This window comes from Lutra lutra, chromosome 3 (assembly GCF_902655055.1).
Source record: "Lutra lutra chromosome 3, mLutLut1.2, whole genome shotgun sequence".
In the NCBI taxonomy this organism is placed as follows: Eukaryota; Metazoa; Chordata; class Mammalia; order Carnivora; family Mustelidae; genus Lutra; species Lutra lutra.
This window is the reverse complement of record NC_062280.1, coordinates 135359361-135936076: the sequence shown is the minus strand read 5'-3', so window position 1 is coordinate 135936076 and position 576716 is coordinate 135359361. Positions and strand designations below refer to the sequence as shown.

Here is a 576716-nt window from a genome sequence, read left to right as displayed (position 1 = left end):
GAAATGTCTTTCCATCTACTTAGACCACCTTTAATTTCTTTCAACCATGTTTTTTTTATTATTTTTTATTTTTTATAAACATATATTTTTATCCCCAGGGGTACAGGTCTGTGAATCGCCAGGTTTACATACTTCACAGCACTCACCATAGCACATACCCTCCCCATGCTTTGTAGTTTGCAGTGGATAAGTATATCACTGGCTTGGTTAAATCTATTCCTAAGTATTTTATTCTTTGTGATGCTACTGTAAATGGGGCTGTTTTCTTACTTTATCAGATTGTTCATTGCTAGTGTACAGCAATACAACAGATTTTTGCATACTGGCCTATATACTGTAATGTCGCTTCACTTGCTTATTGGTTCTAATACATATATGACCATATAGATAGGTAGATAAACATATGATAGATATACATGCTCATACTGTCTTCAAAAGGACATAGTTCTACTTCTTCCTTTTCCATCTATCTTTTATTTGTCTTATCTGATTTCTCTGGGTATAATTTCTAGTACAATGTGGAATAGAAGTGGCAAGAGTATATAACCTTATCTCATTCATGATTTTAGGGGGAAAATCTTTCAGACAATGTTAGATGTGGATTTTTCTAAGTGTCCTTTGTCAGTTCCGGGAAGTTCCCTTCTATTCCTAATTTGTTAAGTGTTTTTGTTTTATCAAAAGCTTTCCCTGCATCGAGGTAATCATGTTTATTATTTACTCTATTAATATGGTATAGTACATTGATTGATTTTCAGACGTTAAACTGTTCTTGCATTCCTAGGACAAACTTACTGAGTCCTAGCATATAATCCTTTAATATGTTGTTGGATATTCTTGTTAGTATTTTGTTGAGGATTTTGCATTCATAATCATAAGGGATACTGGACTATGATTTTCTGATGTTGCCTTTTCTGGCTTTATCATACCAATTAACAGAGGTTATTTTTCACTTTTTGACATGTGTATTCAAACACATTTCTACATGGATTACAGAATGGCTAGCACATCCATTCACTGAAATGCTATTTTATCTGTATTCTGCCATAATCTTTATTTCCTTCTTCTTGCTTTCAGTTTAGTTTGCTTTATTTCTAGTTTTTTAAAGATGTAAGTTTAGGTTAGTTTATTTCTTAATGTAGGCTATTGTCTTCTGAGCACTGTTTTTGTTGCATACCCTAAGTATTGGTATGCTGTTTTTTTTTTTTTAAGATTTTATTTATTTATTTGACAGAGAGAGATCACAAGTAGACAGAGAGGCAGGCAGAGAGAGAGAGAGAGAGAGGGAAGCAGGCTCCCTGCTGAGCAGAGAGCCCGATGCGGGTCTCGATCCCAGGACCCTGAGATCATGACCTGAGCCGAAGGCAGTGGATTAACCCACTGAGCCACCCAGGCGCCCTGGTATGCTGTTTTATACCAAATTTTCATTCATCTCAAAGTTTTCTCTAATTTCCTTTGTTACTTCCTTTTTAACCCACTGGTTATTTAAGAGTATATATATAGTTTAATTTCCATATTTATTTTCCCTCAGTCATTGGTTTCTAATTTTGTGCCATTGTAGTTGGAAAAGTTACTTTGTATGATTTCATTCTTTTTAAATTAACCGAGACTTGAATTGTGGCTTAACATTCAGTCTGCCTTGGAGAATGCAGCACATGGACTTGAAAGGAACGTGTACTCTGCTGCTGGGTGGTGTTCCGTAGATGTCTGTTGGGTCTAGCTGGTTTACAGTACAGTGTTGCGCAAGTCCTCTATTTCCTTGGTATTCTTTATTTCTGTGTCGATTCCAGTGACTGTCTAGTATCCTTTCATTTCAGCCACAACAACTACCTTTATTTTATTTTTTTTAAAAGATATTTATTTATTTATTTATTTGGGGGATAGTGTATGAGCGGGGGGAGGAGCAGAGGTAGAGGGAGAAGTAGGCTCCCCATAGAGCAGGGAGCCCAATGCAGGGCTCGATCCTGAAGGCTGATTCTGAAGGCACCAGCCAGGTGCCCCTCAGCCACAAGGACTACCTTTAACATTCCTTTAAGGCAGGTGTGATAGTTTCGTATATTCTGAACTGTCTCAATTTTGTCTATATTTTCACAGGCAGTTTTGCTGGCTATATAATTCTAAGTTTAATGGTTTTGTTCTTCCGGCACTCTGAATATATCATCTAATGCTTTCTGGCCTCTCTGGTTTCTGATGAGAATCATGATTGTAAATCACATGTACACGATCAGTTATCTTTCCTGCCGCTTTCAAGTTCCCCTCTTAGACTTTGGCTTTTGATAATTTGATTGTGATGTGTCTTGGTGTGTATCTCTGCATGGGCTTGGTTAACCTCTTAAATGTGTATATATTAAACTTTCCAACAAACTTGTAAAGTTTCCTACAAATAGTTCTTCAAATACTCTTTAGGCCCCCTTTTCCCTCTCTTTTCCTTCTGAAACACCCACTGAGTGAATATTGCTGATAATATCCCCCAGGTCTCTGAGGCCCTATTCATCTTCATCCTTTGTTTCTTTTTCTTTTTCTCTTTTTCCTCCATCCTTTTTTTCTTTCTGTTCCTCTGACTGGATAATCTCCACTGGCCTAACTTCATATTTGCAGATTCTTTTTATCAATTGTTCAAATCTGTTCAATTCCTACAGTGAATTTTTATTTTATTTATTTATTTATTTATTTAAAGATTTTATTTATTTATTTGACAGAGAGATCACAAGCAGGCAGAGAGGCAGGCAGAGAGAGAGGAGGAAGCAGGCTCCCTGCTGAGCAGAGAGACCGATGCGGGGCTCGATCCCAGGACTCTGAGATCATGACCTGAGCCGAAGGCAGCGGCTTAACCCACTGAGCCACCCAGGCGCCCCCTACAGTGAATTTTTAAAAATCAGTTATAATTTTCACCTCCAGAAAAGATACTTATAATTTTTATAAAATTATGACTTTAAATGCTAATTTCTATGTTTGTAACTTCATAAAAAATAATTTTTGCAACTTCTATAGGAAAGATGGAGAAGATGAGTATTTGAAGGTGGGGAAGTAAGGGAGATTAATCTAACAGTTTCTATTTTCTCTATAAATTATGAGGGTCATTAACTAAGAGTGAGGGCAGAAAAGTCTTCTTGAAAAGCGGAGAGGTGAGTTTAGCAAAGAGACAAAGTAAACTACAAAGCAATACTGAGTGCCATTTGAAGACTGTGATCATGAATTAAAAAGTCATTCAGTTCACTTATGTGATTTTTCTCAGGTAATATTCACCTGCTCAAGTTCAGGTGCAAAGAAAGAAAGAGAAGAATTTAATGAGAGGTTTTTGCGAGGCAAATACCTTTCTTTGAGAAAAGGCTTACATGTATTCTCTAGCTAAGGTTATATTTATGCCACATCAGAACAGCTCAAAACACAAACCAGGAAGTATCTAGCAAATATAAGGGTTGTGTCTATGAATTAGCACTTAAAATCTTTTATTTTGACGTAGTACTCAAGATAATATTCATAACATATTCTGCTCATCAGTCTTATACTGGTTATCTCAATTTGGTCCTACACTGTACTTCCTTTTCTGTAGTACATTTTCTAAAAACACACTGACGAGATATATAAAAATGTACTTCAATTATCATTGTTCTAGAAATAATTTTAATATTTTGAGAAAACTGTGTGTAAAAAGCCCAATACACTTTTTTCCTAGAAACAAAGGGAATCATCAATAAGGTAGCAATCTTTTCTCATGGTAGAAATAAATTATATAAAATTTAAGTTCTTGATTTATATCATACTTTATTTTCTATCTTTTATATACCACATATACTCATTGAAGGAAAAAGACTAAAAGCACAGATTTACACCAAAAGAAGTGATAAATAACTGCTCTTACTCCAAAAGAATCATATTAATATAAACAATTAAAATTTCAGATACATGAATAAGCCATGTTCTGTAAATAATAATGTGTTAAATATTATATGTCCATAAATATTAGTTTTACTAATTTGCAAAATATTTTAGCCTTGTCCATTTTTTCCCTATGCCTCAGTTTTCTCATAACTTAGGGACTCACCTCTTTTTATAGTTGTATCAGAAATTAAGATATTTTGCTAATAAAAATTGTCCTTGAAATCTTACCAACAGAGTAAAGTCACATCAAACACACTGAGATCTATTTTTTTGAAAAACACAGTGATTCTGAATCTTACTCATAGGTAAAGTTCTAAAGTCAGAGCCCAAATCATTCTTGTGGGGGGCCACCAGGAGGACAGACACACTGTCAGTGAGCAACTGCTACTCCGTATTTTTCCTCTGGTGTGAGAGTAGATCCTTATTCTTTGGTTTGAACACCAGATAAAATCTGTAGATGGTTGGATTTAGAGTTCAGAGTATACAACAAATACCTATAATTAGACACTAGACTTACACGCAGCACAGGGTGACTCCCTACCTAAAATCCTTTTGAAGTGCTGAATGTCACCTTGAATTCAGTCTAGGTATACACAGAGTGAAGTCCACCTTGTTTAAATTACTTCTCTCTCTCTTTTCCCACTTTTTGCTAAGTGTATATTTCTGCTCCTCGGTTTAAATAAGTCTCCTCACATGAATAACTAATAAGAAAGCCACTTAATCTTTAGGTAAGGAGATGTTCTGTCCCATCTTCGTATTAATTCTTAAGTTTAGACAAGTTTTTTTTTTATGTATTATTCATTTAGAACTAATGTTGTAAAATAAAAATCCCTCAAATCTTTCATACGACTTTCCCCCATACATTTATATTCCAGAAAGTTACAGAGCTGGGGAGGTGGCTCACAGAGAACACACCATCTCTACAGAAGGAGCAGATACAGAGCAACCCTGACTCAGGTCAAGATTATATTCCTTACTTCCATGGTACTGAGATCAAAGAAAAGAAATTATTGGGACCTAAAATGTTACGATACAAAGAAAATCGTAACCATCCAATTTCGAAGAGGAGATTAACAGACTAAAGAACAAGAAAACCTTTAAAGTTTCAGGGATGCACCATTATGCTAACACATTCAAATAAGATTATCAGGAGAGAAGTGTCTGCACTTGCTGTGGCGATCGGTGGAGGATGCTCTCTGGATCTTTGAATTCATTGACTGGATCCATGACGGCGGCATACACTTCACTGTAGGCTCTGCAGACTAATTCTGTAGACTGTTTTATGATCTGCTCTCTATGGCGAAACAAACAATATGTGAACACATGATCCAAAAATAAAATACTAAGAATTACAAGAAGCTTCATATTTGAACAAATACATTTCATTTTCATAATTACCACATACATACTATAAAAAATCATTGTACAACTACACAAGTTACTTACTTTGGTTTGGGGATCCAGCATACTTTTTTATATTCATTATTTATTATTGCAGAAGGGAGGGACTGTGTTTCGTTCACAGCTGTATCTACAGGGTTACTAGACAAGCAATAGAAACTGACCTGCCATCAATGTCCTGATTTTGCAAACGTGACTGGTAACACATTAACCTTAATGAAAGAGGCTTATCATCATTCGTACTTATCAAATCTTCCAATCTCAGAATAACTTACAGTAAACTGTCCTTTCAGTTATAGCTCCTACACTAGTAACCACATTTTAGGTTTCTCATCTGTTTATATTACCGGGTTAAAATAAAGTGACACTTGCCTCCAACAAGTCAGCATTTTCCACAAAAAGTGTTTCTACATAAGCACATAAGAGAATAAAAAGTTTTAAATGAATTAAAGCCAATTTTTAAAGATCTGGCTGGAAAAAAATAGCATGGGGTTCATAAAATCTGCATCAACTCTATGTTCTCATGACCTTTACTTCTTGCCATCCTCAACTACTTCTATTCATGTATCACTATGCCTAGTGACAAAAACACTACCTGTTCTATTTTTACAACTAAATTTAAATGCGTCTTTCAAGCTTTACTCCCAAACCTATTTTATTGTTGTTTCTCATTTCTGTCAGTGGCATAACCATGCTGCATCACCTCAGTTCAGACCCTAACGAACTCTCGTAATGGAGTATAGAAAAAAGCTCCCATCTGATCTTCCCTCTTCTAGTCTTTTCACATTCGATCTATTATGAGCACTGCTGTTAGGTTAATCCTTCTAAACCATACCTATTATCTTGTCTCTCCCTCACCCAGGGCCTTCCTTCAAGGAGTTTCTCTGGTTTCTGGGAAGTCGAAATCCCTCATCCTGTCATTTAGAATCCGTTATAGCATCTTCCACATCACAACTCTGATCCTGAGGTCTGACACAATTTCTGTTCTCTCTCCCCTGCTTTTGTTCACCTGAATTCCTCTGCTCTATTCCTCTATTTGCCCAGGGTGCTTTTCTTTCTCTCTCACATCCGAATACTCTTTAATTCTCAGTAAAAAATGTACTCTCTCATTCCCTGATCCTCAGAGCTAGAAATAATTATTCCATTTTGGAACGTGCATGACTGAAGTGGATATTTGGAATCTGTGGTCTAAGAAAGAATAAAAATTAATTGGACAGAATGAGGAGAAAAGTAAACTTATGATCTAGGGTCATCAGCAACCTGTTCTGATGGGGCCTCAAACTCTTGGTGAGGTGAAATGACTCAACATTTCCCCCAAATTGCTAAAGCTTTCAGAATGAGAGTGGATAGAAGGAAGTTACACTGAGTAAATTCTCTGAAGAGAGTGGAGTAATGCTACTGGCCATACCATACCTTTCCACTGGAAGGGAGGATGGTAGAAACTGGTTTGGAAATCTACTTAACCAGATGAGCCTTCGAGATATTTGTGATCTATTACTGATCAATCCTACAATTAACTGAGCATAATAATGAATGCATCAGTATGATGCAAAATTATTTTCCATACATGAAATAGATGAAAAATACTATAAACTAATATTCTAAAAATCTGTTAAGTATACATTTGATGCCCATTTTGCAACTAGTCAAATTATGAATTTTAGACATAGCATTTTTTGTTCTTTACTCAAAGCAGTAAGACAGATTTTGGGGGGAGGGGTATAAAGCATCCATTACTTACACCTCTTATTCTAAGATCTATATTCAATCTAAATGTAGTGTGTTATTTATACTACATAAAGAATACAAAGAGACAAGGCTATTCCCTCCCACAAGAAGTTTAAAATCAGAATATGGTACAATAATAAATGTTAAATATAATTTTAAAAAGTCCACAGTAACTGGTAAATGTAGAAAGGATTGCTGAAACATCTGAATAAATTTTAGATTTTATTCCCAAGTCCCAATGATAAAAAATTTTAAATTTATTGCAGTTTAGTTGTAACCCAGGACGCATTTCTGTTTATAAGCTAAACTAGCTTGCAAATGTTTACAACTCACAATGCAACAGAAAATTCATTATAAATCTGCAATGGAGAAAATCAGAATAAAGCAATACTGCTAAGACATAAATAAATAAAATCAAGCCAATAAGACCAAACAGGAGTTTATAATTTATTTTCAATTTTGGTGTTCGATAGTACAGGGTTTCTCATTCTGTTCCTCAGTTTAGGGAGCTACCAAGATAGGGAAGGGATTAAAAAATGAACACAGTTGTGCAGAACAAAATAAGACATACCAAAGCTCATGGAGAAAAGAAGTCTTTCATGTAGTGGGGTGAATAAAGAAAGGCAAAACGACTGTTCCTCCTGGCCTGTCAGCTAGCTGCTAAAGCCCATCAGGACAGAAAGGCGATGGAAAGAGCAAGAACTGCGACTGATAATGATTTTCCACATTTCTCTACAAATTTAAGAGTTCACTATCACTACCTATCACTACCAAAGCCAGTATAGGTCCACACACTCACATTCAGTAATTTTTTCCTAATGAACTATATATAGTAGAGATCAAATGGAACAGTGAGTGACATCACTGTCAGAAGACCTTGACTCCAGTTGAAGCTCTGCCACTTAATTACTGTTGCCTCGAACAAGTTATTTAACCTTTCTAGGACTAACTTCACTACCATAAGGCAAAATATTGAGACTGGTAATATTTACAGGGTACTTCTAGCTCTTAAATTACTCCATTGGATTGAAAGTGTTTTAATGACCTGCTAATTAAAAAAAAACAACCCTCTATGTGCCTATCTATTTATACACATACATGTGCATACATCACATATACACACATACACACATTTGTATACATACATGTTATTTGGGGGAATTGGGTTCCTTAAATAATGACTTATAGTGAGCATACCAGTTATTTGTATATAAATATTTTTACATTTATATACAAATCTGAGATGTTAAAAGTTTTACTTTCTTGCCATTTTACTATCTCCTCTTCTTTATTTATTGTGCTAATTACTATGCAATTAGTATGTGGCTTTTATCTTAAAAAGTATGTGTGTATCTGTATATCTGTCTGTCTGCCTGCCTGCCTGGTGTCTCGGCCCAAATTATTCACTAGTATCATTTAAGAAATACAGAGTCTCGAATAATGATGAATCATTATAGTGACAAATAATCAATGTTCAAAATGTAAGATTCAGGTATTCTCTAACTACATTTAAAATCACTAACAAATCATGTCAGTCATGTGCTTCTGAAAACCTGGAATGTGCTCATCCATGGATCAACTCGTGTACAGACAGGGATAAAAGCAGTACTGTTTTCTACTGGTCTATGCTGAGCACCGGTGCTAGCATGGGCATCCATCTCAGATCTACACTCTGTATTTTGATCAGTCACGGCCAAGTCCAGAGCTGCTGGATGGAGAGTACTTTTAAAATTATTTTTTTTTTCCATTTGAATTCAATTAATTAACATATCATATATTATTAGTTTCAGAGATAGAGTTCAATGATTTATCAGTTGTATATAACACCCAGTGCTCATTACATCAAGTGCCCTCCTTAATGCATCTAGTTACCCCCTCACTCCATCCAACCCCCTGTCCCAGCAACCTTCAGTTTGTTTCCTAGAGTTAAGTCTCTTATGGTTTGTCTCCCTCTCTGGTTTCCTCTTACCTTTTTTCCCCTCCCTTCCCCTATGCTCTTCTATTTTGTTTCTTAAATGCCACATATGAGTTAAATCATATGATAATTGTCTTTCTCTGATTGACTTTTTTTGCTTAGCACAATACCCTCTAGTTCTATGTACAATATTGCAAATGGTAAATTTTTTTTTTTTTCTGGCCGAGTAATATTCGTGTGGTGTGTGTGTGCGTGTGTGTGTGTGTGTATGTGTACCACATCTTCCTTATCCATTCATCTATTGATGGATATCTGGGCTCTTTCCATAGTCTGGCTACTGAAGACATTGCTTAGAATTATTTCTGGAGGTTAAAATCTAAAGATAGGTACTGTTTTTCACATGACCAAAGAATATGTAAAAAGGCCAGCTGAAAGGGAAAAAAAATTTGAAGTAAGCTATGGTATCTATAAAGTTAGACCATTAACTTTCTTGGTCTCTTTACTACCATGAAATCTCATAAGTAGTAATTTATTAGGTGGTGCTCTATTGGCCTCTGGACAGTTTAATAATAATCATCATAGTGCAAACAGAACTTTTTTAAAAAATAAAAACATGATTCATACAAAGAATGAAAGAATGTCAAAAATTTATAACTCTTTCATAGAAAACATTAAGATATAAAGATAGTTCACAGAACATTTTGAGGAACTGGTCATTTATAGGCATTTGGAAAGGAAGGTTAGAATAGAAACAGGTTAGACACAGAATGAGTTAATGTCCTACGGAACAAAAAAATACACAGGACATTAGGAAGCATGGGGCTTTTAATCAACAATAAGCAGAGCATCAAACTATGAAACATCCCCCCAAGTAATTAAATAATTCTCTAGGGGCCTGTTAACAATGCTTCAGTGTGACAGAGAAAGGACACACTGCTCTCCCAGACCAATTTGCCCTATTTCCAAGTTTCAGAAAGTCTTTCTCACATTTAGAAAGGAGTTTGCTATACCAGTGTATCATGTATCAAGGATAACAGTCATGTAGTTAATTACTGCTGGAAAAAAGAAAAAAGAAATTGAAGGAGGAGAAGATGAGGATGTTATAAAACTGTACAGAAGGGTAATACTTTTCTTATGGATCAGAATACCATGCATTAAGAAATTTGATTTTTCCTGTTACAAACATCACAATGTCCTAAAAATTTAGTATTATAAATCTCAAAAATACTAATAAAGACTAATATATAACTAAATGGAGATATCACCCATTTTAAAACATGTTCACGAAACATTTTAAATAATTATTTAAAGCATTTAGCTGTGATAAGAAATGAACTGCTTACTTACAGAATCAGTGAGCTTGTCAGTAATCAGTACTTTAAGATTTTTGGTTGCCATAACAACATGACACAACTTTCATCATTACCATAAACCCAGCATTTCTAAAAATAGCTTATTTCAACATTCAGGCTCTGTGATCACTAAAATTGAGCTTTATTACAGAACCATAACTAAGAGTGCAATCAAATGCACCACAGAAGAGAAGTCATTAACAATTTAAGCCTGAAAAACTAAAAAGAAAAGATGGTAATATATTTATAAATAATAGATCGGTTAAAGAATTTTGATTTTTCTTTTAACATTAACACAAACATCAAAAACATCACAATGGATCAAGTCAATTTTCCATCTCAGGTCAGTTTTCTGTCACTCACTGTAAAGCATTATCTTAGGGGCACATGGTTGGCTCAGTCAGAAGAACGTGCAACTCCTGGTCTTGGGGTTGTGAGAGTTCAAGCCTCACAATGGGTGTAGAGATTATTTAAAAAAATAAAATCTTCAGGGGTGCCTGGGTGGCTCAGTGGGTTAAAGCCTCTGCCTTTGGCTCAGGTCATGATCTCAGGGTCCTGGGATCGAGCCTGGCATCAGGCTCTCTGCTGGGCGGGGAGCCTGCTTCCCTTCCTCTCTCTCTGCCTGCGTCTCTGCCTGTCAAATAAATAAATAAAACCTTAAAAAAAAAAAAGGCAAGGAGTCAAGATGGCGGAGAAGTAGCAGGCTGAGACTACTTCAGGTAGCGGGAGATCAGCTAGATAGCTTATCTAAAGATTGCAAACACCTACAAATCCAACGGGAGATCGAAGAGAAGAACAGCAACTCTAGAAACAGAAAATCAACCACTTTCTGAAAGGTAGGACTGGCGGAGAAGTAAATCCTAAGCGACTGGAAGATAGACCGTTGGGGGAGGGGCCGGCTCCCGGCGAGCGGCGGAGCAACGGAGCACAAAATCAGGACTTTTAAAAAAGTCTGTTCCGCTGAGGGACATCACTCCAGAGGCTTAACTGGGGTGAAGCCCACGCGGGGTCAACGTGGCCTCAGGTCCCGCAGGGTCACAGAAGGATCGGGGGTGTCTGAGTGTTGCAGAGCTTACAGGTATTAGAACGGGGAAGCCAGCTACAGAGACAGAGCCAAGGAGTGAGCTCTAAGGTCGGGGTTACCTTGAACCGGTCGCAGGCTCGGTCAGCTCGGAGCGCAGCCAGAGGCCAGGGTGGCGGGAGTCATTGGGCGCTGTTCTCTGAGGGCGCACTGAGGAGTGGGGCCCCGGGCTCTCGGCTCCTCCGGGCCGGAGACCAGGAGGCCGCCATCTTCATTCCCGTCCTCCGGACTCTACGGAAAGCGCTCCGGGAACAAAAGCTCCCGAAAGCAAACCCGAGCGGATTACTCAGCCCGACCCCTGGTAAGGGCGGTGCAACTCCGCCTGGGGCAAAGACACTTGAGAATCACTACAACAGGCCCCTCCCCCAGAAGATCAATGGGAAACGCAGCCAGGACCAAGTTCACCTACCAAGGAGTGCAGTTTCAATACCAAGGAGAGCGGCGGAATTCCAGAGGAGGAGAAAGCAAAGCACGGAACTCATGGCTTTCTCCCCATGATTCTTTAGCCTTGCAGTTAATTTAATTTTTTTTTCTTTTTCAATTTTTTTTTCACTTCTTCTAATTTTTTTTAACTTTTACCCTTTTCTTTTTTAACGTTTTTTAACTAGTTTATCTAATATATATATATATATATATTTTTTTTTCCTTTTTATATTTTTTCTTTATTGGTTTTCTTTTTTTTTTTTTTTTTTTTTTTTTTTTTTTTCTTCTTTCTGAACCTCTTTTTATCCCCTTTGTCCTCCCCTCACGATTTGGGATCTCTTCTGATTTGGCTAAAGCAAATTTTCCTGGGGTTGTTGCCACCCTTTTAGTATTTTACTTGCTCCTTCACAAACTCTTATCTGGACAAAATGACAAGGCGGAAAAATTCACAACAAAAAAAAGAACAAGAGGCAGTACCAAAGGCTAGGGACCTAATCAATATAGGCATTGGTAATATGTCAGATAAAGAGTTCAGAATGACGATTCTCAAGGTTCTAGCTGGGCTCGAAAAAGGCATGGAAGATATTAGAGAAACCCTCTCGGGAGATATAAAAGCCCTTTCTGGAGAAATAAAAGAACTAAAATCTAACCAAGTTGAAATCAAAAAAGCTAATAATGAGGTGCAATCAAAAATGGAGGCTCTCACTGCTAGGATAAATGAGGCAGAAGAAAGAATTGGCGATATAGAAGACCAAATGACAGAGAATAAAGAAGCTGAACAAAAGAGGGACAAACAGCTACTGAACCACGAGGGGGGAATTCGAGAGATAAGAGACACCATAAGACGAAACAACATTAGAATAATTGGGATTCCAGAAGAAGAGGAAACAGAGAGGGGAGCAGAAGGTATACCGGAGAGAATTATTGGAGAGAATTTCCCCAATATGGCAAAGGGAACAAGCATCAAAATCCAGGAGGTTCAGAGAACCCCCCTCAAAATCAATAAGAATAGGTCCACACCCCGTCACCTAATCGTAAAATTTACAAGTCTTAGTGACAAAGAGAAAATCCTGAAAGCAGCCCAGGAAAAGAAGTCTGTAACGTACAATGGTAAAAATATTAGATTGGCAGCAGACTTATCCACAGAGACCTGGCAGGCCAGAAAGAGCTGGCATGATATATTCAGAGTACTAAATGAGAAAAACATGCAGCCAAGAATACTATATCCAGCTAGGCTATCATTGAAAATAGAAGGAGAGATTAAAAGCTTCCAGGACAAACAAAAACTGAAAGAATTTGCAAATACCAAACCAGCTCTACAGGAAATATTGAAAGGGGTCCTCTAAGCAAAGAGAGACCCTAAAAGTAGTAGATCAGAAAGAAACAGAGACAATATACAATAATAGTCACCTTACAGGCAATACAATGGCACTAAATTCATATCTCTCAATACTTACCCTGAATGTGAATGGGCTAAATGCCCCAATCAAAAGACACCGGGTATCAGAATGGATAAAAAAACAAAACCCATCTATATGTTGCCTACAAGAAACTCATCTTACACCCGAAGACACCTCCAGGTTGAAAGTGAGGGGGTGGAAAAGAATTTACCATGCTAATGGACATCAGAAGAAAGCAGGAGTGGCAATCCTTATAGCAGATCAATTAGATTTTAAGCCAAAGACTATAATAAGAGATCAGGAAGGACACTATATCATACTCAAAGGAACTGTCCGACAAGAAGATCTAACAATTTTAAATATCTATGCCCCTAACGTGGGAGCAGCCAACTATATAAACCAATTAATAACAAAATCAAAGAAACACATCGACAATAATGCAATAATAGAAGGGGATTTTAACACTCCCCTCACTGAAATGGACAGATCATCCAAGCAAAAGATCAACAAGGAAATCAAGGCCTTAAATGACACACTGGACCAGATGGACATCACAGGTATATTCAGAACATTTCATCCCAAAGCAACAGAATACACATTCTTCTCTAGTGCACATGGAACAGTCTCCAAAATAGATCACATTCTTGGTCCTAAATCAGGTCTCAACCGGTATCAAAAGATTGGGATCATTCCCTGCATGTTTTCAGACCACAATGCTCTGAAGCTAGAACTCAATCACAAGAAGAATTTTGGAAAGAACCCAAATACATGGAGACTAAACAGCATCCTTCTAAAGAATGAATGGGTCAACCAGGAAATTAAAGAAGAATTGAAAAAATTCATGGAAACAAATGATAATGAAAACACAACGGTTCAAAATCTGTGGGACACAACAAAGGCAGTCCTGAGAGGAAAATATATAGCGGTACAAGCCTTTCTCAAGAAACAAGAAAGGTCTCAGGTACACAACCTAACCCTACACCTAAAAGAGCTGGAGAAAGAACAAGAAAGCCTAAACCCAGCAGGAGAAGAGAAATCATAAAGATCAGAGCAGAAATCAATGAAATAGAAACCAAAAAAACAATAGAACAAATCAACGAAACTAGGAGCTGGTTCTTTGAAAGAATTAATAAGATCGATAAACCCCTGGCCAGACTTATCAAAAAGAAAAGAGAAAGGACCCAAATAAATAAAATCATGAATGAAAGAGGAGAGATCACAACGAACACCAAAGAAATACAGACAATTATAAGAACATACTATGAGCAACTCTACGCCAACAAATTTGACAACCTGGAAGAAATGGATGCATTCCTAGAGACATATAAACTACCACAACTGAACCAGGAAGAAATTGAAAGCCTGAACAGACCTATAACCAGTAAGGAGATTGAAAAAGTCATCAAAAATCTCCAAACAAAAGCCCAGGGCCAGATGGCTTCCCAGGGGAATTCTACCAAACATTTAAAGAAGAACTAATTCCTATTCTCCTGAAACTGTTCCAAAAAATAGAAATGGAAGGAAAACTTCCAAACTCATTTTTATGAGGCCAGCATCACCTCGATCCCAAAACCAGACAAGGATCCCATCAAAAAAGAGAACTACAGACCAATATCCTTGATGAACACAGATGCAAAAATTCTCGCCAAAATACTAGCCAATAGGATTCAACAGTACGTTAAAAGGATTATTCACCACGACCAAGTGGGATTTATTCCAGGGCTGCAAGGTGGGTTCAACATCCACAAATCAATCAATGTGATACAACACATTAATAAAAGAAAGAACAAGAACCATATGATACTCTCCATAGATGCTGAAAAAGCATTTGACAAAGTACAGCATCCCTTCCTGATCAAAACTCTTCAAAGTGTAGGGATAGACGGCACATACCTCAATATTGTCAAAGCCATCTATGAAAAACCCACCGCAAATATCATTCTCAATGGAGAAAAACTGAAAGCTTTTCCGCTAAGGTCAGGAACATGGCAGGGATGTCCGTTATCACCACAGCTATTCAACATAGTACTAGAAGTCCTAGCCTCAGCAATCAGACAACAAAAGGAAATTAAAGGCATCCAAATCGGCAAAGAAGAAGTCAAACTATCACTCTTTGCAGATGATATGATACTATATGTGGAAAACCCAAAAGACTCCACTCCAAAACTGCTAGAACTTGTACAGGAATTCAGTAAAGTGTCAGGATATAAAATCAATGCACAGAAATCAGTTGCATTTCTCTACACCAACAACAAGACAGAAGAAAGAGAAATTAAGGAGTCCATCCCATTTACAGTTGCACCCAAAACTATAAGATACCTAGGAATAAACCTAACCAAAGAGACTAAGAATCTATACACAGAAAACTAAAAAGTACTCGTGAAAGAAATTGAGGAAGACACAAAGAAATGGAAAAATGTTCCATGCTCCTGGATTGGAAGAATAAATATTGTGAAAATGTCTATGCTACCTAAAGCAATCTACACATTTAATGCAATTCCTATCAAAGTACCATCCATTTTTTTCAAAGAAATGGAACAAATAATCCTAAAATTTATATGGAACCAGAAAAGACCTCGAATAGCCAAAGGAATATTGAAAAAGAAAGCCAAAGTTGGTGGCATCACAATTCCGGACTTCAAGCTCTATTACAAAGCTGTCATCATCAAGACAGCATGGTACTGGCACAAAAACAGACACATAGATCAATGGAACAGAATAGAGAGCCCCGGGGCGCCTGGGTGGCTCAGTGGGTTAAGCCTCTGCCTTCAGCTCGGGTCATGATTCCAGGGTCCTGGGATCGAGCCCCCTCATCAGGCTCCCTGCTCAGCGAGGAGCCTGCTTCCTCCTCTCTCTCTCTGCCTGCCTCTCTGCCTACTGTGATCTCTCTCTGTCAAATAAATAAATTAAAAAAAAAAAAAAAAAAAGAATAGAAAGCCCAGAAATAGACCCTCAACTCTATGGTCAACTCATCTTCGACAAAGCAGGAAAGAATGCCCAATGGAAAAAAGACAGCTTCTTCAATAAATGGTGTTGGGAAAATTGGACAGCCACATGCAGAAAAATGAATTTGGATCATTTCCTTACACCACACACGAAAATAGACTCAAAATGGATGAAGGATCTCAATGTGAGAAAGGAATCCATCAAAATCCTCGAGGAGAACACAGGCAGCAACCTCTTCGACCTCAGCCGCAGCAACATCTTCCTAGGAACATCGCCAAAGGCAAGGGAAGCAAGGGCAAAAATGAACTTTTGGGATTTTATCAAGATCAAAAGCTTTTGCACAGCAAAGGAAACAGTGAACAAAACCAAAAGACAACTGACAGAATGGGAGAAGATATTTGCAAATGACATATCAGATAAAGGGCTAGTGTCCAAAATCTATAAAGAACTTAGCAAACTCAACACCCAAAGAACAAATCATCCAATCAAGAAATGGGCAGAGGACATGAACAGACATTTCTGCAAAGAAGACATCCAGATGGCCAACAGACACATGAAAAAGTGCTCCATATCACTCGGCATCAGGGAAATACAAATCAAAACCACCATGAGATATCACCTCACACCAGTCAGAATGGCTAAAATTAACAAGTCAGGAAATGACAGATGCTGGCGAGGATGCGGAGAAAGGGGAACCCTCCAACACTCTTGGTGGGAATGCAAGCTGGTGCAACCACTCTGGAAAACAGCATGGAGGTTCCTCAAAATGTTGAAAATAGAACTACCCTATGACCCTGCAATTGCACTGCTGGGTATTTACCCTAAAGATACAAACGTAGTGATCCGAAGGGGCACATGCACCCGAATGTTTATAGCAGCAATGTCTACAATAGCCAAACTATGGAAAGAACCTAGATGTCCATCTACAGACGAATGGATAAAGAAGATGTGGTATATATACACAATGGAATACTATGCAGCCATCCAAAGAAATGAAATCTTGCCATTTGCGACGACGTGGATGGAACTAGAGGGTATCATGCTTAGCGAAATAAGTCAATCGGAGAAAGACAACTATCATATGATCTCCCTGATATGAGGGAGAGGAGATGCAACATGGGGGTTAAGGGGGTAGGAGAAGAGTAAATGAAACAAGATGGGATTGGGAGGGAGACAAACCATAAGTGACTCTTAATCTCACAAAACAAACTGAGGGTTGATGGGGGGAGGGGGGTTGGGAGGGGGGGGTGGGATTATGGACATTGGGGAGGGTATGTGCTATGGTGAGTGCTGTGAAGTGTGTAAACCTGGTGATTCACAGACCTGTACCCCTGGGGATAAAAATATATTATATGTTTATAAAAAATAAAATTAAAAAAAAAAAACTAAAATAGAGTTTAGTTGCTTGGCCAGACTCAAAATTACCATACAAAATTTAGTATGTTTCCTATATACCAGCAATATCTAATTAGAACAGGTAATGGAAAATAAAAGATCTTCTCATAATTGTCGCAATTATTTCCTAGGAATAAACATGATAATAGAGGAGATTATATGAGGAAATTACAAAACTGTATTGAAAATTCTATAAAATCTGAATAAATAAGCATCCCATGTTCACAGATGGAAATATTCACTAGTGGATTATATTTGTTTTTAGTTCCTTTTTGCTCATTCTTACATTAGCTTGGTGAGTGTTTCAAATGCAATCGAAAAGAACGTTACCTTCTATAGTTGTGTGTGGAATTCTATATCCTTTTTTTTTTTTTTTTTTTTTGCTTAAATGGCTCTGTGGCCCCTTATTTATTTATTTATTTCTTTATTTATTTTTAATCATTTTTTAAATTTATTTTCAGCATAACATTATTCATTGTTTTTTGTACCACATCCAGTGCTCCATGCAATCCATGCCCTCTCTAATACCTACCACCTGGTTCCCCCAACCTCCTACCCCCCACCTCTTCAAACCCTTCAGATTGTTTTTCAGAGTCCATAGTCTCTCATTGTTCACCTCCCCTTCCAATTTCCCCCTATTCTATATCCTTCTATTAGGTTGAGCTGATTAGTGGCATCGTTCAGTTCTTCTACACCATGCTCGGTTTTTGTCTACTTTTTCTACCAACTACTAAGATAGCAGTGTTGAAATATCTACTTAACAATTGTCAGTGGATCTATTCTTCCTCCATTCTTTGAGCTTATACTGCTTGGTTTTTGAAGCTCTGCTATTAGTTGCACATATCTAAGGTAATTATATCTTCTTCATAAACTGATTCTATTATTATTATAAAATGTACCTCATCTTTGGTATCTGTCCTGCAGTCTAATTTTTCTGATATTAATATAGTTACTTTAGCTTTATTCTGATTAGTATTTGCATGGTGTATCTGTTACTATCCTTTTAAAGTATTTGTATCCTTACATATAAAGTGGATTTCTTACAGATAGCAGACAGTTGGGCCATGCTGCTTCATCTAATCTAAGAAGCTCTGCCTTTTATCTGGAGTGTGTGTCTTTTACATTTAATACAGTTATTTATAAGGTTGAATTGAAGTCTGTCATCCTGCTATTTTTTTTTAATATTTGTCCCATCTGTTCTTTTTCCTTTTCTGCTTTGTTTTGATATGATTGTTTTTTAGCATTCTATCTTATCCACGGACATGTTAGATGATTTTTGTCCAAGAGCTGGCTGCAAGGTTCACAATGTACCTTCAAAAATATTATATAATAACCTTATAACATCATAAATGTACATTTCTACTTTCCTCCCACTCCATCTTTTGTGCATTTGTTGTCATAAATTTTATTTCTATGTGTTAAAATCCCAAAATTCACTGCATTTTTGTTTTAAATGGTCAACTATCTTTTACACTTAGTATTTCCTGTGCTCATTATTTCTCTGTGAGTTTTCTTCTGGTATTCTTTTCCTTCAGCTTGAAGGATTTCTTTTATCCTTTCTTACAGTGCAGTATACTAGCGATAAATCCTCTCTGCTTTTTTTACCTCAAAATTTATTTATTGCTCTTTCAGTTTGAAAGGTATTTTTGATGAATACACCATCAAAGTAGATATTTAAAGATGATATTCTATTGTCTTCTGGTTTGTGCTATCTATAACAAGAAGTCAGTAATATGCCTATCATTATTCCCTGCAAATAATATGTCTTTTTCTCTCTGGCTACTTTCATGATTTTTCTTTTTATCGCTGGTTTTCAGTAATTGGATTATGGTGTACCTAGGTATGGTCTTCTCTGTTGGGTTATTTAACTTCTTGGGTCTGTGGGTTCATGTTTTCTATCACATTTGGAAAAAGCTGTTTTAGTTCTTCAAATTTTTTCTGACTCAATTTCACTATGACACTCCAGTTATACCTACTTGAGATTGCCTAATATTATCTCACAATTCACTAAGACTCTCCAACTTTTTCTAGTATTTAATTTTTTTCTATCTGTGCTTCAGTTTGGATGGTTTCTACTACACTCTTTCAGGCTGACCTTTCTCTGTAGGTGTCCAACTGACAGTTATGCCTACTCTGTTAATTTTTCATTTTAGATAGGATACTTTTTGGGTATAGAATTCTCATTTTGTTAAACTCCTTATTTTTTCCTCTCAGTATAATAACGTTTTCCTTTAGGTCCCTGAACACACTGTAAACAGCCGTCTAGAAGACTTTACCTGCTAGTTCTATAAATTGTCTTTTGTCAGTCTGTTCTTTACTGATAGATTTTTTTTTTCTAGTTTTGGTTCATATTTTCCTACTACTTCACCTAAGTAATTTTTTATTGCATTATAAATGCTACACTGTTGCTTGTATTTGTTGTCATCCTTAAGGGCGCTAAGTTTTGTTCTGGAAGGCACTTAATTTAGTTAAAGATCAGCATGATCTTTTAGAGTTTGTTTTTGAGCTTCTTTGAGTCTAAAGTAGTCTTTACTGTAGGACTACAAAAACCCTGCTTTTAAGGCTTGGACTTTTCTGAAGTCCGTAAAGCATTGTGCAAGCTCCAGTTACTTTTCAGCTCACAGGCTTCCAGTAGCTATTCTTTCCCTAGCAGTCCTATTTTACCCCCAAACATACTTTATTTTTGTTGATACAGGTACTGCTGATGGTTAATATGGGTGGTTTAAAAAGAGGCAGTTAAGAAAAGAGGAAAAAGAAAAATTATTCTGTCTACCTCTTTAAAAAAATTTCCTTTAAAGGCATCATTTCTTAATCATTACATTATTTTCCTAGTATATATAATAGAGGAAGATTCCTGAACAAGAGTTCTCAAATCATATCCAATTTCTACTATGCTCACTTTAGGAAGCATCTATAATTTTCTTTATTTCTTAAACTCCTCATATACATAATTCTGAATCATCAAGAAAAGCTGTTGAGAACAACTTATGTATTTTTAACTGTGGTTTCTGTAATCCAATCTCTGTATTTACACCACCGAAAGGTGAATATTGGAGTTTGGCACTGAAAAAAGAACACATCCTTCTAATTCAACCCAAGGAAGAAAGTAAGGAAGAATTCCTTAAAACTATTTTCTTTCCCTTTTCTTCATTTTCTACACAACTTTGCTTCCTGGCTACTTAAATTTATTCAATAGTTTATTTCAAGGCTGAGGCATTTAATCAAAATCTCTCTTGAAAAGCAGTCAAACTCTAAGACAAAGAGAAGGGAGACAACAAGAGTGATAGGTGTCCCAAAGGTACAGCAGCAATAGTAAAGTGCAGGAGAGCAGAATATTAACAAAATTTTAAAACGATTAAAAAAGAGCATTTTACATTTGAAAGATCTACTTCAAAGAAACAACAGACATTTTAAATAAAATATGAACAGAAAAGAAATTGGTGACATAAAAACCTGAAATAAATTTTGGTTAAAAGTGAATTATCATTTTGAAAAGGTTCAAATTTAACTGAATAAAAGTTCTGTCCTATTGTCTCAAATGCTTCAGAAATAAGATCAAATAAATACTGTGCCTATACAGTAGCAGAAATAAGGATAAAAGTTAATTTTGAAAATAAGAAAAAGCCATCAATCAAAGAAAGGAGGAAAAGCAGTTAGAAAGTCTGCTTTCATGGTGAATCTAATTTCATTGTGTAAAATGTCCTATTTTCAAAGCAGCCCTGATTTTTAAAGTAAGTAGCCAAATTGATAAATTTTTTTTCTTCTGAAAATGTATTCACAGGTTACACTTTAATTTTAGAATACTTTGCAAATAACATCTTAGAAATTTTCTGAATGAAAAAAGTGTTAGTTATAGGTAGTAACCAATTTCTCTTAGTTGTCCTATTATTACTTACATGCATTTCTCAATTCTTAAATGTCACTATATTAGAATTTGTAACGGGATGTTAGGTACATACTATAAAAACAAAATACTAATTAAAAATTTAGATTTTAAGACAATATTCCAAAATCTCTGTTCATTTGGCTGTTAACAAAATTTATATTATTATTGTTAATCAATAAAACAATAAAAGTAAATGGAAAACTGAAATCCTGCAGTAATAGAAGACAAAAATCTGATTTGAAATATCATTTAAGCTTTAGAGAATCTGAGGAGTCCTCACAGATAAAGAATTCAGATACAGTCATAGAAAGTGCTTAATCCCATTGCTAGTTCTATAACTTTAAACTATTATTTAAAGTTTACGAAAGGGGGATAAAAATCTATTGAGAGTTATTCCTGAATTTAAGGACATACGTTTTTAAAATTTTGATGAATGCTGTCAAATTACCCTCTAAAAGGATTGTACTAATTTATATTCTCATCAACAGCGTATGAAATAATCTCCATTTTCCCAGATCCTTCCCATTAACACATAACAAACTTTTTATTGTCAGTAATCTAATAGGCAGAAATTCTCAATGCTGTTTAATTTGCATTTTTGATTACTAATATGTTCTCATATATTTACTCGCTATTTGCATTTCTTCTGTGAACTGTCCAAACATACAGTGCCTGTTTTTCTGTTTTGTCCTGATTTGCGGGATTTTGTTCTATATTAAGGATAATGTGTCAAGGATAACTTGTGTGTTACGTAACTTGCAAATATTGTTCCACATTACTGTTTGTATTTTAACTTAGTTTATATTGTTGCTTTTTGTGGAAAAAAAAATCAAAAACTTCAAGTGTTTTATAGCCAAATCTGTCCATTTTCTCCTTTATTTCATCTGGGCTACATGCCATCCTTTATAAAACACATTAAAATTTCCCCTCAACTGGCATATTATGAAAAGAATAACGGTATGTTTCAAATTTATTGATGCCCCAAACAACTCAATACTCAAATACTAAGACTGAAACGTGTGGTTAAATCTAAAGGACCTATAGGTATTCACTTAAAAAAAAAATTCAAGAAACACACACAATTTGAGCCATGGCATAATGGAGTTCCTTTTATAGTCTCTCAGGTCTTTAGAATTCCAGCTATGTAGGGGCACCTGGTTGGTTCAGTGGGTTAAGCCTCCAGCTCAGGTCATGATCTTCGGGTCCTGGGATCTAGCTCCGCATCGGGTTCTCTGCTCAGCAAGCAGCCTGCTTCCCCCCTCTCTCTGCCTGCCTCTCTGCTTACTTGTGATCTCTCTCTGTCAAATAAATAAATAAAATCTTTAAAAAAAAAAAAGAATTCCAGTTATGTAGATAGTATAAGATCTTTATACTATAAAGGATAATAAAATATGAAATAAAAATTAAAATCATTCACTCTAACTACACCTAATATGGGAAAATTCCCTAACTCTATGCCTGAGAAAAAAATGGTCCATCCCATTTCCAGCCAATTCTACTTGAGACCAGATTTTTCTGCATGTTGAGCCAAAAGCTGCCTCCTTGCTTTATTTACTGCTATAGACCTACTCTCTAGAACAATAGAAAACAAATGTACCACCCACCACGCTGTACCACAGCATCCTTGCAGATAATTGAAATATGTTCTTCAAGTTTGATTCTTTCCTTACTTTTTAATATAAATACCTGTTTGCATGTCTAACTGATCCAACAGACTATAATCTCCATGCAGACAGGGCAAATGTCTTTTGAATCTTAGTCCTTGCCTGTTATATAGGAAGCATTTAATACACAACTGGGTGTCAATTTGTCAGTATCTTCCTTATAATCAAGAAAGTCAGACAATATCAATTGTTTCTTCTAACTGTAACATTCTAAGATTTTAATGTATAGTTCTTTGTCTCAAACACATTCCTGATAAATACATGATACTGAACAATTAAAAATATATCTCCAGATCCAAAATAATCTATAAAGTAGTTCATCTGCACTGCACAATTAATATATTATTCATCTTCCATAACATTTTAAATGTCATTCTGACATCTTTGTTAATACAAGGGAATTTTGTATTATGGTTATACACATGCAATTATATTCACATTCATTTTATAAACCATTCACTGAATAGAGATTTTGGAGCTGTATACATGCAAGCAATAAGTATGAACAGGGTCAGGTCAGCTCTTTAGGGGTGCTCAGACATAAAACAAGGTTGGTTACTATAGATCTTCAATGGTAAATCTACTATTCAACGTAAATTTTTTCTAAGAAATGTGCTTGGTATTTTTAAAAATATATGAATCTTTACCAACTAGTTGAAACAAACAAAAAAAAAAATACTTACTTCACTGTGGCACTTAGGAGAAAGTTCAGCTGTGGCATCAGCAAGCTGTCTGGGGCTGACAGGTAACGATCAAACTGAACCTACATGAAGTAGAGAAAGAGCAAAACATAAAGGGCATATATCTGCTAGTAGACATCTCAAACAATCATCACTTCTAAGGGTTAAAACTTAGCAAACATACCATGGTACAAATAAGGAGTTCTTTGTGATCAAAACGAGTTACTGCTTTAACATTCGAACTAAAATTCCTTAACAGTATCAACTTCTTAATGTAGTTAGTATCAGCAATATTTACTTTTAAAATTCTGAATCCAAGTCACTTGTCTTAATCTCCTTCACTAAACTTTTAAATAATAGTATTAACAAGAAAAGTCATCAAAGTAGAAGTCTACCTTACTTTCTTAAATCCACTGTATTTGTTAATTGTTAATTTACCCAATCATTCAACTAATATTTATTGAGTACCTATTATCAGGAAGGTACTATATTAGGTAAAGTGTAAATAATGGTGAGCAAAAGAGGACAGTCCCTAGCTTCAAAGACCTTATGATCTACTGAGAAAGATCATAAATAATAATGGAAATAAATATAAAATTACAAATTGTGTTATGGATGCTATGAAGGAAAACACCAAAGCCCTTATAAAAAGTATAAATCAGGAGGATGGACCTAGTTTCTGCGTTTGGCAAAAGAATCTGAGGAAAGGGGGCACCTGGGTGGCTCAGTGGGTTAAAACCTCTGCCTTCGGCTCAGGTCATGATCCCAGGGTCCTGGGAGCGAGCCCCGCATCGGGCTCTCTGCTCAGCAGGGAGCCCGCTTCCTCCCTCTCTCTCTGCCTGCCTCTCTGCCTACTTGTGATCTCTGTCTGTCAAATAAATAAATAAAAATATTTAAAAAAAATCTGAGGAAAGGATATTTGAAGTGAGATCTTAAGAGATGAACAGAGATTAAGTAAGAGTGTGTGTGTAGTGGGGGGTCAGGGGGATAGAATGGATGTGACAGCATGGATGAAGGCTTGAGGTGAGAAAGAGAATGGCTAACAGAGATCAGTTCATGTAGGTCTTCTACTATTCTTTAAAGGATTTTAATTCTTACTGGCAAAAGCATTTAGGAAACCATTGAAGGGGGGGAATAATCTGATTTAAGTTTTAAGAAGTTATGTCTGGCTACAGCAAGAAGGGAAGGTCATAATGGTAGATGCAAGGACACCAAGACTTCTTAGACTACAAGGACGCATCTTAGACTACAAGGACAATAACACGGTAGACAGAAGAGGAGATATTTGACAGAACTAGACGTAAAATTATCAGCATTTGGTTAGTGACAAGATGCAGGGGCTGACTCCCAGATCTGGATCTGTATAATTAAACTCACAGCATTATCATAATTCATAACTGTCTACTTTTCACATTTATTTAGTTGTGTAACAGCTATAGCACTTACTAGATCACATCTATTTTCATCCCAATTCTTAGCATGATGCCTAGGAAATAGCAGATAACATATGAAATGATAATGGACAGATGCTCTTACCACTTTCTGAGTTGAGAAATTTGGAAGAGGACCTGGGGGTGGGGGACAGGAGAGACTTAGAAGAGTTCAAGTCTAGGATATGCTGAACTCAACGTGCCCTGAAGCATTCAAGTGACAGCTACAGACAGTTATATATAAAAAAAGATGGACCACCCACAAAACAAGATTATTTAGAGGGATTCTTTAGAGAGACAGATATTCAACTTTATTGCTATTAAAGTTTAAGACCAAGCACAAAATAATTTGTAATGGGGTTTAAATATAGTTTGTGGTTTTACATTATGGACTAGATATATGTTGGTGGGGGAGAGAGAGAAGGGGAGGAAAACAAATTTATTGAGTACTATGGTTACTGATCCTTTGTATAGACTTAGGTCATTTTGGAGGTGGGGGAGGCGGAATACCTTGAAGTGGGATACTGGGTGGTATGATGAGTGTATATTTAACTTTCTAAGAAACTTATCTTTTTAAATTAATCTAAAATTTATTCATTTTCATTTATTTTTAAACTTTTTAGGATAAAATCTTCATATTTTTAAAATTTTTGCTGTGATGTTTGACGAACAGAAATTATAACTATTACTTCTATGTGTGTGTGTGTATATATATATATGTGATCTTTTATTATGACATAATGTTCCTTATTTATCTTATTTAGTGTTTTTAAAATCTACTTTATGTAATATTAATACTGTTGGCTCTGTACTCTTTGTGGGCTCATGCCTTTCATTTAATTTAGCTCTGTAAGATGATAGGTAACAAAGCCTTGGCATTAAAAGTCATCCAGGAGAACTATGTGCTGAAGTCAAGCCATCATGGTAGTGAGCATATGTGAGTATTTAAATACTTAGGATGGGATAGGCAGTACAGTAGTTGAGAGTGTCAACACTAGGTTGAACGGGGTTGAATAGGTTGTTCAGAGGATTAGAGTTCACACATGAAAAACACTAGCATACTCAATAAAAAACTATGCTAAAGACACCATTGTTATCACTGCTACTTGTGTATTACTTAAAGCTTCCAAACAAGATCACCCGACGTTGGCTGAACGAATGTCATCCAACGGTGGGTATACCTGCATGCCAAGTATATATATAAGATGTGGAAACATGCTCATGCAGACGTGCAGGCAAGGTCTTCACTTGAAAAGAAGGAAATAAGGTAGAGGTTCGAGGAATCTCACACTCAAGAGTAACATGGTATTTTAAGACTGGAATCCAATTTCAGCTACCATCTCAGGAAGAAATCAAGAACTATAAGCCAAAGATGACTAACAGTGAGAAGTCTTCAATGATATACAGCCTAACTTCTTTGCATCTGTCATTCCTGTTTCTCTATTATGTTAGAAATAAAACTCTGAAAACGAAGAAAACCCAAACAGGAATGATGGGGTATTAGGGTAGAGTAGAATATTACCACAAATGTATGTCTTGGTCAGACCTTAGTTAAAGGAAACATGTGTACAATCATTATTATTGCACCCAATAAGAATGCAATATATCAAGAGATAAAATTACCATCCAGGACAAAATTATCACACAGGAAAAAATTAATAATGTTTTATGAGGAAACCTACATTGAAATGCTTTACTATTCACTTACCATTGCAGCCTTCAGTGCCACAGAATCTAGGTTGGGCAAATTAGCTAAAGAGCCCTAAAAAAAACAAAACAAAACAGCAAAAATAAGATGTAAAAAAAAAAGGTGCTATAGCTTCAGTTCAATTATGAAATACAGTCTATTAATAGATACCCCAAATTTGGAAATTCATCCCCTTTCCAAAGAACTCAAGTGTCACCTCTTCAACCTCAACTAGAGCAGGGACTATGACTTGATCATCTTTGTGAAACTAGCATGAAGGCACACCATCATATTTGTTGGAGGGAGTGACAAGCACAAGTTTATTAACAATGGGAACACCAGTATATTTCAGATTTACACATAAGCAAGGCAAAAACGCAAGGAAGCACTTAGAAAACGTCAGTAAATCATGGAGGCTTGAAGTTGCACTCTGACAATTTTCAGTAGTATACAACAGCAGCAGAATTGATTTCTCTTTGATAGAAATTTGCTTGCTGCTTTATCAGAATAAAAAATTTGGAACTGGTAATTTTTGAGAGTTTCATTTAGAAGTTCCTGGACTGTAAAATATTCTTCATGTTAATGCCATTTAAATGAGTTCTCTGCTTTTTAAAGAAAGATCCTTACTTAGCTTTCTCAGGTTCCCCCACTCCCTTCTCTACTTCCACTGGAGTCCTAGAACTTTACAAGATCTTATGCTGGCCTCAAAGTATTTACCTTTCCAAAATAATAGACCGAGATTCGCCAAGTTAGAAAGGGGATGACTACATTTACACAGTAACCTATGCATTCAATTAACTGATAGTGATATAGGAAGTTAGAAAATTAACCAGTATGAATATCCTTTATACATTTTATTACTAAGCTTTTTCCCATATTTTTAACCAAAATTACCATGGTAAAAAGGAAAGTTAATATTTGGGGGCACTCTGCTACATCTCAGGTAGTCATCTAGGAATTGTACTGTATTTTCTCACTTTATTTTCAGAACCCTGTAATAGAAATACTATTATTATCCTAATTCCATAGATGAAAGACACAGAGATAAGTCACTTTCCCAGTTTATTTATTTATTTATTTATTTTTAAAGATTTTTTTTTTTTTTTTTTTTGACAGAGAGAGATCACAAGTAGGCAGAGAGGCAGGCAGAGAGAGAGGAAGGGAAGCAGGCTCCCTGCTGAGCAGAGAGTCTGATGTGGGACTCGATCCCAGGACCCCGAGATCATGACCTGAGCCGAAGGCAGCGGCTTAACCCACTGAGCCACCCAGGCGCCCACTTTCCCAGTTTAAAACAAAGCAAACTATTAAGTGGCAGAGCTAAGATTCAAGCTACAGTTCAGCTCTAGAACCCATGCTCTAAATGGGCATTTCTCCAGTTAGGAACACCCACGGGCTTACCTGTTCAGGCTTATGTTGCTGTATGGTGTTATAGATAGAACTCAAGCCTGCTCTAGTTAAAACATAAGAAGCTTGCTCATTTATAAGTGTGTCCAAATGTGCTTCAATCTAAAATAAAACACAACAGAAAGAAAATACTTTAAAAGGGGAATAAGACTGATGAGAGTAGAAGTAGACCACCGTGGAGTCAGCTCTTCATCAGGGACCTGCTCCTTGCAGTGCCTGTGAGGCCAGACCATGAGCCACATGGGCTGCTTCTGTGACAAAGCGTTTCCTTCCCCAAAGAGGAAGTCCTCCTACAAAAGGGAGAGAAAGTCTCACTTTAAAAATAACTGAAGAGGACTCTAGGAATAGTCACTAATCAAAAAATCTGACTTGTTTGTCAGTTCTTTTAAAAGATGGCACTAAGCAAAACACAAACAAAAAACAATAAACAGTAAAAAATAACAACAGTGTAAAATAAAATATTTAGAAAGACTTCTGGGAAGATGAAAGCCTGATATTCCTGACCTCCACATTTCCCTTACCCTTCCAACTTCTTGGACAGACTCAACCAATCAAATGTGCCATCTGGAGAAGCAGGTTTGTTAGAATCAGGGGAGAGTTGAGGACCAGCAGAAGGCTGGTCAAAGATTTAAGGTTAGGAACGGCTCAAGCTAGAAGATGTGAGTTGTATGTGCTCATCTGCTTCATATTATCTTTGAGGAACCCATCTAATGCTAATGGGGGCAGAATCCACACAAGTTAGACTACCCTGATGGGCTGAAATATCCTTTAGTGGGAAGAAGTCTGCTGCTCCCTTACTTTTACCAGTATAGGCCCAAGAGTTTGGGGGTCTTCCATCTTTTCTTGGCCAGGGAGTTCCCTCAGTTTTACCAGTTTGTTTGTCCATGGCGCAGTTTACTACTAATGGGGCTATTAATATCTGGATGCTTGCCAATAGCCGAGCACCTCTCCCCTTAAAAAACTTACAACTAACTTAAGAGAGGTGAGTATATTCTAAGAGAAAACTCATCTGAATAATTAGAACAAATCTTTTCTGGAGGCAACTCTACTAAAAGACACAGAGTTCTTTAACTTTTTCTTAAGTGAATGTCCAAGAAACTACAGTTAGAGCCCTTAGTCATTAGACTTACTGGAAATCAAAGAAAAACAAGATGTGCAAATATAAACATTTGATGAAAAAGTTACTGCTAAGAACCAAATGAGTATCTGAAGAAGAACAGAAGAAAAGTAATACAGTAACATCAAAGAAAGATTAAATTAGAGTATAAAAAGAAATTAGAAGAGAGATTCTGGAGATAAAACCAACTAAGGGGCAAGAGCTTCAGAATATAAGAAGTAACAGATGGAAAAGTGATAATTAATTAGATAGTAAAAAACTTTATTGAGCAAAAGAAAGGGTTGAATCTTCAGACTGAAATGGCTCTGCAAAATCCAAATGGAAATAACAGAAAAAGAGACATGCCAAAAAATATCCTGAGGAAATATCTCAACTCGAAGGAAAATCCTTATAAGCGTCCAGATGGACAGACTAAGTTACCACAAAGAAAAGAATCAGACTAGCCTGAACTCCTTTCTTGAAACACTGGAAGAAGGCAAGTAAGAGTGGAAGGAAATTAATAGACAATTGATAGGAAAGCTCTGAAAATCAAGAATCCTTTACTCCACAAGGTGAACTTTCTTTGGGGGGCCTAAAAACACCATATCTTCGGTATCTGCATCATTGTGCAGTCCTCTCTACCACTGACTCTGGGGCTGAGCCATGCAACCAGCACTAGCCAATAGCTGATCAGCAAGCATGGAATGCGCAAAGGCTTCACACGTGCTTATACACGGGGGCTTGTCCCCTTGGAATGCAAAACATGACCACGGAATGGTTAAGAAACACAGATAATTGGGGATAAAACAGATCCATGAATACCTGATATATCTGAACTTCTTAAGATTGAGACAAATGGCAGAGTTTGGGGGTTGAGTTAGTGATAAATATAGTCAAAAGCAATGAAATTTTTTTAAATAAAGAATTTTACTAATTCCACAAAAAAAAAGTAATATAAGAAAAACTAATCATACTTCATTATATTTCTTTTAAAAGGAATTAGAAATTAGAAAAATATCACAAGTTTAGATGTACCAAAGCTTATTCCTTAGAAACCCCTAACACTTTACAAATGAATTTTTACCATAGCCACTGCCAAATTACTTACATACTTGCAATAACACAGAACACTCAGAATTTTTTCTTAAAAAATTATATTTACCAAAACTCACTATTTTAAAATCAGAAGCCAAGTATCTGGTAAATTTTACAAAATGCTTTGTTTTAGCCACTTTACAAACTCTTAAGTGATACCATTTGGCTTATAGGACTAGAGTCACTGGTATAACAAACTGTAATGTTTTGCCTAACACTGGTTTACACATAGATAAAAATATATCTGTCCTCTGTAACACCTTCTGCACTAGCTAGAAAGCTTGAAAAATATAGCATATTATTCACAGTTCAGAAAATGAAATCTGCATACAGAATAACTGTTCCAATCAATAAGAAAAGCTTCATTCCATCATCACAAACTATGGTTTGAATAAAATATCATATTTATTATATATTCTAGCTTCCCCCAAACAAATCCAAAATACCAAGAGTGTGTGTTTGTGTATGTATGTGTGTGTATGTGGACTTTTATCATACTATACCAAAGGATTTATAAAAAGTAGGTCACAGAAATTGGATTAAGGCTAGTAATGAGATCATATACAGAAAAAAGGCCCCATCACAGTGAGCTGTCATCTTACGGTAAGATTTACCTGAAACTGCAGCATTTCTAGACGTCTGTCAGTGAACTCAAACAGAGCTAGTGTTGTCTTCATCATATATAATGAATTGACCATGAAAGTGGCCATGTCAGCTGTGCCTAAATTGCTAGCAGATACAGTACACATTTGGAGGAGGGGATCCAAGACACATGACAAAACCTATAAATGAAAAACAAAATGAAATTTATTTTTTATTCCCCAATCAGTGATACAGGCCTGGGTTAACAGTACTTCAGAATGAAACTCAAACTAATTGGAAGGGGGCCAACTTACAGAAGTACATTTTTAAAAGATTAAATGTTACAGTAATCATAATGTTTTTTACAACGAGCATCACTGAATAAAACACTACAAAAATAAAGAGACCTGGTTCAATATTTGAAGGAAGAATCAACGAGAAGGACTGTTAAAATGTATAGGTTATAAAATGCCAGAATTTCAACAGAACGTGTAATAGACGAGCAATAAGTAATTATTAAAAATGACTTATAACATACTTGCACAAAGTCAGCTTGACGGGCATCTAATGGTACAACTGAAGAATCGTGAGAGGCCAAAACTTCACGCAACAACGTGAGTGTCTGATTTAATGCCGAACTTGGTCCAAGATCAGGTGGTGGGAGTTCAACCTAAAATAAAGGGTAGTTCATCCACTGCTTATATTTTTCCGCTGAAATTTAATGCATGAATAAATGCAACTCATAGTTAAATAATACATATAAAAGATATAAAGCTTTGACATATTACAAAATCTTTAATTTATCCGTAGCTTATACTAATAAGCATAGGAAGTGACACAAAAGTTTTCTGTTGTATTATTACAGAATATAGTCTTCTTACAGCAGTGCAGAATTTGTACTTCTAAAATTCAAAAAGTTATAAGAAAACTTAGTGGTCTTTGAACTGTAAAATTATATTTTTATACAAACTTGAAATGGCCTACTGTTTTGTTTTTTTAGCCCAAGTCATAAGAAAAAGGCAATCCAGAAACCAGCACTCCCCCAACAGTAACATAACTGAGAATCATCATCCATCCTTGGCCCAAATCTCAGGGATTTTGGTTCAGTATGCATAGGTTTGTGGCCGAGGAATCTTCCTTTCAATAAGCACCATGGGGAATTCTTCAGGGCATTGGCCAATGTGCTACACACTTCACAAAAACACAGTACACACTGTATTCATTACAGTGTAACACTGCCACCAAAATCTTAAGTACACAAGTTAAAGATTAGTTTTATATTTTAGATTACCATTTACTAGTTGTGCGGTCCCGGGTAAGCTCTTTTACTTCTCAGAGCATCAGAGAGATTCGGTAAGGACTAAGTAGGATTGTTGCATCTAAAATACTGGTAGAGAACCAGACACTTAGTGAAAGATATGCCAAGTCCACTACCCCTACTTGCCAGCATCACGATATCCAAGAAGACATCTCTCTGAATTTTTTGAAACACATTTTTCTGAGTACTTACAATACTAATATAGACAGATATTTTTAAAAGATTTTATTTATTTATTTGACAGAGAGAGAGAGGGATTACAAGTATGTAGAGAGAGAGAGGGGAGCAGGGTCCCTGCTCAGCAGAGAGCCCAATGCAGGGCTCGATCCCAGGACTGTGAAATCATGACCTGAGTTGAAGGCAGAGGCTTAACCCACTAAACCACCCAGGCACCCCTGGACAGATTTTGTTTAATTTGTAAAATCTCAGAAGTCCATGGAAAAGCCTTGTGTCAGATAGAAAGGTGTAAGAATTTTTAAATATCTGGATTTATATTAAGAATGTTTTATATAGAAAAGTTAATATATAGGTGACATCAGCAGGAATGGTGAAGTATGGACCTCTGAAAATCTCCCCTCCTTCATAAAAGCAACAAAACCAAAAAATATAAGACATGCAAAGAAACAAAAAAATATGGTTTGTGCACAGAAAAAAAAGTCAATAGGAACTTTCCCCAAGGAAGCCCAAATCCTGGAGTTACTACTCAAAAACTTTAAATCAGCTATTTTAAATATGGTCAAAAAAACTAAAGGAAACCATGTTAATGAACTAAAGTTCGAGAACAATGTCTCATCAAATAGAGAACATCAAAAGATAGAAATGATTTTTTAAAAAATAACCAAATAGAAATTTTGTAGTTGAAAATTACTAAAATGAAAAATTCACTATAGGGATTCAGGGGCACATCTGAGTAGGCAGAATAAATGATCAGTGAACTTGAAGATAGATCAATTAAAGTTATCTAGTCTGTGGAATCAGAAGACAAAAAATGAAAGAAAATTCACAGTTTCAGATACCTATGGAACACCAGCAACCTATGTACATAGGGATCTTAGAAGTTCTAAGAGGGGAAGGCAGGAAGAACATCTAAAGAAATAATGGCAAAGACTTCACAGATGTGATTAAAACAAAACATTAATTTAAACATTTAAGAAGTTCACAAACTCCACACAGAATAAACTTAAATAGATCCACACTAAGACACATCACAATCAAACTGTCAAAAGACAGAGAATTTGAAAGTAGAAGAGAGAAGTAACTGATTATGACAAAGGATTCTAAGATTAATAGCTGATTTCTCATCAGAAAACATGGAGACCAAAAGCCACTGGATGGCATATTCAAGGGCTGAAAGAAAGACTGTCAACAAAAGATTTCTATATTCAGTAAAACTATCCTTCAAGAATGAAGGAGAAACTGACATTCTCAGTAATCAAAAACAAAAACTGTTCACTAACAAACCTGTTCCACAAGAAATATGGGAAATCCTTCAGGCTAAAGCACGGGACACTAGACAGTAACTTAAACTCTTATGAAGAAATAAAGAACAGCAGTAAAGGTTCTGACATAGGTAAATACAAGACAGTATTAATGTACTTTGCATTTGTAATTATTTTTTCCCTGATTTAAAAGACAACTGCATGAAGCAATAATTATAATTCCATGTTACTGAGCACACAATGTTAAAAGATGTAATTTGTAACAATAACAGTGTAAAGGAAAAGGAAAACTGGGCTATGTAGGAGTAAAGCTTTAACATGCTATTGAAGGTAAGTTGGTATTAATCTGAACTGCTACAACTTAAGATGTTAATTGTAATTCCCAGGGGACCACTAAGAAACTAACTAACTACACTCACAACCCTCACACACCTTTATTTAAATAAATAGTAATTATTTAAATTACTAGAGGGAATTAAAGTAGCATACCAGAAAGTATTAACACAAAAAAAGGCAGTTACAGAGGAACAGAGAAACAAAAACAGTTAAGACATACAAGAATAGCAAAATGGCACTATCTTATCAGCAATTAAGTTAAATGTAAATTTATTAAACATGCCATCCAAAAAGCAGACTGGCAATGGATTTTTTAAAAAGAATGATCCAACCATCTATATGTTGTCTTCAAGAAACACTTTTGATTTAAAGACACAAAAAAGGCTGGGACGCCTGGGTGGCTCAGTTGATTAAGCGGCTGCCTTCGGCTCAGATCATGATCCCAGCGTCCTGGGATCGAGTCCCACATCGGGCTCCTTGCTCGGCAGGGAGCCTGCTTCTCCCTCTGCCTCTGCCTGCCTCTCTGTCTGCCTGTGCTCGCTCACTCTCCCTCCCTCTGTCTCTGACAAATAAATAAATTTAAAAAATCTCTAAAAAAAAAAAAAAGACACAAAAAGGCTGAAAGTCAAAGGACGGGAAATGATAAACCTTGCATACAAAAACCAAAAGAGAGCTACAGTAGCTATACTAATTTCAGACAAAATAAAGTCTTCAAACAAAAACTGCTACAAAGAAGGATATTTTATGTTTATTATTAAGAAGACATGACAATTAGAAACCTATGCATATAACAGAGCCCCAAAATACATGAAGCCAAGGCTGAAGCCAAAATTGAAGAAAAAGTATCTCCCATGGAAAATATTTATTTCAAGTTTCAAACCTCTTTCAGTTGTTTCCTTCTTTGTATTAAATTCAAATTCAAATTGAAAGACTCTAGAATATGAAGTCATCTTTATAAAAGTATTTTCTATTCATTCACCCAATTAAAAAAGATATCTAAAATGTTGTTAAACGGATGGCAATGAGAGGCGCCTGGGTGGCTCAATTTGTTAAGCATGTGCCTTCAGCTCAGGTCATGATCCCACGGTGCTGGATAGAGCCCCACATCCGCCTGCCTGCTCAGTGAGGAGCCTGCTTCTCCCTCTACCAGTACCCCTCCATGTGCACGCTCTCTCTTCTGTCAAATAAATAAATAAAATCTTAAAAAATAAAAAAAACTGATGGTAATGATGGTTACTTAATATTATTTCTAAATGAAGGAATTTTTAAAAACTTTCATCTTTGTGTTTTTCTGCATGGGCTGAATCCTTATAATGAGTTTATGCATATCAATTTTACAAAAATAATAGATCCATCTATCACCCAAACTGAATGAAACATGTCAACCCATTAACAGCAATTAATTCAGGATAACAGGGATTGATGACTATTATTTTGTTCTTCGTATTTCCAATGTTTTAAAATATTTGTTTAATAAAATAAGTGTGCTTATAATTTTAGAAATTAAATTAGAATATACAGGTATTATATACACATGTATGCATATACATAAGTAATATAAAATGCACAGAAGCTAGTCATATAAAAAATGACTCAGGGGAATCTTTAGATAAGTATATATCAGTAAGATTTGCCAGCACTCTAACAGCTTTAATACAGGAATAGGCAGCTATATAAACCAGAGGAAATGTGTGTGTGTGTGTGTGTGTGTGTGTGTGTATCTCAGTTTCCCAAAACCTTCCACAAAAAAAAAATAATAATAATAATAATCAAGAATTTAACAAATCCTCCAGGGATGCTTCAGTATAGCTATATACACTGTATGATTAAGACCCTAATTTTTTTTTTTTTAAAGATTTTATTTATTTGTCAGAGAGAGAGAGGAGAGCGAGCGAGCACAGGCAGACAGAATGGCAGGCAGAGGGAGAAGCAGGCTCCCCGCCAAGCAAGGAGCCCGATGTGGGACTCGATCCCAGGACGCTGGGATCATGACCTGAGCCGAAGGCAGCCGCTTAACCAACTGAGCCACCCAGGCGTCCCAAGACCCTAATTTTTAATGTGCAATTTCTTCTTCTAAGTTATAAACTATAGTATAGTATCATTTGGAAATAACAACAAAAAAACCTTACAGAGTATCTTTCAAAAATTCAGTTTGTCAGTTGCCAATCAAAACAGAAGGCCAATGACAGAAATCTTATGCACCAATAAGAGCTGATGAGAAACTTCTTTTTACCCTCTTGAATTAAGGTCTTTAAAAGCTGTATAAGTTTAAAACAAAAGTCATGCCTCTGTTAGCAGAGTCGATGATAAATGATACAAGTGCTACTTGAACTCACTTCATTCAATAAACTGACATTCTATGAAGCACTTTTACACACATCAGATTAGCAATAGCTCAGAATCACACTTCAAAGGCAAAGTGAAAATTACGGCAGTTGTCGCATAAACACGATTTACAATTTTACTAATAATGTAGTAAAAAATAATGGTCAGAAAATTGAAAGAAGAAAAATATCTAATTAATACCCTCCTTTCGCTTCAATTTAATTTCACTTAAGTGAAATGTATTTCTAATGGTTAAACTTTATACGAGATAGTGTGGTATTGGTGCAAGGACAGACAAATAAACCAATGGGAGTAGAATAAACATTTATAAAACAAATCCACACATATATGGTCTTGTGATTTCTGACAACGTTTCCACTGCAATTCAGTGGGAAAGGATTGACTTTATGATAAATAGTGCTTGATCTACTAGATATTCAAATGGGAAAGATTTTAACCTTGACCCCTACCTTACAGCATACTCAAAAATTAATTTGAGATGGACCAAAGACCTAAATGTAGAAGCTAAAGCACCAAGCTTCTTAGAAAATACATGTAAGGATAACTTAATGACCTAGGGGCAGGAAAAGATTAAATGAATAAAAGTTAGGATATAGGTCAAAATTAAAATGAAGACCTTATGGTCATCAAAACACACCATCAAGAGAGTAAAAAGACAGGTCAAAATTGGGAGAAAATATTTGTAATGCTGATTTGAATCCAGAATACATTTTTTAACCCCTCCCAAATCAGTAAGAAAAATACAGATAATCCAATAGAAAAATTGGTAACAGACTTCAAAAGACACTTCGCAAAAGGGCAATACAGCAACCAATAAACATATGAAAAACTGCTCAACATCACTGGTCTTCAGAAAAGTACAAATCACAAATGAAACACCACCACACAATTTCCATAATGGCTAAGATTAAAAAGATTAGCCATATCGAGTACTGGACAGGATGTGGAACAACTGAAACTCTCACACATTTCTGGTGGAGTAAATTGATGCAAGCACTTTTAAAAAATGAGTGGCAGTACCTACTAAAGCTATCAATTCCAACACCCAGATAGTCCATTCCTGTATATACACACGAGAGAAATGAAAACTTATATCCATCAAAAGACATGGACAACAATATTCATAGGATCCTTATTGACAATACCTACCAACTGGAAACAATCCAAGTATCTATCAATATATTGTGGTGTATTTATACAATTGAATTATTACATAATAATTTAAAGATGAACTACCGTAGACAACATGGATAAATTTTACAGATACGTTAAATGAAAGGAGTCAGATCCAAAAAAGTTCAACTGTATCAGTCTATTTATGTGAATTTCAATAGCACACAAAAATAGGAAATAGAAGTCAGTACTGAGAAAAGGCATAAAGAAGCCTTCTGAGGTGCTGGATATGTTTTATGTCTTGATCTGGGTGGAGATTAATGAGTATATACAAATAAAAAATTCAACTAACTGTACACTTAAGATTTGTGTACTGTCAGTTACGTCTCCACTTCAAAAGTTTATTTGATGTTTTTGTTTATATTATATAAACACTGAGAATCAACAATGTCTTATAAAAATATCCAAAATTCATAAATAAAGTTACCATTAATACTTATTAATGTACAAAAGTGCTTTAGGAAGTACACATTCATAACTTTATGTACATTTTCCAAGTGATAAAGCTGAACTATAAAAAATTCACATTTAAAAACATTTAGTCTGAAAATTCACATTCCATATGTTAGAACCTCTCTTTTTAAAAAATATACAGCGCTATAAACTAAACAGTTATTCCTCCTGTGACTGTTCACCATGACACTTTTCATCCATAGACAGATGCTCTGTTTTAGAAGAAAATGAAAAGGCTGCACCGTAAAAAATTCGAAAAGCCGTTAGAACATCATTCCCATTCCACTGTTAACTTCAGTTCTATTCTTCCAAATACTTCTCCATTTAAGGTCTTCTAATTTTCTGTTCTGTAGTTTCTTAGAAAGCCACTCATCCACCCTCTTTCAAAAATAGAAACAAAACTAGCAAACCAAAAAAAAACAAAACAAAACAAAACAAAAAACCTATTTTTAAACTCATTTCTTCATCTTATATATAGACTCCTTTTGTCCTATCTATGTACATGTATGTTCTAGCAACTGACAATAAACAGAACTGTTTTTTAAATCACTTTATAGAGGTATGATGACATAACAAACAGGTGTACTTATTTAATGTATATAATTTGATGAGCTCGGAGATCCGTATACCATGAAACCATCACCAAATTCTATGCCATAAAACAGATCCATCACCTCCAAACACTTCCTCCTGTTTTATGTTTTTACTTAAGGAATTAAAGTTTTTAAGTCGCTAAAAATATCCACAATGAATCTTAAAATGCAAACTAACATTTGTTTGAAATAACTTCAAATAATGACAACATTTTATTTCACATAACTTTATTTAAAATTTAAAAAGCATTTTAGCTGAAAATACTGTTTTTGTTTTTCCCAATGGAACATTCTGTAAGAAATAACGTAAAACTCAAACTATTCATCTAGAACAGCATTTCTCATACTTTAACATGCATATGAATGAGCAGGGAATCTTGTTAAAATGCATATTCTGATTCAGTAGATCTAGCATGCCTAAGATTTCTGAATGTCTAAGAAGGTTCAGTAGATCTAGCATGCCTAAGATTTCTGAATGTCTAAGAACAGTGATTTCTAACCTGCTGGTCCATATACTACACTTTGAACAGTAAAAGAAGATTCCAAACACTAACTAAATACTAGAATTTAAGTAAGAATTTATTTAAAGGACCATTCAGTTCCCAACCCCTCCACAGGTCTAGGTAAATTAACCCTATTAGTTTGATTTGGGTTTCATTTTTTTTTTTTAAAGGTTTATTTATTTGACAGAGAGAGAGAGGGTGCCTGGGCACACACCAGTGAGTGCAGGGAGGGGCAGCCCAGGAGGGAGACGGGGAAGCCGACTCCACCTGAGTCAGGAGTTAGGCTAGATCCAGGACCCTGAGATCATGACCTGACCCAAAACCAACAGCTGGATACTTAACTGGCTGAGTCACCCAGGTGCCTCTGACTTGAGTTTCATTTATGACATCTCATATACTTTTAAATCAGAATTGTCATATCACTATAGGGAATATAGCAAACTATTGAATATAACAAATGTCTGTCTAGCTTAAATTGATATGGCATTGTGGATTTTGCAGCATAGATAGATACAGGCAGTTCCTGACTAATGATGGTTCAACTTAGAATTTTTTGACCTTGCAATGGGTAAAAGCAATGCACATTTGGCAGAAACTGCACTTCAAATTTTGAATTTTGTTTTTTTTTTCCCCCAGACTAGCAAGATGGGAGTGCAATTCTGACCCCGATGCTGGGCAGGAGCAGCAAGCTGCAGCTCCCCGGCAGCCACACAACCGCAAGGGGAAACCTTGATAACCATTCCGTACCCCTACAACCATTCTGTTTTTCACTTTCAGTACAACAGTCAATAAAGTGCATGAGATATTTCATACTTTCATTATGAAATAGGTTTTGTGTTGGATGATTTTGCCCAACTGCCGGCCAATACGGATGTTCTGCACATGTTTAAGACAGGTTAGGCCAAGCTATGATGTTCTGTAGGTTAGGTGTATTAAATGCATTTTCAACTTATAATACTTTGGGGACATAAACCTATCATAAGCCGAGGAAGACTATATTACCTTTAGATATTTCTAGGTTTGCAGTTACAAAAGTTTCAAGAGAGCCTGATAAGGAAGGGAATATACATACTTGAATATTTAAGTGCTTCAAACTGCTTTGTTAGAGAAAAGGTACAACTGTCAATAAAATGATGTCCTTGACTTTTCTTTTTTTCTTGGTGAATAAAATTAGTTCCCAGATATGTCTTTTTAAAAGCACAGAAGGAATCATATAAAGAGCTCATTTCTGGCTATGCCTTCATTTTGAAGGCCATTCTTCCCAACAATTTTACTATCTACTTAAAATTTTATTAACAAAAATTTCTACTTGGGTGCTCTGCTGATGAAGACCGTTCTGAGTAAGCAGTGTTTTCTTTATAAGGCTAGAATCTTTTTAGAAGAGTTCAGTGATTTACGAGATGCAGAATAAGAGAAATATAAAATATGGAACATTAAAATTTAATGAAAGATCATTCTTGAACGAAACCTGAAATGGCTGCAGATGTAGGAACATGCAAGCTGTAAACGTATCATATTCCAATCTCAACTTAACATTAAAATATCCCTAAGTATAGCCTAATTTATATCTGAGAAAAACATTTCAGGGCACAATTAGTGATAATGGCAACAAAAACCAGTACAGTCAAACCCATGCACTGTAATAAACTCACATAACTTGTACTTAAAATATTCAAATTACAATTACTTTCTTTCCCTGTTTATCTCCTATCCTGCTCTAGGTTTTAATTTAAAGATGCCTTGTCATCCGTTTTATTTTTCTATTTTATTATCCATTTTATTTTCCTGTTTTCTTGCAACTCTCATTTTAACTTTATAAGAGAAATAAAACACAGAAGAACTTAGAATTTTTTGAGTAAAAATAAAATACAATAAATGGGTAACCATTCAGGAAAAATAAGTAAGATCCTTCCTCCCCAGCATGGACAAAAATAAACTTTAGGTAGATTAAAAACTTGATGTAAAAATGAAACCACAAAACATCTAAGAACATCAGTCTAAAAATTTTATTAAATAAGCTAACATTTTCCCATTGCCAGATGCTAACGTTATCATATATTAAATTCTAAGCGTATTTTCTGATTGTCCAGAGTTTTTAAGTATCACATACTCCCAAGGAAGAAACCATACATTAAAAAAACTTGACACTTTACTATGTAAAAATTAAAAGTAAATTTGTTAGAAAATACTATAGGTAAATTAAAAGGCAAATGATAACTTGGAGAAAATATTTGTAATAAAAATGACAGTTAGTATTCTTTACATATAAAGAACAGGAAATAGTAAGACCAAACCTAGTAGAAAAATTGCAGAGGACATGAACAAGAAATTCGCAAACATTCAATAATCATATTTTAAATATTCATTCTCAGTAGAATTACTGAAATCCAAATAAAAAACAATGATAGCACTTTTTGCTCAACCCCTATTATCCAATGTCAACAAGTGCTAGGAGTTAAGTACGAGGAAGTATGGCAGATTTGAGGAAATAGGTAAAAGAAAGGTAAATAGGAGTGGCTGCTTAAGGACATGTAGGACTGCCATTATGGCAGATTTCAATGATGCTGGAAATGGTTAATTTTAGTGAATCTAGTCTCCGTGGTTACATGACTTTCTTCAGCAGTGCTCAGCAGTCAGGGTATACAAAAGAGAAATTGAAAAGCTGACATCAGGGTATTTTTGCAAAGGAAGCATGGTAAATGAAAAGGGTGCAAGAGATCACAGCCTAGCAGAAAATGAAGGAAGGAGTCATTCTTGTAACTAGTATTTATTAAGTTCCATATGATCTGGCATACAGAAAAATTATTTTTTCCTTCTTTCTTTCTTTCCCTTTGTAACCATCTTAACCACTTGTGTGTATGTCTGTGTGTCCAATATTAAGTGCTCACTAAATGTTGGCTATGATTTGTAAAAGGCATCATTCTGATCAGTCAGCCATTCATTAACTGAAGTATAATACACTTTTTCCCCCATTTTATTGAAATATAATTAACATATATCATGATTATTCATTTTACGGGTACAGCATTAAGATCTGACTTATATATTTTGTGAAATGATTATAATAAAATTAGTTAACATCTACCAACTCATTTAGATTCAATAAAAAGACATGAAAAAAAATTCTTGTAATGAGAACTCATGGGATTCACTCATAACAACTTTCCCACATATCCTACAGCAGTGGTAACTACAGTCATCATGTTGTACATTACATCCCTAGTATTTATTTTTCTTATAACTCCAACTTTGTACCTTTTGACCATCTTTCTCTAATTCCTGCTCCCTGCAATCCCTGGCCTCTATAACCACAAGTCAGATCTCTTTTTCTGAGTTTGGTTTCTCTTTTGCTTTTTGGATTCCACATTTAAGATCATATACAGTATTTGTCTTTCCCTGTTTGATATACTTCATTTAGCATAATGCCCTCAAGATCCATCCATACTTTCACAAATGACAGAATTTCCTTATTTATGGCTGAATAATATTACTGTGTGTGTGTGTGTGTGTATACACACAGATATACACATACCACTTCTCTATCTGTTGATGAACACTTGTTTCCACGTCTTGGCTATTGTAAATAACGCTGCTATGAAAGGGGTGATTTCTGAGTTAGTATTTTCATTTCCTTTGGATATATTCCCAGAAGTGGAATTGCTGGAACATATGGTAGTTCCAGTTTTAATTTTTTTTGCGGATCCTCCATACTGTTTTCCATAGCAGCTGTACCAATTTATGATCCCACCAACAAGAACACAAGTATTCCCATTTCTCTACATCCTCACTAGCATTTGTTATTCCTTGTCTTTTTGATGGTGGCCGTTCCAACAGGTCTAAGGTAACATCTCATTGTGGTCCGAGTTGCATTTCCCCATGACTAGTGATGTTGAGCATCTTTTCATGTACCTACTGGCCTTTCATATATCTTTTTTTGGAAAAATACATATTCGTGTTCTTTAGCCATTTGCTAATTACATTGATTGCTTTTTTCTATTGAGTTGTTATGAGTTTTTTGAATACGTTTTGAATAATAAGCCCTCATTAGGTATATGGTTTGCAAATACTTTTTCCCATTCGGTAGATTGTCTTTTCACTTTTTGATCGTTTCTTTAGCTGTGCAGAACTTTTTAGTTTGATGTAATCCTTGTTCAATTTTGATTTTATGGCTTGTGCTTTATCCAAAAAAGTCACTGCTGAGACCCACGTCAAGGAACTTTTCTCCTGTATCTTCTTCTAAGAGTTTCATGGTTTCAGGTTTCACAAAAGTCTTTAAATTCCACTTTGAGTTAAATTTTTGTGAGTGGTATAAGATTGAGGTGAAGTTTCATTCCTTTAAACATGAGTATTCAATTTTCCCAGCACCATTTATTTAAGATACTCTCTTCTCTCAATTGAGTAGTATTAGCTCCCTTGTGAAAAATTAATTGAACATATATACTTGGGTTTATTTCTGGGATCTTGATTCTGTTTGATTGCTTTATTTCTCTGGTTTCATGCCAGTATCATACTGCTTTAATTGTTACTTCATACTATAGCTTGAAATCAGAAGGTGTGAAGTCTCCTGCTTTGTTCTTCTTTCTCAGGATAACTTTGGCTTTTGGAGGTCTTCTGTGGCTTCATACAAACTTCAGGATTTTTTTTTTTTTTAACTACAGTAAAAAATGTCTTTGGAATCTTGTTAGGGATTGTGTTGAGTCCATAGATGACTTTTGTTGGTATTTACATTTTAACAATATTAATTCTTCCACTCCATGAACACAAAGTACCTTTATATTTATTTCTGCCTTCTTCAATTTCTCTAACTGAAGTCTTAAAAAGTTTTCAGAGATCATTTCCCTTCTTAGTTCCTTTCTTGGTTCTTATACAATTCACAGCACATGTCCTCACCACAGCACATGTCCTCTCCAATGTCCATCACTCAGCCACTACATCCCTCCCACTCCCCCTCCCCTCCAGCAACCCTCAGTTTGTTTCCTGAGATTAAGAGTCTCTTATGGTTTGTCTCTCTCTCTGGTTTCATCTTGTTTCATTTTTCCTTCTCTTCCCCCATGATCCTCTGTCTTGTTTCTCAAATTCATCATATCAGTGAGATAATATGGTAATTGTCTTTCTCTGTTTGACTTATTTCACTTAGCATAACACCCTCTAGTTCCATCCATGTCATTACAAATGGCAAGATTTTAAGTTTTTTGATGGCTGCATAGTATTCCATTGTATATATACCACATCTTCTTTATCCATTCATCTGTTGAGGGCCACTATTGTGGACATTGCTGCTATAAAAATTCGGGTGCACCTGCCTCCTCTGAATCACTACATTTGTATCCTTAGGTAATACCCAGTAGTGCAATTGCTGGGTCATAGGGTAGCTATATTTTCAACTTTTTGAGGAACCTGTATACTGTTTTCCAGAGTGGTTGCATGACTAATATTTTTAAAGATTTTATTTATTTATTAGAGAGAAAGAAAGAGAGAGAGAGAGAGCAACCTTGAGCAGGAGGAGGGGCAGATGGGAAGAATTCCAAGCAGACTTTGCACTGACCTCAGAGACCAACCTGGGGCTCAACCTCATGACCCTGAGACCATGACCTGAGCCAAAAACAAAAATTGGATGCCTAACTGAGCCACCTAGGCACCCCAGAAAAATACTGATTTTTATTTGTTGCTTTTGTAGCCTGAAACTTTACCAAATTTATTGATTAGATGTTTTTAGTTTAGTCTTTTCTATAGATAAAATCATGTCATCTGAAAATAAAGACAAATTTTACTTTTTCCTTTCCAATTCTTTTTTTCTTTAAAGTTATGTCTAGAGCTGCCTGGGTGGCTCAGTGCATTGAGCCTCTGCCTTCAGCTCAGGTCATGATCTCAGGGTGATGGGATCGAGTCCCGCATCGGGCTCTCTGCTGGGCAGGAAGCCTGCTTCCTCCTCCCTCTCTCTCTCTCTCTCTCTCTGCTTGCCTCTCTGCCTACTTGTGATCTCTCTCTGTCAAATAAATAAAATCTTTAAAAAAAAATTAAAAAAAAAAAATAAAGTTATGTCTACACCTAACGTGGGGCTTGAACTTACAACTCCAAAATCAAGAGCCACATGCTCCACTGACTGAGCCAGGCAGGCACTCCCCTCTTCCTTTCCAATTCTGATACCTTTTATTTATTTTTCCTGCCTTTTTTTTCTGGCTGAGACTTCCAGTACTAGACTGAATAGATGTGGTAAGCGTGGACAGCCCTGTCTTCTTCCTGATTTTAGAGGAAAAGTTTTATCTGTTGAATATGGTGTTAGTGGTGGGCTCATAATTTATCGACTTTATTGTTGACATACATTACTTCTATACTTAATTCAAAAATTTTTTTTAAATCACAAATATGTTGAATTTTGTCAAATGTTCTTTCTGCATTTATTGAAATGATCGTGTTTCTCTTCTTTCATTCTATTTGTGATTGTGATGTATTAGATAGATTTGGATATGTCGAACCATCCTTGCATCCCAGAGATAAATGCTACTTGATCACGGTGAATGATCCTTTTAATTTCATCTATATTCATGAGGAATATTGGCCTGTAGTTTTCATTTCTATTAGTGTTATGTTCTGGCTTTCATATCAGTGTACAGCTGGTACCACAAAGGGAGTTTGGAAGCATTTCCTCCTCTTCAGTTTTTTAGAAGAGTTTGAGAAGGACTGGTGTGAATTCTTTAACCGTTTGGTAAAATACGCCAGCGAAATCTTCTAGTCTTGGGCCTTTCTTTGTTGAAAGATTTTCGATTACTGACTCAATTTCTTTACTAGTAACTGCTCTATTCAGATTTTTCTATTTCTTTCTAATTCAATTTTTATACATTGCATTCCTTTTAGGTTGTTCAGTTTGTTGGTATACAGTTGTACATAGTAGTATCTTTTGATCCTTTGTATTTCTGTGATATCAGTTATAATGTTTCCTTTTTTATTTATAATTTTATAGATTTTGGTCTTCTTTTTCACTTGGTTAGTCCAACAAATGGTTTGTCAATTTTATCTTTACAAAGAACCAACTTTTATTTTGGCTAATCTTTTCTATTGTTTCCTATTCTGTATTTCATTTATTTCTGCTCTAATTTCCTTCCTTCTGCTAATTTCGGGCTCAGTCCGCTCTTTTTATAGTTCCTTATGATACAGAGTTAGGTTGTTTATTTGAGATTTTTCTTGTTTCTTAATGTAGGTGTTCATTGCTATGAACTTCCCTCTTAAAACTGGTTTTGATGCATCCCATAAGCTCTGGTATATTGTATTTCCACTTTCATTTGTCTCAAACTTTTTAATTTCCCCTTTAACTTTTTCTTTGATCCTTTGGTTGATCAGGAGTGTGTTAATTTCCATGTTGAATTTTCTAAGTTTTTCTTTTGTTATTGATTTCAGTTTCATATCATTGTGGTCAGGGACGATAGTTGGTATGATTTCAGTCTTCTTGAATTTGCTAAGATTTGTTTTGTACCCTTATTTCTATCCTATAAAATGTTCCTTGTGTGCTTGAGAAGAACTTGTATACTGTTTTGAGACAGAATGTTCTGCATCTATTTGTTAGGTCCTTTGGGTATACTGTTCAAATCCACTGTTTACTTATGGATTCTTTGCTGGATGTATCCATGGTTGACAATGGGGTATTAAAGTCCCCAACTATTACTGTATTGTTATTTACATTTTCTTTTAGCTCGGTCAGTATTTGCTTTAATTTTGGTGCTCCAATGTTGGGCACATACGTATTTACAATTATCTCTTCTTGAGGGGTTGACTTCTTTATCATTATTTAGTAACTTTTGTCTCTTTTTACAGTTTTTAGTTTAAAATCTACTTTGTCTGAAATAAGTATATGTGCCCCAGCTTTTTTGTTTTGTTTTGATTACCACTTATTCAGAAAGCAATCTTCCATCCCTTCACTTTCAGTCTATTTATGTCTTTAAGGCTAAAGTGGCTCTCTTGTGAGTCTTGTTATCATTGGTTCTTTTTCCTGTTTTACCCATTCAGCCATTCTATGTCTTTTGACTGGAAAATTTCATCTGTTTACATTTAAAGTAATTATTGTGACAGTTATTTTCTTTTGATATTTTGAATACTGGTCACCCCATTCTTTCCTGGCCTCTAAATTTTCTGTTGAGAATTCTGTCCATAATCTTAGAGAAGTTCCCTTGTATGTTACATTTCCTCTTGCTACTTCTATTCACTGTCTTTGACTTTTCAATTATGTGTCTTGGTGTAGTCCTATTTGGGGTCTGGCTATTTGGGTTCCTTAAGGTCTCATGCATCTGGATATCTATTTCTATTCCCCTGATTTGGGAAGTTTTCAGCCATTACTGCTGTAAATATACTTTCTATCCCTTTCTCTTTTCTTCCTGAAACTCCCATGATATGAATATTGTTTCTTTTCATTGTGTTCCATAAGTCCTTAGGTTGTCTTTTATTTTTTCTTTTCTTTCTCTCCCTTTCTTTCTTTCCTTTCTTCTTCTCTGACTGAACAATGTCAAGTGTTCTATTTTCCAGGTCATTAATCCTTCCTTTAATGAACTCTTCCATTCAGTCATTGTGTTTTTCAACTCTAGGATTTGTTTTTAAGACATCTATTTCTTTAAACTTCTCATTTTGTTCATGCATTGTTTTCCTAATTTAGTTGTCTGTTCTTATTCACTACACTTCTTCACATGGGTTATGCTCAATTCTTTGTCTGACAGCAGAGCTACATTACTTTAGGTGCAGTTACTGAAGCTTTATTAATTTCCTTTGGTGGTGTTATATTTACCTGATTTTTTTTTGTGATCCTTGATTCCTTGCATTGGTGTATGTGCATATGAGTAAGCAGGCTTCTTTTCCCAACTTTGCAGATATGCTTTGGCAGAGACAGTTCTTCACCAGACAGCTTGGTTTGGGGTTTCTGGGCATGTCTGCTAATAAAGGCCATCCTTGAGCAGGTGGGACTTCCTTTTAGAGTTTACTTTTAGACAAGGCAACTGTTTGAGCTCTGAGGATAGGGGTGTGAGGGTATGCCACTGGCTGAGAAGAGGGGGACATGATTGCTGGCTTGATTCTCAGCCTAAGTGAGACTGAAGGAGGAGCTCCATTGTTGTCTGGGTTCCCTCATCAGGTTTATTAGACAGCCATGGTTGGGTACTATGCCTAGCAGTAGGTAAGACTATGAATTAGTTACCCTGACCTGGCAGGGCAGCAAGACAAGACCCAGGTCCTATACTGCTCTTTGTTTGGGTATCAAAATCAGGCAAGAGTACATACTGAATTCCCTGGTTAGGTGAGGCCATAAGACTTGCTCTATAGTTGCAGAAGCCATGAGCTCTGCTTTCTTCAAGTGCCATTGTACGAATGGCTAGTGGATGGGCTACGCAGCTTCCCACATGCTTAGCTTCCCTGGTGGAGCAGGCTGAAGGTCATATTCTGCAATGAACAGGGCTACAAACTAATTTCCCTGGCCACGAGCAGAAGGAAAGCAGCTCTAAAGCTAGTAAAACTTTTTGTGGTCTTAACTCAAGCCAACCTATACCCCAAGTTCCCTGGCCAAACAGGGCCACTGGCTTTGTTCTGCAGACTATCAGCTTTCCAGCTTGTCTCTTGGCTCAAGCTTTGCTGGGTTACACAGCTTTTAATTATCGTTTTTGTCAGGTGGTGCTAGGCGCCTAGGCTTCACAGGGGGTGGGGGTGGGGCTTAGCTCTCTGCTTAGGGAGAAGGTAGGGAGGGGACCCTCTAAGCAACTCCCAATTTTCCCAAACAGGCTTCCAAGTTGAGAGCTACCACTAGCCTGAGGTGAAGCTATAGATTAATACCCCTACATAGATATAACAGGTGAATGGTCCATGCCTGGTACTGGCTTTCCTCCTGAAACAAGCAGCTTTGCTTATCCATTTCTAGGCCTGAGTGTTGCTAGGCTATGCATTATCAAGTGTTCCTACCAGCTCTTCCAATCAGATGGAACCAAAAGTCATGTTGTGGAGCAGAAATGACAACTCCTTTCATAGGTGTTGGTAAACCAAGATCTAATGCCATCAAAACTCTTCAATTCAGGATCCAAATCAGGCAGACCTGAACCTTGATGAGGTCACTGGTCAGAGTGTGCCGCTGATTTGGTTATACAGATGGGCAAAACCACTGCTTGGGCTCTACAAGTAGGAACTTGGTCTGCTAAGATCTGAGTGCTTCTTAATTTGGTTTGCTAGTATTTTGTGGAAAAATTTTGCATCAATATTCATAAGGGATATTGGTCTGACACTTTCTTACAATGTCTTTTTTCTGCCTTTGGTATTAGTGTAAGGCTGGTCTCATAGAATGACTTAAGAAATGTTCCCTCCTCTTCAATTTTTAAAAAGCTTGAGAAAGATTGGTATTAGTTCTTATTTAAATGTTTGGTAGAACTCACCAGTGATGTCCTCGGATCTAGGGGTTTTGTTTGGGGGGCAAGTTTTGATTACTGCTTCAATCTCTCACCTAGTTACATATCTATTCAACCTAATTCTTCATGAGTGTTGGTAGCTTTTGTATTTCTAGGAACTTGTCCATTTTATCTGATTATCCAATTTGTTGGCATATTGTTCTTCAATAATACTCTCTTAAAATCTTTTTTGTTTCCATAGAATTGATAATAATGCCCCACTTTAATTTCTGATTTTACTAATTTGAGTCTTCTCTCTTTTTCTCTTAGTCATCTAACTAAAGGTTTGTTCATTTTGTTGATATTTTCAAAGAACTATATTGTGGTTTGACTGATTTTCTCTATTGTTTTTCTAATCTCCATTTATCAGTGCTCTGATCTTTACTATTTCCTTTCTGTTAGATTGGGCTTAGTGTATTCTTTTCTCATTCCTTAAGTTGTAAAGTTAGTTGTGGAGCTGATATTTTTCTTATTTTTTAATGTAACTGTTCATAGCTATAAAGTTTCCCCTTGATACCATTTACACTGCATCCCATAAGTTTTGTCATGTTGTGTTTTCATTTTCATTTGTCTCTCAGTGGTTTCTAATTCCCTTGTGATTTCTTATCCAATCCACTGGTTGTTAAATTTCTACATATTTGTGATAAAATTCCGAGTTTTCCTTTTACTTTTTAAAGATTTTTATTTGACAGAGAGATAGTGCACAAGCAGGGGGAGCAGCAGACAGAAGGAGAGGGAAAAGCAGGCTCCCCAAGGAGCAGGAAGCCTGATGTGGAGCTTGATCTCCTGCATCCGTGTTCTGAGCAGAAGGCAAACACTTAACCAAATGAGCCACCCAGGAGCCAAAATTCCGAGTTTTCCTTTTGTTACTAATTTGTAGCTTTATTTTGGTCAGAGAAGATAATTTGTTATCTTACATATCTTTTAAAATCTACTGAGATTAATTTGTGGCCTAATTATGGTCTACCCTGGAAAATGAGCGACGTGGCTGTATATGTCTGTTAGATCTGGCTGGTTTACTGTGTTACCTTCTGCTTGGCTGTTCTATTCATTAATGCAAATAGGCTACTGAATTCTCCAATTACTAATGTAGATCTATTTCTTCCTTCAATACTGTTAGTTTGGGCTTCGTATATTTTGCTTGTCTGTCATCAGTTATGTAAATAATTGTCGTATCTTCTTGATGTAGTGAAACTTTTATTAATACCTAATTGTCCTTTATCTCCTGTAACCATTTTTTTTAAAAGATTTTATTCATTTATTCGACAGAGAGATCATAAGTAGGCAGAGAGGCAGGCAGAGAGAGAGGGAGAAGCAGGCTCCCTGCCGAGCAGAGAGTCCGATGCGGGGCTCGATCCCAGGACCCTGAGATCATGACCTGAGCCGAAGGCAGAGGCTCAACCACCTGCGCCACCCAGGAGCCCTCTCTCCTGTAACCATTTTTAACTGAAAGTTTATTTTGTCTGATATTATTATAGCACATTTGCTTTCTTTTGGTTAGTATTTGCATGGAGTATCTTTTTCCTTCCTTTCACTTTTATTAGGTGTCTTGTACCTAAAATAAGTCTCTTGTAGACAGCAAACAGTTGCATCTTGTGATTTTTATCCATTCTGCCAATTTCTATCCTTTGGAGAGTTTAATCCATTTACATTTAAAGTAAATATTGGTAAGAAACTTACTCCCATTGTTTTGTTATTATTTTCTATATACTTTATAGTCATTTTTTGTCCCTCATTTCCTGTATTACTATCTTCTTTTAAGTGGTTTTGTAGTGAATCAGTTAAGTTTTTTTCTCATTTCTTTTTGTGTATATTTAGCTATTTCCCTTGTGGTTACCATGAGTATTACATTTAAAGTCTGAAAATTATTTAACACTTTAACTTGAATTTATACCAGCTAACTTCAGTGACATAAAAAAAAAAAAAAAAAACTCTGCTTCTTTTTAGCTCCATCCTCTGTCAGTTGATGTCACAAAATATAAATTAATAATCATTTTAAATGTATTAGCCTCTTAAATTATGTAGGAAAAAATATGAAATTACAAATCAAAGTTACAATACTAGCTTTTAGAGTAAATAATTTAAAAAGGTATTGGTCTCTTAAATCATGGAGAAAACAAAACATAGAGTTCAAACCTTTTTCACAATACTACGTTGTTTTTTGTTTTGTTTTGTTTTGAATTTTATTTGAGAGGAGAGAGAGTGAGCACGAGTAGGGGGAGGGGTAGAGAGAGAGGAAAAAGCAGACATCCCACTGAGCAGGGAACCTGATGTGGGGCTTCATCCCAGCATTCTGAGATCATGACCTTAGCTGGAGTCAGATGCTTAACCGACTGAGCCACCCAGGTGCCCCAATACTTTTAATTACTTATGTATTTACTTTTATTGAGATCTTTATTTCTTCATAAAGCTTACTGTCTACTGTCCCTTCATTTCACTCCACAGTACTCCCTTGAGCATTTCTTACAGGACAGGTCTACTGATAATTAATTCTCTCAGCTTTAGTTTATTTGGGAATGTCTTACTTTTGTGAGAGAATACCCTCACTTTTTAAAGAGTTTTGCCAGATAAAGTACTCTTAGTTGACTTTTTTTCCTCCTTTGAGCACTTCTACTATATCTGCCACTGCTTTCTGGCCTCCAAAGTTTCTGATGATAAATCTGCAGATAATTTTATGTGACAAGTGCTTTTCTCTTGGTATTATTCAAGATCCTTTATTTTTAGTTTTCAAATTATAATGTGACTATAATTACAATGGGTCTTGATATGGGTCTCTGAGTTCATCTTCCTGCAGTTTGCTGACCTTTTGGAGTATGGTTACATACATATTTATTATCAAATTTGGGAATTTTTCAGCCATTTCATCAAATATTCTCTCAGCCCCCTACCTTCTTCTGTGACTCCCACAATGCATATGTTGGTCTGCTTGATGGTATTCCACAGATTTCCTAGGTTTTGCTCACTTTTCCTATCTTTTTTTTTTTTCATTAATTCCTCAGATTCAGTAATTTCCAAAGTCCTATTTTCAAGTTTATTGATTCCTTCTTCTGCCCACTAAAATCTGTCTTTGAATCCTTATAGTGAAATTTTCATTTCAGTTAATGTACTTTTCAACTCCAGAATTTCTTTGTGGTGTCTTTTTAGGTTTTTGAACTCTTTATTAATATTTTCATTTTGTCCACATATTGTTCTCTTGATTTTTGTCCACACCTTCCTTTAATTCTTTGAGCATCTATAACATAATTGTTTTAAAGCCTCTGTCTAACAGATCTACCATTTTTTTCAAAAGAGTTTCTGTTGTTTGTATTTTTTCCCTCTGAATGGGCTATACTTTCCTCTTTCTTTGTATACCTTGTAATTTTTTTGTTGAAAACTGAACATTTCGATGTAAAAATTTGCTAACTCTGAAAAGCGGGTTCTCCCCATTTCTCAGGGTGTCCCATTTTGTTATTGTTTTTGGTTTCGTAAAACTCTAATGAGTGTACCAAGGATCCGCCTGAGATGTAACCTTAATCTTCTCATTTTTCTTCTGAGCTGCTCCATTCCCTGGACATGTGTGGTTACTTTCTAATTATCCTTGTGTATGGAGTTGCTTTTGAATGCCTACTCTTTAATGTCCAGTTCAAAAAGGGGAGAAAAAAAAAAGAAAAGAAAGAAAAACTAAGGGGGTGGGAAAAATTGAAATTCCCAGGAAGTCACTCTAGGCTCAGGAGGTGTTTGCATCAATGGGGGAAGTGTAAAAACAATGGCCCTCCTCTTTGCACCTGTGTGATCAGAGCACAGATCCCCCTGAGGTTTGGAGGAAAGTCTCTTTTTTGCCAGCCCTGGCTCAATAAACTGTGTGGCAAGGTGGTCCAGGAACAAGCACACAGCTGCCTGCCGCATGGCACCAGAGGGTGGAAGGTAGGTAATTGCTACTGTGCTAAGTAGAAATTGACCAAAATTGATCACAATTTACTGACCAAGCCTTCCCCTAAACATTGCAAGCTTCCATTAGACACCAGAGTTCAAAAATAATGATATTAGCCAAATTCTGCCAGGGCAATTTTTGTCTAGGTGGGGAGATAGATTACTGGTGTCTCCAACTTTGTCACTTTCCCTGAAAATTTATTTTCGTACATTGACCTTGTCACCAAATAACTTTCTAAATCCATTTACTTGTTTTACAACTTCTCAGTTAATTCTCTGTGGTTTCTAAAGTAGACAATCATAGCATTCATAAATAATGTTTCCTTTGAAATACTTATAGCTCTCATTTCTTTAATCTGGTGTTTCTATTATTTAAAAATGTTACCGGCAAACATTCTTGTCTCGTTCTTTCTTGACTTAAAGAGAATATATTGGTAGTATGTCTGTATTAATTATGATGTGGGCTATTAATTTTATTTACCTTTATATGGTTAAGGAAGTATTTTTACTTTCTTATTTACTAAGATTCCCCCCTCCCAACAATTTAATGTAACACTTTTGTACTTAACACTGAAACATTTAATGTATTTCTAACACTGAAACATTCTTGCATTTCTGAGAATAACCCATACTTGGTTTTAATAAAATGCTGAATTCAACTTGACAGGTATTTTAGCTATATATATATATTTTTTTTTCTTTTAAAGATTTTATTTATTTATTTGACAGAGAGAAATCACAAGCAGGCAGAGAGGCAGGCAGAGAGAGAGGAGGAAGCAGGCTCCCTGCTGAGCAGAAAGCCCGATGTGGGGCTCGAACCCAGGACCTGGGATCATGACCTGAGCCGAAGGCAGCGGCTTAACCCACTGAGCCACCCAGGCGCCCCTAGCTATATATATATTTTTTTAACTTCAAGTGCCTGATTTGTGATTTTTCACTTCTGAACTGTATTTAAAAGACTTTTACATCAGCATTAAAACACCTAAAATGAATTGAAAAGTATTCTATATTCTCCTACATTCTGGAGAACTATCTGTTTGTAGATGTAATAAAGCTATCTGTATAACCTGAACTAGGCCTAGCAGCATGTTCTTTAATAGTTTTTTTTCCCTTGCAAGGTGCATTCAACTTTTCCACTTCTTTTTCATTCTTTTTGTCAATATATATTGTCTTGAAATCAGTCTTTCAATTCAGATTTTGATTATTTTAGAATAAAATTGCTGTATTTTAATATAGTATTTCCCAATAAATGTTAATTCTTATCTCTGATTATTTCTGATATTCTAATTTTTATTTTCTTTGGTTAAAAAATTGCTAAAAGGTTGTCAATTTTGTTGATCTCTCAAAAAATCAATTTTTTCCTGTCTTCTAATGGATCACAGAAATTTAAGTTCATCTTTCCTTTTACCATAGCGTTTTGTTCTCTTTCAAATTTCATAATATGAATGCCTACTATATTATATTTTCAGTCTTTAGTACAAATGTTTTCTGACTGGTAAAGTTTTGGGTAACATGCACATGCATGTACTTTCCCACATACTGCACTTTGGTTCCTGCCTTCACCAAACAGCTAACATTGTTCTCATTAAGTCATGGATCATCTATATGTTGTTCAGAATAACAAATCTGCTATCCTTGTTTTACTGGAACTCTTTATACAGTACCTGTCATTAACAACGTCCTCCTTCTTAAAATTCTATTCTTTTGGCTCTTCTGGTAAAACTCTTTCCTCACTTTTCTCTTGCCTCTCCGGTCAACCTCCCTCAGCGTTCTACCATGGGTGGGCTTCTTTTCTTCTCTTAAATGTTAGGATTTCCCAAGACTGTGTGTCCTGTGAACTCTACTTTTATTAAACATGACTTCTAGTGACCTCATCCAAATCCATGAATTCAACTGACTTTCACATGTAAAACTCTCTATACCCAAATGTACAGCTCCCAACTAGATTAGACAAATAAGAACGGGATATTTCAAGGTATCCTGTCTACCAAACATGGGCAATATCATCTTTATTCTGTAAATTTTACCCTCTTTCTATATTTTATATAGCTGTGATTACTACTGAAATTCCCAGGTTGGTAATGTAGAAATTATTTTAGGTTCCTGCCTCTCAGGTACCCATATTCAATCAGTCACCAAATTTTGAAGGTTTACCTTTACACCTTAAGAATGTGTTGCTTCGTGGCTCTTACTAGAATCTCTACTTTAGATCATGTATTTTCATAAAAAGAAATACCCTGACACTTTCCTATTCTGTCTGCAACCTGCAACCTCTCTCCTATCTACATGCTATACCACTTTTCATGTGATTTTTTTTAATAAATGAAAAATGTGTTTACCGGTGACTCACAGCATGTGTTCTTGTGCATTCTTTTTGTTTCCTCTATTTAGGATGACCTCTGTCCACTTCCTTTTCTACCTATTTAAATTCCACATCTTTCTAAGTTCAACTCTTCTGTCTCCCTTTCTAGAAAGCTCCTCCTTTTGTGCTGGCACATCACCCTCAGCACATATCTTTCCTAAAATATGTGATTCCACAGTGATCACTGATTAATTTAATTATTCCCCACTAAAGAGGAAGCAACATGAGGCTAACCAACCTTGTCTGCCACTGTACTCTCATCAGCCAGCACATGTTTATTCATGTTCAAAGTATGCATGAATGATTTTTCAAAAATTTTGTTTAAATAGGAACTCATATAAACACATCCATAACCAGCACTGACTGTTAGTAAACTTGTGGTATAAACAAAAATACATAAGACAGGAAAAAATTTAAATAGGGCCACATCTATAAATTCATGTTGCTTTTCCAAAAGAATTTGAGTTGTGCATGGGGGTCAGAAAGCAGATTCCTATTAGGGCATCTCTGAGCTTATGAATATAAAAACTGACCAGGGAACTATGGATTAGAGTGCTACTCACTATTCTACATTATATTACAAATCTGTGCTCATAACAGAGAGAGTGGTATGATTAAAAGAAAAAAAAAATACAGTGTTTGTGAGCCATCCTTCAAAGACTTAAGTCCTTAATGAAACAAAAATAAAGAAGGATTTGCTACTGTAAACCCATTCATTAAGGTCTTGCCACAATGCACTGACCAAGTGAAAAATATCAGCTCTCGGGACTCTTTCAGATTTTTGTTGTGGTTGTTTGTTTTTTGTGGGAAGTTTTTTGTTATCTTATTTCCATAATTAATTATAGTATATACTCAAAGGAGCATAAATTTCTTAAGGACAAAACTGGATCACTGGAGAGTAAATATATAAAGCAAGCTGTTTAGAAAAAAACATTTAGTAAGAGTTCCAGTTTTCTAATCTGTATGTCATCTTAGTCCTGACCTAAACATAGTAAGTTTGCTTTAATTACAAATTTTTGTTATAGAAAACTGGTAGTGAAACTAAGGCTTGAGATTCTACTTCCAATTATGATTCAATATTATACTGTTCCAGGAACCCCGCCTATAAATCTAGATCCAGTAAAGCCATCTCAAAATAAATTTTGTCGTTCACAGGAAGAACTCAAGAGAACATTGTATGGAATGGGAAAAAATTGTCACCAAAGTAAAAACTGTAAAAACATTTTTTTAAATGTGAAAGATTCACCTCACATAGTATAAGAATCAAATTTTTCAAACATACCTTGTCCATTAATTTACTTGCATGAAGACTCAAGCTATTGAAGAATATTTTTTTGCTTAGCAAATGCATTTCTTCAATGGTAGTCAATAATGTAGTTGCACTATTTCCAACAATGCCACTAAAAGCAAAGAATATTACAGGTTGCAAAACAGCAGCTAAAACAATTCTTTAACTGAGTACAATTCCTTTAAAAGATCTAGATTTAGGGGCAATTGAGTAGTTCAGTCGGTTAAGCAACCAACTCCTGATTTCAGCTCAGGTCCTGATCTCAGGGTTGTGAGACTGAGCCCCACGTCAGGCTCTGTGCTGGGCATGGAGCCTGCTTGAGATTCTCTCTCCCTCTCTGCCCCTTCTGCACCCCCCACCCATGCTCTCTTGCTCTAAAAACAAAACACAAAACAAAATAAATAAATAAATAAATAAATAATCTAGATATAAGTAAAAGTGTGTATATAGAATATAAACTGTGAATTAACAACTACTCTAGCTTCATAAAGTTTTTTTTTTTTTAAGAGTTAGGTGATGAACAAATGGTTTCAATGTTGCACAACCTCTTTTAGAAAAACAGACACTCAATACACAAATCCAACTCTCTATCCTTCTCTATGACAGTAAATTCATCTCTTGATTATCTAAGACTTAATTTTAATTTGAAGGAAGCCATTCTATCAGTAGCTCTATTCATAAAATATTTAAATTTTATTAACACTGAGTTATTCTTTCAATTAAAACTCTTACACCATATCCAATTTATAGTTTCTCAATTTTTATACAGCTGCCTAAATAGCAGTGTATTTAGACTAATTATGAAAAATCTGGCAGTATTTTAAAATATTTAATTATTAGCACATTCTGTACGCCTTAATTTGCTATGAAATTTCTTAGATCTATCCAAGGAGTTTCTAATTTTTGCCAAAATGTAAGACAAGCATGTATATAAAACAATTCCCAGTCTTATTCTCCAAATTCATGTACTGAAAGTCATTTAAAAATGTGATGTTAGGGGATAAAGTTTTTGTTAATGTGAAAGATGTCTCAAAATAAATATAATGGCACTGACAAATACCACATGATACTAAGCAAAAAGAAAATCAGCAAATTTAGAGAAAACTGATATGCTACATATGATATATTATAAAAGCAAATACTAAATCTACATATTTCAATACACTCTGAAACTGAAACAAACTGGAATGAATTCTTTTTTTTTTTTTAAAGATTTTATTTATTTATTTGACAGACAGAGATCACAGGTAGGCAGAGAGGCAGGCAGAGAGAGGAAGGGAAGCAGGCTCCCTGCTGAGCAGAGAGCCCGATGTGGGGCTCGATCCCAGGACCCTGGGATCATGACCTGAGCCGAAGGCAGAGGCTTTAACCCGCTGAGCCACCCAGGCGCCCCTGGAATGAATTCTTATATATTTAATGCAGACAAAGCAAATTAATAGTTAAAATATATACATATAAAGCAAATAGCAAAGTAAAAGCAAATTCCTAAAGAGGCAGCCATAATTCCTACCTCTTAAAAAAAAAAGCATTTTGGTTAAAAGTATTACAAGCAAAACACCAAACTAAATTGAAAGAAATTCTCATACATGCCTACACATACAATAAAAGTAAGTATGCCTCTGAATAAAAGTATACCATCCCAATAAATGGATACAATAAAACAATAAATGGATACATACAGAAACTCATCTTTTATTTATTTTTATTTTTTGTATTTTTTAAAGATTTTATTTATTTTGAGAGGGGAGGAGTGAGAGCAAAAGCAAGAAGATGGGCAGAGGAAGAAAGAAAATCTCAAGCAGACTCTCCCCTGAGCATGTAGCCCGACCAGGGCTTGATCTTACAACCCTAATATCATGACCTGAGCTGAAACCAAGAGTTGAACACTTAACTGACTGAGCCACCCAGGCACTGCAGAATCTGGTATTTTAATTAAAATTAAGATACCAAGATATGTGTACATTCATTTTTTTAAAAATGGAGTTATCAGTCATACTTGGCAATTAGATCTAGAATTTACTAGTGTTTACTAAGTACTCACTAGGTACCAGTCACTGGGCTAGATACTTGTAGATGCTTTTTGTATTTCACTCCATATTTCTAACCAATATGCTTATCCTCCCCTTACATCTTTCAATTTTAGGTATTATATAGAAGAGCCCCACTACAGATGATGAGAGTTAAATTCTCTTACATAATTCTCATCCCCCACGACAACATACCCAAGCTTCATCTTTCCCAGGCTCCCTAATAGTTATGTCATAGGGTTCTGGTGAATAAATACTCAATATTTACATTATTACAAGCACGTAAATACTATTCAAAACTGTCCAAGGCATCAGGTATTTCAACATAAGGAGTGAACAGGCTGATAAAAAAGACAAAACCCTGTGTCACAGTCTTGTACTAGGCCTAAAGAGCAACCAATTCAGACTGAAGAAAGAGAAAGGGGTCTCCAAGATGAATGTGAGAAGGGGAGAGGAGAGAAAGGTTGGGAAGGACTGGTTGATGTGCTTGACTATATGGTGAGAAAATGTAGTCTACTTAAAGAGTTTGGGTCTGAAATAGTGATAAGGACATAGGAAAGTAAACAAGTACAGAAACAAAGCGATTATTAACTATAGAGATAAAAAGTTTTATGGAAAGGAAATGTAATCAAAGTATGCTGGATTCCCTGTTTTTATGGATTCTACATCTTCCTTTTCTTGGTTTACTATGGCCTTCTGATGGAATCCATCCATTTGGAGTTTTAGTGTATAGGATGCAAAATATTTTTGAAAATTGTGTCACCTACTTTTCCTCAACATCACTGGCTATTCCTTTTCAATTTTCTTTGTGGGTTTCTTTTCTTCTAACCTCTAAATATTAGAGTTTCCCAAGACTCAGTCCTAGGCCTCTTCTTTATCTACACTCACGTTAAGTGATCTTACCTAGCCTAAATGCTTCAAATACCATCTATATACTGCAAACTATGAGATTTATAGGTTCAGTCCTGATTTCCCTAATATCTGCTCACTCAACATCTCCCACTAAATGTTCATAGGGATGCTATACACAACATAGTCAAAAGTGGGCTGGACTCTTCATTACCCATCCACTCCCATCAAACTGTCCTCTCTAGAACCCTCCCTCCCTCTCAGCAAATGACAATACCACTCATCTAACTTCAAATCAAAAGCCAAGAATTCACCCCTGACTCCTCACATCTCACCCTTTCTAGTCCATATAACCTCTTATCTCTGGAAACAACTACTTTTCACCCCCTCCAAGACTATCACCCTCCTCTGATTCAACTAACTGTCTCTGCTCAGAACACAGCTTCCTAAATACCATCCTTGTTCCCCTTTACTCCACTACACTACATTATCCATACATGCCCAGAGCCACCTTATATCACCAATCAGCTTAAGTCACTGAAACACCCATCTCCCCCCCACACACACACATCTTCTTGGACCCACTCCAATACTTTATTTAGTATAAAACCTAAATCCTCACCATAGCCTATAAAGTCCTACATGAACTGGCCTCTGCCTACCTTTCTGATTTCATCCATCTCTACTCCTTCCATTCACTCTACTCCAACCACTGGCCTTCCTTCTGGTCCTCTAAAATGGAAGCAAAAATTTCTGGCCTCAGGGCCAGACCATACCCTGTAAAGGACACTCTTCTCTGAGATCTTTACATGCCCAACTAACTCCTTCACGCTCTTTAGGTCTATACTCAAACATCACCTTCACCAAAAGGCCTTTGAAACAGCTACATGCGCAAACACCTGCCCATCATATGTGGTCACTCTCTATGCTTTATTTACTTTCTCCTGCTTTATTTCTCTTCAGTACCCTTATCATGTTAAAATTATTATTCTATACTTCTTCCCCCCCATTAGAGTATATGTTTAAGCTATTCTGTTCACTGCTATTTCTTTAGCATCTAGAAGAGTGACATTTATAATCTGTTTTTTAATTAACTCAAGGAAGAAATATGTGAACAAGTAAAAAGTACTTGGAAAAAAATGTATCAAGAGATCCAACTGTCATCCTCAAAATCATCATCTTCAAAGACAGAAAAATTATAATTCTCAGAGGCTAAGCAACCTATTGCCTTCAGAATCCAAATGATTTTTTTCTTAGCATTATTTGCATTAGAAACTGAGTTATCATTAACTTCAAATAATAAATTTCATGCAGTGCCATCATGGGTATTACTACATAATGTAAAAATAATTTTTTGCCTAATACAGCATTAGTTACAGTCTTCACTACTTTTAGCTGCTCTTGTGTTTCCTCAGTACAGACCATTCTCTTATTTTAGGAAGCCTCTAACATCACAACTGAAACTAATTTATTGCTTTTGAGTCATAGCAAGTGGTGGTAATAAATTTGTATCTAAAATGTTAGAGGACTACCCAAATCCTATCTCTGATTAGTTTTATAGCCTGTGGCTTGTTGGTTTTGCTTAAAAATGTGAAACTCATCTCTTAGCTGTGAAGTTTTGGGTGGCTAACCTCAGCTATTAGAAGGTAGGTAACATCACTGCCATAGTCTTTTGGTGCTTCTTAAACTAGTGATCCCTGTACCTCTCCTGGATCTATTAGTTATGATAACCCCTCTTGGATTTTAACAATTGGATTTCTGTTCTTGATTCTAGCATACTAGAAAAGTAACTGTTAAATCTTTTTTTTTTTAAAGATTTTTATTTATTTATTTGAAAGACAAAGATCACAAGTAGGCAGAGAGGCAGGCAGAGAGAGAGGAGGAAACAGGCTCCCCGCTGAGCAGAGAGCCTGATGCGGGGCTCGATCCCAGGACCCTGAGATCATGACCCGAGCCAAAGGCAGAGGCTTTTTAACCCACTGAGCCACTCAGGTGCCCCATGTTAAATCATTTTTAATGGACTAACATGGAAACTACCCAACACACAGCTTGAAAGGACAGTGTTTTAACACAACTACACATGGAATAAGGTATTACAGTGACATAATAAAGCTCAAGTGTATACCATCACTACAAAGTAAAAATAAATGCACCCTTTAGAGTCAAAGATCGTATTATAGAGAAAACAAATGGTTCCTAATAAAATAAAGTAGCTTTTATTTAAAGAAGATAAAGTAGCTTTTATTTAAAGCTAAATGATAAAGAATTTACATTATCTACATCGGGGATAGGACACGTCACTTACTGTGCCCTATTTTGAATATAACGTATAGTTGTTAGGTGCCATGTATGTCTTTTACTAATGCAAGAGGTTTAAAAATGTACTTACCCTATAAACTTACAGTTATAAGCTGTATGTGTGCACGTTTATGTGTGTGAGGGTGTGTACATTTATGTTTAGAGAGGAAAAGGAAATAACAGACCTCAAAATATACCACAAATAATATATATACATATATATATAATGATTCATACAGTGTGGAGGTTCTTCTAGTTATATTTAGTTATACAAATGGTGAAAACAAAACAAAACAAAAAAAACAGAAAACAACCCTTATACTATGCTTTAACTGAAATGATGTATCACATAGGATTTAATAAAGCACATTTAACCATTTCCCTTACCTGATTGTATGATGGTAAAATTTGAGGAGGTTAGAAATTTTATATAATAAAACTGCCCCAGGTTCAGCAACTATCACTTGCTCAATTCGAACCTATTAAAACATGTAAAAAAAAAAATTTCTTAAAGACATAACTTTCCTTCAATAATCAGAGGTGGTATAAACAGCATTTAAAAAGATAAAATTTAATTATTGTAGAAATCACAAAATTCCCTCTAAGTAATTTCTGAATATTAAATTATAGGGGATAGTAAAATAACAAACATTTTAACACAGATATACTCTACAAAGCAAAAAAAAAAAAAAAGACAAACAATAAACAACAAAACCCAGATCCACTACCTACAGAATTTGGCTTAAGGCAGTTGCTCCCAGAAATAATACAATGATGAGGTCACTGTGAGGTTCTTCACCAGATTATAATGGAATTTAGCTCAGCACTATTTGCAAAGCAGCTGTTACATCCCTAAAAACAGGTTATCACTACAAATCCTGCTCTACCACCAAATACACAGGAAAAAAAAAAAAAGAAAGAATTCTTATTTTCAAACTATTACACCAAATTTCCTTTTTTATTAGACAATAACAGACAAAGCTTAAATGAGCACCAACATTATGGCTAATTATGGCTACCAGGGCAATAATCAGATCTACTTCCAAGTTAACTTGATCTCTCTTAAGATTAACTACTAGGAATCTTAATTAAATTCCATTCCTTACTGATCTTGCCCTTACTTTTCCCTAATTAATGGATACCATCTAAATCACACTGATAATGCGCTTATTTACGTATTGTATCTGTTCGGAGCTGCTGCTTACATTGTGTCATCTTGTTTCCTAATGAGATTCTAAACAGAGACATTGTGTTTTCTGCTTCTTTTACATCTCTACAGCATCTGGTAGAACAGTACATACACAACAGATGCTTAATACACCCTTTTTAAAACTGAAGTTTCTCTATACTTAGATTTTGGAATATGTCATAATGCCAACATATGTGATTTGCTAAGACAGATTTTATAAATGTATGTATATGAGCATATAAAACCCTCTTAGACTACAGAAATTAAGTAATCCTTACATGAATATGTTTATGAAATTCATACATCTTTTGGCATAAAGTACTAGTGAGCTAACTAACATACGTTATTAATCATGAAAAGCCATGATTTTACATATTACAATTTCTTTCTAGGTCCAAGGCCTGGATCAATAGTGATTTAAATTATATATTAAATCAATAAAAGTGATCCCTTCTGAATTTTAATGTAATTATTAGGACAAAATATAAAAGATATTAATTGTAGACAGACAGCTCTTCTCCAGTACATTTATAACAGCAGAGAACCCATCATAATTTATGAGGCTCAGAGCTACAGTACACTGAGTTTTTATTAAAAGAGATAAAATTGGGGCGCCTGGGTGGCTCAGTGGGTTAAAGCCTCTGCCTTCGGCTCAGGTCATGATCCCAGGGTCCTGGGATCGAGCCCCGCATCGGGCTCTCTGCTCACCAGGGAGCCTGCTTCCCTTCCTCTCTCTCTGCCTGCCTCTCTGCCTATTTGTGATCTCTGTCTGTCAAATAAATAAATAAAATCTTAAAAAAAAAAATTAAAAAAAAAAAATAAATAAAAATTAAAAAAAAAAAAGATAAAATTCAAATGTTAGCTGGTAATCTATCTGCAATCCAGAACATTCACATAAAAGAAATATCATTTTACCATCTATGGACTTGAAAAACAAAGATTTAACACATTAATTCTGGTAAGTCCAGCTACAACTCTGAAATGAAGATACCTGTAAAGTAACAGGCTTCACACTGATGATCCACAGCACCTTCTCCACAGTATATGCAATTTTAAGCTTAAACACAAAGTTTTAAAACTGGAAGTAATAATAACTTATGCATACATTTACAAATATATAGTTTACTACCTAGGAAGTTCTGCTTTAGTAACTCACACAGTAAAGGATAAATACAGGGTAGAGTAAACCAAATCCACAGTTTTGCAAGGGTATCCCTCATTACCATTACAACCTTTTCCTTATGCTTCTAAAAATCACTATCTCCCCTTTCCTAAAAAGGATTCACTCTTACAAAGAAGCAAGACCGAATGAGAGATACTTAACCAAAAGATCCCAATAGCATATGCCATTATGAAAAGTTCAGCGGCTTATCAGGACAAAAAAAAATTCTATTAATGGAATGTAATTAATGGAATGTAAAAATCTTTATATTACTGGAATATAAAATATCACTAAATTTGATTATAATTGCAAAAGAAAATGTTAAAGTAAGTTTTCGTTTGTTTTCTCAGCTGACAACTACAGTATATCAACTGAGTATTGGATACCCAAATGAGGTTATATAGGAAGAAAATTCTGAAAATAATGTAAATTGTCATAGGTATATAAAGGAAGAGAAGAACTGTTGGATCATATAATGTATCAAGCTATTTTGACACATAACTTCTGTAAACATCTGTTACATATTCTCTGGAGTATGCATTTAATTTACTATCATATGAAAAGATCCAAGGTTTCTGTCACTTCAGACACTAAAAGGATTTTTTTTTTAATTTTACAGTAGAAATATTTTTGTTTGCTTACTAGTTTTTTCTTCACCTTTTGATATCTGATATTAAAATTTCACAGGCAATCACAATAATGACCTATAATTGTTATAAATACCTTTTGGGACATAAACTTTTAGGAAGATGAAATGAGGTACATTTTAAAACAAAGGCATAAATTTCTTTATATAAGCAAGGTTATTAATTTAATATTTTTAACAACATAATAACATTTCTTACTCAGACCAGAACAAGAAACACTAAAGTCCATTCCAACCCTCAGATTCTAGAATTATATTGTGTATAATCACTTTAACAACAACAAAAAAAGTTATCAGTAATAAAAGGAACATAATATCCTAAGTAAGGAAGGGGGTAGAGGGAAATAAGGGAGGTAAAATAAATTTATTCACCAATGCAATTTATTCATTGTTATGACTCCGAGTTCCCTCTAACTCTATGTAGTTAGGAAAAAAATATGCAAAGTGTAGAAAGAGAAATATTTTTATTTTCTCCTTTCTTTTTTTAATCTTTCCAATAACTGCTAGTATACAAAACAAGCGACATTTACATGAGTATAAGTGTCTGAAAATCAAACTATGGCAAATAAATATTTCATTTGAGAGAAGTAAAATAATTTCAAAATATTTTGCTATTTATTTACTGAATATGCAACTGAATCCTAAGATGATCAAATTACAGTAACAATTAAATCTGTAAATCAATTATTACAAAGGTGTGCAGTTTGATATTTTTTTGCCTACAATAAACAATAAGATACCAAAGAAAATCTTAGAAACAAAAAATTAGTTTTAAAATTAGTTATTGGTAAAAATAAATCATAAACCTTTTGGATTTCAATTTCTGCATACTAAACTGAAGTAAATCAACAAGGAAAGTAAACCAACAACTACAAAGTATTCCATAAATACTAACAGAGAAAAATAGCATTTGCTGCAGGCCTAGTAGATGGCAGGAACTATGTACTTCATCTGCACAGTTTTCTCATTTGATCTTCACAACCACCCTTAATGGTAGCTTTTTCTCTCTTTTTTTTAAATTTATTTGAGAAAGAAAAAAAGAGAGCAGAAGCAGGGCAGTGAGGGGCAGAAGGAGAGGGAGAAGTAGGCTCCCCGCTGATCAGGGAGCCCAGTGCGACAAGAGGCTGGATTCTAGGACCCTGGGATCATGACCTGAGCCAAAGGCAGATGCTTAACAGACTGAACCAGCCAGGTGCCACATGGTAGGTTTTTATATACTGGTTTCAACAGAAAAGGCAACTCAAACAAGTGAACACAATTAAGTGGCAAAGTGGAAATTCTAACCCAAGTTTGACTTCAAATTCTGTTCCTTGTACTATAAATGGTATTGATAATAAAACCTATATATGTTATTTTATCCTTATATTTATCATCATTTATTGCTATAATAGACAAAAAATGTACAATGCTTGAAACATAGTAAATGGAACCATTTCTCAGAAAATTTCTGTTAAAAAAAAAAAAAAGAACTGTTAAGAGTTCATAGATTTGGGGTGCCTGGGTGGTTCAGTGGGTTAAGCCTCTGCCTTTGGCTCAGGTCATGATCTCAGAGTCCTGGGATCAAGCCCTACATCGGGCTCTCTGCTCGGCAGGGAGCCTGCTTCCCCCTCTCTCTTTGCCTACCTCTCTGACTACTTGTGATCTCTCTCTCTATGTCAAATAAATAAATAAAATCTTAAAAAAAAAAGAGGTCATAGATTAGTTATTTCAAGGGACCTTTTCTCAATTTATTAACATAAATTACCATGGAAAACATAATATGGTAAGAAAAATAAGTGAATATATGCAAACTAAGAATATTTCAAATTTTCTTCCTTAGAAAGAAAATTGACAATGATTACTTTAAAATGTATTTTATTATCTTACACTAATGTTAACTTGAGAAAATTATAGCTTGACTTCAAGCTGTTAACAGTTTTTTTTTTTAACTCTTAGAAATATTTAGCCAGATGCCATATAACATATATAAAAAAACAAAATATTTACCTTTAGAGGCCTACACACACCCTCGGTAATGTGCCCAACAACCTCCTGGATATTTTCTTCAACACCTAGAATTAATTACAACATAACTGAAACTTTTTTTTCCATATTACACATACATTCAAAAAACTAAGAAACAATAATGCATATGATTAATGGCACTAATTACAAACATTTAAAATAACATAACATTATTTTATTAAGTTCAGTATCTGTTAGGACATTATTACGTTAATATCTGGGTCTAGAGCCTTGTTAATTTATTTCACTGCTGACTAATAAAATGAACATTACTTCTTTGTGAAAAAGAGTAAATGTATGAGTCACAGGAAAAAATGACTAGGAAACATATTAACTGAAGGAAGTTATGTGAAGATGTGTTAGTATTTGTTCTACAAATGTCTTAATCTGGGCAGGAGTGCTGAACACAGAAGCTGAGCTTATAAAGATGGAAAAAAGCACACATTGTAATCTAACAGAAAAACTGGCATTTACTAAATACTATTTACCAAGCTCCTGTTTACTTGGCATTTACTGCCTGCAACCGCCTTCTTTTTTTACACATAGAGAAGCTGAGGCTTGGAAGAATGAAGCCATTCCCAAAGAATAACCCATTTTATCCACCTCTGATGTATATTTTTCGGACCTCTTCACACTGCCTGTCATCTGTATTTCACTAAAACATCTTTTAAGAAATTCATTCTTTTAAACTAGGTTAATTAGGATAACAGAAAACAACTTTAAAAAGTTCAGACCTTGTGCCAATCAAACACACCTGCTGAGTCTAATTTGTATATCAAAGAGTGAAAAAAATGAGGAAGGCTGAGTAAAGATATTCCCCGTATACACTAGCCTCTCCTGGAGATCACGTTGTGAGCCAGAAGGACGTGGGGCTGGGCAATGCAACACAGTCAAGTGATACCAGTCACAATATTTCCCTTTAATTCCTATCAAAAATAGAGTATCTTCATTTTCCATTTACCCCTCAGTATTGTAGTCACAATACTAAGAAGATCTGAAATTCTGTAAGTAACAGACATAGTGACTCAAAAATCATCCATTTTTGTCTTCCTTGAAAGCAAGACAAAAACTTTAAGAACAATTAGTACTACATGAGTAATTATTCAAAAACTTTAAAACAGTCACATGAGAATGAATAAAGTGGTTGGGTGGTAGAAAAGAAGTAGTATAGCTTAATAACCTCAAACTCAGTCTGATTACTCATAATTAAGAGGAAGATAATTCCACCTCTCGCCTTTAAAGTGGGGCATGGAAGACCTGAGAAAGTGGACGCTACATGCTCCAGAAGTGCCTTGAAAGTGAGGCAAGGGAGTCTAGGCCTGCTATGGGAGGGCTACAAGGGACCAGTACACGAGTGTGAACGGCTATGTGACAGGAAAGTGATGCTGAGAGAAGCCTATTAGCAGAAAAGGGAAACCAGAGAGGAAAATTAAGTAGGGTGCTTAATGTGACACCTAGGTGTGAAGAGTTTATCTCTGTGAAGCTGACAGCAGTAAGAATAGAAACAGAGAAGCCCTGGGTTATTTTCTATACTTAGACATTAGGAATAACAACAGAGGACCCACCTTGTATAGTTACATGCTTTAAGAGAGCTTCAAGGTGTTCTTTTTCAGAAGCAGTAGCTTGATGGAGCCAAGCCAACATATCTCCTACATATCTAGTGCAAAAACTAAATGTTAGTGAAGAGTTCCTTCAGAAAAACATCAAATATTCCAACACTGTCTGATTACTATACCTTAAAGGGTCATGGGAGTGCATTTCAATGGGTCTTGGTGTGCCTCCTGGGCCCCCTCTTGTAAGAGCATCAATAAATCCACGAACAACGGTGCTTCTTCTGGCGGTTCCAAATTCATCTAAGGTATACCTAGAAGAAAAAGTTATTTGAAAAACAGATGTGTTTCTTTTTAATGGGTATATCCAATTATTCATGCAATTTCTGAGATAAGCAAGACATTTACAGCTTCTTTACACAACTCTCTTAAGCAATTCTGTTTTTAAACAAAAATTATTTATGAAATAAATTTATCATAATGAAAAGTCAGTCTCAAGTTCCCTATTTTTACTACTCCTCAGAAAGAACGTTGGAATTTGGGATTGATAACAGGGGCAATGGCAATAAGGGACAGAGCAGTGGGTCTGGTAAAAGTAAAAATCAAGGAAAGGTGAAAATCCATGATTCTTTAGGTTTTGGTAACCTCGGAGCCCAAAACATGATGTTCTAGTGTTCGCAAAGGCCATAATATCTAGTTCTCAGAAGACTGCTTACAGTTAGAACTCTGCAATCCAAAAAACAACATTTTTTTCTACCACCATCAAAACTTTCCTGAACATATTATCCATACCTAAAAGCTTATTTTGACTCTAATACTAGACACATGTTCTTTAAATTTACTGAACAATGAGGCATACAGAGTAAAAACTTTGATGTATATTTAGAAGTGATCTATTGTGGTTAAAAGAAAGAAAAAAAAAAGACTTCCTAAAGTGAAGGAGTTTACAGGAAAGAGAACTTTAAACTAGGAGATCGATTCAGGGTGAAATCACAGGATGGCCTGGAGTTGCCAAGAGTGCACATTTCTCTGACTACAATCACCCTTGGTTTCCCACTATTACCACCATTCCTTACACCCACCACCATTCAAAGTTCTTGCCATTTTAAAAGTACACAGGAAAAGAAGAAATTTTTATCACAATCCAATGTCAGTGGATTCCAGACCCATGAACTTTTAAATCTCTAGAGTTTCTAACAGACAATAGACTTCACATTAAGAATTATTTCGTACCTTACATATAAACCAAATTACCAAAATTTGGGATTTGGGTTTCCAAAAGAATTAATTTCTTCCACTACTATAAAAGCTATACTGCTTTCTTTAACATGCTACTGATTGAACAAAAAAATCCACATTTTTTTCAGGGATGCCTGGGTGGCTCAGTCGGGTAAGTGACCGACTCTTGATTTCAGCACAGGTCATGAACTCAGAGTCATGAGACTGAGCCCTATGTTGGTTCCATGCTCAGCAGGGAGTCTGCTTGAGATTCTCTTGCTCCCTCTGCCCCTTTCCCTGCTCACATGCACACTCTCTCTCTCAATAAATAAAATAATTAAACTTCTTTTAAAAATCTTAAAAAATAAAAAATAAAATCCACATTTTTTAAACATAAGAAAGTTGGAAGAGGGAATATTTTTAAATAAAAGGGCAAGTACAGTGAAGTGGTCAATATCTACAAATTTATAGGAATCTGAACCTTTTTAAAGGGCTGTTCACTAGAAACCAGATCATGTTTTTTTGTGTTTGGCTTCAGTTAAAAGGAAACAGCTCTGAAATTCTGTGTAGTGACATACTAGCAATATGTCAAGATGAAATGCACTATCCCGCCAAGCTCTAAGCACGCAGTGAACTTGTAAGCACTTTCTATTTTTTAAAACAAACTAGAACCAAAATGCTTTGCTTTTTTTTTTCCCCTCGTGCTCTTAAATTTGTATGTTTAGTGTAAAGGATGCATTCTTTTAAATGATCACCAACTCTATGCAATGACTTCTAATCAGATGATTACTTACAGTATAAAATTCACAACTTTTAACTTCTCAAATACATAAAACTCATTCTCAGAACCCACAATAAACAGAAGCAATGTAAATTCTGTTTCTAGGTCTATTTACTCTGATCTGTATAATTATATGAAACACACATATACATTAACATGAATGTTAATCTCCCTGCAACAATAGATATAATTTGAAGCAAAACCAGCACGCACTACAGTGACTCTTCAATGACATCCATATATGTGAAACACTTTTTCCCAGAGAAAGAATACTTGACTAAAAAGAGATTATTTCCCAACAAAGGTCAAAAATTCAAAATGAGCTTTACAAAGGTGAGTGTTATAATTATATAAATATTCTAAAATGTCTCTAGCTAAAATTAAAAATTAAACTCCTCATTTTTTTTTAAAGATTTTTTTTTTTTTTAATTTATTTGACAGATCACAAGTAGGCAGAGAGGCAGGCAGAGAGAGACAGGAGGAGGAGGCAGGCTCCCTGCTGAGCAGAGACCCCGATGCGGGACTCGATCCCAGGACCCTGAGATCATGACCTGAGCCGAAGGCAGAGGCTTTAACCACTGAGCCACCCAGGCGCCCCTAAACTCCTCATTTTTAATGTCTATAGCAAAAAAAGAAAAAATCTGGTCAAAAAGCAAATTAAAATATGAAAAATGTTGGTCAAAACCAAATTAAAGAATAGTGTAAAAGCCTCCAAGAAATGTAACAAAAACATAAAGAATGAATGGGGCGCCTGGGTGGCTCAGTGGGTTAGGCCGCTGCCTTCGGCTCAGGTCATGATCTCAGAGTCCTGGGATCGAGTCCCGCATCGGGCTCTCTGCTCAGCAGGGAGCCTGCTTCCTCCTGTCTCTCTGCCTGCCTCTCTGCCTGCTTGTGATCTCTCTCTGTCAAATAAATAAATAAAATCTTTAAAAAAAAAAAAAAACATAAAGAATGAAGAAATCAGCAAATTACTACATTCTTTAACACTTTATATTCTGAAGGTGGACCAAAGGAAGGAAGATATCAATCTACTTATAATAAATTTATTTATTTAAAAAAGATATTTTTTTTCTTCTTTTGAAAATTTTTAAAAAAATTTATTCACTTGAGAGAGAGAACACAGGCAGCGGGGAGAGGCAGAGTGAGAGGAAGAAGCAGAACCCCCAATGAGTTAGGAGACTGAGGCGGGCTCAATCCCAGGACCCAGGGATCCCAGGACCCAGAGAGCATGATCTGACCTGAGCTGAAGGCAGCCACTTAAGCCATCTGAGCCACCCAGGTACCCCTATCAAGAAATTTCTATACTTGATTTATTAAAAATTAATAATGCATTAGCACTCCACAGTTACATACTGCCTAATAAAAACTGGGTGGAAACTCCTCTCAAGGACTTCAATAATTACCATTTTTCTTGCACAGGATACCTACCCTTTTGAGAAAGACTAAGGTCAGTGAAGCTTTTACACATTACTTCAATAAAGTTCATATAGTGCCATCTGGTGGTTAACATGATACATTGTTAAATTTTTCCTACATTTAAAGAAACTACCACTTTGGAGATAAATGATTACTTAATGAAAGGCCAATTTTCTTTTTTTAACATTCATCTTATGGGAATCACTTGGTCTTAAAAATCCTCCTCCTTTCCAAGTTAACTTTCAAATGCCTCTTACAATCTTCCCAACTGCACCGCTGCCTTCCCTATTCCCTGGCATGTGTCCCTTCAATATAAATCCTTTTCGCCCATTATAGTTCTATTCCATGTTTTTCAAGCTTTTCCTGGCGGTCATAACAGATTCTAAATACCCCTCTGTGGTTGACAACTTTCCAGTTTATCTCCTTCCAAAATAAAAATAATAGCTAATATTTAGTGGTGAGCAAAGCATTATACTAAACACCTGATGTGAACAATTTAATTTAATATTCATAAAGATCCTGTAAGACAGCCACATTTTTATCCTCATTTAAGGAAACTGGGGTTTATGAAAGTAGAGGGGCTTGCCAAAAAAAATCTAATTCAGAGCTCACCTTCTAAACTATTATGCAATATTGCTCCTTTCCAAGTGTTTATTGAGAATCAAAATTTAGTAAAAATATATTTATATGGTAGGAATCAGCTGACTAAAACACACAAAGGCATTTTTTTAAACAAAGACTAACCCTGTGAACAAATATGAATCTGTGGACAATGTAACACTTGACTAAAATCTAATACCAAATATTTTCAGCACTAAAAGACTCTCATAATTAAACACCAATACCTTAAAGTTAAAAGGCTGGGAAAGAAATTCCAAGGTGGATAAAATCTGCTGAGCTGGTGAGCCACGGTGAACAAGGTTTATCACATATCCATGCACCACGTTCAGGGCTATCACGATGCAGCTCTGGCTGCCAATCCAGCAGCCAATGCAAGCTTTTACAATCAATTTCACAAAAATACATGTTGTTTCGCAACCTACATCTCTGCACCTGCTATTCCCTCAACTTGGGATGTTCTCAATTCCCTTCTTTTCCTGACAAATGCCTCTTTTCAACCTTGAGAACTCACGTGAAACCTATTTCCCAGAGGAAACCTTCCCTAATGTTCAGTCCTTTCCCCTAGCACAGAACACTTGAGACACACAGCACCAGACACAGGGACTCTAAAATAGCAATCACTGTAGTCATTAAAATGGATGTGCTTGTACTTGCTCCCATAAAATAAAGCAAGTTGAGGGCAGAGTTTTATTGATGTTATGTCTCTAGCACATAGAATTGTGCTTAACATAGAGTAAGTACTCAGTAAGTACTCCTGGAATGTTATTATTTTACACAGCTGTCCCAGCATTTGTGTTCTGAAAACTTACAGGCTAAGCAATGTTCCGATCATAAAGAATGATGGGGAGATACTCTAAAACTATTATAAGCCTCTGAAAAACATGACTCGGAGCAAGACTGAACCAAATGCCTATATGGAGTCCCCTAGTTTTCTGTTTCCCGTATTGTAACTCCCCACTTGATCTCCCTATTTCCATACTACTGCAGAAATTAAAAATAAAAATTTACTTCTATTTTACATAAAGAATAAAATTAAAATATAGAATAAAAATATGTGAACAATTAATAATGCATGGAGTTCTTATACAAATCACCATCATACATCTCTTGGCCGCATAAATTACTGAATCAAACACCTGAACTCCTTCTTTTCTTGAATCTTATTAATGGAATCCTGATTTTAAATTTTCTTTTTTTCATTTCTGGGAAATTATATATCTCAGTCCCCTATCTGACCTCCTTCTCTCTAGGGAAGGGTTGATAAAGGAGTTTTAGTTTCACGCAATTCTAACGTAGTTAATGAGCTGACAGACTGAGGAAAAGCCCCTTAACCTCTACATAAATAAAGGGTAGTCTAGATATAGGGACATCCTGCTTTTCCCTTCCATATGGCATTCTATAATACACAATGAGCAAATAAGCTGATGCTCCAATGATACACATATGAAAATATCACTGTAAATTATATTAATCAAACTAATGTATATAAATTTAATACTGAAAGCCAGCATAACTCATCAAAGAAAAAATAGATTTTTTTTTTTTAAATTAGGAAAAAGTCACCAACTTATATAAGACAGGTCTATCCTGCAGGGCTTCCATAGCCTGAGTTAATACTGGAGATATGTCACATGATTCTTGGGTCAATGTTCTGCATTCACCTGAAAAATAGTTAACATATAATTATAGCCCTTGTTAAATTAAAATTAGGTCGTACACCTAGAGTCTAAAGTCTTAACAAATATTACAAGAAAAAATGCTCAGAAGAACTTAGAGAATATGCCAATCAAAAACTATTTTATGCTGTCAACAACACTAAAAATGTAAGCTTAAGTATTTGTGTAACTTTATATGACCACACATGCTATCCAGTGCACCCCAAACCTCTATTTTATTATTATTTAGAGACTACAGTTCTAAAGAAACCAATCAATGAGCAAGTATTCACTGAGTAACTGCTACACACATGGCAATGTTCAAGGGGGAAGAGGCAGAATATAAAAAATATATTACCAATCCCTTCCCTTGGGAGCAAATTTAAGCAGTTTGCTAAAAATGTTCATATAAATAATATATGGTAATAAGATAATAATTTCAAAATAGTTTAGATCCTCAACTTTTAAAAATCTCTACAATATCTTCTTTATTTTACTACTCCAATTTTATCCATAAAATGCTAACTAAATGTCTACCATGTTCAAAAAACTCAGAACTTGTTCAGAAATTCCCAAATATCTGGTATATGTGGACCCCACGTTAGCATTATATTTTCTAGCAAGCACTGAGAATGCATGTTTTAGAAATGAAAAAAATGAAATCTTTTTTTTTTTTTTTTTAAGAAGACTGTTGACTATATTCCCTATTCTGTACTTTTCACCTGCATGACTTATTTTATAACTGGAAGTTTGTATCTCTTAATCCCCTACACCTAGTTTGCCCACCCCTCCCCCACCATCATCTACCTCTCCTCTGGCAACAGCCAGTTTGTTCTCTGTATTTAAGAGTCTGTTTGTTTGTTTGTTTGTTTTTAGATTCCCATATAAATGAAATCATATAATTTTTGTCTTTCTCTTTCTGACTTACTTCACTTAGCATAATAATTCCCTCTAGGTCTATCAGTGTTGTCAAAAATGGTAACTTTCAGTTGCTTTTATGGCTGAGTAATAGCTGATTGTATCTATATACACCACATCTTCTTTATCCATTCAGTTGACCTTGAGTTGGTTCCATATCTTGGCTATTGTAAATAATACTGTAATAAACATAAGGGTGTATATATCTTCTTGAATTACTGTTTTCATTTTCTTTGGGTAAGTATCTAGTAGTGGAATCACTGGATTATATGATATTTGCTTGTAATTTTCTGAGGAACCTCCCTACTGTTTTCCACAGTGGTTGCACCAATTTACATTCCCATGCATACTGTACGAGGGCTTCTTTTTCTCCACATCCTCACCAACATCTGCTATTTGTCTTTATGATATTAGTCATTCTGAGTGGTGTGATGATAGCTCACTGTGATTTTTTTTTTTTTTAAGATTATTTATTTATTTGACAGACAGAAATCACAAGTAGGCAGAGAGGCAGGCAGAGAGAGAGAGGAAGGGAAGCAGGCTCCCTGCTGAGCAGAGAGCCTGATGCGGGGCTCGATCCCAGGACCCTGGGATCATGACCTGAGCCGAAGGCAGCGGCTTTAACCCACTGAGCCACCCAGGCGCCCCCTCACTGTGATTTTGATTTGCATTTCTCTGATGATTAGTGATGTTGAGTATCTTTTCATGTGCTTGTTGGTCATCTATAGGTTTTCTTTGGAAAAATGTCTGTTTAGTTCCTCTGTCCACTTTTTAATCAAATTGTTTTTCTGGTGTTGAGTTGCATGAATTCTTCATATATTCTGGATATCAATCCCTTATCAGATATATCATTTGCAAATATCTTATCCTATTCAGCAGGCTATCTTTTGTTTTATTGATGCTTTCCTTTGCAGGAATTAGGTATCTTAAGATGACTCCAAAGTCCTTAGGAGTCAGAAGGCCATAGTTTAGAACCACTATGTTAGGTGTTGTGGAAGCACAAAAAAAATGTGAGGTAACATCCTTGTCTTTGAGAAAGCAGAAATCTAACTGTAGAGGCTAACATATACAAATATTAAAAGTTAAGTAGTAATGTACAGAATGTCAAATATTTTCAACAATTAGTGTTTAGAGATGCAAAGTCACTGTGATTTAATGTAGTCATGGAGAGTTCCAGAAAGATGCAGAACCCAAGTTCAGCTTTGAATACTGAAGTAGGAATTGAATTGAAAGACAGAAAGCCAGACAACATTCTAAATAGGAGTAAACAGTGCAAACAAGAGAGGTAGAAAAAGAAATGGGTTTTGGATATAAAGAGTAAAATGATCAAGCAGATAATTAAATTTTCCATCTAATACAGATATTATTAATTTACTGCTTGTATGCCTAACTCCTTCCAACAGTCAGTTGGTAACACCTATTAAAATGTCAGATACTTCTATCCTATCCTTCTGTCTTAATTGTCTTCTTGGTTTTGACAGGCAATTTTGTGAACAGATTACTGAAACATTTTAAAACAAAACTAAAATAAATAAACCACTTGTGGCAGCAAAATAATGGCCCTCCAAGGATCACTAATTCCTGGAACATGTGAATATGTTACAGTACATAGCAAAAGGGACTTTACAGACAAAATTAAGGTAACAGATCTTAAAATAGGGACATGTTCCTGGATTATTCAAGAAAATCCAATGACACAGGTCTTAAAAGTAGAAGAAGCTGGCAAAAGAATCAATCAGAGATACGATATGGACGAAGAGCCAGGAGAGATTCAAAGTGAGCGACTCAATCCATTATTGCTGGCTCTAAAGACAGAGGAAGAAGCCATAAGCCAAAGAATGTTGGAAGCCTCTAGAAGTGGGAAAAGCTCTGAGTGACAGCCAGCAAGAAACTCACACCTCAGTCCGCCCTACAGACTCAAGTTATTAAATTATGCCAACAAACTCAATGAGCAAGGAAACAGATTCTTCTTAGAGCCTTCAGAAATGAATGCAGCCCTGCCAACACTATTAGTGTGGTGACACCCTGTCTGATTTCTGACCTACAGAACCATAAGATAACAAATTTGTGTTGTTTGAGGTCAGTAAGTTTGTGGTGATTTGCTACACCAGCAAGAGAAAAATCAATTCACCATGTATAAAACAGTTACTTAAATAATAAAAAATGCCTAATCAACTCTAAGATAAAGTAGGGCAGAAATATTGACTTTATTTTTTTATTCTCATCCTTAATCATACATAGAGCTTCAATGATAGAAGATGCTCATGAGGGGCACCTGGATGGCTCAGTGGGTTAAAGCCTCTGCCTTTGGCTCGGGTCATCATCCCAGGGTCCTGGGATGGATCCCTGCATTGGGCTCTCTGCTCAGCGGGTATCCTGCTTCCCTTCCACTCTCTCTGCCTGCCTCTCTGCCTACTTGTGATCTCTGTCAAATAAATAAATAAAAATCTTAAAAAAAAAAAAAGATGCTCATGATAAACAGTATGTTCAAAAGTAAAGTTCATTTTTCTTCTTAAAAATACTTTTTGGTTACTAAGATCAAAATATGGCATTAAAGGTCAGGTAAAATAACCAAACTGAAAATATTCATGAATCTAGATTGTATGAAAGAAATCACTTACTTTGAGCCCACCGATAAAGCCTTTCATAAGCTGTTTCTTGAAGCAAGGCCATCTGTTCCATAATTTCTAAACTAAGAAAATTAAAGATTTATTTATTTTAAAGGTTTAGACAATAGCCACACCAAAGAATTTGTTTTAATTACAGAGTGATCTGGTTATAGCATATTAACGTTTTATCATTTATAGAATGATTTTGCAATAACTTTTTTATGACTAAATAAATGCTGTCAAATTTTAATACTGTCACTTAGATAGGCAAGTTTTGTTTTACTCTGTAAGTATCAGGGTATAACCAACTCCCTCCTTATCCAAAGACACATAAAGATTAAATTCCTATTCACAAAATGTCATATTTCAAAAAGAACCTAGGACACTTTTAAAATTTTACAAATATAAGATTAGTAATGCAATTATGAATTGAAAAGGTTACTACTCACCCTGCCGTTTGCTGGTTTGTACGCAAGAGAACTTTGACATCGTTATGAATCCGTTTTACTCTTCCCAATGCCTTGAAAAAATCCTTTAAAAGTAAGAATGCAACTTTAAAATGTCCATATTTCCAGGTGAAATTACATTACTCTAAATTGAAATATCACTACAAGAGGAAAAAAAAATCCTTTCACTTATTCTAAAGAAACCTTCCTGTAACTGACCTCGACCTTCTCTAAATTTTTATACAAAGTGTAACATATTTATTTAAATTTTAAAACATACATTAATTCAACACCTGCTAGCATCAAGTAGTATGCTAGTTGCTGGGAACACAAAATTTATAAAGACAAAAATCCCTGCCCTCAAGAAATACATAGTCTAGTGAGAGAGAATACAAACCTAAAGATTACTATATAAAGAAAAACATGCTGGGGCGCCTGGGTGGCTCAGTGGGTTAAGCCGCTGCCTTCGGCTCAGGTCATGATCTCAGGGTCCTGGGATCGAGTCCCACATCGGGCTCTCTGCTCAGCAAGAAGCCTGCTTCCCTCTCTCTCTCTCTGCCTGCCTCTCCGTCTACTTGTGATCTCTCTCTGTCAAATAAATAAATAAAATCTTTAAAAAAAAAAAGAAAAACATGCTATGTATTACACACCTTATTACTTAACCGTAGCTTTATCACTGAAGATGATGTTTTATGTATCTTTACATACCTGTTCTTGCCCCCTAATCCAAGAGTAGAATGTAAAGTTGGAGGCACAGCGGCCGCTCATAAATATACAGGAACTGACTGATGATGAACTCCAAGATTTTTTTTTCGTTTAGAAAAAGGTAACATAGATAACCAAAGCCTTTTTTTTTTTTTTAAATCAACAGATCCAGGATACAGAATTTAGAAAAGAAGCAATTAACAAGACTGAAAATGGTTGAAAAAGGACTTAGAGATGAGGAGTAGGTTTTCTTTATAAACTTGATACTCTTTGATTTCTTAAAAAAAAAAAAAAAAGCTAAGATAATGCTTTGAATAAACAACAAACAAAAAAGCCAGATTAAGGTAATTTAAAATGCATCTTAGTTTCTACTCTTAAAAAATATTTTTAAATCAAACTTTTAAGATGATAAAATAAAGCCTTAAAAAAAGTGATTTCTCTATAAATCAATATCTGCTATGCTTTAAATTATTGTAACAGAGAACAAGATACCTCAGTAATAGGTCCTTCTCGAGTACCCCGGAGGAGACCCATTTCATCAGAAGTCAGCTGGAACTTGGATAAGAAGGCATCTGCGACTTGCGCTCTTATTTCTAATCTCTGACTATAATTTTAAAAAAGCAATAAAAAAAAAATTAAGCATGCTGTGAATTTGCATCACCTAAAACAAGTTACATCTCTGACACAACTTCTTAAAACAACTGTGAAAGATTCTCAATGTCTTTGAAAGCCCCATTTCTGCCTCAAACATTAGAAGCTTAGTAGGCATGTAGGTAATAAAATTAGCTGAGCTTGTTCTACCTCAGATACCTGAAGACAATAACAGGAATTAATCATTATGCAAAAGAGAAGAAATAAGTTCACAAATGATCCCTGCACAGCAAATTCTCAGTCACTGACATGTACTTGAATTATTCATCTTGTAATAAACAAGGTTATCCTACAGAAGAGAAATACACCAATCTGCAACTGATTTTCTTCTTAGTGAAAAGTCCTTTGCTTCTGAGGTTCGCACATGAAGTATACAGCAACCAAAAAGTCAGGTCTGTTATTTTTTAACTTTAGGTTAGAAACAGAAGCTAAGAACTCATTTACCAATTCCTCATAAATTCATAAAAGCGCTTTACTTTTGTCTTCCCTACTTTTTCTGCATGATACGGCGATAAAAAGCCTTTTAAATTACATTATCTTGAGGCAACCTGTCTAGACTAGGTTGATAATTAAGAAAAGGCACGCTCTCATCTGGAATCTTGTCTGCAAGGACCTGAAGGACTGAGCCGAGTCACCATCTAAAAGCAAGTTGAAAATACAAACTACCTGAATGAATTTCAACATTCCTGGCTTCTCTATCTTAGATTTAAAGAGTAATAAAATTGTCTTTCACTAGCAGTATTCACAAGGCAGAAATATTCCACAATTTAATAATATTCAAATGAGAGTGAATAAAATAAACATGAACATTTTATGTTTAGAGAGTACAATGCATCTGCCATCTTTGTTTTGTTAGTATGGTCGGGTTGTGAGGTATTAAATTCACTCAAATGCTCTGAAATAGTACAGCAAATTAGAAAGTAAAAGTCCTCTAGGTGGCAGTAACATTCTGTTTATCTCAAATAATAATGTAAATCACCCAATGAAATCTACATTAGATAAATGGCCTATGTCCTTAATCATCTTATTATGGATATCAAAAAGTTATCTCAACAGGTTTTGTTTTACATTCTTAAAGCTCCAATCATTATCATACAGGATTAAGGTAATTATAAGAATTCATAAAATTCCTGGAGATTATACAGATCAATCATTTTGACTAAAAGCTTTTTATTTTATTTTATTTTATTTTTTTATTTTATAAACATATATTTTTATCCCCAGGAGTACAGGTCTGCGAATCGCCAGGTTTACACACTTCACAGCACTCACCATAGCACATACCCTCGCCAATATCCATAACCCCACCCCCCCTCCCAATCCCCCTCCCCCCAAAAACCCTCAGTTTGTTTTGTGAGATTAAGAGTCACTTATGGTTTGTCTCCCTCCCAATCCCATCTTGTTTCATTAATTCTTCTCCTACCCCCTCAACCCCCCATGTTGCATCTCCTCTCCCTCATATCAGGGAGATCATATGATAGTTGTCTTTCTCTGATTGACTGATTTCGCTAAGCATGATACCCTCTAGATCCATCCACGTCGTCACAAATGGCAAGATTTCATTTCTTTTGATGGCTGCATAGTATTCCATTGTGTATATATACCACATCTTCTTTATCCATTCATCTGTTGATGGACATCTAGGTTCTTTCCATAGTTTGGCTATTGTAGACATTGCTGCTATAAACATTCGGGTGCACGTGCCCCTTCGGATCACTAAATTCGTATCTTTAGGGTAAATACCCAGCAGTGCAATTGCTGGGTTATAGGGTAGTTCTATTTTCAACATTTTGAGGAACCTCCATGCTGTTTTCCAGAGTGGTTGCACCAGCTTGCATTCCCACCAACAGTGTAGGAGGGTTCCCCTTTCTCTGCATCCTCGCCAGCATCTGTCATTTCCTGACTTGTTAATTTTAGCCATTCTGACTGGTGTGAGGTGATATCTCATGGTGGTTTTGATTTGTATTTCCCTGATGTCGAGTGATATGGAGCACTTTTTCATGTGTCTGTTGGCCATCTGGATGTCTTCTTTGCAGAAATGTCTGTTCATGTCCTCTGCCCATTTCTTGATTGGATGATTTGTTCTTTGGGTGTTGAGTTTGCTAAGTTCTTTATAGATTTTGGACACTAGCCCTTTATCTGATATGTCATTTGCAAATATCTTCTCCCATTCTGTCAGTTGTCTTTTGGTTTTGTTCACTGTTTCCTTTGCTGTGCAAAAGCTTTTGATCTTGATAAAATCCCAAAAGTTTCATTTTTGCCCTTGCTTCCCTTGCCTTTGGTGATGTTCCTAGGAAGATGTTGCTGCGGCTGACGTCGAAGAGGTTGCTGCCTGTGTTCTCCTCGAGGATTTTGATGGATTCCTTTCTCACATTGAGATCCTTCATCCATTTTGAGTCTATTTTCGTGTGTGGTGTAAGGAAATGATCCAATTTCATTTTTCTGCATGTGGCTGTCCAATTTTCCCAACACCATTTATTGAAGAGGCTGTCTTTTTTCCATTGGACATTCTTTCCTGCTTTGTCAAAGATGAGTTGACCATAGAGTTGAGGGTCCATTTCTGGGCTCTCTATTCTGTTCCATTGATCTATGTGTCTGTTTTTGTGCCAGTACCATGCTGTCTTGATGATGACAGCTTTGTAATAGAGCTTGAAGTCCGGAATTGTGATGCCACCAACTTTGGCTTTCTTTTTCAATATTCCTTTGGCTATTCGAGGTCTTTTCTGGTTCCATATAAATTTGAGGATTATTTGTTCCATTTCTTTGAAAAAAATGGATGGTACTTTGATAGGAATTGCATTAAATGTGTAGATTGCTTTAGGTAGCATAGACATTTTCACAATATTTATTCTTCCAATCCAGGAGCATGGAACATTTTTCCATTTCTTTGTGTCTTCCTCAATTTCTTTCACGAGTACTTTTTAGTTTTCTGTGTATAGATTCTTAGTCTCTTTGGTTAGGTTTATTCCTAGGTATCTTATAGTTTTGGGTGCAACTGTAAATGGGATGGACTCCTTAATTTCTCTTTCTTCTGTCTTGTTGTTGGTGTAGAGAAATGCAACTGATTTCTGTGCATTGATTTTATATCCTGACATTTGACTGAATTCCTCTACAAGTTCTAGCAGTTTTGGAGTGGAGTCTTTTGGGTTTTCCACATATAGTATCATATCATCTGTGAAGAGTGATAGTTTGACTTCCTCTTTGCCGATTTGGATGCCTTTAATTTCCTTTTGTTGTCTGATTGCTGAGGCTAGGACTTCTAGTACTATGTTGAATAGCAGTGGTGATAACGGACTTCCCTGTCATGTTCCTGACCTTAGGGGAAAAGCTTTCAGTTTTTCTCCATTGAGAATGATATTTGCCGTGGGTTTTTCATAGATGGCTTTGATAATATTGAGGTATGTGCCCTCTATCCCTACAAATTGAAGAGTTTTGATCAGGAAGGGATGCTGTACTTTGTCAAATGCTTTTTCAGCATCTATGGAGAGTATCATATGGTTCTTGTTCTTTCTTTTATTAATGTGTTGTATCACATTGATTGATTTGTGGATGTTGAACCCACCTTGCAGCCCTGGAATAAATCCCACTTGGTCGTGGTGAATAATCCTTTTAATGTACTGTTGAATCCTATTGGCTAGTATTTTGGCGAGAATTTTTGCATCTGTGTTCATCAAGGATATTGGTCTGTAGTTCTCTTTTTTGATGGGATCCTTGTCTGGTTTTGGGATCAAGGTGATGCTGGCCTCATAAAATGAGTTTGGAAGTTTTCCTTCCATTTCTATTTTTTGGAACAGTTTCAGGAGAATAGGAATTAGTTCTTCTTTAAATGTTTGGTAGAATTCCCCTGGGAAGCCGTCTGGCCCTGGGCTTTTGTTTGTTTGGAGATTTTTGATGACTTTTTCAATCTCCTTACTGGTTATGGGTCTGTTCAGGCTTTCTATTTCTTCCTGGTTCAGTTGTGGTAGTTTATATGTCTCTAAGAATGCATCCATTTCTTCCAGATTGTCAAATTTGTTGGCGTAGAGTTGCTCATAGTATGTTCTTATAATTGTCTGTATTTCTTTGGTGTTCGTTGTGATCTCTCCTCTTTCATTCATGATTTTATTTATTTGGGTCCTTTCTCTTTTCTTTTTGATAAGTCTGGCCAGGGGTTTATCGATCTTATTAATTCTTTCAAAGAACCAGCTCCTAGTTTCGTTGATTTGTTCTATTGTTTTTTTGGTTTCTATTTCATTGATTTCTGCTCTGATCTTTATGATTTCTCTTCTCCTGCTGGGTTTAGGGTTTCTTTCTTGTTCTTTCTTCAGCTCCTTTAGGTGTAAGGTTAGGTTGTGTACCTGAGACCTTTCTTGTTTCTTGAGAAAGGCTTGTACCGCTATATATTTTCCTCTCAGGACTACCTTTGTTGTGTCCCACAGATTCTGAACAGTTGTGTTTTCATTATCATTTGTTTCCATGAATTTTTTCAATTCTTCTTTAATTTCCTGGTTGACCCATTCATTCTTTAGAAGGATGCTGTTTAGTCTCCATGTATTTGGGTTCTTTCCAAATTTCCTCTTGTGATTGAGTTCTAGCTTCAGAGCACTGTGGTCTGAAAATATGCAGGGAATGATCCCAATCTTTTGATACCGGTTGAGACTTGATTTAGGACCAAGAATGTGATCTATTCTGGAGAATGTTCCATGTGCACTAGAGAAGAATGTGTATTCTCTTGCTTTGGGATGAAATGTTCTGAATATATCTGTGATGTCCATCTGGTCCAGTGTGTCATTTAAGGCCTTGATTTCCTTGTTGATCTTTTGCTTGGATGATCTGTCCATTTCAGTGAGGGGAGTGTTAAAATCCCCTACTATTATTGTATTCTTGTCGATGTGTTTCTTTGATTTTGTTATTAATTGGTTTATATAGTTGGCTGCTCCCACGTTAGGGGCATAGATATTTAAAATTGTTACATCTTCTTGTTGGACAGATCCTTTGAGTATGATATAGTGTCCTTCCTCATCTCTTATTATAGTCTTTGGCTTAAAATCTAATTGATCTGATATAAGGATTGCCACTCCTGCTTTCTTCTGATGTCCATTAGCATGGTAAATTCTTTTCCACCCCCTCACTTTCAACCTGGAGGTGTCTTCGGGTTTAAGATGAGTTTCTTGTAGGCAACATATAGATGGGTTTTGTTTTTTTATCCATTCGGATACCTGGTGTCTTTTGATTGGGGCATTTAGCCCATTCACATTCAGGGTAAGTATTGAGAGATATGAATTTAGTGCCATTGTATTGCCTGTAAGGTGACTGTTATTGTATATTGTCTCTGTTTCTTTCTGATCTACTACTTTTAGGGTCTCTCTTTGCTTAGAGGACCCCTTTCAATATTTCCTGTAGAGCTAGTTTGGTATTTGCAAATTCTTTCAGTTTTTGTTTGTCCTGGAAGCTTTTAATCTCTCCTTCTATTTTCAATGATAGCCTAGCTGGATATAGTATTCTTGGCTGCATGTTTTTCTCATTTAGTACTCTGAATATATCATGCCAGCTCTTTCTGGCCTGCCAGGTCTCTGTGGATAAGTCTGCTGCCAATCTAATATTTTTACCATTGTACGTTACAGACTTCTTTTCCCGGGCTGCTTTCAGGATCTTTTCTTTGTCACTAAGACTTGTAAATTTTACGATTAGGTGACGGGGTGTGGACCTATTCTTATTGATTTTGAGGGGGGTTCTCTGAACCTCCTGGATTTTGATGCTTGTTCCCTTTGCCATATTGGGGAAATTCTCTCCAATAATTCTCTCCAACATACCTTCTGCTCCCCTCTCTGTTTCCTCTTCTTCTGGAATCCCAATTATTCTAATGTTGTTTCGTCTTATGATGTCAGTTATCTCTCGAATTCTCCCCTCGTGGTCCAGTAGCTGTTTGTCCCTCTTTTGTTCAGCTTCTTTATTCTCTGTCATTTGGTCTTCTATATCGCTAATTCTTTCTTCTGCCTCATTTATCCTAGCAGTGAGAGCCTCCATTTTTGAGTGCACCTCATTAATAGCTTTTTTGATTTCAACTTGGTTAGATTTTAGTTCTTTTATTTCTCCAGAAAGGGCTTTTATATCTCCCGAGAGGGTTGCTTTAATATCTTCCACGCCTTTTTCAAGCCCGGCTAGAACCTTGAGAATCGTCATTCTGAACTCTATATCTGACATATTACCAATGTCTGTATTGATTAGGTCCCTAGCCTTTGGTACTGCTTCTTGTTCTTTTTTTTGTTGTGAATTTTTCCACTTTGTCATTTTGTCCAGATAAGAGTATATGAAGGAGCAAGTAAAATACTAAAAGGGTGGCAACAACCCCAGGAAAATATGCTTTAGCCAAATCAGAAGAGATCCCAAATCGTGAGGGGGGAGAAAGGTGATAAAAAGGGGTTCAGAAAGAAAAAAAAAAGAAAAGAAAAAGAAAAAAAAAAGAAAAAAAAAGAAACTATTAAAAAAAGAAAGCCGATAAAGAAAAAATATAAAAAGAGGAAAAAAATATATATATATTAGATAAACTATTTTAAAAACGTTAAAAAAGAAAACGGTAAAAGTTAAAAAAATTTAGCAGAAGAAGAGAAAAAGAAAAAAAAATTGAAAAAGAAAAAAAATTAAATTAACTGCAAGGCTAAAAAATCATGGGGAGAAAGCCATGAGTTCCGTGCTTTGCTTTCTTCTCCTCTGGAATTCTGCTGCTCTCCTTGGTATTGAAACTACACTCCTTGGTAGGTGAACTTGGTCCTGGCTGGGTTTCCGGTTGATCTTCTGGGGGAGGGGCCTGTTGTAGTGATTCTCAAGCGTCTTTGCCCCAGGCAGAGTTGCACCGCCCTTACCCGGGGCCGGGCTGAGTAATCCGCTCGGGTTTGCTGGGTTTGCTTTTGGGAGCTTTAGTTCCCTGAGCGCTTTCCGTAGAGCCCCGGAAGACGGAAATGAAGATGGCGGCCTCCTGGTCTCCGGCCGGAGGAGCCGAGAGCCCGGGGCCGCACTCCTCAATGCGCCCTCAGAGAACAGCGCCCAATGACTCCCGTCACCCTGGCCTCCGGCTGCGCTCCGAGCTGACTGAGCCTGCGACCGGTTCAAGGCAACCCCGAGCTGAGAGTCACTCCTCGGCTCTGTCTCTGTAGCCGGCTTCCCCGTTTTAATACCGGTAAGCTCTGCGACACTCAGACACCCCCGATCCTTCTGCGACCCTGCGGGACCTGAGGCCGCGCTGACCCCGCCTGGGTTTCACCCCAGTTAAGCCTCTGGAGTGATGTCCCTCAGCGGAACAGGCTTTTAAAAGTCCTGATTTTGTGCTCCGTTGCTCCGCCGCTCGCCGGGAGCCGGCCCCTCCCCCTGCGGTCTATCTTCCCGTCGCTTTAGATTCACTTCTCCGCCAGTCCTACCTTGCAGAAAGTGGTCGATTTTCTGTTTCTAGAATTGCTGTTCTTCTTCTCTTCAATCTCCCGTTGGATTTGTAGGTGTTTGCAATCTTTAGATAAGCTATTTAGCTGATCTCTCGCTACCCGAAGTAGTCTCAGCCTGCTACTTCTCCGCCACCTTCCTTTCTAATCCTGACTAAAAGCTTTTTGATGCTTCTTTTGGATGTATGTTTTGAGTCAATTTAATCAGACACAAAGGAAATAAATTTCTTTAGTTTATAATTTACTTTTTTTTAAATCAAAGCTAGTATTACCCATCTTGATATTACTTTTTAATCATTAAATTTCACTGCAAATAATATTGTTGACTATTCTTAAAAAAAATAATAAAAAATAAACAATGAAATAAAGATTTTGAACCAGAGCCTGATCTGTATCTACAAAAGATTGGTCCAAAAATATGTTGAACAATGGGCATACTGCTAAAACAAGGGTTTGGTATCTCAAGATGAGAACTTTTTTTAAAGTAGTGATGAAATAAATTCTAATATATTTTTTAAATCGTATTACCCTTTAGTTATCATATATATTCTTCCCAGGAAGATTGCACAATCATTCTGACAGAAAGTTACTGTAAGATAACCCAATCATTTGGTTTGGCAGCTTCTGTGCAATCTAATAATATTAATGTAGAGCTGTGTAAGAGCCCTAAGTCAGGGTCTGGTGTGACAAAAGATACAGATGATACAGACTTCTCTCTCATCTTATATCATAACTGAAATACAGTATATTTTGGAGAGTTTTTAATATCTAAATAAAATCATATGAAATTAACGTTCATATAAAGCATATAAATGGCTATTATACGTTAGAACCTCTTTGATGTGTTCATGTAATCACTGCATATTATATATAATATATAAATATAGCAAATACATACTGTGAAATAACATGCAGCAGATAAATATGATAAAGATATGTATGTATTAACATAATATGATCTACAAGACATTTTATAGATACAAAAAGCAGGTCCCCAAAAATATATAAACAAACTTTCTTTTTTTTTAAGATTTCATTTATTTGTCAGAGAGAGAGAGAGAGAAGAGAGCGAGCACAGGCAGACAGAGTGGCAGGCAGAGGCAGAGGGAGAAGCAGGCTCCCTGCCGAGCAAGGAGCCTGACGTGGGACTCGATCCCAGGATGCTGGGATCATGACCTGAGCCAAAGGCGGCTGCTTAACCAACTGAGCCACCCAGGCATCCCTATAAACAAACTTTTTAAAAATACATATAATACACCCATAAACGAATTTTCAGAACATGTATTCATATACTAAGTATTTAAAATAAACTGTCTAATTAATCCTTATAATGATTCTTTCAAGCATTCCCAGAACATGATTTATGAATCTTATGGTGCTTTTTTTTCCCTGAAAATATGCCTCTGTCATCTTTTAACTCCACCCTTTAGACTCCCCTCTACCAAATAATTCCAAAACAATAAGAAAAAGAATTTAAAATTGGGCAAAATATATAAAAGAAAACAAAAAAAATTAGGAAATATAAGTGGCATGACAAAATGAAAAAAATGCTGATTCATCAACATTCAATAAAATGTAAATTAGAATTATGATGCTATTGTTCATCTATAAAATTGGCAAAATTTTTAATGACAATACCTAGTACTGACAAAGGAGACATTCTCATAGATTGCTGATAGAAGTGTAAATCGGTATAACCTTTTTAGAGAGGAATTTAGGCAATATACAGGATATTTTAAGAAGTTTCTACCATTTGGGGCTCCTGGGTGGCTCAGTTGATTAAGCGTCTGACTCCTGATTTCTGTTCAAGCCATAATCTCAGGGTCCTGGGATTGAGCCCCACAAGATGAGGCTTGGAGCTTCTGGGCAGTCTGCTTGGGATTCTCTCTCTCCCTCTCCCTCTGCCCCTCCCTTTTGCACGCTCATGAGCACTCTCTCTCTCAAATAAATACATAAATCTTTAAAAAAATTAAAAGAAAATAAAAAGTTTCTACCATTTGATTCATGAATTACAATTCTAAGAGTATTTCCCAAGGAAATAATCTGAAATGCCCATAATGATTTAAAAACATCTGTCAAGTCATTATTTTTAGTAATGGAAATAATATCCAATAATTTAAGAATGCTTAAATACATGTTGGTTCATTCACAAGACGAAATAAAATGTCACCATTAAAATACATGTTTTTGTTTCTAAATAAAAGACAGAAAAATGAACATAAAATATTAAGTGAACAAAGTAAAATGAACTACACACATATATTCATGCTGGGAAGAAATATACCAAAATGTTACTAGTAGTTATGTCTGTGCAGTGAAGTTACAGCTGACTTTAATTTTCTTTCTTTAAATTTTATATATATAAATGAGAGGAAGAAGAAAAAAGGTCTACTCTCTTGCCTGAACAGATATGATTCTGGAATATATTTTTCTATGTATGTTTGTGCAAAACAGTTTTATATTTTTTTACAAACTTCAAAACCTGAATTAGTTTATAACAACAAAATTAAAACAAAATTACAACTATTAAACATTAAAATAGTAAGAAAGGATAAAAAAGTAAGTAACAGCTGAGGAAAGCCAATGTAGAGTGAAGATGTGCTGACAGGTTTATTTAATAATGGCTTTGGAGGAGGATGGAAGGGTAATGTTCCCTGATGGAGGTCAAGCAGTGTGATCAGCACCTATGTATATCATTGAATCAGCACGACAACCCTGTGACACAGATGCTAGTCCCTTTTTTCAGATGTGAAAACTGAGGCTGAAGGTTAAGTAACTTCTACAAAATCAAAAATCTAAGGAACTCTTAACCAAGATTTAGATTAAAATTCAGTGTTTTGTCTTCAAAGCTTACATTCTTTCCACTTTAACAAACTACACCTCAAAAAGAAACACATATTCACCAAAGATTATTTTTCTGAGTTCAGAAAGAAATCTAGCTGCTGGGCCTTCACAAGAGACAATAAAATGTATAATAAATAGGGACTTCAATAATATTTAAAAAAAAAAAGTATATTTATGTGGATATCACTTCCCGACTATCACTGAAATCCACCTTCTATCAACTAAATATCATAAAGAAATGTTAGTTGCAGTTCTGTGAAGACAATTTTACATGCAGCTTTATTAGAGCATCACCTGTCACAATGACTGAACTTCTTCTAACCCAGTTGGGAAAATATTCATATCCTTTACGTATCTGTCTCAATAAGAATGTCACATTATCTAAATAAGCCTACAGAATTTCTATTTCTAAAGCTAATCACTTAACAAGGTTTCTTGCTAAAAGAAAAGGTAATATTTAAAAATGGAAAAACAACTCTCGGCCAGCTCCCAGGAATCTGTTATAATTTCTGGTATGTAATTTTCCTAAAATACTTTCCACAAATGTTCACTTGGCACATCATATCTATAGCTCCTGGGATACTAGAATGTCAGAAATTTTCACTCCCAAAAGCATACTAGGCCAAAACACTTCCATCAATTTACTAAAATAATAAACATGAATAATCCTTAGTTTTGAGAATATACAGATAGAAACACAACATTTTAATGTTGCCTCCTGTAGACATTAATTAGGGTCCCATATATGCTACAAGCTCCAATATAATGCTTCTTTTTCAGTTTTTATTTTTATTTACTCAAAAATTATTTATTGAATCTACAATGTATTAGGCACTGGAGACACAAAAGGAGGTAAGAAATTGTCATCGTTCTCAATGAGCCCACAGTTTCATAGGAAAAGAGACAATCGAACCAAAAACTAATTACGAAAGATTGTAATACACACTAAAATACCTGAATCTATATTCTACTCACTTTCATTCAACCATTTATTCAGTGAACAAATATTAACATACCTATCTGTAAACTACCACAAGAAAAATGTATACAGTGAACTCTTAATTGTATCAGAGAGGATTAATCGTAGCTAAAAAAATAAGAGATAATGAGTGTTGAAAAAGATAAAATTACTAAAACTCCAAAATCATCTACATTTTAAAAAGCAATCTTTTTTAATTCCACAGCAAACAATAAACAACACACTGTCACCTCCAAGAATGAATAATCCCTCAACCGCAACATAAGTTTGATACTCCCAAATTATTATTTTATGTTTATTTTCCTCTTGGATAATAGCTCAGAATCTTTCATGTTATATGAATTTTGAATTAAGTTTTTTATTTTAAGTCTGTTTTAGAGTTACCTATAATTTTCTTTCTACTTAATCTCCAAGTTAATGAAGAGGTAGTTAAAGTAAAACTTACCTTTCAGCTTGAAGCTTAGTGGTTTTTACTATTAAATCTTGCGTCTGTTCTTTTGCTGCCTAAAATTACAAATACATCTAATTCAGTATTTTATAACTTCAATAAATATATCTTTAATATTTTTATACTTCAGAAAACTAATAGTACCACTTACTGAAGTTCAAGCTCACAGCGTGAGAGATCCAGAACTCAGAAGTGTAAAAAAGGCCAAAAAATAAATAAAATATAAATAAATAAATAAAAATTTAAAAGGCCAAGTAATTGACACAGATGTTTCAAGGCTCATATATTACCTTTACTAAGAGGAACGCATGCAGAGTTCTCAATAGACACATAATGCTAAGGCTTACAAGGAAAAAGGTATCAGGGAGCTAAGGGATTTAACCATTCATGATGTTTTTATAACAAAGCAGGAGTACTGGAAATGCAGGCAAAGAATGAAAAACGTGACTTCTGTTATGCACATGTGACTTGAGATACCATGAGACCTCTAAATGGAGTTGTAAGGTAAGTTACTAAAATGCTAGTGTGGAACTTAACAGAAATGGCCAAGATGGAGATAAGCATTGGAGAGTCAGAACATACAAATTACCCCTTATACAGGGTTTGGGGAAGATCAGAGACAGCCCTAACTAAAGGTCAAGTTCCTGACCAAGTTTTATATTAAGTAATCTTTCCTCCTCCAGGCCAGAGCTAAAAGGATCAGGAATGAAAACCTGATGAAAAGCTATTCTATCCTAAGATTAGGCAAGTATTTTAAAATGGATTGAAACAAAAGACAAATTAGCTACTCAGATTCTCAAAGAACTAAACATAAGGCAGTTAGAAAAGAGAGGAGAAACAAATGGGTATATGGCAGCTAGAGACATGGGGTCCATGTCCTGAAGGGACACAGAGTGAGCCAGAATTATGTATAAACAAAGCCACTAGTAAGTGGAAATTACAGTTGAAATATTTTAACTATGTGGGTCTACTTACACAAGAACTACAGTTCTATAAATAGAACTACAGTTCTATAAATCTCTTTTCTCTTCCTTAGTGATTTTCTTAATAACATTTTCCTGTCTCTAGCTTACTTTATTGTTAGAATATAGTATATAATACAAATAACATATAAAATATGTATTAACTGGCTGTTTATGTTAACAGCTTCTAGTCAAGAGCAGGCTAGTAGTTAAATATTGGGGAGAAAAAGTTATATGCAGATTTTTGCCTGTGTGTGGGTCAATGCCCCTAACCTCTGGCATTGTTCAAGGGTCAATGGTATAAAGTAGACCACAGATACTGTGGAGGATCAGTCGTTAAAGATAGGGTGCCAGAGCAAATATGTGAAGATATAGGTCATTTTCGTGCTGGACACTACCATAAAGAGCAAAGCTTCTGCTGCTAATGTTTCCAGAGCTGCATTAGATCTACACAGAAATCCCTACCCTATGGTAATTTCTGGGTTCTTAGAGGACTAATCTTCCTACAGTCTTTCCAACTGTTAATGAAATTTTCTGCCTCATTGCTTCAAATGGGCATCCAGTCCCACCCCCATCTCCAGTTGAGTCTGTGTTCCTTGCAACCAAATTATGTACCTAGCAAATAGTAATTAAAGAAAAAAAATAGATTTGAACCTATGTAATTCAGCAGATCAATAACTTTTAAGGAATGGAGTTGAACACAATGGCTCCCATGGTACTATTCTAAAATTATTACTCTTTAAACCCACTAATTTATTCAAATTCTTCTTTATCTTTCCTAATGTTGCTTTGCTTTCAAGATCATTGTCACCTTATTCTTGACTAATATAATTGTTTAAAATGTAGTATTCTCTCAATTCTAAAATATATTTACATTTTAGTATTTGTGAAAAAAGAATGCTTCATAAAATCAATTATTAAAAATGTTTACTAGCTTCTTTGTTTAGTCTGAGTCATCATTAAATTGAAGGTAGATCTTACAAAAAACACCATCTATTAATCACCTAACTATGATACTTGCTTACAATGGTATACAATAAGAATTACGCATATATCCTGACTTTTCATTTATAAATTGCAGTGATGATTCAAAAATTAAGTTTAATAATAGCAGTGAAGATCATTATCCTAAAGCAATTTCCAATTTATCTTAAATGTTAAGAATGATTGTTTCTCATTAAATAATAAACATATGCCTCTAAATGTTATTTATCCAAGCAAGTCCACAAAGGGATAAACCACGGCATATAAGCAATTATTGACTGCATTTCTAAAAGTATCTTGTAATAATAATTTCTAAAATGTCCTAAATCTAAAGTACTTTGGAAAATATGAGCTAATTTAATTAGTCCTGTGTATAACATCCTAAAATAAAAAATAATACTTTTCTCTATAAATGAATTAAAAACATTATTCTAGAGTTGACAGTCTGAGTGGGTACTACCAAGATTATAAAAACACTATATGCAATAAATCAGTGCCAATGGATGAACAAAACTTTCAAAATCACGGATCTAATCCCTACTAATCTTAGATTCAAAATTGAATGTAAACAACAAGTAATATAAAATATTTTTAAATATTCAGTTTAAAAAGCTATGAAAGAATCTTTTGCAAGTGATGAAAGTGTGCATCTTCATTATGGTAGCTATTTCATGGGTACGGAATTGTCAAAATGCATTGTTTTGTATATAACAAGTGGATGCAGTTTATTATTGTACATCATTTTTCCCCAATAAAATTGATTAAAAAAAAGAGAGAAGGGCTCATGCCATTATATGGAAAAAAATAGGATTGGGGGGGTGCAAAGAAAATACAAAGGACAAAACTAAAGAGGATACTTTGTGATTTAAAATACTTATAATCTGTTTTGAAAACAGCATGAAGAATAAAAATACTTTGATCTTTTTATATCTACAAATGGCTATGATAAAAGGATAAAAATACAATTAAAGATAAAAATTTGAAAACAAGAGATACTGTCCCCCAAAAGAAGAACTTGAGTAATCCCATAAACCGAATTATAAAAATAATACTACAAAATAAATGCAGGGGTATATAATACAGAAAACCTTATAGAGTGTAATTTGAGAAAAGGTATAAAAATCATGGAAGCCAGAAAATGAGAAAAGGAAGTAAAGAAAAAAAGGAACAGAACAGTCAAACAAAATTACTAAGCAACAAAAATAATATTGCAAAAAATATAAAATGACAATAATTAGCAAAGATTTTATGACTATTTAAATATTATGTAATTCATAAGGACCTAAGGTTGAACAACAGATATGCCAATAGTATCTGATACATTAGCAAGAGTACTGAAATTTAGTTAAGAGTAGGAGAGCTAAAAGTTTAGAGAAACGGGAAACTGGTTCTAGAGAGAGGTCATGGAAGTAGCTAAGTAGCTTAGCTTAGGACTGATTTGTGGAGTATGCAAAGATTAAGGAATCTTCCTAGAATCACTGTAGCTCTCTCTATAGTTCCAGGAGAATCTTAAAGGTCTAAGTTTGAAATAAATGTGAAGGTCGTAAACATAATCATGACTGACTCTTAGGAGGAATCCTATTCTCTTCACTATTCCAAAATTACATAAATGAGGATAATTAGGTTAAATCTTAACTCTGCAATCAAACTAGAAGTTTCAAACTGCTTTAATAAACCGATGTAGAATTACAGATATTTTCCTGAGATTATTTCTTTTCTTTTGTGGGGAGGCTGAGCACAAAACATAATTAAGGTTGGTCTGTATTAGGCATAGCTTTAGCCTGGACTTATTCCTAAGACTTTCTACTAAGGCAATCATTTTTGCTGGATTTATGGGATATTGTGGGATTGAAAGGTTTATCAAAATTCTATGCAGTTAGCTTTACACTGACAAGATCAAAATATAAAGGCATATGGAGTTAAATGAACAATATCAGTAAACCATCACCCCAAAATACTCATTTTTAGTTAAAAAAACAAGCATAATATTTACATTGGAACTTCCTACAGGACATGATATTTTAGATATCCATACATCTTATAGATCTAGGTCACAATTTTTGAAAGCTTACTTTGAACCAGGAACTACAGTAAAATCCAGTACCTGTAGGCGACTTGTCATGTCTTGACAACAACTGCTCATTGCTTGAACATCTTCATTTATGCTTTCAAGTTCCTGAAAAGGAAAAAAGTAACAGCAAACATTACCTATGTTGTTACAGAAATTCTCTTCTCTTAGCCAAATCCTATTTTCATCTCATGAATTTTTTTTTGTCAAAGCATGACAAAAGATACTATATTTAAAATTGGAAATAATTAAAAAGAATAACATCTAGTGTTAGAAAATATGTAAAGAAATTAGTATAAGCTTTTTAAAGGGGGTGACAATAGGAAATGACAAATGCTTAACATTAATACCTCTTCATTCAGGAGTACTAACACAGAGATTTATCCTACGGAATTAATCAGATAAGTGTGCAACAATATATGTAAGAAGATGATCAACACAGAGTTGCCCAAAACAAAAGGAAAATGTGAAACATTTTCTATACAATGGAACTCTGTGTGTATATTAACAATGACTATATATGTGTGTGTATGCGTGCGTATGTGCATGCATGTATGTGTGTGTGGTGTGTGTGTGTGTATACATGGATAGAAAGAGGTCTATATAAGATTTTTAAAAAAGCATTATGAAACTATATATATATGTATGTATGTATATACATACACACACACACACACACACACACACAAGGAAGTACACAGGAAAAGCCAGACAATACTGACAAAAGTTATTTCTGGGTGATAGGATTATAAGCAATTGTTTTGACTTCTGATTTTGTTTAACTCTTCTGTAATGAATTATTTGTTAACTTTTAATTAATAAAAATAAGCAAATATGAAAACCCAATAAACTAAAAATCGTGCCTTCTCTACCTTGTGGAAGGTCATCACATTGTACATCATGCCACAAAGCTGATAATTTTCTCAGTAATATTCTCTCCCCATGTACTTCCTCCTCTAGCTTCCTCCAGGTACATGGGAATGTAACTGGTCCTTAAGATCTATCATTTATACCCTTACTGTATATCCATTTCTTTTTTACTACTCTAATAGCTACCACTTCAGTTCACATCAATTAGTATTTCTTATGTGAAGTGACTTAAAAAAAAAAGCTTTCCAACAGGTCTCCCAGGCTCTACACTTTTCATGAAACCATTCTCTAGTCCTTATTGAATCAATGAAAAATATTATATGAGAAAATGATATCACAAAATCACACCTAGCTTCATACTGCACTACTATCTTCTTTTTCCCAATAATTTCAATTTGGTGTCACACAACAGAAAGATACACAAAGAAGTTTCAGTGGTAGACAATGGACAATCCCTTTCAACACAACACCCAGACCTTCAAATAGAAACATGACAGTCTTATGAAGGATGGGCCAATCAGAGGGTAAGAGATAAGAAAGCTGCCCAGTGAGGCTATAAACAAAATGTGAGGATAAACCAGTTGAAAAATCACTTATCAGAATATGAACATAAATCTAAGTTCTAGATGCAAGATTCTTATCCCTTCTTTCTATAAAGTACTTTGAATTTTAAGTATCATAGCACCCAGTATTTTCAAATGTTACTTTCTATACTTCATTACAAATAGCATATACACCAAATCATTAAAGGAAGTGCTAAATTGCTTTCAAGTGAACAGTAAAAAAAAAAAAAAGCACAATTTCAAAATATCAATTAATATTAGCAATAGCAGAAGCCTGAGTAAACTAATCTCACTATTCCCTTAAATCTCACTGTGTAACCTAATATGAATAGCACTACGATATTATCAGCCAGCTAGGTCAAGAATAACTACTCCTAATACTTTAGCCACCATAATATACCAAATGGACCTGATTTGTCAAATAATAAAAACTACATCTCTGAATATATGACTTCAATGCAGAGTTTTGATGACTGTAATTTAATGGCCTGTATGTTACTTTAAAAGTCTTTATTTGAACTTAGGACAAAGTATCTCTCCCCGCCCCCCAAATAAAACTATAGTCTGGGAAGTACAATTAGTGTATGATAAACTTTTTTAAATCTTTTTATTATGGAATATTTTCAAAAATATCCTAAAGTTCCAAGAATATGAATGCCCACATACCTATCACCTGGCTTCGACCACTCTTGTTTCATCTATTTCTCTACCCACTTTCTACCTCTCCTCCATCCCTTTCTCCCTCCTCCACAAACTGAATTATTTTATATTCATAATATTTTATTATTTCATTCATAAACATCACTATATGCTTCTAAGAAGACTCAAAAAACATAATGCCATTTTCACATCTAAATATTTAACAATAATTTCTTAATATCAAGTATCTAGTCAGTGTTCCAATCTCCCCAGCTGTTTCAATCTTTAAATAATTACTGCAAGTCAGGAACCAACTAAGATTCATAAATAGCAACTGGTTGCTATTTCTCCTTTTTTTTTTTTTTTTTTAATCTATACTGTCTCACTTCTCCCTATTTTTCTTTTCTTTTTCTTACAATTTATTTGTTGAAGAAACCAGCTCAGGGGCACCTGGGTGGTTCAGTGGGTTAAAGCCTCTGACTTCGGCTCAGGTCATGATCCCGGGGTCCTGGGATTGAGCCCCGCATCAGGCTCTCTGCTCAGCAAGCAGCCTGTTTCCTCCTCTCTGCCTGCCTCTCTGCCTACCTATGATCGCTGTCAAATAAATAAGTAAAATCTTTAAAAAAAAGAAACCAACCCATTTGTCTCTACAGTTCCCCACATTCTATATTTGCTGACTGCATATTTGTGGTGTTAAATTTATAGTCCTCTGACCCCAGTAATTCCTATAAACAGGCAGTTAGATCTAGAAGCTTGATTATATTTTGGTTCAGTTTTCTGGCAAGAATTTTTCACAGGTGGTGTTGTATACCTTTATTAGGAGTGACAGATACGAGGTTAACTGCTTCTTGTGAGGTTAGCTGCTAGTGATGACCAATGGTTACATCGATGGTGATCAGCTAGGCAATTCTGTCCCCCAATGGGGCATTCGGCAGTGATTGTAGACATTTTGGGGAGGAACGACTTAAGGAAAAGTGGTACTACTGGCATTTAGCGGCTGGAAGCCAGGGATGCTGCTCAACAACCCAAACAGCAGAGGGCAGTCCCCACTTGTCTGATCCAAAATGTAAAATACTGCCAAGCTGAGAAGTCTTGAGCTAGATCCATAAATTTAACAGTAGTGGCAAAAATCTTCTCATCTTCTGTCACTCTTCCTTCATTTACTAGAATAAAGCTATAAAGAGAAGCCACCCCTCAAAAACCGCATGTAGTTGGAACAAAAGACAGGATAAAGGCTTGACTCCTTCCTTTTATTTAGCACTTTTCAAAAGAAGCTGGTTCCCTTATATCCATCAAATATAACCAATGAGGGTTCTGTTTGGTTCTTAGATCTGTATGAATTTGTGGGTTTAAACATGTTTAATGAGTTTTGTCCGCTGAGTTATTCTTATTGAGGCTCTAATCATCCTATCCCTGGCCAACAGAAGCCTCATCAAATTAGCTCTAGAGTTCTTCTGCCACTTTCCCAAAGGTCTCAGGTAGCTTCCCTGCTTTCTGATATTTGTAAGATTGTTCCTTTCAGAGGGAAACAGTATTCAGAGGCCACAATTTGCATGTGCTCTTGGAGACCCTTTCTATTCTTACGAACACTACCAAACTGTCCTTCCAACCTTCCAGATTTTTAGCCTCAGTCAATGAAATCTTCCTAAACATTTAAACATCCCGTTTATTAGTCACTGAAACTCTATATACACTTTCATACAACACATACAGAACATGTGATATTAATAAAATTAACAAAATATTGCATAAGTAAAATATAACAACATAATAAATAAAGTTCATTTTTACCCTATGGTGAGTAGTCTGCTCACTCAAGTATGATAAAAATATTACTTATGCTGAAAGTAACTGATCTTAATGAATCTGAAAATTTCATAATTTATGGTGCACTAAAGTAACTCAATTCTAATTAATCTTAAATGGAGAAATAGTTATCCAAAGGAGGTTTATTCAGTAAGGAAAAACTTCTACTGGAAAACATTTAAAGAATTGTTTTTTTCTTATTGTTAAAAAAAATAAAAATTTCTAAGAGAATATCCTAGAAAAAATGTTTGAACGTTCTAAGAAGCAGCATTAGTGGAGGTCACAGATTCAGAAATCCCACTAACTGAAGGATCTGGACGCTTCTGGCATAAGTAGTTAAGTTTTCTATTTGAACATGATATGTGAACAGCAAACATATCAACCTAATTCATAAAAATACTTAGAACAGAGTTAGGCATACAGTCAGTCCTCAATAAATGTTAAAGGAAAAGAATTTACGTACTTCCTTCACCTCCTTGAAAATGCTGACAAATTCTTCATTGATGGCTAAACTTCTGCGTTCAATATCTCCACGTAAATTTCTTCGAGTCCGCAAACTGTTTTCAACAAAAAAGGTTGAAAGTGCCTTGAGAGCTTCCAACATCTCCTACACAATTGATGATAAAAGACAATTACTGGGATTGATTTTCACATGTTTTCCTAATCTTAAGTCAAATTTTAATGAAATCATTTTCAAATGTTTCCATTAAATAATCAAAAAATACCAGGCCACCTTCCCATTACTGAATATTAAACTTGTTTCCAAAATACTATAAGCTACTTACTTGTACATTGCAGCATGTATACAAGACCACTCACTGCAGAATAGTTTGGAATTGTAAAGATTAGAAATACCCTTAATGTCCACCTAAAGCAGATTGGTTAAAGAAATTATGACAACGATTTTAACAAAGATGAAAATTCTTTATGTACTTACATAATACAAACTTCAAGACACAGCAAGTGAAATAGGAAAGTATAGAAACAGTTATAATACCAACTGTTAAAAAAGAAAGAGGACTATATACATACATACTTACTGGTGAATGTATAAACTATCTCTGGAAGGATATATATAAGAAGTACGAACTACCTGTAGCCTCTAGGCTAGGAACTGAGTAACTGGGAGGAGAAATGAGAGGAAGGCCTCTCTGAGGGGACTTCTGAAATGAGGCCTAAGTAACAGGAAAGGGATCCATGGAGATAAAGCCGTTCACAGACAGAAAAAAAAAAAAAAGAAAAAGCCGTGAGTACAAAGACATGAAAGCAGCAGAAACGCTGTATGACTGAAGCTGTGGGACACTACTAAAGGCTTTAGGGAAAGGAGTAATGTAATGTGTTCTGTAAGTTCAAAAGTTTATTCTAACTTTGTGAGGAAAGCAGATGCGGGGGAGGGCAAGAAAGGAAGAAAATAGGAAGAAACTAAAATAATCCAAGCAAAGATTTGATAGTGACTTAGAACAGCAGCAGTGCAGATGAAAAGGAGATATTCCAAAACTATTTTTTTCAAGGTAAAGCCTATAGGATTTGTTAACGAATTCAATGCACGAAGTGAAAAAAATGACAAGCATCAAAAATTACATATATTTTTTTGCTTGTCTGGGTAAGTGATGTTCTTTCCTAACAGGGGAAAGTAGAAACAGATTGGAGAAAAACCAAGAGTCTGGCTATGTTAAGTTTTTATGACGTTGATCAGGTATTGACATTGGAAGTGTCATATAAGCAACGAACTAGACGCATCTGGAGCTCAGTAGAGATGTCAAGAACAGGGTTATAAATTTGAGAATCATCACCCTTTCTGTTGTTTAAAACCATGAAAGTGAGAGAGTTTTCCTACAGAGAAAATATGCATTAAAGGAGAGATGGGAGAAGACCAAGCCCAGGATTTCTAACTCCAAATACAAATTCCTACGCCTGAACTAACATATATTCTAAAAGCCTTACCCTTCTGTTTCAGTTAAAATGTTATTTTGCAATATTGGCTGGATTGACAAAAATAGTAAAGCTATTTAAATTCAATCTAATATTTAAGAAAACACTACAAAGATTTATGTACAAAAAAAAAAAAAAAAGAAAGAAAGAAAAAAAAAAAAAGAAGCCATTTCTTTTGACTATAACCTTGAAATGTCCTAGGCCTGGCTCAAAGAAGTAATCCCTAAAGGATGAATGAACAAAATCACATAGACAGGTGCAAATTACAGCTCCAGCAGTTATCAGTTATATGATTTAACCTTGTTACACTCTCTCGATACCTTACTTTTCTCTTGGGTAAAAAGGAGATAATGTTATCTATATCACAGCTGTATTAAATAAGATAATAAATGTCAGTATTAGTCACATTAAACAATAAGCTGTATGATAAAAATAACATTTAATAAGAAATGGTGAGTGTAGGGCACTGTTCTGAGCACTTCAGATTCTCTTGTTGAATCCTCACAACAACCCTGAGGTAAAAGTTACCAGCAGTATTCTCAACTTAGAAATGATGAAAAATAGCTTAGAGAAATTAAGGGGCTTACTCAAATCCTAATGCTTCAGGTTTGATGTTATATCTGATAAGTGGTGGCCCCAGAGCCGCGTCTTTCTTACATTTCTTACAAACAAATTCTTACTGACAGCTTATTTTCAGTTACCCAAATTTATCTGTAAAGTTCTCTCACTTCTACTTATATTTTTTCTTTAGGGCATGACCAATTTACCCAAAGACTCAATGATACAGAAGAGATAACCAGCTACAGCTACAATAGAAGCTGGAAGGATGCGTTTCGGGAGGTACTTGGGTGAGGATGTGGACGGTTTTATCTTGTGAAGAAATAACAGCATGAGCCCACATGTCACAGGCGTAACTTAGCTAACAACAACAAAAACTAGTAGCACCCAGTATTTCATCTGAGCCCCGAGCAAGCAGTTCTTTCCCGGGGCAAATTATTTCAGTTGTTCTTACCCGTGGGTGGAAATGCTCAATTTGCCTACCCCGGTTTTCCAGCTCCTCCTAACCCCGATTCACGTTGCCCAGTCTTGTAATTTACTCTTGCATGGTTTCTAACCCTGCCCCTAATCTCTCCCCCTGTTCGGACCCACGAACACCTCCCCGGTAGGAGACGCCACCGTTGCCTCCCGGAGCCAGAGCCTTCCAGGAACAGCGTTTTCCCAATAGGGGGTGACACCCAAGACACCTCTTCGCTTTTCCAGGGTCTCCTCGGCCTCCCCCTTCTTACCCGTCCCACTTCGGATCCCGCAGGTTTGCAGTCCCCGCCACGGAGGGACGGAGAAACACTGGGATGAGGGAGTGGGTGCCGAACAGACACCGCCCCCGGCCAGGCTCAGCCCGCGGGCAACGCGGGACCCCAGGCCCTGCCAGTTCCGGTTACCTTGTCGTTGTCCAGCCGCGTCTCCAGGATCTTATTCAGCTTCCGCGACAGAGGGTTGCTGGTCTGCGCCGGGACCCCGCCTGCTCCATTGCTGAGGCCGTTGGCAGACCCGGACGTGGGTACCGCCACTACTTCCCCGCTGCCCTCGGCCATAGTGTCGCAGGCCCCGCCCCCAGCTCCGTGGCGGCCACCTCAGCCTTAGGCTGGGGACCCCCCCTCCCGCACCTCCCCGCCAGCTGCGCGAATACTGCGCATGTGCGCACCGTGCCGCACATGCGCCCCGGGTCCCGAAAGGCTCTGCCCGGACAGCCCAGCTCAGCCAGGTTGTTGGGACGGGCGGGGAACTGAAGAAGTTAGGGGTAAGCGGGTGGATCTTTATGGTGGGAAGGGGAGACTGGTGGGAGATTTCGCGAAATGGTCTGAAATTTTAAATTATATTTAAAACTTGGGGATTAAGATTTAATGGATTAAAAGGATTTCAGAATCCCGAATCTATGAAAGTCTAACCTTAGCGTGAGTAACATATACTGACACCTGTTCCTGGCAAATACATTCAGTAAAAGTTAATTCTACAGTAATTAAATTCACTTTACCTGAATTCTTTTTTTTTTCTTCAAGTATTTATTGAAGCATATTACATGCTAGGTACTTAAGTGGGTATTGGGGGATCTACAATATACGTTTGAGACAAAGGAGTTAAATGTTAAAAGACTGTGATGAGCTGTCTGAAGGTGCTGAAATGCAGTGAAAGAGAAAGGGGAGGGAGGGTCCTCCTTTACCCAGGAAAGTCTGGTAAGGAGTTGACATTTAAACTGAGATTTGGGGGAAAATCTGAAACATGGGGGTGAAATTATTCTGAGGTAGGAGAAAGTGTAAATTCAAAGGTCCAAAAAGACAAGAAGAAACTTGGGTTTTCCAAGAATTGGCCAAAGGCAGTGTAGTTGTAGAGTAATGGAGGATGAAGTGAATAGTAAGATGAAAAATGAAATCTCAGGAGAGTCTAGATAACAAATATCATGATTTTTTAAAATTTCTTTTCTCAATTTCAAATCTGGATCAGAGTAAAATTTCGAACTTCTTGTTTAGTATTTTTCTGAAATACTAACCATTTAGCTTTTGTCCTTAATTCGCCTTTTGCCATATTGTATGTATAGATATAGATATATATCTAACAAAATCACTTATCCCAATTCTGGCAAGTAAAGAAGAAATGGCTCAAATAGCAAAAAGAAAACATGCTAAAGACCCTGTGAATTCAACAAATACATAGGTCCTAGATGAAGGAAACTTTAAAGTGCTACTGGGGGAAAATAAAGAAGAGTGAGGGAGCTAGAGAAAGAGAAACTGGAAACAATCAGTGTCCATCAGTAAAGTACTGAACAAATAAATTATTGTCTGTTCACTCAGTACAGTGCTATACAACTTATCTGCTGTGAAGGAGATTTAAATGCTAATGTGGAAAGAATTCCAAATTACAGTATGTGAAAAAAGCGTGGTACGTTATAGTGCATATAGTGTGGTCCCATATAAATACATGTAAATTAAAGCTTTTTCATTTTTTTCAGGATGGCATTCCTGTGGAAGGGAGGCTTTCACTTTTTATTTGTACCTTTCCAAATGGATTGACAATTTCTAATCTTACCCATCTGCTGCTGAATATATTAACAGAGATTATCAAGGTAGGGCAATTATGGCCTCCTCCTCTTTGCTCACTTGTTTTTCTCTGAATTTGCAATTGTAAAAACAAGAAACAAAATTATTTGAAAATTAGAATAATATGTGGTAATATGAAGATGAAAATTATTGTACAATTTAAACATTTAAATCCATTTTTATGGGGCACCTGGATGGCTCAGTGGGTTAAAGCCTCTGCCTTCGGCTTGGGTCATGATCTCAGGGTCCTGGGATCGAGCCCTGCATCTGGATTTCTGCTCAGCAGGGAGCCTGCTTCCCCCTCTCTCTCTGCTCAGCAGGGAGCCTGCTTCCCCCTCTCTCTTACTGCCTCTCTGCCTACTTGTGATCTCTGTATGATAAATAAATAAAATCTTAAAAAAAAATTTAAAAATCCATTTGTATGTTTTTAATGTTTCCTTAATTATATGTTCTATAAGGCTAACTATAAATTATAAGTTAAGTGCTTAAAATCAATGTTTTTCAAAAGTTAAAGTAAATATTACAGTGAGCCTCATCAGAAGCCTATGTTATATATGTATATATATGCGTGTGTGTATAAATATATAATTAAAGGTTTTCTTTTCATGAAGATATGAAAGATAATTTCATATACTGAGCTCCTTAATATACTACAGCACTAAAAGAATGAAAAACAGGCTCTGATTTAAATATTCTAATTTCATGGGAAAATAAATACATGCATGGGGAAGAGTGAAGCATTCTTACAGAGGAACCATGATGTAGCGTAAAACATGGAGATTCTTACCTTCCAAGTAATGGTTGAAAGGAGGGCCTCCCCAAAATCCCCCTCTTCTCCTTTGGATTGTTATTTAAGCTTTCTTGCTCTTTGGCTTCTGAAATAAGTGGAAATAACAGTGGTCACTGTGGCTTCATCAAAATATAATATGATTTATTAAGCCAGGTCTGGTGCCAGTACCATCTCTGGAGACCATGTTGCTTAAAACTTTACCATTCCTGAAGAATTATCCACTGTCTCTGCTTTCTGTGCAGCTTTCTGTTGTTTCAGAGTCTAGGACAGGTGCTTCTCATTGGCAGAGCTGAGGGAACAGATTTGTGCCCATTGTCAGGGGAACTGAGAAAGTTATTCACCAATAGAAAGAATATTCACAGACTGTGTCACCCCCTGTCGCACACATACACACCTACATATGTGGCAAATGTCTACCCAGTTGATCCCTTTAGGTGGATAATATTAACACACACTCTTCTTCCCATACTTATCCTTAAAAAATATTTTTGCCTAATTTAATGCAATTGATTTACCCCCTAACCAAAATCTCACTTACTTCATCCCCTAAGGAACAACCTAAAATTGAATCTTTTTTCTTTTTAGCTCAAAGTCACATTTCTCTCTGGCTTCGTTACGGTCTTTCCCCAATATCATGTAACTTATGGATTAAACTGTAAATTAACCACAAAGACCCATCTTTTAAAAAGTGTTATTCAAAGAATATGACATAATAGAAAACAGGGTTAAATGTCAGTTTTTACTTCTGCAACTGTCACAGACCTGTACCAGCATATATGATTTCTATTCTTTCCATGATCCTTTGTCTTCAGCCAACACATCCCCTCACCAAAGTTCTTTATCCATTGAGGGACCCAAAGTGCTTCTGAAAATAGCAGGACATCTGATGGATCTGGCTGTATTAAGTTACTGTACTTTCCTTGTAATTTTGCCCCAGGACATGGGGTCCTAGGAAGTACTCAGGGAATTCTTCAAGTTCTGTCCCTATTTCTTTCTAGCTGTATTATATAGCCAAACCCAACTTCCCCTGTATGGTCAGGATTGGTTACTCTGCACAACCATATGGTTGTTCACCCAGTGCCCCTGGGAGTCCCATCATCTAGTTCAACTAGGAAAACTCTTACTACCCCTGATATGTGTAAGATCCCTTGGGTCCTGACACTTTGAATCACAAGATCTAAGCTCTGCAATAATGTGCCTCTATTCTCATACTTTCAGAAGCCAGTAGATGTTCAAGCAATACAGAATCACAGAATCCCAGAGTCAGTATCAGCAGCAGTGCCAGGCTTGGAGACAAAGAAGAACATTTTTTGCGAGTGGGTAATAAATGTAATAAGAGATGCCATTCCTACCTACCTCCTTTATCCTTCATCATCTATTCTGACTAGGGAGAAACAGGACAAATACTGACCTCCAGGTTAGAGGAGTGCATGTACCCTAAACTTACGAGACGTTGTCTTCTGGCTGTTGTGGTAATAAATCATAAGTAGCTTCTATCACTATTTTGTAGTTGCTTCTTTATAATGGAATATATCATAAGACTAATGAATTTCATAGGCATTACATTATTTCTTTCATTATAAAGCAATTTCCTAGGTGAGAAACAATGTTGCATGTGAAATCATGGTGGTAAATAAGGCATTCAGTAAGTCAATGGATGGTAGAAAAAGGAGGCAAATTGTAGTTCAGTAGAACAAAATATTTCTCCCTACATGAGGGAAGGAATCTAATTACACAAAGACAGCTAGTTCTTCTGGGGTATGTTAATATCCCAGAGATTCAGATTTGGTTGCAGCTGGCAAATTTGGGCACTCAGCAAAAGTGATGGGCAGGTGAAAGGAAATTCACATTGTTGCAACTGCCATTGTCACCATTTTTCTTTGTTCATTGGCCCAAGTGAACAAACATGTGGGTGGTTAGGAAGGAGGATGACTGACATCCATAGAGTTGGCCATTTTGTTCACCTGATCATGAAGAACTTCCTTTGCAGTGGAGGACACATGGTCCTCCAAAGCCTTGCCATTAATAGGCATATTATTCCAGAGTGACCACAGGGGATAATTTGATTAACTTAGTCATTGCATGCCATAGGCTCCCCAAATTCCATCCCTTAATATTAGCCAGTTTTTTTTTTTTCCTAGAACCAATTACACCAGGTATAAAATACTAGATTTCCCCATCTTTTCCTTAAGGATTAGTTCTGTTGGATGAATCAAAGAATCCTCGTGAAAACTGGAGAATCAAGCTCAGAAAACAGGCAGAAACAGAGGGGAGCCATGTAGCCAGACGTATGGTTGAAATTACTCCAAGACCAATTTATTGAAATTGTCACTAGCCCCCAAGCTGAACCCTAGATTCTTTGGTTGATTCCATACATCTCGCCTACCACTGGCCACTGGCCACTGGCCACATTGGCTCTGCTGCCATTAGAAACAGCTGTGCCACCTCTGGGAAGAATTTTTCACAGTGCCAGTACCTTTGTATCCTTGGATTGTGTTTCTATGTTTGTGTGTCTGATTAGTTGAACCTAAAGCATGTGCCCATGCTCTAGTTTATGGAAAAGCTGAGAAATCAAGTATGAGAGGTTTAGTTTTCATTTTTAGTTAAATCAGTTTCTCTGTGGAAGTCCTACTCCTAACATGTTCTGTCTTTGCTGCATATTTTTCTCAGGGACTTTGAAGTAATGATCACACATTTCCTATGCATCTTTAATAAGGACTTCCTGGCCCTTTCTTCATACCTCTTAATATTTTTTTAAGATTTTATTTATTTATTTGAGACAGGGTGAGAGAGAAAGAGAGAGAGAAGATACGAATGGTGAATGATGGGGGTGGTGCAGAGGAAGAGGGAGACACAGACTCCCCGCTGACCAGGGAGCCCAATTCACCGCTCAATCCCAGGACCCTGAGATCATGACCTGAGCTGAAGGCAGACATTTAACCAACTTAGTCACCCAGGCACCCCATTCATACCTTTTATTATTTGACCTTATTGCTCAGTCCTCAATTTTTAGACATTGAGTCTTCTCACATTGAAATATATCCTGATTTCTCTATCCTCTTTGATGCACCATGAATTTTGAAAGCTGCCTCAAGTTTCTCATTTTCTGTTTTATTCCGGCATATGTCCTTTAGTACTTCTTATCCTTCAGTTTGTCCTTAAAATTCTCTGGACCTTAGCAGTCATGGGTGTAATAATCTCACACCTTGGTAGCAATACAGTGATTTAAGACCTTCTTCAAATGAAATTGACAGGACAGATAACAGTGTGGCTGATCTGACTGAGGCATGGGTCAGGACTCCTGCCCTTTCTCCCCTAAGTACAGCCCCTTCTTCATCAGTACAGCATCCTCTAGGCTGCTTGGGTCACTTGGAGTTTGGGGTTGCAAAATACCTGACTGGGTAACTTATTGGGAGGATCTGAAGTCTCAAAGGACCCAAGGGAAGGCTGGAGACTCAACTGGGAACCAGTAGCAGTAGATCTCAGTGGCTGGAACCACTTCTTGTTTAGGGCACTCCTGCTAGTTCTGATGTGTGTGTGTGTGTGTGTGTGTTTTCATTTTTTTGTTGTTTTTAATTTGCCTTTGCTCAACATTAAAAGTCCTGAAGCAAGTCCACTTTGGCCACATGCCCATCCACTGGTCAGAACATCATGATTTATGATCCCAACCCAATAGCACGCAACACCAGAAAGGTAATTCTGGCCAACCGAACAGCAATAAATCTGTGATCTGGGAAACAGATAAGGAAGCAATCTATATAAGAAAGGTGCAAAATCAACTAGGTAGTAAAGATATTAGTTATAACATAGCACAGGTGAAAGGTGGGCACTGTCCTGAAGATTTCATTAACTTTGAGCTGACAACAGAGGTTAATTGCAACTGGGTGGGGTAAGGCTTATAATTAGGCAATTATATTTAGGAAGGAGTTACAGTAAGATTTGTGTCAGAGTCTGGTAAAAATAAAATGGCTTCAAATGGCCAGATGAAACCATTTGTGAGAAAATGTGAGGATTCAAAAAGCCTCTTTTCTATATGAACAGGTAGGGTATATTAACAGGCAGCTCAGGTAGTTATTCTGGAAATTACCAGTAGGTTCCAGGTCCCTGTCCAGAATCTCTGATCATCACCTGAAATTTTTTGAGTAAAGAGATGATAAAAGACTTAGTAACACCAGAAAGATGTAAAAATAACCAGAGAAAAAAGAATGATAAAATCAAATCCTTGGAATCAGTATATCTGTAACAAATTTAAAACATTAAGGGGAAATCCAGGTGACCACAGCTGTGGAAAATAAATGAAAAAGAAAATGGAAAATTTGAGCAGTATATAATCATCTGAAAAATGTGTGTTGCCTTCTTTTTAAATCTATTAAATCTGGCATATTAAACTTATAATTTTAATTTAAAGGGATTTTTGTGATTTTTAAATTTAATAGGTATAATATTTGATAAATTTTTACCAGTTTTTGTCAATTTAAATAAATCTGAATCATCAAATCTTTATTATTAGATTTCTAAGAATCATTTAAGTACTTAAGAAAATGTTGTGTATTAGATTTATAGTTCCACTTATCTGTTTAAAGTACTTTAGAAAACCAGATATATTAAATATTTGAAGTTGAAAAGTTTCAGATAATTAAAGCAATCACATTTACAAAGACCTTAAATTATTTAGGAGAACATACAATTTACATGACTTTAATATGAAATGTTTAACATAATATATGACTTAAATTTGTAAGCTGTACTTAAGAGCTTGGGGAAATTTAGTACCTTACATTAAAAAATGAACTGAGTACTGATTAGCAACCACTAGGTTTATAAGTGGATTTACTTTATATATAAGTTGTATCTACCACTACAAAATTTTTTTATGTTGACTTAGTGAAAATGAATGCAGATGTGAGGATTTCTTTCTGCATACAAAAGCTATCCATACACCCTTAAGCAAAAAAAAAAAAGAAAGAAAGAAAAAAGAAAGAAAGAAAGAAAGAAAGAAAGAAAGAAAGAAAGAAAGAAAGAAAGAAAGAAAGAAAAAACCTCAATTATCAAAAGATAATTCTCCAAAACAATTGATGGAATGTTACCGCAGGAAGGGGTAATGGTGCTTGATGGCTCACAAGTTACAGAAGTCCTCCACACTGCCCCTGACGCCGAAATGCAAGACCCTTAGACCTCCATGGAGCCCATTCAAAAACCACTAGTGAGGTGGTACGTGCTTGGTCTGGGCGTCAGAAAACCCAATCTGAGTCTCACCTTGCCACAGCATGACATCGGGCAGCCCACCTTTTGCCTGCAAGTCTTAGTCTCACCTGCAAACTATGGCAGCACCGCCCGACTTAACGAGGAGGGGGGATCTGAGGACATAAAATGTGCGCAGGGTGTCGCATATCATCCATGAAGTGACACATACTCGCCACGTTTATTCTGAGCGATTGCACACCACCATCGGCGGAACTAAACAATCATCTTTCCTTTTTGCCCATCCCATGCAACAGTTTCACATTTTCAGGCAGAGCACCTATAGTTTCGCACACCTCCTACCTTCTTTCAGCCTCAAGTTTCATCTGGCACATATGTAAATACACGCCTTAATAGTACGCTGTAAGCATCCACGTACTTTCTGGAGCTCTGGTTGTGGCCTCTGTCCCTGTATGGATGCGTGCGTTCTCTAGAAACAAACTTCTAATTGTGTTTGTCTGTTCCCGTGGGCCTCATCTGCAGGGGTGCCTGCTAGCCTCTCTCATTTCACACTGACCACATTTAATAACCGGATGGTAATGTCTCCAATTTCAATAGCCGCAGTTAAAATTTTCATTGTTCACCTTCTATGCTGAAGCTTTAGGATAGAAACCATATCTTTTTCCTTCATTTTAGGTTTTCGTTCTGCATAGACCTGATAGCCTTCCACTTTTCATTGATCGCTATTGATTTTCTTTTCAGAATAGAAGAGCCCATGACCTCTTAGCAGAATTAAGCAGTCCACCTGTCACAGGGAATCTGATTTCTGTTGAACTCCTTCTGCTTGAGTGTCTCACATACCTGCACCGTGCCTTGGCCACTCTATCCCCTCTGCTAGCTACCAGCAGGTAGTCATTCTTTTACTCTTCTCCAGAGCCTCATCTTCCAAAAATGTTCCCAGCCAGGCCAGGTGGCGCTTCCATGTGCTTGCAAACCCCTGTACAGATGGTTCTGTAATTGCACGTCTCCCATTATATATCATTATCGATATATTTTTATTATTCCTACTAATCTGTGAGTTCCCTGAGGCTAAACAATCTCGTTTATCTTTGGATACTTGACTCTTTATGCAGTTTCTGAAATATAATGGGAGTTGATTAAGCGTTTTTGGAGCAAATTAAAAATTAATATGAATAAATGGATATAGAGGGATTTATTTAAATAAACTGTGACCCAAATTGGAGAAAATCTATTGTCTTCTAAACCAGACTGAAAGCATAGCATTTCTATTTTTGTCGGAAGGTCCTCATCCTGCGTTCAGTTATCTGAAGGAGAAACTCACGGCTACCTTTGGTTTTCCTCTGTGACTCTTTCTCCCTTTCTCTAGTAACAAATCACTTACTGGAATCCTGCAGATCTTACCTCCACAAGGTACCTGTGGCCTTTAGCTTCTCCTTCCAGTTTCCACTGCTTTCTCCTTTATTCAAGCCCTGAATTATTTCAACAAATTTATCAGTCACCTCCCTTCTTTCTCCTTTACAGTTCATTATCAAATTGTCTCTTTTTTTTTAGTACATCGGTACCATGTTTTCCCCTACAGTTCTTGATATTTCTCAGTGTACTGATGTATCACTTCCTGGATCAAAACCTCTAATGAATCCCTCATCCAAAATGTAGAGTGGTGGTTTCTCAAAATTTAAAGAACTATCACCCCCCTCTCAGGTAGAACATTTTGAGAATGTGCTTTGTACAGACATGCATGTATTTATAAGTGTATATTGAAGTTATGACTGTTCAAAAATATTAGATATGTTCTTAAACAGACATAAAAATGTAAAAAGTCGAGTTAAGAGATAATAAAAAATATTTGAATAATTACTTTATTAATGTTTCAGAGAACATGCTAGCTCTCTAAATTTTTATCATTAATATTATATATGATTATTTAGATAGCATATAATGTATCATTCATGCTTAACTGTTTTATATGAGTAGATTTTATGTACATTTATTCATATTTATGGCATATACATGACTCATTATTTCTGAAATTTTGGTTAATACTTCGTGGTACAGTAACAGACGTTGCTGTTCCTGTTCCAAGTTCATTTTATTTAAATACCTACTTTAAGGGCTGCCCTGGCAAAAAGAAAAAAAAAATGCCTCAAGATTTCACAAAGGCATCATGTATCTCATACCATTTGTGGGAGGGTTCATTGTAAATAAAATCAGATCTATACCCATATGTCAAGTATCGTTTTTTGGAACAGTTATTTCTTGTGAGATCTGTGTTTTATAACGTGGCTGCCGAACACCTTGCCATTAGTGTAAAAGAAACACTGCTTTTTATTTATCTGTGATTATATCATTAGTCTTGTCTTCAATCTGTGGGTTCTTGGAAGGAATTCTTTAAAACTGTGTGCCATTTTGTGAGCACACATTTAGTTAAAATTAGATGCCATAGTCTATAAATCCACCTGGGACCCCAAATCTGCAAACTCCCTGAAGGGCAGATAGCATATGTCGCAGTGAGCAACTCACCAAAAACTAGCAAACTGCTCAGCATTCTGGGACACTCTTGGGACACTCTTCCCAAGAGATTAAATTTTAGTAATGCTTTTTTTTTTTTTTTTAAGATTAAAAATGAAAACTCGCTGGAGTTTCGATGTCTCTTCACACCCTAGTGCATTCCCATGTACCTCACAGAGCTGACACCCCACCTTGGACAACGCTGGTGTAGAGGATCAAATCCATACGGCTATCTCTGGCTCCCAGGTATTCTGTGATTGGATCCCAAGCCATCTGAGAAAGAAAGCCTTTTATTTCACTCACATCTTTATTTTATGCTGCATCCTAAGTGTTCTACTCCTTCTTTCTAAACATACCCAATATTTTTGTCCTCACGATGCACACGCCCTCCCTTCTGCCTCAAATGTTCTCCCCACTTGACCTCAGTATCTCCACCTATCAGGCTTCTTCTCCATGCAACCTCTTTCCATTTGGGTATAGTTCCTTTTTAACCTCATCTGAACAAAAGTTCATAGAACTTGAAGATTCTCTTTGGCACATGAATTAGAAATAAATATGCGCATGTACTATTTCTTCTATGAGCAGATGATAAACACCTTAAGTAAAGGCACTGGGTGTTTCTGTTCCTAACAATTATTCTACAAATTTCTTGGCATGCAGTATGCATGCTTTAGGAGGCATTGTGATACCAGAGAACAATGTGAAAATGGAAATCACACAGACCTGACTCACAGAAGAATTAGTATTTCTGTGAAAAATTTGGAAACAAAATTACCTTCCATCATTTAGCGCTGCCCAATAAGAGAATGGTTATACATAAATTCATTCTCACTGGGAGTGGTAAAGCAGGAGCCAGCTGACAGTCCCTCGGGGAGATGCAGAAGAGACTTCCCATTTGGTGGAACATCAAATTGAAGTTCCCTTCCATGGCCTGACTCTATGATTTGGAGGAGAAAGAGATACCAAATCTCTAAAGGCCATTTCCAAGGAACATGTTGTGCTGTTTTGAAGTCATCTGGCATATCTCAATTACGTTGATCATTTCCATTCTTATTTATTGACTAATACTTATAGAAGATACTGTTTTAAAACAAAAAGGGATGTCAGATTTTGATAGGTAGGTTTGGCCCTATGACATAATACAAGCTGATTGTAGAGGACTGGCTGTCTTGTTGATAACAAGAATTATTAAGTTGATTAATTCAGTGTGATGTCATCTAGCCATGGTCTGTTGACACAGACAATGAAGGCAATTTAGGTAATGGAAGTTACATCATTTTTTTGCAGGGCTGACTTTGTCATCTGCCACACTAAGTTTTGACTATGTAGCAATCAGAAGAACTAGTTGCAAACATGGTTTTAAGACTAAGACTGTGTCTAACCTACCAGCATGAAAGTCTAAAATACACACACACACACACACACACACACACACCCCTATGGTGCTTGAAATACATCAGAGTCTTTTCCTAGAGATAATGTAGCAGTGCACTTTTTAATTAAAGCTGATGCTGGGGCACCTGGGTGGCTCAGTCAGTGAAGCATCTGCCTTAGGCTCAGGTCATGATCCCAGGGTCCTGGGATTGAATCCCACATCACATCAGGCTCCTTGCTCAGCAGGGAGCCTGCTTCTTCCTCTGCTTGCTGCTCCCTTGCCTGTGCTCTCTCTCTCTCTGAATCTGACAAATAAATAAATAATCTTAAAAAAAAGAAAATTGGAAAATATTTGCTAATAACTAACGTACTATAAAAAATACATTACATGTTATTACTGAGATATGATGGATTTTGAATATGCTAAGACCAAAAATCAAACACAGATGGTCAAGAGCAATTTTTTTCATGATCACAGATTTATGGCCCAGTTAATCAATATTTGAATTACATGTGTGTAGCTCCATTGTTAAACCGTTTCCCTACAAACTGCAAATTAATATTAATGAGAAATCCAATAGCATTCAGCAGCAGCATTCTGTCACTGTGCTAGAGTAATCATCGATTTTAATTTTAAATATTAATGCAATGCAATTTTAAACTAAATTGCATTAAAACACTAAATGCACAGAAACACTAAATGCACAGAAACAGCGAGACCTAAATCAGGTGAGATTCTAGTGTGGGAGATTTGATAGCAAAGCTGTCAACAGTACCTGGTTAGCAGAATTTGAATTGTGCTCTCCAGCAATTGACACATGATTATGAATGATTACATCCCTCGTATTGAATAGCTGACCCCTGGGGTTATTCAGTTGGCAGTCTACAGCCCGTCTGTTTAAAGAACTGCCTGGTGGCAGGGCTGGAGTACTTCCTTCCCAACAAGAAATTTGATCATGAGACTAAGGAACGAAGCGACCCAGAGAGCTGGTGCTTGGTACCTGAAGAGAGAAGTGCACAGCAAAGATGGAGAGGAGTGACTACAGATGAACAGCGACCTTTGTGAAGTCCCAGCATCATAGTGAGAGAGGCCTGATAAAATATGGACCCCATATTATTGAGCCCAGCCATATTCCTTATGTCTGAAAGAGGAAAACCAGTGTGTTTTAATAATCTCAGGGTTAGAGAAAACAGATTTCTTTTTCATCAGGATGAGATGATCCCAAAGCCTGATTAATAAATTACAGAACAAAAAGCAACCAGATCTTGTCACCTTGGGGCAGGGCCTCCTAGCCTGACCCATCTCTCTTTGGGACCTCAGCCCTAGAAAACATTATTGGATGGTTGGTGATACACAAAGAGAAATCCCCTGTTTCTCCTGTGTAACCCTAGGCTGGCTCTTCAGAGTCCTGTTTCTAAAGTCCATCTCCTTTCTATTTTTTAGGGTAAAGTATAGGCAATATCATTATTCCTGTTACTAACAATGAAAAGCTTATAAATCCCTAGCCTCTGATAGGAAATTGATGTCAAGACAAAAACTAACTCATGAAGTATATGTCTACATATTTTCCATACATGGCACAGATTTATGATGGAATTTTAAACTGAGAATATCTCTTAAACTTACTAAATTGATGTTCATCCCCATTTAACTTTCTGAAGCAACATAAAATTTTTGTAAACTCCCATGAAGTTAATATCAGCCTTTTTAAATTTTTAAATTTTATTTATTTTTATTAACATATAATGTATTATTAGCCCCAGGGGTACAGGTCTGTGAATCGCCAGGTTTATACGCTTCACAGCACTCACCATAGCACATGAATTTGTTTTAATTCCATATGTTAATTAGCCCTTATTTCTAAAGAAATACATATCAATTCACAGGATAATTTTCTTGAAAAATATAAATTAACCTTATTTTTGAAATTATATCTTTCAAAAGGTACGAGATAATTTAAATTAGGTATTACAAAAGAACATCTTGGTAACTACCTGTAACTCCTTAGCAATAACATTAATGATTTAATAAGGAAGCTCTTTCCCACCAGAGAGAGGAGAACAGAATACAGATATTAGACAGAAAAATTAATGCATATTATTGAGCCTAATAGTTCCATTTGTTAGCTGTATGAGGCAAACAGTATACTTTGATAAAGCCTTGTGTTTAATTGAAAGAAAGTATTTTTCCCCAATTCCTCATATTATATTTGAATTGTGATGAGAAATAAACCTACCCACACTATTTCTACCTTTAAAATGCTATAATGGGGGGCACCTGGGTGGCTCAGTGGGTTAAAGCCTCTGCCTTCCGCTCAGGTCATGATTTCCGGGTCCTGGAATCGAGCCCCGAATCGGGCTCTCCGCTCAGTGGGGAGCCTGCTTCCTCCTCCTCTCTCTGCCTGCCTCTCTGCCTACTTGTGATCTCTGTCTGTCAAATAAATAAATAAATCTTTTAAAAAAGAATAAAATGCTATAATGGTTGGGTGTATTTATATATTTTGAATTTCGGTCTACTATATGGAGCTTTGATTATTCAGTGAGTGAATGGTTCATTAAATGTTTTTTGGGAAGAGATAGAGTAGAAATATTAAATATAAGTTATAAATTATGAAAATATTAATGGGAACATATTTTATATATTATATATAAATTTTTGTTTGCCATACATAAATGATTATATATATATATTATGTATTTATAAATGATAATATAAGCAGGAGGGAAAATAGCAGGTTGTTTGAGAAGTGGGAGAGATTGTGTGGGGAAAGGGAGAATGCATAGAAAAAAAGTCTTCATTAAAAATAAACAACAGTGTATCTTCTTATTTCTGTAAAACTATGAATGTGTAGGTGGACAAATTAGAGATAAAAGTTCCAGCTATAGCTATCAACTTACAGAAAATCCCATGACAAATTACCAAATAAAAATCAGATTTTAAAGTTGATAGAGTGTGTCACATAACAGTAAACACAAATAATGAAACAAAAGAGAGAAGCCAGAGATATGTATGTATAAATGCCTGTTTAAATAGAAGAAAATAGGAAAGGGTGCCTACTGTTCTATTAAAAATGGGTCACCCTGGAGACTAGGAAGATGGGAAAGTTATTAGTGTTTCCTGTAAACATCGGTGTATTATTTCACTTATATAATATATTTCACTTATATATATATATATATATATATACCGCATTTTTTTTACCTGTAAATCTTCTGCTAAAATACAACTGAGGAAATGGCTCATATCTTAAGTGTTCAGCCCAACGAATTATGACAAAGTGGATGCAACCATGTAACCACCACCCAGATTGGGGAAAAAAAATAAATAAAAATTGGTATCTCAGAAGCCTTCCTCGTGTTCCTACCAGTCACTACTGCTCTCTCTTTCATCCTTCCTCTATCTCCGTCTGGTTCTGTCTGCTTTTCAATTTTATATAAATGAAACAGTACACTATGTATACGGTCTGAATGTGCAAGTGGTCATTTCACCTTATGTTTGTAAGATTCAGTCATGTCACTTTATGTACCAGGAGTTCATTCCTTTTCATTCAGACAGGAATACACCATAATTCACTTTGATTCTGTACTGTGATACTCACTTTGATTCACTGTCTTCTCTAGTGATGGACACTGAAGTGGCTTACAATCTTGAGATAGTAGGAATAATATGAATACTGCCACGAAAAGTCTGGTACATTTTAATAGATACACATTCTATCCCTTCTATCCCTTTATATATTCCCAGGTTCCATTGGCAGCGAGCAAGCCTGAGGGATGAGGTAATGTTCTGGGCAAAAATCAGTCTTGTTAAGGTTTGCCATGTAACAGCAGGTACCCCAAGTTCAATGTTGCTCTCTGTATCACCATCCACTGTGCAGGTGCTGTCTAGACTCTCTGTGTTGCCCCCATGGGACTTGGGGGGAAAGGGGAGCAGACACAAATGATGTTCGTGCTGCTTCCTGTGCCGTGAGTAGCAGATTACTTTGTTTCTGACCCAGAGGTCTTATGTCTTCTACGAGCATCAGTGAAATAGCAACAAGCTAACCCGTTAGCTTGTAGTAAAGAAACATCAAATCCCAAACAGATACCCACCACACCAAATATTCCAGGGTATATTCCCCACAAACATAACCACAATAAAAACATCAGAATCAGGAAAATGACATTAAAAATTGACTGGCTGTGTATATTTGCTGACTGTGTTCTCGCCATCCAAGCACCACATCCTGGTGGAGGATATCTGCCGGTGTAGGGAGCAGATGAAGTGACTGAAGAATTTGGAGGACTTGCCCGAGTGCTGATAGGGAATAAGGGTGGCCTGGCCGTGGGCACCACGGTACAGCGTTCTCTACATGGAGACTTAGGTATGCCAGGACAGCCCCTCTGGCTCCGGTTTTGGCTCCAGCTCCGTGACATTCTGGGATCCTCAGGACAGGTATGACCCAGTAACCCCCAGAGCTGGCATCGAGGACCACACGCCTTCTACTCACCAAGTATGAGATAGGGCAGCACAAGGTGTGCGAGCTGAGCCTGTCCGTCTGAGCAGTGGCAGTGCCTCCTCTCCTGAGGTTGTGCTTGCCCTCTGCAGTCCTGCTGGACCTTCGTGTCCCACCCGACCTGGGCTGACAAAAGGGGGCCAGATGCAGCGAGGAGGCACAGATGGAGGAAGAAGAAGGGTAGGAAAGGAAGGAAATGCACTGGAGTCAGACCAGCCCAGGGACTGCAGACAGAGGTGACCACAGACCCTTCAACGGATGCCTTGCTCAGGCTGTTACGAATTGTCCCAATGCCACCAGCCCTCCAAGCCAGTTACTCTTCTCTCAGCCCTCTCCTAGCCCTTCAAGCATAGGCTGAATCGCAGTACATTATCTGATAGGCTTGAAAAAAGACCCTTAGATCCCACTCAAGTTTCTCTGAAGACAGTTCAGAATGGCACGATGTCTTCATTTCTCAAGTCTCTTCATTCTCCTCCAGTCTGGGACAGTTTCTCTACCTTTTCTAACTTTTATGACTTAGACATTTTTGAAGCGTATAGGCCAGTTATACCCTCAGTTTCACTGTCTCTGTTTCCCCCTTCAGTATGCATTAGTGGTAGGACCATCACTGTAGTTGATGCCACAGAATTTTAATTTGTCCAATTGACTGATGCTGTGCATGTTGATCATTTGATTAACGTGTCATCAGGCAGTATTCTTCACTGTAATAGTATGCTTTTCCCGTTTCTATTTAATAAATGTTTCATGGGAAGTAATTTGAAACTATGTAAATACCCCATTTTCCACCAACTTTAAATTTATTTGTTTAGGACTTAGAGGTTTTTTTTATTTTATTCAACGAGTCATAATCCGTTGCTATTATTATTTATTTTTATGCTCAAATGGTCTCAGCCTTGGACAGTCGGGGGGCATTCAAATTGGTTTCTGTGTTTTTGGATACAATACATCTGAGTTTTTGCTTGCTTCCTGTCATAATAATATATTCCAGGCTTATCTCATACTTTCCCTGCCAACATCGATATCTACATATCCATTTACATATGTTGAAAACCGTGAGCTCACATCAGTCGTTCTATTTCCATCAACACCACAGGGATCATTCTAGCTTTCTACCTTTCTGTGATTATAATTCCCTCCTCAAACAGTAAGAAACTTGGCATCTATAATCCCTAATATTACTTATTTGTTCAATCTGTCCTATGTAATCTAACAGAAACTGGGCAAAGGGCTTAGACAGGCAATTCACAGAAGAGAATATCTACTTACCAAGAAGCATTTAAAAAAAAAAAAAGGCACTCAACATCACTATTAACTAGAAAATGCAAATTCAAATCACAGTGAAATTTCATTACACACCGAACTGGGTGAGGATGGAGAGCACAATATCACTTTACGCTAGTCAGGTATATTTTTTATTTTATTTTTTATTTTATTTTCTTTAAGTAGGGTCCACACACCCAGTGTGGAGCCTGACATGGGCCTTGAACTTATGACCTTGAGATGAAGGCCTGAGCTGAGTTTGAGAGCCAGAAGCTTAACTGACTGAGCCACCCAGGTGTCCCTATGCTAGTCAAGTATAAATTAGCACATCAATTTTGGAAAAGATTTTGGAATTCATTATAAAGCTTGATAGAACAATTCCACTATTAAAGTACATTCAAAAAGTAATGCATCTTCGTAATGAATCAAACTGAAACTACCTGAAAGTCCATCGACATCTGAATCCTTGAATAAATCGTGGTATATTCATATAAAGAAACATTATATGGTGATAAAAAGGAACAAACCCCAAGAGATGTCCAACAACACAGACTAATTTCACAAACATTGAGCAAAAGAAGGATGACCTTAAATGATAGTATCATATGAGGTTTTACAGAACCCAACAGAACCGAATGTCAACAGAGGTGGTAAAAGATAGTTTGAATAGTGCTTGCTTGCAGAGCTGAAGGTCAGAACTGTATTCAAGGAAGGGAGGAGGGCATTTCTGGAATGCCAAAATGTTCTATTTCTTGCAAGTTTAAAGATGTTCAAATTGACTGGCCCTTCCTCAATGTAAATAATTGATATAAGGTCTTATTGTGTAATATACCAAATTCAAACTGTCAGTCAGGCTTTTAAGCCCTCTTAAATCAGACCTAATTTATTCACCCAGTGTCAGCCCTTAGTTCACTATGATACGTATTCTATAAACAACCAAATCACTGCCAAAGAAAAATTGGGAAAAAGTCAAGAAAAGGCAATTCACAAAGAAGAAATAAGATAAAAACCACTTTTAAAAAATCAGTCTCATTGTTAATAAAAATGCAAATGCTCAACACATATTCCTTACTTAACAGATTGGCAAAATGATGATAATATCCAGTGTGGTAAATAGGAATTCCCATTTAAATCTAGATAAGAAGAATAATTAGAGGAAAATGGAATATAATGGGATGATCAAGAAATCAGCTGAGGGGCACCTGGGTGGTTCAGTTGGTTAAGCCTCTGCCTTCAGCTCATGATCCCAAGGTCCTGGGATTGGGCCCTGCATTAGATTCCCTGGTCAGTGGAGAGCCTGCTTCTCCCTCTGCCTGCTGTTCCCCCTGTGTGTGCTCTCTCTCTCTTTGTCAAATAAATGAATACATTTTTTTTTCAATCAGCTGAAAGCAATGAAGTGATGTTGGTTGAAAAATACACCTAAAACACAAAGGGGAGAAACCAAATTCAGTCAATACTGAAAAAAAAAAAAAATCGCTTGAGAGAAATACCCAGATCATGAAATCTGAACTATATATAAACGTCTATTTTTTTTCCCTAAAGTCATCATCCTTTTCCCAAAGTGCTTTGACAATGGTCACTTCCCTCCTTGTCTGTCTCTAAAATTCTTTACCAGGGGACAGGGATTCCATAAAAGAAATTCAGAACAGAAAAATGTTCTGATGATGAAATTAATCCTTGAATACTTGAGATGAAATTATAGATGACCCTCCTGAAAGATGCAAATATTGCCTTGATTATTTCTTAAATTAACAAGTAGAAGCAACTAGAGATCCATTCAAGCTCTGAGATGTCCAGAGAAGCAGCTAGGTAAGAGTAGGTGGGAGAACAGAGGAGGAAACTTCCAGAGAAGGAAATAACGCTGTAGTATCTACTCACAAAACTACAGGCAAAATAATGACAAAGATTGTACCTTCTAGCCTTTTCAATTTCCAATGTCTAGTCTAGAGATCCCTTCTTTTTAAAAGTTAAAAAAGTTAAATAAATAAGTTCCGGGGCGCCTGGGTGGCTCAGTGGGTTAAAGCCTCTGCCTTCGGTTCAGGTCATGATCCCAGGGTCCTGGGGTCGAGCCCCACATCGGGCTCACTGCTCCGCAGGGAGCCTGCTTCCTCCCCTCTCTCTCTCTCTGCCTGCCTCTCTGCCTGCTTGTGATCTCTCTCTGTCAAATAAATAAAATCTTTAAAAAAAAATAAATAAGTTCCATTTGTGAACTTCATCTACAAGTAATCCTTGCCTCTTCCTCAACATCTTGACATCTGGGAACGGGAAACTAATCAAGGAGAACAACATTCTATCAAAGTGAGACAGTTTCCATCTTTTTGTCCCAAGATTTAGGAAAGGAATAATGATTGCCCACTTGAAGTATCATTAGATGTCACAGTCAAGGGCTACTCAAAATCAAGTCATGAAGTAGAAGCTTTAATTTCAGAACCCAACACAACTTTTGGTTCATTCTTATCCCAGATTAGTTCCTCTAATCTGATATGCTCTACTCAGTTTCTTCCTATCCTCGAAACTTACCTACCCAACAGTTTCAAAGGATCCAGTGTGTTGGGGTGCCTGGGTGGCTCAGTCAGTTAAGCGGGTGGCTCAGTTGGTTAAGCATCTGCCTTCAGCTTGGGTCATGATCTTAGGGTCCTCGGATCGAGCCCCACATTGGGCTCCCCGCTCATCAGTGAGCCTGCTTCTCTCTCTGCCTGCCACTGCTCCCCTTGCTGTGTGTGTTCTCTCTATCAAATAAATAAATAAATAAAACCTTTTTTAGAAAAAGGATCCAATGTGCTCACTTTGGCAGCACATATACTAAAATTAGAAAAAGGATCCAATGCTATCATTTATATTAAGTTTACTCACTAATGATAACCTAGTGTGTTACTTTCTAAGAGATATTTGCATTTTGAATAGAGAGAATTTTTTAATTCAGAAGAGGAAGGTTCAGCACTGAAATTGCTGAGATCAGCTCCATATTGGAGGACAAGTGTCTCTTCTCAAAAATTCTCGAAGTAGGTTTATTTTTATATTAGTCTTGACATTATTGAAGTCAGAGGCTGTGAAATGGCACACTGGGCCAAATTTGGGCCACATACATCTTTACATAGCCAGCATAGAATTTGAACTAAATCTAGGCCAAAACCTAAAGCCTAAAACTTTAAATGAATTTCCATCTTCTCTTGAAGAAGAGGAAGAGGAAGAAGGAGAAGGAGGAGGAGAAGAAGAAGGGGAGGGGAGGAGAAGAGAAAAAGTAAAAAGGATGTTGGTAAATACTGACATTGAATTTACACAAGACAACAGTTATTTGGAACAAAATAATTCTGTCCCTTTAAAGGGGCCTTTCCAGCTTGCTGCAATTCACATCACACCCTTGTTCCCATGAAAATACTGAGGTCAAATGTCATCAAGCACCATTCTGTTTATAGTAGAAAAACATCAGTTTCTTTGGGAAAGTAGAAAGTAGAAAAATAAGAGACAGTGAGGACCTCTTGACTTTTCCTTTGCTCAGGCCTACTTTACCCATTTATATTCATTTGCTGGTCTCTATAGATATTTGAGATTGAGATTTTTTAACTGAAGTATTTTAACATGTCTATCCACATTGAGCCATTCAACCAAGGGGAAAAAAATAAAGTTTGAAGATTAAACAGATTGGATAGAAAAATTTGTAAGAAAACAAGAGGTGGGAGAGTCATTTTATATATAGCAAAAATATGTATGTATAGTTCTAATATTTATTCCCCTCCCAAAAAAAAGAGAAAAGAAAAGAAAAAAACAGCATGAAAAGTGCTATGAAAGAGCAGAGGTGGAGGAATGTGGTCCCTTGATGCAGAGGGGAGGCTGGAGGAAGGACTGACAGTGTAATTCTCAAGCCAAGCCTTAAAGGATGAGAGAGATTTTTCTTGGCAGAGAGAATTTTATTACTTCATGATGAAGTCTGGGAGTAAATGTTGGAACTTTGAGTTATTCTTTCCCATTTCCATTTTTTTATTCTTGTGGCATCCATTACAATTTTCCACACTTAAGTCCTCATACAGAGGGGACAGCATCACGTGGATATGTGGAATCCAGCAATATCGGGTCAATCAGTCATGCCCAGTAGAATCATTTCCATTAGAATTTAAAGCTGATGAACTTGTGGGTGTAGAAAGAGCCCTGTGGCTGGGCTGTGGCACTGCTTCCTCCTCCCTTTGCTGACTTTGAGTGGGATGAAACTTCTCGGAGTCTCAGCTTCCTCTTCTGTATGTTGTAGATGGAAAAAGTTCATCTCTCCTGTCTCACAGAGCTGCTAGGGGAGTTTAAAGGAAAAGTTTATGAAAATCCATTTTCATCTGTGACATGTTCTTCAAATATGAGGTGTGATCCTGAAAAGCGTCCAGCATAAAAATGGACACACAGAAGGTCCTTGAGGTGTTTTTTTAAAAATACATTTTTTGTTTGTTTCGGAATACTTGGAATTTTACAGAAAATTTGCAAAGAGAGTTCAGAGTATTCCCCTATACCCCTCATCCAATATCAGGTTTCTGCTAATGTTTTCATCTTACGTACTGTGGTACATTTGTCAAACTAAGAAATCAACATTGGCACCTCAGCATTAACTAAACCCCAGATTTATTCGGATTTCTGCTAATGTGCCTTTTCTGTTCAGGATCCCTTCCAGGAGACCATATTGACTTAGTCATGTGTCTCCTTCATCTTCTCTGGTCTTTGACAATTGCTCAGTCTTCCTCATTTTTTTTTTTATAACCTTGGCAGTTTTGAGGAGCATTAATCAGCTATTTTGTAGAATTTTCCCCAATCTGAGTTGGTCTGTGGTGATTAGAGTGGGGTTATGTGTTTGGGGGAAGACTACACAGAGGTGAAGTACCCTTTCCTCACATCATATCAGGGGTATCTGGTATCCACTCGTCACTGGTGATGTTCACCTTGGTCACCTGAATAAAGTGATGTAGGCCATCCCTCTCCCACTGCAAATTACTGTTTTTTTTCCCATTCCATACTCTATTCAAGTCACTGAGTCTAGCCTGCCCTCAAAGGAGTGAGGGAAGGGATAAATTCCACCTCTCGGATAGGGGTGGGAGTGTATCTATGTATATGATTTGGAGTTCTTGAGGAAACTTCCTATTTTTTTAATCAAATAATAGAAACAATGTGAGATTAATTTTTTATTCCTTTTATCCTTGTTACTGAACCTCTGGTACGAACGCTAAGATTAGACTTTTAGGCAATCGGCAGACACTGGGTGAACGAAGAGGCACTAAAAACCTACAAAATCCACAAACGAGAAAATAAGCCTCTTTATGCCTGAGCATTAACTATAATTCCAGCCACTTCAGTGCCAAGGAGCCAAGCTTCCTAGTGTGGTAAAAGCCATACTCCTGGGTCACCAGCAGATGGCACGATTGAGTAAGAGCCAGGAGGGTTCCCCTGCTACTGTGCCTTTGCCTCAACAGTAAACTCCCTGTAGACTAAAGAAACGGTGTGCTTGCTACTCCCATTATTTTAATTTTGCCCTGGAAGGATTTTAATTTTAATAATAAATTTTAATTTTGTTAATTAAATTTTAATAACAAAAATAGCATTATTTGGTTTCTGAAAACTTATCCAGATAAAATGTTATCTATGGTTTCTACAGCTATTCTAAAGTCTGAAGTCTATTTTCGTGGGAACAATCTCTTCATGTGTTTGTAGTCAGATGTCAAGCCCCAGTCTCACAGCGGTCAACAATGTGAAGAATGAGAAGGTCATAAATGTTTTTGCAGACTCGTATGCTTTGTATTTTATCCATTAATTATTATTAATTAATTATTTTAATCCATTAATTATTATTTTATCCATTAATATTTTTATTAATTTTAATTTATTATTTATATATTTAATTATATAAAATATATTATATAATATATAATATATTATTAATTTATTAATAATTAATACCCATTAATTATTATTAATGGATAAAATATTAGGTCATTAATTGTTATTAGCTAGGACTTACATAAATCAGGAAGCACTATACCACTTAGAAGCTGATGCTATTTAATAAGGATTTGGAGATGTTATTGACATGCCTTCCCTATAGAACCCAAATATATATGTCCCCACTAAGCCAGCTTGTCATGATAGACTCAGAGGTGGGGAAGGAAAAAGGAAAGAGAGAAGGAGGGCATGGTGTAGAATCGGACTTGATTAGAGGTAAGAAAATAGACACACAGAATCTTGCTTTGGGGGGCTTCAGCCTCAGATTTCCTGAGTTGAGAGAAAAATGTGTATTTCTACAAGATCCCCAGTATTCAATTTTCATTAATTTAATGTGTTAAAGTACCAAAGATTTTTTCCATTGGAAAACTTTTGAGGGCTGCCATTTTGTGCTATTTTATATTGCACACTGGTTGAATTTTATAGAGTATCAAAGTCGGGATACATTTTGACAAGTTTATTTATATGAAAACTTGGTCAGAATCTGTCTTCTCTTTTGAAAGAAAGCCTGGAAAACATAACAGATTGCGTATTGAAAATCCTATTTAAAAAGAAATCTCACTGTAGTTTTTATATAGCAATCCATCTTAAAAAGGCAGACCTTTTTCTTGTAGATTCGAATGTGTTGGATTATTTGTTACTGAGAGAATTCTAAGAGTAGAAAAGAAGTCTCACTAAAATAATAGCTTTGATCACTTCTATTTATTGAGCAGGGACTATGTGCTTGGCACTGTGGTCAGTACTTTACATATATTATCTCATTTAGTCTTTAGAGTAACACTATGGGAAGGTATTATTATTTCCACTTTACAGATGAGCAAATTGAGTTTTAGATGGACTGAATAACCTATTTATCCAAGAGAAGAGATCAGTAGTAGCTGAGCCCAGAATCTGCCTGTTCTAAATTGTAACAGGCCTTCCTCCCCATAGGAGGTATTTCTTTTTTCTTTTCTTTTCTTTTCTTTTCTTTTCTTTTCTTTTCTTTTCTTTCCTTTTCTTTTCTTCTCTTCTCTTCTCTTTTCTTCTATTCTCTTTTCTTTTTTTAAGATTTTATTTATCTATCTGAGAGAGAGAGCACGAGAAAAAGGGCAGAGGGAAAGGGACAGAATCTCAAGCAGACTCCCTGCGGAGTATAGAGCCCAATGCAGGGCTTGACCTCATGACCCTGAGATGATCTGAGCCAAAATCAGGAGTCTGACACTTAACTGACTGAGCCACCAGGCGCCACCCCCCGCCCCCATAGAACGTATTTCTATGGCTAAATCAAATTCAGATCAGTCCTGCCTTGGTGGCAGCAAGTCATTATGCTATACTTCATATTTCTATTTACCTTTATTATACATCAACATTTAAGCCAAGACACTCTGGAAAACATCTAGACCAAAATCAATATCAAAACAAAAACATAAACAAAACCCTTTTCTCTTTATTATAAAAGAAGAAAGGCAGTTGGATTTAGGTCCGTTGTCCTTTGTTAGGACCTCAAAAAGGGTCCTGTCCTGGTCTTTGCATGCTCCTTGGCAAACGCATGTACCCTGAAATTCATCTTAAAAGGGAAGGTCAGACTTTTATTGTAGGCTTGAACATGTTGGATTTTTTTTTGTTACTTAATGAATTCTAAGATGGCAGAAGAGAAATTCTACAGAATCTGTTTAGGGAAGGAAATGATTCAAAACTGATGGCTTAGATTGACTGACCACATTGGAAGGCTTGACATCGGTATGTTCTGACATTACCCAGACCTGGTGAGTGCAACTGAATGGCTATTAAGACTTCAGGGTGTTATATTTAAGTGTATATTTAAGCATATACAAGTAAGTGTAGGAACAAGAATGAGGAAAAAGTTAATCCCTGGCAGAGCGGTGCAACTTTTCACCTATATAGCTGTGGGGAACTTGGAGAAGTTTACCTCGTATAGTTCCGGCTAACAAGTTACAGCAGAACATTTCCAGATGCTGGCCTGATAGACTACTGATAGTCCTGTTCTCGGTCTCATTCCAAAACCGTAACGATGTGGCCTTTTTTTTTTTTTTTTTAACCCTGAGGAGAAAACAACAGGATGATCAGCTCTCCCATTTATACTGTAACTTCCTCAAGACCAAGGGCCAATTTAGCAGCTAAACCGAACCCAGAACTGTGTGTTCCTGACTTCGACCCCTGTGCTTAGATCTCCTTCTGGAGTCTATGCCTCTCCCTTTTCTGCCTCTTCACAGACCAAAATGAAGGTGAGAAGCATCCATCAAAACCCGGATGTTTATTCTCTGTCTCTTCTGTTTAACGCAAAGTCTCCTCTGAATCCAGGAAGCCCCATCTTTTCTTTCTTTACTGCACCGTGATTGTTTCCTAAGCAACACTCAGGGTCAAACAAGGCTGTTGGATCAAAAGAACGTGGTAAGTGAAGACTTAAAGTTTAGCAGTGAGTACATTATACATAATTTCTTTTCTTTTAAGATTTATTTATTCATTAGAGAGAGAAAGAGAATGAGAAGGGGGAGGGAGCCCCATGCGGGACTTGATCTCAGGACTCCAGGATCATGACTTGAGCTGAAGGCAGTCACTTAACCAACTTAGCCACCCAGGTGCCCCCATTATACATAATTCCAGATTAGGCATGATGGCCAGGAGAGAAACCATGGCTATGTATGAAAAAAAACAAAGAAGAAAAAGAATTGCCTCGTCAGGGAGTTGATAGCCAAGAGAGAATTTGGGCTACTCCTGGCTTAATGCCATTTTCAATATACCTATAACCGAACCACGTCTAATCCCACGTTAATGTGTGAGGAGTGGAGACACTGGGATGCTAATCAATTTCTAGCAGAAAAGTCATACAAGCTTGGGGGACAATCTAATTCACCCATACGTATTCTAGAAGAAAAATTGCTGAAGATCCAATCTCTGGTTTGCTGTCTTTCTGCCACTAGGAGGCCTCTGGTATAAAGAAATAAAACCTAACATTCAGGAAAATCACATTCTAACACAGGCATGACCGTTAATTCAAGATCTACCCCTGACTAAAATGAATAAGTTAATTGATTAATTTCACCTCAGGCAAGTGGTCAGAGGACAGAGAAGGGCCTGATGAGGCAAAGCCATGGCCTTGGTAAATGGGCCATGACAGAGCTGACATCTGAGACCTAGTCACTCAAGATTCAGACCCTGAATTTGATCCCAGGTCTTTGACTCCTTATGGAGTGCTCTTTACACAGCTGTACACTCTGGGTTTTGATTTTGATAGAAGCTGGCTCTGATTCTTCTTGGAAAAGATACATTTTTTTTTTTAAAGGCAACAGTGTGGTGTATCCTGTATATTTTTCCTGAAACCACTCATGTGGGCTTTTAATTTTAATATTTTGGCTCAAAGTGTCTCTAAGAAGATATGGAGCTCATGGTAAATCAATGAAAAGTTGTTTTTAAGACAATGTCTTTTGGAACATGGTCTAATAATATACTTTAAATAAGCTTGTCTTATTTTTTAAAAAGCAGACTGAGTGGCACCTCGGTGGCTCAGTGGGTTAAGCCTCTGCTTTCGGCTCAGGTCATGATCCCAGAGTTCTGGGATCGAGCCCCACATCGGGCTCACATGCTCAATGGAGAGTCTGCTTCTCCTTCTCCCTCCGCCTGCCAGCTCTGCCTACTTGTGCTATCTCTCTGTCAAATAAATAAATAATATATATATATATATTTTTTTAAAAAGCAGACCGAGGTTTGAACCAGTGAACACCAGAGGAAGGTGCAAATCTAAGTCCCTGAGCAAGAAAAATTTTTTTTAATTGGGTCCCAAGGAGGGTGGATTATCACAGTGCCTCTGGCCATGCTCTCCCCCAGAGAATGAACACCAGTAGGACAATGGAGAAAGCCGAAATACTCAAACAATAAAGAGAAGAGACTTAAGTTTCCAAGGGCAAGCTGGAAAAGAGGAGCTATGGGGTTCAGAAAAAGTTTGGGGAGCAGGAAGGGGCAAATGAAGAGGGGGTCCAGGAGAGGGACCCAACTATCTATAGCCAAGATAGCTGTAGATAGTAAGGAGGTAGTAACCCCTGGGAAGCTCCCCACTGCAGGGGGCTTTGGGATTAGGAGGCCCAATATTTCATTTGTTTGCAGGGCTAAAATGCAATCCCATCCCTGGTTGTCCTTAGAGCCTTTAAAAACACTGTCACCTAATGGAGATAAAGATGAAGAGGTCTTTCACCACTTGGGGCTACATACACTTGGGGTGAGACAGGTGTGTGACCCACCGCTTAGCAAGAAGAAACGAGAGGGTCCCCAAGCAATCTGCAGAAATAGGTAGAGCCCTCACCAGATATGGCTTACAGCTATTACAGAAGGGTTCGAGAAAAGGTTGGCCCCAGGACACTGAAAGGGAATAGAAAAGAATCTAGTAGAACTTCAGAGCAGATCTGGACTATTTTCTACAACATTCCTGACTCATGGATATGCTCTTTGAGTGGACACCTATTATGTTGCAGTTCTCGAGGTTTTGAAATGTATGTTCCCTTCAGGGACAACTTGGACCCTTCCCTACTCTGGTCTGAACTATGCTTCTCCATAAGCTTTTCTGTCCAATGGGTTGGATTTAGTCATTCTGTGTTTCAGAGACCTCATTCGATTGATAACTGCCTTTTGCTTCTATTAAGCATTTTAATTCTGGAAGTGATCTGGGTTATTTGAGGCAGATCAGGGGTACACAGATAAGCCCAATGAAAAAAGTCCCTCAGTCATACTATAAATAATTGCTTATCTGTTACATCAGTAAAAACTTTACCTGCAATAAACAAGGAGTGGCTGATGTGGTTAATATATTTGTAGATATCGAAGGATTTCACATTCTGAAATTTCGGTTGTTGTAGAATGGAAATGTTTCCAAAGCACATCCTAAAATTTAGTACCTTTTAAAAAAACAAAAGATGGGGGCACCTGGGTGGCTCAGTGGGTTAAGCCTCTGCCTTTGGCTCAGGTCATGATCTCAGGGTCCTGGGATGGAGCCCCGCATCGGGCTGTCTGCTCAGCAGGGAGCCTTCTTCCCTTCCTCTCTCTGCCTGCCTCTCTGTCTACTTGTGATCTCTCTCTCTCTCAAATAAATAAATAAAATCTTAAAAAAAAAAAGATGTATAATGTAGTCTTTTTTTTTAAAGATTTATTTATTTGAAAGAGAGAGAGAGCATGAGTGGGAAGGGCAAAGGGAGAGGGAGAGAGAGAATCTCAAGCAGACTCCATGCTGAGCGGGAAGACTGATGTGCCACCTGATCCCATGACCCCTGAGGTCATGACCTGAGCCGAAACCAAGAGTCAGATGCTTAACCGACTGAGCCACCCAGGCGCCCCTATCATCTTTTTTGATGATATGATGGTATCCCATCAATCATGGTATCAGGTATTTTTTTATCAAGTGTTTATTCAGCACTTTCTGATCATCTCATTGATGAGTAGGGACCCTCACCATAAGTAGCATGAGATGGTGAACACCTAACACCTGGCACCGGCTGGATGAGATGACAGAAGTTTATTGGTCAATCAACACACAGGCTGGGGGAGGAGGATCCTACCAGGCGGGGTGTGGGCCACACTTGGGCTGTACCTGGGAGCAGACTGAACCAGCAGGGGCAGTGGGAGGTAAGGCTTGGAGTAAGGAGAGGGGGAAGTGCCCTGGGTTCCTGCAGGAGGATGCGATTAACTTGTTTGTATAATTCTGTGGGCTGGAAGGGAGCTGAGAGCCCTTAGGTTGAGGACCCCATGAGGTGCAGCTGGTTTAGCTAACAGAGAAATGGGTCAGGAGAGCAACTTCTCCTTCTGGGTGTGAGGCACATCTGGCAAGAGTACAGGACTCACAGGGGCACCTGGGTGGCTCAGTGGGTTAAAACCTCTGCCTTCAGCTCAGGTCATGATCCCGGGTCCTGACATTGAACCCCGCATCGGGCTTTCTGCTCAGCGGGGAGCCTTCTTCCTCCTCTCGCTCTCTCTGCCTGCCTCTCTGCCTACTTGTGATCTGTCAAATAAATAAATACAATCTTAAAAAAAAAAAAAAGGAGTACAGGACTCACAGCCAGGCCTTTGGGGCCTACCAAGTCTCCAAGATATCAACGCAGCCTATGAAATTTTAGGCCCAACACTGTAAGCACCTGCTATGTGCTTGAAAGGCTGAGTAAGGCAGGCCTTGAGGAGCTCACGATCGGTCTGGGGTATGCATTCACAACCAAATAATGATAATGCATTGTTGTAAGCTCTGTAGTAGAAGAGGTATACATTGGTCGGAAGCATGGAGGAAGGACTGGCTGATTGGGCACTTGGAAAAGGCATCATATCAAATATCAGTTACGATAGCGGGTTGTTACTGTAGGAGCTGACAGAGGGCTGGGAAACACAGCCCTCCTTTCCCTGCACGGAGCGAAGGCCCTTTGACTGCTAGTGCTTCCTAGCTGACATGTCCTTTTCCTGGCACACAACTCCTCACGAAGTAATGATTGAGCCGTGGGGTCTATATTTTCCCAGCCCGCACCAGACATGGCAAGAACCCCATGCCTGTGCCTTCAAGGTAGAGGACACAGAAGTCCTATTCACGCCTCTCTCCCTGGAAACGAAGCAAAACAATAAAACCAGAACAGAGCCATTGTCTTCTATTTCTCTCTGCCTTTCCCTATCTCTGTTGCTCTCCTCCCCACTCCCTCTCCTGCCCTCTTCCTCCTTCCTCTCTCTCCTCCCTCCCCACTGCTGTTAGTACCCCCACCAACACTTCTAATGTCTGTCTGCTGAAATGGTTGATGTTGTAGACTGCTCTTAATTCTATTTTTATTCTTGTGTCTTCTGCTGCTTGTCACCTCGCCCATGTTCTTCAGCTTTTAACCCACAGGGACATTGATCTTTGGAAGGCGTAAGTAGCCAAACAGCATTCTTCCTTCATCCACACGTGTACAAGTACTCGAGCTCGCAAGTCAACCAGACACCATCTTTGATAGTTCAGCTCACGGCTGACTGCTGAAGTCAGCTCCTGTCTTTTCTCCTGACCCCGTTAGTACAGACCCGGTGTTGCTGCCGTTACTGGTCACAGAATAGTCATATTTAATTAGTATTTCAACATGCTTATGTTCAGTTTGTGATGTTCCTATTAGGATCTCTGACAGGGGCCAATAAATAGTCCATCTCTTCCCCAATGCAATCTGGACAAATGAAGGGGAAAAAGTGGCAGATGGAGACCAAAAAATCATGGCTATTACTAATGGATGCTAAAGTGAAGGATGTAGCTTAGTGAGGGGCAAACGGGCCTGCTAAGTGGGCCCCAGAGCTCAGCAGATTTGCCAGCTCTCCCAGGCTCTGCCTTTCTCGAGTCTTGCCCTGTGTGGGACATTCACCCATGAGGTAAGGGCGGCCCTAACCGAGCACACAAAAGGGGTTCCCCCCGAGCCTCCAATTACTGCAGCTGCTTGGATGAGTGGAGAGAGACCAGGTGCATTTAAGAAAAATTTCTCCTGAGGAAAAAATCTAGAAAAATAGGGGAAAAGCATGTCTTCTCTACCATTTCACAATGGCTATAATGTGAAATTATGTACTTTAGGAAAACCAGAGTTTGTTAACTTCTCTGTGTTATAATACTAAGTTAACTGTTTAAGTTTTGGTTTTCTTCTCTTAGATCACTCTATTAGTATATTTAATACTTGCATCTTATTTTGATGAAGGGAGGATTTACAAATTTAAAATGCTGCAGAAACACATCTTTGTGAAATTTCTCAGAAGGTATCAGTGATTGGCAGCAAATATTATTACAAAAAAATTCTTACCTCTCTCTATAGAACTCATTATACTCCTCTTTCTACATGTTCTGGGAAAATTTTAAAAACCCATAAGACATAGTCATAACACTGAAAAAGCCCGAGATGATTTTTGATACAAAAAGAAAAAAAGAAGAATTTAAAAGTAGCAAACGCATGACACTGATTCAATATTAAACATAATCATGTACTACTTGAAAATGCTTACTGGGTCATTTAGCAAAAAATATATATAACGTATTATGGACACTTTCCATTTTGATGGCTTAATGTGAAATATTTGCTATGTAAAGTACGATTTAACACTTCACATTTTTTGCTTCTTATGAATAAGTTATTGATTTAAAATTTGTATGCTGCTTTAATTCATAAAAGAATAATATAGAGAAATTATATGGCACTTTAGATTGCCAAACTAGTTTGCAAACTTTAAATGAATAATGCAGACAGCACCCCTGGGAGCAGACCATGGACTCTATGCACCTTATTTCCATGAGAGTTCTTGAGGAATACCGTCATACAAATCACTATGTTTAGAATTGTACATAACTAGACACAATTTCTACAGAAGACAGGCCTTGAGTCTATCAAACACATGACAGAAAGCTCATAGAAAATGAAATAGGCAACCTCCTTTAATAGGATGTCAGGGCAGCTATGGTAAATGTATGCATAACCATGTACGCAGAGAGAAAAAGTATTCTAAAAGCAATCCATGATCTCACTCCGAGACTACTTGAAATGGAGACCAGGAAACCTGAGAGTTCACTTGTCTTGTGAGATGGTTTTGTTTTTTTTCCCCCCTCTATACAAGATGGACACAATGCAGTAAAATACCATAGCAATACCCATTTAAATTTGTCTTGAGAAGAGATTCATGGGGCATTGGGTGGCTTAGCCGGTAAAGCGTCTGCCTTTGGCTCAGGTCATGATCCTGGGGCCCTGGGATGGAGCCCCGCCTTGGGCTTCCTGCTCAGCAGGGAGTCTGCTTCTCCCTCTGCCCCTCCAACCCTTATGCGTGTGTGTGCACACACGCGCTCTCTCTCTAATAAAGAAACAAACTCTTAAAAAAGAGAGAGAAGAGATTCATGAGGGGCAAGGGTAGTTTAGGAATGAACAGAGGAAAGAAGTGGCCAAAAGAATGAACTTACCATGCTCTCCAATTGTTTACTTTACATCCTCTGTCCTGAGCACTGTGATGAGTTTTCAGCTAGTGGAGCCTCTTTTCAGTGCCTCTGTGGAGGAACAAATGACGTATTCTGATACAGAACTGATCAGCTCTAGACCAGGAGCAGTTAAAGAAATCTCTCTTCCCGGGCTCTATTTAGTATTTAGAGCCTGGCTTTCATTATGCCCTAATTCTCTTTTACATACTATACCTTTCCGCATCTCTCTCTTGCTGGCCTGTATTCAGAGGTCCTTCTCATGGAAGGTCATTTGATAATGCTGAGAATTTCTGTCTTTCTTAAATTTCTCAAGGTTAGGACTTTAAGGGGAGCTATTTTGTAAAGTGTGTTCATGGCTATTCCTGTTTCTCTCGCCAGACTTTAAGAAGGGTCCACACCTTTTCCAATACATGCCATAGACAATGCATGCCAACTGTAGCCACCGTTTGCCAGAGAAAGAATGGTGCCCCAGCACTCTTTCTTTCTTCTGCTTCGTGGCCCCTCACCCTTGGTCTAATCCACCTTCCCTTGGTGCTGGCTTCTGGACTGCAAGAGAGCAGGTCATTTCAGTAGTCTAGTGGGTGCCTGTTTGTTGCCAGCTAAACAGGTAAGGGTGCCTGGGGATAACAGAGCGGCCCAGTGAAAAGACCAAGCATCCAGACTCTTGGCGCCATTTTACTCCATCGTTCTTAGTGTGTTGGCTTTTGTCATCATCCTTCTCACCTCATGGCTGAAGAATGGCTTCTGTGCTTCTAGGTGCCATCACATCTGTTTTCAAGGCTGGAAGAAAGAGGAAGCGTATGGGGCGGCGGGGAGGGGGCGAGGAGAGGGGTGCGGCACCACTCCACTTTCACCGATGGCCAGCACCATCACATGGCCACTCAGACATCAAGGGAGGCTGGGGAATGGAGATTTTAGCCTTCACTGCTTCTGTTGCAGAGAAAGAGAAAGAAGAAGAGGTTGGAAATGGGCATTGTATGAGCCTAACTGTAGCTTTTATCACAAACATCAACTGAAGAGGTCCCTTTCCAACATCTCCCGTATAGTCAGAAGTGATTGATTCCATGGCGTTTCCTCTATCCCGCTATCCTACTTCTTCCTTAATTTTACATAGCACACCCTATTTGTTTAAAAATTAAATACGCGCTCTGTAGGCTGCACTGGAACAAGGATCATAATCACAATGATATTGATTTGTTCATTATTTCTCCCAGTTAATGTTCAATTATTGAGTATTTATCTTTAACTGCGAAGCACTCAGATACCATGCTGGGTTTCCTGTCATTGAGCATATGTCTTATCTGTATGGCACTTCATCGATTAGGAATGCTTTCAGCTACTACAAGCAGAAGATTCAAATAACAGTGATTTAAACCATATTAACAATCTATAATTTACTTTTAAAAATTTCAAAAGGAGGTGTGTAGTTCCACCTGGGATTCTGTCTCTGATTCTCCTCATGGTTGTGAGAAGGCTGCCACAGATTCAAACACCTCATCCTTCAAGAATGTGTCCGAAGACAGCTGTTCTCCTTTATCAGAGAATACAATCTTCCCTGAGGCTTCCTCAGTAGACTCATTAGCTAAAAAGATCACGTGATCACCACTAGCTTTAAGGATGTTGGAAGGGAGGTATTTACCTACAAGGACAAGGAGTTGGGACTTAATCTTGGATCGCCAACCAAGAGCATTGTCAGATGCTCTACAGCTTCCTGATCTCATCTTGTGACTCAACAAGACAACTATCCAAATGTACTAGAAACTCAAACCTGGAGTAAGAGGTACAAGCCGCCTCTGCTATGTGGGAACTTCCGGCTGGGAGATAATTTAAAGATCCTTTGAAGGTGCAAATTTAATACAAGGGTTTTAAAGATATTACAATGCATTTTGCCTATAAAGTATACACACAAGAACCCAAGGAGTAATTCAGAAGATTTTATAGTTTGGGGACATAATTACATGGTGGAATGAGAAGGGAAATCAGGATACATGGATTCTAGGCTCAGCTTTGGTTAACACACCAGAAGGATTCTGAGCCCCCGCTTCCTCATCTGTTAAATGTACTTAAGCAAAATCAGATGACTCTCAGACTCCTTCTCAAATATATGAATACTTCTGTGATCATGATGCTAGAAGTCATGAGCTAGGACAATGTTAAAAACCATCTATTATAGGCGCACCTAGGTGCTCAGTCAGCTGAATATTGCTCAGCACAGAGTCTGCTTGAGAGTCTCGCTCTCCCTCTGCCCTTCCCCTGCCTCCTCCTTCACTAAATTAAAATTTATAAAACCATCTATTACAGTCTCTTTTTACAAATGAGAGAACTCTGGCTCAGAAAGGTCACCATTTGTCCAAATGCATTCATCTAGTTTAGAAATTTGAGTCCTGGGGCACCTGGGTGGCTCAGTGGGTTAAAGCCTCTGCCTTAAGCTCAGGTCATGATCCCAGGGTTCTGGGATAGAGCCCCGCATCGGGCTCTCTGCTTCCCTTCTTTCTCTCTCTGCCTGCCTCTCTGCCTGCTTGTGATCTCTGTCAAATAAATAAATAAAAATCTTTTAAAAAAAAGAAATTTGAGTCCTACTATATAACATACTATGCTTTCACAAATAATTGATATATGCATCCTAATAAATCTTTTAAAAATTCAACCTCTTCCTCTATCTTCTTTTTCATTTTAGGCGGAATCTCTCCAGTAGCATTTTGTTCTATTTAATAGGATGCAGATAATGAGTTGTTTTATTTTATTTTATTTTAAAGATTTTATGTATTTATTTGACAGAGAGAGAGCACACAAGCAGGGGGGAGTGGCAGACAGAAGAAGGAGAAGCAGGCTCCCCGCAGAGCAGGGGGAGCTCAATGTGGGACGCAAACCCAGGACCCCAGGACCACAACCCAAACCAAAGGTAGTTGCTCAACCAACTGAGCCACCCAGGCGCCCATGAGTTATTTTAAAGCCCGCATTTTAGTTGTAAGTTCTCAGACAAAGTACATAACCTCTCTGTAAAATAATAATTACACCTTCTTCATAGTTTTTTTTCCTCTTCTTTTTTGAGGACTAGATAAAGTAGTCTAATAAGAAAAGTTAGTATAGGGATTGACACAGCAAGGATGTGATCCCAGCCATCCACCTCAGTGCTTAAAACTCTTCCCGACGTGAGAAATATCCTGGACCAGTTTCCCCAGCAGGTTGTGTGGAGGGTGAGGCCAAATTTCATGACTGTAATTTTGTCTTTATAAGGTTCTATCTTCTACCTTCACATTATATATCTGAAAACTCTGGGTAATAGCTATGGGCGTGGCACTAACTGGAAGTCAGACCCATCATTTGAGCCATCCCAGAGCTAAGTAACCAGTGATTTGTATGAGACAATTTAAATCACTTGAATCAGGGATTCTGAACCTGGGATTTCAGGGATGAGCTACAGGGGAACAGGGAACCACCTGACATTTCACTGAAACAGGTTTTCTTAACCTTAGCACTATTTACCTTTTGGTCTGAGTAATTCTGAGAGGTTGTCCTGTGCATTGCAAGGTGTTTAGCAGCACCCCTGGCCTCTAACCACTAGATGCTAGTAGCACCTCCCTCCTCATGATAATCAGAACCCAACAGATTACTCAAGTCCTTTCAATATCATAATGAGAGAACATGTATCTCCAGCTGTAGTTGCAGGAAGAATGTCCACCATTATGGCTAACTAAAATGACGCAGTTTGAAAATGTACTATGAAACATTATATATACCTACCCATTTATTACTTCTAACTCCTTTGAAAAAGCACTTCACAGACTATCCCGGAAAGTATCTGCTTCACATACTGCTATTCCTACACGGCGGGGTTCTTCAAATATGGTCTTCAACAGAGACTCCCACAGTCCTCTACTGAATGTAGCTCTCAACTTCCAAAGAGGTGAGCGAGAAGGATAAGCTAAGACAGAAATCTAATGGTATTGATTCCAAGAGTGATTGGATGGAGAGATGGAAGGGAAGGGAAGGAGGGGAGGAGGTCGGAGAGGGAGAGGGAAAGAGAGGCAGAAAGAGAAAGAGAAAAAAGGAAAGAGAGAGGGAGGGAGAGATACAGAGGGAGAGAATACAATGGCTTGAAAGAGGTTCCCAGAAAGGGTATCTCTGGGGAGAGGCTTGCTCGCTGGAAGTCTCCCCCTGCCTTCTCCCTGGCCTGTCTGGAAAGACGCTTGCCCTACAGAATCCCTGAGCTTAGGCTTCCCGTTCTTATCTCTCTCAGTCCACACTGGCTTTTCTCACTCCTTCCAAAGTGACCCCATCCCAATGACCTCCTCAAAGCTCCAAAGGGTCACTTTGCCCAGTGTTGAGACGCTCTTTTTCATCTGCATCTCCGGTAGGAAATGGGCGCTTAAGCCGAAAACCCCATCCCCAGAAAGGCAACCAGGGAACGTGTCTGGTCTTCGCAGCCCCTCGGGAGCACCGACAAGACCGGCAACTTTCTCCCCTACTGGGTCTGCGTGCCTCCCCGCCCTCCCCTTGGCAGGAGCCGCCAAGAGGGGAGGGCGGCGGGGGGCTCGGGCTGGGGGAGTCGCCAGAGCTGCCCCCCCGGGACGGGCGGGGACTCCCGGGTCCCGGTCTGTCGCGCCGCGTCCCCATTCCGCCGGCCGTGGGTCCCCGGGCGCGAGGGGGTGGGGACAAGAGAAAGAGGAGGGCCGGGCCGCCGAGGGGAGGAGGCGGTGCGCGCCTCGCCTGCCAAAGGGAGCTCTGTTCCTCTGCGTGAGAGCCCGGGCGCCCCGCGCGTGGCCACCGCGCTCCGCCCGAGCTACCGCAGGAGAGCGCGGGCAGCGGGGGCTGCGCGGGTGGCGGCGCAGCCCGGCCTTGGGGAGACCCTCCGCCTCCGGCCGGACGCCGCTCTCCGCCCCGGGGTGGCCGCGGCTGTGAGGGACAGCGGCGAAGAGGAAGGACGCGCTGGGCGCCGTGGATGTTCCGCCCGCGGAAGACAGCAAGTTGAGCGCGCGCCCCGGCCGCCGCCCGCCAGCCGTGAGAGTGAGTAGAGCGCTGGCTGCCCGGCGCCGCGGACTGCGCTCTCTCCCCGCGCCCCCCGGCCCCCCGCCGACCGAGTCTGGCTGCTCCCGGCTCCGCACTTCCTGAGCCCCGCCGCGCGGTCAGCTCTCCCGGCCGCCGCCTCCGCTGTAGGCGGCTGCCTCCGGGGGGTGCTGCCTTCCCGTGCTTTCCCCTCCCTGCGCGCGGGCCGGCCGGAAAATGCCCCTCTCCCCACTCGGGGCTCCAGGAGCACAGGGTGTCGTCCGGGGTGGGGCCACTGCGAGGGGCCCACTGTGGGCTTGCCCTCCCCTCGGGGCTCCAAACCCTAGCTGCAGACGAGGGCCTTCCAACCCCCAGACCGCCCCCCGCAACCTCCCCCAGCCTCATGGCCCAGGCAGACCAAGTTCAGCGGCTAACGCTGACGCTGACTGCAGTTGACAAGATTAAAAAAAAAAAAAAAAAAGAGTAGTTGAAGCTCCCCCGCAGTGACACACTGGGCTGGAACTGGGCCGGCGGGTGGAGAGAACACTGAAGGGGCGAGGGCTGGGTACGGGAGAGGCGAGGGAGAGCGAATTTGCTGTGGATACTGAAAAACTGGAGTTATAGGTTCTGGGAATGGAACCGTGGGGTGCATGGGCTGCTTCTGTATTCCTTTCTTTATGGAAAGTGTGGGAAATGGTTCAAGAACTCCTTTTGAGAGAAGGGAGGGCTGGAAGTCAAGGCGCATTGAACTCTTTGAATGACTGGGGTTCCATGTGGAGTACTAGAAAGTGCGGATTACTTTTCAGATTAGACACTGACAATCGTTCCGCGGGATAGTCCTACTAATTTTTTATTAGAACCCATGAATCAGAAGGAAGCCCTACACTGGCTTTCTTTCATTTCCACTAGGAGAAAGGGAGTTAAAACTGAAGGAATTCACAAATACTACTGAAGGAGTACAGGGAGTGCCTAATAGTTCCATCCATTCTGTGTGCCTAGACAGACTATAGTACTTGTTGAATTTATGGTGCTCTGCCGCTGTGAAAATTATCCTAATTATTTTGTTTGGGCTCGTGCAGAGTTAATGCACCTAAAGGGACACGGAAAAGTTGCTACAAATTATCAGCATGAACTTGCAAGCCAAATAAACAAACCATGGTATGATTCACTTTATTTTAATATTTGGAATCATGTTTACTGCCAGTAAAAATGCTACATTACTTTTCCTTGTGAGCATGTGAAATGAATTCACTGACTTGGCAAACAGAAGCCATGCATTTCTTTAAGTAAATAGCTGTCAGAGTTAATTTGGGAGCATTTACAGGAGATAAAGACATGAAAAAGCTTTGAGCTAGTTTCACAAAACTTGAATGGTAGAGAAGTTTCTAGAGAGAATGAGGTCTTCGCACTTTTGAAGTGTTGGGGCAAGTTTGAATGTTTATTCATTAAGAGTTGCAGCCCAACTACACCGGTGTTATTGCTGCTCTAAAAACATTTCACTTTTAACATTTATTATTGTTTTGCCAGGGACCATCGTCCTTACTACAGAGAATGGGAAGTTGATGGTCAGGAAGACTGAAGATCCATTCTGTCGCTAGACATCCCCCATTACAGAAGTGTGGACTGTCAGCCCTTGCCTGGTGGTTTCACGCCATCCCTGGCTCCTGACGTCCTAAACAGTTACTGCCGGTCCCCGTTGCCCTGTTGAAAGATGGCATCCAGCCTGACTTGTACCGGGGTGATCTGGGCTTTGCTCTCCTTTCTTTGTGCTGCCACCTCCTGTGTGGGGTTCTTCATGCCTTACTGGCTTTGGGGATCACAGCTGGGCAAGTCTGTGTCCTTCGGTACTTTCCGGAGGTGCTCCTATCCTGTCCACGATGAGAGCCGGCAGATGATGGTGATGGTGGAAGAGTGCGGGCGTTACGCCTCCTTCCAGGGCATCCCCAGTGCGGAATGGAGGATCTGTACCATTGTCACAGGCCTGGGCTGTGGCCTCCTCCTCCTGGTGGCCCTCACCGCCCTCATGGGTTGCTGTGTGTCGGAGCTCATCTCCAGGACAGTGGGAAGAGTGGCTGGAGGAATTCAGTTTCTGGGGGGTAAGTGACTTATTCAGTTTGACTTGTTTACTGGAATCCCAAAGCAGTATTGAAAATTATGTTCCTTTTGTCTGCCGAAATCCTTATAACTGGCACTTGGAATGCTCTGGAGAAATAGACATGGGGTGGCTTTGGTGATAGACTGCCAAAGTCAAAGTTTGGTTTTTTTTTTTTTTAAATCAGAATTGCTTTATAACTTGAAGAGATCTTAATTTCTGTACATCTTTAGGCATATATATGTCATTGGCCTGCCAAGTACAACCCGAATGAGGTGGCAACCTGGAGATTGTTTATAATGTAGTAGGGGAGATAGTTTAGATTTTATAACTTCCTGCTCTCCTTGTTCCACGGTAAGCAATTAGATTATCTGTGTCTTACTGGCATCTTTAGGTCTTTAGAGATAAAAAGTTGAAAAGCTTTTTGAATCAACATTGCTGTCATAAGCCTTTAATACTCTTTGGCAGGCATAAAATTGACCCTTGATGAATCTTAAACTATATTTCTAAATAAATGATTATGGTTTTAAATGAGAGATCAGTTTTACATGAACAACTATGGATTACATTCCGCTATAAATACAGCCATAGGCTTAATTATCTTGTTAGGATTTAACTTCCCTGGATGCTCTTGCTGTGAAGAAAAAAAAAAAAAAGCAAATACTGAGTGCTTGTCCCAAATGGACTGGAGAGTCTCACTAACACCAGAAAAGGTTTGATTTTTACTTGGGTTTCCTCCAACAAGTATTACTTCAGTATCTCTGGTCATATGGTTTTAATTATACTTTATATATTTTCCACTTTGCTTTTCACCTCTGTTCTTCAAACTGACAGGCTGAACTAGCCTGATTTATAGTCCATCCTGGTAAAATATGACAACCTGTAGATAGCACAGAATGAAGGGAAATAGGAAGCCAGGAAAACATATAAAATGTATTTGTAACTTCATTACAAAGTAAAAGTCTATTCCTCTTCCATGTGGGGTTTTCTTACAGTCTTTTTGTGAAGAATTCAGAAGAATCCAGAAGAAGAAAAAGAAATTAAAAGGATAGTTCTCAGATAGACCCTGTTGGAGAAACCCCAACAGATGATTGCGGGTTATTTAATAGAACACTTTCAAGTAACATTTTGGATAAGAAAATCCTTGTGCTAAAACACGGGGAAAAAAATATTTGTGTTTTAAAACAAATAACAGTGTGCTTGCAGGTCTTTATTCCTCTACTGGATTAATATTGTTCTCATCTGTGTTTTTCCCTGAAGGTTTGCATCGCACTCTGCCCTGGGAGTCGGTCTGGGGGACTTAGCTGTCCTTTCTTTGGTGTTTCAGTGTTCAACATTGAGCTGAAGTCATGTGAATGAGATACATATATATGTGTGTGTTTGTGTATATGTGAAAAAAATATGTATACATATATATATTTATATTCATATAGAAATGTAGTAAAACGATTAGAGAACACAAGAAGGTTGTTGAAAGCCAAGATATAAATCCAGAACTTGAAAACTTTTTGATACCACAGATTTCAGAAATAGAATTAGTGCTGGGAGTATTTAAAATTTGTTTTTCTTTAAGAGTAAACTTGATTTGCTGTTTGTGTTTCACGCTCAGGAAAAATGCTTAGGCAGTTTCTTTTTCTCCTCTTATGATAAACATTACTTTCCATTTTTCCGTCACTTTAGGGTGGGGACTACCATTATTTCTGGCAGAACAGAAAAATGCTTACAAAGAGAAATCAGTTTTTATTGATTATCTTTAAATGTATCATGAAGGAAGGCAACAGGAAGTGAATCTGAGACCCATGAGATTTATGCTCCCCTCCCTAAGATACATATAGATTTTTTTGAATGATACAGAGCTAAATGTTCTATTTTACAGAAAACTCAAGGGGAAAGATCACTGGGGAAGTTAGGTATGTTTTTAAAAGGAACTTTTCCCCCCTTTGTACATGCTTTTCATGTACTCTGCTTGGCGAGAGTCACTGACCTTAAGCTAAGGATATAGTTTATTATCAGCAGTTGATATCCTCTCCTTTCTCATATGTATTTCTCCTACCTGGAAAAAAAATAATGAACGTAAAACCTAAAATAGTTTTTTTCTGAATCAAACCTCTTGAGGGCACAAGTAAGTAAATACATCCTGTTAATCAAGATTTAGAGTAAATTTAGAATGAAAAAACTACCCGAGTTCTGAAAAAGGCTTTGAAAAATCTGTCTCCCGTCACTATTGCTTAATGGTAGACAAGTTGGGGGAAGAGGAAACTTCAAAAAGAATTCTTCCTGTTACTCACTCCATAATGATTTGGGGTCTTATGCATAAAAACTTCAATGGTCAGTAATTTTGTTCTATGAAATTTTTCATAAACTGGGCGGGTTTCATAAAGACTGCAAAATATCAAACCAATGAGTTCTTAAGCCTTCCGTAGATGGCCCTGCTTCCGAAATACAGACTGCATACAGCGAGCTCTGCTATAAGGCGGATTCTCTTACTAAAAATGATTCACCCAGAAGGGTTATGTTTAGCTAAAGTTAGGGCTGCTCCAAAAACAACAGGAAGCAGGAGAATGGCAGAGTACAGAGGCGTCCTGCTTACCCCTGCCTGCTGTGTCTAGAGTTTGCACATACGGTGTAACATCAGGCAGTAAAGCCCCTGCAGTACTTTGGAACTAGTTAAAGGACAAAGTGTCAACCTTAATTTTGAGTTGTCTTGCTGTGGTCGGTTAGAGGTTAAAATGTCACCTGTCAGCTGGCAGAGCGAGGCAAGACAGGACGGTCGCGAATGACATTTTCGCCCCATAGAGGAGTACTTCAAGGAATCAGTGACTCGTGCTCTTCTTGGGGCAACTTGTACAGAAACTTTAATTGCCACTTCTCCGTCTTACGTTGGAAGTCATGTTTCTGTCAGAATTTTTACAGACTGGCCTTGGCTGAGTTTTTCAAACGCCCTCGGAGAGACAGAGTGTATGATAAAAGCGCGTCCATGCGTATCTGATAGTGATGGCGCTAGGAGAAAGCAGGTTTCCGTGTTGGGTGCGTTTGCTAAGTACACAATTATGTGCTTTCAGGTACTGCTTGTTGTCATGAAGTCCTTCCACAAAATTTTTAAGTGTCAGTATCACACTTAAAATGCATGTGTTAGGAAATGCCTTATTTGCGTGCTCTGTAAATTTAACATGGGGCAACATGGTGAAGACAGAACGGGTCTGTCTGTAAGTTCTCTGGCTGGTGCTTGTGAATGTCAGAGTCTGTGTGTCTCTCGTCCTAAGAAGCCACTGCTGCTGCTGGGATAAAGGGGCACGGAAGGGAGTCCCAGATTTCTACTGTTCCACATTTAGCTTGAACCTGCATCACGTATGCGTATAAAATGGGTAGAGAGTGCTAATTAGTAGCCAACAGCGACCCTTGCAGTTTGGAAGGTGTTCTGTTAAGGAAGCCAGGGGAGACCATGTTCTCAACTAATTGATTGTTAATTACGTGCTCCTGAAGACAGTAACGATGACGGAGCGTTTCTTTGAGCATCCCTTGTTCTGTGTGTGGAAAGCCTTTCCAGATCTCTTCACGGTAGGGTCCCACCTGGACCTGTCTGTCATCCCTCTAGGATGAGGGCTCGCAACTCTCCTTCCCTCGCTCCCCTTTAAACCTGACTTGTCATGTGATATGCCATCGTGTGCTTCTCCTCCTTTCTGGCTATCTGTCAAGTGACGGCTAAGGAATAAGATAAAGGAGGAGTGCTGGCATATTCATGGGCCTAGTGGCTTTTTAGTGACCATGATGAATGGAAAGAAGCTGCTCTGATTTTTAAGAAATCCAGAGACTTCTGAGGCCAGCTGGGAGAGCAGGCAGGGGTCTTTTTGCTCCTCTTTAAGCTACGCCTCGTGCATTGCTTCCTACTGTACTCCTGCTCCGTTCAGCTCCCCTCCAACGAAGAAGGAAAGACCAGGGAAGTTGTCTTGAGTTCTGAGCCTATGGTTCCCAAACTTTACCCTGCATCAGGACCACTCAGGGCTTTTAAGACACAGACTCCTGGGGCCCACCCAGGGACTCTGATTCCATTGGCTTGGGAGGGGCCTGATACTTTGCATTTCTAACTAGTTTCCAGATGATGCTGGTTCTGAGCCCCCAGCTCGAGAACCCTGTTCTAAGTTAATCATTTCGTGTTTTAGAAACATATGACTTCTTGGAGATTGTTTACTTTCAGAAGTTAGTTAATGTTTGTTTACTTGTGTTATAATCCAATATAAAGTTCTGTAATTGGACTGTGGAAAGATACGTAGTGTCATGTTGGCTAAGGACATCCTTGTTCTATCTCTCCCTGTTTTTGTCACAGGAAATCGTTTTCCTTAAGTTCTCTATCTTAGTACATACTATATACAGAATTGTATTATGTAAATTTTATATATATTTATATATATTTAAAATATATATATATAAAATGTATATTTATATACATATATTTATATATATATATGTGTGTGTGTGTGTGTGTGTATACATATATTCTTTTATTTGCTACTGCCCTATGACCAAAACAAGATTTTATAGATGTGGACCTCAAAATAAGACCTTCATATACCCTCTGGATTTTCAGTCATGAATTGCTCACTGAAAGACATGAAAACCATATTGCAGACTGGAGAGATGGGTGAAGACAGCCCTTGGCTGATTCCAGAAAGCCACGTGTGTCTTGTAAAAGTGGAATGACTAGGCCGGGAGGACACTCCGCAACCAGCCGGTCAGAGCTTCTGCTGGGCGGCGAGATGGCACTTTAGTGGTCTCTAAGGAAAGGGCCTCCTGATCTTAGACATCTCTAGGGGAAAAGATGATGCACTCTTGAAGAGTGGTGCTTTCTAGGGCCACAGACACTCCTTTCCACACAGTCATATGTCCCACATACATTGCTCATCACGAGGAACGGGCTGCGGATGGAAGCTAGGCAGTGTGGCCACGAGAGCCAGCCTTTGGCAGCCAGGGAGGGGCGAGAGGGAGCAGCAGTGGGGCCAACCCACAGCAAACGCCTCAGGTACCAGTCGCTTTGAGCTCTGGACTCCTTAAAGGCAGGGATGTCAATGAATTAGCTGATCTTTCATAAAACCTAAATACCAAATTTTATATTTGTATTTAATATGTTAAAATTATATTTTCAAACAGCCATGGTCACCAGTTTTCTTCTTCTTCTTCAAGATTTTATTTATTTATTTGAGAGAGTGAGAGTGAGATTTGAGAGAGTGAGAATGAGAACACAAGCAGGGGGAGTGGCAGAGGGAGAGGGAGGCAGGGATCCAGATACAGGACTCAATCCCAGAACCCTGGGATCATGTCCTGAGCTGAAGGCAGACGCTTAACTGACTGAGCCACCCAGGAGTCCCACCAGTTTTCTTCTACCTACTTTTTTTTTTCTTTTTGCCCAGAAATACTTGTACTTCTAAGGCTTCCTTTGGAAAGTTTTTGATGGTTTTCAAACTTTTGTAGAAAGCTTTCAAGTTCTCCATATCAATCACTGACATCAAAATTCAATACCATATTCTTTTAATACTCTAGTAGACCTAAAAGTGCCCTAGGAGTTCATTTCTCAGGGAGACTCCCGCTCTGTCCCAGAGAATGATTCGTAGGCAGGTCTGGGTGGGGCCTGGTGAAGCTGTTTCAACAGCTTCCCCTCGAGGTTCTAGAATGCAGATGGCCCTCAGGCTGCATTTTGGGAAACAGGAACGAATTTTATTCACTTCAAATCTCATATGATCCCGGTATTGGGGGCCTGATAACCTAAGTATGACTATCAATCTCTTTCTATCCATAGTTATTTTGGGGATCATATGACAGAAGCAGCAAGATATCACAACCATTGTCGGAGCAGACCAGTTTCTAGCTGTGTTCTCCCTGATCTTAGAGATTTGGGGCATTCCTGATGGATAGTCAGCTCTGTGTATACACTCAGAAAGCAAAAAGACCAAATCTTTTCCACACTGTGCTTAGATAAAGACTATTTTGATTTGTGACTCCACCTGCAAATTACACACCTGCTGTCATTTTCTGTGCCCTGTTTTCCTCCTTCAGCTGGAGAGTGCATTGTTGCTGGTTTATGTTCTCTGCCAGTGTACTGGGCTCTCTGGTGTCTTCACTGCCAAGTGTATTCCGTTTTTACCTATTTTGGATGATAGGTATTTTACTTCCCAAGTTTGTATTTGTGAAAAAAAATGCTAATGATAATAATTGGTTAAAATGATGGAGGAAATGGTTATCCGCCGCACGTGGCCTATCGTGCCTGCTAGGCAAGACTTTTAACCTAGAATTATTTAGATTGATGGTTTTGACAGGGTCTAAGTCTTCATTTACTTTATGCAAAGTAAAGTCTTTCCAAGAGAGTCACTTGATTTTTAGTCTACTTCCCTTTGTCACCGCCAGCTAGCATAGCGCTATGCTATGATACCGCTGAGGCCAGGGTTAGTTAGCATGGGTTAGTTAGCCTCCCTAACGCAGAGATTGCCCACTGGTTCACTGTCAGGTGAAAATGTGTGTCGTTCACAAAGAAAGCAAACTGAGGAATGCGATTCATAACCGTTCCTATTTTTAAAAAAAAACCTCAAAACACGCACTTAGGAGAGCTTTGCATCTTCCTCTGTGATATCAGGAGATGATGAAATTTGCCCTTGGGACACAGTCATCATTGGTGCCTGTGAGTACTTGACCTCTCCAGCTACCTCCCGCTTGGCAAGACTGTCTTACGGTGTGTGCTGGTTGTAGTCAGAAAGAATACCAGCATCAGGTTCAAAACTTGTTCGTGGAAGTTTATCTTTTCTTCTGAAGGTATCACCCTCCATGCATTCTGAGGAACATGGATTGCCGGGTGTACCAGTAGATGTTAACAGGAAAGATCAAGCAGGAACAAACTGATTTGAGAAGCACTGGGTTATGGAAAGTTAATCCATTTCATGACAGCAAATCTCACAGAGCATTCAGTACGTTTTCTATGACTAGTCTCCCGGGACAAATGGGGAGGGTATAGTATTAAGTGTTTAATTTATTTGGGCTCAGCACCCTGAAGGGACCAGTCATCTGCTGAACTGATTCCGTTCTCATTTTAGTCCATTGAGGCAGGTAATTTATTCTTTTCCACAGCTGAGAGCACTGAAATTTAGAGAGTGACGCCCAAAGTTATCCCGTTAGTTATTGTTTGTGCTGTGAACGCTGTTAACCCACAGTAAAGTGTGAACTGATGCCTTGTAGCATATGGAGAATTCAGAATATCTTGCCATTGTGGATAATATGTCTCTTAACATAGGTAATTATTTTTTATTGTTCCTTGGTCCTCTGTTTATACTTGTATTGTAGAACGATAAAACCACTGGTAGGAACATGATCTAGCAACTTTTGCCAAATCTCAAAAAAGGCATTACAGGGGTGCCTGGGTGGCTCAGTCGGTGAAGCGTCTGCTTTGGCTCAGGTCATGATCCCAGGATCCTGGAATCCAGCCCCATTTTGGGGTCCCTGCTCTGCCCAGTGGGGAGTCTGCTTCTCCCTCTGCCTCTGCACTTTCCCCCTCTGGCTTGCACACACTCTTTCACTTTCTCAAATAAATAAATAAATAAAATCTTTTAAAAAATGCATTGCAGGTTAATGTTAATAATGTAATATGCATATAGAGCCATTAGGGGAGGATGCCAAAACATCTGACCACAGTCTTTTAACAATTATTTAAGAGAAGAATGTTATCTTTCATTATTACCTGCTGGTAAAGTTTTCTAGTGTAAGTGCCCTATTCTTAAGGGTAAAGATAATGTTAATTCCAGAGGGCATACTTCTTAGATAACGAAACCAAGGACCTTGTATCTTTTATAGAAAAGAAGGACAATGTTTGAACTTGTCAATCTTCATCATTAAAATGTTTGTGATGGAAACAAATAGAGTTCACTGGGGAGGGGTCTAGGATTTTCCCAGGGACTTCTAAATGGTTATGTTGAGAAGATCATGCAGTTGGATTCAACATTGGTCTGGTTCTGTGCATTGATATTGCTGTCTAATTATTGGAGGATCTAGTTATCTTCTCTTTATATGGTAGATGTCATAGCAGCTGATGTTTTGGTTTTACAGCTTGTAAAGCTCAAAAGTAATGTAAACTCCAGAACCAACCTGCTTATAACTCTAGTAAATAACTTCCCTTTCATGTGTCTCATGTTTTCAATAATCAGGCAATACTTAGATGTACTGAAACATGTTTAAAAATATTGTTGGATAAAAGGAAAGTTCCATGTTATAGTTCTCTGTTTTTCTTGTATGTCTTATGTCTTCAAATAGAGCATTTTCTTTTAGTCCCACAGTGACTAGAATAGCAAATACCATCTTACATGTTCAGTTAAATCTTGATGATGTATTATTTCATTTTCATTATTTATTAGCAACATTTTTATCTATAAGGTGTGACCTTGTTCTTTCCTACCTCACAGAACTATTTCAGAGGTGAAATAAATAATGCTGCGAATCTGAGGACATTTAAAGCAGTGTCTCCTTATGATGTCCCTGTGTGACATTAGTCCTTTGAGAAAAAAGTGTTTTGTGGACATCTGTGTGGAAATCATGCTGCATAGTACAAGTCTTTCCTCAAGCACACTTTAAAAGCTCTGAGTGAGCTTTGTTTATTTTCTGCAATAAAGAAACCAGTTTCTATGGTCTGAAAAATGTTGTCCCCCTTAACCCCAATTCATTTGTTGAGGTCCTGAATGCCATTTTGCTGGTAGTAAGAGTGGGGCTTTGGGGACAGTGATGAAGTCATGAGGGTGGAGCCCTCATGAAGGAGATTACTGCCCCTGTAATGGAAGACAGGCAGCTTCCTTGTTCCTTCTCCCTCTGAGAAGAGGGCCCCCACCCAGCCACACTGGTGCTCTCATCTTGGACTTCTAGCCGCACGACTGTGGGAAATAAATTTCTGGGGTTTATAAGCCACTCAGCCTGTGATATTCTGTTATTGCAGCCTCAGTGGACTAAGATACTATCTACTTAACACTGTGATTCACGGAGTTATTTGGGAATGGCAGAGTTCTATGTACCTGTCACAGGCAATGAGATCTCTTTGAATTAATGGTTAACAGAATAAGCTTTGGGAAATGCTGAGTTAAAATACATTGTAAATCAAGGCGATTAGTGTTTATGGACATTTAACAGCGCTAGCTGTTGAGATACAAATGGAGATAAGGTCCCTGCTATTAAGGAACCCACAGTCTTTTTTTTAATAGTTTTTTTTTTAATTGAAGTATAATTAACATACAGAGTTATATTAATTTTAAATGTACAACATAGTGATTTGTCAATTCTGTATATTAACCGGTGCTCACCATAAGTGTAGTTATCTGTCACCAAACAACGTTACTACAATATTATTGATTGTATTCTCTATGCCGTACTTTTCTTTCTCTTGACTTATCATTTTATAACGGAAGTTTGTATTTCCTTAAACTTTTTTATCTGTTGCACCTCTCCCCACCCATCCATCTCCCCTCTGGCAACCACCAGTTTGTTCTCTGTATTTATGAGTCTGATTTTTTTGGTTTTGTTTTGTTTTGTTTTGGCTTGTTTATTTGTTTTTTCCTATTCCATATGTATATGAAATGTATATGAAATATGTATATTTCACTTAGCATAATGCCCCCTAGGTCTGTTCACATTGTCACACATGGCAAGATTTCATTCTTTTTTTATGGCTCAGTGATATTCCATTGTATATATTCACCACATCTTCTTTATTTGTTCATCTGTCAGTGGACACTTGGGGCGCTTCCATATGTTGGCTATTGTAAATGATGCTGCAGCAAACTTAGCAAACTTAGATCTTTTCAAATTAGTGTTCTTGTTTTCTTTGGGTAAATACTCAAATTACTGGGTCGTGTGGTATTTCTAGTTGTAATTTTTTGAGGAACCAAGGAGCTCACAGTCTTATGGAGGAAACCAACAGGTAAGGTATAATTACCATCTAAAGGACTTGTGATACCTCGCTGTTCTGTTGAATATAGCAACTAGCTGGTGAGGTTCACTCAGCAGCCAAGAGAGGTGCTTGCCAGTTATTTCCCATCCTGCCCTTCTCCTGCTTGGCTCTCTGTTGCAGAAGTCCACATTTCCCAGAAGCCTCGGCACCTGGCATCTGCCTTGCTTCAGCCAATGGGAGGCCCTTAGAGAAGACGGGAAGCACGGGGAAGCCAGGGTATTCCTTCCTCTCTAGCTCTTCCTTGGGCATTATCTTTGGCAGCAGCTGTCTCTTTTCCTGGAACGCCCTAACTTCTGTGGCCCCAGCTTCCGCCAGGAAGCCACTGTGATGATCCTATCCCAGCACAGTTCTTCCAGTCCTTGGTAATGCCATCACTCCAGTCAAATGGATGGTAGCAGTGTACTATCGCCAGTTTCTGGGTCACCTCTTTATCTCCTGTTTGGCTTTTTAGCTTTTCCGTCCCCCGCATGACCAATTTCCTGTGCTATATTAAATTGTCTGTGTTTGAAATACCTGAGGATAGTTTTTGCCTCCTTAGTTGGACCCTTGCTAAAATACAATACATAATTCAAATTCCTACCTCCGGCAAGTGGACGATCATGTCATACTGTGAACTTCTGGGATTTGTGGTGAATAGACAAAAATCACACATGTTTAGTCAAGAATTGCCATAGTCCATTGACTTGTGAACAAAATGCTGGAGAGGCAATGCTGAGGGAATGACCTTCTGTCGGAAGGGATCTGCAAAGGCTTCACAGCAGAAGTGCTAGTTGAGTTGGGTCTAGAGGGGGAGCAGAAGACTCCCTGGGCCTTCAGTCAGGGGGAGCACCAAGTTCTCAAAGCCAAGGAGTTGTGACAAAGATCTGATGAGAGTTTAGGGAATGGCACTGTACTATAAGGAATGGGGCAGGTATGATGTGACAGAGAATAGAAGTGGAGAGGACAGAGTCAGGTTGTGGAAGTCCTTGTTTCTCTTCCATGGTGAGGATTCCATACTTAACCAAACTGAAGCTTTTGAGTGGTTATGGGTAGGATTGACTTAGGAACTCTATCATCTGTAATCTGTAGCCATGAGGAGTAACATTGATTTGGGTAATAACCAAAACCAAGGAAGGGGAGTCAGAAGCCTGTAAGCAGTCTTAGCCAGAGGTGGTGAGAGCCTCACTGAATACAGAGAACAAAAATTTGAAGACGTTTCTGAGATAGAGGTAAACAGGTTTTGCTGCTCCCATTTTTAGAAGAATAGATGAGTTGACTGAATGGATGTCTCAGTAATTTTAAATTTCTATAATGTAAGAAACCAGGCATTTTCAAAACATTTTAAGAAGTAATAAACATTGTGGTTGCCATCAAAGGTAGATATAATTTACTATGTAACCACACAATGTAGATATTTCTGCTTTGGGATTGTTTGCATGTTCATCTGTGTGTAAATGAAGGTTGCTGACCCTGCTTGGCACATTTGGGGGTTTCAAAGAAGAGCATTTTGATGACAGCTAAAGTAACTGTCAGCGTCATGAACTTTGCTAGCTTCTCACAAGCAGACATTTTCTTTGTCCATAAAAGTGCAAGAAATAACAAATGGGTAAATACATGAACAGTAAGTAGGTGTCAAATTGGTTTTATACATCTTATTTTCATAAAAGTTATTGACATTTTCAATTGTACTTTTATTTTACTTATAAAGAAATAAATGAATGTTACTGTCACCTGGCTTAGCTAGTTGTGTCACAGTTGCGTATTAAGGCAGAGCAAGAAGGGAAACTAGGCATCCCTTGGTTATTGCCTATAAGTTAATATTATCTGCGATTACTGTCTACATTCCCTGAGTCAACTGCATTGAAGGCCATGAAACACGAAATGTAGTTTTGTCATTCCAGTGTAATTAATAATTCTCACATAATTAGAATTTATAATTCAAAGAAATAGCCCTTACACTCCAAAATAGTCTAATTCTGTGATTAAATCTAATCCTCATCTGTAGAATGCTTCTTGGTATGAATCACTGTGTAAGACACAGATCTCTACCTCTCTGCTCTAGAGTTTCACTAAAACACATGCCACTTACGTTATCTTATGATGACATTACACAGATCATCTGTGCAGCCATCCACAAATGTGTCTTCTGTATGGGCAGCAGATAGCAGTCGATGATGGGATTGGGCATGCACAGTAAACACCGATTCCCTCTGGGACCATGGCTTTCCAGCGTACGTGTGACTGGAAAGGGCAAGTGTTCATGGTCAGACTTGGTATAGCTTATCCTCATACCTGGCTACCATTGGCTCCCCATAACAATCCAAGCTCCCCATATTATTTCTCCTTCCCTACTGTGTGAGCACAGTTGTCTCGGATACGATCATAAGATTTTCCATGTTCTCTGCATGTCCAGAAGGGACCTACCATGGGGTCATTATTTTCTGCGATGTGATGTCTGGATAGCATGTCATTTTTGTTGCTGTTTGTTTTGTGTTGTTTCTCCCATTTGATGTTACATAACCTAATTTAAATGGAAAATTGTAATCCTTAGGTAAAGCCAATTCCTTTCTAGTCTCTATAGTCACTTCTATGTAAGAATTAATTCTCCTAAAAGTATTTGGAGGAAGAATATCAATTTTAGCCTCAAGGGAAGTTACCCTGGTATTTTTTTTTTTTAAGATTTTATATATCATCTTATTTGACACAGGAAGAGAGAGCATGCACAAGCACAAAGTAGGGGGAGTGGCAGGCAGAGGAAGAAGCATGCTCCCAGCTGAACAGGGAGCCTGATGCAGGACTTGATCCCAGGACCCTGGGATCATGACTTGAGCTGAAGGCAGATGCTTAACCAACTGAGCCACCCAGGTGCCCCAAAAGGTTGCTCTTTATTTATTTTTTTTTTTTGTAATTTTATTTATTTATCTTTTCAGTGTTGCGAGATTCATTGTTTATGCACCACACCCAGTGCTCCATGCAATATGTGCCCTTCTTAATACCCACCACCAGGCTCACCCATCCCCCTAACCCCCTTACCCTGGTATTGACAAAGCTTTAAAGTGTAGACATACTGGATATGACAACATGAAGATATATTTACTATATTGTGGTGCTTTTCTCATTTATTCAATAAATGATTTCTAACTGCTTACTGTGTGTTGGGCTCTGTTCTAGCTGGAGATAGAATATGGTAACGTACGGTTCTTGTCTACTTAGAATTTTAGTAAGAGAGCTGAACATCCATCAAATACTCCCTCAAATGACTGTAAAGCTACAAACTTGATAAATGTTAGAAGGAAAAGGTATATCATAGACAATCACTATTGATATGAGGTGCCCAGGAAGGCTTTCTGAAGGAGAGCAGGTTTGAGTTGAGACTTGAAACACAGAATTGGAGGAGGGGAAAGCATGCCTGTGAGGGGACCGCAGGGACGAAGGCCACCAAGTGAGCCTGCAAGTTGCCACAAGGGAAGTGGGAAGATGAGGCTGGAAAGGAAGGGGCTGGAAGGATTCTTTGTGCTAAGGATCCAGTACTCAAGACGCTCCTGAAATCAGAAGCCTATGAAGAGGTAAGATGTTTGTGCACGGAGATGCTGTTTATTCCTGTACTTGTTTCTATGAGAACTGTGTTCATTTAAGGCAAGTTACTGGAGACTTAAGTTGAGAGGTAGCTGGTTCGAAAGCTCCTGGATTCTTTCCACTCACACCCATCCTTTTGACATAGAAGTAATCATTAGTGTATTTTGAAAAAAGAAAAAGTCATTGTGGAATTTCTCTGTGTATTGTTTGAATATATAAGTGCAACCAATGTCTAGGTATTTACTTAAGGGACACAACTATTAAAATTGTGCACCCTTTAAAGGAATGGAATGGAAAGAAAAATGAGTGGGAAAAGGTACCAATATGCAATTATTATTTTTTTTTCATGTTGCTGTATCTATTATGTTTACACTTTCCCTTCATGGCATTTGGTACACTTGTGGTTCCTGAATCTTTACGGTTATGTGTATAATGTCTTTTCTAATAAGTTGTCATACCCCAAGGGCAGGGGCCTCCTCTATTTTATTTACCACACTATCCCTAGAGCCTAGCAAAGTGCCTGAGAGAAAACAGGCAATGAGAATTTCCTGCCTGCCTGATACTTAATATAATATCTGTTTGGAAAACTACTGTATATGTATTTTTAATCTAGTTCAATTAGCAGATAATGGTCAAGTTCTTACTTTGCAGAATGGCATAGGTGCTAGGCCTGGGTTGGGTACTGACTTGAATCTGACAGTATCTAAAGTCAAGAGTCACAAGCTGTAACATGAGGAATTGCACTGACAAATGTGAAAAGGGTGCTGAGAGGATGCAGAGAGATGTTATTTCGTCGATGTCTTCAGGATCTTGAAAGAAATACATGTGGGGCAGATGAGCTTCTGCGAGCCTTTGCTAACCTTGGCTACAGACCCTGAGCCTTCTCTCCTGAGTCTTCATCACTGCCTGTTGAAAAAGTCGAAAAGGGCCAAGCAAGGGTGCAATGGGTACTCTGACATATTTCGCTACTGACCCAATTCCTCTGTAAAATGCTTTCCCATTTGTCGGGGGGTCAGCCTAAGTGGCCACGTGATCACTGAATTGCGAACTTCTCCTACCTTGCTTTAGGGATTGGCTCTGCCCTGATTTCTTGTTTCCCTACCCTCCACATCCTTCAGGAAGATAAAGTCTCACCGTGAGACTATACTTCATTTGGGTGGGCCTCAGGGATCTACTCAGGGAGGCTCTGAACTCCAGGAAATATAAGATGTAAAAGATAGGATGAAATATCTTCAACATGATTTGGCAACTGACTATTGTTGGTGAGAATGACCTTCCTTGGTGGCTCTCTGTGTTCATATCTTTGTGCAACTTGGAACCAGCCTGCCGTTACAAAGAGTGGGACATCCATAGGAGGTATGTTTTGTGAGGCAAGGTGCTGAGTTTAGTTCTGGACAGATTGTGCTTCAGGTTCTGGTGGGACTTCAAGGTGGAAGGTCAAGAGGGCGGCCAGAACGATCAGGGTTCAATGTATAGATTCATGAAAATATGTCTTTGAAAACCTTCGTATGAGAGAGTCCTACTTCATTTACTTTTCATAAGGCATGGCTTTAAATCCTGACACTCTTTTGCCCTGTGGCTGTCCTAGTTAGAAGGCAGGCTTCTAGCTATGTCCAATTTAGTCATCGATTCTAAACCACTGCTTGGATAGTGCCGGCTGCTTAACAGCTACTCTGCTGGTGAGATGATAGAGAAGTGTGCCCTTGGTAAGACTAGATTTTATTTTCCTGGGGAAAAAAAAATCACAAGAAAAACCAAGGTAAGAAGAAAAAAATTATTCTACATGATGCTCATTAACACAAAGGTGACTTGGGGAAGGAGGAGTCTAGAAATGACCATGTAGTTTAAAAAAAAAAAAAAAGCAGAGGTGCAAAGGGTGAATAGTTTAACTTTTTTTTTTTTTTTTTGGTCTCGTGCATAAAGATGGCATTCTATTTTGATTGCCTGGTGGAAGAAAGTCAGTTCGTTTATCTCATCCACCCACTGGTGGCTATCCTGATTATAGCCTCCTGGTAAGCACCATTTAAAATTCAATTTGGCTGCCTGTGCCCTTGGTGCTCAGTAGGTTTCATGAAATTACACAACAGCGAGGCTCTCCTTCCCTGTGTGGCACCGTTTTATGTACATTGGACTTCAGTGTAATTTCAGACAATTATGCTTTGTGTGGAGTGGTTTTTACCATAATCGTCTTACCGTCCAGTTCGGGCCGATCTGAGACTCTGAATCTGATGAGATTTTAAGACGGTAGAAAATATTGGATGAGGGAAATGTTTTTATTTCTCCAGACTTGCTCTATTTAGCTTGTTAGGCTTGTAAATTGTGGCAGATTGTTTTCGTAGCATCACTTAGAGCATAAGATTAGAAAAACAACAGTTTTCCCCACATGGGATGCTTCAGAATTTTACATGCCATCAGATCCTGGAAACAACTGTGTCTGTGGGAAGGAAACGTTCGTACTTCTTTCTTGTATTAGCAAATCTTCAAGTGCTGCCTTCTGTTCGTGTGTTCACGTTGCTCTCCGGCCATGTGTTGCGTGAAGACAGGATCTGCAAGGACAGGGTTGAATTCCACCACTCATGAGCTCTCAGCCCCGGTTCCTTCACGTAAGACTGGTAGTAACCCCAATGAGTGGACTTTGTGGAGTTTAAATATGCATAAGTTGGAGAGCTTGGGTGGCTCAGTGGGTTAAAGCCTCTGCCTGCGGCTCAGGTCATGATCCCAGGGTCTAGAATCGAGCCCTGTGTCCGGCTGTCTGCTCAGCAAGGGAGCCCGCTTCCCCCTCTCTCTGTTTCTCACTGCCTCTCTGCCTACTTGTGACCTCTGTCTGTCAAATAAATAAAATCTTTAAAAAATATGCGTGAGTCATGTAATACCATGATAAAGTAGATGCTCACTAACTGGGGGCTATTACTCACAGCTCATTTGATTTAAAATTTCAGACTTTAACTTAAAAAGCTAATATGGTTCATTCATTGCACATATATTTATTGACTCCTGCTTTGTGCTAGGAAATCATCTAGCTATTGGGGATAAAGTAATGAGTAGAAGCAGATTAAGAAGAACTATAAAGAACTATAAAGTGAGAATATTGGTATACTTTGATCTACTTTTACTTGGCTGTTGCCCTCCTGCATTTCTCCAACCAAGTTTTGGACTAATAATCTTACCTGCAGGTGACTTAACCATTCAGGACCTTGTAAACAGACTTTGTAACTGGCTGTATTTGACAGGTCATTATGTGAAGTGAAATAGACATCTGTATAGGTATTCTCAACAACTGGACAAATGGATTCCTTCCCTCTTTCCCTCCTTCCTCCCTTCCTCCCTCCATCCCTCCCTCCTCTCTCCTTCCCTTCCTCCTCTCTCCTTCCCTTCCTTCCTTCCTTCCTTCCTTCCTTCTAAAGCATATGCCCCTATATTGTGGGTTTTCTCCATCACAGTGGTATTTTTTTAATATCATCTGTAGGTTCTGTGACGTTTCTTCCTTTAACCCTTTGTGTCTTCTCTGATAAACCTCTGTGTATTTGTAGCCTGATTACGACTGTTTATATTTTTATCTCTTTGAGTAACCACCAAGACCAACTGAAAGCAAAATTAGTTCTTTAGAGTTCAACTAATATCAGCTACTTTTAATATGGCATTTTGTAATATACAGACACTTTTGTGTGCATTTTTTCATTTAGTCTTAAAATCCTGCTGCAGCTTTGTTCTGGTAACTGTGATCTCTCTTATGGGAAACAAAGGATAAATATAATACAGGCCTGTGACCTCAAGGAGTTTATAAATTTGTGGCTTTGGTCACTCGACTCTCCTTCAGAAAGATGTCATTGTTATTCTATCAACAGCAAGCTTCAGTACCGTGTTATATAGCTAGATCATTATTTTATCTTCACACAATGAGCCCTGCTACTTATATTTGCAGGTGTGTGTTGAAGTGATGTTCTCTGAGATTAGAGCTCAATACAGGGGTTTTGGAGTTTGATCCTCAGGGGAATTGAATTGAGCAAACTAAAAAGAAAATATCTTTGATGATTGTATATAATTCCTTAAAAACTACCAAGTATATTATAAGAGGAAGATGAAATGTATTTTGAAATTGAAGATAGAGATGGGGCCAAGAATATGGTGTAACACAGTAAATTATTTTGACATCAGAGGCTGAATTCTATAGAATGACGAGAAATGTTACTGTCTTGAATATACTATGAGAAAGTTAGTGGTATATGTAACTATATGTAACTGAAACATGCTCCCACCACAGTCATGATCTCTCAGTGATCACTTACAAAGTCATTTGTCATTAAATACCATTCTCATTCAGTGTCATGGTACACCGTCACATTATTTCAAATGACTCGGAGGACCTATGCCAGTGATGAATGTCTGTCATTTTGGGCTCCCTTTCTGCACACCTGCCTTCCTTCTGTTCATCCTCACATGGCCTCCACAGCAGTCCTCTTGGCTGTGATCATGGGCCTTCATTCTCTAAATACCTCGGTTGCTCCCTGTAGGTTAAGGACCTCCTTCGGTGTGTTCTCAAGCTCCATTTGTCATGTTACCACTCACTGACATCTTTCCTGTGAGTCCCACTTTGACCAAACTGGATTTTATTGTGTTTCCCGTGCACTTTCTAGATAATTCCACTTTTGTGCCTTTGCTGATCTTGTTTCCCTCACCTTCTTCCCTCTTTTTCCCAGACCCAGAATCTCTCTGTCTTTCAAAGCCTAATTGAAATGTTGACTTCTTCATACAGTCTTTGCTGGTTGTACAACTTGAAAGAAACCTGCCTTTCTTGAACTTCTTTGGAACTTATCTTTTTTTTCCCTCCTAGTGGAGACTTGTGGGGAGCATTCTCTACCATGTATGATTACCAGACCCCCCTGGCTGTCGTCTCTCAGCACACCCTGTACCTATCACCACTTTCAGATTCATTTGGTTGATGATTTGCTTAAAATCATTCTGGACAATTTTAAAACTAGGTATTCAATTTAGGGTCAATGACATGTTTGACCTGTGTTCTCAATGTGACACTGTTATGAATTACCCCCTTTCTTTTGGGTAGGTCATTTCTTGTGTCCCGTACTCTCACACCTCCTTGCAAAAGACAGATGCTGTGGAGTTTTCTGTTTTGGATGCCAATAGCACTATGTCGAAAATAAAGATCTGTTTAAATGTAAATCTTCCTGATTAGATTAATTTCAAAAGATGCTCTCATGGGGCAACGGGGTGGCTCAGTCTGTTAAGTGTCTGATTATTGATCTCAGCTCAGGCCTTGATCTCAGGGTGATGAGTTCAAGCCCTGCATGGAGTCTGTTAAAAAAAAAAAAAAAAAAAAAAAAAGATGATCTTGTTTTACCTGTTCCTGTTTTAGTTAGTTTCAAACCAGCAGATAGCGCTAAAAAGCGAGCAATAGAAAATGTTACTGTGAGATAGTCCACAGCCATGACTCCATGTTGACATGTTGATGTAGGCATTTTTGCCAGAGATCTTTAGTGGATTACTTTTGTCCTGCCCCTCCATGATGACTGATTCAGCCATTTACTTTAGATAAAAACTAACTTGTTTGCTCTTCTCCTGAAAAGGAAAAAGAGAAACTGTCCGTGATATGGGTTGGGACATGCTGCTAGTGTGTATTTTAAAGGTGGTGAGTATAGTACTAAGAAATCTTCTCTTTATTTCAGTCTCTGTTGATGAAGAGCATGTCTAATCTGGCAGGCTTCCAGGGCATTCTTTCTTCTGTGTTGGTGAACATTTATATTTTAAAATATCCTTAAATGTAACCGTCAGTATTGAGGTTTTTTTGAAGGAAACTCATAAGCCATTAATTAATGTGGATAATGTGGTATTCATTGGGGCCGCCCTGCCAGAGAGTCTGATAGGTGATCACGATATACCTAAAGGGACAGTAGCTCTTGGGGGGACGTGGGACTTGGCTCTTTGGAAACAAGAGAACACTTGAGTGTGTTTGTGCCCATTGAGATTCTTTCCTTGAACTTGTATCTGGAAGTACTTTGTGCTCCTTTCCGAAATGCCAACTTTTCGAATGTACAAGATGATTTTCTGTAAGTGTGAGCAACAGTTGGGCCTCCAGTGTTGCCACGTTCTGTTTGGAGAGGCCACACTTCGTCATGCAGTGTGTAGCATGGAAGGGTGAAGGAGAAGGCACTTCAGAAAACTAAAAGGAGCAGCAAAGTTGGGTATATTTAATTCAGCTTAGGACTAGATCCTCTTGAACTGCCACGTGGAATTTTTGTGCAAGTTTTAAATGTCAGTTTAGCATTTACATATTTTTTCCTATTAAAATGTTCTTCTTTTCCATAGTTCTGTTTTTTTCTTTTTCCTGTTAACTCCATGGGGAGAATGGCTATAACTGTCTTATTAGAGTTTCTCACATCTTTAGCACATAGTATGTCTCCCAACAAATAGCCACGGAATGGATGAATTCTGTTCTGTTAGTAGGGAGGGAAGGACAACAGATTAATAGTGTTCACACCTCTCGTGCAGGACTGGTGATGTAATTTGCAGGGTCCAGAGCAAAAGGAGAACACAGGGCCCCTTGTTCAGAAGTTATTAGGAATTTCAAGATGGCGGTAGCAGAGCACTGAGACCAGGTGTGGCCCCATGCAGTTCCACAGGCTGTGTACCATGAAGCTGCCCCACTCTAACATAGAGAGGAGCCAGAGGTTTGAAGTCCTGCATCTTGTTTTTGCTAATGAATTAAACATATTTTATCCTCTCATTTCTGGTTAATAGTATGAAAGCTTTGCTTCTTTGATTCCTAATGAAATAGGAAGAACAAGTGCTTAATACTAGGACCTGTCACAGCACAAATATGAACTAATGCTTAATTTACCATCTTTGAAGTCAGCCCCTGCCAGTGTTCTTAGCACAAAATTTAAAGCAGCAAACTCCACCAACCTGAGCAATCTGTTCTCATCCACGGCACTAGGATTTTACTGACTTCAACTGTGTTGCACTAGTAAATCATTCTGACCCAAATCTAGTCCTTGTGAACTCTGATAAAATGATTATAAATTACACCAGTGAAAAATGAGCTTATTTCCTCTGTAGCTTTGGAGACAGAGGGACAAGTTCAAAATGGGATTGCCAAAGAGTCCCGCGAAGAGTTCCGCGAAGAGTCCCGCGGAGAGGCAAGGGAAACCTTTACATTTAAAAAATCTCCTGGGGTAGGTTTAGTTTACAAGCGAAATTGTATTGTAATAAAGCAGAAGAAGAGGGATCTCCTCCAAGCCTACTTGTATACTACGTAAACCTGAATGGAAAGTAAATGCTGGCCCCTGGGCAGTATCTGCAGATGGACAAGTAAATTTGTGACTTCTAATCTGACTTGTCAGCACAGATTATCCTTCAGCTGCTGAGAGCTCATCTCAAGATCAGGAACTGCCCGTAGCCTGCACCAGGCTGCCCCATGGCTAGAGGTGGCTGGGCAGAGAGAGCCCGACCTGCAGAGGAAGGTGCACGCGCCCTCCAGAGTGGTCCCTCTGGTCCTCCGCACCTCCGTACTTGACCTTGTGGAAGGTCAAATTGCTACTAGTCCTTTAGTTGACTGCCTTTATGGCATGTCGCTTCTTACCAAAAAGATGAACCTTTGGGGGCACCTGGGTGGCTCAGTGGGTGAAGCATCCAGCTCTTGGCTTCTGCTCAGGTCGTGATCTCAGGGTTGTAGATCAAGTGTTCCCCTCACCCCACCCCACCCCACCTGTGGGGTTCTATGCACAGTGGGGAGTCTGCTTGTGATTCTCTCTCCTTCTCCTCTGCTCCTTCTGCTTGTCTGCTCTTTCTCTTCCTCTCTCTCAAAATAAATAAATAAATGAATCTTAAAAAAAAAAAAGACAGACTTTTTGGAATTAAAGTGAGGCTAAAAATAAATCTGGCCCCCTATGCTTCTTGAATCCTGGGTGTAGAGAATTAGTCGTGAAGGAGGAAGATGTGACCACAATGAACGTCATGAGTATCTGTGGATTTTCATTATACTAGTCTTTAATTTATATATTTGATGAAGTGCTAGTAGACTGGGAAAAATGTGTTTGAAAAATCATTCACCGTATGCTGAAGTGTGAAATGCAGGTAAGCATACCAGCAGCTTCTGAAATGATTGTCCTGTGGGCATTAGCTGCATCACAATCTGGGTTTATTAGCACATTATCTTTCTGCCTTCGATTCTATGCTGTGTGCTCTGCTACTTCTGGGAGAGCTAATAGAGCTCTGGTCACCCAGCTATGTGATCATGATTGTATTTTCATTTGATGAAACAGAGCAGGGAGGAGGGAATAGAAGTAAAACTTGTTGGACCCACCTCCTCGCCTGAGAAAAGAAGGCACCATGTCCTGAGTCCTGTTCCGCCCACCCCCCGCCAGCAATGCTCGTGAAGCAGTCTCAGTTACCAGCGACCTCAGCTGGCCATCATCCAACTAAATACTGATGCTAGAACCTTGCTGTGCAGTGGAGCTGGGAGGACAAGATTTAAGCACGAAAACATAGATCTAAATAAAATGAAATATCTATTATGTACCCACTGTAGGCTGGACATTTTCATTTATAATCTCTATCACATTTCTGTAAGGGGAGGTTGGCCCTATGTCACAGATGGATAAGCTGAGGTTTTGAGAAGTCTAGAGCATGGAGCAAGTTAGTGGCCAAAATGGAATTGAAACAAAAGTCCGGTGAGCCCCAAACTGTTCCTCTCCTCTTCCCATTATAGCATTTCCTTCCCTCTCTGTGACACAGATGAATTGTGGTAAGACTGTTTCTGTTCTGTTCAGGGGACACCTGAACAGAGACACCTCAGTTTTCCCTGGGGGTGATCAGAGAAGGTGCCATGGACCACCTGCAGGTTTGAATGAGGCCCGGAAACATCAATGACTTGAATAATTAGGAAAATGAGGAAAAAACATTTCAAGCGTCTTATTTAATATTTTATATGTATTTCCTACCAAGTATCAAAAAGATGAACTATTCGCCAACTCATAAATATTAGTATTAGAAAGGATTTACTAGATTTAAAATTATTACCGATATTTTCTTACGGGGCAAAGTCGACTAAAGGTACACTGTCCTTTAAAAACGCGTAGACTTAAAAGTATTTTGTAAGAGGTTATGTAAACATAGACTTAAAAGTTTTGACCCTCAAGCCTGGACATTTTCTGTTCATGACTGCGGTTGCTTTTCCTTAGATGCAGATATTCCTTCTTAAAACCGTCTCCTTTGCATTTTATTAAGACCTCCTAAATATTTCTTAGTCTTAAAGCAAACTATGTGTGAGCCGTTCTTTTTAAAAACACATCAAAAAAGATTTATTTTTATCTTTATCCTGAAGGCTAAGATCTCTGGTATATATACTCATGTTTAAACCGTAAACGAATCTATTCCAGGAAACAACTTGTTTCACTTACTTGTTTTTTTTTTTTTCCCCCTTAATAGAGACAGGAGGAATAAGAAGAAATAATGAATCTTTGGTCTTCATTTTCTGCTATTTTGACAAGGAAAAAAATCTATCTATCCCAAAGACTATTGCATTTAAGACTGTATACTGTACATTTTTAGAAATCTCCCAAAACAGTAGATACGGCTTTGGTGAGATGAAAACAATCTGCGAATCTGCGTAATAATACACTTAGTTTCAACCCTGGTTGTTTTTTCTTTTTTTTTTTTTTTTGTTTTGTTTTGTTTTGTTTTGTTTTGTTTTTTCTTTTATGAGAGTGTAAGCTAGGAAGTTTGCCATTGTCAGACTTTAGATCCCGTCCTTTCCCTTCAATCTCAGTGACATCATTCATTACTCTTCCTGTGGATCCTGATCCCCTGGCCCTAGTTTTATGACCCGGTGGCTGAAAGAGCAGGTACACTTGGAGGAGTAGACACTAATGGTCACTAACTGACATCTTCCCCTAATCCTGTGATTTAGGAGAAAGATAGCTTTTTCCACCAATGTTTGATGGCTCAGGTATGAAAACTCAGAGGGTTAAGGTCTGGCAATTTGCACAGTAGCTGAAGCTTAGAGTGGAAGGTGACAGTCGCAGCCAAAAGAACGTGGATAGGACAGGAAAACAGAAAGGTAGAGACACAAGAGAGTCAATATACTATCAAAATGAGCAGAAGGATGGCAAATGACCCAGACCACTCTCTGTAGAAAATCAGACGGTGGTGTGTTGGCCTTTTCAAAAGCCATAAAATCTGGGTATAGAGCTTTTGCCTCTTAGAAAGAGGTTTTTGAATAACAGGTGATGCACATACTGTATCATACTGTTTACTCAGCATTGGTCTGGCTCCTCTAAATTAGGGCTCCTTATTTCTCACATTTATAGATTTTATGTCGGCGCCTTGCATATGCGCATGTGCACGTGTTGCTGGAAAGAGGTCTTAGATTTTCATTGGATTCCCAGCGGGGACTGGTACATACATACAAAGTTTAAAAAAAAAACTCTGTGCTACAACTGTGAGCCTTAAGGGAGTAACTCTCCACACTGCTGTGTGCCTCAAATGTTTTATTTTATGTTTGATTGTATACAACTTTCAGTGACTTTCAAGTATTTCTCTGAGAGCATACTGTCTTGCTGTCTGATTATGACTTATGTAGGACACAATACTACTCGACTAGGGATTTCTTTGTCCTGTGGTATAATATGATGCTCTACTTCCTTTCCCCACCAATTTATTTTTTTTATTTAATAATATATTATGTTTAAGCAACATATCTAAAATAGTATTGTTCTACCATGTAATAAATATAAAAATTATTAAGGATATGCTTACATTCTTTACTTCATACTGAGTCTAGGCAATTCAGTGGTCACGAAAACTGCAAAATAACCCCTAAAAATGCGGAGATACAATTTTAAGGAAAAAGCTAGACACAGATGTGAAGGTGGATTATGAACATCATCATGCCATCCTGTGTATTCATCGGGTTAAGAACTAGAGTAGAAAGTGGAAAAAGGAAACAATGATTTCTTAGGGTGCTAGAATTGTGAGGAATTGCCACTCCCCATTTTTTAATGTGTTAAAAAACACATAATGTAAAATTTAACATCTTTTTTTAAAGAAAGACTTATTTATTTATTTTAGAGGGAGAGAGCAGGGGAGGGGCAGAAGGAGAGGGAGAGGATCTCCAGCACACTCCCTGCTGCGTGTGGAGCCCAGCATGGGGCTTGATCTCAAGACCCTGAGATCATGACCTGAGCTGAAATCAAGAGTCAGATGTTAACCGACTGAGCCACCCATGCGCCCCATCAAATTTACCATCTTAACAGGTCAGCTATATTAACTACGGCACCCTATTTTGTAACTGATCTTCGGAACTTTTCTCATCTCACAAAACGAGGATTCCATACGCATCGAACAACAGTGCCCCTCTCCTCCTTCCCAGGCCCTACAACCACCGTTCTATTTTCTCTCTCTGTGATTTCGATTACTCTAGGTGCCTCCTATAAGTAGAATCATGCAGTGTTTGTCTTTTGTTTTCACTTAGCCTGACATCCCCAAGTTTCATTCACGTTGTGGCATTTGACAAGATTTCCTTAATTTTTAAGAATGGATATTATTCTGTTGTGTGTATATGCCAGATTTTCTTTGTTCAACTGTTGATGGGTATTTAGATTGATTCCTCCTCTTGGTTACTGTGAATAATGTGCACACGGATGTGCACATATGCCCTTGAGATCATAATCCCTTTGGAGATGTACTCAGAAATGGGACTACTGGATCATGTGGTCATTCTGTTTATAATATTTTAAGAAAACTCCATCATGTTTTGCATAGCAGCTGCATTATATTTCATTACCACCAGTACTGCACAAAGATTCCCATTTATCCACATCGTTGGCAATGCTTGTTCTTTTCTGTTTTCTGTTTATTTATTACATTTATAAACTTCCATATATGTGTTGTTTCTTCCACCTGATTTGTATTGGGAGGCACCTCTTGAGAGTTCCTAAAAAGAATAAGCTTGGCTAAAATTTGGACTATCTGAAACAGTTTGTTGTTGTTCACATTTTCAATCAAAGGGTTATATGGTTGTCCTAATGGGAATTGAGGCTTCTTGTTTACTGAATTTGATTGGATGAGAAGATAAAGACTGTAAACCATGAGTAAAAGAAATTATAGGGTTTCTCCCACCTTGAACATCCCCCTTCAAGAGATAGCCTGATTTATATTAGACTATGGTCTGAAACACTTAAAAGGAACACACTACACACACACACACACACACACACACAGTTGTTACGAGACTAATATTTGCTATGATTTGAAAATGAAGCCATCTTACATCTGCCATAGTCTGTTTAAACTGTGGTTATCACAAACACTAATTGTGTGGTTATTTTCTTGCTTAGTTCTTGGATTATCATTCTATCATATAAGGTTCCACCTCCTCTTTTCTTGACTTGGTTTTATGAATCCTGCTGGGTATTTAAAAATTATATAAGTCTTCTCAGGCATGAAGTAAAATTTCAGTTCTTTAGATTTTGTGAATCTGTGGTTTGGAATGTAGAAGAAATCATTGTGGTAAGTATTAGTTTTCCTTGTTTCAAGTCCCCAGAGCCTTCCAAGAGCATGACTAGGGAATGGGAGATGTAAAACGAAGACTGGTTTGATTGCATTTACTGCTAATAGGTCCTGGTACAACTTTGGGTCCCTGTGTTCTGTTCCTGAAGAAAAGTTGGCAAACACAGTGTAGCAGTGTGGAATTTTGGTTGAAGAGGGCTTTGGGTTCAAAGTGCTTTTAGGTTGTAGCTCTTACTCTTTACTATATAACCTTGTGAGCTTCACTCTGCAGTCAAGGTCCTCCGTAAGGCTGCTTTGAGGAACTAGATGGAGAGATATGGAAGGGTTTGAGAAGTGTAAAGTTATTGTTACGTGTGTGTTTTAGGTAGACCACCTTCTGTAGAGTGGATTTATAAAGAGATATGATTTGGGGTAGAGGTTCATTAGGAAACTAATGGGAGAAAAGATGAAGGTCTGAATTAAAGCAGCACTAGAAGTTGAGAAGAGGACTTGGATTTGAATCTGTTGAGGACATGAAATGATCAGGACCTGGTACTGGGAATGAGTCTATGGTTGTGTCACCAACTAGAATAAAGAGTTCGGGGGATAAAGGTGTACTGAGGGATATTGGTGATTTCAGTTTTGAACACTGTTGTGTTTGCAGTGGGGAGGTCTCTCAGGCAGTTGGACATGCGATGGTCATCTGCAAAGGAGACATTATGGCAAGACAAGAATTTTGTACTTGCTAATATCCACTGATGTTAAAGCTTGCGAGAGTGAATGAGATCGTTAAGAAAGCAGATAGAAGCCTATGGACCACTAAGCATAGTATATGCTAACTAAGATATGCCTTGTAAGACTTAAAAACATGACATTACAAGAGTCCAGGTATGGTCAAGGTAAAAAAAAATTTTTTCTTTGGGTGGATGGGAAGAAGAAAAGTTTAAAAGATAGCTTGTGTATGGGCCTTTGGCCATGAGGTGAATTTTAATAATGGAAGAAAACTAAAATATTAATATAATTAATATAAAATATTAAAGATATCCTCCAGGAAAAAAGAGAAGACTCTGTGAAGGTGGGAAATTGTAGAACGTGTTTGGGAACTCAGACACAGTATCATTTTGCTGGTTGATAAATACAAAGGGAGTAAAGAAAGATTACACTTCAAAAGCTAAACTGGAGACAACCTGCATGTACGGTTTCCCATTATGTCACTGTTCCCCTTCCGTATATAGTCTATGTTCATAGACTTACGGAATTTTAAAGGGAAAGACACCTAAGAGTGGATTTTTCTCTGGCCATTCTGAGTCGTCACTTCTAGACAGAGCCACCTTGTACTCGAACAAGTGTGAAGACTTCTGAAAGTTCTTTCACTCAGTTTACAGTCTTTCTGGCCGGTAGTGTTTTCATTATTTCATTATTTAAACTTGTGCTTTCCTTTCATTTCTGTTGTTTCTAGTTGGACCTCTGTACACACAAGAAGATTAAGATACTAATTAATAAGCACTCTTTAGTAATCATTTTTCAATCAGTTTGAATCCACTTTATTGTCTTGCCATCCAATGTAGACTTCTCCATCTTGACCATAAAGAGTATTAAGTTGTCAAAGACCCTGCAAAAATGGAGACACATTATGTCTGTAGCATTTTCTTAACTCATCAAGACTAAAAATGAGGCGAATTTAATATTCTTAGTGATATGGTGTTACTTTCTTAGTGATATGGTGATATGATGATATTCTTAGTGATATGGTGTTACTTTCTGATAATCTTATTTCTCTGGAGTAGACAATTTGGTTAATAGTTAAATCTGCAGTTTTCTGAGGAGTTTGCAATATAAAATCATTGATCAGCATTTCCAAAAACTTAAGTTTTTCCCTTTTGAAAATGAGAGCAGTCATTTGAAGGGTTCTAAAGATCTAGCCATCTAGATTATGCTTGTTGACATCCTTGTCATCAGTTTATTGGTAATAGAGTCCTTATAATTATAAACTCCTCAATCACCATTATTCAAAAAAAAGTTCATAAAAACCCTTGTGGATAACACTGCATAGTTTGAAAAACCAGCACTATTCTAATGCTTGCAGTTTGCACCATTCATCCATTCATTTCCCACCAGCCATATTTACTTTATTTACAGTTTCTGTATGCCAGGCACGGAGCTAAAGGCTAAGGATCTTGGTGAGCAAAGCAGGCATGATCTCTGCTCTCACCTGTTCTACTTAGCCGAGGTTTTCAGTTTTCAAGCAGTAATGAAAACCAGTATGGAAAATGGTTTCAAGCACCAGTGAAAATGGTTATCTCTTCGTGTTGAGGAGAATGGGTAAGGGCTCAACAGAAAACCCTTTCTGCCTGGTGAATCCTCTGTCACTAGATTATTAAAATCACTGGATTAAGTCAACTCAGATTCTGAGTTGAGCAGCAAAGCTGTTGGGCAGCAAAGCCGGAGTCCTTCCTTGGAGGTTGTGTTGGCCTCCACCTTCTCTAGACAGGGCAGACTGTGGCGGAAGGAGTGGGGGAAGAGCTAGCCAGAGCTTGGAGTTTCTGAGATGGGCCAGAAGGCATTGGACTTCATGCCATCATACGGAGAGAAAGTGAAATACAAGATATGAAAACAATTTCATAGTGCTTTCCAAATTTAATTTCTAGGATAGAATATTCTGTTTATAGAATTGAGATAAAACTGGCTAGTTGGTATATGTAGCTTTTGGAAATGATTTGATTTGGATTCGATTTTTGTATTCATATAGGCAGTATGTATGTGTGGCGCTTTGCTTTATTGACATAGGTTTACACTTTTTTCCAAGGCTTAATTGAAATGGAAGCAACATTTTCAGAACTGACCAGGTCATTGTCCTGAGTCCGCTGAGCCAACTGCATTCTAAACACTATGCAAGTTCACCCAACATTCATGTACCACAAAAGGGTGTTTTTCTTGCCTAAGTTTATGTTGTATATCCTATTCTGGGCTTTTGGACGGACTATTTCAGTATTGCTTTCTTTCAACATTTCATAAGAGGCAGTATTTCCTATTCTCTATTGTTACAAAAACACGAAAATACATGCCACCCATTTTTTTTTTTTTAGATTTTATTTATTTATTTGACAGACAGAGATCACAAGCAGGCAGAGAGGCAGGCAGAGAGAGAGGAGGAAGCAGGCTCCCCGCCGAGCAGAGAGCCCGATGATGCGGGGCTCAACCCCAGGACCCTGAGATCATGACCCGAGCCGAAGGCAGCGGCCCAACCCACTGAGCCACCCAGGCGCCCACATGCCACCCATTTAAAGCAACAAATGGATATCTGGAAATTTTCTCTACCCAATACTCGTTTCATGTATAAAATTTAGTATGTTTTGGCTTTTATGAAATTTAACAATGGGGAGAAAAATGTCTCAACAAAGTGACTAAGGCCATTTGTTCTAGTTCTTCCCATAATGGAAAGGAAGAGTGAAAAGTTATATAAATGAAGCAATCTCATTACTCTAGAACAGAGATTAGCAAACATTTTTCTGTGAAGGGTCAGAGTATAAATATATTTGGCTTGTGGGCCTCTACTATCTCTGTTAAAACTACTCAAGTCTGTCTTTGGAGTGGGAAAACATCCTATAAGCAATTTGAATGGCAGTAATCATGTTCCAATAAAACTTTATTTAGAAAAGCAGGCTGTAGGCAGGATTTGGCCTTTCTGTTGTTCTCCTGATTCCTGCTCTATAACTAGAGTTGGAAATAGCGTGTCAGCCAAATCTGGCCTGAGGTCTGTTTTTTGTACTGCCTTAGAGACCAGAATGGTTTTCACATTTTTATAAAAAGTTGTTAAGCACTGAAGGAGGAGGATGGGGGAGAAGGGGAGGGAAAGAGAAGGAGAGGAGGAAGGGAGAAGAGAAGAAGTGAAAGACCTTTTGTGGCCCACAAAACCTAAAATACTCACTGTTTGGATTTTTATGAAAATCGTCTATTGATCCTTACTCTAAAAGACTGTATACTTTTTCCTTGATAATTTCAAGTTATGGATTGGATTTTTTGCTCATTTTCTATTTTCCTATGGTTAAAGTCTTAGTAATATGGAGTAAAAAAGTTTGTTAGATACAAATGCGGAACTTAAGATTTTACAATACATTGATGAAAAAATAACACTGATGAGAAAATAACTTTCTCTGGTCACTTCTTTCTTCTAAAATTTAAGATTTTACAGGGAATTTTAAAAAATGTAAAGTATTCTCTTATCCTAAAAACTTTTTTAAGTGGGCATATAGAACACCATTATTGCGCCTGAAATTTAGAGTTTTCTAACGTTTATTTGGGACCGAGCATGCTCTCTCAATGCCAAGACCGTTTCAGTAATTGAAATGTTCTCTGATGAAGACAAAAAATAACACCAGTTAACATTTATTCAGTGCTTACTGTGTGAAAGGCACCTTGCTAAGTGCTTTACATACATTTTCTGACAAAGGTCCTGGGAGATGAGTGTGATTAACCCCACTTTTGAGCCTAAAGCAATCAAGACACAGAGAAGTTAAGCACCTTTTCCAAGATAACACACCAGCTAATGTCGGATGTTGGACTTGAACCTAGGTTTTAGATAACTTCCCCAAGTAGAGGTCACTTTCAGTTTTCCTTCAATGCCCTTCATTATTTATTACTTTACTACTTCATCAGTCTTTCATAAAGCCTTCACATGTGATGCCACAATAGGTAATATATATTGGGAGTTATTGAGAAAGTACTTCTGCTTTCTAAGGATTTATTATCTCAAAATGATGTTTGAGGGATAGCAAGTAGAAAACCTGGTTGCCTTAATAAAATAAAAGGAAAAGGAGGAGCTAGCCAATTAACAATCAAATGTTTCTTTGTTCCTCTCTCCAGCTAAATATAATTTCCTCCCTTTAAAAGAGATGGTGCACACTTCCATCAGAAGATTTCCTCTTCTTCCTTTCTCCTCTTTCCAACGGGATAAAATCATGCATTGACACTTTGAACCTGAGAGACATATAGTTGCTATAAAACTATTCACAGTTTCTCGAGTTTCCAGAAGCTCTTTCTTGCATTTGTCTGAATTTGTGTTTCAGATCTATTTTGGGGTGGAATAGTTTAAAAATTGAGTTAAAATATTAGCAAAATGGCCTTCTGGCTTTTCTTTGATTTGGCCTTTTTTATTCTTCTTCTTCTTCTTCTCCTTTTTTACTTGGCAACAAGCTTTCTCATTGCGTTTCTTTTACCACAGAGAACTCTGAGCTGGTTTGAGCTTGGAATCCCCCCATACAGTGGGCTGGAACTCACTGGCCTGGGAGCCCCAGTGTAGGTGGCAGAGAGGCCCTGAGTCAATGGGACTGGAATTTGCTCACTTCAGAATGATAATTCTCATGTAAATAGTTCTCAGATTTTCAAAAGAAGGGCTTGTCAGCCTTGTACTTTCAAATTGACTGCCAGGAATTTACAGTTTTCCTAGATTATAGGGACTGTTCTTTTATAATAATCACATATTCATTCAGAAATAAGCCAGTAATGCAGACTGAAAAAAAAGAAACCTCACTGTTCCCACTAGAATCCCTCGGAAACTGTCCGTCACTTCCCTGCTCTATTTCTTTGTCACTTTCTCCTCCTTCGGTAGCTTGTTTTCTGCTCTCTGTCATAGTTGTGCCAGCATCTCATCTTATTTTAACAACTACACAAATATAAAACCACAACACCAAAATTACAGTTGGAGCTCCCTTTTGCACTTTTTAAGAACTGTACTGTCATATAAACTCGAACTCAAAAACAAACAGAAAACGACCCCCCCAAAACAAAAAGCGACTCTTTCTTTTTGACCTCAGTATTTAGAAATGACACCCGCTATGATACAAACTGGATTATTTTCTTAAAAGAACACTTTATTACTCTATGATGGGCTCTATTATAGTTTAATTTAATGGCTTCTCTATCTCTTCTTTCTCAGTTTATCTTCTGTGTATAGGATGAGCTGGATGGCTTACTTATTTCCGGACAGTTTGTTTTTTCTTCTAAGTAAATGGTATCTTTTTTTTTTTTTTAAGATTTTATTTATTTGACAGAGATCACAAGTAGGTAGAGAGAGGAGGAAACAGGCTCCCTGCTGAGCAGAGAGCCCGATGCAGGGCTCAATCCCAGGACCCTGGGATCATGACCTGAGCCCAAGGCAGAGGCTTTAACCCACTGAGCCACCCAGGCGCCCCTTAAATGGCATCTTGCAAACGGCATTGGTCGTTTTGATCTTTGGAGTATTTTTAGAACCTGGGAATGTGGAAGACAGCAGAGTATGGAAATGGTATTATTAACCCATTGTACACAAAGGCTTTATGTTTTTTTAATATATATTTTTTTAAGATTTTATTTATTTGACAGAGATCACAAGTAGGCAGAGAGGCAGGCAGAGAGAGAGAGAGGAGGAAGCAGGCTCCCCACTGAGCAGAGAGCCCAATGCGCAGGGCTGGATCCCAGAGTCCTGGGATCATGACCTGAGCCAAAGGTAGAGTGAGCCACCCAGACGCCCCTAGGCTTTATGTTTAAATAAGCAAATTTAATCTTTATCAGTGCTTCTCTTTCCCGAGGTCCAAATTCAATTCACTGGCCAGTGGTTAGATGCTTTAAACTTGTATATTTCCCAAATGCTGCCTAAGTAGTATACCATAACAATGTATTTTATGGGCATCTCATTTGGTGCCACAGAAATTCTTTTCAATACGCAGTTCACTTCTAGGTGGGGTGGTTACCGGTGATGTATTACAGGTGCAATCAAGGTCATTACTCGGTGCTGTTAAGTTTGTACTGCATGGTTCTCTTACAACTGTTGAGACATTTGAAAAGGCATGGATATCTGTCGCTCTGGGCCAGTCTGGATGACACCGTCTAGATATATAGACAGAGAGATATTTAATATTCATTTTTCCCTTTACTGCCTCTGTTTGGAGGGAGTCCAAACAGGTCACCTCATTTAACCCTGGCAGTAGACTTTACCATTTTTATCAAATACTCCTCATTAAGCACTCTATATTTATAATGGTGTGTTAGGTGCCCTATTCAGTGTGCTAAATAGAGTTTATCCCTGGACTTGGCAATTTATCTACTGATTTGGCTAAACCTCTACTGTATTTCTTAAAAAAAACAAAACAAAACCAAACCAAAACAAAACAAAACAAAAACCTCTCCAGAGGAAAACAGCTCAGAATTTCCTGTTTTTAATGACTCTCCATGGCAGGAAGCTTTCCAAGGCAAGAAGAGCAGTCCATGTTTACTGAGGGCTCACGATGGGCCTGGCCTGGTTCTAGGAGACTCTAGGACTCTAGGAGACTCTAGGACAACTCTTTGGTTGTCCGTGGGGAATATACAACGAGTGTGTGTTCTCTTACTGGATAGCCTTAGGGGATGATGCCTATTAACCTCGTTTTATAGGGAAGGAAGCAGAGGCTCAGAGAAGTAAAGGAACATGGCATTCTTTATTCTGAATTTGGTTTCCAGTCCCCTGAGTTAGCTTTTACACTTTATGACCTGAGATTGTGGCTATGATCTGTTACCCTGGTAGGAATAATAAAATACAGAGACATGACGGTGGATTAATAAGGATCTGATGAGGAACAAAAACCTCCCAATCGTCTAAAGAAATGCTGCTCCCAGGAAAGTAAAAATGATGTTCCAAGTCCCATACCTCTCCTTTTCCTCTTGTTTTATTCTGATGAGCCAAGAAGACATTAAAATATACAACGATGCTGCCCTTGAGAATGCTTCCATCCTGCTGACTTGTAGGCTTCTACCCTCCAAGAACATTTTCGGTCCCTTGTCTAATCATCTAACACCTATTTGGAACTGTGGAAGTCACTTATCAACCTGTCAGACTCATTTATTCTAGTCAGTTCAGAACGTGTTTGCTTTTTCCTCTGCACAAAGGTACCTTCCTATATTTTGTTACTGTCTTCAGCAGATTTAGTGACTTTGGGAGAGTCGAGCCTCCCAGAAGGGGTTTTCTTATATGATCCATCTTTGTACCTTTCTGGGTTTTTTTTTTTTTTTTTAATCTTTATAATTTAAAGTTATTGGAATTTCTGCTCCCTTTTATTTTCATTTCATCCTGATGTTTATTTTCACTTTATTTAGCCCTGTACTTAAAAAAGCCATTTTTTGGGGGGTCATTATTGTTTTGCTGGAGAGTTTAGAGATTGTGTGTGTGTGTGTGTGTGTTTCTAGTATTGTTGCCCTGTGACCTTTATGACTCATTTAATGAGGAATTTAAAAAATTGTTGTTACTCCTACTGCATTCATTATCAGCTAGCAGTCATCAGCCTTCTGCATAAAATAGCTTTTTTCTTTGAATACCCTCTATTTCCCCTCTGTGAGGAATTTATTCTTCCCTTGGTGCATGGGGACAAATTACGTTCATAACAGCCATTAATGATAATGGGAAGAGTGTGTAAATCTTTGATGCATTGAAAACTGAATGGCGCCCTGGTGGGTCTTTTGCTCTATCTCACCTTACCAGGTTTGGTTTGGTAGCATGTGCTATTGGCTGTTTAAAACGCCTTTCCTCGTGTTTTCCCTTTGCTCTATGCACATGGCGTGTACACACACACACACACACACATGCACACACACATGCACGCCCAAGTGTCATTTTGGAAAATCAAGAGATAAATGAAATAAACGAAGTTTTTTAACACAGGATTTTTTTTTTTTCCCATAGACAGCCCGACCCTACGTCTGACTTCTGGGTCTTTCCCTTCACGCTTGCCCAGCATCCTGGACTCCAGCAAGGCACTTCTCACAGCAGGCGAGGAGTGCTCTTTATTTGTGGCTATCCCCATGAGGGCACAGTCTGATCTGGCTAGTCCTTTCATTCTGACTATACTGCATGGCCCATGGCGGCTGCTCAGTAAGACTTTACCGCACAGAGGAATGAATGCGTGCATGACCATTGAAAGCAAAGTGTCTGCTAATCTCACCTGGGCAATAGCCCAATACTGAAATAAGTGTCACGTGAAATATTAGATAAATCCTGGTTCTTATTTATAATGCATGGGTTATAGTAGTATAGGGAGATGAAAGTAAATAAGAAAATTTGGACCTCATCCTGCTAATTACTGGCTGTGTAAGTTTTAGGAAATTTTCTTTTTCTTTTTAAAAAATATTTATTTATTGGCGCCTGGGTGGCTCAGTGGGTTAAGCCACTGCCTTCGGCTCAGGTCATGATCTCAGGGTCCTGGGATCGAGTCCCACATCGGGCTCTCTGCTCAGCAGGAAGCCTGCTTCCCTTCCTCTCTCTCTGCCTGCCTCTCTGCCTACTTGTGATCTCTCTCTGTCAAATAAAAATAAAATCTTTAAAAAAAAAAAAGAACTGTTTAAAAAATATTTATTTATTTACTAGAGAGAGAAGGAGAGAGAATGAGCGCAGGGGCAGAGGGAGGGGACAGTGGGAGAGATGAAGAAGCAGATTCCCTGCTGAGCAAAGGGTCTGCCTGGGTCTTGATCTCAGGACCCTGAGATCATGACCTGAGCCAAAGTCAGATGCTTGACTGGCGGACCTGCCCAGGCGCCTCTACTTGTAGGAATTGTTATTAAAACCTCTAGCCTCAGTTTTCCTACCTGTAACATAGAGTAGTTCCTATCTTAGAAGGTTGTTGTGAGAATCAAATGAGATCACATATTCACTCTGATTCAACAAACATTTACAGAGTATTCACTCAGTGCTGGGTCCTGTGCTGAGTTCTGAGTCCTATTTTATCCTGGAATCCATAGACTGTGAGTGAAGTTCTTCTCCAGGTCTAAAGTGCATCAGAGTCAAAGAGACCTTGTTGGCAATGTTGACTCTGATGCTGCGGGTTTGCAGAGCCCGGGCGATCCCTAGGAGATGTCCACCCTGCAGGTGCATGGGCCACGGCTTGATTAGTAAGGCTTTAGGGAGAGGTTGGCAGACAAATATTGAGGCAAGGCGGTTAAGTGTCGCTATGCTAGCATTCTAAAGGCATGATGGAGGGAGCAGTCAGTGCTGGGGAGTGAGGAGGAGGCTGGTGAAGCTTCTAGATGTGGATCATCTGGGTCCTGAAGAGCTGAGGCTATTGGTGAGGCAGAAAACTGGGAAAGGCCTTTGGTCAGAGGAAGCCACATGGGTGTGGACAAGGGCTGGGTCCAACATAAGACTTAAGAAAGCAGAGGGAGGGGAAGGACGGCAAGAGAGGAGGCCAGCATTTCACTGGGGGCCAGTAGGTCAAGTGTCGGTCTAGTTTGCCAAGCTCAATTCCGAAGCCAACACAGAGTCATGGGGTTTAATGTAACCATTACATGATGTGTGTAAAACTGCTTCGAGAACAGCCAAATGCTCTATGTTAGGTAAGTTCCAAAACTTAGAGTAGATTGTGCTGGAATATTCCCAGGTAGTAAATGAAAAGAAGAAATCTGTAGATGAGAGGCAGGCTTGTAGACTTCCACAGTTTGGAGACAAGCAGCAAGAATTAAATTCTAGGTCCACTAGAAGGATTTTACCTTCTAGTTATATAACCTTGTGAAAATTTATTTACTTTCTGGATCTTAGTTTGCCCATCTATAAGGTGGAGGTAATATCTATCTCAGAAGAATTGTGGAGATGAATCATTTATTCACCAAAGCACCCTTTAGACAAAGCGTGCGGTTCAGTGCTAACAGGAGGTGTTTGCTAACTTATGATTATTAATAATGTTGATTTTGAGCTCATACTGACTCTTGCCCATGAAATAACCCAGAGGCTCTGCACAGCCGCCATGTTGATAGACTTCCAAGCGCCTGTTCTCTGAGTGGCAGAGTGATGACTCTGTAGACCAGAAGCTTGGTCGGTCTTTGTGGCAGAGATCACGAGTTGAATGATTCAACGTCCTCTGAGAAACTTTAGAGGGTGTTTTATAAAGAATGGGGAGGATTTTCTTAAATGTTTAACATAAGAAAGTCAAAGAAATATTTTCTCCCAAGGGGAGGGAAGAGAAAGGATGGAAGATAGAGGACTGCCGTAGTAATGTCCGAGGATTTAGTTCAACAAAGCATATTGAATGTATTAGGGGAGATTTTCCTGACTTAACCAGCTCCGGGTTAGCTGGCTTTTTCTATGTCTTGCAGCATGCGGTGACCATCTGTAGCAGAGTACCTGTCACATCGTGTCTCTTCCACTGGTCTCTGAGCTTCTTAAGGCAGGGACAGTTGTCCTCATTTTTAATTTCCCACGGCCTGGAGCAGGGGCACAACTTTGGCTTTCAGTAAATGGCTTTCATCTTCACAATTATTCTGCGGTGTATGTTGTGCTTGCTAGAAAGGAATGACGCTGGAGGAGGTGGGGCTTAAGGAACTCCATCCCATTTGCTTTGGGGAATCTGCAGTGTCCTCTTCAATTAGTGTACCCTGTGCCCTCTTTTAGGTGTTGTTCCTGAGATCCAAGTGCCTATCTTGAAACTATCTACATCCACATCTTGTTTCATGCTCATTAGACTAGTCATGTTGCAAAAAAGACCTTGTCTCCTCCATAAACTCTGTGCCCAGAAACCAGAGGCTGTCTCTGAATCCCATTCTAGGGAACGGGGTCAGTGGGTCTGTGTTGTGTGTAGCTTTTCTGGGAAGGCATCTCTACCTGGCCCTAGAGGAGGGGCACTGGGTGCTCTGCTCCCTTGGCCTTGAAGCTGATATCACCCTTGCCACGACCCATCACTGAGACTTATACCATTCCCTTGAATGCTGTGTTTGGTCAGATAGATGGGCCTCATCTAAGAACTTGAGTGACACCTCTCCAACGGAAGCTCTGGTTCCAGGCTCTGCCCCTCTTTGTTTTGTCAGATTAAACTTAGTGGACCAAGACCAAAGCATGATTACATTAAATTAACAGGAATTTCATTGAAAGGAATGCTTTCTAGAACATTCCTCTGTTTCAAATAAGGATTTTAAAAGCGTAGCTCCACTTAATATATGCAAAGACAGTGGCATTTAGAGATCAGAAAACATCATTAAGGAAATGGTAGATTCTTCCTTTCCTAAATTAGGATATCCTGCCTAGTACTGGGGAGAGTTAGGAAGATCAAGGGTTTCCACTCTCCATGTTATTTCTACTAACCAGAGTTATCAGGTATAACTTGATTTCGTGTGACAGCATATGACTGAAGCCCAAACTTTTGTCAGATTATATGAGTAAATTTATTGTGGTTTTTTTTATGGCATCATCAACCTACCATCTATTAAACAGGGGAGATTAGTGACTTTGAAGCAAGTGTTATCTGTGAAAATAAAATATTTTAGCATGTGAGCATGTTGAGTAATGAAAAACAATAAGAACATTATATAGTGGGGAGGAAACTTCTAATTGTGCACTGTTGAAGTTCTCTTGAATTTTCTTGAGGTTGGTGGAGAAAGGGAAATTAACATTTATTTTTCTATATGCTATATTCTGGTCATTGCATGGACATGATCTCATCCGATCTTTACAACCTCCAACGAGGCAGGAATTATTCTCCCTATTTTTCAGATAATGAAATGGAGATTAGATAACTTGTCTAAGGTCCCACAGCTCATCTGCAAGGCTGTGGTTGCTCCATTCTCCATAAGACCAGTATTTTAATATTTACAGTAGTACTTGGATTAACTTGACTGTGTAGTAGAAATGGATTGTTCTTATTAATTGAATTTTCTTTTCTTTCTTTTTTTTTTTTAAAGACTTTATTTATTCATTTGAGACAGAAAGATACAGAGAGAGAGCATGAGCAGGGAGTGAGGCAGAAGGAGAGGGAGTAACAGACTCCCCACTGAACCACGGGCTTGATCCCAGGACCTGGAGATCATGACCTGAGCCAAAGGCAGACGCTCAACCATCTGAGCCACGCAGATGCCCCCGAAATTTCTAACTAATTGAAGGCCATGAAAATACTCTATTTTTCACCTTTAAAAAGATATTTTAATATTATAGAGGTGTGTTTTGCTATCTCTTAAAGTATATATGCATAATTTAATACTTGAAATTTTTATTATTGAAAATCTTTCATTCCTTTATATTCATTACTGTGAACATTAGTTTCAATAATCTTGTGCTTAAAAAATTCGCTGAGGGGGCGCCTCGGTGGCTGAATGGTTTAAACATCTGCCTTCAGCTCAGGTCATGATCCCAGCATCCTGGAAAGGAGCCCAGCATTGGGCTCCCTGCTCAGCAGGGAGCCTGCTTTTCCTTCTCTCTCTGCCTGATGCTCCCCATGTGTGCATTCTCTCTTTGTCAAATAAATAAATAAAATGTTAGAAATGTTAAAAAACGTAAATGTAAAAATGTTAAAAAAAAAAAAAAAGCTCAGTGAAAGGGTGCCAGGATGGTGCACTTGGGTAAGCGTCCAAGTCTTGGTTTCCGCTCTGGTGGTGCTCTCAGGGTCCTGGGATCAATCAGCCCATGGGCTCATGTAGAGCTCTGTGCTCAGCGTGGAATCTGCTTGAGATTCTTTCTCCCTCTCCTTCTGCCCCTGCCCCTGCTTGTTTTCTTTCTGTCTCTCTAAAATAGATAAGTAAATCTTAAAAAAAAAAAAAAAACAAAACTCACTGAAGTTTAGTTTCAGTCATTCATTTAACAGATGAACAAACAGGGACATAGAGGAGTGAAGACTTTGCTCAGGGTCCCTATGTTTCTTTTTAGAAGGGAAATATGCATGTGATTATAGAATTCTCTTCTGAAGATAACATATGCCTGACAGTAGCTAGTACACGAGTCTTGATATCAACTTATTTTCCTTCTTCTCTTCACAGCAGCATTTAAAAATAAATGGTTTGCTTAACAGAGAGCTCTGTTTTTCAAGGTTTTGCTATATTCAGAAATTACCCTTCACTTATCTGATTCTGCCAAATATGCCAGACAGACAAGGGTGAGAACAGATAGAGATTATAACACTTGTGGGTCCTGATTCTGAATGGATTCAACATAGTCTATAGTTGTTAGTTTCCTGAATAGGAGCAAAGTAGCTGTTAGTGTATCGTGATATTTAAGTTTAGAATTTGGTAAGAGTCAAAAATTAACTTTCTGCTATGTATAACTTTCTACTTCTGATCGGGGAGCGAAGGGAATTATTTGCCCCACATCTAGATTTGTCTGTTGGCCAGAAAATGGAATTTGCTCTGAACAGCTCCTCTCCCTTCTGAGACCCGAGGATCCCTAGCACATGACACTTGACATATTAAGCATTGTGCTGGGCACATGAGGGGTCAAAAACTCACATGCCACGCTGTCAAAGAATGTATAACCTTCAAGTCTTCAACTAAGCATAGATTAAACCATAAGAAAAAAATGACTGTAATAGGGGCATGTGCGGGATGTTCAGGAGGAAGGACAAATCCACCCGAGGCCTTGGGTTGGAGGTGTGAGTGGAGGGAACCGCAGAAGAGGGTCAGAGAGCAGTCAGTAGTGGAATTGGTTGGGAGTTGGATAGGGAAGAGGGGCTGAAAATAACATCGCAAAGGCACAGAGATGTAAACGGGTCTGGGTAATAATTCCAGCTTGATGGTACTGAAGAAGTGTAGAAGGAGGCAGTGGGGAGTGATGAAGAGGGAAGATTGGGATCAGAAGATGGAGCATCTCAAATCCCATGCTAAGCTGTTCAGAACATTCTAAAGGCTATTGCCAGCTGTTAGCGTATCTAAGATGGGGACTATGTTTTGACATGCGTCTTACTAAAGTAATGATTTCTACTTAGTAAGAAAATGACTGCCTTAGCGACTAAAAAATGTATTCAAGAAACAAAGGAATAAGAAAAGGAAAGCTTTAAGAAGACAAAGAACCTTTACCAGTGGAATGCTGAAAGGCTAGAGAAAAGCAGATAGATTTGAGACCTGCCTCTATACAGAATCTATAAGACTAAGGGACTGATCCCAGGAGATATGAGAGACCAAGTTCAAAGTACATTGAATAATCAGGAGTCATAGGACTAGCGATGGTGGTAGTGGTAACTGAGAAATACAAGGGCAGGAGAAAAGAAAGCTACAGAATGAAATTGAAGTTTCTTACTACACTTGGAAAGGTGGGTGATTGTATCAGCGAGCTCATACTGCATAACTAACCATCCCCAAATTTCCTGACAAAACAAGAACTGTGTATTAATTACCCTCACGAGTTTACGTGTTGGCGGGGTAGTGCGTCAGGTCTCACCTGTTCTCACTCATGGGTCTGCTATCTGCAGACAAGTTGCCTGGTGCCAGGTTCGTATGGGATGGTCTCAGCTGAGATGGCTCTTCTTTATCTGTTTTCCATCATCCAGCAGGTCAGCTCAGGCTAATTTTCATGACAGCAAGGCAGAATTCCCAGACGTGCGTGGCCTCTTGAGATCTAGTCTCATGACTGCGTTCTTCTGGCCAAAGCAAGTCACGAGGCTAGTCCAACTTCAAGGGGTCAAGCTGCAGATTTTCATTTCACAGAGGGTAGATATAGGGATGAGTGAAGAATGGGGCTCTTTTTTTTTTTTTAAAGATTTTATTTATTTATTTGACAGAGAGAGAGATCACAAGCAGGCAGAGAGGCAGGCAGAGAGAGAGAGAGAAGGAAGCAGGCTCCCTGCTGAGCAGAGATCCCGATGTGGGGCTCAATCCCAGGACCCTGGGATCATGACCCGAGCCAAAGGCAGAGACTTTAACCCACTGAGCCACCCAGGCGCCCCAAGAATGGGGCTCTTGTTTTAACCCACTTGCCGCAGTGATTCTGACCTTCATGATGATTAAGCAGTTATCACAGGAATTTAAAATTGCATTCCATTAATTGTATTCATCGGTTCCTGATGAAGATTAAAATGAAAACTTTTGTCATGTAAACATTAAAATGTTGGTATTTATTGAAACTTCTCTTTTTTTAATTTTTTTGAGTTATGGAAATACTATTCTGGCTTCTTTTTGCTTGGTTCATGAGGCTTCCTCTTTCTGCATTTAACTCCATTCAAAGGCATTGGTAGAGTTTTCCCCTTTTATTTAAAATTACCCACAGAAACATAATAGGTAAGTATACCACCAATACTGCAAGCGTCAACTCCATCCTTGGTCACCACGTCCCCCAAAGCACCAGTGAAACAAAAAGAATGCGACTAAATGAGTAAGTGTGCGCTCATTATCTCCAGAAGCCCTTCATTTCACGTGCCTTCAAAACTGCGTGGGCTGCTTTCTAAGATGTCACTGTTGGCAAAGGTGTGCTTGTCTCTGTAACTCTTCTGTATCCTTCTTATTAATGATGTTTTACTAGCCCCATGCAGGGCCTTTGAATAATTTTCCCAGAAAGGACCACCCACAGTGAAAATATTAAGCCTATCCAGTGGACTTGAATGTGTGCCTTATGAGGGGGAATCTTTATGTAAAATAGACACTTGGGAAGCAATTATTATTAATTACAGGCCCTTTCATCACAGCTTTTGATCTTTTGCAGGCACCAATACTCACCACTGCTGGTCCTGTTGGTGACAGTGGGATAGCCCAGCAATGGTGTCAACGCCATTAAGAACAAAGGGACTTTTTGAAAAATATTCAGTTTACCAATTACTGTCATTAAACATAGTCTTTGAATGTGATGGTGTGTGTTCCTCTTGGTTTGTAGATTTCTCCTTATTTGACTGCTGGCCCCTGGATCTGACAAGCTTCAAGGGTCCATGTGTAAGCTGGCTTGTTGACATTGGGGTTAAGTTACCCATGTGTATAATTTATTTTGATCAAAAAACTTTGTGAAGGAGATAATCTCATGCTGTTTCTGACCCATGAAGGGAACTGAGGCCGGCACAGAGGGTACTGGTTTTTAAAATTTTATCTTCTCATGATTTTTTTCTGATGTTTGAAGAGTTGCCCTGTCTTGCAGAAAGCCCAGGTCAACTATAATTAGCCAATTCGCAGATATTAAGGACGTTGACCAAGATATTCTGAGTCATTATTAGGTGGAAACTTCTAAGTACAGGAGGATCTCATTACATTAGTAGCTGAAAATTTAAAAATATAAAAATATTACTTTTTATCCATGTCTTAAGCATATTCTTTAATGTGTCAAAACTTGACTTTGGGGAACAGAGTCGGGGATAGGCAGTGATGGAAAAGAAAATGCCAGAAATAGAAACTGAATTTCCCTTTAGAAAAAAATAAATCAAAGATCTGCATAAAGGGAGAGACAAAATATGCCCTTGGTTGTTGGAAGAGTCAGTATTGTTAAGATGTCTGTTCTCCCCTAGTTGACCTATAGATCCAGTGCATTCCTAATCAAATTCCCAGCTGGAATTCTTGTAGATTTGGGGGAGTTGATTCAAAAATCTAAATGGGAAGGTAATGGTACTAGATAGCCAAAATAATTTGAGAAGAAAGGCCAAAGTTGGAAGACTCACACTGTTTGATTTCCAGCTTTAGTAGAAAGCGGCATCAATTAAGTCAGTGTGATCGGATTGGTCAGAAGATACCACATAGGTGAATGCAACAATCCAAACAGCTCAGAACTATACGCATATATATGAGAGAACAGACGACAACCACCAGGGTAATAGGTTAGTGTTAGGTAAATCTGGGTAAGTGGTATGTAGATGTTGTATGTACTCATCTTATTCTTGCACATTTTCCCTGGGTTTGACACTTTTCAAGATTAAAAAAAAATTCCATTTTGCTATTAGAAAAATCTAACATGCTTTAAGAAAGTTTACAAGAATAAAATGATTTGGTTTTGGAACATTTCTCTTAAATAGGCAATTAAACTTCCCTCTGCATGTGCCTTTTAAGATTATAAAGCCCGTCGTTAACATAATAAGCACATGTAAACTGAATTTATCTTATTCCTAAAATGATAATAAATAGACCCAGAGGTAGTTAACAGCTTTATAAATTGTGTCTGGAAATACATATTACTGCATTATCTCTTACATTTATTCAAAAATGTTTAAAAAGTGGAATAACACCACTTCAGTTTTGAAAAATGCTCAAGAAATGTCTGTATTCACTGTTTCACTAGTTTAGCTAATTTGAGCTTAGTAGGAATGAATTTAAGACCAGTTCCTTGGACAGACTCTCTACACAGAGAAGTACCTGGCCACAGACCGCACCACCCATCTTCGTTAACTACGGAATAAATGCTTATTGGTGGATTAAATGGTTCAGCAAGTCGATTTTGATCTCTTTTGTGCTCAAGCACTGGGCTAAGTATTGGGGACAGAAAGATGAATGGAGCACTTGGTGGGTAAAACAGATATAAGAAGATAGGCAGACAAAGACACAGAGGCAATGTGTTGGACACCATGGTATGAAATATAACTCAGCCTTGGGAGAAGGGTAAAGAGCTCTTGGAAATGTTTCCCAGAAAACAAGGAAATTAAAGTAGAAGAACTAGTTGGAATTAGCTAGGGCAGTGGGATGGGGAGAGCAGAACATGGGGAAGGAGCAGCAGGAACTGAAGCTTAGAGGTGGAAAAATCACAGAATTTATGGAGGAAGCTACCACGTGGCTTCATGCTTATAAGCAGAAAGAGGCAGGAGATGGTGTTGTATAAAGCTGGAATGGCGGGCAGAGTCAGAGTACAGAAGGATTCATAAGCCACGGTAAAGATGTTTAGCACCAAAGGCTATAGAAAACCACAGAAAGGTGCCTGGTAGGGAAGCGACATGGTTGGATTTGCAGTTTTAGAGACATTTCTGGATTGGAAAGTAACAAGATTTAAAGCCCAGTAATTTGGTGGGAGGTTTTTATAGGAAGTCAAGGAGCCGGAGGACAAGACTTGGAATAGAGAAGTGGAGGGAGAGAGAGAGGACAGAATGAAATAAAGGAGAGATAGACTGGAGTCAAAAGAGGCTGTATCTGGATGAGAAGGTGTAGATTAGTGTAGCAATCTTGGGAACCACTGCATTATTGGTTCTCAAATTAGGAATCTTCTTGAGTGCTCATTAAAAATGCCAGTTCCTGGGGCATCTGGGTAGTTCAGTCACATCCCACTCTTGTTTCCGCTCAGGTCCTGATTTCAGGGTTCTAGGATTAAACCCCTCATTGGGCTCCCCACTGGGCAGGAAGTCTGCTAGAGAGTCTCTCCCTCTGCTCCTCCCCTCACTTGCTTGCAAGCATGTGCTCTCTCCCTCCCTGTCTCTTAAATAAATAAATAAATATATAAATAAACTTTTTTAAAAATGCAGATTCTTATGCCCTAAGATTAACTGAGTTTCAGTTTCTAGAGGTCAGCTCAGGAATCTACATTTTTGATAAAGACTAGAAGTGATTTCTAATGCTGGTGAGACCATAGACCACGTTAAAAAACAAAACAAAACCCTGGTCTGTATTAAGGGTGATCTCTAGAGGCAGCCAGACACGTATTACCAGCTCGTCATCTGGTTTCCATTTTCTTATTTGTAATCTCATCATAAGATTTCATAGTCAAATAGCTAATATTTATTGTGGGCTTACTATGGGCTAGGCTGTGTCTAATCAGGTTTTCCATACGCTGTCCCCGACCTGTGTGACATTTATGTCATCAGTTATGCAGAAATGCTAATGCTAATCATATTTACAGTATATTTTTTTATTAAATATTTTCCAGACTTTAGGGGCGCCTGGGTGACTCAGTGGGTTAAAGCCTCTGCCTTTGGCTCAGATCATGATCCCAGGGTCCTGGGATCGAGCCCTACATTGGGATCTCTGCTCAGTGGGGAGCCTGCTTCCCTCTCTCTCGGCCTGCCTCTCTGCTACTTGTGATCTCTCTCTGTCAAATAAATAAATAAAATCTTAAAAAAAAAAAAGAATTACCAGACTTTATAAAGTAGGTACTATTATTATTCTCGTTGTCAAAGTGATGGAACTAAGAGAGGGTAGTAACTTGCCCAAGATCCCAGAGATAATAAATAGATTCATGCCTATCTATAATTACACCATTCATAGTCACTGAGCGTCTGCATGGTGGGCAGTTCTGGAGGGGTGTGAGGTCTGGCATCCTGACACTGGAGTGCTGGAGCCTTTTTGGAAGATGTAGGCTGGTGGCGGGTGCCGAGGAAGCACTAGGAAGTGACAGTCCAAGCAGAAATGACACTTTGCGCTGTGTGTGTGTCCATTGTTGCCCTGTGTTTAGAAGAAAGCTTTGTATATTTTTTGCTGCTAGTTCATTTATTCATTTCACCCACTATATATATATTTACAGCTCAATAAATTTTTATTGAGTAAATACCACATATCATATACCCTCCAGGTGAAGATAAAGAATATTTCCAGCACCCCTGGAGGCTCCCTGATCTCTTCTTCTATTCAATATTCCCTCCACTCCCTGCCCATGGTAACCTGTTCCCTGCATTTTAAATGGGCATCTACTATGTGTCCAGTGCTATCCTAGACATTGGAGCAGATACAAAGATGAGTAAGGTGATCCGTGCTCTCTAGTAGATCCAAGCCCAGATGGAGATAAACAGATAAATGGGAGCACTACTCCAATTCATGTATGTAGCAGGGACAGTGAGAGAGACAATGATCCACACGAGCTGGCATAGTTAGAAAAGGCTGTGCATGACACCTGGGTGGCTCAGTCGGTTAGGCATCTGCCTTCAGCTCAGGTCATGATCTCAGGGTCCTGGGATCGAGTCCCATCAGGCTACCTGCTCGGCAGGGGGTCTGTTTGCTTCTCCCTCTACCTCTCTGCTCTGCTCCTGATCTCTCTCTCTCTCATGCTTTCTCTCAAAATAAAAAAAAAATAAAATATTTGTTAAAAAAAAAAAAAAAGAAATGAAAAGGCTGTGCATTAGAGGTGAGAATTTAGCTGGACTTTGAAAGATAATCGATAGGATTTGGAGAGGCAGAGTTTAGATCATGAAGCCTCCAGATAAGAACACCAGGAGGTAAGGCTCAGAGGCAGGAGCATTGTGGCAGTGGGTTGTAGAGGGTATAAAATCCTCGTGACTGTATAGCTGATGACATAAATGTCTCACAGGTCGGGGACAGCTTGTGGAGAGCCTTGAATACCAGAATGATGAAACATCAAAATTTAATTTGTTAATTTTTTTTCTGTCCAGAATTTTCTGTCAGGGCCGAACGTCAAAGAATGGCAGGATTTGGTTTGTGTTCAAGCTGTGTCTCGTGCAGCCAACAAACCAAACTCCCCCAGCATGCTTGTCCATGTGACCCCTCTCCTCTGCAATGGCCCAGCTGGAGAGGGGAGACGGAGGGTGCTCTTAGGAGCGGTATCTGGTTGCCCAGAGATAGCTTAGTTTCCTGCGCTGTGAACCTTGATGGTCACCATTAACACAACCTGCTAACCTGCTAACCTACCGCAGAAATAAACCTTTACTAATTTTGGCCGATTGGCTCAATTTGTAGAGAAAGCATACATCCAGGGTAACTGGGCGACAGTGTTTGCTAAGTATTAGCCATTCTTGTTTCACTTTAATCTTTTATTCAACATTGAAATGCTAAATTGTGTATTTAATGTCCTTCCCTGTTCATTTGTGCTCTAATGTTTGGTTGAAAAAAATTGTAAATGCTTTTGTTTACTTTCTGGTAGGCTGTCCTTTATCTGAGTTAATGAAAAAGGTAATCTCAGATTAGCTAAACAGAGATTGGGCAATTTAAAATACTTTGAAAGGAGTGTAACTTGATTATTTATCCATTAAAAGATTGTTTTACAACTTTTAAGTAAATATTGACCAGTGGAAGCCAATTTTGCAGAAGGACGCAATTGCTTTACATTGATAATATTAATTGTTAACCCAAAACACTCCCTATGGGTGAAAACTTACTTTATTAAGTAGATTATATATATCCCCAATGATTTTATTTCTCATCAAAAAACCCTTTATACTGGGTTAGAGCCAAAATAAATCTCCCCTCCTCTCCATACATTTACATAAATTTCAGGGCACAGATTATTGTGAAAATACAATAGTATTTCTAATAATATATGTATTATATGTTCTGGGTAAATACCATGCTTAGAAGCGGATATTTTAAAGGCAAATAATATGTTTCTATAAACAACTTTCTCATAAGACTTAGCAGTAGTAATTTCATTCTTCTGTCTTTCCTTATGTCGGTCAATTTAAATGAAGAATGCCAAAGTAATACATAGAATTAATTAGAAGACTGTAATGCATTTTTTCACAAGTCTCCTCTTTAACTGCCCAATTTGAACCATAAAGTATATTCTCATGAAAAATGTGGTCCTATATATAGCTTTGTATTTTATTTCAACTACTTTTATGACCTTGAAACTTGGCAGGGATTCTACTCCTCCACCCCTGCCCGCCCCCCATTTCCAAAGAATTTATAGGCTATCTTAACTCTGTAGGTTTTTCCCCCTAAATATTGGAACCATGATTTAGGTTTCTTTTTATTAATAGAGAATCTATATAACATGAATTTTTCTCTCAGTTTTTACTCATCATCCCTATGAAACTCCTTTAGGAACTAAATCTATTCAAACTTCATGACATGCTGTATTTTATAAAAGTTTATTACATGCAATTTTAAGGGCAGAGCACAAAGGTGGACAGACTAAAGCTTTCCATTATAGGTAAACTTTTAAGAGGCAGCAGTCTGAACCAATGGTGTAACTTAATTAATTCTCTCAATATTTTATCCTGGCTTCTGTATTTCTAATGTCGTCTCAAAAAGATATCTGAGTCTGTGGGGATCATTCTTTCTTGAAGGATTGCTCATTTATGAGCATCTTAACAGACCGACCCATCTATTGTATTTGAACCTGTACCTACTTGGGGAGAGATACTGATCTCACCTGTGCTGTGTACAGGTAGTTTATCCACTGATGGTTTACCCAGACTCACCGGGAAACCATAGTTACTCTCCCACACCACTGGGCCCATGCAGCATATTGTACAGGGAAATTCAGATTTGCTGTGTAGCCAGTGTACCAAGGACTTGAAAGAGTGAATTTGGTTTCACTGGTGTGATGAAGTGAAGGGTCCAGTGACCATTCCACTTGTCTTCTGAAGCTGGTCAAGGATTAATCAGTTCCACAGCCAGAGATCCCTGGTTGAGTTTGGCCCATAGATTAAGGAGAACCTTCTCAGAGTTGAATTTTCTGATATGGTTATTTTAGTTTATAGGAACACTGATTTGTTTCGTTTTGTTTTTAATGAGGTCTCTGAGTCACACGATAGAGAAAAGACTAGCTGTGTAGGAAACCATTTGCCAGATATATTGGATCTCAAAGGAAAAATATATATACAGCTGCTGGTCCACATGCAAAGGAAGAAAGAACTAAAAGGCCAAGGTAATGTCGTATTGTATATTGTGGCCAAGGATTGTATTGCTTATGAGCCCAGCATCTGTTTTTAAAAGAACGGGGTGGATCGGGGTCAGCAAACTACAGCCTGTACGCTCCTGTGTTTGTGAATGAGAGTGTTGAAACATAGCCACACACACTTATTTATGTGTTGTCCGTGTTTACCTTTGTGCTACCACAGTAAAGTTGAGTAACAGCAACCGTGTCTGTATGGTCTGTGAAACCTAAAATATTAACTCTTTTGCTCTTTGCAGAAGTTTTCCAGTCCTTGGGGTAGATGAATAACAGTGTGGCAGATGACTAGATCACATTTTATGTACAGATATTTTAAAGTAAATTGCAGATATCCTCACATTCTTCCTCTAATTTCTTCAGTGGATACCTCAAAAAAAATTTTCTATGTAGTCAATTTAAAATTATCATGCCTCGGGACGCCTGGGTGGCTCAGTTGGTTGGACGACTGCCTTCGGCTCAGGTCATGATCCCAGAGTCCTGGAATCGAGTCCCGCATCGGGCTCCCAGCTCCATGGGGAGTCTGCTTCTCCCTCTGACCTTCTCGCTCATGCTCTCTCTCACTGTCTCTCTCTCAGATAAATAAATAAAATCTTTAAAAAAAATAAATAAAATTATCATGCCTCACAAAGTTAATAGTAATTCCTTAATGTAATTTGATACCAGTTCATATAAAAAATTTCTGAATTATTTCTAAAATATTGTTTACAACTTCTTTCCCAAGCTGGGAGCCAGTTGGAACTACACCTTGCATCTGATGTTTGTGTCTCTCAAGTCCCTTTCACTCAGGATATGTCCCTTTTTTCATGACCCTGACTTTCTGAAAGGGCCATGTTAGTGTCCAGTAGGATGGATGTCTCACCTTCTGCAACATATCTGATTGCTTTTGAGGGCTATCAACTATTATGTTCCTGTCTGCCCTGGATTTACTGTCAACTGAAAGTTAGCTCTCTGCTGAATTCAGGTTAAACATGGTTGTCCAGGAATCATAAGAAGTGATCCCGGGCGCCTGGGTGGCTCAGTGGGTTAAGCCTCTGCCTTCAGCTTAGCTCATGTTTAGAAGCAGATATTTTAAAGGCAAATAATATGTTTCTATTCTATGTCTCAGGGTCCTGGGATTGAGCCCCGCATTGGGCTCTCTGCTCAGTGGGGAGCCTGCTTCCCCATCTCTCTCTGCCTGCCTCTCTGCCTACTTGTGATTTCTCTCTCTGTCAAATAAATAAATAAATAATTCTTTTTTTTTTTTTTTAAAGAAGAAGTGATCTCAAATCTGCATTGGATCTGAAAAATTGTGGCATTAGTCACACTGAAGTTGACCATCAGTTAGTCAACAAGTTATTTTAAAAATAAGAAAATGGTGTCTAAGAAGTCAAAAACATAGTACAAGAAGCAAAGAGTTAGAAGTGGACCTTGCAACCCACCACTGATTTCCTGCTCTCTGTATTGTTCTGGGCTGACTCTCAGTATGGTCACCTAACCTTGACTCTCCATTGCCTTTTTTTTTAAATTCAGTTTTTAATTTTACTTCCAATAGAGTTAACATATTGATTGCTTTTCAGAGTGGTTTTGTCCCTGGATCCCTTTCTGAATCAGTGAAATACTTTGGTGATGGTTTAGTAAAGTGGGCGTCACCCTATTTTCTTGGTAGTTGTATTTTGTTTGGGTTCTGAGTTGTTGAGGATTTTGCTTTTGTGCCATTTCTTCCTTTGTTTTTAAGTGAAGTGATATGAGAGAAAAACAACAAAATGAATAAAGATTGTAAAGACTGGTAATGAGATATGAAGGAAGTTGAAAGGAGTTGTGATTGAGAAGATTTAAATAGATAAAGAGGGAAACCCAAGCTCTATGTTAACGATTGCTTTTAAGTAATTATAACTATTTAAAAATTTCAATGCAGTTTCAAGGCATTGAAATTTCATAATGTGGAAAATGGTAGAAGCTCCTTCTCTGGCACGAAATAAACTGGACGTGTAGGGATAAAGCTGTCTGAGGTTGATACGAGCTAGAAACTGAGAACCTTTGATGCTGGACTTGCATTGTGTCAGTCCAAGTTTTCCATTTTGCCTTATAACTCGTATTTCTTGGGTTCATGGACTTTTGTTTTATAGCCCAGGTCTGGTATTTTATGCATCTTAGCTAAAATCATGTAATATTGTTTGGTGTGTATGTTTTGAAACTTGGAGCTCCAGTGACTTAATCTATCCCATTATTTTTAGGCAGGAATGCGTTTATGGGTCTTGCAAGAGGAGGGATAGAGTGTGAGGTAGAAAGACACTGCAGAGAACAGTGAATGAACTTTTAAAGTTCCCAAGGGGCTCCCATCAGCAGGAAGACAGTTAATCAAAATGAGAGATGCAGAGATATAAGCCTGTCAGAGGGAACATGCTCAATAGCTTTATAATGACCTCAAGGAAGTATCTGAGCTTCTCTTGGATATTGGATGTATTAGAATAGGTGTGAAGAGGAGATGGCTAAAGATAAGGAGTTGAAAAATAACCATGCTTCATTGTTTCAGGACAAGTGACTGCCAAAAAAGAAACCATCTATCACCTGCCCATGAAGTCCTAAGTAGACAAAAAGTAAATCAGAACTGGTTCATTACTGATTGATTCACTACTGTACTAGTTTAAGTAGAATGTGAACTTCACTCTGTTGGTCGAGCCTGCAAGAGAGCTGAGTTGGTAGGGGGAGGGAGAGAAATGCTGGTGAAGGTTGGAGAGAAATGCTGGTGAAGGTTAAAGAGAGAGATCGGGAGAAGGTGGAAACAGCTACCGGACTGGGCCTAGGTCTGATGCCTGTGAAAGAGAAGAGGAAGGAAGAAGGATTAGATGGGGGAGAGCTTCAGACTTCAGTGTAGTTCTGAGAAGACCTCATTGAGGCCAGGGGGGAATTGTCCATTAGATGAGTACTGAACTGGACAAGAATGCATAGACTTAGTATTATCCTCACAGTGCTCAGTCATTGGCTAGGAGAACCTTGAGGAGCCACGGCTCTGGCATTAGGTCAGAGGGCCCGAGGATGGCAGTTGGAATCCTCTGTTGACCTTGCTCTCCTGGGAGAGTTTCAACCTCGTGGTTGTCACAGACAGGATTGTCCACAAAAGCTACCTCTGTCACTCCTTCCTCTCTTCACTCGTGATTTCTGTGTTCTTGTAGGATTGCTTTAACAAAGAGAATGACACTTTGCGATGCATGTTTCTTTAGCATTTTAGAAATTCCTTCTGTTTTGATAATGCAAGTGCTTGTGAACATAGGGCTGTGACCTGACAAACCAGATCTTGGGCTAACTGGATAATCTATAAAGAGAGCAGCGAGATTACTGTGTCTCATTTTTCCTTTCCTACATAGTGTCAAGGAGGGCTAATGTAGGTCATCAATTAATGCTTTGTGAATGGCTGAGTAAATTTATTCTGACCTCTACTTACTTGAGTTATTTATTTAGAATGTTAATGGTCTCTGTCTCACCTCATGCCCCTTCTTTCTTGCGTCCTGACCTTAATTGTTTATTCAGTGTAACGACTGAGAACAGGTGATTGTGACTCAAAGGAAGAGATGAAATCACAGCAGAAGAAGGTATCTATCTATCTATCATCTATCTATATAGCATACCTATCTGTGTAGGTCGACTTCAACCAGGTAAAAATTGATAGCCAGTAACACAGAGTGTGTGTACTACCACTGAATTCATACAGTGACCTGATCAAGTGCCTGATACTCCCATTTAGTGGTATTTAATGACCTTCTTTCCCTATTAACATAGCTGAAACATATCTCCCTTTCTGTTCTTCGAAGTTTTTACTTAAATTTCTTCCACCAAAAGATGCATTTTTATTTTTACAGTGCCAGCTAAATCTTGAGAGGAGGACAGGTGATCACTGGAGTCACCCAGCCACTCTGCTGTGTTGGGCTCTGACCCAAAAGAAGGGGCCGAGAAAGGTCTATAGAATGTAGTGGGTGATGATGCAGATTATAATACTGTTATGAGCTGATTATGTCCCTCAGAAAGATCTGTTGAGGTCACCCCAGGGCCTGTGAATGTCACCTTGTTTGGAAATGGGATCTTTACACATGTAACCATACATCTGTAAAGTTAAGATGAGGTCATCCTGGACTAAAGTGGACCCTAATCCAAATATGACTGATGTCCTTATAAGAAAAGGGAAATTTGGGTAGGCACATGCCCAGAAAATGCCATGTGACCACGGAGACAGATATTACAGTTATGCCACCACAAGCCAAGGAGTGCCTGGGGCTACCAGAACCTGGAAGAGGAAAAGAAAGAAACCCTCCACTAGAGGTTTGGTAGAGAGTGTGGTCCTGCCAGCATCTTGATTTCAGATTTCTAGCTTCCAGAACTATGAGAGACCATATTCCTGTTGTTTAAGACACTCAGTTTGTAGTATTTGTTATGTGAAATTGACGCATGAATATGATTCACAGTTGTGAGGTGGGAGATCTAGGCTTCCAGGTATGGAATGAATAAGTCACAGGGATAAAAGGTGGAACCTGGGAATACAGTCAGTGGTACTGTAGTAGTGATGTGTGGTGACAGATGCAACTACACTTGTGGGGAGCACAACAGAATGCATAGAATTGTCATATCACTATGTTGTATAACCTGAAACTAATGGAATGTGTGTCAGCTGAACTCAAATACAAAAAAAAAAAAAAAAAAAAGAAAAAAGAAAGAAAGTTTTAAAGAAGCAATCAGAAAGGAAAGGAAAGTGAATCTGTCATTAAATGAATTTTTAAGACGGTTTAAAAAAACCATCAAGAGCTTCTCTGGCTATATTTTCCCCCACCTACCCAGGTCTCCTCTAAAGGACATCCACTCTTACCACTTTCTTGGGCATCATTCTGAAAGTGTGTAATGCATTTATATGCATATAAGAATATCTACTTTCCTTTCCCATCTCCTTTCAAAAAAGGACAGCATGCTCTTTACACATTTTGAACCCTGTTTATTATTTATAACTTTGAGATCTTTACATCTCAACACTTACAGATCTATTTTGTTTGACTTACTATATGGAATTCTTTATGAAACCCAATAATTATTTCTGTTACTATTCCTTGTTAGTGCAGCACACAGTCATATGTGAAATGCTCAATACAACCTGTTTTGAAAGTTATCATGTGCTACGCACTGTACAAGGTGATTTAATATTTTTTTTTAACTTGAGTGGAGGTAGGATTAACAAGAAAGCTTCTATTTCCTTGGCCTAAAGCACATCAAGTAAATGTTTACTATTAGAACAGGATCAAGTTCCATTTGAACTGTAGGCTCCTGAGAATTTTTTAAAAATGGAAATTTTTATGGTTAGTCACAATTTCTGCCAAACTGCCTCAAGGTTAGTTATATGTTAAAAGTCTTATCTCCTGTCTTTTACTTGTCATTACTGAAAAAACATTACTTTGGTGCCATAAATCTGAGTTTTCTTTGTACAGAATTTATGCTCAGAGCCTGGTTTTGATTTTTCTGGAAGTTCTTAACTAGGATCAAAGCAAGGGTACATATATATTTTATACTGAGATTGTGAGTCAATTTAAAAATATATATATTTTATTTATTTATTTGAGAGAGAAACAGAGAGACATTGAGAGCATGATTTGTGGGGGGTCAGAGGGAGAGGGAGAAGCAAGCTTCCCACTGAGCAGGGAACCCAACGTGGGGTTCGATCCCAGGACTCTAAGATCATGACCTGAACCAAAGGCAGACACCCAGGTGCCCTGTCAGCCAGTTATACATACAACCCACTGTGCCATCCTAAAATTACTATGATGATAACTACTATCCTCAGTTCGAATATGAATTCTTCACTGGAAACTTGACAGCCAGGAATTGGAAGAATGTGGAATGTTGCCTGTGACTTCAAAGAAGTGGGGAAGTATCTGTGGCATTATTGTCCTCCTTCAGACATGGAAATGAAAGACCATATGTCTTCCACTCTGTTGTAGACATCGGATGAATAGACAAATACTTCTTTTTTTTTTTTAATTTTTTAATTTTTTTCAGCATAACAGTATTCATTATTTTTGCACCACACCCAGTGCTCCATGCAATCCGTGCCCTCTACAATACCCACCACCTGGTGCCCCCAACCTCCCACCCCCCACCCCTTCAAAATTCTCAGATCGTTTTTCAGAGTCCATAGTCTCTCATGGTTCACCTCTCCTTCCAATTTCCCTCAACTCCCTTCTCCTCTCCATCTCCCCTTGTCCTCCATGCTATAGACAAATACTTCTGAAAGCACACCCAAACATCCCCATTTTTGGTAGAAACTCCAACAATTGAGAGGAGTCCTTCTGCTTTAACCTGTGATATCTCTGCCAGAGCTATATGGTGGCCCAGATTGATAGTTTTCCAACAGCACCATAGCAGGGAGCAAAGTTCTGGCTGGTCAATGGAGGTAGATAGAAGTGATGTGGGGTACTTCCAGGCCCTTGAAAAGAATGGGTGTATATGCCTTTCCTGTGTCATTCGCTCTGCTCAGATATGCAAGTGATGGTGGGATCTGGAGGAGTCACCCTCCCTCCGTAGAATATTCCTCAAGGGAGAAATAAACCACTATCTTGTTTCAGATACGTATTTTGGAGGTCCTCTTTGTTTCAGCACCTTAGATTGTTCCCTAATTAGTACACCCGTATTCCCAGTTATTGGTAAACAAAAACAAGAACAAAACCTAGGCTGCCCATATCTCTTACCTATCTTCTGTGTATTGAACGTTCAAATTACCCGTATTAGAGCAGCCTAGATTCCAAGAGAACAAGTCTCATTTCCTTTTAATTTTGTGTCTTAGAAGTGTCTGCGACATGAAACGAGACTAGTTAGTATTGAGTTAATTATAGTGATATTTTCCAAGCTGCTTTTCAGGAAACCTGCATGAATGGGTTATGGATTCAGTACCAAATTCCGCTGTGCAGGACGGGTTCCCCCACACCGACAAGCAATTCTCCAACACCTGAGTGTTGGAGAGTGTTGCTGAGTGTCCTACAGTTCATTTGCATTCTGACACTATTTACCCAGAGATAGCATCGGTTTCCATAGGTAAAAGGCTCAGTCCTGCAAGCCCGCCCTCCACTGCAGATGCCAATCACAAGCTTCGGTTGTTCCCCGTGCTTCTGACTGACCTCATAGAAATCAGATGGGCCCATTACTCCCTCCTCGAATTTGATTAATTTGCCAGAGAATCTCTCACAAAACTCAGGAAACCCAATTACTCGCTAGCTTACCAGTTTTACCACAAAGGATATTAAAAGATTTGAATCAATAGCCCAGTTAAGAGACACCTAGGGCGAGGTCTTGAATGAGGAACAACTGTCCTGCTGGAGTTTGGGGCTCAGAATGGAAGCTCATGGAAGCCTTCCGCTTCCGCAACTTGGAAGCTCTCAGAAGCTCATCCTTTAGGGTTTTATGGAGGCTTCATTATAGGGACATGATTGATTATATCACTGACCACTGTCAACCTCCAGCCCCTCTCCCTCCCTAGAAATCAGGAGGTGGGACTGGAACTTCCACCTGGCTATTCATGGTTGGGTCCCCTGGCAACTAGCCCCCATCCTTAGGTGCCTTCCCAAAGTCACGTCATTAACAGAGACTCAGTTGTGGTGGTGCAAATGGTCTGGTTAGGAATAAGGAGACACCCGCTTCACCTTTATGGCTTGGACACAATTTCAGAAGTGAGGACATGAGGGCAAATATTTTAACAAAAGATGTTCCCATTGTTCCCGTTGCTCTGGAAATCTCAAGGCTTTGGGGATCTTGTGAGCCAGGAACCTTGAGTGGAAACCAAGATTTATATTTATCATAAATCACAATATCACTTGAGTGTTCTTCAAAAGAAGGAGTAGGGGATGATTTGGAGACACTAAGTGTGAAAAGTAGTGGGTCAAATAACCCTAACCAGTTTCTATAATGAGAAAGTAATACTGTTGATCTGCCAGCAGGATGATATAGCATGCAGTGTTCTCCAGTGTGTTTAATTGTGGATCTCTTTCTTTGGAACAGGTGTTAACGTTTTGTAGAACCAGTGTTCTTCTGACATATAGCTTGGAATTCTAGTGTCACACAGTTTCCAACTGTCTTTATTTTACTGGGCAATAAACCTGTCTCTCTTTTTTTTAATTTTTAAAATTTTTAATTAACATATAATGTAGTATTAGCCCCAGGGGTACAGGTCTATGAATCTCCAGGTTTATACACTTCATAGCACATACCTTCTGAACCTGCTTCTTTTAAAGATGACTATGTATTTGGGTTGATTAGCACTTTAACTCACGGGGGTGTGCGGTGGAGGGATGACTTCACACTTAACTTGCCTAGGCACTTGGGAACCACTGCAGGTGTCTGATCTGGGCAGGAGCGTAAATAGTGTTGTTGTTTAAGAATAACAATGTGACATGAGAACAAAAAATGGTTCCGGTTGTCAAATACTGGAGGGAGGCCAGATTATCAAGCAGGAAGCCGCTGCAATCGTCTGGGGCAGAGGGATGGAAGGGAATTTTCAGAATTTCCATGTTCTGCAATCCTTCTGTTGATATTACATTTTTTATAGAGCTGACGTGTGGGCTTTTAGAAACATAAAGTAATAATAAAAGATCGAAAGTTAGAAGCACAGGACTACACCTGAGACTGTAAGAGCCACATCTGTTATGTGGTTGCCTTTGGACAGCTGCTGATTAAGTCCCTTCTGCGTGGCCCTCAACAGTCTCAGCTCCTGTCCTGTGATTTTTGTCCCTAACCTTCCTTTCTTGGGTGCACTGGTGGCAGAGGGGGTTGAGTTATGAAGTCATGTTCTGCCAAGTGCGATTTGTTCAGCACAAGTTATTTACTCTTCGGTTGAATTTCTCTTGCTCTTAAAATCCTTCTCTTAGGAGATTTGCAAAGCCTCCAGGCCACGCATCGCCCTTGTTTGGCCGTTGATGGAGGACCGTGGTACGGACAAGGAATCTACAACAAGTCCAGCTAGCTTCTCCGCCTAAAGCTCAGGCTTTGTAAATTTCTGCTTTGAATGTGGTACTTCTGCGTGGTACATTTTTATTTCCAAATGTATGTGCTTGCTTTGGCCCCACAGCAGTGTTTTGATTTGAGTTGTCTGGACTCTTACCAGAGCTTCCAAGTACATTTTGTTCATTTAAAATAACCTTTTCCATTTTATTTAGGTGTGCCCTAATTTTTTTCTTTGTTTTTAAAAGGTGGCATGTCCAAAGAGAAACGGAATGTGAGCACAGCTCTCTACGCAGAGATGATGAGATTCATTAATTCTCATCTGCTTGAAAAACACTGCGACCAGTGTAGCCTCTTCTATGACAAACCAGATGCAATTTATCCGGAAAGAAAAGGATGTTTCCTAATAGTATAGTCTGTGTCTAGATTGTTTTTAATACTGGCTCTTAAAGTTAGGCCAATAAACTTTCCTCATAGAGATCATTGGAAAAAGCCATAGTATGTTCATTAGCTGTAACACACGACCCTGGCATGAGTTAACGTGCAAATAATTTGGGCAAATGGAGGCAGTTCATTGTTGTTCGCTTGCAATACCGTAGGTGTCTCATGAATGCCACCCTTATGACAATTTTTTTAATTAACCGAATGTCTTCCTATCTGTAGCAAGCGGGAGACAGTGGTTTCAGGTGGAGTTTCTGCTTGAGTCTATCACCAGCACTATAGTTTTGACAGTGAATGTCATTTGAGGAACCTTCTTTGTCTCTGATGTTATGTAGTTAGAAATTTGGACTCTCGCTGCAACTTTCAGGCTCTTTTCCATATGCTGTTTCCTTAGGTGCGGTCGGAGGTGTGTGGTATCATTCATTCATTCATTTCCCTTGCCAGGACTTCCATTTGCCCAATGCACTAGTCATATAAATATGAAAAGGGTGATGTGCTTTGGATTTGTGGGATGGGATGATGCTGATCTTGATTCCCTGTACTGTGAACTTCACAGTGATGGAGTGTCTTCTCATCCCCGGTGAGTTTCTGTTCAAGTTCTTCAGCACAGGCAGGTGCGTGCTCCGTGGTCTACCCTTGCCCATCCCTCCAGGCCTTCTCTTCCCGCTGTCCTCCTCACCTTCTCCCAGCTTCCGAAGAGGAGCTGGGATTTTCTGAAGTCTGCCTATCCGTACCTAGCTCCGTTTTCCTGAAGCTTCTTCCACTTTGTTCCCCTAAAGAAATCCTACCTATTCATTCAATAATTCAGCATTATTTACTGAGGACATACTGTGTGCCGTGCATTACGTAAAGCACGTAGACAGGGCTCAATTGTAGTCTTGAACTGGGTAAATTAATTAATCCTTGGAGAAACCTCCACATAAAATTACCTCTTCTTCTGGGCCCTTTGTTCAAAACTTCTTTTAAATTATCACCCTGTTTTCATTTATGTTGTATTGTGGTTGCTCAGTTTATCTGTATTATACTTTTCTCTCTAGACCATAAGTACTCTGAATACAAGATATTGTTTTTTATTTATTTTGCAACAAATAGCTCAGTGAATTGGAAAGAACAAAAATTAGAGTAGAACAGACCATTTGAATTCCAGCTCCACCTCTTACTAGCTGGGCAAGTTAATTAACTTCTCTAAATCCTGGATTCCCCCATTTGTGTATTGGAGATAAGAAATTAAATTAATTGATTTAAATGAATTAAATCAATTCAACAAAGTTTATTTGTTTTTACTGTGTCCTTAGACTTTAAATGAGAACATGTTTGTCCATGCCTGCTTCAGCCCTTACCCAGTAAATATGAACATACCAGGTGTCTCCCATTAATAATTCTCTTCTTCCGGAACCCTTGGGAGGAATATAGTAGGAACTCATGAATGCTTATTGAATAAATGGACAAAACACATGGGGTATCTATCACTAAATATGTTTACATAGAAATTAGGGAATAGGCATGAATTTTATGCATTATTTCTGGGCTGTTGCTTCTCTGCTAATTGGGTATGGGCCGTAATGACCTTGCCCTCCAACTGGCCTAAGCAGAAACTAACTGGTGCTGTCTTGAGCCATCTTTCTCTCTCTTAATAAAATAGAGCAATTATTTGAAAGTCTAGACATATACATTTTTTCCCTTCCAAAGAATGTAAGCAACACAATACATTTATTATTCATTCTGTGTTAATTCTTGTTGTCAAAGAAGAAAAATAAAGGGAATTCCTGGAAGAATACCTGGGGACCTAAAAATAAAAATCATGGTTTTATTTTAAGCTTATCAACAGGGGTGACAAGTGCAAGATGTGCGGGAAGCAGCTCGTAAATTCCATTTCTCACTGTGTTTTATCTTGCCTGCCACTTTCCCTAAAATGGAACTAATTTTTAATATCAGAGAGAGAGAGATGAGAAAAATTCCACTTTTATTTGTAAAGGTGACACTACAGTGAATGAAAATGTACAGGGATACTTGTTTATTTTAGTGTCTGGCTTCTGGGACAGAGGGATGCCCCATAGTCCAGCACTCAAGCCCTTCAGGATGCTACCGGGCCTGTCATCACTGTTCTTCTCGGGCCTCTCCAAGCTGCTGTTAAGGGCACTAGCAGGTGATGTGGGACCTGATTAGAAGTCATTTAGTTTCCCTTGCTAAATTGGCTTGTACAAAATTCAGAAGCCTCATTCTTTTCAATCAGAGGGGAGAGGAAGGATTTGTATGTTGAGGAATAGCAGTAAGTATCCCCTTTGAGAAGCAGATTCAGCCGGTTGGGGGGATAGGACAGGACTAGAGTGAATCAGTGAGTATAGAGATGGCTTGGACACTAGGCACAGAATGGAGAAGGGGCCACATAGAGCTTCTGTTTGTGTTCTGGCTTGAGTCATGGGGTGGGCCACTTGGCCCTTTTCCTTACCCTCAACAAAAGCTTTTTTGTAGGGTCGTCTCAAGTGGAAGGAGGTGGGAGTCTGTATGATTTAGAAATAGAGCACAAGCTAGTGAATCTGTACAGAATAGGAGACAGATCAGATACAAATTTTCTAGCTTAAATTTATTTTCTAGCTTAAATTTTTATGACTGCAAATCTTATTTCTAATAGAAGTAAGTGGAAGTTCCTAAGTCTAGAATTCTGACAAGAGGGTCAAACCCTTGGCATGTGCAGTAAAGTGTCTGGGATGTAAATAAACACAACTATGAGAGTATGTCCTGTCCTACTGATTTTATAATCAGTTTGGGAAGGCTCAAAGCAACTGTTAAAGCTAAGTATAGAGGACATGGGAAAAGAACAACTCTAAAACTAGAAGCATGCCTCAGTTTGAAATCAATATGGGGAAGCTCTTGGGTCCAGTGCAAAACTTGAAACCTGACATAATCTATGTATACTTTTTTCTTTTAATAACAGATGGAGCCATGTTTTCTGTAGTTTGAAGGTGAACAAGAGAAATTTCTTATTACTATGAAATTAGGCATAATTGAAACCATTTATTTTCTCTTCCCTAAGTACTATCCTCGTGCCATATGAAGTTGTCATTACTTATTGCATGATGTTTATTACATGTGGGTGTGGTTGAAAGCAGACCACTTTGGGCAATAGCATGAAGGTCAAAGCCTTCTTTGCTAGGAATGTCAGAGCAAATGCTAGGTGTCAGAGCATGGTGGGTTAGGGATTAGTTGAGAGAAGGACAACACCAGGGAGGATGCATATAGCCACCATTTTGGAAGAAATGATTGGACAAAGGAAAATATAAAAGCTTTTAACCCAGAATGCTAATTTCTAGATAGTTATGCTTTTTAGTATATCAAAGTCATTGAGCTGTATAAGTACTAGCACTTAGTAGAATTTATTGAGCACCATTATGTAGTAGTCCTTGTACTAAGGACTCGGGATATGATTGTAGCTAAGCTCCTGCGGCTTCCATCAATCAATGTAGGTGTGGTGTCTGTCGAACAAGATTATAGTTAGAGTTCTGTATGTTTGATGTTATGATAATGCATGTGTTTATTCCTGAGCAATACAAAGATAACATAAGGAAACAATGTTAATAGAGGAAGGGAGAGTCTTCATTTAACTGGATGAACTTGGTTTTATCCAGGATGCTGCCATTTGTTAAGGGCTGACACCTGGTTAGATCAAATTCTATTTCTGTGACTGATCAGAAGTATTTCTTTCAACTTTTCTATAGCATATACTGAGTTTTAAGCAAAGTGAGAAAAGGTTATTACAAATTAAAAACCTTGAGACTTTTTATGAGGATTATGCTTTTACTGTGTTGGTGATCATAAAGCCTTTTGTATGAGTGGTGCACTTGTTTCTCTCCTACAATTATGAGGATTTCCTAACGGATCAGCTTAAAAAGAGATAAAGCTTCTTGAATACATAATATGACTTCGTGATACATTTTGTTAGCTTGGCCATCCTTATTTTACATCGTCATTGTTCTTCAGTGTCCAAGTGTGTTAAGAAGAAGATGCAAGGTGATGTAGGCACTGAAGTGGGCATTTGCCCATCACCCTCCCTTTCCAGTGGCTCGCTGCTTTTTAAATCACCCCTTGAACAGCTCATCTGGAATTAGTGCATAACAGTAAACTTACTATGGCTGACATGAAGGCTTAAGATAATATGAAATGCAGAGAAACTCATTACCGCATTGGATAATATCCTTCCAGAAATATAATAGTATGACAAAAGACATTCTTAGGGAAATGAGTTATTTTATTACCTCCTTTAATATAAAAATGAAGTCAGAAGGAGAACTATGTCCCGATGCTTTTCAGTTTTGAAATCCAAATTTAAAAAGACAATATCCTTTCTTAGGCAGTGACCCCAGAAATAAACTCATGAGGAGGGTATGTAATGAAAATGACTGAGAGGCAGAACTATGATTCATGTCTGGGGGGAAAAAAAAAAGGAAACAGGCTACTCAAAGGTTTATATCAGGACTGAAAAGAAAGCAAATGACAGCTCCTTTGGTTTGGCCACCTTCTGCCCATGGCCCATGGCTCTTCTCCAGCTCCTGTGCAGAACTCAAATGCCCTGAGCATTTACCAGAGGTCGTCCGCAAATGCATTTTTCTTTTGCTACCAGTCATGTTCTCTTGCATTTCTGTCAACTGGGCTTATTTTTTAGCCACAGTTTTATCAGCAGGATAGCAAAGTTGCCACATATGGTAGATAATAGAATTTTATTCAAGAAGTTTTCTTTCCTTTGCTGATTTTCTCCTCATTCCATATATTGCAGACTGGACAGAACCCCTAGTTATACACTATGTTAGCATCCCTTTCTCCTTATTTGTGACATTTCCCATGAAAGTAGTTCACTTTTTCTGTACTTATGTTAAGGTCCACCTCTCCTGATGGCCCTGAGAACAAGGGACCCATGGTCTCATTTCCCACTAAACCCACTATTGTATAGCAGGCATGGAGAAAGGCAGTCAAGACAGCTGATGTTTTATTTTATGCCCTTCCTTCCAAGTGCTCTTAACTCAAGGAAGACAGGTTTTCTAAAAGTCAAGGTACCTTTCTCCCCTCATACAAAGGTAATAGTAAATACAGAATGTTCTGGAGGGTTGAATCCAGGTCTTGTTCTCGTTCCTCTCAGTGAACCTCTGAGTCAGGCAATGGTACCGTCTCCAAATAGGCTCAGTTCCTGCAAATTACATGACCTAAAATTGTAATGAATTTTGAAAGGCGTCTTAGTAAATGTGGTTCCTATGGAGCCACTTAGAATCCATGCCCCCCACCCCCGCTTTTCCAGCCCCTGTTTGTGATTTGCATCTTTCCTAAAAAAAAAAAAAAAAAAAACAAAAACCCTGCTGATTGAACTATACTTATTTGGAGGAAAATTCAGTCTATATAAAATCAATATAGACTGGATTTTCTTTTATATAACACTAAAGAGACATGTGCTGAATATTTAATTCTCAAGGATGAAGTGGCATTCCTTAGGCACAATCCCTTAGCTGCTTTCTTTTCTAATCTAAGCTTGTGGGACACCTGGGTGGCTCAGTTGTGTGTCTGCCTTGGGCTCAGGTCAGTCTTAGAGTCCTGGGATCAAGCCCCACCTCGGGCACCCTGCTCAGCAGAGACCCTGCTTCTCCCTCTCCCTCTGCCACTCCCCCTGCTTTCAAGCTCTCTCTCCCTCTCAAATAAATAAATAAAATCTTTTAAAAAAATAATCTAAGCCTGTGTTTCATGTTTCATGCCACCAGTATGTTCTTTACATCTTTAAAGTATGACCTGTTTGTATTTCGACCATCCCATCATCAGCCTTAACTTTTTATTATCTTTTATTTGGACATGTGACATCTTTGCCTATTGTTCCCTAATATGACTGTTCAAACATCCTTTCTTTTCAGTGTAATGATAATGTTGACGTTCCTTTAAAGTCTATCCAGCATATTTATAGAGTTTCTCTTTGTTCTCAAGACTCAATTCCAGGAAGCTCTTTTCCATCCTTCTCTTGTTCTTTTTTCTAATACCTGCCTGAATTCTAGAATTTTTTACTTGCTTTTTCATCTTTTTTGAACTAAATGGGCTCTATATTGTTCTACCTACTTGAGAGCAGAGCTGCTGTGGTAGCAAATGATGAGAAAGTAAATTGTATACCTAGAATTTCTCTCTTAGGCCTTTTATGTTTTCTTTTTGACATTCCTGTCAAATGTTCTCCAGAGTCCAGTCCCACAGCCGAGTTGTGTTCTCTGACTGGTGAGGAGTCCAGTTGGCTCATTCCTCTTGTGCTTTGGATCGTCATATCTGTTAATGCAGCTAAAGCCTGCACTAACTTTTTAGTAATCATGTCACATCATTGGCTGGTGTTGAGTTTTCCGAAACCTAAATCCCTTGTGATATAATGACAATCATAGTAAAGAGAAAAACTGCATATCTTCTGTTTAACAGGAACTTTAACATGTATCAGTTCCAAAGCACAAGATTATATAGAGGATTAAATAAAGGCTCAAAATGATTATGTAAATTGTCCAAGGCGATGCAATTAGTATGAATCAAGGCAGGTTTTTTCTTCTTTTTCTTCTTTGGAAAGACTCATGAGGTTGTATTTCTCTCAACCTACATTTTAAAGCTGCTGACTCCTGGTCTTTATACTTACTCATATGATATCCCAGTTATGTTAGTTTCAACCTATTCTTTGAGGTTGATTTTGTCATGTTATTGATTTTTTATTCCTCTCCTATTTTTGCATCATCCAGTTATCTGATAAATATTCCTTCTTTTTCTGCCTACAAGTTATCAATAGGATGGAGTCAAGACAGGACCAAAAACATAAGAAAGTTGTCCACCACCAGAATCTTCCTAATAGAGTGAGCATCCATTAATGGACACATTTGGGTTAAAAAATGACCAACTGTTTGTGATTTCACTTAACTATACTGTCATTCGGCCCATATTTCTACATTGTTTATAAGAACTTATGCAACTGAAATCAAGAAGCATGAGGAACTACATTAGATCCTGTAAAAAGGACACACAGAGAAAACTGTCTTTTTGTAGTTGGAGGGGAAGAGGTAACAGACATGTACACAGGTAATTATTAAGTAAAACATGATTGATTTCCTTTCACCTGAAGACCTAGTGAGATTTGAAATGGGAGAGAGTAGATCTTGTTTGGGGGAAGAGAGAAGACTACCTCTAGATGGGGATATGCCATCTTAAAGGTGAATATGCTGAATCTTAAAGGTGATGTAGAAGGCTGTGTGGGCTGAGAAAATATCACCTGTACATGTGGAGATGGACTGGTATAGGCCATGTGTATGGAACAGTAAGTCATCTGCTTCCACTTGGGAAGCCTGGGGTGCATGTTGGGGTGGCGTGTGTGATAATGTTGGAGAGGTGGGTCAGGGACTCTGTGGGAGTCCATGGGGGAGAGAAAAAAATTTTACTCTACTTTTTGAGATTCTTTTGGCTGACGTAAGAATTAAATTGATATGAGACAAATTATAGGAGAAAATCTAACATAATTACATATGAGGGCTCCATAAGAATATGAGTCCCACAGGCATTTGAGGCAATGTGCTGTCCAGAGGTAAGGAGAAGGAAGTAGAGGTAAGGAGAAGGAAGACCTGGAGCAGGTCCCCTATCTAAATTCTTTTAGGCAATTGAGGGGAAAGTCAAAGTTTTTTCTTAATCTGTCTGTTTCTTAAAAATAACCAACCTAGAATAATCTACATTACAAAGAGACACAGTGACCATGGACTCTAAAGCCAGACTGCCTGACCTTGAATCCTAGCTGTGTAACCTTAGGTAACTTATTAACACCTGTTGTGCCTTGGTTTACCTATCTGCAAAATGAAGTTAAAATGTCAACTACCTTTTCAAGTTTTTGTAGGATTAAATGAGTTAATATTTGTTAAGCACTCACACAATGCCTGCCAAATGGTAGATGCTAAGTGCTTGTTAAAGAAAAAGATTTTGGTCTTTGGAGGAGGAAAGTGACATGACAAAAGTTGGATGGCAAAATGCTCACTCTGATCATGGTGAGAATGGGTTAGTGGGTTAGTGAGAGACTGTGTGTGTGTCCAGAAGGTGGGGTAAGGGAGAGGTTACAGTGAAAACAATTAGAAAATCAGTGGAATGAGCAAGAAATAATGAGGGAAGGTTTCAAAGAGAATAGTGAGAGGACCACTTCATTTAGTATTCCATTCATTCCCCTTCACTAATTGTTGCTTGGTCAGATTTAAATCTCAGTGAACAAGCCCTCTTCCTTCACCTTCTGAGAAAAGAAGTTATCAGCAAAATCAGTCAACAGTCAAGACTTTGACTGCTCTGCAGTAGGCACAGTAAGACATGTCAATATTTGGAGAGATGATGACTCTATCATGACTACATTTTACTTCTGTACTTCAAGGAAAGCATCCAGTTCACTGCTCTCTCTGTAAACATGATTAATAAACAACAACACACACAAAAACTCCAGCACACAGCATATCTTACCAGCAATCCCATTGCTGTGTAAAATCTTGTGTCTGCTACTGACCAGATGATGTGAACTGATAATCAAGCCAGAAATTCCTCAAATATAGTAGAGAAATTTGTGATTCTTGTTTTTCAGCTTCTAAATACTTCTTCATTGCATGAGATGTACATGAAACAGACATCCAGCAAGTGGTAGGTTAACAGTAGAATCTGGCTGTACATAATGCGGATATTTCAGGACATTTGAAGTTCTGCTTTCTGAGATTCAATTCAAGATAAAAGGAGAACAAAAGTATTGTAACATGCAGCCCTGGGTAGTGAGATAGTTTGAAAAGAGGGAGTCTTCAAACTTGGAAGAAGTATTGATCAAAGCTCTGAGCGAGGGCTTTTGTTTCTGGTTCTGATTGTGTAATGACCTGTCTAAAAGGCTGCAGGCACCTCAGGCTACCTCAGACCTTTGAAGGTAAGACGGTTGTTAGAGGAGTGGGACCGGTGTCTGTGTAGACACAGTTTTAGGATTATGTAGAATCTGAATACGGGCCTCTGGTTTCAGATTCTGCCTGGGGTCCCAACATGCTTTTAATTTTGGGTCCAGTTGCCTTTTCTCTGTGGCTTGCATGGCACATGCCCTGCCAGGGCTCCTTCCCAATACGTGCAGTCATTCTTAGCCCTGGCTGCACAGGAAAAATCACCTTGAATGCCAATAAATACCAATGCTCATGCTCCATACCCAGAGAATCTGGTGTGATTAGATTGGGAGGGGGTCTACCTGTTAGTGATTCTAATGGGCAGAGATGGTTGAGAATCTCTGCTTTAGAGACCATCTAAAGCTCAGGCAAGAGGAATCGAAGAACAGTGAGGTGAGCACTCTGACTCAGCACTGCTCCCTTTATTGTTATTGTCTGGCCTTGATGGGGCTACATTTTCAAAGCTGGTTTCTCTTCCAGCATTAAAGACCCAAATCCCCTTTGACCCTATTTTTAATAACTAGAGTCCTGCTTTCTCTCCCTGGGGTTGAGTTCACACATTGTTAACTTGCCCAGTTCATCACAGTTTCTGAAAGACCTAAACTTTTTACTTTTTATTTTATTTTTGCACTGGAGGATTTGGAGCCTTGCTTGGTGAATTGCCACTAGAATTCCCTGGTATCAACTACGTGTTCCATATGGTACGAAAACTGAATGCTGCCTCTCAGTATTGTGTCTCCTAAGATGCACTCCTGCTCCTATTGGGTGTCCCAGACATGGGGGCTGGTCAGAACAACCACTGGGTGCCATGTTCTCACATGGCTTCGTATTGGTTGATTTGACCTGATGCATTTGAGGCTGGGTCTTGTCATGCTTCTGCCAGTGTTTGTTCTGGGTGAAAAGCTGGGTCTGGTTCTTGATTTGGCCCCTTCACATCTACTTCCCTCTAACTGTAGGTCATTGAATCTTACATACCCCTTTACATGATGAAAGGTGAATGAATCCATTTTGAAGACCAGGCTCTGGGCATTATGCTTTTGCACAGGAAAAGAGGATCTGCACCTTTTTGGGGCATTCTGATACATCCTGCTTTCCACCAAGATGACTGACTTAAGAGGCTAGAAATTCTTTATAGCACGGACCATTCCTATGACTCTGTCCATCTGGTGAGTCCAGTGGCTGTTGGATGAGCTAGGGCATCTTAGGTCTGTAGGCAATAGCTTGGATGTTAGTGATTTGTTTTGGGTAGGGTTTTTTTTTTTTAAGATTTATTTATTTATTTTGAGAGAGAGAGAGAAAGAGAGAGAGAGTGAGTGAGCAGGGGGAGGAGCAGAGGGAGAAGGAGAGAGAAAACCCCAACTAGATACCCTGCTGAGTGCAGAGTCTGACATGGGGCTCGATTCCACGACCCTGAGATCATGACCTGAACCAAAACCAAGGCTGGGCATTGAACCGACTGAGCCACCCAGGCGTCCCTGCTTCAGGTAAATTTAACAACATTTCAGTGTGTTTGTTTGTTTGTTTTTTCTTTGTTAATCATACCCAGAGTGCTTCATATATTACCTTATCTGTCCTCCAGAAATCTATTAGGATTTGCAGATGCTCACTCTTTTTTGACATAAGAGGAAAGTATAGGGCTCATCTGCAGGTCGCAGGAAGAGTAGAAGTGAATTAAAGCTTCCATTCTCAGCCTTGATAACATATTTCTCATGTATCATGCTTAGCTTCACAATTTTAGCTGGTGGAAATGCTTAGAAAAAACTATTGGTGTTTGGTAAGTAGGTGCCATGGAATGACAAAAGTCCCTGGTCTAAATGATCTGACATAGATTGCTGATGGAATGTGGGGAAAGATGTAGTAGGAGACAAATTAGCATTTGATAATGCTTTTAATATTCAGAGTGTTAGGAACTTTGATGCTGACCTCATCAGCAATTTGAAAGAAAAGTCCTTGCTGGCTCCATTGAAAAATTCATATGTTCAAAAACCACACTTAAGACAAATAAATTAGTGACTCTTTGGAAGTAGATTTATTGTAGAATTTCTATCATTAGCAAACTCTTCAAACACATATTTGAATTGGACTTGAAAAATGTGTAATTCTATGTATGTAGAACATATTTCTATGGACATGTTTATAATCTGTGGTTCTGAGGCAACATAGTAGAAACATTGTAACAATAATATTTTCACTTTGATGAAATGTTGCTGGTCTTCCAAGATTTGACTATTTTATATTATGTGGTTTTTATGAGTGTGTTTCTTTTTGTTATTGTAACTTGTTTGAATATGTGGTTTTTTATGACTGTGTTTCTTTTTGTTATTGTAACTTGTTTGAGGGGAATTAGAATCTGGTTATGTTACAGTATTAAAAAAAAATTCACTACATTGCTTTGAGTACCCTTCTGAGTGAAAGCCTCCTTTTATCGTGATCTGCATTGACTTGAGAAATCCTTTGACAGACAGGTTGAACTGTGACCCTGGGGAGAGAAACCTAGTTGAATCAGTTTGTGGAAGTTATGAGTTAGGGAGAACTGGGATTTGGGATTCACTGAAAGTTGACACAAGGGAGGGTTATCCGACTTCCTTTTTTTCTTTTTAAAATTGAATGGCTTTCAAAAGTGTTTCGTGATAACTCCTTTTACTCTTTGGTAAGAGGGAAATGCTTCTGAGAAATTTGGCTTTATGGTTAATGGTGGATAATACTCATTTACATTTTTGAGCTCTTACAGGGTTAACTATATTGACCATAATTCTTAGCCCTAAAGAAAATAGAAATGTTGTTAGTGGAATAATGCAAGTGAATGCACTTTGGCCTACCCCTCTAGCTTTCTTTCTTATGTGTATTTACCTCACAAGTTAACATTGCTGGTATGCATGAATATGTCCTTAAAATCTTCCCTGGACCAACTGTATCACTAAAATAAAATAAGTAAAACTATATGGATCATGTGAAACTCAGATGTTCAAGATAGAAATCCAGTTTGAGTTCAGCATCTAGTTTTCTCTCAATAGCTTTTTCTGTACACAAATTGATAATCTACTTATCTCCACTGTGCTCTTAGCATGTATAGACATAGTTTTAGGACTGTGTAAAATTTGACTAGTTTGGATAATATGAAGCAAGATTATTAGAAATAAACCCCAGTTGTAAAATATTTATCCATTTTAAATAGTTTGTCACATACTTGGGTTCTGACTTTACGAATAACTACTTTACTTAATGCCTGATTTATCAATCCATTCTCACACCGAAAGCCAGTGGTTCTGCGAGTTTGCCAGTCCTCTGGGTATTCTATTACATTTTGGATGTCACTTCAACATTGTCCAACCTCAGGGAGCATCAGCAAACTTACCTGCCTTGTCTAGGCCTCATCTCTGGAGATTTTGATCTATTAAATCACAGGAGGGGAGCCTGAGCATCTGTATTTTTGAAAAGCTCTCCAGGAGATTCCAATATGTCTCAAAGCTGAGACACTCAAGTAAGTATCAAACAGGTGTGACCTCTAGAGACTTTTCCAACCCTGATATTCCCTATTGGCTGGCCTAGTGTGAGGTTGTCAGACAGCTTCAGAAAGATTTGGAGAACCTATGAAAATGAGAGAACAAACAAAAATACACATTATAAAAGTTTTCTTTACCATGCAGAAGGATTTTCTGCAGAGCTATGTCAAATAGAAATCTTCTTTAGTAGATTCAAAATTTAAGGTGTTAAAAAAAATTAAGGTATTAAAAATATGAGAAGATGGATTTATGGTTTCTTGAAACATAGCTACTGAGGACAGTAGCCAGATTGGCCCAGATCTCCTGTCTTTTATTTTCCAGAAAAGTTCTTTGGGACCTGAAATGTTGGCTTCTCAACACTTCAGGATCTGGGAAAACCGACTCTAAGTTTTTGTTATCATTGTTACTGGGGTGATTCTCATATGGTTAAATTCAACAACCATGTAATACATTTTTCAGCAAAAATGTAACAAACAAGGGCGCCTGGGTGGCTCAGTGGGTTAAAGCCTCTGCCTTCAGCTCAGGTCATGATCCCAGGGTCCTGGGATCGATCCCCGAGTCGGGCTCTCTGCTCGGCAGGGAGCCTGCTTCCTCCCCTCTCTCTCTCTGCCTGCCTCTCTGCCTACTTGTGATATCTCTCTAAAAAAAAAAAAAAAAAAAAAAGTAACAAACATGCAAAAAAAATTATTATTGTTCTCTTTTCTCGTTATTACTATTTTTTATTTAAGCTTTTTTTTTTTTTTTTTTTTTTTTTCAATTTTCGTCTCTCCCTACCTTCCCTCTTCAGCATTCAAGGGTTGGCGTGGCTGGGAAGACCACATTTTGTTACTGAATAAAGTTGCTTCCCAGAGGACTTTGAACTTTAGTCCTCTAAAGCATTTAAGCTTTATTCGGAAAGTAGGCAAAGCCAAGGAAGCAGGGAGGGACCCAATTCGATTTTCTCTTTAGAAAGATCCACCTATACTGGATGAATTGGAGGAAGGGAAGGGAGATTGTATGCCCAGTTAATAGATTATTTCAGTGGTCTGAGCTAGAGATGATGTTGCAGGCCTATCTCAAGCTGGGGTGGGTGGAGTGAGGAGGTGGGGAATGTGGATATAGTGTGATCATAGTAATTTATCCTTCCAAACTGGACCTTTCTGAGAGTGAAAGGAAGCACCATTAATAATCACCACAGGGCACCTGTGTGGCTCAGTTGGTTAAGCCACTGCCTTCAGTTCAGGTCATAATCCCAGAGTCCCCAGGGATCGAGTGCCACATCGGACTTCCCACTCCACGGGGAGTCTGCTTCTCCCTCTGATCTTCTCTCCTCTCATGCTCTCTCTCACTCTCTCTCTCCCAAATAAATAAATCAAATCTTAAAAAAAAAAAAAATTACCCCAGGACAGCGGTCATCAACTGGAACTATCCCAAACAAACACACAGTGGTAGTTAAGTGTGGGGAGAATAGCGACAACTTCTAGGGATTTTCAAGACATTGAGGAAAGTTGGAGAGAAATTTGGATCTGGAAAAAGTCCAGGCTGAAGACATGTATTTGGGATCTGCAGTATAGAAAGTAGTGGTACAGGTTAATGTTTGGCTTACTGAGATTATTTCAGATTTTGAATAAAGAAAAGAGAGCCAAAGACCCTGTATCTATTTGTGAAATCAGCACCAAAAAGCATTTTTTCATCTGATCGTCTTGAAATTCTCGAATGTTTAGAGCATGAGTAAATAGGATCCTTGTTGTTTCCCACTGCCCCTCACCCCCAACGGCACCGTGCATGTTCACCTGCTTAACGAGTGGCATCTTCATTTATCCTCTTTGTACTTCATTTTTTCTTTCCTTTCCAATCAGCGAATTGCATTTTAAATAGTCTTGGGTACTCAGGAATTAATTATATAATGTGAAAGTGTGAAAGTTCTCATTACCCCCCTACAGTCTGCAGTGTTTTTCTTTGGACCCTCAGAACGCTTGGCAGGGCTTTTCCTTTAGCACCATGGTAGGGTTTCTTTAAAGCAATTTCTAGGAAAAGGTATTCTCTTTGGATCATGTAGGGAGATCAGGATGGTTTTGTTTGTTTGTTTACTTTTAACCTCCTTTCCTCCTTAAAATCACATGGCACACTCTATTTCCAATATGGAAGATTTAGATTGCCATCCTGCCGTGTGCTTTAAGTTACTAGAACGCTAGGCAGGCTGACTTAAGAGACTTTGTGTAATACGCTGGGCGGTTGAAGTGACACAGCTCCCTCTCCTCCGGGCACTTCTGATGTTTGCTTTGTGTTTTGACTGTTGTTTCTGAGATTGTAAATTACTCCAGGAAGCTCATCAGAGGAAATTAAAGCCAACATCTGATTTGCATCAAGGTTTTTGTCTTACTCAGTGTTACCGTTCAGCTAATTGAGGCTTAAACAGAGGTCAAATGTCTTGGCCATCATTGTCCCGCATGTCAGCGTCTTAGCTCCAGGTGAGTTTTCTTTTAGTCCCTGTTGATTCCTACCTTATGTATTCATCAGTCTGTTAATTAACGTTCAAGTTATCCTTTTGCTCTCCTTAGGAACTGGATATGTTTAAGGGCTCTCAACCCCAGTGGGACCTTACGGGAAGTCTACGTGCTCACGCGCGATTTTTTATCTGCGAATGAGAAACATATAGAGATCAATTATGATAATCTCCTGCAGAGCGGATGCGGCTGTCTAGGGATTTGTTACCCCATGCCAGCAAAATCAAGCTGTGGGCTGCTCACGCTCACCACTAGGATGCCTGTGTGGGGTGGGATGGTAAGTCATGTGCTGTCTGGTATTTGAAGCTGGCATGGCAGAAGGCAGAACGGCTTGCAAATAAATTACTTCATTCCAGGGGCATGGAGCCTTTGCCAGGAGAGAAGTGTTTTGCATTCATTTCCTAGAGGCCGCTGGAAGTGTGGCATAGCTGTTAGACTTTTGTTGCTGCTGCTGTGAAGGGCTCTGTCTGCCCAGATACCAAATGTGAAGTTTGCAGGAATCCAGCGAGCCGGCTCTTCTAGAAGGATTAGACAATAGGAACCCATAATCAGCCTCCACAGACTTATGTCTTCTAGGATATGCTAGAATGCAAAAACACATTGAAAAATCCCTCCGTTGAAGTTTAATTTAAACATATTGAGTAGCATGAAAAGAATGGTATACTGTGATTATGTACAAATTTTGAAAGTGTGATTTCATCAGACACTAGACAGTAGCTACAGTGCTCCTCTCTTGTGAAACTGTACTCGCATAGTAACTTTTTTTTTTTTTCCTGAAAGCAAATGTTTTCTGTTACTGGTCTCCTCTCTCAATTAATAATGCATTTTATTTAAGCAGTTCCTTCAATTTGTGTCTCTCCTGAGCTTCCCTCATCACCACTTGTGTGTTGGAGTGGCTGGGAAGACAATGCTGGTGTCAACAGAGGGGTGCTCCGTGAGCCCGTTAATCACCTACCTCCGCGTAGATAGCTGGGGAGCTGCTCCGCTGTGAGGCAGAGATAAATGAGAGAGGGAGACAGATGATTTAAAGCAATACTTTCACATGATTATCAAACAAAGGCAAGCATTTAGGAAGCTGTTAAGCCAGAGAGAAATTCCCAAGAAGGATAAGGTGACAGCCTTTATCTTGCAATAAGGGCAAATGGTAAAAATAAAGTGTCAGCCTCAGCACATTTTCTGTCAATTCAAGTGACTTAAGGCCAATTTGGCACAGCGTGGGTTTAGATCATATGCCGCAAAACGCATGACCTTGTTTCCTGACGCTGACTTATAGCTTGGTGTGCTTCAAGCTCTATTTTGCCTTCTGGAAAAATCCTGGACCCTTGACGGAAAAGTGGGCAAGACCTGGAGTGGCTGCGTTAAGTTTTAGGGCACGTGACTTCTGGAAGGTGGCCGGGCTGCGACCCGGTTTGGATTGCTTTGTAAGTGGAGCCAATGGAAGAGGACAGCATTTTGTCAGAAAAACCAGAAAGTGTAAAACGGAGTTAAGATTCTCCGCAGGTGAAGTGGACAGAGCTGTTAGAGGTGCAACCACTCCCTTTAAAGGGGTTTCGAGTCTCATCAGGATCAGATGAATGAAGTTCAACATCAGTGGCTCGGGCAGACCTCGAGAGAATGTGTAGGATGGCTTTGGTAGTTATCTATTGATTTTTCTATTCCTGCAAATGCCTAGAAAACTCCCATGTTCATCTCACACCTTTTTTAGCTTGTTTCAAATTTGTGGCATTACGAGGGGCAAGGCGTCCTTATCCCATAGCACTATTTTTCTTTTGTGTTTTGGCTGTCTGGAATTAAAAATTGTACATCCATCAGTTGTGTCCTTGGTTGGTTTCTTCAGCTTAGGGAATATTAAATTCTTTGTGCAGTGCAGAAATGCATTTGCATTTTAGTCCATGCCTTGCTGCTCCTTCCCTGCCCCTGGTTTCTGGAGCTCTGCGGAGTTGACAAAGGGGTACGCCTTTCCCTCCATCCATTCCTTGGCAGTCAGTTAGCTTCATTGAACAATGAGCTACTTAGGCTTGTTTTGTGGCTTACACTTCTTTGGTAAATTTTGTTGTCACACGTAGCATGGTGTTCCTGCTTAGATTACTGTGGCATTTGTAACAGGTACAAATGGGGTAGCTGGGCACTAGTGTTGATGCGAGACCTCTTTTCCTTTGTCAGTGTCAACAGTGAGTTGATGGATCAGACTGGATGAGAGAGACCACCAGTCATTGCCCTGTGGGTCTGCAGGTGCAACAAGGTGGGGATGAGGCTCTCCTCCTGTTCCTTCAGAAGATGCCCTGGCATTTGGAGCCCTGTCCCTTGTGGCTCCACCCCTTCTTTTACTCCATTTTTCAGTCCCTTTGAGGTACACCGATGGGACTTGACAAGTCATCTCTCCAATCACTCAGTTCTCAGGGGAAGGAAATGACCCTTCTTGCTTTAATTCAACCAATTTATTTTATTTTAAGATTTTATTGATTTATTTGACACAGAGCGAGAGATCACAAGTAGGCAGAGAGACAGGAGGAAGCAGGCTCCCCACTGAGCAGAGAGCCTGATGCAGGCTTCCATCCCAGGACCCTGAGACGATGACCTGAGCTGAAGGCAGAGGCTTAACCCACTGAGGCACCCAGGCACCCTAATTCAACCAATTTAAATACTCAGTGTCTGAGGCTGGACCAGAATGTGGTCTCCAGATTATCGGTCTAGAGCATCCTTCATTAATCACTCAGCTTCTCATGGAGCGGCGCCTAACAACCAGGAGTAGGGATTATGAATATTAATTGTTGGATTTTAAGAACCAGGTTGGAGAGAGGGCTCAGGACCGGCCGATTAGTTTTGTTGAGTGGTTCTCAGAGTTGGGAAAAGGGAACCACTCGGATATTGAGGCTCGAAGTAGTATTCTTTGTAACATTTTTTAATTTTGCTTGGAGAAACCTGACGTCTTGCACTCATTATTAGTCGGGAGGCACATTCTTGGACAAGCCATTGGTTTTTTTATTTGCCTCAGCTTCCTCATGTGTAATATCAGAATAATAGTACTCATTACTATGGGCAAGAGATGATATCAGCCATCTGTACTGTCCTAAGTTTCTTGTGTGGGAGGCTGTGCATTCTGGGGCTGATCTAAATCACTGGTTCTCAAGGTGTGGTCCCCACAGCCAGCAGCAGGGGTATCCCTTGGCAACTTGTTAGAAATGCAAATCCTTGGTCCTGTCCCTTACCGGCTATGTCACAAACTCTGCAGTAGAGTCTAGCAATGTGTGTTCTATTGAGTCTAATGAGTCTTCCCAGTGATTTTCATCACACTGAAGTTTGAGAACCCCTGATCTAAATAATTCTTTCTGCATAGATGATATTCATGGAACTCAAAGTTAAAAGGAAACACTTACATAAAAATAAACTAATAGATCACTAATCATGACTTAAACTTTAGGAAAGAGGAAACAAATGTTCTGTAGTCTATTCTATGAATTTATTATTAACTATATTGGGGGAGGGTGAGGATCTGTATCTACCTATAAGCTCTACAAGGCAGGGGCCACATCTGGCATCTTCCCTATCATTTCTCCAGTGTCTATCACAATATCTGGAACATGCTTGGAACTTAATATTTTTTGAAGAATGAATGAATGGATGAATGAATACTTGAATGTTAAGAATGCTCTGCACTAAAACATGTGGAAGAAGCATAAAATTGGATAAGGGACAAGTTCAAAGTTCAAGTTTGATCCTCTTCAGCTGGATAGATTTTATTGAGTTTCTTCCTCTAGACTTGAGGGTCCTCGTCTGTGCAATGGTAAGATGGAGCTACAGTTGCTTTTGAGAGGACACCCTTGCCTTACTCCCAACAGTGAATCATCTGTCAAAGAAGGTGCAAAGGCAAGATGAGTGTAGATGAAATCTTAAACTCCATTAAGGCTTGCTTTAATTAGCCCTTTTCTGATGGGTTTCCCATGTCTCCATCAATTCATCGAGACTTTCCTTTTCTACCATATTGATTATATTTCACTCTCTATTGCCCCCTGCCCTCCCCCCAATTTTTTATGATTACATGGCTCTTAATTGAAAGAAATGGAGTATATTCAGATTAAAGCTGTTGATGGCAGGGACTAACTATATATACTGTTTATCCCACAATATGCTAGTACAGTAGGGATCATATAACACATAGTAAATACTTCCTAAGTGCCATTGGAGAAAGGCATTACTGGAACTAATGAGAGTCACATTCCTGTTATGATCATAAGAGCCAGGATCTTAAAGCCCTGGGTTTAGATCTTGATTTAGAAGATGTATAGCCTTGGGCAATGAAATTATTCTCTCTGAAGTTCAGTTTCCCACCTGTAAAGTGGAAATAATACTTTATAGAGTTATTGTAAAGAATGAATATGGTAACATGAAAGCTTCTATTACAGTGCCTGGCACATAGTAGGCTCTCAACAAAATATAGTTTACCTTCCTCATTTTCACATTTCTCCATGAACTGGCTTTCTAAGCAACCATCCAGTAGAACATGCACATTTATTTCTCTACTCTCAGAACTCTCCATCTTTAGGTACTTTCAGCCCTTAATATTTTTAAAGTCTGTTTTGAGAGATTTGAGTAAATAAGGCCACTGGAAGATGTGGAATAGAAATATGACTGAGAAATAAGAATGTGTGTAGAAGATGATGCAAAATTGGGAGGGGGCTGAGAAAACTTACCTTGATAATTAAAATAAAAGAGTTACTTTTTTAAAAAAGATTTTTATTTACTTATTTATTTGTCAGAGAGAGTGAGAGGGCACAAGAGTGGGGGGAGCAGCGGTTCCCCGCTGAGCAAGAAACCAGATGCCGAACTTGCTCCCAGGGCCCTGGGATCATGACCTGAGCTTAAGGCAGATGCTTAACCAACTGAGCCACCTAAGCACCCCTAATAGAAGAGTTACTTTAGGTCAGAATTCCATGAATGCCATAAGGAGCATCGTTCCCTTCTACTTCCAGCTGGGAGTCATTTGATTTGACCTAAAATGATTAAACCTAATCTAGAATACTCTCCCAACCAATATCTCCAGCTAGTAAGTTTTTAAGCTTAGTTACTTAAATTCAAAAAAATATCTTTTGAGCTTCCAGAGGAGGAAAATTGGGGTCAGGGAGGAGAAAGTCAATAAATAATGAGGATGTTTTTCTCTAATAGCACCCAGCACATTTTGGCTATAGCTCTCAAAAATATGGTTTCTCTAGTGGCCAAAAAGAGAAATGAAAGACAGAACGATGCAGCACATGGCTGGGCAGTCCTTTCTAACTCCTGCCTGCCCACTAAATCCTGCAAAGGCAAGGGATAGTTCTCAAAACAAAACTATCAGGAAGAGAGCCTGCATTCTTATCTCATCTTCTTCCAGATTCCAGACATCCCAGGCGGGTCAAGCTACCCTAACTGTTTTTAGAATTGAAGAGCAGTTGGAAGATAGGAGTATTTTCCAAAATAACTTCACAGAGTAAAATAGAGAAGGAGGGCAAGATTGGCTTGATCATTTTGTAACTCATGACTAGGGGAGGAATTTTGATTTTATCTCTTCATATTTTACATACTATGAAAGGAATGAATGGAAGCAACTACTTGATGTTCAGGCAGGGAAACAGACAGGCACAAAGACAGAGCTGTTACTGTTAGTGGGAGATGAGAGGTTACGTGAAGCCAGGGCATTAAGTGTGAAGGGGAAGGTAAAGACTGGGAAGTTGTTGGAGTCACAGATAAACTTTGAAAACTTGATATGTTCTTAGTATTACATCTTCAAATAAAAGAACATTTTAACTGCTGATCTCACTTCAGATTTTATTTATTTATTTGACAGACAGAGATCACAAGTAGGCAGAGAGGCAGGCAGAGAGAGAGGAAGAAGCAGGCTCCCTGCTGAGCAGAGAGCCTAATGCAGGGCTCCATCCCAGGACCCTGGGATCATGACCTGAGCCGAAGGCATAGGCTTTAACCCACTGAGCCACCCAGGTGCCCCCCCTCATCGTGTTGGTACGCGGTCTCAGGGAGAGTCTTGTGAACCCCTTGTCTGGAGAAGGAGATTTTCAGAGAACACATAGGTATTGGCTGGATTGGGTGAGAAGTCTTAACAGTTGGGTATGTGCTCTAGAAAGCTCTGGAAAATACTAAGTGAATGACAGGAAGTTACAAGGGAGGGTGAAGTAAGGGACCCTATGTCGTTGTTTTATTAAAAAGCATTTTTCAAAGACATTTCTGCACTGTTTCTGTTCCATGAGGAACCTAACAGTAGACAAAATCTTACTATGGAGCACCAGAAAAATAGATAGCAAATACCTTTTCAGTATAACCGTAGATCCAGAGAAAATCAGACTTTAAATTACAGATTGATTCCAAGACATTACCAAAATTCAGACCAAAAAAAATAGTTATTCATTGTTTTTGTTAAACACCTTGGGTTTTTCACAGAAAGAAAGCAGGCTGGCTTGATGTTACTCATTTTTCACAAAGCAAAATTTCTATAATTATTCATAAAGTCAAGCTAATTGGTCTAGAAAGTTCAGTCTTTCCCTGTTTTTAGATTGAACCCTTTGTTTATGCCTCTTATTCATTTGTCAAGAATGGTGATTACATTTTCTTTTTCTTTCTTTCTTTTTTTTTTTTGGACGAATTTTAATCAATTGATAGAGGTTAAGAATAAAGAGTGCCATGATTGATTACCAATGCCTGTGGAAAGTGGGAGGAAGCATATTTTTCATGTCTTGCAATTTATTTTTATCTGTAAATTTTTAATCAAGAATAATTGTTTTAATGTATTATATTAAGAAATAAATGAATTTGGTAAAATGTTAAGATTAACAAATTGGGAAGTGAATAGAGAAATGTTCATTATATGTTCATTAAAATCTTCATGCTATTTGGTATATTTGGTATATTTGAAATACTTCATGCAAAAATATTTAAAAAATAATAATCAAGGATACCAGTTCCAGTAATTTAATTTCAGGCTTAAATCGAATATTTTAAATTGCTGCTTTTCTCTTGATTATTATTTTGCTTTACTTAACTTTTTCCACCCAGGAAGAAAAGTTACCAATTTTTGTAAAGAACACTTACTTTCAACTAGTTTCTATGACTCCCTCCTTTCCGCACCCCCCCTTTTTTTCTGGAAAGATGCATGTTCATCTCTTGATTAACATAGGTTTTTGGTGAAGGATTTAAGGTACAGATCCAGTGATTTCAGATCTATATAAAAAATACAGTTTCCCTGAAGCTCACCATTCCCCAGCTCCCAGCGCTAAAATTAGAATCCTGGAGCAGCAGGAGAAACAGTTTCTTCTAGATTTTGAGTCTCTAGTGACCTGCCCCTGGGAAGGGACAAAGCAGTGCTCTTGGCTGTTACTACAGACATTTTCACTCCAGTCTGCCACAGGGCAAAAGTAGCATTTCTGAACAACAGCGTCATATAAAAAAGATCTTCCAGTTGGAAGAAAAATAAAACAAAGTATGAAAGAAACTGGAGAAATGTTATTTATCAACCAGCACTGCTCAGAGTGTATAATTTGATAGACTGAAGTCTGCCTCTAATGGATGTTATCTTTAGTTTTTCAGTTTCCAGTGTGGTGCTCTGATTGTGTAGGACTCCAGAATGGAGCACGTAGACTGTGTTACCGTTCACTTTTACCACGTGCGGGGCCATCGGTGACCTCCAGGGCAGAGGAGTGGGCTTCCGCCTTCTCTCAGGAGGTTCCTCTCATAGAGCCTGTTTGATGTCTGGTCACTTCCTAGTTGTTACTTTAATATTGTCTGGCTTATGCTGTTGACTATCTTTGTTTTAAAATCTCTTGTTTATTTATCATCTTGGCATTCCTAAAGAAAAAGAATTGCTCATAGAATTGGAAGAGAAAGATGCTTTAAAATAATTGAAAATAAAACATTTTCAAGTAGTTGGTGCACCTGGGTGGCTCAGCAGGTTAAGCGTCTGGCTCTTTATTTTGGCTCAGCTCATGATTTCTGGGTCCCAGGATCTAGCCTTGTGTTGGGCTCCGCACTCAGGAGGGAGTTTGCTCGAGGATTTTTCTCTCTCTCTCTCACTCTCCCTCTGCCCCACCCCCTGCTCTCGCTCCCTCTCTCTCTCTCTCTCTCTTGCTCTTGCTCTCTGAAATAAATAAATAAATCTTAAATTTCTAAGTAGTCAAATATAGAATAGTAATATTAAAATAACCAAATAAAAAATACATATGCAATAAATAACTTTAGCCCACACCTCACACCGTATGTGAAATTAACCAAAAACTTATTCTATTCCTAAATGTAAAATCAAAAACTATAAATAAAACCTCTAGGAGAGAATGAAGAAATACTTATAACCTTGTGTTAGGCTAAGATTTCTTAGATATAACACTAAAAGCATCATCCATAAACACACACAAAAAATGACTAAATCTGACTTTATCAAAATTAAGAACATCTGTTCTTTGAAAAACACTGGGAAAAACATTTGTGAATCACATATCCAATAAAGGACTTGCATCCAAAATGTCTAAAACCACTCAAAACTCAATGGTAAGAAAACAAACAATGCAACTAAAAATGGACAAAATGTTTTTTTTTTAAGATTTTATTTATTTATTTGACAGACAGAGGTTACAAGTAGACAAGAGAGGCAGGCAGGGAGAGAGAGGAGGAAGCAAGCTCTCCAAGGAGCAGAGAGCCCAATGTGGGGCTCGATCCCAGGACCCTTGGGATCATGACCTGAGCCGAAAGCAGAGGCTTAAACCCAATGAGCCACCCAGGCGCCCCATGGACAAAATGTTTGAACAAAAAAGATACATGGATAGAAAATAACCACATGAAAAGATGGCCAGCATCATTTGTTATTAGAGAAATGTAAATGAAAACCACCATGAGATGCCATTCAACACCCATTAGAATGAATACAGTTAAAAAGACTAACCATGTCAAGTGATAGAGAGGATGTAGATGAAGTGGGACTTTCACACTCTGCTGATGGCAATGCAAAATGGTATGGCCACTTTGGAAAACAACTTGGTAGCTTCTCAAAAAGTTAAACACACACCTGCCATACTTCCCAGTCATGCCTCTCCTAATAATTCACCAAAGAGAAATGAATGTGTATATTCATACAAAGACTTGTATATGAATGTTCATAGCAGCCTTATATGTTAGAGCCTCAAAGTAGAAACTGTCCAGATGTTCATCAACAGGTGAATGGATAAACAAACTGTGGTATATCCATATACTGGAATATTATTCAGCAATAAAAAAGAATGAATTTATGATATATGTGACAACCTGGATAAGTTTCAAAATAATTATGCTAAGTGAAAGAAACTGGACAAAAAAGAATATAGGCTTTATGATTCCATTTATATAAAATTAAATTCAAGCTCATCCACAGTGCAAGAAAGCAGATTAGGAGGTGCCTAGTCAGCTAAGCATCTGCCTTTGTGATCCCAAGGGCCTGGAACTGAATCCATTTCCAGCTCCCTGCTGTTCAGGGAGTCTGTTTCTCCCTCTGAGCCTCCTCCCACTCATTCTCTCAATCTCTCTCTTGCTCTCCTTCTCAAATAAATAAGTACAATCTTAAAAAAAAAAAAAAAGTAGATTAATGGTTGCCAGGGACAGGCGACTATGGAATGAGGACTGGGAGATGTTACAAAGGATCAGGGGGAGACTTGGTGGGCTGATGGATATGTTTTATTTTCTTAATTATGATGATGTTATTATTGTTATATACACATCACAGTTGATAAAGTTGCACACTTTAAGTTCAGCTTATTATATGTCAGTTATACCTGAATAAAGCTATTAAAAAGGAAGAAAGGGAAAGGAAAGGGATGAGAAGGACAAGGGAAAAGAAGAGAAAAGAAGGTGGCCTTGGACTGAGATCCTGAGCCTGGGGCTGGGGTCTTGGATCTGTCATTTACTTGCTGTGTACACTGTAAGTAAATTGCATTCTTTGAGCCTCAGCTCTCTTTTCTATCAAATGAGGTTAATAATATTCATCTCATGCACAGATAATGTATACAAAGTATTTTGCAATATGCCAAAATGTCTAATAGATACCGGGCATTATTATGAATATTATTGATAATACTTATCAAGCAGTCGCAGCAATTTGGGACATTTCACACCCACTTTGGGAGTAAATATCTGGAGTCCTTCAGGGTGGGAGGCATATTAAAGTGGTGTGGAGACGCGAGAAGAGGCAGGGATGTTCATCTTTTGCTGTGAGACAGAATATACACCCTGAAACTTGTTGGACCACTCACCCCATAGGAAAAATACTGCAGCTCCCCTCCTGTTTGGGGTGTACGGGTGCCAGCATGCAATTCTCCCAAGTAGTGTGGGCCACGGAGCCCTGCTTGTAGGGACTTGCAGTTTCTGTGGGCTACCCCCAGTAGAGAAACTGAAGCAGAAACGGGCAATAAATTCTTAATGCATTCATTGCACACATTATGCATCATGTTATTTTTAAACAAAAAGCATGTCGTGTGTTTTCCCTGTAAGCTAAAATACATTTATGCCTACCAAAAGGTGGCCACTTACTGCTCGGATAATGTAAAAAAAATATATATATATGTTTATAGAAGCTTTTTACATATAGAAATTGCTTGTTTAGAAATATGCACATATGGTTCCAAAAAAAAATTGTAGTTGCTCTTTCTATTAAACACCTATTCCTTGGATAACCCAGAGTGTGGAAGTAAATGCAAAGCACTAAGCCATTTAAAATCTAAATCAGACCTTAATAAGGGAATGTCATGTTTCATTTAAAAGGTTCTCTTCACCTCCTTTTCTTGTGCTGTCAAGTGAAAGAAAGGCTAGCTTTATAATTACATGGCTGCCTCAGCTCCAGATTATACGTGAGGTCTCACATTATTTTTCCACACCTTTCTCTTGCAATCCCTATCCCACCTCCTCCCTTCTCAGCTATGCACCCCTCCCCCAGCCAGGCTTTTTCCTGCACGCTTCCTTTCCTCCTAAGGGGCTGACAGAATGATGGAGTTCTGTTGATTAAGCTGCTGAACGGTGGTGGCCCTTATTAATTTAGGGGTGACAAGCAAAAAGTAAAATCAAATAAAATATGACGATTGCGAAATGTGTCTCTCTGTGACCATCCTCCTAGCCTAGCTGGGTAGAAAATTAGGTGATTTTGGTTTCCACCACTTATGGAGCGTGAAATCAGATGGAACTTAACTCTGACAGATGTTTACACTTTTCCATTCAGAGCTGCCTCCCCTGAGGTCAGTTCTCAAGGTTGGGCTTAGCCTTCACCGCCTAACATTTGGATCCCCACCCTCCTTAACAACTTGGCAAAGATACTCGCAGCAGGAACAAAAGACCCCCATGCAAATATATGGTACAGTAGCCTCTTTCCCCCCTGCAATCCATGAGTAACTGCCTTGTTGGTCACAGTATAGGAATATTAAGTCTGCAAAGCCAGTGCTGAGTATTGGAGACCATTTTTCCCACGAAAGTGGTATTGTAATGAAGGTACAGTGTAGAATGGAGCTATGTTATTTTAATTATATTTCCTGCACTGATACACTTGGGGTCATTTTGTCTGGATCACCTTCATGACACGGTGGTTTTTTTTTTTTAATATTTTATTTATTTATTTGATAGAGAGAGATCACAAGTAGGCAGAGAGGCAGGCAGAGAGAGAGGGAAGAAGCAGGCTCCCTGCTGAGCAGAGATCCCGATGCAGGGATCGATCCCAGGACCCTGAGATCATGACCTGAGCTGAAGGCAGAGGTTTTAACCCACTGAGCCACCCAGGCGCCCTGACATGGTGGTTTTGATTGTAGACTTGATCCACATTTAGTGGCAGGGGATCGAGAGAGAGATGTGTCACGGATTCTTTACAGTGACTGGTAAGGACTGAAGAAATTATGGATAATTTTACTGTGTGGAATGCATCATTGAATAGATGACACTATTTTTATTTCTACTGTAGACAAAATATTATTTAGACAATGCATAAAAAGTAGGTATCGTCATTGACTCTATCACAGGAAGCCCGTAGAGGGAGTGAACTTAATGGGAGAATCTCAGATTTGTAAGGAACCAGGGGAGTTGTTTATTCTCTCCCTGAAACATGAATTCCTCCACAGCACCCTGAGCCTTCCTCTTGAATATGTTTGGTGAGAGGGAACTCATTACCTCAGTGTTACTAGATAGTTCTGTTAGACTGTTCATCTTTCTTATAGCCAGAAGCAGACTCTCAGAGTTTGAACCATGATCCAACTCTGCATTCTGGAGCTTCTGAGAATAAATTGAATCCTTTTTCTGCCTGCAAGCCCTCAAGTTTTTTGGACAGCTTTTATATCTCCACCAAATTTTTAATTCATCTCATAAAAACTCTTCACTTCTTCCAATAGCGTCTTGCTAAATCCCCTCTAGGGTCTTGCATAACTCCTTGCACCTAGTAGGCCCTCAGGGAATGTTTGACTTGACAAAATTCTTACACCACTTTGTTCTGAATCCCACTGAGATGCTCCTGACAGCTGTATTCCATTCAGAGTCCACTCTGTGTAACGTGGAGACCACTGTGATTCCTGGGATGTTTTGATGCTGAAACATCTGTGTACGGCTGATTTTAAACCTCCTGTTTTCCTCCTGGATTGACTGACTGATCCTCCCTTAGATGGATGTTCCTTTCTCTCTTTAATTTTCACCAAATGCCCAGAGAAGACTGTTAGGAGAAAAAAGGTGTTTGTGAAAACCAATCTAAAATGAAAATATCTAGGAAGAAAGCCCGAGGTTTGAGTAGAAGTTCTTTGATTCTCCCTAGTTGATGAGCGAAACTAAAAATCTTAGTTGTAGTTAAATTAACTTTAATTAACTAATTTCTATTACTAGACAGTTCATTTCTGTTTATTTGGGGGGGCATCACATACATTGAATGTGAAGTCGTATATTTTTCTTTTGGCTTTTTGTTGTGTAAATGACAACAGATGAAGATTCAAAATAATACACTTCACTTATTCCTGAGTAGGTTGGATTAGAATCAGAGAGGTAGGTGGGCTAAATTATGTTTCCCCTAGAGTCATATGTTGAAGCCCCGAGCTCCAGTACCTCAGAATGTGGCCGCTGTATTTGGAGGTGGGGTCTTTGAAGTTAGTTTTAATTAAGTTAAAATGAGGACACGGGGGGGGGGGTCCCTGATCCAATATGACTAGTGTCCTTATAAGCAGAGGAATTAGGACACAGACACAGGCAGGGAAGACCCCATGAGGACATGGGGAGGAGAGAGCTGTCTATAAGCCATGGAGAGGGGCCTCAGAAGAAACCAACCCCGCCAGCACCTTGATCTTGGACTTCCAGCCTCCAGAGCTGTGAGAAAACACATTTACATTGCTTACCCACCCAGTCTGTGGCATTTGTTACGGCAGCCCTAGCAAACTAATACGGTGGGGAAGTGCTGACAGTGTCAATTCTGAAACACGAAGCCAAACTGAGGTGAAAGAATACTTAAGACCCCGTAAGAATCAATTACAAATAATAATTGGGATAATATCGGGTCTACTAATCTTGTTCCTCTGATTTTATTCATCTGAAATAAAAGCAGTGCCGTCCTTTTAACAGTTTTGAAAGGAAAATTCACAAAACATGGCGATTAAACTCTAGGTTTTAAAACATTATTCTTTGCTGTAATCAACTTAATATAATTTGAAACATGTTAGTGTTTCTTTTTTTTTAACATTTTAAAAAATTATTTGTTTTTTTGACGACAGGGATCGCCAAGTAGGCAGAGAGGCAGGCAGAGAGAGAGAGAGGAGGAAATAGGCTCCCTGCTGAGCAGAGAGCCCGATGTGGGGCTCGATCCCAGCACCCTGGGATCATGACCTGAGCCAAAGGCAGAGGCTTTAACCCACTGAGCCACTCAGGCGCCCCTGCAGCATGTTAGTGTTTCTCATGCTGACTCAAGGACGCCTTGCCTGTTATCCTCAGGTATTTCTCACGGCTTTTCTCTGTCCCCTCAAAGTTAGCATTGTGTCAGAGGACTCATATGCCAAAACTTCTGATTTTATCATCTTAGCATCTTTCTTATTTGCTCATGGACGGTCATCATGTGTAGTTGTTTCCCACCATTATGGTCATTTACCTTTGGAAGAAGTTTTTGTCTTTGCTGGTCATATGGCACATGAAGAGAATCAGGGCTCTGACTGAAATAGGCACCCAGCAAATATTGGCAAACGAGCAACAGAATTTTAATTATGTCAGTGCTTATCACTGGCCAAGTCGAGAATCCTACCCAATGCTTTAATAAAATAAATTAGAACAGAATCGGATTGGCTTCATCAGAGCGCAGTGATGTAGTAAGGTTAAGTGTTGTTGTGTGAAGTCTCATTTCCATTATAGTCCTTAATTCAGCATGTAGTTATTGAGCACCTACTACATACCGGCCACTGCTTGGGATACATCAGTAGACAAGCAAAGATTCCTCACCTCATGGTGCTTACCCTGTGGGAGAAGATGGTGAATAGATAATAAGCATAATAAGTAGATTATTCAGCATGGTAGAAGGATAATGATAATGTATGACAAAAAGGAAAAAGTGTCAGAAAGTAAAGAGTATTAGGAATCACAGGAGTGGGGTGTGGTTGGAGTTTTATGTCAGGACAGGCCTTCCTGAGCCACAGTTTAAACAGAGACTGACAGCGGATGAGGGAGTTGGCCATGTGCATACCTGGAGGAAGAGTATTCTAGAGAGTGGGAACAGCAAGTGCAGAGGTGCCAAGACAGGAGTTCCTAGAATGTTTATGGGATGGCAGAGGGGCCAAGTATCTAGAGAAGAATGAGTGGAGGAGTGGTAGTGGCCATGAGGTAAGAGTGGACCCAAACAGGGGCACTTGGGTGGCTCAGTGGGTTAAACCTCTGCCTTTGGCTCAGGTCACAATCTCAGGGTCCTGAGATCGAGGTCCGAGTTGGGCTCTCTGCTCAGCAGGGAGCCTGCTTCTCCCTTTCTCTCTGCCTGCCTCTCTGTCTACTTGTGATCTCTCTCTCTGTCAGATGCATAAATAAAATCTTTAAAAAAATGAAAAAGAGCGGACCCAAACAGAGAGTACTTGTAGGCCATTGTAAGGATTCTGGGCGCTGTGATGAGTGAAACTGGGTACGCCTCAGGGTTCTGGGCAGAGGACTGACATGTGTGTGGACTGTCATAGGAATGAGTCTGGGTCTCTGAGAAGAAGGCCAGAAGAGACCAACACATCACAAAAGTGTAAAACGCCCATGAAATGGACTTTTCTGTTTTCAGTGTGTTGGAATGACATCACAAAGTTCTATAGATGGTGTCTTCAATGTTGCGGTTGGTTTACCAAGCCTCGTGAAAGTGAGAATCCCTTGGAGCCTTTTAAAGATCCTGCTTCCCAGCCTCCTTCCAGACCTGCTGGAGTTGCATGTGTATTCATAAGCAGCCCAGGAGATTTTTTTTTTTTTAAGGATCAAGAACATTGGAAAATCACTTGACTTTTTGAAAGGTCTGAGTTCAAGTCCTACCACTTCCTAGAAATGAGGCTTGGTCAAATCGCAGGAGCTGGAGTCCCAAAGCCCAGCCGACAGGGGTGCTCTGAGGTGTTCTTGAGCAATCTGCCAAACGCAGTAAGCACTCAGGGAACAGGAACTATGTAAGTCCTGAACATTTTCTCCAGTGCAGCACTTCCGACTGGGAATAACTGGTAAAGGACTCAGAAGGGAGTGATGTGTAAGAAAATGAGTTCTGCTTGTGAACAATTAATTAGTCGCCCTGAAAGTCTATAGTGCTGTTTGCTAACTGCCCTCAGAGAGTGAGGCAGACCCACTGAACTCTGCAAGCCCAGGTCTCCTTTGATCTGGCTAATTATAGGGAAGCATGAAAACAATGTTAATTGCTTGACTCTCGGCTCCCGTTTTCCTGAGCATCGTGCTTCTGTGCCCTGGCTCACTCTGGGCCGCCCCTTGTCAAGCTTCTGAATACAGGGTTGATGACGCTTCAGAAACTCCCCGACCACCCTAAGAGCAAATTTCCAGCCTCTACTCTGTGGAGTGAATGAAAGAGAGCAGGAGACAAGGAATGTTGTATTCCTCTTGTTTCTGCAAAATGCCACAAATAACCATTCTTCTCCACAGTGCTAATATGGTAGAAAATTCTGTAGATAGAGTCTATGAGAAGCCTACTGTATTTTGTGGAGAAACCATTAATAATTGTCAGGGGGTGAGAAAATGGGGCCTATTTTCGGCCCGGAACCCAATTTGTTTTAATGCACAGACTTTCTAAAAATGGAATTTTAACTGAACTAGGCTGCAGGGAAGAGTACATTTTGTGATAGAAGGAAAAAAAACTGGGCTGTTTCAAGAAGATAATTTCCAATATTGTAATAGAACAGAGGAATAGCAGGAGATGGGAGACAGATACTTTCAGAAGTTGTGCTGTAGTGAAAGGTGAATTCACCTAAAAGATATGGAAAGTTAAAAAATGTCTGAAAGAGATATTGCTGAGTGAAAAGAGTCTCGGGTTTAATCAGAAGTTGGTCTGCCTACTGTTGTCAACAGTGATGACGACACCTCCAGTGGTAACAGTGTGCATTTACTGTGCACTTACTATGTACTGAGAAGCACTTCTGTTCTAACCCTTGTGAGTTCTATAATTGCCTCATGATACAGAGAGAGAGTGAGGAGTCTGAGCGATCAGTGTCACCCGGCAACATGGAAGATCTGGGTGGTCATCTATTCTGTGTGGCTACCAAGTTCATAGATCATAACTTCACATGCCCATAGAGAAGCAGAAGATGAGGTTCTGCATCCAGACCTCAAAGATGTGCTCTCTTCAGATACAGAATGGAGGGAGGAAGGAACATGCCTCCGGTACAATCGTTCTCAGAAGCGGGGTCCTCAATCCAGAGCCTCAGCATCACTTGGGAACGTGTTAGAAGTGCACGTTCTCATGTCATATCACAGACCCACTGAAAAACAAACACTAGGGGCCAGGCCAAGGAGTCTGTGTTTTCCTAAGCTTTCCAGATGGTTCTGATGTTCACTTGAGTTTTGAGAACCACTGGTCTCAGGGTACAACCCAGATTTCTTGTCCAAGTCGAATTTAAAAATGCATATTTAATATTATACCAAATATTGAGTTTGGTTTTGGTCACCATATTTAATTTGTTTTGAAATTTCAGGTGAAATTGAAAGAGCTGTGAAATTTTTAGTTATCAGAAAGAGTAGGGTAAATTTCAAAAGGTTTGAGAACACTCCTTGTACAATTCATGGGCCTTAAGAAATTTGTAATTGAAATGAGGAATCAGCATCTCCATTAATCTATCATCAGGTGCCTGATGGGTGAGTACAGGGAATGAAAGTGCCAGTGGGAGGTAGAAGGAAGAAATCAGTTGAGTTCTGAAAACAGTCCTGAAAGACACAAAGGACTTTTATTTGGGAAGGGAGGCAGTACAGGGGTTTGAGGAAATCACTGAGCCAGGTTCTGGAGGGTCAAGGCAGACGGAAACAGGCTTATCCAAAGGGAGCCAACGGGAAAGAGAGAAGAGTTTTGAAAGGAAGAGTAGACCAGTTCGTACTTTGCAGGCAAGTCTGCCAGAATGTTGAACCAAACAACCAAGGAGAGGAGTTTTCATGTAAGAAGGCCTTGTTGGACTTGCGTAGGATTGGTCAGTCAGGATCCCTTCAGCTTCAATGGACGGAAACCTGATTTAAACTGGCCAAATCAAAAAGGAAGAATTTATGGACTCCTGTCACTGATATCTAAGAATAGTCCAGAGGCGCCAGCAAGGTCACTACTCATGGGTCCCCTTCTGGCCATTCTCTGTGCCAGCCCTTTTCTCAGGGAGGTGCCCGTCTTGAGGCAATAAGATAGTAGACAGAAGCTTCAGACCTACATCAAATCCCCCAGAAACACAGGCCATGCCCTAGAATTGAGCTTTGGGTTCAGATCTGCTAGAGCAGATGCATACCCCTCCTGGAAGGGGAGTGGGTAGAGCCACTGACTCCCACACCTCGTGCACGGCGCACAGCAGTGCGGGTATTGGAAAGGGGCTGCCTGAGTCCTGGGCAGCAGGTCTGTCCTTTCTGTAGGGATACTGAAGTGAGGAAAGTTCGAGGAAGGAAGGTCAGCAAGGAGGCTCCTGCTGGGATTCAGGTACAGACTGACAAAGGCCTGGCTCAGAATTGTGTCTGCAAAACCTTTTGAAGAGGGCGCCTGGGTGGCTCAGTGGGTTAAGCCGCTGCCTTCGGCTCAGGTCATGATCTCAGGGTCCTGGGATCGAGGCCCGCATCGGGCTCTCTGCTCAGCAGGGAGCCTGCTTCCCTCTCTCTCTGCCTGCCTCTCCGTCTACTTGTGATCTCTCTCTGTCAAATAAATAAATAAAATCTTTAAAAAAAAAAAAAAACTTTTGAAGAGAACAAACTCTGACCATCACTGGAAAGAAACTATCACCCTGGCTTTAAACAGAGCAATTAAAAAAAAAAAAAAAAAGCACCTGCTCGTCTTGCTGGGAGCATAGGAAAGAGATTAGTTGATGCTCTTTTTTTTTTTAATTAATTAATTAATTTATTTATTTATTTTAATAAACATATAATGTATTTTTATCCCCAGGGATACAGGTCTGTGAATCGCCAGGTCTACCCATTTCACAGCACTCATCATAGCGCATACCCTCCCCAATGTCCATTTCCCACCACCCTTAGTTGATGCTTTTAACGGCCATAGTGGAGTTCAGAAGTTTGGAGAAATGGCCGAGCCTCCTGACTTCACACCGAGAAGTTTGTGTAGTTGCTGGTGGGAGGTCCAAGAGCACTGTCCCTTTTATTCTTCCCCCTTGAATTCTTTGCCCAGAGAACTGGCAGTGCTTATGGGCCTTTTTGTTTTGTTTGTTAAACTAGATATTTCAGGACTCATTTACCCCTTCTCGACATAGCGTTAAGCTTAGAGAGCCGGGCTATGTTTGGGATTCCTAACTGCACCCCAGTGACTCTCAGACTTGCCGTCTGTACTGATTTTCTCTCCCTGATTTTCACCTTTGAAATAAATAAATTGCAGAAGGAAAAGTGGCTACTAGGACCCCTAGAGTTACAAGTATCCTTGATAGTCCACGTTCTATATGTAGATGAAAAAGGTGCAAAACATGGGAAGCACTTTACCAAATGGAATGTAATGAACTCAGGTTAACCAGGTTCTAAAAGCTCAACCCTCCACCTCATAGGGGCTTGGATATGCTCTTCAGCCTAATGAAGCTGTGGACTAGGGAGCAAAGTTTTTAGCTGACTCTTCAGAGGGCCTTGGATAATTCTGATTTGGGGAAAGTCACTTAACCTTGGTAGGTCTTAGGACCCAGACCACTTACTTACCTTTTGAGAAGTGGTTTGGAAGATTGGCCGCAAAGCAGGGTAAAACACCAGAAAATAAAGTGATCCTAAAATATTAAATATGCCGTAGGGTAAGAAAATTTTAGAGCAAAATGGGGATGTTCAGTGGTTTTTAGGCTTTGAATTGATAGGCACTCTAGCTGGGGTTAATTTATCGTGGTTCGCGGCAGGAGCTCCTGTTGTAGCAAAGAGGAGTAAAGCTGCACGCGTGTGTGCTGGCACTGAAGTCAGTCAGTGTCTTCATTAGAGTATTAATCGCAGTAGAAGTGGAAATTAAACTTGGCAGCATGACAGAGAAGCTGACATCAGAGTTATTAAATTGAAAAGATTGCCACTCAAATCAAATCAGATAATGCTATTACCGTCATCTCCAGCATTCTTAATGCTGTAAAGAGAGTGGAGAAAATAAACCCTAACTTAAACAGCTGTGTGCTTCTCTCCCTATCTTTGGGATTGCTGTCAAAATACCAAAAGATAAAGTGTGAAATCAAAGCAGGAAGGCTTGTGACTGATTGACTCCTATACAAATATTAAAAATTCATTAGTCAGGAACGGGTTTTTCCCATGGCTGTAAAAAGTAAAAGAAGAACATCTTATTGCACGAGGGGAGTAAATTATGCCAGTAAATTTTCTTTAAAAATGCACACTTGGCTCTTCCAAGGGGTTTGTTCCTCATGCCTGAGAGCATCTCTAGGGATGGCATGAAATTCCTCCTGGGAATTTCACTAGAATTCCTGTAAATAGGAGTGTTCTCTTTTCATGTCTCTCTCTCAGACAGGGTGCAGTCAGTAAAATTAGAGCCCATATATCACGAATAAAATCAGCTCTTTCAGTCCTCTCTCACCTTGACCTTTTCCTCTCGTAGTGTTTGCAGTCAATGCCAGTAACTAGAGCCCTTGTGGTTTAGCGATCACCCGATTTCCTACCTCACTTTTGCTTAGCATTACCATAAAGCCTGACCTGGTGCCTGGTCTGCCTCTTGTGGAGACAGCAGTAAGTGGGTGTTTGGCTTAAAGCCCATTCGTAGATTTAGAAAGTAGTTTACTTGCTCAAGATCATGGGCATTCAGGAGGGCATGCTAAGGGATGAGCCCTGGGTGTTATATGCAACTGATAAATTATTGAACACTTAAAAAAAAAAGATCATGAGCTGAATCATCTATCCCTAAATCCACAGTACTTCCTGGAGTTTAATTGTTCCATCTTATTTTTCTGGCTCCACGATTTACAGCCAGCTGTTGGATTTGGGGTAAGGGTCTGCATTTGGGGTTGGGGAGTGTTAGGAGTCCAGTGAGTACATAGGTTTCCTGGGGCTGCCTGCAGCCTGCACGGCAGAGATGCTCCCAATGCTATGTCCTTTGCTCCTGGGGACTGCAGTACACCCAGAGCTCCGGGAAAGCAACGCCGGCACTTCATGCCTATCGGACATTGGAAATGCCTGTGGCACGAGGATAAGCTGGTGAGTTACAGAAAAAATTCCTTGAATTTCATCATAGGCTTTTCCTATTCTTTTTCCCTAGCTTGGAGCCACTTAGGAGGCACATTACAAATATTAATTTGTTGCCGAGCAATTCTTGGCAGGTGGTAAGCAATCCATAATGTTTGAACCATGGGATGACCATATACTCACCAACAAATCCCAATATGGTTGTTGAAAGGAAATGGCGTCCTGCTTCATGTAAGACCACAACTCTCAGCTCTTCACTCCCAGCCCCTAAAAGGAACATCATCTCCTTTTATGTCCATAACTGAAATGCTACGATCACTCAACAAATGCTCTGAAAACTCTAAAGTACAAGACAAATGATATTATTCTTATAAACCATGATTTCCTAAATGCATTGAATCCTATTAAATGGAATCACAGGTCAGAGGGCAAGAGGTTAATAAACTAGGAATGTAGCTTTGTAAAGAGGTTCTGGGAGATCGACACCCTGAATTCTGAAAAGATCCATCGACTTGAGATATGTTTTCACGTTAATAAAATGTGTTAACAAGGTCTGAAGGCAATACAGTGATTGTACGTGGAAAACAGACTTCTGGTTGGAGTCACAGTGTCTGCTTCCAAAAGCCTCTTTTTTGGTTATGTCTGAACGTTGATTTAGTGCAACTGTTTTCCATCACTCCCTTCTACCAACAGGTATGAATGTGGAGAGTGAGGAGAACTTGGGATGGGCGAATGGAATGCAGGCGTTTCGTGTTCTAACTGAATGCCTAAGGATGGCATGGAATGTGGTGCTGTGAAGGTACAACCATTCATAGTCACGGAGATAAATGGTTTTCCTGCTTCCAGCTAAGGGAATCAGTTGTTACACACAGTGTGCTCTAAAAGTGGACCGTTCTGTCCTAATTAGCTAGGAAAGGAAATGCCCATGATCTTAATCAGAGAAACATTTATTTTGGCACTAGACAGACTTCTTCCGTGAGTGCCGCAATACAGTAAGTTTGGCCAATTTTATTCAAATTAAATCTTAAATGGCTGTGGAACCCAATTCAAATGGAGTACTCCAGTGAATGTATGGTTTTGTGAGCTCTATCTATTTAAAGGGGGTTCTGTGAATTATTACTCACTTTGATGTTATTGGGATAATTGTTCACTTTAGCTGGAAATGGCGTACAAATAGATAAGCATGTAGACTTCATTTTGATTATGTAAACAGTGTTCAGAGCAGAGGTTAAGAGCGTGGTGGAGCTGAATGGGGACAAGAGAGAAAAAGCAGAGGAGCCAGGCTCTGGAGACAGACTGCCTGGGCTAAAATCCCACTGCTGATGCTTTTTTAGTAAAGGACCTCAGCCAACTTATGTATCCTTTCTACCCTTCAAGTTTCCCGTATGTAAAATAGGGATATTAATAAACTCTTAATTAATGTTTCTTCATCTGCAAAGGGGGAGCACAAGTGATGAAGAATAAAGGGAACTTCTTAGTATGGCACGTTCTTACAGGCAGCACATAAGTACAGCACCGGTTAAGAGTCCTGCAAACAGTCAACAGTAGCTTTGGAAGCCATTACGCTTCCGCCATACTTACTGCCTTTTCACAGGGGAAGCTGTTCCAGCACTAGGGTCACGACTGTAAGCAAATACCACCTGCCCAGTGTGTTTGACTGGTCTCATGGGAGACCCTTGGCCGAATCCCCTGAGGCGTGGGATGTGAGACTCTTTGACATGATAATACCATGATTTTTCCTTCTAATGGGAGGCAGATGAAGTTAACACTATGATTATTGTCTAAGGTTTTCAGCAAGGTCACCAAGTCCTTGTGCCCCTCTCAGAAGAGGGATGAGAATGTACACTGGTGAAAGTCCCCAAGTCTCCGTTTGCTTAGAGCTCCTGCTCACTTGCTTCTCTCTAGAAGAACAGGCACAAACTTGTCTCACAGTGTTCTGAACAATTTAAGTAACGTGGATGTCACTGTGGTGTATTCTTGGAGGACATGGTGACAGCATCAGAACACTCTGAGGTCTTAACCACAACACTCAATGGATTCCTTAATAGACAATTATGTCTATTATAGAGCTTTAAGTGTGTGGAAATGTTGGGGATGGAAGCAAATATAATTACTGTTTGGTCTCTCAGCCAAGGATGACCATTGCTAATATTTCTGTATTGTACACTTGGAACTAATGTAATGCTGTATGTTAACTATACTGGAATAATTAAGGAAAAAAAAACCTTGTGAACATGTGTATGTGTATATATATATATATATATATACACACACATACACACATATAAATATATATATTTATACATATGTGTATTTTACTTTATGCATATGTCTTGGTTTTGGTTTAAAAACTGGTGCCTATACTACCTATGTAACAATATCATGTTTTTCACTTATTCTCATAAGTATTTTCCATCTTATTTCAAATTTTTCAAAAACAACTTTTATAACTTAATATTCATGAATATAATTTACTAATATTCTTTTGATTATTTGATGTTAAAGCCTTTTAGCAACCTTATACTATTATAAATAATTCTTTGATGCCCATGGAGGACTATTTCCTTAAGATATTTTCCCAGAAGTACTTACTTAAGTTTTAAGTCTCTTGATACAAATTGCCAAATGGTATTCTAGAATATTGGAAACAATCTAGATGACCAGTAGTAGTGTTATGGTTTTATAAATTATGGCATTTTCACATGACAGAATATTATGCAGCTATTAAGATTGTTTTAGAAGAATGGGGACATTGCTCATGCTATGAAGATTCGCCTTATTTGGAGAAAAATGATGGATAGACAGACACGGAAAAAAGACAGAAAGGAAATATTAATATCTCAATAGTGAATACCTTTGGTTATGGAATTGTGGATAACTTTGTATTTTCTCCTTTATTATTTTAATGCATTCCAGAATTTCTATAAAAAGTATGTATTGCTTTTATAATCAGGAAATTGCTTTCTCAAAGCATTAAACTAAATATATCATGGTGTTAAGTTTCTACCATTCATATGAATCTTATGACTTTTTTAAAGCTTTTGAGCAAAAATAACACTACCAGTTTCACTAAGAAAACGAAACTTCAATTCTTCCAGCTGTTCTTCTCATACACTGTAGTATTTTGATTTTTATAGCAGTCAAGGAATGAAGTTATAGAGGTAGCCCACAGTTGCTACTTTCACCTATTCAGACATTTTCCTAAATCCAGCTCTTTAAATGGTGGATTCCAAGCTGCATAGACATGGTGTTCATGCGCTCACTCATTCATGAATTCATTCTGAATTGTTTATTTTGCGTACTTAACAGTGCTTAGGACTGTACTTTGGACTAGGAGATAAAACGATGCATGAATATTCCTGTCCTCTAGAAAGTCACAGCTAAATGTACTTCAACAGGCACTTGACTCATGGCAAAATTTTAGGAAAGCGGCCACAAGTAATGTGAATTTCTGCCTTCTGCTGGTGAAACATTTTTAGTATTATTTGTCTTGATTTCTTTGATATATTTCCTGTGCAGTATTTGTTACTTGACAACTGTCCTGTCCATACGGTAGTCACTAGATACGTGTAGCTCTTTAAATTTAAATTAATTACAATTAAATAAAATTTTAAATTCAGTTTCTTTCTCACACTAGCCACATTTCAGGTACTTATTGGGCATATGTGGCTTATGGCTGCTACATCGGACAGTACAGACAGAGTTTCCATTATAGCAGAAGTTGTATTGGATGGCCGTGTTCTAGAAGGAAGTATATCACTCTCCTTTCCCACCACCCCCACTCCACATCCTCAGCAAGTCCTTCTTAGGCTCTCATTATAGCCCCCTATGAGGACTCCAGGGATTTCCCTCACAAGCGATCCTGCCCATCCTTGTCAGACAGATAATTCTGAAAGGGCCATGATGAGCTGTGGCTTCCAATTAAAAAAAAAAAAAAAAAGTTTGTTGACTTATCTCTTGACTTCCAAATAAATTCCAGACTCCTCAGGCAAGTCTCCTGTAACCCATCTTCCATCTCCCTCCATGGCCATATATCTCTGACTTCATCTAGTGGCCACCATTTCCCATCTCTCAAGCTCCCTCTGCTCTCACTTACCTTTGACTTACCCGTCATGCTAACCCAGCTGTCGGAAATGTCATTTTCCCTCATTGTCCAGACTAGGAATCACTTCACATGCCACCTCTGCCATGAGTCTTTCTTTAATCCCCATTCAGAAGTCAGCCCTTCCCCCTTCTTGCCTACGGCTCAGAATCTGTCCCGCCTACATGACATTATTGCATAACAGATTTTACCGTATATCTTGCTCATTCCCTTTTTCCTCTTCTAGACTGTAAAGCCTCAGAGTGGTTTAAGTGTGCCTTGGTACGACTCACAAATTTTTGTCGACTAAATTCAGAGGCACACAGCAGTCACTATATTTTAATAGCAATGTTCAAGTGTGTTAAATACCCATGACCCTCATCCTAGTGAAGTTTGAGTTGATTGTCCATTTTAGAGAGCTAACATTTTCCTCACATGCCTGATGTAATTGGAAGTACTGGGATTTAGCACCAATCTTTTTGTAGGACTTCCAGGAACATCAGAGTTCATTAAACACGGAGGAGAATTACATTAAAAATAGAAAAATTTTGAGTCAAAGAAATAGGGATGAGTATGGAAAAGCTGTATCTTTCGCAGCTGCACTCTTCAGCCTTACTTTTCAAATAAATGAATAATTAAAGACTCCTTGAGGCTTTGTGGTGTTATTGTTTTAATTGTTGCTGTTCTCAGTTCACATATCATAGTTGCGATTTTGTGGCAGATACTTGGCTTTACGGCTAATGACATGGCCACAGATGTGGCTCTAATACCAGCATGAACTGGAATGTACTTCCCTAACCACTCCAGCAAAGCTGGATTCACTGCATACAGCATCATTTTTTTCCAGCATGGAGACAGAGTTTACGCAGAGATAGACATACCTGAGAAATACCCTCCCAATGGCCAAACTAGGACTCTCTCTCCTTTGGGCATCCTATTAAGGCTTATCTATTCATGCACCCATTTAGAAATTCTGATTTTGTCCACCCTGCTTTGTTTCCTTTGCTGGCTTTATAAGAACCTATTCCACTCCTGCTTTGTACTTGTATTGGCTCTGTTCTCTCTATTCAGGACATAAAAAACAACGAAACAATTCCTGCGGCTTTGGGGATCAGTGAATAGGAAGGAGAGAGGAGGAGAAGGGGCTGAATCCCCCCACAGAATCCACTTTATTCCATTATTTTATCTGTTTTTTTGTTAGCCATTGCTCTTTTATTTGTTGTCTCCAGCTTTCCAACTTCTGGTACAGAAATAGCAGTTTTTATTTTTATTTAAATTAGTGCTTGCTTTTTTAATTTCATGTCTGTTACTTTTTCTTGTTTATGTGGACTGATTTTGTTGGTTTCTTTCGTGAATCTCTAAATAGAATTTTTTTATAATGTTCAGTTAGCCAACGTATAGTACATCATTAATTTTTGATGTCGTGTTCAAGAATCATTAGTTTCATATAACACCCAATACTCATCAAAACATGTATAAATAGAAGTTTATACTTTGCTCTAACTCTCCAAAGGTTGCACATTATAATCATTCTTTCAAAAAAAAACGACAGCAGATTTCTCCATTCCTTTAGTATATTTTATTCTTATTAATTTTTTAAATTTTTAAAAAGTTTTTATTCATTTTTAAAATTATTTATTTATTTATTTTAGGAGGGGAAGAGGGCCAGAAGGAGAGGGAGAGTGAGAATCTCAGGCGGACTCCCCACTGACCATGGAGCTTGACTGGAGGCTTGATCTCACGACCCCGAGATCATGACCTGAGCCGAAATCAAGAGTCAGATGCTCAACCGACTGAGCCACCTAGGCGCCCCCTTTAATATATCTTTTAAATACACATAGTATGAAAAGTCATGGAATCATATTATTACATATCTATTTTAAGATTCATAGGGAGCTAATAGATCATCAGGTTCAACCCTTTTGAAGAAACACTGGCGTAGGGAACTGAAGTACCTTGTCTAGTACCCACTCCTGATCAGGGGCAGCACTGGGACTAGAACACAAGTCCCCGGACTTCCAGGTTAGTGCTCCATTGTGGAGATTCTAGAGGCTCTAGAAATAGAAGAAACTATCAGCTTTGCAAAACAATTCCTCATGGCTGGGTGGCAGTATCCTAGTCCTCCCAATGGCTAGTGATCAGGCCTTAACTCCATTGTTCAATGACTTCTGCACACCGCTGATGATGTGGGTGTCAACCACAGCCACTTGATGGGATGCCACAAAGCCTTGCACAGCAAAGAACAGATCAGGACTTCACAAACTTGCTGGCAGATCTGTTTTCATGAGCAAAAACAAAGAGGGGGTCTTTAAATGATATTGTGCAGATCATACATGACAGATGAGGCAAATGGAAAGTGAACCCAACAGTCAAGGACGCTACAGGAGCCACATGAGCTGAAGAGGTTTCCCTTAAGGAGGTGTTTGCCTACAACTTCCATGTTCATGATGAAGGACATGGGATCTGAAATGATCCACAAAGTCACATGTGCAGAGTCCAAGTATTTGTATGTATTTGTGACAATGTACTTTTGAAAACTGGTGCCATGATAAATAGACTGTTTTAAAACTAATCAGCACCATTCATTGCATTGTCCTGGAACTGAGAGTATTGTACTCGGTGGATGCTCCTGTTCAGGAAGTGAGGGCTTTGCACCCGTGCTGACAGTCTAACGAGCTCATGTGTCAGCATAAAGTTCATTACAGTTAAGAATGAATTATATGGGGGCACCTGGGTGGCTCAGTCAGTTAAGTGTCTGCCTTCAGCTCCGGTCGTGATCTCAGGGTCCTGGGATGGAGCCCCACATATGGCTTCCTGCTCAGCGGGGAGTCTGCTTCTCCCTCTCACTCTCCCTCTGTGCCCTCCCTGTCCATCTCTGTCATTTAAAAAAAAAATGTATTACATGATCTAATAGGACATAATTAGGCCTACTTTAGTAGTTAAGATTTTCTCCACATGGCTAGAGTGATAGAGGCACGGTTTATCTAGCCCAAAAAGTCTGCTCAGAGGTTGCATCTTTGTTGGGAGACAAGAATGTGAAACGATCGAGATAGATAGAGGAGGGCATGGTGACAGTCTGAAGGGTGGGGTTGGGACAAGGAGCAAACTTCTGGGATAATAGGAAGAATCACCTCACTGGTTATACATTACCTATTCTCAAAGCTCCCATTCAAACTGTCAAGAGGCTGATCTTTTACGTGGATACTTTTATAATTCTTACCAAACTGGATAAGATGTTTTTTGTTTTTTTTTTTAAAGATTTTATTTATTTGACAGAGAGATCACAAGCAGGCAGAGAGGCAGGCAGAGAGAGAGGAGGAAGCAGGCTCCCTGCTGAGCAGAGAGCCCGATGTGGGACTTGATCCCAGGACTCTGAGATCATGACCTGAGCCGAAGGCAGCGGCTTAACCCACTGAGCCACCCAGGGGCCCCTGGATAAGATGTTTTAAAATTGCTTTTTTCCCCTGTTCCTCCCTGGGGTAAATAGAAGAAGCAATTGTATTTCTTTTAATGTTACCTAATGTCTTGCCCACAAAGCACCTGCATGCACTTACCTTGCAAAACCTCTCAGGTAATTCTTTGGATTGTGTATGTTACATTAATGTGGGAATTTGCTAACTGCTGTCAAATGCCTTTAAACCATCAAAGCCCCTTGCAAGCCCAATATGGTGAATTAATAAAACACTGCAGTGAGGGACATAGGTGATAAGCCTTAATATTGTTGTTGTCATTATCTTTCTTATTTCACAGTTGGACACACTAAAATGCAAGAAGGTTAAGTGCTTTACCCAAGGTCACTTAGGAAACCAGTGGTGCAACTAGAGCAGGACAGGGGAGCTCCGGGCTGAAGCACAATCCTTTGTCTACTAAAAGATGGAGAGGTTGCTCTTTTTCTACTAAAAATCAAGCCCAAAAGGCACTATAAAGTTTTTGAGAGTTGGAGAATCTATTCCATCTCCATCTGCTTCTTGAATAATGTTGGAGGTGTGCATAGTCTTGCCCAAGTGGATAGATGGCCCATTGGTCATTTTTAACACTTTTTGCAAGAAAGCTTTCCAGAATGACCCTTTTCTGTCTTTGTGATAGTTTCCAAAAGCTTCCAAGATTATTCATTTCTGAGAAACAGCTTTCATTTCATTGATCAGTGAGTGAAAGTAAATACGCTTTCATTGAGTTGGGTGTTGACCCTTGTGTTGGCGGTGGCTGCCTCTGAAGATAGCAGCCTTTGTACTAAAGTCTCTGTGGTGTACTGAGTAAGAATCATTGAATAAATTAACAAGAATTGAGACAACTTTTCCTATCTTTTATAAGCAAAGACACAGTTTCCGTTTTTATTTGGAACAACCCACTTGTTCTAAATTATCGAGGTAGAGAAATCCAGCGAGGAGCTACCCTGTTTTCTCTTTTGAAATTTGACACCCTGGTATGTCAGCATTTCTTTCTATTCTGTGCAAGGGGCTCAGAGTGACCCCTGCATTTCAAGCTGGTGAGATTGCCCTTCCACTCGTAGTGACAGATTGCGATGCCTGTCCTGCTGACAAATCCATCTTTAGAGCAGAGCAGGACACTCTGACCGTAGTCCTCACATTGGCATCCATCCTCGGGGACCACTTGGGATAATGCTGCTTACACTCCTGTGCCTGTTCCCTAAGGTCCCCTGGGGTCCATGTGTATGTACACCATCCATTGATAAGTGATAGCACAGAGTTGTGATACGTAAAAAAAAATCTATTCTGTTGGTCACAAAAGCACTCATACAGCAACTGCATTGTGGCAGCTTGCCTTTCTATAGAAACAAAAATGATGCTAAAATAAACAAAGTCCCTAAGGAAAATGGAGACACAATCATTACTACTCATTGAGCATTGCACAGGAAACCATGAGGGATGCAAAGATATGGAACTTCTAGGTCCTTGTCCCCCTCGGGACTCCTCTTCCATCTTCCACTGGATGCTTCATCTCATTAGGAAAGAGGAGACCTGTTGTGGATAGTTATACCTGCCATCGAGAAGGCTCTGTGGAGACGGTATGGGGATCAGCCAGCCTGGGGTCCAACCCTTCTGTTAGCACTGATCCAACAGACTTTGTGGTCTTGAACATATTACTTACTCCTGAGCCTTTGTTTCCTTGTCAGTAAAATGGGAATCATAATACTGGAAGGGTTGCTCTACAGATTAGAAACATTGTAAGATACCTTACAGATCCTGGAACTCAGTGCAAGATCAAGAAATACCAACTGTTATTACTAACAGTAATAATGGCACAAACCAGTATATGCTCAGTTCCAAGAGGATGATACAAGTGTGAGTGCTGGAGGAGGTCAAAGCAAATTGAGTTAATTTCACTGCAGTTTCTAAGTTGTAAAAATTGGGCTCAGTAGCCATTTGCTTCAGTTCCACCCCAACTTCTTGTTCCCTGAGAATGTACTGATTTTCATAGCTGCCTTGATATTAGCTAGCCCTCTGATTATTCACCATGGTGGAGGCCAAGGGGCACATGCATACAGGAAGTTCCAAAGTAGAACATGGAGAAATCTTATTTTATCTGTTTTCCAGTCCAGTCTTATATTTACTGGAATTCTATCAGAAGCCTAATAAGCAACAAAGTAAGCTATTTTGATGCTCCTTTCCCTATTTCTTTCCTGTTGTCCATGGCAATGCTGACGTCTGCTGAAATGAATAAACAAGGACTTTGGGTGGAAGAACAGATTTCTTTTGAATCATTTATAAATTAGATAATTAGTTGTAAAATACTTGAAATAACCCAGCCCATTTCTCCGAATTCGATATGCACAGAAGATTTTTAGAGAGTATTAAAATGCTTCCATGACATTGTTCAGTTACAAAATAGTGGTGCTGATAATACAAACTATGAGATATGCCCCAAATATTCCTTTTTGTGTTTTGTATGCAGCATGGTTTTTCCTGCTGATTCATCTTCTTATTTATTTGGCTTAATCTGATATTAAATGTAGTTGGTATTCCCTGAGCAGTAACTGACTAATGAGGGGGAAGTGACCCTGAAGGATAGGAGGTATCAGTAGAAACCTTTCCGGAATTGAAAATCGGCCGTGGAAAATCCACAGGCTTATACGAGGATAATTCTGAATTGACTCTAGACGAAAACTGCCATGTTTGGTCATTTGTTTTCATCACTGTAAATATCAGCAAGTTCTCTCATGCTATGCAAGGAAGGGGGGGGGAATGCCCATCAGTCATTCTGAAGGATAGGGCGTCGGTAGGCTGTTACATATAGAAATCTCAAGAGAGCTCGCCTCCCACACACACAGGCTTTCACCCCCATGAAAGTGCGAACTTCTGCATATAACGCAAGGTAATCTTGAGAGTAGTCTGTTGCAAACACAGATGAGGTGAAGGCTGGTATTTAGAACCCTCATAACTGACTACAGCCTCCTCCTAGGATGCTTCATTTTTTTAGAGGAAATTCACATTAAGGGGAAAAGAAAAACCCAAAAGGAAGATATATCATCTCAGTACATGAAAGGAGGGTAGGGAAAAAAACTAAGGAAAGGGAGAAGAAAGGAGAAGGGCTGCTGGTTTTCTGTCAGTGGCTGCCTTTCCCCAAGAAGATCCACCCCGTTTATAATTCAGGATCTTGTGTTCATTGAAGAAATGACTTGTCTGACCAGCCAGGGGTTCTTCTCATTAAAATTTCTAACAATAACCGCAAATGAAAGTGAAATTTAGAAAACTATTTGTGGAAAATAGAACTGAAAAGTACCTGTGTAATTATGCTCCTCCAAGTGAATCTTTTTAAACTGAGAACAATAATGTGTTACTCAACTAAGAAGGTAACTAATCATGCTTGTGGCTGCGGTCAGTGATGTTCTCTTCCTTATGCTATGCCACATTTTAAAGTCTCTTACAGGGGCACCTGGGTGGCTCAGTCGTTAAGCGTCTGCCTTCAGCTCAGGTCATGATCCCAGGGTTCTGGGATCGAGCCCCGCATCAGGCTCCCGGCTTGGTGGGAAGCCTGCTTCTCCCTCTCTCACTCCCCCTACTTGTGTTCCCTCTCTCCCTGTGTCTCTCTGTCAAATAAATAAATACAAAAAATAAAATAAAATAAAGTCTCTTACAAATGTAAAAAGACAAATTTCAGTGAGTGTCAAGACACTTTTTTTCCATGGCTGGAATAGGGTGACAGATACTCCCAAGCAAGTGATGGTGGACCATCCTAGCCCCTTTCTGCTTTTTAGTCAATAAGTTGTATATATTGGCAGCTCTGTCTTTTTCCTCTCTGCATTGATTTTTTGGTGCTTTTGTAAAATCCTAAATTGGGTGTACTTGGATTCTGAAGCCAATGGAGAAAACTGCATCACTATTTCATCTAAAAAAAATTAAAAGGAAATAGAATCTATACCAATAAACTGTATGTTTCATGACATCATAAAATGCCTTTGCCTGAGGCAGAATTGGATGAAAAGCAAGATGTGGTTTTGTTAAAAAATTGTGACCAGGCAGATAGGGGTGGGATAATGTGGACTTTTTTTTTTTTTTTTTTTTTTTTGGTATATGTGACATTTTTGTGTTAGACTTGAGTTAACAACAAAGAAAAATTCTGTTTTCTGGTTGAGTTCTAGAGTCAATACTGGTGTGTTTTCTTGATCCGTTGCCTCAGACACAACCCATAGAAAGAAATAGATAAAGAAGGAAGTATGTTCGATCACTGGAGAGCCGGAACAGTGCAGAGATTATGCCATAAAAATACACCCTCTTTTTAACGTATGCTCAAATAAATCTCTTATGTAACATTACTATTTTTAAAGTCTTCAGATGTTTCTAGTGTAGTTTTAAGTTTCGTTCAACATTTGGTTTATAAATAATGTTTGTTTTTATTCTGCATGTGATATATATTCATTATAGAAGCTTTGGAAAATAGAAAAAAGAAATGTTGAAACACCGAAATAAAATTCACCAATAATCCAGCCCATCAGAGATAACTACTACTGAGATTGGCAAGATAAAAGATGGACGTGCCCCCATGTATCCTCTGCAGTGTTCACCCTTTGACCCTCACCTCTCTTCCTGCACTGACTTCCTGCACTTGACCTGCACTGACTTCCCTTTTGTTACAATGGATGAAAGGTGGCCCTCCACTTGAGCGAGCCCTCCTTCAGCAGCTTTCAAACCTCCCTCCTTTAATGAAGCCCTATATTCCCTTCCAACTACTACTGCTTCTCTAAGTTTCTTACAGTTGGGTTTTCTGTATTTGCCCTTCTTGCCTCCTTTTATCCCATTCTTCCTCATTCTGTGCCAGATGGATCTTACTTCTTCACCGTTGTATTAAAACTGCCATTGTCCGGGTCACCCATGACCATAATGTTGCAAACCCAGTGGTTAATTCACTGTTCTATTTTATTGGACTTGTGTGCAGCATTTGGCACATCGGTTATTTCTCCTTCTTGAAATAGTCCTTCAGGTCATCTTGTAAGATACCATCTCTCCCTAGTCCTCTTGATAACTTGATAACTTACCAACTATTCTTTTTATCTTCTCTGTCCTACCTGTTTTATCTTCCCTGTTAATTGGGACAGGATCAATTCTTCTCAAATATTCTTTATTTTCACTTATTTTTTAAGTGATTCCATCCAGACCGATGCCTTTAACGTCATCCATATACCAGTAATTCCTGTGTTTCACCAGTCTTATCCTCCTCACTGAGCTGCAGATACCCGGCTGCCCACCAGGCCCTTCCTATGGCATGTCCAACAAAACATGGCCAGAATGAACATTTCATTCTCTAGATCCACATTCTACCACCCTGAGATGTGTCTCTCTCTTAGTGATCATCAGAGTATAGCATCACGATCTACCCATCACTCTCCATGTTGAGGTGATGCTTGTCATGTCCTCCTCCCTCCAACTTCACCTCCACTCCATCAGCAAGTACTCTGGGGTATGATGTCATACCCCAGTTTAAAATTTTACAATGAATTCTCATTAATTAAAATAAAATGCAGACTCATCACCAGAGCCATGCATGATCTCACCCTTGCCTACTCCTCTCAGTGCCTCCTATACCAGTCTCTCCACCTCCTTGTTCCTTGTGTCCCAGCTCTAAAAAGCTCATTTCATGTAGGGGTCCTTGCCCTCATTATTACTTATTTCTCTGTGTCCTTACATCTTCACATGCTGGCTTTCCTTACTGTATAGATTCCATCCCAGATGTCTTTCCCCCAAGCAACAGTCCCTCAATGCATAGTCTAAAGTAGCTTCACCCCTGCACCCCTTCCACTTAACTTCCATTTCTCTGCCTATTATATTTTCTTCACAGCATTTACCTGCATCTGAAAAGATCTTGCTTTACCACTGTATACTCAAAGAATAGAAGAGTGCTTGGTGTGAAAAAGATGCTTAATAAATACGGGCTAGACGATTATTGAACAAATATTTCAAAGTATTTTCCTATAGCCCATTTTTACTATGGGCAAAAATACTATTTTTAACCATATCCTATACAGTTTTTCATTGCCTGTCCAATTGCCATCATAAAATTATCATTTTCCTGTGTTATTAGACATTTTTGTATTTTTTATTATAAAACTAATACAGTTTAGTTAGGTAAACTTAAAAATATATGGGTAAAGTTAAATGAGAGGGAAAACTGACTCATTATACTCATGAGTACATATGTATTCACATATGGACTTATTTAATATATAAAATCATTCATGCTAATAAATGCAATTTTTTTTTGTTGTGTTCAATTAGCCAGCATATAGTAGTACATCATTAGTTTTTGATGTAGTGTTCAACTGTTCATTAGTTGTGTATAACGCCCAGTGCTCATCACAACGCATGCCCTCCTTAATGCAATTTTTGTTTATTTTTGATTTTTTTATTAACATATAATGTATTATTTGTTTCAGGGGTACAGGTCTGTGAACCCTCAGTCTTACATAATTCACAGCACTCACCACAGCACATACGCTCCCCAATGTCCATCACCCACCCACTCCATCCCTCCCATCCCACTGCACTCCAGCAGCCCTCAGTTTTTCCCTGAGATTAAGAGTCTCTTTTTAAAAAATCTATTTTTTTTTTTCATAATCTCTACACCCAACATGGGGTTCAGACTCACAACCCTAAGATCATGCTCTTTTGACTGAACCAGCCAGGTGCCCCATTATGTACCTCAAAAATATGTACTTCAAAAATAATTTTTAATTCTGTGATTCTAAGATTTGTTCTTTTAATAATATTGGTAAGAGATAAGCTTGTAGTCTTGTTGAGTTTACCCCTTCTATTAATCATAATATAATGATACCACAGTTGCCTGATTCTGCTTTGACTTACCATGTCCAAGCCTGTCTTTCCACTGGAATTTTTCTTGAGTGAAAAAAGGTAACCTCTTAAACCAAGAAGTGTCTGTGAATGGGAAAGACTTGAGTAGCCCCCACAAAATAGTCCTATTTTGGCATTTTCTCTAAGGTCTATTTACAAGCTACCAAGACAATTTTTCTGGGTAAAAGTAAATGGCCTTCATCTAAATGGGTTTGGCTTGGTATTCCTCCTTCTTAACAATGCCAGAAAGGACCCTTTATCTTAGGACGACAGTGGACAAATGACAAGACCATTGAGAAGAACTGTAGTAAATAAATGCTGTGCATGAATTATATATATGTATAATATATTATATATATTTTATTATATATAATAAAATTACATATATTTTATAAAATTCAGGTGCATCTATCATGTGTTTTGGGGAGTAAGCACTTTCACTTGAATATACATAAAAACCTTTATCCAAGAGGTTAACATGATGTATCTCACAGTCTAGGTCTAACTTCAGATTTTTTTCTTCTTTTATTTTTCTAATACTCTTTTCTTTCTTGAGACAAGAACTTCTTTAAATTGGCACCTTTGATGGGGCACTAGAGTGGCTGAGTCCAGTTAAGTGTCTGATTCTTGGTTTAAACTCAGGGTATGATCTCAGGGTCCTGAGATTGAGCCCCGGGCATTAGCTCCCCACTGAGCAGGAAGTCTACTTCTCTCCCTCTTCCTCTCCCTTTGCTCCTCCCCACATTTAAATGTACACGCTCGCTCTCTAAAAATAAATAAATAAAATCTTTTTAAAAAGAAAATAAATCGGCACCTTTGAAAGAATCCATACAAATATTAATGAGGGTTTTCCATGCTTGTAGAATTATGGGAGGAGTTTCCCCTTTTTTTATTTTTCTGTATTTCCTAGTTTGTCGAATTAACTTGTTTGCAGAGTTTCCAATAACATGGGCAAATGCTAACTTTAGACCATAAGTTAAAAAAGAAATCAGCCTATTGTAAGAAAAAGGGTATACATATACTGGGATCTGTGTTAATGGGGCTTTTGCTCTTTAGTAGTCTGCCTTGTCTGGGCCCTTGCATGTCAAAGTGAGGTCAAGTCAGTCACAAGGTACTGTCAATGTCAATCTGCCCTTAAAACATGTTTTTTGACCCACTACACATGGTGCTGATTATAGTGGGTGGCATTTCTGTTACATATTCCTATTTTACCCTTTCTTCTTATCTGTCTCTGTTTCTCTGTTCCAAATTGTTATGAACCAGTAGTTTCACGGTGACCCCGACACAACTCTGGAAAGCTCTACACTCCCTGCCTTACATGGTGGCTGACTGAATTCCCCTGGGGAAGGATCAGAGACTTCTTCTATGAATTTAGATAAATAATGATGTTCTACCTTGTTTGCTTCTGCCTAGTTTCCCCAGGACTCAGAAGATGTTTTCAGGATTACTTCCTCTCTCTCACTCCAAAAAAGACACTTGTGTGGAATTGCTGTTCTTTGTTCCTGACCACTATAGGTGGATTTTTACTGGGTAATTGAACTAGATTTTTTTTTTTTAAAGACCAAATACAAAAAGTATATTTAATGTGTTATTAGTATGCAAGTTATGTGGTGATACTTATGCATTCATAGGTCCAGTCGGTGAATTCTTTCAACTGTTATTTTATTAATCATTGTATTTCCAGCATTTAATGCAGTGCCTGGCACCCCACAGAGGCTCAAAGAATGTTTATAGTTTAGTTGGTTCCCTAAAGAAAAAATCCAATAAATGTCCAATCAACTCCACAAAGCCTCCTGTGGATATTCTGCCCACTTCTTGAGGGGAGGGACACTCACTTCTTAGAAGCCCTCTCCCCTTCCTCCTTAGAATGGTGCTGCTGTTTCCCAGGTCATTGCTGTTAAATTGGCATTGATTGGCTTGTATCTTCATAATTTCATCACTTTTTTTTTTTTTTTTTTTAGATAAGTTTATCCATTACTGACTTTTAGGGAAATCAATACATACATGATTCACTCTTGGTAGGACCATCATTACTAGCTACCCAGGTGTTGGCTCCCTGACACCCTACTAAGGTGCTTCTCAGAAACCACAAGAAGAGTGAGAACTAGATCAAAAAATCACTTGGTCTTTTTTTTTTCCTCTCTCGAAAATGCCACTTTCTTTTCATTTAACCAGACAAGCAAAAGACAACATGTTTCATCTAGGGATGAACTCTCGTGTGCTGTGGAAGTGTGCTCTGGTTCATGTACAGAGTACTCTTTCCTTCTGGACGGTGTCCTAAGGTCTGGGGAATTCGGTGGTAGGGTCATGTTCTTCTTCACAGATCCTTCTTGGGACAAAGAGTTTGTAGGTCCAGTTCTACTGCTAAAAATTTTATTCCATAAGTCCCATGGTAGATTTCAAACAGAATTCTAAAAATACTTGTAAGTCCTTTCCTGTGAAATCTACTCAGAGAGGCAGAAGCATATGAAGTACTATTATAAATAAGCAATGTTGTGATGATTATATACAACAGCGGTTAAGGAAAGGGGGAGAACCCACCCAACATGGAATTGCCGGAAGAGGCTTTGGAGGCGTGGGGATAGCAGGTGGGGAGGGCAGGGGTGGCGGAGTCTTGGCATAATTGCATCATCAGCTTAGAAGCTGGGGCTGGATCAGGGGCAGCTTCTGGGGTTGAGAAGGGGGGTGGGGATTGGGGGCATGGTTGGTTTGGCTGGACAGTGAGAAGGCCAGGTTTTGAAAACATGGTATGCTTACTGGAGAGCAAAGGGAAATGAGATTGAATTTTTAAAGTGCCAAAAACTCTCTTTAACTACCCATGTTTGATGTGTTTGATATTTACAAATATTGTCAACAGCTAATCCAACATTGCCTTAATGTAACTGCAAAGACAATACAGAATTTCCTCTTTTCACTGGAGCAACGGGCCTCATATTTAATGAGACTCAAAGAGTGTATATTTCATTAAACTGAGACACTACCTTTAAGCTTAAGAGCCTTTGTTTGCTATCATCTTGAAAGGAAGAAGTTCCTCCCAGGTTCTGGAATATTGAGCACATATCTGGTTTATAAATTCTGCAGACCTGCAGTATTTTTTTTTTTTACCAGACTTATGTTCCTAGCGATGCTATAGTTGATATAAATTATATTGGAGGCTTGAGGAAATGCATTAAGAATGCACTTTGAGAGGAGGAGGAGTCAAGATGGCGGAGAAGTAGCAGGCTGAGACTACTTCGGGTAGCGGGAGATCAGCTAAATAGCTTATCTAAAGATTGCAAACACCTACAAATCCAACGGGAGATTGAAGAGAAGAAGAACAGCAATTCCAGAAACAGAAAATCAACCACTTTCTGCAAGGTAGGACTGGCGGAGAAGTGAATCCAAAGCGACGGGAAGATAGACCGCGGGGGGAGGGGCCGGCTCCCGGCGAGCGGCGGAGCAACGGAGCACAAAATCAGGACTTTTAAAAGTCTGTTCCGCTGAGGGACATCGCTCCAGAGGCTTAACTGGAAGCCCAGGCGGGGTCAGTGCGGCCTCAGGTCCCGCAGGGTCGCAGAAGGATCGGGGGTGTCTGAGTGTCGCAGAGCTTACCGGTATTAGAACGGGGAAGCCGGCTGCAGAGACAGAGCCGAGGAGTGACTCTCAGCTCGGGGTTGCCTTGAACCGGTCGCAGGCTCGGTCAGCTCAGAGCGTGGCCGGAGGCCAGGGTGGCGGGAGTCATTGGGCACTGTTCTCTGAGGGCGCACTGAGGAGTGGGGCCCCGGGCTCTCGGCTCCTCCGGGCTGGAGACCGGGAGGCCGCCATCTTCATTCCTGTCCTCCGGAACTCTACGGAAAGCGCTCAGGGAACAAAAGCTCCCGAAAGCGAACCCGAGCGGATTACTCAGCGCGGCCCCGGGTAAGGGCGGTGCAACTCCGCCTGGGGCAAAGACGCTTGAGAATCACTACAACGGGCCCCTCCCCCAGAAGATCAACGGGAAACCCAGCCAGGACCAAGTTCACCTACCAAGGAGAGCGGCGGAATTCCAGAGGAGAAGAAAGCAAAGCACGGAACTCATGGCTTTCTCCCCATGATTTTTAAGCCTTGCAGTTAATTTAATTTTTTTTTCTTTTTCAATTTTTTTTTTCTTTTTCTCTTCTTCTGCTGAATTTTTTTTAACTTTTACCGTTTTCTTTTTTTAACGTTTTTTAAATAATTTATCTAATATATATATATATTTTTTCCTCTTTTTATATTTTTTCTTTATCGGCTTTCTTTTTTTTAATAGTTTTTTTTTTCTTTCTTTCTGAACCCCTTTTTTCCCCTTTCTCCCCCCTCACAATTCGGGATCTCTTCTGATTTCGCTAAAGCATATTTTCCTGGGGTTGTTGCCACCCTTTTAGTATTTTACTTTCTCCTTCATAAACTCTTATCTGGACAAAATGACAAGGCGGAAAAATTCACAACAAAAAAAAGAACAAGAGGCAGTACCAAAGGCTAGGGACCTAATCAATACAGACATTGGTAATATGTCAGATATAGAGTTCAGAATGATGATTCTCAAGGTTCTAGCCGGGCTTGAAAAAGGCATGGAAGATATTAAAGCAACCCTCTCAGGAGATATAAAAGCCCTTTCTGGAGAAATAAAAGAACTAAAATCTAACCAAGTTGAAATCAAAAAAGCTATTAATGAGGTGCAATCAAAAATGGAGGCTCTCACTGCTAGGATAAATGAGGCAGAAGAAAGAATTAGCGATATAGAAGACCAAATGACAGAGAATAAAGAAGCTGAGCAAAAGAGGGACAAACAGCTACTGGACCACGAGGGCAGAATTCGAGAGATAAGTGACACCATAAGACGAAACAACATTAGAATAATTGGGATTCCAGAAGAAGAGGAAACAGAGAGGGGAGCAGAAGGTATATTGGAGAGAATTATTAGAGAGAATTTCCCCAATATGGCAAAGGGAACAAGCATCAAAATTCAGGAGGTTCAGAGAACCCCCCTCAAAATCAATACGAATAGGTCCACACCCCGTCACCTAATAGTAAAATTTACAAGTCTTAGTGACAAAGAAAAGATCCTGAAAGCAGCCCGGGAAAAGAAGTCTGTAACGTACAATGGTAAAAATATTAGATTGGCAGCAGACTTATCCACAGAGACCTGGCAGGCCAGAAAGAGCTGGCATGATATATTCAGAGTACTAAATGAGAAAAACATGCAGCCAAGAATACTATATCCAGCTAGGCTATCATTGAAAATAGAAGGAGAGATTAAAAGCTTCCAGGACAAACAAAAACTGAAAGAATTTGCAAATACCAAACCAGCTCTACAGGAAATATTGAAAGGGGTCCTCTAAGCAAAGAGAGGCCCTAAAAGTAGTAGATCAGAAAGAAACAGAGACAATATACAATAACAGTCACCTTACAGGCAATACAATGGCACTAAATTCATATCTCTCAATACTTACCCTGAATGTTAATGGGCTAAATGCCCCAATCAAAAGACACCGGGTATCCGAATGGATAAAAAAACAAAACCCATCTATATGTTGCCTACAAGAAACTCATCTTAAACCCAAAGACACCTCCAGGTTGAAAGTGAGGGGGTGGAAAAGAATTTACCATGCTAATGGACATCAGAAGAAAGCAGGAGTGGCAATCCTTATATCAGATCAATTAGATTTTAAGCCAAAGACTATAATAAGAGATGAGGAAGGACACTATATCATACTCAAAGGAACTGTCCAACAAGAAGATCTAACAATTTTAAATATCTATGCCCCTAACGTGGGAGCAGCCAACTATATAAACCAATTAATAACAAAATCAAAGAAACACATCGACAAGAATACAATAATAGTAGGGGATTTTAACACTCCCCTCACTGAAATGGACAGCTCATCCAAGCAAAAGATCAACAAGGAAATCAAGGCCTTAAATGACACACTGGACCAGATGGACATCACAGATATATTCAGAACATTTCATCCCAAAGCAACAGAATACACATTCTTCTCTACTGCACATGGAACATTCTCCAGAATAGATCACATTCTTGGTCCTAAATCAAGTCTCAACCGGTATCAAAAGATTGGGATCATTCCCTGCATATTTTCAGACCACAGTGCTCTAAAGCTAGAACTCAATCACAAGAGGAAATTTGGAAAGAACCCAAATACATGGAGACTAAACAGCATCCTTCTAAAGAATGAATGGGTCAACCAGGAAATTAAAGAAGAATTGAAAAAATTTATGGAAACAAATGATAATGAAAACACAACGGTTCAGAATCTGTGGGACACAACAAAGGCAGTCCTGAGAGGAAAATATATAGCGGTACAAGCCTTTCTCAAGAAACAAGAAAGATCTCAGGTACACAACCTAACCCTACACCTAAAGGAGCTGGAGAAAGAACAAGAAAGAAACCCTAAACCCAGCAGGAGAAGAGAAATCATAAAGATCAGAGCAGAAATCAATGAAATAGAAACCAAAAAAACAATAGAACAAATCAACGAAACTAGGAGCTGGTTCTTTGAAAGAATTAATAAGATTGATAAACCCCTGGCCAGACTTATCCAAAAGAAAAGAGAAAGGACCCAAATAAATAAAATCATGAATGAAAGAGGAGAGATCACAACGAACACCAAAGAAATACAGACAATTATAAGAACATACTATGAGCAACTCTATGCCAACAAATTTGACAATCTGGAAGAAATGGATGCATTCCTAGAGACATATAAACTACCACAACTGAACCAGGAAGAAATAGAAAGCCTGAACAGACCCATAAGTAGTAAGGAGATTGAAACAGTCATCAAAAATCTCCAAACAAACAAAAGCCCAGGGCCAGACGGCTTCCCGGGGGAATTCTACCAAACATTTAAAGAAGAACTCATTCCTATTCTCCTGAAACTGTTCCAAAAAATAGAAATAGAAGGAAAACTTCCAAACTCATTTTATGAGGCCAGCATCACCTTGATCCCAAAACCAGACAAGGATCCCAACAAAAAAGAGAACTACAGACCAATATCCTTGATGAACACAGATGCAAAAATTCTCGCCAAAATACTAGCCAATAGGATTCAACAGTACATTAAAAGGATTATTCACCACGACCAAGTGGGATTTATTCCAGGGCTGCAAGGCTGATTCAACATCCGCAAATCAATCAATGTGATACAACACATTAATAAAAGAAAGAACAAGAACCATATGATACTCTCCATAGATGCTGAAAAAGCATTTGACAAAGTACAGCATCCCTTCCTGATCAAAACTCTTCAAAGTGTAGGGATAGACGGCACATACCTCAACATTATCAAAGCCATCTATGAAAAACCCACCGCAAATATCATTCTCAATGGAGAAAAACTGAAAGCTTTTCCGCTAAGGTCAGGAACACGGCAGGGATGTCCGTTATCACCACTGCTATTCAACATAGTACTAGAAGTCCTAGCCTCAGCAATCAGACAACAAAAGGAAATTAAAGGCATCCAAATCGGCAAAGAAGAAGTCAAACTATCACTCTTTGCAGATGATATGATACTCTATGTGGAAAACCCAAAAGACTCCACTCCAAAACTGCTAGAACTTGTACAGGAATTCAGTAAAGTGTCAGGATATAAAATCAATGCACAGAAATCAGTTGCATTTCTCTACACCAACAACAAGACAGAAGAAAGAGAAATTCAGGAGTCCATCCCATTTACAATTGCACCCAAAACTATAAGATACCTAGGAATAAACCTAACCAAAGAGACTAAGAATCTATACTCAGAAAACGATAAAGTACTCATGAAAGAAATTGAGGAAGACACAAAGAAATGGAAAAATGTTCCATGCTCCTGGATTGGAAGAATAAATATTGTGAAAATGTCTATGCTACCTAAAGCAATCTACACATTTAATGCAATTCCTATCAAAGTACCATCCATTTTTTTCAAAGAAATGGAACAAAGAATCCTAAAATTTATATGGAACCAGAAAAGACCTCGAATAGCCAAAGGAATATTGAAAAAGAAAGCCAAAGTTGGTGGCATCACAATTCCGGACTTCAAGCTCTATTACAAAGCTGTCATCATCAAGACAGCATGGTACTGGCACAAAAACAGACACATAGATCAATGGAACAGAATAGAGAGCCCAGAAATGGACCCTCAACTCTATGGTCAACTCATCTTCGACAAAGCAGGAAAGAATGTCCAATGGAAAAAAGACAGCCTCTTCAATAAATGGTGTTGGGAAAATTGGACCGCCACATGCAGAAAAATGAAATTGGATCATTTCCTTACACCACACACGAAAATAGACTCAAAATGGATGAAGGATCTCAATGTGAGAAAGGAATCCATCAAAATCCTCGAGGAGAACACAGGCAGCAACCTCTTCGACCTCAGCCGCAGCAACGTCTTCCTAGGAACATCACCAAAGGCAAGGGAAGCAAGGGCAAAAATGAACTTTTGGGATTTTATCAAGATCAAAAGCTTTTGCACAGCAAAGGAAACAATTAACAAAACCAAAAGACAACTGACAGAATGGGAGAAGATATTTGCAAATGACATATCAGATAAAGGGCTAGTGTCCAAAATCTATAAAGAACTTAGCAAACTCAACACCCAAAGAACAAATAATCCAATCAAGAAATGGGCAGAGGACATGAACAGACATTTCTGCAAAGAAGACATCCAGATGGCCAACAGACACATGAAAAAGTGCTCCATATCACTCGGCATCAGGGAAATACAAATCAAAACCACCATGAGATATCACCTCACACCAGTCAGAATGGCTAAAATGAACAAGTCAGGAAATGACAGATGCTGGCGAGGATGCGGAGAAAGGGGAACCCTCCAACACTGTTGGTGGGAATGCAAGCTGGTGCAACCACTCTGGAAAACAGCATGGAGGTTCCTCAAAATGTTGAAAATAGAACTACCCTATGACCCAGCAATTGCACTGCTGGGTATTTACCCTAAAGATACAAACGTAGTGATCCGAAGGGGCACATGCACCCGAATGTTTATAGCAGCAATGTCTACAATAGCCAAACTATGGAAAGAACCTAGATGTCCATCTACAGACGAATGGATAAAGAAGATGTGGTATATATACACAATGGAATACTATGCAGCCATCCAAAGAAATGAAATCTTGCCATTTGCGACGACGTGGATGGAACTAGAGGGTATCATGCTTAGCGAAATAAGTCAATCGGAGAAAGACAACTATCATATGATCTCCCTGATATGAGGGAGAGGAGATGCAACATGGGGGGTTGAGGGGGTAGGAGAAGAGTAAATGAAACAAGATGGGATTGGGAGGGAGACAAACCATAAGTGACTCTTAATCTCACAAAACAAACTGAGGGTTGATGCGGGGAGGGGGTTGGGAGAGGGGGTGGGGTTATGGATATTGGGGAGGGTATGTGCTATGGTGAGTGTTGTGAAGTGTGTAAACCTGGCGATTCGCAGACTTGTACCCCTGGGGATAAAAATATATGTTTATAAAGCTGTAAAAAAAAAAAAAGAAAGAAAGAAAGAAAGAAAGGATGAATACCCAAGTTTTGTAGCAACATGGACAGGACTGGAAGAGATTATGCTGAGTGAAATAAGTCAAGCAGAGAGAGTCAATTATCATATGGTTTCACTTATTTGTGGAGCATAACAAATAGCATGGAGGATAAGGGGAGATGGAGAGGAGAAGGGAGTTGAGGGAAATTGGAAGGGGAGGTGAACCATGGGAGACTATGGACTCTGAAAAACGATCTGAGAATTTTGAAGGGGTGGGGGGTGGGAGGTTGGGGGCACCAGGTGGTGGGTATTGTAGAGGGCACAGATTGCATGGAGCACTGGGTGTGGTGCAAAAATAATGAATACTGTTATGCTGAAAAAATTAAAAAAAATTAAAAAAAAAAAAAGAATGCACTTTGATCTCAATTCAGTTTTTATTAAAATTTTTATTTACCTTCACCAGAATGTCCTTAGGCTCAGTTGCTTTTCCAAATTCTTGCTAGATCATTGGTACGAATTTAGAGGTCATGACAAGGACCGGATAACTGTTTGGCACATGCTATCTTATTTTCGTTGCAAGCCTTTATTCAAATTTAATATCTAATTGAATTTAAAAGAGAACTTACTTTTCATTTTGTAATTCAAATTTCTATTTCTAATTTAATTAATTCATGTTTAAATAAAAGTAGATGTTCTACAGACTTAAAAAAAGAGAATATATGCTTCATTAGGGTAAATATAATACTGATCATGTATTTTTTATAATTCATTAATGAAAATAGTAAATAATCAGTTTATGGAAAAAATAATTCTTTTTTTTTTTTTTCATTTGGATTAAATTTTAAGTTGCTAGTAATACATAGTCAGGACACAGACATAAGTTCACACCATTCCCGGGCTGAATTTTCATTTCTTGCATTGTGGAACTCTGTCCTATGAGATGGTTGCTCCTTTGTGGGAGTGATGCAGATCCAGCCTTTCATTCCTATGTGCCACGTCTCGTGTGTGCACTCCTTATCTGGTGTGGGAGGAAGGTTCTGACTCTCTTACTGGGACTGGTCACTGGCAAGGTTTCTGTTATGCTTTGATCATGGTAGCCTGTTCCTGCCACTCTGTGTGGGGCCTCCCTGTGATGTGGACTGACCCCTCTCAGCCGTGGTCTCACCCAGGGCACAGGAACGCATCATGGTGCCATCCAGAAGGTGGGTGCTCTTGTGTGTGGCTGTGAGTGGTGTCTGTGATGTTTCAGATGTCTCTCAGGAGATGGGATGCCATTGCAGTCCTCTCGCAATTTTGGTGGGCATTTTAAACCACTGTATTCTGACACGAATGTCCGCATTAAACAACACAACAGAAAAGGCATTTCTTATTTCTTCATGGCTTTATTTTTAAAAAGGGATCAACTAATCAAATTGAAAGGATTGATCTCCAACTTTGTTACTATCGGGAAAAGTTATTAAGTACCTCAGATCTTATTCCTCATTTTTTTTTTTTTTTAATACTGAGACGGATTCTCCATCACATTCAGGACCAAGTTCATGCTCTTATGCACGGTGAGCAAGGCCTTCACGGTCGGGCACCTACCCACATTTCCATCTTCCCCCCCAGATTTCTCCATGCCTCCATGCCCATGCGCACTGCCCCACTTGTATCTCACAGATGGTTCCTTCTGCCTGATCTGCCACCCCCACCCCACACCACCTCTCCCCATCTGTCTGCTTTATGATTCTCCAAGGGTGGTCCTGGGACCACATGAATCGAGATCAGATACAAGGCTTATTAAAAACACAGATTTCTGGGTTACATCTGGGACAGATTTTTATAGGAGTCTCTGGCGGAGCAGAGTAGGACTCTATTTTTAACTGGTTCAACCATTGACCTACAAAATAAATTCCTTCTTTGAAGAATCAGTTGCACCATTGTCCATTTAGGAAGCCGCCCTTCCTTCACTGTTGGGCTCTCTCCTCCCTAGGCTCCTGTGGGGAGGGTCTCTCCCGTGCACCACGTAGCACAAGCTGCCTCACTGCCTGTGGCACCTGTCTATCCTGCCACAGTCTGCAAGCTCGGCTCCCTTTGTCCAGTACGTAGCACAAGGGGTTGTGCAGAGCACAGCTGACTTAAGTGTTTATCTACTTGTTCATGCCAATGCAGATTAGTGTGCCGTGGCATTATGTTAGCCTAAGTATTCTTTAAGTTCAAGTCACGCTGATTTCTTAATTAGACTCTGGAAGGGTAAGAAAGAAGGTAAAGAAGTATTTTCCTCTCTTTAAAAAAGAGATTCTGTTTAAACAAGTGAGGGGAAAATAATAATATTACATTTTAAATTACGAGATGAAAACCAAGAATGAGTGAAAATAAAAAGGAGAAGAGTAAATGAAACAAGATGGGATCGGGAGGGAGACAAACCATAAGTGACTCTTAATCTCGCAAAACAAACTGAGGGTTGCTGGGGGGAGGGGGGTTGGGAGAGGAGGGTGGGGTTATGGACATTGGGGAGGGTATGTGCTATGGTGAGTGCTGTGAAATGTGTAAATCTGGCAAATCACAGATATATACCCCTGGGGATAAAAATATATGTTTAAAAAAAATAAAATTTATTAAAAAAAAAAGTTGTTACCAGTTTGTCCTACGAAGTCGCTTCTTATGTGTGAGTTGGCACGTGGACTCAGATCTGGAAAAAATGGAAAAATAAGGGCCAGTGAAATTGTCTTTATGAAACTGAAAAAATAATTTGCATTGTTATTTTAAACCTATAAAGTAGGAGAGCTGTCTTATTGCAACAAGCAGAGAGTTTGTTCCTTTTCTCTCTAAAGTGATAGTACTAAACCTTTTTTTATTACATTTTCACAGATCACGGATACAGAAGGTTTCATACAGGGTCATAAAAAGGCATACCCATACAATATCTGTAAGCAGAGGCTTTGTGGCAGAATTCTGGTGTTGCAGTTGCTGTTTTACTCAGGAAGATAAACTCTCCAGCATTGCCCTCGAATCAATGACTGTGTGTTCTGCAGTTACCCTTTCTTCAAACTCTGTCCTCACTTCTTTAGGACATTTTGTGTAATTGGAAAATTTATGTAAAATGGTCATCAAATTCTGGGAAGTTTTTCTCTTTATGTTTCTCTAGAGGAGCAGAGAAAGAAATGAATTGGTTTTAACATGCTCCTGAGTCATACGAAAAGAATCCGAAGGAAATTCTGAAGTAGCATTGATGGTTTTATTCAACTTTCAAGCCACTCTTTGCCTGGACTCTAAGTTACACATCTGGTTATAAACCTGTCTTTATGAGAATTTGTATTGGTAAAGGAACTGGTCTAGGAGTGACCTGTGGATGTTTATATCCTCTTGGAAATACCATCCCCATTTGAAACTGTCTTCTTGATTCAGGTGAATGTCTGAACTTGGATATCTCAACCATTCCAAATATTCTTTTTGTAGAACTTGAGCACTTGTGAATGATTTCGAATTCTGATATAATGTCAGTGGCCTTTACTGTACAACTCAATATAGTAACTGGCTCTCATAAATTCTGAATTGTTCTGTGCTTTACTTTCTACCCCAGTCCATTGAAAGGTTGCTTCATAATGAATATTTGTGTGACGGGTTCCCATCACTGACTCAAGAAGGACTTGAATCAATGAAATGAGGGGAATTGTGGCCAATGTGTCTGAAAGAAAGAGGACTTCAATGAACTCCACTATCTCAAATCTTGTAGATCAACCTAATAAAAAAAGTGAAATTGGACACATTCATATTGGAAGAAATTAAATAAGCTTGAATAGCATTGTAGGGCACAGAAGCGACATGTCCTTCACCTGAACTATCACTGGCTTTCTTTCCTTCACTCTAGAGTTTCTAAGGAACTCAGTGATTGCCTGCAAGTTTTATAATATATGTATCAGCATGGCATGTTGGACAAATACATTTTGTGTTTAATTTGTGTGTGTGTGTGGTGTGTGTGTGTGAGAGAGAGACAGACAGACAGACAGAGTCTTGTATCTTCCTGTCCTTATTCTGGAAGGGTTGGGCATTTCCCCGAGGTCTTAAGGCACACCCATTTGAAAGGGCAGATGAAGCAGCATCGTGGCCGGGATGGTGTGGACATGGAGAGGACCCGCCATCTTTAGAACTCAGGTTTGAGAGGAGAGCTAGATGAAACCCTCCACTTCCCACTGAGCATCCCCGTGCTTGGCCCCCATCCACACATTTGCATTCCGGATGGTGTTCCACAGCGCTCTGTTACCTGAAGATGCCCATCCCGGCTTTGCTTCAGCTGTCCCCTCTGCTCTGGAATCGCCACTCACATAATGCACAGTTATCACTAGAGCACTAATACCGTCCAGGGATTTTAGCTACAGGTGCAGAAAGAGCTGTACCTGTGCACAGATTCCTGTTAATAAAGAAGGGGGGGACCTTTCAGTTTCATTAAAAGAGTATAAAACGTTCCGCTCTCACTGCTGAGCTTTGGCATAGTCCCCAGGAAATAAACGGATGCTGTGTTTTGTTTATCAGACTTTAAAGCGGGAATCCTGTAACAATGAAGATTACCAGGAGAATGACAGGCGGGTGGTGGTCTCTCTCCAAATGGAAGAGCCTTTTGGAAAGCCTGTGGAAGAGGAAGTGGTGAGGGCGCTAGGAACAAAAAAGGGGAAGGCATTTTAATTGGATTAAACTAATCAGTGATTTGAGTCACTCTCTAGTTATTTTCTCCTGTGCAAATGACCCAAGAGTACATATTTAGGAAAGGTATGTGAACAGCAGGGAGCAGGCATGTTTATCAACTCCTAGAAGTTCAGGGTTAGCAAGATGAGGTGAAAGCAAAATGAATTGAGAGCCAGAAGGCCTGAAGTCCCAGGTTCAGTGTCAGCTCTGTCACCAAGCTGCTGCGTGATTTTCAGAATACCACCTCGCCTGTCTGGAGTGTTTATTCCTTTCCTGTGATACCTGGTCAGAGAGGATAAATGCATCCCAAGGATCCCATCCACGTCATTGTTCTGGAAAGGATAGAATCATTTCGTGATGAGTTGCTAAGATTGTAAAAGAAGTCCCTTTCTTCTTGAAAATAACTTTGGATTTTGCAGGATGACCATGAAAGAGAACGATGATCATGTTCATATTAGTTTAAAGCTTTATGCTACAAGAATAACTTCTAATGCCTAAATGGAGAATTCTAGTCCCTTGATTAATTTCTCTGTAAGGCTGGCCACGTGGTCCCCAGTAACATACACAGTACATACAGCGTCATACTTGCATAAGTAACAATATGTAACAAAGTCAGCCAAAATCCAACTTAGTAGCAGATCAGTATGTACCCTTAATAAATGTATATATGGGGTTCAGAGCTGAGGCTGGGAGACTTGAGAGAGTCTTGGAGGCAGTGGGACCAATAGAGCCACCATTTTTATAGGACTTCCTGGATGAACTATGGAATGGATAAAAGGCCATTAAGGCTGCTGTCTGCCATAGTACAGTGACAACTTTCTCCTTTCTGCCCTCAGTAGTTCTCACCTTATCACAGTACCTGAAATCCTTTAGGGGATTCATTTATTAACGTCTTCCAGGTGAAAATGTGGAGGGCCTGAAAAAATGCAATGACAGTGAGGATGGAGAAAATACTTTTCAGTGTTTTCAAGGTGGAAGGGTAGAAATGTTAGAAGTTCCTGCTTCCTTTGTCTGAAATAGCCTTCTCTCCTCCTTCGGCCAACATGTCCTTATCCTTCAGTCTTTGGAAATTCAGTGTAGGCACCATTTCCTCTAGAAAACTTTCTTACTGTGGTTAGACACTCTCCTAGCATCCAGCTTCTGCTTCTACCAGACTTGCCCTATAGTTCTTGATTTCTTGAGTGTCCCTCTGACTGGTCTCCAGTCCTTCCAGGAAAAGGACACTCTGATTTTACCTTACAGCTCATGGCGCCAAGAATAGAGCTTTACTAGTTGTGGTTCCACAATGAATATTTACTGAGCAAATATCTGAAGGCTTGAATTGGAGAGGGATGTTCAGGTTTCTGTTTGGGATCACTAATAGAAATTTTACTATTTCACTATCTTTATTCTTTTATCTAATTATTTATGACCCTTACTATTATTATATAATAACATTTTATAAATTGGAAGGCATTATCCAAAACCTGAGGAATTATTAAATATATTTTGAAATCAGTATTTTCCACCCAGATTCTTTTTTAAATTAATGTTTAAGTTTATAAAGTTGTTGAACTAATAATCAGGCTCATAATGTGTGACTCAATAGGTCTACCTAATTATTATTTATTATAAATTCTTGCATCCATATGTCATGGAACTTGAATTCATGGAAGTGTCCATACCTCTGCTTAATAAGTTAGAAGCATGTGTGTGTGTGGCTGAAATGCAATTCATTAAATCCCAAAAGAAATTTTCATTTTTATTTATTGAGATTTTTAAAAGTCTGTATTTGTTATAAAAGAAATTTCCTTTTCAGTTTAGTTCTTAACACCCAATGTTTAATTATCCTATAGAAAAACTGACACAAAATGGTGATTAAAAAGTTGACAGTGTGGGGGCGCCTGGGTGGCTCAGTGGGTTAAGCCGCTGCCTTTGGCTCAGGTCATGATCTCAGGGTCCTGGGATCGAGTCCCGCATCGGGCTCTCTGCTCAGCAGAGAACCTGCTTCCTCCTCTCTCTCTCTCTCTCTCTCTCTCTGCCTGCCTCTCTGCCTATTTGTGATCTCTCTGTGTGAAATAAATAAATAAAATCTTTAAAAAAAAAAAAATTAAAAAAAAAAAAGTTGACAGTGTGAAAAAAATAGAATATGAAGTAAGAATAAACTGCTGAATGCTAAAATGCAATTAAGCTCACCATTTTCTAAATTTGATAGGAACTTTCTTAACAAAAGGACACTCAAGATGGTTTTCCTTTAGCACTTCTTCAGACATACCCGGCACAAAATATTATACCTGAAATGGGAGATATTGAAGAGGGGTTCATTTTGCTCATTTATTTTAGCAAAACTCTGCCACGGGAATTTTCCATTTTAGCCAGCCTCTTACGACTTTGCTTATATATGTCATAAAAGTGAGCAGAGACACGAGATGGTTACCTTGATTATTTAACCCCACATGCCATCTCACTTGAGGTTCTGGAGGTAGCTCTTCTATCTTGTAGGACTTTCTAAGATCCCTTGGACTCTTCCCCAAGGCATGGTGAATTGCTGGTGATCTGTGCCCCCCCCAAATGCTGGACATGGGTTTGCACTATAATAGTGATAGTGTCTGTATCTATGACTCACCTGGTTGGAAGAGCCTCATAGAAAAACACAGTGCTTACACATCCATCTTTGGTTTCCCTAGAGCCCAGCACAGCAGATACTCAGCAAATACTTTGTGAAATTATTCTTTGATTCTGCTTCACTTTAGTGAAAAGGAAGATGTAGTGTAGTTGGTCAATTGAAAACCACAAATGTCTGCTACAAGTTTACTCCATTGGTCTATTTGGTCTTCCAAAGATAGGGCTTATTATATATTTAATGACTTATTCCTGATTTATTTTCAATCCTGAGCACTTATCCATTTATTAACTCTCAAGGCTAACAAGGAAGCATGGCCATCATCAGAAGGATTTGAAAGACATTCCCAAGTGTAGACAAGCATACTGGGAACTTTATATGCCCCACACTTAATATGAGTCAAATGCAGTGAAGAAAGACATCAACCACCTTGGAGGAGGAAAGAGACAGGGGACCATGAACTGTGTTGATAAAGAAGGCAAAAGGTGGTGACCAGTGGTTTGCTTATGATAGAGTGGGCCAGGATAGCGTTATGAACTGAATGAATGACCATGAGAATCTGAATCTCAGGTGTATTTTGAATACTAAATGGCTTTTTGGCCACTGGTAATGTAAAGTGTGTGTGTTGTAGGAGGAGGGTAAAAGAAAAAAAAAGAGAGAGAAAGAAGCCAGGTGCCTGGGTGGCTCATTCAGTTAAGCGTCTGCCATCAGTTCAGGTCATGATCCCAGGGTCCTGGGACTGAGCCCCACATCGGGCTCTCTGCTCAGCAGGAAGTCAGCTGCTCTCTCTCAACTAAATAAATAAAATCAAGAAGGAAGGAAAGAAGGAAGGGAAAAAAGAAAGAAGGAAAGAAAGAGAAAGAAGCCTGTTGGGGAAGACAGGAGATAAAAGGCAGAGTCTGACTTGAAGTACTTTGAGGACAGCTCTCCCAGCAAGAGAGTTAATGAATGTCATGCTGCAATGACTGGTACCTTACAGGTGAAATCTTTATGAATATGATTTTGCTCTTGGAATAGCTAGTACTCTTCTAGGCTTTACATAGTGATGCTAGCCTGAGGCATACAAACTTAGTTAAAAGATTTCTAGGACAACAAAGAGTGTTGTGGTGTTTCCTTGAACCTGTTACAGGTTCAAAACAAAACGTTTTCATTCTTACATTTTGGCATTTCCAACTGTACAAATGGTGAAAAGAGGATGCTAGTCATAACATTAATTCCCTTATGAACTCAACATAAAGCTTTTGATGGGGCACCTGGGTGGCTCAGTCTGTTGTGTCCGACTCTTAGTTTTGGCTGAGGTCATGATCTCAGGGTCATAAGATGGAGCCCTGAATCTGGCTCTCTGCTCAGAACAGAGTCGGCTTGAGGTTCTCTCTCTCCTTCTGTCCCTCCCTCTGCTCGTGCTCTCTAAATAATAAATAAATAAAGTCTTTTTAAAAAAGAAAGATTGAGTTTTTGATGAGAGGAAAAGAAAATATAAAGCAGGTCTCTCTCCAAGAATTTTCATCATGTGTAGGGAAGTCCTAAGTAGTTAGTAATGAGATTATAAAGAGATAATGTTGGATATCTTTGATATAGAAGCTGTATTATTTCCTGGGGACTATGAATAATCCTGATAACTTCAGAATACAAATCATGACATTATATTTAAGACATGGCCAAGAATGAAGAGATACATCATGGAGGCATTACGCTGGTAGCAGAAATGTCAAGATATTCTACGAGTATTGAGTATTGGCCCAGTTCAAGAAATCAGCCAGCTTTTTTTTTTTTTTTTTTTTTTCAGGAACCACTCAATACTGGATGATATGCTAGGTGATTAGAGCATGAACCAAGCATAAGTCCCTGCAGCCCTCACCAGCTCATTGTTTGGAATTAAATGATAAAGGGCAGACAGAAATGCGTGATTACTTTACAAGAGCTATAAAGGGATCTCTTTAAATGTTCATTGTCTACTATGGGAAAGTGAAAGTTTAAGAAGAATGAATTAAGGGTAAAGGACTTTTAGAGAGGCAGTAGGATAAAGGCGACAAGGGTGTATCAGAAACAGATACTTGCACAGGTCTGCTAATACTAATCAAGAAGTTTGCAGTGTGGGACATAACTGTGAAGATTCAGGCTTATGTGGAAAAGACACGAGTGAGGTGCCATTTCAAGAATTTCAAGGATGGCAGTGCTTGGGGAAGCCTTCAATGGCATGCAGTGTAAGGAATATGGAACTAAGAGGAATGAGTGCTGTATTAATATTACAGGCAAGAGGAGTTCTTAACCCTGCGGACATGGAGACACCCTTCAAAAATTTGAGAGATGAATGTTGAAAATAGTTGGGAGAAGGTTTGTTAACTCACTCATTCAACACATGTGTATGGAACGCTTTCCATATGTCAAGCCTTGTACTAAACATTAGGAATGAAAACACAAATAAGACATGATACCCAAACTCAGGAAACCTGGGATCTAGAAACATGATAGGAATCCTAACTGATAGAGGCAGTGAAGGGGAACAGGTACTAAACAGTGGGGACACAAGGAGATGGTGAGGGTTAAACCCAGACTCTCTCTGTAAATAAGAATGGTAACGGCTCAAGCCCTTTTGTCTGATTTTATCAGAACTTAACTTTTGTTCTTTTAGCATCTTAGACCTCTAAATTGTCTTCATCATTTTGTCATTAAGTAACAAGGCCAGTTTATAAGAAATATAAAAACCAGCATAAGAACAACAAAGGTAATTTATTCTGCAGTGTCATCATGTGATAAATGGTTGAGAGATTTGGTCAGAAAAAGTGTTCGCTGATGAACCATGGAGTTTTCTATAATCTTATTTATTTTTACAGTGAAGTGAATGAAGAGCAAAGGCTTTAGTTACTGATAAAAGATGCTCCGAAATAAGGAATACTATATTGAGAATATACATACATACATATATATATATATATATATATATATATATATATATATATATATTATATTCAGAATATAATATATTCTGAATCATCTAGGGTCACGTTATTTGTCACAGATCCTTATTTCAGCCTAGGCCAACTGATTCTGAAAACTGAGCTCCAAACTGCTAATTGAATACTTCCCTAAAAAACACCATACAGAGGAGGCCACTCTTAAGTGTTTTCTTATTTCTCTGATTCCTCCGTGAACTGTGTGAAGCAGTCTGTGTGAATCAGACTCACAGGTGCTTTGCATCTTCTGTGCAATGTGGTAAAGGTATAAATACAGAGAAATGTTCATCCCTGCTTTTCTCACATGCCCAGTGTTTAACTAATATTTGCTGACTTGCATTTATGCTGATACCCAAGTAGAAGTGACTCTGAATTGGGATATCGTCATCTTCTCCCCTTTTCCTCAGTCTTTGTAACTGAGTGTTCCATTTTTCTCCATCTGGGACTGTCTAGAATTATATGGCAATATTGAGGGAGCCCTAGGAAAATCAATTAGTCATCAGTGAAATTCAGATACAAATATTTTAGCTGAGCATCTTAAGACTTTCTAAAAAGGTTTCCAAATCTCTCGTTCTAGTGAAGGGAACAGAGCTGAAGAATGGAGGGAAGTGACCTTTCTGCATAAAGGCGGCATTCCAGGGAGGGGCTTGAATGTTCTACCCAGCAGCACCACACTTAGGACGACAGCCACAGATGTTAGAGGAAGCCACTGTCGAGCTTCTCCAGCCCAGTCTTCTTTTTTTTTTTTTAAGATTTTATTCATTTTTTTAAATTTCTTTTCAGCGTAACAGTATTCATTGTTTTTGCACCACACCCAGTGCTCCATGCAATCCGTGCCCTCCCTAATACCCACCACCTTGTTCCCCCAACCTCCCACCCCCCCCCGCCCCTTCAAGACCCTTAGATTGTTTTTCAGAGTCCATAGTCTCTCATGGTTCACCTCCCCTTCCAATTTCCCTCGACTCCCTTCTCCTCTCCATCTCCCCTTGTCCTCCATGCTATTTGTTATGCTCCACAAATAAGTGAAACCATATGATAATTGACTCTCTCTGCTTGACTTATTTCACTCAGCATAATCTCTTCCAGGCCCGTCCATGTTGCTACAAAAGTTGGGTATTCGTCCTTTCTGATGGAGGCATAATACTCCATAGTATATACGGACCATATCTTCCTTATCCATTCATCCGTTGAAGGGCATCTTGGTTCTTTCCACAGTTTGGCGACCATCAGCCTAGTCTTCTGAGTGTTGGAAAGCAATCTTCCAAACAGACATCTTAGTGTGTCATTACTGGCCTCTGCTAAACCAATATTCAGTGAAAGGAACACTCTCTCCATGCAGATGACTCCACCCTTCCTCATGCTGATTCGAACTAGCATCCTTATAATGCAATGTCTCTTCTCACACAGGCCACCCTGAAATTCTACCCCTTGAAACCATGTAGAATAGCTTTGATCTTTTTCTTTCTACAAATAAATATTTCAAATATCTTCAAACAAGGATTATGAAGTGATTTTTCAGTTTGTCTTTAATGGAGGACCATCCCATTACCGTGGTGTGCTCAGCTCCTAAACATTCTTTCTGGTTTGAATTGGATGCCAGGACATAGGGCAACAATATGGGAGGTATGATCTCAGGACGGTGGGACTCTCATTTTCTTTAATGTAAAATTTCATTCATTGGGTGAGAGCCATTGGAAACCACTGAATATGTTGAGTAGTTTCTAAGTTAAGGAAGTGAGTTCTTTAGCAGCCACAGAGGTAGGAAGACCATAGAATTTTTGGGATTTCACTCATGGTGCTATCCAGAGTGAGATTTCACTCATGGTGCTATCGCCTCACCAAGTGTCCTCTTAATGGTAGATTGGGATGCCCATTGCTGTCACAGGTCACTCTAAAAATTAGTATTGGTAAAGCCATTTAAACTTTTCAGAATAAAAACGGTTGGAAAGTATTATTATTTTATGGTTACAGTCAGTAACCTGGTGGGCGTTTTCTTTTTGCAGTTTCTGATGTCTGTGAAATCCCATGAGAATAAGGAATCGTTCAGTTGATCAAATCTTCAACCCTTCCTTTATTGCCATAGCAACCACATCTGTCTTCACCACTCAAATTAGTTAATCAATGATGGTCCCTGATTTATGTTGTTTGACAGTAGCCATCCCTGAAGATTATTGCCTTTTTGTTCTTCTTTAGCTAATAAGTTCCTCCTTTTAGAAGACAGTATTCCCAGATATAATAGTGAATTATCTGAAGGACTCCTTCAATATGTGAATCAGAGGTCTCATTCTGGTATAATTAGCTTGAATAACAATTAAGGCCATGTTTTCCCCCACTGTATGTTACTAATTAAGGAAAGAAACAAATTCAACATTTCCAGTTCTCTGGAAACAGGTCATATATTTTATTTCTGCAGTGACCAAACATTCAAAACTCAAATCAAGAAATTTGGTTAAAAAAAAAAAGACTTTTTTCCCTAATATTTGAATTTATTTACGTTGAGCCCTTCAAATGTTACAGAAATAAAATCATGCTTATTTCCACCTTTAATTAATAGACTGTTGGATAGAATAAAAGAACTGTCTTCCTTATGTTTTTTGTAGCACTTTGTTTTAAAACATTTTACATCCATTCTTTCATATGGAGTCAAGTACTACAGTTCCTCCAGAATTCAGTGTTAATGGTCTTTTTAAAAGGAGTGTAAAACATTTCCATCTGCCTTTTAAAATTTTTTAATTCCAGTGTAGTTAACATACTGTGTCATATTAGTTTCATGTGTACAATATAGTGATTCAGCAATACTGTACATTACTCAGTGCTCATCTTGACAAGTATGCTCTTAATCCTCTTTACCAATTTCACCCATCCCCCCACCCACCTCCCCTCTGATAACCCTCAGTTTGTTCTCTGGAGTTAAAAGTCTATTTTTTGTTTGCCTAATTATTTAATTTGTTCATTTGTTTTGTCTGTTAAATTCCACATATAAGTGAAATCACATGGTATTTGTCTTTCTCTGACTGACTTATTTCACTTGGCACTGTACTCTCTGGATCCATCCATGTTGTTGCAAATGGCAAGATTTCATTCTTTTATGTGGCTAAGTAATATTCCATCACACACACACACACACACACACACACACGAGAAATATATTCATTCCATTATATATATTATATTCCATTCCATATATATTGTACTATATTCCATTCCATATATACTATATTCCATTTTATATATATGTATGTGTGTATGTATGTGTATGTATACATATATATGTATATATATTAAAAAGATGTGATGTATATACCACATCTTCTTTATCCATTCATGGATGTAATGGCCAGTTGCTTCCATAATTTGGCTATTATAAGTTACATTGCAGTAAACACAGGGGTGCTATATCTTTCTGAATTCATGTTTTCATACTCTTTGAGTAAATATCTAGTAGTGGAATTACTGGATTATATGGTAGTTTTATTTTAAAGTTTTTGAGGAACTTCCATACAGTTTTCCACAGTGACTGTACCAATTTTTATTCCCACCAGCAGTGCAAGAGAATTCCTTTCTCTCTGCATGCTCATCAGCACTTGTTGGTATCGCTGAGTTCCCTAAGTCTATATTCATTTATTATCATTATTATTTTCTCTTTCCTGTTCAGCTTGATTCCCTTCCATTACCCTGTCCTCCAGGTCACTGATCTGTTCTTCGCTTTCCCTAGTCTACTACTTATTCCACCTAGTGTATTTTTAATTTCATTTATTGATTTCATCTCTGACCAGTTCTTTTTTTGTTTTCTCTTTTTAAGGGTCTCCCTGAGGTCCTCCACTCTTTTTTCATGTGCAGTGAGTGTCTTCGTGACCATTACTTTAAATTATCTAACAAGCATATTACTTGTATCTGCTTTGCTTTGGTCTCTTGCTATGGTTTTGTCCTATTCTTTCATTTGGGGGATAACCTTCTGTCTTCTTATTTTGTCTAACTCCCTGTGTCTGTTTCTGTGTGTTAGTAAAGTCAGCTACAACTCCCACTTATGCAGAAGAGGTCCTGTGGTGCCCTGGGGTGCAATGTCCTCTCTTCCCCAGAACCTGGTGCTTCAGGGCTATCCCCTCTGTGTGTTGCATGTGCCCTGCTGTTATGGCTGAGCCATTTTAGCCTTCAGTCTAGTCATCTCTAATGGCTGTCTTTGCCTGTTGGGGGCAAGGTTTGGTCCCTGTGTTGTTACTGGGCCAGTCTGGGGCCACACTGGACTTGAGTTGAGGCAGACCATGTTTGCCAGAGAGGCAGTACCACCAAACTGTAGGAGAACGTGGGGGCAGGGCATATGGGGTTCGCAGTGTCTGCAGGTCCGCTGTGGGGGAGGACTTGGAGTGGAGGCTGGCTGGAGGGGGCATGTCTACAGGAGAACCCAGGGTGCAGAGCACTGTTAGCAAGTTAGGTAGCGAGTGTTGGCACTGTTCTGGTTCCGAGAGCTGTCTGCATGTCCAGGCTGAGGGACAGGGAGGGAAATGGTGAGTGCACCAGCTCCTTTGTTCCTGGAGAAGTCTTCTAGTGATCACTGCCTCTTTAGCACACACTCCAAAATAAGTAAGCAAATCTTCCTTTTGTATACCCCAGGGATTTTTCGGACTGCTGCTTCTGTGCTCTAACTCTCTGGGGCTGTATGTTGTGTTGTCTTGTTAAGAGTGGAGACTCAGTCCCCTCTTGTTCTTCTTACTCTCTGATGAGCCTGCTGATTTTTAAAGTCCTGGATTTTAAGTCCCACTGATTGTTAAGAATTTGCAAGTTTCAGCCCCTCTGATTTTCAAAGCCAGATGTTATGAGGATTCATCTTCCCCATGTGGGCTCCCTGGTGTGAGGTCTGCTCTTCTCCCCTGTCTGTACCTATAGAGTGTGTGGTGTCCCCCCCCCCCACCCCCCGCCAATGGTCCTGTGGGCTTCTTTAGCTTCCCACTGTGTCTCCGCCCTCCCTACCCTCTTTGATGTGGCTCTTCTCTACCTTTAGCTACAGAGAGTCCTTTCTGGGTTATTTAAACTGATGTGGGTGTTACCTAGCTGTATCCGTGGGATGAGGTGAGCTTAGACGCCAACTTCCTCCCTGAAAGTCCCAATATTAATGGTGTTTAGCAGCTATTAGGGTTATGTGTTTGTCTTTGGTTTCATTTGACTTACATCTTTGTTAGTTATTTTCACTTTTTTAGTCTGGGTGAAGTGATGACTATCTTTTGCTCTTTTATACAGAGTGTGTTTGCTAACATCAGTCCCTCATTTCACCGATTTGCATAAAAATTGCCACTGGAAAGATTTAATTGGCCCCCAGATAAAACTTTTAGTTCAAAATACCCCACCTATTCTCACTGATGTCTCTATGCTGGACTGGAGATTTTTTTTTTTTTTTATTTAATGCGTCACTCCTTTGAGTTTTAATTCATGAACTACTTCATCACTAAGCGTGTAAGAAAGAAATGTAAATCATTAACCTACTTGAAAACTCACCTTTTCTGAACATCTCCTTAGTTCATAATTCTCTTTGTGAACATATGGATTATGACGCCAAATCCTAATTCTTACCAAAGCCTTGCAGAAGAACAGATGAGGGCTGCCTCATCACAGTGAAGGCCTCCATGTTCAATCAGCTTCAGTGTATTAGGGTTGCTCAATTTGTGTATCTAGAAAGTTTAGAGCCAGATGGGTGGGAGTAGCAGATGGGGCCTGCAGGGTGCGCTTATATCTGGGATCCATGAGTCAGGGTTTGTTCACTTGTGCATGCCAATCACAGCATGGGTGTGGTATGACCGAGTCCCTCAGGAAACCCATGACTTCAGGGAATTCCTCACTACTAAGAATAAGAACTATGAGATTCCATACCCTCCTGCCCTCTTCTCCTGACTTGTCTGATGGAAAGTTTCTGGCTGAAATCTTAAGACCTTTTTCATTCAACTGTAGAGTCTTCTTACCTCATGGTGACTCATGGACTGTCCCAGGCACCCACCTAGAGATTAAGGTACTATGACCTTGAGCTCTACCCAAATTAATATTTGTATGCAAGGTATGTGTTAATAGGAAGTTTTGGAGAGATTAGATCATTTTACATTGGATACTCTTGTGTTATGTTAAATAGTTTTATAATTAGTATAAACACCGAGGTGGCCTCTGATCAGTTTCCGTCAACTACATCAGTATCGGTGGAGTAAATGTAGTTGGGTCCACAGCAGATCTTAGATCTACTGCCCCAAGTTTTGAAACTGTACAAATTACCAATGAACAAAATCACTTTATGGCTGGGGAGAAGCTGTAGGGATACTAGTAGGAGAGACTGAAGTCTTATGAGGTTGAAATCATTCAGTCAGACTCAGAACAGCAGCAAAAAAGGAAGGGAGGGCAGTTAGCCTTTCATAATCGATTCTGTACTCTTGTCATGATCCAGAATCTTGTCAACCCATCATTCTTGATAGCATCTCTTTATCTGCCTTGACAGTTGTGATGGAAACCCATTTCCTGTAGCAGCTTTAGATGGCTTTATGGGGGAGGTAAAGGGCACTTGTGTATGATGAAAGTTCCCTTTTGGAACAGCCTCATGAGACCCTTCATGCAGAACCAGAGGGCATTAACCAGTAAGGACTTATATTATTGCAGCTTGGTTGGGCTTATCTTTTCCTTGAAGATCACCATGATAACACCGCCAGCCCTAACTGGAAGAATAAGCAAACGCCTGTCAGTAGCGCTCACCTTGACCTCACAAAACTCCAGTTTCCCGAGGCTTTTTGAGGGTCAGAACAAGAAGAGGAATAGACACCACTGGAACTTGGAATCACACAGACTTGGGTTTGATTCTGGCTTTCACCAGGAGTCACTTGTGAGACTTACCTGAATTTGTTTCCTGATCTATGAAAGAATGACACTGATACATCCACTACCCACTTCACAGAGCGACAGTGCTGGAAAATGCATCGACTAATATGTGGCATTTACTTCTTGCTTAATACCCAGGCTTGCTCCCTTTTCCTAAAAGTCCTTGAGTGACAGACAACATTTTGGGATCATATGGAAGAATATGGTACTATTTAAGAGAAAAATCATTTTAAACATTCTGACAATTATGTGAGTGAAAACAAAGGCCAGATATTTTCTCTTCACTAAACTTTCCCAAAGACCCAGTGCATGGACACATGTAGGACACATGTCAGGGGAGAAAAAGAAAAGACAATTGACGCAAAAGAATTTTAGTTGCAGTCCAAAAGAAGCTCTATCCAGGGAGCAGTGTTTTGTAATGACATTTTGATAAATAAATCCTTGGGAGAGTGTTTTCTTCTCTTTCCTTTTTAAAAGATTTTTTAATTTATTTATTTGACAGAGAGAGATCACAGGTAGGCAGAGAGACAGGCAGCAGGTGGGGGACAGGGAGGCTCCCCTCCCCGCTGAGCAGAGAGCCCGAAGTAGGGCTCGATCCCAGGGCCCTGGAATCATGACCTGAGCCAAAGGCAGACGCTTAACCAACTGAGACACCCAGGCACCTGGTTTGAGACTTTTTAAATACATATCCTTCAGCAGCGGGTTTCCAGGTCGATTTTTATGTTGGATTTTGCTACTGTCCCTCCACTTCTACCTCCTCAGTACCTTCCCCTGGTGTAATTCGCTAAGGGTCTTTTTTTTTTTTTTTTTTTTTTTTTTTTTTTTTTTTTTTTTTTTTTTTTTTTGTCTTTCTGGGCACAGATGAGCCTAAACCTCTCTGAACACAAACCCACAAACCTCAGCTGTAAGGGAAACTTGCCCAGGGGACAGTGACCTGTGGATGTTCAGGTTCTCCAGATGGGCTGTTGACTGTGGAGTTATGCTCCCCACTCCTTGCCCATGTAGCTGTAAACATATACAGATGAGGACATTGAGTTTTAAAGCATTGGCAAGACCCCAGAAAGTCCTTTCTCCCCATTAATATTTCCAAAGAGCAAACTAAATGTCTACTCTGAAGGTGCCAGCTCCTACGTAGAGCATCTGTTAAGAGTTTAAATCACTTAGGAGCACGACTCTTAAAATAACCAACACTGTTTGTATTTGTTTTGCCATCACACGCAGCGTATTAAGTACCCACAAATGTTGTCCTGGGTTCTGTACCAAGTAACTGAAAAGAACTAGCTCTTGCTCTCTGAGAAATTATAATTTAGAATTGCTGAAAGATGCTATGACTCTTGAGCTAAATGCTTGTCTGTTGCGTGATTTTCTCTTCTCCTGTTTTCATACCAGTATGCATGTTGTCTTGCAAGCCTGCACCTTTAGTGTTTGCACCGTGGTTCTTGTGTTGAATTGTCTCCTTTGGAGCAGTCATTGGAAAACACTAGTAAAAGCTGGAAAGGGAGAAGCTCTGAGATAAGCAGGGATGTCATCTTTGACCCAAAGGAAGGGATTGGATTTTCTTATCGATTTCATCAGAAGGTTCTTTGTGATCTTATTTTAGATAACCAACCCTGGGATTCTTAAGCCTTGACTTGTATAAAGATAGACACAAGCTTTACTCTTTCTGGAGCCCCCATGGCTTCCAGGGTTATATCAGCTAGACTGCCAAGCCTCCTGTGTGAAGGTGTGGTTGAACACCTGCCAATTTATGGAGATGAGTTAGTCATAGCGTGGGAAGCAAAATGTCAGTAGGTGCTCAAGGGATTTATTGAATGGCACAAAGTAAGTTAAAAAGAGAAAGGATTGAGATATAGAAAGGTATAATATCTTTTAAAAAAAGATCCTTACAGCACATTCTTTCCAATAATTGTGGGAACCTTAAAGAATTGAAAGGTATGTTTATATGCTAACATATATTCAAACCTACTTTAAGTGATTTCTTGCATATCAAATTCTTGACTGGAAGGAGACACATTTTTTTTCCTGAAAATACTTATGTTTTCAGTTGTCGGAGCATTTGTTGTTGCCGCAAATGATTATCTTTGGGTTCACACAATTGTGTTCGCAACCTCAACTCTGCAGGACCCTTAGGCTGTCTTGTCAGGCTGAGCTTTAAAATCCCAAGCTGAATTATGAAGTCATGACATAAAGGAAATGGGGAGATAAATAATAGTGTATAACTAGAAAATTGCTGTATCCCAAAAGGCTTAAATTCCCATAGCTAAATAACATCCTTGCTTTTATACTTAAAAGGATTTATACTGGAGGGTAGAAGAGCCAGTGGTTACTTCTCCTTAATATTAAAACACTGAAAGTGACTGATAAATTAGCTCTCTCCAGGCCAGTCCAAGTCCTGAGTAGAGCTCAACCCATCGTGGTTTTGTGTCCCCAGCAGCTGGCACAGTGCTCAGCAGAGTGTATGCTTAGTGTTTGATGGAAGATAACAAAACAAAGGACAGAGAGAGGGAGAAAAGAAAAAGGATGAGAAAAAGGACTGGGGAAGGAAGGAACAAAGAAAGAAGGTAAGGAGAAAGACGAGTAAAAATAAAAGGACAGGAAGAGAGTTTGTTTTGTTTAAACACATGAGCCTACATGAGTGTGTACACGCACACACACACACACACACACACACACACACACACACACACACAGAAGTTAAGGGACTTGTTTAACTCACATGGTTGCTCACAGAACTGGAACCAGGATACAGGTATGTCTTCTCCTTCCTATCTCTCTGCATGACAGAAGGAAATTATTCCATAAGCATTTTGAATTCTTTGAGGAGAATAATAAAAAAATGCATAACTTAAAATGCTCCTGGAAGAAAAAGCATGCCTTAGATTCAGTTATTTAAGGGAGCCAAATAAGATTTCAAAAGGCCCCAGAAAGGTTCTCTTTCATAGAAGGGAAAAAAATATGTTAAGAACATCTGGAAAGAAATTTAAGTTACTTCTCTGGTATTTCCTTAAAATGTTTTAATTTTACAACAAAATAATATACTGGGAGGCTCAGATCTCACATTCCCATCCAAATTTGGACTTCTTATCCCTCCTTCGCTTCATTTTTTTGTCTTTCCTCCTTTGTAGTTTCCCTATTTTTCTTTTCTGTCTGTCCACGTTCTGCTTGGTTTCCCACCGTGCTTGCTTTCACGTGCCTTGATGCTCGTTCTCACATCCCTTATTTTCCTCTGTGCTTTTTCCTTTGCTACCATGCATCTCTTCTCCCTAACCTCCTTCCACTTGGTACTTTTCTACTGGTTTATTCATTAGCTTCTTCCTGGCTGGTTGGCATTGATCTCCCCGCCTCTGGCTTTTTACTCTTCAGCCTCCAAGGTTTACAAAGGGCAGACTGTCACTGGAGATCGGAGCTCGGACGGGGCTCTTTCTCCATTATGTAATTTAACATACCCAGAAACAGCTGTTACTGCTGCCTTTTTCCCCCTGATGAACATTTTTCCACACACACACACACACACACACACACACACAAACAATGCTACTGGTCAATGTTCATGGTGTTGGAAAATAGTTTGCTTGGGTTGGAATTGACATTTTAGGGTCTGCATTTCTGATCGCTTTCTTCTGAAAAATCTCAGCCTCGTTATGTTATTCTGGGGTAGTTTTCCTTGGGACTGTGCCATTTTCTTTACTAAAAGACAGTAGATAAAGAGAAATACTTACATAATTTTAATTTTCCTTATTTAGGCATTTCATTCAATAAAATTCACCCATCTTGTAGGGATGAACTGACGAAAGTAGGTGGCATTTCCCTTTGCTTCACCACTGCCACTCTCAGGAAACAGAAGGATTCCCTCATCCCAGGAAGTTTCCTCATGCCCCCTTCATAGCTGATCTTCACCCTCTACCCCAGGTCTGCTTTTGGTCCCTATGGGTTGCATTTGTTCAGATGGAAGCTTTCGTTGCTTGTGGATAAATGTCTAGGAATGGATTTCCTGAGTCAAATGATAAGTATAACTTTAATTTTGTAAGATAAAGTAGAACTTTAATTTTGTAAGATACGTACCATTTTCCAAAGTATCTGGACCATTTTTCATTCTCAACAGCAGTAAATGAGTGTTCCACTTACTCTGTACCCTTTCCAGCTCTTGATATTTTAAGTCTTTTTAACCATAGCCCATCGAATGGGGGTAGTAGCCTCAAAGCTCATCATGGTTTTAATTTGTATTTCCCTAATGCCTCGTGATAATTGAATGTGTTTTAATGTATTTATTGCCCATTTGTATACCTTCTTTTGTGAACTGCTTGTTCAAATATTTTCTTATTTTTAATTGGATTGTCTGCCTCCTTGAGTTGTGAGAGAACTTTGCTCTGCAAATATTTTCTCTGTCTGTTGCTGGTTATTTTTTTAATAATATCTTTCTTTCTTTCTTTTTTTTTTTTTTTTAAAGATTTTATTTATTTATTTGACAGAGAGAGATCACAAGTAGACAGAGAGGCAGGCAGAGAGAGAGGAGGAAGCAGGCTCCCCGCTGAGAAGAGAGCCCGATGCGGGGCTCGATCCCAGGACCCTGAGATCATGACCTGAGCCGAAGGCAGCGGCTTAACCCACTGAGCCACCCAGGCGCCCCAATAATATCTTTCAAATAAAGTTTTTAGCCTTGACCAAGTGCATTTTAGCAGTTCTTTCTTTTATAATTTGTGCTTAAGAAATCATTGTATAAGAAATCTTTGTCTAACCCAATGTTACAATTTAAAAAAAAATTTTTTTTTATGCTGTGTAGCTGTTACATTTAGGTCCATGAACCATTTAAGCTTAATTTTTTAAAAAGATTTTATTTATTTATTTGACAGACAGAGATCACAAGTAGGCAGAGAGGCAGGCAGAGAGGAAGGGAAGCAGGCTCCCTGCTGAGCAGAGAGCCCAATGCAGGGCTCGATCCCAGGACCCTGGGATCATAACTTGAGCTGAAGGCAGAGGCTTAACCCACTGAGCCACCCAGGCTCCCCTAAGCTTAATTTTTGAATGTTATATGAGCTTCAGAGTCAAGGCTCTCTTGTGTGTGTGTGTTGGTTTGTTTTTGTTTTTGTTTTTTCTGTACAGATATCCGGTGAATTTAGCATCATTTGTTGAAAAGTCTTTTTTCTCTCATTGGATTGCTTTGGTGAATTACATTAATTTCCTTACATTTCTAGGTCATGATGTGCCCATCACTTGGTCATGATATATTGTACTAATTATGTATTTTTTATTCAATTTTAAATATTTTGTTAAGGATTTTTTTTTTATTGGTCTTTGGCTCTATTGACCTTTAGTTCTCTTGTAATGTCTTTGGTTTATCAGGCATCAGTGTATTACAAGTCTCATAAAATGAGTTGGGACACTTTCCATCTCCCTCTCTTTCTGAAGGATTGATATTATTTCTTTGTTTTCAGAAATGTAAAGATAAACCCAAAGAGAATAATATACCGAGTGTAGATATCCACATACCTCCCTCAACCCTCTATGTCTTTGGGCTTGTTCTAGAATTTTAGGTCAAAAGTGTCATGTAAGGACATAAATACAATGCTCTCTTGATTTTCCCAATTTGTCAAAAGTAGAAATTTGTATTTTTGTTATCTAGGATCATCTTTTTACAGATTTTTGAAACAGTCCTCTGAAGTTGGGAAGGGTAAGTGTATCTCTAAAAGGGCTCAGTTTTCTGCCAGTGACAAGTTATCCCCAGGAAGACTTGGCCGTGGTTGGTTAATAAGCATCTTTAGACACTGACACTTGTCTACCTGTGAGTCCATATATATTAAAAATGGCTTTTGCTTTCAGGAGCTTGTGTTCTCCCCTTTGCTCATGAGTAAATGGTTCTTATTTCCTTGTCTACCATGCTAAGCAATTCATTACAGCTTACGTCACATTCAGCCTCTGGCAGTCAGAACCCTAGGAATCAACAATCTCTTTGAATTTATTTGTGTCCTTCATAGAGGGTTTAGGAGATGATGATTTTTGCCCTACTGTGGACCTCAGAGACATCCATATATAGACACACACAGTATGGCTCATGGTAAATTTGATCACATTTCTATAGTCATTTTATTTTTCCTGTGTGTTTTATTTAAACAGCAACACTGGTAGTGTGATTTTAATGTGGTCAGGAAAAAGCAACTTCTTTTTCTCTTCTCTCACATTGGAATCTTGCCATTGATGACTGGAGCAGATGAAGTAAATGCTTTGTAACATTTGACAAATACATTCACGTGTACTGTGAGAAGTAAAAGAGACTTGAAAGCCTTGCTCCCTAGTGAAATAAAATCAGATTATTGTTCTCATAAACCATTCCTCTTCCTTGGGCTTCTGAGCAGGAGTCATTGCCGCTGGGTCGAGCATGGCTACTCTCTCTGGAACTAATGAAACTACTGGTCGTTATTTTAATAAAATGGAAAATAGGGTTTATTATCCAAATAATTTAATTAGCTTTACACTGAAAATGTCGATGGTATGTGACAACAGAGGCACACCTTTTCTTCTTTGATGAGAGCAGAGTATATCTTTGTATTCGGTTATTTCGGGATGTGCTATGTAAACTGCAACTTCTCCACCTTCTGTATTCTTCGGTGACTAACCCGGGGTGGGTTGGGGGCTGCTGCTTCTCACCATTTTGTAGCAGCTATAGGTGGAGAGTTCTGGGTCCTCTGGCTGTTCCAGTGACTTGTATTAAATGATTAATCATTAAAAAACTGAAAACCACTTGACTTTTACTAACCTAATCTCCAAAGGTACCACAATGAGAAGAAAAAAGTGTAGGGCACTCTGTAATGATACAACGATTACACTCATTTTTCCAAATGAGTTAAAATGCCAGCAGTGGTATGCATTGTGACCTTTCAGATGAAAATATTGTATCTCCATTTTCTAAACAGTATCACTAGGAAGCCCAAAGTGATGAATATGTATAATAATAAATTCATTCTGCCTACATAAAGCAGCTGTTTAAAGTATTAATGTTGGGGCGCCTGAGTGACTCAGTGGGTTAAGCGTCTGCTTTCAGCTCAGGTCGTGATCTCAGAGTCCTGAGATCAAGCCTCGCATCGTCATCATCAGGCTCTCTGCTTGGCAGGGATCCTGCTTCCCACTCTCTCTCTGCCTGCCTCTCGGCCTACTTGTGATCTTTGTCTGTCAAATAAATAAAATCTTTAAAAATAAATGAAGTATTAATCTTAATCAGGTGGTTTCAAAAATGAAATTATAGAAAGAACGTCAGTCTTAAAGTGAACCCAGCTCTTAGCCAGGGATCTCTTGGTTGCAACTCTTCAGGACACATTATAGAGAGAAGATCTAAGTGTTACCAACCCACAAGACTAAATGATGTTAGGTTATGTTTTAAAGTTTACCCATAGGTCTCAATAATCTTGGTTTCATTATTCTGGACTCTTAACCTATCCTACAGAGGTATACTTTTTTACAACAGAGACAGATTAGAAGGCTATACTGGTATTTTGAGATTTAATATTCCTTAAATTCTTCATTTTACATCAGTTCTTGAATATCTATAGGGATGGAGGGAAGCCAGGTTGGATTATTCAAAGCAGTTGACAATTCCAAAATCAATTGCATTTGCCTGGGGAATGCAGTAAAAGAGCTCAGTGAAGGTGTAGCCAGGCGTGCTCATGAAGACACACAAAACCTCTGGCCCTGACCTTGACTTTGACCTTTTCCCAGTTCTCTCTGGTGCTGAGTTAAGCTGGTTTAGTGTTATTGAAAAGAAGGTTGGATTCTTCCTCTCTTCAATTATATCATACACATGACTTACTTGTTGAGTTCTTTCTCCAGTCATGGAGACGTAGGACTTCCACCTGTCTTGTCCAACCCATAGCCCAGGAACTGAATTTAAAATTGGGTGAGTGGGGATGCTTGGGTGGTTCAGCTGTTAAGCGTCTGCCTTTGGATCAGATCATGATCTCAGAGTCCTGGGATCCAGCCTGGCATCAGGATGCCTGCTCAATGGGGAGCCTGCTTCTCTCTCTCCCTCTGCCGCTCCTCTGCTTGTGCTCTCTCTCTCTCTCTCAAATAAGTACATAAATAATCCTTAAAAACAAAACACAAAAAAAGAATGCGTGAGTGGATGCCACCTCAGGGAGGCTAAGTGCCAAGGCAGAAGCAGAAACGGTCCATTTCCAATTATGTGGCTTGCTTTTCATGTAGTTTCTGTACATCGTCTTGTACTTTTTAACAGGGGATAATAATACTTGCCTTGCTGATAACATGTTTTAATTTTCCTTTTTAATTCAGCACTATAAAAAACAAGCTACATGAAAGTTTTTATTTGCCTTTCCAGTTCAAGGGTTCTGTATTTTTAGAGGAAAGGCATTACGTGAATTTAAATGCACATCATGGTATATACTTCAAGGCTTATTATAAAAATACTACATATGTAACTTAATTAATCTAGCCTAATTAGCCTGATGCTGCCTTTTTATTACACCCGTATAGATTCAGTGACAAGTTGCATATTTTATTTGGATAAGCCTGATCTTAAGCTGCAATTACAATGTTATCACTTATATGTGGTTTATCGAGTAGAGCTCTTCAGTGAAAACTGTATTCTCTTAGGTAGAAGAATGACCCAACTCCCAGGGTAAAGGCAAAAAAAGAACAGCCTTGTGTGTTCCTCTGCTCTATGTATGTGGGGAAGCGAAGTCAGCAGGCTTCTCTTTATCCTAAGTGTCCATGAAAAGCTTTTGAAAGGTCAGGATTCTAGGCCTATTTCTTTGTTGCTGGCATCTCAGTTTTCCCCAGGCTGCCCTTGGCACATGCATGTACAGCCTCTCTGCAGAAAAGCAATGAGGTTACTCTCTCTGGGGAGAGGAAACTGGGACAGATGGGCAGAGCCAGACAGTGGGTCAGAATGCTAGAGAACAGGGCCAGGTCAGCAGGGAGTGGGCGCTAGAAAGAGTAAAGGACCAGGATGTCCTGTGTCCTCAGTGAACTGCCTTTCCAGTTAACAAAATCAGTGGGCGGCTCTGTTTCCCTTCTCCCACGTGCACTGGCCGCCATTCCTGCGACTCTTCCTTGAACTTCAGTTAGTCTTCCACATGTTAACTCTGGTATCTGAAGGGGGGACTTAAGGAGGCAGCCGAAGAGAAATGTGTGCAAGACGCCAGGCATGGGGGCATCATAATGGGCCCCATCGAAGCCCCATACAGAGTCCGCCTGTGACCCCATTCCCGCTGTGCATGACAACACTGGTGTTTGCAAAGAAACAGAGGAGCGTCTCCCTCACTACTCGACCTTCGATTTTAAGGCATTGTGGTAAAACTAGCAACTGTGCTTTTACTTTTGCATTAACTAAAAGTGTACGATGCCCTTCCTTTTCCCTAAACTGAAGGCTGTATTTCTGAATTCAGCAATTTGTATCCAAATCCAGGTGAACTGACTTACGTCAGAGTGTCTCTTTGAAGGGAAAACATTGAACATTATTAAAATATTAAATTCTGTTAGTACTCCATAATCTAGGCCAGCTGAAGATTTGTTTTCGGCGCAATTCCCTGTGTGGATTTTCTTTTTCTGTGAAGCTTTGCCTGGATTAAATCTCAGGTATCCTGTGTAGTGCCTCACTTCCCTCTGCAGCCTGGTAGGGAGTGGAACCAGCTGGTGTAATTTGATTGACCTCTTTTACACTCTCTGTTTCATACTCTTTTTTTTTTTTTTTTAACATTATGTAGCGGTACATAACAAATTTTCTATGGAAAGTTTTTGTTCCTTTAACATGCAGGAGTCTGCTTGGGACTCCATGAGGTCAATGTTCATTCAGTTCATGGCCCTGATCCAGAAATATTTCTTAAGCCTATCCTTAAAAGCGATCAGTACACACACACACACACGCCCTATCGTTTCATGCTTCTGCTTTCTGTATTTCTATTCTGTTCTATTACTATGCTTAGGATTTCTCTCCCCATATTTAACAGGAATGTTTGAATATACTTACATCTTAAGGAATATGAGTGAAGGGTGTAATTGAACAAAGCTGAAAACAAACAAACAGAAAAATAAAACCTATTTGGTTTAGTTCTGTGAGACTTGTTGGAAAGAAAACATTAGCAGTAGGGACACATGCTAATAGAACATGGTAAGAATTAGACTGCGATTATACTAACATGCTTGATTACAGACTGCTTTATGTGCTTTCAAAATATACTTCTTTAATCTTCTGAATACTATGCAGTGCAGCACAAAACAAACCCATTTCATTGTCTACAAATAGTATGAGCATTTGGTATAGTGAAATCTTACCAACACCTCTCTTTGGCTAAGTTGTGTGATAGGTTGGATACAAGTTAGTTGATCAATTAGTATAAGTCTTGATCTTCTTTAATCAAAAAACATATGCCAAGGTGGAAAAGAAATTTATCTGCAGTAAAATCATAATCAGTGTCTCAGTGGCTACAGAATAAGCCAAAAGTATTTTGTCTTACCAGAGATATGAGCAAACTTAACAATTTCTTTCATTGGCTCTGCAAACTATTTATAACTACCCTGTGCCCTCCCTAAACAAATAAACAAACGAAATGAAACCCATGACGGGGAGGAAAACCTGACAATTTCCAGTTCAGCTTTGGTGCAAATTTCCTGGGGGATCCTAAGCCAATAACCAGCCCTCTTCTGGATAATAAGAATAAAATACTACCCAAATATTAGTGTAAGTTAAAAATAAATGCTTTAGGGACACCTGGGTGGCTCAGCTGGTTAAGTCACTGCCTTCTGCTCAGGTCATGATCCCAGGGTCCTGGGATCAAGTCCCCACATCGAGCTCTCTGCTCAGCAGGGAACCTGCTTCTCTCTCTGCCTCTGCCTGCTGCTGTGCCTGCTTGTGCACTCTCTCTCACTAACAAATAAATAAAATCTTAATAAACGAATGAATGAATGAATCAATGCTTCATGCTGAATTTGTGGTAATTGAATGTCCTAATATATGACCTTTCAAATATCAACTCTTTTTTTTTTTTTTTAAATCACCATGGTTTCCATTAGAACATCAACCATATATTTCATTCCCGTATATTTCATTCCCGGCTCCCCACAATCCAGTTACTTTATGTTTACAATCTAATCTAATTTTATAATTGGCCTAAGTGAGATAGGATATAGAGAAGATAACAGGTCACAAAAAGGTCCATAATGCTTTGAAATGTCCACTATTAGCTATGGCCTTAAAAAACTTGCTGATATGAAATGACTGCTTTTGACCTATGAAAATGGCATTCTCTTAGATCACACCCCACTATTTCATGGTTCAAGTTAATAAACCACCTACTGAGTGCTTCCAGGACAGAGAATAGTATTGTGATAAGAACATGAATTTTGGGATAAATCAGTACATGTTTCTGTCTGACTCCTGTCCTAGAATTCTAGACTTTGGCCAACTTCTTTACCTTTCCCGGCCCCACATTTTCATGGAGAAAACAGAGATAGTGAAGACCTACCTTTCTCTGCTCTTTTGAGAATTAAAAATAACATATGAAAAAAACCTGCCATAGTATGTAGGACTTTATCAACTATAAACAAGTTTTGATTTCTTTTTATTATTACTTCTGTATTACAAACTCTGCTACATATAAGAAGCATGTAACTAATTAAAAATTGAATTCAGGAAAAATCAGTTTGAATTTCTAAGAATGTAAGCATCCCTCTCAATAGATAGATAGGTAGATACGTAGATAGAGCCCCCCCATCTACCCACACTTGCACACATACCCACTACACACAGATACTGTTTGAAGCCTTTTAAATGGATACCTTCAAAAATGACAGCACTTTCATGACTTGTTAAGTGGACTAACCAAACAAAATATGAACTTTCTGAGTGAGGAAGACATCTGACCGGCCATCCATTTGTCACGTATATAATACTGTGCTGTCAGCAGGACTTAACTGGGTTGTAGTTCTTATTGCTATCTCCCAGAATAGTGTGCTTTTTTATTCGCCAGTTTTAGTAGATTTTCTATTTTCTCTATTATCGTAGCCATTATTTCCCTCTGCTCTCCCAGCAAGTCCTAACCTCACTTACTTTTGGCTTCTAGTATTCTTTGGATGTAGAAAATAGGTCACTACATCCGTCATATTTTTAGGTTAAGTATAAAATCAAATAATCTTTGAAGTCAGTGGTACAAGAGGCTTTCCTCCAAAGCACAGTGGGGATCTTTGTGGCTTGTATTTTGTGGCTTAACTCACTGATTCTCAGTTATGCTCCAAACATGTGAGATTGCCGATGGATATTTGTGGATAAGTGAGGTTTAGGAGTAGGAAATCAGGATGGTAAATCTGATGCCAAGCTGGTAGAAATTTAAAAAATTATTCCATTTTAATTTGAGATTCTTTTTTATTTTTTCACTTCATAATCATTGAACCTTTAACTGTTAGCCTTGGATAGATTTAGCAATTGAATCACAGATACAGTTAGTACTCTGAGGTTGGCATAGTACCTTCCAGTTTTCAGTGTATCTTCTAATAGTGTCTACAGTAATAAAAAGCTTAGCTGCTTGAATATTTGGCTCATTATCTACATATCCCACTTATATTTTGTCCTAAAAACAAGCTCCACCATATTAAATTAAAGATAGGGCAGTGTGTTACATAAACTTTGGCACATTTTTAACTTAATATTAACTTTAATTTAACTTAGTATTAACTTTGAAGTGAATATTAAAAATTTCATAGTCAGTATTTTCGAAATGGCAAAATTGCAAATCAGCTTTTGTAAATAATATCATAGAAACATTATAGTCCTTGTAACCTTGAAAAAACTACTTTTCCTGTCAACAGTACTTTCCCAGAAGCCCTACACTAGATTCATTTACACTCTTGACTCTTGGCGCATTGGGAAGGGTTGGTTGTAACTCTAGCCCTTGCTATAAGTAAAAATTTCTTTACTAGCTTATCTGATTTAGAGTTAGGTGTTAATTTCTTGGGCTTGACATTGAAGGACATTTCAAACATCTGTGTGCTTCGTACATATTTAAGAGCAACTGTCATGAAATACATTAAGAGATATCACTGCTCATTCAGCTCAGTCTTAGTTGACCTGGACTTCTGTTCCTATGAGCAGTCGATGCGTCAGATGCCTTTAAAAAGCTTTCCCCTCCAATTGTGAGGTCAGTAGCACCTTCTCTGGCTCTATTAAAATTGCAGACCAGAAATCAGGTTCCGTGTTTGCACCCATGTGGCTGAAGCAGTTTTAGGAAAGATGACCATGTTAGCTTAGCATCAGTGGTTTCCCAAGCTGGGTGATTCCTAATGCACCCACTCACATGGGTTTTGTCAGCTACAACTGGCTAAGTTCCCCTCAAGCTCCTTTCATTACAAATCTAATCCTATTAGTTGTTTTTTCTTTCAGAACAAGGTATTACCTCCGTTTTGTCCTGAAATAAACTCATTAAGGAATTTATTAGAGCCTTCCAGTAAGTGATTTCTGTTACAAGCAGTTTTAAATATTTCCAAAGGATCTTGTCAGATTAACATAAGTAAATTAGAATTCATCACCTTTCTGGATTTAGAGTTCTCTCATGAATGATGGTTTAAACAGCCAAAAATTCCATTAAAAAGAATTATAGCCTGCGATTTCTATTAATAAGGCTTTCCCATATCTGAATGGAGAGTAACCCATCAGACATTATGATAGCAATTTTGTACACAAAGTTGTACTTTGTTTATAGAAAATGGAAGTAGAGATATTGGAGGAAATGATGAATTTCTAGTTTATGTAATGACTGGTCTTACTTCCCATCATTATAGAATTTATTCAGTGTGCTAGATTCTTCAGCTAACATTGTTCCACCCTCTTCACAGTACATTCTCCATTTTGTACTCTTCCTCATTTTTCTACATGATGAATAAATGCGTACAGTGCAGTCCATACAGGCAAGGCTCCACACAGAAACTCTGGAACCCAGAATGTTATGTTATGTTGTTTAAGATCTAAATCCAGCACACAAAAGCCTATTTAAATCAGAACGCACCCTGAATAAACATTCTATCAAACTCAGTCATCTTGGGGCACCTGGGTGGCTCAGTGGGTTAAAGCCTCTGCCTTCGGCTCAGGTCATGATCCCAGGGTCCTGGGATCCAGCCCCGAATCAGGCTCTCTGCTCAGGAGGGAACCTGATTCCCTTCCTCTCTCTCTGCCTGCCTTTCTGCCTACTTGTGATCTCTGTCAAATAAATAAATAAAATTAAATGAAAAAAAAAAAAAAAACTCAGTCATCTCGTAGAACATTATTTCCATGAGAAGACAGGCTTCTAGATTAAATGCAACCAACAAATCAGGTCTTGTTGCAACGGTAGCTTTGAGATCTATGCCTTCTTACCCTTCCAAGAAGTGAGAGGAGGTGCCCACAAATCTTGGTGTGTAATTGCCAGGGCCTGCTACAATGGGAGGAGATAGGCATTTGGTAAGAGGGTAGAGCCAGGAATTACAGTGAAGACGGAAAGATGTCAGGGGCATTGGGCTGAGGGAGGAAGAATGGAAAAGCAACCCAGAGGACTTCCCTTCCCATCCTTTCTTCCTCCCTCCCCTTTGTCCTTTCTGCTTCTCACTTTCCAGCCCTTTCAAAATTATAGAGAGTTATGGAGGGTGGAGAAGAGCAGGGGTCCACCTGCTATCCCAGGTCTAGGACGCTGCTCCCTTGAGTCTGGCTTCCTTCTGTTTTCCTCATCTGCCCGGCAACAACCCACCCCTGAAGTGTCTGGTAGGAATGAGAAGTGGGTGGCAAGGACTGAGCTTGTGTGAAGAACATGGTCAGCGTGCTGTTGAAGAGGCCTCAAGTCCAGGAGCACGAGGTTCGGGGAAGGGGGCGCCCTTTGTCGGGCTTTCTGAGCTTCCAGATCGTAGCAGTTAGGGCATGGTGCTGTGGCTTTTCCATGGTAGACACACTGTCTTTCAGGAATACTCTCCAACTCAAGAATTTGAGGTCTGATTTTGCCTTTGGGTGAGATCTAATGAATCCTGTGAAAAATTGGTACTTTGACTACAATTCTTTAAAAACCCTGATTCCCAGGTTAGATATAACATCTTCAAAGAAAAAGAAAAAAGTAGCAAAAAGCATAAGGCATTATATAGGCATTATTATTCAAGAGAATGTTCAAGATAGAGGATGGTTTTCTCTGTATGATTTCATGTCTTTCAGGATCCTCCGAAGACTTGAAGTGTGCTAAATGAGAGCACACTCAGAATCAGTCCATGTTGACTCTGTGCTCCTTGAAAGGGTCAGCTCAGATTGTGGTTCGAAAGGATTGGATCCCAATTTGTTCATTTAATAGGCTATGGCTAATTCAGTGACTTGGTTAGAAATCAGCCCTCAAGAGCTGAAGGTCAAGGGTTGGAGTTTCCCTGTGGACCAGTTATTTTCTCTGTCTCATGGTCATTGATTACACTCCTAATCCCTTATTCAGGTGACTTACAAAGTTCTGTTATTGATTATGGAGAATTGGGTATAAATGAATCAAAGTAAAGCTATTACCAGAGCAAAATGATTGCGTGTAGTTGGTGGGTCAAAATGGCCCCCTAGTTATGATCGTGATGTTTGCTGTTGGGCGGGACCTCCATGAAAACTGTCCTTTGTCACTTTCCTATAGAGCGTTTGGGAGAGATGTTTCGCTCCTCTGAGTCTTAGTTTCCCTCTCTACAAACCGAGAATGAAATCAGCCTCATAGGGAATTTAGGAAGATTATTAGTTGCTATACACAGGGTGTAAACTGATACACAGGGTGTAAACAGATCCTTATTTCCCCTGGTCTCACTCCCCTCAGGTATGTTTCCTTCCATGCACGATGTCCCAGGACCCCTTCCCAGCCCTCCATAGTTCACGTGCTGCAGATGACATGTGCTCCAGCCCTGTTCCCTGCCCTGGTTCAGGCACCAGCTTCCAAGCCATAGACCAGGAGAGCTTGCCTCCGAGGGCAAGAATTGTTTCAATGATTTCATTTATCTAATAGCACCTTTAAACTAAATGGTTCTGCTGGGTGGAGTTATAGAGCCCAGGAGAGGATGGGAGTCCCACAGAAATGTACATAAAGATAAATCAGCCTATTTTATTGGACAAAATTGCATCACTGGGCTCCAAGCTGCATCCGAATCTCCTCATTTCTTTCACGTTATCAGGGCTTTTGGGTTAGTTCTTGTCCTAAAGTCATTTTCAATTTTGTGCTCCTGAGGAACCACGCCGCCAGTTTCCTCATTTGTAAGTTAGTTCATCTTCCACGAGAGGTTGGAAGTAATAGCGACCATAAAAAAGATTCTGCATACAAATTATAAATAAGATCAATAAACTAGGATGGAATGATGCTTTTAATTCTCCTTCTAAGATTATTAGCTTTTTTGTGTGTGTGGAGAGAAAAATGCAAATGTGATGCTAATTATGAAGATCCATCTGTTACACTTAAAGTACCACAGAAAAAAAACCTAAATTTAAAGCTGTTCTGCAGTACCTTGCCATCTTTGAGGACCCATTTTGGAGAAGCTGTTTTTCTTTCAAACAAACTTTGATGTCCCCTGAGGTAGCCAGTTTTCTTGACGGACACTGAGCTGCCCTTTGAAGAGGCCGGGTTATTCTGACTGGACCATTTTTTGTTCGTTTTATTCTGCAGCAAACATGTGGGCTGTACCAAATATGTACTTACTGGATGACTGAATAACATTTGGGGAAGGCCTGTCAAGTAAATTCTAGAAAGCGTGTACTACAGAATTGCCATCCCCAGAGTACTTCCTCAGATTACTTGTCTCTTTTAATGTCCCACCTGGCGGGGATTCCAAAGAATACTTTAACAGAAGTTTATTTACATCTGCTCAGTCTTGAGACTGGGCACTTCCCTTGTTAATTTTGGTAGGGTCCATCTTCCAACTTCTCCCATCTTGGGTTTTTAATTGGCAAAACTGGAAAAGTTATTTTCAACAGGTCTTTACAAAGGCCTGACTTAAAGAATATTTCTAAGTGCTGTTAAATCCCCGAATCTGTCGTTATCACCCATTTTCGTTATGTGATGTGACATCATTAGGCCTAGAGAGACTTGGAGGTTACGGATGTAGGAGTACCAGTGGAAGACTCTAGAACAGTTAGTGACTATTCAGGAACTGAGCCTTGAGGGCCAGCCAGGGTTAAGGACAGGAATCTGTGGAATGAGACCTGAGTTGCCGTCACAATACAAGCCAAGGAAGGAGTTTTCAGAAGGAGGTTGTTGCCAGTGGTGCCAATAATGCAGAGAAGTCCGGGAAGGTGACACAGCAAAAACTCACAAAGCGAAGACAAGAAATTAAGAATAGGATTCTGGAGCTCAAAGACACCTCTGATATCTTTAATTCCAACCCTTGCAATGTTACACACATACTGAAAAACTAAGGTCAAGAAGGGTGAGGCACTTGGGCAAAGCCACACACAACGGATCAGCCCCAGATCCCAGATCAGTGCTGTCTCTGGATTCCCAGCCTGGGGTTTCTGTGGCTTAACTGCCTGCTTTGCCTGTGTGGCTGGTTCGTGCCCTCACTGACCCTTCACATTTCCAAAGTTTTGGTTAGAATGATATTTTAATGGGACCACAAATCCTCACAGAAAATTTCCCTCCACATGGAAACATTCGTATTTTTTGTTGTTGTTGTTGTTAAAAATTTGCCTAAGAGGTTCTTACATTGTATGAACTTCTTCATAGTCGCTGAATCCTTAGAGATGTGTTTCCAAATAGAAGATAAGGAGAATTGGGTATAACAATGTTTTAAAGAGTTTAACAGTATACTTACAAAATTTTCAAGCTTTGTCAATTTGTTTTAGATGACTCTGTTCTCTTCCCCAACCATGGAAGACTATTTGATATCTAGCGAAAGAAGTCTCTTTTTTCCCCCAGGAAACCTTAATTTGGTAAATGACAAAATTTAAGCAATGTATTACGAAGGGGAGATGTTTTTCCTCCTATATCAAAAACTTCAAATCGGGGGGGAAAAGGCATAAAATCAACTGCCCTGAGCCTATAAATTTCTATTTCAGCCATCTTTAAGTCCCTATGGCTACGGTAGGCTCTGATTCTTTTTTTTTTTTTAAGTCTTTTTTAACTTCCTGATGGAAATGACGGACTAATAACCAATCCATTTAATCAAACAGATAGCAAATACCAAAAAAGGATGTAACGGGAGACTGTAAATAAAATGAAAGAAAGGGTCCAGGCATCTGCCCTCTCTTTTGAAGTAAGAGTGTATAGTGTACTCCCCAAAGCTCTGATTCCAGTCAACCCGAGACACCGTAGGGTTGGCAGAATTTGTCCTCAAGGCTGTCCTCCCCCTGCAGCCCCTCATATTCACCTCTCCTCTGTGAGGTAGGACACACCCCTGCATAGTGTGTCCAGGTTGCCCTCTCAAATATCTCATGGTCATTCAGCCTACGGATGATGTGGTCTCTGTCCCTTCTCTTTTAAGTCATGATTAGACTTTCCCCCTTTAAGTTCTGTGTATTCACTGATCCATGTGAAAAGAGTTACTGAATGAGGTTGAACTGGAAGAGAAATTCACCACTATTACCCACTGTAATGATGTTTAAGGAAAGCAGGACTAAATGGGGAGTTAACGTCTAGAATTACGCCAATAACAGTAATACTAACAGTATGATAATAGAAGCACAGCAGCTAGCATTTTATATTGTAATAACTCTGTGAGTTCCTCACTTTTTAGATGAGGAAACTGAAGTTTAGAGAGGTTGTAAAAATATGCAGGGACACAGAACTGTGGATTTATCCCCTATTCTGTTGGATTCCAGTAGCCTAACTGTTGAGCCGTCACATGGCTAAGTGGACCCAACATGTAGGTCATTCTTCTTGCCCCCTTCTATCATTGTTGGGGCCATAGCTATATTTTATAGCTATTTTTTAAAAGATTTTATTTATTTGCTTGAGAGAGAGAGAGACAAGCAGGAGGGGAAGAGGGAGAGAGACTCTCAAGCAGACTCCACGCTGATGTGGGGCTCAATCCCAGTACCCTGAGATCATGACCTGCGCTGAAAGCACAAGGTAGACGTTCAATTGACTGCACCGCCCAGGTGCCCCAATTTTTCACAATTATTTTTCAGTGTGCAGTAGGATGCTGAAATTCAGAATGGCTCAGGAAATTTACATGATCAACACAATTTGGGTTTTTTTTTCTTTTAAGTTTTTATTTGAATTCCAATTAGTTAACATTCAGTGTTATATTAGTTTCAGGTGTAGAATTCAGTGATTCATCACTTCCATACCTCACCCAGTGCTCATCACAAGTGTCCTCCTTAATTCCCATCACCTATTTCCCTATCCCTCCACCTATCTCCTCTCTGGAAACCATCAGTGGATTCTCTATAGTCAAGAGTCTGTTTCTTGGTTTGCCTCTCTTTTTTTTCCCCTTACGATCATTTGTTTTGCTTCTTAAATTCCACATATGAGTGAAATCATATGGTATTTATCTTTCTCAGAGTAACTTATTTTGCTCAGCATAATACTCTCTAGCTCCATCCATGTCACTGCAAACAAGATTTCATTCTTTTTCATGACTGAATAATATTCTATTGTATTTATATAACACCTCTTCTTTACCCAGTCATCAGCCAGTGGGCACTTGGGCTCTTTCCATAATTGGTCTGTTGTTGATAGTGCTGCTCTAAACATCAGGGTGCATGTGCCCCTTCGAATCAGTATTTTTGTGTCCTTTGGGTAGATACCTAGTAACACAATTGCTGAATCATAGGGTAGCTCTATTTTTAACTTTTTGAAGAACCTCCATACTGTCTTCCAGAGAAAAAAGAAAGCACCCATTTGCATTCCCACCAACAGTGTAAGAGGGCTCCCCTTTGTCCACATCCTGATATGACCAGCATAATTTGACATGCAACCTGAAGTACATATGATGGGGAAAAGTTTAGTGTCGCTGGGCCTTGTAATAAGTAAATGTAGAAATCAATGACTTCAATAGTTGTTGAAAATCTTCAGGTGAGAGGAAAGGTGGTTCTATAAGAGAAATGGTGGGGCCCCAAGGGTTAGAAAATCCCAACAGGGTAGGGGTTGTGGAGAGGAAATATATCATATCAAGAATTGATTGCTAGACAGAAAGAAAGGAGAGGGTTAAATAAAAACGAAGAGGACAATGAAGAAAGAAAAGTTTCTTTCCTAACTAAAAGCTATTATCATGTATGATACAATTCAGTTATTCGTTTGTTAAGTTTGTTAAGTTTGTAAGTTAAGTTTGTTAGCTCTGAGGTAAGCAAGCTGTACTCCTTTTATAAAAATTTTAACAAAACATTAAAAACAAAAAGAAATAAAATTACAATTTTACCACTTAACAGCTACTGTCAACACTGAAGTACATCTTCCTTCAGTCATTTTCTTGATGCAGGTTTCATTTTGAGAATCTCTGGCCATAATCTTCTGTAATATTCAGTGACTACTCTTAAAATTATTGAAGACTTGAAGTAATTCTGGTTTGAGTTACAGCTACTGATATTTACCTTAGTAGAAATTTAAACTGAGAAAGGATTAAAATATTTATTTATTTATTTATTTAAAATGCTATTAAACCTAATACATGCCAATATAAATATATGTTCCCCAAAAGAAAACCAACCAGTCAAGAAGTTATGATTGGCATTGTTTCACATTTTTTTATAAATCTCTTTAACATCTGGTTTAATAGAAGAGAGGTAGCTTCTCATGTTTGTGCCCATAGTCAATTGCAGTATATTGTTTTGGTTGCATAAGTGAAGAAAATCTCTACTCATGCAGGTATGTAGCCTTCAAAGAGAACAGTGTTTAATAGCATTGTCAGCTAATTGTAGATATTCTCCTTTGAAGCTACACCTTGACAAGTGATGGTTTCTTAAAAGTTGTTTGAAATGTGGAGAAGTCCGTGAATTCTTCCTATTCTGTTCATTAAAGTCCCTCCTCTTGTCTTGTGTTTTGAATGGAGTCTTCACCCATGTGTAGTTTCTGTAACATTATAAGCTAGTCATTTGGAAAATTGATTTACTGAGTTACATACATCTTCCAAATATCAATACATTTCACTTCACAGTATATAAAAAGTTATATTTATTAATATCACTAACAACTTCATATGAAAGGTCTTTCGGTTTTGAGAAGATGTCAGGCATACTATGACAGAAACAAATTTCCCCAAACCCTTGTTTTTACTTGAAAGCTCGAATTTTATCATTGACAAAAGATGCCACCGGCACTGAGTTCACTTTCCTCATTGTAGAGAAAACATCTGCCAAATCCTCAGGTCAGAACAATACTTTGTCATTTGTTTTTTTCCAGTAAAAATGAGAGTCGGTGAAAAATGAAGCTAGTTCAGCTTGAAACTCAAAATAATCAATCACATGAGTGTTTTACCTCAAGACAACTATCATACTTTTGTGGTCATTCTTCCCATTTTGTCTGACAAAATATTACAAAGAAAAGTACTCAAGGGTTGATATGTGATAAAATTCATACATTTTAATTCTTTTTCAAAGATATTCTTAGTGACACTGGCTTTTTTCTTCCATTGTGCGTGTGTAGTCAGGAAGACTATCTGTGCACACACAGTGTAGTGTACGTTGATGTGGCTGTGACCTTGACTCAGGCTCAGGTGTCTGCAATTTTAGCTGTGTTTTTGTACTGTCAGTGCAAATGTCAGCACAGTGAATATGGCTCATAACATTTTAGTGTTATCATAAAAGAAGATCTGACCTCATGAATCCCCCTGTCAATAGTCCACAGACCCCACTTTGAAAACCATGGCAATACATGGAAATTTCAAAATTAATTTCATCAGTCTCCTGCTTTGGGAGCACACCAGTTATTTCTAAGACTGTAAAGATTTTCTTGGGACATGTTTCTAGAAGTGGAATTGCTGCATTGAAACAAATAAACGCTTTTCAAAAGTTTGGAGCTACATTCCCAGATTGCCCTTTAGAAAGTTATAGACAGGCATTAATAACATACTTGTGTACTTTATTTTTACATAGCCTTTCTGTAATGGTATAGAGTTTTCATGCTTAGAAAAAATTGCACTTGGCATGAAAATGGTTAAAATATTTCCATCAATTTGACCACCGTGGAATACACAAAGGGGAAAATGACATTGGATTCACTCGGGCTATAAATGCTTTATAGAGAAACAGTGTGTCAGAGCAGAAAGCATGGTGCCTTCTTTGTATATTTATTAGCTATGTGACTTTTAACTTCTCAGATCTTCTATCTCTAAAATGTCAATAATAATGAATTTTCTCACAAAGATGCAGAAAGGTCTCTTGGCTAGACCCACAGCTGCCTCCAAGAGTGCAAATCAAAGATTCCCGTGGTAGGGCTGGTGGTAGAAGTGGGGATGAGCAGTGGGAAGCAAAAAGCCTGATGCGAGAGGGTAAGAGTCACCAGAACAAAAAGAGGGTCGGGAATAGGGCCAGAGAGCCAGGGAAACAGGGGGTAGAACTCAATGTGTTGAAAGCAGTAGAAGAAACAAGGTTTAGACCAAAAGGAGGCCCCTGGTGACAGCTGGATTATTTGAGGTTTCTGTGGCCATGAGAGCTGGACTGTAGAACCAGAGTGAGACAGATAGGAATTCCTATGCTTTCAAGCTGAATGAGAATTTTCTGGCCAACATGACAGCCTTTAGCAGCAATCAGCTTCAAATTTCCATAAAATCCGAGGTCACTCAGCTTTCACTTAACTTGCCAGTTCTGTTATTATCTCTAGTGTCATATTGGATTTTTGGTAATAATCATTTATCACTGAATATCAGATTGACACTAATTCTTTCTCTAGGGTCTTCTGTACAGATCACTGACTTTTGAACAGATGTGCATGTCCAGATGTCTGTAACCTTGTCAGGAATTTCCACTGTCCTAATTGCTGCTTTTTGTTATTTATTAAGCACTCCTTGACAAGATGGATCACCAAAGGTCTGTGTGTATTACACACTCTTTATATAAAAGTATCGTTAAGGACAGAATTGTGATGCACATGTATTATTATGTAGTTATGAAATTCTTAATCATAAGAAAGCAGGTTACTTCCCATGCTTAGCTTTGTCAGGGTTTCTCTTGATTTTGTTTTTGTTTTTTTAGTTTATTGTTAATCGTGTTAGCTAGAGCTGAGTATACTTCATAGTGTAAGTTAGTTGCCATTTGGAGGGAAGAGGATTACTCACCAAATTAATTGTTTCTGAAACTTAATTATCATAGCATTATATTAATTCCAAGGTTACAGAGCTTAGATGGCCAGTTTCCTAATATTACAGATGAGAAAAACTCCAATCAGTGGGAAAATGACAGCATAAGAGTCACAATCTAGAAATTGTATCTGTTTATCTTAGCATCAGAAGGCAAAAATCTTAATGACAAGATGACTTGGATGGGTTTTTGCAGATGTGCTCCTTTGCCTCATGGGAGGCTACATGGAACAGTGTTTCCTTTCTCTGGGGGTCCATGTCTGTGTATTAACTAGGTATATATTCTACATTTCTGCATTTCAACCTTGGAAATTAGGATGAAACAAAACCATATTCAGCCAGTGTCAGTTGATGAGCAGATTGATTGACTGGCTAATTGATTAATTGCTTGATTTAACAACCATATATTGATTGCTTATCATGTGCCAGACTGTGGTCAAGACCCTGCAGAAACAATAACTAAAACTGATAAAATTCCCCAAAATCATGGGGTTTAAATTCTGGGAGTGGTGTGTTGAAGGAGGGAAAAATAATAAAACCAGAAAGGGAAAGAGGAAGTACCAGGGGTAGGGATGCGTTGTCATTCTAATGGAGAGTTGAGTTTTAGCAAAGACTTGATGTGGGCAAGAGAGTAAACTCTGCAGGTGTCTGGGAGGAGAGCCTTTTAGGCAACAAGACTAGCCAGTGTGCAGGCGCTGCGGAGGAACAGCAAGGGAATGGCAAGTTTAGGATGTGAGGTTGCAGGTGCGGTTGGAGGGGTAGAGTGGAAGGCATAGATGAAGGGCAAAAACGTTAGAAAGTGTGAGCAGAGTAAATGGATATGTCTCATGTTTTAATAATATTACTTTTGCTTCTGGGTTAAAATTAGACTGTAGAGGGCAAGGATAGACACAAAGAAATAAGTTAGGAGGCATTGCATTTATTTCAAGTAAGAGGTAAGGGTGGTTCAGGCCAGATTGATAGCTTGGAAAGTGTGAGGAATGGTTAAAGATTTTGAAAATAGAGCCAGCAGGTTTGCTGACAAATTCAATGTTGGAATATGGGGGAAAAAAAAAAAAGGCCACCAAAATTTTCTCCAGGGCTTTTAGCTTATGTAATAAGTAACGGGGAGGTTGGAATTTCCATCAACTTAGGAAAGACAATATATGGAATAGTTTTGGAGTTAAGTGAGCTGAATGGTTTAGACCAAGTATTTAGGTTTAGATATTAAGTTTGAGATTTCCATTAGACATCAAAGTGATGAAAAAAAAAAAAAGTTGAGAAGAAAGTTGGGTACTTCAGTTTTGGGATTCAGATGAAAGATACGTGCTGGGAATACAAGTTTCTGGGCATCAGCATTTGGATGATGTCACATGTCAACTTTCCTAGGAAGCAGACACTGAGAAGATTTGCACCAGAAGTTTATTGACAAGTACTCCTGAGATCAGTAACTTTGAGAAGTAAAGGAAGCAAGATTGTGCAGAGGGAAAAGTTAAGTGGTAATAAGATCACAAAGAAGTGCTTCCACTGGGGCGCCTAGGTGGCTCAGTTGGTTAAGCATCTGCCTTCAGCTCAGTTCATGATCCCAGGATCCCAGGATCAAACCCCAAGTAGTGTTCTACATAGGGTTCCCTGCTCAGTGGGGAGCCTGCTTCTCCCTCTGCCCCTCCCCCTGCTTGTGCATGTGCATTTGCTCTCTCTCTTTCTCAAAAAAAAAAAAAAAAAGAGTAGAACTGCTTCCCCTAATCTTAAGGAAAACTCTAGCGTTGTTATAATTTATTTCCCCTACATTAACCAGTCACTAGATGCCCAAGAGTGTGATCGTGAGTGAGTCAGCTTTTTCTGATAAGGGCAATCCCTTGGTGCAGGTGTGGAGTAAGCTCTGAGGTATCAACCACCAATCCCCCCAGCAGACGAGGAAGAGTGCTGCAGTCCTAAAGAGCAGGGGAGCTGGTACCAACACCCGCTGCAGATAGTATTTAACTTGATGAGAAGGAGGAAATCCTTAAAGAAATGAATGCAGCTAGAGAAGATGTCCAAGGATCAAGCCATGGGTATTCTGAAGTTAAGAAGTTGAGGTGATAACGTAGAAAGGGCAAAGGACTCTGAGAAAGGGAAGTCAGGGTTTTCCAGTGAGTGCAAGGAGGTCCTACAAGCCATATAAAGAAACACACATCAAGGAGACAGTGATCTCCGATGTCAAATGCTACTGAGAGATCAAGTATAAGGAGAACTGACAGTTGACCTTCAGATTTAGCAAGATAGTGGAAGTTGTTAACTTTGACCAGAGTTGTTTCAGTCAAATGGTAGGAATGAGATCAGACTAAAGCAGGTTCAAAAGAGAATGGAGGAAGAGGATTTGGAGACAGTGAGTCTCTTCCCTTCCTTTGAGGAGTTTTATTGTAAACAGAAATAGAAAAATCAACATCAATAATCACATTGGGAGGTGCCTGGGTGGCTCAGTCAGCTAAGAGTCTGACTCTGGATTTTGACTGGTCATGATCTCATGGGCTTGAGATCAAGCCCCACATTAGGCTCCATTCTGGGCATGGAGCCTGCTTGGGATTCTCCCTCTCCCTCTGCCCCTCACCCTTGCCCCTCACTCCCACATGCGCACACTCTCTTTCATTCTCTCTCTCTCAAAGAAAAAAAGAAAAAAGATCACGTTGAATATAAGTAGTTTCAACTCTCTAAATACAAGCAAAGACTGCCAGATTGGATAAAAATAAGACCCAGATATATGGTGCCTACAAAACATACACTTTAAATATAAAGACACAAATAGGTTAAAAAGGCATGCCATGTTGACATTAATCAAAAAAAGTTAGAGTGGCTATATTCATAGCATATAAGTAGATTTCAGAGCAAAGAATGTTGTTAGGGAACAAGCAGATCATTTTCTAATGATAGAGGGGCCTGTTCATCAGGGTGACCTAACAACAGTCCCAAATATTTATGCACCTAATAAGAGACTTTCAAAATACATGAGGCAAAAAATGATAGAACTCCAAGCAGAAATAAAGAGGTCTACAATTACAGGTGAGAGATTTTAATACCTTCTTCTCAATAATTGATGGAACAATTAGAAAGAAAACCAGTAAGGATATGGAAGACTTGAACAACACTGTCAGTCAACTTGACCTCACTGACATTTTCAGAATACTCTGCCCAGCAACTACACAAAGAATACATTTTTTTTTTAATGCAAAAGGAACATTTACCAAGATACACCATATTCCAGACTATAAAACAAGTTTCAATAAATTTAAACAGATTCAAGTTTTATAATATATGTTATTTAAACACAGTGGAGGGGCGCCTGGGTGGCTCAGTGGGTTAAAGCCTCTGCCTTCGGCTCAGGTCATGATCCCAGGGTCCTGGGATCGAGCCCCATATCGGGCTCTCTGCTCAGCGGGGAGCCTGCTTCCTCCTTTCTCTCTCTCTGCCTGCCTCTCTGCCTACTTGTGATCTCTGTCTGTCAAATAAATAAATAAAATCTTTAAAAAAAAAATAAAATAAACACAGTGGAATTAACTTAAAAATAAATAACATCAAGGTATCTGAAAATTAGCAATTATTCAGAATACAAAAAGACATTTCTTAATAATCCATGAGTTAAGAAGAATTAAAAAGGGAGACTAGAAAGTATTTAGAAGTGAATGGAAATAAGGACAAATATATCAGAATTTGTGAGGTGCTGGTAGTGCAGTATGTAGTGGGAAATTTACCCTAATAGTATATTACACTATTAGAATTGAGAAGCCCCAAGTCAGTGACTTCCATTTCCAAGAGAATTAAATGAGATTAAATGAATCCATAGTGAAGAATGGGACGACAAAAGAGACAAAACAATAGAGAAAATTGCCTTTAAGAAAAAAAAAAACTTGCTCTTTAAGAATGTAGATAAAATTAATAAAACTCTAACCAGACTGATCAAAAAAAAAAAAAAAGAAGATGCTAATTACAAATACCGGGAATGAGAGACATGCTATCCCTAAAGGTTTTTATCATTATTAAAAGAATAAAAAGATGGGGTGCCTGGGTGGCTCAGTGGGTTAAGCCGCTGCCTTCGGCTCAGGTCATGATCTCAGGGTCCTGGGATCGAGTCCCGCATCGGGCTCTCTGCTCAGCAAGAAGCCTGCTTCCCTCTCTCTCTCTCTCTCTCTCCTGCCATTCCTCTCCGTCTACTTGTGATCTCTCTCTGTCAAATAAATAAATAAAATCTTAAAAAAAAAAAAGAATAAAAAGCAAATTTATTAATTATTTCATACCAATAATTTGACAACTTAAATGCAATGGAAAATTCCTTGAAAAGCACAGACAACTAAAGGAGAAATAGAAAAGATGAATAGCTCTGTATCTATTTTTTTAATGAATTTATAGTTAAATATCTTCCCTGTAAGGAAACTCTAGGCCCAGTTGGTATCAGTGATAATTCTACCAAACGTTTAGAAAAAATGATGTAATTTTATAAATTTCTCCCAGAAAATTGAATAAAATAGAATACTTCCCAACTCATTCTATAAGGCCAGCATTATCTGTAGGTCCTGACAAAGACATGACAGGAAAAGAATATAGTTCACTATCACTCATCAACATAAGTGCCAAAGGTCTTTAAAAATTTCAGCAAGCTATACCCAATAATATGTAAAAAGTATAGTAATATCAGGACCAAGTGGAATTTATCCGAGTAAAGCTGGGCTGGTTTAACACTCAAAAATCAACCTGTATAGGGGTGCCTGGGTGGCTCAGTTGGTTAAGCAACTGCCTTCGGCTCAGGTCATGATCCTGGAGTCCTGGATCGAGTCCCACATCGGGCTCCCTGCTCAGCAGGAAGTCTTGCTTCTCCTGCTACCTCTCTCTCTCTCATCTCTCTCTCTTTCACTGTCTCTCAAAAAAAAAAAAAAATCAATCTGTATAAATTACTTTATTTTTAAAACTTTAAAAAATTATAGCATATGATCATTTCAATAGAAGCAGTAAAAACTTTTGACAAATCCAATATTCAAGACCTGATAAACACTCTCAGCAGACTAGGAATAGAATGGAATTTCCATCACCTACTAAAGATCATCCACAGGAAACCTATAGTTAACATCATTTTTAATGGTGAAAGACTGAATGCCTTCCCTGAAGATCAAAAACAAGGCACAGATGTTTTCTTCCACCCTTTCATTCAGCATTGAACTGGAGGTTCTAGCCAGTGCACTAAAGTAAGAAAAAGAAACATGAAGCATCCAGATTAGAAAGGAAGAAAGAAAACTTTTATTCTCAGATATCATGTATATCCATGTAGAACAACAGAGTTGGAATCCCCCCAAAAAACTTCTTGAACTAATAAATTAATTTAGCACAGTTGCAGGATACGAGATCACTATACAAAATGTAATTTTATTTTTATATATTAGTAATAAACACATACATGGACAACAGATTTTTGACAAAGGTGCAAAAGTGATTCAGAGGAAAATACAATTTTTTAAATAAATTGGGCCGGAACAATTGGATATTCATATGTAATAAAATGAACTTCAAACCATACCTCACACCATATACAAAAAATTAACTCAAAATGAGCCAAGACCTAAACATAAAATCAAAACTATAAAAATTATAAGCAAAAATAGGAGAAAATCTTTATGATCTTTAGCTAGTCAAAAATTTCTTAGGTATGACAACAAATACATGATGAATAAAAGGAAAACATTGATAAATTAGACTTAAGAAAAATAAAAATTTGCTCATTAAAAGACTGTTAAGGAAAAAATATGATATTTATATATGGAATATTATTCAGTCATACAAAGAAATGAAGTTTTGATACATGGTACATGGATCAGCCTTGAAAATATTGTGCTAAATGAAAAAAACTGGGAAAAAAGACATATTGTATCATTATGCTCATCTGAAATGTGTAGAATAGGGAAATTATAGAGTCACAAAGTAAATTAGAGGATACCACGGGCTGAGGGAAATGAGATTTGAGGAGTTACTGCTTATGGTTACAGAGTTTCTGTTTGAGGTGATAAAAAAGTTTTGGAAATAGTAGTCATGATTGCATAACATTGTGAATCTAATCAATGCCACTGAATTGTATGCTTAAAAATGGTTAAAATAGCTAATTTTATGTTATATAAATATTTCCACAATAAACATAAAAATAAGAAAAGACTGTTAAGAAAATAAAAAGACAAACCTGGTGGGGGGAGAAAATATTTGTATATCATATATTGATAAAGGACTTGTGTCCAGTATATAAAAAACTCTCAGAACTCAATACTAAGAAAGCAGGGGTGCCTGGATGGTTCAGGTGGTTAAGCGTCTGCCCTGGGTTCAGGTCATGACCCCAGGGTCCTGGGATCAAACCCCGCCTTGGGCTACCTATTCATGGGGAAGCCTGCTTCTCCCTCTCCCTCTGCCCCCCGTCACCCCCACTCATGTTCTCTCTCTATATATATTTCAAATAAATGAATAAAATCTTTTAAAAATTGAGAAAGCAAAAAATAGATAAATAAAAATCCATTAACAAAAATGGAAGGAAGATACGAACAGACACTTCACCAAAGACAATATATGGACAGAAAATAAGCAGATGATATCATGCTGTGCATCATTAGGCATTAGTGGAATGCAAGTCAAAACCACAATGAGATGTCAGATGGACCCTAAAACGTGTGGGTATGGATGTGGATGCACCGGAACTCTTGTATGCTGCTGGTCAAAAAGTATAATGGTAAAGCCACACTGAAAAAATGCTTTGGCATTTACTTAAAAAGTTAGCCATATAACCCATCATATGATCCAGTCATTCTACTCTTAAAGATATTTTCCCAAAGAAAAGTAAATATATGTCCATACACGGGCTTCTGTACAAATGTTTATAGCCCCTTCGTTTGCCATCATAAAAAAATGGAACTAACACAAATGTTATCAACAGGTGAATGGATAAGCCAACTGTGATGGATCGTACAATGGGTTATTCCTCCACAATGAAAAGGAATGAACTGCGGACATATGCTAAGACGCAGATAAATCTCGAAATAATGATGCTGAGTGAGAGAAGCCAAAGAGTGCATACTCTATGATTCCATTTATGTAAAACTCTAGAGGACACAGACTACCCTAGTAGTGACAGCAAGCCCATCAGGGGTTGCCTGTGGAGGAGAGGGGCACAGGAAAACTTTGGGGAGTGACGGATATGCTCGTTATCTTGATTGTGACCATGGTTTCATGGGTATGTACATGCCTGAGTTTATTAGATTATGCATTTTAAATATGTGGAGTTTATTGCAAGTCTCTTATACCTAGTAAATCCATCTAAAACAATTTGAGGGTACAAAATAAAACTTTAGTCGTCAAAAAAATGCTAAGATACTTCCCCTTATTACTTTTAAGAGTTCTGGGAGATATTCTAGGAATGTCTAGTGCCTGCTCTTTAAATTTCATATTAATTTATTACAGATAAAAATGACATAAGATAGCCACATAGCTTCCAGATGTTGGAAATTATACCAGGACAGGGTCATCATTTTGAAAAATTACAGTAACATTGTTTAAACTCCAAATCTCCATAATTTTAAATGCAGTGTTATCTGGCTACTTATTTATGGGAATGTAAATTGGCACATTAAGTAAGTGATCCATTTTTCTGTAGTACTGCCTTGCTCTTTCCTTTACTCATGTCCCTTGGACTTTACATTTGCACAATATGAATGTTTCCTTCACAGACCACTGATTGTTATCAGGGTGATGAGGCTGAGCTTGTGATACAGTTGTTGACAGCCTGTTCAGAACTACTTGGTGCTTCTCACATTCACAACTTCCATTTATTTAAAATTTCTTAAAACTTTACTCCTCCAAATTGTGGGATTGGGACTCTAAAATGAACTTCCGGTTGGTGTTTTTTTTTGTTTGTTTGTTTCTTTTTAAAATTTTCATTCAATTTCCTAATGTAAGATCAAACTATTAAAAAAAATCTTTTCATTTTATTATCAAATTTCACATAATTTTATTTATATTTTTATTTTGATGCATAAGCCACTTGAGGAAAATCATGATTTTAGGTAACTGTTTTATATGGAGCTCTTTAAAAAAAAAAAATAGTGGTTTACAGAAACTATATACAAAAGAGAGGTCACTTACTTCCCTTCTACTGACTTCATTGTAGATCAGACCACTCTCCTCCCTAGACTACTGCTATAATCCCCAACTAGTTTTACCAGGTTTCATTTCTACTTCACTCCGGCTAATCTAATTTTAACCAGAGTGAGCATTCTAAAATGTGATCATGTCCCAGTACTTCCTGGAGTCCTACAACTGTTCATTGCTTTTGGAAAAAGAATGCAGACAGCTCACTGTGACTCACATTAAGATCCCACGTGCCCTGCTGGCCTTGCTCTATCTCGTCTCTCTCTGTTCCCTGTCTCAAACTTGACTCATTCTCTGTTGAAATTCCTTCAGGTCTTTTTCACAGATACTCTGTGTTGTGTCTGGGATCACTCCTTCCCACCTCCAGTTCTTACTTATCTCTTGTGTCTCAGCTCATACATTACCTTTCCCGAGAAGCCCTCCTTTTCCCAAGCTGGCTTTGCACTTGTCCTTCGTGCTTCTCGAAGCACCCTGCCTTCTTCCTATCAGAACCTTTATTGGAGCGCTCGAATGCTCCGGTAGCTGCTTCTCCCACTGTACCATGAGCTGTGTGTGAAGTTGGGGACTCTGTCTTGATCACCATTTTACCCTCCGGGACTGCTGAGCGTAACATCTCATATATGACAGGGTCCAAATAACCACTGAATTATCTTGCAGAGGAAAAAAGGGCACACATAATAAACTAAATGGTTGTGTGATCATTTTGGAGCAAAAAGTAAGGAGGACTCCTGTTTTCTATTCAGAATTAAAGGCACCCAAAGCCAACAAAAGGAAGGCTACACATAAATGAAAGCCAGCTTAATTAGCTTGATGGGTTTATTTCTTGAGATAAGTAATCATTATTCTACTTGTGCCTTTTAAAATTAAGCCAACCTAATTCCACTTATACAAGGTATCTAGAATAGTCAGATTCACAGAGATAAAAAGCAGAATAATGGTTAGCAGGGACTGGGAGGAGGGGGGAATGGGGAGCTATGCTTTAATGAGGACAGACTCCGTTTGAGAGGATGACAAAGTTCTGGAAATGATGGGGGGGATGGCTGCCCAATAGTATAATGTGCTTAATGCCACTCAACCGTGAACTTGATGGTACATTCTTCAGTCTTGCATTATAGTCAATTCATTTTGAAGTTTGAGAGAGAAGACAAAAAAGAAAACGGAAGACACAGAGAGACAGTCATTGAGAAACGCGAGGCAAAAAAGTTCCAAGGTAAACAGCCCAGGTCTCTGAGTTTTTTTATACAAATACAGATCACGCAGCTTCTATGTTCAGAGAGCTGCAGCATTTGAATCAATTATCTCAAATTACTGTTTTCCTCTCTGATTTTTGTGGGCTTTTAATACCTAGAGAATTCACCCATATTAGTTAGGAAACCACATGTCTTCCCACAGCAATGATGGTCAAGGAAATGGATGAATTGTCCGACAAGGAGAGGATGGAAATTTTGGCCCTGATGCTCTGATAATGAATTAGACACTGAGAGTTTCCACCTTGTCCATGAGACTACAGATGATTCTGTGGTTACCTAGAAATTAGAACTTGGCATTTGTGAAATCCCATGCAGGCTGCACTCTGGGACCTACAGTCCATATAACTTTGAAGATTTCATTGCATTGTGCGTTTGAAAAGTATATGCTTCAAATGTTCCTGAAGCAAGACTGAACTGAAGTCTTTTGGCATATTGAAGCGGGGTTGATATTCCAACCCAGTAAATTTGTGTTTAACATTTGATATAATCTAAGTACTGCAAAAGATATGTTGAGAATTGCACACAATGGAGCATCCGTTTATTGATTCTTAGATCCGATAAAAGACAATGCAAATGAAGCTCCTGACCCAAAATAAATTGCTGAGGGAAAGGAGCTGAAATGAAAGCTTTCCAGATAAAAGAGTATATTTTTATATGCAACCTGTGGCTGTCACCCACTGTATTTTCTTCTTGAACTGAAATACACAAGCATAATAATAATTTTTTTTTTTTAGAATGCCTAACATTAAGCACACAAAGTTGCCTGCTGTCATTTTTATAAAAAATAATGATAGAAGGGGCATCTGGGTGGCTCATTCAGTTAAGCATCTGCCTTTGGCTCAGGTCATGATCCCAGGGTCCTGAGATCTAGCCCCGTGTCAGGCTCCCTGCTCAGCGGGGAGTCTGCCTGTCCTTCTGACCCACCTCCCCCCACCCCACCCCACCCCCGACCCCTTTCCCCTGCTCATATGCTCTCTCTTGCTGTTTCTCCTCAAATAAGTAAAATCTTAAAAAAATAATAACAATAATGGTAGTAACATAACTTCCTTTCATAATTTTCCATTTCTTGGTATTGCTCCCCGATTATTGACTCTGACAAAATCTGCTAAGAGGGACATAAGACAAGGTCATCTCCTGAAGATTCATAACAAACAAACCCAAACCAATTTTTATGTTTATTCCATCCTTCAAATCCACCAGTCTACCTGATTGCCCTCTATGAGAGGTCAGATTTCTCAAATTGGCTTTGTATGTGTGTATTTCACCAGGTGAGGGAACAGAACTCAAATATGTGACAGAAAAGGTTTTGTTCGTAAGCTAGTCTTCACATTACAGCATTCTGAAACCACTTTTCAGCTTTCTTCCATTCTTCCTCCAAGGTCCTTTTACTAGACTGCTTTGGGTTAAGTAGAAACAGATGACAGTTGTGAGTTTTCAAAATGGCCCCACTAATTTCTCCATTGTTTACCAGCAGGAATGAAGTTGGGACCTTGAATTTATCAGTCCATTAGTATGGGATCTTGCCAAGTGAAACTTCATGTAGAAATGATGATAATATTGATCTGAAACATCTGATTTCATACCTTGCGAGACAAAAAGTTGAATAGTGGACTATCATTCCCCCAATGAAATAATCTAAATGACACTGTAAATGGTTTTTAAATTCTTTCAATATGTAGGATCAGTCATAAAGCTGGAATCTATTTCATCACAGTATGGTTCGTATGTTATAAACCTAAAGCTTAAATGTTTGCAAATTCAGCATTTAGTAACATTTGTAAGAATAATTTTGAATTATTAGTTATATTTGGCAAAATACTTTTTTTTTTTTAAAGATTTTATTTATTTATTTGACAGACAGAGATCACAAGTAGGCAGAGAGGCAGGCAGAGAGAGAGGAGGAAGCAGGCTCCCTGCTGAGCAGAGAGCCCGATGTGAGGCTCGATCCCAGGACCCTGGGATCATGACCTGAGCCGAAGGCAGAGGCTTTAACCCACTGAGCCACCCAGGTGCCCCGCAAAATACTTTTTAACACAATTTTATCATTAGGAATTTTAAACCAATAAGCAAATACGAAGTCTAAACATCGCTTTTTGAAGTGTGTTTTGAAGTTTTACTTTAAATCTTTGGCTTTTCTCCATGATTGACAGCCTGTCTGCTGGGGATCTTATAGAAAAGTAAATGGGCACCCACATTTGTGATACGTTTTTTTCTGTATGATCTGATAGACATTTTTAGGTATTGCCACCACCAGTAAGAAGAATGCCCTTCTGGCAAAACAGAAATGATAAAACACAACTCCTTTGCAATTCTGTTACCAAATTATTTCCTAGTTTTGAGAAAAGAGTAACGGAGTCTCAGAATTTAAAGATGAGAGACCAGTGTTTGTCAGAACTGTAGGAAAGGAGGAGGGTTCTCTCTGGTACAAATAACATGAAGACTACTGGTACCACTGAGAAAGTGCTGGGCAGATACAGAGTGTAGAATTCAGGTCAGTTTTTACCTTGCTTCCAGTTGTCTGTAACAGTATACCAGGAACGTTCTCTTTCCCCGCCTCTCGCCATGTTCAGCTCCCCCAAGAATATCTTTCAGCGCAAGTGGTAATACTATTCTGTCAGGTGTTTCAAATAGCCTTTTGAAAGCTTCTTAACTTTTGACAAAGCCCACCTTCCTCTTTTTGCTGAAAGTCAGAAGGTATTATCTCCCCTACCCAATGTCACAAAGCTCACCTAACTTGGTATTCACAACCTAATTCTTGGTGGACATCTTGAGTTATAGTATGTATAAAAGAAATCCTGTAATTTGGATGATTTAAGAAAACTGATGTGGTGGGTCCCAGCTTCAGGCTGTGAGCACTGTCCTCTTTTCTTCCTTTAGAACAATTGTTTCAAATTGCAAAGTCTTCTTTTCCTCCCATAATGCTAGCAACATTAACTGCTACTTACAGGAAAGAGAAGCAAAGGGCAATTCTTCCTAAAGAGGTTCAAGTTGAAGTATAGATTACATTTTGATAGGCATACTCTGTATGTTGAGAATTTTGTGATAATCCAGACCCATAATCTTTAGACACTCTAAAGCCTTTGGGAAATAAGTCTTATTTCTGAAGGTGTGGTTTGCATCAACCAGGAAGAACGCTGTGGGAGAACGGTGCGTACAGACTCCAGAGAGCCTAATTTGAAGAAGGCTTTCCTGATAATATAAAGGCTGGGGCAGCTGAGCAGGTGCACACACAGCTGGTGATCCAGACCTTCTAGGAACACACCAGCTATTGTGCTGTGTATTTTCCATAAAATCTCTTTGTGCCTTCGGTCACTTTGTTGAAAATCATCACTCCCTTCATTTTTAACTTCTCTAAAAGAAATGCATATCTTATTAACAGTTATAAAAAGCACTTGGATATTTTTAAATATCTCTAGAAAAATTTTTAGTTCATTCTAGCCTGTATTGGTAAAGCTTAACTTGAGAAAATACCCTCAAGAAAAAGAGAAAAATCGTTTCTGAACTCAGTAGGCAGGGGAACATGTGTGATGTTACTGAAATTTGAGACTGGTATGTACAAAACTCATAGTGATTAAAAATTTCAGTAAAAGTGAAGATTTGGAAGGAATTATTAACTTAAACCACTTTGCCCAATTAGGAATGTAGCAGCTTTGGTAGAAGTTGAAACATTTAAATTAATTTCAGAAGACTCTTATTTTACACATAGTGAATGAGGAATTTATTAGTTGTAAAGCTTTCAGATGAAATAAAATAGCATCTATTTTTATTATTTTAAAATAATTCTTACTTTAGTTCTTTAAGTAAGAATTATAATACTTTATCTCACATTTTCTTTCCAAAGGAGAAGATGGGAATACCAAAGATGTGTTGAGACTGTTTCTCCAAAGCAGCCTAAAAATGTCCCTGTCTTTCTTTTCCCTGATATAAAAGATGTTCACCTTAGACCACTGTGGGTCCCACCAATGACATCAGTTTCAACTTCCTGTGGAAAGGATTATGGGATTGTATTTGTACTTTACAAGAAGCAAGAAGTCCCAGCGAAGAGAAACAACTGGTTATTATGTATCATTTGTTTCACATTTACGGGTTTGTATTCTCTTCTGCAAGCAAGACTGAGGTCATTCCAAAGGGAGTGCAAAGTGGCCTTGATTTGTGGGACTGGTTTATTTAATGAACTAACATTTAAAAGGTAGACAACACTGTTGACAAATTGAAAAGCTTAATTCACCCCCTATGTCTTTAAAAAAAAGGGAGTGTGTCATATTGTTGAAACATTTCAGAAAATAACGAATCTGTTGAATCTTTGTCCTGGTCAGTGGGCATTACCTTAAACCTTTACCCTCCAGGCAGCTGGGAATGAATGTTGAGCGTTGATAGGCTACAAAATCCCCAGGGCTATTTTGCTACTTGGATATTCTGTTAATGCCAGAGACTACAAGAGCATAAAACAGGAAAGGCAAAGCTGTTTAATTTCCCAGAGAGAAGACAGTATGGTGAGGTTTCTGGGAGCAAATAAAATATTTTATTTCGATAACTGAAGAAAATGCATTGCTGCTATTTGGAGCTTGAAGGAATTCTGCCTTAATGATGAGGGTCCCACAGATGTCTGCCATTTAAACTGTATGATAATCATCAGGGGCTGCACGCGTTCAACCTAATATTAGCTTCTCCAGTTTTTAATATGTGGCCGTATGCATCATAAGGAGATTCCCAGATAAAATGTAAAATACACGTAAGTCTATTAAAAATAAGGGAGCAATACAAAAATAAGACAGGGCCAGTTCTTTTTCCTTTGATACTAGTTCTACCACATTCTAAATAAATGAAAACTTTACTCCTTAAGTTTGTATTTTAGGAATCAAGAGTCTATTTTGAGCCAATCAATTATTTAGTTTTGCATCGATTATACTCCGTGTGGATAAATGAGAACACCTAAATTAATTTGTTCTTTAAGTTCACTGAATATTTATATGTCCCTGCAGCATTTTTCCCCCAAATCTCATAAAAAAAAGAATCAGCAGTTAATTCAGCCTTTGCCCCTACATTATTCATAAGGGAAAAAAAATAATTATAGATGAGACCAGCCACAGTCAAAAATGGCTTGTTTAATTCCATTCATTTGTTTCTTGGGTCATTCATTCATATGCTTATCTTGCCCTGACCCAGCAGAAGCAAGAGGTGGGGTAGGAAGAGTAGTTGTGGGTTTGGTTTTGTTTTGCTTTAATTTGAGCTTATTTTAGAAGATGTTGTGTAATGCTGTTGGCCTTCTTTTGGAGCCAATCTGCCTTGTGGATTGGGGGCTGGGGCACAGGAATAAATCCTCTTTCTCTCCCTTCATAATGCTCTAAATCTTCCAACAATACTGACTCAATGACTCCAAATCCCATGCCTTTTTCTTCCTTTCTTTCGCTTTCTAAACATGTTTGTGTTATGAATCATACTCAGACACAGGGCCCATTGGAGGGCCGGCCCGGTTTCCTTGTCACCACCTCACTGAATTGGAATGCAGCCCACAGCCTGGCCCCTGCCCGGAGCGCGAGAGCTCCTCAGCGCGCTGGGCGAGAGTTCATTGATGTGCTGAATATCACAAAGACTTAATTCTGCACTGAAAGGTTAAAAAGAAAGGAGGTGGGAGGGGGAAAGAGAGAGGAATAAAGATGAGCTCTGTGGAGGATGGTGGATTCAGCTAAGGAACTTTTGCAGCAGGGCTCATGGGAAAGAATTTTGCTGAGGGAAACTTTATCATTGATAGGACTCCTTCCCTTCTCTCCGCCCTTTTGAGGGGGAGGAAAGTTGGAGGAGCTGCTGGTGAAAAGATAAGTGGGAACAGAAAGATATATTTTTTTATTTAAAAAAAAGGGGGGAGGGTGGGCAGAACAAAAACTCTGATGTTAGCTTCCAGTGCAGGCTTTGGAGAATGGAAGCCTCTGGTGGATTTGCTAGGGAAGGCCGAAGTATCATGAAGCTGCTCTGACCTAATGTAGCCTTGTTAGTCCGGGGCACCCAGGTCCAAGGATCTGGGGCTACCACCATAGCTGCCAACAGCACCTTTGGGAGAAAGGCTGGGTAGTTTATCTTCACAGTAAAGTCCAGTCTCCTTCTCTTTCCCGAGGGATGTGAAGAAGCCAGGGTGGTTGCAAGGCAGAGATAAGACACTGATAAGTCATGCAATAAAGGCAGCTTGGCATCTTCCACCTCTGTTCCTTTCTGGAATGAAGAATGTCTCCTTACCTTTGGGCTCTTAAAATTTGCAATAACCTGAAACATATAGGCAGGAGAGAAGAAATCTGCAAATGACATTTTAAAACAAAAATGTATTCACGTTTACAAAAACAGCCATATGTGATTGTACAAAATGTATTCCTCCTTTAAATGCCTGTGACAAATGTTTATATGCCTCCCGGAGGCGACAAGATTAAAAATAGGTGCTGGGACCAGCAGAACTGAGGTTTAACAACTTGAGGAGGAAAATTTGATTTGCATGCCACTTACAAATAATTTCTACCACCTCTGACACCAGAGTTATAAAAGTTTAAAAAACGGCACAGTGACTTTACGACTTGCCTGTATTTGATTTATGGTCACACAAACCACAGAAGAGGGGAAGCTGGCTTCTTGTCCTTTCTCGAAACTAAGTAATGCATCTTGCATTAAGTAGGCGAATCCGATTTTACTGTTCTCCAGCTTCGAACTTTGTACTCTGTTGCCCAAATATCAAAAGGTTGTATGGAAAAGGAGCCCAAAGTGGACGAAGAGAGAAAACCTTTTATTCTCTATCTTTTTATCCTTTGAACCGCAACAGTCGTAAGTATCATTGTGTAACACTACAGGTGGACAGAACTGTGATCTCCTGCTTTCAACTGAGAAAATGTAGGATCAATGAACTGGCCAACGAACGCACCTAATAGAGTCTAATACCCTCCTCTCTCTTCTTTTTAATTGTAACATGTTAAGGTTTATTCATTCATTCATTCAACAAATAAGAATCGAGCATCTCTAATGTGCCAGTCATTGTTCTAGACCCTTGGGATAGTCTAATGAACAAATCAGATAAAGATACCAGCCCTGTTGAGGTTTATATTCTAGGGTAGAATCTTGGTCTCAGAACCTGATTCTAATGGCTCAGATTTTTCCCCCTAAATCTTCTCGAAATTCTTAATCCTAGCAAACCCCTCAGTTTCGATGAATTTTATTTACCATCCCCATGGCAGCGTTTATATGCTCAGTGTTCGGCTTTCTGATGTTACCCAGGAAAACTGCATCATCTCATGCCTGGGACATTTCTTCAATCTCTATCCCTTCTGTTTCTCATTCAGCACTTTCCTTGGCCAGAGAAATAGAGAGGTGATATTGGAAGGGTCTTTCTAGTCCTCATTCTGGATATACCTAAGTGTCAAATATCCTCACAGGCTAGGTAAATGTATTCTTTTTCCTGCCCTCATTTCTTGATGTATTTATCCAAAGCCAAGGAGATGACTTGACTGCAAAGAAGAAAGGCCTGAGAAGAGTCAAACTCAGCACTGAGACTATGAAGTTTGTCTGTTGTATTTATTGTCCCATGGACTTACTCGTTCATTGATTCTTCACCCAAGTAGACTTTTGGCTACTGAGAGCAAGCATGAACCAGACAGTCATTGCCCTCTGGAACTCAGTCTGGTCAGGGACCAAGATGTCTCTTTGCAAACTCAATTCCTGAATCCATGTCATGAATGGCGTCAGTGTTTCTTCAGCTGGCTTTCCTGTTTTGTTTTGTTTTTTATCTCTTTGGGCAAAGTTATCTTTGCCCTCAGAGGAATCAATATACCATGAACATACTGATTACTGATTTGAGTTGTTTGACATATATATACGCACACGTTACATGCATACGCATACACACCTACACACACAAATTTATTTTTTCTCAATTTTGCCAAACTACCTTTTCTTCAGCTATCTGGCATGGCAGTACGGTGATACACAAGCCTTTCAGAAATCCAGCGGGATTCATGCCCAACTGAATCATTTCATTCTGCACTCTGTGTCCAGTTCCTAGAAATTAACAATAGACCACTTCACTTTGGTCTTTGATCCCACCAGCTCAGTCAGGGTGTTTTTCCAGATGTTTCCGTCTTGGGTTGCTGTTACAAAAAAACACAACGCAAGTGAAGCCAGGCCAAGCTGGCCTGCCCTTGGGGCTGAGGAATGTGCTCTTCTCCAAATAACCTGGTCATGGGCTGCATAAGGGTTAGAAAGAGGGAGAAACCGAAACTTTAAAATCTGAGAGATCCCTTGAATTTTAAGTGTTCTTTAGAAAAATACCATGCCCAGTGTCTTCACAAAGGCATTGTTTTCAGCCTGTTTTAGTAAATTATTTACGTTTTGAAAGAAGTTAACATGCTGTTATTATTTTTTTTTTCTCAGTCTAATTTACTCTAAACTGAAATTCTCAAGAGTTTAAAAGCCAGTGGACACGGAAAAAATCTTTAACTGCCAAGGGATTATGCCATTTAGGTGTTTGGACAGGGATAAAACAAATAACTGGCATCATTATGCCTTCTATCAAAGTTTCATAAGCAAAACTTTCATAGCATGTTTTAACACAAATGGCAGAAAACGAGCCCACAGCAACAGGAACTTGAATCCCTCCCTGTGAAATTAACTTGATTGCTCTAGAGAAAAGAACAGGAAAGTGAAAAAAATGCTAAAAGAGAGATGCCCCAGAGCAGGGCTCCGTGTTCTACCTGCACTCCTGCCAGAATGGCCCTTGAGAATGTCTTTAGATGTTCTTAAATGTTCTAATGCACAGGCCCTAAAGCTTGGTGTGAGATCTTCAGAGCAATTTCTTGGAAAATGGCAACAGGAGCCAGTCCTTGTGATAGGCTCCTCTCGAGCTGCGGCTGAGATCTGACTCTAAGAGCACCTGGGTGGCTCAGTTGGTGAAGCATCTGCCTTCTGGTCAGCTCATGATCCCAGGGTCCTGGGATCCAGCCCTACTTTGGGCTTCCTGCTCAGCAGAGAATCTGCTTCTCTCTCCTTCTCTCTCTCTCTCTCTCTTTCTGCCCCTCCCACAGCTTGTTCTCTCTCAAATAAATAAATAAAATCTTTAAAAAATAAAATAAATTAAAAAATAAAATCTGACTCTAGAAAGAGTTATGTATGAATGTTGACCTTCTCACAGGCAGTGCTTATTTTATTAGTGCTTTCTGATTTGATGTGTGCTATTACTAACACCTAGTATTATTTACTGAGCTTGATTTCCAGGTAGGAAATACCTTTTGAGATGCCCGTGGATTCTTTGCTGTGGCAATTCCTGTCCCAAGTATATTCAAAACAGCAACATACAGATATATGAATGAAAAAACATATAGGAGAGTCTTCACATAAACATTTTTTGGTAGCGAACAAAAACTGGAAACTATTGAATGCCTATCAACAGGAGATTGGATAATACTATGATAGATTCGCACATGGACTGGTAGGCAGCAATGGCAAGAAACTAATTATAATGACACTCAGCAATAGGGATGACATAAACATTTCACAAACATAAAGCTGAGTGAAAGAAATTGTAACAGAAAAGCACATAGTTTATGATTCCATTTATATAAGCACAAAGACAGGCAAAACCAATCAGTCTGTTAGAAGTTAAGATAATGGTAACACGTGGGGTAGGTGCTGATTCAAAGGAAGCAGCAGGAAGGCTCCCGGGATGCCAGTCACATTGCTTTGTGATCTGAGCAAAGGTTACATACAAGGGCTATTCAGTTTATGGGAACTCTTTGAGCTGTGCCCAGCTTATGTTTACTTCTCAATATGCATTTTAGATTTCAGTACACTGGTACAAATGCAAACATGTGTTCATTTATTAAAGAGAGTAGCAGTAGAAAAAATTCAGTTAAGACATACCTACATTTAAGAAAAAGTAGCTCTGGGTTTAAAATTTAAATAGAAACATATTTTGTGAATATTCAGATCTTGTTTTCTAACTTTAAATGGTAGAAGATTTTCTGATTGCATGTCAGTGTGGTTACATCGTGTAGTTATTATTTGACTAGGAACTCTTCAAAGAGCTGGCATAAAATGGTGCTCCGTAGAAGTAGGTTGAATTGAATTAAAACAACAGATGCTATTTTCCTTTATAAAACGTTCTGAATTTCTTTGATTAGACATTCTCTCTCCCTTCTTTGAAACTGCACAATATTTTGTATCCCCCCTTAGGGATATATAGACTATCTTGTATTATACTTGATTTTCTAAATTCCTTGGGGCAAGGTCAAGTCTGTTATTCATCTTTGAATCTTCTGTGATATTCTAGAGACAGTCAGTATGGTGGTGAGGTTAAGAGCTTATATACTGGTGCTAGACTGCATGGGTTCAAGTTCCCTCTCTGCCCCTTATGAATTATATAACTTTGGGTAAACACTTAGCCTCTCTGTACTTTAGTTTCCTTCTTTATAAAATGGGGATAATTGTGGTACTTGTCTCTTAGGGTTGTTATAAATATTAAATCAGTTAGGTGCATAACATTATGAGAATAGTTCCAGACACATAGTAAATGCTCAATAATTGTTAGTTTCTATTTTTGATAGTTGTTGTATCATTATGATTCTTATAGTGATTTCTGAATGAGAAAAAGAAAAGAAGGACATTGCAAAGACCTAGCATAGTGGTCCATCAAGTCTTATATAAAATGTAGAATTGTTTGGTAAAGATCTGCTGATTCCCAACTACAACTTTTTTTCTGATAGTCTTCGAATACAGTGTGTTCATCTCTTGTAGCTAAATGTATTCAAACTATTCTAAATCTGTGGGGTCATACACACTTTTTAGGGTTATTTTTGGCAAATATTGGTGGTCTCCTGATTCAGTTAGAAAGACTACACTGTGGTAATAAATGGGCTCCAGATGAATAATTTTGAAAGGCAATGAAAGTTTATATCTAGCTCAGTCCAAGTAAATATTACTGTTCAGCTGCCACATGGTGGTTCAAGGATCCAGCCTCATTCCATTGAGGCACCATTCCCTGAGCCCTATCCTTGTCTATATCCAGCTGAGAGAAGAGGGAAAATAACCTGGGGGTGCTGCATCTACGTCTTAAAACCCTGAAACAAAGTGGCGCATGTCTTTTACCCTCACATTTCCTTGGCTAGAAGTTAGCTGCAAAGGCTTCCCATGCAATTGAGAAGAGGCTGCTAAACGGAATTTCAGTGGGTGCCCCAGAAGAAGCAAGTGAGTTTTTTTTTAAATATATTTTAAAAGATTTTATTTATTTATTTTACAGAGAGAGAGATCACAAATAGGCAGAGAGGCAGGCAGAGAGATGGGGAAGCAGGTTCCCTGCTTAGCAGAGAGCCTGATGTGGGGCTCGATCCCAGGACCCTGAGATCATGACCTGAGCTGAAGACAGAGGCTTAACCCACTGAGCCACCCAGGCACCCCGAAGCAAGTTAGTTTTAGGAGCAATTCACGGTCTGTCAGTATAAAATGGGGTAAGTGAAGGTTATCACTTTTCTCCCTGACAACCCCCGGACCAATACCGAAGCACACTCAAAACAATCCACACATACACTCATTAACAATCAGGCCCTAACAATGATAGTGTCTTTTCTGAAGCTCATCAAAATCCCAGCTCTCCGTCAGGTGTGTCAACCACAGCTGACAAGAGAGAGTCCCTTTGAGATAAACGCAACACTATTGTGGGGTCAGGACTTCAGCTGACCTGAGTGATGATTCCATCTGGCCACCAAGGTCTTACGAATCATGTCGGGATACAGCACTCTTGTGGAGTCCAATCTCAGAAGGCATTTCAGGGACTATACACAGCTCACTAGACTCTTCTAGCATGACCACAGAAGAGTAGAGATGTCTCAGTATTCTACCCAATTCACAAACTTGCGGTACCAGTAGCTTCATTAACCCAAACCCTCGCATTTTACGTACATATTGCCAATTACAACAACTTCTAAGGTTAGTGCGGTGATAAACATGACTAAAACAAATCTGTAGGGGCACCCTGCAATGTGGCCTCTTGATGAAACACTAGCTAACTACAGTGGAAGTGTGTATTCCTAGTTACAGCGACCAGTTGCCCCTCGGGTAGAGAGTAAACAGATGACTCACACTTACCTGCTGCCCACACAGAAATATGTTTATGATAGTAGACATACCATTATGAAAAGGAACTTTTAGCCTTTTAGTCAAATATCTCTCTAACAGAGATGCCCACCTGGGAAGGTTTCCCTGTAATAAACCACTTACTTATAATTCTGTGGCTTAACATGTAATGCTTACTTGAAATAAGGAATGTTGAGTGGAAGCCAAGCAGCTGTGCTGTGCTATGAGGAAGTTGTGGATTCCTGCCATTATTTTTTCTCTCTTCAAAGATTAATAGGGGACAACGACTTCCTGATTCAATAATCCTCATAAAAGAAGGAAGTAATGAAATGTTAGCATTCTTCAGTGACTTTGCTTTTGGAAAATATCCCAAAGCCACTGTGCGTTGACTGATCGCCTCAGCGGGGGTGTCCTCTGGGTGGTTTTGTACAAAATACTTGTGTTTAGGTTGTGCTGCCTGAGATGGGGGAAGTATCTGTTGTGAATGTTATTCGTACACGGTTTCAGATATGGGAAGAATTCTTATCTCTTCGTGATGGTCTTTTGTTAGTTTTGTATCACTGTTGCTCATGGGATGGATCTGTTTCCCCAAAATGATATTTGAAGTGATGTTAACTGGATTCTAGACAGAAGGTTTGTTTCTCAGTTGCATTATTTGTTTTCAAGTTCAGTGGTGGGGTCCCAAAGGAATGTTGGAGACCACTCCACTTGTGCTGGGGGCCACTATCTTCATAGACTATGGTTTTCACCATGGCAATGGGAATAGAATTTTCAGCTCTCTGAGCTCTTCTGCATTCTTAAGTAAGCTTGCATAATACTGTGGGGGACAAAGCACTTGCCCGCTGAAAGCCAAATGAATGAATAAATTTGGCCTCGGGATTTTTGAACTGTTGTGAAAGACTTTTTTGTGTCTTAGCTCTTTTTTTCTTTTATCACAAAAATTTTTTTTTCTTCAGATAATATCCTTGTTATCCAAAATGTGATGTATAATTCAGATAGGTACAAATTTAGCACATAAAAGTTATACATAAAGTATGTGGTGTGGCTATCTGAAAAATGATTTCTAGTCTATATAGTCTTCTAAGAAATTTATCTTACATAGAAGTGCCCCCCCTTTAAACGTTTGACTGGCATTTGGTGCTGAGCATGACACAATGATCCTATAAACCCTATAGAATCTTTGAGAGATCTTGCCATACTATTGAATAGCACTGAACACTACTGAACTATTCTTGTTCTAGAAGATAGATGCCTGAGGCCAAAAGGAACCTGTTCAGTTACAGAACAACTTATGTTGGATTGATTTTGTTTTTGTCACATTCTCTCTTTCCTAACCAAGTACCAGTTTTAACTACTGTTACCCAAAGACCATTCTAAGTTTTATCCAAATCACTTAATGGTTACTTTAGGAAATGTAAAGAGTTGTTGTGTATGTTGAACTGTCATGTCAGATTGTGTACAGTGGAAGGCAGGCGTTTAACTCAATAAAGACTGGTTGGCCAGAGACATATATGAGTCTCTAAAGTGGATCAGGGCTTAGAACACTATGTTGACCAAAATGCCTATCATTGCCGGTCATGCATAGTATCTCAGCGCATCTCAATTTGAACTGTAAAGTATGTAGAGGTCTGGTCACCTGAGCCAAGGAGCTATGTCTTGAAGAGAAAACCGACTTAGAATTATGAGTCCAAAGCCATTTTGGCCTGTGGATCTAGGTGATGTTGTCAAGATCAGCTCCTTAAGACCAGGACTCCTTATATTTTTACAGTATACTAAGCCACTTTTCCATAATGGTGCACAAACACATGACTAGTTTTGTTGTTGTGATGGCTCTTGAGAAAACATTCAGGTTGCTTTGTGTGATTGGAACAAGCCAAATGAGAAGGCCTATTTTCTTAAAGACAATTTGATTTAGTTAAATCAAAAAATAATAACACACATTTCTCATCCCTTCCGTGACTATTAAAAATATTTCTCTAAATTATATTTCTGGTCATGCTTCTGGAAGCTCCAAACTGGACCTGCTTCTTTTTTTTTGAAGTTGGCAGACAGAATGTCATTTGATGGCATCAACTAGTTGTCTTTCATGGCCCACTTCTATTTGAATTTGATTTTTATTTTTCAATAACTTACATCACAGCAGTTCAATCTGGTCATAGGGTTAAAGGTAATAATGTTTATTGTGCGTTTGGTGCAAAACATAAGAAAACACCATAACAAAAATAGAATGGATCCATATTATGGCAAAATACATTATTTATTAAAGCATTTTATTTGCCTATAATGAGAACTGAGAAGTCTCTGGGTATTTATAATTGGCTATATGCAAGTAGTAATACTGGAAGATCCATATAAGGATCAAATAAATTACACTTAATTAAAGTGATTATGCTAGGAACTTTGCAACATTGTTTTTAATTTGAGGATGAAAAGTTATTTTCATTACTGTGAATAATTCCCTGGCCTTAGTCTGAGGTAGGGGTTCTGTCTATGTTAGGGCAATTTAGGTTAGTCTGTAGGTTATCCCACCAACAAATAAATTAGCAGTTTTAGTTTATGGAACTGACTTATTGGGAAGCTTACCTAAAACTCAGCTATTTCTTGGCGTAATTGAATAGCTTATTCAATAGTTTTTGGCATTTCTGGGATTGCAGATATATTGGGTTTTTTAATTGGATAATTAATTTTTACTTATTTACTTATTTTTATTTGAGTAAAGTTGACACACAATGTTACATTAGTTCCAGGTGTACAACATAGTGATTCAAGAGTCCCGTATGTCCTGCTGTGCTCACCACAGCGCAGCTCCCATCTGTCACCATACAGCCTTATTACAGTATCCTCACTGTATTCCCTGTGCTGTGCCTTTCATCCTCGTGACTTGCTCGTTCCATAACTGGAATCCTGTACCCCTCACTTCCTTTCACCTCTTTTGCCCATCCCCCTACCCTCCCTCAACTCTGGCATCTGTTTGTTCTCCGTGTTTATGGATCTGTTTCTGCTTTTGTTTGCTCATTAATTTGTTTTCTTTTTTAGATTCCCTGTATAAGTGAAATCATACATTTGTCTTTCTCTGTCTGACTCATTTCATTCAGCATAATACCCTTTAGGTCCATCTGTGTTGTCTCAAATGGCAAGATCTCATTCTTTTTATAACTGGGTAATATTCTGTTATATATATACACATACATATCACATCTTCTCTATCCGTTTGTCTATGGATGGACACTGGGGTTGCTTCCAAATCTGGACTACTGTAAATCATGCTGTGGTACACATAGGGGTGCATGTATCCCTTTGAATTCGTGTTTTCATTTTCAATTCCAGCAGTGGAATTACTGGGTCATATGGTGTTTCTATTTTTAAATTTCAGGGAACCTCCATACTGTTTTCCACAGTGGCTGCACTAATTTACATTCCCCCGATAGTGCCCAAGGTTTCCTTTTTCTCCATATCCTCGCCAACACTTGTTTCTTGTCTCTTTACTAGTAGCCATACTGACAGGTGTGAGGTGATAACTCATTATGGTTTTGATTTACATTTTCCTGATGATGAGTGATGATGAGCATCTTTTCATGTGTCTGTTCATGTACAGTATTGTAAATATATGTTGTGTTTACTTACTTAATTTCCACTGTCTTTTGTAAAGGATTTGAGATCGCTGAGTATAAACCTCTGGCTTCATATTATGGCACAGACAAAGATAAGTAGTTTTGGCCTCCATTTTCACTCCTTGGTTATTACGCAGAAGGAAAGCACAGTCCTGGACACTGTGTCCCAGACAGGCATCTGGCACCTTTCATGAAATCTCAGAAGGGAAATGCTCATTTCTTTCCAAGAAAATCCAGTACGGTTCACCTTTCTCTAATGATAGCTTTGATGGCTAATTAAATAAGTCAACTTTTATAAAGTGGTTCTTGAAGAAAAAAAAAATTGGTAGGTCATAAATCAGTTTAATAATCATGTGCCAAGTTATATGTCCTGTGGATTTACATATGTAAATGAATCAGTGAAAATTAAGGTAGAACACCCTTTTAAACCAATATTCATTATGTAGAAAAGCATCACCTTTGTAGCTCATGACATTTATTTCTTTTTGCCACCCAGGTCTTTTTTTCAGTTCCAAGTAGATATTTTCTAGACCTGTTTGGAGTCATTTTCCATAGCAAAGTTTTGATGATACGACCTAATTCTTCTAGTTTTCAATTTCTGCTTGGCCCATGCTCCATTTGGCACTTACTTGCGGAGGATCAAGAGAAGTTAGTGAAGATATTTGTAGCTAAAGGTCTGGAAAATGGAAAACTTGCATGCTGGAGAGTAATGGCTTTGCCTGCACAAGGTGAACTTCATGCTGAGCTACATCTAGTATATGAGGCACTCAGGAAGTTGGTCTGGAAGAACCAGATTCTACCCTAGAAATTCTCAGGCAGAAGATATGTAACAGTAGTGGAGAGACTGGAAAAATCACTAACTACTTGGTCAGCACTGACTTTTTAAATTTTCTTATTTTTTTCTTATTTTTTTAGAGGGGAGAAGTGCAGAAGGAGGAAAAGAGAGAATCTTAGCCAGGCTTCATGCCCAGTGCATGAGCCTAACGAGGGAGCTCGATCTTGTGATCCTGAGATCATTTCCTGAGGCAAAGTCAAGAGTCAGAGCTTAAGCAGGAGCTCCCAGGACAGACTTTTTTTTTTTTTTTTTTTTTTAAGGGAAGGGATTCATTGAATCCAATGAAGAAATTAAGTATCTATGAAACACAAATAAACACAAATACAATGGAAACAGTGAAGACTCTTAGCTTTGAGCTTAATGTGGGTTGCCAAATTCTGTCAGTAAAGAAAATTAAATAAAGATATGACTTCACTGTGGAGATCTGGGCTACAAGATCGCCTGTTTGAAGGGCATGGTCTTGAGATCCATGTTGGCCTAGTGAAGGTTGAAACAGTACTTCCTTGCCATGTTGACAACGGTGAAGAGAAAAATTGCCCTGGATCTCTTGCAGTCCCGGAGTTTACCTCTAGGCTAAAACCTGTGGGTTGATATTCAGTCACTCACGGTAGAGTGTGTGGGCTCAAACCTTTTGCTTGTCAGCATGACCACAAAATTGTTTTAGGCAACTTGGTTGTCTTCATAAGACTCAAAATTAAAAAAAAAAAAAAAAAAAGTACAATGTTGACAAGAATCATCCCTCAATATTAAGTGTTTTGTGTAAAGAAATCTGAATGTGTTTGGCATCTTAAATGTTTGAGGATCTTCACTGAGGAGGTCATGATCTCCAAGTCCTGGGATCAAGCCCTGTGTGGGGCTCCCTGTTCAGACGGCTGTCTGATTCTCCCTCTGCCTCTCCCCTCTGCTTGTGCTCTCTGTCTCTGTCTCTCTCTCTCAAATGAATAAATAAAATCTTAAAAAAGAAGAAGAAGAAGAAGTAGTAGTAGTAGTAGTAGTTTGGGACACCTGGGTGGCTCAGTCCAGTAAGCATATGCCTTCAGCTCAGGTCACGATCCCAGGGTCCTGGATCAAGTACCGCATCGGATTGCCTGCTGAGTGCGGAGCCTGCTTCTCTCTCTGTCGGCCGTTCCCCCTGCTTGTGTTCTCTTGCGCTCTCTCTGACAAATAAATGAATAAAATTTTTTTAAAAAGTTTGATTAACTAATGAGAGTAGTTATTGATCAAAGATCCAATTTACAATCAATCAAATTAACAATTTGAAAGAAATTATTAATAGTTGCTAAATTTCTCAAAAGACAAAAAAATTTTACGAATTGGATTGAGACACTTCAGGAATATGTATTTTTTAAGAATAACTTCTAGGTAATCTTAACTATGCACAAAAACCATCCTGGGGGATACTAAAAGTCACACACTCGTACTCACCTGACACAGTTCTTCTTCAAACGATGTATTTGTTTATTTGAAAGAAAAAGCCCCCAACTGGACAACATTTCCCCTAATAGTCTCAAGCCCTGATTGGGAAAGAATTTCTGCTGCCTTTTAGGATGCAGGACTGAGCCGGATCTGAGTGAAACTGTGCGGATGCCTCATTGTCATTTCCCAGTCATCCTGAATTCTGGGGAGCTCAGTGACAATGCCAAAAAATAAATGAACGTCAGTCACACACACAAGGCCTCCTTAATGTTAGCCACTGCAAGAACAGTTTGGACAAATTCCATCCTTTGCTTTAATAGGATGAGTCCCACCATTAATTCAGATTTAGCTTCGAGAAACGGCTGTTGCTACCTCCAAGCAACTCGGACTAATCTTGCATGTCCTTCATTAGTACTTTTACTACAAGCCTTCTTTCATTCCAGAGCTCTCTAGAATGTATTCATCCTCTCCCTCCGATGTGGCCAATGAACATTACCTTAATTTGCAGCACCCAGCTTCTGCTACGAGGCATAGGGGCCAGAGAACTTCTTTTGGTCTGTTTGTTTCTATGTCAGCTTGCAGAAATTAGCAAGAACATATATTGCCTCCTGCCCCCAATTTGGGTTCTGGAGTTATATCTATTCAGGCCAGACGCAGGAATTGTGGTTTGTAGAGACAGCCCCCAAAAGTGTTTACATCGTCAAGGATTTGGGTGGAAGATAGGAATACAAATGGGAGGAGAATAAATATTTTAGCGAGCACAGACAAATCTGTTTCTGCTAACACAGCTCTATGATTCATCAGGCTAGTCATTTAAATATCATCCCAAAGGCTTGATCAAAATTAAATGAAGATGACAATCAGTTTACAAGATGGAGATAATTCTTTCCCATTTTATGAGTGAATCTAGTTTTCTGATTCACATAAAGAAATGGCTGGTGAGGGGTACCTGGGTGGCTCAGTGGGTTAAAGCCTCTGCCTTCAGCTCAGGTCATGGTCTCAGGGTCCTGGGATCGAGCCCCGCATCGGGCTCTCTGATCGGCGGGGAGCCTGCTTCCCCCTCTCTCTCTGCCTGCCTCTCTGCCTACTTGTGATCTTTCTCTCTCTCTGTCAAATAAATAGATAAAATCTTTTTTAAAAAAAATTGTATTCACCCTTCCCTTTAAAAAAAAGAAAGAAAAAGTGCTGGTGATTCTGGCAGACACTGCATAAAGTTCAGGAGGACTGGCGGGGAATGAAATTCAAACATCTGAGCAAAACGAGGCAAAATTGGGATGGATGGTGGCTGGCTGTGCTGTATGACATAAATTTGACTGTCTGGGCCCAAGTTCACTCACAGAAGTTTGGGAGAACCAGGGTCCATATATCTGTGTCACTCACTACCTTGCACTCAATGTACTTTGCGTAGGCCCTTGTTTTTTATAATTCTGCCTTCTTCACTTCTCTTAGGATTCCTTTGCATTAATCCTATTCCCAAATAGATCACAGTTCGCTCCTGTCATCCCAAAGTACCTGTTAGAAAACTGGTAACACCTATCACTTAAATGTTTGATGAGTTGGTTCATTTTAATTGAAGGGAGACAGTTTCCATGAAGTGGCAAATATTGAATTCATTGATTTATTCATTATTGACAAACAGATATTGAGCATCTCCTGTGGACGAGGCATCGGGCTAGCTGCTTCAGATGCTGAGATTAGAAAACCAGTCAAGGTGTTGGCCCTCGAAGGACGTCAGTCTAGGAGGCTGACAGCACCAAAACAGAAATGGCACAGCTGATGATTACATAAGAAAATGTCGAAAGTTCTAAGACATGGGAAACTAAATTATAGAGGAACCTAAATTTAGGGGCAGGGAGTAAGAAAGTCTGTGCTAAGAAAAACGACATTGTAGCCAGTGGTTCCCAAGTGACCACTCAATGGAATCACATAGGGAATCCTTAAAAAATACCGATGCTTGGCCCCCACCTCCAACCGTCCTGATTGAATTTGCATGGGGTGTGATCCGGGCTGTGGCATAGTTGAGAAGCTGTATGGGTGATTCTATTGCACAGCAAAGTTTGAGAACCAGTGATTTGAGCTGAGACCCAAACAGTACAAAGGAGATGACCAGGTGAAAAATGGAGAGGAGAATTCACATGCCCTGGAAGCTGGAAGGATTGCGCTCAAGGACTGAAAAAAAGCTCTTTGCTGGATCAGTGTGAAGAAATCGGGCAGATGTTCCCTGACCTAAGGCAGTTTGGCTGGGCAGGGCGCTGCAGTTAATTTTGTTAGATCAGAGTAGTAACCAGGAAGTCCTAAGGAGGTAAGAAAAAAGTCACTGCCTTATCACCTGCCTACCATGTTACAAAACAAGTAGATTTCTAACAGAATTTTATCAGACATTAGTTTAACAAAGAGCCTTTGGTAAAGCAGGCACAAAACAGTTCCTACACTTTGTTCCTTAAGCTCTAGAGAGTCTCAGTTCTCTGTATTTCTAGGTGCGCTGACCTTCCCTTATAGGAAAGGTGTACTTGAGACAAACAACAGCATTTACATGGCGGGATTCCGGGTTTTCTACCTGGCATCATAAATCAGAAATCCTTATACACCAATGGCTGGGCACAGATCCAACTAGAGATCAAACCACAGGCACTATTTCTCCCAGAGGTACAGGAATCAGGCCTAAGGGATACAGGATATAGGATACAGGCCAAGCTGGACTCTTCATGCGACAGTGGGGGCGGAGCTAACTGATTTTTTTTTCCACACACATATTTTGAATATCTGAAATGTCACCTAATGAGATCATGTTATTACATCCGTTAGGCTAATGAACAAAACATCACTTTCCCCAGTAGAAACACACAGTTGATACTTATTTGGTATTGGCCAAGTTTCTACTCTTGATGGATAATACGGATAATGGCAGAGCTGGTTACTATTTCTAGGCTATGGCTCTTTCTGATTGGATGTTACCGCTCACTCTGACCTGGGCACTCTCCATAGCTTGTTAGCTAATGACTCCGGGGCATGAAAGTTTAAGGCAACTAGGATATGCACAATATCACACTGATTATAATGAAGTTACAGACCTCGAAACAAGGGAGTGATGATCATCTCTAAGCCTGGAAAGATTGGAGAGGAGGCAGGGATAAAATTTTTCTTGGATGAGAAAGCTGACACCGATTAACTTCCCTTCCTGCCTATTTATAGAACACAAGAGCTTATTGTGCGTAAGGACAGAAACTTGGAAATGAAGGAAGAGGCTGAAAGCTGGTTGGATATTCCCTTTTCTAAACCGACAAATGCCTTCATTGTCTGGCTGTGTGAATGACTTGAATTGCCACTTGAGAAAAACATCGCTTCTCCCAGGTCTTACAATGTATTGATCCCTAATTTTCCTTATTTCTCAATATCTGGGGATTTAGGTAGTACTCAGAAAACTCTTGGATGTAATTATCGAATTACCATGCTATCTCCCTGGGTCATTGTATACCCCACTGGGGGAATTCATTCCAGGAGCCTTTGGCTCTTTTTCAGTAATGAGGTGCCATCTTTGATCAAGAGAAATCAAAGTGAGGATCTGAGTACCTCGGGACTCCCGGCCCCAACCGCGGGCAGATTGTGGGAGCCGCTTTCCCACAGTCAGTTCAAAAGACAAGGCAGAGATTTTGAAATCTGTGTTTGATTTCTTTTTGATACTGCTAGATTATGTAGCTTCAGCAGCTGGCTAGCCCTTTATGTTGCTCTCAGTAGTCGAGATATTTATGATGCCTACTCCAGTCCCAGCCACTCATCTGCTTTTGTTGCCAGAGGATTCTTTTGCCTTCAGAGCAGATAATGCTTTAGACTCGCTTTTCATGAGTCAGCATTTTCTGAGCCCTTTTGTATTACAGATAGAGCCTGTGATCGTGGTCTGTGGCGTCAATAGAAATAATATGTGGGCCATATATGTCATATAAGATTTTCTGGGAGCTCTATTTGGAAGCACAAAAAGAAGCATGAACTAATAATACATTTTTTTGGTAGTCCAATATATCCAAGTAGTGTCATTTCAACATGTAATTGGTATAAAAATTATTAATGAGGTTTTCCTTTTTTTCCTATTAAGTCTTTGTAATGCAGGTGTATTTTACTCTGTTAGCCTATCTCAGTTGGCAGTAGCCACATTTCAAGTGGCCCCATAGCTACATGTGGCTAGCTAGTGGCTACCATCTCTGACAACAGAAGTTTATATACTGTCACCAAGAAATCTGTTCTGTAATTAATCCATTTCCCATTCAGCTTATCATTTGTGTTGATTTTTTAAAAGCATATGTTTGGATCCTTCCCTATCTTCCCAGTAGTTCTCACGACCAGTGGCTTCTGTTTTTGAGATGCCAGGAAGAAGGCAATCGCTGGAGGCAAGCTAACTGGCCCTATGGAGTTCAACCATGTTACCCTTGAAGCCTTTAATCCCACACCCTAACCATTTTCTTGAACCATGCACAGCAATATAAAGGTGATAGAATTTGGACTGATGGCTCATGGCGGCAGAGTATTGGCAACTCAGGAAAAGTATGAGAATGATTTGGCAGTAGAACTCTTGATATACTACTGAGAAACCTAAATTTAAAAAAAAAATTCAGGGAAAAAAAAAGGCTATGCCGGTATATCTAAAAAGCTGAGATTTTCATGCTGCTTATCTTTCTGCTTTAGCACCGTCTAATAATAATGACCGGAAAGAATAGGCACACGTGGAGAATGCCGCCCACTACACACCTTACTGAACCTGACCGCATGAACCGATAAGGTCATGTTCCCCTTCTGCCTCCAGTCTCCCTGAAACTGAAAGTGATCATGAAACTGATGAATTTCCCCTCTTCAGTGAAGGCGGTGAAGTCCTCACTGGTAAAGGAGAAGAAGGAACAAACTGTACTTGTTTTCTTCTTTTCTAGTTTCTCCTTTCATTTTTTTTTTTGAGGATTTTATTAGAGAAAGTGAGAGTGAGAAAGAGAGAGCAGCAGTGGGAGGGGCAACAGGGAGAGGGAGAAGCAGATCCCCTGCTGAGTGGGGAACCCGATGTGGGGCTCGATCCCAGGACCCTGGGATCATGGCCTAAGCTGAAGGCAGATGATTAACCAACTGAGCCACCCAGGCAACCCCTCTCCTTTCATTCTTGCTTTTATGAGAGGGTTCGTGCCAATGACTTTGGCATTTGTGTGCACTTCTCTAAAAGTCCAAATAGATGTTATAAAATCTCCCATATTTGAGAGGACTGTTGGACTTAAAATGCTCAGAGTGTCTGCTGTGATCTTTACAGCTATACTCCACATAGTGGGGAAGCCAGAAGTTAATGTCATATAGGCTCCATGAGGGAATAATCCAACGTAGTTTTCTATCTATTAGTTATAGGACAGCATGCTAGTTGCTTAAATTACCTTTTTCTATAATATTTGTTCCTTGTTCATTACCTTGGTGGTTAAGCTTGAAATGGGTGAAACTGAGACATAATATGGAAAAGAAGGAAAGCAGTTTAGGATGACCCTGACAGCTGATGCTGACAGGCATCCTGGTGTTTGGAAGGCACAGAAGGGTCTTACTCATGCCAGCCATCCTTAAAATAATCTGAAAGATATTCCTTCTCAGACAATGCTGTCCAGCAGAACTATCTGCAAATGATGAAAATGTCTTATATCTGGACTGTTCCTGTATCTTAAAAGTATCAATACTGGGGCACCTGGGTGGCTCAGTGGGTTAAAGCCTCTGCCTTTGGCTCAGGTCATGATCCCAGGGTCCTGGGATTGAGCCCCATATCGGGCTCTCTGCTCAGCAGGGAGCCTGCTTCCCTTCCTCTCTCTCTGCCTGCCTCTCTGCCTACTTGTGATCTCTGTCTGTCAAATAAATAAATATCTGGACTGTCCAGTACAGTTGCCACCAGCCATGTGTGACTAATGAAGATGTGAAGTGTGGCTAATATGACCGAAAAACTGAATTTTAATTTACAGTTGATTGAACTCAGGCCAATTTTTTTTCTTTTACAAGTTAACATGAATAGAAAATACCAATTGAAGCAAAAGGTGTCATGCTGAGGTACACATCATTGCCATTCTACTTTTTAAATTTGACTCTTATTCCACATCACTTCAGGACTGCTTTCCTGGGTCAGATGTTAGTTTCTGTATTTCTTTATTTTAACTCTGGAAATCAACATCCTGAGATCACCAGAGCTCCTCCAACCCCTTCGGGTACTGGTAATGATGCAATTTATCTTGCCCAAGATGCAAAAGACAGCATGAGGCGATATTACCTATAAGATTTTGACTCAATGAATTTCTCTCTTTTCCGCAACTTGATTGTTATAGAATCCAATCCTTCTAAGACCCCATGCTTCTCCCCTTCCACAAACAAGAGTTAACAATCCCTGACTTGCCTTCTCAATTTTGTTGTCGTTAGCTGCCAATCAAGATACACCTACATAAATGTTTTTGGTAAGAGTTTAGGAAGAACTTGTGCACTTACCTTCTAATTTTGGCTACTCCTTAATGGTCACATTTTACTTCTAATAAATGATAACTAATATACATTTCTGGATTTAGAACCTTCTGTTTTAACATCCTTCTGCTTAAAGAAGCTAAGCTCAGTTTTTCTTCTGACTCAGACCATTTTGAACAGAAATGTATATACCGATACCACCTTTGACTGATTTCTCAACTGTCTCAACAAGATGGCTGCAAGCAGTATAGAAATGTCATTAGTTACAGATTTTAATATAAGCAGCAGACTAAAGCAGATTGAGTGTTAAGCTGTTTTGGCTTGCAAACACTCGTGTTGAAACTTGGAAGCCTTTGGTTGGAATTTTTATAGCATCTGAGAAATGATAGGGTTTTAAAGAACTGGAATTCTTGCACTATTTATTGGCTCAGTGAAAGACTTCGAGTCATAGGACGGGTTGGCTACACACAGGTCCAGTGACTAGAGAAGGCGCTAGCGATATGAGAGGCTGGTGGCTCTTGGCTAAATGCCATCAGTCCACACCATCCGAGAGGGCAAACTAGTATCAACAAAACTTCCAGGTTGGTAATATGTAGCCCTTTGCTGAGTGGCCTCAAATATGAGCTAATAAAGATTTAAGTGTCTGACTCCACCCTGTAGGGAAAAGCTTTATCTCTTAGCAAATTGAGAAATACAGATATTAACATTTCTCATTATGATAAATTAAAGGTAGAGCCTCCTAGGTCAAGTCCTGAGAACCCAACATAGCACTTTTGTTTTTGTTTTCTTATTACTCACTTCTTTCTCTAAAGAGCTCAAAAGAATCCACTGATCTTTCTGGAATCTTTGCCTAATATCCACAAAGGGGCTCAGGAGATAGACTTGCTTATTGAAGAAGCTCCATAAGAAAACAGGCAAAGGAGAAACAGCCCTGTTTAAAATAGGGGTTGGGGCTAAAGCTCTTTCTTCAGTTTCCCTGAGTATTTTTCCTCCATGTCTCCTAGCCAGGGCATCCTGGGAGGAGTAGCAAGGGAACACAATCTGAAAACTGACCAAAAGAGTTACAAAAGACGTGTGTAGTGATGAGATGTCTGCTGAGATGCCGAGATCCCAACTCCACCCCTAAAACACTTTTTATGGCATTGTAATGCCCCTTGGCAAGACTGTTGCTCCTCTCTCTCTCTCTTTACACACACACACACACACACACACACACACACACACACACTCATGCACACTGAGTCTCCTAAGCCTCAAGATAATCCAAGAGTCCAGGCTTTAAATAAATGGTAATTTCAGAGTAGATTGGGTCTTTCTGAGCAGCCACTCCTATACCCAACCAAAAAAAAAAAAAAAAAAAAAAAAAAGAGGTGGGGGTGGGGGAACAGGGATAATTTCCTTCTACCAACCAGGAGCTGCGGGAAATAGGGTTATATGGAAACACGAACACAGCTTCAAAATAAAAGTCTGTATTTTGGAACAAGAGAAATCCGACAGTGCTGAACACAGGAATTAAGAGACTACAAGTGGCCAAGCTTGAGATGAATCAGAGCAAAGGGGGATAAATGAGTGACCTTTCTTTACCTTCTTCATGGATGGCTTGCGAGGATTAATTAAGGAAAAGTCTGTAAATTTCTTTGAGCCCTTCAGAGAAAGAAGCTATTTAAATATCAATTATGATTACGCAGCTTGCCTCCCAGACCTTGAGCAGGCTTGGTTAACTGAGCCTGATGCATCAGTTGTGCCTTCTCTGGGTTACAGAGATGAGGATCCCTGGCTGACCTGAGTTCTCTGACTCAAGGGTAAGGCAGAGATTTATGGTGTTACATGTGGTGTCAGAGGGCAGTTGCCTCCTGGGACCTCAGCTTTATGCTTGGAGAAAATTGGAGGCATTTTCTTAAGAACTATATACAGTGGGTAGGGGTGGGAATTAAGGGCCTGGAGTTGGTTAGTACCCTGAGAAAAATTTTTCTTCTTCTTTTTTTTTTAAAATGCATTTTCCTTTATCAACATATTGCCTAAGAGGGTAAAGAAATTAAACAGTGAGACAAGAAAGGATTTCTGACTGGGCACATTAGCTTCCTAGGACTGCTGGAAGAAAGGATCACCCACTGGATGGTAGAAAACAACAGAACTTGGTTCCCTTACAGTTCTGGAGGCTGGAAGTCTGAAATCAAGGTGTTGGCTGGTCCCTGCCCCTCCTGAAGTTTCCAGGGAGGAACACTTCCTTGCTTCCTCCTCACGTCCAGTGGCCCCAGGTCTTCCTGGATTGTGGTAGCTTCACTCCAGTGTCTGCAGCCATCTCCATATGGCTGTCTTCCCTCTGTGACCAGGTGTCTTCTTAGAAGGACCCCAGTGAGATTGGGTTTTAGGGAGCTGGTCTACTCCACTATGATCTCATCTTACTAAATTTCACCTCCAGAGACCCTATTTCCAAACAAGATCACATTCTGAGGTCCTGGGGGTTAGGATGTATGTCGTTGCTGGAAGGGGGACATGATTCAGCCCATAATACAGGTTAGGGCAGTTCCAAAAATATTTAGGAACTGAACCTTTCCCTCATGAAAGATCATATGGAAGCCCTGCAGGAGAGCAGGAAGAGCAGCGCCGCCCAGTCTAAGGACAATGGAGCCCAGGGCCCTTCTGTTCACCCCTCCAGTGCTCCTGGCCCCTTCCCGCCCATCCCTCCCTCCCCAGTGTGCGCCTGCGCATTGGTAAGACACTAAGGAGCTTCGCCCCCCACCCCAGGGTTTCCAGGGACACAGCTTGAAAATCTATGGGACTAGATGTGTCAGTGGGTTCCTCTCAGGTAAAATCCCATTCCTGTAAAGCAGCAGCTTTCAGGAGCACCGCTCTAAAAATAGTCTGTTTGCAAAGCTTGTTTGAAAGAGGTTGCATTTTCTTTGTTTATTGATTTTAATATAAAGGAAATAGAATCTACTCGGAAAGCACACCTCCTCCAGGATCACCTTAGCGTAGTCACCAGCAGCCAAAAACTCAATTCAGATGCGGGGTGGAATTTCTTTTCCCCTGAAGATGCACCAAAAATCGTGGCCTGCAGTTCACCCTCCAGAACCTAACGCTCGCCTCTCATACAACTTGGGGAAGTAGAAACTCGCCCTTGGAAGGATCGAAAGGGACTGATCTGCAGCTAGTCCCATGTCTGGGGTGGCACCAGGTCCACCAACAGAACCAGTTACTCCCCAGGAGAAACTCTGACAGAGGCTCGTGCTGCATCCCACCCCAGTGAGAGAGCCCCTTGGGAATAGTTTGTTGCCCAGGCTCCTGGGAAGAATGAAGACCCACTTATCAGCCTTCGGGAGGCTGCGATCTCCTCGAAAAGGAGAAAGATTGTGTGTTTTGGATAGCAAGATGCTGCTGGAAGAGCAGGCTCTGGGAAAGAATACACAAAACAGCCCAAGGGGAAAGTCCTAACGTTAACTCCATAAAAGGAGGCTTTAAATGGTCTCAGCTGATCCATATTTTTAGAAAATTGTTTTGACTCAGCCTGCCTGACTATAATACCATTGCCAGAACCAGCAATGAAAGGGAGATAAACACAGTGTTGTGATTTTTCTTTTTATGCCTCCCTGGAAGCCCTCGGTAGTACAAATCACGCTCGACAGGCTTTGATTAGCACCTGCTCAGTTCCACTAGGGAAAGGAGGCATTTGTCTGAGGCTCTGTGCTCTCTTTGTGAATAAACTAGAAATTTCAGTGTGGGGGATAGTTTCCCTGGAGGAAGCCTGGTTTAAGCCATCTCTCTCACACCACTGGAGATTGCCCCAAGGGAGGCAGTGGCTGCCAAGGTAGGGCCAGCAGGGTAAGTCTGCATCTGGTTCATAGGGTAGTGCTGGATGATGTGCCCTGTGCCAGTCATATCAAATGCTTTCTTTTCTGTGTTAATAGTGTGGTATCGCAGGAGAGAGTTTTGGACAGAGGGGCAAGAAATATTATTGCATTTATGATTCCTTCACTAACTGTGACTTTGAGCAGGTCACTTCATCTTTGTGAGTGGAAGCCTGGATTCATTCTTCCAACTGAGTTTCCCATTCCCTAAAAGGGGAAAGGGTGGTAAACTGTGCCCATGTGAAGGCACAGGATAAACCCCAAATCTCTTTTGGACCACGGATATCTCACACTATTTGGGGGAAAGCAATTTTATACAAATAAATAAAGTTATCCGTGGAGTAGACTGGAAAATCCCTTGCCAATTTATCAAGAAGTACGGAAGACCTGTTTCAGAGAAGAATTGATTTCAGGTATGACCCCTGACTCCATATGGTGTGAAGTTCTCTCCTCTTCCTCAGGAATGTTTTGATGGAAAAGTTTGAGAAGTACTAGATTAGATCATCTGGATGGGCCCTTTCGGTTCTTACATTTGGGAGCTTAATTCACAGTCATAAGGTCTCTTTGCCACCTAAGTAAAGGCCAGCTTCCTCGGCTCGGCTCGGAACTAACAACCTCTGCAAGAGTCCTTGACCCCATCCTGACTGCTTGGCCATCCCTTTCCTCTTCTCCCTAAGTCTCTCAGTCAATTTTCATCTCCCTCAGACTTGCACCTGCCCATCTTCCCTGTCCTTTTCTTCCTCTGGGATAACTATAACTACTTCCTAGAGCCCCTCTCATCCTGCCAGTAAATTCCAGCCAAACATTGACTGATTTCAATGACAAGTATTGCTTTTTTTTTTTTTTTTTTTTTTTAGAGAGAGAGAGATCACAAGTAGACGGAGAGGCAGGCAGAGAGAGAGAGAGAGAGGGAAGCAGGCTTCCCGCTGAGCAGAGAGCCCGATGTGGGACTCGATCCCAGGACCCTGAGATCATGACCTGAGCCGAAGGCAGCGGCTTAACCCACTGAGCCACCCAGTCGCCCCAAGTATTGCTTTTTCTGCTAATACGGCACAAGTACAAGCTTGAAGTGTTGTTTCTGTGTTACTTTTCTCCATCTCCAGTGCTACCGTGAACAGATCTTATCTTCTTCAGTTTTTTTAATTCCTCTAGAGCAAAGAGCGCCATGTTTTGCCCAGACCCAAAAGTTGCCAGCTCTGTTCGTGAACAGAGATTAATATTGTTCTCTCCCTGTGTGTTGTTTTCCTCTTCGGGTAACTAAATCACCAGGCTAAGAATGAGAATTCCGGATTCTGTCTTCTATGAGTTCTACTCTACAAGATGCAGCATTTACCCATGTGGGGGTCTGTTTCTACGTTCATTTTATTAAACCTCTTGGGACAAGCTATTTGAAAAAGATATGAGTGACTTCATTGTGTCTGCTTATGATGGTATTTAAAATACGTTGAGTGTTTTTGTCCATTGTGAAATACTTCATAATCATGTTTCAATTTGTGTTTTAAAATATTTTATATTTTCTAAATATCAGAAAGACAAGACAGAACACGGTACTTTCAAAATAGAATTAAGGAAAAAAACAGTATTAAATTGACTGGAAACAAATTTTCAAGTACTTCCAAAACTTGTTTGGAACTGATCAGTAAATCACAGATGGAAAAGTAAAAAGTTTCAGTTATCCTTGACATTTCAAGAGGGAAAGAAAACAGAAAAGGAAAATCATTATAGCTGTCTCGAAAGAAATTGCTTCCAAATTGTTGTCTGTCAGCTATTCCAGATGGCTTTACTGTTATTTAGTGGAATTGATGGTATTCTAAAAAGACCTGAGGAAAATAAATGAGGTTTTTCTTTCCTGATACCCCAGAAGGTAGATAAAGGGAAAAAAAAAAAAAACTTTAAAGAAATGTCTGTCTTAAGTCTCTTTGGCCTCCTGTACCATCTCAATGGCACCCATCAATGATTTTATCATATATTCATACTCTCCATTTTTTTTTTTTTTTTTTTTTTTTTTTTTTTTTTAGTGGTAAAAAAGGTGCTTTGGGGTGCCTGGGTGGCTCAGCCATTAAGCGTCCACCTTCGGCCCAGGTTGTAATCCTAGGGTCCAGGGATTGATCCCTATATCAGGCTCCCTGCTCCACAGAAAGCCTGCTTCTCCCTCTCCCCTTGCTTGTGTTCCCTCTCCCACTGTGTCTCTCTCTGAAAAATACATAATAAGATCTTAAAAAAAAAAAAAAAGAAAAAGATGCTTTAATGAGTATATAAGTAGTGAAAATACCATATATCTAAGCCAGAAAGTTAGTGGAAACCTGTTATAAATGCATTGTAGTCTAGTCCAAAAAACCCACATGCACATATATAATCTGTATATATTATACTCAAATGACAATATAGGCTACATCTGTAATTATATATGGCTTGTGTACATGCATACATGTGCATATGTAGGCTTGTATATACAGGTGTGTATGTATATAAAATAACCCTTACAGCAGCTGTATGTATGGATTAGATTCCTGTTTCACCGATGAGGACCCAGGCTCTCCAAGCCAGAGGGGCACGTGCTCTGAATCGCCCTACAACTCTGTTAGCAGTGTTTGTGGAATGTGTCCGGTGTTTGGTTCTCACTTTGGCACTGAAACCAGTCGTAAAGACAGAGATTTTAAGTCTAGTCTCTGCTGTGGTAGTTTCTCAAGACAAAACACCTAGACATCTTCAGGCTCTCATTTTTTGTTGTTGTTAGGAAGCTAGCTAGTAATATCTAGAACTCAAAGAGAAAGGGCCTCGCTGCCTGGTAGTCTTGTGTTCCTTACTACGTAAGATTTTCCCTTTATGCTTCCTCCGTTACATTTTCAGAAGTATTTTAAATGCTCTTCAAAATTTCTTGAGCTTCCAGCCTTTAAGCAGCTCAGTGTGGCAGCCTGTACGCTGCAAAGGGGCCTCGTCCCTCTCAATTTGTAAAAAGTCTTTCACCAACTGTTCATTTCAGCACATGTAGATTTTACTACTTTTTAAAAAATATGCCTGGCATCTGACTTTTAGTGTTGTCGTGGGGCCCGTGATTGTAGTACTTAAGGACCTTAAAAATAAATAGAAAGATAAATCATTCTTATCCTGACACTTTTTTTTTTTTGTAAGGTCAAGTAGAAATAAATGAACAGGGTTTGGAGGCATGGAATCTGTCTGTTTGTGGGCACTTGATGTATTGGTGAAGGAGAGAGGTTTTACTCTGCCTCCTAAGTATTGTTATGTTAGAACTGAAACAGGATTCTAAAATAGCACTTACAGGGAAGCCAGAGGAAAAGCCCCCAGGAGCTCATCACTCCTTTGGAGGTGTGTCTACCTGAGTTCTCCACTGTCTTGGGTAATTTTATGATATTTGGATGTCAGAATTGGGGAGGGTGATATTTCCCTCCAAATACATTGTCCTCCCTGTGGGCTTACCTGAGTGATCTGCAGAGCACCCTGCCCTGTCACGCGCAGCAGACCTGTCAAACCACCCTGCCCTGGAGCAGCTGCCATGCCCCGGGCAACTCACGTGCATTTCTTGAGTCACCATGCCATCCCTGAGAGGTGCAGTGGGCTTTATCCACACCGGCTGGGAGGGAGACACTGAGGCTCAGAGTAAGTGATCTGACTGAGCCACCTCCAGCCAGGTCAGGGTCTGGTTCCACCATTCCTCTTGTTTTCACCGAGCCACTGTTGTGGAAATAAGCACACATGTTGGAATATTGCCTTCCCCTTCTCTTTCCTCATCATTTCATAAGAGGGAATCTACTTTTATATGCGCTGCACTCTGCCGGGACATTTCAGCTCATCCTCTGGACATCTCTCTAGAGAGGCACTGGTATAGCCATCTTATCAGTGAAACTCTTGGGGCTCGAGTGTAATAGCCTCCCTTGCTCAGTCAGGAACCAATAAGGAGCAGACCCAAGATCCGTGTACCGTAAGATTCCAGAGCCTTCGTCCCTAACACTTGACCACCTGAATGCTTATCTGACTGGGGTAACCGCAGTTCGCCAACATGAAACTGACCGGAGTCTGGTTTGGAACTGACATTGCATTTTCAAAGCCGGGATGAGCTAGGTTACGTTTGCAGTGTGCGTTGACTTATAGCCAGGTTCTCTATTTGCTTGTTTGTTTGTTGTTGAGAGGATATTGTTGGAGCCTCATCTAGACCTCTCAGGACACTTTCATGTTGAAATGTGATCATTGTTCTTTCCTTTGGCTTCTGTAGGGGGAGGATCAGGAGTGATATAGTTTATACAAAACAGCAGTAATCCTTAAGAGAAAACATGTCCATTGAAATCTCTGAGCTGAGTGGCTGGGCTGGGCTGGAACTCTTTATGTTGTTGTCATTCTGGGCTTTGTGAAATGCCTTGTGAAGTTCTTAACAGGTATTTTGGGTCAAACAGGGGAAGCAAACCAGCCCCGTTTTAGGTTGTTGGGTGGTTGTTTGAGAACTGTGAACAACTTCGAGGTCTTCATTGCTCTAGATCTGCACATCAATCAATCCCTTCTATGCTGATGGGTTCCATTTAGAGGCATCAGGCCATAAGGATGTTGTGTTGTGTCAGCTGTGGCTTTTGAGTCCAGACTACTGGGCCAACGGAAGAAAGGGGCTGGAGTATGAATAAGGAAAGATGTGTCATATGGACTGATGCTTGAAACCTACCTCCACCCCAAGAAAAGATGGATTGATAGATCAATAGAGGAGTGCAAAAAGGAATAGATAGATAATCAAGCAGAATTTAAAACATGTTAATCATAGAATCTAGATCATGTATGGGCATTCACTGTATAAAATTTCCAGCTTCTTTGTACGTCTGATCATTTTCCTAATATCCTGTTGGAGGAGAAAAGAAGAATGCGCTGACTTTTAGTGGTAGATACGTGGTTAGTTTCAGAAGAGATATTTGCTGGGACAGCATGAGCAAGCAGTAAGGCAGACCCTCTGCTCTTGATCAGTGTTTTTGTTTATCTGTTTACCTGTTGGATGAACACCTATAGCATCTGAAACCAGAAGCTCCAACAGAATGAAATGTTTGCAATTCTAAGATAGCAGTTCCCGTGGTACAATATCAATATTGATACGTATCTTATGCCAAGCACAGAACTGGGCACTTTTATTAAGCCATTTATTTCTAATAAAAATGCTAAAGATATGGGTACCACAAGGTCTGTTTTATCGATGAAACTCTGAGTTCAGAGAATTCAAAGGCATGCTGCTCGAGGTCACACATCTGGCTGGGGGTGTCAGGATTTGCACCTGACCAATCAGCATCAAAGCCTGCTCTGTACCCACTCGGCCCTCGGGGCCCACAGTGTGGCCCCATGTCTGTCCCACGACAAGCTGCTTGCAATCACAGGGATCCAGCCGCACCCCAGATCTGTCGACCTTTTGAACAAGCCCCCCAGCTGTTTTGTGCGCAGCTCAGTCTGCAAACACTCAATTGAACCACAGGACTCTGGAAATCTGGACCGTGTCTTTATTCCTCTCCTGCCCTAACACCACGGAACACCTTAGAGTCAGAGAAAATTAGCATTTTTGTTTGTTTCAGAGGTGTTGCTACAGCACTGAGCATTGTTCGCTCCCTTCTCACAATGTCAGAGTGAAGACAGTGAACCAAAGCAGAGAAGTAGGAGGCAGGTATGCTCAGGCCGTGACCCAGCCCTGCGTCAGGCTATCCACTTGAGGAAGCTCAAGTCTCCCCACCTGTCTGTGACTCCATTCCTTCATCTACTAAATGGGACACTGGTACTGGCTCTAACTACCTCATGGGAAGGCTGGAAGTGACTTTAAAAGTAAAATGCAACAAAGATCAAAACAATGGAACAGGCAAAAGTATAATTAGCCTTGGTAGTAATATATGAACTCCTTGCCTAAATGTGACAGTTATTGAACTATTTCATTTGTTCCTACTGAGGTTCACATGGCTGATAGGACTTTTGGGGCAAGTGATCATGGCTCACTATTCCAGGATGTCCTTGCTCTAACCCTCCCTGCCTTCCGTCTAAGAAGAGTATGTTCTCTGAGAGTGGAGGACTCAAGGAATATTGGCTTAGAGCTCATTTAGTCTTTGCAACAACTCCAAGAGATTGATATTATTCCCATTTTACAGATAAGGAAAACTGAGCCCAAAAGAAGTGAATTGGTGGAACCGGAATTCCTTAACTACTAGGGTTAGAAAGACCATTGCTTTTAGGCTCATGTAATTTACCAGAAATCTGTCACATAGAAATGGCAATATGTCCCCCCAAATTTCATTGTCTGAAACAACTTGTTTTCTACCAGTGATTGCCTAGGCCTCTAGAAAGAGCAACCATGACAAGTCACTCATGGCTGAAATTAGCTTGTGAGGTTTTTGATCTGAGCGAAGAAGCTGGTATCCTGACGTATGTCTTTCCTGTCTTCTGACCCATGAACTGGAAAAGGAGAAAAAATAAGAACCGAGGAGCCATTTTGAAAGCATTGCAAGAAAATCTAAAGTATGTTCTCTTCTGCAGGATGTTTTCAGCAAAGAAAAATTCTCATTGTCATTTTTAAAAAGAATTTTGATGGTTGAGAAATGATCGTATTTCTATTTTATATTTTTAGGGCTGTGATACGATATGCTTTCCTTGGCTCAACTTCTGATGATAAAGAATCCACTTTTCATCTTTATGCCTCGATGTGTTCTTTGTGGACAGAACTCTTTGTGTCATGGAGCTCACATCCTGCTTCTCCCTCCCTGGCGCCAGGGGAAGGGGGAAATTGTAGGGCTCGAGAGAGAGCCCTTTTGCCTTTGCATACAGGCAGCAGTAAAGTCAATCCTGGAGAAAACTTGTAATCCTCCTTGATCTTCTGCCCTCTTCTCCGTTTCCATTTGTATGCAGGACTCAGTACATGTGTGGACATGGGAGGTGAGCCCAGAGCTGGGACCATAAACACTTGGGGATTTGGGAGGCATTAGAAGGTCGGGTTTAGCAATACTGGCTTAGAGCTCAGACAGATCTGCGTATAAGTCTCTACCCCTTAGTAGCCCCATGAACATGAGCCTGCTTCTCTAAGCCTCAGTCTCCTCTTTGGCTAACTGAGCGCAGTGATATATTTCATATGATCTGTTCTGTAAAGATGATATAATTATGCTGAAGCTTTTGTACATACCAAATAAATCATATTACTGCTATTTAACATTGAACAAATACCATGAACCAGTGAGTTAAATGCAAGTAAACATATGGTAGAGTTTTTGGCTTTCTAGGAGGTGTAATACTTGAGAATAACTACAGCAAGGTATTATGGCCCACATAAATGGCATAGAGTACACCCCAGTAGGAGCTCATGGCTTTGGGGGTGTGATAAAACCTGTAGCTCCCTGTTAGGGCGGCCAGGGCAGCCTTCATGTTGAGGCTTCTAGACCTTAACAGCTAGTATTTTCATGGTGATGCCTGAGCATAAAGTAAGGAGTGAGAGTATCCCAGAGGGAAGGGATTCAACTTTCAGAGATGAGACAATTCAAGACATATTCAAAGAATTGAATAGTCCCCAGGCAGAAACGCCTTTGGGACTGGTCAGGGCCACTGAGCCACAAAATGGGAACCACCTTGACTTGGCTCCGTGCCGGCTGCCCAGTTCAGTGCAGGCACATCTTTCGATGATTTGAGACACAAGAAGTGCAGACTTGCTGGTGAGAAGCCCCACTTAGTAAAATACGATGTTGGTGAAATCCAACACAGCTGTGGCTGAACTCAGGTAACAGGTGGCAAGTGTGTGATCTTGGAGTGGCCTGCGGTCCAAGCAAGCTTTGGGACCATGATAGGTGGAAAAGAGCCCTGGCTGGAAATGAGGAGCCCTACGATAGATCTAGGTTCTGTACCTTTGGACAAGCCTCTTTCATCCTCTATACCTCAGTTTCCAGAAAGTACTTTGAAGATAGGTGTGATTTCTAAGCCTGTATAAGCCTCCTTCTTATAGAATACTTAAGTGCAGCTGACTCTTGAACAAGACAGGTTTGAACTTCATGGGTCCATTTATACGTGGACTTTTTCCCATAAATACAGTGCAGCACTCTACATTTTTCTTTTTTATTTTCTTTTCCTTATAATTTTCTTAGTAACTTATTTTTCTCTACCTTAGACTGTAGGATTACAGTCTATAATACCTATAACATATAATTGTTTATGTTATCTGTAAGACTTTTGGTAAACAGTAGGCTATTAGTAGTTAAGTTTTGGGGAAGTCAGAAGTTTATACGCAGATTTTTTACTACACGTGGGTCAGTGCTCCTGATCCCTATGTTGTTTAAGGTCAACTGTAGCTTCCTCCTGATGGTGCTTGCAAGGTGTGAAGAGTTGTAATACTGGTCCTTGCCTTATTTCCTCCCTGCCGCAGTGGATTTGTTTTGTAAAGGGACCGTTATCTAGGGGGTGAGAATGGGTGAGAATTGTGTACATAAATTAGCATATGGAGACTTGGAGATGGAAATGTGCCAACGTCATCCAAAGAGAAATCCAGACAACCGGCTCCAAGACTGAGCAGCTTGCATGAGAAGAGTAAAGGAAACAATTTCCTTCTGTGCTTGCCACAGAAAAGAAGATAAAGGAACTGGAGGATGGATAAAAGTATCCACAACACATAAAGAGATAAAATGATGGGAAACACTGGTGTGACCACTGAAGGGGCCATAAGTGGGAAATCCAGTCACAGTATAAAAAAAAAAAATTCTGTGGAAAAAGAATGGAGCGATAGTCATGGAAAAAAGTGAGATCACATTAAAACTTTTTAGAGTGCCTGCAAAAAATAAGGCTTTATGAGTCTAACATGAGGTCTGTATTCTTCCCACCTGTGGGGAGTAATTGGCATTGGCTGACTAGAGGTTTGTTTTGCCTTCTTGGCAGGAGACGAATTGTTATGTTAATATTCCTCTGGCTAAGTGTTAAATACCGACTTTGAATAGAAAGAGTTTTGCAGAAGGGAAAATTCCCAGCATCTGGTTCTTACTTTGACCACTGGGCTCTTTACAAACTGCAGACTTCACCCTTGAATTCTAAGAAATAATTAGTATCATGGCAGATATTTCCAGCATTTTGTGAAAGCGAATAGAGTTTCCACTAGAGACTCCCCCAAGGGTGGTTCATGGGCAGGCAGAATTTTAGGTACGATTTAGGTACAAGAATCCATTTGGGGAGAAAGGTAGATGTCTTTTATAACACAACATCAAGGCACAGCATCAAGTGCTCTGCTCGTGTCTTTCCATTTATCTGTGCTGTCTCTTCTCCATTAACAGTGACTTCTCCTTAGATGTCATTCCACCAACCTGGCTTTTTAACTATTGTAATTGTCTTGAACAAGGGTGAGACCAAAACCCTAGGGCATTCAGGTTGGAGTGGCATCATAGTCCAAAGAATGGTTTGGGCTTGTTTTTTTTTTAATTTAAGAATTATTGAGTCATTTCTTGGATTATTATTTCCATTCTTTTGGGGAAGCAAAATTTCTCTAAATATCTAAGACCTCCCACAAACTGACCTTCATGAGCCCTTGCCCCTGGATAGTGGATGTCAGCTAGGTGCCAGATGAAAAGTAAAGTTTGAGCTAATATATGCAAATTTGTGATTTACTCATGACTCCTTAGGATTTGCAAAAATAGATTGCTTCTTAATTACAGATGAGCCTGTAGCTGCAAATGATCTCAGACTTCCTCCACCACCGCCCCCCACCTGTTACCAGCTTCCTGAGGTTGTTGCCTTGCTTTGCACTGTCATTTCTTCCTTCTCCTCCTGTAGGCCCAGATTTCCCCAAAATGTGATAATGTGGCTATTTTTTTCATGACCTCTTTTATGGCAGTGACAAAGAAATGTGGTTAAAATACCACATAATTAAGCCTCTGAACTCTATAAACCAACAGATTTATAAATCTAATAAAGAAAATCCATGTAGATGGTATAAAAGTTTGTGAGCCAGAGATTCTCATTGAGCCGTATGCTCTCCAGGAGTGAATTAGGCAACTAGAGCTATTAAAACCTATTAAGTCACTAAGATATCCTCTAGGCAACCCCTCAAGTTCCAGAATATTCTCTGAGCCCCATTTCCATAGGCAGTATAACAACTAAGAGGTGTCTAGTTCAGAGATTTTCAAACTACACTTCCATGAAACATTGATTTCTACAACATGGTCTAAGGCTTAACACGGCTGAAACTGAAAAATGACAGTCTCTTCCATTAAAAAGATGTTCTTGGGGTCCAAGAGGGCAGCATAGTAAGACCTTGATCTCACTTCCTTCCTTACACCAAATCGACACTGACATATGGAGCAGTTCCTCCTCAAGAAGAACTGAAGGCTGATTGAACAGCTTCTGCACAACAAATGATAGAGAGACCACATATAGAGGAGTAGGAGAGACAGAGACACTACAATGACAGAAACCCTACCCCTGATTTAGTGACCTGCAGAGTCACTGAGGGATAATATCACTGAGGGGCCCATAAGCAGATTCTCCCACCTTGGGGCACAGCAAAAAATGGTTTAAAGGGCAACCAGACTATAAGTGAAGGAAATCCATTTACTAGCCTTACATCATCCACTGAACTAGTAGGGACTGCTGGAACTCTCTCCGGGGTTGGAGGACCAGTGAGACAATTTTTCATATCTCCTCTTCAGCTTGATCATGTGGGCAGAAGTAGAGTCCAGGCATTCTAGCTGGCCTGCTAGTCTTTCATATCCTGGGCCCTTGGGGCACATCAGCTCCAACCATTCCTCCACAGTGGCCCTGGTGTGACATGCCATAGGCCCCCACTCCCATACTCACCCCACCTTCAGCCATCCTATCAAGGTGGCCCTGGTGCTCTTTCCAGCTCTAGCTAGCCTCCTGTCACAGGAATCCTACTGTCTCTTCCCCACCTGCCTGTGCCTGTTCCCTCTCCAGCCAGCTTGCCAAAGCCACCAGGCACATGCAGTCTACACAGAGATTGTTCCTACACAAGTCCACTCCTTCAAGACTGGGAAAAGTAGTTGTTCTGCCTGATTCATAGAAACAAACACAGAAGGTCAAACAAAATGAGACAAAGAAGTATGTGCCAAACAAAAGAATAAGATAAAACCACAGAATCAAACCCTCACAAAATGGAGATAAATAATTTACCTGATAAAGAGTTCAAAGTAATGGTCATAAAGACAGGTAACAAAGTAGGGAAAAGAATGGAGGAACTCACTGAGACCTTCAACAAGGGATTAGGAAATGTAAGAAAGAGCCAGTCAGAGCTGAAGAAGACAGTAACTGAAATGAAAAATACACGAGAGAGAATCAACAGCAGATTAGATGATACAGAAGAACGGATTCACAATCTGGGAGACAGAAGAGTGGAAATCATTCAATCAGCCCAAAGAACAGAAAAAGAGAGAGAGGGAGAGAGTTTTAAAAAATGAGGATTGTTTGAAAGACCTCTTGGGGCAATATCAAGTATACTAACATTTACACCAATGGGATCCCCAGAGGACAAAAAAGAGAAAGGATCAGAAAACATATTTGAAGAACTAATGGCTAAGAATTGCCTTAACCAGGAAATAGACATCCAGGTCCAGGAGATACAGAAAGTCCAAAATAAGATGAATCCAGAGAGATCCACACAAAGGTGTTCAGAATTGAAGGAAAGATAACGTATTAATATTGTTAAAGTATCCATACTACACAAAACAATCTACAGATTCACTGCAATCCCCATCAAAATACCAGTGGCATTTTTCATAGAACTAGAACAAAGAATCCTAAAATTTGCATGGAACCACAAAAGATGCCAAATAGCTGAAGCAGTTTTGAGAAGGAAGAACAAAGCTGGAGGTATCACACTTTCTGATTTCAAACTATACTACAAAGCTGTTGTAATCTAAATAGTATGGTACTGGCATGAAAATGGACACATAGATCAATAGAATAGAATAGAGAGACCAGAAATAAGTCCATGCATATATAGTTAATCAACCTACGACAAAGGTGGCAAGAACATACAATGGGGAAAAACAGTCTCTTCAATAACTGGTGTTGGAAGACTGTCCAGCTACATGCAAAAGAATGAAACCAGATCACTATCTTACACTATATACAAAAATAACCTCAAAATGGATTACAGGCTTGAATATAAGACCTGAAACCATAAAATTTCTAGAAGGATACATAGATAGTAAGCTTTTTGACATTGATGTTAACAATATTTGGGGGGACTAGTCTCCTCAAGCAAGGGCAACTAAAACTAAAATAAGCAAGTGGGATTTTATCAAACTAAAAAGCTTCTACACAGTAAAGGGAACAATCAACAAAATGAAAAGGCAGCCTATGGCATTGGAGAAGATATTTGCAAATGATATATCCAGTATATCATTGGGGTTAATAGGGGGTTAATATCCAAAAACATATAAAGAACTTACACATCTTAATATAAAATAAAACAAAAAGAAAAGCAAACAATCCAATCAGAAAAACGGCCAGAAGACCTGAAAAGATATTTTTTCAAAGAACAGATATAGATGGCCAACAGGCACATGAAAAGATGTCAGCTAATCACCAGGGAAATGCAAACCTAAAACAGAATGAGACATCACCTCACACCAGTCAGATTGGCTGTTATCAATAGGACAAAAAATAACAAATGTCGGCAAGGACATTTGTCCTTTTTTCTCCACAAAAACAGAGAAAACAGAACCATTGTGCACTGTTGGTGGGAATAGCCATTATGGAAAATTGTATGAAGTTCTCAAAAAATTAAAAATAGAACTACCCTACAATCTAGTAATTCCATTTCTGGGTATTCATCTGAAGAAAATGAAAACATGAATTCAAAATGTTATATGTACCCCTGTGTTCACTGCAGCATTATTTACAATAGCTAAGTGTCCATTAATAGATGAATAAAGAAGATGTGAAGTGTGTGTGTGTGTGTGTATATATATATATATATGTGTGTGTATATATATATATATAATGGAATATTACTCAGCCATGAAAAAGAATGAAATCTTGCTATTTGCAACAAAATGGGTGGAACTAAAGGTTATTGTGCTAAGTGAAATAAGTCAGAGAAAGACAAATATCATATGATTTTACTTCTATGTGGAATCAAAAAAAAGACAAATGAACAAACAAAATAACACAAAACAGACTCACAGATCTAGGAAACAGACTGTTGATTACTAGGGGGGAGGGGAATGGGATGGGAAAAATAAGTGAAGGGGATTATGAGGTACAACCTTTCAGTTATACAATAAGTCAGTCATGAGAATGTAATGTACAGCATAGAGAATATAGTCAGTAATATTGTAACAACTATGGGGACAGATAGTAACTAGATTTATCATGAGGAACATGTCATAACGTATAAAAATATCAAATCACTATGATGTACGCCAGAAACCAGTAGGATATTGTACGTCAGTAATACTTAAATAATAATAAAAAAGATTGTCTTATTTTTATGTTTAATTATCTCTAACTTTACTTCACAATATAGTACTTCGGTATGGGCAATAAAATGCTAGTTGACTACAGTTGACAAACTAGGGACAGTTGGTGAACATTTGGACGATTCACTTCAGAAAATCATACTCCAGGAAAGGTTAATTAGCATAAATTCCCTAACTACAGACCACACCACAGAGGGTTAACATGAAACTTTCTAATATCAGTCTATACTTGCTGAGGTTTAGTAACCAGCTGTATTGTTGGGTTAGGGAGAATTTTACATTGAGAAGATGGGATACTGTACCAATTATAGGGTAGGAGAGAAAGACCTGTATCAGCATGGGTCAGGCATGTCCCAGCCAGATTCTGACCAGTGAAAGAAACCACAACAGGTATTTCAAGTTAAAGATTCAAAGACTTATTAAGTCTGGAGAAGCGAAGGGCAGAGAAGAATTCAGGAAATCAGGAAATATAAGGATAGAAAGAAGCTACAGGTGAGAATTGCCCTGAGTGGGTGCCGCTGAGGAGGAGGCTGCCTAGAAGCCACGCCCACAATCTCATCCACGGTCTGCAAAAAGGCACGCCCCTGGTTGCAGCTGCCAATGGGAAACTGATTGATTTCTGTCTTTTACCTTCTGGGTCCCTCAGGAGAGCTTCTCATTGACAGACATGAACTAGAATTTCTGCCAGGGGAGGATTTGAAATATCTCACCTCTAGCCCCATCTAGAAAGGGAGAATCTAAAAGAGCAGGGATGATTTTTATTAACAAGCAGTATCAAGCTTAGGGTTTAAGAATCTGCCCCACGGAGAATCCTCTTGGAGTCGTGTCTTGGGTCGAGAATAGCTTTCTGCAGCAGCCCTTTCTGCAGCTGTGAAAATGGTCTATCTTTGCCCTGTCCACTGTGGTAGCCAACAGCGCCATGTGGCTATCAGGCCCTTGAAGTGTGGCCGGTGTAATTGAAGAGATGAATTTTTCGTTTAATTTCAATAAACTTAAATTTAAGTTTGCTACATGGAGCTCAGGGCCACTGTGTTGGGCAGGTCTAAACTCTGGTCTCGTGCCTCCTTTCCCATTTCTTTAAATGGAAGGCACTGTCTGGAGTGTCCTGAACCTGCTGGTTGAACATTTGTTATATTTATTGTATGTTGATGGCACTTGTTAGAATGTGTGATGAATCTGGGGAGGAGGTTTTCACTGAATTTACAGAATTGGTCATCTGGCTGCTTTCCGTGCCAGGTAAGTAATAAACATCCTTGTATATTGGGCTGAATTTAGTCTAAGACTGCTTTCTCCATAACATAACAGTAGAAAGATAGTGGGAGGCCACCAGTGTTTACCTGCAGAACCTAAAATTGCACCAGCCAATTAGACGGATGAGTTTGTAACATACATTTTTCTCCCAGAAATGTTTCTGGGTACTTTCACTGTTAGTGATAGTTAGCAGAGGACAAAACAAAGGCTATATAAATATTAATATAAGAATCCAGATAAGGTAGTTGCCCTCCCTTAACACTTTTTTTTTATGTGAGCTATGCGCATGGTATTTTTTTTTAAATCATAGACATAACACAAATTTCTTATGTGTGAAATTGTTCCTTATTTATATGGTTGAATCAACATTTCATTGTGTCACAACGACACCCCAACATTCTACAAAAGAATCCTGACTGCTAAGTGTTCTACCACTTAGAAAACCACAGGTCAATGTGCTCCATATATAATCTCCTTTCTATTTAGTTTCTCAAAGTGCCTGACATCATACTGGACCAAAACAGCCATTTTTGTGACATGACATGACACATTTTCCTGCCATCTGAAAAGGACATTAGCAAACGAGACTATTTAATCATTTGTGTATCAGACAAAGAGAAAAGTGGTGGTTTAAATGTGACTATTTTTCATTTTTCTTACACTTGAAAATTTTCCCTTTCCACGTTTGTCACCATTAAAAAATTGCTCGCGAGTTCTCAAAAAGTGGTGTTACTTATTAATTTAAGAACTGAGTATCATGACAGTGAGACCACATTATTTATTAAACCTTCATGGAATTCAATTTGCATAAACCTTAGCCTCCTCATTATCTCTTTACCTGACGGAGGATAACACTAGTTTCGACTTGTCTTCAGAATGCTATAAATTCTGTCCTAAGGGGAAGAGCCTAAGGAAACCAGTCACTGGGGGCATTTGCTCAGTCAGCAAAATCTCATACAGTTGTTTTCTGGGTTATTCTTCAGCCTCGACACAATTCATATTTATCTAGTTGCGTAGACAGCATCCTGGAATTCGTGATTTGCGCTTTCAACGATTCTTTGTAGGCACCCTCTCGCATCACAGCCTCACTGCATTAAAAGGTTGTTTTACCGTTGACCAAGGATGGTTGGATTGGAGGGAGGGGCACCAGGGTGAGAAATTTATGTCAGTTCATGGGGGATGTCTCTCCACACAGCTCAGCATAGAGCTTGGGGAGGGTTTGGAAAGCAGTCCCTCCTGTGCCCATAAAGAGACTACTTATGTGTGGGAGCTAAGATTGCAAGAGTCAGGCACCAGGGGCAAGAAGGAGAAGCAAAAGGGCAACAGAAGGGGACTCAGTACAAAAATACTGAAAGTCTCTTTTAGAGGCACTTGAGGACTGGTCATTCTGCTTCGATGTTACCCCCCTTGGTGGATTTTTTTCCTCATTTCCGGGGCTCTCTCGTTTAGCCCTGTATAACCCGCATTCTCTCGGGCTGGGCTGCTGTTATCAACCATCGGACTCTGTGTGTGTGTGTGTGTGGTCCTACGGGCTCAGCACCCTTGTGGGACTTCAGGATGAGGACGGTGCTCATTCATTGACACCACAAGGCGTTACTGTCTGATTAACCCTCAGATTCTGGGGGTGAGGGCTTCAGCCTCATTCAGCTTCTTGTCAACCCACATTAGGCTTTGATGCAACACAGAAAACGCCAAGCAAAAGCTGTCTGGTCAGAGCGTGCTGCCATGATGACTTCCTATTAAAGTAAACCTGCCACCTTTTTCAGTTTGATCATCAGAACTTTTGGTCTCCACTCCAAGGAGGACTTAAATCATAGAAGTGTCCATCTTCTAGAGTATTTCTGAGATGAAGGGATGCTCCCAGATTCTCAACTTTTCAGCAAAGTGTAATAGCAGGGTAGTACAGTTCATGGTCCAGTCCTGTGCCCAGGCGGATCATGAAAATCTTTATATTTTCTCTGCCCCTGGTAAAATTGAATGATGCCAAAACATTCTATTTTGATTCTTCAGTTGGAAAAAAGATCTAATGCATGACGAAGCATGACCTATGTAGGCACTTCTGCTTGTTCTTGATTTACTTGTTTGCGTGGACTGATGGGGGGATTGGTTGGACTTTTACAAGAGCAATTTAGAAAGTGTCTAAATTGTATTTCCTAAACAGAGTTTGCAAGGCTTTTAATGCTTCGAAAGAGGAAGTTGGTACCAAACTGAGCTATCAGTGTTTTGTTGTTTTTTTCTTTCCTTTTAAGCAGACTTGAAATTGTTCATGGAATCAAACTGACCTTAGATTGCTTACAGGAGCCCTCTCTGGTGCTTCCCAAAAAGCAATCACCATGATCTTGTGTTATATTGCTAATATCAATTCCTCCCTCCCTGCTGCTGCATTTATCTAGATGGGCAGAGAAATATTGCTAAAGCCCTCTTGGCTTATCTCTTCACAGGCTTGTTGATTGGTGCTGGCTGCGCCCTCTACCCCTTGGGCTGGGACAGCGAGGAAGTCCGGCAGACCTGTGGCTACATTTCCGGCCAGTTTGACCTGGGTAAGTTTTCTTCACAGATTGCATTTCTTTTAGAAAAGAACCTGATCTGACCTTTCATAGAAACAGAGAGCAGAAGAGCTATACAACCAGCAGTCAAGCGTAACAATACACAGACCTTTGTTTGTCTGTCTGTTTAGTGAAGTTATTGGCAATCCACCGCCTGGCTGGGCTAGGGGAAGTATTATCGAGACAAAGATAAGAAACAGCCCCTGCTCTGAGCAGTTTATATTCATTGATCAATTCATTCAGAATCATGTGATTATTACTTATTGCATGTGCTAAAAATAACTCCATGGAATTTACAGGTTGCCTGAGGGGATAAAGCCAACAAAACTGTCTAGGGGTAAGAGGTTCCAAGCAATTTCCCCCTAGAGTAATAGACAAGTTTGTGGCAGGGCTGGGTCTTGAACACAGTGATGCACACGGGCTGTCTGGGAGTAGACAGAAGCACCTGGCAAGCCAGGAATACAGCCCAGCAAAAGCACCAGGGAGGAATGAGAAAAGCCCATCAGGAGACCCCAGAGATGCGAGAAGCTGGAAGACATGTGAGTGAGTAGTCGAAGTTTGCACGCTGGTGAAGGGCACCTTGTGACTTTGGTTTTGTGTGTACTAATCATTTTCACGTGGAGTTATGGTGTGTTCTATTTAGCCATCTATAAAGAAGGTTGCAGAGTACTACATGGTTTGTTTGCATCGTCATAATTTGTACATTGGATTATAGTTCACTTGGCTGATGCACCTGCATTTATTTAAACACTTCCTTATTTCTTGCTAGTTGGATATTTTGTCTAGTCCAGTTTCTGTGATGTTAAGGTATATTGTAATGAGAAATTTAACAAAGTAAGTGTTTCTTTATTGCATTATTTTCTGAAGACTTTTTTTCCTGGAACTGCTATCACTATATCAAAGACTATTACCCAGCAAATATGCTTTCCCCTAATATAAGGATAGGCAGATTAAGTTTTAGACGGTTAGTGTATAGTGAGTTACTAACTTAACATTCGCTCTTCCCATTAAATACTTCCTCTAAGAAGAAATGTTCAAGGGAGTTGGTCTAATGTCAGTATTTATCCCAAATCATCATTTAAAAATTTGAAGTTGGAACTTCTGAGAAAAAAATTTGTAAGATCCTGAAAAAATGGGACAGATATGATATCACATCATAGTTCTCAGATTTTGAAAATAAAGCAATTTTTTTTTTTAATCTGGATGACAAACACCCTGCTTCCCTCAAAATAATACTAGGTTTTTTGGTGGAGAAGCCCATACGTTAAATACTACTAATTTGCATGGATAAAAAGAAAAGAGATTTCGGACTGCCCTTCCCTCCTTGTTAAGGCTTTCCCAAGTCTGGATTTGTTTGTGATTGCTGTAATTGCAGAGAAGGGAAGAAATGCTGGCACGATGTTGAATGTCAGCTTGGTTTTTTTTGTTTTGTTTTGTTTTTGCCTTTTAGTTTTGGTGGGGGTTTTTTGTTTGTTTGTTTGTTTTTTGTTTTTTTGGAAAGCAAACTGTGTCCAGGGGGGGATATTTTAACACAGTGTTTGGCATTTTTCTTTCTGTAGTGTTTGGGGCATTCTTGGCTGTTTTACACATGCCTCAACTTGATTAGAGTACTGTTCTTGCTAATCTCTTGCTATTGTGTGTTGCTGTATTAATTAGCAGGTTATAATGAAACCCATATCCTGGTTTTGCAGTTTCATTACTGCATCCATGTAGTTTGTATCTTCTCAGCATGGTCGTGTAGTTTGTATCTTCTCAGTATGGTGGATTAAAAATTTGAATGTCAAACTTTAAAAATAAAAAAAAAAAAACTTGCCTCTTTCCTGGTGGTAATAATTTCTTATATGATTAAACACACTAAACCATTTTAACAATTTTAAAACCACACTGTTTTAATTTTTGCCTGTTTCTTTTTAAATTTCTCTTAGTTGGCTGATAAGGAAAAAAATAAAACTGGCATTATTCATAGATAAAATGAGCTCTAGGTCTTACAAAAGCATCCTACAAAACTGCTGCTGTTTTTTATCTTTAAAAAGTCGTTACTGTTCCGCTGACCACTGATGAAGGCTGAACTTCAGTGAATGAGTGAAGTCATAGATCATGATGCTAACCTGGGAGAGCCTAGGACTGGAGTCGGAAGCCACACATGTATGTGAGGGGAAGCATTCTCAGGAAGGATGCCCACAGTTTTAGTGCTATGCGTGCTGGTTGCCACAGGCACACTCTACCTCTACCACTTCTGAGAACCCAAGTTCATCGCTGCCACCTCTCAAAGGAGAAAGTGTGCAGACATACCTTCCTCCCAAGAGTTGGGAAATGTTAACATTGTTAAGGTTCCCTCTCTCCTTATCGTGGGGCGTGGGTCACTTTTTTGGCGTCCGGTTAGTTCCTGAAATGTTACTTTCTCTCTCTAGAGCACATCCTGAAAGAAACCAGCTTTTGTTTTTGTACAGAAGATTATTTAAGGAGTGCCTTCATTCAGTTATCCAGCCAACAAATATTTAGTGCCTTCATTCAGTTATCCAGCCAACAAATATTTATGGAGGCCCCGTGCTAGGTGCTGGGGATACGGCTTCAGTGAGGCATTTTAAAATCCAGCAGGACAGGCAGGTGTTCAAGATGACAATATCCCTCGATGTGTGTTAGGAAGGAAGGGTGCGGGGCCTGGCAGTGGGCACCGTGGTTGCCTTGCCAATATTCTTCCATGCTGGGTGGTGATTCGAAGCCAGAGGCTGAGAATGTCTCTGTAAAGATTAGCCAGCTCGTGACGTTTTCCCCTTTTGGAGCCATATGGTCTCTGTTGCAAGGATTTGGCCCTGCAATTGTAGCAGGAAAGACACTCCATGTAAAAATGGGCGTGACCCTCTTCCCATAACATTTCATTTACAAAAACAGGTGGTGGGTCTATGGTCTGAGGACCCCTGATTTTAACCATCGCACACTCCTTCACACTCCAGAAGAGGGTTTCATTTCAGATACGCTCCTTAATTGATCCCTTCGGCCGCTGAGACAGCTGGTCAGGGCCTAGAGCAGGGGCTGCGCAGAACAGCCCCAGCCAATTTCCCTAGTATGCGGCGTATGCTCTACACTTCTGTTGTGCTCTGTTGTGAATAGGTGGCAAGCACTCTGAATTAATTGTGATCATCTTACCTCTTACCACTGGCTTGGGATGGGAAGCCTGAAGCCCCTTTGGACTAGGGATTATGGCAGGAGATGTGTCCAGAGGCTTTTGGGGAAAAGGGGATCACATGCCTAAGGGAAAGGCACCCAAAGCCATGCTCCCCTCCCTCCAGCACCTGCCTCTGCACAGGTAGAAAGGCAGGAGATATCAGACCCCAGATGGTGGGGTGGACAGAGGAACCCCCTGAGGCTCAGCCACCCTTGAAGCAGGCCTTCCCTAGCAATCTTCAACCCTGCAGATGCATAGTAATTCAGTTCCCTATTGGGTCATGTTAAAGGCATCTTTTCTCTTACTGGCTGGAGAATGCAGCCTGATGCTATTTTATTTAGTTGCTATATCACAGGTCAAGCGGACTTGGCCTCCCCTGGGCACGTCCTAAGGAAGTATTATTTTTAGCTGAGACTTCAAAGCTGTAAAGGGTTTAGGTAGATAGAGGATGAGTGTGAGTGTTTTAGGTTACAGGGTAGGTGGGAAGAAGAGCCAAAAGACAGCCTAAGTAGGCATGGAGGGTTAGAAATGGGGGGTGGGGAGGTAGGAAGGGCCTCACAGGCTAAGAATATTTAAACTGAACCCAAACACCTAAGTAGTAGTTAAGCAAGGAGGAGATTTCAGAGAAACTCACGTTTGCGGTTTTAATGTACTGTGGTAGGAGGTCTAATAGAAAATAGTTTTTAAAATGCCTTTTTTCCTTAGCAAGGAGATTTGCAGAGAATTCTTTTATGTGACTCGAAAACAATTTTATCAGGCTATTGATTATTTCTCAAGCGTTTTAATACGTTATGAAGTGCAAAGCTTTGCAGCAATTTCACAAACATACCCATTTTTACAAATCAAAGATTGTTACTGTTTACCTTTGGATCATTCTTATTTATGAAGAAGCCAGGAGCATGTTTGAATGCACATATTTTCAAAACAGGGAAACAAAAGTACAAGCAGGCTGCATAATGAATTCCTAAATTACCCAACTCAAATCATACGTACAGCTTGCCTTGACATTAACTTTCAGCCTTTAGCATTAAAATCAGAGGTAGGTTTGTTTCTCTCATTGGTGTTTTAAGCAAGAATGCCAGGTGGTTCAGGTGCAGGGGATCAGCAGCCATACTTTGAAACAAAATTACCCTGATTTATATAGAAAATGACTATTTTCTAATTTTTTTGAGTATAGCTGACACACAGTGTTCCATGAGTTTCAGGTGTATACAACAGTGATTCAGTGTCTCTCTGTGTCATGCAGTGCTCACCAGAAAGTGTGGTTACCATCTGTCACCATCCAACAGTGCCACAGTGCCATTGACAATGTTCCCCAGGCTATGCCTTTTAGTCCCATGTCTAAGTCATTACATAACTGGAAGCTTGCATCTCCCACTCCCTCCTCCCATTTTGCCCATCCCCTTACCCCCTTCCCTCTGGCCACCATCAGTTTGTCCTCCCTAGAGAAAGGAAGTTCATTTTTTATACTTTGCTTAGAATGTAGTTTAACATTCATTTTGTTTTTATATACATCAGGGTGCTTTCTCTTTAGGTTACAAAGATCTGATTCCAACTAAGTAAAACAAAGAAGGTATTTATGACCTCTTACCATAGGAAAGCCGGAGCTAGGTGAGGTGAGCTGCAGACATAACTGATTCAAGAGCTCCAGGATGCTGTCCAGGGCCCAGGATTTTCCTGAACTGGAGACCTGCCACTTGTAGGGTTCTTCTCCATCCTCGGCCCCGCCAATTTTTTTTTTTTTTTTTAAATTTGAGAGAGAGAGAAAGAGTAAGAGAGATCACAAATGAGGAGGAGAAGGAGAAGCAGGCTTCTCACAAACAGGGAGCCCAACATGGGGCCTGATCCCAGAACCCTGGGATCATGACCTGAGCCAAAGGCAGATGCTTAGCTGACTGAGCCACCCAGGTGCCCCTTGCCCCCACCATCTTAAGTCTGGCTTCATCTTGAGGCTAGTTATCTTCTCCTCACAGATGATTGCCTTTGGCACCTGTAGCTTGTGTTCATGTCAAATAAGAGAGGGTGAGTTTCCCCCTCTTCCCAGTAATGGAATAAAAGTCTCTCTCCTCAATCTAATTGGGCCAACTTGAATGAATTGCTGCTGTCAGGGGAAACCATGTATAAAATTGGCTTCTTATGGCGGAGCTTGGATGTGTTCAGAGTTTTATAGAACCAGATTTTACTGAGGAATACTGTTATTTTTAAGTGGAAGATGAGGCTAAGAAAGAAGTCTGTCTTCGTTGCTGTTGTTGTTGGCCTTGGTGGCATATGTTCCTTCTCTCATGAAGTATATGGTTGTGGACCAAGGGTCAATAATGGCTTATGCTGTGTAAGTGTTAACAATGGTGAATTTATTTATTACTTTTTAAGAGAACAAACAATACAGGTGATAAGAATTATATGTAGTATACTCTGGTATTGTCACATAATAAAAATCTGGTAGATGTTTGCCATTGTTATTCACGTTATTTGTACAGGACAATTTTTAATAAATATTTGCTGATTAATATTTTCCTCTTGCTTTTACATTTCGCAACAGTAAGTTTGGATTTACACAGTAAGCATAAGGTCTTTATAATCAGGTTGTCCAGTTGATTTAATTCATGCCTCAGAGATATTTTCATCCACCCGACTTTTCTAATTATATCCTGATGATCAAAAGCACTGTTTCAATTAATTTGTCTTGCTAATTTGCCAAGTAAATTTGAGTAATTATTGCTTTCACTTTTGCTATTTAATTTGATTAAGAAGCCATCATGTTTCCTGTTCTCAAAATTATGTTCTTGGTTCTCAGGAACAGTACCATAAACTCTGAAAACTCAGAAACTCTCAGCATTGAAAAAGATGAGAGTCTGTTCCCCCCACATTTTCCATCCAGTGTAGAAGTCTCTTCCAATCTGAGCAACGACCATGTCACGCATCTCTTTGGACATGTCTCTTTGACTCCTGACTTATGTTTTCTCTCCTTTCAAATCGAGTCACACTTAAGAAAAAATAATTTGCAGGTTATAGTGAGTGGGGAAAAAATGGGAACAAAAGTAGAAAATCTGTCCAAGTTGCTAGAAGTCATTTAGAAGATCCAGGAGGAGTCTGTATTCCCTGATGTAGCATGCTAGTGCAAGAGGATGGCAGGAAAACGGAGAGGCTGCTGTGAGCTCCACCACGCCCCAAACTGGGTAGACCCACGAGGACTTGTGGAAGCACTCTGGAATGTGACTCCAGATGGTGCTGGGAAAAGTTCCAGCAGCAGAAGAAGCTCCATGAAGTGGCGGAACATCGTCCAGGCACCACCCAAGGAAAAACAGCCAGCTTTGCTGATCACTCAGCCTTTTTAAGGGCCTCTTTTCAAGAGAGGAAGGGTTTTCTGCATTCATTCTAGAAAGGGAGGAGAATAACCAATTCGGTTCAGGGCCATGAATACCAGTGGGACCGTGACAACAATAGCGGACCGGGCACATAACCGCTTTAAGTTATGGCTTAGCAAATGCTTCTGGTCTTGCTTTAGGAGAAGGTATCCCTTCTGTATCATCCTAGATCCAATTCTGTCTGCTTCCCTAAACACATCTTTGTAGGTTCCAGATGAGCCCACGGGACAGGAATTTTGCAACTTCAGTGTCTGTCTCAGTGTTTGGCCCAGAGAAGTAGTCAACAGATTTATTTATGCAATGGATCTTTATTAAGCAAGTTTTTAGCATCAGTAATTGTGCCACATACTTAGGATAAAATTATGAATTAAGATAAACACGATCCTTACGCATGTCACATATCTGCCATCCACCAAGTGGTTAAAAGAAGGGAGGGAGGAAAGGAAAGAGGGAAGAAGGGATGACGTGGGGAGAGGGAATAAAGAAGATCGAGGCAAGGAAAGAAGATAAGAGGCAAGGAAGGAAGAAATCTCACTGCTGATTTGTGACTCTAAAAAGGAAGCTGCCATTATGATTCTGTAGATTCCTGGCTGCTGATATCCTGGTGAGAATTATGGCATTACTTTCTAAAGGAATATGACTTAACCATCTCCCAGAAAAAAAAAAAAATCAAGTTCAGGGTCATAGTTTAAAGAACAAAGTGCCATGGTAGATGAAAAAGAAATAGCTCTAAATTCTTAACCACCTGAATCTCTTTTGGTTTGGTTATTGAGGAACAGGACCATCACCAATCCTGTATTAAGCCTTCTTAAAGCCTCATTCAGTGGCTTACAGTGATTTGCAGCAGTGAAATTCAGTGACTGTAAGAAAAGGTAATTCTCTTAAAAAAAAAAAACCTGGGGGAAATAATATTTCTTAAGATATGGCCACCACGCTATTGAGAAGAATAGACCAGTCTCCCTTTTAAAGATTCTTCTTCATTTTTTCAGTGCTTTATAAAAACAAAAAAAATATAGATACACCTGAGTGGTGCGCTATTTTAGATAGAGCAGACTTAAGGAACTTTAGGAAACTGAACTGGCTATTCTCGTTAACCCTTTTGTATTAGATGCTCTTAACTCTTTCACAGTATGTTCCACTCAGATATTAATCTGGCTGTAGAAAAGCACTAATTTTAAATTGAATTGTTTTTGATGTTTTAGGCCCTATCTCAGGAATGAACTTTGTTCAACTGACTCTATCAGTGAAATCTCTAAGAAAGAAAGGGCCATTAAGATAAATCAGCCCTATGAACATCATCTTGAACAAATCTTTAGATTTTATTAAAATTTCCTGGTAGTTAAGGATTTGGGGAATGATCTGCTAATTAGGAAGAAGAGCCCATCCCCTCCTACCATCCCGAAGTGTGCCCCTTTTGATTATGTGATTAATGCAACCCCCTTGAGAAGTCCCCTACCTGCTCCCTGCCCTCAACGAGATTATAGTTGAGAGATTTATCCCAGATTTGTCTTAGAACATTCTGTTATCAAATAGTAACATGGAAGAAAACCTTCCAAGTACTTTTGCTGGGAGATGTGTCTATATGAACATTAGAGTTCTTTAAAAACTTGATATTATGGGGCGCCTGGGTGGCTCAGTGGGTTGAGCCTCTGCCTTCGGCTCGGGTCATGGTCCCAGGGTCCTGGGATCGAGCCCCGCATCGGGCTCTCTGCTCAGCAGGGAGCCTGCTTCCCTTCCTCTCTCTCTGCCTGCCTCTCTGCCTACTTGTGTTCTCTCTCTGTCAAATAAATAAATAAAAATCTTAAAAAAAAAAAAAAACAACTTGATATTATGGTTCTTAATCTCAGGAGAACTATTTCTGCCCCAAAACTGAGAACTCATGTGTTTTGTGCCTTTACTGTGTCTTGTTTTCTTTGTCCACTTCCCCTCTTTAGCAGATCTTCTGTTAAGAAATAGATATTTGCAGGCGTTATTGGTTATTAACACATCCAATGTGTTTTAGAATAAAACCAAAAATGTAACAAAGTCATCAAAAGGCTGATCTATCTTCTAATCTGATTTTTAACCTGGTGGAATGTTGACAAAAACTAATTAATGTAGAGGCTTTGTAGAGCAAAACTCATTCCTGAGATCTTTTTGGAAAATTTCATATGAATAGATTATTCCAGAGTACTGAATTTTCCCCTTCAAGGAATAAGTTAATGGGGAAAACATGGACTGGTTTCAATCCCAGTTTTATGCTCCTAGATGTTGGATTCTGGACAGGTGTTTGGCCTGTCAGAATTTCAGTTCTTCAGTCTCTAAAAGGCAGTGATACGTTACTTCACAGGCCCATTGAAAGGATTAAATGTGATGAGAGGGGAAGGTGCTTTCTACACAGACGACCTATGGTAACCAATAGCCCCTCCTTTCTGCCTTAAAGGCCAACACACTTCCTATTTTAATCATGTTGAAATAGTTTGAGGATGTGCATGTATGATAGCCAGTATCCATCATTTTAGCCAGAGTATATGAAACATACAAAAAACAAAAGCAAGCCTTTAAAAAAACATCATTAGCAGTTATGTTCTCATATGATTCAGAAGGAGTCATTCCTAAGAGGGAAGGATGTTTGTAGAGTTATTTGCCTTTACGCTGAATAACTGAGAGTAAAAAATTTTTGAGTTCCTTCAGGTTTTTGCTGTCATTTTGCTACAGTTTTATGTGATACTGTCAGGAATTACTCATTGCAGTTATTAATTATACTTTTCTCTCTTTATTCCCTCACCTCTGATTTGTGTCCTTTCTAATCTAATCATCATAAATCATCTTAAAGTCATGCTTTCAAAGGAACACAATTCAGGGCACCTGAGTGGCACAGTTGGTTAAGCACCTGACTCTTGGTTTTGGCTCAGGTCATGATCTCAGGGCAGTGAGATGGAATCCCACGCTGGGCTCTGTGCTCAGCACAGAGTCTGCTTAAGACCCTCTCTCCCTCTGCCCCTCCCCCTGGTGCTCTCCCTCTCTCTTTCTCTCTCTAAATAATCTTAAATAAAGGAACACAGTTCAACTCTGTCTCTGGGCACTATGTATCTTGGAAGTACTGATTTTTGTATGCTCTGGATAGTTTTTTTTTTTCCCCCTTATCTCCTGATTTGGAGTCATGCTTTGGATAGCTAAGAATGCCAGCTACATGGTATCTAGATAGTAAACTACTCTGGCTTGGCAACTGGATGTTTTGATGACACTGGTAAATGAGTTTGATGTTGGCGGTAAGCCTTGTTCCAGGGATTGGTGTCTCTGGATCATACAAGGGTCCAAAGTCCATTAATAGGCTTCAGAGATTTGTGACCCCACTGAAATCGTGTGCAAATTTTATATGCCTGTGTGTCCATGCTGATTTCTGGAGACTTTATTTGTAGCTCTTATATGGTATTCAAATACGTTCACTGACATCAGAAGAGTTAGAACCTCTGATAATCCATATTCGAAGTCTGGTATTAGGAGGCTGAGAAACTTGACCTCTAGATTATACCTGCCAACAGTCCTCAAATCCCCCCAACCCCGAAACTGGAAAGCCACTGAACCCTTTTGACTTGATTTCATTACCTGTGAAAGTGTTTGTCGGGGGGATGTTGTAGGGAAAAACATCATACTTACAATACTCATCATTGCAAATAGGTACTCCCATCCACCAATTCTTCTTTGAAATCATAGCTGTGAAAGTGAACTTCCTAGTGAATTGATTATGTTTCCACTTAGACTGCTGGCCAGTTGCACTGGCGCCAGTACCAGGAGACAGTTCTTCAGCATGTCCTGAGAGCTCTTGGTCCTCAACTGTCTGGTCAAAGATGTTTGTATACCAAACAGCCGTGGAACTTATTGAATCCTGCTTGCTGGAACAAAGGACAAGTTTGCTTCATGTTTAGTATACGAAGATAATGTCTCCCTATGGGCCAAAATTTGGGCAGATTTGGGCACCTGGGTGGTTCAGCAGGTGAAGTGTCTGCTCAGGTCATGGTCCTGGAGTCCAAGGATAGAGTCCCGCATCAGGCCCCCTGCTCTGCAGGGAGTCTGCCTCTGCCTCTGACTGTCCCCTGCCTCATGCTCTCTCTCTCATTCTCTCTCAAATAAATAAATAAAACCTTAAAAAAAATTGGGGCAGATTTGTTTGCAGTCTACTATAAAAAATTGGGGTTCCCTAAGCATGGGATTCCTCAGCTGTGACCCGAACTCCCTGGTTTGCCACATCAGCCCCTCTGTGGGGTGGGAGGCGAGGGATGGATGCAAACATGAAGTTCAAGCTGCTTGCTGAGCTGTGAGTGATGCACTCCTCCACCCCCGACCTGGGAGCCTCCTGGCTTTTCCAGCATCTGTGAAATGACAGCAATTGAATTTGCTAGCATGCAAGTAGAGTAAAATCTCACTCTTCACAGTTCTTGACACCACTGTCATAATGCCTGTGATTCCTTTGAAAATACTTCAGGATAAGCAAGAGGTGTGATCAGTTAGGGGAAGTCACAACTCAGGTGTGTCTTCCAGAACAGATGCTCAAGGCGGGTTAACACAGCATTCAGTTATCCGTAACTCAACCAACACCAGAAGCTTGACTATGAGGATCGCCCTGTCAGAAATGGATTTTTATTGGTAGAATTAACATCTCACCGATTACTATGATGAATGTTAAAAATGGATTCTTGCCAGTGAGATTAAAGGCATTCAAGATTGTGGATTAGCTCAGAGCGTTAACCATACTCCCTATCCTTGCACGATGGGATTAAGCATCCATCCAAGCATCCAGCCATTATTCTAAGTCCCAGTGATATTCGAAATATCTAACAACCAGTTTTTCAGAGGCCCTGACCCATCCAAACCGAGACAAATCTTGACTACAGCCCTGGAGACCCTGCTCTGCCAGGCACTGTTTCTTGGGTTTCGGGGATGGGAGGCTGGGATTCTCTAGAGTTCTGAGAGGCAGGGAAGGGACAATGGAACACTTGGGGAACTCGGAGAAGTGCATGTTTACCCACCAGTACTGAGAGGTACATATTTTCATATTTTAGCAAGTGACCCAGCTTCACTAAAGCATTCCAACTGCGTGTATGCTGCCCTTAGGAGTGGCAGCCAAGCCACGATCATCCCCAAACAGCTCAATTCCCAGGCTTTGGGGATTTCTGGTGGTTTGTTGCCAAAGGGAACAGAACCCTGCCCTAGAACATTGCTCCAGTGCTTCCTTCATGCCAAGTGGTCTCCAAACTCTTAAAGGGTAGGGAGCTCTCTTCTTGTGGGTTTGCTGGAAAATTGGCTGCAGATGCAGGCCACATGGAGTACCGGCAATTAGAGACAATCTAGGTCCCTTCACGCTGTCTTTCGTGGCCATTTATGAGTCAGGGGAGCTGAATTTCAGGTTGTTCCAGCCTTTAGAAATGGCAGCGAAAGACAGAAACCAAAGGATAATCTGTCACCATACACTGAGTAAACCCCACTGATGATCTCAGCCTCCCTCCTACGGAGATGGGATTCTGTGTCGGTTCACAGCACGAACACAAAGGCCACCAGCGTGCACTGTGTATATAGAGCCAATGTGTATGACTTATGACCTTAACAGTGGCATTATCTCTAGTGACACTTTTAGGATGGATTTGGTGTTAAGGGGCAAAGATTGATAACAACTGCACTAGCAGAGACTCAGCTGGCCAGACGGAACAAAGGGGAAACTGTTTTTCATGTGTAGATCTTGCAAATATCTTAACACAATCATTTACTGGGCCAGGAAACAGAGGTCCATTTGATTGGTGGGATGGTAAGAATTCAGATGTAGTCACCCTACTTTTCTGACACTTCCACTGAAATTTGATTATGTTTCTGGAAGCACCAGGGTAATTTTCTTTTCTTTTCTTTTTATTTTTTTTATTTTTATTTCATTTTGTTATTTTATTATTTTTATTTTATTTTGTCTGGCCATCTTTGCGTCGCGGGAATGCTACATAGGCAAAGCATCTTTGCCACCTGTTTCACGGTTATGGGGCTTTTATCGGAATTCAGGATGGGAGGACGCAGGGCCTTGAGTCAGTGCAGAGTGCAAGAGGAAGGACCCCAATGGGTCTGATGAAAAGGAAAAACAGTGAGCAGACTTGGTGTGGCAGGATCAGGAACACCCCTGACAGCCTCGATGTGAGAGGACGTGAAATGTTCTTTCCCGTGCAGTCACACCCAGCAAAATCACCCAGATGTCTGTTCTTCGGGTATTCCAGAACCAGTTTCTCTGATGGACTCTGTTCTCTACCTCCGGGTAACACTGCCCCTTTTTCGTTACTTTGTGCCAAATGTATATAATGTAAAATTTATCATTTCAACCATTTCTAAGTGAACAATTCAATGGCAGTAAGTACGTTCACAGTGCGCAATCATCATCACTGTCTGTTTTCTATTTCCAGAACTTTTCCATCATCCTAAATAGCATCTGTACCCAGTAAAGAATAACTCTCCATTATTTCCAACGGCCAGACCCTAGGAACCACTGTTCTGCTTTCTGTCTCTGTGAATTTGCCTATTCAAAGCAGCTCCTACACATGGAACCCTGCAATATTTGTCCTTTGGTGTCTGCCTTTTTCTCACTTAGTGCGGTATCTTCAAACTCGTCCATGTTGTAGCACATATTGGAACTTCATTCCTTTTTATGGCTGAGTGATATTCCGTTATATGGATATGCCACATTTTGTCTGTTCATCTAACCCTGATCGTTTTTTGTCTAGAGATTGAGAGTTGTTTTCACCCTGGTGATTTATTTATACTGACAGCATCTGTTCCACTGGTTTATTGGCAAAAGAGGTTTTTTGTTTTTTTTTTCCCCTCACAACTTTATAATTCTTTGCTTTGGCTTTGTGAGGTTAACTTTAAAAGTACGGGTAGGTAATGATGTGGTATACATACTTATCACCCAGTTACTCAGGCAGGACTAGATTTTTGGTTAAGAATAACCCAGCCTCAGTGCCCGGCTTTAGATTGGAACCAGGAAATTGGGTTGGATTTAGATTGGAACCAGGAGAAAGACTCTCCTGCTGGATGTTTGAGAGAACTGGGAAAGTGACCTTGGTCTCCTGAGCTACATTAACGTCACTGGCAAAATACAGGAGGTGACCAGTGTCAAGGATGTGAGCACACCATGTGACAAATCTGTCCAGAGCTTGTGTTTTCCAGAAGTTTAATTGGAATGCAGCCAGGCTCATGTGTTTACTTGGCATCCGTGGCTGCTTTTGACCTAAAATATTTACTACCTGGCCCTTCTCAGAAAAAGGTTGCCAACCCTTGCCCTAGATGATCCTTCTCAAATGTTCATTTGCTCTGAAATCCATGATGCTGTGATTGGCTAGGTGGGAGGAGGAGGAGCCAGGAAAAGTCCCAAGGATGCAGAAACCGAGGTGTGATGCGCTGGTTCTTGACAAGGCTTAAAATGGAGAAAAGCTTGGTTCCTTACTGTAGCCCTGACCCCGCGTCCTCCTGACTCGGCATCCCGCTCTCAGCTGGACTTGCCAGGGATGACTTTGATGGCACATATACCTCCTGTGGTTTTTTTCTTACAGAGCATATGCTTTGCTCCTGTAAAATCTTATCAGCTGGAAAAGCCCCTCTCCTTCAGTGGGAAGTGTTGTTTCCCACAGGGAGCATGTGCAACCAGTAGCCTGAAGGCACTTTGTGGAGGCGAAGGGACCCTCTGTGTTTCTGCCCTGCGCCTCCGGGAGGTGATGGAACCGGGGCTCCAGTTCTTCCTCACCTGGACACCTGCATTCTGCCCCTGGATGCCCCTCCCCTAGTGTTTCACACTATTTTATGATTAATGCTAGAATGTCTTCTTTCTTTAGGTAAATTTAATCTGCAGGCTGTTGGCTGTGTTGGCTGTGGTCCACTGGGGTAGGCTGTGCTTGGCAGGAAGGGCATGAGCTTTTGTGGTAGGTGGGGTGCAGCTAGAGGGTGGGGACTCCTCAGACCCCCAGCTGAGGGCTGTTCTCAGCAGAGTAACTTGTGCAAATGGAGTGGAAGAGGGTGGATGCCTATTTTCACAAGGAAAATTACACAACAAAAATTGCCTTTATGCAGAGTCTCATTTTGCATGCCATATGACCAACGTCTTTATTGAGTTCTGGCTCTTTATATTTGTTTACAAGCATAAAAGCTGCCCACTCATTTTATATATAGATGGTGTATGTATATGTATGTGTATATGCATATTTATATACATGGGGGTATGTATATGTACACATGTATATATAAAATATATAGTTAAATTTTTATATTCATTTAATTTTGATTTTGAAATGAGCTCAGATTTATAGACGAGTTATAAAAATAGAACAAAGGATTCTCATATACTCTTCATCCAGATTCTCTTAATATTAAATTTTATCATATTTGCTTTATCATTCTCTCCCAACCTTCCTGCTCTATTCTGTCTCTCTCAGATACAACGCCCCTCCAACCCTAGACACTTAAGGGAATAATTCCTAAAAGTAATGTCCTTTTACATAGAGTACAGTTACCAAAATTAGAAAATTAACACTGATGCAATACTATTATCTAATCTAGCTCTTACATTGGTACGTTTTAAGTGTAGAACTATACATGTGAGAAATGGAATTTGTTTGCTTTTCTTATAGTGAGTATTATTTGTTCTGGATTTTAGTTCTGCTATGTGGTTTTCCAGTTGCAGAAAATAACAAACACAAAGTAGTATTTAAAGTCTCCAGATGCTTAAAAAAATGCTCACTGTCCAAACCTACGTTATGATACTAGGACATATTAAGATTTCAGGAAAGAAAGAATATATTGCTAGTGATAGTAGTAATAATAACAGTAAATGGAAATGTCTTTTGTCCCTGATGTATGTCTGGGCTCAGGCTACTGAACTTCAGGGCAAGCCCAGCTACCATTCTGAGAGTCCAGCCCTTTTGTAAATGTGCAGATATGAGACCTCAAATAGGTATTTTCTGGTAAATCCCTAAGTGGACGATGGCTAACACCATTTCCTTGGGAGACATTTCCTTGGGCAAAACTCTTCTTTTTTCTTAGCTCCTCACCCTGAAGGTCAAGCTAAAACATTTCTGTGTGGACAGGAGAGACACAACAGAGCGAGTTAAAGTTAAGGCTTTTTAGCAGAATTTTTGTGGCATTCCAGAAGAGAAATGTATACCACTGTGATGAGCACTGGGTGTCATACGCAACTAAGGAATCATTGGACACTACATCAAAAACTAATGATGTACTGTGTGTTGGCTAATTCATTTAAATTTTTTAAAAAAGAAATAATTTGTAATTCAGAACGGTTTTTTCCCCTACAGTCAGAGACCCACATGGCATGTAGTCATAATTGAGTGTAGAGCTTGCACACCAGGCACTGCCCTTTGTGGATTCCTCTGGAGAGCCCTGGCCTCACTCCTCCTGCTCCAGCTGCAGAATGAATGAAGCTGGACTGAATCAAATTTACAAGGCTGACATATATTTTCGGATCAGAATTCACCCATAACCTATCTCCTTAGACGTGGTGCTGTTATGGGCTCTTTGTAGATGCATTATCTCTATCTTCTATCTCTATCTCTATCTCTATCTCTTATCTCTTCCAGAGAGTAAATCCCTGCTCCCTTTGACATTCATGCTTGTGAAAATACTCAGGCCACAACTTGAGTGTGTCAGTCCTTACCAGTGTCACTTCTGCATTTTATGTTCTTGGTGTGTGGAGGGGGGCAGGGTGGCTTTAGGTTCTGATCCAACTTGTTTATTTATTTATTTGCATTTTATATTTTTATTTTCATCCTGGTTAACTCTGTGGAGAAAGTAGGGCAAACAAAGAAGGTTGGGGGGGGATCTCTGATTCTTGCCTCCTCTTTTTGTGCTCAGAGCTAGTTACTGTTCATTGAGGTGTGCTCTGTATTTGGGGGAAAAGGGCTCATTCAACTTCCAGAGACTTCAGACCCTACTGTTCAGTATCCTGAGCCTGGGAATGAGGGGCAGGACAGGCCGATAAAGTCAGCCTGCTCTGTTTGAGACAAAAACCACAGACCTTGAGGAAAATCACTGTGGGGCCATTCACTGTGGTGCTGCTCTAGAAATGTAGGAGGCATAAACATGGCTGCCCCTTGCTAGGGCATTTTGGGACATGCGGTACTTAGGATTTGAGGGATTCTACCATGACCCACACCTCCCCACCGTCTGTTTTTTCAGGAGGTACTAATGGGGCACCCCTGAGATCAGCAGGTCCCTATGGGGTACCCAGAATACAGTACAGCTGGGGCCCTGATCACCCGGATGGCTCAGTTGGTTAAGCATCCAACTCCTGGTTTCTGCTCGGGTCAAGATCTCAGGGTCCTGAGATGGAGCCCTGGGTCGGGCTCTACACTCAGCACAGAGTTGGCAGGGGATTTGCTCTCTCCCTATGCCCTTCTCACTCACGCTCTCTCTCTTTCTCGCTCTCTCAAATAAATGAATCAGTCTTTTAACAAATAAACAAACCAACAAATAAATAAATCAACGGGGCCCTGAAGCTGCGTACAAGAGAGTTTATTCTTCCAGTAATGAACAGACAGGCACCAGCCCAGGACCTTGAGAAAGAGCCACACTTCATGTACTTTCTTCCTTCCGTCTTTTTACCTTTCCAGCCAAGTGTGGGTGTTCATTCTTCTCTTCTCTTTTCAGACATACAAGGTATCATTTTAACCACTTGTTCCATTAAACGTTGGAATGAAAGCCTTTGTAGGTTTGAGGCCGAAGGTTTAAACTTGTTTCTTTTTTACTAGTGACACCTTTGTTCTGTCACTTCACAAAAGAACAAATGGAATTTGGTCCTGCAATAGATTCTTTTCGTTCTTGGTTGTTGTTGTTGTTGTTGTTGTTGTTGTTGTTGTTGTTGTTGTTTTTTAATGCTTATGCAGACAGGATGGTCTGACTATGCAGTGACATGAAGGAATTCATTCAAGAGGAGGAAGACCTATTCAACTTTTGTCCCTGGTATTGAAGAGGACAAAAGTTTCTGTCTCTCCACTGATCATTCCACCTTTGTGCCCTCATTATTTATACAGCAGAAAGGATGACGTTGAAAACTGCTGCTGCTTTTCTAAACACAGGCTTTGCATTATATCTTAGCCTGGTGAACATTTTAAAATATCATAGAAGAAAGATATTCAACCTTGATAAAAGAAGTCAGTCGTCTTATGATATCTGGACTCAGGCCCTTGTGGCCACAAGCCTGGAAACTTGGAAGTGACTTAGTGAAGAGAGGAGGAAGATGGGGTGGGTGAGGGAATTTGCTCAGGTTCAAATGCAGAGCCCAGGGAGGGCAGCACGCGTGGAGTTTTGCAGACGGCAGGAGTGAGAGGGCGGGGCTGCCTGAGCGATACCGTGTTTTCTGTTATGTTACATCAGTGCTGCAAGCAGTGGGCAGCCCTGGGTCCACATCTCTGTGCAGGGGTGAGGATGGCATGATGGCTCCTGCCGACTGCTCAGGGTTTCCTGACAGTGCCCTGAGAAGGAAGCTGGCTTGCACCTAGGACCTGGAATCCTCCGTCGGCTCCGTGGGGACAGAGTCAGGGAAGGTTCGTAACACACAGTTTGGGGCACGTTCAGAGCCAGGTTCACACGGAGAGAGAATCAGTTATCTGAATTCATCAAGCATGTTTCCTGGACCCGATCTCTCCACATTCTCTAGAAGGGATGGGATTGCTAAGAGAGTGCTGGTTGGGTTCTGCCACGTTGGGAGTTGGGGGCCAAGTCAGCCAGAGGCAGGCCTTTAATAACTAGAACCATGCAAGGTGGACACGGGGATGTGGAGTATTCTAAGGAGACCCATACATTCCAAGGGGTCAAATATATTTTATTTCTCCTTGGCATGTTAAGTTCTAACAAAGACAGGTGATAGTGATATAGGAAGGACATTCGGGTTCAAAGCCAATGGCCAAGAAAGAATTCTTGAGACGTCTTTGGTACAAAAAGGTGGTTTTATTAAAGCATAGGGCGGGACCTGTGTGGGCAGAAAGAGCTGTGCTGGGGTCATGAGGGGTGGCCCATTAAATACTTTTGAGTTGGGAAAGGGTTAGGGGTAGTGTAAGCCTCCCAAGTATTCGAAAACAAGGTTTATAGTACCTTGAGGGGGCTAGCTATTTTTGGGAAAAAGTCATTTATTACTGTCTAGTAAAACCCTAGTCATGAGACCCTCCAGATGTATATGAGTGGGCCATCTGCTTGGGGGATGATTGCTGATATGTATCTTGGGAAGCAGAGATAAAGGAAGTTTCCAAAGGAATTTTTATATGTTCAAGAAGACTTACAAGATCATGGGACTTGGACTAAGATTGCCTTTTGCCCTTAGCAGTATCAGCATTGAAGCAGCTGAGTCCCTAGAGGAATGTCACTCTGCCTGTTTCAAGGATTTGTCGATGGGCAATAAGGAAATTTTTTTTTTCTTTTTCCTCTGTTTCCCACATCAACAAGTACTATCTTAACACATAGAAATGGGGAAAAACATCTGATGTAGAACATCCTAATACATTATCTGAGCACAGGAGAACGTTCTGGAATCACTATGCCCAAGTTCAAGTTGAAGCTTCACCATTTATTTGAGATACTAGGCAAGTTACTTACCTTGCATGTAACTAAGTTTCTTCATCTTCACACTGGGAACCACGATGGGAAAATACAATCAGATTTGTTTCTCCAGTTTCTGGAAAGCATCAGAGGCAAAAATGATGGAGGAAGAGATGCCCTTTGCAAACTGTTCACAGTCTGTATACATGACAGGTGTTACATAATTACTAATTTCAGATTCCTCTTCTCAGCACAAGTACAGTGTCCGATACTCATTCATGCCAGGAACATACAGCCACCATCCTCTGTGGTCCGGGCATTGTCCTAAGCACCTGGATACCAAAGGAGAGCCGGCAGACTCAGTATCAGACAGTGGGCTCTGAAATGTTAATGAGACCAATTAATGAAAAAGCAGAGGTTAAACTGCCATTTCCTCAAAAGATGAAAAGATCTCTGGAATTCCATTGTTATTCCTAGACAGGCTGGATTCCTTGTACTTTGTCTTCTGTCTCCTTTACTGACACAAGCCCCACCAAAACCATACTTGAGCCTTCTGGAAAAAAACAGCCACACCCCATCTCCCCTTTGGTCCTGCCCTGGAACACTGCCAAGCATCTTTTTCCATTGACTTGGCAGGTGGCCGTGGTTTGCTGCTTTCTGTCCCATTAACCTCTATTTTATCTGTCAGGAATAGTATTCCCCATTGTTGAAAGCAGCAATTTGCCAACCAAGCAAGCTTGGATCCTGTCTGATGGAGCATTACAGAGAGCAAAAGGGAAAGTTGAAACAGATTTGCTTCTCTAATTTCCTGAAGGGATCACAGATAGAACTTGCCCTCTAGTAAAATGCTTTTGGTTTGCATTATAGTAACAAGCATTTATTGCCTTGACAAGGGGAGGGAGGGCCCTTGGAAGAATGGCCCCGCATTTCCTGGTTTCCTTTAGTCCTTTTACTACTACTCTGGGACCACCATGCCACTGAAAACATATCAACTTTCCTGATAGCCTAAGGTACTGAAAAAGACTTTTTCCTCTTACTATTGTAAAACATGGTGCTAATTTCTTGTTATGAAGCATGTGGGTTTGAACAATGGAATCGTGCTCAAAGAGGAAAATAAATTCTCCTTTTTCTTTTTCTTGTGGAGAACTTCGAGGTATAGCGTGTTCAGTGTGCAGTTGGGAAGTCACAGGACTTTCACGAACTCTAGGCATTTTGTATTTGTATTTATGTTTCATGAAAAAAGAATCTCTCTTGTATCTGGTTAATTTTATCCAACTGAACTTCTCCAAAACATCCAAGGGATGGTTTCAAAATAATGCAAGTGATGTGAGCAATTCTTGAGAGTTGATCTTACTAGAACAACAACTTTGTTAGGCCGAGGACCCTTTCGATCTTGTTCGCTGCTGTATCTCCAGCTCGTGTAACATTGCAACACCTGTAATAGGTGCTTAAGATTTATTGATAAATGTTGAATACCTTACATTCCTGTCTATTAATACAGGTGAAAATTCTGGAGAAAGTTTTTAGGCTTCAAGCTCTCCAACTTTGGAGGTGGTCATCTCTTGTTTATACCCAAAGTGGCATTCCTTTCTTTCTTGAGCAATGCTTTAACAAGACCTACATATGCCCCTCTTTCTCCATTTCCCTGCCCCCAAGGGCAAGTACACTCTTCCCTGGCCTTTCACATTCCCACTTGGCTTGTTCCTGCTCTTCTTCCAGGTCTCAACATCTATTTCACATCTAACTTAAGGCTCACCTTCACTGACCACATTCTAAAGATTCCTTGTGTCTTAGCATCCTCAAATTTTTTTTCTCTTCAAAGCACATGTCTCATTATATAATATAATAAATTATATATAATTTAATATATAATAATATTATTTTTATATATTTATATTTATTTATTTATATTTATTTATATTTATTTATTTTATATTTATATTTATATTTATATTTATTTATATATTTATATATTATATATTTATAATAATATAAATTATTAATATATATAATATAATAATATATATATAATATAATAAATAAATAATATAATAAATAAATATATTATATAATATAATAAATAAAGCACATTATCATTATATAATTATCTGCATGATTATTGTTTCGTACTTCCTTGACTAGGCAAGACTGCTTGATGGCAGTCTCGGTATGTATCTTGTTTCCAATAAGATCCCCACCACCCAGTGATTCCTAGTCAGCGTAGCCACTTAATAAATATTTGTTGAATCAATGAATGAATTGAGGGAGAGAGGAAGAATGGGAGGAAAGGAATTAAGAATCAAGAATCAGGGATTGGACGACTTAGTGTTTCTCTACATTTGCCTAAATCCTATTGACACATCTTGATCTTATCAGATTGACCTCCCTTCCCCGCTTCTCAAAAAACGTGTGTGTGTGTGTGTGTGTGTGTGTGTCTGTGTCTGTGTGCATGTATGCTTTTTTGTATATTCTTTTGAGGATAGTTTGATGGGCTGACTATATTTCTAAATAATCTAAAATACCAGAATAAATCCATATTGATTTAATGATTCTGTATTTATGAATTACATAGTAAGAGAAAGTCTTTGTATCTGAAATAGAGGACTATTTTTCTTCTAAATCACACTGAACATTTGTTGCTTATTTAGGATCTGAGCTGGTTGCTGAATTTAAATCACAAAATGTATAGATTACACACATAAATTTGCATATATGAGTAATTCGTGGCAATATCTGATGACATTTTCATTTTCTTTTCCTATGGCACACTTTTTGAATAACTTTATTTAGTTCCCTTTCTTTTTTTTTAAGATTTTATTTACTTATTTAACAGACAGAGATTACAAGTAGGCAGAGAAGCAGGCAGAGAGAGAGAGAGAGAGAGAAGCAGGCTCCCCACTGAGCAGAGAGCCTGATGCAGAGCTCGATCCCAGGACCCTGGGATCATGACCTGAGCCAAAGGCAGAGGTTTTAACCCACTGAGCCACCCAGGTGCCCCTAGTTTCCTTTCTTCTTTGTATTTGCATCTGATAAACAGCTGGTTTGATGAGTTGACTACATGTTTTACAACACAACCAGAGGGGCTCCAAAAACAATTATTAGAAATGATACAGATATATTTAACAAGACATGAAGTTGATCTGTCCTTAGGAAGACAGTAGTGTAGACACCTGGTGCTGAATGCTGTAGGAAATGTTGGGGTTCAGAGCTGATGGTGAAGAAAGAATTCTTGAGATGTCTTCAGTGAAAAAAGGTGGCTTTATTAAAACACGGGGACAGGACCCATAGGCAGAAAGAACTGCCCTGAAGTGGTCAGGAGTGGCCAATTATCTGCTTTCAAGTTGGGAAGGGGTTAGGGATAGCGTAAGTCAGTCTCTAAGGAATTTTGGAAGCAAGGTTTCTAGGACCTTGAGGGGGCTAGCTATTGTTAGGAAAAGGTCATTTATTACTGTCTCCTAAAACCCTAATCATGAGACCCTTCAGATGTACATCAGTGGGCCATATGCTTGGGAGATGATGGCTAACATATATCTTAGGGGGTAGCGATAAAGGAAGTTTCCAAAGGAAATTTTATATGTTTAAGTAGACTCACAGGATCCTAGAGGGTTGGGATAATGTTAGCCTACAGTTGCCATTTGCCCTTAGCAGAATAGTAAGGACGAAGCTGCTGAGCTCCCAGAGGGAGGCCGCTCTGCCCGTTTCAAGGACTTTGTCAAAGGGCTATATAAGTCATAAGGGATTTTTTCTTCTTTTTTTCTTTTTCAGAGTCACTGAAGACTCTATCCTGTGGGTCTTTCAGCGACAGCAGAGTCTGGGTAGGTTGGGTAGATGGTTGGAGTGGTTAAGCCTCTGACAGTTGAAACCTCGAAAACCTTTATTATGAGAAAGAAAAAACAAGAGAGATTGTGTTCACTTGCTCTTGTCTTAAATCAAGTTTCCCAGAGCAGATGCTGAGAAGAGGATTCATATGCAAGAAACCAGTAAGGAAATGGGAAGTAAGGTACCGAAGGGGTAAATGCCTAGGCAAGGGTGCCATTTGCGGTGAGGTCCCAGCCTCACCCTCACTGGGGCTCTGGAACATTCATTCCACCACAGAGTTTGCCTCACCTGGAGGTGAGAAAACCGACTTTTGTACTCCTACACCAGTCAGTCATTGGCTACTGGCCACACCAGGGGGCACTTAAGCTCTCTGAGAGTATGGGGCAAGGAGGCTCCACACTCATGGGTCCTTTGAAGAGGGTTGCAAGGGTAGCTATTAGGAGCAGAGCACGATCAGAAGCTAAGGGTGAGAACTCAGGACAAATTAAAGGGTATAAAGGAATTCGGTAGAATATCTATACCATCTGCTACCAGCCTTGCCAGTTAAGAGTCCCTATATTCCTTTAACTTCCCTGGAGAAAAAAATAAGTGATTCTCTCTCTCCCAGGTCCTCAGTAGTCAATTTTTTAGTATCTTCTTTGTCTTTTTTTTCTTTTTTTTTTTTTTAAGATTTTATTCATTTATTTGACACAGAGAGAGAGATGGTGAAATAGGGAACACAAGCAGGGGGAGTGGGAGAAGCAGAAACAGGCTTCCCTCCAAGCAGGGAGCCTGATGCAGGGTTTGATTCCAAGACCCTGGGATCATGACCTGAGCCAAAGGCAGATGCTTAACGACTGAGCCACCCAGGCGCCCAGTATCTTCTTTTTCATCTTTATTTAATACACATGGCTACTGTTACATGGACTATTTTCAATCAACTGCCCTTAACAGGTACTTTTTCTTGAATAAGTGTCCAATAATTAATAAAGAATTATGTCCTTGGCTTTTCCTGTTAAGTCATGGAACTGGTGTAGGTCAATACCTTGTTATTAATGAATGATTGATTTTGTTCCATGTTATGAGCCCTAGGCTGAATGGATGCCCACAAATTTTGCTGACTTCTTGAAAGGTTCTAAATTATTTGCCATCTCTCAGCTACCCATTAATTCTCCCTCCTAGATTTATTTAATCCAGATGAAGAATAATTCAAAATGGAGATTATTCCTGAGACTTACAAGTGGAGATTATTCCCTAGACACCTTTGCGGATGGTTATCAGAAAATTTGATCCCTGAGGGGGACTCTGTTACCCTTGAAAAATGCCTAGTACATCCATGAGTATTGATGGAGGTCACTGTGCCCGTGAGACCCACCCCAAGGTGGAGATGCGATCTTTCAGGATCTATTAACCTGTTCAATTAACACACTCTGTATGAGGCTGTAAATGCTATAAAATTAGTTTGGCAACTTCTCTCCAAACGTTCCATGCCAAAACATGACTACGGTTATTTTTATAATAAATAATTGAGAGTTATTCTTATAATAAAATTCCAGATTTACTCTGTTTTTCAAGGACTGGCTATTTTCCTACTTTGCTCTCTTTCTTTCTGTTTTTCTTTTTCTTTCCCTTTCATTCAACATTCATTTAGTGAGTTCCTACTATGGGCCAGGCACTGTTGCAGGGGTAGAGTAGGGAACAAAATGCACAAACATCTCCCCTAACTGAAGATTTCATTCTAGTGGGAGAGACTGAAATTAAACACACACACACCCATGTGCACACAGGCACACACACATACACACACAGACACACACACACGGTAGTCACAAACCTTGGTAAGTACTTGCTACAAAGGCAATAAAGTGAGGCAGAGGAGTATTGTGACTTTGATGAAGCAGGTGGGGGGCGGGGCATATCTTTACGTAGCCACCATTAAGAAGGAACCAGCTGCCTAATGACCTGGAGTAGAGCTTTCTGAGTAGAAGGAATAATGGACATGAAGCACCAAGCCAGCAACAACCCTCATGAGGTCCAGAGAGGGCAGCCCAGCCTACTAAGAAAAAAGACAAGAGGGAAGTTGGCCATGAGTTTTGAAAAGTAGGCAGATAACAGCTCATTCAAGTCCTGATAGGCCATTGGAAGGAGATGGATGTTTGACAATCCATTAGGAAATTTTAAGTGAGGCAGGGTCTTAACACAATTTATTTTTACAACGATAGCTGCCTGCTTTGCTGTTGGTGATACCATAGCAGAAGCAGGGAAGACAGGAGAGCAGTGATGACAGGTAAGACCTCATGAGGGTGCAGGTGGACACTTGAGGAGTGGTAGTGCAGAGGATAAATTTTGGAGAGAGGCAATGGACTTGCCACTGACTAAGTGCGAGTCTTTGGGCAGGTTATTGCATTTTTCTTGGCTTTAGTTTTCCCATCTGAATGTGCCTATCACATCATGTTCCTATGAGGATTCAATGCATTAGTATTTACTCCATGTAAAGCTCTTCTAACAATTCAGAGCAAGTAGTCAATGAATGTTTGCTGTGTTTAAATGGTTATTAATATTCGATATGGAAAGGGAGAAATCAAGGATGACACCCAGGGTCAAGACTGCACATGGCCTATGTCTGTGGCCCCAGGTAGTGTGTTCTCTTGAGATGTGGAAGTCCTCGATTTAATCCTCTTGCTGTTGCTTTATGGTGACCCCAAGCCAATGACTTACTTAGCTTGCCTGATGTCACCTTCTTATCTGGAAATGGAGCAAGGATATGAAGTCAAATCGCATGCTACACTTAACAGTCTTTGTATTTTTCAAGAGAAAAGTCATTAATGAACAAGAGAAAACGACTGACTTGTTAAAAAAAAAAAAGGTATAGCTTTCAATCTATGGTTTATGTGTTCAATGACTGAAATCTAAATATCTAGGTGTATGTGTTTGTATCTAATGTAATGTATAAATGATAAAAGAAAAGAGAGGACAATTGTTAAAGCATTTTCTGATGAGATCGTTAAGACTGGCTAAAAGAAGGATGACAATTAGAGCAGAAAAGACAGTGCTCAATGAAAGATATAGAGGCCTTCCTTCCACGCACACAAAAAGAATAATTTGAATGCTGTAAAAAATTTGGGAAGGGGAGGACAAATGAATGCAGAAACTTATTTTATTAATTCAAATACGATATTCTGGTTTAATGACTTCTTACTCTTGAACATGGAACCCAAGTTTGAGTCCTGGCTCTGAAGGGCATTTTGGTTGCTTTAAAGTCTTGGCAATTATGGATAAGCTGCTAAAAAGATCCATGTGTACATTTTTGTGTGGATGTAACTTTTTCGCTCCTTTAGGTAAATACCAAGGAGTGTGATTGCTGGATTATATGGTAATAGTATGTGTGCTTTTATCAGAAACCACTAAACTGTCTCCTAGAGTGGTTGTTTGATTTTGCATCCTTTCCACCAATTGTGAGAGTTTCTCTGGTTCCATAGACTCACCAGCATTTGTTGGTGTCCGTGTTCCAGATTTTGGTTGTTCTAATAAGTATAAAGTGGTATCTCATTTTAATTTACCATTCCCTTTTGACATATAATACTGAGTATCTTTTCTTTCATATGCTTATCTGCAGTCTATATATCTTCCTTGGTAAAGTGTCTGTTAGGATCTTTGGCCCATTTTTAAAATCAGGTTGGTGGTTTTCTTATTGTTGAATTTCAAGTGTGCTTTGTGTATTTTGGATAAGATTCCTTTATCAGATATATCTTTTGCAAATATTTTCTCCCACTCTGTGGCTTCTCTTCTCATTCTCTTAACACTGCTTTTCACAGAGCAGAGTTATTATTATTTTTTTAATTTCAATGATGTTCTGCCTTTCAACTAGTTCTTTCATGGATTGTGCTTTTTATGGGTTGAGTTATATCTAGAGTCATTACCATACTCAAGGTTACCTAGGTTTTCTGTTATGTTATCTTTGAGGAGTTCTGTAGTTTTAAGTGTTACCTATAGGTCTTATCTAGTTTTGATTGTTTTTTGTGAAGACTGTAAAGTCTATGTCCAGTTTTTTGTTTGTTTGTTTTGCATGTGGATGTCCAGATATTGTAGCACCATTTATTGAAAAGACTGTCTTTGCTTCATTTTATCATCTCTGTTCCTTTGTTAAAGATCACTTAACTGTATTTATGTGGGTCTATTTCTGGGCTCTCTGTTCTGTTCCACTGATGTATCTGCCTGTTTTTTCTCCATTACCACACTGTTTTGATTACTGGAGATTTATAGTAAGTCTTGAAGTTGAGTAGCATCAGTCCTCTAGCTGTGTTGAACTTTGTTGAATTTTGTTCAATATTATGTTGGCTATTCTGAGCCTCTTTGCCTCTTCATATAAAGTTTAGAATCAGTTTGTCAATATCCACAAAATAACTTTCTGAGATTTTGAATAGAATTGCACTAAATCTATAAACCAAATTGGGAGGGACCAACATCTTGATACTATTAGGTCTTTCTATTTGTGAACATGAAATATTTCTCCAATTATTTAGTTCTTTGATTCTGTTCATCAGTTTTGTAGATTTTCTCATATCGATCTTTTACATACTTTATTAGATTTATACCTAATTATTTCATTTTGGGGGTGCTAATGTAAATGGTATTATCTTTTAAATTCCAAATTTCACTTGTTCATTGCTGGTATATAGGAAGCAGTTGACTTTTGTATATTGCCCTTATATATCCAGCAACCTTGTTATAATAGCTTATTAGTTCCAGGAGTGTTTTGTTTGTTTGTTTGTTTGTTTGTTTTGTTTTGTTTTATGGATTCTTTCACATTTTCCATATCATGTCAACTACAAAGGCAGTTTTATTTCCTTCTTCCCAATCTGTATACCTTTTATTTTCTTTTCCTGCCTTATTGCATTAGCTAGAACCTTCAGTAAAATATTGCAAAGGAGTGATGAGAGGGGATATCCTTACCTTGTGGGAAAGGCACAGCACAGTACAATGGAGCAGTCTTCCTCTGCCATTTCTTTTACCCTGAAGGTATTAATAAATTATTGGGCTTTCTTATTGAAGTTTAATGATAACCATATCTAAATAGTTTCATCAAGATCATTGAAATGGTAGCCCCTCAAAATTCTTCTGAATTTCTTACAGGCACTAATGAGAATTAATCTGAAAATAAAAAGCTTTACATTTCTTACCATTAGATATATTAGCTATAAATATTTTTAGATGTTCTTTGACAAGTTGAGAAAGTTTCCCTCTATTCCTAGTTCACTGAGAATTTTTTTTAAATTATGAGTGGATTTTGGATTTTTGTTAAATCCTTTTTTTTTTTTTTTGCATCTATCGATATGATTATGTGATTTTTTTTTCTTTTAGTCTTTTGATATGATGCTTTGTATTAATTGACTTTTTTAAAGATTTTATTTATTTATTTGACAGAGAGAGAGAGAGAGATCACAGTGGGCAGAGAGGCAAGCAGGGAGAGAGGAGAAGCAGACTCCCTACTGAGCAGAGAGCCCAATGCGGGGCTTGATCCTAGGACCCTGAGATCATGACCTGAGCCAAAGGCAGGGGCTTAACCCACTGAGCCACCCAGGTGCCCCTAATTGACTTTTTTAAAAAAGATTAATTTATCCATTTTAGAGAGACAGAGCCTCGGGGCCGGGAAGAGGGTGAGAATCTCAAGCAGACTCCCTGCCAAGTGTGGATTCCTGACATGAGGCTGGATCCCATGACCTTGAGATCATGAACTGAGTCAAAACCAAGAATCAGACACTCAGCCAACTGAGCCACCCATGCACCCCAGTATATTAATTGACTTTTGAATACTGAACCAGCCATTTATATTTGGGATAAATTATACTTGGTTGTGTGTATAACTCTTTTTAAACATTGTTGGATTCAATTTGCTAATAGTTTGTTGAGAATTTTTTTTATCTATGTTCATGAAAATAATGATTTGTAGTTTTCTTGTGTTTTATCTGATTTTGGTGTTAAGGCAGTGATGATCTCATAGAATGTTAATGATTTCTGCTCTAACTCAATTATTTTCTTCTGCTTACTTTGAGTTTAATTTTTTCTTCTTTTTATAGTTTCCTAAGGCAGAAGCTTATATTCTTGATTGTAGATCTTTCTTCTTCTCTAATATATGCTTTTGATGCCATTCATTTCTCTCTAAGCACTGTTTCCCTTGCAGTCCACAAATTTTGATAAGTTGTGTTTTCACTTTCATTTAATTCAAACTATTCATTTTCATTAGTTCAAACTGTTTTTTCATTTCTTTGAGATTTCTTCTTTGGCCCTCTGTTATTTAGAAGTGTTGTTTAATCTCCACAGATTTTGGTATTTTCCAGTGATGATTCTGTCACTGATTTCTGGTTTAACTCCATTTTAGAAAATTTTTGATTTCTATTTTTTTCAGTGTTTTAAGGTGAGTATTGTGGCCCAGACATCTTTCTGTATATTCCATGTAACCTTGAGAAGAACATGTGTTCTGCTGTTGTTGGTTGAAGTAGTCTGTAGATGTCAGTTATATTCAGTTGATTGATAACAAGTGTGTCCTTTCAGATTTTTTTCTGGCTGCTGGATCTGTCAATTTCCAATAGAAGGGTGTTGAAGGGGGCGCCTGGGTGGCTTGGTGGGTTAAAGCCTCTGCCTTCAGCTCAGGTCATGATCCCAGGGTCCTGGGATCGAGCCCCGCATCGGGCTCTCCGCTCAGCAGGGAGTCTGCTTCTCCCTCTCTCTCTCTGCCTGTCTCTCTGCCTACTTGCGATCTCTGTCTGTCAATTAAATAAATAAAATCTTTAAAAAAAAAAAAAAGGGTGTTGAAGTCTCCAACTATGATAATGGATTTATCTATTTCTCCTTGAAATCTGTCAGTTTTTGTGTCATGTAATTTGATGCTCTGTTGATAGGTATACACACATTATAGACTATTATGTCTTCTTGGAAAATTCACTCCTTTATCATTGTGTAATGCCCTTCTTTATCCCTGATAACTGTTCTTGCTTTGAAGTCTGCTCTCTCTGAAATTAAAATAACTATTGCTGCTTTCTTTTACTAATTATATTTTTAGTATTGTGGGTATGTTGTTATTACCAGGAATTCTAATCCAACTCTGACAGGTCAGGGCCCATTGGAACCCTTTTCATTATGTTCTCATTTATGATGTTTTAATTTAAAGGTAAGTATTGACCCCCAAAGAACCTGGGAATTTTTGTTCTTCAATTCAAAAGGTAGAATGTAAATCATTTGGCAATTTTATAAAAACAGCAGTATTCATTTTAGCATCATCCTTCAAATGGATCTCCTCCTCAGACTGACCCCTTTGCAGAAGGACTGTATCTACATTTTGATTTTTTTTCATTGTGCATATCCGTTTGAATGATTTCAGTTAGAACTAATACTTCCATCCCCCCTATCCTGATTGCTGTCATTCCTCCTTTTCTTTAGCCAGAAGAGTGGGCACTGGTGGAAGAGAATAGGCTTCTATCCTCTTCGCGAGCAGGAGGCGTGGGCCTGAGGTCCTTCTGAAGTGCACACAACCATTCTGGCTTTCTTCAGTCTTCAGATAGCTTTCAGCATTATCATTCCATTGGAGTGAGTACACCATACTTTTAACGTTGGTGTACGCTTTTAATTTCAGTTTCGCCGCAGTATCCAGGAACATACACATGGGGAGAAATAACAGAGCATCCTGAAAAATCACCCTGATCTCTGTCTGTTTTCTCTCCCTCTCCTGTGTCCCTAGGGAAGTGTGAGATCGGCTGGGCCTACTACTGCACGGTAGCAGGGGCCGCCACCGCCATGCTGCTGTGCACATGGCTGGCTTGCTTCTCAGGCAAGAAACAGAAGCAGTACCCCTACTGACATGAAGCCACCGAGAGCAAACAGAGGAGAAGATAGGCCACAGGTGTCTGGAGAGACTGAAACATGCAGCTACTATCAAAAGGTGGAATGGTGGTTCTCTGATCCATACCATGCCAATGAACGAAACCCAGTGGAGTGGTCAACATTACATAGTGTCGAAGGGTTGTACAATATTTGCAAAAGAAATGGAGAACATGGGAAAAGAGAGAAGATGGACCAAAGGCTTAAAATATTGTAGGGTGTTGGGTGTTTCTCTTCCACAGAGTATTGTTAATGTAGAACACATGCACACGCCAAACAAACCTATATATGCAAACAAGGGTTTTGGATTTTTTTTTTTTAAAGATGAGGACTATGAAAATTAAAAGGGCTAGTAGAAATAGTGTTACGTTGGGAAGCAGGGTAACCCACAGATGTTCCCTGCAGGTCAAGTCGCTTCTGAAAGCACATACGGACATATACGCATCCACACATATGCCCACGCACAAACATAGCCATTGTCACACAGATTGTATGGGAGGGTTAGTGGTGCATTACTCCTCTGTTTTCTTTTTAATGTACACTTAAAATACAGTATTATCACTTTATAAAGCATACATTAAACCTAATAAATGGACCAATAAGCCACCCTATCAGTATTTTGTATATCCTGCATAAACTTGTTATGCCCTAGACATGTGCTCAGTGTTTATGCAGACATTTATAGTTAAGCCTTTGTATTTCAATATTATTCAAAAATATGCAAGATTTCCTTATCTGAGTAGCTTCTGCTATGATATTCTTATGAAGTAAAGAGGCAACTTCCTATCCATGGACACGAAGAGAATTCAGTTGAAAGAGTGAGAGTAATGAGAGACATTTTCCATTCATTAGATCTTGTTTTCTTTTGTTCATTATTGTACTGTGCTGTACCACATTTATTTCAATATTCATTTTGTATAAAAAATTTTTAAGTGCTATTTTGTTTGTATTTGAAAAACTCTGTGAATAAATTCTCTTTGATCAATAGTTAAATGAGTCATGTTAATTCGGTTGCTGGGTTTGCTTCTTTAATTTTCTAAATATAGCCTTTCACCTCCAACCGTCCTATAAATTTTCCTTTGCCTCCTAAGTCCTCCCATTAATTCTCTCTCTAATCACCCAACCAGGCATTGTTCTAGGCGCACAAGGTATTAAAGGTAAGTAAAAGCTCCTGCTTTCAACTTAAATTCTTTGCAACTAGAATTCTAACTATATTTAAATCATGACCGAATTCTTATGAGAGAATTTCAATTCTATTTTGGATTGACTTTGAGAATCTGGACAATAGTCGGACATGGTTTGGGGTAACGAGAGCCAGGTCATGGTTGGGGAGGTGTCTGGGCCAGTGGTGTCCAGGGTGATGCCAATGTCATGACTAGCCACCTGTGACTTGTGGCCACTCCACCTTCAACACAATGTGTGCTTCTTTAGTACTTCTGGGCTGGGGGCAGTTTCACACCACTGTGTTTTAGGGTTGCTGGCCGTTGGAGAAAGATTCTCTCACATGTCTGCTCCCAGCGTAAGAGAAGGATTTGGATCTTTCCATCACCCCATAGCAGAACCAACACTTTGAGGAGCAAAAATTGCATCCTGGGTAATCGATATATTATTTTACTAGGCAACACTTAGTTACTAAATCAAATCCTTAAAACTTAAGTTTCAATTACTTTATAAATTGCGTACTTTTCGAATGGGGGAATTGAGCGTTCCGGTTATTTATACGTTTTCTATTCTATTTTTTCTACATTTTCTATTCTTTCTATACATATTTATCAACTGAGCCTGAATATCTGAATGTCACACTTGCTTCTGGTACTTTTAATCATCCAGCGTGAGGATTCATGCTGGCCTGGAAGAACTATACAAGAGTCTGGCCAATAAAATTCTGGACTTTCGAAGGCTTTGTTGCTATGGAAAAAGTCATTCTGCTCTCAGATGCTTAATTCATAATGGGCTGAATGTCCTTTGATTGTGTCTCATTGTCCTCAGAGCAGGGGCTTCTCCACTCTGTGATTTCCTGCCGAGAGGAGATTACACTTTGCTCCTCAATGAGCCCATCATTTTCATTACTGCTGGTGCTTTTCAAATGTTTTTAACTGCACCTTCCTGTCAGAATAGTATTATGACTTCTTAACTCCCATTATCATGTGGGAGTTCTCTATGGAATTCACTAACGTTATTTCTTGGACAGATATAATGACGACATTGTCATTTTTATGTGACCCATATGATTTTAGACATTAGTGAACCTCACTAGAATAAAAAGCTGATCAATCCAACAGGATGCAGTCAAATGGCAAACCCTTGTGTCTCGAATCCTGACTAGTCATTTGCGGTTTTGGTTCGAGATGTCCCAGGATTTCATAAGGAGCATCTAAATTATTAAGAATTACCAAAAGAAATTACATGTACTTTCTTTCAAATAATAATAACATAATAATCTCATAATAATAACAGCAGCGCCAATAATAAAGTCTGTGAAATGTGTCTATTCACAGGCAGCTTACTGAGGTACACTGAAGGGGCAGAACCCCTTCATTTCCATGACCTCATAGAGAATTTTTTGCTTGGACACGCTTGTGAGGTAAGTGGGAGTTTTCTTTGTTTTCAGAAAATGATATGCAAAAAAGTTAACTGATGAAATTGAACCAACTCTTTTGATTTTCAACACATTCATTTGTGTATTTAGGTAATAAATTGTCCTTGAGCACCTGCTACTTGCTAGGTATCCCATTTGATATAAAGAACTCCATAAAACACAATTCCTGCTCTCAAGTGGGTCCCAAGCTTGTGGGGGAAAAAGAAGAGGAAAATCAGTGATTTCTATATCCTGTGATGTCAAATGACTCTCAAGATGGGGTGTGGGGTGGGGGTGGGTATTTCCTCCTGGGTAAGGAATCCTGCACAGACAAATTAAAATGGAATAGAAAAAGAAACATGAGAAATTACAATTTTCTGCTCTTCAAAAAACATTAAGAAAGTGAAAAAGGAGATTGGAAGTTACGTATCTAGCAAATGAGTAATAAAAAAATGAACAACTCAGTTTCGTTTAGCAGATAAAAACTTGAATGGGATAGATCACAAAAGAGGATATACAGGTGCCAACAATCATATTGGAAAGGTCCCCAGCATCCTTAGTGCAGAAGAAAATGCAACATAGAGCCACAATGGAACACCGCTGAACATACAATAGAATGACCAAAATAAAAATGTTAACACCCAACATTACCAAGCACAGAGATGCATGGTTAGAAGACCGTCAAGCAGTCTCTTATGAAGCTAACCAAACTAATCCTCCTCCTAGGTATTTAGGCCAAAAAGAAAAAAAATCTCTGTCCACAAAAACGTTATATACAAACGTACATTTCAGTCTGATATATAATAATCCCAAACTGGAAACAACTGAAATGTCTGCCAGTACATAAAGAAATTGGAGTATATTTAAATAGTGGAATGCTACTCCACAATTAAAAAGAAATGAACTTCTGGTATACATGATGACACAGATGAACCTCAGATTTTTTGTTGAACAAAAGAAGCCAGACACACAGGCAAAGCTAACATATGGGGGGAAAAAAACTAATATATGGAGACAGAAATTAGAGCAGTGATTAACCAGAAGGCAGTAACTGGTGAGGACACTGGGAACTTCCTGGGGTGATGGAGATGTGCCATGTATTGATTGTGATGGTGGTTACAGATGTACACATTTTCCAGAATCCATCTGTCTGTGCAGTTGAAGTCTCTACATTATCCTATGCCCTTCACACCTTGCTAAAAAGACGGGGGAGGTCCTTAGTAAGCTCTGGTGCTGTCTGCGGTCTTCTAGGGCTGCAGGGAGGATGCCTCGGGCCACGGTGTGAGATGAGGCTAGACATGAGGTGGAAGGGCAAGGAGCGCTCTGTAGGCCATGCTGAGAAGGTGACAACTGACCATGGAGGTGGTGGAAGCATTTGACATGGGAGGTGGGGGAATGTGGCCTGACTACAGGTTCGTGTGGCTTACAAAAATCCCCGGAGCTACTATGGTGGGGAGTTCCTGAGCCACAGAGGTGGAGAGAAGAATTGTTACATTGAATTCATCTTACCAACAATGAGTTTTGAGCTACTTCTCTGGTCTAAGTGCTTAGGAAAAGGAAGTGAACAAATAGGTTGATGTCATCAGGTGAGCACCAAAGTAGGCAAAGTTCATGCAAGTGGAGAGGATGGGACAGATCAGAGAAAATAGAATCAATTGATGTTGAGATACAGTAAGTGGGAAGGATGAGAGCAGAGGTGGTTGTGCTCTCCAGTGTGGAAGGCCACACCCAGAGACACAATATGAAAGAAAAACATCAAGGTCGTGAAGGACTTATATATGAGGTGCCTGTGGAACATCCAGGTGGGGATGCTTAATGGGTAGTTGAAAAATCAAGGCCTTAGACTCAGGAGAAATTTGGAGTCTAGAAATAACAGAAACAGGCAATATCCTTGACCATGCAGGCATTAATAAGAAATGAATGCAGGATGGTTTTCTTATATTTAAAGCAGAAGCACAGTGGTTATGATTTCCTTCTGCATAAGGTTTTTCTTTTTTTTTTGTTTTTGTTTATTTGTAGTGTAGTGGCTTCTTTTTTTTTTTAAGATTTTATTTATTTATTTGGCAGAGATCACAAGTAGGCAGAGAGGCAGGCAGAGAGAGAAGGGAAGCAGGCTCCCTGCCGAGAAGAGAGCCCGATGCGGGGCTCGATCCCAGGACCAGAGCCAAAGGCAGAGAGGCTTTAACCCACTGAGCCACCCAGGTGCCCTCTGTAGTGTAATGTCTTAATCATAGTCTACCATCAAACATTTTAGGAGTAGCTTTTATGTTTAGATAGCATATTAGCAGCCTGCAATAACCACTTCATAAGTTCTCAAGCAGAGGTAGTCTATTTCAAGAACCTTCTTTGCCTCCAGTTATCCTAGGTTTTTGAGTTAGAAGACTGATCCGCAACACCAAATACTGTAGAAAAATACTTGGCTCAGTAATTCTTGAGTCATTGCAATATTTGATTATCCATTTGGTTGTGACTTAAAAATTCTTGACTCTAATTGACGGTTGTGGTTATAATAGTATATTCCTGTGTGTTTCTACCTCTAGTAATGGGCTTTGTGTGCTAGCTTTTAATATCCTTGAGCAAGTGCACAAATCTTTTTAAAAGAAACATCATTTACTTGCACAAAATTGATGAGTCTGGAGAGATCATTTAATGCCTTTGAAGTGGTTTTGTGGGTGTGAAGCACATGGTGAGAATTAGAATTGGCCCTCTGATTTTCATATTGAAATGAAGTATACTTAATTTAAGTCATGTTCATGCCCTGATTTTATTTTATTTTATTTTATTTTTATTTATTTGATAGAGATCACAAGTAGTCAGAGAGGCAGGCAGGGAGAGAGAGGAGGAAGCAGGTTCCCTGCTGAGCAGAGAGCCCGATGTGGGGCTCGATCCCAGGACCTGGGATCATGACCTGAGCCGAAGGCAGACTCTTAGCTCACCAAGCCATCCAAGTGCCCCACCATGCTAATTTTGCAAAAGCAAAAGTGAGAAGCAGACTCCCTGCTGAGCAGGGAGCCCAAGGCAGGGCTCCATCCCAGGACCCTGGGATCATGACCCGAGCCGAAGGCAGAGGCTTTAACCCACTGAGCCACCCAGGCACCCCTTATGTACTTGTATCTATCAATAAACCTTTTGATACTTGGGTTGGGGGGGGAGACTTGAATGTAAGAGAAACCATAGGAAACATCATCATTTAAAGAGTAGGATCTCTATTGAAGGAGCAATCATGTCACAGACCCCAATGGAAGAGAAGAGAAGAGAAGAGAAGAGAAGAGAAGAGAAGAGAATTTTGAGAAGAAAGTTCTCAATAGCATTTATGGCCAATGTCTTGCCAGAGTCTAGCTGTATGTATTTTATTGGACAACTAGAAGGTGAATAACTCCCTCTGAAGAGAGCAGTTTCGCAGAGTGGTGGGTGGAACTGAAATTGTTAGGGGTGGAAGAGTGAATAAGAGATGAGGAAGAAGAGATAATAATAGAATGGCCTTGCAAGGAATTCAGCTGTCAAGGGGAGGAGAAAAGGAAGAGTTGCTGTTCAATGGGTATAAAATTACAGCTCCCCACCCCCATGATGAATGAGCTCTGGAGATCTGCTATACAATACAGTGTCTGTAGTTGACCATCCTTACACATGTGTTTATACGGTAGATCTCACGTAAAACGTTCTTAGTATGCACACACATACAAAAGGGATACGCAGAAAACTTTAGAGGGGATGGCTATGTTCATTACCTTGATTGCAGTGATGAGATCATAGGTGCCTGCCTATGTCCAAACTCCTCCAGTGGTATACATTAAATATGCCCTTATGTTATAAAAGGAAAAAGAAACCTAGCTGGAAGGAAAGATGAAAGATAGAATTCATTCATCATGTTTGTTAAAAAGCAAAATGGTCCTTGTGAGATTGTTTTGCAGACCTTGGTGACTGGAGTGAATTTGTCTGAGCTTCAAATGTTCCTCACGCACCCTTCTCCGATTCAGGCTTTCTCTCAAAATGGACGAGGTATCTCAAGAGAGCCTTAATGGAAACACAAGCATCAGATTCCAGCAAGCTCACAGGACCTAGAAGAGATTGCCTGTCACCTCCAGAGGGAACAGGACTGCCCTAATTCCCCAGAACAAGGCAAAAGGATGCCATGAACTGGGTCACTGCACTGACACATAGCAACGGGGGTCAATGAGAAAATAAGCAAATTTTCCCTGGAGAAATTTACCTACTGTAGAAAGAGAACAATAGTCTTATAGTCCAAGTCTTCTTTAGTTCTGTATTCCAAGTTTTAAGTACTTAAGGGGTGGTTAAAGTAAATATTCATACCTGGAAGTAAATTTTAGGCAATAGTGAGAAAGGAGAATATTTTATTTTTTTTTTTAAAGATTTTATTTATTTATTTGACAGAGAGAGATCACAAGTAGGCAGAGAGGCAGGCAGAGAGAGAGGAAGGGAAGCAGTTTCCCCGCTGAGCAGAGAACCCGATGTGGGACTTGATCCCAGGACCCTGAGATCATGACCCGAGCCGAAGGCAGTGGCTTAACCCACTGAGCCACCCAGGCGCCCCAAGAAAGGAGAATATTTTAATACGAACAAGAGCAAGGAGAGAACGCCATGCTATGAGGCCATCTGTGACCACACTGACTGTAAATTACTTCCAGCAGCAATTGGATCTGGAAAGAGTTCTTTTCTATTTTGTTTTCTTAACGACTTTCATAATTGCCATTTCTCTGGGATCTGGGAAAGGACTGTTGTTGGTCCCGTTTCGAAGATTATGCTGTGCCTTCTATGTATGATTGCCTGAAACATTGTTTGGCTCACCCAGAATGATCTTTTTATGACTTCTGATAGCCTGGTATTTTTCTTCTAATTATTCATTTATTTAAAAAGTGATTGCTGATCACAAACCACCATCATACGCTATGACGTGTCTAAGGCTGGCCTATTTTCTCCTTTACTATGAGCCTTAAGTTTCTCTATTCCTTTAAATCTTCAAAACAAATATTCTTTGTTGCAGCTCTGAGGACATACTTTAGACCATAATGCTTCTAATAATAATTTTTAAAAATGAATGTTTAACTTGTAGCACACACAGAAATAAGCTTCATTAGGAGACACTGTTTCTAAGGGCTGTTTTTCTGCACTTAGGGAGAATGAATGATTATTTGCTCAAGGCAAGTTAGTGAGTGGTTGGTTTCCCAGCCACTTGACTGACAAACACCAGGTCTCGGAGGCAGCTTGGGGTTAAGGATGGAGCTAACAGAAAGAGATGGATAGGTTGGGGCTAGCTATTGGCAATGGACTTAGATGCTTTAGTTTGGCTAAAATGTCATTTGCACATCAGTGTTTAAGAGTTTCTGACTCAAGGTGCCCAAGTTCAGATCTTGATTCCATCATGCATTAGTCTTGTGAACTTGTGCAAATTTCTTACCCTTCGTTTCCTCATTTGTAGAATCTGAATAATCTTACCTTCTTAGAGTTTTATGAAGATAACACAAGACCTTGAGGAGCTCTGTGTAGTTCTCAGCAGGTGATAAGCCCTTAAGACATGTTAATTTTTGTTATCATCATTAGCTTTGGGTTTGTTTCATTCCAGGCCTGGAGTTTTGATTAATAGTAAAGGAGAGTCCGAGCATTCTAAGTAGGTCTGTAACAACATTAAGGGACCTGAGGGAGCCTCGATGGCTCAGTCCGTTGAGCATCTGCCTTTGACTCAGGTGATGATCTCAGGGTTCTAGTATCGAGTATCAAGCCCCTCGTCGGGCTCCCTTCTCAGTGGGGACCCTTTCCTGGCTCACCCCCCAACTCGTGCTCTCTCTCTCTCTCTCTCAAATAAACAAAGTCCTTTTAAAAAGAGAGAAGTGAAAGAACTCTGGATTTTATAAAGCATCTAAAAAGATTTGTTACAAATCTTGTAACACGTGTATCTTTTGACACGTATGTCCATACGTGATTGTAAATGCTAGACATAAATCCAGTTTCTGATCCTCGCCTCTGGTTTCTCCCAAAGACCCACTGTTCACCCTTTTCTAAGGAAAGCAAGGGGATGGTTCTTGCTGATTGAGTTTGTCTTCTGTGTCATTCACATTGCTTTGCCCCGTGAGGTCTTACATGGTTTAGAATGTCTTCTTCTAAAACACTGATCTCTAGTCGTTATGTCTTTATCGGTTCATTTCTCTACAGTGCTTTGCTTTCCTCCACCTGCTCTGCAACATGCCGGCTGTGATGCTGCTGCTGCTGCAGCTGTCTGAGATTCTAAGCTGAGCTTTCTGAGCCTCCCTCTGTGTTCTCGTTGGCACCTGCCTCCTCCTCGGTCTGCCTTTTGTCATGATAAGGGAGCTTTAAATTCTTTTGGCAAGAAGAACCATTTCAATTCTCACATGTGCCAAATGATGTATGGAGGAGGTTTTCACTGAGGCTTTTTCAATAGTAGGAGAAGTCTGGAAACAACTTAAAGGATGACCAGTAGGGAACTCTTTAAATAAATTATGGTCCATGTAGAATGTAGAAAACTAGACCACCGTTTTAAAAAGAGCATTTCTGTACTGGTATAGAAAGATATTCAGGGTCTTTTAAGAAAGAAGAGTGGGGCGCCTGGGTGGCTCAGTCATTAAATGGCTGCCTTCTGCTCAGGTCATGATCCCGGACTCCTGGAATAGAGCCCCACATCAGGCTCCCGGCTCAGCCGGAAGCCTGCTTCTCCCTCTCCCGCTCCCCCGGCTTATATTCCCTCTCTCACTGTCTCTGTCAAATAAATAAATAAAATCTTTACAAAAAGAGAGAGAGAGATGTTAAAGTAGGGGAAAGTATAAAACAATCTCACCTTTTATTTTTTGTTTTTATTTATTTATTTTATTTATTTATTTGAGAGAGAGAGAGCACAAGCAGGGGGGAGGAGCAGAGGGAGAGGGAGAAGCAGACACCCCGCTGAGTGGGTAGCCCGATATGGGGTTCGATCCCAGGACCTTGAGATCATGACCTGAGTCAAAGCAGATGCTGAACAGACTGAGCCACTCAGACACCCCAATCCCACATTTATAATTGTGAAATTTTTTAATATATTAAAATAAAAAAAAAAAGAGAGAGAGAGAGAGCAAGATGCCCAGGAGTTTATACTGTGTGCTATAATTTCTAAGATCATTTTTAAAGAAGAGCCATGTATTTTCTTTATACAAAAGGAATATCTCTAGAAAGGTAAGCAAGAAAGAGATGATAATGGTTGCTTCTGGATAAGAGACAAAGGTGGGAAGGAGACCTACTTTATGGGACCTTTGTATTGTCAAACTTGTGACTGCAACCTATTCAAAAATAATTTTAAAATAATACAAAGAACAGTTAAAAATGTATAGTCCAGGGATGAGATGACGGATAAGCCTATCCTATCAAAATCCATGAAAAACAAACCCTTCAGTTCCACAGTCTATTAACATTCAAAGCCAGCCCCCACATTTCTGCATATTTCGGGGAGGATGTTTTCAGAGGCTACCCCTGAAGGACCCACAGACTGCCATAGTCCCTTAGTTCTTTGCCCCTGAAGTGAAACTCTGCTTCTTTTCTGGTTTCTAAAAGGAAGAAGAGCACTCACAGTAAAAATTTGAGATTTTTAGGGTTTTTTTTTTTGGAAGCTTCATCAGGTGAAGAGGGAGGAGGGGTTTACAATGCAGCATCACAAGCAACTTTAAGGGAAACACGAAAACCTTTGTTTAGCTGTGCTTCCACAGTGGAGTTCCAATAATCCGGCCAGCCACTGTCTTCATTGGGCTCCCTCCTCTGTCCTCTTCCTTTCTTTACAAAAAAATAATAAATTCTCTTTCTCTCCTGCAGAGTGGTTCTGTGTCCTAATTTTGTTGCTTAAATGTGCCACTGACACATATACTCCAGGGCAAGTATTTTTTCCAAATATAGGCAATTCTTAGTTGAAAACTGAATCTGCTCTCGGTTCTAATATTACGTAAAATGCCACATATTAGCTAGAGTGGTAACACCAAAATCCTGACAGATTTATGTGCACCGGCGCTCAGACTGTGCACGTTGGAGTTCTTCAAGGTCTCCTTCTCTTCCAAACCACTATCTCCCTGGGAAAGCTCATGTACTCCCGGGGCTTTAATTACATCTAATCTCAAGGCACCCACAGGTACATCTTCAGCACCCGACCTCTCCTACGCCAAGCCATGTGCAAAATCTCCATTCAGCAAACTCCATATCACACCCACCGGCCCAAAGGGAATAAATGATCTTCTTCCCAAACCAGTCCATCACCAGCGTTCCTTGTCTCCCTGTATCACACTGCTACGAATCAAGCTGCTCCCGACAGAAGCCTCCCTCATCCACATCAAATCCACCCCTGAGGAAGTTCTGTCTTTCTCCATCTCCACACAGACTATCTTAATCCAATGAATGGTATCTGACCGGAGCCAAATTTTCCAATCCTGTGTTCGGGTTCTTGTTGCAAACTATCGTTAGTTTAGGATGTTTGGAGATTCGTGAGAGCTGTAAATCTCCTCCTCCACACGCGTGCCACCAGATGGGATGTTACAATTAAAGCAAGTCTCTGACCAGATTCTTCCACACGTTGCAAGCATTTGTTTACAAGTAAAAGCAAAAACTGTCATACAATCTGTCCCACTTAGCTGGACTTTCGGCACTTTGGAAAGTACACAGGCTGAAGGGTTCCCTCCAGTAGATGTGACTGCTGTCTTCTAGCAGCAGGATTTAGCTCACCTTCTTTTAGATCAGAATCCTCTGCTAGGAAGTGCGCCAAGAGTCTGGTTTCTAGTCTAGGCTCCTCAAAAAGATGAGAGAGGCCACAGGGCTTATAAGATTCTGAGGAGGTAGAAGGGGTTCAGAGGATAGAAGAGGCTGTGTAATTGCCCAGAGTCAATTCATAAATTCCAAATGCCTCTCCTTTCACCAATGCGATATTCCCTCTAGCATTCCTATGCCAGTGAACAGACACTATGGGGAAGGCTTAATGGCGATTATTTGAAGACATTTGTTGCAGCTGCTTCTGGGGAGTGGATATCTGATGAGGGTAAATCGAATGTTAAGTAGCCACCTCTAGGGTGGAAATTTTAAAAATTTTGCATATATTCATATGTAGTTACCTGTAACCTAATATTTTTTTTTAATTTTTTTATTTTTTCAGCATAACAGTATTCATTATTTTTGCACCACACCCAGTGCTCCATGCAATCTGTGCCCTCTACAATACCCACCACCTGGTGCCCCCAACCTCCCACCCCCCACCCCTTCAAAATTCTCGGATCGTTTTTCAGAGTCCATAGTCTCTCATGGTTCACCTCCCCTTCCAATTTCCCTCAACTCCCTTCTCCTCTCCATCTCCCCTTGTCCTCCATGCTATTTGTAACCTAATATTTTATACAGTATCATTTACATATATATGTGTATTTATATGTAACATTTAGAAAACACATTGCAGACAGTGTATCCCTCCTACTGCGTACTTCTAACCCATCTTCCTGGGTCCTCTCTTGCTTTCTGGTAAACCCATTTTCCACACAGGTGAAACAGTCAAAACCACAGACCTAGCCATTTCCCTGCCTCAATAACTTCTCCTAATCTACTGTGCTGGGCTACCTCATCCTCCTTTCTGTTCCTTCCGTTGGCCGAGATGGCAAGTGCCTTGTAGCATGTATCCTCCTGGCCTAGAACATGTTCTCTACCTCTCTGGGCATAACTAAACCCTAGTATCATGGAGGCCACCACTTCAAGGAAGCCGTCACTGACTCCTCAGATGACGTGAGCCTCTCAACAGACCCTCCTGTGACTAAAGTTGCAATGAGTTCATTGTCTGATGTTCATCACTGGATTGTTGTTATTTTAGGGACAAAGTTCACGTCTTTCTTACTCTCTCAGCACCGCCTTTGTCTCACTGTTAGTGTCCAATAAATATTTGTTGCATGACTGAATGAATGTGAGAGCTGTATTCTATCTGAGGAACTTCATCCACAGGCTTACATTGGGCTTCCTGTTGGAACATGGGTTTGTAGTTGTGTCTGGGAATATCAATCTTCAGGAAGATTCTTTGGAACATGACATGACACATTAATTACTCAAGCCATATTATACAGAGAGAAAGTATAAATTTGATGTCTTTTGAAATCTAAATCCTAAATCTTCCTTATCTGTCTGATGATCTTTGAGAAGAGAACCATCTGGAACAAGATGAACACAAATCATTGCATACTGTGTGTGGCGATTTCTCACTCAGTTTACCTTGGGGTCTCCTGCAGACAGTATAGCAGGAGCTAGAGGTGGGGCACAGGAAGGCCTTCTAATGGGAGTCAAAGGAAGTTTCCCAGAAAACTAGTTTGGAAATTGTGCTGCAAATTCCCTCCACATGGAGAAATACTACAAAGCACAAAATCTATCTGCTCTGTTCAAGCAAAAACAGATTCTAATTTCTAATTTCTGTTTGTTTGTATTACAAGGAATGGATCTCTTTTATGGCATACTGCGGTGTTTTGGAGGCAATGCAAGAGATAACCTATACATTAAGAGATTGCTGATAACCTCTCCAGCATTAAAATAATCATACCACAGCCCTCCCACCCCACATTGTATTGCTTATTAAAAATACAGGTAGTCGGACCTAAGTCTCAAAGATTATAATTCAGGAGATCTGGCCCAGGGCTCCTGAATTTGCTCTTCAAAAACTAAGTTAAGATACAAAAAGCTACAGAGAGCTATAAGGAAGCATAGAGCAAACATCCATGTTAACCCTGTTCACACACACGGTTCTAGTTCACCACTTTGATCAGTCGTGGAGAGTCCCAACTTGTTACAGTTCTCACCACCGGAGAGCTTAGTGACCTCAGCAGATATCATGGATGTCCTACTGAGAAAATGGGGTACCCTGAGTGAGAAATGGAAGTGAATATTAGTACAAATGAGGAAATAGAAAAGTATTTTCTTTCTCTTCTATAGGGAGTAGCCTACATTGTCTTTTCAGCTATATTTACTAATACAAGCATGGCTTCCTCATTTCTCTTATTAGAAAAACCTAAACTTCCATAAGAGATAAGTGATGGATTCTAATGTAAACAGCATGCTCCTCTAATACTTATAATATATGAGTATACCTACAGTGTCTTGACTTAAAATAGGAACACACATTCTTCCCAAAGAAAGATATACATGCAAATCTATTTTCAAACAAAAAGAACAAAATGTCAGAGGAGGAGTCAAGATGGCGGAGAAGTAGCAGGCTGAGACTACTTCGGGTAGCGGGAGATCAGCTAAATAGCTTATCTAAAGATTGCAAACACCTACAAATCCAACGGGAGATTGAAGAGAAGAAGAACAGCAATTCTAGAAACAGAAAATCAACCACTATCTGAAAGGTAGGACTGGCGGAGAAGTGAATCCAAAGCGACGGGAAGATAGACCGCGGGGGGAGGGGCCGGCTCCCGGCGAGCGGCGGAGCAACGGAGCAAAATCGGGACTTTTAAAAGTCTGTTCCTGTTCCGCTGAGGGACATCGCTCCAGAGGCTTAACTGGAAGCCCAGGCGGGGTCAGCGCGGCCTCAGGTCCCGCAGGGTCGCAGAAGGATCGGGGGTGTCTGAGTGTCGCAGAGCTTACCGGTATTAGAACGGGGAAGCCGGCTGCAGAGACAGAGCCGAGGAGTGACTCTCAGCTCGGGGTTGCCTTGAACCGGTCGCAGGCTCGGTCAGCTCGGAGCGCGGCCAGAGGCCAGGGTGACGGGAGTCATTGGGCGCTGTTCTCTGAGGGCGCACTGAGGAGTGGGGCCCCGGGCTATCGGCTCCTCCGGGCTGGAGACTGGGAGGCCTCCATCTTCATTCCCGTCCTCCGGAACTCTACGGAAAGCGCTCAGGGAACAAAAGCTCCCGAAAGCAAACCCGAGCGGATTACTCAGCGCGGCCCCGGGTAAGGGCGGTGCAACTCCGCCTGGGGCAAAGACGCTTGAGAATCACTACAACAGGCCCCTCCCCCAGAAGATCAACGGGAAACCCAGCCAGGACCAAGTTCACCTACCCAGGAGTACAGTTTCAATACCAAGGAGAGCGGCGGAATTCCAGAGGAGAAGAAAGCAAAGCACGGAACTCATGGCTTTCTCCCCATGATTTTTTAGCCTTGCAGTTAATTTAATTTTTTTTCTTTTTCAATTTTTTTTTCTTTTTCTCTTCTTCTGCTAAATTTTTTTAACTTTTACCGTTTTCTTTTTTAACGCTTTTTAAATAGTTTATCTAATATATATATATTTTTTCCTCTTTTTATATTTTTTCTTTATCGGCTTTCTTTTTTTAAATAGTTTCTTTTTTTTTTTTCTTTTTAACCCCTTTTTATCCCCTTTCTCCCCCTTCACGATTTGGGATCTCTTCTGATTTGGCTAAAGCATATTTTCCTGGGGTTGTTGCCACCCTTTTAGTATTTTACTTGCTCCTTCATAAACTCTTATCTGGACAAAATGACAAGGCGGAAAAATTCACAACAAAAAAAAGAACAAGAGGCAGTACCAAAGGCTAGGGACCTAATCAATACAGACATTGGTAATATGTCAGATAAAGAGTTCAGAATGACGATTCTCAAGTTTCTAGCCGGGCTTGAAAAAGGCATGGAAGATATTAAAGCAACCCTCTCGGGAGATATAAAAGCCCTTTCTGGAGAAATAAAAGAACTAAAATCTAACCAAGTTGAAATCAAAAAAGCTATTAATGAGGTGCAATCAAAAATGGAGGCTCTCACTGCTAGGATAAATGAGGCAGAAGAAAGAATTAGCGATATAGAAGACCAAATGACAGAGAATAAAGAAGCTGAGCAAAAGAGGGACAAACAGCTACTGGACCACGAGGGGAGAATTCGAGAGATAAGTGACACCATAAGACGAAACAACATTAGAATAATTGGGATTCCAGAAGAAGAGGAAACAGAGAGGGGAGCAGAAGGTATATTGGAGAGAATTATTGGAGAGAATTTCCCCAATATGGCAAAGGGAACAAGCATCAAAATTCAAGAGGTTCAGAGAACCCCCCTCAAAATCAATAAGAATAGGTCCACACCCTGTCACCTAATAGTAAAATTTACAAGTCTTAGTGACAAAGAAAAGATCCTGAAAGCAGCCCGGGAAAAGAAGTCTGTAACGTACAATGGTAAAAATATTAGATTGGCAGCAGATTTATCTACAGAGACCTGGCAGGCCAGAAAGAGCTGGCATGATATATTCAGAGTACTAAATGAGAAAAACATGCAGCCAAGAATACTATACCCAGCTAGGCTATCATTGAAAATAGAAGGAGAGATTAAAAGCTTCCAGGACAAAAAAAAAACTGAAAGAATTTGCAAATACCAAACCAGCTCTACAGGAAATATTGAAAGGGGTCCTCTAAGCAAAGAGAGACCCTAAAAGTAGTAGATCAGAAAGAAACAGAGACAATATACAATAACAATCACCTTACAGGCAATACAATGGCACTAAATTCATATCTCTCAATACTTACCCTGAATGTGAATGGGCTAAATGCCCCAATCAAAAGACACAGGGTATCAGAATGGATAAAAAAACAAAACCCATCTATATGTTGCCTACAAGAAACTCATCTTAAACCCGAAGACACCTCCAGGTTGAAAGTGAGGGGGTGGAAAAGAATTTACCATGCTAATGGACATCAGAAGAAAGCAGGAGTGGCAATCCTTATATCAGATCAATTAGATTTTAAGCCAAAGACTATAATAAGAGATGAGGGAGGACACTATATCATACTCAAAGGAACTGTCCAACAAGAAGATCTAACAATTTTAAATATCTATGCCCCTAACGTGGGAGCAGCCAACTATATAAACCAATTAATAACAAAATCAAAGAAACACATCGACAAGAATACAATAATAGTAGGGGATTTTAACACTCCCCTCACTGAAATGGACAGATCATCCAAGCAAAAGATCAACAAGGAAATCAAGGCCTTAAATGACACACTGGACCAGATGGACATCACAGATACATTCAGAACATTTCATCCCAAAGCAACAGAATACACATTCTTCTCTAGTGCACATGGAACATTCTCCAGAATAGATCACATTCTTGGTCCTAAATCAAGTCTCAACCGGTATCAAAAGATTGGGATCATTCCCTGCATATTTTCAGACCACAGTGCTCTAAAGCTAGAACTCAATCACAAGAGGAAATTTGGAAAGAACCCAAATACATGGAGACTAAACAGCATCCTTCTAAAGAATGAATGGGTCAACCAGGAAATTAAAGAAGAATTGAAAAAATTTATGGAAACAAATGATAATGAAAACACAACGGTTCAGAATTTGTGGGACACAACAAAGGCAGTCCTGAGAGGAAAATATATAGCGGTACAAGCCTTTCTCAAGAAACAAGAAAGATCTCAGGTACACAACCTAACCCTACACCTAAAGGAGCTGGAGAAAGAACAAGAAAGAAACCCTAAGCCCAGCAGGAGAAGAGAAATCATAAAGATTAGAGCAGAAATCAATGAAATAGAAACCAAAAAAACAATAGAACAAATCAACGAAACTAGGAGCTGGTTCTTTGAAAGAATTAATAAGATCGATAAACCCCTGGCCAGACTTATCAAAAAGAAAAGAGAAAGGACCCAAATAAATAAAATCATGAATGAAAGAGGAGAGATCACAACGAACACCAAAGAAATACAGACAATTATAAGAACATACTATGAGCAACTCTACGCCAACAAATTTGACAATCTGGAAGAAATGGATGCATTCTTGAGACATATAAACTACCACAACCGAACCAGGAAGAAATAGAAAGCCTGAACAGACCCATAACCAGTAAGGAGATTGAAACAGTCATCAAAAATCTCCAAACAAACAAAAGCCCAGGGCCGGACGGCTTCCGAGGGAATTCTACCAAACATTTAAAGAAGAACTCATTCCTATTCTCCTGAAACTGTTCCAAAAAATAGCAATAGAAGGAAAACTTCCAAACTCATTTTGTGAGGCCAGCATCACCTTGATCCCAAAACCAGACAAGGATCCCAACAAAAAAGAGAACTACAGACCAATATCCTTGATGAACACAGATGCAAAAATTCTCGCCAAAATACTAGCCAATAGGATTCAACAGTACATTAAAAGGATTATTCACCACGACCAAGTGGGATTTATTCCAGGGCTGCAAGGCTGGTTCAACATCCGCAAATCAATCAATGTGATACAACACATTAATAAAAGAAAGAACAAGAACCATATGATACTCTCCATAGATGCTGAAAAAGCATTTGACAAAGTACAGCATCCCTTCCTGATCAAAACTCTTCAAAGTGTAGGGATAGACGGCACATACCTCAATATTATCAAAGCCATCTATGAAAAACCCACCGCAAATATCATTCTCAATGGAGAAAAACTGAAAGCTTTTCCGCTAAGGTCAGGAACACGGCAGGGATGTCCGTTATCACCACTGCTATTCAACATAGTACTAGAAGTCCTAGCCTCAGCAATCACACAACAAAAGGAAATTAAAGGCATCCAAATCAGCAAAGAAGAAGTCAAACTATCACTCTTTGCAGATGATATGATACTATATGTGGAAAACCCAAAAGACTCCACTCCAAAACTGCTAGAACTTGTAGAGGAATTCAGTCAAGTGTCAGGATATAAAATCAATGCACAGAAATCAGTTGCATTTCTCTACACCAACAACAAGACAGAAGAAAGAGAAATTAAGGAGTCCATCCCATTTACAATTGCACCCAAAACTATAAGATACCTAGGAATAAACCTAACCAAAGAGACTAAGAATCTATACTCAGAAAACGATAAAGTACTCATGAAAGAAATTGAGGAAGACACAAAGAAATGGAAAAATGTTCCATGCTCCTGGATTGGAAGAATAAATATTGTGAAAATGTCTATGCTACCTAAAGCAATCTACACATTTAATGCAATTCCTATCAAAGTACCATCCATTTTTTTCAAAGAAATGGAACAAATAATCCTCAAATTTATATGGAACCAGAAAAGACCTCGAATAGCCAAAGGAATATTGAAAAAGAAAACCAAAGTTGGTGGCATCACAATTCCGGACTTCAAGCTCTATTACAAAGCTGTCATCATCAAGACAGCATGGTACTGGCACAAAAACAGACACATAGATCAATGGAACAGAATAGAGAGCCCAGAAATGGACCCTCAACTCTATGGTCAACTCATCTTCGACAAAGCAGGAAAGAATGTCCAATGGAAAAAAGACAGCCTCTTCAATAAATGGTGTTGGGAAAATTGGACCGCCACATGCAGAAAAATGAAATTGGATCATTTCCTTACACCACACACGAAAATAGACTCAAAATGGATGAAGGATCTCAATGTGAGAAAGGAATCCATCAAAATCCTCGAGGAGAACACAGGCAGCAACCTCTTCGACCTCAGCCGCAGCAATATCTTCCTAGGAACATCACCAAAGGCAAGGGAAGCAAGGGCAAAAATGAACCTTTGGGATTTTATCAAGATCAAAAGCTTTTGCACAGCAAAGGAAACAGTGAACAAAACCAAAAGACAACTGACAGAATGGGAGAAGATATTTGCAAATGACATATCAGATAAAGGGCTAGTGTCCAAAATCTATAAAGAACTTAGCAAACTCAACACCCAAAGAACAAATAATCCAATCAAGAAATGGGCAGAGGACATGAACAGACATTTCTGCAAAGAAGACATCCAGATGGCCAACAGACACATGAAAAAGTGCTCCACATCACTCGGCATCAGGGAAATACAAATCAAAACCACAAAGAGATATCACCTCACACCAGTCAGAATGGCTAAAATGAACAAGTCAGGAAATGACAGATGCTGGCGAGGATGCGGAGAAAGGGGAACCCTCCTACACTGTTGGTGGGAATGCAAGCTGGTGCAACCACTCTGGAAAACAGCATGGAGGTTCCTCAAAATGTTGAAAATAGAACTACCCTATGACCCTGTAATTGCACTGCTGGGTATTTACCCTAAAGATACAAACGTAGTGATCCGAAGGGGCACGTGCACCCGAATGTTTATAGCAGCAATGTCTACAATAGCCAAACTATGGAAAGAACCTAGATGTCCATCTACAGACGAATGGATAAAGAAGAAGTGGTATATATACACAATGGAATACTATGCAGCCATCAAAAGAAATGAAATCTTGCCATTTGCGACGACGTGGATGGAACTAGAGGGTATCATGCTTAGCGAAATAAGTCAATCGGAGAAAGACAACTATCATATGATCTCCCTGATATGAGGGAGAGGAGATGCAACATGGGGGGTTGAGGGGGTAGGAGAAGAGTAAATGAAACAAGATGGGATTGGGAGGGAGACAAACCATAAGTGACTCTTAATCTCACAAAACAAACTGAGGGTTGATGGGGGGAGGGGGTTGGGAGAGAGGGTGGGGTTATGGATATCGGGGAGGGTATGTGCTATGGTGAGTGCTGTGAAGTGTGTAAACCTGGCGATTCGCAGACCTGTACCCCTGGGGATAAAAATATATGTTTTTAAAGCTGTAAAAAAAAAAAAAGAAAAAGAAAAAAGAAAGGATGAATACTCAAGTTTTGTAGCAACATGGACGGGACTGGAAGAGATTATGCTGAGTCAAGCAGAGAGAGTCAATTATCATATGGTTTCACTTATTTGTGGAGCATAACAAATAGCATGGAGGACAAGGGGAGATGGAGAGGAGAAGGGAGTTGAGGGAAATTGGAAGGGGAGGTGAACCATGAGAGACTATGGACTCTGAAAAACGATCTGAGAATTTTGAAGGGGTGGGGGGTGGGAGGTTGGGGGCACCAGGTGGTGGGTATTGTGGAGGGCACGGATTGCATGGAGCACTGGGTGTGGTGCAAAAATAATGAATACTGTTATGCTGAAAAAATAAAGAATTAATAAGAAAAAAAAAAAAGAACAAAATGTCACTCTGTCGATGATTTTTGAAAAGAGCTGCTAATTTAAAAGTATGGTCCATACGTTTTGGCAGAGGGTTATGCATTAGAAACGCAAGGAGTTTGTTGACTTCCTGGTGGGAATGTAGGCTGACGGGAGCATATGGAGTAGAAGCAGGAATGGACAGTATTGAATTGCCAGATAAACATTTGAGCTGTGGGGGTGGCCAGTGGTTCCCTCTACATAATGAAAACCTTCAGTCCCTCCATAACTGATTTTCTAAAGGTAGGAGTTAAAGGACTTGAAGATAAAATTCTGATTTTATTAAGACAGTTCTAGTCACAAGACAAAAATGATGGTCTAGAATTCTGAATGTCTACCCCAGGGCATTTGATCTTTCTTCCTGAGCATCTGTCAGCTGTTGCCAATGTGCCCCGCCCCCGGGGGGGTGGGGTCTGGACAGAGACTAGACTGGGGTAGGCAAAGCAGGTTTCTCAAGACAGTTCATCTTTGACCTAGCAAGAACCCCACTCGCTCACTCTCAGGGTCCCTGACAAAGTTGCTCTGACCTTTCCTGTTCTATGGTTTTACATCTTTGGATTTTGTTTTGTTTTGTTTTTATTAAATCATCCTATTTGTTGTTTTAAACTCTGGACTTGTTGGAGTATAAGGTCATGGACTAGCAGCTGTCGGACACCTGTTTTTGTCACTTACTAGCTGGACAAATGTCTAATCTCTAAACCTCTGTTCCCTCATCTGTTAACCAGAGGTGATACCCATGCTTGCCTCCTGGGAAACTCACCGCACTGTGCCTGGCAAGTAACAAGTGCCTAGGAACTGTCACTATTCTTTTCACTCTTAATATTTTCACATTTTGAAGTCTGGCACCTGGTTATATCTCAAAGAATCTATCAGAACCTCATTTACATCAAATTAAGCATCTACATCTGACTCTGAATTAGAAACTTTCTGCCCATGACTGCTCTGGAGTTCTCTGGCAGTTTCCTTGGAGAACCTGGTACAGCCTGTGAAGCGGTGTCTAGTTTTTCCATCAGGGGCCCTGAAGACCTAGTTTATCAGACCATTACCTAAGCAAGAATGGCTCTGCCCAGCTCGTCTGTGGACTGAGACTTTTATATTTATATTTGTTTTTTTTTTTTAAGATTTTATTTATTAATTTGACACAGACAGAAAGAGAGAGAGAGAGTACAAGCAGGGGGAACAGCAGAGGGAGAGGGAGATGCAGACTCCCCTCTGAGCAGAGAACCTGACATGGGACTCAAACCCAGGACCCTGAGGTCATGACCCAAGCCAAAGGCAGACGGTGAACAGACTGAGCACCCAGGTGCCTGGAGTGATATTTTTAATTGCACCTCACAACATTCATGGTGTTTAAATTATGTCTCCTAAATGGAGATGCAACCGTTCAGACCTGTTGTGTGTCCAATAAGGCCCTGGAGGAGGAGACGTGCCAGCATGAGGAGGGAAGGGCATGATGTGAACACAGTGCACCCTGTAGGGTCTAGAGACAGCGGCCAGAATGCCCCACCACCCACAATGTTCACAGAAGTGAATAAGAAGTAGCCCACGCAGGGGCGCCTGAGTGGCTCAGTCTGTTAAGCGTCTGCCCTGGGCTCTGGTTGTGATCCCGGGGGGTCCTGAGATCAAGCCCCACATCTGGGTCCCTGCTCAGCAGGGGAGTCTGCTTCTCCCCTTCCCCCTGCTCATGCTCTCTCTCTCTCTTTCAAATGCATGAATAAAATCTTAAAAAGAAAGAGAAAAGAAATAGCACAAACCGCAAGACCTTGGAACTCCTCAGGCCAGGATGAGTACTTTGTTGTTTCCTGAGTTCAGAACCTCAGGGCTCTCCCCAGGCCCATCCCGCCTACCCTCCCCTGAGGCTGGAGGCTGTCAGGAGCTTGCGCAGGGTGTGGACCTAAGGACGCTCTCTAGGGGCAATTCCCATGAGCTTCCTTGAGTGTCAGGTCGCTGATGCAGACATTTTCAGTCACTGTTTTTTCTGCCTCTGGCAAGTGGTTTTGAGCTATTCAGTTAGTAAAGAAAAGGGTTGGTTGCTTTACGACGAAATGAGATAGAAGGAAAATGTGTTTTGACCTAGTTAAGCAACTGTGTAGATTGTGTTTTTACGATTTCTGGTTATACCATATTAGCTACATGCATTTTTTTTTTTTAAACTGGGTCTTTCAACTGTTCTGGGAAAACAGACAATGTGCATTATAAATGTCTATCAAATAAAGTATTATGAACAGCATTGCTTTTGAAATATGCTACATACAATTTCCTCCCTCCTTGCCTCCCTTTGTCCTTCTCTCCCTTCCTTTCTTCCTTGCTTCCTTCCTTCCTTCCTAGCTTCCATCTTTAAGGGCAAGGACCACGCTGTATGTGAGAGGATATGCTAGACAAACAGAAGGGTCGACCCTCAAGAAGCAGTCTAACAGGGAGGCAGCCATGTTAAAACATGGAACCACAATTACACAGGTGTGTACAAGATCCCCTCAGGGAGGCAGTAGGAAGTGGTTATCCTATCTTGCTTTTGAGGGAAAACAATAGAGAGAGGAATTGTCCCCTGAGTTTAGTTCTAGTTAAAAAAAAGCTCAGCAACTGCATGGGGCACTTGTCAGACTTTATGAGAGTCAGGGGTACACACACAGACACACAGACGGGAGTCAGTAAAAACTCCCCCTCAAGAATCTTAAGGCAGATTGGGGCGCCTGGGTGGCTCAGTGGGTTAAAGCCTCTGCCTTCAGCTCAGGTCATAATCTCAGGGGCCTGGGATTGAGCCCCACATCAGGCTCTCTGCTCAGCAGGGAGCCTGCTTCCTCCTCCCTTCTCTCTCTCTGCCTACCTCTCTGCCTGCTTGTGATCTCTCTCTCTGTCAAATAAATAAATAAAATCTTAAAAAAAAAAAAAAAGAATCTTAATGCAGAATTCTTAGGCAAAGGAAGTTGTTTACCAAAACCTAGAACTGAATGCTTGGCAAGAGATTCTTGGCTTGGTTTAAGAGATTGGCTTGGCTTAAGAGATTGACCTCAGCCTTTGTGTCCAGACCTTTAGGATCCAATATGATTCGGTTTGACACACACATATTCAACTTCTGTGGGCTTTGTTGTTGCTGCTCTGTTTTGCTTTTTGAGAATTTTAGATAAGCAAATTTAGGTACCGACTAGCAAGGTAACTTGCAAAATTGTTAGCAACATATATAGTGGATGTTACTTGTAGATTCTTCCTCAGTTCTAGAAAATGACTAGATATCCAGCAGGTGGATGTGGCGACAGAGAATGTTAGGGAAGCAAGAGCAGCATCGGCAAAGACACGGAGGCAAAGGATAGCTGGGTACCGTGGGGAGATAGAAGAGGTTCGTTATGGCAGCAAGGTAGGGGCGGTGTAGAGTGGAGCTAGTGAGTGGGACAAGGACATAATATGCCACTGATTGCTGATGGCAGCCACGTTTGTATGTCCAGTCCTCTCGCTGAGCCCCCCAGCCAGACTTCTAATGGCCACCATGCTGCGTCCACACAGATCTCTAACAATGTTCAAGCTAAGAATATCAAAAACAGAACCTTTCATCTCTGTGGTTCTGATTTTTTTCCTCCAGTTCTATTCATCTCTGTCAGTGGTAACTTGTACCCACAGTTAATGAAGCTGAAAATAAAAAAGTTGTGTTCATTCTTCATTTTTTGCACCCTGGCTTAAATACAAAACAAATCTCAAACTTGTCTCTCTCTGCTGCCACCATGGCTATTACTCCACGCTAAGCCTCTGAATTTTTTAGTGTGTTTTGGTAATAATTACCTCTTTTACAAAAATCTAAATCTGATGATGATAGTTCCCTACTTTGGACACTTGAGGCTTTTTATCAGTAGAATCAAGTTCTTAAGGGGTCCAGAAGGGCCCCAGGTTGTGCCTCTTATTTTCTCCAGGCTTGTAGTGCCCCTGTTGTCTCTGTCCGTCTCTAGCCACTCCTGCTTTCTTTGCCTCATCTTCAGGGCTTCTGCTGTTTACTTGGCTAGATGGTGGCCTTCTAAATATCTGAAGGGTTAACCCTTTCCCATCTTTGGATCTCAGTTCACGTACAGTAGTCTTTTCATGATCTCATTCTCTAAAGTAGTTTACAAGGCCACCCCCTTCCCACCTTTCACTGCCCGAGTACTATCCTATCTTTCTGTTTATTACATCCAGGCCAATAACAACTCTTTGGAATTATATTGCTGATGTTTTGTTGACTTCTGGATCTGCCTTCCTTGAGTGTAATTTTCTTGAAGGCAGAAACCTTGTCTTTCTTGTGGGTTGCTGTTACCTCTGCCTCTAGATCACTGTTTGTCATTTATTAGATGTTCAGTAAATATTTGTTGACTTGAATGAATAAATCTAGGATCTGGCCCATTATACATAACAATAGAAGGCTACAGGCTAGTTTTTATGGTCTTGCATTTGATTCAGAGAATGTTCCATGTGTCCTTGAGGAAACTGTATTCTGCTGTTGTTGGGTGAAGTGTTCTATTGGTGTCTATTAGGTCTGCTTGGGTTATAGTTATACAGATTTTCTGTATCCTTATTGATTTTCTGCCCAAGTTGTTCTATCAATTTTTGAAAGTTGGATCTCGAAGTCCCCAGCTACGACTGTTGAATTGTTTATCTTTCCCTTCAATTCTGTCTATTTTGTTTAAGTTAGGAAAATTTTTTACATTCTTCATTCTATCTTGGGATTTCCCCCTCACTTTCTAAATGATGTCTTAAAAAATGTTTATGTATATGTTAAGGTCTACTCCTTGTGCTATAAAGTTCTATGGGTGCTGGCAGATGCTCCCTTCCAAAGTCATTCCTGTCAGGTGGAGCCATGGAGTTCTCCATTCTTCAGAATCTCAGACCCCCTGAGCCAGAGCTGGAGATGGGGACTTCTCCCAGAGTGACACATGCCCTGGTGCCTTTGTTTTCTTGGCTTACAGTGCTGGTGTGGCACTTCCTCCCTATGAGCAAGCTGTAGTGGAGACCATCAAGCCCCAGTGTTCCCAGTATGTAGTAGCTGCGGAAGAACCTTTGCTCTTTCAGTGAGCTGGATGGGAGAAGGGAGTCCCATTTCTCTGCCGTGCCTGCTCTAAACAGTGATTCCCAACATGAGACTGTGGAGAATGAACAATCTTTGTGGCTTATTACTTCCAGCTTTAGATTAGATACTAAGGAGAGCAGAAGACCCTACCTTTTCACCTATATCCCAAAGCAATAGTTCTTCCATCAAACAGAATGTGGGTGGATGATGGTGTGATGGGAGCTGGTCCTGATTCAAATGCTGAGAACTTTTTCTGTTTTTTAAATAAGATTTAGCATAATTTGAGTAAATGTCATGCTGTTTGCCATACATCCTTAGGGAAATTTCCAGGGACTTAATTTTTTTTTTTTCTGTTTCTATTTTTACAACAAATAGTTGTTTTGCTGGGGAAACAACTCCCTTAGATCCCCATCTAGAGGCTCACATCACCATTCTAGAACTATCCCCTACCAGGCCAGTTTTTCAGCTTTGAAGCCTCAGTTAACAGGCACCCAGGAATCAGACTGTCAGTTTTACATAAATGTAAGACAAATGTCATGGCTACTGTTAATGAAAATAATTTAAACATGATAAATCCACATTAGTTATTTGGATAATATTTCCCAAGTTACTGTGTCCAGCTTGATGGCAGATAACATGAGCCCTAAGTGAGGTTTAACAACTCAGTATGGTTTGGGAGTTTTTTTATCCTTTACTTTTTACTAAATTAGAACAGCTAATTTAAAAAGAAAGCAAATGACTTATGAATTTGTTAACTACTTTTCAAGGCAAGACAAGGACTCAAAATTCCTGGAGTGATCTCTCACTAAAGATGCTTCTGGCACCATCAGGAGTAAAGTCAATAGGCTTATGAGTATTTTAGCTTGGGATAAAGCAGCTTACTTTTTCCTCATCTATACTTTGATGACATTCTACTTTGGAAAGTTTTTTTTTTTTTTTTTTTTCCCATTTCCATTGCATCCTATGAAGGTTGTTTTAAAATATAACCAACTAATATGAAGTCCACTAATTCCAATGAAGGAAGTATTTCTCACACTTTTTGGAGAAAATAAAATTCCCAGCAATTAGTCTATCTTATCTTGTCTTTCTTATAAAATACTAATCTCATATCCTCAGAAGCAACATCTTGAAATTTCACCCCTGAAGTGACAGGTTTAGACTATTCAGAGTTTTTGAGTTATATATATATGTGTGTGTGTGTGTATACATATATATATACATTTTAAGATTTTTTAAAAAATTTATTTGACAGAGAGTGAAACGGTGAGAGAGGGAACAGAAGGGGGTGGGGGAGGGAGAGGGAGAAGCAGAAGTAGGCCTCTGCTGAGCAGGGAGCCTGATGTGGGGCTCCATCCCAGGACACTGGGATCATGACCTGAGTGGAAGGCAGATGCTTAACGACTGAGCCTCCCAGGTGCCCAGAGTTTTTGATATATTGTTGAGCTGTGACAGTTGAATAAGCTTCATGAAATCATAGAAATGTGGGGGCGCCTGGGTGGCTCAGTGGGTTAAAGCCTCTGCCTTCGGCTCAGGTCATGATCCCAGGGTCCTGGGATCGAGCCCCACATCGGGCTCTCTGCTCTGCAGGGAGCCTGCTTCCTTCTCTCTCTCTCTCTCTGCCTGCCTCTCTGCCTACTTGTGATCTCTGTCTGTCAAATAAATAAATAAAATCTTTAAAAAAAAAAAAGAAATCATAGAAATGTGTTTTACTGGCCTTATGGAATGTTGTGATGAGCTGGTTTTATCATTACTTTAATTTCAAAAAGCTAACGTGCAACATCTTCTCCTTTGAAAGTCAGGGAAATTCAGAAGGAGGAGTAGGCTTATACTTCCAAGCTATTTGCACAATAGGCTGAAAAACCTTTATTCCGTGGGTTTGATTTTATTGCCTTACAATTGTGCTTCTCACCATTAAACTGGCATGAAGATGAGGGTCATTTCTTGACTGACATCTGCTGTCTCTGAGAAAGTGTTCAGTAGATGGTGACAGAGACCTTTCCTTGATGAGCCCTTAGCTCGAGTTTTGTCAGTATTAATGTTAACACATTTTCTCCCATCCACACCATGGCTCATAAAAGAATCCTTAGCTTAAAAAAATAGTTTCCTTTTCTAAATCATTGTTTCAGTATTGAATAGGTCAAAAAGCCATCAAGCCCATCTACCCAATACACATAGGGCACATAGGCCAAGAGCTGACACGTACAGTATAGTATCACAACTCATTTCTCATAGTAAGCACCCAGAGTTAATGCACACTGCACAGGTTAAGGGCAGAGTCCCCAACAAGGCTGCCCCACCTCAGATGCCAGCTGCAAATTTCAGAGTCCTCAGGCCACCCAGACTTCTGACCAATTGGCTACAAATTCAGGAGTTCCCATGACAACCCTCAGCTTTGATAATTTGCTAAAATGATGCACAGAATTCAGAAAAACTCTATACTTGTGGTTAAAAAAGTTTTATGAGAAAGGATACAAATCAGGATGAGTCAAAAGAGGAAGCACGTCAGGCAAGGTCCGAGACTATCTTGAATGCAGGATTTCCATGTCCTGTTCCTGTGAAATCAGAGTATCACCCTCCTCGCACATAAATGTGTTCATTTACCAAAACTCTCAGACAGGCCTCAATGGTTAAAGTTTTTATTGGGATTTCATCATGTAGGCATGAATGATGGAATCACTGGCCCGTGACTGACCTCAATCCCCAGCCCCTCCTGTTCTTCTTGGAGGTAACATCTAGTATCACATGGCTCAAAGCCTCAACCCTCTGATTTCATCTTTCTGGCATGGCCAGCCCTCATCCGGGAACTCTCGAGGGACCCACTATGGTCACTCAGGAAATTTCAAGTTTAGAAGCACCATCTCAGAAACACAGCACAAAGACCAGATGAAACCCCCATTTTACAACAAACACCTTCATCCAGATGCAAATTTATGCCAGCAGCATGTGCATTAGTCATTGTCTTTCCTCCTGGAGTGAGGTATCTATGGCTCTGTTTGATAAAGGCCTTTGGTAATCTGTCGTTAGATTAGTTCTCTGAGCTCAAGTTTACTATCATTCGTACGTGTGCACACATGAAGAGTGTAATGCCGAGAACCTTCTACGGATTTAGACTTTGTCTGTGATGATTAGTGCTCATTGAGTGTTTGCTCATTCCAGGCATGGTGCTCGGCTATGTACATGCATTTCATCCTCATAACAAATCTCAAATATTAGATAAATTTTACCTCCTCTTTACACATAAAGGAAGGGGGAGGGGTAAAGAGACATTGTGTCCAAAGTAATATGCCCAGAGTCCCAAAAGTAGTAAGTAGCAGAGCTGGGATTTGCAATGAGGCATCTACTTTCAAAGCCTGTGCCCCATTAGACTGTGCTTCTTACAGCAATAAGAACATCAGCTTTGCACTGGAAAGTTCTGGAGCACCTCGTTTGGTTTATCATAAAAGTAATTTTTCTTTACTTGAAAAATGATGCAAAAGCATCAGTGGTTAATGTCATAATATAACAAGGTTTCTTAAAAGAAAACACACTAAGGACTCATGTTACACAAAAAGACGATCCAATAAAATTCAGTGTTCAAATATTTGTCATTCCCTGGATGCTTGTGAAATATCTTCATTTACAGATTCACTATCCCAACACACGCAGAGTCAAATTCAATATTTACCCTGGGGACTTCTTCACTGTTCTTCATGGTGAAGTTATTCCGAGTTGTTTTTCATCCCTGGTTTTAATGTTTCTGTTTTTATCCCTTGTTTTGCACCTTAACAAGCCACTTTTGAGGTATTGGGATGTTTGAAAAATTATTGATATTAAAGTAAAGATGTAAGTTTAAGGAAATTAAGAAAAGCTGGCATGAAATAAAAATATACTGATCAACGCACCTTCAGTTCCTTAACTGTACATAAAGGTAAAGTGTTGTGTGGCTTACACAATATAATATATATTTATAAAGGGCCTCCAGGAAGGAACAGTGCTCCAAAAGACAGATCTAGAATCTTCTTGTCAGGAGGCAGGTACCAGCAGGGCCTCTGGAATGCTCCATGAGTGCCCTTCTTTCCTGCTGTTTTCAGTTCTTATTCTGAAAAAGAAAAAAAAAAAACAACTCTTTTTCTCTTGTGGATATGGATTGTTATTCTTATTTTTGGCATCCACCAGGAGACGAAATGTCAGACTAGCCAGTCGGAGAAGGAAGATGGAGTTTTTTTAATAAGATCTCATTAATGAAGAACAAACAAGGATATCAGAGCATCAGGAGCAAAATTGCAAAGTAATGAGAAAGCGTGATGCTCTTTGTTCTCTATTTTTGTTACTAGCTACTTTTCCTCTGCTCCTTCACCGTCTTCAATCTTATGTACTTGGAAAATGATGCAGTCTTCTTTATTCACTTATACACAGATGCTTTGTAAACCTCTTTCACATTTAAGAAAGAAGCAAAAGAGGGGCACCTGGGTGGCTCAGGGGGTTAAAACCTCTGCCTTCGGCTCAGGTCATGATCTCAGGGTCCTGGGATCGAGCCCCGCATGGGGCTCTCTGCTGGGCGGGTAACCTGCTTTCCTCTCTCTCTCTGCCTGCCTCTCTGCCTGCTTGTGATCTCTGTCAAATAAATAAATTAAAAAAAAAGAAAGAAAGAAGCAGAAGACACATTGAAATGAATTTGCTCATTTTTCTTCATGGCTTTTAATTTTTCCCCAAATTCGCCAAGTTGACTTTAATTAGACCTTAATAAGAACACAGTGTTTTATTAAATGGTTCACAACCAGAACGTTTGTCCCTAGTTGCCTTGTTCTGGTGGCTTTATGTTCTCTTTCAGAAATTCAGCCCTACACATCCTCCAGGGCTGCAAGACAACAAGCAACACCAGGCTTCAGCTGCGGGAACTGTGTGAAGGAGCCCACGACACAGGCCTTCATAGCCTTTCTAATCATGTTTTATTCAACTAAAAAGAGGGGGTGGGCCACTTCTCCTTTGAACTACAAACATTTAGAGCCAACTATTTCCTTATATCTAAAACGTAAATCTTCCTTCAAAAACAATTTTTATTTTCGGTCCAACAGGATGTAAGGTGTGCTGTGTAATTAACTGAATAATTTGCCTTAAGATCACCAGTGGGCGGAGTTGGGCTCTAATCAGAGACAAAGCTGGAAGTTTTCGCCAGCCTCCAAAAGGCTCCCAGCTCTTGGCAACACTTTGTCCTGGGCCTTGCTTCTCCTCCTTCTTAGCAGTTCATTTTCTATGAGTGTGTCTTCATCCTTCCTGACCCCTTCCAAGGTACCTGCAAATGATCCTCCACCTCAGGAACCACCCCCTGCCTGCATCGGTTCAGCCTTCTCTGCCTCCCTTCACTCACATGGGATAGAGCTCGTCTTCAGGAGTTGGTATCCCAGCCCATCACTTTACAAGCTGTGTCAACGTAGGCAAATTACTTAACCGCTGTTGGCCTCAATTTCGTCATCTGTAAAATGGGACTGATATTAATTCTCCTATATTTTAGTTAACTCAAGGAGGTATGCATGTAAACTTCTTAACACAGTCTAGTACACATTAAGGTCTGGTAGCTTTTAGATTAATAATTATTTACTGTACCCAGCAAAGTGAAGAAACCGTTTTTATTTAATATATGGAGATATATCCTAGCCAGTGTCTTATGATGCCTAATAGGACAGATTTAGTGAGTTCACCACCATCATTTACAGGGCTTGGGGCCAAGAGTAGACATGTATGCCCACTCCCACTTTCTTTCTGCTTTCAGCTCTGTCCCTCACTGCAAGGTGCTTCACACATGAATGCATGTCGTTCTCCCACCTGCATGTCTAAGTTCTGTCCAAACCCACTTTCCTCCTGCCCTACAAAGAGCCATTCTTAGGCCCCCTCTCAGGTCTATGAGTGGGTCCTCCGGAGAGTATGTCCATGGGAGAGCTCCTTGCAAGCTGGCAGTGGCTTGAGTCCTTGGTGGGGTATTTCATGATCCTAGGTAGGCAGGGTGAGGTGTGGAAGCAGAGGGTGGCATGGGCTTGGTGCTCAGAACTGTCTGCCACAGAGAGACGTAGCTGAATGGTGGCCGAAACAGGGTACTCCACTAGGCAGGATTTGGGGTAGGAGCCTTGGCCATCTGGAGGTAATCATGTTGCAGGAGATGAACCATGGGTTAGAGAAGGTAGTTCCTCCATAGTTCACATACCCAGCCAGCTTGAGGTCCTTGTGTCCAGCCAGCAGAGTGACAAAGATGAGGTAGCCACTCTTCTCACTAAGGTCCTGACAACCCTTTGGACCAGCCCTAATGAATGCAAACTCCCTTGAGTGCTCAGGTCTTGGTGTTGCCTGTGCTCCCCTTCCACAGACCTGCAACACAGACCTCTGTACTCCTCCCCTTTGCTAATGTTTCCTTCATTTCGCATTTGCAGAGGGGGACACCAAAGAAACCCTGGGAGAAGCTCATCTCAAATTCCAGGGAGCTTGGAGCCAGGAGGAGTCTCAGGACACAAAGGGAATGAAAGAGATCCTTTTGCTGGTAGCAAGCAACCTTTGACTCTAGAAAGTGAGTAAACCATGAGGGTCAGCACACCCCACTTCCTGAAGAATTGAGGTTACCATCCATCTGCTCCTTTCAAAACATATGGTTATGTCTACATTAGCAGCTTTCTTTTTATTACTGAGAGTCTCAGCACCCATGTGTACAGCAGACTGCTGCAAAGGACTTGGGGTAAAGCGTTAACTTCCTAAGAATTTACGTTGAGGAATAATTTGGCAAGAGAAAGCTACAAAATGCAACAGCAAATGCACAATAAAGATAGAGCCCATGTGATAGATAGTAAAACCCCCAGAGAAGGAAATCGATGCCTTCAATTATAAATTGTCAAGGAGCGACATTTGGAATCTGAACAGAAGTGCCATCCCTGGTGTGAAGACCATTCAGTTCCAGTGATGGAAGCTTGGCCGGTTTCCCTTCTGAGCAAGAATGCTCCACTCTAGTGATCTCAAGGGTCCAATTCCGTGCCTGCTGGGCGGCTCTCGCTCAGGACCCGGTGACTTCAGAAGCGGGCTGATCTGGTGAAGCATCCCTGTATATAAAGCTGTATATAGGGGAAGAAGCCTCTTTTCGATGTTTTTTGGTTTGTTTCTGAGAAAAAGGGACCTATCTGCCCGACATTCCAAGTAGAAGGCTGCAGAACGTGAGTTTCTGGTGCTGTTCATAGAGGTTCGATCTCAACAGTGGTCTGTTTTATTTGAATATAAGCTGAAGGGTTCTGATGTTAACAAGTTTGGGAAATGATGAATTAAAACCAAATCTATCCATTTCTGGGTATACACCCAAAAGAATTTAAAGCAAGGCCTCAAAGAGATATTTGCACAGCCATGTTCACGGTAGGTCAAACATGTATCCAGTCAACCATGACTGGGTAAGCAAAATGCGGTGTAGACACACAATGCAATATTAGGAATAAAAAGGGAGGAAATTCATAGATGAACTTCCAGGCCATTTTGCTCAGTGAAATAATCCAGTCACATAAGGACACAGGCTGTATGATTTGATTTCGCTTACATGAGGTACTTAGAATAGTTAAGTCATAGAAACAGAAGGTAAAATGGTGGTTGCCAGGGAGAGGGGAGAATGTGGAGTTAGTGCTCAATGGGGACAGAGTTTCAGTTTTACAAAATGGAAAGAGTTCTGTGGATGGATGGCAGTGTTGGCTACAGAACTATGTTAAAGTATTTAAATGCAGGCGTGTTAACACTCCTGAACCGCACGCTTAAAAATGCTTAAGATGTAAATTTTACTTTACATGTATGGTAACACAATAAAATTTTTTTTAAAAAATCTAAGGATGATTATTTTAACAGCAGGATATCTCAGAGTGTCTGTTATGCTCAAGTGCAATATTATTTGAAGTGAGAGGGTGTAAGACACACTTTCCCAAAATAGGATATACATTAGAAACTACTAATATGGACCACTTTTTATTCCTTGATCTTCCTCCTATCCTCTTTCCAGAGAAACCCTTATAAATATTTAAATCAGGAATGCTATTTCGTTTAAAACATGATAATTTATAATGTTTTATGGGGGTGGGCAAGGTGGAGATTCATGAGTATTTGGCCTAATCTCACCTCAAGTTGCCCAAGTGAGGAGGAAAACTGGAAAACATTATGGAAAGTTTCTCATGGAAAATAAGAAGTAGGAGAGCAATTTTTGCATGGACTGCTCCTTGGCATCTGTGTCTTTTAGGCACCGCAAGACGGCAGGGTCCAGGCGAGGACCACCCAGAGTTCCATCTCCATGCCATGTAATAAGCTGTTCCCACGCACGCTTCCTAAGTTCTTCAGACCTCCTCCCCTAACAGATCCCTTCCTACACTTAATGACTCTTATTAAGGAGGGGCTGGAATTTTGGGGAAGATGGTAGAAAGTTAAGCATTTAGGAAAATACTCTAATTCTCCCACAAGCTTTTATTATGTATCCCTCATTTTTCCTTTCTTTACTTTGTTCCATAGGGCAGCCTGAGGCCCCAGAAACATTAGTTAACCTTTCTTGTGACATTTCAGGCTGTTCGCCTCTGTCTAAAATAGCAGACTTTCAGCTTTAGAGCAGTAGAATGGGCGATTCAGAGGAAGGCAGGGGCTGAGAAATAAGCCTTGCACGGGCACTAAAACTTGGGGCGTGTCCACATGTCTGCTCTCACCTTTGAAACACAGAGCCTGCCTTTGGACATAGACCTACCTATAAGGCCCCTATCATGAATTCTGTAAGATGGTGATCATATTCTCCAAATCTCAAAAAACATCATTTATCTAAAGGTTGTTTTTTTTTTTTTTAATTTGTGAAGTTGGATAATTTTTATAAGCTCTGCGTTATTCCCATTTGGTTAGTCAGCAATGGAAATCTTTTATTGGAGAAAATAGAATTTTATAAAATCACAACCATACCAGGAAAGCTGGCACAGATGATCAGTATATGTGCTCCCACATGGCGTTTAGATTGCAGACTATCCCTGAGAATATTTTTGTATATTTATGACTCTCTTAAAGGGCCGATCCTTTGTTAATTTCTTGTGAATCAAAACCTACTCCGCTCTACCACAGTTATTTTCAAAGAAGGCTTTTATCATTCAATTTCTCTCAGTGATTAAAACTGCAAGAAAGTTTCCTTCTCCTTCAAAACTGTAGTTTTCACAGGGCACCTGGGCCGTTTAGGTGGTTAAGTGTCTGCCTTTAGCTCAGGTCCTGATTTCAGGGTCCCAGAATCAAGCCCAGCATCAGGCTCCCTGCTCAGAAGGAGTCGATTTCTTCCTCTGCCCCTCGCCCACTGCTTGTGCTGTCTCTTTCTCTCTTGAATAAATGGATAATATCTCTAAAAAAAAAACCATGAAAAACAACAGTAGTTTCCCCACCCTGGGACACTGCACACATGCCTTTAGAGCATGAGTATGTCTCAGAGTCATGGGACTCGTTGCTGACCCAGTCATACCAAAACTCACATGTAATGCTGGAGTGGATAGAGTCCAAATCTTAAAGCCCAATCTCTGAGTTTCCTGTGGTATTTGATCAAGTATTAAATGAGCATCACCCCTGTCTAGTTCTGGTTTGTTCTTAGGAGAGCATACATGCCTACGCGTGTCCAGGAGGGATAGCAGTGTGTGCGCTATTGATTACTCCCTGTCAGGTCCCCACTTGTAAGTCCAAGTTGTCTTTCAGTTGAAGACAAAGGACAGTTGGACCCGATTAGCTATGAGAAAGTTGGCAAAGCAGATCTATAGTTCCCCCCATTCCCCTACATATTCCCCTGGATCACCTTACCCAGGGTAGAACCTTGGCCATAAATCCGTAACAATTTCACCAGCAGAAGACATTTTAGTTTCCCTTGCTTTGTAAACAACCATTAACTCACTTCCCCGAGTCTTGTCATTTTCACTTCATTAAGGGAAAGTACTGAATTTGACACCTCGGGAGCCTTGGGTTTCTTACTCTACCTAGAACAGAATGTTTATCAGAGAATTTCAGCAGGACCAAAGTTTGTCCAACAAATTCTCTAACGGAGGGAGACCAAGGCTCTGATTTCTTATCTGGTGGAGAGTTGGGAAAAGTTTAGCAACACAGTAGCTGCCTTGGCTGACTGAGTTAGCAATAGGTCATCAGTGAACACAGGGTTGGGAAGAGGGATGGGCATGATTAGCTCTTGAAAACCTATGGGACCTTGAGTTTTTCCCCCTAGTATATTGGCTCCCAAATTCTTGTATGAATCACTATTGTTCTTACCAAAAGTATCACTATTGCTATTACTAAAAGTATAGCCATTGATTCAGATCTCTACAACTGAGGCCACACTATATATTTAACAAGTTTTAGGTGATCCTTCTACTGGAGTTTGAGCTCTGGCGCCCATATTCATCCCTATACAAGGCTGGTCTTGTAGATATGGTGTTGCCATTCCAGATCAAAAAGGCCAAGTGCATTTTCATACCACAAAATTTACTAAGATATTATTAAAGGTTATTATATGTAGACCAAATTCCCTAAGATGTAATGAAAATAGATTCTAATGTTTGGAATGAATAATGACCATCCTATTCACTTTGATATAATAGTCTATATTCAGCTCATTACTTTTCATTATCCTGAATGTAAAATATGCTATGGAAATCCCAAATCCATATATTTTAGGAATTAGATGAAATCTTTATGGCTCTCATAAATATGCTCATCCTAGAGTTATGAGAAATATTTGCATCAGACATTTTCATTGTAAAAAATGATTCACATGACAAGCTATCCGTGTTCACCATCAATATTCTGCCAATAGGGTTGTGCCAAGAATGTTGTGCATATAATGATTTGTTTATGACAAAAATTTCAGATAAACATCCCAACTTCCTCTGAGAAAATGTCTGGGGGATTTTCAAAAAGGCTTTGCGGAGCTGGGTTATTTGTCTTCAGGGATGAATGCTTTTCATCGGAGATGATTTCACCGCTTTAGTGCTGATCTTTGCCCAAAGACTGCATTCACCTCACGAATATCTCCCCAGACAAATTCTCTACTCAAAAGGAATTTACAATCTACTAGGGTTAAGAATTCCTTCTGTTGGGGTGCCTGAGTGGCTCAGTGGGTTAAAGCCTCTGCCTCATGATCTCAGGGTCCTGGGATCCAGCCCCCACTGGGCTCTCTGCTCAGCAGGGAGCCTGCTTCCTCCTCTCTCTCTGCCTGCTTCTCTGCCTACTTGTGATCTCTGTCTATCAAATAAATAAATAAAATCTTAAAAAAAAGAATTCCTTCTCTTAACAATTAAAGAAAAAGATATGGGAAGTATTTGAAACTATAGTGGGTATTGACTATGTGTGAAGGTTCTAGGTAGTTTGGTGGGAGAAACGGGCATGTAAATGACAAATGACAAATGCTGGAAGACAGGGATTGGAGTCTCCCTGATGGTTTAGGAGCTGGGTCTTCAGGATATTTGGAAAGGTGGGAGTAGAGGGTATTGGAGGCAGAGGAATGAAGCCCGGGCACCCAGCTGAACAACAGAGATTTCAGATTGTTCGTTTGAATAATAAGTACTCTCCTACTCTGTACATGGAGCCGGGTTTGGCACTCAGGGGAAAGAGAGTGAATGAAGGGCACAGCCCCTGCACTCAAGGCATTGATGTGCCATTTGAATGCCTAAGATGTGCAAATATTAGAGAAGGAAGGGGAAAACCACACATGCAAATACCATAATGCATTACACATAGATGTGGTATAGAGGGTTATAAAAATGTGAGAGACACATTTAGTAAATCTTCCTGGGTTAAACGTTTTTGGACAAGAGAAGCATTTAAACAAACAACACAAAAACCACCCACCACACATAGGTGAGAGTGAACACGCTGTGTGGGAGGCAGGAAGGAAATCAGTGTGCCCAGAATAGGTAATGCTGGTGAGCTGTGAGGAGGTTGGGGGAGGGCATGGTGGGATGCGCCCTAACTCAGGGTCCTGGCTCAGCTCAGGACTGGTCAGGGATTTGGGAGGAAAGGAAAAAGCTTTCTATCTTTACAGATCCTCAGTTTCTTTAGCTATAGAATGGGCCAAGCAAAATTATCTCACAGGCTTATGAGGAACCCATAAAGCAATTTATGCGAAAGCATTTTATTTATTTATTTTTTTTAAAAAGATTATATTTATTTATTTGAGAGTGAGAGAGAGAGAGAGAAAGCACAAGATGGGAGAGGGTCAGAGGGAGAAGCAGACTCCCCATTGAGCAGGGAGGCCCATGTGGGACTCGATCCTGGTACTCCAGAATCATGACCTGAGCCAAAGACAGTCACTTAACTGACTGAGCCACCCAGGTGCCCGTGAAAGCATTTTATAAACTGCTATGTAGTATAAGTATGGGTTGTTCTCAATAGAGGAGATTCTCAAACAATGATTTCTTCCTAAGAAGCCATGGCCTTGTTCCTGGATGCTTAGGCTTTCAGGAACGGCATTCTTCAGTGTGAGGATATAAGTTGTGTGCCAAACTGAGATCTTCCCACTGAGAATCAACCTTAAAACCAAAGCATTTTATTTTATTTTATTTATTTTTTTTTTAAAGATTTTATTTATTTATTTGACAGAGAAATCACAAGTAGGCAGAGAGGCAGGCAGAGAGAGAGAGGAGGAAGCAGGCTCCCTGCCGAGCAGAGAGCCCGATGCGGGGCTCGATCCCAGGACTCTGAGATCATGACCTGAGCCGAAGGCAGTGGCTTAACCCACTAAGCCACCCAGGCGCCCCAAAACCAAAGCATTTTAAAAAGCTCTATTAAATTTAAAAATTGCAAATCTTAAAAACAAAATTTGATTTCTAATTTCCTTTATTATATCTTAAATGATAGACTCACCAATTTTTACAGTTTAAATTTTACAACAACATTAAATAATCAATTATTTACATTTTAGTGCTATTAGTATGTGTGAGTTTTCTTAAGTAGGTCACATTCCTAGAGGGGGAAAAAAAAAAAGGAAGAACTTGCTTTATTTAAACTAAAAAAATATTGCTTGCTGATTAATGGCTGTTTTTTTTGGAAGCATTGTTTTGAAATGAAAACAATGCTGCTAATCTTAAAGTATCCACTGATGACCTGGATTTTCTCATCAAGAGAAACACTGGTGGGTAAAATAACTGAACGTTTTTCTAGGCTTAGCGGACTGCAGGGTTCTACTGACAGTCTTCCCATCCAGCCACCCAGCTCCGCCCACACAAGGGACATAAGTCCATTAAACATTATAAAAAATTATTGATTTTATACATCAGAGATTGATATTTTAAAAAGAAATATGCATGTTTCAAAGACAATTTCCTATCACTTCACACAAAAAGAGTTTCCAAAAGAGGTTTTGGTTATGGTTCTCATTTAGAGAATTTCTTTCTCAGGCATAAAACTTCAGATCTTCTCCCCATCGCAGTTCTGCTTGCAAGAGGACGCCATTAGCTGGTTCCTCAGAACTTCAGCCTTGGCTAAGCTCTGGGCCCCTTGTCTATTTCAGATCTCACATCTGTTCAGTACATGAGCACTGATCTCACTTCACTTTTCTAATTTAGTTCTACTGCCTTGCTCGGTAGAACCGCCCACTTGGATGTGCCTGACGACATATGACTGAATTCCTCATCTTCATGGGGCTTTTCCTTCTCCAACACATCTGGAATAAAAATGGATTTGAAAAATTACATTTCCACATTTGAGGCAAGGCCAGAGATAGTAGGTGGCTACCACTTTCTCTCAAAATACTTCTCAAATGTGGCTAAAATCCTGTTTTCAGGGACACTGTACTTATTTCCCTTGGAAAAGGAAAATGCCTTTCTTTCATTCATTTTTAGGTGTAATAAAAATGATGATTCCCCTAATCTGGTAAATTCTGGAAAATGAAGAAAGGGGTGTTGAGAATTCCAGTCCGTTTGGTTTTTAGAAGGGACAAGTTGTGTTTACCTGCTGCCAAAACAAATTGAAGACACGTTGGAAAGTAAAGCAAGCATCAGACAATCTTAAATTCTCCCGTTCTTTGGTTGAATCCAATTCTTGTTGCTTCAGTGAAAATCTTTTATGTATATAAAATAAGGCATGGTAGATTAATGATGGCCACAATTCTCTGTGACTCCTTCGATTGAGAAGTAAAGACTGGCCTCAAGGTCTTACTTGAGTGTGGCGGAAGTCACATTTGTGTGACTCTCAGGTTAGGTCACAAGAAATCTTCCTGCTTTTGCCTTTGTCTTTGGAATACGTTCTGGAATTCTGAGCTGCCCTCTGGTGATTCCACTTATCCTGGAACAGCTAGGCTTGAAAGGACACATGTGGGTGCTCTGGATGACCAACTGAGCTGAGCCCCTTATGAAGTTACATGGGAGGGAAGCTATCTGAAACCTAGGACCAGCCCAACTCGTCAATACCGTCCAGAACAATGGAGTCAATTCCCTGAGCCCTACCTGAGCCCCTTAGCCACAGAACTGGGCTATAATAAAATCGTTTTTTGTTTTTTTTGTTTTTTTTTAAAGATTTTATTTATTTATTTGAGAAAGAGACAGTGAGAGAGAGCATGAGCAAGGAGAAGGTCAGAGGGAGAAGCAGACTCCCCATGGAGCTGGGAGCCTGATGCGGGACTCGATCCCAGGACTCCAGGATCATGACCTGAGCTGAAGGCAGTCGTCCAACCAACTGAGCCACCCAGGTGTCCCTAAAATCATTGTTGTTAAGCCCAATAAATAATCAAACACACAATAAGGTATGTTCTTTGAGATAGTAATTGGTTTCTTATCCATTGGCCTCTTTGTTTTACCTCGTGCCTATTATAAATGGCATTATTTTATAATTCTCATAATAATCTTGCACTACGTATATTATTATCCTTGTATTACAGGTGAGAAAATAGGGACCAAGAGAATGAATAACTTGACTAAAATATGAAAGAGCATTATAGACAGGATGGAAACCCAAGCCTGTCCAGCCTTATATCCTTAGCTATTATTAGAGGGAGAACCTTAGTTATTGCTGATGTGATCAAATCATTAAGAATAAAGTTTTTCTAGATGTTTCAGGCTCTAACTGAATGAATCTCAATTAGGGGTTGGCAAACTTTTTTTTAAAAGGACGAGACAGTAAATATTTTAGGCTGTGGGTCCTATGGTCTCCATGGCAACTGCTCCATTTGGCTTTTACACTGTGAAAACCACCATAGGCAACACGAAAGCAAAAGATATGGCTGTGGTCCAAAAATTTTGTTTACCAAATCGGCTGGTGGGCCAGATTTGGTTCACAGGCCACAGGGAGCTGACCCCTCCTCTACATATCTCAGGTGATTATATTTGAATCTTTCCAAATTTTTGGAAAACAACCTCAAATTCTAAATGAACTGTTTGTTGATGGCACTTCCAAACCAAATTTAAAACCAAAGTTGTAGGTTTTATTATTTGTCAAGTCTAAACAGAAAATGTGAGAGTCAATGGAAGGTGTAAATCGATGTAGGAGGTAGCAAAAAAGTGTTCTTTTGGAAATAATATTTTAGAGATTCCTTTTGCTCTATTAAGTTCCAAATCCCCCCAAAAGGATGAATTATACTTAAAGATAAACTACAATGACTTGGAACTTTCTCCACACTTGCATTACATATCAGAATATCGTTAGTCAGTTGTTACTTTAATCCTTTGGAGTCCTAAAGAGACGTTCTTATAATGATTACAGAGTGTTTCAGGAAGCATTTCTGTACTATTCATGGAACTCCATCTCCCTACCACAGACTGACAAGAACTCCTGGCCTCCATGGCTGAGTTGCTAGCTGCTTGACAGCTGTTCGCCCCTGTTATGTGCAAGGTCAGAACAGAATATTCCAGAAACCATGTGGGCCCTTGGGGGTAGGGGAGGCCTGTTGGTCATAGCTGAGAACTGCTCTTGGAGCTGGAAGATTTTGATCTTCATAAAGGTGTTAGTAAGTTCCTGAAAGTCAAGGTCAAGATGTTAACTTCCGCCAAACTTCTTAGTCTTTAATTTTTTAGTGTTAGTTGAACCACTGCAAGTTATTTTAATCTATGTTGCTTATTAATTTTTTTGTCTTTCTTGTTATCTTGGATGCATTTTCTACTAAGTTTGAAATGACTTGAGTGCAGGAAATAGGGGTTTTCTTTTCCTCTTTATATTATCACTTCTACTGCCTGACATATAATTATGTTCCATTCATTTTTAAATAAATGAATCATAAATCATTCCCATGCTTCATAGTCTAAAAATTGCAATGCCTTGTTTGACCCTTTTCCCTCAAGTTTTTAAATATCAAATGTTTATATACATATATACATATATACATATGAAGCCTTCCTATATTCAGGCTTTAGCTACCTAAAAATGCTCTGTACAGAATATGTAATATTATCACCAGTAGCTCCTATTGCTATAATAACATTTATTTTACAATTTGATCTTGTGAATTGGCCACCCATAACATTTCCAATAACATTGGATTTTTTATTCTTTTAGAAGAGATAATGCATACACATGGTACGTAACTTTAAAAGGTACAAAATAATGTAGAGCAGTAAAAAGTCATTTCTTCCCATGTTGTTCCACAGTTCTTGGTTTCCCATCACTACACCCAGTCTTTTAAGCATCCTTCTATAGACACATTGTGTCTACACCAGACAATCATACAGACCACCACCCGCTGTAGTTACACACACAGTAGCATATTGTACATAGTTTCCTATGTCTTCCTTTTTTCACTTACTACATTTTGGAAATCATCCCATTTTAGTACATCAGAAATGACTTTAAAAAAAATATCTGCTGGGGCTCCTGGGTGACTCAGTAGGTTGACTGTCTGACTCTTGGTTTCAGCTCACGTCATTATCTCAGGGTCATGAGATTGAGTCTGGCGTCCTTGTGCTCTGTGCTCAACTTGGAGTCTGCTTCAGATTCTCTCTCTCTCCCTCTCCTTCTGCGCCCCACTCTAAGTAAGCAGATCAATAAAAATATTGTTGGGTCCATTATTAAAGGAATGAGACTGAGACAAAGTGAAAGTTATGCAAAGCCTTATTCTATGCCAAGCATTAAAAGTCAGACTGACCGGCCAGGGCCGCCTCCGAAGAGAGACGACACCTTGGTCTTACAGGCTAGTTTTATAGGGCACAACCGCAGACCTCTTCATATGTGGCTTTGGCTGATTGGATGTTTCCACCTGTCTGGCCTTGTTTTAGGTGTGTGTTTTAGTAACAGTTACCTGGAACTGATATCAATAACTGTTGAGGCGTTTATTAAACAAAATGGCCTTGTTTTAGGTGTGTGTTTTAGCAACAGTTACCTGGAACTGATATCAGTAACTGCTGAGGCATTTATTAAACAACAAAATGTCCACCTAGGCAACATGGAGTCACTATGGCTAAGTAGGCTCAGGCAGGCCCTAGGGGTTTAACAGGTTTTAATGTGGAATTGGCCCCAACAATATCTGCTAGTATTTTATTGTGTGGGTGACTGTAGTTGACCTAAAAATGCTTACCAATATACGTTTATGTTGTTCTTAAGTATTTTGCCCTTGCAGACAGTGTTATAATAAATATCCTTCAACATATGTCTTTGTGCACATGTAAGAGACTATATGTGGGATAACTTCCAAGAAATAGAACTGCTGAGTCAAAGCAATATGCAATTCTGCATCTTATTAGATGTCTTCCAACTCACCTCCATAATATGCAACAATATACACTCCAGGCAGCAATACCTCCCTCCAGTTCTCTCCACAGTGCCTCATCAGACTTTGACTTTTGTTAATTTGGTAAGTGAAAAATGTTCTTTCCTCAGAGCTTTAAGTTGTAGTTTTGTGAGTTTGCTGAGGACTAGTCAAGACTTTCACCTAATTTTCTATGTAATTATTAACTTTTTTTTTTCTTGATTTGTAGTTCTTTGGATATTAAGGACATGAGAGCTTTATTAGACATATGTATTAAAATGATTTTTTCAAATTTTTTCTTTTGTTTCTTTTTTTTTTTAAGATTTTGTTTATTTCTTGACAGAGAGAGAGACAGCAAGAGAGGGAACACAAGGAGGGGGAGTGAGAGAGGGAGAAGCAGTTTTCCCGCTGAGCAGGGAGCCCCATGCGGGGCTTGATCCTAGGACCTTGGGTCCACAACCTGAGCCTAAGGCCGATGCTTAAAGACTGAGCCACCCAGGTGCCTCTTTTTCTTTTGTTTCTTAATATAGTTGATGTTGTCAATCTTTTTGGGTTTAGAATGCAGTACGTAATACTGTTACATTGTATAAAAAATGTTCACTCATGTTTTCTCCTAGTAATTTTGTAATTTATTCTTTTTTTAATTTAATGTTAGATTCTCTTGGAAATGTTGTAGTAAAAGATGGACTTATTTTTTCACAGAATGCTATCAAGATGTCAAGACTCCATTTATTGAATTCATCTTTTTCCCACCTCCGTACAGTGCCTCCTTTATCATGTTATAACTTTATGTTATAAAATCTTTTTTGTATTCTCTTGTATCTGCATTTTTTTCCTTGAAATGGTCTTTTTCTATGTGTCACGTTATTTAATTTATTGTTTCCTTAAAATGTTTTTAACATTCCAGTTTCCTTATTTTTTTCTTTTCTAGAATTGTTCTTGATATGCTTGGATATTTACTTTTTCACATGAACTTTATAATTGGTTAAGTTTAAAATTTTTCTATTTGTATTTTATAGTGGGACTAAAATATAATTTATAGATGGATTTAGAAGGAATAGATATGTTTATATTATTAGTCTTCTTGCTAAGAACAGAGTATAGCTTGCCTTATACTCAAGTCCTCTTTGAAATGCTGAAATATTAAAATATCTTTTTTATGAATCTAACACATCTCTTGGGCTTATTCCTTGTGTTTTCTTATTTGTTTGTGTTTGCTTTTACAAATTGCTTCTTTTTTAAAAATTTAATTTATTTGTTTAACAGAGAGAGAGAGAGAGACCACAAGTAGGCAGAGAGGCAGGCAGAGAGAGAGGGGGAAGCAGGCTCTCTGCTAAGAGAGAGCCTGATGCAGGGCTCGATCCCAGGACCCTGAGGTCATGACCTGAGCCAAAGGCAGAGGCTTAACCCACTGAGCCACCCAGGCACCCCTTGCAAATTGTTTCTTTTCTTCCATTTTAGTTTTTCTAGTTGATAGCTGCTTATGTATAGTAAGGCTATTGATTTTTATATACTCATTTTGTACCCATTTACAGAAAATTCTTATTGCATATGAATAATTTTTCCGTTGATGGGCTTGAGTTCCTTCTAGACCTATAATCATATCACCTAGAAGATTAATTTGTACTCACTTATTAAAATGTTTTATCTCGGGGCACCTGGGTGGCTCAGTGGGTTAAAGCCTCTGCCTTCGGCTCGGGTCATGGTCTCAGGGTCCCGGGATCGAGCCCCGCATTGGGCTCTCTGCTCGGCGGGGAGCCTGCTTCCTCCTCTCTCTCTGCCTCTCTGCCTACTTGTGATCTCTCTCTCTCTCTCTCTCTGTCAAATAAATAAATAGATGTCTTTAAAAAAAAAGAAATAAAAAAAAAATGTTTTTTCTCTTGTCTTGTCTGTTACCCCCATTACAAAAGAGCTAAATAATTGTGCTGACAGAGAGTAGACATCCTTAGCTAGCTTTTGACCTCAGTGAGAATGCTTCTAGCATTTTTAGTATTAAGTATGAGGCTGGGTTTTACTTGAGATGTATGAAAAGAAGATATCTCAATATATATTTATTTAAATACAGAAATATTCTGGGTGAGATATATGTGTACACACACACACACACACAAATGTGTATTTATCTAAGGAAATACTTGAAAATTTTCAGGTGGTTTTGTTTATGTGCACAGGAAACGTATATAGGAAAATGTTTAAATGTGTTCAGGTGATTTAATATTTTTTTTTCCTTTATATTCCTCTCTGCCTCTGAAAACATAGGAGTTTCCTCAGCTTTTTGTCTCATATATCTCATCTTTTATTATCTGAGCAGCTTTATTGACTATGGCTAAATAAAAATTGAATTGTACAGGCTCCAGAGCTTTTCCTAATTTTACCCCAGGGTTATAGAATTCTCCGACATGTTGAATCAGCCATTTGGATACAGGCCACAATATTTCTCCTTTATAAGGTGTTTCAAGAAGTTTAATTGGATACTGTGAGCTCAACCTACTTCACCAAACACCCAACTAAAAGAGATCTTATAACACAAATATGGTGAGGCCCTTGAAGTTGAGGAATGGTTGCTAACTTGCCTGTGATGGTGAATTTTATATGTCAGCTTGGCTGCGCCCTGGTGCCCAGATATTTGGTCAAACGTTACTCTATATGTTTCTGTGAGAGTGTTTTTGGATAAGATTTATATGTAAATTGGTGGACTTGAGTAAAAGAGATGGCCCTCTACAGTATGGATGAGATTTGCCAATCAGGTGAGGGCCTGAAGAGAACAAAAACTAATCTTCTCTCCTCACTCCAGTTCCCACCCTGAGCAAGACTCCAGACCTTAACCGCAGCACTGGCTTTTCCCTGGGTTTAGAATGCAGTATGTAATACTCTAGCCTGTTAGCCCACCCTGCAGATTTTAAACTTGCTCATCTCCACAATCCTATGAGTGAGTTCCTTATAATCTTTTCCTCCTCCTCCTCCTCCTCTCTCTCTCTCTAGACACTCTTTTTCTGGAGAATCTTAACTAACATATTTCTTTTCTGCCAAATTGTGACAGGGAACAGGAAAGATTTTCTTCATAATTTTACTACTTTTGGAACAAATTCTGAGATATTAGATTTACTTTTGTTGGCAGGAGGAAGACGAGGATGATAGGAGAATGAGGTCCCCTCCCAAACTCCAGACATTCTCAATTATTCTGGAGAATGAAAGTAGAAATACCAGAGAAAAATAGTCAGTGATCTGGGCTTGTGGAATTTCTGGTCTGGCTACAGTTCTAGGAGTGCACAGGTTTTGCAAGAAATCTTATCCTTGTACTTTCTGAGTCTTATATTTATTGAAAAGTCTTAGAGTCATGGTGCACCTAGACTTCGGGCTACTGTTCATTTTCCTATTTCTATGCTGTCGTTGTCAAGCCTGACTCTCTGGGGTCCACTGTTTCTTTCTTTCTTTTTTAAGATTTTGTTTATTTATTTGACAGAGATCACAAGTAGGCAGAGAGAAAGAGGAAGGGAAGCAGGCTCCCGGCTAAGCAGAGAGCTGGATGCGGGGCTCGATCCCAGGATCCCATGATCTGAGCCGAAGGCAGAGGCTTTAACCCACTGAGCCACCCAGGCACCCCAAGGGTCCACTGTTTCTCCTTCCTAATTGGATAAAAGTAAAATGATCCTGATCAGCGACATGTTGTTGTACCCAACCGTGCTATCTTCCTGGAATAATGATTTCTCCTCTTTCCCTCATCTTCTTCTGACTTGAAGTGGGCTCCCTTCAAGTCAGAGGGTGTGCCTTGGCGTCACCACTCAGGAGTTGTCACGTGGTCTCTCACAGCCTCACTTTTCTCATTTGTAAAATGGGCACAGCACCCACTCTACAAGGCTGTTGGGTGGATTAAGTGAAATCACTCAAGTGAAGCACTTCGCACAGTCCTGAACACATAAAAGGCCTCAAAAATGTTATTTCCTCCCTAAACTTCCTAATCTTTTTTTAAGACCCAGCACAAATGTGACCGTCTATATTATAGCAGGCAATCCTGCTATATAATATAACTGGGCCTGCTAGAAACAGATGCCGGTTCAGATTAGAGACAGGATGATGGGAGATGTTTTGCAAAGATACACAAGAGTGTAAACAGGCGCTAAGCACGCAGGGTTTCATTTCTTTCCCGACCAGAATGTATAAAGGGACCTTTCACAGTGAACTGGAAAAATAGCTCTGTATTTGTGGGGATGAGAACCAGGGCTCCAAGAACATGCTTTACCTTGGTTCATCTAAAAGAAAGTGTTCAGTGGCAGTAGTGCAGCACCACTCGATATAGGTGCAGAACCCCTATATTGTGGTAGTTTCAGAAAAGGTTGTGGTAGGCAGAATAATGGCCCTCCAGAGGTGTCCATGCCCCGGTCACTGGAAACTCCAGATACACTACTCTACATGGTAAAAAGAGACTTTGCCAATGAGATGAAGATTACAGTCCTGAAAATAGATTGTCCTAGATTACCAGGTGAGCCCAGAGTAATTACATTGGCTGTTAAAAGTGGAAAGGGGAGGAGGTGCAGAAATGTTGAGTCAGGTGTAGGAAGAGGAAACAGAAAATATGCAGAAGCAGGGAAAAGATGTGACCGGTGTTTGCTGACTTTGCCAAGGGACGAAGGGGACAGTGAGCCTTGTGATGCAGGCAGCCAACATGCTGGGAATGCCCCAGCCCACAGCCAGGAAGAAACAGGGACCCTGGATGCCACCCTGCGGAAACCTTCATCTCAACCCTGTGAGACCTGGGCAGGAAGCCAGCTGAGCCCACTGTTCTGGGATTCCTGCTGCAGAAACTGTGAGATAATAAGTGGGTGTTGCCTAAAGCTGTGGTAACTCCCCATGAGTACGGAGGACTTTCCGAAGGCGCTTCATTTACCTGCTACCCAGACTGTATATAGACGCTTCAGCTCCCGCACACACATACCTGGTGCTCTTGGTTATAACAAACTGCGATCAGAAATCAAAGTAGCCTATACCCACCCCCCAAAAAATAGTGGGTTGGGGCCACTTTGATTAAAAGGTAGCAATATGGGGCGCCTGGGTGGCTCAGTTGCTTAAGCGGCTGCCCACGGCTCAGGTCATGATCCCCGGGTCCAGGTATCTAGCCCAGCATTGGGTTCTCAGCTCAGTGGGGTACCTTCTTCTCCCTCTCCTTCTGCCGCTCCCCCACATTCATGTTTTCTTTCTGTGTCATAAATAAATAAATATATATATAATTTTAAAAAAAGTAGTAGTATAAATGTGGGCTCACGGTACTTCACTGACAATGACTCCTTGACAAGGAGTGCTTGGAAGCAAGCAAGTACAGTCGGAAAAGTCTTCTCTCAACCTTTTAGGCGTGACTTGATTGTGCAGCCATCCGGTCATTTAGCAAATACATACTGAGAGCTGACAAGCAATAATTAGTTCCAATAATTCACTCATCCTAACTAATAACTAGGAGTGACTATGATCATTCTGACCCAAAGTGAAATGCTTTCATGTTTTCTCCCCTGCAATGGCCTCTCTACCTTTTCTGGTTTCCCTGTGACCTCTGCTCCTAAACATTTCTCCTAACAGCTAATAATAGGCTTCTTGGTGAGAGAAATACATTGATATTCTCAGAACTTTATAATCATTATTTTAAACATCCTTTGTTTTTTTTTTTTAAATTTCTCTCCTCTTTTATTATTGCAACCTTAGCCCTTTAATTCTTGCTTGGATGGTATAATATAAAATTACAGAGACGTGTTACAGACAAAGCAGCCTTTTTCCTGGTTTACTAACATTATAGGCCAAAGCGTGAAACTTAAACCTCTTGTGTTCATATTCCAGCTGTTCTGTTTGGGCAACAGATTTTTTTTTTAATTGTGCATTCCTGGAAGAAACAGGAAGCCACAGTTGCCTGTCTGTCATGGCATGCATGCTTTGCTGTTTTAAACCCTAACAACTTCGTCTCTTCTGGACAATGTTGTGTTATCCTGACCTCATTCAATCAGGGTTGTTTGGGAAAAGCAAATCATTGGAAAAGACAATGCCAGTTCTTTAGTTGTCGGTGTTATTTTTGCAATATCAGCTCTAAATATTTGATAATTTTGGTAATAAAACACTTCAATATCCCCCCGACTTTTTCATTCTCACTACATTCATTAGCCCCAGAGAGCTTGAACAAGTTGTCATACTTCTCTTAGAAGTTAAACGTGTGGAAGTAAACAGAGGCCAATTAAATGAGGGAAGCGAAGGCTATTTATTCAGGGCCTGCTACAGCAAAGGAGTCAGCCCCCATCACTTGTATTTGGCAGAGATTCAAAGGCAGGGAGAGAGAGAGGGAGAGCTTTATGGTAGCAAAAGGGACGGGAGCATGTGTGCCCTGCTTGGAGGCTGTTGGCAAAGGGAAGTTGGAAGCAAGCTAATGAGAAGCAAGGCATCCTGTGTGATTGGTTAGGGTGCATAGTTGGCTTTCTCTGGTTGGTCCTAAGCTGGAAAAGGGGACAAAAAGGAGAAAAGCTGTCAATTATTAATTAGATCCTGGTCCTTTGAGATTAAGTAGTACAAAAGTTGTGCGACTTCCTGTATTGTCCCTAGAGGTGGCAGTCTGGTTTCCTGTCTTATGTATGACAGGTTTTAGGTGTTTTTTGGTTTTTGTTTTTGTTTTTGTTTTTTCCCCCTTAGACATAACAAGGCCTTATCCCTTTTATTAAGGACATTTTGGAGGCATTCATACATAGATAATAGCTTTCATTTTTATACCTCCTAACTTATGACACATTTCAACACATCATTCTATTATCTCTTTAATTAAACCTTTTTGTGTCATGCGTTTTAGGCATATCATTCAGGTTTTTAAGGAGAACATAAGAAAATGTTCTGGGTGAGATCCTCCAATATACCAAGGCATAAAAAAATGTCCTCAGACTCTCTGGATCCCTGTAGACCTAGCCCATACTGCTAGTGTCTGATGATTAAATTTTCCCACATACATGTATTTCAGAACAACTGGATCAGTAGACCCAAGCAAGCCTACAAAGAGAACAGATTTTTAACAGTAAATAAGTCTATTTTCTAAAGTATTCATGTGATTTGATTACTATCTCTTTCCACAGCTGGTAACTTCTGAGAACAGAAGTGACCTTCGTGTTGTTCATAATTTTGTCTTAGATTTGTCCCTCAAATATTTCTTGAATTAACAATTCAGCTCTCATATTAATCCTTGCCCTTAGGTAGCTTAGCCTGATCAATGAGCAAAGGATCTGGGAATAAATTAAAAGTTTTGGCTGAAGAAATAGGCTTCAGGACCCTAACCCAGACAGACTGATTAGTGGGTAAATGCTAAAGTGTCTAGAACTACTTCTAAATACAAGTTATCCTCCATATTCTTGGCTTAAAAGAAATAACAGAAACCATTCAGGGCTTGAACAAGGGGTCAGAGTTCTGTTTTTACATACGGACCAGCCATTGTCCATTTTTATATTGATTTTCAAATGCATCTCTGGGCTTTTGAGAATATGCTCCTGGTTCTGCAGTAAACACAAGTTCAAAACACACTTCCAAAGAATTTTCCTTTGTTAACATTTTGGACATGGGTCTAAGGAATGATATGAAGCTTGAGATAATAAAAGCAAGTTGTACATAAACTTAAATTCTAATGGAAAAATCACCTCCGATTCAAAGTGGTCCTTTATAAAAGAGAGACTTGAGGGGCTCCTGGGTGGCTCAGCCAGTTAAGTGTCTGCCTTTGGCTCAGGTCATGATCCCAGGGTCCTGGGATCAAGTCCCACATCAGACTCCTTGCTCAGCGGGGAGCCTGCTTCTCCCTCTGCCTGATGCTCCCCCTGCAGATAAATAAATACATGCTGTCAAATAAATAAATAATCTTTTTAAAAAAGAGAGAGAGAGACTTGGAATTTACAATTTCCATGTAGTTTTCTTTGAGACTTTAGGTGGGTTTCTGAGGAAGCACATGACAATTTCTCTTAAAGACCTTGAGCATGAATGGGCACTGAGGATCCTCTGAGATGGACATTGCACATATATACTTGCAATTTTTAGCCCTTACAAAGATCACTTTCATCAAAGTAGTAGGAGATCAAGTATTGCAATGGAAATAGGTTTACCATCAATCAAAGGCTATTTCTACTCTTACATATGACATTATAATTCTACATTTGTTTCACTGTATGTTAACTGTTTCTTAGTCATCAGATGTTGGGGTCAGCAGATCAAGCACAGACCACGATTTCCATGACTATCAAGTGCTTATTATCTTAACCCAGGCAAGAACTTGGGAAAAGATGAAAAATGATCATGTACAGAAAGCGTTTGAGGTCCTCTCATGAAAGATAAACTACAAGCTATTATTTCCTACTTAGTCCTTCCAACCCCTTTGCTTTGATGAAAACCCAGATTATGTTCTCCTTTTGATGAAAGGTGCTATGAAGGGTGAGCCTGGCAGCTGATGACAGGAAGGTGAGGTCTCCAAATGGACACCAAGGAATATTCTAATGAATTCAACTGACTAGACCCTTAACACTTTGAAAATTGGTCCATTTCTTCCTGATTTAACAATGGAACATCTATTTTAGGATAGCAGATAGCTTGCCCTGAAAAATAACTTCCTGTGAAGTCTTCCTTATTCATTATTTTCCAGAAAGCCAATTTTTTCACCTGTTACTTTAGTGGATCAATCTGTATCATTTTCTTCCTTAAGAAGTTTTCAGAGGCACTCCATGGGAAGACAGATTCTGTTGGTATTGGATCCTCAGATGTTGGCGTTTCACTGCTAATTTTCCTCTATAAAGTGATAAAGAGCACTTCAAAATTCTTTCATAAAGGCAAACCCTATTCAGATTTTTTTCCATTTCAAATAATTTAAGGTGGAAAAATCTATTATGCACATACACAAAGAAACGTGTGATTTAACATTAGTGTTTCTCAATCCTTTTGAGTTTCTGGGCGGCATGCCTCAGTGATCCGTGGAGTTACACTAGAACAATTATGCCACAACAAAAGAAAATTTTTATTAAGCCTTTAGAGTCCCTTTGACTTTCCCTCCTCTCTCCCCACCCAAGGAAATCTTGACTCATAATAAGAATAAGTTAAAAAAAAAAAAACTACTAGTACTAGTAATTTATATTAATGTGATTTCTTCCAGAGAACCCCAAAGACCATGTACTATAAATGACTACACAGGGTATCTAGATGAACACGGGGTTTGTCAGTCAGCCTCCTGAAAGCCGTGTAAGGCAATAGCTCTCATTCTGTCTGGAAGGAAGCACAATAGAGGGTTCTCAGCCAGACAGAATGTGCTGGTGGCAATTCACAGAGTACAAATGTTTCCCACAACACAATGTCTCACCATGGGGTCCATCATCTAAAACGAGGGCATTGGAAAGACTTCTGGAATAATTAAAGGCACATTTCTCAACAACATGATGGATGATGATTCCGAGTCAAATATCTGACAAAAAGAACTGACAATTTTGTAAAGGCAATTCCAATTACATCATGCAGCCAAATGATCTGTTTCCATACTGACATTTTGACAACTTGTTTGTTTACTTGTTTCTGGCTTTGTTCTAGTTCTTATTTTGTTCTGACTTGTATTTCATTTAATTATTTACACAATTATGCTTCTCATTCAACTTTTTTTTTTTTATGGAGGAAAAAGCACTTTTTAGGTGATATATTATGGGATGTGTCTGTATCTGGAGTTCACCAAAGCCATCTCTTGGTGGAGGAAATTAATTATTTACAACCACCCAATAAAATGAACTCATACTAGTAAAGTATTTCACAACATGCCTCAAAATGGAAGAAAGGGATCCTAAATGTCCATAGCATATAGTCGAGAACATGTGCCAACAGTGTAACATGGGAACACAGGAAATTCCTGCCTTCTGGGTCCTTCTGATCACATAGGGAACAGTTTATACTAATGCTGTGCATGCACACTCAAGCTTAAAATATAAATTTGGCAAGAACAACAATGCAAAAGTTTCTTGGGAAGAAATTGTGTTAAAAAGCATTCACACCATTAAAATGGTATAATTACTATGATTTAGCTATAGGTTACTCAAAAAAATTCTTCAAGACATCAGAAGCTTAAAATGAGAGAGCCAGCCCAAATTCAACTGAACTGAGGCTTTACACACTTAACTCAAAAACTTTTCTTCATTCACACATTCATTCATCCACTCACTTATTTATTCAATAAATATTTATCAATGGCATATCAAGACACACTAGACCCTTTACGTAACTCATACCTACTCTTCCCAACAAAGCTGAGGAGTTCTGTTATTATGCCCATTTTACAAGTGAGGAACTTGCCTCAGAGATTAACTTTCCCAAAACTACATACACAAGCAAGTGATAGACTATTATTTAAAGTGAAGTTTGGCTTTCAAAATCTGAGCTTTTCCCCTCGATAGCACTTTATTTCCTGATCAATAATACTTCTTTCTCTTCAAAAACATTTACCCAAATCATGTTCCCTGAGACAGGAATCCTAGAAATGTTAGCAATTGTTGTAAAAGTGGGCAGGATGTTCCATAGTCAAACAAGTTTGTGATACGTTGGTAGATACTCTTATTCTCAATTCTCAATGGTATCTTATCCTCAATTATCTACTCTCCTCTTCCTTACAAGAGAAGCATGCACCTTGCCAATCTCTGTGTGATGCACAGTGGTTTCTGGGAGAGGGACCTCCCTTGCCTCACAGCCTTTGAGCTGGGCATATGACATTCTTTGGCCAATGGAATGTGAGCATCCCAGCAGAAGCCCCAAGATGCCTTGAAAGTTTCTGCTAGTCTCCTTGCTCTCATACCTGCTACAAGAATAGCATGTTCTAGGCCATGTCTGTTCTTTCAGCACAAGTCCTGGGATGAATAGACATGTGGATCAGAGCTGTGACAAGTTGCATCTACCCACACGTCTGTAAAAAGAGACCTTTGCTGTGTTGTAAGCTGCTGAAATTGAGGGTTTGCTTATTATCACAGCAAAGCTAACCAATATAAAAATACTGCAAAGTATATCCCTTTCTCAGATATTCGCAAAGAATTTCACGTCTGAGAAGTCCTACAGTGAAGAAAATGTTTAGAAAACCAAGTGGATCCAACACACATACACTTATATCTGCTCCCTCCCTAATTGCTCTTAAAGTGTTAATTAAAGGGATTTAAAAATAAATCACAAGAATAAAGAAAACAGGAAATAGAAGTAAAGAGCAGACAGGTGAAGGCATCACAATTTTTAAAGTTGTAAAGCAGAATGTGCATTAGTTGGGGGGAAATCACACTATAACAGAACAACATGAAGTTTCAAAATTCAGGAGACAGAAAGAACCTCCTAAAAGCTTCCAGAGAGATTAAAAAATAATAAAAGTTGGGTCTCATATAAAGAGGATTGGGTATGAAAAGAATGGGATGAGGTACTTCTTTTTTTTTTTTTTTTTTTTTTTTTTTTTTAAAGAAACAAGCAATTGAGCAAAGGGCAGAGAGAGACAAACCAAGAACTGGGATTTTTTTTTTTCAAAGATTTTATTTACTTGACAGACAGAGATCACAAGTAGGCAGAGAGGCAGACAGATAGAGAGGGGGAAGCAGGCTCCCTGCAGAGCACAGAGCCCGATGTGGGGCTCGATCCCAGGACACTGGGACCATGACCTGAGCCGAAGGCAGAGGCTTTAACCCACTGAGCCACCCAGGTGCCCCGGGATGAGGTACTTCTATTTTTATTTAATTTTGTGGAAACATCTGATTTTGAAACATTGGGTTCTTTTGTTACTTGGTAACAAATAAAACTTCAATTAAAAAAAAATTAAATACAGTTAACCAAGCATGTCTGCTTATTTGACCGCAATCCCTCCTGTCCTTGTTCTTGAGGAACAAATGTTCTATTAATCTCCTTTTGAGAAAAACTTCTCTGAAGGAGGGGAAAACAACAAAGAAAAACTTGGCCAAGAACTAAACACGTAACCATGCTCCTGAGCCTCTTACATATGGGCTGATAGTGCCCAATGGGAAAGGAAGTCACACAGAGTTCAAGTGCACTTTTCATGGTGCACTTACACAGTCCTTACCCTTACTACACAACCTTCCATTGCTTAAAGTTGAGTCAGCAACTTTCTGTGGATTTCACTAGGGGCATGGGGAGGCCTTTGTAAAATCTGATCTTGCTCTCGCATACCAAAAACCAGTCTTTGATGACAGTATTCCAAACACCCAAACCATCATCATTCATCAAGGAAATTACCAAGTTACATTCCTTCACTTTGGAATTTCTGTTGTCTTTGGAGTTTTCCACGGCTTTGTGAAGAATTTGCGTTCTAGAATTTCTGATGAGATACCACATTTCAGTAGGTGTTATAAAATTACTGGGGTGGTGGGGGGAGAAACTCGATATTCCAAGTATCTCTGACCAATGCCATTCTCTCTTTGATATATAATACTTTTATGACTGTAGCCACACAGACCTTCTGGAAGCTCCCCTTGCACTGTTGCCTCATATTGAACTTACTCTCAACTTTGATCTAAAGGGTTTAAAACCCTTTTCACACATACCACTCTTAAGCCTGGTCTCAACAATTTTATATTTGGATTTAAGTTCCTGACCCTATGTTTATCCACACTGAATATGGAAGGGTAGCCTAAAGGATACTTCTGAACCATATTCTGTCACTCAATGCATATTTCCCCTCTCACAGCTTCATATCACCCACGAATTTAATAAGCATCCTATTGCTTAAAATCATGAACCAGATGGGGCCCAGAAAATCAGTCAGTGCTTTTAGAGATCATTGATTCATCAGTTTTGAATGTGTTCTGTTATAATCTTATCCAACCCAAATTTCCCCAGCATGTCCACTGTATATTATGTCAAATGGCTTGTTGAATTCCAGAGCCATTATATCTATCGCTTTCTGCTCCAACAGTCTAATAATTCTTTCAGAAAAAGAAAATATAGATAATCGTATATGAATTTTAAATCAACACATTGTAGATTGGTAATCACCATTCTTTCTTCTAAAGATTGCCTCACAAACCATTCTTTCTAAGACATTAATTTCAGAATTTTCCTTAAGATGGCTGTCAAAAGCAAAATAAACTACTTTCTTCTTTTGAGGAATCGAAACCATATGTAGTCACATACTATTAGCGCTTCATCTTTTCTTCATAGGTTTTCAACACATTGGCAGTGTCTCATGTATCTTTTTAAAAGTAATTTCAGTGTTCTGAGACATAATTTGCCCAGACCATACTATTTGTTTTGCTCATTTGAGGCTTCAACTTCTACTCTTTATTTCTTTCTAATGATTATTGTCTAACAGCTCACAGATCAAGTAAAAATAAGCTTTAAAAAGCAATATGAACTGCAAATGTAGAGAAGAGAGTAAGGATAATAAATTCAGTGATAGTGAGGAACTATCTTTAAACCCCCAAATATCAGTAATTACATTAATTTTAAACTGATAAAGCCTTCCAGTAAAAGACAGAATTTGCCATGTGGATTAATGAAAAAAAAAATCCAATTATTTCCTCCTTACAATTTGACATTTAAAATATGAGGACATAGGAAGTTTGGTGATATAAGGATGAAAAAAAGATATCCCACACAAACACTAACTGGAATAAAGCAAGTGTATTAATGTCAAAGTAGTCTTTATGGGGAAATCATTCCTGTATAAAAAGAAAGATAGTTTATGATGACCAATTCACCAGGAAGATATGACAATTCTAATGAAAGTTTAAAAAGGCACAAATAACTAATATCGGGAATTTTTTTTTAAAGATGTTTATTTATTTGATAGGCAGAGAGGCAGGCAGAGAGAGAGGGGGTGAAGCAGGCTCCCTGCTGAGCAGAGAGCCCGATGCGGGGTTCGATCCCAGGACCCTGGGATCATGACCTGAGCCGAAGGCAGAAGCTTAACCCACTGAGCCACCCAGGTGCCCTTAATATCGGGAATTTTTAAAAAGAGTATCTTTTCATGTTTTGAAAACCATCAAAAATTTTAAGCAGCTTATTATAAACAAACATATCTCAAAAGTTTGAAATTTAGATAAAATGTAAAGTTCTTAGAAAATACAACTTATTTACGTGAACACAAGAATTAATAGAAGATCTGCATACTCCTGTACCTAGTAAAGAAGTTGAATGGGAAATTTAAAACTTCTCACAAAAACACTGCAGGCACATTTACATGTGCCTTCATGTGTGAATTTTTTTCAAACAACATAGAGAAGAAAATCACCAATTTTATACAAAGTTTTCCACAGTGAAGACAAAAGAAGAAATAACCCCAACTTATTTTATGAGTCTAGCATAAGTTTGATACTAAAAGTTGGAAAGAACTATAAAAGAAAGAAAAACTATAGGCTAGTTTTATTAACATTAATTAAATAATCCTAAATAAAATATTAGCAAAATGAAGGTAGCTATATATAAAAGAGGATCATATTCTGAATACCTAAAACCTTTTAGAGAGTTGTGAGAGGCAGGCAACCCGATAGAAAAATGAGCAAGAAAGTTGAACAGACCTTTCATAAAAGAAATATTTGGATGGCTAATAAATGTATGACAAGATACAAAACCTAAGTAGCACTTAGGGAAATGAAAACTAAAGACATCTTGTGTCTCAGACTGGTTGTAGTTAAAAGACTGACTCAAGACACGACCTGTTGAGTAACAGGAAACCCATACTCTGCTGGTGAAAATGTAAGTTGGTCTAACTATGAAAATCTCTATGAATTAACCACTGAATTTAATCACGCATAGTCCATGGCCCAGCATTTCTACCCAGTAGGTATGAATGTTCCCAACAGAAACAGGTGCAAATAGGTACCCAAAGACATGTACAGAAATGTTTATAGTAAAGCATTTTGTAATTGACGAAATAGGGAAATAATCCAAATATCTATCAAAAGCAGATTGGATACCACATACGAGTAAAATCGTATGGTATTTGTCAGTCTGACTTATTTCACTTAGTACAATACCCTCTAGGTCCATCCATGTTGTCACAAATGGCACAATATCATCCTTTTCTATGGCTGAGTAATATTCTGTAATAGTCCAGTGTTCGATATTCCATGCCTAGTCTTCCTCATGCACTGGCATAATGTAGAGAGAAGTTGAGCCACTCTGTTATACACCTGAAACTAATGTAACATTGTGTGTCAACTACACTCAAATAAAAAACAAATTGTTAAAAAATAAAAAGTAAAAAAGGAAGTAAAGCCAAAAAAAAAAAAAAAGGCAGACTGGATAAATAAACAGTGGCTTCTTCAAATAACAGAATACTATAGAGTAAACAGACTTCATGAATGTCACATTCAGTGACATGGAAGAATCCATATACATACTGTTGAGTGAATAATGCCAGAGACAGCACACACATACCACAGGATTCCATTTTTAAGAAGGTCAAAATCAAGCAAATTTGTAGTATCAGAAGTCCAGATAATAATTATCAATAGGAAAAAGGGAAGGAAAGGGTAGTATTTGGGAAGAGGGGGTAGAGGGGAGGCTTTCTGGGGCTCTGATAATGTCCTATTTCTTGACCTATGTGCTAGTTACATAGTTGTGTTTACTTTTGATAATTCATGAGCTATATACTTATGATTTATACATTTTTACATATATATGCTTTTTTAAATTAAATAGCTTAAAAAGATTGATGTGGTCCTGTATTGGTGAGGATGTAGAACAGCGACAGTTCTCACTTAGTGCTGGTGGGAGGGTCAGTTCGTACAACCATATTGGAAAACAGATTGGTGCTAACTAGTACATGAGAAGAATCATGCTTTGATCTAGCGAATCCATTCTAAAGTGTATACCTGAAGAATCTCATAGAAATACGCTCTAGAACACTTTTGGCGTTGTTACCAACCTGAAAACCACCCACAAGTCTGTGGACGTATGCATATCTAAATCATTGTGTAGCCAGAACATGATTATAACAAGACAAATGAGTGGACCCCCACCCCTACAAATGTGAATAAGGATGAATTCTGCAAACATAAAGCTAAGCTAAGGAAACAAGACACAAAAGCATGCATGCGACGTGATTTTGCTAATGCAGAGTTTGGGAAGCATGCTAAACTTTTGTTTTATGAATGCCAAAAAATTTTAAATTAAGGGGTGCCTGTGTGGCTCAGTTGGTTAAGCATCTGCCTTCAGCTCAGGTCATGATCCCAGGGTCCTGGGATCAAGCCCTGCATGGGGCTCCCGGATCTGAGCCTGCTTCTCCCTCCCTCTCTGCCTGCCGCTCTGCCTACTTGTGACCTCTCTCTCTCTCTGTGTCAAATAAATAAATAAATAAAATATTTCAAAAATTATACATTAAGTAAAATTATAAAGAAAGGTAAGGACATTATTATCACAAAATTCTGAAGGGTGATTATGCACGGGGGTGGGGCAGGGAGTGGCTGACTGGAAGGAGTGCAGAGGCCTATTTTCTGGGGATAGTGCCAATTTTCTTTCCCTTGACCTCTTGGGTTTCCACGACTTTTTAATTTATGCATACTTGTAAAACTAAAAATACAGGTGCTTTTCCATATCTATGTAATATTTTGAAGCAAAGCAATGGTAAAAATGCTTGCGGAAGAGTGTATATATTATTACATGACTTGTTTTTCCATAATAATTATTCTTATTGCAAAATCCTGTCTTTATTCCTGAGGTCAGTTATCACACTATCTTGGTCATAGAGCATTCAGCATATCTGGACATTACTCAGATGAAATTATTGATGCGGATCTATCTGCTTACTGATTCTGATACTGAAAAAAGACTGAAGACCAAGGGCTGCAGCCTCGAACCCTCTCACAGCCTGGGGAATAACACGAATGCATAAAGGGGGTCTACGGTAATAAGTCACAAGCCAACTTTTAGGGCACACATCTTTAATAAGTGCTTAAGACACTGTAAAGCCAGCAGAACACCCAAATAAAACATGTCCAGAAAAGACAGCAGGCAAATATATTTGATCCATTCAAAGAACATGGCATCTACCACGTTCTTTTGTGTCACACACTCCAATTCTGGGTGTTCTACTGGTAACATGCTCGCCACCACATCCCAGCCCAATCCATACCTTTAATATTTCTGAAAATGTGGCTTCCTTACTCAAGCTATTACCATCTTTCCTCATTTCCCCCAAGAAATGATAAAGGAAAAAGAATGGTGCAGACAAATAAAAAATGCCAAAGCCGACTTTGCAAGGACGTATGTAAGTCAATAAATAAGACCGTCGGCTTTGTCATTGCTCAGAATGTTCCCTGGTGTTCCACAATTCAGGTTGTTCTTATTAAGGGTGAGCAATTCACTGAGGATGTATCTCTAGACTTTTCCTCAGTTATGCCCATTTGATCTAATTTAGGATTATACAAGACAAAGGGAGAGTTTTCTGGATGTGGTTCTAACTGCTCATACTCGTTTTCATTTCTACCACAGTAGCTAGTCTTTTCTAGATCATAGTTTGCTGGACCTGTGTGGACAAAGATTATAAAGCTGCATCAAAATGGATCCAAAGTACAGAGTGGCTCTTGGTGTTATCAAGCCATTCAACTGTGAAGGCACCTGCGGCAGACCCATTTGCAGTGGACATTGTCATTTTTCTCCCCTGGAATCGCTGAAGTTGAACTATGAGGTACGAGGGTGATGGGAGAGCAGCCTCCTGCGGGACAAGAGTTATTTGGACTGGGTATGCAGTACTTGGTGTGTGTGGCTGCCGTTCTCCAGTGATGCTATTTTTTTTTTTTATTTTAAGGTTTGTTTATTTTTTATTTATTATTTTTTTTTTGACATTTTGCACTTTATTACTTTTTTTTTCAGCATAACAGTATTCATTATTTTTGCACCACACCCAGTGCTCCATGCAATCCGTGCCCTCTACAATACCCACCACCTGGTGCCCCCAACCCCCCACCCCCCACCCCTTCAAAATTCTCAGATCGTTTTTCAGAGTCCATTGTCTCTCATGGTTCACCTCCCCTTCCAATTTCCCTCAACTCCCTTCTCCTCTCCATCTCCCCTTGTTCTCCATGCTATTTGTTATGCTCCACAAATAAGTGAAACCATATGATAATTGACTCTCTCTGCTTGACTTATTTCACTCAGCATAATCTCTTCCAGTCCCGTCCATGTTGCTACAAAACTTGGGTATTCATCCTTTCTTTTTTCGTTTCTTTTTTTTTTTATAGCTTTATAAACATATATTTTTATCCCCAGGGGTACAGGTCTGCGATTCGCCAGGTTTACACACTTCACAGCACTCACCATAGCACATACCCTCCCCAATATCCATAACCCCACCCCCCTCTCCCAACCCCCTCCCCCCATCAACCCTCAGTTTGTTTTGTGAGATTAAGAGTCACTTATGGTTTGTCTCCCTCCCAATCCCATCTTGTTTCATTTACTCTTCTCCTACCCCCTCAACCCCCCATGTTGCATCTCCTCTCCCTCATATCAGGGAGATCATATGATAGTTGTCTTTCTCCGATTGACTTATTTCGCTAAGCATGATACCCTCTAGTTCCATCCACGTCGTCGCAAATGGCAAGATTTCATTTCTTTTGATGGCTGCATAGTATTCCATTGTGTATATATACCACATCTTCTTTATCCATTCGTCTGTTGATGGACATCTAGGTTCTTTCCATAGTTTGGCTATTGTAGACATTGCTGCTATAAACATTCGGGTGCACGTGCCCCTTCAGATCACTACGTTTGTATCTTTTGGGTAAATACCCAGCAGTGCAATTGCAGGGTCATAGGGTAGTTCTATTTTCAACATTATGAGGAACCTCCATGCTGTTTTCTAGAGTGGTTGCACCAGCTTGCATTCCCACCAACAGTGTAGGAGGGTTCCCCTTTCTCCACATCCTCGCCAGCATCTGTCATTTCCTGACTTATTAATTTTAGCCATTCTGACTGGTGTGAGGTGATATCTCTTTGTGGTTTTGATTTGTATTTCCCTGATGCCGAGTGATATGGAGCACTTTTTCATGTGTCTGTTGGCCACCTGGATGTCTTCTTTGCAGAAATGTCTGTTCATGTCCTCTGCCCATTTCTTGATTGGATTATTTGTTCTTTGGGTGTTGAGTTTGATAAGTTCTTTATAGATTTTGGACACTAGCCCTTTATCTGATATGTCATTTGCAAATATCTTCTCCCATTCTGTCAGTTGTCTTTTGGTTTTGTTAACTGTCTCCTTTGCTGTGCAAAAGCTTTTGATCTTGATAAAATCCCAAAAGTTTATTTTTGCCCTTGCTTCCCTTGCCTTTGGTGATGTTCCTAGGAAGATGTTGCTGCGGCTGAGGTCGAAGAGGTTGCTGCCTGTGTTCTCCTCGAGGATTTTGATGGATTCCTTTCTCACATTGAGATCCTTCATCCATTTTGAGTCTATTTTCGTGTGTGGTGTAAGGAAATGATCCAGTTTCATTTTTCTGCATGTGGCTGTCCAATTTTCCCAACACCATTTATTGAAGAGGCTGTCTTTTTTCCATTGGAATTCTTTCCTGCTTTGTCGCAGATGAGTTGACCATAGAGTTGAGGGTCCATTTCTGGGCTCTCTATTCTGTTCCATTGATCTATGTGTCTGTTTTTGTGCCAGTACCATGCTGTCTTGATGATGACAGCTTTGTAATAGAGCTTGAAGTCCGGAATTGTGATGCCACCAACTTTGGCTTTCTTTTTCAATATTCCTTTGGCTATTCGAGGTCTTTTCTGGTTCCATATAAATTTGAGGATTATTTGTTCCATTTCTTTGAAAAAAATGGATGGTACTTTGATAGGAATTGCATTAAATGTGTAGATTGCTTTAGGTAGCATAGACATTTTCACAATATTTATTCTTCCAATCCAGGAGCATGGAACATTTTTCCATTTCTTTGTGTCTTCCTCAATTTCTTTCATGAGTACTTTATCGTTTTCTGAGTATAGATTCTTAGTCTCTTTGGTTAGGTTTATTCCTAGGTATCTTATAGTTTTGGGTGCAATTGTAAATGGGATGGACTCCTTAATTTCTCTTTCTTCTGTCTTGTTGTTGGTGTAGAGAAATGCAACTGATTTCTGTGCATTGATTTTATATCCTGACACTTTACTGAATTCCTGTACAAGTTCTAGCAGTTTTGGAGTGGAGTCTTTTGGGTTTTCCACATAGAGTATCATATCATCTGCAAAGAGTGATAGTTTGACTTCTTCTTTGCCGATTTGGATGCCTTTAATTTCCTTTTGTTGTCTGATTGCTGAGGCTAGGACTTCTAGTACTATGTTGAATAGCAGTGGTGATAACGGACATCCCTGCCGTGTTCCTGACCTTAGCGGAAAAGCTTTCAGTTTTTCTCCATTGAGAATGATATTTGCGGTGGGTTTTTCATAGATGGCTTTGATAATGTTGAGGTATGTGCCGTCTATCCCTACACTTTGAAGAGTTTTGATCAGGAAGGGATGCTGTACTTTGTCAAATGCTTTTTCAGCATCTATGGAGAGTATCATATAGTTCTTGTTCTTTCTTTTATTAATGTGTTGTATCACATTGATTGATTTGCGGATGTTGAACCAACCTTGCAGCCCTGGAATAAATCCCATTTGGTCGTGGTGAATAATCCTTTTAATGTACTGTTGAATCCTATTGGCTAGTATTTTGGCGAGAATTTTTGCATCTGTGTTCATCAAGGATATTGGTCTGTAGTTTTCTTTTTGGTTGGGATCCTTGTCTGGTTTTGGGATCAAGGTGATGCTGGCCTCATAAATGAGTTTGGAAGTTTTCCTTCTATTTCTATTTTTTGGAACAGTTTCAGGAGAATAGGAATGAGTTCTTCTTTAAATGTTTGGTAGAATTCCCCCGGGAAGCCGTCTGGCCCTGGGCTTTTGTTTGTTTGGAGATTTTTGATGACTGTTTCAATCTCCTTACTGGTTATGGGTCTGTTGAAGCTTTCTATTTCTTCCTGGTTCAGTTGTGGTAGTTTATATGTCTTTAGGAATGCATCCATTTCTTCCAGATTGTCAAATTTGTTAGCGTAGAGTTGCTCATAGTATGTTCTTATAATTGTCTGTATTTCTTTGGTGTTCGTTGTGATCTCTCCTCTTTCATTCATGATTTTATTTATTTGGGTCCTTTCTCTTTTCTTTTGGATAAGTCTGGCCAGGGGTTTATCAATCTTATTAATTCTTTCAAAGAACCAGCTCCTAGTTTCGTTGATTTGTTCTATTGTTTTTTTGGTTTCTATTTCATTGATTTCTGCTCTGATCTTTATGATTTCTCTTCTCCTGCTGGGTTTAGGGTTTCTTTCTTGTTCTTTCTCCAGCTCCTTTAGGTGTAGGGTTAGGTTGTGTACCTGAGACCTTTCTTGTTTCTTGAGAAAGGCTTGTACCGCTATATATTTTCCTCTCAGGACTGCCTTTGTTGTGTCCCACAAATTCTGAACCGTTGTGTTTTCATTATCATTTGTTTCCATAATTTTTTTCAATTCTTCTTTAATTTCCTGGTTGACCCATTCATTCTTTAGAAGGATGCTGTTTAGTCTCCATGTATTTGGGTTCTTTCCAAATTTCCTCTTGTTATTGAGTTCTAGCTTCAGAGCATTGTGGTCTGAAAATATGCAGGGAATGATCCCAATCTTTTGATACCGGTTGAGACTTGATTTAGGACCAAGAATGTGATCTATTCTGGAGAATGTTCCATGTGCACTAGAGAAGAATGTGTATTCTGTTGCTTTGGGATGAAATGTTCTGAATATATCTGTGATGTCCATTTGGTCCAGTGTGTCATTTAAGGCCTTGATTTCCTTGTTGATCTTTTGCTTGGATGATCTGTCCATTTCAGTGAGGGGAGTGTTAAAATCCCCTACTATTATTGTATTCTTGTCAATGTGTTTCTTTGATTTTGTTATTAATTGGTTTATATAGTTGGCTGCTCCCACGTTAGGGGCATAGATATTTAAAATTGTTAGATCTTCTTGTTGGACAGATCCTTTGAGTATGATATAGTGTCCTTCCTCATCTCTTATTATAGTCTTTGGCTTAAAATCTAATTGATCTGATATAAGGATTGCCACTCCTGCTTTCTTCTGATGTCCATTAGCATGGTAAATTCTTTTCCACCCCCTCACTTTCAACCTGGAGGTGTCTTCGGGTTTAAGATGAGTTTCTTGTAGGCAACATATAGATGGGTTTTGTTTTTTTATCCATTCTGATACTCTGTGTCTTTTGATTGGGGCATTTAGCCCATTAACATTCAGGGTAAGTATTGAGAGATATGAATTTAGTGCCATTGTATTGCCTGTAAGGTGATTGTTATTGTATATTGTCTCTGTTTCTTTCTGATCTACTACTTTTAGGGTCTCTCTTTGCTTAGAGGACCCCTTTCAATATTTCCTGTAGGGCTGGTTTGGTGTTTGCAAATTCTTTCAGTTTTTGTTTGTCCTGGAAGCTTTTAATCTCTCCTTCTATTTTCAATGATAGCCTAGCTGGATATAGTATTCTTGGCTGCATGTTTTTCTCATTTAGTACTCTGAATATATCATGCCAGCTCTTTCTGGCCTGCCAGGTCTCTGTGGATAAGTCTGCTGCCAATCTAATATTTTTACCATTGTACGTTACAGACTTCTTTTCCCGGGCTGCTTTCAGGAACTTTTCTTTGTCACTAAGACTTGTAAATTTTACTATTAGGTGACGGGGTGTGGACCTATTCTTATTAATTTTGAGGGGGGTTCTCTGAACCTCTTGAATTTTGATGCTTGTTCCCTTTGCCATATTGGGGAAATTCTCTCCAATAATTCTCTCCAATATACCTTCTGCTCCTCTCTCTGTTTCCTCTTCTTCTGGAATCCCAATTATTCTAATGTTGTTTCGTCTTATGGTGTCACTTATCTCTCGAATTCTCCCCTCGTGGTCCAGTAGCTGTTTGTCCCTCTTCTGCTCAGCTTCTTTATTCTATGTCATTTGGTCTTCTATATCGCTACTTCTTTCTTCTGCCTCATTTATCCTAGCAGTGAGAGCCTCCATTTTTGATTGCACCTCATTAATAGCTTTTTTGATTTCCTCTTGGTTAGATTTTAGTTCTTTTATTTCTCCAGAAATGGCTTTTATATCTCCCGAGAGGGTTGCTTTAATATCTTCCATGCCTTTTTCAAGCCTGGCTAGAACCTTGAGAATCGTCATTCTGAACTCTATATCTGACATATCACCAATGTCTGTATTGATTAGGTCCCTAGCCTTTGGTACTGCCTCTTGTTCTTTTTTTTGTTGTGAATTTTTCCGCCTTGTCATTTTGTCCAGGTAAGAGTTTATGAAGGAGCAAGTAAAATACTAAAATGGTGGCAACAACCCCAGGAAAATATGCTTTAGCCAAATCAGAAGAGATCCCAAATTGTGAGGGGGGAGAAAGGGGATAAAAAGGGGTTCAAAAGAAAAAGAAAAAAGAAAAGAAAAAAAAAAACTATTTAAAAAAAAGCCGATAAAGAAAAAATATAAAAAGAGGAAAAATATATATATATATATTAGATAAACTATTTAAAAAACGTTAAAAAAGAAAACGGTAAAAGTTAAAAAAATTTAGCAGAAGAAGAGAAAAAGAAAAAGAAAAAAAAATTGAAAAAAAAAATTAAATTAACTGCAAGGCTAAAAAATCATGGGGAGAAAGCCATGAGTTCCGTGCTTTGCTTTCTTCTCCTCTGGAATTCCGCCGCGCTCCTTGGTGTTGAAACTACACTCCTCGGTGGGTGAACTTGGTCCTGGCTGGGTTTCCCGTTGATCTTCTGGGGGAGGGGCCTGTTGTAGTGATTCTCAAGCGTCTTTGCCCCAGGCAGAGTTGCACCGCCCTTACCCTGGGCCGCGCTGAGTAATCCGCTCGGGTTTGCTTTTGGGAGCTTTTGTTCCCTGAGCGCTTTCCGTAGAGTTCCAGAGGACGGGAGTGAAGATGGCGGCCTCCTGGTCTCCGGCCCGGAGGAGCCGAGAGCCCGGGGCCCCACTCCTCAGTGCGCCCTCAGAGAACAGCGCCCAACGAGACCCGTCACCCTGGCCTCTGGCCGCGCTCCAAGCTGACCGAGCCTGTGACCGGTTCAAGGCAACCCCGAGCTGAGAGTCACTCCTCGGCTCTGTCTCTGTAGCCGGCTTCCCCGCTCCAATACCGGTAAGCTCTGCGTCACGCAGACACCCCCGATCCTTCTGCGACCCTGCGGGACCTGAGGCCGCGCTGACCCCGCCTGGGCTTCACCCCAGTTAAGCCTCTGGAGCGATGTCCCTCAGCAGAACAGACTTTTAAAAGTCCCGATTTTGTGCTCCGTTGCTCCGCCGCTCGCCTGGAGCCGGCCCCTCCCCCCGCGGTCTATCTTCCCGTCGCTTTGGATTCACTTCTCCGCCAGTCCTACCTTTCAGATAGTGGTTGATTTTTCTGTTTCTAGAATTGCTGTTCTTCTTCTCTTCGATCTCCCGTTGGATTTGTAGGTGTTTGCAATCTTTAGATAAGCTATTTAGCTGATCTCCCGCTACCCGAAGTAGTCTCAGCCTGCTACTTCTCCGCCATCTTGACTCAGCTCTTCCAGTGATGCTATTTTTATGGGGGGTGTGATTTATTCATTTAGGAGAGGGGAAGCCCAGAATAGCTCTGAAACTATAAAAAACACCAAAAAACAAAACCTTTCCTCTGAATGTCTATTTATCTTTTTCTGTCTTTTATTTTATGTCTTTCTTTTTCTTTTTTTTTTTTACTTTGAAAGTTCTATCTAACACAACAAAACAGCACTGCAGGAATGACATTCCAGTTCACCCTAGCAATTTATTAGTATTTGATGTAGTCAGAAAAAAAATTTTTTTTAACATTATTTCCAAGTCTTTTTCCAAACTTCTAGAAAGGCCACATTTTCCCTTCGGTGGTTTGTAGGGGCTAAGTTTTAAAGGTGGAAAGAAGTAAGATAACAAAGTACAGGCAGGAAAAAAATTCCTCAAACTTCTCTAGTTCTCTCCTTTGGCCAATATGACTGTCTTCATAGGGGCTACTGGCCACCTTTAGAGCCAGCACTGTTTTCCCTTGACTTGGTCTTGTCTCACACCAAGATACTCATCCAGAATTGCTTCCTTTCATGGCACAGTTTTGGTTTGACATCTACTCTCCGTAGAACACTACTAGCCATAATGGAGGCATTTAATGAATACAGGTGTGGCATATTCGGGGGGGGGGGTGCCCCAGGGGCCCTATTTGTAGGCTGCAGTGGAGGCTGCTGCTAATCCAGATTCCAGTAATCTCTGGAGAATTGTTTTTGTGTGTCCAGAACTTCCTTGGTAGGAGGTGCCTGGGTGGTACACTGTCCTCCACTGTCACCCAAGGGAGGGTCCAGAAGCCAATGACAAGACTGAGATGTGGGGGATACAAAAACACCCCCTCTTACCTCTAGTAGGATGGACTTGAGGTTTAATTTAAACTCTCGTGTTTCTCCATTTGATGAGGATTAGTACTGACTTCCTTTGAAGCCACTGCATTGCTCAGCTACTCCTTCTTCCCTATCGGGCTGCTCATCTTCCCTAGCAGGCTTCTCCTGAGAGCACTGTAAGGAACTGGGGAGGGCTGGAGATGGGCCAGAGACAATGTTAGCCTGCCAAAGTTTCATCGATGTTGGACGAAGAGAGAGTGTCTGTATCAGAGACAAGGGGTAATTTCTTACACATAGCAAGGTAGGAGCCAGAGTCATCTTTGTGGCATGGGTTCCCAGTCCCTGTACCCAGAGGACCAAATGATGACATTGAGTCTCATCACAGGAGAAATTCCCCAAGCTTAGGGATGTTGAACCTTTTTTTTTTTTTTTAAAGATTTTATTTATTTATTTGACAGAGAGAGATCACAAGTAGACGGAGAGGAAGGCAGAGAGAGAGAGAGAGGGAAGCAGGCTTCTTGCTGAGCAGAGAGCCCGATGTGGGACTCGATCCCAGGACCCTGAGATCATGACCTGAGCCGAAGGCAGCGGCTTAACCCACTGAGCCACCCAGGCGCCCCGGGATGTTGAACCTTTTATAGCAGGAAGTGAGCAAACCCATCCTTTGTGCACAGGCTTTACTATCTCTATCTTCCAAAGCGGTTTGCCATGCAAACATACTTGACAAAGTAATCCAGAACACAGGCAGCCAATTCCTCTGACCACAGAACATACAGAAACATGGCAGACCTGAGAAGATTGTCATTCAGCAGTATCCTACTACTAATTCTACATCTTCTTGGTGTCTGAAAAAAGTCACCCACCATTACACCACTTTGGCATTGACTTTGACTAGCCTGACTTACAGAGGTAGGTGCCAAACTGTTCGACTGGCTTCTTATGGGCTAAGGCTAATAGAACTCCAGAGTAAGCCAACCTGCAATATTGGTCTCAACTGCACCCCAAGTCTCAGACTCAATGAGCTGAATAAATCTCATAAACTATGGGCTTCCACCTCAGAAAGTCAAGAGTTCTCTCCTTCATTTCCATAGTGACCCTTTCACTTAGCCTGAGGCATTCGTTCTGATACCCAGGATAGACGAGCAACTGCATGGACTCTGCCTCCGCCCCCAGGAGGAGGTCTAGAGCAATTCTACTACCCTACCCCTGAGAGCTCTGGCCAGTTAGTTGGGACCCATCTGAATGCCTTCAAATACCAACGTGATGTCATTGATCACTTCAGCTGCAGTCAGGGACAGAGTGTGTACTGTCCTTTCTAACTAGACGATTCCTATTGCAGGGATAACTCCTTCAGGGTCCACAAAAATAAGGACTCCATTTTCCCACTGAGCCCCATCTTCCCCCATAACAAAGGGTAGTCTCGTTTTAGAAAGACATCTTTCATTTTCTGAGGACTGTATGATCCATTTGTGATGTTGCCTTGAACATTTAAAGAGCTCTTAAATCACCAGGTTTGGGAGGGAGGGAGGGAAGTTCCTATCTACCTTCCAGGGGATGTATAGTCCTGAGGGCACAGATGGCACCCCGGAAAAGAAGGTGTTTTTTCAGATTGTTGGTGATAGTGTCTCCAAGGTGGCCTCCTGGCAGGCTGGTAACCCTTAAGGTTTCTAGCTCAGTTGAAATAATTGAGCCAAGTCCTTACTTTAAACAGATTGCCTGGTGTCAAGCTGGTTTCACGCTTCATTTTCACTTGAAAGTGAGACTTGTTTAATCCTTTCCGCCTTGTCATTGAGTTACGTGTTTTCCTACCCAAAATAAGAACACTAGGCTGAGAATCACAAGACCTCCATGGGTTATGCATGCAGTTTTGGACAAGATCCCAATGGCAAGCTGATAGCTTTTCAAAAGAGGGACACCTATCAGTTGTATCAGGGAGGTAACAGGTCCAAAACCCTACGGGGCATCTCCCAGTGGAGACTACGTTCCTTTACCAGATACTCAAATCATCAAAACCACTAGCTGAAGATTTGTAGCTCAAAGGACTCACTAAAGCTGTGAGGTCCCAAAGGCACTATAACCCTGCATACAGTTCACCTCACTTGGAGAATCTGCTCTGGTCCTGGTAAGCATTCATGGTATAAGCATGGCAAGTCCGAATGCTGAGTATACATTCAGTCAGGACAATAGTGCAGTAAATCAGCCCAAAGGACTCCTCCCATAAGGCTCCCCACTATGAACTCTGCCCAAACCCCATTCATTAGATGAATCCAGGAGTCCTCCCTCACCAAGAGATCAGGTAGAATGGTGACTTGGGTGTCTGCATCCTACAGAGCCATAAGTCTTTCAGACCTTCCCCTTGCTGACATTCCCTACATACTCACACATGTGGATTGGGCTTTTGGTCACCCTAAGACATCCTTAGAGCAGCCAAGGTTGGAATACAGGGAAGGACGGGATTGGGGTGGGAGAGGAGTGAGCAGCTGTGCACCTGTAAGCCACGTGGGCTCACTTTTGGTTTCAGCCAGCACAGGGGATGAACAAGTCTTAACCAGATGAAGCCCCAATGTTTTCAGCCCACATAAAGCCCTGTATCAGTCAGCAAGCTCATTACTATGGATGCCATCTATTTCGGCTATGGGGTCCCCTGGATTGAACAGCTACAGCCATGTTGTTTCCCAGTTGGGGCTGCAGAGTTCATACCTGCTTGCTGAGACTCGGGCTTGACTCATGCAGTGGCAACTTTTGAAAGGGCTCAGCCTTAATTCAAGGCATTGACTTCTTGCTGCCTCCATAACATCTCTTACCTTTTCATCTGCTTTTAACATAAGGCTAAGGAAGCTTTTCGGGGAAGGAGGGCTGATCACAAAATTTATCTAGAATTCTTCATGTCAGTCTCTTATACACCAGAAAGTTACATTCATCAGCAGTCTAAACCCACTCCTGAGTGGTAGGAGCTCAATTACTAGCCAATGCCATGTCTGTAGTTTCCTGTGAGAGCTTTGTTGTTGCTGTTTGTTGTTGTTGTTGTTTTTAAGATTTTATTTATTTATTTATTTGACAGAGAGAGAGAGACAGCAAGAGAGGGAGCACAAGCAGGGGGCGTGGGAGAGGGAGAAGCAGGTTTCTGGTGGAGCAGGGAGCCCGATGCAGGTCTCGATCCTAGGACCCTAGAATCATGACCTGAGCCAAAGGCAGCTGGTTAACGACTGAGCCACCCAGGTGCCCCTGTTCTTTTGTTGTTGTTGTTGTTTTAAATCAGAGAACTCTCCCCAGGAGGGTCAGTGTTCCCTTATCGCAGCCAAGACCTACTGCAAAAGAATTTATGACTTCTTATCTCTGAATAGCTCGAATATTGGCAGGAACAGCAGGAATTGCTGAGTCACAAGATGCCCCCCCATTTCCCATTTCAGCCATGCTACCTGTCCTATTCTCATGTGTCAAGTTTAGCAGCCCATATATTAACAATTCACTTGGTGTCTGCCCTTGGAATTTCTTCTCTTTTCACCATATACATCTTCATTGTCTGTAGAGTGTAAAAATTTCTGCCACCCACCTTTATACTGGTTGTTACAATGGGCTGGAGGTGAATTGGTAAGGAAGCCCCTCCACCTGGAGGGACATTTGCAGTAATCAAGGCACCATTCTGACAGCTGTGTTGAAACTACTTCCCAATAGCTGGCCCACAACCACCTTCCCAATTCATCCTCATTAATAGGCAATACAATTAAGGACCACTTCTTGCCTGGTTGAGCACACAATTTAACTATAATTTGACTATAATATTCACTACAGGTTCTCATGGATTTCCTTCAAATTTTGTTAATTGACTCAAGAAATTCTCATTCTTCCTCTTTTGGAAATCACATCCCTATCAGCACCCCATCCTTCTCACTAAAACTGTCAAGAACTGTGAGAGGTCTGAGATTTTACCCTCCTTGCAAGCTAGCCAGGCCACCTGCTGCCGTTCACGGATGCTGGAAGAAGATAGGAGACTGTTGTGTCAGCGACAAAGGACAGTTTCTGATAAAGAGCAAAAATAGTAGATTGAGTGTCTCCATTTTAATATTGGTTCCCCATACTCTAATTCCCTTAAGGTGATGTCCAGAGAGCTGGTGACACACAGTAGGGTGCATTATAGGAGAGAAGCCTTGAGTTTAGGCAACTTCGATCTTATGCTGGCAAAGAAGCAAACGTATCTGACCTTTGTCCCAGGAGGAAACATTATCTTCGTTATGCTATACAATAAACTTATCTTTTGCCGAGGAGGAAGACACTATCTCTAGCTTGTAAGGCTCTTTGTTACCTAAGTAACCTTGAAAAGATAGTTCAGAACAGAGCCAACCAGTTCCAGTGCTGATAAAACAAGTAGAAATAGGGGAGACCCATAAGGAAGTACTTCCCAATATTCATTCACTTAGCAAATCAGTTTTATATGAATCTTTGTCTCTCTAGTTCTGCTTCTTTGGAACTCAAGACGGGGGAAACAACATGAAGAGCTGGAGGTCAAGTTTGAAAGCCACAGTAATAATGATTATGACTATCATGTCTCAGTCTGTTTGGGTTGCTCTGACAAAATACCGTAGACCAGGCAGCCTATAAACTAATCCTATTTGTGAGTGCTCACTGTTATGACCTAACACCTCCCAAGAACCTCCCTCCTAATACCATCATGTTGGGCATGAGCATTTCAATGTACAAATTTTGGGAGGGCATAAACATTCAGACTATAGCAATTACTGGGTGCTATCCTCTAATTTTGAAGATTATTTAATGTTCAATAACAATAAGAAAGCATCTTGGATGGCCACATATATTTGGCTCTCTTTCTTGGTGCTGTAGTTGATAAATTCTAACTATTGAGAGAAAATGGGTGTTTGCCAAGGGAGCAGTATCAATAGAAACATTTCCAAATGAGAACATGCAGATTAAATGTTTAATTCAGTTAGCTTTGCAAACTACATCATTAGCACAAATTACCTTAAAGGTCTCCCTAGATTTTTCTTTCTGGCTCAGTTCATTGGGTGTTTTGTTTTTTGTTATTACGGAGGCTCACGGACTCTATTTCTTTGTTCAGACATTATTCCTCCTGTCAAAGAGTCTGCATAACTTGAAAGATGGAAGATTCTGAGTTCTATGATATATAAAAGGAAATGAAGATTTGTTAAGGAAATGAAGGACACATGAGTCTTCATCGATATAGATGAAGACCACAGAGATATGTATGAGCTCCATGTTTGATACAAGTATAGATTATACACACACATTTTAAATATAAGTTCCATGGTCCATCTGGATTTTTAGGCATGGTGAGGAAATATTTTCCACTGTTTTATGCAGGCAATTACTGTCCATCTTAGAAGTTTAAGTGTGTGTCCTCTATCACAAGCTCTATTGATCAGCACTATTACTACCTCTACAGTACCCAGTAAATAGAATATGCAACTTGATCAGCACAGAACATACTTAGTCAATAACCGTTTTTAAGGAAAGTACATACTACAAATCAGCAACTATCCGAATGGCTTTAAAAATATCATTTTTCAAGACTTCCATATAAAAAAAGAGAAGGGAAAACAGAATCATTTGAGTAGATATAGTAAGTCAGCTGACCTCTATCTTCTCACATGAGTCTTACAGATAGATGATGTTCTCTATATTATATGAAAAAGGTAAGTGAGTCTCAGGAAGGTCGATGACCTTGTTGAAGGTTCTGACATCCAGGAAGTGCTAGAGCAGAGATGTAAACCCAGGCATGAGCCTCTCTCATTGTTCTTTTCAGGCAATCACAGCGCCTTCAGCTAGGAAAGATTACTCCATGTAAATTGCCTGAAAATGACCTCTCTCTCCATCCAGGACAAGGCCCTGGGCTTACCCTAGAGCAACGGAATCAGAATTTCTGGAGAGGAGAAAGAGAGCCTGAGCACTAGAAGTTCTACAGGTAATTCTAATTTGCACCCGTGTCTGAGAACCTCTGGTTTAGCTCAACTCCTTTCTCAGGACCTCTTGGATGTTCTACAATGACTTCCTACTTAAAATCTACAAACCAGATCTCAGATACCCCACCCCGACCCTTTTTCCTTTCCTCAGTTTCTCCAATTGTGCCATCACTCTTCACCAAGTCTCAAAATTCTGGTTTCTTCTTTTTCTTCCTCTAGGGCTTTCAGGACAAAGCACAGTTGGTAGTGAAGGGAAGTTAATTCTCTTCTTAGAGGCTCCAGCTCATTCCTTTTAGTGATTTTTGCTTCTGTTGCCCTCTGCTGTGTCTTCCGTGCATGAAGGGAACCGATCTTTTCTTTGTGTAGGCTTGGTTATATACCTGTTGTGTCTACATGATTGATTGACATTAATTTACTCTGGACATTAATTTGCTCTCTTCTTTTTAATGTCTTTCTAGCAAACCTTTTTTTTTTTTTTTTAAAAACAATGCCTTGACATGAACAGAATACTGAATTAAGTAGACTCAAAGCATACTTTATATGCCTAAATGTAAAGCAATCTCCGATATAAGGTAATTCTCTCAAGGATAATGCTTTTGACCAACTTGAATATACACATTTTGGGAGATGTAGATGAAACTGTTAAATTTCAGCTTGCAGATTTTAATGTGTTAACTTAATGACATGCATACAATTACATATTAAATAATGCTTAATTAATATATATTATCAACATAGGTAATTGTATAATATATATCATAATTTTGTTTTATTTAGAAATATTGCTTTTCCATTCTTATATTTCCTGAAAAACTTTATTCAAATGTTTTATGTATACTTTCTCACATATACGGCCCTGGGTGAGCAAATCATCAAACACATTTTTTCTTTACGTCCATGTAATTATTGGTGATACAGAATCCACATATGATGCAGTCACTGAAAATTATATCCCAAGCTACATTGTAACCATTTATATAGTATTCATGTATTTAGGCAACAAGTATTTTTTGAGCATGTACTGTGGGCAGAGAACAGATCTAAGCACATTTCACGTGCTGGGGTTACAGTAGTACCCTTACTGCATATAAATTCTGATGGAATTTATATTCTAGTGTGGGGAAGACATACAACAAATATCTCTCAGATACATTCTGTAACGTGCTGTGAAGACACACAGAGGATAAGGAAATGGAGACAGATGGTGAGGTGCTTTCTTAGGATGCCAGGGAAGGCCTCTCAAAAACTATTAACCAGGGGGCACCTGGGTGGCTCAGTGGGTTAAAGCCTCTGCCTTCGGCTCAGGTCATGGTCCCAGTGTCCTGGGATCGAGCCCCACATTGGGCTCTGTGCTCTGCGGGGAGCCTGCTTCCCCCTCTCTCTCTATCTGTCTGCCTCTCTGCCTACTTGTGATCTCTGTCTGTCAGGTAAATAAATAAAATCTTAAAAAAAAAAAAAACAACTATTAACCATTTCTTTTATTTTCTGTTTTCTTTGATATCTAGGGTTTTCCTGACCCTGTATTGACTACCTCTTCCAGGGTTAGCCAGTTCTTATGGAGAGTAAACAGCTCTCCCATGAACATGTGTTTCAAGTTTAAACCAACCAATCCAGAGCCCACCCCTCAGCCACTTCTTTTGTAGGCTCTTATATTCTGGGCCACCATCCAGGTTCTAATCCCATCACAGCCAGTTGAAACAAGACCTTTTGGTGCACAATCTACTGAAGTTGTTTAAACTAGCCAATCCTAAGCCTGTTTATCCTGTCTCTTCGTGGAAACAGTGTAGGCTCTTGCCCGCTGCCAACTCTGCCTCCCTGCCCTGTCTCTTGATTGACCACAGGGTTCCTCTTGTGGCCCCAAGTGATTTGGCACACTGCCTCCTCTTGGTGACTGTGAGTGGCAAACTATCCTCTCAATGGCGGTTGTCTCTTGGTCTGTTGGCCTTACTCTATCTCAAACTTTCTACTACTGTACTATATTTTAAACAGAGGGAGTGACATCGGAGGAGAGACCTGCTGGATGAGGTAAGGAAACATGAGGCTATCTAGAGAGAGAACATTCCATGCAGAAAGAACTGTGTGTGTTCCTGGGCTTGTCTGAGGAACAGCAAGCTGCCCATGTGGCTAGGGAGTGTGAACAAAAGCAAGAACACTAGAAGATGAATCGGTAAGAAGGTGGTAGTGGCATACACAGTTAACTTAAATGAGAGCAGTGCTATGGACCAACACCTCCCCCACACCAAATTCATTTAGTGAAGCTCTAATCCCATTGGGATGGTTTTAGGAGGTGGGGCCTCCAGGAGGTAATGAAGTCATGAGAGTAGAGCCTTCATATGACATTGGTGCCCTTAAAAGAAGAGACATGAGAGAAGTGATCTCTGTCTCTGTTATGTGAGGATACAGGGAGAAGGCCTCTATCTGTAAACCAGAAATAGGACCCTCACCAAGAATCAAAGCTGCCAGCACCTTGATCTTGGACTTCCCAACCCCTAGAACTGTGGGAAATAAATTTTTGCTGTTGAAGCTACACAGTCTCTGTATTTCTGTTAGAGCAACCATAACAGACCAAGACAGGCAGGCACTTGGGGATCACTTGAGGCTGCCAGTAATTGGACTGTCAGTGGAGAGGGAAAGTCTAGACACTAATCACTCTTCTAGATAATGAGTAACTATTGTCAAAGACCAAGACTGGGACAGGAAGATAGTTCAAATCTTCCAGGAGGTGGCTCTTGGGACAAAAGTGACCAATAAATGACTCTAGTCAATGACAGAAGAGAAATTCTGTTTCCTTATCATGCTTTCTGACTATAATGGATTATTGTGCTGAATTATGGAAAAAAGCACTGTTTCTTCAAGCAGATCATTTGCAAAATGACCTGTTAGATCATACTCATGCCCTAGATCCTATTTTGCATTTTTAATAAATGAAGCTTCCTTTCCTCTTAGTTTTCTGAAAGTGGGAAAAACTTCAGGTCAGACACACCATTAACGGAGTAGGTCAGAACAGTATAATTTTTGGCCAGGATTTATGCACGTATGTTTAAATGCAGGGTTTATTATGCATGCGGTGGGCACAATTAGTATGCTTGTAGTGGGTGCAAATTAATTAGAAAGTCTTTCTTGCATATCTTATCACTGCTCTGGGCCTGAGGGAGTTTCACAAGTACGAAATTGTGTTCCCCTATAAGGGTAGTCATCACGATAAGCGCAGATAGAACAATTGATTTGTAATAAGGAGCAGAATTTTGTGATAGAGATTCCAACTTTTCTATGAACTAATAGGAGAGAGAGATAAGAAATGTTGGCATAATGAATGCAAAGCTTGATTTGCATTTTGATTTCAACCTTAAAGTGTGAGATTGACACTGAAGGATGGTGGAGACACATGAAGGGAACAAACCAGGAATGCAGAAGAGAATGTGGTGTGTTTCTGGGCAATAAAGAGTTCAACTGGTTGAAAGAGAGAAAAACATGAACAAAGTATGTAATTGTTTTGGAAGTTGAAAATAAGATAAACAGTTTAGTGATAACTGGAGAAAATAGTCTATCATTGATCAATTTTTCAAAAAAGATTTATTTGTTTATTTTAGAGAAAAAATGAGAGAGAGCAAGTGGGGGGAAGAGTCGAGAGAGAGAATCTCCAAGCAGACTCCCTGTTGAGCATGGAGCCCAGCGTGGGGCTCCATCCCACGACACATGAGATCACGATGTGAGCTGAAACCAATAGTCAGGTGCTCAGCCAACTGAGCCACCCAGAGGCCCCTTCATTGATCAGTTTTTTGAATAAAGAAGTGACATAATGTGAGTGATATTTAAGGAGGGTTTTTCAGTCCAAATTAAGCTGAATGGTTAATAAATACTAGTAAAACCAGCCAGAATCAAGGACAACAGGGGTATTCATTTCCTAGGACTGCCACAACAAAGTACCACAAAATGTGTGATTTAAAACAGCACAAATTTATTGTCTCACAGTTCTGGAGGCTACAAGCCCCAAATCCAGGTATTTGCAGAGTTGCTTTCTTAAAGAGACTCTGAAGGAACGTGTACTCTGTGCCTCTCTCCCAGCCCTGGCAGTTACTCACTGTCTTGGTGTTACTTGGCTTGTGGATGCATTACTCCAGTCTCCACATCTGTGATCATGTGGTGTTCTCTCCCTGTGTCTGTGTCCAAATCTCCTTTTTCTTATAAAGTCACCAGGCATTGGATTGGAGCCCATCTTGATTTCCTATGACCTCATTTTACTTTAATTACATCTGCAAAGATTCTATTTCCAAGTAGAGTCACACTCACAGGTATCAGGGGTCAGGACTTGAACACATCATTTGGGGAATACGATTAAACCCACAACATGAGTGGTTGATATTACTATAGTAACAGTATTACTGTGGACAGAATTGTGTCCCCTAAAATTCACATATTGAAGCCCAATGTAATGGTTTTTGGAGTGGGGCTGTTGGGTGGAAATTAGGTTTCCATGAGGTCATGATGGTGGAAACTGCATGATGGGAGACACACCAGAGAGTGTCATCCAGAGACACACACTTCTCTCTGTGATGTGAGGACATAGCAAGAAGATGGCCACATGCAAGCCAGGAAGAAAGCTCTCTCCAGGTAACTGAATTAGCCAGAACTTTGATCTTGGACTTCCCAGCATCCAGAACTGTGAGAAATGAATTCCCATTGTTTAAGCCCCCCATTCTATACGGCAGCCTGGGCTGACTAATGCAACAGGCACGAGATGATTCATTCATTCAGTAATTGCCAGGGTCCCCCAAGTGCCCAGAATTAGATGCCATGGGCCTGGGCTGTTGCAGTTGATTTGTTAACACATTTAGGCTCCTGGGTATGTGTGTATATATTTTTCCCCTACTCTACTCCCCAGAGGACTCCAGCTAGATGCCTACTTAATATGAGTATATTAGGAGGAAAAAACACTCTAGAATTTATAGAAAAACAAATAAGATATGATAATTTGGATGGATAAGAATTATCAAACAATACCTGCAACTCCAAGGCAACAAATTTAAAAAAAGTAGAAGAAATAAAAGATTTCATGACAAAATATAAAATATCCAAATTAAATCAAGAAATAAAAAAGTGTTTAAACCAATTACCATAAAAGAGATTGAAAAGGTGATTGAAGAACTTTCATTAAAAAGGTGCTGGCACCAGATGGGTTCACAGCTGAATTTTATCTAACCATTAAAAAAACCCAGATGATCCTATCATTTGTTAGACTATTTCTGACCCCAGAAAAAGATGGAAAAGTCAGTAGTTTCTTTCATAAATCCAGCCCAGGTTTAATATCATAATTTCATAATGATGGTACATAAAAGAAACCTATGAACAATCCTCTGTACTAAATACAGGTGAGCAAATATAGATAAAATACTGGCAAATAAAATGCAACAGTGTATCAAAACACCAGGGCACTTAGGCTATATTCTAAGAATGCAAGGCTTATTTTTATTGCCAAAACATCTGTCAACCTAATTCAATTAATTAAAATGAAAGGTTTATAATTACACGAATAGATGCGGGAAGTTTATTCCATGAAACAGAGTAGGTATTCTTGATTTAAAAGCTCTAAGTTATATGGGAATTGATAGAACACTATTTATGAAAGAGAACACAGATTTTTCTGAATGGCCAAGCGCTAAAGTCAAGAGCCCAGTCAAGGATGTCTGGTATTAGTTATCACCATACAGCAATATTTTAGAGGTGAGTAGTAAAGGGACCACGGAGGTGCCTCTGATGATCCCTGCTTCTGGAATTTACATCTTGTGCAACCTTCTCCTCTTGAGTGTAGGCTGGCCTTACAGACTTGCTTTGAATAAAAAGAATGTGGCAAAAATAATGGGCTGTCCCTGCCAAGATTATGTTGCAAAAGACGGTGATTTCTGTCTTGCTAGCACTCTCTTACTCTCCCTGGTTTTTCTTGCTTGCCTGCTCTGATGAAGTAAACTGCTGTAAGCAGGAAGCTGCCCTGGAGAAGCCCAGGCAGCAAGAAACGGAGGTGGGAGGACTCTAGACGACAGCTAGGGAAGAACCTGAAAAGACCTGAAATCTTACTATCAACTACTTGAGTGAGCTTGCAAATGGATCCTTCTCCACTTGGGCCCTGAGATGGCAGCAGCCCCGACTAATGCCTTGATTGGGGTTTGTGAGAGTTCTTGATGCTGGGGACCCAGTTAAATTCTGCCTGGATTCCTGACCTACAGAAACTGAGTTAGTAAGTGTTGTTGTTTCTTGCAAGAAAATCAAGGAGCCTGCATTTGTTGCCTAGGGATGGGGGAAGCATTAGTAACAAAATAAGGAAAACATTTTAGGAAAAGGAAAAACAGAATGATTGGAACCATATGCATATTGGAAGGTTAATGGGTTCGGTCATCTGAGAAAAGGTTATAATGCATAAGGAAGTAGTGATGATCATCTTTGCCTTTACAAAGTGTTGTATTATATTGTACTACTTACTGCAAACAGCATGGATTCCCACTGTATTTTTTTAATCAAATGTATAAAATTCCAATATAAATACAACATTAAAATGTTGAGGGAGAGCACTTTTTTCCCCTAGTGTTCAATGTTTCTGTGAAGGAAGTTCATATAATATAATTTCCAGTCTCCCTCTGCCCCTTTACTCACCCCAAGTTAAGATGGAGGGTAGACCTGAGGGATTTATCAGTTGGTATATCTAAATCTTTGAGCATAGTCCAATTCAGCTCTTCTTCCCTTGGGGATAAAATGACATTGGGGAGCAGGCTTTCTTCTCTGCTCAGCCTGGAACAGGTTCTCTCTAAGGTTGTGAGATAGCCATCAAGACTGACCCAGGAGGGCACTGGTCAGGTGACTTCTGGTCTTCGTTACTCAAACCCATTTACTCAGTCACTAATCTACTTCCTCATTTTGACTTTCCATCTGCCCTACTCTCTGTTTCTCAATTTACTCAGACTTGGGGCAGAAACGAGGGATATCATTAGTTGATACCCTTAAAAAAAAACTGTTTTAATTTGGGTAACAAAAGTTAGAATACAAAAACAAAAGACTGATTTGTTCATTTTAGTGTGGATTTTATCTAAAAACACCATAAACACATATAACCTCTAGTTAGTAGTTTTGTTTTTCACAGTTATATGGGTTCGTAATTCTGAAATTGCCTTCTGGGTATTCTGGGTTTAGGCCAGTGAGTAAACATCTCAAGGATAATGGGAGCCAGGTTTCTCACATCCTGTGTTGTTGGATCAGAATTAGATCAGTATGAACTAATGATGTTTAAGATAGGAAGATAGATATGACAGATGTCAGATAGATAGATAGATAGATATGTATAATCATATAAAAAATGAAACATCTTTCATACAACATAATATTACTTAGATCTGTCAGATTAAAGTGTCAAAAACAATGAACTATCAATCAGAATGAGCATAACTTGTGCCCAGATCTTGGTTTTTCTATACTATTTTCCATTAAAAGGGACCCGATCTTCTTGGCAAAAAGGCTGATTCCAGAGCTGGGGCAGAATCAGTATAAAATGAAGCTAGAACATCTTATTACACCAAAAGTAAGGGAGTGTTCAGATTTATGTCAAAAGGACATAGAAGTGAGTTTGAAGAAGCTTATGCTGGCCCAATCTGGGACAATTTGATCATCAACATAAATAATGACAGAAATGAATTATAAGCCATTGACTAAAATAAATATTCGTGAGTTCATATAGATATAAATAAATAAATGCAGAGAAGGAAAAAACTCTTTCTTGCAATCAAATGCCAACTAAGAAAAATAGTAAGAAAATGGAAAGAAAAATAGAAAATCTTCAATAGGTGCAAAAACTAGTGAGTGGAAGTTTCATAATTAATATACATAGTCACAGAGTATCTTGCAACTTACTGATTCAAAGGGGAAAACAGTAATTCTACAAGATAAACCTGTTGATTGCTATCTTAAGCAAGTTATCAAACTTAATATCAGTACTAGAAGAAACTAGCTTCCAATATCATGATCATGTGCCTTCTAATAAAATACCCTGACAAGGACTACAGCATCATTTTAAGGGTTAAAATGATCCTGTTAAAAATCTGGATCTCATCATAGGAAATATCAGACAAATCCCAACTGAGAGCCACTCTGCAAAATAACTGGTTGGCACTCTTCAAAGGCATTAAAATAAAAGAGACAGTGAAAAGTCAATGAACTCTTTCAGAGTAAGAGATGTTAAAGAGACATTTGTGACCTGGAATTTAATTCTGAGCCAGGGGAATAAAAAGTATAAAGGGGCAATTGATAGAAGTTGAATATAGACTTGAAATAGATAATATAATTTTATCAATGTTAGATTTCTTGACTTAATAACTGTTTTTATCAGTAAAAAGATAGGATGTTTCCCCTTACTCTAAATTGGTTTAGATAAGAATAAATACATATACCTACAGACACATAAACAGAGAATTATGACATCAATGGGGCAAAATAAACACAACTGGTGAATCCGATATGTGTATGTGTATGCTACGTGCACATAGATATCAGTGCTATAAGTATGTATTTACCATTAGTATGTATTTCATATGTAATAGACACACACACTCAATGAGAGTTCCTTGTATTATTCTTGTAACTTTTCTGTAAGTTCTAAATAGAAAGGTACCAAACTATTGGGGAATGGTATGGAATAGATCAATGGTGAGGGAGTTATTTTTTAAAGGAATTTGTGGGGAAAAGTCTATCTACGGTGAGGTTTTGGTAGTGCCACAATAGGTAGCTTTGCGCTTGTGGCCTTGAAGGCGTGGGCAGGAAGTTCAGAAGTTGGTGGAGTGTAGTGGTCTCTATCGGGCTGGCATTTAACTTCGTCACCCAAAAGAAGCTCAGCTTTAGGCTTCATTGTATTTTGCCATTTGACTGTTAACTACAGTTTGTGGTGACTTTGTCTACAGGCAAGTGCAAGTTTTTATTGAGGTCCTCACTGGGTCTTAAACAAAGGGAGCCTCAGCAAAGGTTCTGTATGAGTCTGCGGATGGACTGAGTTATAGGCGCCATGGAGGCCGCATTCATGATGCCAAGTTCAGCCTTTCCCTGGGAGATTTCCCCCCATTTATTGGCTTTGCAGTTTGTGGACTCCACAACACTGGCATTGACTGGCATCCTAACAAAGCTGAAACCAAGATGCCTTTGCTTTTTCCCTATCTCTCAGGCACCATTGAGTGTCGGCTATGGCCTTAGATAATACTAAGTATTAAGCCTGGAAGCATAATCGTTTTCTGCTTTAGGGGCTGTGCTTTGGCTTGTTTTCCAAGTGTGGTGGGTGTAGGACCTGGTAAAATCATACATCCTAGTCACTCTTGGACTCTATGAAAGAAAATGAAGGATATGAGAATCTTGATCTTGGAATTTCCAAAGCCCTGAAGAGACTGCCCACATTCCATGTGGAGAAAGCTCAGGCTGCACCAGCTGAGTAAGCCCCAATTCTACTGAGACTCCAGAATTCCAAATGCTGGGAATGAGTGGAATAAGGCCTGGACGAGCATAGTCCTTGGTTTTGTTTTAACAAGAATTCTGGATTTTAAACTTCTAAGTCCACAGGGCAAGATAATTTAATAATTTAATTTTGGACTGTAATCTGTGGTGGGATTTGGCATTTAATTCTCTTCGGAAATTTGAAATTAAAAGAAGCGTTATATTAAAATCCAGAGTATCTCTGTTGTTATGGGTTGAATTATTCCCATCCCAAAATTCATATGATGAAGCCCTAACTCCTGGTATCTCCAAATGTGACTGTATTCGGAAACAGCCTTTAAAAAGTTATTACTGTGGGTGCCTGGGTGGCTCAGATGGTTAAGTGTCTGCCTTCGGCTCAGGTCATGATCCCAGTGTCCTGGAATCAACCCCACATCAGGCTCCCTGCTCAGTGGGCAGCCTGCTTTTCCTTCTGGCTCTGCCTCTCTCTCTGTCTCTCATGAATAAATAAATAAATAAAATCTTTTAAAAAAAAGTTATTACTTTGATGAGGTTATTAGGGCAAACCCTAATCCATCTGACTGGTGTCCTTATGAAAAGAAGAGATTAGAACACAGACAGGTACAGAAGGAAAGCCATGCAAAGATGGGGGCCATCTGCAAGTCAAAGATAGACACCAACCCTGCTAATATTGATCTCAGACTTTCAGCCTCCATGACTGTGAGAAAACAAATTCCTGTTCATTCTATTACATCAGTGTTATTGGATTGTTGCAGAGGTATGCCTATAAGTTTTATTATTAGAGTAGCAGTGTTTGTTATTGGAAAGATGGCCTAAAGATGAGAACAGAAATGTTCTGAAAGATTGCTGGTCCTCTCCCCTTGGGAGCTTGAGAGGTAAGCCCAAAGAGATAAGAGATCAAAATGAGAAATGCGATGAGGAATACTTTTTCACTACTCTTGATGTTTCCCTTCTGTGAAGGGACCACAATTAAGTGTAACTCCTGGCCTCTCTGCCTTTTATTCATTTCACCCCAAGGTGGCAGTGGTGTAGTAGTTTGCTCCATTGGTGAAGTTTGAATTGAGTTGGTCATATATATAAGAGGGCTACCTCACTGAACTACTCTTCTGACTGGGTGGGTAAGTGTTTCTAATTCCAGGTTCAGCTAGCAGACACATCAGGCTCTCCAACTAAACTATGTTCTCCAAACTTCATTTCAGTTGTAAAAGTGATATTTTGATTTCCCATCTGCCTTACCTTTTTTTGTTCCATTTCTCCAGAATAGGGCCTGGAGAAATAGAGTCCCTTCAAAAACACCAACAAATGATTTAATGTCTTGCAATTTTCCATTCTAAATAATTAATTTTTTGAAAGTGCAGATTGCTATTATTCTTGTACAACTGGCTTGGATGAGCAGTGTTCCCAATGTTGTCCCACACTCCAGGAAGGAGTGTAGGTTAAAGATAGAATCAGTGACTGACTTTCCCTTTCCTATTGGAGGCTACATTATAACTAGCGAGAGCCCATCTTTAATTTTTAATTAATTAATTTTTTTAATTAAAATTTTTTTCAGTGTTCCAAGATTCATTGTTTATGCACCACACCCAGTGTTCCATGCAATATGTGCCCTCCATAATACCCACCACCAGGCTCACCCAACCCCCCTCACCTTCCTCCCCTCCAAAACCCTGAGCCCAACTTTTATAACATTAATTAACTTATTAAATGTTCGGCCCAACGCCAGGTCCAACACAATGCTGATTAAAAAAAAATAAAAACCTGGATGTTGATTAAAAAAATACTACTTAGTCTTTTACAATTCATGAAATACTTGCATATTTATTGTCTGATTTTCCCCAGAAAACTGGATGACTCAGCTTATATGAATTATGAAAAGTTACAAAGCAAATTAGTGAAAATCACCCAAGCCTACCTCTTGTGGTTCCAAGTTCAGAGGTCTTTCTCCTATATAAAGCAGTTGTTTTGTAAAAATTCATTAACCCTGCCATCTGATGAGGAGTCAGAAAAATGGAGAGCTTTAAATGACCAACAATATGTTCAACTGTGTTTGTGCTTAAACCGTGTGAAATAAAATTGAAAAAGAATGTAGGAACGGTAATATACCTAAAGCAGTGTGGGATCTTCATGCTGGAACAGTCAACCTTGCTTTGTTGGTTGTCAGGCAAATGAGCATCGTTATTTTTTCAGAAATATCTGAGAGTTGGCAACTGCTACATCATTCTTATAGGAGAAAATACTCGGGTTACTCCCAAACTGTTCTCCTCTTCCTTTCCAAAACTAGAGAGAAATGGCAGCTTCCAGAAGGTTCTCACACAATTTCTGGTTTGCAGCATCCTGAAGATTCAACGTTCGTGGTTTGTCTATGCATCTTCCCACTTCTATTTCTGTTCTTTTCCCCGGCCTTCATCTTTTGTCTGGGCAGCTGAGGATAGATCTGGATCAGAAGAGAAACTTTCAAAACCCAGTTTTTTAGGGGGCACCTGGATGGCTCAGTAGTTTAGTGTCTGCCTTCAGCTCAGGTCATGATCCCAGTGTCTTGGGTTTGAGCCCTGAGTCAGGGAGCCTGCTCCTCCCCTATCCCACTCCCTCTGCTTGTGTTCCCTCTCTTGGCTGTCTCTCTCTGTCAAATAAATAAATAAAATCTTTAAAAACAACAACAACAACAACAAAAACAAACCCAAAAGCAGTTTTTTTCTCTGCAGGCCTGATCCTAGCAAATATTAAAGGAATCTGGCTGACCACAGTGGTGTTTCTCCATTGGGTAGGGGGCTTGCCTCAGTCTCCTTCATCTTTCTTCCTGTTCCCAACCCACCACTGAGAAACCACTTTCTTAACTCCAAAAAATAATTTCTCCCAAGGTGCTAGTGAGAGAAGACACAAAGCCCCTGGTCAGATGATATCTACATGTTTTAAAGTGGAGTTTCCTTGGTTCACCTAATGCAATGCAATGGTACAGATGTCTGCCCTTAAACTTGGTGGTTAGGATCACTTTTTCCAGGCAGGGCTGTTCACAGTTTTCATATCATAGTACGGAGGCAGCTTTCATATTTTCCCTTGTAGGACTGAGCTTACTCCCAGGAAATAGATCAAATAAAAGAGAATAAAAATGAAACACAGTATCTCAGAGACTTCAAATAAATGGCGATTTAACTTTAGCACTTTGGAGGTGAAATTGCCTTGTGTTGTGACACATAGAGCCCTTATCATCCAAAGCCCTAAATTTGGAGGGTGATAAAAGTCTTCTTTTCTCTTTGTTTCTGTGGCCTTCTATTTTTAAACCTTGACTCACCTAAATGTGAATAATGAAGCTCTGTGTCTGCAGCTGACATATTTTTATTTGAGGTGACATACTCATCCATTTTCATAAATTATTAATAATAAAGTATATAACAATGATATATTATTATTTCCATTACTTCATCACATTTCTCAGCTATTTTATGAATAGTTAAATAGGTTTTAAATAGATTTTTAACCCAAAATATCACTAAATACTATTATCTGTGATAATAGTCTCTCATTAATAGAGGAGGCCAGACATTTTGGTGGCTCCAAATCCAGTTTTTAATACCACCTTCTTGTCATTGTCAAGAAACTTCTGTTGAAACTCCCCTATTGCCCCCTGCTTCCCTGACCCCCAGTGCCTGTCCCTGGGCTTGTGCAGACCTAGACCATTCCCTTTAGATCAGGAGCGCCTATCGATCAAAGTGCAGAAAGAAAGTCACACATTCTGGAGCACATCTCCAAATATATGGATATGTTTCAGACTGTTGCCGTCACTGAAACGATGTGTTTAAAAGAGCATATATACATGTAGTGTTTATTTTGCATATATACATGTAGTGTTTCCCTTGCTGGTTAGCTGAAATAAGTGTCTTGAAAAAGAGGAAGTACCAACCAATTTCATGAATTCAGTATATGTTGGGTAGAACCCACCCAGAATACTCTATTTTATTAAACATCCAATTCAGGAAATAAATGAAAAACTGCATTTTTAGACAGAGCTCAGTTGACATAACTGTATCGTATTTATACCTGTCTTACTGAGTGACCATAACTTCCACAGGGAAAAAGCAAGGAACAAATTCTGGGTGCTCATTCTGAGTGTTCTCATTAAAGAAAAATCCTCGCCAACATATATCTGTCTTGCAGAAAAATTTCACTTGGAAATGTGCAAGAAAAGATGATGGCTTTTGGTAAGACCTTGACCCAATCATGTAAAGTAGAATTAATCAGTCCTCTTTCCCCTGAAAACTATTTGAAATCCTCCAATGAAAATGGAAGGGCAAAGTGTACTTATAAATAAGTAAGGATTTTTTACTGCTAAGATCAGCAGAGGCAAGTTGAGGTTTCTGTGTCTCAGAACTGCCGACTCTGCAGACTTGGGTGACATGTGAATCATGGGAGGCATGAGAACCACGCTCACGGCCCCTCTCTGCAGCCCTGAGCCTGTGGGCTCTGCTCAGCTCCCTGCACAGGACCTTCCGTGCAGCTCAGGGGCTCTATTAATGCCATTGGCTACATGTTAATTACTCTATCTACACAATGGACTTCCTTTGTATTTTTATGTTCATCTTCAGCCATTCATACCAAATTGACCCTTGGTTTCACCTGACAACTACTCTGGGTTCAACATCCTTCTACCTAATTCCTTTAAGAATTTTTTAAAGGGGGACCTAGTTAAATTGGAAACAGAGAGCACACAAAGGCTTTACCATTTGGCAGAAAACAGTCAGCTGTGTCACGAACAATCCCCTCAAAGATATACATTAGCCAAAAATGGCTTCCCTCATTCCTTTGCTTCATCCTACTCTCACCTCACCATCCTGAGGAGAGACTGCCATCACTAATGAATCTGCTGAAGTTAAAAAATTTATCTTTCAAAGACTTTGAAAATGTTTTTACTCACACACAAAAAATAATAGACTTAGTAAGAATTACTGCCTCTGGAAAATATCACGTTTTCACAGATTATTTATAAAGTGTTATTTACACATGTTCGTCTCACACATGATCATGACTGGCACTTTACTGAACTGACTTGCAATTAATATTAACACCACCAAAGGAAATGGAAGCCTTTATAACAAAATCCTTCCCAGATGCCATAGGCCATGATGGGTATTTGGCTGATATTTGGTGATTTGTTTTTTCCAAGAAGTTAAAAATGTATCTTAAATAGAAAATATTTTCACAATCACAGGTAACCACTTCATCTTTACTAGTACTTCTTTTTTTTTTCTTCTAATATTATAGAGGTTTAGAGTTTTCTCTGTGATGCTGGCTGGAATATGGCATTCGGCTGAGATGATTTTAGGTCCTGAAACAAAGGTGAAGTTCTCTCAATGGGAAATCAAAGACACATAGAAAAATTTTCCAGCTTGATGCTAAAAGTTATCAAAATTGCTAACTGTAAGGTTTTATAGGCGAGATAAACATGACACCAGGCAAGGTAGGCACAAGGCAAGATTTATTAAAGGCATTTTCCGGTGAAGTTTCAGGGCTCAGGAGAAGGGGAGCCAGGAAAGTCACGCTGGGAGGAGGTGGGCACCCTCGGGCGAGGTTCCGCGACTCTGGAAAGTGGAGTTGGGAAAGTTGCTCTGGGAGGGAGTTGGTGGGGGTCTTTTATCCGGCCAAGGCAGGGCAGGGGCTCACATCCATATATTTATGGTAGGGTATTTGGTGATCAGAGGGTATGGGGTGGGCGGTCCTGATACTTCTGTTTCCTGCATAGGTATCAGGCATACATCCTTTTGGCAGGAGAGTTAAGGGTTGAGGAAGGGGGGGCGGTTTGCTGGAAGATGGCAGCCCTAGTGGTCATTTCTATTGTTCCTCCTGCATTCCCGGAGTCACCGACCCAACACTAACTAAGAGAGAATTAATTAGCCTCCATTTGGGGGCCGCTCTTTGAAGTTTCCAAGAGGTAACCTTTATTTGCATGTACAGTTTTTTTTTTTTTTTTTTTTTTTTTTGCAAAGGGCCCAATGTTCAGAAATGATTCCCCACTAACATTTACCTAGCTCTTTTTATTTGCAAAGGGGAAGGTGGATAGTAGTCTGTAAATCCAGCATCCTGCTGTAGATATTTCTAAAGGTCAAAAGTCATCAGGAATTTTTTAAGCTGATATACCCTGTTTGGATTAAAAAAAAAAAAAAACCACTAAAAAACACGTTTATCAAAAGATGCTTTAATTTTAAAGTTAAATTATGCTGGTTCTCAATAATTGTAAATCATCCTGCAAAGATTATAATTCTTTCACATAAGTCACATTTAAAAGCCAATTTACACAGAGACTACAGTTGAGATTAGTACCTGGAACTCTGCGTGAACAGTGAGCCCCGAGTTTCAAAGGCCTCACCCTTAAAGTCAGTTCTAAAATGCATTCCTAGTCATCCCTGCAAGCTGACCCTGTGTTAGTAAGGAACCCAGGCTCTAAGGCTTTGTTCAAACAAGAACTTTCTGAGGGCAATGTATTGTAATAACCTCTTTATGTGACTTCACCAGAGAATAAATTCCACAAAGGGCAAGGGTTGACTTATTAGCTATTACAGCATAAGCATTTTGGTAATACCTGGCAAAAAAAAGAGACAATGTAATATCGTTGAATAAACAAATGACTATGTGAAACCTCTTGAGAGACTCATATCCTCATTTATAAAACAAAGATGTGTAATCAGATGGTCAATAAGCTCTCCGAGCTGTATAAATCTTCTACAAAATAATAATTCCAAATTAAAAAAAGAGTTTCTCTGACAATTTATTTATTTATTTTTAACTTTGCCCTGAAAGTAGATTCACCTTATTTATTTTTAATTTATTTACTTAAGAGAGAGAGAGAGAGAGTCAAGAGGAAAGACAGGGAGAAGCAGACTGCCCAACACAGGGCTTGATCCCAGAGCCCTGAGATCGTGACCCGAGCTGAAGGCAGACGCTTAACCGACTGAACCACCCTGAAAATTTATGATAATTTGAACTGGATTATTCCTTATAGAATATTTGGCTTCAATGGAAGCCAAGATCCATATACACTCAGCAAAGGAGACTGCAGAGGAAGAACTCTGTGTGCGGCTGGATCGGCCCGCAGGCTCTCAGCCCATCCAGCAGCCGCCCCTCACCACCAGGCTTTGTTGGCAGCTTGTCCCAAGATAGTGTAGGAAAGGATGTTACCAGGGCTCTGCCTACTTAAGGGGACACTGAAACATGATGGGGTAGATATCTGATTACAAAGTCAGCATAAGTGGGATTTCTCCCCGTACTTAGATACATAAAGGAAATAGTTTCAAGAACCATTGCCACAGCTCTTAACTCTCCCAGCCAGACCCGAGATGTCACAAGGGTCTGTGAGAGCATCTCATGAGGAGACTGGTAAGAGAAGTCTTTGGAGGAAACTGAAGCCTTGTCATGCTGCCACCAGGCATTGCAGCCAGCTCCAAGTCTAGCGAGGAAAGCTTTGGGAAAACCCCTTAGAGACCTTTGAAATGTATTCTATTTTGGGGGTGTCTGGGTGGCTCAGTCATTAAGTGTCTGCCTTTGGCTCAGGTCATGATCCCAGGGTCCTGGGATCAAGCCCCACATTGGGCTCCCTGCTCAGTGGGAATCCTGCTTTCCCTCTCTTACTCCCCCTGCTTGTGTTCCTGCTCTCTCTCTCTCTCTGTCAAATAAGTAAATAAATAAAATCTTAAAAAAAAAATATTCTCCTTGGGTGTGACCTCAGAGGCCCAAGGCCGGATTCTTGCCTGAGAAAACAAAAACCGACTACAGACTTAGGCTTCATCTCTGTCACTGGGCCCCTAGAGGGTGAAAGAGTCCTCACGGCTTAAGTGGTAGACATGATGAGGGCGTGGCTCCCTTGGGACGAGGCTGCCATCCCAGTTTGTGAGCCATGCAGGGAAGAGACAATGACCTTGTCCCTGGAGCTACTAGGAGACCTTGACAAAACCAAACCAGCCAGAAACTGACGGATCAAGGGAACTTCAAATAAGAGGGGCCTGCCAGGTAGCATTAGAAACCTTTGGGAGATCCCTGCAAGATGAGAGCTGATCTTTAATCATCAGACATGACCAGGAAGTACAGAGCCAGCATACGCCAACGCCCACCAGTCAGGCTTCTGGAAGGAAGAAGCAGGGAGAGGTCTTCAGGCAATCTCGGGCCGGATATTTCATTACTGTTGTGGAGTGACGCTTGCAATGGCAATGGACTCTGTTTTATTTGAGACTGAGGAAAAGTGATAAGCCTGCCAAAGTTTTCAGGTTGGAGCACAGGAAGATTATTTAGTACCATTCAAAGGGGTAGGGGAGGCAAAAATAAATCTCTGTTTTGCTTTCTGTGTATGAGTCATTGCTTATACGACATGTGGTTACACCATATTTGCCTCAGATTTGCTAATTACATGGCACGCCACCAAATTTTGTTTGTTGCACATGTTTGAACTTTCATCAGGTTGTGTTTTGTTCCTCAAAAGAAGAGAAGAAAAGTCTGTGGATGTGAGATCGTTTTTGGAGTTTGCATTACCAGCTGGAAGTGCAGGGGTCTGGCCCGCTGACTCTTGTGAGCTTGTCCTCATGGGATTACAAGCTCTGTAGGGGTATCTGTCTCCTGTCACCGGTAGACAGATGCCAGGATGAAAAAGGACCCAAGAAGGGCCTTTCCTCCACCTGTTGGACACACTGCTGGCTGACAGTCTTGCCCTGTGGGCTCTTCAGGGATTGACTTGGCCGGCTACAGACAGACCCCTTGCACAAGCGTCACTGGTGTGACCCCCTGAACTCAGGAATTTCCCTGAACTCAGGAAATTTCTAGCAGAAGCTTCTGCTTAACCATCAGTCTTAATTCTCAGAAGCAAACTACTGAACTGCTAGAACAAAAAAAGAAACACTGGAGGAAGAGGCCTGTGCAGGTGAACCAGAAAGTGCTAGAAGAGACCAACAGTTACCTACGCCTCATTATAATGTTAAAAATCCCTTCTGAATATCTCAGATCCTGCTGAGCAGAGAGATGGCCCATGGGGCTTAATCCCAGAACTCAGGAACATGACCTGAGAAATGTAACCAACTGAGCCATCCAGGCACCCCATAATAAAATTACTTCTCAAAACAGGTACATTTATAAATCATGGGTATGTAATGGATAGCATGGTATCTGTAATTAATAATACTATATTGCTATTTGAAATTTACCAAGAGTAGATCTTAAGAGTTCTCATTATGAGAAAAAACATTTATTTGTAACTATGTATGGTGACAGATGTTAACTAGACACTAGACATTGTGGGGATCATTTCACAGTGTGTGTGTGTGTGTATAATTACACTGTATGGGTGAAATTAATACAATCTTAAATGTCAATTATACTTCAATTTGTAAAAAGACAAAACAAAACAAAAGGTACTGTTGCCAAAAGTTTTGCCACTGAACCAATTTTGTTGAATGTAATATCGTATTGAGTCATGCTCTCTGCGCGAGACCCTGTTCTAAACACTCTTGAGTAAATGCAGAGTTTTATAACACACTGTATCCTAAAGGGGCAATGACTTGAAACAGAACTGGTATCAGAGCCAATTACTGTAAAGAACAATTCACCCCTGCCAGTTTGTCTTAATAAATTTGTTTATCAAGTTTTTAGTGGGCCCAGATGGAAAGGGATTGCCTAATTCAGCCTTGTGACATAATGGAAAATACAATTTCATAATGAGTTAATAATAAATGTGACAGGCTAAGCAAAGGCCCAATTAGTTTTGAAGACTCATAAAGTAGAGGACTTGACTGTGCCTTTGCATTCAGAGGGTACACACAGTCTTCTTAAACAAAATGGAGATGAAAGCCTATGATTTCATTGTTTGATCTACTCTTCTTGGGAAATGCACATAGAGTAATACAGTGTCACTTTATTGCTTTACTCTTTGGAAAGTGATGAAATTATTAATGTTAAGTATGTTTTTAATCAAACAGAAACCTGGATTTAGGATAGAGTGGTACATAGCAATGCTCAGGGGTGAGTTTACAGATGAGCCTCCATGGCTGTGTCTGGGGCAAGCCAGCTGGGCTCGTCATCATGGTCTCCATGCTCAGGCTATAGGATCCTCTAAGAACTACAATTTATTATTTAAATTTTACTAAGTATATATTTTACACATTTTAAGTAGCAAATTAAGTGATAAGCGTTTTTACCCAAACACATACATACGGGTTTAGTTGTTCTGAGACCACACCTTTATAGGGACAGAACTGGGTAAGCGTACCCTTGCAAATTTGAAACAAGTAAGGATTATAAGGATACAAGCTAATGCAGAGGGCTGCTCTGGCAGGGTGGGCTCTCTGGGGAGCAGAGAGTTAGGTGAACAGAATTGTTTATTATGAAGTCCCCTTGGGGCGCCTGGATGGCTCAACTGGTTAAGTATCTGCCTTCCGGGGCGCCTGGATGGCTCAGTGGGTTAAAGCCTCTGCCTTCGGTTCAGGTCATGATCCCAGGGTCCTGGGATGGAGCCCTGCATCAGGCTCTCTGCTCAGCAGGGAGCCTGCTTCCTCCTCTCTCTCTGCCTGCCTCTCTGCCTACTTGTTATCTCTGTCTGTCAAAGAAATAAATAAAATCTTAAAAAAAAAAAAAAGTATCTGCCTTCCACTCAGGTTATGATCCCAGAGCCCTGGGATCAAGCTCCACATCCGGCTCCCTGTTCAGCAGGAACTCTGTTTCTCCTTTTACCCCTACCCCTAGCTCATGCTCATTTACGCTCTCTCTCTCTCAAATAAATAAATAAAATCTTTTAAAAAAGGGGGGTACCCTTGGCATCAACACCCATAAAAGTAGGGGAAGAGAACTGGCTGGGCAGAGGGAGATGACAAGCTGCAGGATGCTCCACATGGACCTCAGACAGTCCCATGGGGAGCTCTGCCATAAAACCATCCATCAGAATTATTTTGAGTTGGGCTGAAATGGCCAAGCCTTCATACGTCGACCTTGATTAATCATTGGGTATGGGCCACCTGGAAAAAAGGTTTGACCTCGTGCTCAAACCAAAGTGGGCCCTCTCCTCAGTGAGTTGTGGATAGAGACTATGCCAAGTGGGCTTGCCTCACAAGATCAACTATATTTTAACTAACAAGGAGATGATGGGGAAGAATTTCCAAAGCTATGTCTCCCCGAAGGAGGGAAAGCAAGTTCATCAGGGAGTCTACTTCTTCCTCTCTCTACTCCTCCTCCCTGCTCATGCGTTCTCTCTCTCTCTCTTATAAATAAATAAATCTTTTTTAAAAAGTGATTTTAGGCGCCTGAGTGGCTCAGTGGGTTAAGCCTCTACCTTCAACTCATGTCATGATCTCAGGGTCCTGGGATCGAGCCCCACATCGGGCTCCCTGCTCATCAGGGAGCCTGCTTCCCACCTCACCCCCGCCTGCCTCTCTGCCCACTTGTGATCTCTGTCTGTCAAATAAATAAATAAAATCTTTTTTAAAAAGTGATTTTATTGTGAACTTCTTTCACAATGACTTTATGATTGCCTATGTACTGGGAAGTCTATGTTGATGGAGTACAAAAAACATTTCTATGTCTTCTAATCCCAATTTAATCCCAAATTCACTATCATGCCAATCTTGTACCAGGCCCATCCAAAATAATCTGATTTAGTTTCTGGTTCTGGCATTTCTATTCACACTGTTAAGATGCAACTAAAGAAGTAACAGAGGGGTAAACCAGATCCCAGATCCTCTTAGTGAATCCATGGGTTGCATATGACTCTCCTGGCCCCAACACTACACAACATGGGCCTGCATGCTCACATGTTCCTATGCGTTCATATATCATTTCTATGTCTTTTGAGGAACTGTAGTAACATTCGGAGCTCTGCATTCTGACGAGAACACCTTGTGTACCATTTATAGTTATTTGACTTTCCATGTCTACATGCAGGATTTTTTTCATTCACGGCAACCTTCCTCTATAAGACCTTACTTTCCTTGAGGGAAGACATCCGTTCTGTTTTACACACCAATTTTCCTGTGCATCTAGCACAATGCCCACTGCACAGCAGGCATTTAGTAAAGATTGTGCTCCAGCCCTGGACTTTAGAGTACTCTATGTGGGCACAGTGCTGCTAAACTTTTTCCATTTCTCTTTTTCTTTTGAAAAATGCTTGGATTCCTTACAGCCTTTGCAAATGTTCACCATTCAAGAATGGAACCAGCAGAGTTGTGATTCAGCGGTAGGAAATGAAACTTGTTGACGGCATTGCCTTCTTGTTTAAAATATGAAGAGTGGCTCACAAGAAGTACTAACACGTGAACTGTGCACATGACATCCATGAAAAGCAGAAGTCACCTTATATTCATGCTTCCATACTTGTGCCAACACACACACACACGCACACACAAACACACAGACACATACAATGCATGTACTGTGAAAACCTTTATGTGATCATGTAATCTCCTTCTGCTGAATGTGAGCAGACCTTAGCTTCTAAAAAAATCGAATAAAGCAGAAGTGAGGGAGTTTCACTCTGAAACTAAATCATAAAAGGCAGTGTAGCCCCGCTGCCCCATCCCTGTCTCTCTCTCTCTCTCTCCTTCTCATTCCTTTTTCTTGGAAGAGCCAGCTTCCTTGTCATGAATAACCCTATGGAGGGGCCAACATGGCAAGGATCTGAAACACTTGGTCAAGAGCCAAACAAGTGAATCTGGAAGCACATCCTCCAGGACAGTCAGCCCTCAAAATACAGCCCCAGAGACATTCTTTCTTCGTGAGAGAATCTGAGCCCAAACCATCCAGCGAAGCTGCTCCTGGATTCTGGACCCACAGAAACCATGAGATATTAAGGGTTTATTGTTTTAATATCTTGAATTTGGGGGTACTTTGTTCACCAGTAGATAACTAATACATCATGCGACCAATATTTATTGAGTTTCTACCAAATGTTAAGGACAGTTCTAGATGTCAAGGAATACACTATGGCAATCAAAACCAGACAATTTGTTCTCAAGGGGAAAGAAACTATTATTAGCTTTTAAATATTCATATGTATAAATATCATCCTGAATACATAAACAAGGTTTTGGGAACAGAACAGATTATTATTATTTACTTACAGCAAATAACAGCTACAGGGGTCAACTGTGTCTCCATTCTTACCTCTGGAATGATGGGATGAGAACCAGATACAACCAATCATGAAGGGGTTGTAGGTGAAGAACCCCAAACAAAATAGTCTGGGGCTTGATTAGGAGGGATGGCTGTCTCTCCTTCCCTTCTGAGAGAGTCTCCTTGGACACGCAATGGGAACGATTCTGGGTTCTCACCCTGATTTTGCAGAGTGAAAACAAATTTTTCCAGGAGAAGATAAGCCAGTATCCAGGGATGTTTCCACTGTCCCAGCTCTCAGCCTCCCTTGAAACGCACAGACAAACCTCAGAAGGAAAATGTCTCTAGAATTTTCCCACTATTCAATCATTCATAATTCCTCCAAGGCTTGCTTTTAGCTAAAATCCCAACTTTTAGTAAAATTTATATAGAAAACTCCAACTGTGCAGAAACATAAAAATATCCTCTCTACAACCCCACAGTTATAAAATGCTCCTCACTGCATTAACCACAAAATGAAAATTTTGGAACAGATTGAATGCTTTAAAATAATGGGGATGGTAAAATAAATTATGGAAGAGAAATTAAAAATCTATGTATCCAGCATCAGAAAATATCAGATGCCTAGAATAAATCTAACTAAAGATGTGGAAGACCTCTGTGTGGAAAACTACAATTCAAGAAAATATAGATAAATGTAAGACTATACCATGAAAGAAATAAAGAGGGAAAGGGAGAAAATATAAATAAATGTAGAGAATATACCAGGATCAGTGGCTGAAAGTCTCAATACTGCTAAGGAGTCAATTCTTCCCAAATTGACCTGTAGATTTAATGCAATCCTAATGACAAACCCAATAAGCTCTTCTATAGAACTGACAGGCTGATTACCAAGTGTTTTTAGAAAAACAAAGGACCCAGAATCAGGAATACAATATTGAAGAAAGGAAAAGAAAACTTCAGATATCAAGAATTACTGGGGCACCTGGGTGGCTCAGTGGGTTAAGCCTCTGCCTTCAGCCCAGGTCATGATCTCAGGGTCCTGGGATCGAGTTCCGCATCAGGCTCTCTGCTCAGCAGGGAGCCTGCTTCCTTTTCTCTCTCTGCCTGCCTCTCTTCCTACTTGTGATCTCTCACTGTCAAATAAATAAATAAAATCCTTAAAAAATTTTTTTAAATCTTTAAAAATTTTTTTTTAAAAATTACTATAAATCTATATACTAGAAATCATATACTATATTATCTACTATAAGACTTGTGGTATTGAACATTGGGCTCTCTGCTCAGCGGGGAGCCTGCTTACCTCTCTTTCTCTACCTGCCTCTCTGCCTACTTGTGATCTCTCTCCCTCTCTCTGTCAAATAAATAAGTAAAATATTAAAAAAAAAAGACTTGTGGTATTGACATAAGGATAGACAAATAGCAGAACAGAAAGAGGAGTCCATACATATATACACACATACACAGTCACCTGATTTATTACTAAAGTTTCATTGAATTTAATGGAGAAAAAGATCATGTCTTCGGTAAAGGGTGCTGGATCAATTGGATGTCCATATAGAAAGAAATGAGTATTGACAGCATCTCACAGCATACACAAAACTTCAACATGGGCCAGAGACATCAATGATGTAAAGGTGAAAACATCCAGGCTTTTGGAAGATGGATCTAGAAATAGAATAGCCTTAGGAATTTAGGTTACACAAGGATTTCTTTAAAAGAACAGGAAAAGGCAGCAATCGTAAAAGAAAGAACAGGCCAGTTAGACTACATTAACATTAAGAACTTCAGTTTATCAAAAGAGCATTAAGAGAATGGATCCCGTAAGACAATGAGTAGACAAGGTAAAAACCGGAAAAACACACTTGCAAAACACATACCCCTCCAAGGACTCTCATCCTAAATATATAAAGACCTCCTACAAATCAATACAAAAAAGAAAGACAATCCAATCTATGTTATGACTTTAAAAAAAAAAGATTTTATTTATTTATTTGACAGAGAGAGAGAGATCACAAGTAGGCAGAGGCAGGCAGAGAGAGGAGGGAAAGCAGGCCCCCGCTGAGCAGAGAGCCTGATGTGGGGCTCGATCCCAGGACCCTGAGATCATGACCTGAGCTGAAGGCAGCAGGTTAACCCACTGAGTCACCCAGGCACCCCTAGGTTATGACTTTTGACTGCTGTGAGGTTTAGAGGAGATAAAACTGCCAAACAAATTAAAATTCTTACAAAAAGCTATGATTATTGTTTTATCATTATTACCCCCTCAAAGAGCCAAGGGATGTCAGCACAATAGTCTAGTCTCTATGGGAAGCACCCTCACAACTTCCGAACTTTTATTTATTGACACACTTTTTTCTATTGTTTGAATTGGAATAACAAGTCCTGAAATTTTCATTTGTGTTTAAATAAGATTGTACGGGATATTTTGACCAAATAAATCATGCTCTTTAGCTTTCCAACCCTTCAATAACCACTAAATATTCAAACTTGTACCTGATTCAAACAAACTGGTCAACTCCATTTAAACCTACAAACTGGTAATGTCCCTGGCTGATTCCTGATTAAAAAGTTCCATTGGTTTGCTTTCAAAGGGGGAGGGGCTTAGAGGCTGATGAGACTCCCACCAAGCCCTTCCTCTGATGGTGGAGTGTGAGACAGCTTCCCCTGTCTTTTGGCACAGTGTCATTTGCAAGTCTGAATACACTATGGTTTCAGGATGTAATAAAGCATCGAAACTTTTTATGGAGACAGGAAATTAGGAGGTACAGGAGACCTTGGTCTTGCTGATTCATAAATTGGAGTAGGAATACCATGAGAATCTGAAGAGCTACACCATAAATGTGGCATGGACCTTTCATGAACATGAATTTTATTCTTTCCTGTAGAAGGAAAACGGCAAATAACAGTAACAGTGATTTTACAGTAACGGATTAAAAGCATTCTTATACTAAAAATATGAACACATGCTATGAGAAGTATATATGGTACATGAAATTTTCAGATAAAACCCAAGAATTCAAAGACTTTATCTACTTTTTTTTTTTAGTTGGTAGATTCTTTTTAAAAAGATTTTATTTATTTATTTGACAGAGAGAGATCACAAGTAGGCAGAGAGGCAGGCAGAGAGAGAGGGGAAGCAGGCTCCCCACCGAACAGAGAGCCCAATGCGGGTCTTGATCCCGGGACCGTGGGATCACGACCCAAGCTGAAGGCAGAGGCTTTAACCCACTGAGCCAGGTGCCCCACTTTCTCCACTTTCTGAGAGGTCTCTCTGGCAACAAGTTCTAGAACACAGGGGATTAATGTTCAAGTTCATTTGAGGTAGTGAGGTTTGTGAAGCACTGATAGTTCTTCTAGACCAACCCTCTTATTTTACATATGAAGATTCTGAGATCCAAATGGGCTAAGTTAGTGGCAGATCCAGAGTTTCTGCTACCCTATCTCCAGGACTCTCACTGTCTTTCTAGCCTCTGACAGAGGATGTTGCGTGAAACATTGCGAATACAGATTGGGTTGAAGTACTATTCAGTGGCTTACCATGACCTCTCAATAAATACCTTGATGGTTTCTGTTTGCTGAACTCAACTGAATTCACCGATGGATTAGTCTTCATGATTGCATATTTATTAATGAACTTGTGCAGTTAAATAGAGTTCTTTCAAACTGACTTAAATGTAGCAGAAAGGCTCTGATTGGGATTCCAGGTTTGAGTACAGTCTGCCTGAGGGCGAGACCCGGGAGCAGGACAATATGATGATGTGGTTTACAGTGATGACCCATCCCTTCCGTGGCCCGGATGAGGCACTGAAAAGAGGTGGGCATTAATAATACAACATACATCCACATGGTGACACGAGGTTCTGCTCTAAGTAGGGCTATAATTTTTACAGCAATCTGAGACACTGTTGTTTTCTGCTTTTTCTTTCTCTTAAAGTTACAGAAACTGGGGGAGAGAGAGAGATTTATCAAATCTCTGCTAATCAGAATTGGATATTCTAATATTCATGAGATAATTAATGTTTTCCAAGTTTTTTTCTGAGATTAATGACAAGAATCTGGGTGGATAAACTTAACTTAAAAAAAAAATTGCTAATCTGGGCCCTTTGGGTTTTGCCAAAGTAATTGAGATGATCTGTCATTTGCTTCCGTGGCAACGCTGGGGATGTCTCAGAGCCCATGCAGCAGCTGTGGACATGGCACTCTGGGGGATGTGCAGTGGTCTTCCTCCCTTCCCTCTGCTATGTTGCTTCATTTCATACAATGTTTGAATTAGGTTTCCAAGTCTATATGTGCTCATGTTTCTTTCAGTATATATCATTCCTCCTGCCAGCCATAAGAATATTTCCATCATTTCTACTCATGTTCATTTTAAAAGAAACACCCCTTATTTCAATTTCCTACTTAAAGAACACTCAAGGACCTAGTGCTTTTTTTCTGCATATAGCACCAGATCAAATCCAGATGTATTTTAAATACAAAGTTTTTATTTTATAACAGTTTTAGATTTACAGAAAAATTCTGAAGATGGCACAGAGAGTTCCCATATACCCCACACCTAGGTTCCCTTATTAGTACCTTATCCTAGTATGGCATATTTGCCACAGTGAGCCTATATGAACATATTATTATTAACTAAAGTCCATACTTTTTTCAGATTTCTTTAGTTTTTACGTAATTTCCTTTTTCTTCTCTAGGATCCCATCTAGGATGTCACATTAGAATTGTTGTCATATTTCCTTAGGTTCCTCTTGGCCATGACAGTTTGTCATACTCCCCTTGTTTTTGATGATCTTGACAGATTTTAGGAGTACCAGTAAGGTACTTTGTAGAATGCTTCTGAAGTGGGATTTTTCTGAAGTTTTCTTCATGGTTAGACTGGGTCTATGGGTTTTAGAGAGGAAAACCGCAAAGGTAAAGAGCCGTTCATGTCACACCATATGAAGGATACATACTGCCAACATGACTCACCACTGTTGATGTGGACCTTAGTTTCCAGACTGAGGTAGTGTTTGTCAGGTTCCTGAAATATAAAGTTGGTATTTTATTCTCCTTTCCATACTCTTGGAAGAAATTCACTTACTTAAGCAGTGGGAAGTTATGTTCTGTCTCCTTGAGGACAAAATATCTACATAAATTATTTGAAATTATTCTGCCTGGGGGATGTGTCTATTCTTTTATTTATTTATTATTATTCTCATTTATTTATTCAATCATTTCTTTATGTCAATGTAGACTCATAGATATTTATTTTCATCCCATGCTATTTTATTTATTTTGTCCCTTAAATTATTCCAGCTTTGGCCTTTGGGATCTTTTTCAGTTGGCTATGTCCCCTTACATGTTTCCATTGTTTTTTAAAATTGATCAATTAATTTTTAATTTTTTATTATGTTATATTAGTCACCATAGAGTACATCATTTGTTTTTGATGCAGAGTTCCATGATTCATTGTTTGCATATTGTTTTTGTTGTTTTAATCTTTTATGTCATTATAAGATATTTGAGGCTCATCTTGGGTATATCCTGCCAACTCCTTGAATCAGTCATTTCTCCAAAGAATGCTGCTTCCTTTTATTGGAAAATGGCATTAGACACCAAGCTCTGTATGCTTGGTGTGTTCATTTCTACTAGACTGTCATTGCCTCAAGGCCCTGTGGACACTAATCTATGCATGTGCACATATCCATGAGCGTTTCTATATGTAACAATTTGTATCTACATTAAGCTAAACACAAGTTCATGTTAATGTCTTTTCCTCAAATCTGTTACTACACAGATCATTCTAGGCATTTCCTTTTGCATATATCTGACCTCTTGCTTCAACAGTTAGAAAAGGGATTCCCACCAACGGCCATCCATTTATTTAATTGTTGATTTCAAATGCACATGCATAGTATATCATGATTGTTAAACCATAACCTTGTGGGAAACAACTTTATCAACTGGAATCTAGCACTTAACGTATAGTTCTTTTGCCTTTATTCTTACAGACTCTTCTTTTTTTTAAAGTTACCTTGGTCAGATCCTTTTACTCCACTTTCTTAAGGGAGCTTGTTCCAACATTTGCAATGCACTTAGATAATTTTGTCACTTTCTGTATTTCATCTTGGAATCCCAGCCCTCCTTAATGATTTTTTACAATTTTATGCATTAATTTGTTCTTTCTTTTGCTGTGAAGTTCTGTAGGTTTTGACAAATGCATAATGTCATATATCCATCATTACAGTATCATACAGTATCATTCTGCCACCCTAAAAATCATCTGTATTTCACCCATTCAATCCTTTTTTTTCCCTCCTGCCATATATCTTGCAATCACTGGATTTTTATACTATCTCTAATTTGGCCTTTTCCAGAAAGTCACATATTTGGAATCACATAGTATATGGCCTTTTTGGATGAGCTTCTTTCACTTGGCAATATGCATTTAAGATTCATCCATGTGTTTTTTGGTTTGATAGCTTATATTTTTATCACTGAAAAATATCATATTGTATGAATGTACCACAATCTATCCATTTACCCAATCAAGGACTTCCTTGTTACTTTCAGGCTCTGGCAATTTAAATGCAGCTGCTATAAACGTTCACATGCAGTTTTTTGTGTGGACATAATTTTCAAATCCATTGAATAAATACCTAGGAGCATGAGCACTGAATTAAATGGTAAGACTGTTTAGCTTTATAATAAATTGCCAAACGGACTTCCAAAGTGAGCTGTTGCATTCCGCTAACAGTGAATGCAAGTTCCTACTGTTCCACGACCTTTCTAGCAATTCATATTGTCAAGTTACCTGTGAGTTTTTCTACCAAATAACTGTTTATTCATCACCTACTATATGTGGGCCTCCACTCATCTGTCAAATCAGTTGCAACAGCCTATCCTTTCATACCTTTGCAAAACATGACCAAAGAATAAATGTGTGTAAAGTGTATAGAATGTAACAGAAAAAAAGTGTCAGTACGTTTTACTTTGGATACAAAAAGTCAACAACAACCCTTCTCCCCTAGGAGAAGAATATCGGAACTGTACATTCCCACTTTATAAAATACCTCTGTTGCAATTACAGTAATTGGATACTTCAAGAACACCATACTTATTCTAGTTAGAAGTGGCTGAAAGGATCCTAAACCAATGCACTTTTAAAGAAAAACTATGCAGGTGTGATCTGTGTTTTCTTTCTTGTGTATGCTTACCCCTGTGTACCAGAGAGAGGGTATTCAGTAATTTTGACTAACTGGAAATGTAAGAACACTTGGGTCTCCTTGTCTCCTGACTAGTGTCCCATGCATTATATCTGGCTGCTCATTCTGGTTACCTTTCCAAATTATGCCTGAATGATTAACAATTTGCAGTTGGGGCCTCTGGGTAGTTCAGTCAGTAAAGCATCTGCTTTTGGCTCAGGTCATGATCCTGGAGTCCCAGGATGGAGTCCTGCATCTAACTCCCTGCTCAGCAGTTAGTCTGCTTTGCTCTCTGACCCTCCCCCTCTCTCATGCTTTCTCTCTCTCAAATAAATAAATAAAATCTTTTTTTTTTTAAGTGTACTGAGTAAATAACACTTTGATCGTTGACCTCAAGTGGCCGATCAACCCCAGCGACATACATGGAAGTGTTTGCTCATGGCGAAGGGGATACTTAAGTAGGTCTGTTATTTCAAAATGGAAATGGGAAGCAGAGGGACTGGCTGGGAGGCTCATTTCAGCACTCTGCTCTCCTGTTCCTTGTTGCTCTATAAACAAAGACACCAGCATGGGGATGCTTAATATGTCTTCTGGAAAGATAGGAATAGCAATCTTCAGCCTTCCCACACAGACCTGTATGTATGAGCTCCAAATTTGCACTGAGAGGCTTGTCCCTTTACCTTCGTGTGTTGCATTTACATGCTTTTGGTAATGTCTGGCATTAGAAAATATGCTGACATTTGCTTTTTCACTATCACATAGTCACACAGTCTATGCTAGGAACTTCTTTGGAACCACATAATTTCATATTCGAAATGTACAGAGTGGAAGGAAGAGATAAGAATAAGATGAAAAGACTCAGAAGATGAAAGCCATTAGCGAAGACAGGTGTAAGTGGCTCAATTCATCTTTATCCTGCAGCACAGCAACTGAACAGAAAACTTACTTTCAAAGCTATGTCACACGTGCTATTTTGCATGTATGTAGAAAACTGACAATCCCGCATGTGAGTATCTGTATAATTAACTGCTTCTGAGGAAGAAACAGAACACGATCCTACTGCCCTGGAACCTCCAAGTGCTTTTCCAAATGTTATCAGTGCCATAATTAATGGTCATCACTAGCTGAGTATTCGTAGATATAAATCTCTGTTATAGTTTACGCAGGGTCCTTGGGTGAGAACTTAAGCTGCTTCTGTGCTGTGAAATCAGACATATACAGCTGGGTCTATGTCAGCCTGCCAGAAGGTTGAGAGGGACTCCATGTACGTGAGGACGATGAGTCTTGTGGGAGAGGCAATGATTCAGTGATGGATTGGTTTCATTGATGGATTGTCCACTCAGATAAGTTTCCAGAGTCAGGATGGCACAGGGGTGACCACAGACCCTCTCGGGTATCAAACTTTTATGGAAAAGAAATTCACTCTCCCAGGAGCCAGAGGCAGCTGTCTTCACTAAGACCCAGGGAGTTGGACTGTGAATGGGCACAGGGAATTTAAAGAAGTAATGCATAGAGACCTGCACCCAATTATGAATAAATAAAGTTATATTCAGATTTATGACTCTGGGAGTTACATATCTGGGTTTGTTTTTTTTTTTTTTAAGATTTTACTTATTTGAGAGAGAGAGGAAGAGAGAACAAGCAATTAGAGCAGCAGGCAGAGGGAAAAGTAGGATCCCCACTAAGCAAGAAGCCGGATGCAGGATTGGATCCCAGGACTCTGGGAACATAACCGAAGCCGAAGACTGACGTTTAACTGACTAAGTCACCTAGGCACCCCTATGAGTTATGTATCTGGATTAAATTACACATAGAGAAATGCATGAAGTTAAGTTTCTGAACAAGCTAAAGTGAGGATTTGACCACCTCAACCCCACCTGACTGGCTAGTCCAAACCCCTCAGAGTTTTAGACTCTTAGATCAGAAATCAGTGTACTGGATTTATCAATTTTTTAAAAAAGATTTATTTATTTATTTATTTATTTGACAGAGATCACAAGTAGGCAGAGAGGCAGGAAGAGAGGGGGAAGCAAGCTCCCTGCCGAGCAGAGAGCCTGATGTGGGCCTTGATCCCAGGACCCTGCGATCATGACCTGAGCCGAAGGCAGAGGCTTAACCCACTGAGCCACCCAGGATTTATCATTTTTAACCCCAGATTATTCCCTGCTTATCAGTTGCTTAGAAATGATGGCATAATAGATGAATTGTGATCTCCATTCTGTTTCTGTAGTTTATTAAAGTACTTAATTTTGCACTCACAGCTTGATCTCCTTTCCAGTAGGTCTAATACTGCACAGACTCCAGGACAATTTGCATGTGCATCAGATTTATCACATAATCACGGAAACTGCTTAGGAGCTGAATTTATTGATCATATGTGCCTACCAAGAGCATGAAAACCGATCACCTCTGCATGGTGCCTGCAAAAGCAGATATTTTTAAAGAAATATCTGAGATGAATAAGAATAGAACTATATTTTATGGAGCAGCATTTTCTATGGATGTTCCTTCCTAGCACCATGATTATTAATAGTTGTTAATGACTGAAGGGCGCCATAGTCAAATAAGTTTGTGTTATGCTGAGTCAACATTAAACTGATGTCTTTACTGTAGGACACACCAGTGTTTAATATGCTAATGAGTTATGGATCTCTAAGAAGGAGCCATGGTGCACAGCATTCCCAGCCCCATCTTGACCTTGAAAGTGGATACATTGTGCAAGTGCTCTCTTGAATACATTTGGAATATTGCTATCCAGAAAGAGCAACAGAAATCTGGCTGAAATCCTGGTAGCCATCTGGGTATGAGATAGCACCTTGAACATTGACTAGCTAACTACATGAGGTGTTGGTGAAATTTAGTCCTAAAGACAGAAGCAGGAAATGATTAAGCCACACTATCTCTGAGCCATTATCACTAGAGCATATTTATCTTGTTATAAGGAAATGTTGAGGACCTGTGGGGGAGACCCACTCTCAGATTTTGCTCTAAGCTTAAAATCTCTTATCCCTAAAATAGGCTTGGAGATTTTACATTTCCACCTTCTGATCTCTGCAGAGAGAATGGCTGTGCCCATCCACAGGTTTTGTGAGACCCAACATGCCACAGAGCATGCCAAGGGAAGAATAGTCCTCTCAAGATGGCAGTTCATGAAGATTCAGTGAGCAGTGTCTGCTTGAAGCATCTGCAGTACAAAAAACAGGCACTCTCCAAAATGAGTATAAGGCCTCTGGAGCAAGCAGCAGATGTCCCCAAACAGACAGCTCAGGGGAAAAGGAAATTGGGGCATGCAGGGGACCATACTGGAAATTGTCTCTTGGACACCTTACTTAAGGCTTATCACCAGTTTCTTAATAACAAGGAAGTAGAAATTGGTTCCATAATCCATTATATATCCTTTTTAGTTTACCACATGTAATAACCTTTGTTGAATGTTCACTCTGTGTTAGGTATCATCTCATCGGATTCTCACAAGTCTATGCATCATTGAAGATGAAACTGAGGAACAGAACAGTCATAGAGTGTCTTCAGTGCACACTGAGGGGCAAACACAGCTCTATCGGACATAAAAGCCAGTCCCCTTCTCTGAACACACAGTTCTCCACAGAAGACATGCTTTATCCTTCCAGTCATTAGCAACCAATTCTTCATTAGCTTTTGTAATTCCCAAGTTAAACACACCTCCAGGTATCATGCATAAGACCCTCTACTGGTAATCATATTCCTAACCATACAGGAAAGAAGAACCACATTTTGTCTTTTTTTTTTTTTTTTAAGATTTTATTTATTTATTTGACAGACAGAGATCACAAGTAGGCAGAGACAAGCGGGGGTGCGGGGGGAGCAGGCTCCCCACTGAGCAGAGAGCCCGATCCCAGGACCCTGAGATCATGACCTGAGCTGAAAGCAGAGGCTTAATCTACTGAGCCACCCAGGTGCCCATCCCCCCACATTTTGTCTTAATGGGCTTAATCCTATCTGGATACATTTAGGGTAAGCAGAGTCCAGTTTGCCCAGGACAGTCTTGGTTTATAAGTTTTTTTTTTTTTCAATTCTGAGATTTTTTTCATTTGAAGTAAATCTTAATGCTATTAAATTCACAAATATGCTAATTTAAACACCCAATTTTATTTATCTAAAACACACATTGCAAACATACAAATATCTATTCTCTCCACGTGTCAGAGCCCATTCATTTTATGGTTTGGAAATGCGGAGAATAGATTCCCCTTAAACTGCAAGTCAGCAGGTGTTTCTTTACGGTTAACTTTAGCAAAATCCATACAAAATAGTAATTAACAATGATCTTCTTTACTTGTTAACTCACAAGGAAACACCTTCAAAACTGCATTCTGTTAAAGTTTCTGTGCTAAAATGTAGAAAAACTGAACTACATAAATATTGAAAAGTTAAAAATTTCTGAATTTTTTATTCCTGGTACCACTACCACAATTTACAGGGCAATATGCCTGATGTAATGAAAAAAAAAAAAAAAGAAAAAGAAAAAGCCACAACAGATAAAAGACCTCAGGAATGTACATCTGATTGACACTACATTGCATTAACCAATTGCTGTGCTTTCTGCAAACTGTGACTATGACAGTCCTGAACAAGAAGGCGTTCCTATTTAAGCTGCAGTAACTTTTCTGACTATGGATCATTGTTCCTTCTGTGGCAGATTTTTACAGTTCCTCTAATGCATTTGGGACGATTGTCTCAAAGTAACTTGCAGCTTTCCTAACAACTCCTTGCTCTCTCTCCTGCTAAGAACTGTAGCCCTTTTATTCTGAAACTTTTTTAGAACCTTCTGCTACCATATCCACCACATCCACCACCAGATCCATAACCAGCACCATAGGGACTGCCCGAGCTTCTTCCACCAAAACTGCCCCCTTCATGGGTCCATAATTGGATTGCTATTGTCAACTATAATTTCCAAAATCATTACAGTTACCATCTCCAAAATTTCCTTCTTCACTGTAACCATCATATCCTCCACCACCACTTCCATATCCACCTCCTTGGTTCCCATATCCTGGTCCACCACCACCATAGCCTCCTCTACTCCTATAACCAGGACCACCACCATAGTTGCCACCATCACCTCCAAATCCATTATATCCACCATCACCTCCCCTGTAACTACCTCTGCTGCCACCACCTCGCCACCATAGCCTCCTCTTCCACCAAAGTTTCCACCATGGCCAAAGTTACCACCACCTCCAAAGTTTCCTCCACGACCTCTCTGTGATCCAGCAGACTGCCTTTCTTGTTTAAAAAGGGCCCTTTTCACTTCACAAGTATGCCCATTAATAATGTGGTGTTTCTGAACAACAACTTTATCAACTGTATCATGGTCATCAAAAGTTAAAAAGGCAAATCCTCCCTTTTTTCCACTCTGCCTGTCCTCCATAATTTCTATGGTTTCAATCTTGCCATACTTTTCAAAGTAGACTCTCAAATTATATTCTTCTGTATCTTCTTTAATACCACCAACAAAAATTTTCTTCACTATTAGTTGGGCACCAGGCTTTACAGAATCCTCTCTAGAAACTGCTCTCTTTGGTTCTGCTACATGCCTATCAACCTTGTGTGGTCGGGCACGCATTGCTGTATCCACCTCTCCAACACCAGAGTAAGTTACAAAACCAAAACCCTTGGAACGTTTTGTTTGGGGGTCTCTCATCACCACACAATCTGTAAGTGTACCCCATTTTTCAAAATATTCTCTTAAACTATCACCTGTAGTTTCAAAACTCAAACCACCAAAAAACAGTTTTCTCAACTGCTCTGGTTCCTTTGGATCATGGCCTTCCTTCTCCTGGCGGTGGCAGTGATGGCTGGAGTCAGGTTGGGGGTGACCAGGCAGCGGTTTTAACTTCATTTTGAGACTGGACTTGCCTCTTCCAACTCAAGTTCAATATGGGACCTAGAGGAAGAGGCGGGGCTCCCGTTTATATGTTACTCTTAATGGGTCTTGCTCTCACTATCAAAATTATCCTGGATTGGATCAAAACTATATGATCACCCTAGTTATATTCACATTATGAAAATACTCTTTGCCAAGAAATTTTAAAACTGTATCTTTGAGTGGATATTAGAATATTCTAGAAAGAGAAAATAAGACAGGAGAAGACATATGCCAAGACTACGGTCCACTTACCAAATATGCATAGTTGAAATATGGATAAGCAACAGAAGAGTGTCCAGATTTACTACGTATGCTATGAGGTAAACACCTTTACATTTTGAGCAAAATGCACAAAGATTCCACATTAATATAAGTTGTGATGCAATTTCAGATGCTATTGCCAGACTATTATATTTTATTTTATTTATTTTGCGAGACCATTTTAAAAAGATACTTTGTAACATCAATTTTCTGCTTAAATTTAACCATGTGTATTATCTTAGGTTTATGAAGGAGTATAAAACAGAACAAACTATTCAAAATGGAAAAAAAAAAAAAAAAACCCGAAAGGAATTCCTGGCTTGCTATTACTTTTGAAAAGTGTATATTGAAAACCATATCCATATCATTTAATTTTACATTTTTATTTTTTGCTCCAAATTCATAAAGAAGAAAAGGAAGGGGGGCCGGAGAGAATACCACGATGTACAAATACCTTTTCAAGACTGACTATTAAACCTTTGAGATAAAAATTCAACGTTCTTAGCACAGACTACCAGTCCCTTGATGGTCTGGCCCCTCTTTATCTCTCTGGATGCAGTTTGCTCCATGTTGCCACTCATCCTCTGAGCTCCAATCTCCCTGACCTTCTTTCAATAGCTCCAACCCGCCACGTTCCCTCACACCATAGAGCTTCCAGTCAAATTGTTCCTTTTCTGCCTCACTTAGTTCATTCTTATTCAAATCATCCACAAACTACTCTCCATGAGCCAATGCAGTAAGCTGGGTTATTATTCAGAGGTATATCCCTCCCCACTTCCAAGAGAGGAATATCGCTCCCCATCCATTGATGTTGGGTTTGCTATTAGTTTCCTTTGGTCAATGGCATGAAAGCAGGTAACAGGAAAGAATTTTGAAAATCTCATGCACCTTTAGTTTTGTCTTCTCACGCCTCTCCCTTGCCATGGGAAGAACCTCCTGGGCTGTCTGCTGGGTCAATGAGGAGCAGGAAAGCTTTGTGAATGGAGCTACCCCTAAGCCCATCTCAGATCCACTGATCCTCACTGAGCTATAGGGCTGAAGAAATGGTTATTGTTCATTGATGTTAAGATATCTTTTGGTACTTGCTATCAGAAACTACTAATAGGGTTTATTTGCTATAGGGTTTATTGGTATATATAGGGTTTATAGGTATATATCTGATAGGGCTGTGTATTTCTCTTTTGTAGTATTTGCAACAGCTGTAATTTTACAATTATTAGGGTTATGATGTAATAGACATATCTTTCCAGAAGTACAGCATGCCCACAGTAACCAGCATACTCTCTCACTATCCCCCCGTACAGTCTGATAGAGTAGGCACCCGGTAAACAATTTTTTAAAAAACATAAAGGAACTAAAGGCCCCTCCATGAGTAGTTATATGAGTAATGAAGAAATAAAACAGGAAGATTAAATTTTCTAACTTAAAAGGGTTGAATGGTGAGCGACGAAACTTGTGTCATCTTTAAAAAGCCAGTTCCCTGGCTGGGGTTGTTATTTGGACTCTCCTGTCACCTGCACGCCAAAATCAAGAACAAAAGCTGTAAACAATCACCTGTATTTACACCAGGAATCAGTGCTCCTGATGAGAAAGTCAACTGTCAGATTAGGTGAGGGCGAGATTGATTTTTTTCGCACATTAATCACTAAAGCAAATCAATTTTCTCCTCCCCTGTTTCCCGCTCTTCTACCCCACGAGGGAAGAATGAAAAAAAGGGAAGGAAGAATGTCTTTCCCATGAGTCTCACTAGACACACCACCAGGCAGGCTGAGCGTGATTGATGGGGGTAAACTACTAACGACCAGTAGTGTTTTGGAAGAGAAGAAAAAGACTACTTTCAGGACAATGCTCCTCAGAGCTGCAATTCTATGTCCAAAAATGTTAATTCTTGCCAGAATCTTGCGCAAAAGAAAATATTTCTAAGATGCTCTTGAATGTTTCTTCAAAACATTCTTCCAATTCTTCAAAACATTTCTTCCACATTCTGATTTTGTCCTCTCCCAATACAAGCTTATTAAAAGCACTACGTAAATGGATTTCTCCCAGGACAGTAGATGGTGACAGTCACGTCTCACGCCCTACCTGCTGCCCAGACTTCCATCAGGCCTCCACGTGGGGTGGGGCCAAATTCTGCACATCATGTGCTCAACATCTCTTATGAGTCACAGTTAATATCAAAATTTCCAAGGCAAGATCAGGTGCACATAAAATACAGACCACCCCCCGGAAGCACTGTTCTTGGATACCAAGCATGTGCAGTGACCTGAGGATACCCACGCATTGAGAAGAGAGGTGGATGGAGCTGGACAACTGAGTGGACACTGTGCTCAGGTCTGGGTGAGGGAGAGGTTATCTGGTTCCTTCTTTCAGTTCTTCATTCACTCATTTATTTCCACTCAGGGCCTTCATTGTGCTGGGCACTGAGGATGGAAAGATCGACAGTCTTTCTGGGGAAGACTGAGAATGAAACCAGAAGGATCCATGCACCTTGCTAAGGGTGGGATAAGGGGTGAGCACAGGGCAGCGGGATCACATGGGTGATGAAGCTGACCCCGTTTGTGACTGGTCAGGGAAGCCATCCTGAATGAGGAGATATTTAAGCTGGCGTTTGAAAGACAAGTGGCAGTTTTCCAAGTTGATCCAGCAGGAGAGAAGGTACATACGCGTTCAAGTCTGATATGAAAAGGCCGAGAAGCTGGATGGAGAGGCTTAGCTGTGGGACTCTGTGACTATAGCTCAAGGCAGGGTTGAGATGAGGAACAAGCATGAAGGAGACAATGGATGGGGCACCTGGGTGGCTAAGCGGGTTAAACGTCTCACTTGAGATTTCAGCTCGGGTCATGGTCTTATGGGTTGTGAGATTGAGCCCTGTGTCCCATGCTCAATGGGAACTCTGCTTGAGATTCTCTCTTCCTCGGCCTCTGCCCCTACTGCTTGTGCTCTCCCTCCCCCCTCTCCCTCCCCCCCCCCTCTAAAATAAACAAATAAGTCTTATAAAAGAAGAAGAAGGTGATGACGACGACAGTGGAGTGTATAGCAGGGGCCAGAGCATCTGAGTCTTTGCCGGGCTGTCTAACGAGTGTGGGATTTAACCTGAGGGAAATGGGAGTCACAGAGGGTCTTTAATAGGGATTGGCATGACCAAGTAGGGGAGTTGAGAGGAAGCAGTATGTTGATTTTCCTGGGTTTCTCTTCTGTGTCTTATAGTCCTGGACATACAAAGTTAGTTAAATAAAAAAGGAAGAAGAGGCTTACTGCCTTGAAAAGGGTCCTTCTGCCCACAAAGGGGACAGGCATGACTCTAGCTCGCTCGCTCAGCAGAAATCTATAAGGCCATTTGAAGGCCACTGCCAAACACAGTGTTGAAGGGTCAGGAAGATAGCAGGAGCAATAGTAAATACCTTACGAAAACTGATGGATAAAGGGGAGTTCTGAAATGGGACCCAGAAAAGCCACAGTGATGCCCCAACTCTTTCTTAAACCAAAAAATAAGACATAACCTTTTGCAGGAACATTGAAGAACATGGATGTCAAAAATAACATACAACGTTTACTTTGTGTTACTACTCTTTGGAAACCAAAGATTATTTTCATGGGTTTAGAAATGTAAAGATGAATTATATATAAGTTGTTCTGCCCTGAAAATGAGGTTGAAGCCTTGAGATATGAAACATGAGAGGAAGTCCAAACCTCTGGAGAAAACTTTCCTCTGAACTTTCAGAAGAGGCATCAAAAAAATTATCAAAGAGAAAAAAAAAGTTCATTATATCTATAATGAAATTAGATGATCTCTGGTTGTTTTAAGCTCTAGAATTCGACTCTTATTTTTTAATGGTGTAGCAATAGTATTGTAACATTTTAAAAGTGTTTTTATGCATGTTCTCTAATTTAATCTTTAATCATTATCTTTGACAAATTGTTATTTTGAGGCCTGAATGGAAACATACAACCCACACTGTCCAAATAAACAAATGTCATGAACATCTTCCTACCCCAACATAGATTCCTACAACCTATAGCAACATCCAATTCATTTTTCTTAAATGTTGTCTTCTTTCAAAATCGAATAACAATTTCAAATACTTCCTTGGGGGATTGTAAGCAATCACTGGGCCATGGTAGGTATGAATGGAGAAAATTCCCACAAATTCCTTCATATCTAAGTGCCATCAGCCAATGAAAGTAGTGAGTTTTCTGTGATAACCAGCAGTGGGGACCTTAAAAGAAAACAAGTGTGGATACTTTTTAGGGGACGATTTGAGAAATGGAGCTGGAGCAGAAAGTAGTATTTCTTGACCTGTGTGGAGAGATTCTCTCTCTCCCTCAACAACATCTGCAAAAAGATTACTAGAGAGTTGTGTCAACAGAAAAATAGCCCCCAAAGATGTCCAATAGATTATGGAATTAAGGTTGCTAATCAGGTGACCTTAAAATAAGGTTATTCTAGATAATCTGGGTGGGCCTGGTTCAATCAGTTGCAGGGATTTGGGAACAACGTGAAAGCTCCCCTGAAAAGGAAATTCTGCCTGTGGGTAGCAGATTTAAGTGTGTCCATATGGGTGAGATTTCCAGCCTGGCCTCACTAACAGCCTGCCTCAGACTACAGACTTGTCTCCTCCACCGCCTGACAACTGCAGGAGTCAATTCTTTGCAATGAATTGTTTAATATAAATCACGTAATGGCTCTGCTTCTTTAGCTGAACCCTGGCTGGTACCAGAGGTCAGGCAATTATTTGGTGACAGCCCATCGACGATTTTCCTGAAAGCGTAACCCTGTTTTATGAACCAGAATAATAAAACTCAATTTTCAACCCTGTGTAACAAATGACCTTAATATTGTTTGAGTGTCTATAAGAATGTAAGCTGTTTGGGGCGCCTGGGTGGCTCAGGGGGTTAAAGCCTCTGCCTTCGGCTCAGGTCACGATCTCAGGGTCCTGGGATCGAGCCCCACATCAGGCTCTCTGTTCCACAGAGAGCCTGCTTCCTCCTCTCTCTCTGCCTGCCTCTCTGCCTACTTGTGATCTCTGTCAAATAAATAAATAAAATCTTAAAAAAAAAAAAGAATGTAAGCTGTCTGGTTTCTCTACTGCATAACCACTAAGATCTCTAGTCCCTTATATTTCTCCTGCTGAACAGCAGGTGCGATACAGCTAATAAGCAATCATAAATAAATACTGTTTTGTTTCGGAAGAAAGTCCAGACAGAAGTAAAGTCATCTGCTGTCAGTATTAGAAGTTGGCACTTAGGGGCACCTGGGTGGCTCAGCGGGTTAAAGCCTCTGCCTTCAGCTCAGGTCGTGGTCCCAGGGTCCTGGGATGGAGCCCTACATCGGGCTCTCTGCTCAGCGGGGAGCCTGCTTCTCCCTCTCTCTCTGCCTGCCTCTCTGCCTACTTGTGATCTCTGTCAAGTAAATAAATAAAATCTTAAAAAAAAAAAAAGAAGTTGGCACTTACACACGCCTAAAAATGTGTGTGTGTCCAATTGGGGCCCCGTGCATGCGCTGTTGAGTGAGCCAAGTTTGAGTCAGCAGAGCACAAACAGAACGAGAATTGCAGACCAGCAGGAATGGTGAGCTCTTGGTGCATTCTCAGCTTTCCTCCATGCAGGAGCAGAGCATTTTTCTCTCACTCTGGTGAAGTTCTGTGAGCTACCACACCGCGGACCGTTGTGAGCTGTGGCAGGTCTGTGGATCAGAGCAGAAGTTTGATCCAAGGAAAAGATTGCTCTCTGGGAGTAAACCCGGTCATCCAAACTGCTGTCTGCTTCAAGATTTGAGATAAATTAACTTGCTGATGAGGATTTAGGAGCTAGCAGTCGCTCTGGTGTCCTCAGAGTAGTGAGGAGTGGAAGCTACCTCTCTCAAGAAAATCATTTTTCTACCATTTTTCTCTTTCAGTCCTAGCCCAGGCTTGCCGGGCTAAGATGGCACTTTCATAGGTGGTCTTCTGAGATGGGGTGGTCATGGCATGGAGACCTACAATAGATTTCCTTCAAGAACTCACGACACATAGTCTTGGAGATGAGTAAAATTCTGTAAGTCTGAGGCTTGGGGAAAGTTAGTTTTGTTAGGGAGTTGACAGAACTCACAGAGTTCTAACCCAACAACCAGTTGAATGGGGACAATCTTAGTTTGTGCCAATGGGTAGGTTTCTCCTTGAGCTGAGATGTTGCTATGTTATAATAATGAGGAATTGGAGGGGATCCCTCATTCTTCAGAGGCCCCTCTCTTACAGTGCTTTATATAGTAATTTTATTATATTATTATTATATATTATTAAATAGTAATTTTATCCCTACTTTAGAGTGCTGTGAAAATTTAGTTCATATATATATATAGTCTTGCCTGTGAAAATCTTTAAATAGGAATTTATTTATATTAACCAAAGTGGACAAGTATAGTTTAAGTTTTATCTGCACAAACTGTCTCATATAATGATTTTCACTGAGAGATTTCAGATATATTTAGGTATAATTTCCAGCTGAGATGGTTCCTAGAGAAAAGTATAAAAAACTTTGTATCAAGAAAGAGGGAGCCCTGATTTCCAAAAAGATGGCTGTAGAACATCTATTGAGAGACGAGGCTATTGAGAGAATGGGTCTGACAGCAGGGCCTGCCCACCTAGGCAACTGGATGGATGATCTCATTCTTCTGAACCACACCTAACAGAACGTACAAAATTTTGTAGTAATCTAGCCCAAGATGAGGCAACTTCATGGTCCCTTTTCCACCTCAGAACTCTCTAAGTTGACCCCTACAGTCCTCTGATTGCCCAGAGCCCAAAACATCCCTTGACCTATCAAACAACAAACATCTTTTTAATTCTGTTATCTGTAAATTTTATTGGGGACTATATTAGAGTTATTCAGAGAAACACAGCCCATAGAAGATTAGATAGATAGATAGATAGATAGATAGATAGATAGATAGATAGATGATAGAAAGAAAGAAAGAGGCAAATATTTTAAGGAACAGGTTCATTTATTTTAAGGAATTGGTTCATGCATTTGTGGGGGCTGACAAATCCCAAATTTGTAGGGCAGTCTGGCAGGCTGGAAATCTGCTCCCAGCTTTATAGAGATATAATTGGTACATTATATGGTGTAAGTTTAAGGTGAACAGTGTGTTAATTTGATACACATATATATTGCAGAACAGTTAAGCTCACAGCATCAGTTAACGTATCTATCATTTAACATGATTACCATTTCTTTTTTGTGGTGAGAACATTTAAGATCTCTTCTTGACCTTATTCAGGTATATATGAAACAGTATTATTAGCTATAATCACTATGCTGTAAATTAGATCCCCAAACATGTTAATCATGTAGCCAGAACTTGTACCCTTTGACCAATATCTGGTCATTTCTCCCACCCCAATTCCTGGCAACCTTCAATCTACTCTCTGTTTTTCCAAGTTTGGCTTTTTCAGGCCCCACATAGGAGTGACCTCAGATAGGACTTATCTTTCTCTGTCTGACTATTTCACTTTTGATGCTGCATTTTTGAGTCTGAAGGGAGTCTGGAGGAAGAATTTCTTCCTTCTGGAGAGCCCTTAAGTCTTTTCTCTTAAAACTTTCAACTGAGGGGTGCCTGAGTGGCTCAAAGGGTTAAACCTCTGCCTTTGGCTCAGGTCCTGGGATCTCAGGACTTAGATCTCAGGTCCTAGATCTCAGGGTCCTGGGATCCAGCCCCGCATGGGGTTCTCTACTCAGCAGGGAGCCTGTTTCCCCCTCTCTGCCTGCCTCTATGCCTACTTGTGATGTCTCTCTCTCTCTATCAAATAAATAAATAAAATCTTAAAAAAAAAAACTTTCAACTGATTGGATGAGCCCCATTCACATTATGGAAGGAATTTTCTTTACCAAAGATCTACTGATTTAAATTTTAATCACATCTAAAAAATACCTTCAGAGCAACATCTAGACTACTGTTTGACCAAACGATGAGGTACCATAGTCTAGCCAATTTAACACATAGAATTTACCACCACAGAAACAAAATGTCTCTGGGAAAAAAAAAAATAAAGTTTTAAAATTGAATTGAGGTTTTTAAAATCCAAGTCCAAAATGTTTGTAGAATGGGAGAAATAATTTTGGTTTGATAACCAGATAACACATGTTCTAGTACCATTTTAGTCACTCTCTGGCTGTGTGACTTTGGGCAGGCACTTGACATCTCCGAATCTTGTCTCTGTGATCTATAAAATCTATAGGTTGGACTATATGCATTTGTTAATTCATTTTTTTTTTACATAGATGCAACAAAAACTTAATACATTTCTAAGTTAGGTCCTCCTGGGTCTCTGCTAGATATTAAAAGTTTTCTAGAGGTCTGCATTATAGAGACAGCTTAGTGAAAAATTATTATCAAGTTAGATTTTGAAAAGTACAACAACACTTTAATTGCTGGTCTGTTTTGCCTTTTTTTTTTTTTTTAATTTTTCTACCAGTGTGGAGAGTTTCTATTCCAAGACCTTTCTGCATAAAGAGCTGGAGGCTAGGATTTAAAATATTGATTTTTGCTGGGTATAGCTCTTGCTTGAATGTGATGGGTTCTTTGGTTAATGTCTAATTAATGACAAAGCAGAGCCATATGGTTTAATGAAAAATATCATTAAAATAATAAAAATGTAAGTCACTTCCTGACCTTTAAACATCACTCTCAGAAAAGAAACGTATTTTATAGCAATTTAAAACCACAAAAAGGCGAATTAGACATTTTAAAATATACTGCATTCAACAACGTAGTATATTATACTTAAATATATTGAATAAAATAGTGAAATAAAATCTGAAATAAAATCGAACTTGGTTGACATGATTATGCTCTCCTCTTCTGCCCAGCTCTCCTGTGAGAGGACTGGACACAGCTTGAGGGGAGGGAGAGTGGAAAGTGGGAAGGAGAAATGGCAGCCACCTCATCTCAGGAAGTGGGGAGAAAAAGGGTGGGTCCCTCATTCGCTGTACTCTCCATGTCCAATATCCTCAGATAGGACCTATGAAATGGATGCCAACTAATAAAACATTCCTGGAATCATGGCTGCTGTCCTGGGGAACCCAGACCTTTCAGAACATGGAAATTCTCATCTGTATTGAAAACCACCACCTAGAATCCCAAGTTGCCACCAATGGATTTTAAACCTGAATCTGAGGGCATGGGAGTAGTCATTTCACTAACCCTTTAAGGATGCATCTGTGTGTTTGAGATAATTGAACTTCCAGACTCCGTATATGGCATTATGGTGGAGGGGTTAAGATGGCACACAGTAAGAACCCATTAATATATTAGTATATACTATATAACAGTGTATTATATTTAAAGTTTGAATAGTTTAAGAACTCACACCCATTCTCCCATGTAAATCCCTAAATTTATCTTAACATTCCTTTACATCCAGGACAATATCTCACTTGACATAAATCTCTTAGATTTGGAAGGGGAGGTAAAGGAGGAGTATTTTTAAATTCCTTAAGAGTCAAGCTTTGTTGCATGGAAGTGAAGTCAAGATTTGAATTCCTATTTTTTAGATATTTGGTGACTTCATTATATAGACTATGCAGGCTTTGGGATAAGCACCCTACAAATATTCCAGGCCTTAGCACCATGTGAAAATATTACAAGGTCACTGTTCTTCTCAATGCTCAAGTTTTCCTAGCCAGAAATTATCTTCCTTCGAAATGTCCCCTCAGCATTTCTGAGCATTCCCAGGTAACTGTTTTGGGGGGTGATCAGGATTAGGTTCCATACCCCACTCTCTGTCCTTTTGGTCAAGTCCCTCACTCTTGCTTTGATGCCCATGACACTCAAGATATCATATTTCTTCTAACACGGTTGTCACCAGCCAGCAAGAATACTGGCCTTGGGAGGAAAGGGACCTCTCTTGTGCCTAGTGTCCCAAACATGAGGCCAACCCCTTTCTCAGTCCCCATAGCACAGCTGAAGCACAATTAGATATTTTAGCTAGGTTTTACATGGTTAGTGTTCAGATAAAGGAAGAAAAACTATCAAAGAAAAAAAAGACAATTTTCAACTGCTACTAAAAGTGACTCCTTTTAAGTTGAGGGAAATTGGAAGGGGAGGTGAACCATGAGAGACTATGGACTCTGAAAAACGATCTGAGAATTTTGAAGGGGTGGGGGGTGGGAGGTTGGGGGCACCAGGTGGTGGGTATTGTAGAGGGCACGGATTGCATGGAGCACTGGGTGTGGTGCAAAAATAATGAATACTGTTATGCTGAAAAAAATAAAAAAATTTAAAAAAAAACACAAAACACACACACACACACACACACACACACACACACAAAGTGACTCCTTTTAGATCCCACAGACCCAAATGGACTTCAGAGTCTCCGCCAGCCTGCCTTCAAGAGGCAGGGCTCTATTCCCACCTGCTCCCCACTTTCTGCCCAGCCCATCTTACTACTGATTGAAGCATTCCTATGTCTCAGAGTTGACAGCAAATCCTCCCTTCTTGGCTCTATGGAGAAGGGGTCATGGTTTTTTCTCACCCTCATATAAAGACTGCTTTTCATAATTGACTTCTTATGATGCAGGCTGTAGGAATATCTTTTGTTTTTTTTATTTGTTAGGTGTATTTATTTTCAAATATACTTCGATTTTTAAAAATTATTATTTCATAATAAACCCCACGCCAGAGTGTGGCTTAGTTCTTTGAGCATCATAAAAGTCTTACATATGTATTTTTCCAAAGGCTAGGTTAATCTTTAAAAAAACAAAAACAAAAACAAAGGAAAACTTTCCTTTTTGGATGACTTCAGTCTTTTTCTCCAACATGATATTAAAAAAATAAAATGTCTGTGTGTCTTTATTCTTTTCGCTCTATTGTGTCTCTATATTCCTGTAAACAAATATTCTTTGGAGAACACACAGAACTCTACATAATTTAAGGGATTCTAATCCCCTACTTAAGGAAATTACTTAGTTCTGTTAAACATCTACCTAGTTTATGTTACTAAAAATAGCTCTAACTTCTCAGCTTGGAGATTTACCTTCTTGCATTTAATTGTTTCCCTAGAATAGTAAATAGGTACTTAATTTTCCTTTTTTACCCCTCAGAACAAATGGAGAGATTTCCTTAAAGGTTAATTCATCACTTTAAGAAATACAAGCAGTTCGGGGAACCTGGGTGGTTCAGTTGGTTAAGCATCTGCCTTTGGCTCAGGTCATGACCCCCGGGTCCTGGAGTAGGGCCCAGCATTAGGCTCTCTGCTCAGCAGGGAGTCTTCTCCTTCTCCTTCTGCCCTTCCCCCCAACTCATGTGTGCTCTCTCTCTCTCTCTCCCTGCTCTCTCTCTCTCTCAAATAAATACGATCTTTAAAAAAGTAAAAGAAATACAAGCAGCTCAAAATTTTCAAAACAAAGCTTTTCCAGATTAAAACAAGTATTTAATATCCTAACAGTCTCCTTCCTAAACATTTACCCAGAGAAATGAAACCAGATGTCCACACAAAGACTTATACAAGCAGGTTCATAGATGCTTTATTTGTAATAATTCAAAACCAGAAACAACCAATTAAATGGTTGATGAATAAATAAATTACAATTAATAAATATAATGGAACACTTCTCAGCCATGAAAAAGAACAAACTACTATTTTTACCCAACAACACGGATGCATTGGAAAAGCACCACATTTAGAAAAAGAGGTCAAACTCTTTCAAAAGGCTACATACTGAATTTAAATGACCTTTTGGAAATTAGGGACAGAATCTTAAATTAGTGGTTGCCAGGGTTGGATATGGGGAGAGATGATTAGTTAGCTGATAAAGGGCATAAAGGAACTTTTAGGAGTGATAAAAATAGTATCTTGATCATGGTGGTGGCTAAACTCATTGAACTTACAAAGGGCGAATTTTCCTGAAGGTAAATATCTCACTAAGCCTGACTTTAAAAAACTACGTAGTGCATACACAATGCTAGAGCACCCTTTCGCATGTATTCTATCTTGGACTAGCTCCATTGAACTAGTGTTGGCCTATCCACTTAAAAATGAAGAAACAGCTTGAAGTAAGTGGCCAATTAGGAGGTGAACGTGTATCTGCTGATTTTCTGCCAAGTGCTAATGCTATTCTCCTACACTGCACCTATCAGTAGAGATGATTTTTTTTTAATTCACGATTTTTTTTTTGCATGTGAAAAGGATCATCTTTTGCAAGGATTGAAACAAAAAGCGCTTAAAAAAGAAAGAAAGAAAAACTCACTCCAAATGTTCTTGTTCCAAAATAATCATTAACGTCAGACATTCTGGACATTTCTCCATGTATATTTTCAGAGAGAAGTATGGATGTATCCTTTCTTCCAATTGAGCAGTGTTATACCAAGAATGGCTCTAGGCCCTAAGGATAGAATTCAAGACAAAATCTTTCCTTTTTGTGGAGCTTGTTCTGAAAAGGGAGATAAAAGAATTGTTTAAAAAAAAGTTATCGAATATAATTTCAGATAGAAAAATGCTATGAAGAAAGAGGAAAATTGCTAAGAGAACAGAGAGCAATGATGGGAGAAATTATATGTTGACTGGTCAGCAGAAGTTTCTCTGTGAAGCTTTTTCTTTGGAGTAGAAGAATGAGTGAAGTAATGGAGAGATCCAGGAGAACATTTATGGGAAGAACCTTTCAGGCTGAGGGAAGGTAAGTGCAAAGGGTCTGAGGTGGAAATGCATTTGGAAGGTCCAATGTGCCGAAAACTATCCCCCCTTCTTAGAAGGTGCTTCCTTCACCCAGCCTTGGAAGTCTTCCTCTTTTTTTTTGTAATATTGGACAGAGCCTCACAGTGTTTAAAAGTTCACTTTAAAATGCTTCAGTTTACTAGTGTGATATTATGTGTGTGCCAGACAATTTATGCTTAAACCAGGGAGTGGTGCACTAATTCGCCATTAAAAGCACCCAATCTAAGGCCCAATGGTCCTCAGCTCTGTCTCTTGGGAAAACTACTACAAGCCATTTGGAAACCATATCTCCATTATAAGAAATATATTCTAGCCTACTAAGGGTCAGGAAAAACCAGTGACTTACTACCATGATGACTAGTAGAGCTCTCATTGATGAAATTAAAAGTTTTAATGGTAAGTGGATTCAAGCGACAAGAGTTTAGAGCCACCCTCTCTCTACTCTAGCCTAAAGTGCCTGTAAGTATGTGGCGAAGTTTCTAACCTACATGCAAGCATGCTGCCCTAGAGTTACCCTTTAATGGTCCCCTACTTGGCCATTAGTTTAGAATGGTTTTTGACTGCACTGTGCAGACAAAAAGGCAGAGGACTTGGCCTCTGATGGTTGTCCTATCTTCCTGAAATGAAACTTTCAGTGTTATCTGATCTTACAAAACATTTCTATAAATATTGTGTGTCTGCTTGCTAATGAGTGGTTAGTATAATAAATGTGGTTGTATCCTCAGTACAGGGGACTATAAATGTTATTAAAAGAGATCATATGTATTAGCTCTATACTATGTGTCAGGTATGGCGATATGCTCTGAAGAAAATGAAAAAAAAAAAAAAAAAAAAAAAAAAAACGACAGTTACCATTCTCCTGGAAGCACCATTCAGTGACAAGACCAAAATTTAAAAATTTGCATGAGAAATTATTTAAAATTAATGAAGTGCTAAGAAGCAGATATTCAGCAGACCTAGAGGGGGTGTAACAGGAAGATAAGTGAATAAAGGAATAGAAAGGAAAATTTATTTACAGAACATAATTTAAGGTATAGTTATTTATTATTATGTTCAATAGCTGAGAGTTACAGTCCTTGGAAATATAGGCAAAAGTACTAAATATCTTTTTGAAAATATGAGAGAGAGATCTAAAGAGCCTTGTATTTTTAGTCATTAAGATATATCCCTTTCTAATGCCTCGATAAGAGGTTTACAGAGTGACTAATCTAGACAGTGCCAACATGAAGCCAAGGTAAATAAACATAAAAGGGTTGTAGCCTGGTGTCTGGTATCATGCAGAGAGATTCATTCATCAAGTGGTTGTTTAGTCTGCAGATGCCAGGGAACCAATGTGACAGAACATAAGATGATATTTTTACTGCAAAGTTATTGATGGATGAGGAGATAGAATACTAGAATGTCAGAGCTGGAAGGGGTTCCAAGAATATGAATGACTTATCCAACTTTAAGCCTTAGCTGAGGTAAATTGGGCTTCCTGATCAGAGCTTCCTACCCTGTGCTTACCTCTCAACAGCACAGTGGAGGCCACAGCCATGAGACGGAGGGGACACACTAAAACCCAGAGTACACAGGAGGGGTCCTAAAAATGGTCACTGCCATCTTGGATAAAGGATCACAAGGCTCTATCTGGGTATTTTCTTTGTTTTCCTCCATCTTCCAAGTTCTCTATAATGAGAATATCATAATAATAGCTAAAATGTATGAAGATTTCACAGTGGGCCAATATTATGCTATTCATTTAATTCTCAAAATAGCCATATAAAATAAAAGGATGCTATTATCCCAATTGATCATGTGAATCTTGATGAAAGCAAAGAAAGATAAAAGTCCCAAGCTATGGAACTCTTGAAAAATAGAGCTTGGATCTGAATTTCTGTCTGTATTTAAGCTTGAGCCACAAGTACTGTATATCATTCTTTTTAAAAAAATATATGTATTTGAGAGAGAGAGAGCATGCATGCAACAGGAAGAAGCAGAGGGAGAGGAAGAGAGAGAATCTTCAGCAGGTCCACCTTCAGCACAGAGGCTGATACGGAGCTTGATGTCTGGGCTCTGAGATCACAACCTGAGCATAAGCCAGGAGTCAGATGCTTAACCAACCGAGACACCCTGGCACCCCACTACATTATATTATTCCAAAAAATAAAAATAATTTAATTTGGAAATATTTTGCATTACAGGGGGTTTTTTGGCTAATAAAACTTACTTCAAACAAAATTATTTATGGTATAGGTTTGGTCGTCTTCAGCAGAATGATGTTACATAGAGTGATCGGAGTTAAGCAAAATATTAGAGCTATCCAAATTCAGTTGTTTAATCTTTTACAGACAGAAGAATTACACGGTCTTAAAAGTGAAGGAGAAAATGCAAAATTTCATCATGTTCAAAATTTTATCAGCATGTAGAAAATATATTCATTTCTTAGGATCCTTCTGAATTCAAAGGGCTTTAGATTCAAACAGAAGATATCTGCACATCTCCTGAGAAACAAAGAAAGGTAAAGTCAAACCAAGTAATGTATCTCAGTGGTAGTTAAAGACCAAGCCAGCAGAGAATAGCTGATGTGAGCAACTAGACTAGTCGCCTCTCCAGGTTTGGAGTTGTGATATAAGAGCAATGAAGGAGTTCCATGAACTTACCCAAGTATCCTTGCTCCGCTCTCGAAACAATGTTAACAGCAGCAAGAAATCTCCCATGACCCCTTCCAGTCACTACTCCACCCACCATAGATTAGTTGTACCTGTTTTTGGACTTATGTAAATAGGATCATACACTATGTACTATTTTTTTTAATCTTACTATTTTTTAAATTATTTTATTTTATTTTATTTCTTTTCAGTGTTCCAGAATTCATTGTTTATGCACCACACCCATTGCTCCATGCAATACATGCCCTCCATAATACCAACCACCAGACTCACCCAATCTCCCATCCCCATCCCTCCAAAACCCTAAGTTTGTTTCTCAGAGTCCACAGTCTCTCATGGTTCTTCTCCCCCTCCAATTTCCCCCAACTCCCTTCTCCTCTCCATATCATATGATTTCGCTTACTTGGAGCATAAGGAATGACACTATGTACTATTTTGAGACTGGTTTCTTTTTTTTCTTTAATTCTTTCAAGATTTCATTTATTTACTTAAGAGAGAGAAAGAGTGAGTGAGAGAAAGAGAGCACAATAAGGGGGAGAGGCAGAGGAAGAAGCAGAGTCCCCGCTGAGCAGGGATCCTGATGTGGGGCTTGATCCCAAGACCCTGAGATCATGACCCAAGCTGAAGGCAGAGGCTTAACCAACTGAGCCACCCAGGTGCCTCAAGACTGGCTTCTTTCAATCAACATTATGTTTGTGAAGTTCCTCCATATTGTGGGTGTTTCTTTTTTATTCTGATTTCCTGATTTCCTCTGTGTTAATATTCTACAGTTTTTCTATTCTAGTGTTGATGGGCACTGGGGCAGTACTGACATGAACATTCTATTACTTGCCTTTCAGTGAATGTAACTATGCATGTTCCTTGTCTATACATCAAATAGCGGACTCCCTGAGTCATAGATGTGTATACAATTATCTTTAATAGAAACTGCCAAACACCTTTCCAAAGTCAATTTACAATCCCCTCAGCAGTGTGGGAGGGTTCCAATTACTCCACATACATTTTTGTCATTTTTCATCTTTTTCATTTTAACTATGCTGGTGGGTATATTTTGCCCCTCCCCACCACCGGTGTGTTTATTTACGTTTCTGGAGCCTAAGATTGTGAGCATCTTTGAATATGATTATTTGGATATCCTTTTGTGTGAGGTACCTCTTTCAGTCTGGAACTCCCTTGAAGATTTTATTCTTTGACTTTTTCTTCCTGTTTTCTATAAATTTCTCTCTAGATAAATAGATAAACAGATATGTCTATATGTCCCTAACCATATCAATCTCTCTACCTCTCTATCTCTCTATCTGGAGAGAATATATCCCAGACTAATATAGGACAAGTAAATATTTATATTATATTTGGATATATATATATATATATACAACATGTTTTCCCACTCATAGGTTCCCATTCTTTCTTCATTATTACATTTTTATAAACACAAACTCTTAGCTTTGCTTCATGTTTTCTATTGCATCAGTATTTTTTATATTATGTTTAGCATGTTTTGTATCCTATTTAAGAAATCTCTGCTTATTCCAAATGTAGCAGGATCTCTAACTAGTTTCATAAATATTTTGGATTATAAGAGTAAAAACTATTCACTGTAGAGAATGTGCAAAACGTGCTAAAGTGCAAAGAACAACATAAAAATCAATAGCAATCTCACTGCGAGGAAGATAATCACTGTTATCATTTTATATCATTTTAGTTTTAGTTTTGTGTGTGTGTGTTTTACATAAGGAGTATGGGAGTATATACCCTTTTTTTAAAGGGGAGGAAGGGGCATAGGGAGAGATGGAATCTTAAGCAGACTCCAGACCTAGCACAGAGTGCAGTGGTCATGGTGGAGGGGGTTCTATCTCATGGCCCTGCAATCATGACCTGAGCTTTAATCAAGAGTCAGATGCTTAACTGACTGCGTGACCCAGACGCCCCCGTGTGTATACACTTTTATCATGTTCTTTTTTTTTTTACCCACTTAATCATGTTACTTTAAATTCTTCAAAAGCTTTTCTTTTTAATGATTATATGTCCTGTTAAAATCACATAACTTATATAAAGAGTCTACTATAAATTCTGTGTATATGCTGTATAATCAGAGGACTATTTATGGGCATATATTTTAAACTACATCTAATAAACTTTTATAATAAAATCACTATGGTCTGAAGTCTAAACATTTGTTTAGTTCCTTGATGACTATAGTAGAATGCCTTTTAGAAAAATTATAGCAATTTGGAGTTTTGTCAGTGTCGTTAGAGAGCCCGTCTCACTATATCCTTGCCAATATTGGTGTAACAGACCCGTGACAATTTAATGGCAAAAACAAGAACTTCTCTTACTTTACATGTCTTTGATTTTTAAAAGGCTGGCTATTTTTCAAATGTTTATCAGTCATTTGTTTATCTTATTTTGTGACTTATTTTTTATATGCTTCCTTTTCTGACTTTTCAGAGTTACAACTTGGTTTATAGGACTCTAATGTTTAACAATAATGCACATTTCTTTGGGTATAAATGCATGTCTTTAGATGCATTGGAAAAGATCTGGAAAATAAGCTACTCAGATCACAGGGGTGGCAAGAGAGATGTCTAACCTTATGTGAAATAATTTAATTGGCTCTGTATTTCACTAACAAAAAATGATTTTGTGAAAAGAATATTCTAGTTTATTGTATGGCCTTTGCTGCTGGTTTTGCTTCCATGAGATGTGAGTGGCTCTTTGCTCTTTGGTGGTGATAACTGCAAGATTTGGCAACCTTTCCCCTATATCAGTGAAATGCTGTGGCTCAGGGAGGTCTGCTCAGTTTCACTTTGAGGACCATCCCACAAGATTTGTAGTGTCTGCCTATGGAATTGACTACAGTTCTGCAGCTGATGGTTGAGTTATGCTTATCATGGGGCTGGTGGGCACAAGGAGCAGATGAATAGCATGAGTGCCAACCAGTGATCATCTCTGCCCTAGGTACTCAGACTTTAAAATTCCACTGTATTTTAAATGAGTCAGGAGGCAGGGAGAGTAGGGTGGCACACAGCAGATAATTCAGCGCACAGGGCAAATTTTAAAACAAGAAGCCCATTCAATGTTACCAAAAACAAAATAAGAAAGATATGCAAGTGTTCTTAGCTCTTTCTTGATATTCCTATCTAATGGTCACTCAATTTTAATACGTAGTTGCTACTTTGTCTAAGTAGTTTTGAGATATTCTTTTCTAGTAAGTCATTATTTTGTTATATGATGACAGTTGCTAAATCACTTCTGTCAGTTAATATGCCATTAGCTGCACTACTTCCCGGAGTGTTCTTTCTAAGATGAAGAGGGCGTGTTTTACACGGGAATATTCTTTTTAATCACTTCAAGGCTACCACCTCTACTCAACCATGTAGGTGACAGGGAGAGACCTGAGACACAGGTCCTAAGCCCTGCTCATGTGGATGTGCTTTTGAACTTATCTAGAGATGCTACCAGTGACAGTGAACTTGAACAGTCAGGGAAGGTGCTAGCAAGGTCTTTGAAGCCCTAAGGGCAGGAAAGTAGAGTGAGATGCAATGGATAATTTAATGGAGAGAGCAAATATTTCTAGGCATTAACCGGAGCAAATGCTCTCAGGCCAGTTTGGAATGATGATTGCTAAGACCACCACAGGGTCCCAACCTTGGCTGTATTAATCTTTAGATTTTGGTCCCTGTTGTTCGAATGTTGACTCACCAAACATCAACTCATGCTCTCAGCACCATCATCATCATCATCAACACCATCCTCAGGATAATAGCTGCAATTTTGTTGAGCACTTAGGAAGAGTTCATAAATAGTAGCTAGTATAATTGTTATTCTTCTGTTTCAGGCTCTGTGCTCAGGTCCTTTTATTAAGGTGAAGTGATCCACAGTTTTCAGCCGATGGAACTGAGCTCATGGATGTGAAGTGACCTGCTGAATGTTGTGGGGCTGGAGGTGGAAAGGCTGAGATCTGACCTCAGTTCTGCAGAGCGCAGAGGCCATGCTTGGGTGAGGTGCTCTACTCTGTCCTTGCCCCATCACCCACTCCTCACATCCCATTATGATAGGCAGGGTAATGGAGGTCCAACGATGTCCATATCGAAATCTCCAGAATCTGTGAATATAATATGTTATGTGGCACAAGGGAATCAAAGTCGCAGACAGAAAGAAGTTGAGTTGAAGACCTTGAGTTGAAGAGATTATCCTGAGTTCTCAGGGTGGGTCTGACGGGATCACAAAGAAGAGAGAGGAAGGGAAGGGGTCAGAGTCAAGAAAGGGAGATAGGATGAGGAAGCGTGCAGGGTGATTCAGCGTGAGAAGGACTCATCTGACCATGGCTAACTTTGAAGAAGGAGGGAGAAGCCACCAGCCAAGGAAGGCAAGTAGCCTCTAGAAACTGGGAAGAGCCAAGAAATGGATTCTCTCTGTGACGATTTATGTTATGTACCAATTTGAGTGGGCCACGATGTGCCCAGATTCAGTATTATTTCTGGTGTGTCTGTGATGTGTCTGGATGAGATTAGCAATACGGCTGGTGGCCCAGGTGGGGAGATGGAACAGTCTCAGGCAGTGGTCTGGGCGTGGTGGCGCTGAGGCAGCAGAGGTAGTTTCCATTGGCAAGAAGTCTGGTGTTGGAGGAAGGAGCACAAGAAGTCGTCACACAACAGGCGCATGTAATGTTAAGACCCACGGGCTCTCTGAAAAATGAGAAGAGGAAGGGGATTTTTAAACCTACAAAATTTGGGTGTATATTTTTGATGCCACTTCAGCAGTTCCATCGATTGCTCTGGTGGCAGGAAGATTCTATCTTTTTCTAAGAAGGAGTGTGATATGCTCAGATTTATTTATTAGAAGGGGCTCTCCAGAAGGTGGAGTAAAAGTTGCTTCAGAGAGGGAAGACATGGTAGAAAATCACTTAGAAAATGTACGCAAAAGCTCATGAGAAAAGTAAGCAAGAATTTACTAGAGGCAGCAAGAGCTGACAAGGGAAGGGAATGGATTCTGAGACATTTTTGAGGGAGGATTAATAGGATTAATAGGAATTGGTGACCTAGAGAATGCAGAGAGGAAGCTCTGGTATGACTGGAGACACCATTCTCTGTCTATGGGGAATATGGGAGAGACGGCAGGTTCCCGGGGACGCCCTGTCTTTGCAGAGACAATGAGCGGTGAGCAGGCAGGGACAGGCCAGCATCCGGTCACATCTGAGGGGACAAGAGCTGGCACTACAGACTCAGGCACTGAGCCTCTTCTCTCCTTTACCTTAAAGGCTTAAGGACACCGAGCGCACTTGAATGTTTTGGTGCACCTTTCAGCAGGGGACCTTGAGATACTCGTAACAAGTTTGTGTCTTGGTTTTTTCCATCTTCAACCCTATAGTAATGTTCCTGGGTAGAGATTTATGAGCAAATGCTTGCAAAGTCCTTTGAGAACCTCGGCTGAAGGCTCAATAAAAAATATCTTTATTAAGTATTGATGAATGCTTCCAGTATGCAGGCCAACCTGAAGAGGGAGAAAGAAGGGGGAAAAGTTCTTTGAAAAGGTAACCTCTTCATGATTGTTTTGGACTGACTGGTGGGTAAGGAGAGTGCAGGAAGGGAGAGAGGATGGGGGCGGGGGTGAATTCCCACAGCAATGCCAGCAGGATGCTGTTTCCCCAGGCGTGGGCTATAGGCAGCCAGTGATGAATGTCATGCAGAGGCATCCTCCAGGCTTGTTCAAGGGAAGCAGGTTCGATTCTTCTCTATCAGAATGATTTATGGTTTCTGCAAGTGCTTGCCTGTGTACTTCAAAGGGTTAAAGCAGAATCCCAGGAGGGTAAGACCATCAGGCTTTCCGCACAAGGCTGGGGCTCACTCTGCTCTGACAGGAATAGAGGGCTGGGTGGTAATCGGAGCCCACAGCTAACTCTTTTAGGAGACAGAAATAGGCATCCTCAGGCCGCAGAAAGCGGCAGGTAATGGGAGCCTTTTTGCTGAGCACTTTTTAAAATGAGGTTAGAAGTGGATCAATGAATCATTCGAGAATGCTACACACAGTGATGAAAGTGGGGAAGGGGCATAAGCCAAGGACTGGACCATTTACACCTCAGATTGTCTGAGCCTGTGTGTTGTATGGGCTTCATTTGTCTGTCATTAACTTGACCAGTTGCTAGGACTAAAGAGGGGCACCTCAGGCTTGTCGTTTTCTTTGCTATGCTTTTAGATATGTTGGTGCAGTAATCTTTGATCTTCATCTCCCATTCTGACCTCTCAGATTTTGTTCAAAAGCAGATTTCTGTCATAGGATGTTGGCATTAAAGAGCCTTCTAAAAGATCGTCCTTTTCATTTTTTACAGAAGGAAACTGAGGCTCAGAGAGATTATAGGATGCTGAGTTGCCCAGCTAATTAGTGTCAGAGGCAAACTATTAGCAGACCGTCCTCTCAAAGCAGTACCCATTTCTCACCTCCAGACAATGCCTCCCAATCTGCTGGACCACGAGCTGGACACTGGTGGCCTATATTATGTCCCCAGGTGTTTCACCGTCAGCAGGGGACTGACAAACACAAGTCCAAACTAAAACTCTAATGAGACATCTAATGAGTGCTCAAAGAAAGTGCAGAGAAGATATAAGGATATGAGGAATAAGGTCATAAGGATTCAGGGAGCCATGAATCCTCTTGGTTGTGTTAGTCTAACCCGTGGGAAGGAGTCATGTTGGCCCCACTCAGTCATCCCAGAAGGGAGAGAAGCAATGACGCCCAGCTGGGTAGGCAGGCCCCTGTTGTCTTTCCCAGAAGGCTGTTGATGCATCCCTTTCATTTTGGGTGTTTTCTGGGGAGCTATGTCTCTTTTCTATTGAAAGTAGGGTGTTGAGGTGCCTGGGTGGCTCAGTGGGTTAAGCCACTGCTTTCGGCTCAGGTCATGATCCCAGGGTCCTGGGATCGAGCCCCACATCGGGCTCTCTGCTCAGCGGGGAGCCTGCTTCCCTCTCACTCTCTCTCCCTGCCTCTTCGCCTACTTGTGATCTCTCTCTATCAAATAAATAAATAAAATCTTTAAAAAAAAAAAAAGAAAAGAAAGTAGGGTGCAATTTGGTGGAAGCCTTTGCCGTAATAAAGTTCTGAGGCAGTCCCAAGACTGGGGCACCAAATACCCAATTCCCCCATGTTTCTGCAACTCTTCTTGTGGCCTGTGACACTGGATTTGAAACTTTTGCTTTTAAGTGACAAAAATGTTGTTTGTGAGACTTGTTTCTTTTTTCATTCATTTCTGCCGCTCACCAGGATGGCAGAAACTGGTTGGCCTTTTTTTATTGTCTTAATTAATTAGTTAATTGCCATTACCTATCCAGAGTATAGCCATCCAGCAACAATGTACAATCCTTAAATTTAATCCTGACTTCAGCCTCTGGATTGCCAAAAGCAGCTAGAATTCAGGGGGTGGAATCCCCAGCCATGTTGACAATGGCTTTAGAGGAACAATGCGCACCTGAGCAATTGTGTTTCTTGGTCCTAAGCCTGCACTAACTATACCTCCACGGGTTTGGGAGTGAGCCACTCACAGGGTGAGAGATAAGCCTCTTGAGATACCAGGTTGAATTGGTGTCACTGAACAGTCCCAGAGTCTGATGGTGTGATAGAACAAAGCATCAGCGTTCGTCCGCTTCTTCCTGTTACCACAGCTAGCTAGAGCCCTGGAGACCCAGTCCTATGTAAACCCAGCTGGGTTCCTGGATCCCTATGGTGACACTAACCTACTCCTGATATTCTTAACAGCCAGTGGCCCTGATGCTCCCAATGGAGCTGGAGCCTTGCAGTGGGCACCAACAAGGATGCCTGTCAGATTTGCCCTTTTCTAGTAGCTTCTGTCCATTCTAACAATTTCAAAAGTAACAGCTAAGATGAAGAAAAATACCATCTCTGGGTGAAGTCATTCAATTTCCTAGAAGAACTGTAGTGGGCAGTAGAGCTTCTATTTAGTTACTCTCAATCATTTTCCCTCTCATTTGGTCACTTGCCCTGATGAATCAGGCTGTTGCTCTCTCTGAATGTTGTCTTCAGGTGATGCTTCTAGCAGATCCTTTCTGGAACCATGCATTTTCACCTTGATCAATCTCACCCACCTTGAGTCTCTGTCCCATTTCTCTCCCTTCTTGTAAGCTTCTTCCCCCTGTGTTTTTCTGGGATAGAGCTAGCAGGCTCCATATGGCTCTGGTGTTGGGTCCCTGATCCCTGGATTGTGGCTAGGATGGTATGGCCCTGAAGTCATGGATTGCTCTTGCACCTTCTTTATTCCCGCCGTCTTCCTGATGCTGCTAGTGGTAGCAGTTACCTTGGCAGGCTAGTTTTGTGGTACTATTCTTGGGGTGACTCCTTCAGACTCAGCTTCTAGCAGCTTTTAAAGCTTCTAATTCCCTGGGCGCCTGGGTGGCTCAGTGGGTTAAGCAGCTGCCTTCGGCTCAGGTCATGATCTCAGGGTCCTGGGATCGAGTCCCGCATCGGGCTCTCTGCTCGGCAGGGAGCCTGCTTCCCTCTCTCTCTCTCTGCCTGCCTCTCTGTCTACTTGTGATCTCTCTCTGTCAAATCAATAAATAAAATCTTTAAAAAAAAAAAACACTAAGAATTAAAAAAAAAAATAAAGCTTCTAATTCCCATTAAATCTAGTTCTGTAAACTGAGACTAAACCCTGATTTATAAAAATGAATGGTTTTTTTTTAAATGCACATCCACTTAATTTAGAAGAGTCTAGAAGCTATTTTTTGACTGCTAGTTTTGTTCAATATATGTTGTTTTATTGTCTTAAAAGTTGTCATGATTCACCTGTCAGATGGTCCCTGCATTTCTTCCACTCAGAAACATTTCTCACTTCCCATTGAAGGGAGTATCCTCTGTAAAATGCCAGGTCACTTCCAGGTAAGTCCTTCTATCCTCTAATCTCATCTTTCTCTTTGGCTTTTGAAATCAAGAAAAAGTGCCCAAAAGTACATGAAGTAGAACCCAGGTAATTTCCCAGAAATCCTAGTCTTCAGGTATGTAAATTATTTTTCTAGCAGAGATGACCTTGGCTTTTCTAGCCAAACCCAATTTATCACACTCTGAGCCTGAGGCCATCTGCACATGGAAGTAACCATGACCCTCAGAAGAGAGGTATCCCCCAGTGTCCCCTCACCAATGATCACAATTGCCGCGGGATTGGCATCCACATCCCCATTCTGAGAACACTTCATGCTGATGAGAATACTGTTCTGCTTCTGTTCTCCCAAGCTTCTTCTCCACCCTGGCCACTGTGGTTTCCTCACTCAGGAGAAGCTACCTAGAGATCTCACTTATGTGTCCCTTCTCATTCATGCACTCTTTTGACCTTTAGCATGGGCAAACAGAAGAGCCCTCTCATTCTGACTCATATCCGAAATCTTTCTCATCATCCAGGCCACCACCAAGGGCGGACTCTTCAGAAGAGTCCCCTTGTCCCGGTGACCCAGCTCTCAAAACTTTCATCTTCCTGGCTGACTCTGGGTAACCTCCGCAGCAGGCCCCCTTGTTCTGGTCCCCTTGCCTTTCAGCCTTTACCCTATCAAGTGATAGCTTCTTGTGTTCTACAAATAGGAACATCTCCCCTCCACCCTATGATCGAGTGTTTTGAAGGAAACAATGAAAGAGTTCCCCCACTTCCCAACTTGGAAATATATAGATCAAATGTAAACTGACCTGGATTTAACACCCTTGTCAGAAATTTCATTCTCTGACATCGTGCCAGGCTCCAGTGGGTCCCCATAGAAACCAGTTCAAAAACCTTGTTCACTCTGCTGTGCTGATTAAAAGCCCATCCCCCAGGGTTATGGTCAAGTGGACACAATGGGCTGTCGGCATTGTTCCAGGTACAGGTCCGTTCATACGAGGCACCAGGACAGAGAGTGTTTTTCTTTTCCAGCGTATAATTCTTCCCAAACAGCAGTGCTAATGTGTAAAACAGGTGAGACAATGTGGATATGTGCCTTTGTGATTTATTGCTGTGCTAACGGCCAGAGTCAGGAGAAAATTTAATAAGTCAGCAATACCCTGAAACCCTCTCCACAAGGTCTAACTGACCTGTACAGTTTCTCTCAGAATATACTAACTTCATTCCTCTTATTTCTTCAGGCAACCCTTAACATCTTTCTCTCTTTCTAGCCAATGATCTTCCCTACCACATTTCAGGAGTGCTGGAAGAAATTTTAACATTTATATATATATTTTTAGCTGATTGTTTTAAATTTTCTTTTATAAGCTTTTATACGGTATAGAAAGATAGGACCATAGCAGTATGTGCATAATGATTAGAAGGAAATATACACCAACTGGGATGTGTGAGCCCAAATTTTTAAAGTGATGGTAATGTGTGGCTTAAAGTTGAAAAACTGCTGCTTTAATCAATCAACTCAACATGTAATAGTTTCTAAGTTTTTGGAGTATCATAATTTTTTTTTTTGAAAATAAATTTTTTTTAAAGATTTTATTTATTTATTTGACAGAGAGAGAGATCACAAGTAGGCAGAGAGGCAGTCAGAGAGAGAGGAGGAAGCAGACTCCCTGCTGAGCAGAGAGCCCAATGTGGGCCTTGATCCCAGGACCTCGGGACCATGACCTGAGCTGAAGGCAGAGGCTTTAACACACTGAGCCACCCAGGCGCCCAGAGTATCATAATTTTTTTAATTTTAAAAATTAATTAAAAAATAATGAACAATGAATTAAAAAATTAATGAAAAAATAATGAACAAATAATGAAAAATTGAAAGTTATTATGAATTCAGTAATGCTTTAAAGTTATGATGTATTTTATGACAGTGGCCTATACACATTTGAAAAATAATAGTGCATATCTGTGTGTGAAATATATACTTTGTACATATTATATCTGTAAATCCTTTGCAATTACCTTATGAATTCCTGGGGTTGTGTAGCAATGGTTAAGAAGTACTAATCATCAGGGACGCCTGGGTGGCTCAGTTGGTTGGACGACTGCCTTCAGCTCAGGTCATGATCCTGGAGTTCCCGGATCAAGTCCCGCATCGGGCTCCCGGCTCCGCGGGGAGTCTGCTTCTCTCTCTGACTTTCTCCTCACTCATGCTCTCTCTCACTGTCTCTCTCTCAAATAAATAAGTAAAATCTTTAAAAAAAAAAAAAAGTACTAATCATCAGAAAGGACGAATACCCAACTTTTGTATCAATATGGACAGGACTGGAGGAGATTATGCTGAGTGAAATAAATCGAGCAGAGAGAGTCAAGTATCTTATGGTTTCACTTACTTGTGAAGTGTAAGAAACACCACGAAGGACATGGGGAGATGGAGAGAAGTGAGTTGGGGGAAATCAGAGGGGGAGACAAACCATGAGAGACTGTACACTCGAGAAAAACTGAGGGTTTTGGAGGGAAGGCAGGGTGAGCCTGGTGGTGGGTGTTACGGAGGACACATATTGCATGGAGCACTGCGTATGATGCATAAATAATGAATCTTAGAACACCGAAAAAAATTAAATTAAAAAAAAAAAAGAAGTACTAACCTCATGGGTTTTTCATGTGCGTTATTAGGTTTTAGGTTCCCAGCCTTAAATATATCTGGCAGCTTATTTGTCTAAAAAGAGGTAGAGCCACTTTCTAAAATGAAGGGGTGAGAACTTATAGGTCTGAATCCCATTAGAGAACAATTACACCTTTTACAAAGTTCTCTTTAGCAAACCAGTCATTAACTAGGGGTATTTCTGTGGCTCATAAGAACTCCATTAGAAAGTGGAGAGTGCACTGTGACTGGTTAGGTATAGGGCAATAAGGATTTGTAGGAAGAGAGAAGTGTCTTTTAAATACCATACACCAAAAGTATTACACACGTTAACTTTGTGCTGCTTTTCTTTTACAAATTATGGCACCGATCTTTATAAGTTAACCTTTATGTTGAAGACACGTGACATTAATAATTAGGGTCATGTCCTTCTTCTTTATTAAATGATGTTAAGGAAACTATGTCATCACCAGAGTTCCCTTGGGCAACAATCAAATAGAATGAGGTTGACAACCAAAGGCTGTCATTTCATTTCTTTATTCAAGGTGAGGAATGGGAATGAAGACAAATATGAATCATTAGTTCTTTCCGATTGTGGAAGATTTGAAAGTCGTCACCTATGTGGCTTACCAGTAGAAATATTTATATTTTAATATTCTTATCATCTCAACCTTTCCTTAAGCGAATGGATTGCATTTTTGTAACACGGTATACACAGTATATATGGTATTTAGATTTGAAGCATTCTTTGTGGCCCAAGCAAGTCACTTAAATTTCTTTGTCACTTTCTTCTTCAGAGTTTAATTTAAGATACTGTCAAAAAGAAAATGTTTACTGTAAATGAGTCACCCTTTGCTGAAATCATTTTGGCAAATGTACTTACAGTCCAGAAATACAACCCCTACAGAAATATATTCACTGTAATTGTTTCATGTCCCCTGAGCTCCCATAAGTGCCCATCTGGCTCTGGTGTCCTGGGTGAGGGCACTGAGGGAAACATAGCTCATTTCCAGCAGACAGTATTCAAGGGTTCTATTTCTTCTGCCTGGAAATCCCTCCCACTCCTGTCTTATCACCAGCTAAAATCTACTCACACTAAAGCTTCTGCTAAAATGGCACTTCCGTGGAGAAGACTTCCAATCTCTCATTGAAATTGGGCTCTTCTTATCACCTCACATAGGTCAGAATGGCTAAAACTAAAAAGTCAGGAAACAACAGATGTTGGCAAGGATGCGGAGAAAAGGGAGCCCTCTTACTACAGTTGGTGGGAATGAAAAGTGGTGCAGCCACTCTGGAAAACAGGTTCCTCAAAAAATTGAAAATATAACTACCATAGACTCAGCAATTGCGCTAGTAGGTATTTATCCAAAGGATACAAACACAGTGTTTCAAAGGGACACATGTTCCTCAGTGTTTATAGCAGCAATGTCCACAATAGCCAAACTATGGAAAGAGGCCAGATGTCCATTGACAGATGAATGGATAAAGAAGATGTGATATACATACGTAGAATTTTATTCAGCCATCAAAAAGAATGAAGTCTTGCCTTTTGCAATGGGTATTATGTTAAGTGAAATAAGCCAGTCAGAGAAAGACAAATCCTATATGATTTCACTTATATGCGGAATTTAAGAAACAAAACAGATGAACATAGGGGAAGGGAAGGAGAAATAAAATAGGATGAAAACAGAGAGTGAGGCAAACCATAAGAGACCGTTAATGCTAGGAACCAAATTGGGGGTTGCTGGAGGGGAGGTGGGTGGGAGGATGAGGTAACTGGTGATGGGCATTAAGGAGGGCACTTGATGGAATGAACGCTGGGTGTTGTATGCAACTGATGAATCACTAAATTCTACCCCTGAAATGAATAATACAGTGTATGTTAACTAAATTGAATTTAAATAAAAAATTAAAAGTAAATAAATTGGGCTTACCTGTTATAATCTCTTATTGTACATAATCTTTTCTATCAGTGTTTCAATTTGTTATAATTTCTTACATCTTAAAGCAATCTATAATACTATGGCTATTTGTATTATTATTTGTTTCATGTAAGGTACACAAAGGCAGGTTTTGTGTCTACTGTAATATCCACATCTGTATCCCAGAATGATATGTGGCTAATAAGAAGGAGCTCAAGATATATTCACTGATGAATAGATTTTTTTCTACATAATCCTAATAATGTACATCAGAATTGAAATAGAGTCATCCTTTGGAGACTTATTATAAAGTTATCATTCATTGTTATTCTCAAAGAGAAACTAAAAAACTCAATTACTTCAAGTTATTAGGGTTGTTGAAATATCTCTTTCAGGAGCAAAGTAATTTAGTAAATGATGGTATGGTTTGCTAAGGATGCTAAATCAACCATTAACTTTCAGGGTTGCTGCTTCTTAAAATTCTCACTAAAAGGAGAATATATATGAAGGGTGATTGAACTACATATCACTGACTTGGGAAAGAAAACATTTTAATATTGGACACCTTTAAGATTAGAAGCTAAACCACAATGAAAATCAAGGTTTAAGTGGTCACAGTATACCAGTAGTCTTTCCCCATGATTCTATTAAGAAATAAAAGAATTCAAAAGTTGTTCTCAATATTTTAGAAAACCCAAGAAGTATCACACATTTATATTCAGTAAGATTGCACAGGATAACTAAAATGTCCTATTCCTTTGATTTTGATTTGAATTAGATTAATCAAACATGATTACTTATGCTGATCAGTTACTTTTTTTGGCTATGAACAAATGTTACATAAAATTAATCAAAAATAGAAATCTATTTATTACTTTAAAAATGTAGTTTGTCTGCTAGACAGTGTCTTTGAAATACATAAAGGCTAGTGGGAAAATATTATAAAAGGAATCCCTGATGGCAAAGAATTTAGGAACATCATAATCAATGTCACGAGGAGAGGGATAGATGTCTAACTTTGCCAAATAACATGACAATTTTCTTACTGGAGAGCAGCATAAATTAAGAAATAAATTATGAAAATCAGCACTTACAGTTGGCCTATTAAAAAACCTTAATTACTCACAGTTCCTGGGGTAGTCCTAAGGGTATGACATATGTTCCATAGAAATATAAATTAAGAACTTCCTGGCAGCCTAGGAAATTAATTATTTTCCCTAATTCCCAGCAAATGCTTTTGCTCTCTGCTTTACAGAAAAATTAAGCATCATCAGACAGGAACTTCTTCAGCTTTCCTGTACCATATCTGCAAACTGGCTTGCTTCCACCCAGAGCGGGTGAAGTATCCCGCTATTGTCTAAGGCTGTCATCTCTGTGCCCTGGACCCATTCCCCAACCATCTTAGGACCACTCTATTGAAGGACTACCCTTCTCATTTCTGGACCTTCCATCCATTCTCTCTAGCTCTCCGGTATTCTGGCTTTCTTCCATTAGCACCTAAATATAGTTAAGGGTCTCAACTCTTAAAAAATAAACACAAAAATCTATGACCACACAATATCTTCTGGGTACTGTTCTTTCTTTCTTTTCTGCTACTGAAAGAGTTCTCTCTACTCCCCATCTTCACTATTGTGCTATTCACTACACCTGCAAGGTGGATTCAACAATACCCATTCTTCCACAGGAACTGTTTGTGCCAAAGTCATCAACAGTGTTCTTATTAGAGAAATCTCAGTCCTTATCTTACTTGGATTCTAGGAAGACTCTTGATAATATTAATGGGTCCTTTCTTCATTCAATCATTCAACAAGTACTGATCACGAACATAGTGACAAGGACTGTTTTATGTGCTAGGGTAACAGTGTTAGAGAAACCAAGTCTTTTCCCCCCAGTTTTATGGGATGTAATTCACATATAACATTGTGTAAGTTTAAGGTGTATAATGTGATGATTTGATACACATATGTATTGCTAAAAGATTACCAGAATGTGTGTGTGGTGAGAATTCCAAAGATTTACTCTTAGCAACTTTCAAGTATATACTATATTGTATATCATATATCAATACTGTAATCACCAAGCTGAATCTTAGATCCCCAGAACTTATAACTAGAAGCTTGTACCCTTTGACCAACATCTTCCTAGTTCTCCCACCCCTCCACAGGCCCTAGCAACTACCATTCTACTGCTTATTTCTAGGAGTTTGGCTTTTTTGTATATGAGGAATTTTTTTTTTCTTTTGCTGTTTTTAAATTCTCTCTTTGCCTTTAGTTTTTTAAATTAAGGTGCATCCTGGAGAACATCCTTTTCAGTTGAACTTTTTGAAGACCTTTGAACTTCACGACATTGAATGCCCAAATCTCTCCCAGATTTGGGAAGTTCTCAGCCATTATTTCTTTCAATAAGCTTTTTGCCCCTCTCTCCCTGTCTTCTCCTTCTGGGACTACAACACTGCCTAGACTATTTCTGTATCCTGCAGTTCACACAGGGTGCTTCACTCTTGAGATTTTCAATTTCACGTCAATGATTAAATGTATTGCCACAGTATTATTCATAATATGGGTAGGTATTACTAATGCTGGTCTATGTTTCTTGTTTTCTTCTTCTCAGGAAGCACCCAGGGGGATTACATTTTCCCACTCCCTTTGTGTCAGGCCCGGCCATCTGACTTGGTTTGTCCAGTGCAATATGACAGGAAGTGATGGGTGTCATCTCCAACTACCAGGGTATAGTTAATAGTGATGGTTATCATCAAAGCAAATGTCAGAAGATCAAAGCACCCTAGAATGATGAGCCACCTCCAGAAGGACATTGGGAGAGTCACCTGGATATATGAAGGACACTTCTGTGAGCATAAGTCAGCTTTTATTTTATTTATTAATATTTTATTATTTTATTTTATTACTATTTATTTTATTTATATTAATTATTATTTTATTTTATTATGAAATCTTTATCTTGATTTTTACTGTAACACAGACTAGTCTGGCTTCATAATAAAATATTGCGTATTTTTATATTGACTTTATTTACATTTCAATAGAGCTTTCTTCCTCTTTTTTTAACACATTTTTACAAAGTTACTAAACCTTTCATTATTAGTCTTTTCTAAGAATCGACTTTTACATTGTTAGTTATGTCTAAATATTCTTTTTCATTTTTTTTAGCCCAATCTCTATCATTTCCTTTCTTCTCCTTTATATTTACTCTGATGTCTGTTCTAGTTTATAGAGTTGAATATTTAGCTTGTTGACATTTAATTTTCCTTGTCTTTTATGATACATGTCTTTAAAGCTATAAATTTCCTTTAAGCACTACTTAGCTATATCCTACCAGTTCTTAGAACTTCTCTTTATGGGCACCTGGGTGGCTCAGTGAGTTAAAGCCTCTTCCTTTGGCTCAGGTCATGATCAGCCCCATATCGGGCTTTCCACTCAGTGGGGAGCCTGCTTCCCTCTCTTTCTCTCTGCCTACTTGTGATCTCTCTCTCTGTGTCAAGTAAATAAATAAAATCCATCAGAAAGGATGAATAACCAAATTTTGTATCATCAGGGACAGGACTGGAAGAGATTATGCTGAGTGAAATAAGTCAAGCAGAGAGAGTCAATTATCATACAGTTTCACTTATTTGTGGACCATAAGAAATAACACAGAGGACATGGGGAGACGGAGAGAAGGGAGTTGAGGGAAAGTGGAGCAGGAGATGAACCATGAGAGACTATGGACTCTGAAAAACAATCTGAGGGTTTTGAAGGGGTGGGAAGTGGCAAGTTGGGTGAGCCTGATGGTGGTTATTAAGGAGGGCACGTATTGCATGGAGCACTGGGTGTGGTGCATAAACAATGAATTCTGGTACACTGAAAAGAAATTTTAAAAAATAAAATAGATTTTTAAAATCTTTTAAAAAAAACTCTTTAGAAATTATTTTTAAGAAATTCATAATTTCCACTGTGATTGACTCTTTTTTTTTTTCAGTTTTATCAGGTGAGACTCTTTCTTTCTTTCTTTGTTTTTATTTCTTTTCAGTGTTCCAGAATTCATTGTTTATGCACACACCCAGTGTCCATGCATATGTGCCCTCCATCATATTTTATTGCTGATATTGAATCTATTCTCATTATGGTCAAGGATACAATTTATAGACTATCACCTCTTTGGACCTTAGTGGTCTAAGAATTGGCCAGTTTTCCTAACTGTTCCGTGGGTCATCGAGAAGCATATTCATTCTCCACGTACTAGTTTAGGATCTTATCGGTAGCTATTAGATCACATTTGGGACCCATATTGTTCATATCTTCTGTGTTTTTATGAAATTTATTTTCTTAGGAATTTTTAATTTCTAAGAGATATGTGTTTACATCTCCACATGACTAAAGATTTATCGATTTTGTCTCTTTGACTTTGCTCTATGCATCCACGTTCATGACAACTGTATATGTTGGTGAATTGTTGCTCTTATTATTGGTGGCGTCTTTTTTTTTTTTAATATTTATGTATTTGACAGAGAGACACAGCGAGAGAGGGAAGACAAGCAGGGGGAGTGAGAGAGGGAGAAGCAGGCTTCCCACCAAGCCGGGAGCCCGATGCGGGGCTCGATCCCAGAGCCCCGGGACCATGACCCGAGCCGAAGGCAGACGCTTAACGACTGAGCCACCCAGGTCCCCCATTGGTGGCGTCTTTAACTCTAGAAATCATTTTGCCTTTCATGGATCTTTTTCTGATGGTAGTATTCATAGCTCCCTTGGGTATTTCCCTGATCTATCATTTCACATAGCTTTATTATGTACTTTTATCTCTTATTTTTCTTTAAGGTTGACTTACAACGAAGCCCAGAGCTGGATATTAAAAACATCATCTGATAAGAATACTCCCTTTCCTATGGGATTGCTATAATGAAATTCTTCAAACAAAAGTAATACATCAGTGCCCATTTATCCACAGGGGAATATGCTCCAAGATCTCCAGCAGATGCCTGAAACCGCAGATACTACGGAACCCTATATGTACTGTATTTTTCCCTCTACATACATACCTATCATGGTTTTATTTATAAATTAGGCACACCCAGAGAATACAACATAACCAATAATAAAATAGAACAATAATAACAGTGAAATATAAGTGATGTGAATGTGGTCTCTCTCTCAATGTATCTTATTGTACTGTACTCACCCTTCTTGTGATTATGTGAGATGATCAAATGCCCATCATGTAGGCAAACAGTAAACATCATTCTTAGTGATGAAACAATAGGAAGATTCCCAATAAAATGAAGAATAGAGGAGGATGTCCACTATCATCCTTGCCATTAAGCTTTATGTGGGAGGATGTCAGCTACACTTTAATCAACCAATACTACAAAAAAATAAGATATAAAAAGTAAAAATGAAAAGAAATTCCCAATATAGGAGAGTCTAGTTAGTGTGTTAATGCCAGGAAAAAACAGAAACTGTGTAATGTTTGAAAGAAGAAGAAGAAATTGACGGTTTTTTTTTCTTTTCTGATGTGATTGTGCACATGGAAAACTCAAGGGAATTTGCAAAATTTTTTTTTAAAGATTTTATTTATTTATTTGACAGAGAGAAATCACAAGTAAGCAGAGAGGCAGGCAGAGAGAGAGGAGGAAGCAGGCCCCCTGCTGAGCAGAAAGCCCGATGTGGGGCTCGAACCCAGGACCTGGGATCATGACCTGAGCCGAAGGCAGCGGCTTAACCCACTGAGCCACCCAGGCACCCCGGGAATTTGCAAAATTTTAAAACTAATGAAAGATTTCATGAAAGTCAGTTGATAGGTGAACCACATAAAATTTAATAGCCCTATATGCTAACAATAAACAATAAGAAAAGGTAATAAGAAATAAGTTACACAAAAATAAGAATAAATTTAACACCAGATGTACAAACTGTTTGGGGACAAAATTACAGGATATTACCAAAGGATGTAAATGTAGGCCTAAGGAGGGGTGCCTAGCTGGCTCAGTCAGTAGAGTATGTTACTCTTAATCTTAAGGTTCTGAGTTCAAGCCCCACACTGGGTGCAGAGATTACTTAAAAATAAAATCTTTTTATTCTTTTTATTTTCTTCATCTTTTAAAAAAATTTTTATTTTATTTTTTCAGTGTTCCAAGATTCATTGTTTATGCATCACACCCAGTGCTCCATGCAATATGTGCCCTCCTTAATACCTGCCACCAGAAAAAAATGTAGGCCTAAGTAAGTAGAAAAATTCACTTAGTTCATGAAAGAGATGAAATATTATACAGATAATTCAACTTATATGACAAATTAAATGTGATTCTAATAAAAACTCCAAATAAGTTTTCCATGGACTTGAACAAATACTCATACAGACTAAAAGTCCAGTGATAGCCAAGATAGTTCCTTAAAAGAAAAATGAGACTCCTCTTACCAACTATCAAAGATGTATTAACATATAAAATACATATATTATATGTTATATATTGTATGACATACGTTTATCTATATAATGTGTAGTAATTAGGACAACATATAATTATGTAGCCATAGGTACACAAATGATTAGAACAGAATAGTGAGCCCAGAAATAGACCCAAACGTACCTGGATAATTGGTATTTAAGAGAGAGGATAATGCAAATAAAAGGGGAAATAATAGTCTATTCAATAAATGGTGCTAGTACGATTCTAGTACTATGTAAGGAAATAAAATGCAATCAAGACCTGCCTCATATTATACAGAAAAATAACCTTCAGATATATTGAAGATTAAAATCTCACATAAAGAGGATTAAAACTTATCCTTAAAGAATAAGTAGGAGCCGGGAAGGATTTCTTAAGTCAGACCACAAAACAAAATAATTAAAAAAGCAAAAAATAACAAGGAATTTAGTAATAATCAATAAAATAAATAACTGAGAAATTTGTCAGAACCAAATTTTTTTAAAAAGTAAATGACAAGGGGCGCCTGGGTGGCTCAGTGGGTTAAAGCCGCTGCCTTCGGCTCAGGTCATGATCCCAGGGTCCTGGGATCGAGCCCCGCATTGGGCTCTCTGCTCAGCAGGGCGCCTGCTTCCCTTCCTCTCTCTCTCTGCCTGCCTCTCTGCCTCCTTGTGATCTCTGTCTGTCAAATAAATAAATAAAATCTTAAAAAAAAAAAAAAGTAAATGACAAGAGGAACAATGAGCAAAACTAAAAGAGAAGCAGCACGCCGAAATGAGTGCATTTGCCAGATATACAAAAATGAGTATGGAGGGTGTATAAAGAATGCCCACAGCTCCATAAGAAAAGATGGGCACTACTAAAGTACAATTTTCCAAAAAGGAAAACTTATAACCACTGAAGATATGAAAAAGGATCACTTTTATTTTGTACAATAAAAGTGAAAAATAAAGTGACAATAACAGTTTTAAAAATCTAATTATTCCAAGTGTTGGTGAGCATATAGAAAAGGGGGTCATTAAAGTTGCTTTGGAAATTAATTTGGCATTATCTGGAAAATCTGAAAGTATGTACACTTTATGTTTTAGCAATTTTCATTTCTAAGTATAGTCAAAGGGAAATTCTTAAACTCAGGGAGACAGACGATGATGTTTGTCATAAAATCACTTGCAGTAACAAAGAATTGAAATCAACCAGGTATTCATCAATATGGAAATAAATAATAAATTGTAATACATGTATATGGTAGACATAATTTGATTTTTGATTTAGACATCATATAAATACGTTTGTATTAGAATTATGATACATCTGTATGGCTACTTAAAATAAACTTATTAGTCTCAAAACAATAAGATCTTGAAATGAGAGGAATAAAACAGGTTTTAGAGTTATGGACTGTATTTTTTTACCAGATGTTAAGTTAAAAGCAATGAATGATACAGCATTTTTTTGGATATATAAATAATACTATAGTTTTTTTGTGCTTTAGAAATTTAAGTGTATGGACTGGGAAAACATTTACCAAATTTGTGATCTAGCTGCTTCTGGAGGGGCAAAAGTTAGTAAGAGAATAAGCCTTAACCCTATTATAACGTTTTGATCCTTTTCGCTTAAAATTTGGATTAAAAAATGAAAAAAATTAGTTGGTTAATTCTCAGTGATGGGTACTTGGCATTGTTCTCCTTAACTGAGTATTTTCCTGTATTTTTAAGACTCTTCAAAAAAATTAATTACTTTAAAGTGGCATTCCACTGAGATCATAGAAGGTTTCATGATTGGTGGGTGTGGTCCTTCCCCACAGAACCATCAGCCAGAATGTTTAAGAGATGCTAAGGTGGAAAGACATTGAAAGTGTTCAAGAGACAATAATGGACAGACCAAATTGTTTGGAACATCAAGCACATGCAGTTATTAAAGAAAACTTTCGGTGATTAAGTGTAAGTCCTTAAGTATTAAGCATCTGGGACCGGACTAAATTCAGTAGTTAATAGGGACTCATCCAAAATGTTTAGTTTAAGATAGATTTTAGAAAGATGTCTTCAGTTGGGAGAAATTAAAAAAGAAGTACACATATGTGTGTGGAGCGGGGGAAAGCCACTGGAATTTTAAGCTGGTAAATTACATGTGGTCTTAAGAGGGTAGTTTCATCAGACTAGGAAGAAAATGATAAATTGCAAGAAATGAGTGGGTGATAAGGAAGTGGAGGGAGTGAGGATGGATTACTTGGTTTGAAATAGAAACTTGGTAATAAAAAGAAGGCAGGGAAGAGTGGTGGCTTGAGGCAGTATTTGGACTGGAAGAGTTATTATTTTTAATGATGGGAGACATGAGTATACTGAAGGCGAGTGAAGTGTGGTGCAAAGGAAGAAAAGGAAAATGCAATAAATAGATCATGAATAGCGTAGTATTCTGAAGTGAGTAGCAGTGTAGGAGATCAAGAAGCAGCTAAGATTTAGGTGCGTAAAGAGGAAATGTATGTTTTCCTCAGAAGGAAGAACAAAGCAAGAAAAGACAAGTGAAGATGCCAAAATATTTTGAGTCAGAGATGTGAAAACGCTCAGCGGACCACATTGGTCCTCAGTTCTCCCAAATGAGGGGAGGTCATCTACTGAACATGAGGAACGGGAGCTAAGGCTGCAGATTCAAAGGACGGAAACGAAGTGATACATTTGTTGGGGTAGCCTCCTACCCAGACCCAGGCTTCTGCAGGCTACTGCCATGTCTGCTGAAGTCCAGATGCAAATGTGGAAAAAGAGTGGACACAAAACGATCTCAAGTGAAATCTCGCTCACTTTAAAATAAAGAGGGGTAAAAAGTCTAAGTTGCCCTGTGAACGTGTCTCTCCCCTAGAAAAGTTTGGATTCCAAGAAGGAAGGCATTTCTCAAAGGAAATATATGCTCATGTAAAAATATTATGTTAAGAGAATTCTAATAAATTGGGTCCACATCCACCCAGAGTGATGACAAACAAGGAGTGCTGATTTCTGACTGCTCGAGAAATAATTACTTAGCCCGGCAGAGTTCTTTTTAAGATCCAAAGGATGCCAGTATGGAAGAGACGAAAGGCACTGATGAAAATGTGTTTTCTGTTAAATAGGTTATGGAAGAAGCCCAAAAATATTGAAGTAGTAAACATTTCAAAGAGAAACAGTGGAGGGAGTCCAAATTCCCAGTAATTTCGCTGGAATAAATTCAGTGAGATCTTTCTGAGGTTTAACCCCTTCATGTCCTAGAATAATTCACCAGAATATAACAAAAGGTCGTCACGTTCTAATTAATTTGGAAAAAGAACTCTAAAACTGGATTCCGTAAGTGTTAAATCACTGAAGCTAAACTCACATGCAATTAAAACAGAAATGGGCCAACTGTTGCCCCTGGGCCAATTTCAACCCACTGCATGTCCTTTTTTCTTTTCTTGTTTTCTTTTGAACTTTCTTATTTTCTTTCTTTCTCTCTTTCTGGCCCACAGTCTAAGAATGGCTTTTACATTTCTAAATGGTTTCATTTAAAATGGTTACCTAAATACTTTCTTAATGTTTTTGATTTTGTTTCTTGGCTGGCAAAGCCTAAAAATTTCCTATTTGGTCCTTTGCTGAAGAAATTTGCCAACCTCTATACTAAATTATCCTAAGACTGGGAATTTAAGAAAAGGAAGAGGGGAGTTTGAGGGAAGTTTGAGGGAAGAGCACTCCCCTCAAGAAGGGAGCATGTATTCCTGGATGTAACTGAAATATGATTATGATACTGTTTGTCCACAAATATTTGTCCACTTATACTAGTTTTCCTATAGTAGTCACGGATTTGCCTTGCATTTTATCATTTGCCTCCATAGTGGCTTTAAAAATAAATCAGTCTACTCCAAAACAAACTGAAGTGGGGTTATGGACATTGGGGAGGGTATGTGCTATGGTGAGTGCTGTGAAGTGTGTAAACCTGGCGATTCCCAGACCTGTACCCCTGGGGCTAATAATACATTATATGTTAATTAAAAAATTTAAAAATTAAAAAAAATAAATCAGTCTAACATGTTCCAGTGGTCTTAAGGTGCATGCCTGTGTTTGCAAATAACTGTGTTACCAAGACGGCAGGGTCTGGAGCTAAATTAACCATCTGTTGGAGGGACTAAAGGTGAGTAAGATGGCTAACCCCAGGGGAGAACAAAGATCTTGAGATCACAAAGCATTTTTGTATTAGGTATCCAAAGACATGGGTGAGCCAGTCCAAAGTCTGGAAGCTGAGATGCAGAGTGTCATCTAAAAGAATCCCAGAAGTTAAAGAAGCAGGGTAGGCAGGGAGTGGAACTTAATATCAAGGAAGTGTTCTTGAGCAAATAGAATTTAAAGATGCTCGGACCAGATTTCCTTCTTTCACATCTTCAGGGGGTTCGGCCACATGAGCATTTCTGCTGAATGAATGAATCCGCATCTGAGTGGGTGCAGATGGCCAGTTTGACCAGGGGGGAGTTGTGGTTCCTATTGACTATCCTTGGAGTGATTCAATTCTGGGTAACAACAGGGTTCTGACAACAAAAAGTGATTTTTCTCTCACTTTGTCTCAATTATTCTCCCAATGATCTCACGAGTTATTATTTTTTTCCATGACAGATAGGCAAGCTGACACTTTGAGCAGTTAAACAACTTGACCAAGGGCAGCCACCTAGTAAATGAAAGTCAGGATCTGGACCCAGACCTTTCTTCACTGGAGCCCAACAGCACTTTTTACCATTAACCTTTTATCAAAGCTTATACTCTGTTAGAGTGATCTCTTGAGTACTAGGCTTAACCAACTGGGTTAACCAGTTAGCACATAATCTGAAATGCCCAGAGGACTTCCACCTTGTGCAAACTAAACAAATTTGGGCATTTTAAAAATCCTTATTGACTCTGAATTTTGGACAGTGGCATTTTTTTGTTAGTTTGTTCAGTAATTTTTAAAATGTATTTTTATTTTTAATATGCCTTATTGCAGTACAATTGATATAAATAAACTAAATATACTTAAGGTATACAATTTGATGAATTTTGATATATGTATACACCTGTGAGACTACCCCAAAGTAATGAACATACCCATTAACCCCCAACTTTTCCTCATGCCCCTCATGATCTTTTCCTCCTGCCCCTCTTCCCACTCACCCAGCCCTTACCCTATCTCCAAATCTGTGTTCTGTTGCATTACATTACAGATTTGTTTGCATTTACTAAAATGTTAGATAAATAGGATCATACTGTTATGTGTTCTTTTTTTTTTTTTTGTCAGGCTTCCTCTATGAAGCATGATTATTTTGAAGTTTATCCCTGTTTAACATGTATGAATAGTTTATTGCTGAGTAGGACTCCATTGTATGGATGTACCATAGGTTTTTTTCTCACCCATTCACCTGTTGATATATAGTTGAGTTGGTTTTTATTCTCTTGGGTAAATACTTAAATATGGAAAGGCTGGATCATATGGTCAGTGGGTGTTTAGCTTTTTACAGAATTGTCAAACACGTTTTCAAAGTGGTTGCACCATTTTGCATTCTCACCAACAGAGTATGAGAATTCTAGTTCTTTCACAATCTTGTCAACACTTGACATGGTTAGCCTTTCTAATTTTAGCCATTCTAATAGATGCATAGTTGTATCTCACTGTGGCTTTGGTTTGCATTCCCCTAATGACCAACGACAGTAAGATATCCTTCATGCGCTTCTTTGCCATCATTATACCTTTTCGGTGAAGTATCTGTTCAAATCTTTTGCCCATTTTTTATTGGGTTGTTTGTTTTCTTATTACTGAGTTTTGAAGTTTCTTAATCTCTTGTGTTTAAGGCCTTTATCAGATGCATGATTTGCAAAGTTTCTCCCAGCCTGTGGCTTGTGTTTTCAATCTCTTAACAGAGCCTTAAAAGAGCAGCTTTTAGTTTTGGTGAAATCAAATTTTTTATTTGTTCTTAATAGATCATATATTTGTGTTTGGACCAATTGTTAAACTTATAGCAAATACCACACAGAATATTTATGGTTCCCATAGAGAATTTTCTGCTTTTCTTATTTACTTTACCCCCAGAAAGTCACTTTCAATGCCTTAGAGATGATAAGAAATTCTCTGAGAATTCTTTTAATTGTGTATTCCATTTCCAGAGTGGTCCTAATATTTGGAGATGAACGAGTTCCCGGGATTTTATTCATTTTAGAGAGGAGATGGGGCCCAAGCTATGATCGTAATTGAAAGTTTATACGATTTACTGAATGTTGGTATTGCTGAGAAGTAAATCATATCATCATCGTTTTATAAAGCCCTGTATCCTAAAGAGTTCAAATAATTCAACATTGGAAGCAAATTCAGTAATCATTTTTTCCAGGCGCCTCAGTAGCACAGACTTCCTTCCCATGGCATCTTCCCTCTTTCATTTGGATTTTTGCTTAAAAATCACCCCTTCAGAGAGACTTCCATCCTACCCAAAATTGCAAATCCCAACCCACCCATCGAAGTCAATTTCCTTTCTTAGCTTTGCTTTCCCCAAAACACTTAACCACTACCCAAAACTTTACTGTGTACCTAGATTATGCTTCTGTCTTTATTTATTCTCTGCTCCCTCTATAGGGTGACTTCTTTTATTACCATGTCCAGGCACCCACTGTGTAACCATTCAAAAAATATGTATCGAGGTGAATGAATTTCATCTCAGCCTGAGTGGCTGTTTTGACAAGTAACACATTGTACTGGAAAGAGAGCCACGTGTCCTGTATTCTAGGCCTTTCTCTGCCTCCAACTACGGAACAAATGGGTTGAGTTTGTGCTGTTAAGGACTGTTCCAGTTCCGTCACACCTCGATCATAGGAAATTCATACCATAAGGGAGCTCCAGAGCCAGTGTGGGTCTCTGAAAATATTAGGCTTTTTTCTTTTAGGCAAACAAATTTAGCTTTTCTAAAAAAGAAAAATTGAAACCAAGTGGAGAAAATTTCTATTTTTTTTCCTACTGGTTTGAGGGTCTGCTTCCTTTGGGAAACTTACTTTGATGAATACTAGGCATGATCTGAGAATCTTGATGTTCCAATGGGCAGGTATCATTATTAGTTTCACTCTACAGATAGGAAACAGGCATTGGAAGCTCCAAAATCTGCCTAAAGCAACGGCAAGCCAGGAAGTAATAAAATAGGACTGAGCCCAAGAAGTCTGACTCAGGAGTCCAGGTTATTTCTTCTATGTTTTATTGCATTTTATTTAATGTTATGCTTTTTTAATAGATACTACATTTACATGAAGAAGCAAAACAACATAAAAAGTTTATATACTGGGAATCTTATTTCCACCCTCTTCTCTCCTTCCTATTAAAAACACTTTATTAGATTTTAAAATTTACCTTTTCATGGTTTCCTTATACAAATGAATATTTTTGTTTCTCTTCATTTTTGCCATGTTATCTTCATGGCAGATCCACTGTTTTATTGGGAAAAAAGTCATGATTTAAATATGTATTGTTCAGTCATTATGTTGGAGAATTTCAAACCAATGGAAAAAATCAAAAGGAATATCACAACATGAACACAATATGAACAACATGAACAGTAACGTGCGCTTTACCTAGATTTTCCCAATTTTAACGTTTTGCCACTTTACTTTTTCTTCTCTACTGAACTGTTTGTTGTTGTTTTGCTGAACCATTTGAAAGTAAGATGATATATCATGATACATCACCCCTATATACTGCAGTGTGTAACTTCCAAGTATCCAAAATACCATCCTTACACTTTGCAAAAGTAATATTGATTTAATAACATCTAATATACAATCCAGGTTCAGGTTTCCTTAATTGTACTAATAATGTTCTTTATAACTGTTTACTTTTTTCTGACTCAGGAAATTGTAAATTACACTTAAGTTTCATGCCTCTTTAATGTCCTTTTATCTAGAAAAGTTTCCCACAATTTTTTTGTTTGTTTATTTATCTTTCATGATATTAACATTCTTGAAGCCATGCCAGTTTTTTAGACCATCTCACACTTGGGATTTGTCTGCATGTGTTCTTGTATATTTCAGACAAACTCTTCTAATAAGGCCACTATGTGGGTGATGTTATGTTCTTGCCACTGCATCACATCAGGGGGCGCTGAATTTCAGATTTCCTTTTATTGACAATGTTACCTTTTATAACTTGGTTGAGGTTTGTTCACCAAAGCTTTCCTTTGTGACAAAAAACTTTTCTCTTGGCGCTCTGTGAATACCCTGTTTCCCACAATCTGTCACCGGTAATTCTTACTATCCACTGATAATCTGTGTCTGAATCACATCGTCATTAGGATTGCAAAATGATAGTGTTCTAATTCTATCATTCCTTCTCTATTTATTAACTGAAATTCTAAGTAAGGACTTCCTCTCGTATATAAACTTTTTAAAAAAGATTTTATTTATTTATTTGACAGACAGCGAGAGAGGGAACACAAGCAGGGGGAGTGGGTGAGGGAGAAGCAGGCTTCCCGCAGAGCAGGGAGCCTGAGGCGGGGCTCAATCCCAGAACCCTGGGATCATGACCTGAGTTAAAGGCAGATGCTTAACGACTGAGCCACCCAGGTAACCCCTGATATACACACTTCTAAATTTAGTATCATTCTCATCTTAATGGATTTTTTTTTCCTTACCATTACTATCATTACCCTTTTTGATGCTCAAAACTTTGTTTTAATGTTGACCTGATCCTATTTTCATTTCACCTGTTTCCTAAGTCTTCGAGTACTGTCTTGCTTTCAGGCACAGCTAAATGTACATATCATAGCTGGTACTTTGCTTAAATGCCATACTTTTTCTTTTAAAATATATCCTGGACCAGTTAGAATGGCCAAAATTAACAAGACAGTAAACAACAAGTGTTGGAGAGGATGTGGAGAAAGGGGAACACTTACACTGTTGGTGGGAATGCAAGTTGGTGCAGCCACTTTGGAAAACAGTGTGGAGATTTCTTAAGGAATTAAAAATAGAGCTACCCTATAACCCTGCAATTACACTACTGGGTATTTACCCCAAAGATACAGATGTAGTGAAAAGAAGGGCCATAGGCACCCCAATGTTCATAGCAACAATGACCAGAGCTGCCACACTGTGGAAAGAGCCAAGATGCCCTTCAACAGACGTATGGATAAAGAAGATATGGTTCATGTACACCATGGAGTATTATGCCTCCATTAGAAAGGATGAATACCCAACTTTTGTATCAACTTGGACAGGACTGGAAGAGATTATGCTGAGTGAAGTGAGTCAAGCAGAGAGCCAATTATCATGTGGTTTCACTTAGTTGCAGAGCATAAGGAATAACACAGAGGACATTGGGAGATGGCGAAGAGAAGTGAGTTGGGGGAAATCGGAGGGGAGACAAACCATGAGAGACTGTGGACTCTGAGAGTCAAACTGAGGGTTTTGGTGGGGGTGGGGTGAGCCTGGTGGTGGGCGTTAAGGAGAGCATATATTACATGGAACACTGGGTCTGGTGCATAAACAATAAATCTTGGAACACTGAAAAAATAAAATAAAATATTTTAAAAATATGTATCCTGGAGATTTCCCAAATCAGTGTACTGAGAATGTCCTCATTAAAACAACCAAAAAAATGGGAGGAGTCAAGATGGCGGAGAAGTAGCAGGCTGAGACTACTTCGGGTAGCGGGAGATCAGCTAAATAGCTTATCTAAAGATTGCAAACACCTACAAATCCAACAGGAGATTGAAGAGAAGAAGAACAGCAATTTTAGAAACAGAAAATCAACCACTATCTGAAAGGTAGGACTGGCGGAGAAGTGAATCCAAAGCGACGGGAAGATAGACCGCGGGGGGAGGGGCCGGCTCCCGGCGAGCGGCGGAGCAACAGAGCAAAATCGGGACTTTTAAAAGTCTGTTCCGCTGAGGGACATCGCTCCAGAGGCTTAACTGGGGTGAAGCCCAGGCGGGGTCAGCACAGCCTCAGGTCCCGCAGGGTCGCAGAAGGATCGGGGGTGTCTGAGTGTCCCAGGGCTTACCGGTATTGGAGCCGGGAAGCCGGCTACAGAGACAGAGCCGAGGAGTGACTCTCAGCTCAGGGTTGCCTTGAGCCGGTCGCAGGCTCGGTCAGCTCGGAGCGCGGCCGGAGGCCAGGGTGACGGGAGTCATTGGGCGCTGTTCTCTGAGGGCGCACTGAGGAGTGGGGCCCCGGGCTCTCGGCTCCTCCGGGCCGGAGACTGGGAGGCCGCCATCTTCATTCCCGTCCTCCGGAACTCTACAGAAAGCTCTCAGGGAACAAAAGCTCCCGAAAGCAAACCCGAGCGGATTACTCAGTGCAGCCCCGGGTAAGGGCGGTGCAACTCCGCCTGGGGCAAAGACGCTTGAGAATCACTACAACAGGCCCCTCCCCCAGAAGATCAACGGGAAACCCAGCCAGGACTAAGTTCACCTACCGAGGAGTGCAGTTTCAATACCAAGGAGAGCGGCGGAATTCCAGAGGAGAAGAAAGCAAAGCACAGAACTCATGGCTTTCTCCCCATGATTTTTTAGCCTTGCAGTTAATTAAATTTTTTTTTCTTTTTCAATTTTTTTTTCTTTTTCTCTTCTTCTGTTAAATTTTTTTTAACTTTTACCATTTTCTTTTTTAACGTTTTTTAAATAGTTTATCTAATATATATATATTTTTTTCCTCTTTTTATATTTTTTCTTTATCGGCTTTCTTTTTTTAAATAGTTTCTTTTTTTTTTTTCTTTTTGAACCCCTTTTTATCCCCTTTTTCCCCCCTCACAATTTGGGATCTCTTCTGATTTGGGTAAAGCATATTTTCCTGGGGTTGTTGCCACCCTTTTAGTATTTGACTTGCTCCTTCATATACTCTTATCTGGACAAAATGACAAGGCCGAAAAATTCACAACAAAAAAAAGAACAAGAGGCAGTACCAAAGGCTAGGGACCTAATCAATACAGACATTGGTAATATGTCAGATAAAGAGTTCAGAATGACGATTCTCAAGGTTCTAGCCGGGCTTGAAAAAGGCATGGAAGATATTAAAGCAACCCTCTCGGGAGATATAAAAGCCCTTTCTGGAGAAATAAAAGAACTAAAATCTAACCAAGTTGAAATCAAAAAAGCTACTAATGAGGTGCAATCAAAAATGGAGGCTCTCACTGCTAGGATAAATGAGGCAGAAGAAAGAATTAGCGATATAGAAGACCAAATGACAGAGAATAAAGAAGCTGAGCAAAAGAGGGACAAACAGCTACTGGACCACGAGGGGAGAATTCGAGAGATAAGTGACACCATAAGACGAAACAACATTAGAATAATTGGGATTCCAGAAGAAGAGGAAACAGAGAGGGGAGCAGAAGGTATATTGGAGAGAATTATTGGAGAGAATTTCCCCAATATGGCAAAGGCAAAAAACATCAAAATTCAAGAGGTTCAGAGAACCCCCCTCAAAATCAATAAGAATAGGTCCACACCCCGTCACCTAATAGTAAAATTTACAAGTCTTAGTGACAAAGAAAAGTTCCTGAAAGCAGCCCGGGAAAAGAAGTCTGTAACGTACAATGGTAAAAATATTAGATTGGCAGCAGATTTATCTACAGAGACCTAGCAGGCCAGAAAGAGCTGGCATGATATATTCAGAGTACTAAATGAGAAAAACATGCAGCCAAGAATACTATATCCAGCTAGGCTATCATTGAAAATAGAAGGAGAGATTAAAAGCTTCCAGGACAAAAAAAAAACTGAAAGAATTTGCAAACACCAAACCAGCTCTACAGGAAATATTGAAAGGGGTCCTCTAAGCAAAGAGAGACGCTAAAAGTAGTAGATCAGAAAGAAACAGAGACAATATACAATAACAGTCACCTTACAGGCAATACAATGGCACTAAATTCATATCTCTCAATACTTACCCTGAATGTTAATGGGCTAAATGCCCCAATCAAAAGACACGGGGTATCAGAATGGATAAAAAAACAAAACCCATCTATATGTTGCCTACAAGAAACTCATCTTAAACCCGAAGACAACTCCAGGTTGAAAGTGAGGGGGTGGAAAAGAATTTACCATGCTAATGGACATCAGAAGAAAGCAGGAGTGGCAATCCTTATATCAGATCAATTAGATTTTAAGCCAAAGACTATAATAAGAGATGAGGGAGGACACTATATCATACTCAAAGGAACTGTCCAACAAGAAGATCTAACAATTTTAAATATCTATGCCCCTAACGTGGGAGCAGCCAACTATATAAACCAATTAATAACAAAATCAAAGAAACACATCGACAAGAATACAATAATAGTAGGGGATTTTAACACTCCCCTCACTGAAATGGACAGATCATCCAAGCAAAAGATCAACAAGGAAATCAAGGCCTTAAATGACACACTGGACCACATGGACATCACAGATATATTCAGAACATTTCATCCCAAAGCAACAGAATACACATTCTTCTCTAGTGCACATGGAACATTCTCCAGAATAGATCACATTCTTGGTCCTAAATCAAGTCTCAACTGGTATCAAAAGATTGGGATCATTCCCTGCATATTTTCAGACCACAATGCTCTAAAGCTAGAACTCAATAACAAGAGGAAATTTGGAAAGAACCCAAATACATGGAGACTAAACAGCATCCTTCTAAAGAATGAATGGGTCAACCAGGAAATTAAAGAAGAATTGAAAAAATTTATGGAAACAAATGATAATGAAAACACAATGGTTCAGAATCTGTGGGACACAACAAAGGCAGTCCTGAGAGGAAAATATATAGCGGTACAAGCCTTTCTCAAGAAACAAGAAAGGTCTCAGGTACACAACCTAACCCTACACCTAAAGGAGCTGGAGAAAGAACAAGAAAGAAACCCTAAACCCAGCAGGAGAAGAGAAATCATAAAGATCAGAGCAGAAATCAATGAAATAGAAACCAAAAAAAAAAAAAAATAGAACAAATCAACGAAACTAGGAGCTGGTTCTTTGAAAGAATAAGATCGATAAACCCCTGGCCAGACTTATCAAAAAGAAAAGAGAAAGGACCCAAATAAATAAAATCATGAATGAAAGAGGAGAGATCACAACGAACACCAAAGAAATACAGACAATTATAAGAACATACTATGAGCAACTCTACGCCAACAAATTTGACAATCTGGAAGAAATGGATGCATTCCTAGAGACATATAAACTACCACAACCGAACCAGGAAGAAATAGAAAGCCTGAACAGACCCATAACCAGTAAGGAGATTGAAACAGTCATCAAAAATCTCCAAACAAACAAAAGCCCAGGGCCAGACGGCTTCCCGGGGGAATTCTACCAAACATTTAAAGAAGAACTCATTCCTATTCTCCTGAAACTGTTCCAAAAAATAGAAATAGAAGGAAAACTTCCAAACTCATTTTATGAGGCCAGCATCACCTTGATCCCAAAACCAGACAAGGATCCCAACCAAAAAGAGAACTACAGACCAATATCCTTGATGAACACAGATGCAAAAATTCTCGCCAAAATACTAGCCAATAGGATTCAACAGTACATTAAAAGGATTATTCACCACGACCAAGTGGGATTTATTCCAGGGCTGCAAGGTTGGTTCAACATCCGCAAATCAATCGATGTGATACAACACATTAATAAAAGAAAGAACAAGAACCATACGATACTCTCCATAGATGCTGAAAAAGCATTTGACAAAGTACAGCATCCCTTCCTGATCAAAACTCTTGAAAGTGTAGGGATAGACGGCACATACCTCAATATTATCAAAGCCATCTATGAAAAACCCACCGCAAATATCATTCTCAATGGAGAAAAACTGAAAGCTTTTCCGCTAAGGTCAGGAACACGGCAGGGATGTCCGTTATCACCACTGCTATTCAACATAGTACTAGAAGTCCTACCTCAGCAATCAGACAACAAAAGGAAATTAAAGGCATCCAAATCGGCAAAGAAGAAGTCAAACTATCACTCTTTGCAGATGATATGATACTCTATGTGGAAAACCCAAAAGACTCCACTCCAAAACTGCTAGAACTTGTACAGGAATTCAGTAAAGTGTCAGGATATAAAATCAATGCACAGAAATCAGTTGCATTTCTCTACACCAACAACAAGACAGAAGAAAGAGAAATTCAGGAGTCCATCCCATTTACAATTGCACCCAAAACTATAAGATACCTAGGAATAAACCCAACCAAAGAGACTAAGAATCTATACACAGAAAACTATAAAGTACTCATGAAAGAAATTGAGGAAGACACAAAGAAATGGAAAAATGTTCCATGCTCCTGGATTGGAAGAATAAATATTGTGAAAATGTCTATGCTACCTAAAGCAATCTACACATTTAATGCAATTCCTATCAAAATACCATCCATTTTTTTCAAAGAAATGGAACAAATAATCCTAAAATTTATATGGAACCAGAAAAGACCTCGAATAGCCAAAGGAATATTGAAAAAGAAAGCCAAAGTTGGTGGCATCACAATTCCGGACTTCAAGCTCTATTACAAAGCTGTCATCATCAAGACAGCATGGTACTGGCACAAAAACAGACACATAGATCAATGGAACAGAATAGAGAGCCCAGAAATGGACCCTCAACTCTATGGTCAACTCATCTTCGACAAAGCAAGAAAGAATGTCCATTGGAAAAAAGACAGCCTCTTCAATAAATGGTGTTGGGAAAATTGGACAGCCACATGCAGAAAAATGAAACTGGATCATTTCCTTACACCACACACGAAAATAGACTCAAAATGGATGAAGGATCTCAATGTGAGAAAGGAATCCATCAAAATCCTCGAGGAGAACACAGGCAGCAACCTCTTCGACCTCAGCTGCAGCAACATCTTCCTAGGAACATCACCAAAGGCAAGGGAAGCAAAGTCAAAAATGAACTTTTGGGATTTTATCAAGATCAAAAGCTTTTGCACAGCAAAGGAAACAGTTAAAAAAACCAAAAGACAACTGACAGAATGGGAGAAGATATTTGCAAATGACATATCAGATAAAGGGCTAGTGTCCAAAATCTATAAAGAACTTAGCAAACTCAACCCCCAAAGAACAAATAATCCAATCAAGAAATGGGCAGAGGACATGAACAGACATTTCTGCAAAGAAGACATCCAGATGGCCAACAGACACATGAAAAAGTGCTCCATATCACTCGGCATCAGGGAAATACAAATCAAAACCACCATGAGATATCACCTCACACCAGTCAGAATGGCTAAAATGAACAAGTCAGGAAATGACAGATGCTGGCGAGGATGCGGAGAAAGGGGAACCCTCCTACACTGTTGGTGGGAATGCAAGCTGGTGCAACCACTCTGGAAAACAGTATGGAGGTTCCTCAAAATGTTGAAAATAGAACTACCCTATGACCCAGCAATTGCACTGCTGGGTATTTACCCTAACGATACAAACGTAGTGATCTGAAGGGGCACGTGCACCCGAATGTTTATAGCAGCAATGTCTACAATAGCCAAACTATGGAAAGAACCTAGATGTCCATCTACAGACGAATGGATAAAGAAGAGGTGGTATATATACACAATGGAATACTATGCAGCCATCAAAAGAAATGAAATCTTGCCATTTGCGACGACGTGGATGGAACTAGAGGGTATCATGCTTAGCGAAATAAGTCAATCGGAGAAAGACAACTATCATATGATCTCCCTGATATGAGGGAGAGGAGATGCAACATGGGGGGTTGAGGGGGTAGGAGAAGAGTAAATGAAACAAGATGGGATTGGGAGGGAGACAAACCATAAGTGACTCTTAATCTCACAAAACAAACTGAGGGTTGATGGGGGGAGGGGGTTTGGAGAGGGGGGTGGGGTTATGGATATTGGGGAGGGTATGTGCTATGGTGAGTGCTGTGAAGTGTGTAAACCTGGCGATTCGCAGACCTGTACCCCTGGGGATAAAAATATATGTTTATAAAGCTGTAAAAAAAAAAAAAAAAAAAAAGAAAAAAGAAAGGATGAATACCCAAGTTTTGTAGCAACATGGACGGGACTGGAAGAGATTATGCTGAGTGAAATAAGTCAAGCAGAGAGAGTCAATTATCATATGGTTTCACTTATTTGTGGAGCATAACAAATAGCATGGAGGACAAGGGGAGATGGAGAGGAGAAGGGAGTTGAGGGAAATTGGAAGGGGAGGTGAACCATGAGAGATATGGACTCTGAAAAACGATCTGAGAATTTTGAAGGGGTGGGGGGTGGGGGGTTGGGGGCACCAGGTGGTGGGTATTGTAGAGGGCACGGATTGCATGGAGCACTGGGTGTGGTGCAAAAGTAATGAATACTGTTATGCTGAAAAAATAAAAAAAAAAACTTGTGCATTGTCTGCATTATCTTTTATTCTGTAGACTGTTTACTAAATCAGTCCTCTTGCTGGACATGCAGTTATTTCCAAACAACATCATGGTGCAAAACCTGGCACATACATCTTTTCATATCTGTGCATTTGTAGAATAAATTCCTGGAAGTGGCATTGCCAAATGAGTGAAATGCATGCCTAGTTGTTAAGTATGCCAGGTTCCCCTATATGGATTGTTCCACTTTGCACTTCTACTAATGGATGATCCCTGAATTGCTGCTAGCAAGGTGTATTTCTGAAGTTCTAGTGGTACCTTCCAAATTTCCCATCTTCTTGATTGGGGTGGAAGTCACAACTGCACCTGTGGACCAGTTCAGTGATGATTTTCTAGGAGTTGTTCCTGGAGGCCCCGCTTAGAGCCTACTCTTTGCTTGCTTCTAATAATTTTGTAAGCACCTATATCCCATGTTCAGATCCCTTTCCATATAAAATGCTTAGAGTGGTTTCAGCTTGATTAACACATTCTTTTTTTGGCTTCCCTCCCTTCCTTGGCTTACGTCACCTACTCTCATGGGGTCATTCCCACTTCCCAAATTAATAACTGCATCCCAATCTTGCATCAAGTTCAACTTTTGGAAGCATTCAAATTGAGAAAACAATGGACATGCATTACTCTTGTAATTAGGGCAGAACATTCTTTCAAAATCTTGTTACAAAGAGTTGTCAATTTTTAAAAAATACCAAATATCTGCTTAGAGGATATTGTTATTTGTTTTTTGATTTGAACTAAAGGTATAAATCTTTATCTCCTAAAGTGGGATCATATTTGAAAGTATGAATATGGATATTGTTTCCACATCTCTGAGACCACTAAAAATGTTCCATTCCTCCTAATCTGTTCAAGTCAGTAGAGAAAAACTAAAAATAGGCTACAAACAGAAGAAAAAGATAGGAAAAAAACACAACTAAACAACTTTCTGATCTAAAGGAAAGAAATATGTGGTTGTTTACTTGAATAGTGATGTTTTCTCATACCAAGAAGGTAAATGACTTTCACAGTGGCTTGAAGAAAGAAGTATAAATGAAGGAGACACCGTGTGTTCAGGAGGGCAAGCCGGGGCTGGAAGCCCCCTTACCAGCAGCATTACAGGGGCAGGTGGAGCAGTACGATGGTCTTATTGTCCACTTAAGACCACCAAACTCCAAGGATGAGCATTGACTGCCTATCTGTCACCTTTTGGGAATTATCCTTAACTGAGGTTTGCAAACTTTCCCAGTAACCCCTGTGACCCGTCCCACATGGACAATCTTTGGCAGACATGTCGGAAAACTTAGAGACTCCATCTTCTTAAATGAGGTTAGGAAAACAAGACGTCTCATTGGATGATGTTGGTGTGAAGGATAAATCTTGCCTTTGAGTTAGGTGTAACTATATAAAACTGTCTTGAAATTGTTTACAGAGCAGGAAAGGTGGTAAAAACATGTCCTGTTTCACATTATGACTGCTATTACTAATGGTAACTGCTGATTTTTTTGAGTGATATGCCTCATCTTCTATATTTAATTTCACAGCAACCCTTTTGGGGAGGAGAAAGATGGTGGAGGTGTAGGAGAACTAAATTTCATCTGGTCTTACAACAACCCTTTGAGGTAGGTATATTCTGTCTCGTTCTACACATCAGGAAAGTGAGATGCAAGAAGGGTAAGCAATACAAAGCTTTCACTACTAATGCATGTAGAACTGGGCTTGTAATCTAACCGCTATAGCATAAACATAGTTCTTACTACTGCTGATCATGAGGACAAGAAATGTCAGAAGCACATTTAAAATTGAGCAACAACAGGTTCAGTATGGTTATCACGTTGTAGGGTTTGGAATGATTCATCACCCATCCCCCCAAGCTGACCACTATAATGCGCCATTATTAATCATCCTGATGTTACTTTTACCCATCTTGATATATGGCTTGAGTCTTGGGTTTCAGAGCAGAAGCACCAGATTCTTATTTGAATGTTATAATAGGAATGGGCTTTGTTTGTGCCTTTTTCTTGCTCGTGTTATCACCAGTGCTATTAGAACAGATTCATGTGGTGTCATTCCTCGTTCCCATTACAACCTTTATCACAATAATATGGTGCAGTATTGGAATTTTAATGGCTCATATATTCTGTGAAACATGACGGTAATAAACTGTAATGCTTTGACCTCAGCTTCTTAATATTTGATGCATTGCCCATTCCCTACCCCACCTTGCTGCCTCCTTCCCTCATGCTACTTGAGTGGGGATGAGGTAGAATGGTAGTCAGTCAAAGAAAGAAACATTTACCAAGTGGAATACACTTGTTTATAAGCCTATTAAAAGTGTATAGACATTTCATGTTCTATTTTGAAAAGAACAAATCACCATTTCCCCTCATGACAGAGAAAACAAGGAGAATGCAAACTAGAAAACATGAATCAGCTCTTATTACAGGGAACACAGCATGAACAGAAACTGATACATTTATCATCTATTCTTGAGGCAATGGTTAACCCGAGAGCCAAAGCAACTTCCTTCTTCCTGCAGTTGGCGCGTATGTCTGTGGACAAAGTGCAAAATATCAGAAGGGAAATCAAAGACAAATTCAACATCAAAGCTTTATTATTTATATAGAACCCATGCTGTGACTCAGGTATGAGCCAGGAATAAGAGCCTTCGTGGAGCTAGCCAAGAAATACCATGACTGAAAGGAATTGTTGACCCATCTACTTCACAGTTTAATTTCTCTATCACTGGCTCTTTATCACAATGTTCAAAAAACAAAAGTACAATTATTCTTGTTACAATTTTCCATGAAAAATGAAGTGCTATGTTCTTCTGGCACCAATTATGAGTCTGTCACTTTTCTATAAAATGGTGATATCAAAATGAAAATGCTTGACCTCACCGCTGCCGAAGTATTGAAGCTTAAATAAAGTCTGTGGGGAAGTAGAGGGTGTTGGCATAAAAAGGGAGCTGAATTACCTTGGGGTATTGACCATGCTCTATGACTTGACCTTCAGTTGTATAAATCCAGAAACTCAATTTTCAGTTCCCCAGAGTTCATCAGGCTTAGGTTGACTTAATCATGTAGGATACTTCATGCTGCAATATAAGCAGAATGCTAATATTTTAATTTATAAAGAAAATACTGCTAAAGGCTGACTCCAAAGTTTAATTAATGGGATAGCCTAATGATGCATTCCCTCCTAAAACAGGGATATTTATTCTAGAGATCAGATAGGGCAAGTCCATGGGGGAGAGTACTCTGTTCTTCTTTCCTAATAGGATTATTAACCATTTTTCTTCTTTCAAGCTTGTATGTTTTATTGCTGGTCAATTTGTTTTTCTTGATATAAATCTTCTTTGTATTTTTTACTGCCATGTACACAGGGTAGATGTTCCTTAAGTCTTTTTCTTTCTTTTTTTCAATTTTTTAAATTTAAATTCAATTAGACAACATATAGAACATCATTAGTTTCAGATGTAGAGTTCTGTAATTCATCAGTTATATGTAACACCCAGTGCCCATCACATCATGTGCCCTCCTTAATGCCCATTACCCAGTTACCCCATCCCCTCACCCAACTCCCCTCTAGCAATCCTCAGTTTTTTTCCTATAGTTAAGAGCCTCTCATGGTTTTTCTCCCTCTCTGATTTGTTCCCATTCCATTTTTCCCTCCCTTCCCCTATGACCCTCTGGCTGTTTCTTACATTCCACGTATGAGTGAAACCATATGATAATTATCTTTCTTTGATTGACTTATTTCGCTCAGCATAATACCCTCCAGTTTCATCCATGTTGATGTAAATGGTAAGTTTTCATCCTTTCTGATGGCTGAGTAGTATTCCATTGTATATACATACCACATCTTCTTTATCTGCTCATCCGTCAATGGACGTGTCAGCTCTTTCCACAGTTTGGCTATAGCGGACACTGCTGCTATAAACATTGGGGTACAGGTGCCCCTTCTGATTACTACATTTGTATCCTTGGGATAAATATCTAGTAGTGCAATTGCTGAGTCATAGGGTAGCTCTATTTTTACCTTCTTGAGGAACTTCCATGCTGTTTTCCAGAGTGGCTGTACAAGTCTTTTTCTTTCTGTCTGTTTTCCCTTGTTTTTAGTCCCAATGTATATTTTGTACTTAAAATGCTTCTGCAAATGTTTAATCTGTGGTTTCCAGTTGCTATCACAGAACATCTGTCCCAGAAATACTCTGAAAAAAGTGGTCCCACTGTCAAAGAGGCTTGGGAAATCCTGTGTACTCTGTGCTATGATTAGTGCACTTCAACATAGAGCAGGCTCTGACAAACTCTATCCCATAAGTACACCCATATAAGTTTGTTAACATAATGTTACCCAAACTTCCTGTCCAGGGAAATCTTTTGTCTTGTAGCATCAATGAATATCTCACAGGAAACACTAATCATATCTGTTGTGATTTCCCTAATCACTTAACTCCCAGTCTGAGTTCTAGAAATGATATTCTAGAATTTTGATGTGTCTGTATATAGATAGATCATTATAGAATAAATTAGGAAGCAACAGTCCTGAAAAATCTCTAACATTTCTTCCAAACTCCAAATCCATATGCCCAATTTCAGAATATTATTATTCTGAATATTATTCATCACCATGTCTTATTTGTTTTTTTTTTTTCTAAATATTTCTTAAGTTTGGTTCTTCTTCACTCCATAGCTACTGCCTTGTTTTACACTCTCATTACTCTACAACATAACCCATTCTATGCTGTGGAATAAAGGCTTATTCTTATAAGTCCCTCCAGGACTTATATGTTAATGCCTTAATCCCCAGTGTTATTAGGGGGTGGGGCCTTTGGGAGGCAATTAAGTCATGAGGATGGGGGCTTCCTCGTGAATGGGGTTACTGCCCTTATAAGGGAAGACACTACAGATATAATCTCTCTCTTTCCACCAAGTGAGGATGCAGCAAGAAGGTGGCCATCTGCAGACTGGGAAGGGGGACCTTACCTAGAACCCAGCCATGCTAGAATTCTGAACTCAGACCTCTAGGCACAAGAGTTGTAAGAAACAAATTTCTGTTAGTTAAGCCACCTAGTCTCTGTTAGAGCAGCCTGAATTGACTCAGACTTTCCTTCATCTAGCTCTCCCCAAATTTATCCACATTTTTTAATAAAATGATCTCTTACATTACCTTCTTTAACATTAAAAATTTTTAATCATTTTAGGTAATTTGATCAGAGCAAATATAGATACAGAGAAATTAAAAGTAAACCATTTATTACATCATATAGACAAAAGATCATTAAGGTTTTCTTTTGTTAATTGTTAATATGTGTCCTCTGCTAGTGGTTTTCTGAACTGATTGTAGGCATTACTTATATATTAAGAGTATTAATCCATGTATTTTATTTGTTGCAAGTATTTGTCTTGGTTTTTACTTGCTTATCCAATATTTTAATCTTTTCCTTCAGGTACTTTGTTATTAATTTTAAACTTAACTCTTTCATACGAAAATAATTACTCCCTTAGAGATAAACCTTCAGTGTCTTCCCGAGTTACTCAGTATGATGGTGTCTTCCTTTCCAGTCCTCTCCATAGCCCTTCCTTCTCTATGTGTGGTTATTTAGCCTCTCCTAACTATGTGTAATTCTCTTAAAGTGGTTTGCCTCCAATCAAACTGAGTGCTCTCTGCCAAAAAAAAAAAAGTCCGCCGATCCCCCAAGCTGGGAAACCCTCATTCATTCTTTAAGACTTGGTTCAAATTGAATGTAGCATTCTCTTTCTGCAGCATCCTCTGCTTCCTTTGAAGTAGAGAAGTTACAGCACTGTATTATAATCACTGCTTATTTCTTTCTCTTTTCCACCGATCTAAGAAAGCAGGACATGTTCTTATATCTACAGGGCATGACATACAGTAGACTTCAACAAGCAATTGCAGAAAGAAAAAAGAAAGAAGGAAGGAGGGAAGGAAGGAAGGAAGGAAGGAAGGAATGAAGGATGGAAGGAAGGAAAAAAACAAGGGCGCCTCAGTGGCTCAGTGGCTTAAGCCTCTGCCTTCAGCTCAGGTCATGTCTCAGGGTCCTGGGATCAAGCCCTGCATCAGGCTCTTTGCTCAGCGGGCAGCGTGCTTCCCCCTTTCTCTCTGCCTGATTCTCTGCTTACTTGTGATCTCTCTCTCTCTTTCTGTCTAATAAGTAAATAAAATCTTTAAAAAAAAAAAAAGAAAGAAAGAAAAGAGCAAGCTAGTGTAAGTATCCAGAAGATATGTGACTAACTCTGCCTGGAGAAATAAAGAAAGGTTTTACAAGAGAAGGTGATATTTGCAGAAGCTATTGAAGCAGGAGTAGAAATGTGTTAAAAACAAAACAAAACAAAAAGATAAAGACTTTTCAAATATAGCCCAAAGTCAGAATCTACTACTTGCTTTTTCACTGAAAAAGAAACAATGCAGAAGATTCTCTTGGATAAATATTTTTAGTGCAGCTATTTGGGACCATGGTACCATTCCATGATGAGAACATTTTTTTTTTAAAAGAACCAAAAAAAAACCCAGAAAACTGCCCCCCCTCCAAAATGGAAAACATATCCATATTAGAAGATCTAAAAGAATTCACTGGAGGTAAGTTTTAAAGAATGAAAGATGACAGCCTGACTGAGTGATCTGACCAAGTTTCTTTCTTATCCTCTTAAATAACCACGTGTAGCCTTTCAAGAAAGCAGTTTACTATTAACATCAAAGAAAATTTCTCCTTGAAGCAAGATGAGAAGAATCAAGCAAGATTGGAAACTGGTCCAAGATAAATATTTTAAGGCAACATCAAAATATTTAGGACATTTGTGATAGGATAAAAAGGAATTAATGGAATGTTGATGAACTAAGGGAAAGTCAGTAAAGACATTAAAAGAAAGATTCTTACAGAGCTGATTCTAAAAGTGATGCGATAAGCGATGGAACATGCTCAGAGAGCAACAATATGCTACCAGGGCATGAGACTGAGTAATTTAAAGCAATGATTACATATAAATGTGTGTGAGAGCATTCACTGGCTGGCAGAAAATAAATCACATTTGCCTGATCTCTTTTTGATTTATTACATGAGTTCTCATGATCTGCAATGACCTGATCATGTAAGAATACATGACCTCACTGCCTCCTTTCACCCTATCCTGAAAATTCCTTAGCTTCCCATTGTCATGATGTCAGTCCCCATTACCTTCCTCGACCCAGAGCTATCCAGACTTTGTAATAGAAATTGTGGTGCGCCACCCAGATCCTCCCTATTCCTCTAGAAACAGAGTCAGTCGTTCTGGGATGCATTTCCCCAGCTTCAAAGAGGGTTGACTTCTCATCCCTCTGGGGATTGCCTTCGGGGAGATGCTTCACCCAAAGTTATGCCCCCTGCTTGTGCTGATGCCGAAGTCAGAGGCCTAGCTCCGCACCCTGAATTTGGGACAGTTAAACGTGGAGATCTCAGCTGAGTGCCCCCATGTTCTTTGCCTGAGTCTAATTCGAATCTGTATTACAGTTCAGCTTCTACCTCCACCCAATTTTGATTCCCTCATTTTTATGTGTGATTTCTGAGCGCAATCCCAAGTCAACTTTATGTACACGGATTTTCTTCTCAGACAGAACCCATTTCCAGGAACTTGTGACAAAAGGCAGTGAAGTGGTCCTAGAAAGCAGAATTTAAAGTAAAGTTTTAGAGCTACCTCACCCCTGGTGAGATGACAAAGAGGACCCCTTTACTGGTGGAGAAGTCCTTGCAGCCCTTGGCTTGCTACGTGTTACAGCTGTGCAGTTTGTTATGGCTTTCATCCATGCAGAAGTGGAAAGAAATACCAGTAGAAGTAAAGATGCCAGCTCGTATACTATCTCAAGTGTTGGTTAGTTTGTTTTAAGATTGTACTTATTTGTGTGAGAGAGAGCACAGGCAGGGGGAGAAGCAGAGGCAGAGGGAGAAGCAGGCTCCCTGCTGAGCAAGGAGTCCAATGTGGGACTTGATCCCAGGACCTGGGATCATGACCCAAGCCAAAGGCAGACACTCAACTAACTGAGCCACCCAGGCATCCCTATCTCAAGTGTTTGAAAGGTATAAGGGAAGAAGTAATTATAAAAGACTAGGAAACTGGACCCCGTTACTAAGTGCCACTGTGCCCTACAGAAAGATAATGGAAGTTTGAGAGTCATCGTCCTTGTATCTACTGCTCTGTAACAAACCAATCTAAAACTTGGTGGCAACAAAGAAAACACCTATTCCCTTCACAAATCTGTAATTGGGTAGGGCTCAGGGAAAATACCTCATCTCTCCTCCCCTTAGCATCAGATGGAGTGGCTGAAACACTAGAAGCTGGAATTACCCAGTGGATATGATCAATCATAGATCAGGCGGTTGATACTACCTACCGACTGAAACACTTACACATGACCTTTCCATGCAGCTGCTTGTTTTTTTCAGAGCAGGGTAGCTGGATTCTCAAGAGAAAAGCTCCAAGAAGGGGAAGAGAGTCAAGTGAAAGCCATATTGCTTTTCTTTTTCTTAAAGATTTATTTTTGGGGGGACAGTGGGCAAAGGGAGAGAGAATCCCAAGCAGACTCCACACTGAGTGCAGAGCTGATGCAGGGCTTGACCCTGAGATCACAACCTGATCCAAAACCAAGAATCAGATGCTTGACCGGCTGAGACAACCTGGCACCCCAAAGCCAGATTGCTTTTTATGGTTTGGCCTCAGAGGTCATGCAGTGTCAATTTGACAGCATTCTATGTGTTAGATGTGAGTCACAAAGGCTGTCTAGTAGGTATGTCAAAATTTGCTGATATGTTTAAAACCACCGGAGTGATTAATCACTAATATGAGGTGAATTGTAGAAGTCAAAAGTCCTCATTTATTGCATATAAAAAGACGCTCATCCTCCACTGCTAGAATACAGAAAAAACTAAGGATCAGTTTTAGGACTCCAGAGATTATTAAATCCTCAACATCAGCAAGCCTAAGGTGCCAAGGTCAGAGCCTTGATTAGGAAGGACGAAGAAATTGAGATTTGGAATGGAGACATCAGGGTCAATGCACTCAAGAACCTTGAAACCTCAGGTCATTCTGAACTCTCCAGGTCTGCAAAAGTGGCCCACTCTCTCTTATTAAAGGCAAGCACTCCTCTGCACCCTTTGAAGACAATGCAGAGACATCTGTCTTGTAGAATGGACCCAGCTAGGTAAGTAATGACTCTCATAAGGGAGGAAACAGACTATAGCCTGAAGAAGCTGTAAGAGCTAGCAAACACAGACCACAGAAGCTCAAAGAGGATTGTGGGACTGAATCCAGACAGTGCTGAACCAAGGAAGGCTGAATAACAAACTATGGAAGAGAGAGTTGATCAGTATAAAAGTACTCTCCTGAGACAGAATGTAAGACGCTGGCAGAGACCTCAGGAGACAACGCTCATATGCAAGGAGTAGGGCACTTGAAAGCCGAGGAAACATGACAGCCTATACTAAATGAAGTTGAAATGCCAGAATGGTTTTGGCAAACAGTAGTAAGCTCAAAAGGCTCAGAGAAGCAGCCATAAGCTAGAGAGAATATACCATATAAAAGCAAAACCCATTAACTCTGTACAGTGGGAGGATCGGAGGAAACAGGCCTCACTGAGAAACTCTGTGGTGTCTGTCTTTCGTAGGGCAGGCTAATGGTAAGAGATGTGGTTACAGAGCTGTGTCTCTCCTAGTAAGGAGGATGATAAGATATTGAAACAATGGAAACCAGCTGATAGTGTTAACAACCAAAAATAAGTGCATAGAATTGTCATAGTAAGTGTCAAGGTCAAGTGGTAACTAGCTGGGGACTGACCCCTGAAGCACTATGGAGATGGTTAAAGCATTACAGAATCCCTAAGGACAAGATAGACAGACAACCAACCAACAGTCATAGAGGTCAAGCCATAAGACCAAGAGAAACCAAGGAGAAAGATCAGGAGGTGCAGGCAGCTGCCTCGTAAAACGTCCTGATCCTTTGCTTAGTTTCTGGACTTGAGCCATAGCCAGAGAGAAGTAAGGTATCCCCGACCCCTGTGGCTCTGATTACTATATCAGCACCTCTCTTTCAACTCATATCTCTTGCTGCGTATGTGGGTCCCCAGCTGACAGAGAAGGAAAAGGCCAAGCTTGGTTTAAGAATGAGTTGTCTTGGTGTGCAAGTACAAGCAAGAAATAAACTGTTGTTCTCCTACAATTCCACTCCTGGGTGGCATTGAAAGACACAGGTGAAGGAAAATCCTTCCAATTACCAGATATATGGGGAGTATCCCTGATCACCGACTTTCTGAAGAAAGAGAAGTAGTCTGCCATAAATATAAATAGAAGAATATATACAATAGTGTAATGATTTGGGGGCCTGGGTGGCTCAGTCTGTTCAGTGTCTGCCTTTGGCTCAGGTCATGATCCCAGGGTGCTGGGATTGAGTCCTGCATCAGGCTCTCTGCTCAGCAGGGAACCTGCTTCTCCCTCTCCTTCTGCCTGCTGCTCGCCTTGCTTGTCCACTCACTCCTTCTCTCCCTCCCTCTCTCTCTCTCTCTCTCTCTTTCTCTCTCTGTCAAATAAATAAAATCCTAAAAAAATAGTGAATGGTTTGGCTTTTGTTCAGGAGTCTGGAAGGGGACAGACAGATAGAAAGAAGCCTGGGGAAAAGCATGTGGATGTACCTGTGGAAGCAGGCATGAAGTGTGAAGAACTGTGTGTTGGGGAAGGTCATCCAAAAGACGTGATTGCCAGTTGACTTGGAAGCTGGACCAAGGCACTCTGAGATACCTCACTCCCTCCCCTACTTTAGGAATGTGGATTCCACTTACCTTTCCCACTCTCAAAGGCTGCTCCAAAGACATAGCCTTCAGCCACAGTGATGTGGTATTGAGAACACGTAAGTGGTATAAGTGACCTAGCCCAGTTAGGGATTTTTTATAAGCTTTCAAGATTTGGAGGGTGGTTGTGGGGATCCACTTGTCTTGCTGCCCAAGACAGCCTCGTATGTAAGTTCCCTTTGCTTATTCAAACTGCCACCTCCCAACTGGGAGTGACCTGACTCTTTCTTTGGTCTCTCCCTACCCTTCACGTGTGGGGGCCCAACTTCAGATTATACCCAGGAAGCTCCCCAAAGGGTCGTGAACCAACACTGTGCATCCCAAGTTTTAACATCCAAGTGAGAGGATCCACCATGGAAGAAAGAACCAGACAACCAAGTAGATGGAATGGCTTAGTTGGTTGGTGTCAGTCAGTGCCTATCATCAGCATTCCCAGTTCTGGCCCAACATAGCCAAGATGTCAGAGAAGAAGACTATATATGGTTCCAGTAGTATGCGCTCTCAATGCATATCTGCATTTCAGACCAAGACACCTAGTTTATGGGCACATGAGATCCACTGATCCCAACGCATACCATACCATCCTGGATCTGCTAAGTGGATGAGAAGGATGGAATGCCCTTTTAAAGATAAAGTTAAAGCACCAACTTGAAGCAAAAACTCTACAAGAATAGGGTGTCAGCCTTCAGGAAGATGATTATACATAAAGTTAAAAGACCATTATATGGTGCTGGTACTTCAATAGGTATAATACACAGGTACAAGATCCAAGGGGATTGACGAAGTAGTGGCCTTGCTTAGCAACATGCCTACTCTGGGACTGGTTATTTCCAATATTCCAGACCATCAGGGAAGGATAGTTTTGCTCTCAAGGGCATGTCTTTAAACAGTCCTCCCAATTTTAATAGTAAATGGACAAGTTCAGCCATCACAGTATGAGAAAGGCACAGTGACTAGGAGTCCAAATTCCTCAGAGATTAAGGTAAATATCACACCATAAAAAAAGCCACCCAGACCAACAGAGCTGCTCATCGTGGGTGAAAAGACTACAGAAGGGGTAGTAGAAAAAGAGATGAGGAGAATCAGGTGTGACCTCAAAGCCACTTAGACTGATGGGGTTTGTACCTCATCCCACTTACCCTCCTCTTGAGTCTTCACCTACGAAATGAGACCAGTCAGAATCCTAGGGAAGCTGGTCCCAGGCAGGAGTGATCTTACCGTAAGAGGCAAATGGCACAAGGGATAGATAAGGTGGTGCATTGTCCAGCTTGCGCCCTTCAGACCAACACGATTGTCCTTCCAGCTGCCAGGAGGGCTAATGCTTCATAGTTGCATCCCTCTCTGGGGGTTGTTACCCACCAAAGGGAGTACCTTACCCAAGGTTATGCCTCCTCACCAGGGCAGCCACACTAATGAGTGATTGCTGCAGGGTGCAAAGTCTTGGCCTCGTTGTCACAATGTATAACAATGCTGAAGGACCCTCTGAGTGCACGAGCTCCCCGCAGAACTGGCCCAGTCTGGTAACATAGCATCACCTTGAACTCCTCTGTCTGCACAGTCCTGCTTCCCTCACTTTCTTAGCGGTGATGTTCCTATAAGCACAGTCCCTAATAAAACTCCTGCACAGAAATCTCTACCTCAGAGCCTGTTTTCCAAGGAACGTTATTGATGATAACGCTAAACTTTGCCCCTCAATCGGAATGAAATGCTAGAGAGAAATAAATGAGTTTGCTGTGTTGTTTGCAGACTGCAGCGTGGTTTTGTTTAGTTCAATGTACTATCTGCAGCCTCCCCTCCACCCCCCCAACAGTTCCTTGCCTGTTCCAAGGCACATGGCCCTCCCCATCTTCATTTCCATACCCAACCTGGTCTTCCCATTCCATATCTTTTTGGTTTGTTTTGCTCACATCTATGAATTTTTTTTACTGAAGGATAAACAGTACATTTGGTGAACTAATAAAAAGTATACAATTTGATGATTTTTTAACCATGCATATATTCCCCTAATCACCAAGCAGATCAAGATATAGATCCTTTCCGGCACCCCATAAGTGTCCCTTGTGTCCTTCCCAATCTATATCTATCACCCACATCCACAGAGAACCGCTCTTCTGAACTTTATCATCACTGGAATCATATAGGATGTTTGTTGTGTCCAAATGTTTGAGGCTATTATAAAACTGCCCCAAATATTGTCATGCACCTATTTTCTGTGGACATACATATTCCTTGCTCATGGTGTGAATCGCTGGGCCATAGGCTCGGCCTTGTCAGCGTTAGCAGGAATTGTCAGTTTTCCACAGTGCCTGTGTTTTGGACATTCTAGCTGGTAGTATATGAGAGTTCCCATTGCCTCACATTCCTGCTCATACTTGGAACTGTTAGACTTTTAAATTGTTGCCATTCCGATGTTTGTGCAGAGATCTCTCTGCATTCCCCTGCGTACTGAAGAAGGTGTGCATCTTTTCCTAAACCTAGAAGGTGTGGATATTCTCTTCTGGGAGCTGTGTTCGCCCATGTCCGTCATGCATTACTGATCCCTGCTTATTAATAAAATAGGCTTAAAATCACCCTGCAATTCTCAAACTACTACTGATAGATAAAATCACTGCTGAGCTGTAGCATATGAGCACTGGCTTGAGAATTATTTTCCAAACAATATATTAAAATATCTTTTTAAGATTTGAAGCTCTAGAAGGAGCTGGGAGGTCTAGCCTTCTAATTCTAGAATGGAGCATTATATCCCACTGCTCCCTCATTAGACACACAGGTTTTGCCTTTCTCTAGCTTCCTGTCAGCTTCTAGAGTTTATTTCTTTCTTTCTTTTTTTTTTTTTTAAGATTTTATTTATTTATTTGACAGAGAGAGATCACAAGCAGGCAGAGAGGCAGGCAGAGAGACAGGAGGAAGCAGGCTCCCTGCTGAGCAGAGAGCCCGATGCGGGACTCGATCCCAGGACTCCGAGATCATGACCTGAGCCGAAGGCAGCGGCTTAACCCACTGAGCCACCCAGGCGCCCTAGAGTTTATTTCTGCTTGAAAAAACAGCCAGCTCCTTTTCCCCAAATGTTGGCAGGGCAGAGGAAAGTCAAATCTGCAGCCGTTGGTTGGCCTGGCCAGCACTGGCATGCCCTTTCATCTAACACACATTTTTCTTTCAGTGTTCTCTTAAAGTCCCGAGAGCTGACAGAATCCAAAGTACATTTCTTCCGAAGTCTGTGTTCCAAATCCAGTTGGAAATTTAGCAAGTGTCAGCCTTGTAATCTGACAGGGAAAAAAAAAAAAGAAAGAAAGAAAGAAACACTTAACTATTTATATGTATTTGCCATGTTTCTCCTCCTCAGAGGAAAATTTAGAATGAAGACAGATTTATAGGCTTGTTCCTAAAAGCGGGCATGTTCAGATGGCTTTCTGGCATACATTTGAAAAAAGCAAGTAAAAGGTTTATTTTTTTAAAGTGTTCTGTTTAGGGGGGTACCTGGCTGGCTCAGTTAGTTGGGCGACTGAATCTTGACTTTGGCTCAGATCATGATCTCAGAATTGTGAGTTCGAGCCCCGCCTCAGACTCCACGCTGGGTGTGGAGCTGCTTAAAATTCTCTCTCTGCCCCACTTTGCACCGTCCCCCTCACCCTCACACGCACACACTCTCTCTCTCAAAAAAAAAAAAAAAAAAAAAAAAAAAAAAGAAAGTATTCTGTTGAAGTCCAAGATATATTCTTAATTTTATACTGGTCATTGTCCCGTGCTGTTTTTACATCCACCAATCTGTCCCACCAGAGAAATGAATGCTGTTTCTAAAGTACGTACCACTTGGGATAAAAGCACCCAGTGCTAATGCAATGACTTTTCTCTCCCTTGCCTTGCTATGCCCTACCCCCCACCCACCCACCTCATCATTCACAAAGGAAAACCCTATAATTAGACAGATGTGGTTTGTGTTTGACATAATAATAACTAACATTGAACGTTGGCTGTCTGCCACATACTTTACATAGACTATTTTATTTAACTGATGGGGGTAGAACTGTTGCTATTTCCATATGATGAAGAAAGTTGATCCAGGGTGGTTAGGTCACATGTCTAAGGTTAGCCAACCAGGAAAGGGTAAAGCTGGCCTTCAAACCCAGACAACCTAATTCTGAAATGACAGTCACCCCTTACTATCCTACTTCTTACCATCCAGTGTCAGTTCATAGGGAGCATTTTTTGATGCAACTCGCTGCAAAAACAGGGCAGACATTTATTAGTGTACAAAGTCCAGAGTATTCAGTATTGGTTAGCAAAAAAAAAAGAGGGGGGGGTCAAAGTTATGTTACAGACAGAATATGCATTTTTCTGCACACTGGATTAAAATTTTAGGAGGAAATCAATTTGCACTGTGGTGAGATGCATTTGAGTTGAATACTGTGGGAAAGGAACAGCTGCAGCCTGAGGGAAAACCTTCTTCTTGGAACCCCTAGGCTCCCTACCCCCCAGAAGACTAAAACTCATTTTCCTATTTTTCCCAGGTGTGAGAAGGTACATCCAGCCAGAAACTACCCACACCTCTTCCTGGAGAAACAGCCATTGGATGGAAGGAAATATAACTGTAATCTAACACCATAGGTGGCAAATTGTGTTAAATATAGAAGTGAGAGTTGAATCAGAGAGACCCTGCCTTTAGAGGGTGGGAACGCAGAGGTGGACAAAATAGTGACGTAGGTGGGAAACAGAGTTAAAAGGAGTTTTACAAGATGAGAATGAAAGTCAGGAGAAGGTAAGGAATCAGAGAGTAAGGATCAAGAGAGTAAAGGATCAAGGAGTAGGAAATGAGAGAAGTCCATGGGGGAAAGGGCAGGCAGGAGATCTGGGAGCATTTTCATGGGACTCTTGGCAAAAGCCTAGAAAATAAACACTGTAGCTGTGTCACAAACAACTGGTAAACCAGACCAGGGACACAAAACCCATATTCTCTCTACATGGACCCACCACTCATTTACCCCTCCTCCAACCCTTCCAATAAAGAGCCAGTAAACCCTTGTGAAGGTCACTGGTATTCTCTCAGGGAAAGGCATGTGAGAAGCTAAGCTGTTCCCAACACAACAACTCCACAAGGGCATCTGCAAATACTCCCTGTGGGACTCAGATAAGGAGAGCTACCAACTGGCTCAAAACCACAGCCCTCCTTTCCAATACCACCACCCCCACTCCCATTGTCTAAATAAAACTTAATGTTTTTTAATTGTGAAACTTAGGATATATTCCAAAGAATGAATAAATGTGTAGGTATATGTTAAAGAGTAATAGTAGAATGAATATCCATGTAATCTCTAGCCAACTTAAAAAAACAAAACATAGCCAGTACTTTGGCTGCCATTGCTGTGGCCCTCATGAGTTCCCTCCCTCACCAACCCTCCCCTCAGTGTTCTGATGTTTAGTTAATTACTGTGCTCTTGTTCTTTGCAGTTTAATTACTCTAATTATCCTTCAACAATATATTGCTGCATTTTTAAACTTTATATAAATGAAGTATATTGTAAGTTTTCTTCTAGAATTACTACTTTTATCCAACGTCATGCTTTTGAGGGCCATGAATGATGGTATGTGTAATGGTTGTTCACTGATTTTTTTCACTAATATAGAATATTCCAATAAATAAATATAAACAAAAGTATTTTTCTCTTCTATTTGATAAACATTTGGATATGTCCAATTTATATCACAAGGTGACTGTGTACTTACTAGGTTTTATCCTCATAAAGAAGAGTTTCCTTGTGTTATAGTCCTAGGAATAAAATGTCTAGCTCAGAATATATGTATTTGTTGAATTTTACCAGCCAATGCCAACCTGTTTTCCAAAAGATTTATTTTCACTGAGACTGACACCAACATGTGTGAAAAATCTTTGTTTCTATATTCTTATGAACACTTGCTCATGTCAGACTCTAATTTTTGCTAATTAGGTGAATACTAAATCATATCTAATTTTTTAAAATTTCCATGTTACTGAATGCATATAACATTAAAGATATTGTCATATTTATAAGCTTTTTATGTTTCTGTGAAATTCTTGCTCATGTGTTTGCTCATTTTTCTATTTTTTTCTTTCTGATTCATAGGAATTTATTATGTATTCCAAATAATGGCCCTCTGTTGAATATACATGAAGTAACATGAAGTAAACATCTTCTTTTCGTTTATGACTTGTTTTGAAATCTCTTGGTGATGTCTTTTGATGAACAGAATCCCTAATTATGATGAGGTTGAATGTATCCGATATATTCCATCAATTCATGTGTTTGGTTTTGGCTGTTATTTGTCAGTATTTTTAGCTGTTAGCATCTAACACAACGGCCCTTGACTTTAACTTGGGAAGGAAAAATTCAGAGAAGCAAAGAGTTCTGTCTCACACAGTAGTAACAATTAGCATGAAGTTTGCAGGGTGGCAGGAGAGAAGTACTCAATAATGGTGTCCTTTGGCCACTGGCCGAGTTTCAGAGCCAACAACATTGGGTGTTTAAGCTGCATCAGCTAGCAACAAGCTTAGATGTATGTTTTGGGGGCTGTGTATATGTGGCCAAGTAAACTCCAAGCCACACTCTCTAGCCTTGTTGCTATTCTCTGAACTATTCAGTGTCTTTTTAATAAATGTCATTTACATGTGAATCAATCAGAGTAGATATCGTTTGCTTGTAACAAAGAACTCTGGCCAACATGGTCAATAGAAGACTGTTTTGCATTATAAGCCATCCTTCTGCTTGATGTTCCCTTGCCCTATTCTCTGCAAAAGCTCAAGTGTAATGACTTCAATGAGGGAGGTAAAATAACCAGAAAAATGACAAGTAAATTTGCCATTCTCATTCTTGCTATCTACCCATCTTGTGCAGAAGTTTGGTTTCCTTCTTCATTTCTCAGTGTTTCCCTACCCCACCTCCTTGCAATGTCCTTATTCTGCCACATCCCTGCCTGTAGTGTATTGTCAATGGGTCCCAATTTGGAAGTCTTCATGAGACCCATTCACCTTGATTCCTTCAGTTCTCCCTTCTTCCCAGTGGATCTTTAGGTTTCTGATAAGCATACTCATATGCTTATCAACATTCATTCATTCAAAAAAATCTCTGTATGTGTTTTATGGCAATAACATTGGTAAATGTGGGAACAGCTAGTGAAAATATTTTAAGGTGACAGATTGATGGCAGCTTTGCAAACAGACTCAGAAATTCTCTCTCAGACAGATTATTCATACACTGATATTTTTAAAGCACTTCAGTACAGCTTTATTTCAATCTAAGCCTTATAATGAACAGGCATACAGAATATAGCACGGAAAGAAAGGATTTTTCGCAGAAAGTCTTTTATGATCAATTTAATGGATTCAACAAATACACTCAAAAATGAGGTGGTTTTGAGACAAATCGAATCACTTTTGCTCATGATTTAAAGCAACTGTCAGCAATGCTTGAGTTAATCAATTTTACCATTCAGAATGTTGCTTACTACAATCAACTATCCATTCAACAGATGCTGAGTGGTAAGTACTAAAAAGGGTCAGGTATACCATACAAGGCAGCCCGTGGAAGAGCATTAAGTCTTCCCAGAAGTGAAAATAAGGACAAGGAGTAAGGTAAAAAAAAAAAAAAAAAAAAAAGTTGGAGGTGGGGGGTGGAGATCTGTCTCATGTGGAGGGAAAAGCGCTGGAAAGCGAGAGGACATGGTGTCCAGGTGGTTCAGTATGGCTGGAGAGTACAGTAGCTGCAAGGGGAAGGTGTGTATAAATAAGGCACAAGGTATTGGAAAGATAAGGAGAAAAGGAACTATAAGGTGATTGTGCAATTAGTGTCCTGTAACTCATGGGGCTAAGGCGAGGTTGTAGTTGAAGGCAGAGGGATTTGGGGAGTAGCATGGATAGATCTGTGCTAAAAGGGTATTACTCTGGCTTCAGTGTGAACAAACCATGGGTCAGGAATGAAGTCAGCGTTGGAGGGGCCACTGAAGATGGTGCTGCAGTAACCTGAGTCATTCAAGTGTGGCTTCAACTAAGGGAGGACCTGTGTTTGGAACTACGAGAGCATATTTGAAAGATATTAGGTAAATAAAATAAATAGGACCAGTTGGCTGATTGGGCATGGTGGTGGACGAAGACAAAAGACGACACTAAGGTTTCTGACTTGACATCTGAATAGAAGCCGCCATGGTGTCCATGGAGAAAGGACTCACAGAAAGAAGAGGAAAGGGAGATAGGGTTGAGTTGGAAGTCACGCTATCTTTCCTAACAGAATAGAAGGTCCACAGGGCAGGGATGTGTCTTCTTTGTTTAAGGATTTATCCTAAGTGGCAAAACACGAGCCTGGGTTCAATAAATATTTGTAGGAAGGACAAGAAGTCCTGTGTGTAAATCTAGAGCTTAAGAGAATGTGTTAGTTTTCTACTGCTGGTTCACAAATTACTGTAAACTGAGTAGCTTAAAGCACACCCAATTATTGGCTCACGGTCCTACAGGTGCAAAGACCAGGTGGACTCTGCAGGGTTCTCTGTGTGGGGTCCCACAATGCTGGGTGCTGGCCAGGCTGGGCTCTAACCTAGAAGCGCTGGGAAGAATTTGTTTCCAAGCCCATGTAGGTTGTTAGGAGAATCTTGTTCCTTGTGGGTGAAGTTCTGAGGTCACCGTCTCCTGGCTGGTGGTCACCTTAGACAGAGCTTCTCTCAGCTCCTAGAAGCTGTCTGTGTTCCTTCAAACCAGCAAGGGCAGAGGGAGTCCTTCTAATGCTTTGACTCTTTGGGACTTTCTTTCTCTCACTGGCCGAAGGAAACTCTGGGCATTTTAAGGGCTGACTTGGTTGAGTCAAGACCAGCGGATAATCACGTATCTTAAGATCAACTGACTTGGTGTTTTGATTACATATGCAAAATGCCTTCACAGCAACACTACCTTATTGTTTGATTAGATAACCAGGAGACCGAGACCCTGGGGACCACATTTATAGTTTTGTCTGCCACCTAGAAGAATCTATTCTGGAGATACATGCTTATGGATATTCGGAGGTTATTTTTGCCAACTATGTTAGAACAGATAGATCAATTGATATTTAAATTAATTTATTAGGCTACAGGTATGTTCTAGATATTCTTATTTACTAACTGAAATTTTAACAAAGAAATCATGCCTTAATTTTTTTCTCTACTTGCGGGGGTGGATGTTATCTTGGACAAATAAAGAGAACTTTTTGGTCATATTTTTAAAGATTCAAAAAATCTTTATCCTAAAGTTCTTTCTAGATTAAAAACTGTGAGGTTACCTGGCTCCCATTGTGTCCCTTAGTTGCAAGGCAGAAGATGAGCTTGGCATAGAGAGGAGAACGTGGGTTTGGAGAAGGGCAGTCCTGGGTATGGAAACCCCTTTTACCCTTTGACCTCCAGGAAGGTGTTTGTGCACCCAGAATATTATCTCAGCTTCAGAAAATTAATGACAATACCTGCATCATTAGGCCGTTTTTTTTTTTTTTTCAAAGATTTTATTTATTTATTTGACAGAGAGAGATCACAAGTAGGCAGAGAGGCAGGCAGAGAGAGAGAGAGAGAGAGAGGAGGAAGCAGGCTCCCTGCTTAGCAGAGAGCCCGATGCGGGGCTCGATCCCAGGACCCCAGGATCATGACCGGAGCTGAAGGCAGAGGCTTTAACCCACTGAGCCACCCAGGTGCCCCTCATTAGGCCGTTTTAAGAATTAAGCTAGGTTGTAAATGAAAAGCCCAGACTATGGCAAACATTTAATACAAATGAGTTCTCTTTCTCTAGATTCTGTTTTGCGACCTCTCCTGTCTTGTGACTTCCCTGTGCTGTGTCCCTGAGAAGGTGCCAGCCAAGGGAAAGCCACAGGATAAATTGAGACTCTGGGTCTCCCTTTTACATTCAGGATAGACACATCCTCGAACAACTTCTCTTTGAGCCTGGGGCTCAGCTTGTAGACAGCACTCCATCCTTCCCTGGGGCTGGCCATCTAGCCAGGACCAGCCACAGCTGCTGCATCTGAACCCCAAGGCTGGCTAATGATATGGGACACCTCTTCCTCATTGGCTGTGTCCTCCTGAGGCTCTACCTCTTTCTGAGAAGCCATGGCTATGCTTTTGCCTCAAATCTACCGTCTTTGGTAAACATCAAAAAAATCTTATAAACAGGGACGCCTGGGTGGCTCAGTTGGTTAAGCAGCTGCCTTCGGCTCAGGTCATGATCCCAGCGTCCTGGGATCGAGTCCCACATCGGGCTCCTTGCTCATCGGGGAGCCTGCTTCTCCCTCTGCCTCTGCCTGCCATTCTGTCTGCCCGTGCTTGCTCTCTCTCCCTCTCTCTCTCTGACAAATAAATAAATAAAATCTTTAAAAAAAAAAATCTTATAAACAGTTTCTTGGAGTGCCCCAAAACACAGTCTTTCGTGCACTTACTCACAACAAGACATACTTGGTATGTCGTTCACAAGTCTTCTTCAAAGGTGAAAGACTCAAATGTATACGTATATGGACAGCTCTATCTCATACTGCTTTCTCTCTACTGAGCCCTCCAGCAAGGGAGGAAGAAAGAGAGAGTTTTAGGAAACCACCCACACGAATGGCAAAGCCATGTATGAGTCAGGGTTTTAGTTTGTGCGAACCAACTTGGTTCAGTATAAACAGAAAGATGACATATTGAAAGAACATCAACAGCCTACAGAATCACTGGACAGTCAGGTGAACTGGGCTGGACAGAAGCAATACAGCCCAAAGCGGTGCCAAGATCTCCCTCACTGCACTGGCCGAGCACTCCCACTCCAGAAAAGCCACCTTCCTGTACCTCACATTGCTGCTGGAGAGAGTTTTCTACAGTCCCAGCATTTTGGGTTTGGGGGATTTTTAAAATTTTTTTGTATTTTTATTTATTTACTTTTGTGTGTGAGAGAGAGAAGGAGCATGAGCAGGGGCAAGGAGCAGAGGGAGAGGGAGAAGAAGGCTCCCCGATGAGCAGGGAGCCCAATGAGGGACTCCATCCCAGGACCATAGGGCAATAACCTGAACTGAAGGCAGACGCTTAACTGACTGAGCCACCTAGGCACCCGTAGTCCCAGCATTTTGTATCAGAAATTCCTAACTCAAGTTCCAGGATGCGCCTGACTCCAGATAAGGGAGACTGGGAAAGGGAGCCGCTGGTGTCTGTTCCTTCCAGATACTAATATAAAAATCTGTATTTGTTTTCTGTGGTGGTTGTAATAACCACAGACTTGGTGACCTAAAGCAACAGGATTTTATTGTTTCTCTGTGATGGAGGCCAAAGTCCAAAATCGAGGCGTCAGCAGGGCTCTGCGCTCTCCTCTCTCGGGAGTAGATCCCATCTTCGCCATCCCAGCATCTGGTGGCTGCTGGCATTCTTTGCCTTGCAGCTACATAACTCCAACCTCTCTGCCCCTGTCTTCACACTGCCTTCTGTGTGTGTGTGTTGTCAAACACCCCTCCACCTCCCCCCAGTAACATGCAATGGCAGATAAGGCCCACCTCAATGATTCAGGGTAATCACTTTACCTGGGGATTCTTAATTGTGTTACCACTGCAAAAACATGACCTTATAAGGTAAAACTCACAGATTCCAGGTATTCGGGTCTAATATCTTTTAAGAGCCAGATGCAACAAATTATCCTTTACCTTAGAAGGGATATCTGGACATGCTCTACATCGCTGGGTCCCTTAGAAATTTCACTAGGGTGGCAGTCCCCTGAATTCTTGTCAGATTTATTTCCCACTATTGGACATGCAAATGTCCTACTAACATGTCAAGAAAAATTGCTGCCTCTTGCTCACTTAGATCCAATCAGAAAAGAGGTAAAGGATTCCTAAAATATAATGAGGTTCAGATGCTGATCACCAAAAAAATGGTCAGTGTCTGGTATAATTAATATACAAGATATAAAACGTAAGAACCTATAGACTTCTGTTAGAAGCATGCCATAAATTTTGTCAAACTAAATTGTTTTTGGAAAACCAGCTTTAACGCCTCAGTTCCTTATCAATTTTGGAATTTTATTTTTCACTAAGTAGCACAATGTCACAACGAACACACAGGTAGCTGCCCAGCTAAAGGCCAAGCTTACGGGCACCCTCACAGTGAGGTGTGACTGTGTCCAGCTCAGTGGGTAGTGCCTGGAAGTGGTATGTGGAGCTTCTAGTTTGTGTATTAAAAGGTGCCTCCCTTCACTCTCCCTTTTTCCATCTTCCAGTCATTGGGTGTATTTTACTGATGGTAAACGACTACATTGGGGGTGGATACATGAGATAGGCCACATCTAGGGTTCTTCACTATGGTCAGGGCCTCCCTTCCCTGGGCAGCTGTAGACACCAGCCCTAAACACACACAGACTCAACCTTGCATAGCTTCCCAGCCACTTCTGATCAAGGTGGTCCATGTATCCACAGGCACCATTCCTCGGAGGTGGGTGTGGACTAAGTCCAATATATGAGTTCTTCTTGCGCTTTGAATCTCTAGTGCCTAGCACAGGGCCTGGGGCCCTGGTTGGTCTTTGATGGACAGGCGGTAGATCACAACCTGTAACCTGGCAGCTGGGTTAGCCAGGGAAGCTAAAAAATAGAATCTCTAGCTTCTGTGAGTCCTCAGAATCATAAGGGAGGAATTTTTAAAAATGGGAAGCATGTTCAAATGTGCTGGATGGCCAAGAAAGAACAAATAATCTGCACTGCCATGTTAAAACATGTAAGCCCCCTACCCTAATGCCTGGTCTAAGAGGCAATCAATACTTAAATAAAGAAATGGATGCTTACTGAAGAAACCAACAATGAGCCTCTGGTTTGGTTCCTTTTTAGTACTAAAAATTCTTTGTGGGGCTGAGAGTCTTCTCCAAAGCCTAAGTTATGTGACTGAAGCCTTGCCAACTACTCTCTACCTTGCCAGCCTCGCTTCCCAGAGTGTAGACTCCTCCTTTGATCACCACTCTGGTAATGGACCCATTCCAACCCAGGTCATGCAAAGCTACAGGGTTACTTCCTGCCTTACTTCAAGCATCTCCACTGCCTAAAGACCTCTGGGACAGCCGGAGACGACCTGCTTAGTTCACCATGCACCTGTAAACTTTCTTTCCCTTCTTTCAAGGGCCAAATCTATAGCCAAATCTACTGCTAAATGAGAAGCCATAGTCTAAATTCCTGGTTCTCTACTTGCTGAGTCTGCTGAAGTCCTGGTATGTCTTGAAGTCCATTGTAATTCTGACAGCAGTAAGGTGACCCAACGTTTTTTCTAGGAGTTTATACTAATATAGCATAAAGTTAGAGTAACATCAGTGTCACACATTTGCTAACTAGATAACCTGGATTCAGTAGGTCTATGATCATGCTGACCAGTCTGTTTCTTCTTTTTTTTTTTTCTTTTCTTTTTTTTTTTCTTTTCTTTTTTTTTTTTTTTAACTCCACAGGTGAGCTCTCAGACTTAAGGATCATTGTGATAGAATTGTGTGAGCCCTACTGAGGAGCAGTGACACAAGTAGAGATGACTCAGACCAAGAAGGCAAAGGCTTGGGTTTCAGACCAACTAACCCTTTGAAGGAAGCAATGTTTTTCTACAGAATGAAAGCACGAGCTTAAAATCATTAAGGTCCCTTCCAACTTAGAAACTGTCAGATACAAGATAGAATGCAGAGCTTTTCAAAAAGTATTGGGATTCATGGTGAAGCAAGAAAAAACACAACTTTGGAGTGAGACGGACAGGATTGTAAATTCTGACTAAGTCATCCGTTTGCTGTGGGAACCCAGCCAAATTATACAGTCATCTGAAACACGGTGTCTCATCTGAACAACAGGTGTAATATTGGCTCTTTCTTAAATTGGTTGTAATTTTGAAAGCAAGAACATAGGGCTAAAAACTGTGCTTGCTTTTGGGGGTTAATGTGAGGATGAGAAGGATGGATAGGCAGAGAGCAGTTGGAACTGTGCCCATGGAACAAAGGTTTGTTGCTATCGGTACCATCATTAGCCTGGACACAGTGACTGGCATGTATCAAATGTCCAGAAATGTTGGTTCCTTTCTCTCTACCAGTCCTCTGGATATTTAATCCCCCAAAGGACTTTAAGCAGAAAGGTGCTAAATTCTATGGAGGTGTTAAATGGGTTTTAACTGGCTGACTGGCTTGGAGCTCTTCTTTGATCTCTTCCAGTTTATTTAAATGAGTTATTTCCTCTCTGTTGCAAGTCCTCTGGACTGTGATAGGGAGGGCAATGAACCTCATGCCCCATTTAGTACAGAAAGCTCATTCGCTGAGTATTGTTCATCTGCTATGTTACAAGCTAGGTGCTCTCTGCTGTTTTTGTGAGTCGGATAATCAGGTTGCCTGTGGGAAATGGCAGTCATGAAAGACCAATGAGTATGATGTATGGCCTGAATTACTATCAGCTGCTGCCTAATTAAGAATGAAAGTACGAAAACATTTCTCTAGGTACAAACAAAACAGGTTACGGTCCTAACAATGGTATTGGTAATTAATCTGTGGAGAGTTACAGATGGTTAATGACTCATTGATTTGAGCAGACTCAATTACCTCTAGGAATGTGCTCCATTGGACGATAGAGCATATGAATGAATTTTCACAATCCTTTCCTGGAAGGCTGATTACAACATGCTATTTCAGCAGAAATGGGACTGAACCTGGATGTGAGTGATAGACATAAAATATAAAATCTTGACCAATGGGGGTTCATCCGGTCCAACACTCAATTTAAAGATGAAGAGACTGAGGTCCACAGAGGTTGGGTTTTTTCATGCCAATGAATTATAAGTCCTTTAGTTGCATAAAGCTAGATAATCTAAAGTATAGAATAGCTTTTACTAGGACTTTAAAATTGAAATATTTGGTGACTGGAACTTCCACATTCATATACACACATATACAAACATTTATTGTCTGTGACAGAAAATATCTGGAATACGGGAATTTATTTGGGTGCAATGAGCAGAATGCTTGAAAACAGGCTGGCCTGGAAGATCTAGGGTGTACCACCAGGATCGCCAAATACCACACATGTCCTTCACCGACTGAGGTGGGATACCTAAGGAGTTAAGCAATCGGACTCTGAATTCAGATTGCTTGGGTCTCATTACAAATTCTTTCTTACTGGTCTTGTGTCTTGGAAGACATGACTTTTGTTCTTTGTACCATAATGTCCACATTTGTATAATAGGATAATACAAGTTGGTATCTGCCTCCTATGGGTAACATTAAATGAATTAACATAAAGTGTTTGGAAGGGGGCCTATACATGATAAGCACTGTAAAATAATGGCCTTCTCAGGGCGCCTGGGTGGCTCAGTGGGTTAAGCCGCTGCCTTCGGCTCAGGTCATGATCTCGGAGTCCTGGGATCGAGCCCCGCATCGGGCTCTCTGCTCAGCGGGGAGCCTGCTTCCTCCTCTCTCTCTGCCTGCCTCTCTGCCTGCTTGTGATCTCTCTGTCAAATAAAGAAATAAAATCTTAAAAAATAATAATAATAATAATAGCCTTCTTTATGTTTCAAGGCCTGATGGTGGTATTAATGGAGGGACTCCAGTTTTCAGTCTTAAAGCAGTCAAGAGCTACATGCTGGTGAAAGAACTTTCAAAGCGTGGGCCGTACAAGCAGAGCCCAGTGACAGGGCTCTCCACGGATGGTCTCTATTTTGGAAATATTTGTGCTCCCCTGTTGACCTTTTCCATTCATGATTCTATCCTTATCTTGAAAAATTCATTTCTATCTAAATTCAATTCTTATTTATTTGTTTATTATTTTTGTGCGGCCATGGGGCAGTCTTGGGGCAGTCTTCAACTAAAGCACATGGTAGTTAAAGCTAAGCTTCTCATCTTTTTCTCTGAAGTGTCTGTTCTTACGTGCCCACTGTTTTGTGTTTTTCTCTCTCACACCCAACTCCAGCCTGAGATAGCCAGTCTCAAGGTGCCACTTTGCTCTTCCCATATTCCCTGTGTATTTTAAGTATATCCCTTTCTTCTATAAGTAAAACTATTATTTTAGGTAGCTTTGGGGTTACCTATTTGATAATGACTCAAGTCATGGTCAGATTAAGACCTTTACCAATCTCTGATTGTGGGACCCTCCCCTGCAATCATTCAAAATGAAAAGCATATTACAACATAAAACTCATATAACAAAGTCCAAAAGATTCTTTTTTTTTCTGCATCATGAGCATTTTGGTGGTATTCTGAAATATCATGTAGCAAGTTTTTCAAACATAAATTGTCTCATTTTTGATACACATATCTTCTGGGAAATCCTTAGCCAAATTTCCCTTTACAGACCTAAAGCCCTTTAACATTTACCAGACTGGCAATAAATTTTCTCTTCTTAAGGGAAATAAGAGAGATTAGGAAGTGGAGCCCAGTGCCTGCTGTACTGAAATAAATCACACAATAATTTCCTTACAAAAGATAAAGTTCTTATTGCAACAATGGATTAGACCATGCTCGCAAAGTTCCTGTGAGAAAGCACTGCAAAAAATCAGGCTGGCTTGCTGTTTAATAATGCTTTGAAAAAGAAAAAAGTCCAGAGAGGGATCTCCGGGCTGTTCTGGCCTTAAAAGAGGTAATGAAGTGTTCATCAGACTTTGCCTATCCCACCACGTCTACTCCAAGAGAAGTTCTAAGATGGGTCCAAATATCTTCTCCACCCAGGAACAAATGTTTATCCTAAGTCAAATCACTTGCATATGCATCCTAAACATTCAGAGGTACATTCTTCCTTGAACATTGGAAACTAAAAGGAAATCCCACCAGTGAAGGGCTGAAACCGATGTGGTACCATGCACATGCTGGGCCCAAGACCATGGAACTGTGTTTGGAGTAAAAACTGAATGATGTGAATAATAGCCCTCTGACTGGTGGCCAGGTCTATTGGTGTTCAGAACCTGCATCATTTACTTTTTTTTACCTTTTTTTTTTTTTTTGATAGGTACAAGTCACTTTAGGTAATCAACAGAAGGCATGACTCTAGTTTGGGCAAGTACCTAAATGGCTTGATTCCCTGGTGCACTGGCAGGTACTTAGGGTGCTTTTTGCTGGAATGATGCCTGATACAGGATAAAACAGGAGGAAGACTATGAGATCAGGCAAAGAAGGAGAAAGAGGAGAAGCAAAATTACAGAGAAGGATGAAAATCTATTGGGTGTAAATTATGTTGGTAGATATTCTTAAGATAACAACTCTTCCTAACACCTTGATACAGAATGATTCCCACCCCCCCCCCCCAATTTTACAGAAGAGGCACCAGAAGCTGAAAGTTTAATAATTCTCACTCGGTCATACAATGTTCTCCCCAGTGATACTCTTTTCTTTTCTGTTTTGGTAAAGTATTCCTTAACTTTTTCAGGTGGATTTCTTGATGGCTCCTTTCTCTACATCCCCGAATGCTTTGTATAGCATTGTAGAGGGGATTAAGTTCCTTCCCTCTGAGGGAGTGAGCTCTTAGAGGGTAGGAAGGGTCTTGTTTATTCTCCATGTTCAGTGCTGAGCAAAGAGTAGATAAACACGAATATCTAGAGTGAGAATGAAAGAACTAAGAAACAGCTACCAGAACCCTGAGGACATAACCTACTCTTTACTTCAAAAATCCTGCCTATAGTACCCCAAAGAATTAGTTTGGGTCATTTAACTTTAAAAAAAAAATGCTAGAAAACACTTTTTCCTAAATTCTTAAAATAGTATTCCTCTCTTTTTTTAAAGTTACTTTTACTACTTTATGTAAACTTAAGTAAATCTACTCATCTGTTATATTGAATTGTTACTAAACTTCTGGGCAGCTAGTTCAATTAAAATTGCTGAACTTT

The 576716-nt window shown here is 39.5% G+C and overlaps 3 protein-coding genes, 1 long non-coding RNA gene and 1 pseudogene across 4 annotated transcripts; 2 read left to right on the top strand and 3 right to left on the bottom strand.

Moving 5' to 3' along the window:
- Positions 1-3397: 3397 nt before the first annotated feature.
- COG6 (component of oligomeric golgi complex 6) lies at positions 3398-103076 on the bottom strand. Its single transcript, XM_047723247.1, has 19 exons — positions 102862-103076; positions 99954-100097; positions 95649-95720; positions 91596-91654; positions 79757-79868; positions 78563-78645; positions 78126-78196; positions 74499-74592; positions 69081-69209; positions 68911-69002; positions 67328-67392; positions 62732-62823; positions 57165-57282; positions 31583-31714; positions 31077-31244; positions 28266-28373; positions 26889-26942; positions 23754-23833; positions 3398-5173 (listed from the first exon to the last, which is right to left on the bottom strand). Exons 1-19 carry the CDS (start codon positions 103012-103014, stop codon positions 5026-5028), a joined length of 1974 nt encoding a protein of 657 aa, XP_047579203.1. The 5' UTR covers positions 103015-103076; the 3' UTR covers positions 3398-5025.
- Positions 103077-104177: 1101 nt separating this feature from the next.
- LOC125095847 (uncharacterized) lies at positions 104178-118050 on the bottom strand. The gene is made up of 4 exons (XR_007125967.1): positions 117988-118050; positions 105506-105593; positions 105302-105389; positions 104178-104584 (listed from the first exon to the last, which is right to left on the bottom strand). It is a non-coding gene; the product is annotated as an uncharacterized LOC125095847 (long non-coding RNA).
- Positions 118051-139324: 21274 nt separating this feature from the next.
- Positions 139325-141692, top strand: LOC125095621 (collagen alpha-1(IX) chain-like). Its single transcript, XM_047722057.1, is given in 4 exon segments — positions 139325-139536; positions 139538-139685; positions 139687-140047; positions 141554-141692. Coding segments are annotated over 4 exon segments (792 nt in total). The 3' UTR covers positions 141625-141692.
- LHFPL6 (LHFPL tetraspan subfamily member 6) lies at positions 141589-387170 on the top strand. The gene is made up of 3 exons (XM_047723246.1): positions 141589-142122; positions 355326-355424; positions 386044-387170. Exons 1-3 carry the CDS (start codon positions 141738-141740, stop codon positions 386160-386162), a joined length of 603 nt encoding a protein of 200 aa, XP_047579202.1. The 5' UTR covers positions 141589-141737; the 3' UTR covers positions 386163-387170.
- A 107934-nt stretch (positions 387171-495104) lies between these two features.
- LOC125095393 (heterogeneous nuclear ribonucleoprotein A3-like) lies at positions 495105-496272 on the bottom strand (annotated as a pseudogene).
- Positions 496273-576716: the final 80444 nt, after the last annotated feature.

Bases quoted from the DNA above. Each gene is read 5' to 3' on its own strand.
- COG6 (XM_047723247.1), bottom strand. From the start codon at position 103,014: ATGGCCGAGGGCAGCGGGGAAGTAGTGGCGGTACCCACGTCCGGGTCT. The intron at 31,715-57,164 runs GTATGTTTGAAA...CCTTTATTTTAG, and splicing joins CAAGTAAATTAATGGACAAG to GTTGAACTCCCACCACCTGA. The intron at 5,174-23,753 runs GTAAGTATTTTT...GTTTCGCCATAG, and splicing joins CTCCTAAGTGCCACAGTGAA to AGAGCAGATCATAAAACAGT.
- LHFPL6 (XM_047723246.1), top strand. From the start codon at position 141,738: ATGGCATCCAGCCTGACTTGTACCGGGGTGATCTGGGCTTTGCTCTCC. The intron at 142,123-355,325 runs GTAAGTGACTTA...ATCTCTTCACAG, and splicing joins AGGAATTCAGTTTCTGGGGG to GCTTGTTGATTGGTGCTGGC. The intron at 355,425-386,043 runs GTAAGTTTTCTT...CTGTGTCCCTAG, and splicing joins TTCCGGCCAGTTTGACCTGG to GGAAGTGTGAGATCGGCTGG.